The sequence below is a fragment of the Bos indicus genome, chromosome 7 (assembly GCF_029378745.1).
Source record: "Bos indicus isolate NIAB-ARS_2022 breed Sahiwal x Tharparkar chromosome 7, NIAB-ARS_B.indTharparkar_mat_pri_1.0, whole genome shotgun sequence".
NCBI classification, from domain to species: Eukaryota; Metazoa; Chordata; class Mammalia; order Artiodactyla; family Bovidae; genus Bos; species Bos indicus.
In genome coordinates, this window is record NC_091766.1 from 46,187,978 (window position 1) to 46,739,917 (window position 551,940).

The 551,940-nt window shown below is 48.0% G+C and overlaps 4 protein-coding genes and 1 non-coding gene across 17 annotated transcripts; 2 read left to right on the forward strand and 3 right to left on the reverse strand.

Moving 5' to 3' along the window:
• The first annotated feature begins 85,485 nt into the window (after window positions 1-85,485).
• LOC109562038 (uncharacterized) lies at window positions 85,486-317,748 on the forward strand. 9 transcript variants are annotated; one of them, XR_011567690.1, is made up of 6 exons: window positions 146,470-146,722; window positions 170,760-170,962; window positions 309,920-310,029; window positions 310,667-310,764; window positions 311,927-314,127; window positions 315,557-317,748. XR_011567690.1 is itself a non-coding variant. In XM_070793607.1 (5 exons), the coding sequence occupies exons 1-5, from the start codon at window positions 146,507-146,509 to the stop codon at window positions 311,939-311,941; spliced, it is 642 nt and encodes a 213-aa protein (XP_070649708.1). In that variant the 5' UTR covers window positions 146,470-146,506; the 3' UTR covers window positions 311,942-317,748. The 9 variants fall into 9 exon arrangements, 2 of the variants coding, with proteins under 2 accessions (XP_070649707.1, XP_070649708.1); XR_011567689.1 differs by having other exon boundaries at window positions 311,927-312,071; window positions 313,980-317,748; XR_011567691.1 differs by having other exon boundaries at window positions 311,927-312,071.
• Window positions 243,694-243,765, forward strand: TRNAS-AGA (transfer RNA serine (anticodon AGA)). Its single transcript has one exon. It is a non-coding gene; the product is annotated as a tRNA-Ser (tRNA).
• Window positions 308,163-390,063, reverse strand: MACROH2A1 (macroH2A.1 histone). Of its 5 annotated transcripts, none has more exons than XM_019964949.2 (9): window positions 389,908-390,063; window positions 379,241-379,445; window positions 356,020-356,126; window positions 355,379-355,576; window positions 333,789-333,899; window positions 326,390-326,489; window positions 319,707-319,796; window positions 317,188-317,362; window positions 308,163-308,939 (listed from the first exon to the last, which is right to left on the reverse strand). In XM_019964949.2, exons 2-9 carry the CDS (start codon window positions 379,410-379,412, stop codon window positions 308,774-308,776), a joined length of 1,119 nt encoding a protein of 372 aa, XP_019820508.1. In that variant the 5' UTR covers window positions 379,413-379,445; window positions 389,908-390,063; the 3' UTR covers window positions 308,163-308,773. The 5 variants fall into 5 exon arrangements, with proteins under 5 accessions (XP_019820508.1, XP_019820511.1, XP_019820509.1 ...); XM_019964952.2 differs by lacking the exons at window positions 326,390-326,489; window positions 389,908-390,063 and adding exons at window positions 324,569-324,659; window positions 389,568-389,724 and having other exon boundaries at window positions 333,789-333,896; XM_019964950.2 differs by lacking the exon at window positions 389,908-390,063 and adding an exon at window positions 389,568-389,724 and having other exon boundaries at window positions 333,789-333,896.
• A 50,046-nt stretch (window positions 390,064-440,109) lies between these two features.
• On the reverse strand, window positions 440,110-443,455 carry TIFAB (TIFA inhibitor). Its single transcript, XM_019963646.2, has 2 exons — window positions 443,307-443,455; window positions 440,110-441,157 (listed from the first exon to the last, which is right to left on the reverse strand). The coding sequence occupies exons 1-2, from the start codon at window positions 443,369-443,371 to the stop codon at window positions 440,554-440,556; spliced, it is 669 nt and encodes a 222-aa protein (XP_019819205.2). The 5' UTR covers window positions 443,372-443,455; the 3' UTR covers window positions 440,110-440,553.
• A 92,717-nt stretch (window positions 443,456-536,172) lies between these two features.
• On the reverse strand, window positions 536,173-537,089 carry NEUROG1 (neurogenin 1). Its single transcript, XM_019963647.2, has one exon. It carries the CDS (start codon window positions 536,981-536,983, stop codon window positions 536,240-536,242), a length of 744 nt encoding a protein of 247 aa, XP_019819206.2. The 5' UTR covers window positions 536,984-537,089; the 3' UTR covers window positions 536,173-536,239.
• Window positions 537,090-551,940: the final 14,851 nt, after the last annotated feature.

Consider the following 551,940-nt stretch of genomic DNA (forward strand, 5'->3'; position numbering starts at 1 on the left):
GGCTAGTGAAGGGCAGGCTCAGCCTGGATGTTTGTATCCACCTGAGGAAGGGGGTGCAGCCCCCGTACACCTCTTACCCCTGCTGCTATGAAGGGCAACTTAAAGAGCTACCAAGAAGGGCCTCCAAGGTCCTGGGTCCCTGGCCCCTGGGACTCTCTGAACTTTATTTTCTTCATGTGAAAAATAAGAAGTTGGATTACTCCTAGCAGGAAGGCACATTTTTTCAAATGAAACTTTATCAGGACTCCTACATAGATGAATGCAGTCCTGCTCTGATTGAGGGTGGATATAGATGTGGGCTCATCTGCCCTCCCCCCACATCCCTTTCTGGCCCTACGAGCACTCTGAGGAACCCCAGGCTCCATGGGCCACAGTTTGTAGGCTGGAGGACAATGACCCTTCCCACGAGGCTGTTCAGCTCCCAGGCTCCAAGGGTCCTGGACCCTGGGGTGCCAAGTGTCCCCTTCCATCTGGAAGAACCCTCATGGGCCCTCCGTTCCCTGCTCCTTTAAAATTTCCTGTTAGCCGTTTGTGATTCAGGTCAGCAAGCAGCGATTACATGCCTGCTGGATGCGTGTGGAGGACCTGGTGCTCTTTTGGACACCAGCTGGATACTACATGTCTGTGGGGCTCTTTGTGTCAAGGCGTTGCCTCATCACAGCCAGCTGCCAGCCCACTTTATACATGAGGGAGAGAACTTGGAAGTGGCTGAGTGACTTGCCCAGGATGGCAAGTGATAGTAACAATAACCTCCACTCCTGTGAAGGCCCAGGCATGCCAACATCTTTCTGTGCATGAGTTCCTTGTGCTCTCAGAGCAAATCTGAAGCAGGCACTGTTTCCATCCTCAGGAGTCAAATAAGCATCCTAGAGAGGTGAAGGAGATGGGTCTGGCCCCTAGACTCTTGGCCCCCAGCCTTCCCCTCCGTCCTGCCCTGTGTCGTGGAGTCTGGGGCACCTTCCTACGTGGCTCCAGGCCAGTGAGCTCTCTCCCCTCTAGGTCCCCACTGTGCATATCGGGAAACTGAGGCCCAGAGACTCAGAACATCTTCTCAGAACATCTCTACTCTCTGGGGTGTCCATCTGGCACAGGCTTCCATCTGTCTGCTCCATGGCATTGACTATGAAATCTCAGGCTGGCATCTCTGCAGAGTACCTGCCTTTTGGGGGGTGGCCTGCCCACTTGGTGGCTTTGATCAGGGCTCACTAATCTTGGCGGGCAGGGTAGCCCCACCCTGATTTCAGGACACATGGAGGTAGTAAGCCAGTGGCAGCTGCACCTTCCATCTTCACGTGTTGGGTTCTGGCTCACTCTTAGCCCCCTCAACGCAAATCTTGAGTCCGCACAAACTCCCCCTCCTCCCCTCTCCCAAACACCTCAAAGTCACTGCTGCTAGATGTGAGCATCTCACGGACAGGGCCAGCATGGGGTTCTTGCCCTGGGGGGGCATGTATGATACTGAAGATGGGGAGGCATTTTACACAGGGTGGCCCGAAGTTGGACTTTTGGTGGGTGGAGAGACTCTGGCCTGGTGTGCCTGCAGCTGGGGCCCCTGGGGCAGCAGAACATGGGGGCTCCCCCTGAGCCCCAAGGGCGATGCTTGTCTGTGCACAGGGCCCAGATCCATGCCGAGGAGACAAACACAACATGAGGGAAATGCAAAGTGAGGGACGAGTCTTGACAAATGTTTGCCAAGTGCCTGGCTGACTTGGAAGTCAGGAGCGAGCTTGTTTGGCAGAACAAAGGGGAAAGCAGCCTCCAGAGGGCCATAAATAGCGAGGAAGGAGGAGCAGTCCAGCCTGAAGGCTCCCTGGGACCTTGTCCCAGGCCGTGCTCTTTGCTGAAGGAGACCTCCATCCCCTCACGCTTTGGACTGGGTAGCCAGGGCCTGGACCATGCTGGAGGTGGTTGTCCTGCCCCCTGAGCTGTGTCTCCCCGGGAACCCCTAGGTGCTGGGTCAGCTGAGGGGGCCTGGGTGGGCTGGGAGGTCAGTTTGATCTGTACACCCCAAGGTCCCTCTTCCTTCAAGAACCAGGAAGTTGGGCTGCAGTCAGCAGTGGTAAGGCTTCCGAGGAGGCAGGGCTGGTCTGACACTAAACTCTGGGAGCTTGTGACATCTGGAGATACCAGGGTGAAGGGGGTCCAGCCCTCCCCCTGCTCCAGGAGGGTGCAAGCCAACTTCCCTCTCTCTGCCCACAGTCTTTAGTGGAGGAGGGTCAGAAGAGAAGAGGTGGAGGGTGGCTGGGCAAGACACTTTCCCTACTTGGGCCTCAGTTTCCTCAGCTTCATATGGGATCCTCAGGCTTGGCCAGCCCCACACCCCAGGGTTACTGTGGCCATCAGGTGAAGTAGGGAGGCCTGGGGACCAGAGAAGGTTATCGAGAAGAGCTAATTTTTGTACTGAGTCTTGAGACACCGGCAAGGTTTCCTCCAGAGTAGATGGGGAGGCTGTATGGGCAGGTGGACAGGATAGGGGAATACGTGCAGGCAGGGGATGTGGGGGGTGTTTGGGAGTCTATAAGATTGGTTGGTTGAGTGTGGCCCAGCCTGAGTGTTTATGGGGCTGTGACAGGAGCTAGGCTCTGAATGCCAGGACAAGAGGAATGCCACTCCCCCAGGGGAAGTGGGAGCCACGGAGGGAGACTGAGCTGGGAAGTGGCCTGAGCAGGGCCTGCTCTAGGATGGTGGGGAGGGAGTGGGGGTCTGTGTGAGGGCTGGAAGGTGGACTACAGAGCACAGAGCACCTGGCTCTCTCATCTGGGCTGGAGGAGGAAGCGTAGGAATAGGGGTGGGGTGGGGATAAGGAAGGCCAAATCCCAGCCTTCACTCTGCTGACCTGGCTGACTTTGCGGGGCTGAGCTATTTTCCTCCCAAGTGGAGGCGCCCTGCAGCCCTGTGCTCTGAATCCCTAGGCCTCACCCTCTAGGGCTGGCCTGAGGTCCCAGCGCCTCCTTCTGTGTCTCCATGCCCATTGATTCTGCAGCCTCCATACCCAACATGTTCCAAGGAGCCCCACTCTAGGGGTCCTCCAGAAGAGGAGAGGCGGCCAGGAGGCCTGGTGATGAAATCTGGGTGCTGACGTCCTTCCTGGGCACTCTCACAGGCCCACCCAGAGTTATCGCTCAAACTTTCCCTGGCTGTGTACCTACCTCACTTTGGGGCTCGGGGCCCTCAGGGCTTCAGAGGGAAGGGACTCACAAGGGTCACGTGCCTTCATTCAGCACCCTTGTGGGGCCCCCACCCAGCCATGGTGAGGCAATGAGGAAGCCCCCTTCAGCCTCCAAGGAGGGGACAGAGGGGCTTGGGTGGTAGCCAGACTGTAGGTGTTGGGGCGGGGTGGGGAGGGGGAGCTGCCTTGGTTCCCGGAAGGCTGGTGGCTCACCCTGTTGAGGGTCAGGAGAAACTCAGGGCCCTGGCCTTTCTGGTGCTGGGTTCTGGATCCATGTGTCTGGGTTCCCTGCTGCTTGCTCACATTCTGTTTTACCCTCCAGTCCCTGGCAGCCCTGGGGCAGGGGCATGTGGCAGGAGTGGGAAGCTGGAAACAAGGTTCCCTGTGCCCCACCTGCCTCATTACTAAGTGTGGACTGTCTGACCAGTGTGTCTGATGCTAAATCTCTTGAATTTATTCTCCATTCCCCATCCTAATTTGGTGTTTTTAAAAAGTTTTGCTCTTAGGTACTGAAAAAAAAAAAAGCCGTCTTAAAGATTAGGCTGGTGGATCTTGATCTTAGAGGTGATTTCGTGTGATAAAATGAGAACTGTGCACGCTGTCTAGCCGTGTCAGTTTCCTGGGGTTGGTGCTGTGCTCTCCTGATGTCAGATACAGCCGTCGGAGGAATGGGGAGGGGTCCACAGGCCTGTCTGTACTATCTGGGCAACTTCCTGTGAATCTGTGTTATTCTAAAATACACTGCTTTTTTCCCCCTTTTTTAAAAGAAGCTGGTTGAGGATCTGCTTGGATGGTGGAGGGCATGTCCCTGCGGAGCACAGTAGGAGCTGTTGGGGGATCCTTGGAAAGGATGGAGGGCAAGGGGCTGGGGTGTTGGAAGGAGAGATAAGAGTTGCTGGGCCAAGGCACTAGGAGTGGGTTCTGAGCTGTGCTGGAACCATCCAGGGCTGTGGCTGCTGGCCCCACAGGCCTCCGGTAGCTGTGAGCACAGTCCTAGGGGAGTGTGGTACAGCTGGGCTGAAGTGGGAGCAGGGAGGAGAAGTCAGGTAGTTTTGCATCCAGAGCACCTCAAAAGTGAGGGTCTGAGCATTGTCTGAGCAGAGGAGAGGCACATGTGGGTGTCTGTGCTGTGAGGTGCGCTTGCCTAGCGCAGGTGACTGCCTCCAGACCCGGGGTGGCCGAGGCCCCAGGGGGGCTCTGGTGATGCCAGGGCTGCATTTCAGACACCTGGCTCTGATCTCTTGGATGCCTTTGAGAAGCAGGTCTGCAGTGGGTAGTGGTCTGGCCACGTGGATTGGACAGAGAGCAGGCTCTCTGGTCCCACACAGGTAGCCCCGAGTGAGCCAGATTCTGGGGCATGCCCCTGCTCTCGTCACCTGCTTTCTTGTTCAGTCTCCTCCCTGTTCTCCCTGACATCCTCCGCTGTGATCCAAGAGCAGTTCTCCCAAAGCAATCGAAATTGATTTGTTGCCTTGCTCCATGGTGGCTCAGATGGCAAAGAACCCGCCCGCAATGCAAGAGATGTGGGTTCTATCCAGATCCCTTGGAGAAGGAAATGACAATCCACTCCAGGATTCATGCCTGGAGAGTCCCATGGACAGAGGAGCCTGGCGGACTCTAGTCCATGGGGTTGCAAAGAGTCGGACAGGACTGAACAATGGACACTTTCACTATCCATGTTCATACCAGACACTATCCACTGCCCAGGACCCTGTGTTTGGCACCTTCAGCACCGGGCTGGGCCTGCCCAGCCTACATTCCAGGCTCTTCTAAGTGGATCTGGTCCACTGTTTTCTCTCACCCTCCACTGCCTGGGCCCAGCTGTGCCCACCTCCCCTTCCATGAGGCTCACCAGCTATGAATTATCAGCCACTAACTGACTGGGGAATGGTTTCTTCCTCTGTCTCTTTCGTCTGGCAAACTCACTCTTTCAGGCCCAGCCCAGAGACCTGTGTTCAGAGTAGCTCCTCCAGTCCTCCTCTCCTGATCATGCTTGTAGCTACTGTTGTACTCTCTTGGCATGATCTCTGAGTTTTGCATATCCTGTACTTGTAGGCTTATTTTTGGCCACAGACTGTGGGCTCCCTGGGTGTCAGGACTGTATCTTTCTCTACTTCTCTAACATTGTCGCCTCCGGCCCTGCCCCGATACCCCAGCTAGTGGCTCATGTTAGGAGCTCAGTCAGGTTTGCCACACAAGTGGGGCCAGGGATCCGGCCATCAGTGTTCAGGTGAGGCTGATAGGAAGGCTTCAGGCTTCCAGAGCATGGACAGTCTGGGAAAATAAGCTGTGAACACTGGCATCTTGGCTACTCTTGCTGCTGGGGTGCCCGGACACCCAACTTGAAGACTTTTTCTCCCTGCAGAGCTCCTTCTGTATGTCCTGTCCTGCAAATTAGGGACTGACTGGCCATTTAACAGATGAAGAAACTGAGGCCCAGTGGGAGTTACTGTCCCAGGCAGCAAGGCGAGGAGCTGGGGTTTAGAAGTAGGTTGCTTGATGGAAGAGACCTTCCCTACCCCATATTTTTAACCATTACACAATCCTGGTAAGTTCAGGGGGGCGAGAACAATAGAGCCCCAGCCTCAGCCTGGAGGTGAGTCCTGGGAAGCCTTTATAGTCCCAGACCAGCGGGGAACGCTGGGTTATGCTGGCGGAGATGCCCTGAGACACCCCACCTTTCAGTGGGGTTGGGGATAAGGGATCCACAGTGTGTTGGTGGGGGCTGCTGAGTGCTCTCAGGAGAAACCCTACCCCAGCCCCATTGTCATGCGGCTGCAGCACAGTCAGGGCTGCTGAAGAGCCTGGCTCTGCAGATTTACTGCTATGCTCAGGAATTCCTTGTCCCCCTGCAGCTCTGGGCGTATGGGGGACAGCTGCCTGGACTGGGAGGAGAACTGAGGTTATCTTGATCTCAGATGAGGTGGGATCTGCTCGTGGAGTGGCCAGGGAAAGCTTTTTTGCCTTGGATCTTGCTTGCTCTCTCCTTCCGGCCCCTGATAACGGGTCCCAAACACAGGGCCGTAAAGGTAGCCATAAAAACAGAAGAAATGCTGGTGCAATTGGCTTATCAAAGCTCATCTCAGACACCAGCCAGGTCTCCCTACTTCAAGTTTATTTCTCCTCCTCTGCTTTCTCTCAGAAGGTGTCTCGTAAACAGCTAAGAGGGTCATTTATAAATGTCTCCTGCCTTCCGCGCTCAGCACAGGCGCTTCGCTCCTTCTGTTCCTCTAGGCGCGGAGGTGGTCAAGGGAGGGTCCGGCGCTGCCTGCTCCCAGGGGCCCGCAGAGATGAGAAAGGGAAGCCGGAGGGGTCCCCACATCCCTGGAGAGGGGTGAGGCTCCCACAGGTGAGTGATGGTGACGCTTTGACCCTGGTTCTGCCAACACCTCTCTCCAACTCCCATCACACTGATGGGGGGCGGGTTGAGCCGACCTCTGGGAAGGGGCACCTTGCCATGGGCTGGCCTCGGTAGTTGACCCCATCATGGAATCCATCCCGTGGCATCAGAACTGAAAAGACTTCAGAGACTGCCTTGTACAAGTCACGCCGGACTCTAGTGAGGCCCGGGGTGGGGTGGTGGGGAGAGGCACTTCCCCGAGGCAGCATTAGAGGCAGAGCCAGGAGCAGAAAGTGGGTGTCTGCCTCCTTGTTGGTCTGGAGGAGGTACAGCCAGCCTTGTGACTGCAGCAGCCTTCAGCCCTCTGCTCATGGAGTATGTTTCAGGGCGTGGAAGGCTTCAGTGGTCCCCATGTTGTCTGATCTTTGCAGTGACTCTTCGGGCAGAGAGAATTATTCCCATTTTACAGATGGGTGCTGGGTGACTGGCTTCTTTGGGAGCCCTGTTAACCACAACACAGCTGTGTTCTCTCTTTGCCCCTTCCATTACTTCCTTGTTGAGTTTCCTCTCATTCATTTGTAAGAGAGGTTCATGGTCCTTAAACCACAGCCCTTAGCACCCCAGTCCTCCTGTCCTAACCTCCTGTCAAGCCCCTAGCTTCAGAACCCAGAGATGAAGTGGAGTGGGATTTGTCTCCTGAGCCTTTTTGCCTTCCTGGTTGCGGGTGTTTTGGTTCCTGCCGGCTAGGGGGCTTGTGACTGGGCTTGGGTGAAGCTCCCCAGATGGTGAAAGGCTCTGAAGCCCCCTCGTCATGGATGAGGAGACTCCTGCTGTTGAAATTGCGTGGGTGGGTGTGGCCCAAGGGGGTGTGAGAGGAGCCTTGGCAGTGGGAGCACTCCCCTGAGTTCTTGTCTCCCTGGCAGGAACCCAGTACTTGGCATGCAGCAGGCACTCTTGAGACACTAATTGCACAAATTAGCCCAGCCTCCGGTGGCTTGGGTAACTGCCCCTGCTTTGACGAGAGCTGGGCTGCCTCTGTGTTGTATCTGTTTTGTTAAAAGGCAGATTGTATTATGTCATATGTGTCTGGAATCCACCCCCACCCATCAGGTCAGCAGGTGGCTCCCAGCAGCACTTCTCTGCTCATCTGTGTCTTGCACAAGGCTAGGGGCTCACTCTGCATTTCTGCTCTTCTTTGGGTATCACTTTCTGGAGTGGATTCCTTCATGTGGCCTGATTTGATACATGAGCAATCCTTGGAAAATAACTCTCCATGTTTCGGGAGGGGCTTCCCTGGTGGCTCAGACAGTAAAGGGTCTGTCTGTCAAGCCAGGAGATGAAGGAGATGTGGGCTCGATCACTGGGTCAGGAAGATCCCCTGGAGTAGGAAATGGCAACCTATGGCCATGGAATGGCTGTTCCGCAGACAGAAGGGCCTGGGGGCTACAGACCATGGGGTCACAAAGAGTCAGACAGGACTGAGCACCATGCAAGAGCATTTCAGGAGACTAGTTCCTCCCTTTGATCAGGAGAAAAGAGAGGCTTCCCATGCTTGGTGACTTTACTGGTGACACAGAGGGCTGGCGGCCAAACCAGGGTTATAATCCTAGCTTCAGTGTCGCTTCTCTCCCCGTGTTTCTTGTTCTTTCCTGGCAAGACTTGCTGAGCGATTCAGGTAATGCGCAGCATGCAGGGTCCCGCTGTAAAGACCCTGTGAGGCTGTGTGGGGGAGGCCCGGGAGCAGGGGTAGGGAACCCTCCTGTCTGCTTGGTGCCTGTAATATATTTGAATTATCTCCACAGATGAGCCCTGATTTAGCAAACAGTCTAGAGTAAACCTCAGCTCGAAGACAAATCCAATTGACACTGGGCTTGAGTGGTTCAAAGGTTATTGGCACAAAACTGTCGGCTTTGTTTAGCTGAGGGACTGTATTTATGACGGGTGATACGGCAGTGCCATCCATAACTCGCCGGCAGCAAGGCTGACGTGGGGCCAGAGACAGGCTATTTACACTGAGCCTGGAGTTTAGTTTCTCTGCTGGGAAATGCAAAAGCCATTCAACTCTTGGCCAAGTTGCTTTATGGGTTGCCGTCTTAGGCCTGGTGTCATAATTTGGGTCATCAGTTAACCTTGTTGGGGATGGACAGCATCCTCAAGAGAATTGTTTCCTGGGTGTGTGCAGCGAGGGGAGCTGGGGTAGGAGAGGTCGCTGGGGATGTTTGCAAGGACCTGGGTTTCACTTTGACCCCTAATTTAAGGCCCACATACACAGGAGTAGCTACTCTGAGTCCCTGGGTTCTTGATTACTTTCTGTGTCTCCTGGATGCTGTGGTTAATTTAGGAAAAAGGGACTGTGGCTAAGTGTTGCACTGAACAGATGCTTTTGTCTGCAGTGTCAGACAAGCAGGGGTTTACGCACCAATTTCCTTGGAAAGAAATAATCCCAGGAATATGCACACTGTGGATGGAAGGACCTGTGGCCAGAGCTGCATGGGTGGCTTTTTGGAAAAGAGATACTCTGTATTAAGATCCTGAACATGTGCTTCTCTTGTGACCCATTCATTCTGCTGCTGGGAATCCATCCTGAGGAGATCAACCTCGATGTGGACAAAGATTCATGTACCTAGGTGTTCACTGCAGTGTTATTTATAACAGCACAAACGGGTAAATCAACTTCAACAATAGGGGATTTCTTTGGCACTCTTTCTTTGGCTGCACTGGGTCTTTGTTGTGGCACACGGGGGCTTCCCTGCTTGCGGTGGGCGGGACTTCTCTTGTTGCAGTGCAAAGGCTTCTCACTGAGATGCGAAGGCTTCTCTTGTTAGAGAGCCCGGCTCAGTAGTTGCAGCAAATGGGCTCAGTTGCCCTGCAGCATGTAGCACCTAAATTCCCTGACCAGGACTCGAACCCATGCTCCCTGCATTGGAAGGTGGATTCTCAACCACTGGAACACCAGGGAAGTCCGGTTTGGCATATTAATAAAATATAATCCTGTGCATTGATTCAAATTGATGTGTGTAAAGAATTTTTAATGATTTGTCAAAATGATTCTAGGTAGAGGAAGGGAATATTTTATAAATTGTAGTGTGTTTTCCGTTGTGTAAAACAGTCTGCAAAGAAGGAGGGAAATATATGAGAATACGTGGAAGTTAGCTCAGGAGACGACTGTGGTTTTAAAGTCTCATCTCTTCATGGAATATGTTTTAAGTTTCTACTGGGGATGTGTATCACTTTTCATCCTCAGGGACAATTCCTCAAGGAATAAACAAAAATCCAAGTTCTCACTTCTTTAGCGATTCTACTCTTTTCCAGATCTCAGTTTCCCTGGGCGTAAAAGGACCCTGGCCTGCTCTTGTTCTGCCCTACTTCAGGTCTTGGGCTTGGAGGAGTGACCCTCTGGGTAGTTTTGGGAGCCTGCCCATGATCACCATGTCCTGGGTCTGATGGGTCACCTAATTTTAGTGCCTGCTGGGGCAGCTGCCTAACTGTGGCCCCAGCCACCGGGCAGATGGTCAGGGTGGTGTCGGCAATGTTCGCAGCATCTCTGCCAGGCTGGTGAGATCAGAGCACGGCTTGAGCCGTGGGGGGTTCTCAAGTGTCCGTAACACAGAACATCTCAACCTGTGTTTGGGGAGAAATCCACTAGCCAGGATCCCTGGGCCGAGCGGAGCAGAAAGGGGCACCTTGGAGGGGCGAGGGAGAAGGGTGAGGTGCCCAAAGTGCTGAAAAGTCAGTTCTCTGGAATTCCAGAAACCAGCTTGCCATCAGGATTTTCCAGTGCACGGCTAAAACTTGTCTCTCAGCCCAGTTCCATCTGTCAGCTGAGGACTTGCGTGGAGACATGGACATCTCCCTGAAAGGTCCTGGCGGAGGGCCCCTTCTGATAGCAGGCAGCTGTGGGTACCGTGTCCTTAACCAGAATAGCTGGGAGTGTGTGGAGGGTCCCTGGGGATGAGAACTTGAGAATATCTCTGCCAGGAAGAACGCTCAAGGGCACATGGAGAGCAGGGGAGCTGATGAGTGAAGACAGGGCTGCCATTACCTCCTCCCTGTCTGCTGTCTCCAGTCTTGTGTCACCTGCTTTGCAAATCAAGCCATCTTTCTAAACCCAGCTCTGATTTGTCACTCCTCCTCTGACATGGCTCTGTAAAACCCGGGAGTAAAACCAAGTCCCCTGAGTATGGCATTGAAGACCTTTCCCCAACTTGGCTTCAACCTATTTTCCTGCTTTTATGCCTGTAATCTTCCCGCTCTGGCTAAACTATGTCCTGTTCCTTCTCTATCCTTGAACACACTATAAATCCTCAGTTCCCTTGGGCTGGAATGCCCTTCATCTCCTTTGCCTCACTTAATCCCTAACTGTTTGTGGAACACCTGCTTCAGACCGGGTATGAGTCAACTGATAAACTCCTATTCAACCCTCAAAACCCGAATGTCTTGTGGTCTAATATACCTGCACCAGCATGATCTCCCAGGTCACTCTTTCTCCCCTGCTGATGATGTCCTGTGTCTCTTATTCTTAGAGTATTATATCTGCTTTTCTCACTGTGCCTTGGTAACTTTCCTCTATATTCCTGGCACAAGGCTTAATTCTCTGTAAATAGCTGTTCAGTGTTTTCATACAGAGAGGAGCCGTTAGTGAATGCCAACAAAGCAAGTGGGAGGACCTAGTCCCTGGGGTTGTAAGGACCTGGAATGATGAAAGCAAGAAGTGTCAGCTCATGTTTACCAGGCTTGTACCACGTACCAGGCACTGTACTGAATGCTTCCCATGCGTTAGCCCATTGAATCCTCCCACAATCCAAGAGATGGGTGGCGTTACCCCTTCCTCTTACAGATGAGGACACTGAGGCATGAGAAAGTCAATCACTTGTTCACGGTCACACAGCCTGTAAGCAGCTGAGCTAGGATTTGAACCTTACACAGAGGCTCTCAAGCTCCCCACGCCTGCTTCCTGCATGGCCCCCAGCCCTGCGAAGGCCTGGGGAGAGGCAATATGATCAAAGATGACTGAGGGGGTGGAAGTCTTACCTCTTAGAATGGCACATGGGATCTGGGGAGGAATCCTTTTAAGGGATGAAAGCAGTTTTTTAAAAAGACATTTATCTCCTCACTCACTTCCTTCTGATGGCTGGAGATGAGTGACAAGCCTGGTAATTGAAGATGGTGGGGCTGATAATTCAGCGGTAGCCCGGGGAGGGATGTCTCAGGCTGTGAATCACTGCACACTACACAGATCTGAGTGTCTCCCTGATGGTATCTCCCGGGCCCTTGGAGCCTCTTTCTGGCGCATAAAGACACACTCGCGTGTGAAGACTTGAGCTGAGCTGCTTGTCAGGATGCCCAGATGTGGCTTCCTGGCCCAGGGAAGTTTTCTGGGGAGCAGCTGCTGCAGCAGACAGAAGAACTGAGTGCCAACTCTGCATGGGCACCATGCTAGAAGCTGGGCAGAGAGTACCTGGTACATAGTAGGTGTGTGAATAGGAAGCAGGGGTAGGAGCCTTGGGCACATGGACCAGACCTACACAAGCCCTCCTCCGCCAACCGGTGCCTGCCTTATTGCCCCTCACCCTGGCTTAGCAGGTGCAAGCAGCTCTGAGCTCAGGGAATCCTCTGCCCAGGATGGTGCTGGGTGGGTGTGGGTACTTAGGGAGACTTGACCTTTCTGTTGTAAATGCACAGGGCCTCATACTTAGGCTACTGTATTTGGATCTTCTAGCCTGGGCTGAACCTGTGGGCTGAAAGAGAATGCTTTGACAGCAGGCAGGCAGCAGCGAGCAGAGAGGAAGCCAAGGAGGGACTTATACAAACACACTGGGGTGCCCCGACCTGCACCCCACCCCATCCACTGGCTTTGATTGCCGATGCCTGGTAGGTGTTGCTAGCACCTCGGACAGGTCCAGCCCTGGATGTGGGTCCTGTGTGGATCTCAGAGGTATGCTGTGGTCAGAGGCTGGGGAGGTGATCTGGGGCTACTGTGTGTGTAGGTGGGTGGGACATATTCAGTCATTCCTTCAATAATCCGTTCAGAAGTGTCACTTACCATGTTTGATTCTAGGGTTCCAAGGCAGGAATGAAACTGACATGGTTCCCACTGTCATGAAGCTCACAGCCTATAGAGGGAGACAGATGTGATGCCCACGATCAGTTATACCAATAGACACAAAAGTCCTGATGCACTTTTGTCACTGATTTGTGACTTTTTCCTTCATGCCACAATATTCACACTTATTTATCTGAAGACCCCTCTGTTGAAATAAACTCTTGCTGGTACAACTGTAGAACAGCTTGGGGTATTTTTGATCTCCATTCATCTGCCTTTCAGGCTATCCCCTCCCACCCAGATCCTCAGGGCCCTTGGTGTTCTAGGGAACACAGTTAGGACAGCCCTGCTCTAGGCTTTGGGGAGCTAGAGACAGTCTTGTTGCAGGATAGTGAGATGTTGAAATTGCTGTTTCAGGAAGATGCAGGTGGCAGGTGATCCGAGAGAAACTGCACCCACGAGAGAGGCTGGGTGGTCCAGACCCTATGGAAGGATGACCGGATCGGGCCCAACCTTGTGCAGATATGAGGAGACTGAGCTGGCTGATGGGAGAAGGTCCTGCTGTGGAGCATGGGCCTGCCAAGGGCCCCTGGGGAAGGGGAGGGAGGCCGGGGCTACCTGTGGGCTTGGACTACTCTAAGCATGGGCCCTGGTGCTTACTCAGAGGGCAGGCTGCACCAGCCAGAGCTGAGGTATTTAAGCTGCCTCCCATGGGGAGGCCCTTCTGTTGAGTATGAGGAGGTGGAAGGCTCTGGGGCAGTATTAGTTTCTATTGTGCTGTAATATATTACAACAGAGTTAGGGGCTTAAAGCAACACCAGTTTGTCATTGCACAGCTCTGTAAGTCAGGTTGACAAGGTCTCGCAGGCTTAAGATCAGGGTGTCTGCAGGGCTGTGCCCCCTCTGGGCTCTAGGAGAGAGTCTCTTCTCCTGCCCTTTCCAGCTTCCAGAGGCTGCTTGCATTTCCTGGCTCAGGGCCCCTTCCTCCATCTTCAAAGCCAGCAGCATTGCCCTTCTCTGATGTTCCTTTCATCATCACTTGTCTCTCACCACAGCTGGGAGATGCTCCCCACTTTAAAGGACTGGTATGATGAGATTGGGCCCCATCAGGCAATCCAGGATAATTCCCCATTTCAAGACCATTGAACTTAATCACATTTGCAGAAGGCCCTCTCTGCCATGTAATTTACACGATGGAAGGTTCTGGGGATTAGGATATGGACATCTGTGGGGCAGGTGGCAGTCGGGGGGAGGGCATCATTGTGCCCACCACAGAGGCCTGGGGGTCTCCACAGTCAGGAGCAAAGGACTGTGGATTTCCCTTTGGCTTCCATGGTGGAGGTTCCCTCAAGACTTGTAACCAGTGGAAACTCTGCAAACTAGAAATGGTTTGGAGAATGCTTTTCTCAGGCAGATGCCTCACTATGCCTCACCTGCCTCTCCCGCCCCGGTTCCTGCGGTTTCCTAAATGTGCCAGGATCCCTCTTAGCAACTACTGGACTTTATATGTGTTTGCTCTGCCTGGAACCCCCCCGACGCCACCCTCATGGCAAACTGGTGAAAACTTGCTTGTCCCTCTGGAAGGCCCCCCGTCTTGCCTGCCCTCCTCTGCTTCTGGTCAGGTTAGGTGGCGCCCATGCCCCTTTGCCGTGCCCTCAAGGTGTGTGGTTGTCTTTGCCTCCCCCATCTGACTGTGAGCTTCTGAAGGTGGAGCAGGACTGCGCCATCTCTGAGGCCAGCCTGGGCCGTGGCCCCGAGCCTGTGAACGTGACCCTTGCGAAAGAAATGAATAAAAGAATGATTCAGCTGAGGGGAAAGAAGCGCCTGGAATGGGGCCGTGGTGTCCAGAATGATGGTTGGGGAAGGTGGGTGGGTCCCGAAGCTGCCCAGGGCAGGGTCATGGGGGGTTCACGCGTGGTCCTTCCAGATGCGTGAAGGTGCATGGTGGGGGCAGCAGGAGAGATGGGGCTGGAAGTTTTCCCGGGAGACCTGGGTGCCTGGGGCCCTAGGAACACAGTAGAGATGAGGGGCTTGGGCAACTTGGACACAGCCCCTGAAAGGGCACATCCTGACTGTGAGGCTTGTCCCACTGCCCGAGGCTGGGTTTCTCCTCTGGCTCTCTCTGCTGCACCTCTGAGCTCAGGGCTGAGCACTCTGGGGAGAGAGCTGAAAAGATACAGGCACTGAGAGACAGCCAAGCTTGTCCCCAGCCAGGGACAGTGGCTTCTGAGCCCCTAGACTGGAAATCCTCACCTGAGTGGGGAGAAACACAGGTGCTCCAAGGGTGTCTTCTCTCTGTCCCAGCACAGAGGCTGGCAGGCTCCATTGACTCTGGGTAATATCCAGTGCCTTTCTCCAGGAAGGCCCTCAAGGGTTGACAGTGACATTCCCTGTGAGTCCTTACTCTGGGTGACATTGCTACGGGGTGACAGAGACTCCTCCAATGCACAGTATGGGCTGGAGGACCCACCTCCGGTCCAAATAGCCTTCTTAGTGGTACCATGTGGACCCATAGTGGAGCCTAAGGCAAAGGGAAAAATTAGTAATACCGATCTTGTCTTTATTTAAAATCTTGGTATTTTACTTATCATGAATTTTGGTGTTAATTGTTTTCTTTGGCCTTAGTTTTGATTTTAAAAAATATTTGCGTAGAAATATTTAATCTTGATCATTGAGTTTTGGGGGGCCCCTTACATTTTGTGCCTTGTAAAGTCTGGGCCCCACTCACCTTCCCCTGGTCCCTGCCCCGCTTCTAGGACAGGGCCCTCGGATTCTGTGTGTCCCCAGGGACTCACTCTGGCCTGTAGTTCTCTCTTCTGCGGGAGATGGTAAGAGCAAGCTGGGTGCTTAGGAGAGAAGGGGCTGGTGCCGTGGCCGTCTTGAGATTTTAGCATTTGCTACCGTGACCACCAGCAGATGTGAGTGTGGGCTGAGCAGAGCAGGCGCTGCTGGCTGGGGTTTCTCCTGTGTCTGCCCCCAACCCAGCACGGAGCAAATCAAATCCTCCCCCGGCCTCCTGGGGGTGGAGGCCCAGCCCCTGGACTGTCCAGCTGCCCCCATTAAAGATGTCATCCCCCCAGGGTTGTGTGAGAGGCCAGGGGCACGGGCTGCTAGGGCTGAGGACAGGAGAGGAGCGTCTCAGAGGCTGGGGCCCCGGCAGCTGGGCGTGTATCATGGTGGCCGAGGAGCCGTGTCGTGGAGGCTGGCTGACTGTAAGCTGTGTTGGCAGGGCCTGGGCTCCCAGGCCTGATGCTCAGCATGCTGTCAGCACTCAGCAAATAATAAATAATAATAATATCTCCAGCATGTTGGGAGAGCCTGAGGAGAGCGGGAACACAGGAAACATGTGTGCTCCCTCATGGCCAGGGCTGGAGAGCCGGAGTCTGTACAGTGCCTCTCTTTGGGCGGGGTCTGGGGGGAGCCATCCCCACCCCAACACGTCTTGGCCTGGAGGAGGGTGAGCAAGCAGCTGGGGCCTGCACTGGGGCCTGGGGGCTCGGGGAGACTTGTCTAGGGGCGGGGATCTCCTTGAACTGCCCTTTGTAAAGAGCCCAGACTGTCCTCAGATGTCCTCTGGAATTTGGAGATGATCGGACTTGGGTTTAATCCTGAATCTGCCACTTCAGACAAACCACTTAGCCTCTGAGGGTCTCCTCAGTCTTCTCACTTGTGAAATGGGCCGGTTACAGAAACTGTTAGGTGGGGGCAAGGTGAGTGGCTGCAGAGTGCTTGCACGGGCACCAGGAACAGATCAGTGGGGAGCGTTGATGGCGCTCTAGCTCAGTCGGCCGCGTCTCTGGTCCTCAGCGGCTTGTTGCCCGAGTGTGCTGGCTCCCTTTACTGTTTTTATTTTTCTTTCTAATATTTATTTATTTGACTGTGCTGGGTCTTAGCTGTAGCATGTGGAATCTAGTTCTGTGACTAGGGATCGAACCTGGGCCCTCTGCATTGGGAGAACGAAAGAGCGGAGTCAGCCACTGAACCACCAGGGAAGTCCACCCTTTACTGTCTGTTGGCGGACTGTGAGCTTCTGTGGGGCAGGGGATGGAGGAGGAGCGCTGGGGGCTGAAGCCTGCTGGGGACCGGGTGGCCTGGATGAAGTCCACTCAGCAGCCCCTGCCTGGGGGGCTCTGTGCCAATGTCCCGAGTCGCAGCTGCCTGGAGTCTGGGAGAGCTGAGCTGGCCTGAGACAGAGGGGCTGGAGAAGGCCCTGGGCACAGTCCCCCATGACCCCTGTTTTCTCTGCGGCTTTCTCCTGCAGGAGGTGGCGGGGGGCTGGGCTGGAGGCTCGCCGTGGGAGTGAGGAAGCTGGGCGCTGAGTTTCTGCACCTGCTCAGGCCTCTCCCAGAGGGTGCCTCGCTGCCCCCACCTCTGCCTCCAGCGGCAGCACAGGGTGACAGAGGCACAGGGTGACAGAGGCTCAGCGAGCAGACATCCATGGCCTGCCCCACCTCCCCGTCTTCAGGGCCCCTGTGGGTCCCCTTCTCCCACTCCTGGCTTCCCCCAGACTGGACGTTGTCCTGCTCACTGCAGACTCCTGCCTCCCCCCCGAGTGAGGGCTCCTCCCAGGTGGCCCGGCTGCGTCCCCCCTCAGGCCAGCTCAGCCACAGGGAATGGGCCACTTGTCAAACGCTCTTGTTTAATTTTCCTCGCTCACAGTCTGCTTGTTCCAACACCCTGCAATGACACGGGTGTTAACCGAGCACCGGGGACTATAATTATCGGGGTTGAGAGACGAGAAGCTCCTGGTGGTGCAGCAGCTGCAGACAGGAGCGCCGCCCAATCTGTCCCTGGAGAGGAGCCGCTCGGCCCGACTCGTGTCTGAAGAGCCGCCGGGTTCGCGCCCTTCACCCTCTGCTTGTCTGACCGCGAGCCAGTTGGGATTTCTCCCTCGTGGGCCCCCAAGGCACTCTCCTGTGAGGGGGGAGATGCTTGGATATTATTGGGTCGAGTGTGGCTGGAAGTGTCTGATGGGGACGGGTGGCGTGTGTGGTCTTGTGGCAGGCAGACAACGCTACTGGACTGGGAAGGGGCCGCTCTTGACCACATGGGTGGCGGAGGAGGCTGGGTGAGCCCCCTGGGGCCACATCTAGGGAGCAGGGTAGGACGTTACCCGGGATAAGTACAGAGTGCTGTGTTTAGGTTCAGGAGATCAGTTCCTAAGTTCTGTCTGCCGGTGGGAAAGACTAGACTCAGCAGCGGGAATTCTGGCTACAAAGCTGGGGTCAACTCGTGTTATATGCTGTGGTTGCTTAGTCAGCATCCCTGAACCCTCTAAACTCTAAACCCATGAATAGGTGTTTAGCATCCTGAGTGGCTGAGGGGACAGAAGGTGCTCCTGGGGATGGTACCTCGTTGTGAGATGCGTGGACAGCCTGGCGTCCTGAGGAGATGGCCATCTCGTCCTATTGGGGTGGCGGGCGCCTCTGGGATCTGGGGATGGAAGGAGAAGGGACGCTCACCTGTGTTCAGGTGTGTGAAGGGCACGTGTGAGGAGGAGGCAGCAGGGGGCAGGGGTTAGCTCTGGAGAGGAAGGTTTGGGCTCAACATGCATTGTGGTGACCCAGGATGGAGAGTTAGGCTGTCAGGGATGGAGACCCTGGTCTTTGGGGTCCCTAGTAGGCAGAGTTAGGGTGGCTGTTGGAGATGTTGGAGAGAATAACTCCTGCCTGGACAGGGCTTCAGGTTGAGTCTCGTTTGCTGACTGCAGGGCCTCTAACCCTGAAGCTAGTCTTGGCTCTGCCGCTAACTGGTACCCACTCTGTGGGTTAGTTTCTCCCCTTCTCTGTGCCTCTGTGCTCCTGCCTGGGATGGAAGTAAGGTCCTGCTATCCCTTGATTTATCCCGTGGGTGGTATCAGGGGCACGTGGGGAATGGGGTGCTGATAGGGGGCACTGGGTGCTTTTGTGGGCACACGCTCCAGGGTGCTGCAGAGCCCTGGGGGTCAGTGTTTGTGGGCAGAGCACTTTCTCCTAAGACTTGTGCTTCCCCAGTGAGATCTCGATGCTGTGGTCTTGAGAGCGTGATGGTTCAGTGTGAGTCTGTACTGTCAGGGCTGGCACTGGGACCCAGGACTGGGAGAGCTGTCAGAGCCCGTGGGACTGGGGAGGGGGAGGCCCCAGCAGGTCTCCTGGCCGAGCCCTCATGAGCGCTGGCATCAGCATGAGTGTGTCGTAGCCCCTTTCTTGCTCAGCATGTTTGGTGGGCTGTACCAATGGCACAGCCTGGCTTCTGACAGGTGAACCTAGCTTCTGGGAGTCAGCGATGGACTTGCTGAGGGTCTCCGGCCTTCTGGGCTGGCTCCAGGGCCGGAGGATGGGGTCTGGGGAGGAAGGAGAAACTGGAGCTCCTAGGGAGCATCAAAGGGTTGGTGCGAGGTTTATTGGGGCCTTTACTGCCCTAGTTTTCATTATTTACACCCTGTTGATTCTAGGAGTTCCCGTTAAATGTGTAATAAATATAAAAATATTTTACAGGCCAGTGAAAATTCCACAGCAAAAATAACTCTATAAAGAGGGATTTTGCCCTACATTGCCCGCTGCCGAATTCTGTGTGGCATTCCTCTGAGCCTGTTGGCTGGCAGCAGGGCGATGAGGTAGCTGGGTTCCTTGGTTGCGGGGGCTGGGGGTGTGGGCTGGGTGTTTAATTAGCCCCTTTACCAGCCTGTGAATGAAGCAGCTCCTCCCCGGGCTGAGCCTGCCAGCTCTCCCAGGCGGTGGTGGGTAAGTGGGCTGGAGTGGAGCCTGGGTTCCAGATTGCACTGTGGAAGTCTGGAGAGGCACAGGGAGGAGGGCGGTGACAGGTTAAAGCTCTTCCTCCTGCCCTCCCTAGACAGTTTGAGATGCAGCCACAGTGACAGGCAGAGAGGGTGGGGCTGAGAAGGGAGGGTAGCGCAGTGATGAGGACCAAGGGCTCTGGGGTCAGCCTGGGGCATTCTAGTCCCGTTTCTACCATGTAGTAGCTGTGTGATCTTGGGCAGATAACTTGCCCCCTCTGTGCCTCAGGTTTCTCCTTTGTAAAATCCTACACCACGTGGTCATTGTGAAGCACGTGCCTGGTCCTAGGAAGGACTCAATAAATGACCATAATTGTTATCTTTATGCTCAATAATTATAATTATTTTTAATAAAAGCACGGCATTCACAGTTTTAGAAAATTAGGTGTAGGGAGAAGGATGCCTGCTGCTTCTGTCTGACCAACACGATCCAGGTCAGGAGCCACTGGCCACGTGATGGCCACTGAGCCCTTGAGATGTGGCTGGTCCAAGTTGGGATGTACGTGAGGCACACCCAGACTTCCCAATACTTGGTGTAAATAAAGTATCTCAGTAATAATTTAAAACTATTGATTATATGTTGAAATGGTATTCTCTGTGTCTTGGGTTAATCAGATATATTATTAAACTTAATTTCACATGTATCTTTTTTTTTTTTAAATGTGGCTGGTAGGAACTGTACAACTACATATGTGGCTTGTATTGGTGGCCTGCATTGCATTTGGGTTGGACAGCTCTGCCTTTCTCTGAGCAGGGCAGGCTTGAAGCCCTTGGTCTCTCGTATGCTGGCCCAGTCCAGCCACCCATGTTCTAGAATGGGAGCCATGGCTGCAGAGGGCAGTGGCTTCCCTGAAGTCTCAGCTGTTGGGGGGCAAAGCTGCCCCACAACTCAAGACACCTTGGATTATGGAGAGATGCTGACAGTTCGCCTTGCTCCTTCCATTTTCTGGTTATTGGGAGAATTAGATCCAAGGAGTTATGACAAATGTGTGTTTGCAGCTTTGTTGAATGAGGTCTGTGGTGTTTGGTGAATTCCATGGCATGCTTGGGGGCATGCAGCTGCACGGTGGGGACTGAGAGAAAGATGCAGGTGGCTCATTGGCCTGATGGAGCACAGATGGACTGAGTCTGCCTCGTGGAGGTGCCGCGAGAACAGACCCCTGCCTCCCTGAGCGCCCACTGCTGCTTGGGTACAAGGCAGGGTGGTCAGAGAGGAGTTTTCCTTTTAAAACTTTATGTATTTATCTTTGGCTGTGCTGCGTCTTTGTTGCCGTGTGGACTTTTCTCTAGTGGTAGTGTGCAGGCTTCTCACTGCAGTGGCTTCTCTCGTTGCAGAACATGGGTACTAGGGGGTGTGGGCTTCAGTAGCTGTGGCAGGTGGGCTCACGCTCAGTGGTTGTAGCTCCCAGGCTTTAGAGCACAGGCTCAGTAGTTGTGGCACATGGGACCGCGGCATGTGGGATCCTCCTGGATCAGGGATCAAACCCGTGTCTTCTGCATTGGCAGGTGGATTCTTTATCACTGAACCACCAGGGAAGCCCGGAGAGAAGTTTTTGGATAGTGGTAAGACCCCACGTTTACTCTGTGATGATACAGACCAGGCCGGCAAGGTGCTCTTAACCCCACAGCAGCCCCACAAGAGCTTTGGGGTCAGAGCATCTCCACATTAGAGAGGAGGCAATAGAAGGATAGTAGGTGGTGGACATGAGTTAAATCTCTTTAGTTTTAAGGCGTGTGCTTGGAGCTCAGCTCTTGCTAACATGCCGTCTGTCTTGGCCACTCACCTGCTGAGGGCCCCTTGTCCTTCTGGTCCTGGTGGCCACACTGAGGGGAAGCACTGGCCTAGGTGGTCCAGGTGTCTTGGCACAGACTTTGGAGTCAAGGCTTTGCCACTGCTTGGCTATGTGACTCACTTCACCTCTCTGAACCTTGTCTTCTTTTTTTGTAAAATGAGGGTAATACTGATGCCTGCCTTCTAGTGCTAGTTAAATGAAATGCTGTGCTCCTGCCATGTAACAACCTCTTGATAAATAATTGTGGCTCAATAATAATGCTGATGTCAGCAATTTGACGAGAATCATACCACATGGCGGAGAAGGCAATGGCAGCCCACTCCAGTATTCTTGCCTGGAGAATCCCAGGGACAGGGGAGCCTGGTGGGCTGCCGTCTATGGGGTTGCACAGAGTCGGACATGACTAAAGTGACTTAGCAGCAGCAGCAGCAGCATACCACATGGACATCCTCTTAAAAAATGGTCTTCAGAGTGGAAACAGATTGGAATTTTCTTTGAATTCATTTTAGAAATGTGTCTCTTTGCTCCTGTCCCATCAGGTGGAGGGATCACATGGTCCAGAGTCATCCTTAGGAGGTGGGCCAGTGGGGTCTTAGGGCTGTTTCTGAGCATGTCTGTGGCCTCACTATCATTCCCAGTGGCTTCTGGGTCTTGGCTCTGAGTGCTCGGGGCAGCTGGCCACTCTCCTTCCCTCCCATTTCTCTGGGCTCCTGCGTGCATTCTGCACTGCTTGAAGAGCTGTGGGCTTTGAAGGGGAAGGGCATGACTGGATAGCCTTCACTCCTGCAGTCCCTCTTAGGGGGCCTGGACTTAGTTGATGCCCAGGACACCAGTGGCTGCAGAAAAATGGCCCTGTAGTTGAGATGCTGACTGGGTGGATCTGAAGGTCTTGGCCATTTGTCACTTCCTGTGATATGATCTATTGCCCTGGGGGAGAGGATAAAGAGTAGTCGTTGCCACATTTTGTAGATGAGGAAACCGAGGTCTGGGGCATGACTATTTCTGGGGGCTTGCAGGGTGAAGTCTTAAGCTGGGAAATTCAGGACCCTTCCTTTATGATAGCTGTTTCCTAGCTGGGCAGAGTGACTCAGGAACTAGCTTGGATGCTGCTCTAATTCAGGACAACCCCACTCAGGATTCTTCTCCCATTGGCCTTGGCCTATTCTGTTGAAGTCCCCTAGAACCCTGGGCCTGCTACCATTTGGACTTGGACAATTCTAGGGCTCTCACATGTGACTGGGTTTCATCCCTGTTTTCTCTGACTCCCCTGTCTCTGCCTCTCCTAACCTCAGAAGAGCCCTGCACAGGGATTGGATCGAACCCAGGTCTCCCTCATTGCAGGCAGATTCTTTACCAGCTAAGCCACAAGGGAAGTCCAAGAATATTGGAGTGGGTAGCCTATCCCTTCTCCAGCAGATCTTCCTGACCCAGGAATTGAACCAGGGTCTCCTACATTGCACGCTGATTCTTTACCAACTGAGCTATCAGGAAAGCCTAGGACTGGGAATGGTGTAGCAAATACTGAAGGCAGCATCTTCATTGACCCAGGGGTGGAGTGGGGAAAAGACTGCCAAGTGCCAGCCTCCCTGTGGCCAGCCCATGAAGACTGGCCGTCCCTGCACAGGCCCACCTGTGGGTGGACTGGTCATGGTAGGTGGGGAGGCTATGTGATAGCCAGCGTGCATGGGGCTGGGTGTGAGCCAGGCTCTGTGCCATAGCCTTCACACACTCTACCTTTGCACACGTACAACTCAGAGAGGTAGGCGCTATTGTGATTCCCATCGTATTCCTTTTTTTCCCTCCTTTTTTTGGCTGTGCTGGGTCTTCATTGCAGCATGTGGGCTCCTTCCGGCTGTGGGGCTCAGACTCTCTAGTTGCTGCGTGCAGGCTCAGTTGCCCTGCGGCATGTGGCATCCTAACTCCCTGACCAGGGATCGAACTCAGGTCACCCACCTGGAAGGTGGACTGTCAATCACTGGACCACCAGGGGAGTCTCAAGGTTACCATTTTAGAGATGTGAACATTGAGGGAGGGAGTAACAATGTGAACATTGCAGCAGGGAAGCACTGGGACTAAACTTTGAAGCCAGGTGGTCTGAGCCTAGACCAGGCTTCTTATCATGGGGCTGTCTGCCTGTCTGCCAGTGAGGTGGGGGCTGCCTCACCCCCAGAAGTGCAGCTCCAGGACGATTTCCCTGGCGCTCTGCCCTTCCCAGGCGTGGCCAAGCCCCCCAGCATCCTTGCTCTACTGATGCTCTGCCTTTTCCTTGCCACTCAGGAGAACAAGTTGGAAAGCCAGTGATGAAAGGGATGTTGTCACAGGAACTTCCTTAACTCTGTTCTAAATCTGCAGAAACAGTGACTTATTCCCAAGTTTGGGCTCTTCATTGTAGCCACCATCTGGACACACAAACACCCAGAGCCTGCCAGTAAGAAGGAGCCCCAGAGGCAGAGGCTCGTGTGTTCTGAGCAATGTGCTGCCACTCTCCTGCGCTGCCTTTCCCTTTCCGCTTGAGGCAGGGCTACATCTGCGACCATTTCACGGGTGAGGAAACTGAGGCCCCAAGGAAGTTACTTTACTGCTATTGTCACAATAAATGGAGTGATGCCTGTCACACTGCTCTCCAGAGGGCAGAGCTAATTTGGTGTTTCTGGTGCTTCCTTGGCTCTCCTAGTGGCCTGGACCGCAGATGACAGGTTACCAGCCACTTTATTCCCCCTCCATCCCTGGCAGTGGTGTCCACCATCAGGGCCAGCTGTGTAGACCCTGGGACAGTGAGAAATGCTGGCTGCGTGGTCCTGGTGAGTTTCTGCCCTTTGGGCTTGGTGTGCCCATCATAGCCTGACGGGGTCTGGCTGGGGGCACCTAGCAGTCACTGACTGCCATGATGGATGGTGCAGGTATGGGGTTGGGACCTCAGCAGGGCAGGAATGCAGAGGGTCTGAAAGCTGCTGAGTTGGTGGGCACATCAAAGGCAGTATGGTGAGGGCCTCAAGTAAGGCCTAGGGGCTGAGGGTCTGAGCCCCTTAAACATGAGGGTTCTCTCCTGCCACTGGTCCAGAGGCCCCTTGCTCAAGTCTGCAGTCCAGGCTCTGTTGTGTCCATCCCTGAGGCCAGCGGGTGTGCAGGCCCACCAGGCTTGTGGGGGCTGCAGGGCAGGGTGGGTGGCACGTATCTCGGACTCTGTGTCTTCCTGTCCTCCTTTCCATTTCAGAGATGTGACCATGGAGGCAGGCGAGGGCAAAGCTGGAAGACCCTTCTCCTGGGCAGACCTTCCTTGACTGGTCTGTCTTGCATTGCTCCCTCCCCTCTGCCAGCCCACGCCTTTGGAACCACCCCTTTCAGTTGGAGAAATTGTGCTTCCATTACCGTGAATCTTGGCTGTGAATTTTGACTCCTAAACTAAGCCAGACCCTGGGAAAGTGCAATCTCTGTCTTCCCCTCCAAGCACATGAGCTGGGATTCGGAGGCATTCCAGAGCATTGAGGTGAAACTTCTCAAACAGAATATCGGGTCTGTAGTAATGTAGCCTTTGCCGTCTTCCCTTCCCTGGGGCCAGTGCACACCTTAGCAGAAGTAGCCCTGAGGCCTGCCCTGGGTTCCTCTGAGGTTTGCTGCCTGGTATCCTTAGGAGGTGATGATGGGTCTTCCCAGATGTGGTTCAGGAGGACCATGCCCGGGGCTGGGCTTGGGGAGTGGGAGAGACTGGCTTAGGCTGTGAACCGCCCCTATCAGGCCATGGTCTCAGGCAGAGGCTCAGATGAAACCCCTTTGCTCCCCAGGCTTGGTTCTGCCTCCCCCATCTCAGCCAGGTGGCTTACTCTGCCTGGGTGACCAGCCTTGGCTGCAAAGCAGACGGTAACTGCCTTCTGGGACAGTGGCTGCCACATGAGAAGGCCTGAGAACAGGCAGGAGGAGGCCCAGCTTCGACTTGATACTAGAAGGCCTTCCTCATGGCAGGGTGGTGGGCAGGAGGCTCAGAATTTCTTAAAGGTCCTGGCTGCTGAGCACCTGGCTGCCTCTTCTGGTGGGGGCCTCTGGAGGGGCTCTCCTTCCCACCCTGGGTGTCACTTGGGGTGGCCTCTGCTTTCAGGATGCAGACTTGGCCTCACCAGCCTGTGGCAAGCAGTGTTTAATCCCTCTTTTGTGTCGTCACAGGCTGGGGTGAGAGTTCACGAGAGAAGAGAGTACCTAGGCTATGTAATTAAGTCGCACACTTGGCATGGAGACCCAGTGTTAATGCACGTATCCCATTTGCTGGCTTTTCCAGGCCTTTGTCCCCAGCCCGGGGCCCACGGACTAATTACAAGGTGTAGGCTCCGGGGTGGTTCAGTGGCCTGGCTGGCTGTGCTGAGCCATGCCTGCTCCTGGGTGCTGGGCTGGCTGTGCTAGCAGGGGCTGTGGGCCACCTGCTAGGGCTGGCCTCCATGATGGCCTTGTGGATCTGCCCTGGGGAGAGGGGTGTGGGAGCTTGGGTTGGGGGTGGTCATCGCTGGGGAAGATGTCTGAATTTTCCATGCACGAGCTGATCAGGCTGGCCTGTGAGGTAAGCGGCTGCAGTCCATGGGGAAGAAAGAAGGTGGAGCAAAAGGGCAGGGGCCAAGCTTCTGCCGGGGCTCTGGGGTTGTGAGGAGGTGCATTCTGAAGATGGGGACTCTCTGGTGACCACAGTGTGGTTCCCAGAAGCAACTGTGCCCCAGCTGAGCCTCTCTGCCTCAGGCTTTGTGGAGGGGACTCCTTTCCTCCCAGAGGCAGACGCAGAGGGGGTTGAACATTAGACTCAATGACCACATCATATCTTGGAGGAAGAGCCCAGCAAGCCCCTGTCATGGTGAATCCCAGGAGCCGATCATACACAGGGACCCTGGGTAACTTGAGTGTGCGTGGGTCACTGAGAACAGCTCCCGTGACGCCTGGACTCGTTTCTGAACGAATAATAGTCATCACGTGCATTATATTTCCACATTCCCTACTGTTTTGCTTGCCTTAGATCTTATATATTTTTAAACATAATTTTTATGTACTTATTTATTCATTTTTGGCTGTGCTGATCTTCCTTGCTGGACGGGCTTCTCTAGTTGTGGCAAGCGGGAGCTACTCTAGTTGCGGTGCGTGGGCTTCTCCTTGCAGTGGCTTCTCTTGTTGCACAGGCTCTAGGGTACTCAGGCTTCAGCAGTTGCAGCATGGGGGTTCAGTAGTTTTGGCTCCCGGGCTCTAGAGCACAGACTCCGTAGCTGCAGCACATGGGTTTAGTTGCTCGGCAGCAAGTGGAATCTTCCTGGATTAGGGATTGAACCTGTGTCTCTTGCATTGGCAGGTGGATTCTTATCCACTGTACCACTAGGGAAGCCTTGCCTTAGACTTTGGGATAGATTTGAAGGATGGTTTACTGGGCTCAAGTCTCTTAGATAAAGTGTCCATAAAACTTGGAGTGAAAAAACTTTTTTCCTCTCGGAGTTACCCCACCAGTAAATGAGGCATGTTCCATTGGTTCCTGAGTGTGCCCAGAGTGGTGGTGGATAGGCAGGGCTGCTTGGCGAGGCCCACGACCTTCTCCATTGGCATGCCCCCACCTCATCCCTTCTGAGAAGTCCCAGAGTAGTAACAGCTAACGCTACTGAGAGTCAAGCTGTTCTAGGACCTCATAGGATCTCAGTGTTCCTCACTGTAATCCTCAGACAACCTCTAGAGTTAGGGGCTTTTTGGTGAGGAAGCAGAGGCACAGAGAGGTAAATGACATGCCTCCAATTACTCAGGAAGGAAAAAGTGGTCCAGGATTGGGAGGTGGGCTCTCAGCAGCCAGAGGGTCTTCATGAGGCAGGACTGAGCCATATCCTCACTGGTTTATCCTGGTTACCCGAGCTCCACGGAGCTGAGCTTCAGGATGGCTATCGGTGCCCCAAGCAGACCCCTGTGAGTTCTCTGCACCCCTCTGCCTTCTGGTCCACCAGTAAGCAGGCCCAGATCTTCTGTCCCATCCCTGGCTGCCTACCTCATAGAAAACCAGGTACAGGAGGACAGTTCACTATTCTGAGACTAGAAGCTAACTGTGTTTAAAAGTATGAACTCGAACCTCAGTGCAACAGAGAGCAGCTCCTGGGCCCCTATAGCTGCAGCAGGTACTCCTGCTTATGGGGTAGCTGACAGCTGGCCCCTGTGCCAGGCCACACGTGGCGACAGTGGGTCACTGTGTGTATCCTAGGGAAGAGCCGTCCCAGGCAGAGGGCAGGTCTCACCAGGGAGCCCCGTGAGTGCCTTGGCAGAAGCAGACTGGCTCTTCCTCGTCTGGGTGGGGACCCTGGGATCCTAAGCCACCCAGAGGGTCTAATTCAGTTCATGTGCCCCATGGGCCCCAGCCCAGCGAGCTTGGACCTCAGTAAACACTTGTTTCTAGATGTTTATTTTGGGGTTTAATGAAAAACAAACTAGCGAATCCCTGCACTTGTATGGAGCCAAGTTCTCAGTGCCCCTTGGTGGGCAGATCGCCTTCCTCCTCACAGCGGTCCAGTGAGAGGGTCCCGGCTTACAGCTCCTCTGGCCTCTGCATCTTTGCACATGCTATTCCCTCTGCCTGGCTGCATCCCAGCCCTGCTCCTTTGACCTGGCCTGGTTATCACCTACTTGGCCTTCAGATCTCCACTGGGATGTCTCTTCCTCCAAGGCCTTTCTCTGCTCCCCACCAAGTCTGGATCGGGCCCCTCGGCTCTCAAGGAGCCAGTATGCACACTGTGCAAAGCCTAGGTGGGTGACTCCCCCTCCCTCAGTGACAAGGATTGTCTCGTCTTCACTGTTGGATCCCAGGTTTGTTGTGTGATCATAAGAAGGAGCGACAATTACAACAATAATGGTCCATGTGTGTGTGCTAAGTCGCTTCAGTCATGTTCCACTCTTTGCAACCCCATGGACAGTGGCCGCCAGATTCCTCTGTCCATGGGATTCTCCAGGCAAGAATACTGGAGTGGGTTGCTGTGCCCTCCTCCAGGGGATCTTCCCTAGCCAGGGATTGAACCCATATCTCTTATGTCTCCTTCATTGGCAGGCAGGTTCTTTATCACTAGCGCCACCTGGGAAGCCCTCCATAAATGTCAGCTCTGTGCCAGGCACTATTTTTGGCATTTGGCAGGTGTTTACTGATCCGCTTCTCACATCAATCCTAGGAGGCAGGTGAATTATCTCCATCTGGCACATCAGGACACAGGCACAGGAGTCTCTAACTGGTCCACAGTTGCGCAGCGAGTAAGGACTGGAGCTGGGCTCCACACCCATGACTACTCTCCTCTTAACTATGTGCTGGGCTGCCTCCCCTGCTTGGCACCTGGAGACATACGATCAGTATCCCATCATTCAACAGAATAGATCTGTCTACCCCTATAGGTTAGAACTGAGGCTCAGGATGAAGGGGCTTGACTGAGGTCATGTGACTGACAGCAGAAGGGGGACTCCAGCCCACCCAGACCACACGCTCCTTGAGGGTGGGAGCTTGACCACAGTCTCCTTCTGTGTGTCACCAGCTTCTGGCTTGGCACCTGGAGCAGAAGGGGCTCATCTCTAGGGATGATAGCCTGTCAGTTACATCCCCCTCCCAGCACCGGAACCTGGCCTCCCCACCAGGAGCCCCTGCAAAGAGGTGTTTGTGTCAATGAAAGTGTTAGTCGCTCAGTCGTGTCCTACTCTTTGCAACCCCATAGACTGTAGCCCGCCAGGCTCCTCTGTCCATGGGATTCTCTAGGCAAGAATACTGGAGTGGGTTGCCGTTCCCTTCTCCGGGGGATCTTCCCAACACAGGGAGTGAACCTGGGTCTCCTGAAGCTGAAGCTCCAATACTTTGGCCACCTGATGTGAAGAACTGACTCACTGGAAAAAGACCCTGATGCTGGGAAAGATTGAAGGCAGGAGGAGAAGGGGACGACAGAGGATGAAATGGTTGGATGGCATCACCAACTAGATGGACATGAGTTTGAGCAACCTCCAGGAGTTAGTGATGGACAGGGAAGCCTTGTGCGCTGCAGTCCATGGGGTCTCAAAGAGTCATACATGACTGAGTGACTGAACTGAACTGATCTCCTGCATTGTAGGCAGATTCTTTACCATCTGAGCCACCAGGAAAGCCCTTGTGTTGATGGCTGTCGGAGGAATGACTGTGGAAGGCAGTCAGGCAGAGGCCACGGTATGCGGGTGTAAGCTGGAAAGAAGACCCATGCTCCTGCTTCCGGCCTTGAGTGGGGCTTTCCTTCTGGCTGGACTTGGTTCATCTTTGTCTGAGAACGTGGCTCTCTGGAAGTGCCCACAGGGATCCAGGGTGGAAACTTTGTTGGCAGCCCCCAGCAGGAAGGGAGGTTTCTGTCTTAGAAGGTGAGGTTTTGTTTTTCTGGGTAGCCTAGAGTGAAAAGACATTTATGAGCTCCTCATGGTCCAGGAGGGCCCCTCGCGCCAGCGGTGAGCAAACATGGGCGCTGCAGGTTGATAAATGCACGGTCTTTTGTTGGGCACACCTGGCTCAAACATCACACGGGATGGGAGTGACTCCGTCAGTCCCTACTCCCTGCATAGCAGCACGGAGTGATTTCAGACATTCTCCTTTGGGCTCTGACAGCTGTGTCAGCTTCTGGCCACACTCAGAGGCGAAAGGCATGTCAAAAGTGAGTTTTCAACCTGCAGCCTGCCGCCTTCCTGCCCATCCGAGTCTTGCTGCCCCAGCCACACATCTGTCCTCTCTGCTTGCCTTTGCGCTGGCATCCAAGGTCCAGCCCGTTGCCTGTTTCTGATAGGCCCTAGACAAAGAATAACCTTGTATGTCATACACCCTTTTCTCCAGAGAAGTCCAGAGCCCTCCTTACATAGGAATTGAAAAGTTAGTGTCACCCATCAAATCAGGATACCAAATGCCCTGCCAGGGATACTGACCACAGCCAGCATGAATTTCCCAGCATCATGCCAAGGCCAGCAGCAAACCAGAAAAAGGGCAGATCAAAGGTTATTCTTCCTGGCCCTTGAGCCTAGAATTGAGAAATTCTGTAATTAAACTGTTCAATAAAATCAGTTTTGATAATTCTCTTTTGTGCTGCTAAGTCACGTCACCTGCTGAAAACTCAAGCTTTGCTCACCTTGGGCTTATTATTATAATAATAACTGGAGGGAATCACCCTCCTCTTTGTAAACTAGCAGTACAATGGCTGTTAAATCTAAAAGGGAGCTGTAATTTATTTTAAGATTCAGGGATTTTGTATGCGCAAGTAGGCAGCAATTATGAAACAAATACTATAATTATAACTGCTCTAGAAAAGTGAATGAGGCAGTAACTAGCTGAGATGTGTTTTCTGATTAGAAAATATATTATTTCAGTTTTGAGCAAACTCTGATGGGTCTCCTGTCCCTGGATTTTTGGAGTTGAATCCAAGAATGATGAAGAGTCTGAAAAGCTCCATCTCCACCTGATTTGCTGAGGGAACAAGAGGCTGACAATGTCATCGGTGAGCAAGGGTGTCTCCCGGGAGTCAGGCTGGGGAGAGGCTGAAAGATTGTGAGCCAGTGCCAGCAGGGAGGCAGTACCTGCTCTGCCCTCTCCTTCCCTCTCCTCCACCTGCACCCCACAGGGAGGGTCAGCTGTGTAGCCTGCCCTCCACGCCCGCTGAACTGGCTGAGTTTCGTCCTTGAACGTCGTTGGAGCTGCCCTGCATTTGGAGCCTCCACTGGGCTTGGCCAGATCAGATCTCTTGCCAGTGCCATGCCCAGGAGAGCATGGCACTTCTTTCCTGTTTCCCCTTTTGGAACATACTCTGGAACCCACAATTAGATCCCACAAAATGAGTTATCTTTATCCAGTGATGTTGTTTTTCTAAGAGACAGTTTTAACTCTCGGGTGCAGCTTTCTTGAAGGCATCACCAAAACATCTCATGACTTGCTAGAGGTTTTAGGACCTCTCTGGGTTCTTGGTGGGTGGTCTGAGACTCAGAGTTTCCGCACAGCTGGATGGTAAGGAACTCAGAAATGTTGAATATAGACTGACATCTGACCTGCCTTGGGTAACACGGAGACAGAAGATAGGATCTGGTGTTAGAATTCCTGGGTCTCTTTTCTCATTATAGAATTAAAATCAGGATCTATCTATCCATCTATAGATAGATATATCATTTGGAGCCAAGGTTTAAGTATTGGAGAAAAATCAGGCTCTTGAAAAAAATATGAAGTTAAAAGGATTTAGCCACCTTGATTAAGAACTGAATCAGCAAAAGCAAAATTCCTTATTAGAATGTGAGCTCCTTGAGGTTAAGGATGTACCGGTTCTGTCTGTCTGTTCACGGCTGCTTCTCCAGCCCATGGAACAGTACTTAGATCACATAGATGCTTAATAAATAAGAATGAACATTTCTAAGAATAACTTGGCTCACTTTAAGTCTTCCCTGTCAGAATGAGACATGCAGTATGGATGTATATGTATAGTTAGGGGCCAAGATCTTCTGGAAAATACTTCTTTTAAGGGGAAGGAGAAACAACCAAAGGATCTGTGCTCACCAAGTGGACCTACTGAATCTTGTTGCCCAAGAACTTGCAGAAGCAACAACTGTTAATTCTGAAGGGTGTTGATGTAGTGAGACCATGCTGCTGACTTTTCTTTAACACTTTCCAGCCTCTTTGGGCAGTGTTAGTATCAGTTGGCTAATGTTTTTGTCAGCCGGAGTTTGTACCATGGTCAAGTAGGCATGAATATGTCTGTATTTATTTTTGTACATAAACAGATAAAAAGAGCCACTTGATGAAAGTGAAAGAGGAGAGTGAAAAAGTTGGCTTAAAACTCAACATTCAGAAAACTAAGATCATGGCATCCAATCCTATCACTTCATGGCAAATAGATGGGGAAACAATGGAAACAGTGACAGACTTTATTTTCTTGGGCTCCAAAATCACTGCAGATGGTGACTGCAGCCATGAAATTAAAAGATGCTTGCTCCTTGGAAGAAAAGCTATGACCAACATAGACAGCATATTGAAAAGCAGAGACATTATTTTGCTGACAAAGTCTTTCTAGTCAAAGCCATGGTTTTTCCAGTAATCATGTATGGATGTGAGAATTGGACCATAAAGAAAGCTGAGCACCAAAGAATTGATGCTTTTGAACTGTGGTTTTGGAGAAAACTCGTGAGAATCCCTTGGTCTGCACAGAGATCCAACCAGTAAATCCTAAAGGAAATCAGTCCTGAATATTCATTGGAAGGACTGATGCTGAAGCTGAAGCTCCAATACTTTGGCCACCTGATGCGAGGAACTGACTCATTGGAAAAGACTCTGATGCTGGGAAAGATTGAAAACAGGAGGAGAAGGGGACAACAGAGGATGAGATGGTTGGATTGTATCACTGACTCTATGGACATGAGTTTGAGCAAGCTCCGGGAGTTGGTGATGGACAGGGAGGCCTGGCGTGCTGCAGTCCATGGGGTCACAAGGAATTGAACACAATTAAGCTACTGAACTGAACTGATGATTTAACCCAGAAAATCCACTTCTAAGAATTTATCCCAACAACAAAAAAAATGTCCCTTGCACTCAATAAATATTTTTTGAGTAATAAATATGAGCAGAGACTTAGCCATCCTTAGCCATGAAGGATGTTCACTGATGTTAAGAACACAAAGGTAGAAGCAGCCTATATATATCCATCCACAAAATACAGTTCCAACCAATGAGAGGATGCTCTGCAGCCCTAGAGAAGATATTGTTCGGGAATATCCCATGACAGTTACAAATATTCAGAATTAATAAGCGGAAAATCCAGGTTACAGAAATGTCATGTAGTTAACATGATCTCATTTTGTCTTATATACCAAGGTGGTGCGATTACTAAAAATTTATCTCCCTCTGTATTTTCAGACCTTCCACAGTAATCAAATACAGCTTTTTAACAAGGAAAACAATGTTTTTTTCCTTACACATAAATGATAAATTTAGTACAAAGCCTGGATGAAATACTCAGCCCCATATAAAACTAATGGTTGCCACAATCTCAGAAGTGATAGAAAGACTTGGTCATGGGACGCAGCCGGATGCGAATTACAATAAGCATGTTCCACAGCGCTAAGGGACAGGATGATGCCTTAATTTTGACAGTGGGGCACGGCCACACGTGGATGTGGTCTCAAAATACAGGGTCCGCATCTCAGGAGTCCCTCTCTCCCTGCCCCTTGAGTCTCTAGGAGGCCACTAGGGCAGAGGGCCACATGCCAGACCAGGAAGGTGGCAGCAGGGGCATGGCCCTGAAGTGCCCTGGACCCAGGTTCCAGGCCAGCCCTGCTCTGCCTGGCCGGGGCACCTTGCAAGGGGTCACGTCCCCTCTCTGACTCTGTTACTTCTGTGTACAGTGAGAACTCCTGCCCCACCTTCCTTACAGCAGGCTGATGGATGGAGCGAGTGAGAGGCCTACTACGTGCCAGGCACTGCGGGAGTGTTGTGTGAACACGAGGTGATTCCCTGTGGATTCCAGGCCTCACTCACGGAGCCAGGACAGACAGCTGGGGATGATCCCAGGAATGCACTGAGGTGGGTTTCCAGCCCACCCCTGCCCCCACCTCCCCGTCCACCGCCTCTCAGCGCGCTCAGCCACACACACCTGCTGTCCCCTCCCTGACACGTCTTTCAAGGAAGTCAGTGTCCCAGAGAAAAGCAAACCTCTCAGGCAGCTGCTGGAAGCAACAGTAGCCCTACTGTCCCAGTTACAAGAATCTCTTTGCAAAGAAAGTTTTGACAAAGAGAAAGGCAAAGAGAGAACGTGGAGGGGGGGAAGTTGTGACAACAGAAGGGCAGAGCAAACCATTTCAAGTCCTGACACAGGCAAACTGGTTCTTAAAGTCACCTGTTTCTGACAGGAACGCAAGGCCCTGTCCTGTCACGCCACACAGCTGGGGCGCTATGCGATGCCAACTGATTTATATAAGCTCGTGAAACCCCGTTCATTTGAGTTCCCTGTTTGTACAAATAGTGTCAGGGGTGCATCCGCGCACCCTGGCCATCCATCAGCGCCGCTGTGCTTCCCGGGCCGGTGCTGATTCACCTGGGCCCGAACCCCACTCTGTGTACACCCCACCCAAGCTGTGCATCCTGCAGGCAGAGTCTGTCACCACCAGGCCTTTCAGCCTGCTGGTGCCTCTTTCCCATCTATCAGGCCCACAATAGCCGCATTAAGGCCGATGAAACCCTCAGCATTCAGAGGGAGAGGAAGGGGCCCCCCTGACTGACAGGATGGGTTGGCTGTTTACTCTGACCATTTGGCCCAACCAGAGCCTAGGGGGTTAGAAACCACTCCTCTGCCAGCTTGTCTGTCCTGGAGAGAAGAAAGCTGAGGGTCTGGAGGTAGCCTTGCAAGAAGCACCCATGGCATTCTACGGCAAGAACCTTGATGTGGGAGAAGGCTGGGAATCTTAACTCCGCTCCGTGGGTACATGGGGCACTGAGACCCTAGGAACCCAGGGTCAGCAGCTCCCAACCAGCTTCTGGGGAGCTTGGCTCCAAGCCTCTCAGAGACTCCATGTCCACACCTAGGGTCAACCACACCCACAGGAGACCTAGTCTGCCCCGGTCAATCCCAAGTCATTTACTCTCAAACACAAATTCTTCTCTAGAAGTCAATTTTAAAAAGAAAATACACACATGCCAATTTGCAGCCTCACAGCACAAGTCCCATGGGACAAGAAGGGTGTAAGGGCGCACACTCTCCATAGCATGGATCCAGGGCTATGATTTTCGGCTGTGTGATCCCATGCCTTGACTTACAGAGCGACAAACAACAGGCGAGCCCCATTTGCACCCCTGAAAATGAGTTATATTTACTTGGTTACATATTTGACATGAGCTCAGATGAGCAAACAGTGCAACACAACCTACTACGACACTTATAAAATCAGTGCTTTAAATTCTCAGCCTATACTGATCTTTCCCAGGTGGCTCACTGCTAAGGAATCTGCCTGCCAATGCAGGAGACACAGGAGACTCGGGTTCGACCCCTGGGTCAGGAAGATCCCCTAGAGTAGAAAATGGGAATCCACTCTCATATTCTTGCCTGGAAAATTCCAGAGACAGAGGAGACTGGCAGGCTGCAGTCCAGGGTGTCACCAAGAGTCGGACAACTGAGTATGTACACACTGATCTTTTCTCAGTTCAATTCATGTCAGTCATTCAGTCGTGTCCAACTCTTTGAGACCCCATGGACCACATCATGCCAGGCTTCCCTGTCCATCACCAACTCCTGGAGCTTGCTCAAATTCATGTCCATCAAGTCAGTGATGCCACCCAATCATTTTGTCCTCTGTTGTCCCTTTCTCTTCCTGCCTTCAATCTTTCCCAGCATCAGAGTCTTTTCCAATGAGTCAGTTCTTCACATCAGGTGGCCAAAGTATTGGAGTTTCAGCTCCAGCATCTGTCTTTCCATATTTAGGACTTATTTCCTTTAGGATTGACTGGTTTGATCTCCTTGCAGTCCAAGGGACTCTCAAGAGTCTTCTCCAACACCACGGTTCTAAAGCATCAATTCTTCAGTGTTCAGCTTTCTTTATAGTCCAACTCTCACATCCATACATGACTACTGGAAAAACCATAGCTTTGACTAGATGGATCTTTGTTGGTAAAGTAATGTCTCTGCTTTTTAATAGGCTGTCTAGGTTGGTCATAGCTTTTCTTTCAAGAAGCAAGCATCTTTTAATTTCATGGTTGCAGTCACCATCTGCAGTGACTTTGGAGCCCAAGAAAATCAAGTCTGTCACTGTTTCCCCATCTATTTGCCATGAAATGATGGGACTGGGTCCCATAATTTTAATTTTTTGAATGTTGAATTTTAAGCTAGGTTTTTCAGTCTCCTCTTTTACTTTCATCAAGAGGCTCTTTAGTTCCTCTTCACCTTCTGCCATAAGGGTGGTGTCATCTACTTGTCTGAGGTTATTGATATTTCTCCTGGCAATCTTGATTCCATCTTGTGCTTCATCCAGCCTGGCATTTCACATGATGTACTCTGCATAGAAGTTAAATAAGCAGAGTGACAATATACAGCCTTGACGTACTCCTTTTCCTATTTGGAATCAGTCCGTTGTTCCATGTCCAGTTCTAACTGTTGCTTCCTGACCTGCATACATGTTTCTCAGGAGGCAGGTCAGGTGGTCTGCCATTCCCATCTCTTTGAGAATTTTCCAGTTTGTTATGATCCACACAGTCAAAGGCTTTGGTGTAGTCAATAAAGCAGAAGTAGATGTTTTTCTGGAACTCTTTTGCTTTTTCTATGATCCAATGGATGTTGGCAATTTGTTGGGTTAAATGATATGAGTGTTTTAATTTTTTATTTTTTTATAAGTGCTTTTAAAGTTATCACATTCATGGTGAAAAGTTTAAAGAGTGAAGGAACAGAGTGAAAACTTGAAGCCCCTCAATCTGCTCTCTAAAAATAACCACTGTTAACAGTTTTTAAGTATTCTTGTGTGTGCACCTTTTTAATATAAATTGATTAATTGCTTTTACAGTATAGTATAAATAGTGATTGTTCTGTTTAATAAAGTGTCCTGGGCAACCTCACAGCATGACATCAGCATTCTAGCTTTGTGGCATAGTTGTATCAGTCACTTACCAATGGACTTATTTTTCTTTAATTAGGATGCATGCCTCAATGACCATCCTTATGTCTTGGTTTAGTTGTGCAAGTATAACTGTAGGAGAAATCCTAGCAGCAGAATTGCTGTGTTGGAGAGCTATGCCAGTTTATAAATTTTATAGCTGTTGCTAAATCAATGCTCGTGTTTGACATTGTCACTTGTATTGGCTAATCGTTTTCCACAATGTGTCTTTTTACACTCTTACCAGCAGAGTATGAGAATGTCTGTTTCCCAACATCTTTCACTAACTGCAGATTATAAATTTAAGAGATGTCTACTTTTTAGCTAAAAAAGAAGAGATATAATATTTGTACCTTGGTTTACATTCTTCTTAGCATGAAGCACTCCTTATTGCTGAGATAGTGCTTCAGAGAAAACCTGTTTTTTGTTTTTTTTTAAGACTAAATTCCTTGACTACTTGGGCATTTTGGGGGCAATTTCCATTGCACATCAGTTTCCTTACCTACCAAATGGGGATAGTGAAATCTACCTCTCAGGGTTGCAGAGCAAACATCTTGTGAGTGATTTGTCTGGCCTTCCTGACAGGAAAGGTGGCCTTGTGCAGTCCGAGGAAGGGTAACCACTTCTACCTATGAGCCTGTGGTTTTCTCCACCTTTGGAAGGTCCTTCAGGTAAGAGCCCTGCCTTTCTGGAGTGGTGCCTCTGGTGTTGTTTTTACTCAGCGTTGTCATTCTTTCAAGTTGCCAGCTCCTCCAGTCATGACCATGCCCTCCCTAGCCTCTGCCCTCCCGTGGTGCCTGAAGCGCGGGATCACTTTAGCTTTGGCTGGTTTTGAAGGGGGTTGGGGACACAAGCTACCTTGCTGGGAGGTAACTCTTAGGACTGCCTTCTGGAAACCAGATACGGATTTGCTGAGTGCCTACCAGGCACTGGGCACTGTGCTGGCTGCTTTATGTGGCTCAGCCCAGTGATTTCTCCTGAGGGCCTGCTGGGAGGGTGTTCTTACCTTCATTCAGAGGTGTAGCATGGTGGAGGACTCTTTTGGAGGCACACAGCCAGTTGGCAGGAGAGCCCAGAGCTGACCTGCTCCCAGGCCTGTGAGCCTTCAGTCACTGTGTGCTGCTGAGGACAGCTGGCTCACCCGAAGTCTGGGACCCTGCCCCTTGAGGAGTTCTGTCGGTCAGGACTGGAGGGTACCTGGGTGTCACGCAGGCTGCAAGGGACAGAACGTCCCCACTTAGCTGCAACAGTGACCATCACCCCAGCCTCACTAGGTCCAGGCTAGTTAGGTCCCTCTCTGGGTCCCAGCCAAGTGTCTCAAAGTGGGCCTTCGGGGTACAGTTACATGGTACCAGGGAAATAGGGTCCTGTTCCCCACAAGACAGACCCTGCAGGTCTGCTCACAGGCTCCCTAGAGTGGCCCTCCCTAGCCTGAGTTGTCTGGCCCTTGTGCCCTTCTGTATTCTCTGGGTGACACTTTATTTCTGAAAATCAAAGTAAGTTTGAATGAATTATTTTATTTGGTATTTATATTTTCTTATTTTGAAGTCTTTTTTTTCCTGCTAATACTGACTATGAAAAATTTAAACAATGGAGTACAGAACACATTTAGGTATTCAATATTTGAAGAACAGATGAATGTAATATAGAAAGTGTAAATTGCCTTGGTCTCCCAGAAACAACCATTGTCAGTAGCTAGTTAAATAAAGTTTCATAACTTTCTTCTAGGCATGCATATATAGTCTATACTTGTTATTTACATGAATGGACTGATATGACACATACTGTTCCACATTCATTTAATAACATCTTGGGCTTCTTTCTGCATCATCCGCACACAAACCTCTACCTCTTTTTGGATATCTGCTTTGTGTTTTGTTGTATAGATGGCCTTCAATTTATCTAAGTCCTTTACTGATGAACATATGGGATGTTTCCAACTTTCCGTTGTTTCAAACCATGTTGCAAATGTATACTATTTTGAAAGGCCTCTTCGAAATGAATAAAAAATTTCTAGAGCATGTTAACTCTATACTAGAAATGATTGATCACCTGTTTTTTAGAAGTCTTTGCTAATCCAGCCACTCAGAATCAGTCCCTTTCTCCTGGGTCTCACTGCCCGTGACTTGCTTCATCTTCTCCTTTTTCTGAAGGAGAAGTGGGTGTCTGCCCTCTGGACAGTGGCAGCATGCTGCTTTCTCTATCTTCTATCTTTCTTTTCCTTTTTCTATGGTGGTGGTGGGGATTTGTTTTTAAATTTTAAAAAAATTTTTAATTAAAATTTCTTTAAATTGGGGTATAGTTGGTTTACAACGTTGTGTTAGTTTCAGGGGTTCAGCGAAGTGAATCAGTTATGCACATACACATACCCACTCTTTTTTAGATTCTTCTCCCATTTAGGCCATTACAGAGTACTGAGTAAAGTTCCCTGCACTGTTCAGTAGGTTCCTGTTAGTCATCTGCCCTACATATGGTATATGTGCATATGTCATTCTCAGTCTTCCAATTTATCTCCCTTCCCCTTACGTCCTGGCAACCATAAATTAGCCCTCCACATCTGTAACTCTGTTTCTATTCTGCAGATAACTTCATCTTTACCCTTGTTTTAGATCCCATGTATAAGCGATATCATACGATGTTTGTCTTTCTGTTTTTGCTTTTTAAATTTAGTTTTCACTTGTTACTGAAGTTTGACATTAACATAAATAATTTAATATTTATATAATACTTGCTCTGAAAAAGAAGCTTCCCTTCCCCTGAATACTCATCTGTCCTCATTTTGACTTCCTAGGACAACCTATTTCAGCCCTTTATCTGATTTTTAGGGATATTGACTTTCATAACTCTATCGAACATGTTTGTATTTCTACTTTAACATTTTTCAGTTTTAAGCTCTATGTATTGACTTCTCATTGTGAACAGCAAGCATTTATACTTCTTATCTACTTTTCACATATATGTCTTCTCATAGTGCCTCCCCCCACGCCCCCGCCATGCTCCTAAGACAGTTGCATCCTATGTTTGATAAGTCAACATTTAGTGTTTATACTATCTGGTCTATGTCTTTTGAAACTATGAGTATTTTCCTTGGGCTACACAATGTTTTTGTGTTTCCCTACAATTAATAATTATTGTCCTTGTGTAATTTTCTATGCATTCATTATGATTTTGTCTCCTCATTATACCCTAGTTATGCAAATCTTCTTAGTATATTCAGACACATGAGTATTTTATGAGGTTCATCTCCCTGAAAAAGTCTCCCCTGGAGCCTTCTGACTTGCTGTGGTCTGGACTGGTTGCCCTCTGTGCTTGGTGTACATCTTAAGCTTTTCCTTCATCATAACCCTGGGAATTGGTGTCACTTCTCTCTTCTGAGTAGGATTTCCTGTCTCCTGTATCTCATGCCTTCTTCCTCCTTGGTTCCCTCCCTTATCTGGCAGAGCAGAGTCTCTGTGGCTTCCTGATAAAGGATGTGGTGGAGGTAAAGTTTTTTAGACCTTGTGCATGTTACACAGTCTTTATTTTCCCTTCACATTAGCTTGATAGTATGGCTGGGTATACAACTCTAATTTGAAAATAATTTCCCTTAAGCATTTTGAAGGCTTGTCAATTGCCTTTTTGCTTCTGAAGTTACTGTTGAAAATTCTGATGCCAATTTGGTGCTCCATATTTTTTGTGAAACTTGTTGCTATTTCCTCTTCAGAGGCTTCTAGAAACTTCTTTTGGTTCCCAATGATCTGAAATTGATATTTGGTGGGATTTTTGGTATGATTCTCTTTGCTTTCATTTGCTAGACACTCAGTGAGCTATTCAATCTAGAAAATCATGTCTTTTAGGTAATCTATGAGACTTATTTAGTTTATGATATCTTCCTGTCCTTCTATTTTCTGATTCTCAAAAAAATCTTACATGGTCAGTTGCAGAAATAGCCTCTTCCTCACATCCTTGTCCTTTGCTGTGTAACTTTGTGGTTCTTCCTTCTCTGATTCTGGGTTGAGACATATGGGCTTCTTTGGGCCAGTGGGTTGAGGGTGATCACGATACAGGCAAAGGACTGAAAGCCACATGTGCGAGTGAGCTTGCTTGCTTTTGCTTGCTACCATCACCATGAGAAAAACATGCCCAGGTTAACCAGTGGTTCCAGGAGGAAGATGAGAGACACATGAATCAGAGCCAATCCTCAGCCAAGATCAGCAACCACTCCAAATATGTGAGCAATAATTGCTTATTCTTGTGTGCTACTGAGGTATTGTAATTGTTTATTATTTAGCATTATTGTGGTAATAACTGATATATCTGATTATTTAGATGCTGAATCTCTTAGCATAACCCTTTAATTTTCTTTTTACTGTTCTTTATGGGAGATTCTCTCAACAATATCTTTCATCCTTTCTACTGAGTTTTTCATTTCTGCTGTCATAATTTCTAAGAACTCTTTGGTTCTCTGCATGTTATTGCTTTGTTGTATCCTATTCTGTTTTCATGAAAGCATCATTTCTTATTACATTAACTATTATTCTTTCAAATTTTGCTCACCTTGCATATCTCTTTCTACCAGGTTGCTTTTTTATTCTGTTTATTTTATCCTCTATCTTTGATTGCAGAGATTTCCTCTAATGTCTCATAATCTTTGCTTGTCCACTCATACTCACTAAAAAGCTGGTTAGAAGCTTTGTGTATGTGTTGTTCACAAAAAAGCAGTTGTTTTGTAGAACTTCTGACTCTTCTTTAGAGCTAGAGAGATGACCCAGGGACGTCTCCTCCATTCTGCAGCTTTGAGGACATCTGCCAGGCTACCAGCATTCTGGGAATCTTATGCGGGGAGAAGGCAAGGGGTCCCAACATTTAGGGTGTCAACTGTCACTAAATTCCTCTGTTTCTGGTATAGCAGCCCTGTTCTCAGCTGTACTTGGTGTCCCTAAACCAAAGTCCCTTTGCCAAAGTCTTTACAGAATAGTCTCCCCCTGTCTCTGTCAGCAAGGAGAGTGTGGTCACCTGGCTTCAGGGAGTTGGAGAGGGGATCTGTGTGTCTCAAAGTGGGTTATCAGGGCTTTCAGCCAGCCCTTTCCCACTCCTGTCTTATCACTCTTTGAATTGCTGCCAGTAGGTTGGGCAAAAAGGTGACCTCACCGCTGTGTTGCTGTGCATTTCTTCGAATAGTAAGGCTGAGCCTCTCTCGTGTGTCATGGCCGTGGTGTGAACTGTTTGCTTTCTGTGTGGTGCTTTATTCTCTCTTCTGAAGGGCGTCCTCGGACCTCAGTTCAATCCTGTTTTTACTCCCTGGGTGTCATGTGTCCTGGGGTCTGGAGGTCTGCAGGCTGTGTGGCAGTGGGAGAGAGGCACAAAGCTGGCGAGGGGGTGGTCCCGAGAGCAGGGTGTGCCCTCCCCGGGTTCCCCCCTCTCCCCCACAAAAGTACGTAATTGGAAATGGGCCCAGCCTTTTCCCCACCTCAGCACAAGCCTGCCACTGACAGCTCCTAGGGATGGAGTGGTCCTCTGGGCTGCTTGACTTAAGGGACAGCTCTGTGCAGGGCCCCATTAGCAGCCAAGTCCTGGGTGATGATTCTGGCACCAGCCTGAGGTTTGGCATTTACCAGGGTTTACATTCCACAAAGACGGTTACCTTTTCTTTTCTTTTTCAACCTTAAAAAAATTGTGAAATATAACACATATAGAAAATGTTCAGTTTAACAAATTATTATAAAGCAAACACCCGTGTAACCACCTCCCTGGGAGACAGTTGGCTTTTAACAACACCGTGGCAACGGGAGCTGGCAGCTTGCCCCTCAACTGTTGGGCTGTCCGTTCCCCTCCAGCCCACCCCGAGTCTTGGGGCCTGGGCGGGGTGGCCCCTGGTCGCTGGAGGTCCACTCAAGGTGTGGAGGCTCTGGGGCAGGGCCCTGAAGTCTAGATGGGGGGTTGAGTGTGAGACTTGTTTTCTCTCAGCCCCCTTCACTGACCTGTGTCCTGACAGACTCAGGGATCACTCAGAACTCAAGAATTTGCGTGGAACCCAGGGAGCAGGGGGAGTCCAGAGACCCAGGGTGCGAAGCCCAAGGCAGGCCTGAAGGCCAGGTCTGGCTGGCATGGGGTTGGGGGCTAACCATGAAGCACTCACCCTCCACAGAGGGGCTTGGCCCTCCTGCCTAGCCTGATGCAGAGCAAGGCCATGTGTGTGGGAGGGTTCGGAAGGGACTGCCCTCCGTGTGGGAGATATTCCTCATGGATGAAGGTTAGTACGCATGCTCAGTCCTCTGGGGTGGGCCAGCTGAAGAACATTCCTGTCCCTGGGCACTGCCCCTCCCTTTTGCTGCAGCAGCCCTGTGGTTCTCCAGATGGGATGTCTTCCCCTGACAGCCAGGTCCCAGGTGGAATGCCCATGTCCATTAAAGTGCAGCCCCTATACACAGGAGATGGGCCTCGGCCACTTGTTTGCCTCCACTTCCTTCCTTTACTGGTTCAGCCCACATGGAGCTCCCCACCATCTTCTAGGCACTGGGTGGCAGCAAGGGGCAGGACAGACTCAGTCACGCTCTCGTGGTGATAGTCTAGTGTTGCACAGTCCAATAGACTTTTCTGGGATGACAGGGCATCTGAGGGGGCGTGGTGCAGGGAGGAGATGGAGGAGACAAGGAAACGGGCACCTCAGGGCCATGGGAACACACAGGGCTTGCATTGGAGCAGTGCTGGCTTGGCAAGGCTTCCTGCACAAATCAGCCCTGAAGGATGCAGATGGCAAGTCAGGCAGAGGGCCCAGGAAGTGTGATCAAGGTAGGGGAAAGTCACATGCCTAGGGCTGGTGAGGAGGGAAGTGTGCACTTCTGGAATGGCAGGAAGAGATCCTGAGGGAGGGGCCAGGAGAAGGGTGGGCACTGGGAGCGGTGGGGGGAGGAGGGAGAACTGGGGAGTGGCACGGAGTCGCACCTGGAAGCACATTTGGGCAGATCTGCATTTTCAGGTCACCCTGGTCGCTGCAGGGCAGGAGAAGCGTCTGGAAGGCAGGACCAGTTAGGAAGCGGCTGTTGCGGTCTACCTGGTGAGAGGCAGAGGCAGCAGGGGGAGGGACAGGACTGGAGGCGGAATCGGCAGGACTTGTGGACGGAATGGATGCTGAGGGGGAGGGAGAAGAAGCAGAGGTGAGGGACCTGGTGCTTCTTGCTGGGGAAACTGGGCAAGGAGGAGCCATCCGCGGAGCTGGCGATGCTGGCGGAGGAGCAGGTGCGAAGGAGAAATGAGTTCTATTGGGGTGAGCTGTGTCGGAGGCTCCTGAGGGCCACCGGTGGGCCTTTGGATGGGGGAATCTGGGGCTAGTGGAGTGGAGTCCACCCTTGTGGGCCTGCTCGTCTCTGGTTCTGCCCCTAGGCTGTCACTCTCAAGGTGCCCCAGACCAGCCCAGCCTGGGGAAAGGGTGGTCCTGACCGGGGTGTAGCCATAGCTCACTGATGTCTACTTGGGATGTGTCTGTGTACCTCTGTGTAGTGGGGTCTTTTACATACACATTAGGAAGAAGTGGGCTGGGGGTAGAGGAGAGGGGAACACAAAGTTTCAAAGAAGAACTTGTCCCAGGAAGGTGAATTTTGCTGTGTGGGGTTAGGCTCATCTGGGCTGATCCTGGAGCCTCTGGGCGTTGGCTGATGGAAGAAGAGTTGTGTCATTCCCTACGCTCTGCCTCCTAGACTGGTCATGGAATAGACTCACTTTTTGCTCTGACCACCAGCCTGTGGGTTGCCTAATTATTCGTGTTCTTGGGGGACTAGCATCTTCGAGTACAAACTGAAATTCAGTACATGCTAAATCCAGTTTATGCTATTTAGGTACAGTTGAAGCTATTTGGGCCTTCTAGGGTGTCTACCAACTTAGCTGTCCCCACCTGGCCCCCACCAGCTCCTCCTCCTTGCCATTCTGTGGGCTATCTGGTCTTGGCTTCTGCTTTTGGTTGGGAACGCATGCATTTTGTATTCAGAGGTACAGAAACTGGCCATGTGACACCGGGATAACATGTTCTGCTGAGTCTCTTGGATGGGGCTCGGGACTAAGATCTTAGACTCATCTTGTCCTGATCTTCAGTGGTGACAACTGGGAGAGTCCATGTTGATGGTGAGGACCCAGCCCAAAGAGGGCACCATAGAGTGGTTCATAATCTTGGTCTGTGGCCTTCTGCAACCAGCCACGGCTCCTGACTTGGCCAGGTAGCTAGTGGGGCCAGATGCACGGGCATGGCTGTTCCAGGAAATCCAGCCCCAGGGTCAAGTTTGCTTAGGATGTTTGTGGTTTCCTCTGTAGGCGTCCATCACCCGGGTCTATAGACTCTGCAGTGTGTCCACTGCTGTCCCCTGAGTCACTGCCAGCTGCTCTAGTTCAAGCCTTCACCATTTCACAAATCTCCCTACCTTCTCTGATCTGGCCTACCCTCCCTGGCAGCCGGACCTGATCCTGTGAGTCTTATCTTTGACTTTTACCCAGAGTGTTCCCATCCCTCCATCTCACTCCCCTCTGCACGGCCAATTTCTGGTCATTCAATGCCTGGCATATAGTGTGTATTCATATGTTTCTCGAGTGAATAAATATAAATTAATGTGAATTGAGTCCTTTTGATCTTGACTGTTTATCATTTCATAAGGAAGTCTCTTACTCCCCTTCTTATTTTATGCACCCACACTTCGTGTTAATAAGTGCAGATATGTGTTCATTTGGCTGGACTCTGTATCCTGGAGTTGTGGGGGACCACTATCTGTCACATGCTGCATGTTGGCAAATATTGTTGAGTTAAATTGAGTAACATTATCTTTTCAAACTTAGAAAAGCCAGGGAATCTCCATTAGAGATCAGATACTTTTCCTGATATTTGGATTCTTCTGATGGTGAGATTTTGTGTTTTGATTTTCAGCCCCCGGTTTCATGGAGAAGGTGGCTTGTGAACCTAGAGGATGGGAAGATATGATCCTGAGATAGAGAAAGTCGTTTCAGGCAGAGAGAAAGTCTTGAGCTAATGTAAGAGGTGAGATGTTTTCTTCTTCAATTCAACCCATAGGTCATTGTCCCAGTGTCCAATTTGGTGGCTCTGAATTGTCAGTCATCTGACTTTGAACTTCTTTCCTGGGCTTAGGTCCCTCTGAATCTGACCTGGCCTTGCTCCCCATCTTCATTTTCTGCTGCTTCTTGTCTCCAACTTTGCTTGGACTGCTGCTCTTGCCTACGATGATGTTTCTCAGGACATGTGTCTTGAAAGCTTGAGCCTTTCCATCTTCCATTGGAATTGTGATTTTTAGCACCTACACGTTTTGCATCTTTCCCAATGTCCCTCAGCTGCATGTATCTTACAGTTCAACCAACTTCATGCTTCATCCGTCCCCACAGTGTCCTTTAGTTGTTTGTTTATTTGTGAGTCTAGTATATCCTTGTTGCTGCCAGGGTCTGTGGAGGAGTCAAGCGCCTAAGACATAATCTCTGTTCACATAAGGTTCTTGGTCTACCTGCAGAGTGGAGATACAGGAGGAATGGCTACTCAAGGTCTTATGCGGGTCAGAAAGGGATCTGTCAACCATGGCCTCTAGCGGGGAGAATCAGGCAGGGCTTCACAGAGGAGGGAACCTATGGGTTGAGTCATGGCATATGAGGAAGGGATTTAGTCCTGCAAAGTTGAGGTAGAGAAGACTTCCAGGTGGGACCGTCTTGAGGAAATTTAAAGAGAGAGGAGAGGGACTTCCCTGGTGGTGCAGTGGTTAAGACTTTGCTTTCTAATGCAGGGGTGGGGTGTGGGTTTGACTCCTTGTTGGGGAGCTAAGATCCCACATGCCTTGCAGCCAGAAAACAAACAAACAAACAAGAAAAACCCCACAGAAAACAGAAACAGTATTGTAACAAATTCAATAAAGACTTTAAAAATGATCTGCATAAAAAGAATTATAAAAAAGGAAGACAGGAGAATAGGGGCTGGTAGAGGGAGTAGGGTATTAAGCTGATGCATGGAAGTGAGATAGGAGACTGTGTCTGGAAAAATGGGCACAGTCTGTGTTTTATGACGATGGATATGGGGATGGAGAACGCTTGCTGGTGTTGAGCAGTGAGGTGTGTTGCTAATTTTGATAAGTCAACATAAAAAATTAAAGGTGATCAGGCACCATAATGAAGATGATTTGGGGTAGAGAGAAGTGACTGTGGGGGGCGAGGGATGTTGAGGAGAGTGGCACTAGGGGCCCCCAGCACCTGGTGACCCCTGCCTGGGTCTCAGGAATCACAGAGGAATGAGCTTATGGGAGCTTCAGTGACTCCTAGTGACTTCAAAGGAGCCAGCAGAAGGTTGCAGACCATGGGGTCTCCCAAGAAGAGGGGAGGATGTCACCCCATCTTCCCAGGCTGGGGTCAGGCTTTCCTGTTTTACTTCAGACACTTGTATCATTTGAAAATTTTACAGAAATACATGCTACCAATTAAAATGATAAACACTTTGTTCTAACTCAAAACAAGAAAGAAAACAGGGTGCTTGAGGTAATGTGGGTGGTGATGGGACCCAGGAGCTGACCTCTAGGAAAAGGTTTTGAACTGTAGTGGGTCTGGGGTATCTGGTTGCAGGGTGAGATGAGGTGTCTTTAGAAAACCACGGCATCCAGTTAATGCCTGGTTAGAAAAGGGATGTCAGATTTATGATACAAGACAAACTGTCATCACGGATTAAAACACTTCTGCGATCCAAGAGTAACAGTCATTGCTTGGAACATTTGCTAATCTTTTAAAAATTTTACCAATGTGAAACAGATCAACTGCTTGAGACCAGCTTCTTAAAGGTTAGGTTATTCATTCGTGTAGTCACTTAACTGATATTTAATTGATTCATTGAACTGGTCCACTGATAGTAATTCCTGCAGAACCAGAAGGCAAGGTAAAGAAAGTGGGTCCTCAAGAAGGTGGGAGCTACAGAGTTTCACTTTTTATCCCCATGTGGATTAAGATGTTGTAGTTTCTGGGAGTATGAGAAGCATCTTGAAGTGCAGCTTGATTTTCATGTTTATTATTGTCAGATTAATGCAAAAGACACTAAAAAAATGCCACTTACAAAGGAAAAGTTAACAATTGTGTGGCATTTTATGGGAGCCCCCTCATTTTATGAGGGTTGTGTGTTTTGGGCTCGCATATATAGAGGAGGAAGGGGCAGGAGGTGGGGAGATATGAAGGGGAAGGCCAGGGGAGAAACCAGCAGGTCCTGTCCTAGGACAGTGATGCCTTGTAAAGTCCTGGGTGCTGGTGAAGTGTGCAGATTGGAGGCCCACCCCCGAGATTTGCATCAGGAAGCCTGGTCTGGAGCCTGGCAGCCCACAGGTTTAGACAGTTGTCTACCCAGGAGGTCCCCAGGAGGACCTGTGACCCCGAGAGAAGGCAGCCCCAGTCTCGTAGTTTCTAAGGATGCCTACTGGGATGCGGGTCTCCTCTGTTTTAGGGCCACACCAGGCCCATCCACTTGGGTGGAGGGAGATTTCCGACCTGACCATCCAATCCCACAGTCATTCCTTCAGCTTTATGAGTTCTAGGTGTCAAGTCCCTGAGCCCTGGGACTCAAAGGCAGGCTTGGGAGGCCCAGGTAGCAGGCTTTGGACATGGCCTGGGCTCTGCAGGGCGCAGTGGCTCCTGGACGGGGAGGCCTTGAAGGGTTGGGAAGATTCTTGGCGCCAAGAGGACTGAACAGGAGCAGTGAGACTCTCCTGAGTCCAGATGGTGGCAGAGGCCCCAGGCTGCTGCCTCAGGACCCTGTGGCAGGCTGCGCTCCATATACCCACACCCTTCAGCAAGGCCCTTTAGTCTGGACCTTGACCAAAGGGCAAGTTGGAAGGTTATGATGCCCTGTAACAGAACATGTGCTGAAAGTGAGTGTTGGAGGAGGTGAAGAAATTGTTGCATCGGTCACCTCACTTTACAGATGGGTAAACCAAGGCCTCGAGAGGAGATATGACCCATGGGGAACTAAAAGGAAGATGGGCTATGAAATCAGACAGAAATGGGTCCTCTCCACCTCTGCCATCTCAGCTGGATGACCTTGAACAGACTGTGTGACCTCTCTCTGCTCCTCTGTAAGATGGGGATGATAATACACGCACCTTAGGCTTTGCTATCAGGATTCAGCATGAGTGTTTTCAGAGTCTGGCACTGTTGTTGATGCCCAGAGCTTGGGTCAGCGGTGGTTAGGCTGTGACTGGCTGCCCGGCCACCCTGTCCAGTGTTCTGGTCTGGGGCCCCCTGCTGCTGGGGCTCCTCGATGCTCTTAGCCTGGTCAGGCCTGTGCTCCAGCGATGATGGTTGGGATTGGGATGTGGGGCACTGAGCAGGCTCTGTTTGCTAACTTTGTGTATTGCTTAATAAGGAAAACACGGCTTGTCCTGGCAATCAGTAGATCTGGCCATATATGGGGAAAAGGAGTAACTTGGATGTGGTCAAGGACGCAATTCTGAGTAATTCTGATTTAAAACAAAATCAAAGACAATATGGAATTGCCACTTTTCTTTGTCCACTGTGGTTATGGAGTGATTTCTGGTTATAAATAGGTAACATCTTGCAGGGGGAACCTTAGAAATAGCTGTGAACTGTTTGGGGGAACAAATCCTTTCCACACTTGAAAGACCCTGGCATAGGGACAGAATCCCTGTGCATGGAGAGAAAGCGTTTTTCAGGCAGGCAGAGAAGACTGAGGTTTTCTGTGGCCCAGCCATCTCCAGGGTAAATTCTAAATCTGGGGCCCTCTTGGCCTCTCTGCACTGGGGCACCCACTGTCTTTCCTGCAGCCGTCTGCTTCATGGTGTCTTCGTCAGCTCCATTCCTTAGCCTTCACTCATCCATTCGTTCATTTGACTCACTCAGACACATCCTGGGCACTCATCCTGCGAGGCAATGCTCCGACTTCCTCCTGCTGGTGGCCTTGCTCCTCTGGCTGCTCTCGGTTCATGGCTAGTGCCTGGGGCTCTGTCCTTGGTCCTTTCCTTTGCTCCCTCTGTGCACTCTTCCATCTCCTCTTGGCCTGATTTCCATAGCACAGCAGTTCAGAGGGGCCAGTCTGCCTGGGTCCAGTCTTGGCCCTACAACTTCCGAGCTGTGTGACCTTTAGTAGGTTGCTCAACTTCTCTGAGACAGTTTCCTCACGTGTCAACTGGAGATGATTGTAGTGCTTACTTCTTGGGTAGTTAAGAGGACTAGTTGAGTTAATCCCGGAAAACTTCTAAAACAGTGCCCAACAGCAGGTCAGCGCTCAGAAACCTTGATCCTGCTGTTGTTTGCTGATGACGCCCAGTTCTCTCGCTGGATGCCCTCTTTGCCCCGACTGCCATTCTTGACAGGAACAAGGCAGGCGGAGCTCCTACTGTATGCCACCGCATGCTTGGCACTCAGTCAGGGCATGTGGCACTGAGGAGGTCACAGTCCAGGACATGACAAACATTTCAGTGTGTGTCCTGCCCGAGAGCTAGCACTCCCCCACCCCACACTCCAGCTGATGTCTTTGTCCACAACCCCTTGCCAAGGCCAGCACCCTCGTGGGGATTAATTAGGGCAAGGGTGTGAGAAAGAGACAAAAAAAGGTCCAGGTTTCCAGCCTGGGTAGGGGATGCTGCCATCCATTCTGCTTCTAAAGTATTTCTTGATTCTTCATCTCCTCTCCATGGTCATGGTCCCTGCCTGGGTCTGGCCTCACCATCTCTCTTCTACCCCTGTGATCTCTCTGGATAAAGCCTCTTCTGCTTCCTCTCATTCATCCTCTGACCTCCCCTGGCCAAAGTCAGGCCAGGCCTGGGGGAAGCTCTTCAGAGGTGGCCCATCCCCCCCTGCACCTGCAGCCTCCTCCTCCTCTGCCTGGGGGAGTCCTGTGAGCTCCTTCCCTCCTGTTTGCTGAGAGCCCAGCATCCCCTGCTCCTGGAATACCTGGTCCCGCCTCCTGGGGAGGGAGGGAAGGTGCGCAGGCTCTGCGGGAGCGTGGGGCTGAGTGACCCGTCACATCCCAGCCCTGGCTTTCACCCAGCAAAGCAAAATTACTGAACAATTATTTCCTTGAGTTCTCGGAGGCTCCCCAGGTCTGTCCCTGATCCCTCTCACACACACTGTCATCACCACTCCTGTTCTGGTCAGAACAGACTCAGCCACCTCTTGGCCAGGGACCCCTTCTTGGGCTTGTCCCGTGGGTGCTTGGTCCTTGGACTCCAAGGTTGACTTTGCCTGTTTCCTTGATTGGACCTTCAGAGCTTCCTGAACCAACTGCAGGTACCACTGTGGCCTCCAGCTGACCGATGTGAGCACCCGCCCGTCTGGCTTTCTATGGGGGAGTCCCTTCTCCCGCACCTGGCCCCTGTGTGCTTCTGGAGGGCAGGACTCTGCCTCCTCCTGGTCTCCTCTCAGAGAGGAGCAAGCCCAGAGCTGACACACAGTAGGTCTTAGGCCACCGAGCCTTCCTGCCCATGTTGCTGGCTCCCTGGGGGAGGGCACATGTGTTTTCTCCCTGCAGTTCCATTTTAACCTTTGTTTGAGCAGAGATTTCTATGTTAAGACTTTCTTCAGAGAAGACCTGAGACCCTCTGGGCCAGTCTGTCTGTCTGGTCTTTCAAACTTCCTGATCAGGTCCTCCTGCGCCCTGGGTACTTCTTGTGCTGCCTCTTCCCTGACCTGCGTGCGGCCCTCAGTTCTGATTCCTTGTGACCCATGTCCTTGTGTGCATCAAGGGGGGATCCTGAACCAAAGCCTGGACCCGGGCAGCCCGTAGATCTCAGGTTTGGTCAGTCTAACAGGTAGACCTTGTGTGTGTTGGGGCCAGAATTTGGTCCTGGACTGAAAACTCTGCCCAAGTGTTGGCCTGGCTCCTGAGCTACTGTATCTCCACGCAGATGCTGGGTCCTCAGTGCCTACTTGTCAACATGGGGGTGTGGCTTCTTCCCTGAGATGTTGGAGAAAGCCAAGGTATAGCTGCCTTCTGTCCTCCCCACCCTGGGGAGGAGAGGTGGCCAGGGTGTGAGTCACAGGTCCCCTACCCTCCATCCTAGAGCATGGAGGTCATCCCTTCTGGATATATGGAACCTCTTCTCTGAATTGGTCCCCAGGACCCTATCCCAACCACCTTGTCCTTCACACAGTGGGCAAAGTGGAGTCATTCCATTGTTTTCCAAGGGTCGTGCTCAACCATGCCCTCCCCTCCCAGACTGCATCTTTCTGCCACTCTTGTGACATTTGATCAAGCAGCCTGGAGCTTCCCAACTCTCTGGCTGGTTTACATGGGTACAGAGTATTCTATGGTTATCATAACTTACTTAATTTTTCCTTCATGTATGTTTGGGTGGTTGTTTCCAATTTTTTCTTTATTATAAACAATATTCAGGGAACATCTTTAGAGGAATGTTTTTGTAGGGCCAACAAGTATGAACATTTATCATGTTGGTACATAATGTCAAATTGGTCCCCTCAAAGAACACTTACACTGCATGAGAATGTGTTTCCATATTCCCCAGCCAACATGGGTTTTCGTCCTGTTTTTATTTTTTGCCTTTATGGAAGCAAAAAAAAATTATACACTATGCCTATTTGCATTTGATTTTTAGCGGCTGTTTTGTATTTCTTTTTAAAAAAAATTTAGCTAATTGATTTATCAGATCAGATCAGATCAGTCACTCAGTCGTGTCCAACTCTTTGCGACCCCATGAATCGCAGCACGCCAGGCCTCCCCGTCCATCACCAACTCTCGGAGTTGACTCAGACTCACGTCCATCGAGTCAGTGATGCCATCCAGCCATCTCATCCTCTGCCGTCCCCTTCTCCTCCTGCCCCCAATCCCTCCCAACATCAGAGTCTTTTCCAATGAGTCAACTCTTCGCATGAGGTGGCCAAAGTACTGGAGTTTCAGCTTTAGCATCATTCCTTCCAAAGAAATTCCAGGGCTGATCTCCTTCAGAATGGATGGGTTGGATCTCCTTGCAGTCCAAGGGACTCTCAAGAGTCTTCTCCAACACCACAGTTCAAAATCACCAGTTCTTCGGTGCTCAGCCTTCTTCACAGTCCAACTCTCACATCCATACATGACCACAGGAAAAACCATAGCCTTGACTAGACGGACCTTTGTTGGCAAAGTAATGTCTCTGCTTTTGAATATGCTATCTGGGTTGGTCATAACTTTCCTTCCAAGGAATTTATAATATTGTGTTAATTTCAAGTGCACAGCTTCAGATTATTTTCCATTATAGGTTATTAAGAAATACTGAATATAGTTCCCTGTTTATACAGTGGGTCCTTGCCGGTAATCTATTTTATATATAGTAGTGTGTATCTGTTAATCTCTTACTCCGAGTTTATCCATCTTTTTCCACTTTCCCCTTTGGTAACCATAAGTTTGTTTTCTATGTCTGTGACTATGTTTCTGTTTTGTAAGTAAGTTGATTTGTATTTTTAGATTCTACGTATAAGTGGTATCATATAATATTTGCCTTTGTTTACTTCATTTAGTATGACAGTCTCCAGATCCATCCATGTTGCTGCAAGTGGTTATCTTTCTTTCTTTCTTTTTTTAATGGCTTCTTTTACAGATTGCTTGTTCATATGCTTTGCTCATTTTTCTACTGGAGGCTCATTTTGAGGAACTGAATAGTGAGAGCTCTTTGAATGTTTGAAGTGCAGCAACTGGAACTCAGTAGACCAGTTCGTAAAAGTTTGTGGTCAAGAAACTTTGTTGTGTCTTGAAAAGATTTTATTTAACCACATATATTTTTTAAATTAGAAGTTTTAGGTTTCTGTGTGGTTGAACTTTTCTCTTTTATATCTTTTAACTTTTCAAATAATATGCTTAGAAAGCATCCCTCTCCCTTGGCAGATTATTTGCCCATATTTTCTCCTAGAACTTACAAAGTTTTATTATTTATGCCAGAATCTGTGTTCCATCTATAGTAGAATTTATTATAGTTTAGGGATAAATGTATAGATTTAACTATTCCTTCCCTTACACCAACAAAAATTAGCCATCAGTTGTCCTGACACTATTTTTTAAAATTTTATTATTATTATTATTTTTATTTTACAATATTGTATGGGTTTTGCCATACATCAACATGCATCCACCACGGGTGTACATGTGTTCCCCATCCTGAACCCCCCTCCCACCTCCCTCCCCATACCATCCCTCTGGGTCATCCCAGTGCACCAGCCTCAAGCTTCCTGTATCCTGCATCGAACCTGGACTGGCGATTTGTTTCTTATATGATATTATACATGTTTCAATGCCAATCTCCCAAATCATCCCCCCCGTTCCCTCTCCCACAGAGTCCAAAAGACTGTTCTATACATCTGTGTCTCTTTTGCTGTCTCGCTTACAGGGTTGTTGTTACCATCTTTATAAATTCCATATATATGCGTTAGTATACTGTATTGGTGTTTTTCTTTCTGGCTTACTTTACTCTGTATAATAGGCTCCAGTTTCATCCACCTCATTAGAACTGATTCAAATGTATTCTTTTTAATGGCTGAGTAATACTCCATTGTGTATATGTACCACAGCTTTCTTATCCATTCATCTGATGATGGACATCTAGGTTGCTTCCATGTCCTGGCTATTATAAACAGTGCTGCGATGAACAATGGGGTACACGTGTCTCTTTCAGTTCTGGTTTCCTCAGCGTGTATGCCTGGCAGTGGGATTGCTCGATCATAAGGCAGTTCCATTTCCAGTTTTTTAAGGAGTCTCCACACTGTTCTCCATAGTGGCTGTACTAATTTGCATTCCCACCAACAGTATAAGAGGGTTCCCTTTTCTCCACACCCTCTCCAGCATTTATTGCTTGTAGACTTTTGGATCGCAGCCATTCTGACTGGCCTGAAATGGTACCTCATTGTGGTTTTGCTTTGCATTGCTCTGATAATAAGTGATGTTGAGCATCTTTTCATGTGTTTGTTAGCCATCTGTATCTGACACTATTTATTGAATGATCCACTTCGGTTCCTCTAAGTGGAGATGCTACCTGCATCATATTCTGAATTTCCATATATGTGCTTGTGTCTGTTTATGAGTTTTTCTCCTGTTTCATTGGTCTGCTCACATTCATGGTTTTTTTTTTTAATTCATTTTGAAATTTTTAATTTTTAGAGTATTTATGTATTTGGCTCCCTCTGGTTCCGGCTGTGGCACATGGGGCCTGTGTTGCATTCTGCAGCGTCTGCCGTTGTACTGAGCAGGCTCTGCAGTTGTAGTGCATTGGCTCAGTAGTTGTGGTCTGTGAGCTTAGTTGCTCTGCAGCACATGGGGTTTTAGTTCCCCAACCAGGGATCAAACCCATGTCCCCCGCACTGCAGGGCAGATTCTTAACCACTGGGCCACCAGGGAAGCCCTGCATTTCTGGTTTTAAAAGCACTTTTGTTAATAACTACCAGTCATTGAGTTCCTCCTGTGCTTCAGGTACTTGACATACTTGATCTCCAGTCTTTCCCGACATCCTACAGGGTGTAGGGACAATGGTCCTAGTGTAGCCAAGGCTTGCAGGGTAGATGAGTCGCAGAAGGTCAAAAGGGTAGTAGGTGGATTAGCCAGGAATCAGACCCAGGAATGCTTGCCTGTAAGTCTGGCACTTCCCACCACCCTGTCCTGCTCTGGTGACCCCACTCCGCACCGTCTGGGGCATGTGGGAGAGGTGGCTTAGAGAATACCAGCTGGAAGGTGACTGTCTCGCTTCACATCATTGAGAGCGGAGGCCTTGGGGAGTGGAGGCTCTCTTCAGACCCAGCCCTGGTTAGAAAGAGCTGAGTCTGGGACTCTCAGCACACTGACTCTGTATCCCCAAACCAGCGTCATGACAGAGCTGACCTGTTGGCCTGCTCATGGGCTTATCCATGCCTGGTCTCCGAGCTGTTACCAAGATTCCACTGCAGACACAGCTGATGGGCAGTCTCCCTTGTAGAAGAAGGTGGTGTGGTGGTGCGCATTGCTGAACTGATGGGAATTACACGATTCTTCTGCGTCTTAGAGCTGTAGGCTAGAGGGTTCCTAAGAAGTTACATGGTCCAGCCCTGCCAGGTTTAGATCAAGAAGCTGATGCCCAGAGAAGGGACAGAACTTTCCTGGAGTCCCCCTGCTGTGGGGATCTTGGGCATATTCCCAAACCCACACCCTGCAATGAGGTCTGTTGAGTAAGAACCCCAGCTGGAACTTGGCTCTCAGGGACAGTGGTAGGAAGGTGTCAAGTCAAACCCCAGCCTGGTCTCCTGGACTCTGAGATGGCCCTGAGGGCAGGTCTTGCTAAACCCCATGGAAGTGTTGTGGGATGGTGTGTGGCCTTCTCCCAGCCTATGATCTTTATGGCTGACACCAGGGGAATTGTACAAGAGTGTGATAAGCATCGCTGTTGAGATTGGCACCTCTTGGTAGTGCTTTCCATGCCCCAAGTATTGCCTGCTGGCTGCTTCCCATGGGAGAAGTGGTTCAGCTTCAGATTGCGTAACCACCTAGGCCAGAGATGCAGTGTATGCATGGGCACACACGCACATACATACACATACATGCTAGTCTTTGGAGTGCTCGTGTCCCCACAGTGCCGTCAGGGCCAAGCCCCAGAGTCTCTTGTCCAGGATCTGTGGGTTCTGATTTTCCACTGGGATCCTGGGCCATCCTCTCTTCAGTGCTTTTGCAGTTGCCCACCCTGCCCTGCGGTGCTCATGTCTCCTTTCTCTCCATGTATCAAAACTCTGGCTGAGCTGTGAGGCTCAGCTCAAATCTTTCTCTGGCTCTTTTTTTTTTTTCTAAAGATTTTTTTGATGTGGACCACTTAAAAAATCTTTATTGAATTTATTACAATATTGCTTCTGATATGTTTTGGTTTTTTGACCATAAGGCATGTGGGATCTTAGTTCCCCAGCCGGGGATCAAACCTGCAGCCCTGGCATTGGTAGGCGAAGTCTTAACCACTGAACCACTGGGGAGATCCCTCCCTGACTCTTCTGTACAGTCTTCTGTCCCCAGCCTCATGCAAATCCCAGCTCTCTCCCTCTTCTGAATGTTGCTAATGTTCTTCTGTGTCATCCACATGGGACTGGAGCTTGTACTGCCCTGGGACAACTCTTCTATAGAACTCTCCCTAACAGCGTGTGTGGCTGTGTTTTCATGAGATGAAATCTTGTTGATCCGCTGAGGCAGTAATCTTGTATTTCACAGTGCTGTGTACTCTCATCAGAGTCTGGCACACAGTAGGCCCTCAGGAAATGTTGGTTGCCTGGTGGATTGGAATGAGCCAATATGTAAACACAAACGGAGACGCTTTCAGGCCTCCGTGGGTGCTTGCCTGTGCTTGCTGGCGGCCAGTCGAGGGCGTGAAGTGGGCTTGCTCAGCCCTGTAGGAGGTGCACCGGAGAAATGCTGAGATGTGGGGATTAGGGAGATAATGCAGACCTGGGGTTAAAAGGCTGGCAGTGCTTTATTCCCCTGTGAGGGGGAAAAGGGCCTTTGGGCAGCAGGTGACAGGGGAGGTGTGAAGTGGCGCTCCCAGTGAGGCCTCGGCAGGAGACCTTCGCTGCCGTCCACCTGGGAGGTTCCTAGAAGAGATGGGTGAGGAGTTTGGCATGAGGTGGTGGGATGTAGTTCATTCTCAAACACTCTCTTTGGGCCCAAATAGTCCTCCTAGCCTAGGAGCTCTCAGAAGACTGTCCTGGGCATGGGACACATTTTCCCCTTTTTAGACCCTAAAGGGATGCTGAGTGCTATTTGAGGGCACCTTCTTGAGTGAGAAGTACAATGTACTTGCCGCTCATTTGCTTACTTGTTTATTCATTTTGCGTTGGGCCTAATGATGTGATGCTGACCTGCTGAAAGATCTGAGTGGGGGTCCCCTGCTTACAACACTGAAGCAGCTGGTGACTGTCTCCTGCGTGGGTGACAAGTTAAGGTCATGCTCTCTGTCATCCAGGATAGCACCCAGGCTCCTCGGGCTGGCATGTGGTGGCCTCCGCCCCCAGCTCTGTAGACTGCTGCGGCTCTCCTCTGTGTTCTCTAGAACTTCCTCGAGCCCTGCTGACCTTCTCACATTTCCCAAACACACTGGCTGCCTTGCACCACCATTCTTCTGCTCATGTTGATTCCTCTGCTTGGACCCGCCAGGTCTCCTGCGCTGTCAGGATGAACGAGCCCCAGGCATCCTAAATAGAGCCCTGAGTAGACACATGTAGGAGAGAGCATGGAGTCAGGCAGTGTGTATGCATGCTGAGTCATTACGTCGTGTCCGACTCTTTGAGACCCTGTGGACTGTAGCCCGCCAGGCTCCTCTGTCCATGGGATCTCTCAGGCAAAAATACTGGAGTGGGTTGCCATTTCCCTCTCCAGGGGATCTCACCAACCCAGGGATTGAGCCCATGTCTCCTATACTGGCAGGCTAGGGAAGCCCAGAGTCAGCTAGATATGGATTCAAATCCTGCCTTTATCTTCCTGGCTTGGCATGTTACTTCCCTGGGCCTGTTCACCAAACAATAGCACTGACCTCACAGGGCTGTTGGCAGAGCTGAATCGAGGGAGGTGGTGCCTGCCCCTTCTCTCCCTGCTTCCGTACCATTCTCAGTGTGCAGCCTGGAGATGCCTCCTCCTCCTGGTTATTTGTCTTGGTGAAGCCCTTTTGTTCAGATGGTTACTGAACACCACCGTGTGCCAAGTGCCCAGCACTGGGAGTAATTTTTGTTTGGTCATCGGCCACCAAAGAGTTGTAAGAGCCCATACTTGGCTTCTGGGGGAAATGACATTTGCTCTGACAGACTTCCTGCTTGGCTTCCTTGGTGGCTCAGACAGTAAGGAGTCTGCCTGCAATGCAGGAGACCTGGGTTTGATCTCTGGGTCAGGAAGATCGCCTGGAGAAGGGAATGACAACCCACTCTGGTATTCTTGCCTCGAGAATTCCATGAACAGAGGAGCCTGGTGGGCTACAGTCCACTGGGTCACAAAGAGTTGAACACGACTGAGTGACTAACACTTGCTGAATGTAGGAGGCTCAGTGAGAGGTAACTTGGAGAAGATAGGAGGGAAGAGAGTTCTAGGCAGAGGGAGTAATGGGGTGAGTGGGACCCAGTTAGTAATGAACTATGTGAAGGTATTTATCCTAAGAGCAGTAGGAAGGGTTCTATGCCAGGCTGGGGTCTTGGTCACTTGTGCATCCCCAAAAGCAAAAAACGGACAGAGAAGGACCAGAGGAAGCTGGGAGACTAGTGAGGAAGGGCAAGGGAAAGGCATGGCTGGTTGGGGTAGGGGCTGTGGCCATGGAGAGATCCTGGAGGTGAGGCTCGTCAATGTGGTGAAGGCTGGGTCCTGGGCAGTGGGGGGAGAGGGAACAAGGACTCCTGGGTTCCCGCCTCTTCCGCTGGGATGCATGTATGTGTGGGGAGCAGGGTGGTGGCCACGGAAAGATGAGCTTGTTTCCTTGGATGTGTAAGCTCCCTGAAGCAGGGATGGGCCCTCACACTCCATGTCTCTCCCATGGGCCTTTATGCCCAAGAGGATTTCAGAAGACTTGTTCCTGGTTAAGGTGAGAAAATTACCCCTGTTCCCCCATCGGTCAGCAGACTTGACCATGGACACACCCCCTTGGACTCCAAGGCTCTCTGCGTTGGGGGGTCGACCCTGTGCTCATCTCTTGGAGGAGGCCCAGCCCCTCCTGGGGGCTCCCCGCTGGGACTGGTGTGCCGAACCTCCCTGTTCTTAACAGGACTGACTGGGGTGGGTCTCCCACCGCCTCACTGAGGCAGGCCCGGGTTTGGCCGCCCTCCCGGCTGTGTTGTATCCAGTGGGAAACATTTAGAATATGTGAACGTAAGTGGCTGCTGGAGAGAAATCTACAATTTCTCCTATTATTGGGAAAGAGCTAGGCTACCATAGGCTACCAGATGTTCTATGTCATATAATGGTATGTTTTATGGCAAATGAAAATATATATAAAATCTGTACCCAGAGAGCTCCCTACTTGCTAAAAGGGGGCTAGATCCTTCTTTTTATTCTTACCCTTTTCAGATTTTTAGGCAAGAATTCCCTTTCGGGCAATGAACTTATCTGCCAAGTTGGGGCCCAGGGGGAACCCTTATGGGGGACTCGTAAACCCCGTCTTTTGAGGAAATCTTGGGGCTGAGGCCACATTCAGCCCCACGTGTTTACACAATACTCTCTCTCAGCTCTGAGGGGCCATTAGAGTTAATTGGGTGAATAATCTGTGTTTAAAAAGTCCCCAAATACGTATTTACATAATCCACGCTTTGCCCAAGCCTGCTCAAGCCTATTTGTGGGATCTGGAGTGGATCTGGGCTGAGCGTCTTCCTCCCGTGCTTCTAGAGCAGCTTCTCCTGTTGGTGACCATCCTTCGGTGAGGACGGGGACAGGCAGGCTTCCCTCCTGGCTGATGGCGTGGTGGGGCCTATTAGTGTGGGGTCTTCCTGAGCCTTGGCCAAACACGTGTTTTGGATCACTGTCCTGAGAGATGCTGTATGGGGAAAGAGGTTCCATGGTTCAGTAAGTTTGGGAAGCACTGCATCTTATCTCCTCTCTTGGAGATTCCCTGTGCTCATTATTCCACCAGGACTCCAAGAAGTCCTACAGTAGAGAGGTGGATTTAGCTGTGTCTAAATCCAGCTTCCTTCAGATGTTATCTGATCTCAGCATCTCCATCCCTAACTCTGATGAATAGCCCAAAGAACTAGCCTTCTGTAGAAACACATTGGGAAACAGCAATCCACCCCCACTCCGTCCTTTTTTTTTTTTTTTTTTAAAAACCAGGGGGCACTTCGAGTTCTGGCCACCCACCCAGACATTGTGTGTACTGCCTTTGGTCGAGGCCCTTGTGTGCAGTCATGTTGGCTGTGCACACACAACCCCCAAGAATGCTTTTCACATGACCACAGCCTTGCTGGTTCTTGGAACAGGAAAGACTCCAGGCATTAGAGGCAGACCCAGGGTGTTGCATGGAGACACGGCATTCTCAGTTAGGGAGCCCTTACAGCCTGCCCACTCCTGTAGTTCTGTGCCCCGTTAGTTGCTGGCATCCTTTCTATAACATTGTCTGTATGGGTCACTCCAGCCACAGGAATTCTCTGGGCTGGTTTGGGCACCAGGAAGGATGAATTCAGATGCACTCAGGCCAAGCCTGCTTCCAATAAAAGCTGAGCACTCACCCTCGGGAGTAGCCCTGCTTATCTGTCTTCATGAGGTTCTCAGTCTTGGCTGCACATGAGAATCACCTGGAGAGATTAAAAAAAAAAAAAAAATCCTGATGTTGGGTCAGAACTCTGATTTGTTAAATCAGAATCTGGGTGGGTAAGAAACCTGGCTCAAATAAATGGTCAAGCTTCCAGGTGATTCCAATGTGGCTCCATGAGGAGGTGGAGCGCAGCCACACTGGAGCTTTGTCAGGAGAGCTGGCGGGGTAGGAAGGGGAGCAGAAGTTCACGGCGCTACTCCGGGCTCAACCACGACTGCATGAAGGACCAGACCGCCCACCTTCTCCAGTCCTGCCTGGGCAGCCCTCTGCAGTGTGGCAAGTCCCTGGGTGAGGAAGAAGAAGCGTCCTGCCGTGTTTACCCTAGGGACGCCTTTGTTGGGTGGTCCTGAGAAGGATGACGGCCAACATTACCAAGCAGGGTGTCTGCTGTGGGCCAGGTACTGTAAGGTGAGTTGACTCATTTAATCCTCACATTCCCCATGAGTTAGGATTCCTGGTTATAGATGAGGAAATGAAGGCACAGAATGGTTATGGAGGGCACCCAAAGTCACACAGATTCAGAAATGATGGAGCCTTGGTTTGAATCATCCCCGTGAAGAGTTCTTGGTGCAGTGCTGGTGAAAAGCCTTCTTGTAGTTCAGGAGCTGTGTGAGGGGTGGTGTGGCTGGGGCTGGGAGAAGAGACCATGTGTGTGTGTGTGTTCTCTGAATTCAGGGATGGACATATTTCTGCTTGGGCTGAGGGGAATGGGGTGGGCCTGTGGAGGAGCAGAATCAGTGGGGGTGCTCAGCCAGCTCCCCCGAGCCTCACAGCTGGCTGTGACTACTTCTTCCCAACTGAGTTCAGTGGCATCCAGTTGGAAGCTTAAAACCAGCCAGTGTGAGCATTTGCACCATAGAAATCGGCAAACACTACAAATCAGATTTTTATTTACTTAGTTTCTGTGAGAGCTGGCTCTTACACATTAGCTAGCACCTCACTCGACCCAACTTTTTAAGCTCAGCACCATTGGATTGAGGCTAGTGGGTGAAGCTAGAAGCTTGGATTAGGATGGGGGAGAAGCCAGAGGGCAGGGCGAGAGAAGTGGATGAGAAGCTGTGCAACAGAGTAAATAGTTCTATCAAAGGAAATGAAACGAGAGAGGCAAACACGCTTCCCTGACTTAGAGCAATACGGTGAAGAAGCATGGTGAGTGCTGAGTAAGTGTTAATTTCTCTTAAAATTGGGATTATTGGGGAGAAAACTAGCAACACAGACTGGAATGGAAAGGAGGGGAAGGGAAGGGACCATTCCTGAAAGATGTGCAAACTGATCGGGAAGTTCTGCCCCACCATGCAGGCAATGAGCTCAGAGAACCAAGTAGCAGCTTGCAGTCCTGGGCCAGAAAGCCAGAAAAGCATCCTGAGTCTGCCTTTGGGAGCGGGCAGATAGGGGCTCCGGCAGTGAGATGGTTAAATCAGAATAACAAGCGGTGATTTATCTTGCAGCCCCAACATTCCCTTGCTCACTGCTCCGGCTGGCCCTGATAATGCTCCCGGGTTGCAAATCTACCTATTTGTCAAGTCCCTCTCCACAGCCGGGCTCTCTCTGGCTGCTTGCATGGTTTATTAAAGAGGCGTTTGCTACCTGTCATCTCAAACGGCCTCCTTTATCCAAAACAGAATAATAGAGATATCTCCCTCCAGGGACTCGGGATGCAAATGCCCGAGGACAGGTTGCCAATTTGCTGCGTGTATTAGGAGAAGGAAGCTGTCAAGGGAAACGGCCAGGATCCAGGCTCTTCTAACAAGCTCATTTCTGGGTTGAGGGGAGACCTGGGCCGCTCGACTTTAGATTACGTGGGCACGCGCCTCTGCTTTCCTATGGACAGCTGTCAGCAACGATCGTTTCTCCCCGGGAAACAAAATTGGCTTTTCTCCCTGCTTCCCCTCCCCCAGCTCATCGTCGGGTAGTGGGGGGACCCTGCCAATAACTGTCAAGAAGCCGTCCAGCTGTGGAGCTGCGCCTGCATGAGGGGAGCTGCGGGCAGCGGGTGCCTGCTCTGCGGCGGGTCACCACGGTTAGCAGGCTAGGGAAGTCGGTCTTGGCTGGTGTTTGCTGCGGTCCAGGGGACAGGGGTCATTTTCTCCCCTGAGGGAATCTAGTCAGAGCAGCCCGCCTATGTCTGGTGGGCACGGGGCAGAGATGCTTCTCACTCTACCCACCTTGTCCCTCCCAGGATCTCATCTTAGAAGGAAACACAGGCTTCCTTCCTGCCCCAGAATCTCCCCACACTTGGCACCCACCACCTTGGCTCTGGGATCACTCAGTGTGATAGTTGGGGTCTAGTGCTTTCTGCCCCCAGGAAGACTCTAGACTCTGAGAGGACACAAGTGCAGAATTAGGGAGCCCACCAAGAAGCTCCCTGCAACTCTGCATTCCTCCGAGCATCCCTCCCTCCGGGTTCACAGGTGAGGAGGCTGTGGCCCAGGGCCTCCCTGACAGCTGGTGAGTGCTGGGCTTTGAACTTGAACCTGGGGCAGGACTGTTGCATTTCCTGCATGGCTGTGCTCGGGACCGTGCTGTGTGGAGGATTCACAGCCCAGGAGAAGTAGCTTCCATATCCTGTGGGTTGTCTCCAGTGTCGTGGCTCTGTGGGCTCAGGCTGTCCAGCCAGCTTGAGGGGCCTGTCTGTCTCCACTCCTGATGGTGGGAGGGGACGGCAGAGTCTCACTTGAGTGTGTGAGACTCCTGGATCCCTAAGAGTTTCATGATCAGCGGGATCTCTCTTCCCCACCATGTCCTCACCTCCATTCCACCCCTCACACTGCCTTAAGACTGTGTTACCCCAGAGCAGGGCCTGCAGTTCACAGAAGTGTCCTGGGAAGGTGGCAGCAAGGGTTTATCCTTGAACTGGGCAGAGGTGACCCCAGTACATGGAGACACCTGTTGGACCTGTGCCGTGACCCAGAGCCCAGAGCTAGCCAAGGAAGGCAGAAGTCAAGGGCCTTCCTTGACTGGAAGCCAGACCACGCCTTGGGGTCTTGGAAATAACCTCAAGGAAGGGGTCAGGGCCCTGTGGGCAGTTTGGGTGTCTGTATGAGGCAGGGAGGCCCCCGTGAGCTGGGGGCACCATGGAGCTGGCTGGCTGCATGTTTGCCAGCTCCCCGGTCCTCTCATATGTTTTGGGTAGGTGCTCAATTCAAGCGTGTTGGTAGCCTGCCCCACACCTTTCCGTTCCCTGGTGTCATCTTTACCTCTTGGGACCTCTCTTAGACACTTACCAATGCTGATGGGGCTCCAAGTGTGTGCCAGTACCATGCCTTATTGGCAGGTCCACCCTCCACGTCTTAGCCCCTATTCCTTCCCAGGTGTCAAGATTTCCTTCCTTGCCTGTTGTACTCAGGCTTCTCTCTGAGTCTGACTGACTCAGCCCCACCTGACCTGTTAGTATCCTTGTTTTACAGAAAACTGACTCTCAGAGAGGTTAAGGTCAGAGCAGGATCTGAGCCCAGCCATTCTGCCCCCAAAGTCTGTGTTCTTACTCCTGGAAGGGCTGCATGTTGACTGTGGCAGCGCTTTGGGCTTAGAAGTGAGGACTCTGTGTGCTAGGAGGTCTTGCCAACACACTGTCCTGGTGTGACTCTTCTGTGAAGAGGGTCTAAGATGCTGCATCTGGCCACAGCTCAGGGCTGCCTGAGGGTGGGGTGGGAGGATAGAGTGGGGGAGGACCTGTAGATCTTTCCTCTGGGGTGGTGGTGGGGGGGGGCATTGCTGCTCTTGCCTCAGCCTGTAGGGATGCTGGACTAGGGCTGGGGCCCCAGGCTGTGGTTATGAGCTGGTCTATGGAGTTGCCAGTGCCTAGATATCATGCCCTGCAGGGCTGTGCCACCGTTTCTGGCCAGCTGTACAGCAGGGAGACCTGCTGTGGATCCCTCTGCACTGCATGGCAGGATTGCATCCACCTGCCAGCCCAGTAGCAGCTGCCCATGGAGTCCATTGAGGGCGGAGATCTGGGATTCCTTGTACATAGTCTATGCTTCCTAGAACACACCGTCAGAAAGGCAGCCTCTGGGTGAGGAATGTCAAGGCCAGAAGGAAAAAATGGAACATTTGTGGGGTTCTACCCACAAATGACATTGGTATGTTGGGATTGTTCTTCAACGTGAAGTGGGACCTTGGGCACCTCACAAATTCTGAACCTGGGTTGTCTCAGCCAGTGCCTGACACGTGGTGAGCAATCACGGTTGTCTAATGACTCTGTCAGATGGGAATGGTTGCTATCTCAGAGGCTGGTAGGGGGTGGAGTGAGATGGAGTGTGGAAAGCAAGTGGTATGCAAAAGGCTTTAGGTGCTCAAAGCCCTCCTTTTGGTAGGTGGAGTTGGGGGAGCTTGGCACCTGGCCGCTCTCATGGTGCCTCTTGCTTGCCTCTCACTCATCTGCTTTCCCTCTGCTCTGGGACTCTGAGGCCTTGCTCTAGAACACAAGACACTGTAATTTCTCTAGGGGAGATTCCCCAGGAGCAAACTTCGTGAAAATCTTTGAGTAGATGTGTGAATGCCAGAGCAGGAAAGGCCCTTAGAGGCATCGTGGAACCATGGAATGACAGAGATAGCAGAGCCAGGCAAACCTGAGTCTCATCCCAGCTCTACTGCCTAATAGCTGTGTGGCCTTGGTTAGCCCACCGCCCCTCTCTGAGCAGCCTCCTCAACAGTTCCTATCCTTGGAGGCTCTTGTGAAGCCAGAATGAAAGATCTTTGCAAAGTGGAGAGCTATATTTGTATTTATTATTAACATGGTAACATGGTAACTGTGTTAGGAGAAGCTGTGTTGCTCATGATATTTTCCAGTCTTCTTGTTCCACTGAGGGGGCATCTAGGGCTCAGGAAGGAATGAACGGGGTGAGGGCAAGAGAGCTAGGTCTTGGGTTGAGAGACCGGTCCCAGGTGCTCTCCTGCCTCTGTGCTCTGGAACCACAATGGGGTGGGAGACAGCGGTTGTCAATCAGCATCCCCGAGTCCTGGTATTCATTCCCCACCAATGGTGAATAGGTCCTGTTTGTCAGAGGGAGCTGGTCAGCCAGAGCCAGGACCTACTTGGAGGTCCTCTCTGGAGCAGATACCCCAGAGGGGAATGGACCCGTCCGCAGGGCCTGGAGAGCTCAGGCTGGCAGACGTCCTCTGTCGGGGCCTAGGGAAGCCAAGCCTGACTTAGAGAGAAGGCATCATGGCTGAGTTTGTGCATTTTAGGAGAAAATCAGCCCAAATAACTCCCAGATTCAGACTCAAGCTGTGCAGGTGAAGAAGGCAGGTAGGAAATTACAGCCACTTGAGGCTTTCTCTCCCAGGGACTTGATTAAAGCTGAGGAGTGTTGGAGCCAAAATAACTGGGAAAAGTGCTCTTTGATATGTTCATTTGGTTTTAATTTGGGGGGGGGGGACACAGGGCAGCCCCAGCTTGTTTTATTTCTGCTTCCTTTTAGCGTCTTTCACTTGGCTCCTCTCTCCCACTCCCAACCCCCTCCCCTCCTGGAGTTTGTGAATTTCAAGGTCAGCTGAAAGTCAAACTTTACCATGTCGGTGATGAAATGCAAGCAGATGTGGCTGGTTGGGCTGATGGAGGCCACACCCTGAGAACCATGCTCAGTCCTGTGGGTGATGCCTGGCAAAATGAACAAAGTCTGATCGCTTACAATCCTGGGTTTCCATCTCGCAGATTCGGATTTCAAAGTGAGGGCCAATCAGGCATGTGTTTACCTAGGGGGGTTGAGAGAAATGATGCTGGCTAGGACAGGCATGGCTGCCTCATCCCCCTTGCCCATGACTGAGAGCCAGTGGATGGGTGCCAGAATTTGGGATTGGCCTTTGGCAATGGTGCTGGCTTTCCCGGGGACCTTGTCTGCTGGCCCTCCTTGCTAGTAGAAGAGTTTGGTGGATTTTGGTCACAGCCCATGTCCGTCAAGTTGCCCTTGCTCCCCCCAAAGTGCATTAAGCCATTGGCAAATCCTTGCCATGTGACCAACGTGGTATTGGCAGTGACCTCAGGGTGAAGGTCGATCTTTGGCTGGGCCTCCTGGCATCACCCACACCCCTCTGTGACTCAGAAAGTGGCCCAGCCGGCTGCTTCCTGCTGCAGCATTCTGGCAGATACGATCAGATGGTACAGAGAGGAGCGGTTTCTGATGTCCTAGCTGCTTCCACCACTAGCCCAGACACTGCCTCTCAGGCTCCACAGGAGGTCTTACACTGCTACCCAATGTGCGGTCTGTTGATGGACTGTGGCAGCCTAGTCCCTGGCATCCTTGGGAATCCACCTTCCCAGTAACATGCTGGGACTGGCTTACCAGGAAAGTGGGGAGACCCAGCAGACCTGGGTTTCTTGCTCTGTACTCACCAGCTCTTCCCAGCCCAGCTCCCTGCACCCAGTGCCTCTCAGTCCAAGCTACAGGACAGAGCAGATGGATGTACTGCCCATGAGGCAGGAGGGTGGAAGGATGGGCATTTGGGAGTCAGGACTGTGCTGGGAACCAGCTCCATCCGTGGTCAGTCATGAGACCCCTGACTCACTTCCTAAGTCCTCCAAGTCTCAGTTTCTTTATCTGTAAGAGGGGATAAAGGTGCCCTCCTCATAGTTGCTGTGAGGATGAAATGGTGCATGTAAAGTGCCTGGCACAGTGCCTGTGCTCAATAATGCCTGCTATTATAGCTATTGTCCAAATCCGGCTAGAGCCGTTAGAGATAGCGTTGTAGGGAGGGACCTGCCTGGGCTCCCCTGTGGGCTGCTGGGTTTTTGTAGCTGCAGAGCCCAATTACCCAGCCTTTTCCTCCACCCAGGAGCACAGCTTCTTCCCCAGGGTCCTCACCCCAGCTCAGCGAGAAGCAGAGGCAGATGCAGATAGGGAGTTAGCCTGAAATCACCCTTTCTACCCTGCCTCTTTGATTGGCAGCGCACTGCAGAGAAGTGATGTGTAAAGAAATGTCCCTTCAATCCAGGAGCTGTCCAAAATGGGAATGGTTTTCACGGCACAGTCATTTTTGGATAAGAAAGTCTGAAATGAGAGAATTCTGAACGCAGAACAAAGCAGAAGAGCCTGCCACAACAGTGCATGTGAGTCAACCCGCAGCGCCTCGCAAACAGCCTGCCTTGTTAAAATCAGTCCCTTGGTGCAGGCGGGATTAGCGCTCTGCAAACTTCCCATCCCAGGCCTGTCTGCATTTTTACTTTCCCTGCTGCACGTCTCTTGCTGATCTTCCTCCCTTCGTACCCGGGGGGATTTCCCACACATAATGGAGGCCACTCCCATTGCTACAGTGAAGGAGACTTTTTTCCTCTGCTTTGGGCAGAAAAATAGTAACTTGTGCTGGGAACACAGAGAGGCTGAAACACTCTCTGGAACAATTCCCTTGGCCCAGTCCCCGACTCTTTGCATTGTGAGAAGGAGCAGGGAGGCCCAAGGGAAGGTGCCCTGGGGAAGGGCCCTCTGGAGGTAATTTTGTGGGAGTCCCATGGGCATTCTCTTCCTCCCCCTCCTCCTCTAGCAAGTCCTGCCTGGTTAACTTACTCTGCAGAGTTGGGGCCTCCACTCTGGGGTTCCCAGTGGCAGACACAACTATTCACACATGGTACCCCAGGGGCTGTGTCCTGTGTGGAACTGCTGACCACCCACCGTCCCGGTCACTACTTGCCACAAGAGTGGCTTGTGGGCTGAAAAGCATGTCCAGGAAGGAGCAGCAATGCCACACCAGGAGAAGGTTCTGATCATTTCTGCCCCATGGCTTCCTGCCACTCTGGGTGAGCCCGAGCAAGACTGGCCGGCTGGGCTGGGTTCTGGAGCCAAGCCCCTTTCCTCACCCTGTTTGCTGAGCCTCCCCACACTTTGGCCGCTCATTATCTCCCCACTGGCGGGCGAGTGGGAGAGGCTGCGCTGAGGGGAGGGCCAATTACTGGGGCCTCACCGCTACGCACCGCCTTGAATGCATTTTTCTTAAATGGTGAAGCCCTCTTCGGGGAGAGGCAATTTGTGGGGAGCTCAGGGCCGCATAATTTACGGGCCCCTCTAGCCTGGGTAGGAGTGAGGTGGCTGTGGCTTGGTTTAATTAGCTGGGTGTAAGCCGAGCACATCACCAGAATGGGCCCGGAATCCTGGTCACCGAGGCTCATTTCTCTTCTGTGCGAAGCACCGCCAAAGACGAAAAGGTCTAAAGTTACTTCATTCATTGGATCCCTTGGTTAGCAACGTCTTCCAGTTTGAAATATAAACCCACTTATTTTTCTTAACAAGAATCCAGCCCACCAGCTACAGTGTTCTGCTCATGCATTTAATAGGAATAATTGAATGGAGCTCAAATTATCATAACCTAATGCTTTCCGAGGCAGATCCAGCCATGGCATATTTTTTCCTACAAGGAAGCAAGTTATGTGAGGCAGGGCAGTGAGGGGGAAGCCAGCCTCAAGTGCTGCCGGTTCCTAGCTCTGCTCTGCAACGACTTGTTGGTTGAATTTCAGGGGCTGCTGGCCACTGGGCTGGGGGCCTCTAGGGGCTTCGAGAGGCAGGGCACCAGGGTGGTAGGTGCTCCCTAGGTGATATGCAGTCCTCAGCTGGACATTACTCCCTGGGTCATTTTAAACAATGATCAGGGAGAGAAAGCTAGAGCTGGAAGAGACCATGGAGTGCTAGTACTCTTGGTGGTAGCAGCAATCCTAATGATGTTTGTGGACATAATTAAACATAACAGTGATTATCGGTAAATGAGGATGCCCACTTACTGTATGGTTGTGGGAACTGAGGTCCCAAGATATGGTGCTGATGACAGACCCTTGATCCAGTTTTCTATAGTCCCCAGAGCACAGAGGGAGGTTTCCAGTAATGCGATTCATAGACCCAGACCCTTTGAACAGATAGGATACGCAGGCTCTGGAGGGTCCATGAGGAGCTCTCCCTCACCAGCTACCCAGTCTTGGGTAGGCCTCTCTCAGCCTCAGTTTCCACATCTGTAAAATGGGGCTACCGCCTGCCCTGATTCCCTCATAGCACTGGTGTGTGACAACTGTGAGAATTCATGCAGAGGAGGGGGCACAGCAAAGTGCTGCCAGGGTCTTTGAATTGTCACCCCCACAGTGCCCTTACCTGCAGAGACAAAAGCTTCCTGGCCCCACTCAGGCATGATTTTGAGCTCGAAATGACCAGAATGAAAAGAGTGGCCAGAACCAGGGGCGGGCTGCTGACTGTGGGTGGCCTGGATTTGAGCCCTGTAGCTTTCCCCAGATATGGCCCTCATGCAGATCGTGTACGGCAGAGCAGAAGGTACTGCGTTTCTGAGCTTTCCCCTCACTTTCATCAGCCCACAAAGGCAGGCCTTCAGGTCAACCACCTATGGAGGAGTAGGGGTGTGTGAACACAGGACCTGTGCTTTTTCAGCCAACATGGCCCCCTTCGGAATCAAAGAAGGGCCCGTTTCCCAGGGGCATGTGTATAGTCCCTTCCTTATCTCCCTCCCTTTCTTCCTTCTCTTTCTCTCTCTCTCTTTCTGGAACTACATGTAAAGTTATCAGGAAACCCCAGCTGGGTGTGTGATGGTGCTGGGCTTCACCTTGCCTCACTGGGGCTGAGGGTGGCAGGTGCTGGGTCCCCCGTGAACACTGTTATCCTCCCAGGGCTCGGCTCAGAGGCTCAGGAGATTTGCCCAGTGCCAGCAGAGAAGCTGTGCTGGTCTGTTGTCAGCACATAAAAAGGTCACAAAGGCAGTGAGAAAGCTCTAGAAGGCCTTTGTGATCCCTCTCCCCAAGAGCCTTGCTGGTTAGGCTTTTGTTACTTAACAAAGCAAGTGGTGCCTTCGCTCTTCAATCACAAATCGTGATGTTGACTACTTCAAAAAAGCAGAGTGAATATGATTCCAATATTTATCTTAGCACAAAACTAACATTTCAGGGCCTATGCCCATAATTCAAATGTTGATGGGGAACACATTGTGTGAATGTGGTGCAAATATATACAAGGGGGGAAGTTGCTTATATTTAATAGGGAAACATGAAGTAAACATTTTTGAATAAAATGGCAAAGACTTGGGTTCTAGTTGCAGTTTCTCAGTTGAGCATATTTAACTGGCATGTCCGAGGAGCTGTCATGTGGTCTCAGGGCGGAGCAGGGTGAAGGTCGAGTTGTTGTCACCAGCGATGCCTCTCAGAACCCGAGCCCACGACTCCGTGTTCCCAGCTTTGCTGCGTACTTGCTGATCTAGAGGCTGGCCTGTGGCTCTGGGAAGTTGAGCGCGGCTCCTTGTTCTCTCTCTGTCTTTGCTTCCACTCCAGTGCTCGTTAGTGGCAGGAGCCCTTATAAAGGCACGTGGGAAGGGGAGCATGGCTCCTTGTTAAGGGCAGTTGCCTTCTGGCTGCTTTACAAGAGTCTCAGTACGAAGGCTCCCCTCCCCGTGGCATGCTGTGTGTGGAAAAGAGAGGCGCAGGCCCTGTGTTCTCGCTCTGGGCATCCTTATGCAATGGAAAGCCCGGCTCCTGCCGGCATCTGACATCATGCGAGAAGGCCTCGCAAGCCTTATGTAAACACCCAGGTGCCTGTCTGTGCAAATGTGGGGCCTTGACACTGGCAGGCTCCGTTTCTGTTACCACTGCAGGGTGTGGACGTGTGGGCACTCGCAGTTCCTTCTGGAAGTCTCTGGTCTTTGTGTGTGGATGGGGAGGCAGTTCTGGAGCTGCCGCTGCACAGCCCTAGCCCCCTGCCCCCGGGACGATTCATCAGGTTTGTAGAGGTGGAGGGCCTTTGTGATGCTGTGCATGCTGGTTCCTGGGGCTTTAGTTTCCATTCTAAATACGTCTTGCCTGCCAGGATACAGCCACGTGACTTCTGCAAGTGAAGAAAGGACACTTTGGACTTGTTCCCCTGGCTCTGCTCATGGTCATCGTCTTGTTCCGCAAGGTTTCATTTTCTCACTGGCTGCACTTTGTGTTTGTACGGGCTTCCTGAGACAGCAGGACCATATAAGCCTTGGTGCCCCACTTTCCAGGGGACAGAGATAAAGTGACACCCAGAAGAAGTTCACAGGGAGGGGGGGACAAGGGGAGACCTGGAATCTCATTGGTTCAATTCAGCAGACACTGACCAGGCACCGGCTGTGTACCCGGAGCTGCACCATGAGTTGGGCAGGGGTGGTGGGGCAGAGAGGGGGCAGAGCTAGGTCACCCACGGTTTCCTAAGGTGTAACGTGAGTAAAACAGAAGTTAGGACTTTGCTTGGGAAATTCAGAGGCCATTTGTTTCAGAGGATCTGCTCTGGGACCTAGTGGTAGTGATGATTAAATTGAAAATTAAAAATTATAAAGCTGATAACAGTGCTTATACATATGCCAGAAGCTGTTCTAGGTCCTTTATGGATGTTAATGCATTTAACCCTGACAAACAGTCTCTGAGGTGGATATTATTACCCACATTTTTACAGCTGTGTGTAATAACGCCTTGTCCGGGTTAGAACAGAGATAGGGTGCTGGTTTCTCACCCCAGGCTGTCCAACTCCAGGGCATATGCCCTGAGCCACTGTGCAGGTGAAAAGAAGCAGGCACAGGTGCTGAGTGTATTTCTGCTGCAGTCCTTTCCCTGGGGACTTGGTGTCTGGCTGATGACCCTGACCTGGACATTGGCTCTCTGTGCCTCCTAGGGGTGGGCAGGATGGGCCTGGTGCTGAGAGGAGAGAGCAGGCCAGGACTGCGGCTGCCCACTGTCCATACCCAGGACTTTGCGGCCTTCTCTTTCTTGCAGAGAGCTTGGGACTCAGAGCTTTGCTGCTCTTTAGTTCCACTTGCCACCTGAGGAAAGTGTGGGGCCAGCTCTGCCCACTGGAAGCTGGAACCGCATCCCAGGGTGGGAGGTGGAGCTGGAGCAAGGGTGAAGTGACTGGACTGAGGCCCCGCCATGCCTCTCCTCCTGGCTGCTGCCAGTGGCTGCTTACCAGGAAGGGAGCACCATGGTGCGTGCCTCCCCAGCCTGCTGATTCCGCTCTCAGACGTGTCACGGCTTTCTCATGTGTCAGGCTGTCACTTCACACTCCTGCCCCTATCATTGCTATCTACTCCCACCTTGAAAACAGACAACAGTATGGCTGATTCTCGTCTGAGAAGCAACTATCTGAGAAGTCTTTGGACACACTGCCTGCGCGTGTGGTGTGAGATCCAGTGAGCAAGACTCAGGAGGGATGTCCAGGCCCGGACCAGGGCTGGGGAGGGAGACAGATGGTTGCAGAGGTGTGTGATGGAGGAAGAAAGGGTGGTGGTGGTGTGGAGGTGAGATGCCTGTTTTGAGCATCTTCTACTTTGTTTAAGGCATCACCTAGGAAACTTGTAGATCTTTAGAAGCTGGGTGGTTTGGGAACCGTTTAGCCAAAGTGAACTGATTGTTCCACTGGGTGAGTAGTTGGGACGTTCGGCCTAGGGTGCTGGGGCTGCAGGAGGAGGCATTCTTGTGAGAACCAGTGTGTGGAGGGCTGGGGGAGCAAGATTTCCCTGGGCATGTTGAGTGAGATAAGTGGTTGAAGCTGAAGACTTCAGCATCACACTGGGCCCTTGGGGCATCTGGGGATGATGGAAACTGTTGAGCTTAGGCAAAATGTTATCTACCTCTGAAAGCCTGTTTCCTTCCAGCATCAGTACATCCTCCTCCTTCTTGGTGGTCTCTAGAAGCAGCCCCAGTGGGTGTTGTGTATCTGGTAGCTCTCTGCCGCCTAAGGAATGACTGAAGGGGCCGCTTAGTGCCGTTTCTGAGCCAGGAAGCAGTGGAGGGGGTGGAAAAGCAGAGCAGTACTGGCTGCAGTGTCCCCTTCCTTGTTTCCCTGAAATGGACCCACTGGTGTCATGGTGTTGGAGCTGGGGGAGGACGGGTGGTGTGAAGTGACTCCATGTCTCAGCTATGGGTGTGGAGAGGTCTGCTTGGGTGACATGGTGACTGGCCTTCAAGACTCGAACAATACCTGGGTAAAGGCATGTCCCGTTGCAGGTGTCTTTTGAGGCAAAGAAAAATAGTTTTTTGTTTACCAAGAGAATCATCCCCTGTTGCTAAGGAAAGAGCTAGAAGGAAGGGGTGAAGTGCCCGGAGGGGAGGGTGTGTGGTGACAGGACTTCCTCTGGGGGAGGTGCCAGAGGAGGAGCTGAGGGGTGGCCCTGTATCTTCTGTGCCCTCTGTGCTCTTGCTGGGACTTGGCCTCTCCAGGACCCGTCCCCCTCGGGCCCCCACGGAGCAGAACACCATGTGCGGAGTCTGAGTTCCCTGATGACCTGCTTTCCTTCTGAGCCACTGGTCCAAGCTCCATCATCTCTGTCTCCTCCAGGTGGCCCTGGGTCCCCAAGCCTCAGGCTGTTGTCTACCCAGTGTCAAACTGATGGGGGCTCTGGCACAGCTCAGATCCTTTAGATCTTTGTTCTCTTACCTGGGTTCTCTTCTCCCCAAGGCAGGGTTTCCTGGAGTGTTGTCTGTGCATGACCGCTGGTGCCCACAGTGACTCTAGGAGTCCCCTTGGGGTACTTTTTTTGAAGTCAATAGTTATGGTTGTGTTTGATGTATACTAAAAGATGTTCATGAACATACGCAATCTCAGGTTTTGGGTTTCTCAGGCATTAGAACCAAGGATGAGACCTGAAGTCTGTGGGTGACTGCAGAGTGTGCTGGTAACAGCAGGGCTTTGGGGACAGACTGCTTGGTTCACATCCTGGCTCTTCCCTCTACGGACTGTGACACCTTGGACTTGCTGCTCAGTCTTCTAACTGGGGATCGTAAGAGGCCCTTCCTCTAGGGTTGTTGTGAAACTGAGCAAGTTAATGCATGTAAAACATTTAGAAAGTGCTCAACAGATAATGCATACTCTGTTGGTGTTCATATTATTTAAAGAAATAATATTGAACAAAGAGTAGTGAAGATGGTATGCAAATAGCCAGCTCCAAAGTAAATGTTCTTTCTGCATAGATAATCCTGGATTCCTAGTTCAGCTCTGCACCTGCTCTTTCTGTGTCCTGGGGAAGGCATGGTAGCTCTCTGACTCCTCAGTTTATGCATCTGTACAGTGGGGAATGGAATGTTTACCTTGCAAATTTGCAAGGTTAAAAATAGGAGACCACCCTGGCATAGTGACGGGCACACAGGGGTCACTTGGGGGCAGCTCTTGTGATGCTGTTGATGACATTGTTTCTGCTGCCATACCTACCCTGTGAGCGCCTGAGGGACGGGACCAAACACACGCATCTTGGGACCTAGAAGCACCCAGGACGGGGGAGATGCTAGACAGACTCATCAGGGCTGTGTCCTAAGCTCAAGGACGGGCACCTAAGAGTGAGCGCAAGGCAGGTGGGGCTGCTGCCTTAGGAGCTCAGGCTGCTTCAGGGAGAGACACCCAGGGGTGGACCAGGAGGAGGAGGAGCTCAGGCTGCTTCAGGGAGAGACACCCAGGGGTGGACCAGGAGGAGGAGGATGTTGGGATTTCAGGCTGCATTAACTGTGAGGCTGCCTTTTTGAGGGAAAGTGGGAGAAGAGGCCAGGCAAGGGGGGGTGGTGTTTGAGCCTGCCTGAGGCCCCTTCTTAGCTCCACTGCCTTCCTGGGCCCTGGTGACATGTGCTCTTGGAATCTCCACAGGGCCTGCCCTCCCGCCCTGCCCTGGGCCCCCCCCCGGGTGAGCTCTTGGTTCCCAGTGAGCTTCAGTCTGTCCTCTTCCAGCCACTGGCCTCAGCCGGGCTGTGGCAGCCCTCAGGAGGAGCCTCCAGGTGTTCGGCACCGTGGCCAACCAGGCATGCTTTCTAGAAGGCTGACAGGTGAAAAATGACCGAATCTCCTGACCCTTGGCCTGAAGGAACGTGCGGACAGTTACACTATGGTGTCCTAAACTGGTGGCCTTGGGACTCCGGTGACCTGAGAGTGTGGAGAAACCTCTGTTAAGTGGCCTGGAACCCCCTCACAGGCGGAGAAAGTGAGAGTTCTGACCTCTGGCCTTGAGATTGCTGAAAGGAGAGGTCCTCGTATGGCGGTGCAGGAAAACCCGAGCGGGGCCAGGCCGTGGTGTTGCAGCCCCGGCTCTGGCAGGGGGAGCGGAGGTGGACCCTGGTCTGAGCTTGTGAAATGATACATTTTGCCCTCACTGTGTGCTCTGTGGGAAGAGATCAGTCTAGACCCCTTTCTTGTTTTCAATTAGTGTACCCCCACTAGCAGTGAGTATACTCTCTCCAGGGGACAGAGAGTGGCCCTCTCTATGTGGGGGTAGTAATAATAATCAAAAGACAGTATTGCTAGTTGTATTACTACAGCTGCTGTTAATTAAACATTTACTAAGAACTGTGGTGCTGGAGAATACTCATGAGAGTCCCGTGGACTGCAAGGAGAGCAAACCAGTCCTAAAGGAAATCAACCCTGAATATTCATTGGAAGGACTGATGCTGAAGCTGAAGCTCCAGTACTTTGGCCATTTGATGAGAAGAGCCAACTCATTGGAAAAGACCGTGATGCTGGGAAAGACTGAGGGCAGGAGGAGAAGAGGGCAACAGAGAATGAGATGGTTGGATGGCATCACTGACTTAATAGACGTGAGTTTGAACAAACTCCGGGAGATGGTGAAGGACAGGGAAGCCTGCAGTTAATGGGGTTGCAAAGAGTCAGACACGACTTAGTGACTGAACAACAGCAATAAGCCCCACTCTGTCCTTATCTGAGCTACCTATAAGTCCTAGGTGGTAGATGCCAGCTCCATTGTACATAAGGAAACTGAGTTGAAGAAACCCTAAATGACTATTAGTTATTAATATTATTTAAAGAAACATCATATACAGCCTAGTAAATGGGCTCAAATTCCTGAGTGTGGATTCCAAAGTCCATGCTTTTAATCTCTTTAGCTTTTCTTTTGGTCTTTATCATATAATGGCTTAAAAAAAAAAGGCAAGAGAGGATTAAATTGCATTTCTGTTCTAGACCTGATTGTCCTCAGAGCAAGGATTGTGTGTGTGATGATTCTGGCCTTTGCCCTTACCCCTTGGGTCAGTGGCCACAATACCCGTAGCCATCCTCGTAGGCCGTGTCAGATGCAGCTGCTGCTCTGGGCTCTGTGGAAGCTTTCCCTCTGCCCGTGGGCCGCTGTAGTGACAGGGCCTGGCCTGGGTCTGTGATGAGGTGTCTAGGAAGGCTGCTGTACTAGCGGCAGGCGTCTAGGGCCCTCTCCCTGGCCAGCAGTGTGGCCTGCTGGGGCTCCCTGTGGCACCTTCCTGGGGTATTCCAGACATCATCTGGGGGCAGATGGCTGGTCTTTGTCCTTCCGATGCCAACTCCGGAGTGCTGTACAGTCAGCCAGTCAGAGAGGATGTTGTGATGTACGTGATTGTGAGGTTTGGTGCTCCTCTCCGAAGCCCAGACTTCCTGTGTGAAGCTGAACCAGGCATTCCCTCCACTTCCTGGGTGTCTGCCTCTTTCTCTGTAGAGTGGGGTGGCCATCCCTGTCCAGCCTCGGACACAGGGTCACTTTCAGGCCAAATGAGCTTAGTTTGTGAAGGCTTTGTTCTAAATCTAAGAGGGTGCGTGGTTGCCTTTAGATACCCCCTTGGAAGCCTTCCTTGACCCATCTGTTGGGTTAGGGGCTGTGTGTCCCCAGCCCCCATATATCTTCTTAGAGCTGTCATTACACTGTAGCAGAGCTGCCAATCTGTGGTGTTGTGTCCCCCACACCCCTCCTCCAAATCTGAGAGTTTTTGAGGGAAAGGACTGTGCCCTGATCGCTATTGGTGGCACAGAGCTGACACCCAGTACGTATTTGTAGAATTAGGAGATGATTGAATGAATCCATTTCCAACTGGGGGATGTGCTTGTGAGTCTTTCTGATCTCTCACTTGGCAAAGAACTTCTAAGAGAGATTAGGAGGGGGAGGAATCAGATGTCATGTCTCCTTAATATTCTCTGTCTGAGTAACCTGTGGGTAGATCAGGTGTGGCTTGATCCAGCACCCAGACTGTCTCCATGACAGGGTTTCATTCTCCCCATTCCTTGGTTCCTTTAAGTGAAGCTAGGCCTATTCTCAGACCCCGCATGGTGAAAAGATGACTACAGCAACTCTGCCCCCATATCCTCTCTGACTCAGTCTAGTGGGACAGATGGGGAATCTTGGTCCCAGCATTCCTAGGAGGTCCTGGAGCTCATTGTGATCGGACTAGCTTTGGTCATATGCCCTCTCCTGAACCAGTTACTGGCCAGGGGAAGGCCGTGTGCTAATTAGCTTAGATGGGACTTTTGCTCTACCCTACGTGGAAATGAGGAGGAGGGCATGGCAACCCACCCCAGTGTTCTTGCCTGGAGAATCCCATGGATAGAAGAACCTGGCGGGCCACAGCCTATGGGGTCACAAAGAGTCAGATGTGACTGAACAACTACGCATAGCACAGGTGGAATGACAGTGTGGGAGGGTGGATCCTCCAGGGAAATGGAGGCTGTTGCTGAGAGAAGGGGAGAGGCATATGGAGGAAATAGAAGGTACTTTCATCATAGATAGCATTTTATGTAAAAAAAAGAAAAAAGAAAAAATCAGTGCATCCATGCCTCAATTCTGGGCCCCTTCAAGCTAAAAAGATGTTTTTCCCCTTCAGTTGTCTGCATCAGCCCTGCAGTTCTGTGTGCATGTCCAGTAAGGGCCCAGTTGCTCCACAGATGCCTCCCTGGCTTAGCTGGGGACCGGCTGTTGGCACTGGGCTCTTTCACGCTTTCTGGCTTAAACATCTCTCAGTCTGTGCATCTTGCTTATGGCATGTCAACTAGGTGGGGCCCTAGAAGGCATTGGTTGCGAGCTGCCCAATGAGAAAACCAAAGCCCAGAGACGTGAAGGCTCTTCCCTGACAGCGTAGCCAGTGTCAAAGCCAGGATCAGAACCTGGTGTCCTGGTCCCATCTCGGCTTTCTTCCTAACCCTCGCCCTCCTTTCTACTTTGAGATGAGATTTCAGAGCCACAGACACACACAGGAGAGACTCAGGCAGGAGTCTAGAGGACTCGTTACAGGAGGTCGAGCACCAGGATGATGCCTTGTAGAACAGTCCCGTCTCCAGATGCAACCCTGAGCCTGCCTGCCCTTGGGTGCCCAGCCCAGGGTCTGCGGCTGGCCTCCAGGCTCCAGAAAGTCAGCAGTTAAGTTGGCAGCCTTTGCCTTTGTCCTTTCTGAGCTGAGTGATTAGGGTCTCTAAGAGTAACCATTATCTGTGTGTTTGGGGAATGCATGTTTTTCACACATGCAGCCCTTCCAGAAAGATTTAGCCTGGGGATGCAGCAGACGGGCTCTCCATTGAGGGCAGATACCAATCATTTTTACAATTGTTTGCAACAGGAGAGGAAGCTTGAGCTTAACAGTTCTGTTGTGGATGGATTTGGGGGAGAAGCATGAATGAATTATCAACAGGATGGCTTCTGCTTTTATCCTGGGATTTGCTGCCGTCCCTGCACTCCGGCCACCCTGTGCAGAGCCCCAGGATTTACATTCCTCACAGGTGTGGGCCTCATTGTGTGCTGAGGTCTCAGGGGCCCGGCTGGCATCTGTAGGAGAGAACCTGTCAGGTGTGTCCGGGGAGGGAGCACGGTCCTCAGAGGGGAATTTGGGGCAGCCCCCACACTTCTTCAGTTGGGGGAGGGTCCCCAGCCAGGGACACAGACCTGAGCGAGTACCCACCAACCTCTGGAGTTGATCTGAGCCCCCATAATGTTTTAAAGAGCCCTTGACAGCAGTGACCAAGAGGGATAGCTTTTTCAGCCTCTTGCTAGGGGGAAAAAAAAAAGATCCTGCTCAGAAATGCATTTGCGGGAAGTTTGAAGTTTGAAGCCCTCCAGCTGCAGCTTGGCGGCCTGGGTGGTCGGGTGGGTGGGATGGTGTCCTCGAGTGGGCGGGGAGTGGAGCATGGCAGCTGAGGAGCACAGCCAGGAGGGCAGGAGTTGCATCTAAACAGCGGTGGTGGGTGTGCCATCTGACGGACCTGGGTTCAAGTCTTGCCTCTTGTTCAGCAGCTGCAAGAACTTGGGCAAGCTACTTGGCCTCTCTAAACCACAGTTTACTTATCTATAAGATGGAGATAATACCTCTTTGGATATGATGAGATTTAAGTGAGAAATTGCATGTAAAGCTCTTGATGCTATCAATGGAAGTGTTCTTTGCTGTTATTACTAACAACAGTGGTGGTGGTGGTGGTGTCAAAGGTGCCCTGTCCCTGGTCTCCATCAACACTTCCCCAAAGACCCCAAATAAACACCAAAGCTTTGTAAACATACTGTGTTTCTAGCCCTACTCCCCCTTCCAAGCAGACGACCACCTTTAAGCTCCTGTATTGTAGAAATTCTGGCACCGTCCCTAATATTGATACAGGTGATATTTCAAAATGATTTGTCACTTTCCAAATGTCAGGCAGTTCTGGGTGGGACAGAAGCCAGAGTGCGTGATTCCTGATTCAGAGAGGAGGCAGGTGGGAGCTGAGTACACGCATATACCTGGGGTGGTAAAAGGTAGGACAGGTGGAAGGACGGGCAGAGGCAAGTGGAAACGGAGGCCCAGGACAGTTTCCCATACCGCACCCCGATAATGACCAGACAAGGAAGGTGGGGGACTGAAGTCACACTGGTCAGCCTCAGGGGTCTGTGTACCTGTCTTTTTTCCTGTGTGACGTGGTGGTGGACACTCTGCTGACGGTTTGACTCCGTCTTCCAGGAAAGGTGGCTGGTGTCATCCCAGATGTCATGGTCAAGAGGAGCAGAGTTGTGCCTGCTGAACACAGGCCTGTGCCTCACCCTCCCCAAACTCGCTCTTTCAGAAACATGCCCTCATCAGTTTTCGGGAGCCCAGGGTAGGGGCGGGGGTGGCATCTTGACACTCAGGCCCTGAGGATGGTCCTCTGGGTCTTCTGCAGGCATCACCATGATCTGGCTCTCAAGTGAAGTGCCTGGGGAGTTTGGAGGTGTCCCACGTGTGTCCATTCCTGCTCATGCCCCCCACTGTAGCAGGCAGTGCCCTGGAGGCATAGTTTCTCCAGGAAATCCTCTCAGCCCACACCCTACCCTACCTGGTGGGGTAGGTGAGACTCCTGAGTGGGTGGTCTTCTGTGGTGGAAGGTGGTGCCGGTGCCCTGGTTGGGAGAAGTCCCCCTGGCCGTGTCCTCACTCTAGCGTGTGGGTCCCCTGGCCTCCCAGTTGAGGACAAGTTCCACTCTTGTCATTCCCCTGCCTCCAAGGGCCTCCTTCGTTTTGTTTCTAGTTGTTTATTTGGTTGGCCAAGTGGCGATCTTGGCCCCAGAATACATGAGCCGTTGGACCAAGATCTGAGTTCGTGCCGTGCTGTGTCCTAGGAACCTGGCACCATACTTAGTATTCAGTGTTTCATCATGTTCCTGTTTTATGCCAGGCCCTGTGCTAGGACTGGGGTGCAGCAGTGAGCACCACAGATGAGGCTGCATCCCCAGAACTTAGAGTCCAGAGGTGAATCCTGGGAGCTCAACATGTGCTGGTAGGAGGAGCGATCTAGTGAAGGGTCCAGGAACCCTCCTGGCCAGGGCAGGGTCCCTGACTCTGTCAGCTCCTCTGGACACGGGTGGCAGGACTCAGGGCTGCCCCTCCTGAAGGTGGTTAGGACTAGGGCCCTGATCACTTCTGATGAAAGGGGCTGGCGGGCAGCCCAGGCCTCGCTCACCCAACCTGTTGGGGTTTCAGATTTGTTCCATCTGAGCAGTCAATTAATTAGTAATTGGAGCTCCCATCATCCCGGGCTCTGAGCGAGTTGCAGGGTGCCCCTCCTTCCTCCTTTCCATTCGCTCAAATTGAGCAGCCAGGTCCTGTGATATCATTTGAAACCCTGCCAAGAAGCAATTAACATGCTGTTTGCTGACAAGGATTTGCTGCCGCTTCAGGAGCAGGGGCCGGGATGAGAAGGCCAGTGGCGGGGAGCCGAGCCGTGAGAGCAAACAAAGGTGCGGATGGAGGTGCTGCTACCGGTCTTTGAAAGTTGCCAGGCCAGGCGGGAGTGGCCTTCTCTCCTTGGACCTCCTTCTCTCGCCCCTCCCTGCCCAGACCTGTACACTGCAGGGGTGGCCCTGGATTGTAGAACAGGATGGGTTTCTTGGAAATTCTGATGGCAGTGGCCAGTTACTGAGCTCTTACCAAGTGCTAAGTGCGCTGGACTGAAGAGCCCATTCAGTCCTCACAACAACCTGGAGAGAACCCATTTTACAGGCCAGGAAACAGAGGCACCAGAAACGAAAGGGCTGGCCCCACGTGACCCAGGCAGTAAGCGGTGCAGGAGAATCTGAGCATCTGGAAAAGCCTGCATGTTCAGGCGGGTACCCAGTGTGGATAAAAGGGTCAACCCCTGGGCCCACCGCCAGGTCACGGTGACTTGCTACGGGACGCGGGCTTGATAAATGGTGCTGTTGCGTAATCAGTGGCTGCCTCTGCGGGGTGTTAGGTGGAATCTGGCGGAGTGGCTGGCCCAACCCAGCCTTGCTGACAGAGCAGAGGCCCACGGCAGTGAGGGGCCCGCCTGGGTGAGGCTGAGGGGCAGGGCTGTGTCCCCGTCCCGGGTGGCTGACCCTGTGACAGACCCTGGGGACCCTTGAGGAAGCACCTGCGGGTGGCTGTGTCCTGATCGGAGGGGACTGGGAGGCCTCTCTCGGTGGCTGGGGTCCCCATGCTCTGCTTTCCCACCTTCTCAACAGCTTTGGGGCCGGCCTGTGGGGACTCCTGTCTTCCCTGCTGTTGACTCATCCTGGGTGGAATTATGTACAGAAATTAGTCAATGGAGCCGGTCCGTGGACCACAGGCAGCTCCCTGCAGGCGCGGTGCAGGGGCTGTGCCCGCCTCAAGGGTCCTTCCAGGACCTGGAGCGGTAGCTTCATGGGTGTGTTTTGTGGGGGAGGGGACTGCTCCTTGCAGGGCAATACATACAGTTGGAGGCTGGTGGCCCTGCCCCCTGCCTAGTGGCCTTCCCCCCATCCTCCTGAGAGGGGAGAGTAAGCTCTGGCTTCTGCCGGCTTCCAGAAAGACATGGAGGCCCTGAAACTGGAGGTGCTGGCACCTCCCACCCCAAGCCCTTCCCAAGCATCCCGTGTGCCAGGCACAGAGTCGGGCACTGAGGATTTGGGGGAAAACAGCACATGTAGGAGTCAGAAGAATCTATGCTAGATGGGGCAGGTGTGAGAAATGCGGTCCCACAAGAGGGTTCCTTGTTGATTTCCTTAAGGTAGCATGGACCCTGGGTGACACTTGTGTAGGACACGTGGTGCAAAAGGGCAGATAGCCACAAGGGCACCCTCTGCCTGTTTCCACCATCCGAGCCCGCCCGCAGAGACAACCATGGTTTCTGGGGCGTCCTTTGTGTCCTGCCAGAGATGTGCTCAGTCAAGCGTGCGGGGGTCAGGGCTTGTGCATGTATCTCATCCCTCCAAGCTTTTTCTTTTTGTGAATAGCAGTGTACTCTGTATGCCAATCTGCCTGATTGCTTTTTTCCCCTTTAATATTTGGCACATCTCGACACTCATTCTGTATCAGCTCACACAGAGCTGCCTCGTCCTTTTTATTGGCTGCATATTATTCTGTTATGTAACGAGGCCATACATTTTTGGACCAGTGCCCCATGGATGGGCTTTGTGGTTGCTTCTTGTTTTTTTTCTGTTAACAAGTGACCCTGCTGCAGTGAATGTCTTCGTTAACATGTGCGTGAGCAGGAGAAATCCCCACAGTGGACAGTGGATGAGCTGATCGAAGCAGATACGCATTTGTGAAGTTTGCCTGATGCTGCCGTGTTGCCTCATGCAGAGGTTGTCCCACTTTTCCTGTCTTGGCCGCAAGGTGTGAGTGGCTCGCTTCCCCATATCTCCACTAATGAGGAACTGTATCAACTATGCTGATCTTTGCCAATCTGATGGTTGAAAAGTGGTATCTCATTGTGGTTTGGATCTGCGTTGATACAGCTGTGGGTGGCTGAGCTCTTTTGCATGTGTTGCAAGCCACGTGTAGCTTCCAGGCAGGTTTAAGCAGAGGGCCATGTGAGTGGTGGCGTGACCCTTCACTGGCAGGCCTGCTCGCTCTGCCCACTAACCAGTGCTCGCTGAGTGACACACGCTGGTCAGGAAGGGGCAAAAGAGACCTGGGATGGGGTTGCCTGGGCCACTCTGCCAAGGGTCAGGTGAGGAGGGGTTTGCCTGCCTGGAGTGCTGGGGCGACATGGCATGTAATTCACTTCTGTCTAGTGATGGAGAGGAGAACTTGGACTCTTTAGACCAGGGGAAGAGTTGGGGGCAACCTTCTCCCTGACTGGCAGGCAGTTCTGCCTGGAGGCTGGGAGGTAGATGCCTTGCTCTCTAGAGCTTCCCACTCTTGGGACTTAGAGCCAAGGTGGCTGCTATGGGACACTCTGCTCCTCATTGAGCTGCCAGGCTCTGGGCCAGGGCATCCTCGCTGCCTGGAGCTTTCTGTGCTGCAGGGCCCATGGTGGTGGTGGGTGAACTCCACGTGTGTCCATCTGGTGCGTGGACCAGCTCCCACCCCCTGCTCCTGTGAGCTCCCGTGGTTTCAGGCCTGTTCTTCACACTCTGCCTTCTCCTCTCCGTGCCTCCGGCCCCAAAGCAAGGGGGGGCGGCGAGCTCTCAGAGCTTCTCACCCGGCTCCTCCCTGACGCCGATCTCTTCCCCTACTCTCCGACTTGACCGCTGTGGCTCCTTAGTGAACTTCTTCCCCTTGATGACAGTTGTGGGCATGGGACTGCCCACCTAGAAGCCTCCGTGGATAAGAATGAAGTCCCCCCTCTGAGCAGCCCCTGCCTCCAGTTCTCCTCTCCAAACTCCATCTTTGTCCAGATCTGCCAACCCGCCCTCCCCAGACACGCACTGTGCCTCTGGGCCTCTGTCTGATCTGTTCCCCAGGCCTATGATCGTCTTCCTTTACTCAATGCTTACCTCCCCTGAGATCGAAGTCAGAGGCGCTGCCCAGGAGTCATTCTTCCGCCACACTGACCTGCTCTCTCTGCCCAGGGGCCGCTTTGGGGGTCAGTCTCCAGGGGTCCAAGGGATTGGAGTGGCGGTGATGGCTGTGGTCATAGTCACAGCCCACAGGTGTGGTGGGTGGCAGGTGTGACACTTGAGGCTGGGGGTCAGAGCGCGGAGCAGTGCCTGTGGGTACTGGAGGTCGAGTCCCACCTGGGAGAACAAGTGCTCCCTCCTCACCTGGGACACCAGCCTTGTCATCTCGCTGCTGCCGCAGCTGGAGCTCCTGGCCCAGGGCCTGGCAATGTGTAACTGGTGAGGGAGGGGATGAGGGGTGAGAAGGGTTTTGAGCAGAAAAGCAACAGTCAGACCTGCCTGGTTACGAGTCAGTGGACTGAAAGGAGGAGACGCTTCCAAAGGCTGTGTGGGAGTCCACACGGGTGGACCCAGGGGATGAGGGCCTGGGTCAGGGAGGAGAGTGGGGGAGGGAGGGTGGCCCATTCTGACAGAGTCCTCCTGGGGCTCTCTCTGTGAGCTGGGTACAGGCTTGCCCACCAGGTCCGTCCCTCTGCAGAGCAGGGATGGCTGCTTTCTTCTTGCAGGTGTCCAGCACAGCGCTCACACATGGCTAGCACGCAGCAGGTGCCCACTGGAAGGCGCCGGCTAAGCTTGGACCTGGAGCCCTGAATCCTGAGGGAGTCTAGGTGGGGAGGCATTTTCAGTGGGCACTCTGCACCTTTTCTGCTTCACAACCAGAGGTAAGGGCCAGGCAGAGCCAGACGTGGGTGATGGCTTTGGCTTTCGAGGTTTCTGGTGTCATTTGCTGAGGAGGAGGTTGCCATGTAGCTCTCTGTCTGTAAAGAGCCCAGTGCAGGGTCTGGGCACAGCAGGTGCTTAGCCAGTGGGAGCCATTGTGATGGTGGTGCTAGAAGCCAGGAGGAGAGAGGGCTTGGAACCCACAGGAGTCAGAACAGAATGAGGGTGACACCCTGGATCAGCCCCCCTGGGGACTGTTGTGTGGCCTGCGACATCAGCCGTGGTAGCAGAAGGCTGGGCTTGCCACTGTGGTCTGGGGCCTCTCAGGACAGGCTCTGCAGGACTTGGTAAGGATGACTGTTCTTGTGCCCTCCTGACCTGTCCAAATAGATGAGTGTGTGGTCCTGCCCTCAAGACTGTTCTGGGTCCCCGCCGGCTCTGGTTCTGGGTGGACAGGTGGGCTCGAGGCTGGCAGGCAGAGGGGAGAGAAGTCAGGGACAATCTGGGGGCCTGGTGTCTGGCCAGGACCTGCCCTCAGTCCTGTGCCAGGCTGACGTCACCAAGTGTGAGACCCATCACTGGGCACAGGGGTGATGAGGCGGAAGGAAGGTCTCGGGAGGCCAGGCAGCCATTGTTGGCTGGCTTACCTGGATTAGGCTTTTCATGTGGAGGGAAGAAAGAGATCTGCTTTGTCGCAGCCGAGGCATCAGGCTGGAAACACGGTTGGTGTTCCTGGCAATCCCCGGCACTCTCCAGAGCTTATTTGTTGCCTTCCCGAGACACGTCCAGGTGCTCTCTGTTATGATAACAAGTGGTGACACAGAGTTAGCTTGAAATGGGATAAACAAACAGACTAAAAATAACTGGATTTGGGGTGGCTTGGCACCAAATCCAGCTTGCAGGCTGTCGCTGCTCAGCCAAGGGTGAAGGCAGGGATCATCAAAGGCACCACGACCCTCAGAGCCCTGGGGGAGCTGGGGTAGGGTGTGGCTGAGTCCCTCTCCCGTCCCCACTCCCGCCACCATGGAGCTGTGGGCTGCCTGAGGGTGGAGGTGCCAGATGGTGATGAGACCCCGGCGGGAGGGGTATGGTGGGCCCGGATGTGAGCGAGGCGGTTTATGTCTGTTTGGAGGAAGCTGGGCCAATGTTTGGACATCTTTATGGTTTGGGGAGTTTCTTGGCCTCACCCAGAGGAGCCACGGTTGCATCAGAATTGGAGGTCCTGTCCTTGGTGGCTCATGCAGTGGGAGAAAAGAGCCAAGGGAGCCACTCTGGAGTCTGTGGAAAGATGGGGAAGTATGACTGCTTTCTAATCCCAGGCTGCTGCTCCAGACCACCTTGTGCTTCATGAAGGGATTTGCGTGATGCGTTGGAAGACTGCTCTGGGCGAGGCGGAGGAGGAGGATGGGAGTCATACCTGTGCGGGGTTGCATACCCAGGATGGATGTACATCTTGCAGAAGACCTGGCCTGAGGAAAGGCCCATCACAGGGCACAGAGGAAGAGAGTTCTGGTGCAGGACCCACCTCCTCTGCCGTCACTACCTGTCCATCAGTGATGATGCTCTTAGAGATCACAGGCTTGCTTCACCACTGACCCCAGGATTCCCTCCAGCAAACAAACGTCCACCCTGGCAGTCATAGGTCCTGCCTCCCACATCTTTGTTTCTCCTCCTGGCCATGGGGTAGGACTGGGTTTCACTCTCCCCTGATGTTCAGTGTGGCCATGTAATTCGTCTTATTTTCTCTTTCCCTCTGGCACAGAAGTCCAGAGAATATCTAATCTGTCTTCTTGGAACCCAGAGTGAAGACGGCAGGGCAGAAACCCCAGCCGACCTGCAGTGGGTGTGTTGTGTAGGCTTGAGGCTGTTTGTTATTGCAGCATCACCGAGCCCATCCTGATGGTCTAAGTGAGGGAAAATTCCCCATGCCTAGCCTAAGAATCAAAACCTAAGAGCTTAGAAAGGTAGCAAATGGCTTTTCACAGCACCTCTTTGGTCACTAAGTACCACTCCCACTTTAGCACGTAACCCTGTCTGTCTTCATGTGCTGTACGTATTTGCTCAGTCGTGTCCGACTATTTGTGACCCCACGGACTCCTCTGTCCATGGAATTCTCCAGACAAGAATACTGGAGTGGGTTGCCATGCCCTTCTGCAGGGGATCTTCCCAACCCAGGGATCAAACCTGAGTCGCCTGCATTGCAGGTGGATTCTTTACTGTCTGAGCCACCAGGGAGTTTTATATCTGTTTACAGGCTTATTATGTCTCCCCTCTAGAAAGCCAGCTTCGTGAAGGCCAGAACCCCAACCCTCAGGTTTATATCTGAGTAGCCAGGGTGTACTGCGGAGCTGGTCCAGGATGGGAGGCCCACAAGGACTCGATGAGTCCCTGGATTGGGAGGTCCGAGGGGTGTGGTGACCTAAGGTGGAGACTTGTAAATATACTTGTTTGGTGCTGACAGTGAAGCAGGAGCTTGATGAGTTATTCTTTGAGTGAACGAGCTCTGGTGGAGACGGGATGGGGTGGTGTCACTTCATAATGTGGGAGAAATGGCGAGCTCTCCAGGAGGAGAGACTATGGTACCTCATCTTCTCTGTGCTCCCGGCCAGCTTCATGCAAGGAGCAAAGGAGGAGCTACAGTTTCTGGAGAAAGGAAGAGCGATTGGGATGGTGACTCAGGCCACCCCCTGCCACTCGTCACAGTTCGATTGGTACTGGTTCAGGGAGCAGAGGGTGGAGTGTGAGTGGCTGGACAGGTCTCGCAGGCTGCAGAGTCGAGCCCTGTGATGGGTCCAGAGGGTGTGAGAAACTGCGTGTGTGCGGGTGTGAGAGATAGCATGTGAGTGGATGAATGCTGGGCACCACCAGGACCAGCTTTGCGAGCTCTCTACCCCAGAGGACTCTGTGCTGCCCAGGAGGCTGGGAGAAGCCAGGAGCCCTGGAGAGAGGGCCAGGAGCTTGGAGCAGGTGACCCAGTTCGGGGTGCTAGTAGGGAAGTGGCTCCCAGGCCTGTCCTAGACTGGCATCTGGCCTTTGCGCATCTCAGAACCCAGCAGGCCTGGGCCTTGCTGGGCACCTGCTCTTCTCTGGGATGTTCTTTCCTGGGATGTTCTTTCCACGTGGTGACTGGAGGTCTGCTCCCAGCATGGCATCCTCTGTGAGGCTCTCTTTGACCACTAAGAGCTGGTGTCCACCTCCCCACACTGACCCGGACCCCCACACCACCCCTCTGCGCTCACACAGTTCTCAGCTCGCTTCTGTGAGAGTGCCTATCTCCCTGACCATGTCACCTCCTCGCTGGCCTCCTCCCCCCAGCAGATGGCAGGGCAGGGCTCTTATCTCACTTCTGTCTCCTCACTTGCTGCCTGGCATGTGGCTGCCACCCCCATCAGTGACTGTTGATGAGGGTCATGGTGTCTTCAGGTAGCTGATGGCTCTTGGCTAGAAGAGGAGGTGGTCTGATGGTGTGTTGTCAGTAGGAGGATTGAGGCTGGGCCACAGAAGTAATAGACAGGTGTTGGCTCACTAGGAGGAGGAACTTCCCATCAGAGTGTCCTCTAGGGGCCTGGCCACCTTGAGGCCCCTTCCCATCTCTGGAGGTGTGTGAGCAGAGATAACATGACCCCTCTCCATTCCAGAAAAGAAGTGGAAGCATTAGATGTTCCAGCTCTCTGTCAGATTTTACTGGCCCTGCAGTCTGGGGTCTAGAGCAGCTATGGCATCAGGTAGCTGCCAAGGTGCAAAGCTGAAGTGTTGCGGCCCCAGGAGTTCCCAGGTGATACGGGTGTGGTCTGAGGGTTCCGGCCCTGACGGGTGCTCACCTTCTGACCTCACTGAAAAGTGGGGTTGAGTGGCCTCGTCAAACTGCCCAGAGTGCTGAGATGGGAGAGGAAGCGTGCCTGGCCCACGCTGTGTGTGAAAACCCTCTTTCCACAGCAGGTTGGGCAACCTGGGTGAGGCTGAACCATCCCTGACCCCACACCCTGTGGAGACTCCACTCTCCTGTGGGGAGTTTCCTGAGGGGAACACCACCCTGGTCTCCTCGAAAGGCTCAGGGTTCACCCGCCCCCGGCCAACGGACAACCCCCTGGCAGTTGGATGGTCTTATGCCTGGCTCTGGGTTTCCGAGTGGTCCCTAGGGCAGTTGAAGGAGGTGGCATCCCCAGGTGGCAGGTTGTTGGTATATAATGGAGAGCCTGTGGCTCAGTGTCTCCATGATCCACGTGCTTTCGGCTGTGTGGGAAGGCTGCTGTTCTTGGTCCTGGGGGCCTCAGTTCTCCTGCCTGTGGCTTCAGGAAAGGGTGCCCACCTCTCACTGTGGTGCCCCTAACTGTTCATCAGGGCTACTGCTGGATACACATGTCCTGACCCACCTCACCCGGCTCAGCCCTCGTCAGTATCACTGAGCCTCTGTCCCAGGACCTCCAGCTCCTGCCTCAACCTCCCCTGAGCTCTGCCCCTCCTCCCCTGCAGCCTGGCCACCTCGGCCCTAACAATGCCGTGCTTTCTACCTGGGAGCTTTTGTGCACGCAGTGTGCTTGCAGTAGACTCTTGCTGTCAGTGACTGCTCCTCTTGGAGGGGACCGTGTGACGTGATTGAGGGCATGCGGGGCGGATATTTGCAGAAGGTGCGTGTCACCCTTGCTCCTGTGATGGCAGGGCCAGTGCTGCTCTGACCCCATGCCAGCTGAGTGGCTCAGCCTCAGGCCAGGCCTGCAGTGGAAGGCCAGTCACACACCCCTGGGCTTGGCAGACCTGTCTGGCCTTGCAGGAGGTGAGCCACAGATGGGTCAAGTCTTCTCCCTTTGGACAGGCTGTATACCTGTGTGACCTCAGGGTGACCTCACTGCCCCTCTGTGGCCTTGGCTGCTGGCTGGGGTTAGTGGATCTGGCCCATTACCCTGGTTGCTGAGGTGTGCTGAGCTGAAGAGCTGTCTGATCTGCTTACTGAGGCGAGTGACAGTCCCAGCAGAGCAGGAAATGGAGAGGTGTTGAAGGAGTCTCTTTCCCTGTCTGAACATTATAGCTAACGTGGACAAAATGGGGTTCCTGCCTGTGTGTGGTGTGGGTGAGGTGGTCTCTTCTAGGGGCTGCACAATGCTCTGAGCTTTAGTTCTCTTACCCTTTCAGAGCACCTGCTGGGTGCTGGTCCCTATGTAGGACAGACGAGGTCCCGGCCCTCATCAGGGGTCCTGAGGGGATGTGGAGACTCAGTCTGAGGAGTGTGTGGGTGTGTGTGTTAGTTGTTCCATTGTGTCCAATCTTTGTGACCCCAGGGATTGTAGCCCACTAGGCTCCTCTTCCATGGAATTCTCTAGGCAAGAGTACTGGAGTGGGTAGCCATTCCCTTCTCCAGGGGATCTTCCTGACCCAGGGATTGAACCAGGTTCTCCTGCATTTGCAGGCAGATTCTTTACCGTCTAAGCCACCAGGGAAGTACCTAGTGTGAGGAGGGGCGGGAGGATTTGGGTGGCAGGGGTAAGGACGGGAGAGGTATACTTGTCACTGGGTTGAGCCCCATAATGAAGTGGCATCAGCGAAGCCGCAGAGATCCTGGATGCTCCTGTGAGGCTGCCTAACCTTTTGACTTTCGCAGGGACCTGAAAGTTCAGTGAGCCCAGTGAGCTGTGTGGCAGGGTAACATGGCATCATACCCTACAGCCAACGGTAGTATGTAATTCTTAATATATTAACCTAGTATGCTGTTGTAATTGATAGTTTCTAGCTGTATGGCGGTCACATGCATGAACTGGTCTCTCCCTAAACCTCGCAGTCTGAATTAGCCCCTAGCCCTCCCACGGTGCCCTGTCTCACCGTGTGCATGGCCTTCTGCATCACTTGACGTTTAAGTTCATTCATTACTTGCTGCTAGAACGGAAGCACCCTGAGGGTGTGGATGATTCTGGTTACTGCTGTGTCTCCTGAGCCCAGAGCAGGCCCAGCATGGGGTACAGGACTGGCTATTGATCAGTGGTGAATGCATGGATAAAATGCACCCTGGATTTCCTCGGAGTCAGGGGAACTGGGCGTTGTTGCTCTTCCGTGTTCCAAAGGGAGGCAATGAGCCTTGATGAGATGAAGTGACAGGCCAGATCACTTAGCTGGTTGGTGCCAGCACTGGGGTTTGGACTCGTGCGCACGCACAGGTCAGGTGGGTATGGACGTGCCCTGGTTGCAGCGTGTGAGGGTAGAGACTGGCACGCGTAAGGGCTGTGTGTGAGCCGCAGTCACTTTATTGCATGTGGCACGTCTAGATGGAAAGGCTTTGCAGGAATTTTGCTTTATGGGTAATAAAGGCCTTTATGTGCCTATAATGTGGACATGGGTCCAAAGAGGATTCTGCCCTGCTTTCTACCAAGGGGCTTGGCGGAGACTCCTGTGGGGGCTGGAGCTGCTGGCCCTGCTTTGAGTAGACTAGACCCCAGGGAGGAGGAGATGCTGGCTCTGGGCATGGCCTGGGGCCTGCCTGGGGCAGGTTGGTGTCCATGGGGCAGGGTGGAATGGCAGCATCCCTGGGGCGAAATGTAGGTTTAAGCTGCCTCCATGGGAAATGTGATGTTATGTAGCTCATTAAATCCTACAGGAGCAGCGAGGAGAGCTGCTTCCAATTATCAGGATGAAAATTAATGGAATAAAACCTCCAGCCAGGCTGCCTGGTGGTGGATCAGGGAAGGCATGCGCTGCGCGGCCAGGATCGGCCAGGAAATGCTGGGGCAGTCACATAGGTGAGCCAAGCGAGGAAGCACAGACTGTCTGCAAATGATTGGGCAGGGGCGGGGGTCCTTGCTAATCTTCACAGCGTGGTCCCCTGGACCAGGAGGGAAATGGGGCTGAACAGGCAGCTGGACGAGGCTTGATGTGCGGAGCCCTGGGATGGGAGGAGGCCCCTTGGCACCCTGACCAGCCTCTGGGGCTGAACGAGAGGTGGGGTTTGCTTTCTTGCGAGGTGATGTGGAACTGTGTGCTGCCCCTGAGCTTTAGACCTGGGGCAAAGCTGGGATGGAATTTGGGCTCCCTTTTGAGCATGTGCCTGAAAGCCTTGTCCTTGGGGGACTCGGTGAATCTCAGGCGCTGTGACAGCAAAGTGGGGAGCCCAGATGAGCTTGGCTCCTGTTTCCTGTGGATCCTGAGGACAGGCTCAGGCCCAGGTGATGATTGTGCCACTGCTGCTACTCCGAGCGGGTGGTGGTGTCTCGAGCTGAGAGTCCCAACTGAGTCCTGGCCCTCCGGGTGGATCAGAGCCCGTTTGTGCAAGGGAGCAGGTCTGGCTCGTGGCTGCCTTTCCTCCAGCCATTCTCTGCAGGTCTTTCCTGTTGGGACTCACTTTCACAAATGCTGCCTGAGTACTGTCTGCCACCATCCAGCCAGTGTGCACTGAAGGGAGTGGGCTGAAAATTTAGCCAGGTCCACAGTCCACTCTCAGGTGGTCTCCCCTGGCTCCCCCTTGGTTTAGGCCAGTAAACACTCAGTTCATATCGATGATCAGTGACAACCTCAGAGACTGATACTGTATCATCTCCATCCTACTGGAAAAGAAGCTGAGGCTCAGAGAGGTGAAGTGACGTCCCCAAGGACGCACCGCCAGGAGGTTGTGAACTGAAACTGTGACTCACATCAGAGCCGGTACTCTGAGGAGCAGCATTCTGCGGCCCTAGGCCTCCCCCTGCAGCATCGCAGGACTTCTCACGTCACTCTTTGCCGGTGGTGAGGGTGACATTCTTAGCTTCACTTGGCCAGGGAGGAAACTGCTGGTGGCTTGTCGCACTCACACTTAATTGATGCCCATCTATGGAGCATGGCCCCAGGATGATGGGTGTGTTTGGTTGAACTTGTTAAAGTCCTTGGCTGCCAATAGTGTGTCATGGGGCCTCTTGCCTGGAGTTCCCTTCAGTCTTGGGGAGCTGGTTGTTCTGTGTCCAGAACCTAGGTTCCCTAGGCTCCTGGCTTTCTTTATGGGGCTTCTCTTTGCTGGAGGCTGCCCTTGCTGATGGACCACACAGAGTGTTTGGCTGGCAGGGTCTCATGGGTTAGTGCACGCAGCCCTGGATGGAGCGGGCAGTTGGGAGGCTTGGGGCTCGGTCAGCCAAACTGGACTGTTTCCTCGGATTGTTGTGTTATATTTATTTCCACTAATCTACTTCTCTTGCCTGTTTATACACTGAAAAGATCTAATAAAACGTATCTGAGACTAGAGCAAATGAAGACCATTTTGGAAAGAAGCATAAAAGGAGCGCTGTCTTGGAATACTTAGCTAATCTGAGTTGCCCCCTCAGCTCTGAGGTCCTGCCTTTGAAAGCTCCGTTTCTCCTTCCGTTGCCTGTAAAAGCGAGAGTGCGACTTCTCAATGCTAAGCCGAAGCTGGTGGCCTGCCTCTGGGGTGGGGTTTGCACACATGTGCGGATCGAGAGCAGGAAGCTCTTCCTGGCTGGAGGATGCTGGCACTGTAGCTCTTCCATCTAAGGATCCCTGTGGAAAAGTGGGCTGATTCCACCACTTACGTGCCAGGACCCCGGATGCCGAGGCAGGGGAATGCTGCAATCTAAACATTTACATTCTGAAAAATGGGAAATCATCCACTCAGATATAAATTAGCCAGGGCCTGACGGGTTTATTACATCCTGGAATGCTTTCATGAGGCTTTCAGAGGGGTCCATGTTGCAGGCCCAGGTCTCCAGCTGGGCTTGCCTGTGGCATGCTCCTAGGGAGACCCTGCTGGAAGACACAGGCTGGGAAGACTTGTCCTTAAATTCCTGTGGGCCCTGATTCATGTGTGACATGAACAAGGAAACACAGTGCTGCGCCCTGGATGGTGAGGCACCCTGAGCTGTGAGCATCTTAAAGCTGAAGGGGCGAGGTTAGTCCGGGAAAAAACAAGGGAGGAGTCAGACGTGGTGACCCAAAGAGAGGTGCTTGGATGATCATGGGGCAGGAGAAATGTGCTGAAATGTGTACATTTCATAACATATGCAACAGGACTCTTGTTGAGCAGGAAGAGGGCAAGGAAGGAAGCAAGAAACGAGCAGGAAGGAAGGATCACGTGTCCTTCGGGGTTTTCAGACAAGTCTTGGACCGTAAGTCCCGGAGGCTAGGCTGGGTGTGAAGTCAATAGAAGCTGGCTTAACTCCAGCTCACCAACAGTGGCCTGAACGACACTGAGGGAAAAATCCAGGGAAAGCTAACTGAGTCCCACGCTCAGGACATTGAGGGGGTCTTAGGGAGAGGTGGGGAAAACACACAGACCTAACCATAAACACATAATTATAATGAGCCAACTTATTTCTCCCTTCTATAATTATATGTACTTCCAAATCTATGTAGGTATCTTAGCTCTAAGTAGAACAGATGCTGAATAAAAGATTGTGGTGGAGTTTGATGTTAATCCTGAGTGATCTTTGACACCAGCTGTCTTTTTCTGTTTCAGAGTAAGAAGCCCACTTTGTATAGGGGGTTTAACTTGGGAGTCTTTATCCCGAGCAGTGGTTCTCAAACCAGCTTGCATCAGAATCACCTGCAAAGCCCGATACAGCAGAGTCCTAGTCCCACCCATCTTTAGAGTTTGATTCATTAGGTCTGGGGTGGGTCCTGGAAATTTGCATTTTTAACAGGTTCCCATGTGCTGCTGCTGCTGTTAACTGGGGAACCACACTTTGAGGAGCACTGGTCTAGACAGAGAGAAGGGTGAGGGCTTTGGTGGAAGATGATGGATTCTATACAGAACTTCCTTGGGTCTGAGAACTTAACATTTATGTCTTTGATGGAATGAAAGAAGACTCATAGATATCCTTGGAATCATTTTTTGTTTTTAGGAAGAAGCCAGAGCCTCCTATATGGTGGGTGGAGGCAGCTTGCTGCCATGCAGAGCAGCAACTGGCTTTGTGGGTCTACAGATTATTTCAGCAGGTATTTCCCAGGGTCCATTCTGTGCCTGGTCCTGTGTGTGTGACCTGTTGTCAGCATCGGGAAGGACTTGAGCAGAATGTTTTCAGTACAGTTGAATCTAACAAGTGCTTTGCGGGGCGGGTGGGGCACTTCCTTGTGCCCTGTTGGAAGCTGGAGGAGGGATGATGCCGCAGTTGCCATGGGGATGCCAGGGGTCATCCCCTACGCTCTCCCCACTTTGTGCTCGGCTCCACTTTTGGGCCCCAGTAACAGTTCTGGACTCCTCTGGAAGCCAAGGGTCTCCTTTAAAGCCCGTGGGCCACTTTGACACCCAGGTGTGTCTGTGTCCTTTGGGGCCTCCAGCAGACACCTGAGCCTGAATGTCTCTGCCGCCCCTGCACCTCCAGCCAAGCCCTACTGTGTTCTGACCTCTCACTGTGACCAGGTACCATAGGTCTGTTTTGCATCCGCTTGCCACCATTTTCACTGAATGGTAAACCCAAAGCTGGACTTCGGAAACCCATGAATGGTTCTTCCTCCTTACAAATAGGCCAACCCCAAAGCCTGAATGAGCACAAGGAAGGGGCCTGCTGCCGTGTAGCTGAGAGACCACCTGACTCAGAAGGTGAGACAGACCACCTGGGTGCCTGTCATGTGACTCGAGGCACGTCCCTTCTTCCCCTGGTCTGTTTCTCTTCTCTATCAGATGAAGTGTGATAGTGCCTGTCCTGCCTTCTCTCCTCTCGTGGTGATGTCACCACTTTCCCCAAACATGCGCAGATTATTGAGGGTATCAGGGTGACAGGCAGACCTGTAAAACTGTCATGAGGAGGGCAGGTGACCCTCCTGAGGCTGGAGGGTGGGGTGTAGAAGCCCCCTGAGAGAGAGACAAGGGTTAATTTGGAAGTGTGGCATGGCTGTGAGACACAAACTGAGCACCTAGATTCACGTCCCCCTGGGCAATTTACTAGCCCTAGGAATGGGACCATGACTCTTAGGCTGTTTGAGCTTGTCTCACCTGGAAAAAGGAGATAGGGAAGAGAATGTAGCCTACCCGGTGATGTTACGCTCTGTATTAAGATCCAGTGAATGATGCGACATAACAGAGCTTGTTGGAGTGGCTTTAGAGTCAGCCACAGGAGAGTGAGGGAACACCTTTGGATAAAGGAACCCAAACTTCCCGTTCCCCCAAATCATGCCACGCTTGCCATTCACAACTGGCTAGCCTGTGATTACGGGGTAGAGGCAAGTAAAAATGCAAGGAATGTTTATTGAATGAGACTGTGAAGAGGGGAGTTTGGCTCTCCTGGTGCTGGGGTAATTTTTTAATTTAACTTTTATTTTTATCAAAGGAATACATATTCATAGCCAAGCAGTCATAAGCTTATAATGAAAAGCAGCCCACTGCCTCCCACCTCTGGTTTCTGCTTTCTGCTTTCTGGAGGTAACTGTTTTTAATTCTTTTAGTTGTTTCTTTTGATAGTTACCATATTTCTAGATAATGTGCTTATATTATCATTTTCTTGATTTTTTGTTTTAGATGTTATTTTTGACTTTCAGTTATACAAGACGGGGGTTAAGTTTCCCCGCATCATTCTCCTTTGATCAAATAGGTGCACATAACTTCCCCTTTCCCCGTCTTTATGAAGCATGGCTGTACCCAGGTTATGATGGCGTTAATGCCCACCATGGTGTAAACATCCATGTAGTATACTGTGGTCATTTTTCTCTGGATTGTCGTTTTGTTTTCTTTGAAATTAGGTATATAGGAACTGACATACTATTTCATTGCTTGACTTTCTATTATCATTTATCCTTTAATTCTCTGATTAAACTCTAAATATTCTCTGAATATATTCAAATGCCACTGTTAATCTGTTTCATTCTTTCCTTCAGTCTGGATAGTGACTCTGTAGGCACCACTGCTGAGTCCATCCTTCACCTTCACATGGGGACTCTTGCTGGATCACTTGTCTCCTGAGTCCCATGCTTTTTCTTTCTTCCTTTACTCTTTTGCAAGGAGCATACACACCTTCCAGTATCTTCCTGAGAGGGCTTCCCTGGTAGCTCCGCTGGTAAAGAATCTACCTGCAATGCAGGAGATGCCAGTTCAATTCCTGGGTTGGGAAGTTCCCCTGGAGAAGGGATAGGCTATCCGCTCCAGTTTCTTGGGCTTCCTTGGTGGCTCAGACGGTAAAGAATCTACCTGCAATGCAGAAGACCTGGGTTCAATTCCTGGGTTGGGAAGAACCCATGGAGGAGGTCATGGCAACTTACTCCAGTATTTTGCCTGGAAAATTCCATGGACAGAGGAGCCTGGTGGGTACAATCCATGGGGTTGCAAAGAGTCAGATACAACTGAGTGACTAAGCAGACATCTTCCTAAGAAAGGGCACATCGGAGGCAGAAACTTGGAGGCTTTGCATGTCTGAAAATATCTTTGTTTGACTTTTATGCTTGATGAGTAGTTGGGCTGAATATAAAGTTCTAGCTTCTCCTTAGAAACTTGGAGGCACATAATGTTCCATTGTCTTCTACTTCCTATTACTCTGGAGAAGTCAGGTGCCACTCTGTGTCCCCATCCTTAGAAGGTGAGCTTTTCCACACTACTCCTTCCTTCTCCCCTTGCCCCTGCCCAGAAGCTTTAAGATCCGTCTCTTTGTCACGAGGGCACTGAAGTGCACATTTCTGTCACTTAATGTGAATTTTAAAAAATACATTGTTTTGGGCACTAGATGAATGCTTTTAAATTTAGATCCCTAGCTATAGGGATTTGCCTGATATGATTTATTTGATAAAAGTTTCCATCCATTTTCTCCTTCTGGAACTCTTTTTTCTTTTTTTAAAATATTGAACCTCTTTAACTGATCCACTGATTAACATTTTCTCCTTATTTCCACCATTTTATTGTTTTACATTCTAGAGCAGCTGTTCTCAGACCTTTTGGTCTCAGATTCCTTTTTAGTTTCAGGATCTATTTATACTCTTAAAGATCACTGAGAATCACAAAGACCTTTTATTTATGTAGACTATACCTATATTTACCATTAGAAATTAAAACAGAAGTTTAAAATTATTAATTCATTTAAATAAACTCAGTACATGTTAGCATAACTAGCATAATTTATGAAAATATCAATGCATTTTTCAAAGCAAAAAATTAGTGAAAAGAGTGACATTGTTTTATAGGAGCAAGTCTGATTTCATTTAGATGTGTACTTGGAAAAGAGAAGAATATTCCTAATTGCCCTTTCAGATAATTATGGATATCTTCTTTAATATTACAATAGAACTCTACCATGATAAGTTCTCAAAAGTTAGTTTCAATGTGGAATCTGAAAACTTATCAGTAAACATTTTTTTCTGTTATGTTAAAAATCCTTTGCTCTATCTTATACATGGAGTGGATATTACCTATGCCTGATTTTGTAACCTCATTGATTGATCATTTGGCAAATACAAGTGCACTCATCTCCCATGCCAGTAAGGTCATGCTTAAAATCTTGCATGCTAGGCTTCAGCATTACACAAACCAAGAACTTCTGGATGTCCAAGCTGGGTTTAGAAAAGGAAGAGGAACTAGAGATCAAATTGCCAACATTCACTGGATTATAGAGAAAGCCAGGGAATTTCAGAGAAACGTCTGTCTCCGTTTCATCAGCTACGCTAAAGCCTTTGACTGTGTGGATCACGACAAACTGTGGAAAGCTTAGAGAGATAGGAATACCAGGCCATCTTACCTGTCTCCTGAGAAACCTGTATGTGGGTCAATGAGCAACAGTTAGAAGCCTGTATGGAAAACTGATTGGTTCAAGGTTGAGAAAGGAGTACGACAGGGCTGTCTGCTGCCACCCTGTTTGTTTAACCTGTATGGTGAGCACATCATGAGAAATGCTGGGCTGGATGAGTTACAAGCTGGAATCAAGATAGGCGGGAGAAACATCAACAATCTCAGATACACGGATGACACCACTCTAATGGCAGAAAGCAAAGAGGAACTAAAGAGCCTCTTGATGAGGGTGAAGAAGAGCCAGCTTAAGACTAAATATTAAAAAAGCTAAGATCATGGCATCTGGTCTCATTACTGAATGGCAAATCGAAGGCGAAAAGGTGGAAGTAGTGACAGATTTCCTCTTCTTGGGCTCCAAAATCACTGTAGATGGTGACCACAGCCATGAAATCAGAAGATGATTGCTTCTTGGCAAGAAAATGATGACAAACCTAGACAATGTGTTGAAAAGCAGAGACATTTTTCTGCCGACAAAGGTCCATATAGTCAAGGCTATGATCTTCCCAGTGGTCACATATGGTTGTGGGAGCTGGACCATATAGGCAGATGGTCTGAGAAAGAAGGCAGAATGTCAAAGAATTGATGTCTTCAAACTGTGGTGTTGGAGAAGACTCTTGAGAGTCCCTTGGACAGCAAGGAGATCAAACCAGTGAATCTTAAGGGAGTTCAACCCTGAATATTCCCTGGAAGAACTGTTGCTGAAGCTGAAGCTCCAGTATTTTGGTCATCTGATGTGCAAAGACGACTCATTGGAAAAGTCTCTAATGCTGGGAAAGATTGAGGGCAGAAGGAGATGAGGGCATCAGAAGATGAGATGACTGAATGGCATCACCTATGCAATGAATATGAATTTGGGCAAACTCTAGGAGATGGTGAGGACAGGGAGGCCTGGTGTGCTACAGTCCATGGGGTCACAAAGAGTCGGACATGACTGGGTGACTGAACAAAAGCTCACTGAGTTACAGAGATCTTTGAAATGTTGACACATTTCTTTATACAATATCACATAACTCAATTTGTGAATATCACTGATCTCAACAGAAGAGTGTGCTCTCAAGATGATGGTATTAGATGAGTTTCCTAAGATTCTAATTTTGCTTGAAAGCTCAGATTTTATTGTAACTAACAAGTATTACCAGGTATGTTCCTCAAATTGGAAGATTTCCTTTGTTAATTTTTGAGAGAAGATTTGCTGATGTGGAGTTTTTACTTCGAGTGTGTGACAGTGAAGAATAGTGACTATTTGTGCAGTTTGCTGCCACCCCCTTGATTTCTGTTAAGACCCAGAAGTTTTACCCACAATTGCTCTGGCACCATCAGTGTAAATGTCAGCTCAGTGGAAAAGGTGAATAATGACTTAGTAGTATTGCAAAATTGGAGAAGGAAATGGCAACCCACTCCAGTGTTCTTGCTGGGGAATCCCAGGGACGGGGGAGCCTGGTGGGCTGCCGTCCATGGGGTCGCACAGAGTCGGACACAACTGAAGCGACTTAGCAGCAGCAGCAGCAGCAGTATTGCAAAATAATTTTGGTTTCATTGACCCCATGAAAGGGCTTCAGAAATCCTTAAGTGTGAGGACCACACTTTGAGAACTGCTATTTTAAATTATGTCTTCAACTTTATCATACAAATATTTATTGGGTTTTGTTTATTCTTGTTTTCCTTTTTTAAAATTTCTTAGAGCTCTTGCTTTGCACTTCTTTGTATTGATAGTTTTCAATTTTTACTTTTTATGTGGTTTATGTTCTCTTATTTCACTGAAGGTATTAGTTGTATTTTTCTCTGGAGTTTTCTTTTGCTCTTTATATTGTATCTTTTCTCTGGGTTACTTTTGTTTCCTTTTGGTTCTCCTGTCTTTTTTGGTGGAGTCTGGTGATTCTTGACTCATATTTAAAATGAGGTACCAACATGTTGGTTGGAAGTCCTCTGGGCATGGAGACCCTCAAATACTGGTGTTTTGGGGAGTTTTTCCCTGGGCTGATTAGTTTCAAGGTGGGGGGAATATTACAGCCTGACACATGTAACTCTTGGAGCCCAAAGGAGAAAAGGCACTGGGGGATTGGACTGCTTTGTATATTGATTTTCACAGAATCCCGTTTGAGGATGGCACCTTACCACTTTCATCAGTTTTTGCTTTGTGTCATTGAATTCAGAGGGTAGAGCTACCATTTTCTGAACGTTTGGAAGAGAAATAATTGGATGGGTGATGAGGATCAAGGAGGGTACATCTAACTGCCCCCTTTAAAGACCCTTAACTATCTGTCTTCTTTCAGAGACACCATCACCCCTAACTCGCTTGCCTTTCCGAGGTTCAGTCTACAGTAGCTTACTTCTGAAGGCTGGTCCGAACAGCCTTAGCTTAGTATTAGCTTAGCACAGTTTCCAGCAGACTGTGGAATACTGCAGCCTTTGTCTGCATCACACATCCATTTGCTTTCTGGCTTCCAAAATAGTTTTGACATCTTTCTTCTGTTATTTTCTTTTCTCTTGGTCCTTTTGGATTGAGGCAATAAAATACTTTACTTTGTGTTAGGCAATGCGGGGGACACTGTACGGAGGCTCCATTTATTCTCTCCTCCTGGTGCTCATGTCTTCTTCCATCCCCCTGCCTTCAGTGTGATTGGGACATGTGACTTCCTTCTAACTAACGGAATGTGGCAAAGGTGGCAGGATGTCACGTCCATATCTTACACAGGACTGTAGCATCAGCCTTGCTTGAAGGTTCTCTCCCTCTCTGGCTTTGATGAAGCGTTGTGGGAGGCCCACATGGCAGGGCTCTGAGGGCAGTCTGCACCCACAAGCAGCTAGGAAATGAGGCTGGCCCCTGGCTGCAGGTCAGCAAGAAAGCCCCAGGCCAGCAGGCTGCAAGGAGCTGAATTATGTCAAAAGCCACAGAAGACTGGAAGAGATCAGTCCTTCCCCATATGAGCCTTGAGATGAGATTGCAGCCCCAGTGGACACGTTTTTGTAGCTGTGTGGGTTACATACCACAGTAACAGTAACTAATGGAGGCAGTCTTCAAACTGCTATGTTGAACTGGACATTTAGCTCCTGTGCTTTGGCCTCCTGGGCTGGTAGCCAGGAGTAGCTGAGTAGCCCGCCTCTAGGGCTGCAGGTCAGGATGCCGTCACCTAAAGACTCATGTACATTTCCTGGTGGTTATAGGATTCAGAAGACTGGACAGGAGGGTCTCAGAGATTCAGAAGGGAGCTCCTTCCTCCTCTTGTGGGCTCATCCTTCCTGCACTGTGGGGTTGCAGAGGTTTTGTACCCAACTCATGGACTATGCATTCCCTGTTGTCAAGCTTGGAAGGGGTCTGCAGCCCAGCTCTCTGTGATCTTCCGAGCTGGTGGTCATGGAATGCTTTGCAAAATTTAACTTGAAACGCTGGAATTTAAGTTCCACCTGTGGATTAACAAAGCACTGTGAAATCCAGGATGGGCTACTCTGTGAAAGTCGCAGAGTGGGTCTGAGGACTAAAGCGGAGTTGTGGCAGGAACTTAGCCAGGAGCCTGAGCCTGGCTGCTCATCCTTGCTTGGTTCTTACCAGCCGGGTCATCTTGTACACATGACTTAACCTTTCTGCCCTCAGTTTCTTCGCCACTAAGTCACTCGGTCCTTCACCCAATCTTTAATGAGTGCTGATTGTGTGTCAGACCCTGTGCCGGCTGCCAGATCTCCAGAGAATGTGATGTGGTTTTTGCTGTTAGGGAGCTTCATTGGAGGTGGGATAGAGGGGCCCCCAGTAGACAGGAGAGCAGAGCTTGTAAACAGGGGAGGGAGGGCGCTGCAGACACATTTTTTAAAAAAATCATTTTATTTTAAATTGGGGTACAGCTGATTAACAATGTGATAGATTCGGGTGAACAAGCTGCAGACACATTTGTTTGGTTCATCCAGTGTTTTGTTAGTATTAGTTGCTGAAATTTAAAAATTGAGTACTTTGACCTTTAAATTTGGATTTCAGACTTTTCTTGAGAAATAAGAAGATAGGGAAATAGTTACCAAAAATTCCCTTCTTTAAATGGGTAAGGACCCATGCCTCTGTTTAGAGAGAGAGAAAGAGGGCTGGGAGGACTGTCTTTTCAGGAAAACGAGAGAGAATGCAGGTAGGATCTGTCTTCTCCGGTTGAGGTGCCGCCTGGGGGCTCCTGAGTTTGTGACCCCTGCCACTCAGGATGCAAATGCTGAATGGGGACAGAGGATCCAGAGGAGGAAGGGCATGCTGAGGTCCAGGTCGTAGGTGCCCCCTCTACCTCTTACAGTTGTTATAAGGAGCAGGGGGGCTGGCCGACACCAGTGGAAGCCTCTCAGTCCTTTGTAGCAGACAGGTCATTCATGGATCAGTATCGAGGGCCAGGCATTCATTGGCGAGTTGTTTCACACCACAATCTACATCCTTTGCATGGCTCCTTGAGTGCAGGAGGGCTTGCCTGGTGGCTCAGATGGTAAAGAATCTGCCTGCAATACAGGAGAGCTGGGTTCAATCCCTGGGTTGGGAAGATCCCCTAGAGAAGGGAACAACAACCCACTCCAGTATTCTTGCCTGGAGAATTCCATGGACAGAGGAGCCTGGCTGGCTACTGTCCATGGGGTCGCAAAGAATTGGACACGACTGAGTGATTTTCACTTTACTTCACATGAGTGCATGAATTACGTCTGAACACGACCAGAATATGGCTATGAAAATGGCTGTGGGGTCCAGGTGGCAGTTATCTTCCTCCCTCAAACTTCCTGGCCAAACACCAGTTCCCTCTAGGACGTGGTATCCGCCCCCTCTGTCTCAGCCACCGTGACTGTGGCCATCTTGTAGCCCCAGGAACCTCATCGTCCTGTGGGGCCCTTGGGGACTGCCTCTTCGTGGAGGGTCCTGTCAAAGGAGATGCTCAGGAATGGCATCCTGGTGGGCTTGAGCTGACTGAGTGCCCCCACCTTAGGCCCGCCTGAGGCAGCTCTGGGGAGGGCCGGGGAGCCTGGCCACTTATCTCACACCATTAGGCTTTGGGCAGTGCTGCTTGCAGACAAAGGCTCGAGGAGGATTAGGGGTAATTACCAGGCCGGCTCTTTATTCCCAAGGTTTAATGGGCCCAGCCACTGTAATTGTACCTGCGGGTTTCAGGCTGCTCCCTCCCATCCAAAGGCCAGGCCTTGGGCTGCAGCGTGCAGACCAGAGGGCAGACCCTGCTGCTTGCCCACCTGCCCACCTAGTGCTGGTGGTAACCGGAGTGTCCAGTGGCTACAGGTAAATTCAGTGTGGTGTGGCTTGGCAAGGCTGAGGAGCAGAGTTCATCGTGGAGAAAGTGGGGAGCCTATTGTGTGCTAGGGACCTTCTCAGGGGGGCCAGAAGGGCTGCCCTACATTCTCAGGACCTGAGTGACTCTAGAAATCTCTGTCCATGTTGTGGGGGTTCTCTGTGGCCTGTGGGTGCTGCAAGTGTCTCCAGAAAGGCTGGACATTCTGGAAGACAGCGCGGTTGAGGACCTTAGCCTTGTAAGGTGGGGCCAGCCTTAGAGATGGGCTTTGGCTCTGGGTGGCTTTTGTGGAGGAGGGAGACCGGCCTTTGCACCCTGGGTGCTCTAGGGGACAGGGCCACTCAGACAGTCCTGGCTGTGGCTGTGGGCACAGGCTGGAGGCCCTAGGATCCTAGCTGACGGAGCTCACGTCAAAGCCAAGGGGGAACCACTCTCTCGTCTGGGGAATCCCTGTACGGTCCCTCTCCCCCTGGGAGCCTTTGCAAGGAGAGTTCAGCAGAGGGCATTTGAAAATTCAAGCTATGCATCCTTTTAATCCTTTCAGGGAGCCTGTAAGGTGATATTGATGGCGATGTTTTTATTTCTTAGAATTATTTTTCCAGTCATTCAGGTGAACTCAGAGTACCATATCGGTTTTCCACCTTAAGTAAGAGGATTAAAAACATTGCATAATGCAGGACCTGAGTTAAGTGCTCCAGCCCCAGCGCCTTGTCACATCGTGTAATTGGGAGTAATTGCTGGTGTGGGGTTGGAGAAAGATGCTCATATGGGGGTTGGGGGTAGGGCTGGGGGCCTGGTTTGAACCATTGTTACTGGAGGCAGAGCAGGCTGAGTCAGGGGGCTCCTTCACTCGGACAGGTGTGTCCTGGGCATCATCTGAGGGGAACGTGGGGTTGCTTTGAGGGTGCTGCAGGTGTTGAGGGAGATGGGGGCAAAGCTGACTCTCTGGGGACAGCAAGGCTTGATGTCATGGACTTCTTGGGTCCTTCTACTCTCTGGATGTCCCTGCTTCACTCTTGGGACAGGGGATCTGACCATGACCCTCAGTCTCTCTGAGCTGCCTCCTGCAATAGCTTTGGTTAGGTGAGACTGAAGTTCTCTGCTGGGCAGGCTGTAGGGTAGTTGGTTTGGGAAGCTTCCCTTCCAAGGGCTGTAGATTCTCCAACCAGCATTCCTCAAATTCAAACTGGAGTGTGCCCTGGATCTTGTGCAGTCCATCTGCCTTGCCACAGCTGCACAAATGCCCTTCATACCACACGCTTGCTCATCAGTGAGAGCCTGGGGCAGAGGGAGGGAGACCCCAGCCCTGCAGAAGTGATGGGTCACGTAACACTGGAGGCGTCTTGGGAACGCTGGGTGGTGGCCACAGGGCAAGCTGCTCCCACGTCTTCTCCGTGCCAAGTCACCGTCCGGCCACAGATGTCACCTGCTTTCCCGAGTTTGGATGCCTGCTTCCTGGGGTGGGTGGTTTGAGGTGGGGAAGTAAGAAGGAACGTGACTCTTCTTCAGGAGTTTGTGGCTCAGTGGTTTGTGGAGGCTCCCTGGGGGAATAGGAAGAGGGAGAGAGAGGTGAGGCCTGGTTGGGAACAGTGGCACGTCTCCCGGATTCTCTGTGCTTCCAGGAGTGCAGGGCTGGGAAGGGAGAGGTGGTCTCGACTCCCTCCCCTAGACTCCCCTCAATCCTACCTCATGTTCTCAGTCGTCACTGTCCCCAGGGAGGGAGGAGAGATTCGGCCCCAGCACAGCCATGGCCCTCTCAATACCCACACTTGTTTTCAGTCGAGGGTCCTCTTGGGAACAGAAACAGCAGCTCACGAGGATGGACAGGAAGCAGAGACTGAGGATGTTGTCCGTCTGTTGCACTTCAGAGCAGGTCTTAAGTACCTGCCCCCGCTCACCTGGTGCTAAGCCCCGCGTGGCTCTGTGCTCCCAGGTCAGCTATTGCAGGCAGCCATCTATAGGCCCAGCACACACAATGGCCCAGCAGATGTTGCTCTCAAGGTCTCATACTCCTCCCCAGGGACTCAGAGAGGCACCCCTGCTCTTCAGGAGCTTGCTAGTCAGTGGGGAGAGGGTTCAGTTCAGTTCAGTCACTCAGTCACGTCTGTCTCTTTGCGACCCCATGAACCGCAGCACGCCAGGCCTCCCTGTCCATCACCATCTCCCGGAGTTTACCCAAACTCACGTCCGTTGAGTCGGTGATGCCATCCAACCATCTCATCCTCTGTCGTCCCCTTCTCCTCCTGCCCTCAATCTTTCCCGGCATCAGGGTCTTTTCAAATGAGTCATCTCTTTGCATCAGGTGGCCAAAGTATTGGAGTTTCAGCTTCAACTTCAGTCCTTCCAATGAACACCCAGGACTGATCTCCTTTAGGATGGACTGGTTGGATCTCCTTGCAGTCCAAGGGACTCTCAAGAGTCTTCTCCAACACCACAGTTCAAAAGCATCAATTCTTCGGTGCTCAGCTTTCTTCACAGTCCAACTCTCACATCCATACATGACCACAGGAAAAACCATAGCCTTGACTAGACGGACCTTTGTTGGCTAAGTAATGTCTGTGCTTTTGAATATGCTATCTAGGTTGGTCATAACTTGCCTTCCAAGGAGCAAGCACCTTTTAATTTCATGGCTGCAGTCACCATCTGCAGTGATTTTGAAGCCCCCCAAAATAGTCAGCCACTGTTTCCACTATTTCCCCATCTATTTCCCATGAAGTGATTGGACCGGATGCCATGATCTTAGTTTTCTGAATGTTGAGCTTTAAGCCAACTTTTTCACTCTCCTCTTTCACTTTCATCAAGAGGCTCTTTAGTTCTTCTTCACTTTCTGCCATAAGGGTGGTGTCATCTGCATATCTGAAGTTATTGATATTTCTCCCAGCAATCTTGATTCCAGCTTGTGCTTCTTCCAGCCCAGTGTTTCTCATGATGTACTCTGCATATAAGTTAAATAAGCAGGGTGACAATATACAGCCTTGATGTACTCCTTTTCCTATTTGGAACCAGTCTGTTGTTCCATGTCCAGTTCTAACTGTTGCTTCCTGACCTGCATACAGGTTTCTCAAGAGGCAGGTGGTCTGGTATTCCCATCCCTTTCAGAATTTCCCACAGTTTATTGTGATCCACCCAGTCAAAGATTTTGGCATAGTCAATAAAGCAGAAATAGATGTTTTTCTGGAACTCTCTTGCTTTTTCAATGTTGGCAATCTGATCTCTGGTTCCTCTTGCCTTTTCTAAAACCAGCTTCAACATCTGGAAGTTCACGGTTCACGTATTGCCGAAGCCTGGCTTGGAGAATTTTGAGCGTTACTTTACTAGCGTGTGAGATGAGTGCAATTGTGTGGTAGTTTGAGCATTCTTTGGCGTTGCCTTTCTTTGGGATTGGAATGAAAACTGACCTTTTCCAGTCCTGTGACCACTGCTGAGTTTTCCAAATTTGCTGACATATTGAGTACAGCACTTTCACAGCATCATCTTTTAGGATTTGAACTAGCTCAACTGGAATTCCATCACCTCCGCTAGATTTGTTTGTAGTGATGCTTCCTAAGGCCCACTTGACTTCACATTCCAGGATGTCTGGCTCTAGGTGAGTGATCATCGTGATTATCTGGGTCGTGAAGATCTTTTTTGTACAGTTCTTCTGTGTATTCTTGCCACCTCTTCTTAATATCTTCTGCTTCTGTTAGGTCCATACCATTTCTGTCCTTTATTGAGCCCATCTTTGCATGAAATGTTTCATTGGTATCTCTAATTTTCATGAAGAGATATCTAGTCTTTCCCATTCCACTGTTTTCCTCTATTTCTTTGCATTGACCGCTGAGGAAGGCTTTTTTATCTCTCCTTGCTATTATTTGGAACTCTGCATTCAAATGGGTATATCTTTCCTTGAGAGTACACGTACCTGAACCCCCTCCTGAGGTGGAACAGGCTGGGATCTTCAAGACCACTGCTCTAGTCTGCTGCAAACCCTTCCTTTACAGGTGGAGCGCCTGCAGCACAGAGGACAGGTGCAGAGCCACAGGCCACCCAGTGACTGAGTCAGAGCTCGGGCTCATGGCTCCCAAGTAGATGCCCCAGGATGGATGATGTGATGGTGTGGCTGACTGGGCACCAAAGATACTTCAGGAAACATCCATCTGGGTCTGTTGCTGAGGACAGGCTAAAATGGAGAGTGTGTGGAGGGGGAGGGAGATGGGACAGAGAGAGGGAGAAAGAATATGTGTGAATGTATGTGGTTGTGTACCCTGATCCATTTGCTGATGCCATGTACATTTCTGGACCTGTGGTCATGTTTTTTTCTGGGCCCAAGATGGTTAGGGAAGGAAGAAGGGACCCTTGGATTCTAAGGCCCCCAAGTTAGATGGTTCTTGGCTGGATTCTGCAATTTTCTGAGTTCTTCTTGTTGTCTTCCCTGTATCTTGTCCCTTAGATCAGAAACCCCCACGGGAATGAAGCCCCCTGATGTATAACCTGGAATTCCCCAAAGGAGAACATCTCAATTGTCTCTGGTGGTGTGACCCATTTTTATAAGTGAAATTGAACTGTCTGTTTAAAATTGAGATTCTGCTGAAGAAAGTTGCATTGATTAAAATGGAGATAAGGGACCAGCACCTTATCCTTCTTTCCTTTTACTTGGTTTGATGGTTCCCCAGGTAACACCATGCAACTCTAGGGCTCTTTGAAAAATGCTTTCTAAGCCACTTTCCCAGGCAAGGTGAAGGGGTGAAACTGGACTCTGAAATCAAGTTGCCTGATTCGTTCTTTGGCATCTGCCACTTGCCGGCTGTTGCGACCTTGGGCATGTTCCTTAATCTCTCTAAGTCCCCTTTCCTCATCTGTAAAATGGGCACAGTAAGATTATACTCAAATTTGTTATGTGGATTAAATTAGTTAATCCACGTAGAGTATTCAAAACAATGACCAGCACATATACTGAAAAAGTTAGCAGTTATTAAATGTGAATTCTTGAGCTTACATAAGTCCCGAGCATCCAAAGAAATTCACTCTAGCGGTGAGAAGTGAAGCCATGACAGGTGTTGGGAGAGAGGTTTTCAGGTGGAGAGAGGGCCTGCCTTCAAACCCTCAGGGTTGCCTGCAGGTCAGACCAGCCCTGGTCTTGTGGGTATTGACCGTGTTTGCAGGTGAGTCACAGTGGAGACCTGCCTCTTTCCCCTGACTCTGCTTGCATAGAAGTTGAGCAGGATTAATCAGGGTGTTGAATTGTGTCATTCTCCTGCCTCCACCTGGGGCGGGAGGGTTGACGGGCTCTCTGTTTGGGCTGTGCTGCCAGAGGTGGTGAGAGGAGGGAGTGGTGGCCCAGCTGGGAGACCTGCATGCGTAGAGCAACTGTGACTGATGTAAGGTTAGATCTGAGAACCTCCCTAAGGAGGGGACCCTGGCTCCTTGTCCCCCAACCTCCCCCCCCCACTTCCTCTGTAGGAGGAACTGAACAATTATAATACGGTATCACCATTATTAGGGCCTCCCTTTCCTCACTCTTGGAGCTCCAGGGCAGGTCCTTGTATCCCCATCCTAAGATGGGGTGCCTGAGGCCCAGAGAGGTGAAGCTGCTTGCGTGGCTGACTCAGGGTCAGAGCCCATGGTCTCCTGACTGTGCTGAGGCCTCACAGATCTGCCTCAGGGGGCCAGAGGGCTGGAGGCAGGCACACCCTGGGAGTGTCCCAGTTGCTCTGTTTCCAGTGGAAGGGCCTCCTCCGTCTGTCTCCACTGCACCGGGAGCTCCTCTGGTCCCATGCTCAGCGAGCACCAGGAGAAGTTCACTGAACAAGGCGACAGTGTTGGGAGGTATTCCTCAAACGTGATGGAACTGCTTCATGGACATGCAGCCCAGGTCATGACTGAGCTGCACAACCGGTAGAGCCGTGTGTCCTGTCACAGTGTGTGAATGGCTGAATGTCCATCAGGGTAGACGGTAAAGATGAGTGCTGCTGACTGAGACACCTTACCACGGGACCTGCCGCCGCTACACCCGAGGCACCCACGCCAGCCCTGGAAGATCTTGCCCTACCTTGCAGCTGTAGGCCGTCAGCTTTGTTTGTTTTTGGTCCCTCTGTCCCAGGGAAGAAATTCTGACTTAGAAAGCATCTGGCCTTCCCGAATGTTCCTCACTGCATCTGCACAGCAGATTACTATCTCCGTCCACCTCTGGGTAGTGTTCTTGGTGTCAGCCTGGTATTCTGAGTACGGTGGGCTGGGGCGTGTGCCCTCTGAAGAGGGTCAGAGGGTCAGTGGCCACATTCTGTAGCTTTCCACATGCCTTTTCTGCAGTTTGCTGTGGGAGCTACCAGGGCAATGGCTCTTTGCTATGAGAAAGAAAGCCACTTAAGCGTCTCTGGTCCTGGGCCTCTTGTAGACTTATTTCACATGTGTATACTGGGATCATGGGTCAAGGCTGGGCACTCTGGGCAGGTCAGAGGCCTTCTCGAGCAACGCTTTTTGTTTAACTGGTAGAGCATCTTGGAGGGAGGAGGAGAGCGTGGGCTGACTTCACTTGATGGGTGAAGCTGAGGTTCTAGGCACCTGAAGGCTTTTTAGAATTACAGTATCAGGATGGCAAGAGCATGATGTATTCATTCACTGGGTGCCGCTGTGTGCCAGCCACTGTGCTAGACACAGGGACTCTGGGGCCTGAGCAGCCACATCTATGACCAAGTGTGAGCCGCCTCCTGCTGGCAGCGTTCTCCCGGGACAGGTCCCTGCCCTGTGCCAGCCCCTCCTTCTGACAGGCTGTAGAGCAGGGCCCCTGGAGCCAGCCCCCAAGGTCACGAAGACAGTGGGGACTGGTTGGCACATGCCAGAGTTCTAGGTGTCAACGCATCCAAATCAGATTTGGTTTTATCTTGAAAAAGTTTCAAAATTGAATGGGATTTCAAAATACTTCTTTCATAGGTGTTTCAAAATTAGAAGACCCGAAACCCTATACTGTCAACCTGTATGTCCCGGCTTAGGCCAGGATGCTGCTCGGCTCCTCAGCCCTGCCCCGCTCCCCAGCCTCTTGCTACAGCTCCGTGGGATGGAGCTTCAGGGATGGAGTCTTGCCTATCCTGGTGAAGGATCACTGGGTGCATGGAACAGCGTGCCATGAGAAAGAGCCCAAGGCATAGTGCTGCAGTGCCCTTTGGTGGGGGTGGGGACACTGGCCTTGGAGCCAGCCAGGCCTTGGACTTCGGTTCCCACCTGGCTGACTACTCCTGGAGAAAGCCCTTCTCCCGCAGGTCTCAGTCTCTGAGCAGTGTGGTGATGGTGACTTACGCCAAGAGGGCTCCACGGGGCTCTGGGTCCAGGCTGCATGTACTCACGTGGCGCTGTGCGCTGTGTTCCAGTCCATTAAGCCATTGCTCTTTCCAGGCTGCACCTGGCTAAACCGGAACAAGCTTGCTCCCCGGCGAGCCTGCCCACCTTGCCCACTCCAGCACACCGTGCTGTCCCGTCCCCAGGTCCCCGCTGACCCATCCTCTGGGGATATGCCCTACCATGCCACAATCTGTGTGTGTGTGTTTCCCCATCGAGACTAGGAGCTCACTAGTAATGGACCTCAGCTCCCTTTCCGTCTCGTATCTTTCCCATGGCCTTGGCGGTGGTATGTAGGTTGTTCGGAGACTACAAACAGGACACAACTCATCAGGATCACAGTGGCCTATGGAGAGGAATTTCCTATGGATCATATATTTTCCTGGTGTTCTAATAGCTTTCCTCTGGACTCCACATGAAGTGCATTTCAGGAATCAGTGTCATGCTCTGGCAATTGGTTGGTTTTTTTCCACCCATGGATGGTCATGGGGCAGCTGTCCTCTATCCTGAGGTCCACGGGGACCAATGAAGGGCAGGAAGTGGATGGAGGCCTGGGGAGCCCACTGCCTGGTTTCCCATCGTGCCCATTGTTCCCCAGTCTTTCCCAGAGACAGGTTGGGGTGGGTCTGAAAGGGAAGGAGGTAGCTGGGCCAGTGCTATGGTTTCAGCCTGCTGGCTGGGCCCACGAATGCAAGGATTATGGAGACGCGGCCCCTTTCTTCCCTTTTGGAAATGGGCCCCAGAGAGCTACCACTGGCCTCCCTCTGTTGGGAGGGCAGGAGGAAGCATGCACCACAGATTTTGTGAAGTCTGCAGGTTTCACTCAGTTGGGATTTGTCATCTGGCAACCAGTCAAGTATCTGCCATACCTGTCCGTGTCAGCTGCAGCCTCCACAGCCAATCCGCATGATGAAGTATCCAGTCAAGTTTTGGCAATTCCGAAGGTGTGGCAATCTTGGTTCTTGCAAGGGGCCAGTGGGGAGCATTGCGACAGAGGCCCTTGTGCCGGGCCTGCAGGCTGCCCCAGGAGGGCGGCGGAGGGCACCCTTGACAGTTGACATCTGTGTCAACAGCGCACAGTGACACACCGGGGGAGGACGAGCCTGCGCTTGGCAGGCCAACAATGGGCTGATTGATGAAATGAACTTTTCCCTCAAAGGCCCCACCACTGCCAGGGGTGCCTGGGCTGAGTGGTCTGCCTGCTGCCCCTGGGGGGCTCCCCTGGCAGGCTCAGAGCAGGGGGCGGGAGTGGGTATTGGTCCCTGCTGTGGTCATGACATGTCCATGAGCCTCTGGGAGCTGGCTGTGGGGTGAGGGCAGGCTGGCGGCTTCTTGGCGTTCAGGAACAAAGGCCTGGTGGCGACGAATGCTGTATGGGTGGGAGTGGCTGGGCGCTGGGTTTGTGATGTATCCACCATGCCTCCCACCTGGCGTGGGGAGGGAGGAGCTTCTTGGGCTGCTGGGAGTCATATTTGTCCTCCCACAACAAGCGGCTCATTCTGGGGGGAGTGTTCCAAGTGCTCCCCTGAAAGCTTAGCCACACTGCACTTCTAAGCTCAGTTCAGCATTGTGGTTGAAAATCTTGGCTCTTCTTCTTCCCCATGCCCCATCTTCTTTTCCTACACACACACACACACACACACACACACACACACACACACACACACACACTCACTAGTACACACAGTTACACACACTCACAGACACAATCACACAATAAACACATGCAATCACATAGTCACACACACACAGGCACACACGTTCGCACATACTCACAGATACACATTCACATGCATTCACACACACACACTCACACACACACACTCACACACACTCAAACACACACACGCACGCTGCCTTGCCTGCTGAGGCTGCAGGACTCATGTCGGTTGGGAGGTCAGGTGGCCCAAGGCCATGGTGCTGGGAGACTCTCTATATAGATGTGGACGTTGGAGCCTAGGTAGCCTCAGGTGATGAGACCCCAGTTGACTTTGCCAAGTCCACCTACTGTTTTCCCCTTTTTTCTAAATCTTCAGACTTAAGTTACTCAACAGTCCCCACAAGACAGGCCACTGCTCCTCATGGGGTCCCAGGCATGTGCTCTTCCTGAGGGCGTTTGTGCCTGCTGGGTGTGGATCTCAGGATTGTGTGTGCCCAGACAGCGAAGGGAGAAAGGTCATTTCAGAGCTGAGGAGGAGAATAGACGGATCTTCCAAGGCCCAAGTTTGTCCATTTCACTTTCTGTTGAAACCTTCAAAGCCTCCTTCAGTGGTAACTTTCAGTCAGTATTCTCAGGATAGAGACCCAAAAGCCAGTCAGGGTCCCTCCTTCACTCATCCTGGTCCTTTAACATCAACTCTGCTCCGCTGCTTGTTCTCCTCCCATAGTATCTGACATTCAGAGGCCTTATGGTGGGATAAAGCATGGAGCCCACTGGCTCTTTCCTCTTTCCTTTCTCTCCTGCCCTTTCCACCTAGTTAACTCTATGGAATTTTCCAGGTGAGAGTACTGGAGTGTGTTGCCATTTCCTTCTCCAGAGGATCTTCCTGACTCGGGGATCGAACCCAGGTCTCCTGCATTGCAGGCAGATGCTTTACCCTCTGAGCCACCAGAGAAGCCCTTTCACCTAGTTAACTCCTGTCAATCCTTCAGTTTTTTGAGCATTTTTCCTTGTAAATATTTTCCATCTTGCTTTTTTAAAAATATTTTTAATACATTGTAATCATAATTGTTTAATAGATTGTGAGAGAATTCTACCACATGGAGTGTCTTTTCTGACTCTGTTTCAGTTGTCTGGTTCATGGTGTCTTATTTCCTTATGTGGCTGAGTAGTTTTGACCATGTGCTGATCATTTATATTGAAAAAAATATTTTAGGGTCAATTCTTTTAGGGAAGCTTTTCATTTGTTTCTGCTGGGGTTTGAGGGTACTACCGGTTAATTCAAACTTGAGATTCCTTGAACTCTCAGGTTATTTGAAACATAAGCGTCAGGACCCCAAGAGGGCTGGTTTATTTCCATTTCATCCTCTGACTGAAGCTCTTTAGAGATTCAGCTTACTGTACGTGGGGAGTTAAATACCCGCCACCCACGCCACGGGTGAGCACTAGACTTTGACTTTTGTCCCTCTTCCTAGGAGGCCACCACAGTTATAGTTCAACTTTGCTTCTTCTAGAACAGAAAATGATCTCTGGGCAAAAGTAGCTTTGAATATTGGGCTTGTCTCTCTATGTCCTTTCCTTTTTTGTAGATTTTGGCCTGGTAGTTCTTCACTGTTCTTTTGAGAAGATTAAAAATATTTTATTCAGGGTTTTTATTTTGCTTTATTAATTTTACCTTGTCAATTAATGAGGTGTAATTGGTGTACAGTATTATATTAGTTTTAGACACACAACTTAATGATTTGATATTTGTATATATTGCAAAATGAACACTATAGTAAGTCCAGTTAACACCCATCACCATGGCTAGTTACCAAAACTTTTTTCTTGCAATGAGGCCTTTTAAGATCTGCCCTCTTAGCAACTTTCAAATATGCAATGTAGTGGTATTATAGTCCCCATACTGTATTTCACATCCCCATGTCGTGCCATTAGGGTTTTTAAGATGTTCTCTGTGAAAAGTTGGTTAAAATTCGGTAGCTCTGCTTAGGAGAACAGAAGTTTCTTGGTATAATTGTAATTTCCCCCACGCAGCCTTCTCTGACTTCTCCATCCCCCGTGCCGTACCCTCTGCTAGTATCCCTCTCCTTTCTAGTTGTACGTAGGAGTTCATTATTTGACTAACATATCTCTCACCTCCAGACTGTAAATCCGTTCAGACAGGAGCAGGATACGGTTACCACTGTATCCCAGCTACCTAGAACAGTGCCTGAAATGTCACCTGTTCTTAAGGACTATTTATAGTTGTAATTACAACTTACACTTCCTTCACTTGGTCCATCATATTTGTTTTTATGCCAGTTTTTGCTGTTGCTTTCAATATGCAACTCTTATCTCCTACTTTATATTTTGGATCCCTCAAAGACCAGTTTGACCCTGGCATGCATGTAAGGATTAAAAACATAAACTTTAAATTTAGAGAATCCTGGGTTTTATCCATGTTCCTTCCTAGCTGTATGGTCTTATGTGAGTCTGCTAATTTCTCTGCGCTTCAGTTTCTTCATTTGTAAATTGAGAATAACATTTGCATTTATTTTAGGTTGCCTTGATGACTGAGTGAAATGATACTTAGCATAATGGTTGACTGTGTACCAACCTCTTTCTAGTGTACCTTCCTACATGCAAGTGTTAATAAGGCAAAAACTATATGGCTCAGATTCTCTTCCAGCTGAAGTCAGAGTGTAAATAGGTGCATTTGAACAAGATTTGGAAGGCAGAGATGAAGTGGAGGTTAGCGTCTTGCTGCCTTGGCAACAAGCCTGACAACAGCAAGCATAGACATGATGCTGTTGACTCTTCTATGTCAGAATTCTAGTGCCTGGTCACCAGTTTTTTGGGGAGTGAAGAGACATTTGTGAAAGTGACTTCACTTTACATCCTTGGATTACAGCTGTGGAAGTGTGTTTTTGAAGTCAGCAGTTGCAGTGGCATCTTCTTGATACCCTATTAAATCAAGTACCAATGAAGCTCTGGGTATAATCCATCCTGAGGCATAGTGCATTTCACATATGACCCTGTGAAGTTCAGTAAACAAGTTTTCTGCTCCAAAACACAATGGTGAAACAGGCATAACGTAACAGTTATAGAAAGTTCTGTTAAGCAAAGGAGAAAATATAAAGAAAAAGAGGTCATTGGTCCCAAGCAATTTCGAAATCCAGCAGGCAAACTCCATTTAATTTCGAGGCCACTTCTGGGATTCTTGGCTCCAACCTCTGGGCTCAAGTCTCGATCCTCTGAGTCATCCTTCCTTTTTCATTGTAGGTATCATGTATTTGCATTTAAGGAGTTTGATCAACCTGCTTCTTGCATGGACACTTTTGGAGTTCATACAGCCTTCTGTCATTTAGTCACCTCTCTTTCCACTTCATTGCAAACTGGCAGTATTTCTTCTGGTGTAACATTCTCAAGAACTTTGTAGGTCTCCTCCTCCCCAGGTCTTTGCTGGGCAATCTCATCTCTGTTTTGGCTTCCATTGAGATGGCTGAGGGGGACCTATGAGTCACACACTTAATCTTTTCAAAGAGCCTTTTGTGTGACTGAATACTGTGACCTTTTGATCTTTCTGAGGTACTAGCAAAAGATTGTCCAGCCACACCCTCAGTTTTTACCCTAGAACCTGTTTTCCTGACAGTGAATCTCTTAATTTTAGTGTCTTGCAATCCAGATAGGCTGAGAAATTTTCCAAATCACCAAGTTCTGGTTCCTTTTCACCAGTTCTTCAGTTTATCTTTTTCCTTTTGCATTTTACCACAGACAGCAATCAAGAATAAACCTGGCCACGCCTTTGACACTTTTCTTGGAATTCTCCTCAGCTAAATATCCAAATTCATCACTTGCAAGTTCTGCTTTCCACATAACTGCAGGGCACAATTCCACTAAGTTTCCTGTCACTCTATAACAAGGATCTTTTTTCTTCCAGTTTCCACTAACATTTCCTCATTTCCTTCTGGGCCTTCATTGGCAGCACCTTTAACATCCATATTTCTACTAATAGTCTGTTCACAACAATTTAAGTATTCTCTAAGGTGATTGAGGTTTTTCCCTACCATGTTCCTCTTCCCTTCTGAGTCCTTACTAGTAGAGCTGTTAATGTCCATATTTCCACTAATAGTCTGTATAAGGCAAGCTAGGCTTTCTGTCATGCTCCTCAAAATTCTTCCAGTCTCTGCAACTGGAATTGCAAAGTCACTTCCACTCTTTTAAGTATTTGTTAGAGACAACCCCCTCTCCACTTCTGGTACCAAAATATGTTTTAGTTTTCCATGGATGCTGTAACCAATGACCACAACACCAACTAATTATCTTATAGTTCTGGAGGTCAGAAGTCTGGAATGGATCCCACTGCACTCAAAACAAGGTTGTAATCAGGGCTTCATTCCTTGCTGGAGGCTCTAGGGAAGAATCCATTTTCTTGCCTTTTCCAGCTTCCAGAAGCTGCCCCCATTCCTTGGCTCATGGACCCTTCCATCTTCAAAGCCAGCAATAGCTGGTCTTGACTTTTTCACACCACATCTTTCTGACACTGGCTTTTCTGCCTCCATCTGCTACATTTAAGGACTCTTGTGATCGTATTGGGCCCATCCAAATAATGCAGGATAATTTCCTGTATTAAAGGCAGACCACTTGCGACCATAGTTCCATCTACTACTTTAATTCCCCTTTCCCATGAAACGTGAAACATTCACCAGTTCCAAGATTTATGACATGGATATCCTTGGGAAGCCATTACCCTGCCAGCCACACTTCCCTTCACATTGGCAGATAGGCTCAGTGGGGTTGGGAAGACTTTGCTGGAGGCCCATCTACAGCTAACTTTTCTAGTCCTTTTAGTGGTTTTGTTAGCATCCAGTTTCCTAGCTGAGTAAGCTCCCCGTCCTCCGAGGGCTCCCGTGCCCGGTGACAGCATCACAGCTATGAAGTGACAGAGGAGGACAAGGAGGATGGTGACCCGTTTCCCAGCCCTGAGGGAGGCGCGCTATGGGGACTGAGCAGCTGCCGCCCAAGAGGGCTGCAGGGAGTCAGCATGAGCAGTGATGGTTCACAAGAGTGACTGGGCTTTGTGGAAAGGGTGAAAGGCGCCAAACACCTACTACCTGCTAGGCACTGTGCTGGGCTTTATTTCCACAGTAATTATATTTAAGTTCATGAGCTTCCCAGGTGGCCCAAGAATCCTCCTGCCAATGCAGAAGAAGCAAGAGATGTAGATTTGATCCCTGGGTTGGAAAGATCCCCTGGAGTGGGAAATGGCAACCCTCTCTAGTATTCTTGCCTGGACAATTGCGTGGACAGAGGAGCCTGGCTGGCTACTCATCCCTGGGGTCGCAAAAGAGTTGGACACGACTGAGCATGCACGCACGGGCTCTAGGAGCGAGGGCTTCACGAATTGTGGCACATGGGCTCAGTGGTTGTGGTGCACAGGCTTTAGCTGCTGCACAACGTGTGGCATCTTCCCGGACCAGGGATTGAACCCATGTCCTCAACACTGGCAGGCAGATTCTTAACCACTGGACCACCAGGGAAGTCCAAAAAAACTAAATTTTGATTTTATTTTATTTTAATTAATGTTCATTTGCATAGCTACATGTGAATGGCAGCTACTATATCAGACCACACAACTCTGATAGGTTAAGTTGTCCGAGGTTTTACTGTGGCAGAATTAGGACAGTCACGAGGGAAGGGTTTGGAGTTGGGCAGCCCTGTCTCATCACACTTTCTACAACTTGCCTTGGTGTGGCTGCTTCTCCCAGACCCTAGCCCCAGCCTTGAACAATTCAACTCCTTCTGCTGTCTGGCCATTGGCTGACACCAACCCTGTAAGCCTTATCTGTCACTCCTCCACAGTTGTCCCCCTGGAGTTGGGGACTTGTGTAGTCATTTCATGGTTTAAGGGAGCCAGTAAGAGAGAGGGTGTATCTGGGGTGGCAGAAGCCAGAGTCAGCCAGGCTGGTACCTTGTTGGATAGAGCCTCCGGATGCTGGCACCTGAGATGCCATGGCAGCATCATCACCCCACGTGGGCTCAGCTCGGTCCTGGAGGCTGCTTCCCCATGTGCCGCCATATGTCACTTGTCAGTTCAGAGCTGCTGGTGTTTGCCCTCTTGGGGGTCTCCTTTTCTGCTGTGCGTACCTAATCTGCTTTCTTGGCACAAATGAGAGCAGGTGGTATTGCAGGGGTGGAGGGCTGTGCAGTGGGGACTCGTGGCTCTGGGGAATCAGGGTCTCCTGTAGGCTGCTCCTTTCTGAGCCCTCGCTTGTGGCCCCATGGGGGGCTTGGCAGAGCTATGGAGCTGTGTATGGTGGGACTGGCCTGGGGTTGGTGAAGGTGGGATCCTGGCAAGAGGCCGGCTATAAATGTTTGATCAGGCAGAGTTTTAAAGTGTCTGGTTTAGGGGATGTGCCTGAACTAATCCTGTTATTAGCTGGATTATCTCTTCAAACTGGGAACCAGCCTCTGTGGGTCCCCAGTGGGGTGCTCAGTTGGGAGTCAGGGTGACTGGCCCCACCCGGGGTGTGTGCCTGGTGTCACTGAGCCTGCTGCCTGCATGGCAGCCAGGTGGCTTCTACTCCTGGTTCCTCCACTCATTTATGCATCCATCACACGGTTGCTGGGCGCCAGGCCTAAAGCTGGCTGCTAGGGGCCCAAAAGGGAACCCAACCAGATGGGGTCTCACAAAGACAGAGCCCAGTGGAAGACTGCAAAACAGTAAAAACCAAGGTAGGTAGAGATCTGGGGCGTTTAGGATGAAAGGCTGAGATGAGGCTGAAGAGGTGGGTAGGGACCAGCACACAAGGAGGGCCTTGGGGGTCTTAGTAGGAAGTCAGCCTCCGTTCCAGCTGTGGTGGAGGCTCCTGATAAGTCTTAGGAAGCGAGTGATGGGATCAGATGTGAGAAAGGATGGATTAGAGGACACTGGCTAATGCAGAGTGAGACCGCAAGGAGGCTATCTGTTCATTTGTTCAATCATTTGTTCACTTTTTTAATCCAGCAAATATCTGGATTCCTATTAGCTGCCAGGCCCTGTTCTAGGAACTAGGGATGAATCACTGAACAAAATGGACAAAAAACTCCATCTTCAAGGAGCTTATATTCTAGGAGAGGAAAAAAAAAGAGACATAGGGAGGGGGAAGGGAGTGGCAGAGAGAAGGAGAGGAGGGAATAGTGTACATAACTGCTATAATAAATGTGTGAACAATGGAGCATGTTAGAAGATGAAACATGCTACATAGTAAGAAAAAAAGTGCAGAGCAGGACTCGACTCTAGGGGCAGAGTACCTCTCATGAACCGGGAAGATTTGAGTAGAGACTTCAAGGGGACGAAGAAGGTATCCATGTAGATGGGACAAACCCTAAGGCAAGACTGTATCTGATGTGTTTGAGGAACAGCTGGAGGCCAGGGAGCCTGGAGTGGAATGGCCACAGCAGAGAGGAGCCGAGGAGTCGAGAGAAGGTGAGAGGTGCACGGTGCTGTGTACAGCAGTATGTTGCTATCCGTGGATGCCCAGGGAGCTCATGGATAGAGCTCATGGGATCTTTGAGCATGAATGGCCAAAAAAAAAAAAAAAAAATAGGACACCTTTATTTTCCTTAACCTTTAACAAGATTCAGCATGAATGTATGAAATTCAGCATACATTTCAATTATGATTGTAGGCAAAAATCCCATCTGTGACTTTCTCAACAATGCAAATTACAGATATTTTTATTCTACATGAAAACTATTCAGATAGCTTGAAATATTTCTTCTTACCCCGAGTTTGGTTTTACAGCGTGCACCGACCCTGTGATTTAATGCATACATATCACAGTGTCACAAATTTTAAAAATTAACTCTTTCAGCAGAGTCGGTTTCACTTGTAAGGCTCTATAATTTTTATACACGTACAACCTTTCCCCACAACGAGTTCTCCGGCCTCTCCGGCCTGCTGGGGGTTATGGCACAGAACCCGCCAAGGAGCTCTGGTGTGGAGTCTGACTTCACCTGACACACTTTGAGTGGAACGAGAAGCCATCGCAGGATGGTGAACACAGAATCCTCCTTTTAAAATGTAAAGCGAGATTCTAGCTGCTCTGTTGTGCCAAGACTGGTAGAATCGGGGTCAGAGTAAAGGTGGTCACAGAGATCCTGGTTGGAGATGGTGAAGGTTCAGGCCAGCATGGAGGTCCAGGGCTGCAGGGGTTAGCCTGGATGCACAGTGAAGGGAAGGCCAAGAGGAAGTGCAGCCAGATGGGGTGTGGGGAGCGAGAGAGAGGCTTCAGGGATGCCCGGCTGCTGTGACTTAGCTGCTCAGGATAGATTTCAGGGGAGGTAACGTTTGCGCTGGATTAGAAGGTGGTGCTGGCTGTGTTGTTGAGTCCTGCAGGGCCTGTGTGCTGTCATCTGCAGCCCTGGCAGCCTGCCTGGGACCCGTCATAGGTCCCCGTGATGTATCAGTCCAAAGGTGGGGTGCAGGTGGAGGGAGGCTCTGGGGGGTTGCTCAGGCTTCTGGCTGGGGAGCTAGGAGGGATAGCTTTGACGTGATGATGGTCCTGGCACCCCAGGAGAACAATGGGCAGAAGGCATTTGGTGCTATTTAAACTCCTAGGCCAGGGAGGCATTAGCCTGTGCTGAGTGGGAAGGAAGCTCGCTTCAGCTCCCTCAGCTCTCTGTTTAGCTCGGGTGACTGATTGATGGCCACGGATTTAATAACGCGGTCAACCAGGGCTACTCCGTGCAGGATGAATTTGGTTGAGATGTAAATATTTTATATCAGAGTATTAACTGCTTATTAAAAGTGTATTGAGATTTATATGTTATGTGGCTATAATTATAGACATCACAGAGAGGTCATTTGCTTGCTGGAAACATCTCTAACAGAGCTGTTAATCCGGAAATGTGCGTCCTGCAGTCAGCTGGCCTTTAGGTAGGCATTTTACTTGTCTTATTAAAGCAGAAATTAAACACAGGTATAAATGCTGCTGCACAGGCGGCTCCTTTTCTGGACCCACCACATGCAGGTCACGTGGCACCGCCAAGCCCTGAGTCAACTCTTCTGAGATAAAAGGGAGTTGTGTGCTGCAAGGTCGTCTTGGCTTGTGGTGATGAGGGGCACCCAGGGGAGAGTTGGTGTTGCTTCTTTCTTCCACCCACGTCCAGAGGTTGATTGCCCAGGTCTGGGTGACGAAGGGGACCTGCCACAGACAGTCATACCCCTCTGTTCATGGTCAGTGCGTACTTGCTGTGTTCACTCCTCCTTGTGGAGGGAGGTACCATACTCTCTGGAGACAGATTGGGGTCTGTTGTGGGTAAGTGATTAATTTTTTTTTCTTTTAACTGAACATCTAGAACTTGCTCTGTATGAAAAATATGTGATCAGAGTAAAACTTAGAGCAAGTTACCCATGGGAAAACAAGTATTTTTTGAATGATTAAAGTGTGTTGAGTTTAGGGGGCAGCTTGGAGTCCATCCATCCATCCATCCAATGTACTGGGTGTCAGGTGCTGGGAATACAGCAGAGAGAAAAATAGAAACTCCTGCCTGCATGGAGCTTATATTCCCCTGGGAAAGTCAATTCAGTTCAGTCGCTCAGTCATGTCTGACTCTTTGTGATCCCCTGGACTGCAGCACGCCAGGCTTCCCTGTCCATCACCAACTCCCGGAGCTTGCTCAAACTCACAAGTATATAATGGACCCGAATGGATAAACAATAAGGTCCTATCAAATAGCACAGGCTCCCCAGGTGGCTCAGTGGTAAAGAATCCACCTGCCAAGCAGGAGATTTGGGTTCGATTCCTGGGTCAGGAAAATCCCCCAGAGAAGGAAATGGCAACCCAGTAGTCTTGCCTGGGAAATCCTATGGACAGAGGAGCCTGGAGGGCTATAGTCCATGGGGTTGCAAAGAGCTGGACATGACTTAGTGACCAAAACACCCACAACAATAGCACAGAGAACTATATACAATATCCTATGATAAAGCATGATGCAAAAGAATGTATAAAAAAGAATGTACGTATGTATGTATAACTGAATTATCGTGCTGTATACCACAATATACCAATTGTGCTATATTGCAAATCAACTATAGTTCAATTTTTAAAAAATGATTAGAAAAAGGTTATTTAAATAAGATAAAAAAAGCATAATGGATTCAGATCAGGCTGCATACAAGAGTAATTTTATCCACCAAATTTAAATGATTTCTGTAACTTTTTTTGTGTGTGCTTTGTTCTTATTTCTTTTTAAAATTGCTTTAGTTGTAGACACATATCTCAGTGTGTCCTAAACGGTCATATCCTGGCCTTCTGGGAAATGGTCCGCTTCTGGTTTCCTGGGCTTCTCACAGCTCCAGCTTCCTTTTACTGTCCTTCATGAGAGTCCTTCTGTCATGTCTTCATGGGTTTCATACTCCCTGACTCGGAAAGGCAAGAGTGTGAGAGACGAGCTGTGCTGTGGTCGCTCCAGGCTGTTGCCATGCCTGTTCTGGGCTGATACCCTGTGGAGGTGGGGCACACTTCCAGCGCTCTACTCTTTGAGTCTTGGAGTCTTCTTTCTTGTAGTCTCCCCTCTCCTCCCACTGGCAAGCTGTTCCTCCTCTTACTGTGCTCGATCCTTCTCCCTCCATCTCCAGATCCTTCTGGCATGCACACAGAAACAATGAAAAACTGGCTCAGGTCTTCCAAGAGGAGGCTCGTTAGTGGACTGATAAGGCATCTTCATCATTTTTGCCTTGAGGTTCCAATAATTGTTGTTAACAAAGTCTTAGGCTATAAAGAGAGGCACATCCCTGGGAAGAGTTGAAGGACCTCTACTGACTAGGGCAGCTGTAAAATGGGCACATTTTCTGAAAGGAAGCTGAAGGAACAGGAGGTTCAGGGAGAGCAGAGGGTTTGCACAGAGCCCTCGTCATTTAGCTGGCTCAGGTGGTACTACAGTCGCAGCCCTGTAGAAGGCGCTCTGATGGGGTCCCTGAGTGAATGGTCCTCCAACTGGGATCTCATTTTCCTGAGGCACCTAAGCTTGCGCTGGCCAGTGCGGGAGCCATTGGCCATGTGGGGCTTTAGAACACTTCATGTGTGACTAATGGGGCTGAAGAGCAGAATTTTCAATATTTAAACATTTTAATTAATTTAATTTTAAAAACAAGTACAGCCTGCCAGCAGGGAGGAGAGAAAAAAACTATAAAAAGCAGACCCAAGGACTCAGAAAGTTATTAGAAAACTTTTAAGTATGTTTGGAATAACTGGGGTATGTGAATTTACTTTTACAACTGTAAATTTTATGAGACCTAAATACTGATTAAATATTTCTGAGGAAAATCTAGCATCTGAATTGACACCTGCTGTAAGTGTAAAATACACACCAGAGTTCAAAGACATAGGATAAAAAAAGTTAAATATCCTGTTTTATATTTAATTGCACATTAAAACGATAATATTTGGGGTATATTGAGTTAAAGAAAATATATTATGAAAATTAATTTCACCTGCTTCTGTTCACTTTAAGAGCGGCTTCTCAAAAATTGTATTTGAGACTGGTATTATATTTCTGTTGGACAGTATTGCTCTAGACCTTTCTCTGCCCTTGTTTAGGTCTGAGGCTGTCACATAATTTGATGGCATTCAGCCTCCCACTGAATTTGTCCTAAGAACTTTACATGTTTTCAGTCTTCCCAAGCGTCCAGTGAGATAGATACGATGATTTCCCACTTAAAAATATATGGAAACGGAATCTCAGGGTGATGAAGGAACTTGCTTAAGGTCACACAGCTAATATGGAGCAGAGTGGGGTCCCTAGAACCAGACAGGCCTGGGTTAAAGGCACCCTGCTACTCACTATACCACACTGGCCCCACTCTAAGCCCGTGATTTCAATGCCCAGCTTGGGGCAGTGTATCCTGGAGCAAGCTCAGCAAATGACCACCAGGATTATAAGAGTCTTTGGGGGGTCATGCTTTTGGGGGGACTCTCATGGGAGAGGAGGTGAGCCCTGGGCTGTACCTGGGGAGCACTGCCACCCTGCTCTGAGGGGTGAGAGGGATCTGAGGGCATAGTCTGAAACTCCAGCAGCTGAACTGAAGCCCACATCCCAGCCACAGACTTGACCCATTGTGTGGCAGAGTGTTTTCAGCAACATCATGAGGTGGCAGGGCCAACACAATGGTCATCTCCGTCTCGCAGGTGAGCAAATTGAGCCCGATGTGGGCAAAATGACTTCCTTGAGATGACCATCAGAGCTGGGCCTAGAGCCAAGGGTTCTTTCTGGTTCCAAATTTAGAGTATTTTCCACTAAGAAAGTGGGAAAGACCGGATTGCTCAGGGTAGGAGAGGATGCAGGAGGTGAGCGGGCCACCTGCAGACCCAAGCTTGGCTTTCACAGTAACATCCCTGGGGCTAGAGACCTCTTTCCTGGAGGTCCCTGATGTTCTCTGGTTGCATGAGAACAGAGAGCCATTGGGTAGGACTTTGTGCAAGAAAGCAAGTCCTGGCCTTTCCTGGATCTTGTCTCTAGGCTCACTTAGCTTTCGGAATTCTGGGTTCTGTCCTGACATTTCTATTTATTACCTATGTGTTGCTTCATCCCACTGAACTTGAGGTTCCTTACCTGTAAAATGGGACTTTATCTTGCAGGGGGAGGATTAGCAGAGAGGCTGGGAAATGTCTGGCACATGGGTGCAGTGAACACTGGGGCTCAGGCACCTGTGGCTCTCTGGGACCCTCCCTGTCTCTCCATGCGAAAGACGGGAGGCCCAGGAAAAAAGCTGCAGTCTGAGGATCGCAAGCCTAGAAGGTAGGAAACACGACTGCAGAATTCTCTCCAGCTGCAAATTGCATGTCCAATCTAGGTGCTTTAGTTTCTTACCATAAAATCTGGTAGCAATGCCAGTAAGCTTGGAAAGGATTCTTGTTGTTCAGTTACCATGTCGTCCCCGACTCTTTGTGACTCCATGGACTGCAGCACTCCAGGCTCCCCTGTCCTTCACGATCTCCCGGAGTTTGCTCAAACTCATGTCCATTGAATCAGTGATGCTATCTAACCATCTCATCCTCTGCCACCCTCTTCTCCTTTGGCCTTCAATCTTCCCCAGCATCAGGGTCTTTTCCAATAAGTTGATTCTTCACATCAGGTGGCCGAAGTATTGGAGCTTCAGCATCAGTCCTTCCAGTGAGTATTCAGGACTGATTTCCTGTAGGATCGACTGGTTTGATCTCCTTGCTGTCCAAGGGATTCTCAAGAGTCTTCTCCAGCCCCACAGTTCGAAAGCATCAATTCTTTGGTGCTCAGCCTTCTTTATGGTCCAACTCTCATATCCACACATGAGTACTGGAAAAATCACAGCTTTGACTATATGGACCTTTGTTGACAAGTGATTTCTTTTTAATCAGAGGTTAAAGCATCTGCCTCCAATGCGGGAGACCCAGGTTCGATCCCTGGGTCGGGAAGATCCCCTGGAGAAGGAAATGGTAACCCACTCCAGTATTCTTCCCTGGAGAATCCCATGGACAGAGGAGCCTGGTGGGCCACAGTCCACAGAGTCGCAAAGAGTCGGACACGACTGAGCGACTTCACTTCACTTCAGGTTGATCATAGTTTTCCTTCCAAGGAGCAAGCATCTTTTAATTTCATGGGTATAGTCATAACTGGCAGTGATTTTTGGAGCCCCAGAAAATCTGTCACTGCTTCCACATTTTCCCCATCTATTTGCCATGAAGTGATGAGTCTGAATGCCACAATCTTACTTTTTTGAATGCTGAATTTGAAACCAGTAGTGGAAGGGATTGCTGTACTTAGTCTCAGTCATGTCCAACTCTTTGTGACCCTATGGACTGTAGCCCGCCAGGCTCCTCTGTCCATAGGAATTCTCCAGGTAAGAATACTGGAGTGGGTTTCCATGCCCTCCTCTAGGGAATCTTCCCAATCCAGGGATCGAACCCAGGTCTCCCACATTGCAGGCAGATTCTTTACCATCTGAGCCACCAGGGAAGTGATGCTATCTAACGCTAGTGGTAAAGAACCCTCCCGCTAATGCAGGAGACTTAAGAGACGTGGGTTCAATCCCTGGGTTGGGAAGCTCTCCTGGAGAAGGAAATGGCAACCCATGCCAGTATTCTTGCCTCGAGAATTCCATGGACAGAGGATACTGATGGGCTATAGGCCATGGGCTCCCAAAGAGTTGGATTCAACTGAGGCGAGTTAGCTTGCATGCACACAGACCCCCAAGGGAAAAATGTGTGTGGTGTCATGCAAAATTAGTTTTTCAAGGACTTGGCTTGCTGTACCAGATAATTCTCTTGAAAGTATTGGTCAAGCAGGGGCCATAGGGTGGATTGCTTCCCTCCGCTCCCCCACCCCGCCCCCACCAAGGCAACCTAGTTTCCTAGAAGAGATGACAAATTCTGGGTCGTATAACACTCTGTCCAGGAAGCATCTTTGGAGAGCTCCATGACTATAGCCAACTTGCCTTTGAGGTAGAGGACCTGGCCAGCTCTGCCAGAGGAGGCCCCAGGGCCAGCTCCTGGGGCCAGAGGAGCCCAAGCCTGCCTCCTGGAACTCACAGCCAGCCTTGTGGGGAGAGGCAAGGATGCTGGCCCTTGCCTGTTCCCAGCTGGTGCAAAGCACAGCAGTGCAGAGCCCAGGCCTCCCTCTGCCTGCCTTTCTCCATGGTCGCTGGGTATCTGAAGACCCTTCCTGGCAGAAACCGGCAGTCTGCTTGGGCAGAAGGTGTATCTAGCCCCGTTTGTGTTCTCCCTCCTCTACCCCAGACTATGGCTGCTGCTTCTGTGTCAAGTTCAGACCCATCTTGAGAGGGAATCTGCACCCAGCAACCAAGCAGAAAGGCCCCTTCTCCTTCTGTCCCAGGGCCCAGTTGAGGAGGAGGGTGGGCAGACTGAGGGCTGAAGGTGCTGGGACCCTGGCACCTTTAAGAAGCTGTCCTCCCTGGCTGGCCTGGGCCTTGGTGAGCCCAGGCACTCTGCTGATGGTCACTTGGTGATAAGCGGTAAAGCCTGGCTCCTTTCGCCTTTGAACTGAGCGCTGCCTTTCTTTCGCCTGGGAGCCGTTTTGAACTGCCAGTTCCTGGGGATTAGATGCATGTTTAGGCTGGATGAACTCATGAATGAAAATATTTTGCTTCGTGGTTTCGACAACAGAGACCTGCACGGTGGGCCCCCCTTTTCTCTCTCCCTCGCCTAGCACCACCCACACAGGCCCACCCTAATAGAGGGGGCGCAGGCTCTCCCAGCAGCACCCGAGCTGCTCTCTGATAGTTTGGACAGGACCAGTGTGCTGTGATGCAACCAGACCACGGGCAGCCTCTGGGCCAGGTGAGCACTTTCTCGATCATTTTCCCCTTGATCCATGATAGCAAGATCGCCGAGAGGCAGCCCAGGGGGCTTCCATTCACGAGCAGGGGCAAGGTGAGGAGGGAGGAACTGGCCCTGGATTCGTGTGCTTCACCTCGCTTTGATTCCACTGCCATGGGTGCCTTGAGCTTTGGGGGGTGTGGGTCGTGTGGTTGGCCATCTGAGTCCTGCTATCTTGGAGGTGTGGGGGTCATGGAAGAGACAGGGGTATCAGAGTTCAAATCTCTGCTCCGACTCTTAGTTGTGTGACCCTGAGAAAGTCACGCCGTTGCCTCACATCCCCAGTTTATGGGTGAAGACACTGGGATTCCCACATCTCCCTGCTGATCTGCTCTGAGGGTTGTTAGGGCATGAGGTGCCAACCATTGTGCCTGGTATGAAGTTAACATTGCATCACTGTCCATTCCCTCCCTGTTGCTGGGCTTGGCTGGGCCAGCAGCCTGAGCCAACACCCACTCCATGTCTCCTGTGCCCTACTTTCAGAGAATGAGGAAGACCCAAGGGAGGTGCTTACAGGGCCCCAGTGTGACGGATGAAGTCATCAGCTCCTAAGTGAATTAATGCTGCAATTAATAGATTGATGCTGTTGCTGGCTGGGTTACACCCTTGGCTGGTTCCACCAGATATATCATCTTTATTGTCACATAACTCTGGGGGATACTGAGACCAGCACCCACCATCCAGAGGGCAGGTGTCGGTCATCCCCTCTTGCACGAAGTTGCTGGGCACTTCCTGTAAGGGGCGTAGGCCGGTGGCTACTAGATATCTGCACTGGGATGTAGTGCTTTCGTTGTTGTTTAGTCGCTAAGTCATATCGGACTCTCTGCGACCCCGTGGACTATAGCCCGCCAAACTCCTCTGTCCATGGAATTTTCCAGGCAAGAATACTGGAGTAGGTTGTCATTTCCTACTCCAGGATATCTTTGCAACCCAGTGATCGAACCCATGTCTCCCGCATCTCTTGCACTGGCAGGTGGATTCTTCACCACTGAGCCACCAGGGACGCACAACAACAATTGGGGTATAATGTTTTCTGTTACTTAGTGAACAGATTCAGTTGAGGATCAAAACAAGCCTTGGGCTGGTCACTGATGACCTGGCTTGCCTGGGCGGGAGGCAAGCCTGGTGCCATCTCGTGTGTGTATGTGTTGTGGGGCAGAAAATATTATTGGGCTTGTCTCATCTTAACTCCTGATCAGCAGCTCTATCACTGAATAATGGGTAGTGTTATTCTACCCAAGTACTATAGGCTACATGGAGAGAAACTAGAGTTAACATTTTGGAGGCTTCTCCTCTTTTCTTTTTTTCCCTCTGTATACGTTTTTCTCCACTTATAAAACAGTATGGTCCATTTCTGTAACTTGCACTCACTTTCCAATCTACCGTGGTATGTATTGCTGTGTGTATACTTCAGTATATCGTGATAGCCTTTTACATTCTATACCATCGTTTGCGAGGAGGGCCTGTGGTACAAAAGTGTTCCAGTTTTCAAAACCACTGTCTCATATGTGGTTGTATAGGTGTCAGCCATCACTAACCACACGGTGATGAAGCTCCTTATATTAATATGAGCTGCCCGCAGACAGCTGTTTCCCTAAGAATAAATGCTTAGAAATTTAATTTCTCAAAAAGATATGTGAGGTATCTGTTTTTCAGGCTTTTGCTAAGTTGCCTTCCAAAACGTTAGGACTAATTTATCTTCCTCCCAGTAGTGAGAGTGTTTGCTTCCCTGTATTCTCTCCGATACCAGGAATCAAATATTTAAATCTCTCTTCTGCTCTACTAGAGGAAGATAAACGAATATCTTATTCTTTTAACTCGCGCATGCAGCGTGCGGAGGCCCATGCTGAGTCTTTAGTGAGGACCTGCTGTGTGCAGTACTGTGTGTGCGAGGCCCAGGCAGGCCCTGGAGAAGCAGGAGATGGTGGGCCTTGTGCCACGGGGGCTGACGGTCATGTCCAGAGGTCAGGAAATGGTGTCTGTGAGGTTGTTCCTTCAGCTGGTGTTTATCAAGCGCAGACTGGGGGCAGAAGCACCGAGAGCTGTGGGAACACGGAGGAGGGCAGCATTAGAGAAGGAGATTGCATCAGGCTGAGGCCTGAAGGAGAAGCCGAGATTCGGCAGGGGAGGAGGGGAGAGGGGTTGTAAGTGCCTGCAGTGTGGACGGGAGTGTGGGTAGATGTCAGACGGGGGCTGATGGGTGGCCTCTGGCAGTGCTGGCGTGTTTCTCAGGGAGGCCAGGCCTGTGGGAGGTGCACAGGTGTGGGGCTCCCCTGCATAGTGGTGTGGAAGATGGGGTGAGGGGCACCATGTGGCCCCCTCCCTACTCTGAGGCATCCCTTCTGGATCTGCTCTGGGATGAGTCTCTCGAAAGGCTGAAAAGAACCTTTCTCTGGATTCAGAAGCTGTGCTCTGCACTGTCCCTTCCTAGGCCGGGGCCCGAGGGTTCTGGGTGAGAGGGAGTCAGAGGTGCCCTTGATACGCAGAGCTCAGCTCGAGGAGGAGGCAGGCCCCCGCCCAGCTCTGCTCATCTCAGCCTCGCCGGCCTGCTTCCGGAAGGCCGGCTTCCCTCTTGTCCCTCCCTGCTGCCTCTGGAAGGACGGCCTGACTTCTCACCAGCGCCCTTGGGCCCTTTGAGGTAGGCCTGCGCTGAGGTTGCCGGCTGTGCGCTGGGCATCTCAGCCTGCTTGTTTCTTTCATGGCCGGGTCCACGGTACTGCCTTCTCTCCAGTGGAAACCTGTGTGTTCTCACTTCACGTCTTGGCTTCCTTTGACAGATCCCCATCTTAGGACTTGCTCATCATTCCAGGTGGACAGAGATCACCTCCTCCCAGAAGCCCACCTAGCTCTCTAGCCCTCTTGGGCAGGGCACGCTCTCCTTGCTTAGGGAAGGGGGGCTGCTCAGAGTGGGTGGGTCTGTAAGGCAGCATTTCTCTAAGAACCAGAGCAGGAGTTGCTCAGTAGGCACCTCCCTCCTCCTGCTGTCCAGAGTAAAGTGCTAATGAGAGAAGCGCAGAGGCTGTGTGACACGGGTCAGAGGTCAGACTCAGGAAACAGCAGGTCTGGAGGGGACCTGGCTCCGCGCTCAGATGCTGTGTAACCTCAGGCAAGTTACTTAACCTGTCTGAACCGAGGTTTCTTCATCTGCTGGATGGAGAATATGCCTCAGGGATGTTGTGAGCATTAACAAGATAATGAGTGTGTAACCCTCATAACCCCCGGGCCCCACGTGGCCAGGCCTCTCTGCACAATCTGGCACCCAGAAGTAATTAGAAAGCTGTCTCTTTATTGTCTTTTGAAGGAAGTTGAACAGTGGGAGTCCCTGTCCTGTGCCCCAGAGGCACACTTGAGCCCGTGTGCCCAACAGCAGTTCTCTCCCCCAACCAGCTTTCCTTTCCTCTGTGCTCCCCACACCCCAACTCTTGGTGATGTAGATGGGCCCACCCTCCAACAAAGCCTTTCTCCAGTTTCGTCCTTCCTCTGCCCTGCCTACCACCTCCTGACCCTACATCACACAAGAGGCAGGGGCAGCTGGCAGACACAGGAGTCCCTTAGAATGGGTACAGGGAGGAAGAAATACTTACATGTGGATGGATGAGCTGTCTTAGATGCACAAGCTCCTGGTCTACTGTTCATGCTACAGTGGTATGAGGCTGACACAATTCACGAAGTGTTGATGGAGGACCTATTATACACCTGGCACCAAGTTAGAGTTCATCCTCCGAAAAACTGCGAAGCCGGCAGTGCGAGCACCATGTGACAGGTGAGAGAACTGCAGCTCAGAGTGCCTGCATCACTGTGAGTTGTACAATTTGTCACCCCCACCGGTGGTTAAGTGTTAGCAGGGTGCCAGGCTGTGTGGGGAGCTCTGCAGGGTGAGGGAGCCCCTAAGAGTCCTCCCCTTACTCCCAGGTCTGGCAGGGGGACCATTTGGATGAGCAGAGAACAGGCTAGAGGCAGGTGATGGACAGAGCCTAGATGTGCAGGATTAAATATTTACATTAGGTAAAGATGAGAGTTAAGTGCCTCAGAGGCAGGCAAGGGAGAGTGGAGGGAATTGCTGCTGGGGCAGCCCCAAAGAGCTCCTAGAGAGCTGCAGGAGAGGGGACCGTCTCTGCGGGCTCAGCAGAACCGTGAGGGGCTGGGGCCAGAGCAGGAGTCAGGGGCTGCATCTCCTGCGAGATGTGTGAGATTGTGTGGTGGCCCAGGAATGTGGGAGCCACATACTTTTGTGTAATTAGGTCGGCTCCTCTGCAGCGACTGCAATTAGCTGCAGGCAGGAGACAGGACTTCCTGCAGCCAAGGTCACTTCTGCACCTGGGGCGGCTTACCTGGGCTCCTGCTGTCTGGGCTCGGGCCCCGTGGAGTTTCCGGCAGGGGCAGCCGAGAGGCAGGTGGGGCTATTGGGACTCCAGGGTCACAGCTCCCACCTCACAGCAGGAGGAGAGAATTGTCCTGGCCCTCATCCTGCCACTCAGCCCTTTTTATATCTTCTCTGATGCTCAGCTGAAGAGGAGCCTGTTGTTCCCTCTCTTTACCTCTTCGGGGGCTGTTTCTGAGCCTTTCTCACTGTTGCTGCCTGTGAGACGCACTGTCAGCACCCTGGAGGCAATCAGCACCCCTGCCTAGTCAGTGAATGCCTTGTATGCCTCCTTCCATGGGGAGCTCAGTGGCAAGAATATTCTGAGACTCTGGTTTTTCCTTTTGAGGGGCCCAACCTATCCTGCTTTAATGAAAAATGTGAAGAATGGGATGATCCTTGCAGCCACTTAGTTTCTTTTACAGTCCAGGGAGTATTATTTACTTACCTAATTTTATCTGTAGCAGTAATAATTACAGTCTTTGTGCCCCTTACCAGCCCTGCCTGTCTGTCTCCTGGAATTATGAGATACTAGACATGAAAACTTGGAAGCAGGAGGGTCATTATTCCCTTTTCTTTACAGATGGGAAAAACCAGAGGTTGAAGTGAGTTGTTTGCTCAGGGTCACGTGGGGCGGCTGACACTGGCCCTGGGCCACAGGGGTGCCAGGTGGCACCATCCTCGGGCTTTCACATCCCAGCTGGGATGAGTGCTGTGGCTGAGATGGGACATTCAGTCTGGGCATCTGGGCTCTCCCACCATGCCAGGCTGGGCTGGAGAGGGCAAGCTGCCTGGTCCATCACACAGGGTTGAGGAAGTCAGTAGCATGATGTGAGGTGATGCATGTGAGCAGGGAGGAGGCCCTGCCCTGCAGTGGCCTAGGGCGTGGTGGTGGCAGACTTAGGGCACAGCTTGGGAACACACTGGCTGCCCTCTCAGGCCACTCTCTCAAGGCTTTGCTGTGAGTCCCTGGTTCCTTTATTCAACACTGTGTACCCCAGAGTTGGACAATGGTCTTTGAATCCTTGGAGCTTGGCTTTTCCAGCTATCCCCTTGAGGAGGGGACGCTGAGTGCGCTGACCACTTGCTATGGAGTGCAAGTTAACTCAGGCAGGGCGCCTGAGGTCACCTATGTTCACAGGACACAATCTTGTATCCCTCTCTTTATATACCCTTAGATGAGGTACTATGTGGTAAATGTAAAGTCAGTACTGTATGCCTGCCTCCCTGTAAATGTTCAGTTGCTGTTAGTGGCCATTATTACAGTTTTAAACAGTATTATTAAGGACACGGACAAGGTTCTTTGAGGTAACAGGCCTGCCCTGGTGTGGGGAGGCGGTGCTGCAGGAAGAGTAGCTGACATCAGCTGTTGGCTCTGCATCTCCTTAAATCTCACCTCCTCTGATAGGCCCAGGCACCTTCAGTAGGAAGGAAACTCCAGTTGTTCTCATTATTTCTGAGTGGTTGTGTTCTAGAAAGTCACTATGACACAGAAAGAGCAAATACTGAACTGTGCTTCTAAGGGAGGTGCAAAGTTTGGTTCCTGCAAACCTCAGTCACAACACACTCATCAACTGAGAGATACCTAATCTTGTCCTATGTGAGTTTCTGTGTAGAGACACCTTCTGTAATATATGTATATTTAATTGATGAGCACTAAACTCAATAGTAGGGTTTCTCTGGTGGCTCAGTCAGTAAATAATCTGCCTGCAATGCAGGAGACTGGAGTTCGATCCCTGGATGGGGACGATCCCCTGGAGAAGGAAATGGCAACCCACTCGAGTATTCCTTCCTGGAAAATCCCATGGACAGAGGAGCTTGATGGGCTACAGTCCGTGGGATCGCAAGAGTTGCACACGACTTAGCGACTAAACCACCATCACCAAACTCAGTAGCACCCTCACGCCTAAACAAAGCTTACTTAGTACAGGGATGGTCTCTGTAAAGCGTACCACAGTATTCTTGCCCTTAGGTGTACTGGGTGGCACGTCTGCATGGCACCTGGGGGCCATTTTCAATGGTAAAATCACCAACAAAAAGCACAGAAATGTGGCCAACGAGGCACTATGTTGACTGTGGAAAGGAGGCTTGAGTGTAAGAGCTGAAACAACCAGGCAGAGTGTCGCCACGTCCCACCTCACCCGGGACCCTGCACATCAGGGAATGCAAAAATTCACTGTTCTCCACGTGTCTACATGTGCTCATGCCAGTCCTGCACGGCTTGATTCGGGGGGTCACTAATCAGTTTCAGCAAATAGGGAATGGTATACATGGAGTCTGTAAACTGTGAGCATCAGCTGTGTATGGCAGCGAACCCACACTTCTGGCCCAGCCCATCTGACGGGGATTGCTCAAGGATGGGAGGTGGCAGCAGAGCCCTTGAGCCACAGGCAACTCAGATGACCCCAGGGCCAGCTGCCGGCCCGGCCCGAGCACAGGGAGGCCACGGGGCTTTTAGGTCCCCTCCGGGCTCTTAGGTCCCCACCAGGACTGTGGCTGAGCCGGAGCGCTTCATCCCAGGCGCCCTGATGGGTTCTCCATGCACAGCACTTGAGCTGTTTACGGCAGTGGGTGGGAGGGATGTGTTTATTTGTACTCTTTGGCCGTATTTTGAACACGTAAATGAAAAGAAACTAATCTTTGCAGGATTTTCACTTTGTGCCCCCTTCTGCATCCTGCGTCTGTTGGCTCCACAGAGCGCTGGCAGAGAAGAGAAAATTTGTTGGAGGTGGTCATATGTTAGGGACCCAAGCATCTGTGCAGGTGGGAAGGAGGACGGGGAGATTATGGATTCCCCAGTAGAGATCCCCCCAGGCCTGGCTCAAGGTGTGGGGTGGGGGTGGGAGTGGAGAGGAGGGCTGGGAAGGAGGGCGGCAGGCTCCCCAACCCTCCCCAACTCCCTAGACTTACCTGAACCCTGTTAGTCCCCTAGAGGCTGAGATTGAGACCACGGAGGGTCCCTGGGCTCTCATCACCTCAAGTCGCAGGTGGTAAGTGAGGCCTCAGAGGGGCTGGGCAGTGCGTCCCCCATTAGCACGAAGCAGAGCTGGTCCTGGACCAGACCTCCAGCCTCTCAGACCAGCATGCTCTCCACGTCAGCACGAGACAGTGCTGCTCCTTCTCCCTGAGCCTCTTGGTGTGTTGCAGAAGGGCAAGTTTCCTTCTTTTGTTAAGGACCTGCCCTCAGTTCTTTGGAGGGGTTAGGAAGTTGGGCTTTGGAGCCAGCTTGCCCACAGTAGAATCTTGGCTTAGTCACGTATTGGCTGTGCAACCTGGGGCAAGTAACTTAACCTCTCTGTGCCTCAGTTTGTTCTTTTTAAAATGGGGATTGACAGTACATATTCGTCAAGGTTGCACTGCAAATTTAATCAGTTAATATTTATAATACATCTAGAACAGCAGCGGGCACAAAGAAAGAGCTCTGTGTTTGTTAAATAGAGTAAAATTTATAGAATTACTGTGTGATCTTGGGCAAATCGTCCTTCTTGTGCTGCGTATTTTTTTGTCATTTACAAAACAGGGGTAGATAATAATACCTACCACAGAGGGCTGTTGTAATCACTTGATGTGATGAATAGTGAGTTTACAATGCTTAGTGCAGGGTGAGCTTTTAAAAACAGACTAGATTTTATTATTGGCATTTTTATGCTCTGGTAGCCTTCTCCCTGCTCCCTGGCACTCTACTGCCCTGAATTCGGATGAGGAGAGCAGAGGAGAGCAAACACAGATGGGCCAGGGGAAGGGAGATGCCAGGCTGCTGAGATCTGCCTGCACATGAGGCGCCTCTGGGCTTCCCCTCGGCAAAGCCCCTGTGACTAACTGGGTGGAAGGTCCCCGGAAATGAGTGGGGAGCTGTTCTCTGAGCCCCACCCTGCAGGGGCCTGGCTGCCCCACCCTCAGGGAGTCTGAGGACCTGCACTGGTCCCCAGGGGGTCCTTCACCAGGTCTCCTGCCTGGGGCTGATGTCTCGAGGGCGGCCCTTCCACCTGCCCGGGCATCTGGGCACACGTGTAGCCAAGGGCACTGTCGGCAGTGGGAATGCCATTCAGGGGAGGCGGGTGCCTGCAGAAAACTCCCTTCTGCAGTTCCTCTGGAGGGCTCGGGATACACTTCACAGGAAGCGTCAGCACAATTTTCTAATCAAGTTGAAGTCCGTGGCCCGTAGTTAGAAACAATAAATGAAACGCAATTTGAGCCGGCACTTTGCCTGAGTCTCCATTTCTGGAAGTGGGTGTGAGTGAGAAGCTGGTCTTTCTGAGGGAAGAACTTGACCCCCGACCCTGACAATTTATCCCCCAGCCCTACCCTCAGCTTGCAGGGGCGGGACCCTCGGACTTTATTTTAGGTAATCATTCCAAAATCTTGATTTTGATCTATCAGGTCAAAGTCCACACTTCTCTGTAAATCAGTGCACACTATTCAGCAGACTCTTTGTTTCTCCTCCTTCAAGCTCCTTCCACCTACCATGCTAGAGTTTGGTCTCAGAGATCATTGTTTAATCAATATTAAACCATTCACATAGTTTAAGTGTTTACTTATGTGCTTTGAATCATAGTTTGCAGTAAGAACAAGTGATGCCCCCCTAATCTGCCTTCACTACGCTCCCCAATACCCTAATTATGTAATTTAGAAAAGAACATTTCCTGACAGCAGTTTTTCAGTGCGCGGCAACAAATGCCGACTGGGGACAGGACCAAACAACCTGGTAATAGCTAGCACATGGAGAGCGCTGCCTCGGTCCAGGCAGCTTTGGCTTGGGGCAGACGCCCGTCCGTTTGGGTTAAGGCTTTCAAATGATGGCGTATTAGTGCCAGTAGAAGTAATTCCACATGAAAAGAGCTGAGCTAATAGCCCATCTCCAGTCTCTTTTAGTTTGCAGCATAGGCCCTCACTGCAAATTGTTACTGACTCAGACAGTCAGGAACAGATATCTCACCCAGCCTATGGGACTGACACGGCCAAAGACGTGTCCAACAGGCCAAAGTTTAGACCAACCCTGCTCTTCATGAACTCGCCAATCCCTCACATCTATCGTCTAGAGGCTGGGCCTGAATGTTGCTCATTGTTTTTGAGGGGAGTTTGGAGACTGGCCTATTGAATCAAGCTAAGTGGGAGTCTGAGGGGCTGTGGGTGTCATGTTGGGAGGTGGGAAGGCTCCATGGTTTCAAGTACACCTACACTTCAGCATCACCTGGTCAGTGTGGCAATTTTGGGTAGGAGGCGCCCTTAATGCTTTTCTCCTCCTCTGCCAGTGTCCACCACTAGCATCTCCAGTCCACTGACCCTTGCTCACCCTTGTCTGGCTTTGTGAGACCTCAATGCTTACTGATTCAGCTGCTTCCATAACAGGAATGGAAAACTACCCTTTCTGCTTCCCCGTTCCCTCATGGATTCCTCCGTCTGACAAATATTCCGTTGCTATGGAAACTCAGTGGACACCTTTGGGGGCTCACCTGTCTCAGCATTTGGGGCCTTGGTGTGCAGCCACTCCTTGGGCGGAAGCCAGCAGCTGTGGGCCTGTGTGGTTATGTAGTCATCCAGCCACTCGGGGCTGTGCTCTTGACAGTCCCAGAGGAGGGGTAGGGGACGAGTGAGAAGCAAACTGAGCTGCGGAAATCTTAATTTGGCTGTGAGTCCCAAACCAATGCGTTAGCCTTTCTAGAAGCGCTGGTTGCTATGGTTACAGAAGTGGTGCCAATTGCAAGAGTTGTTTTTGTGGTTAGGGTGCCTGTCTTAGACAAAGAGAGTGAGGCCAAGCCAACAGCCTCCATCCTCCCACTCTTCAAGGGTTGGATATTGTCAACCCTGGCCTCGGAAGGTGGGGGTGACAGCCTCCCACAGTGGCCCTTTAATCCTTGCAGTTATTCTGGGGGTCCAATGGCTTCAGCCAGAAAGGAGTCGATCACCTAGCCCTCCGAGAGAGACCCCACAGGTGGGCTCACCAGTGGAGAAGGGGCCACTCAGAAATGGCAGAAATCAAGAGTTCAGCAATCTCTCTCTCGGGACAGACTCACCATAGAGCGTTCTTTATGGAATCTTCTGCCACCCAGAGCCTGGCCACGAGCCTGCGTGTAGGGCCTGCGTCTTTAGGCCACATTTTGTCTTGGGCCTCAGATATTAGCTCCCCTGAAAAATTTCCTAAGTGACGGAATGGAGGCCTTTTCTTTAGTAGGGGTGCTTGTGTAGCTCGTTAATTCTCAAAGTGTTTTACAAATATTTATCCACCTTAGGTCATTTGCAAACCTAACCCCTGTCATCCCACCTCAAGGTTGTCCCCTCCAGCCTGGTTGCCCAAAATGAAGTCAGAAGCCTTGGACTGGGAATTCCACATTGGCGGATTTTGAAAAGCTGGCCTGAACGGTTTGTTTATTTCTCTAGTCTGCCCTTCTTAGAGTCCCAGAATGTGTCAGGACTTCCCAGGCCAGACATGCAAAGCCCTTTGCCCTCCCTGCCAGAGGTGAGAGTATTTTATTTATGAATTCATCTTAAATCACTTTTTAAAATCACTTTTAATCAAATTAATAGTCTTTCTCTGAGATTATGTCAAAGCATCAAAAATAAAGAGGGCTTTGGATGGGAGTGAGGTATTTTAGGACAGGTCACCAATTCCCTCCGACTTGCTTTCCCTGCTGGCACAAGCAAATAGAGAAAGTCTAGTTTGTTTTGCTCTCAGAGATACCTGAAGTCTATTTCCTTGTAAAGAGGAAGGCCCCCCCGTCCCCGGGATTTGGAGGCCTGGGTCATTCCCAGGGGCAGTTGCATGCTGAATGTCAGCGATGTTTCCCCCAAGACCCACCCAGATGATTCCTGGGTTCCTGCCCCTCCCCATCTTCCCAGCAACCCACCGCCCTGAGTTTCATCAGGGTTGCTGGCCTCAAAGTGACCAAACCTGAATTTGCCTCGGCCCCTGGTCTCAGAGGTTGTGACTAATGAAGACTGACCCCTGGTGAATTTTCAGAAGCCATGACTTGCCTGCACTGAGCCTGTTCTGCCGATAAGATAGGCTTTTGTGTCGAGTGGGCAGGGGGGTAGCAGCTTCTATACAGTCCATATCAAGGTGTTACTAATCCTTGGCTGGCTAATGTTTGCCAAATAAATAGCCTCATTAGGAAGGTCTATAAAAGTACGATAAGATTCTTCTAATTATCCCCCAAAGCACAAATACTTGGGGTTTCAGTTTAGCAGAAAAGAGACATCGAGAAAAGAGGGGAAAACGTGCGAGTGTGAATATTTAACAATGGGTTTCCCTCCACCTCAGCCCTAGCACGGGCACATCTACCATTTCATATTTTGTTTTTGCAAAAGCAACAAATTGCTGAACAGGAGGAAAAAAAAAGACAATGACATATTTTAGGTTACTATTTCACCTTTGCAAATCAATATACAAGCCATTAAAACTACATTTTTCCATGAATGATAAGTGTAATTACCTCTCTCTTGCCGTAAAAACTTGTCCTTATTAAATGTAAATATTTAAAAATGATTGAAATATATTTGAAGGGCACTTTATAGCTTGATTTTATATGCTGACATCTGGGTTGCCTTTCCTAAAACACTCTGTTTCTTGGAGAGTTATTAAATTAGTATTTTGAAAGGACTAACACTAGACTTGTTCCTTGTTTCAATTTTAATTTCGTACATATTTAGATTTACTGGGAACTCAGAGAGGGCTTACATTTAGCTAGTACATCGTTATGTTTGTGGGATTTGTACACGTAGAAGTCATGATATTATTTGCAGAGAGTATCTTTACACAGTGGGAAACTCCATCTCTACCCCTGCAAAGTATAAGAGTAGAGGAATCGAGAGTCTAAGATTTCTGGCTATAAATGTTTAATTTTCCAATTCTTCTGAGCAGGAAGATTGCTTTAAATATTTATTTTACTTTTAATTGTGCATTATTTCAGATAGCAAATTACCCGATCTATTTTCTTATAGATCTGTCAGAGATTATGTAGTTGAACTCCTAGAAAGATACGCAGTATGATTATTTTATTTTTTATTTTCCTAGCTCCACTCTTAGGAAGAGATTTTCTTTTTCTTTAAAAATTCTCATTTTTAGTTGTCTCATTTTTGGAAAGGTGAGATGATTCAGTTCTGTGCTTGAGAAAGTTTCAGAGAAGGATAGAAAATCTAATATTTGAAAACACAAGCTTCACTAACATACTTAATTCCAGATGGCAAAAAGACCATGCCCAAAAATGTGAAAGAATTCAACATTTGGTGGCTCAAATATTTTTTCATGATAAACAAATATTTCTGGGGTGGATGTATTCCTGAGCTCTGCATAGGAAAGCAACCATCCATGCAAGCCGCGCTGGGCTGCCCTTCAAACTCTCTTTGCTCTTTTCCTTTCACTATGTTAAATCCTTGAGATGTGTGAAGATGTTATGATAGGCAGTGGGTCAAGTGATCTGCACATGTAGCTTTTTATAAATTTTTCTTTGCAAAGGAAAATTTTTCTTCAAATAAATCCCCCCAAATAAATGGTTTGTAAAAACAAAAGTCTATTTGTTTTGAAACTGCACAGAAGAAACCATGTTATAACAATATCTCTTTTTTGAGTTCTGCCTGAGAAAAGAAATTTACCTATAGTCAGCGATTTCCCTCATGATAAGCCTTTAAAAAATAAAGTTGTCTCTTGGGAGAAAATAAACATTAGCGAAGTGGAGGTATTTGTAACGAGGTGGCCTTTATTCACTTGTCCAATGGAACTGTTGAACCTTTGTTTTTCTATCCACCCCCCCAACACTGTGTCTTTTTATTTCTTTATAGTTCTGTTCATGTAAATTCCTGAACCATAAGCATTTTAGAAATTTGTTGCTTGTAATTACATAGGTGCTTCTTGAATGAGCAAATGTGCTGTTTTCTCCCCACGTGGAATAGAAATTTTAGATAAGTTTTGAAATTCTTTTTTTTTTTTTTGCTGAAGCGTTTGGCAAATATCTGGGGTTTGAGGGTATTTTCACGGTGCCCCCAAAGGTGAGCAATCGAATAGGGAACATGCAGCGTTCACCAGGCAGTGACTTGGGAATTTTTCAGGAGACATTATTTTCTTACGTTAATGCCTTTGTAGATTCCATCGACGTTCAGACATCAAAGAGCATGCAATTAATAATGGGCATCTGGAGGGCTGATCACATGCTTCCGATGTTAAAGTGGTGAACGACAGGACAATCAGCCGTGGTCAGGTATTAGCTGTAATCATTTCTAAACAACAGCAGCGAAGCCTTCTCTTTTGTGCCTCTGCTCTCAGAAACGCAAAAGTTCACGTACAAAAGGTTCCCATAGATGCTTTCCTTCTGGTGGATGAGTGAGTAATAAATGATTTGTAGACCTACATGGTCAGTGTTGAGTCAAATCACCTTAATTTCTTCAGTAAATGCAAACCCAATTTTGTGTGAACTGTTCCCCTTGAAGCCCAACATGGACGCAGGGCGACAGACAGCTGTTCGTATTATTTGAGCCTTTAGTTAATCCTCACCGATTTGTCCCTTTATTTGTTTGCATTTTCCAAAATATACGAATATTTCTCTAGCACTAGGACAATAGTCACTCTCTGCCTGCTGCCACTGAAAGCGTCCTTCCTAGTTATTTCATTTCTTTGATGGTAGCTTGTTTATCTTTTCCAAAGCGACCTATGTTACCCAACCCTAAGTAATATAAGATAGGCAGGTAAGACTATTTAAGCTCAACAAAAATGTTCCAGAGAAATATGGCGCTTTGGGCTCTAAATGCTTCAGCAGGTACAAAAAAACCTGCAACTCTTTAACAATAATTCTCATTTGAGTAGGTCACAGATAATAAAGGAACTCTTGTTTCTGGGAAATTAAAAAAATGACATGGGAGAAAATATTTATTTGCTCTCTACATTGGTCAAATGACTGGTGGATATTAAAAACCTGTAAACAGACAGATGCAACCAATTCTCTTTCATTAACAAATCGCAATTTCACAATAAAGTAAATGCATTAAAAAATGTCAACTTCCGAGATGCTGAAATTGTCAGAGCTTGAGCATACTTTAATTGTTTAAAAAAAAAAAAAAGATATTCTAAACAATTCAGGGAAAAAAATTTTCTTGTAAATCTTTAAAGAACCAACTTAAATGTTAAAGCCTCCTTTGGCCGTTCAGGTAGCCAAAGCGCCGTTCAACCATGTGTACATTTCTGTACGTTTGCCCTTAGACTAAATCTACCCAGTCACCAGCTTTGTTTTCCTTCTAAGTACAAGCCATATCAGCAGCACATTTTAAAGTTAATTTGAAGCAGGGTCTATATATGGCCATCAGCAAATATGTTATAAGCTTATTATTTAATAGTGATTCCTGGGTAAGGCCATCATCCCCTTCCTAAATCCAAATATAAAAGCTGAAATCGTATTTGTTAAAACTGTCATTTTGAATTTGTGGTCCAGATTGTTTTCCTGAGCGTGCTGAGTAAGAGGCTCGAATGCTCCCAGCTGCAGGCACCCGGAGCCCAGCAAAGCCGCGGAGGCCAGAGGCTGAGCAGCTCCCAGCCTCAAACTGCCTGCCTGCTTCCCCCAAACAGAGCTCCAGCCCAGCGCGCTCACGGCTTTTCCACATTGTAAAATCATTTGATTTATTTGTTTGGTTTGGTTTGGTTTTTAGAAGCACTGCAGAAATTATTTCCTACTGGCAGAGAGGGCACTTTATGTTACACTACATTAGTTTCACATCATTAGTTTAGGGTCCTCAAACTTAAAATTGTAAAGTATATGGGAGGCTTCTAGAGACCTCAGTTCTGACCAGAGCAGAACCAATTAAACCTGATGGATTCCTTTCACTGTCTGTAACGTGTGAGGCCGTACAGAACAAAGTGCTGTGGCATTGCTGAAGGGGTTCCCTCTGTTAGCTTTGGAATTTGGTGGTAGGAAATGTTGCAAGTTATTTATAAAAGAGGCAAAATTCCTCTGGTACTGTTCCGGTTCTTAAAAAAAAAACAAAAACACGTAACTTTATCGTCACTGTTTGCAACAAGAAGCCAAGAAGGGGTGCCGATGACAGCCACGGACCCCATCTCTCTGGGCTGTCTCTCTCACTGCGTCAGCCACTTCCCGCTCCGCACTCTCGCTCTTTACAAGTAATTCTAAACCCACCCGCGGATAGAGGACTAGCCCAGACCAGAGCGGCCCTGCTGGCCAGGGGTTCACCCGGCAGGGTGCCAGGCTGGGGGAACCTGCACCGTGGGGCCGGGACTCTCGGGCCCCTCCCCCCCGGTCTCCCCCACAGGGGTCCGCACCCAGCGAAGTTCTCCATCCCCTGGCCGGTGGAGGTGAAGTTCGCGGAGCCGGGAGAAGGTAGGCTGGAGCCTGGAGCGCCTTCTCCGCGGCCGGGCGGAAGGAGAGCCCCCGCTGGCTGGCCGGCTCCCACGCGCCCATTCCGCTCTCTCCTCCCTGACCCTTCCCTCCCCGGGGTCCCTTCCTTCCCGCAGCTTTTGAGGGAGACCTCGGCCCTTGCTAGTTGCGGTGGCGGAAGAGCCGCCGTGTCAGGTGAGCGCTCCCCGAAGCTCTCCTGCCACCTGTTGGCCGCCTGCGGTGGTGACGCCGGGAGAAGCCGCGCTGGTGGGACCGGCCAGGCCTGGCTTCCGAACCCCGGGGAGGATTGTTAATGACTTCTCTGCGGCCGCCGCTGTGTGCTGGCCAGGGCCCACAAACTGGTCCAGGGCCCACAGACTGGCTGACCTGCAGGTCTCTCCTGAAGCCCCCTCGGCTGGTTCTCCGAGGTTTCCCAGGCCCCCATCTGTGGCCCCTGAGCTAACCCACCCAGGAATATAATGCACAGGATGCCTCCTGTCCTGGCATCCTTTCTCTCAGGCAGCCATGGGACCAATGGAAGGTCCAGGGTGTCACTGGGGCCTCATAGGGCAGTGGTGTCTGGAAAGGGTTTGGTGTGTGCCCTGTAAGAGCCACAGTGTGGGGTGTGGGCTGTGACCCCCTGATGTGGTGCTGGTGCTCTGCCCTGAGACAGTGGAACAAAGGGAGGACAAGCCAGCCTGTCCAACCTGGGCATTCTTATACTGAGCAGAGGGGTCTGCCCAGCCCATCTCATTCCTTCCTTCCTGGGAAGTCCCCAGAGTGTGGATGGATAGCGCAGGGAACTTCAGCCAAAGGTCAGAAGGAAAGGTGTAGGAGCTTCAGTATATAGGAGGCTGTGGCGCTTTCTCACTGGAAGCTGGGGACCTTTTACTACACAATGAACCATGCCCAGTATTGTAGACGAGCAGTTCTGGAGAAATCAGGAACCCCCAACAAACAGGCTGGAGTTCACTCATGTGAACAGCTCTCTAAGGCACTTTTAACAAAGTGGGGCTCTAGTTTGGTGGATGTTTGGGGCATTTTGATACAAAGCAGTGCAGCAGTCCATTTCTGAACCATCTGGGGGCAGAACTAAACCTCTTTCCAGGGACCAATGGGCCAAGTCTTAGGAATGGATTTGGCCTGACTTTGAGAAAGTCACGTGTGCTTTAGGAACATGAAAGGGCAGAGGACAAGTGTGGCGAGGATACTCTCATTCCTGTTTTAGGGAGGGGGTCTGGAGCCGTGGCTTCTCCAGGCGCCACTGGAGGGGGCCAGGAGCCACAGCTGCTGTTGGCCCACGCCCGGCGCTCAGCCCAGTTTGAGACACTGTGTATTTTCATTCCATGGTAGTTTTATACACAAAGACTGCATCCCTCTCAGCCCCGCCCGCTTGCGGCTCTCCCAGGCCTTAAACACAGAGTCTGAGGTCCAGTGGGGCATCTGTGCTTAATGCCGCTCAGCAGTGTGACTGGACCGCTGACACCCAAGTTTTACCAACAGAGGTCAAGCTGTTTTCATGGGGGCTGACTTATGTGTAATGTTAATACCTTTCCTCTAGTCTGTTTCGGGGGAGGTGATTGACCCTGAAAGCCAAGGGTGCCTGTTTTTAGGTGACGGTCTCCTGGCTTATCTAAGGCCAAAGTGTTCTTCCCTCCTAGTGTCTGAAATCGTAGGGAAGGGACTCTGGTATCTGGCCAAGTGGCTGCTGAGAAACCAGCCCTAAAAAGTTATTTTCTTAGTCCAGGGGTTCATGTGAGCCCTGGACTAGGGGTGATTTAGTTGTGTTTTTTCAGCTCACCTCATAATTTAATGGAGAAGAAATTCTTTGGCATGTTTCCTCCTGGGTGCCGACTGCCTTTGGAGGAGTTCTGTATGGAGCAGTGCCCCATGGTCAGAAATCTTCTCATTATGCCAGGCCTGGGCTTTCGGTAACCGCCAAGTGGCTGGCTGTAGTCTCTCAGGTTAGCCAACAGAGGAGGGAGAGAAATCCTCCTTAGCCGGGACTTGCATTTTTATGGAGAAGGAGGAATGTTAGAGAAGTCAGTAAACTTCCAGTGCTCACAGCCCTGTGCACATGAAGAGGAGAAGAAAAAACCCCAGGCCACTGGCTGTTTACTCCCAGCACAAAAGCGGCCTCCCTCCCACCCCTTCCCTTTTATTTTCGGCCTCTCTGACAGAAACGTCTTACCGACTGAATACGCCTTCCCACAATACTGTCCGTCACACCGGCATGAGGAACCAAAGGTAAGCAGACTTTAAACACACCTGGCACCGCTAACTCCCGCCTTGGTGCTTAGAATGGCCGCCAGCCAGCGAGCTGCCCTGTCCCCCATTCACATGTCCTCCAGAGGAATTCTGACGGGGGACTTCTTTCTGAGGCCGCGTAGTATTCTCAAATCAGGCCATTCAGACGCCTTGAGAGAGCTGGGGCAACCTCTGGGGTGAGCAGCCTGGTCAGGCTCCTAAAGCTTGAAGCCGCTCAGCCTAGAGAATTCCCTGGGGGCAGGAAGCCTCCGGGAGGGACTCTTGACTCCCAGGTGGGCCTCAGCAGAAAGGGCAGGGTTTCTGAGGCCCCCAGGTGAGCCCTGTGGTTGCTAACTGTGCTGATGCTCTTCCTCACGCCCCTTGTGGGCACCTTGGAAGAGGGGGCAGTTGGCTGAGCTGTGACTGTCTTCCTGGCTTTATGCATCTGGAGTTGTGAGCTTTTCCCCAGAGTTGTGGCAAGTGAAGAGAGAAGGGGTGGTTGCTCTTCCTCATTCCAGGTTGCTTGAAGGTGCACCTCAGCGTTTGGCCTTTCCCATAACTGGGTACAAAATGGCCTTTTCTGAAACAGAGAAGAAGACTCCTGAGTCATTCTCAGTCTTCTCTCCAGCTGCTCCAAGTTCATGTGTTATAACTTTCCTTCTCCTGTGATAACGTATTTCAGAGGCCAGTGAGAAGAAAATGTGGGGAAGTCTTGTAAGTGGGAACATTCTCCTTTAGGAGATGGAGCGGTTTGGGAGGGTGGTGATGCTTTCCAGGGTCACAAAGCTGAGAGGTGAGGAAGCCATTGTGGCACTTGAATTTGGGGCTGATAAGACTGGATTTTGTAAAATGCTGGAATCCTCTGTGATTGTCACTTGGGAAACTCATCGTAGTGTTTATCTGTTGAGGAAGGAGAAGACAAAATGGACTTCTAGAACATCAATTGGTTTGCTCGTTGTCAACCCATCACTTAGTGTTAGTTCTGGCTGTTGAGTGTCATTGCTACCAGCCACTTAAGCCCTGGGTGAAGCCAGGCTCTGCGTCAGCCCATCCTAGAGATAAAATCCAGCCCTGCTTTTCTTCTCCATGGGATCTCCGCCTAGGCAGCTGAGTGTTGCTCTGACTCCAACAAGCAAACCTCTGCAAGCAAAGCCCTAATTATTAGCTTGAATACAAATTGGATCTTGACCTCAAATGAGATTCAAGAGCATAGATACAGATACTTCGGGAAGAGCTAAAGGAGATGACAGAGCTGTCATCACGGCCATCTGGTCCTCTCCCTGAATTTCCATGCCCCTCTCCTCTCCCCCTCACCCCTGCTTGCCCTACTGGAATCATTCAGTATTCACCTGGCTGTGAGGGTGAACATTGTGAAATTCCAAAATTGTTTCAGTGACTTGAAGACATGGAAAATACAGACTCCTTGCTTGGTCCCTCCTGTCTTCAGCCGATACAATCTCATGGAACCATGGGCGTACCAATGCCAGCTATGATCCAACTGAATACATTTCTGAGAACATGAAATCTCCCATTTCCCTTTGTTTTCGGCACCAAAGCCATTCTCACTCTGAGTATGTCAGACACAATCATCTAGAATAAATCTTCAGAAAGAAAAGTACATCTAAACATGAGTGACCACTCCTTTCCCATTTTCCCCCACTCTCCCCATCTTCACAGTGAATGAGTCACTGGGGTGTCTGCTGACAGCTTCTGCTGGCCAGCCAGACTGGGAGGAGGATCAAGGGACTTCTTGCAAAGTCTGAGGTTGTGGCCTCAGACACAAGGTCATTGAATTCCAGCAGGGGCAGAGTTTGGGCTTTTGCCCATTGGGCCACCTCCATTCTGGTTGAAGGTCAGAAGAAGGCCACACCCTTTGTTTCTAGGCCTCCACTATGCCCGAGGCTTGTCTAGAAGGTGCTCTGGGGTTTTGGCATCCACTGTGGAAGTCTAGGAATACTTAAGTCAGCCTAACTCTTTGTGCACATTAAAGGCTGGGAGTCTGGGGCTGCCCTCTCCAGGCCCTGGATGGATGTCCTCCTCAGAACACCTGCTTACTGTTAGTGAAGGGGATGCAGCCGTGGGGAAGAGTACGTGGGAGCCTTTGCCAAATCAAGATTTCAGAAGCTCCCTTCAGAACCGGAAGATGTTTGTGATTGAGTAGTTAATTGTCTCCCTGCATCTACAGTCCCTGTTCCAGATTTTTTCCTTTCAGTACAGGATCCAGTCCATGAGCACAGACTGCATTTAGCTGTCAGGGCTCTGTTGGATGACTTTCAGTCTGGAACTATTCTTCAGCCTTTCTTTATCTTTAGATTCAGGTTTGAGAGCTCTGGCTGGGCTGCCGCATCCTTTCAAGGTTTCAGAGCAGGAGGCACGTGCTGCCTTCCGTGTTCCATGTTGGTGTCCCGCAACGGTCACTTAGATTTCCTGGTCAAGGTGTTGTCTGGTTACTACACTGTATCCAGCTGACCCTTGAACAACATGGGAGTTGGGGCACCGACTCTCTGAACAGCAAAAATCTGCATATAACTTATGGGTGGCCCTCTGTACGTGCGGTTCCTCTTTGTCTGCAGTTTTCCATCCTTGAAGCCAACCCACCACAGATAGCGGAGTACTGTAGTGTTTATTATTGAAAAAAAGTGTGCGGATCGGTAGACCTGTGCAGTTCAGACTTAAGTTGCTCAAGGGTCAGCGGAGGTTACTCTCCCCCCTTGTAACTGATAAGCGGTCTGTGAAGAGCCACTATGACATGGGAATAGCCTGCTCTTCATCACATCCCTTCCACTCTGAATCTAGCATCCTTCAATGATTCTTTTCCCAACCAGTCTTTACTATGTTGGTCATAAAGTGGTGATTTTCCAGTTCCCATACTTTCTCCACGTTTATCAGTTGGCATTCTCCTTTGAGTAAGAGCCTACCATCCCTGCCTTGCACCCTCCCTCTCTTCTTCCTTCCTCCCTTTTTGCTTCCCCCATCTCCTGCTTCTGCTTCTCCTGCTGCTTCCTCATCATAGTCTCATGCTACGCTATGCTAAGTCGCTTCAGTCGTGCCCGATTCTGTGCGACCCCATAGACAGCAGCCCACCAGGCTCCGCCATCCCTGGGATCCTCCAGGCAAGAATACTGGAGTGGGTTGCCATTTCCTTCTACAATGCATGAAAGTGAAAAGTGAAAGTGAAGCCGCTCAGTGTCCGACTCTTAGCGACCCCATGGACTGCAGCCCACCAGGCTCCTCTGTCCATGGGATTTGCCAGGCAAGAGTACTGGAGTGGGTTGCCATTGCCTTCTCCATCATAGTCTCATAGATGCCTATTTTATTCCATGGGTTATAAGCTCTAGTATTGTTATGTATTTGGATCCTGAAATTGTCCCAGATGTAGCCAGTGAAATCGCCTTCCAGCTTGGCTCCTGCATCCTTTGACGCGCTACCATCAATATTTTGAGTTTGCTTTTTGGCATTAACAAGATACTTTCAGGCTTGCCTTGTACCTTCCTTGCCGCTGCCCTTGTCTTGGAATCAGGCATTGTGCTCAGGAACCCTGGTTCCTTTTAATGGAGAATGGTATGTAAATAGGTATGCCCCGTGCTACTGGCATGTCATTGCTTCTAGACCCCTTCAAATACAGGAGGTACGTATTGTATATATATATACACAAATACACACTTAACACATCCTAGCTTCGAAATAAATAAATAACACACATTTGAAGTTATATATGTATATATGTCCTGGAGAGGAAAACAGCAACTCACCCCAGTATTCTTGCCTAGAGAGTTCCATGGACAGAGGAGCCCGATGGGCTACAGTCCATGGGGTCACAAAGAATCGGACGTGACTGAGTGACTAGCACGCATATGTGTATACATATTTCAAACTTTATATACCTACATGCGTGTATATGTATACAACCTGCCACGGTTCCATGATGTTGCCCTCAAGCCATCCCATCCCTGCTTGTTCTTCGTTACCTCCCTTCATACCATCCCACATTTGAATCTCCCTTCCTCTACAGTGAGAACCCTGGCTCCCAACAACACCACACATTTACTGATACCCTCAATCATATAATATACATAAAATAGTTTCAAAATTTCTATACCCATATTAACTGTATATAAAAAAAAAAAAAAGGCCTAACTAAAAGAGTTCACCTGGGAGTTCCCTGGTTGCCTATGATTAGGATCTGGTGTTTTCACTGAGGAGTCCCAGGTTGATCCCTGGTCGGGGACCCATTCTGCATGTCACACAAAGCACAGTCAAAATCCAAACGAGACAGAAATAGAAAGAGTTCACGATTAGTTTGTAGTTCTTTCCCCCCTTTCCCCTTCTAAGGGGGAAAGATGGTATATAGTCAACATTTGCTGCTGTTGTTGGTTAGTCACTAAGTTGGACTGACTTTTGCGACCCCATGGACCATAGTCCACCAGGCTCCTCTGTCCATGGGATTTTCCAGGCAAGAATACTGGAGTGGGTTGCCATCTCCTCCAGGGGATCTTGCATACTTTGTGGGGTTTTTTTTGTTTTTTTTTTTAAACATTACTTGGATTACCTCTTATTTCCTTTCCTTTTCAGTGTTGTTCTCAATTTAGGTTTATCAGATGATATCTCATGATTAGATTTATCAGAAGTATGTTTGGTTCATTTGCTTTCGATTTTAGCTTTTTGTTCCCCTCATCCTTATTGATAGAATTTTATTTCTGATTATGTACAATATTAATATGCTTCCCAAAGTCCAAGCTGTATTAAAAATATGCTCGGAGAAGTGTTACACCATTCCCTCAGATGTAACCAATCTTATTTTTTTCTGTTTTTTTTTCTTCCGGTGTGTCTCTTTTTGCAAAAACCAGCAAACATTTTATGTTTTCCTTTTTTTTGCTTTTTTCTTACACAAAATGTCGTATACTGTGTTTTTCATTTAGCAATATATTCTAGAAACCACTCTATCAGTTAATAAAAGTCTTTCCCATTCTATTTTACAGCAGCATATTTTTACTCCATTGTATGTATATAACAGGGGCTTCCCTGTTGGCTCAGAGGATAAAGCATCTGCCTGCAATGCAGGAGATCTGGGTTCAATCCCTGGGTTGGGAAGATCCCCTGGAGAAGGAAATGGCAACCCACTCCAGTATCCTTGCCTGGAGAATCCCATGGACAGAGGACCCTGGCGGACTACAGTCCACAGGGTCACAAAGAGTCGGAAACAACTGAGCGAACAAGTTTATTTTCAATCAGTTTCCTCTGTTTGAGAATTCAGGTAGTTTGCAATATTATGCTGCAGTGAATAAACTTTATGTGTTTATATGCTCATTGTGGGAGATGTATCTTTAGGGTGATTTCTTAGAAGTAGAACTGTTGAATCAAGATAGAAAGAGACATAGTTTTGTTACTGTTCCAGACTCCTCTTCATAGGAGTTGTACAAAAGGCATTCCCATCAGCAGTGTGTGAAAGTACTTATTTCTTTACAACTTTGCCAACAGAACATACATCAAGATTTTGAATTTTTGCCAATCTTATAGGTAAAAAATAGTATCTCAGTGAAGTCTTGTTCTGTATTTCTCTGATTGTGTGTGAATTTGAACATCTTTCATAGATTTTAGAAGCATTCTTAAGTCTTTTTGGTGAATTGTCTATTTATGTCTTTGCTTAATTATTTTCCTATATGATTTTTAAGAGCCTTTTAAAGATATGTTAGCCCTTTATCCAGAGAAGGCAATGGCAACCCACTCAGTACTCTTACCTGGGAAATACCTTGGGAGGAGCCTGGTAGGCTGCAGTCCACAGGGTCGCTAAGAGTCAGACACAACTGAGCGGCTACACTTTCACTTTTCACTTTCATGCATTGGAGAAAGAAATGGCAACCCACTTCAGTGTTTTTGCCTAGAGAATTCCAGGGACGGGGAAGCCTGGTGGGCTGCCATCTATGGGGTCTCACAGAGTCGGACACGACTGACGTGACTTAGCAGTAGCAGCAGCACTTTATCCGGAGAAGGCAATGGCACCCCACTCCAGTACTCTTGCCTGGAAAATCCCATAGACGGAGGAGCCTGGTGGGCTGCAGTCCAGGGGGTCGAGGTCAGACACAACTGAGCGACTTCACTTTCACTTTTCACTTTCATGCATTGGAGAAGGAAATGGCAACCCACTCCAGTGTTCTTGCCTGGAGAATCTCAGGGATGGAGGAACCTGGTGGGCTGCCGTCTATGGGGTCACACAGAGTCGGACACGACTGAAGCGAGTTAGCTTAGCTTAGCCCTTTATCAGTGATGTACGTTGCAAATATTTCCTCCCAGTTTGATGTTTATCTTAATTTTACTTGTGGTGTTTTATTGCCATGCTAAACTTAAAAAATATTTTGTAGTCGTCAAAATTATCATTTTTTAAAGTTGATTTCATCTGGATTTTGATTCATAATTCTTATAGAAGGATTCACTCATGTTTTCTTTTAGTAGTAATATAATTTAGTTTTTCACACTAAGATCGCTGGTTGGTTTGGAATTTATTTTTGCATGTAATGTGAAGAATGGATCAAATTTAATTTTTTTCCAAATGTCTATTGTATCAGTACTCTTTATTACAAACTATATCTCTGCCTGAGTGACTTGACATATCACCTTTATCACGGACTAGATTTCCACAGGAAGTTTGGTTTATTTCTGAACTTAGTCTGTTCCATTCGTCTGTCTTTTTATGTGCCAATACCACATAGTTTTAATTCTGTCTATGCCTGCATGCTCAGTCATGTCCCAAACACAAAAGTAGTCATGTCTGCTTTTGTGTTTTATCGGAGTGTGTTATAGTTTTCTTCATAAGAGTTTTGAATATTTCTTGTTAGATTTATTCTTAAGTACTTTATCTTTTCTACTGCTGTTTTAAATGGGAGGTTTCTCTTACATTATATCTTCTGATTATTTATTATTTGTGCTTATGAAGGCTATTGACTCTTGTTTATTTTATATCCTGCTGCCTTGATGAATTATTTTATTGTTTGAGTTAGTTCAGTGGTTCTCACTACCTGGTCTCAGTACATTTGAGGTTCCTGAGACACATTTAGTGGATTCACAAGGTCCGAATACTTTTTGTAATAATAAGACATAATTTGCCCCTTTATTAATAACTTCATTCTCTCTTGAGTGTACAGTGGAGTTTTCCAGAGGCTACATAATGTGTGAAATAATAACAGACTAAATGCAAAAGCAGATATGAAAATCCAGCTGTTTTCTGTTAAACTCTATAACAAAGAGATGTGCAAAAATGTAAAACAATGTCATTCTCACTGGAAGTTTTTGTATTTTCAAATAATGCTATTTATATTAACATGTTTATTAGCATTACTTTTAAATTAATATTTAGAATTTTCTCAGTTTTAATGTCTAATTCAGTAAATATCAGTAGACATAACCCACGCAAATTAAAGCTCTTTGAGGTCTTTAATAATTTTTAAGGATGTAAAGGAGTTATAAGATCAACACTTTTGAGAAACTCTTGAGTTTTATCAGTTCTTCTCTAGGTTTTCCGGGTATGCTATCACGTCCTGTGCAGTACAGCTCACTTTCTTTATTCTGTTACAACTCTCTCGAGACTCTTACCGTTTTCTCTTGCCCAGTTTCACTAGCTAATCCTTCCAGTACAATGCTAGTAGCGGGAAACTGGGCATCTGTGTCTTCTGTCTTCAGCGGAAATGTCTCTGGTGTTTCCCCATTGAGTAATAGGCTGAGATGCTGCCTTAGGACTGTGTGTATTATGTTTTCTAAGTTCCTTTCTCTGTGTTTGGTGTTTTTCCATTATTGTCTAAAAGTTTCTTTGGTATTTAGAAGGGTTTTTATTTTTGATCAAGCCATTGCCTTTGCATTTGTACCTTCTACACTGCCCTTAATCTATCCTATTCTTAAACTTTTACCTTGTGGACTATCGGTTTCAAATGATATAATTTACTCCCATCTATTACCTAAACAACAGTCAGTGGTCATATTTTACTTTCCCCTTTGTTCCCATTTTTAAGGTTATGTTTTTTCTGCTTGGTCAGAACATATAATGTTTATATATTCTTCTGTTACCATGACCCCAGCTTCTCCTTCTTTTATTCTTAGCTCTGTAATTAAATATATCAAGTGATCACCATTGATCCCTTTGCTGAAGGCCCTCCCCCCATTATCTTTTGGTTGGGTAAAGCTTGGTTTGATAAGGCTAAATATAAAATCCGTGGCTTGTCCTCTCTTCCCTGTGTGTTGAAAATGCTGTTTCAATCTGGCCTTGTTGTTTATGCGGCTCAAAGGAAGTTTTATGCCAGACTAAATTTCTCACCTGCATTAAGAATTTGATGCTTTTGCATAGAGGTTGAGGATGTTTTTGTCATTAAAATCAAGTCCTTTTACTAGGAAACATCTCAAAATTGATCATTCTAGATTAGTTTTCCAAGCACACAGGGGCCTCTTCAATGTGTTGATGTATTTCTGTCGCATTACTTTTCTTCTTCATGGACTCCAATCATACGGATATTGGAGCTTCTTTGCCCACGTTCCATTTTAACTACTTTCTCTCTGATATTTTTTATTTCTTTTTAAACTAATTTCCATTCTGTTTTTTTGTTTTACCTTTCTTCATTGGCCCTTATTAACTGTTTTATTTAGACTTATTCTTTCTTTGGTACCTTGTCATTTATTCTTTATTTTTGAGATAGTTTTGAATTTTTCTTTAATTTTTTTTCCCGAATTTTATCAACTTTCGCTGCATTTCTTCCTAATTTGAGGAATCCTCTTTTATTCTTAGGTTTTATATGTGAATCTAGCTTTTTATAGCTTCAAATTTAAAATCGTATTTAATTAGCTTGAAATGTTACTTTATAGCTTTCTTCTTCTGTTTCATGGTTGTTTTTTATTTTGGTGGGAGGGTGAGAAAATTTTTAGCTAAACTGTTTGATTTGCATTTGATCTTTTCTTCTTATAGTAGCTGCTGCTGCTAAGTCGCTTCAGTCGTGTCGGACTGTGCGACCCCATAGACGGCATACGGCCTTATTCTGATTTTGTTTCCCCCTCCACTCCTGAGTATTTTTGAGGAGAGAGTTCCTATTTCAAGAGCGCCCTCTTATGTCAACATAGTGAAGTACAGTTTATTGAATGGTTAGTGCTGGGAGTGGAGAGAGTTGAGTTCAGTCACTGTGGAATGTTTGCGGCCCCATGAACTGTAAAGGCTTCCCTGTCCATCGCAACTCCGGAGCTTGCTCAAACTCACGTCCATCGCGTCGGTGATGCCATCCAACCATCTCATCCTCTGTCGTCCCCTTCTCCTCCCGCCTTCAATCTTTCCCAGCATCAGGTTCTTTTCCAGTGAGTCAGTTTTTCACATCAGGTGGCCAAAGTATTAGTTGCAGCTTCAGCATCAGTCCCTCCAATGAATATTCGGGACTGATTTCCTTTAGGATGGACTGGTTGGATCTCCTTGCGGTCCAAGGGTCTCTCAAGAGTCCTTGGGAGTGAAGAGACGGGTTTGGTATATTTTGTTTCTGACTCTCTCTCTTTTTTCCTGCAAGATTCTTAGGTTCCTTCTCTTTCTTTCTTTCAAAATTACTGTCAATGCTCTAAGGGGCAACACTTTAATTTCCTTTTTCTTTTAAAAGTCATAATTCTCTGTCATTGCTGCCTCTAACCCAACTCACTTTTAAGTAGTTTCCCTGTAGCCAGTGTTGTGAACTGCTAAGTTTAGTGTGTTTTTTTATTTTCCAGCTTTGTTGAGGTATAATAGACTTTGGTGATGGACTTTTCTTTTCTGGGATCATTCTTTATCTGTGTCCTCCACTCCCCTCCTCTTTTTCCTCATGGATTTCCCAAGACTCCCCTTTTTAGTGCTCTATAGTCAAAAACTTGCACCAGTTGTAGGTGCTGTGTTGAAATTTGGTGTTCTTTACTTAACTGTAATTTGAAGTTCATAGTATTATCTAGTGCCTTGTAATGTTGAAGACATGGATCATGTATAGATTTTTTTCCTGCCTACCCCCACCCCCCATCAGTCTTAGCTTCTTTGTATGTTTCTTGCTTTTGGTTTTAGATGTGAGGAAAGGTTTGGATTTAGGAAGCCACCATCATCTTCCATCTTATTACTGAAAAAAAGGTGAAAATGTTGATTTTTAAAGGAACGTCTATCATTGCAACAAATGGTTTTAAATTACTTGGATTAACAAATTTGGTGACAATAAGACCACTACCTGTGTTAATCACATTTTTATTTATTATTTTCAGTGAGAGAAATGTTCCATAGTGGAAGTTTTTAGAAATCTTTTCATACAGCATAGGAGTTGTACCCTATTGTGAGAGAGGGTGGCCCCTATAGAAACATAATTATTCTTCTTAAAAACACTTATCCTCTGAAAGCCATTTCGGTTTTAATGCTGGCATTTCCCTACTATTCCTTATGGTTCAAGAATCCCTGCACTCATCTTCTTTGCTGGTTGTTGGCATATTGCTAAGTATCCAGTAATTTTTTTTAAGCATCAAAAGAAATACCCTAAGCTCTACATTTTTCTCTTGATGGGGGTGAGTTCAGTCTAAGCTAAGTCTTTGCAAATGAGAAGAGCCTTGGTTCTGACAAGTGGCTGCTAACAAGGGAATTGCAAAAACCAGGAGACTATCTTTGTAATAAGGCAACTGTATGTTGTTTCTTGGAGCTACTGTTTTGGTGCCTTCTCCAGTGATCTCTCAGTGCTTGTCTTATTCCATTTCTAGTAGGTGTTTTTTCCCCTCCTCAGAGAATCTTTGTAAAAACTGAGGACAGTGCAAGGCAAGTATTTCTTAAACAAGACATAAAATCACTAGCCATACAAAAAGACAGATTGATAAATTAGACCACATGAAACGTACAAACTTCTCTTCATCAAAACACACCATCAGGAAAGTGAAAGTCAGTCTATAGGATGGAAGAAAACATGTATCCTACCCTATAAGTAACATTCTATAAATGTTATAGAATTCTACTTAAAGAATACATAAGTAACATTCGCAAATTCATAAGAAAAAGACAGCTCACTAGAAAAATGTCCAAGGAAGGCCTGAAAAGATATTTCATAAAAGAGGATATCCACATGGCCAAAAAAGACATGAAATAGTGTTTAGCTTCATTAGTCATCAAAGAAACACAAATTAAAACCACAGTGAGATAACACTATATTTACCAGAATGACTGAGGTAGAATAAGCAAACAAACCCAGAAAATACCCAAGTGTTGACAAGGATATTGAATACTGGAAATCACATACACTTTGTGTAACTGTGTCTGCTGCTAAGTCACTTCAGTCGTTTCCGACTCTGTGTGACCCCATAGACAGCAGCCCACCAGGCTCCCCCGTCCCTGGGGTTCTCCAGGCAAGAACACTGGAGTGGATTGCCATTTCCTTCTCCAATGCATGAAAGTGAAAAGTGAAAGTGAAGTCGCTCAGTCATGCCTGACTCTTAGCGACCCCGTGGACTGCAGCCTACCAGGTTCCTCCGCCCATGGGATTTTCTAGGCAAGAGTACTGGAGTGGGGTGCCATTGCCTTCTCTGGTAACTGTGTCTACCAAGGTTAAAATATGCCTTCCATTCTAGGTGTATGCCCAAGAAAAGCATGCATGTAAACCTCAAAAGACATGTATTAGAATGTCATAACAACACCATTTGTAACAGCTCTGAACTGGAAACCACGGACATACCCATCAAGAGTACGAAGGATAAATGAATTATGGTATAAATTCACAGAGTGGAATACTATATATTGCGATTAAAATGAACAGCCTACTTCTATTTCCAACAATATGGAATGAGGCTCATAAACATAAAGTTGTACTTCAATAAAAAGTTAAAGCAGGAATAAAAACAAAAAACTAGACCAAACAACCTAAAAACTGATGCTCCAATGGGAGGTATTCCTGGGGTTTTGTATTAATAGTGAGAGCCTCCACGTTTAGAACAGGTTGGATGGCAAGGCCACTGAGCTAGTTGGGCCCCCAGTCAACTGAAGGGGCCAGCGTGGCCACCTGGCCAGCCTCTGAGCCACAGTTCTGGGACGTGACAGGGGAAAAACCTTGATAATGTCACAAACTAAAAACAAGGACAGAGTCTTCTCACCCACAAAAGTTACAGCTTTGAGAATTCCTTTGTTTTTAATCAATTTTTACTCAGGCAACGTAGAAATACAATTGCCTTCGTTTACAACATTACAGGTGATAGAATATCACAGATTTCCTTTAAAATAGCGTGAGGTGGGAGTGGCTGGGGGACCATGGTTAAAACATGATTGCTCATTATCCGATGGTTGTTGAGCCTGAGCCGCAGATACTTGGAACCTTGCTGTGGTGTTCTCTGCATTTTTGTTTCTGCTTAAAGTTTTTTTACTATAAAAAGCAAACACAACACATCATTATTGAAAAGGCTTAAGTCACTATAGATCTCTAAGCTTCTGGTATTTATTCCTCTTTTCCCTGCCGCAGCTAACTGTCACCAGTTTAGGTCTGTCTTAGGAGGAAACAGATGGCATGTTCTAACTAGGATGATTTGAGGAGGTTTTAGTAGAGAGACCCTATGTAAAGTCATGTCAAGGGAAGGCCCAAAGCATCACACAGTACCCCAGGGAAAGCTTTCTCACCTTTAGGCCCAAGGAACCGAACCTGGGAGAAGAGAGCCAAGCAACTTGAAAGGGGCCGGGAGCTTTGGTTGTGGTCAGTTTTTGGAGACACTGTAGGTAGAAACTGGGAGAATAAATACTCTGGTCTCCTTCTCCTCCATTCCTTTGATCTTGTATTGGTGCTCAGCACTGGCTGGAAGGCAAGGTCACCCGCTGGTGCCTCCCAGGGCATGGGGTAGGCTGGAGCGTGGTGGAGAGTGGATCTGCAGGGGCACGTGGAAGATATCCAGTGTAGGTCTAACCATATGTTTTCCAGTGTGTTTGTGTATGTATATTTATGAATCCAGTGGGTTTTCATTGTTGTCTTTTTTTTTTTAATATCCTTGGGATCATATCACATGCCTCATTCAGCAACTTGTGGTTTTCACTCATCAGTGTGCTGGTGTTCTTTCCATGGCAGTACTTCAAGATCTACCTCATTCTGCCTTGTGCCTGATAGTATTCCACAATGTGGACGTAGAATAGTTTATCTTACCGTTAACCCTTGACAAAAACTTAAGTTGCTTCCTTCTTGAGACTTTGTTGTCTTAACCCTGGAGACTCTCTGGCCATCTTGGGAACATCTGGAAAGTGGCCACATGTAAAATGTCGTTTGTTTCCATGGAGTCTCATGATTGGTTGAAGGATTTTTGTGTTGTAGGATATACTTGAACTATTCAAACAGCTCTGACTTTTGGTCGCTGAGACTGCTGGGGAGAAAGATAAGGAAAGTCATGAGGACTGGATCAAGAGTTGGAAGATGGAGTGTGAGTTCCAGGTTTGCCCCTGCCTTGCTGTGTGACCTTGGGCAAGTTGCTTAACCTCTCTGATCTTTGGTTTTACCTCTGTAAACTGCAGATGATATTCCAACCTGCTTCACCTGCCCCCTGTAGTAGTTGTGAAGGTGTTGGGAAACAAAGGGTGAGAAAGAGCTTGAGGTGGAATCCGGTGACAGTTCCCTATCAGAAGACAGGGCTTGTGCTTCTGTTCGCCAGGCCTCTCCCTGCAGGCAAGATCATGGCAGAATTTCCAAGAAGGGTGCTGTTTCCCTGCTCCCGTCACCCCAACCACAGCCGTGGCTCAGATTTGGCTTCCCTGAGTATTATCCAACCTTGTGCTTTTTGGTTGTTTTTTTTCCATGGGGCTAATTTGCTATGGGACTTGGACTCCTTTTTTCCTAGAAGCCTGTATGTCTCTTGGGATTGGAAGACATGGTCCAAAGACCAGTAGCCAGTCCTTCTCTCTTCTCTGACTTTAGATCAGAGAGGCTGCAGGTGTCACAGTCACCACTCCACAAGGGCAGGATGACAAGCTAGAGGATAGATCTGTGTCCATTACTTATACCAGAGCATCAGAACTCGCTTTCCCCAGAAAGCATCTCTTCCAGTAAACCACAGCCATTGCTCCTTGAGTGCTTATCGCGGCAAGCACCATGCCAAGTGCTTTCCATAACCATCTCACTTGGTTCTCACAAGAACCCTATTATCTGTAGTCTTACTTCCATTTTACAGAAGAGGAAGCATAGGCTCAGAGAGTTTAAGGTGCTTGCCCCAGGTCATGCAGTTAGAAAGAGGCCGAGTTGAAATTCACACCCCAGTCCAGTCTCTCTGTGACAGCAGGGCCATGTCCTTGGCCACTGGGCTGTGTGCCTTCCTGGCTCACTCTGCTATACCTGAGGCCACTCTGCCCTGCGTTTCTTAAGGTTTCAGTGTGGTTTGACCTGGACTATTTCCTGTCCATGTGTGCCTGACTCCCTAAAAAACAGCGAATATGTTTTCTGCTTTTTTGTGCCCTCTGGAGTGACTGGGTTAGAGTTGTGTATGTAGTAGGAGCTCAGCGAATGCCAATTTCTTGTGAAAATCCTACTGGGGTGCTGTTGGCAGGACCGGCAGAGCAAAAAGGCAGCATTGGCCCTTTATGGAAGTTATCAAGAAGATGAATAAGGCTTGAAACGCGAGACCCTGGCAGGGCTGACTCAGACCTCACAGAATGACTTGCCCTGGCCTTTGAAGAGCTGAGAGCTATTTACATCCAACTAATGGACCTCGCTGGCTGCGAGCAGTCAAAGCCGCTGTATAAATACTCCCGCCTAAGGCCACAGAGTGAGTGAGGACAGGAACAGGAAGAGACCCCTCCCCACTCTCCTCCCCTCCCTGAGAAGCCCATGGGGGAAGCGATGGCTCTGATTTGGTGGGGAGCCACTGGCAGCGAGCCCGTGCGTGGTAGCAGCGTGGAATCTAGTTGGCAACGTGGTGTGTAGAAATCTCTCACGGCACGAGGTGCTTTGAATAAATAAGTGGTGGCCAGCTGTTAGTCTTCCTATTGGCGTGAACATCCATCATGGCATGTTTCAAATATAAGTCTGGGAAGGAGAAGCTCAGACGCCCATGAAAGGCAAACGCTAGGCTGATCACCCAGCCCAGTCTGGCACTCATGCGCCTCAAGAAACTCACAAACTGGAAACACTGGCAGGGGTCTGTCCCGGGGGTTGGACACAGGGTCTCATGCTCTCTATAGGTGTCCCCCACCCCACCCAGGAGCTGAGTATTTTCCAGCAGGGGACTCATGAGGACGCCAGGCTCCCGCTAGGACCTGTTTGGTGGAGTCAGTGCAGTGCTGATGGCAGCTTCCCTTTGCTGGGTGTCCTTCCCCATCTCCTGCCACTGGCCCTGAATCACAACAGACCTTGAGAACAGGTGGGCTGGGAAGGGCAAAGGCTCCTCCCACTGGGCCCAGCCCCTTGTCTGCACATGGTGGTCATGGCCCAGGGGCTGTTTGAGGTGCCCTGCTTTGGGGCTAGCTGGTGAAAGGGCAGAAGGTCACCACCAATCTATGGTGAGCTCTCCAGTGCCACTCTCTGTCCACTGGGAGAAGGTCCAAACCCACCGTGGCAGTCTCGTCTACCCTCAGCCAGGCTGGGCGAAGGAGCCTCGGGCCTGCCTAGCCTGTGCTCCTCACATCCTGCAACCAAGTATGGTCTCTCTTGTCTTCCTTTAGGATCATTTGTATTGCTTTTTTGTCTTCCTCCCTGGGTATTCATTCATTCACCTACTCATTCTAAAAATATTATTTTGCATCTACAGTGTACCAGGCACTGGGAAGACAGGGGTGAGCGAGAGGTGGTCTCTTGTTACTGGAGCTGACCTTTCATTGGAGTGGGGTGCGCAGTCAGATAAAACACAAGAGACTAAAAGATAACATCACGTTGTGAAGAGTGCTATTAAAGAAATAAAGGGGAGAGAACCTACTCTAGATACTGTGGCTTTTTTGCTGCTACTGCTGCTAAGTTGCTTCAGTCGTGTCCGACTCTGTGTGACCCCATAGACGCCAGCCCACCAGGCTCCCCCGTCCCTGGGATTCGACAGGCAAGAACACTGGAGTGAGTTGCCATTTCCTTCTCCAATGCATGAAAGTGAAAAGTGAAGTCGCTCAGTCGTGTCCGACTCTTAGCAACCCCATGGACTGCAGGCCACCAGGCTCCTCCGTCCATGGGATTTTCCAGGCAAGAGTACCGGAGTGGGTTGCCATTGCCTCCTCTGGTGGCTTTTCTGAGGAGGTCACTTTTAAGCTGAAGCCTAAAGACTGAGAAGGAATCCACCAAGTGAAGACGAGGGGGACGAGCATTCCAGAAGAGAGACAAGCATATACAAAGGGCCTGAGGTCAGGGAGAGCTTGGTTTCCTCGTGGAATTAAAAGACTCGGAGGTGTCTAGAGTGCCGAGAGTTGAAGGTGATCTAAGAACAACTCAGAGTGGCATCTCAGGCCCTGTGACAGTCTGGAGAGCAGAGGAGCTCAGTGGGCTCTGCTAAGGTTGGGGAAGCTTAATGGGGAGAGGGGGCGTGGTGCACTGAGAATGTTGCTTTAGGAACATTCCGTACACTTGTTACAGGTATCAGGAGGCTAGTGCTTGCCACGTGTTGTACTGAGTGCTGGGACGGATGACATTGAGTTTGGATGGTCTCCTGGAAGCAGAGAGGACCCCACAGGGTCTTTACCTTGGGGTGACATGGTAAGATGGGAAACGGAGCAGCCCCAGGGGCAGTGGCTTCAGTGAGTTCTCTGCAGAATGGTTTCCCAGAGACCATTCCCCACTTTCTTCCTGCAGCCTGAGACCCAGGCTTGTCTGGCCTTTCGCAGCTGGTGTGGCCAGTGCCCTCTTCATAGTAGGTGCATGGTGGCCCCGGACTCTGGAGCGTGAGCTGAGAGGAGGAGGAAGAGGTCTGTTCCAAGGCACAGAAAGCACAGAGGCTGCAGACGTGGAAAGGGGAAACAGCCCTTATTGCCCACCCTCTAGGCATGCAGGGAAACTGAGTCCTAGGGGGAAAGTCGCAAAGTTTCTTGACTGGCTGCTAATTGTACTTTGCATTTCATGTTTGAAAAGTACTTAAAGAGATGGACGGTGTGACCTGCCCAGCTCACATATCTATCTGTAGTGCCGTGAAGGTGGCTGGCCTGAGAGTATCTGCCATCTGTGTCCTAGAGAGCCCTCAGCTTGTGTATCCCAGCTCCTTTATTCCTGAGCATAAATGGACTTATCTCTGGCCACAGAGGCTCTATACCCTCATGTGTTTGGAGGGGTCATTTCTATTCTTAGGCTCTTTGCTCTCCTTGAAGGTTTACATAAAGTGTTTTTAGCTGTTACCCACACTAACCTCTGCTTACCACGTGGAAAACACTGGCAGGACTTATTTTGCTTTAGGGTTTGTGGGAGGAGAAGGGGACGATGAAGGATGAGATGTTGGATGGCATCACTGACTCAATGGACTTGAGTTTGAGCAAGCTCCAGAAGATAGTGAAGGACAGTGAAGCCTGGCGTGCTGCAGTCCATGGGGTTGCAAAGAGTTGGACTCAACTTATTGAATGAATTGAACTGATCTGAACTTGGGCTTTAAATGGAAGACACTAGGGCTTGTTGGATAGGCTTTGGTCTCCAGAGTCATGCCGCCTGGGTTCTGGCTGTTTGGAGCAGTGACCTGACCTCACTGAGACTCAGGTCCGTCAGAAGAGAGAGTCAGACAGTGGTCCCTGCAGTGCAGACTGCGGCTTGCTTGCCCGGCGCTTGTCCTCAAGCACATTCTATACACAGCTCAGTGATGCTGCACCCTGAGTGCATCACAGTCACCAGAGGGTCTGTGCAAGTAGGTGGTTGGACCCCCCTCCCCCAGAGGAGCCCAGCCAGGAGAACTAAGGTGGGCCCAGGAATCTGCCTTTCCATCCGGTTCCCAGGCTGTTGGTCCCAGGACCACACTTTGAGAATGGCTGCGTGAGTGCATTTAATCAGCCATCATGACAACCCCCTCAACTTGTTATTACTGTTATTATGACTTTGCTGATGAGGAAATTAAGGATTAGCGGGTGAAGTAACTTGCCCAGGGTCACACAGCCGCTGGGCGGTGAAGCTGGGATTCACATCCCAGTCTGGGTGACGCACAGCCATCATTCCTGGACTCCGAGGGGAGTTGTGTGTGAGTCCCAGCAAGTGCCTGTCTGGCAGGGATGAGGCACTCCATACATGCTGGCTGCGGGCCCTTTACCCCTTCAGACCCAAGCGGGCCTTTATCGGAGATGATAGTTGACACCGAGTGGTTTTCATTATTGTTTGGTGATACAGCAGAACCAAATTATACTCAGAAAACTTAGATGAGAAGATCTAGACTAGAAAGGATAACTGGCTGGAGAGGGGCTGATTCACCAGACAGTCACAGGCCTCCAGGGTGGGCAGGGACCATGCAATCACTCGTCCCGGCCCTTCCCCAGCAGAGGGTTCCCAGCCCCGTGGGAGGGCTTCCAGGGCTGGGACCTTCACTCACTCCGCTGACACTGGGACAGAGAGAAAGGGCTTCATTTTCAGAGGCGGGGTGTTGGCCTAATGGAGCCGGCCCAGGCCCGCAGAGGGACATCACGGCCTCTGTCTTCCTGAGCCTCTTTCCCCAACTGGAGTAGGGGGTCTGGTCCCCACAGGACAAGCTGTACACTGGGAGCCCCTCAAGCCTGTGCAGACAACATGGGTGCAAACACGGAAGACTGAGTCCAGGGCAGCACTGGGAACCTTAAAGCTGGACTTTACAGGAGGGGAGGGACTGCTGGTGAGGGAACTGGCCTGAGCAAAGGTTCAGGCAGTGTAAATGCAAACGGCTCCCTCAAGTCACATCATGCAGTTCTTCCAGCACATCCAGTCCTATCTCCCATTGATGTTTCCTCGATGGAAACGTTTCTACTCTAGTCAGATAGTGGGCCACCTTGCCTACCAGGCAGAAGCGTTTGGGTTGTCTGCCGTTGAGGTAAAGGAGCAGGGGGCTGCAGAGTCCTAGAAGCAGGCAGATCCACTGCCTGTCTTGGCCTGAGCTTCAGCTGCTGAGGGGGCATGTTGCTTTTTTTTGTTTTTTTTTTTTGAATTCTCAGTCCAAACATTGTTGCAAACTTTCTAAGTAAATCCTCTGGAAGCTGAATTATCATGGAGACATCAGCCAGGCAGTCCCTTCTTTGTACCCCATCCTCTTTTTTTTTTTTTTTGCTGGCAAGGAATGGATTTGGGGAGTGCCATTGTCTGTGTTCCAGCTCTCCCAGCCCGGAGCAGACCCTTCTGAAGCTGGTACCTTTATCTTGGTGAGCTCAACCCTCAACTCTCTGGGTCTTAGCTGGATTAAGGGCCTAGATGTTGCCGAGGAGGAAGGAGGGACCTCTGTAATTGCTGTTTAAATCTACCTAACAATAGCCACATGTGGAGCCAGATTTGAGGGTTATTAAATATGAGCACCATTCTTCCCCCAAACATGCCTGTGTTTGCATAGCTGGGCAACATGGGGCAGCGGGGGCTGAGAGAAGGCTGCCGAGTCAAAAGGGGGCTTCAGAGGCCCCTTTTCTGAGAGAGAGGGCAACCCTGGGTTTGGCTGAGAAGCCCGGTGACCAGAGTCTCCCAGCCCTGGTCTGGGCTCACTCTAGGCCCCTACTCCTTTCTTTCTTTTTTTTTTTATTTTTTAATTTTTTGGCCAGGCATGTGGCACATAGGATCTTAGTTCCCTGACCAGGGATCGAACCTGCGCCCCCTGCATTGGAAGCAAGGAGTCCTAACCACTGGACTGCCAGGGAAGTCCCCCCTGCTCTTTTCTTAGGGGTTCTCATCCTCTGCAGCAACTGCCTGCTGTCTTGGTGTGACACAAGGGAAGGACGGGGTGCTGTGGAGAGAAGCCTGTAAGCTGGCTTATCTGCTGCCATTTGGGGACAGATGGTCATGTGCATCTCAGCTTTGCCCTGGTGCCCCTTGCCCACAGTGAAGGGTGATGGGCAAGGACATTGTGTTGTGACTGTGTGGCATGCCCAGCTCCTTCCATGGCGGGGTGGAGGGAAAGCCCAAAGGCTCAGTTTCCCAGCTCTATACCGTCAGGCCTGAGAGCTGACGGTGAGTCACATGGCCTTATTCTGACCAGCTGATGTTTTGGAGACAACGTGCTCTGCAGGTGTGTGTCTTTGTGACAGGAACCAGCTCAGGGAAAGACCTGGAGTGAGTGTGGAGCTGCCTCTGGAGGGGGCGAGGTCCCAGGAAGGGTGCAGCCAGCTTCCGGTGCCACCCTCTGGCTTGGGTGTGGTGCTACCACCTGAGGCTGGGGGTGTGGGCTCCCCTGCAAAGGTCTAGGTGCTCTGGGACCCTGGAGGCAGGACGACAGGTGTGGCAGAGACAGAGACCAGTGGATGCCGATAATCCGGGATGGCTGCCTCTCTGAGTGAGCCCCAGGGCGGCCTCTCCTGTCACTCATCAGACATGGTGGCTTGTCAACCATGGAGAACAGAATTAAAATCCTGCAAAGACATGTCTTTCCTTTGATTTTTGCTTTAAATGACAGATTTAAGCAACTTTGTAAACTGTGTTATTCAAGTTAAATTTCCAGAAAGGAAACTAACACATCATAAAGACAAAGGACAGACAGGGAAATACATTTGTATCACATGATAGATGAAGAACGTACACATTTCTTACAAATCAGTAGAAACTTCTTGCAAGGTTGTGGAAATAGCAACCCTTGTAAATGCTGGTGCATGTAGCCAGGGTATTTCTGAAAGGCCCATTTGGCATTAACTACCTTTAAAATATGCACAAAGCTTTATGTTTTGCCTCTTTCTACAAGGTTCTGTTTCTTACAGATTTTTCTCCCAATTTTGGACATCTTTTAAAAAAAATTTCTATATGGCTGCACTGGATGTTCGTTGCTGCATGCCAGCTTTCTCTAGTCATAGTAGGCGGGGGCTACTGTTCGTTGCAGGGCACGGGCTGCTCATTTCAGTGGCTTTTCTTGCTGTGGAGCACAGGCTGTAGGGCGCGTGGCCCTCAGTGGTTGTGGCACACGGGCTGACTTGTTCCCCGGCACGTGGGATCTCCCAGACCAGGACTGAACCCGTCTCCTCGGCATTGGCAGGCGGATTCTTAACCCCTGGACCACCAGGGAAGTACAGTTCCCCCCCTTTTTTTTTCTGGTCATGAATAGCAAATTTTTCTTCTTTGGGTACCATTGTATAACACATTTATTGTGACTTTTGTTATGTTTATATACGTATAATGCATTTGTTTTGAAATGCTGTTGTAGATCATTTCTACCCTGTCCGTAGTCTGTGTTAGCCATGTTTCTAAGAGCACTGTAACACCAGGCTCTTCTCCAATAAGAGTGGGGTTGGGGTTGGGGAGAAGGGAGAAGTATGGGCTTTGGTGATGGTCAAGGATGCCAGCCCCAGCAGTGTACTTCACTCTCTGGGTGGTTTCAGGTGGGTTACCTAACCTCTCTGAGCCTCAGTGTCTGCATCTTTCACAGAGAGTACTGCACCCAGGGGCACTGTTGTGAGGATGAGATGAAGAAGTAAGAGTAAAGCCCCTGGGCACTGGTTCTGCCTGTGGGGACTGCTTGGTGAATGAAGTCATGGGTACCAGGTGGACAGGGTTCCCGTGACTAGCACTTAATCATTTGGGCCCAGGGAGCTTCGGTGGTTACTAGGTCCAATCCCCTGTGTCTTGACAGGACTGTATTCCAAGCATCCCCAAGAGACTGCTATCCACTCCTATCTCAGGGACCTCGGAGGCGGCGCGGGGGAGCCCAGACTCCTGCTTACTAATGCATTCCAGTGTCACACCCTTGGAGCCAGGAAGTCCTCCTGAGTATCTACACTTAATCCCCCTGGCTAGATTTGAAGGTTATTATTTTTTTTTCCCTTACTGTTTCTGTAGGGGAAAAAAGACTGAAATTTTGCTCGTGCAAAAAGGTGTCTGACTTCCATGGCAAGCAGCTCTATTTTGCAATCTCCATATGAAATCCCTTGGTAGGAAGGCTCAGGAGGAGGAAGTGAGAGGGGCTGTGGAGAGAGAGCTGTAATATCCTGGAACTTGTCCCTGATCAGCCCTTGGAAAGGAACCACATTACTGGACATGTCCTCCCTTGACACCCGTGTATTCTCCTGCTTGCACTTATCTCTACGTGGCTGTCTTGAAGGAATGGAAGACTCACTCTGACCTTCCTCCCCCAGCACACCCATCTTGCTACCTCCTCCAGGGTCCTTCCTCTCAGGGGAGTCTCTGTCCATCCACTCACACAGCTGGACACTCAGGGGGCGTCCTTGACCTGGCCGCTCTAGCCCCCGGGGGTGTCCGGCCCCGTGTCTTGTTGGTTTTACGTCCTGTAGCTCTTGAACCCCTCCGCGTCTGTCCGTCCTCACTGCTGCCACCGTATCCCCCTGCCTTGTCTCTTGCCTGGACAGCTGCAGTAGCATCCTCGCAGCCCCCTCCTTTTACCTGGCCCTCCTGGCCTTTTCTCCATTCAGCACCCAGAGCCATCTCTGCAGAACACCCTTGCACTCACCTCTTTAATGGTGTCCCACTGACCTCTGTAGAAAGACCAAACCTCTTTGGGTGCCCTCCAAGCCCTTGTCTGTTGTCTTGCCGCTCCTTGCTCTTTACTCCTCAGCCACTTTGGCCACCTCTCCCAGCTCCTCAAACATACCATGTTCCCTCCTACCCCGGGGCCCTGACACATGCTCTCATCTCTTCCCAGACCACTTTCTGCCCTACCCATATCTGCCTGGTTAACTGTTACTTATCCCTTAGATGTTAATATATTAGTTATTTCTAGCAAAGCCTTCCCTGACTCTCAAGCCAGCTCAGGTGCCTTTATCAAAGGCTCTCCTGGAGCAGAGTTCCTTTCCTTTAGAGTCCCTCACTGAGTTTACAATTAGGCATTCATTCATGTGTGTGTGTGTGTGTGCGCCCTCAGTCATGTCCGACTCTCTGCGACCCCATGGACTGTAGCCCACCAGGCTCTTCTGTCCATGGGAATTTTCAGGTGAGAATACTGGAGTGGGTTGCCATTCCCTTCTCCAGGGGGCTACAGTCTTCTGTGGCGGGCTGTGGTCCATGGGGTCACAGAGAGTCAGACACGACTGAGTGACGAACATTTTCACACTTTCTTTGGTGTTTAGACCAGGCAGGAGTGGTTCATCAGGTGTTTCATGCAGGATAGTTGTCAAGTTCTAACCTAAGAGGGGCTTTGTGCTCCTGAACAGGCTGATGTACTCAGAGCCTTTGTGGATGGGGTTATACCTACATGCTAGAAGAAGGGCTCTTGCTATTTATAAGAACCCCATTTTTATGGGGTGAAAAAATCAATCCTTCCCTAAAGTGAATAATTACCAGCCGATTGGTCCCTTTTGTGCCTTCAGTTTGCCATGTGCACTAAGAGCTTAATTAGCTACTTCCTAGAGAAATAAGTGACTTTAGCTGGTCACACAGTCTTTGTAGGAGTAAGCTCCAAGGGCCCTAGTGGTAATGGGGTCTTCTCAGGCAGCTGGTCAACCTCTGGGTCTCAGAAGTGACGTCGAGGGCGTTTGGTGGTTACCACAAATAAATTGTCACTGTGTATGAACCCCGCAGTGAGCTGAAGAGCTAACCCTCTTTCTGCATTCCTCCCATTCTCCCCTCCCAGATGTATAATGCCCTCTTGCAGTTCCAGTGTCTCGGTATTGATGGGTAAAAGTGCCAACTTGACAGGCTGGTGGTCTAGTGAGCAGGTCGGCCTGGGTTTGTCCTGGTTTGTCACTGGCTGTCTGTGTAAGCTGAAGCATCCCTTCACCTGTTTGACCTCAGTCTACCCGCCTGATGCATCGCTTACAGGTGTGTGGGGCTCCCTCTAAGAAAACAAGTCAGAGAGGCTTTGAAAAGTCTAACATTCAAATCCAGAGAACTCTGAGGATGGAAATAGACCCATTGGCAAACGTGAAGAATTTTTAATGCTTGATCTTCTGTTCTAATGTCTGACCTCCTGGTATAGGTTCATCTATTTCTCTGGGCCTCAGTCTCCCCAAGGAACAAGCGGGTTTGATTCTGGGTTGGCAGATAGAAGAACTAATTGCTGTCCCACCTCTGCTCTCCCGCAGTTAAGGCAGACATCACTAATGAACACTGAGTATGCAGTCCTCCTCGGTAGAGAGCCACAGCCAGCCAGCCAGGACTCCTCTCTCCAGGCTTGCCTCGGCAGTGAAGCTGTTTGTCAGTTGTGGAGAGCACACCCTCATGAATCAACTGATGTGCCTATAGGAGGATCAAGGCCCGGGGAGGCTGACTCGCCCAAGACTTGGGGGTAAGTGCACTTGTGAACTTACAGCTGGCTTTGGGGAGGTGGCTTGATGGCGTCTAATGTTTGGAATGTACTGAACAGGTCCAACTCGGGTCAAAAATGGACCCATCATCTGTTTCAAAGGCATCACTCTTTTCTTCTGCCCACCTCACGGGAGGCCCTTGACTTTGTTCACTGTCAGAGGTCTCTGTGGTCCTTTGGCTGCCTGCCTCCCCTCCTGTCACGGGGTGACTGTGGCAGGCTCCAACAAGGATTCTGCCAGTCCCCATGGAAGCAGATCCATGGCCATGCCCCTCCCTGGGACCTGGGGCTGAGCACCCTCCTTGGAACAGGTATCTGGGGCCACGAGCCCCAGGAGGTGCCATCCTGTCTTTAGAAGCGAACTGGTTTTCCATCATGTAGGGAGCTTTTCTGCCCAGAGGAGTGAGGACAGAGAGTTATTTTGTAAAGGAAGAGGCTGGGGAGGCTGTGGCGAGAAGAAGCATCGGGAAGCTTAGGTGAGCGGCTCAGCTCTTCTCTCCCCACCCCATCCAGTGTGGGGTCCCCATGCGAGTGTGTGGCTGGGGAAGGAAGGGCGTGCCAGATGGGGCCTGAGCTGAATTTAGGTGTGGGCCTCTGAATGAGCAGTGTGATGTTTGGCCTAGGCTCCTGAGGGTGGCAGGCCCAGCTGAGGCACCAGCTCTGTTTAGTCAGAGGACTGGGCCTAGGGGCAGAGGCCTGCGTGCTGGTGGCCTGCCTACTCATTGGCAATAGAGTAGTTGGAGGTACCGTGGGAGAGGCAAAGGTCCTCTCTGCTCTGTACCCCTCTCATCCCCTTCTCTAATTTTATTCTTTCTCTCTTGCTTAAGAAACTGATGTCATGAAGACATGATGTGGCCCAGTAGGCCAGACCCCAATGTGACCCTGTCCAGACCCCAGGTCCAGACATCCCTCCCCCACTGCTCAGGTGTATCTCAAGGGCCGGGTACCATTGCTTGTGAATTCTGGGCATCTCAGACAGGCAGTTTTCCTGCCGACCTGGTTATGCCATCTAACAAATTCATTTGGGGGCGAGCTCGGAGATGAGGTTCAGAGGAGTGTGAGAATTGTCTTTTTAACTGTCCCCAGGATGCCTGGAGCAGGCTTGGAGGATTCTTACTAATCTAATCCCTGTCAGAAAAAGAACGATAAAACAATTCAGGCTTTAGAAGCCAAATCCCCTTCCTGCGCTCACACTCCTCCTAGCTTTCTCCCGGACTATTTTCCCTCCTTTGTGATGAAGTCGTGGTTCAGCTCCTCCATAAGGGTTTCAGTGGATTTCATGTTTCACTCTTCCATTTTTCATATTTAAATTTGCTTTACTCTCTGGTTTGACTTTCCACTGACCCTTGAAGAATTGGCGTATTTTAAGGAGGGGGAAGAGATCTCATTATAGGAAATGAGAAAAATGGGGCAGAGTTTTAAAACTTTTAATGACTAAAACACTGTTCCAAGTCGGTATTGCGCTGGGGTTGAAGTCACTGTTTGGTTACAAGTCTTTAGGTCTAAACGGGGTTGATGACATCTGTTTAATTTTAGATGTCTGGAATACATTCTGAAAATAATGAAATCCAAATGTATGACCAAATTAGAGAACAATTTTATCTGCGACAAAGAAGTTTTTAAAATAAGAGCAAACATTTCGACCAAACAAAACTTTAAAAGACCCATCAAACCTTTGGTCATCTTGCCTCAACTTTTTCCCAGTGGGTCTCCATGGTTGAGAGAACTCTCTGTGTGAACCAGACGTTATTATGTAATTTTATACCCATTTTCCTGTCCTTTCTCTGAGCGTGCGCTCTGCTATGTGCTGTCAGCCCCAGAGAGACTGTGTTTAGGGAAGTGAGGACCCTTTACGGCAAAGCTTCACTAATGAAGCAAAGGGCTCTTGTCACCAGCACTTGGGGCTACTTGTCAGCTGTTGTGTAATAAGCTGGATAGCTTGGGCGGGGACCTGGGGAGAAATTCAAAAGTGCAAAGACCATGCTGGTGCCACAGGGGGATAACCCTGGGCATGGGGACGGACAAAGACTATTTCTGACTCACATGCCCACTGTGACTGAGGCAAGTCCCTGACCCTCTCTGGGCCTGGCTTTTTCCATCTCTATGAGGAGCTCAGGGATTCTGGGAGGCTTGTCAGGGTTGACCTCCCTCCAGGAAGGTTGTGTTGTGCTGAGGATCCCCTGTGATTAAGACGTGCACTGAGCAATTCCTCCCACCTCCCTGGAAGTCTGGCATCTAGGATTATGTGTAGACTCTGCCCATGGGAGTCTCTTCATTGTCCAGTTCCCGGGAGTCCTAGGAGGATAACCAAGATTCTGTGTCTACTCCATGCTGCCAAAGAGTCCAGTGTCTGGGCCACCTCTTCCATCCTTGGTGAGACTTTCCTATTAAGACAAGAAGTAAATTACGGTTCAAGTTTTGCCTGATGTCTTAAAACATTTGGTTACTGGGCAAGGTAATTCTTGCCCAGTGTTTGTGCCTTCCAAATATTTGTAGATTCTTACCTGTGTGCCCTGACCCACCCCTCAGATATCAGCTCAAGTCTGTCCTAGAGAACCAGCCCCTTCTCTCTGGAGTCCCCCCAGTCCCCTTGCCCAGGACTGCTTTCCCAGATCAGCTTTCTGAAGTGTGGCCCATGCACCATTGTCTACACGCTTCTCACATGGTTTAGGTTTGTCAGTGGGATGTTCCAGAGACGGGAGAAGGTTTCCCAAGTGCTGGCCCTTGACCAGTGACCACAGGCACACTGGGAAATGGGGGTTCTATGCCTGTGCTGCCCGGCTCAAGGGCCTGGGGTAAAGCTTGGGCTTGGTGAGGCCTCCACGCTAGACTGGCCTCTGCAGAAATGAGCAAGTGGAGGTGCTGCCTGCTGCGGACGGATGATGGACGGATAGGTAATGCCAAGGTGAGCCCCGGCCTGCCCAGAACTCGGGGGTCTGTACATTTTGCCTGTTAGCTGCTTCTTGCACCATCTGGTCCATTCTCAGGACTTTGTTTTTCAGTTGGTGCCCCCACTGGTTGGGAGGCATCATTAGCTGTGCTCTGGGCTGAGGTGGAGGATGATCTGATGGTGGTGATATTTGGCAAGTGTATTTGGGTACATTCGTGGGGGGTTCCAGAGGGTTCATTGTTAAGGGGCATGGACTCGTCAAGGACAGTGGGCTGAGGTCAGCAAGATGAGAGGCCGAGGAGGAGGGGACGCAGTGGCACCACCGGCAGCAGGTAGTCGGTGAGGCGCTGTGGGTCTCTGGGGATCTGGAGTGGGAGTTTCATTTAGGTCTGGGAGGTGGGAGGTGGAGAGCATAGAGCACTGGCGTGGGAAGCACCACGGCCCCCGATGCTCCGTGTGACCTTGGGCCGCCAGAAGCCTTGCTGGGCCTCAGTTCAAACTCGATGAGATGTGAAGGCTGACACCCACCTGACAGGCTTATGGTGAAGCCCAGATCATAAAATGGCATTGAAAACCATTGTAAAGATGGCACTTTGAAGTCTAGACAAGAATAAGAAGTTGGAATTTTTGTTCATTCTAATGAGACATAAAAGGAGTATTGATGATAGTAAGTCATCCAGCCCTGTTTTTTGAAGTCCTTCAGGACAGAGGAGTTGAAAGAACATGGAAATAGAAGTCAGACTTAGATTTCCAGGTTTCTCGTCCCTCACTCTGTGTGTGGCTCCGGGTCTCAGTGTCCCCAGGTGCACAGAGGGTCAGTAGGCCTTACTCTGTTTTCCTTCCTGGGCTGCTTTGCGGTCGGAGGGTGGGTGGGGTGGTGGTGAAGTGACCAAGTGCTTAGCAGGCGGGAAGCACCATGAGGATGGGTTGAATGGGTTGGGCTGGTGTTGATGGCCTGTGTTGGGCTGGTGTTGATGGAAGGGCATTCAGGCCAGGACATCTTGGTGCAACTCTGAGGACCAAGGCGTCCTGAGCTGAGGACCAAGGCGTCCTGAGCTGGATGTTTTCCTGTGGTCCAGGTATAACTTGTTGCGTAATGAGGCTGCTGAGCTTGGTCTCTAACTTTTTGTATGGCAGTAAGGGTCTGAATGCAAATTTGTCAGGGTGGCTGTAATTAGAACTCAGACTTTGCAGGTATTAAGTGTGGCTTAATGTTTTAACTATGGTACAATAAATTTACAACATCACGGCCGTGTCTAGCTACTTGGTAGACTGAAGGCATGAAGAGGCATAGTCACATTTTGCCAGATATATATCAGAAACTTCCCTGGTGGCTTAGATGGTAAAAGCATCTGCCTACAATGCAGGAGACCCAGGTTTGATCCCTGGGTCAGGAAGCTCCCCTGGACAAGGAAATAGCAACCCACTCCACTAGTCTTGCCTGGGAAATCCCATGGACGGAGGAGCCTGGTAGGCTACAGTCCATGGGGTCGCAACGAGTCAGACATGACTAAGCAACTTCACTTTCACTTTTCAGGGAATTCTGGGGGCCAGGCTTGGTGCTGGATTTTTACAATTGAAAAAATTTTTAATAGCTTTAGTTTTACTGGAATGGTTTTACGTTCATAGCAAAATGTAGGGAATGGTACAGAGAGTTTCCATGTACTCCTCCCCCCACCACCTTGCATAGCCTCCTCTATTGTCAGCATCCCCCACCAGAGTGGTCCATTTGTTGTAACTGATTAACCTGTGTTGACACATCACGATCACCCAAATCCGTAGTTTACACTGGGGTTCTTCCTTGTACACTGCATGAGTTTGGATAAATGCTTAATGATATGTGTCTACCATTATAGTATCAGAGTCATTTTGCTGCCTTAAGGACCCTCTGTGCTCCATCTGTTCATCCCTCCCTTCCCCCATCCCCTGGCAACCACCAATCTGTTTGCTGTCTTCAGAGGAGTGAAGAGATCTTCTCAGGCCCCTTGGCCATCAGTGGGGAGCCAGGATTTGACCCCTGGCTGTCTTCCTGCAGAGCTGATACTCCAGAACACAAGACTGCCTGTTCACCATTTCATCCTCAGGCCATGGCAGGTGTGACCCAGGGCAGCCCGGGAAATGGGGAGGTGGGAGTGGTGGCTGAGACTCGGGGAGGAAGAAGACAGCCACTGTGATTCCCACTTCTCTTCACCCTTACCCTAAGTTCTGACATAATCAGGACACTGGTCTTCACCATGTGGGCACTGGGCCTTGGGGGAGATTGGGTGGGTGATGGGAGGGGGACTGAAGAGCTGGGAGGACACAGTCACTCATGTCCTAGTGACCAAGCATCGGGGCTGAGCCAGGCGCTGTGCTGGATGCTGGGGGCATAGCAGAAAGCATGACAGATAGGTCCCTACCTCCTGGGGCTCCCAGTATGGTGAGAGACAAAGATAGTACACATAGATAAATAAAGCAGAAAATTGTCAGGGGTGACAAGTACACTGTAAAGCATTAAAAATGGGTGATGTGATGGACAACTCTTTTGAACTGGGTGGTCAGGGACAGCTTCCCCATGGAGGAGACAGTTAGGCTGAGATCTGGATGACAAGGAATTAGCTGTGAGAAAATGAGGGGAATGCATGACAGGCAGATGAAACTGCAAGTGCAAAGGCCCTGGGGTTGAACAAGACTGGTGTTTTGAAGATGCAGAGTGGACAAGACAGCTGGATTTAGGAATCCAGAAAGGAGTGGTAAAGGATGACATGGGTGAGATAGACTTCAGATCATCTGGGGCTGTATGGGGCAGTGTCTAGGAGTCTGGTAATAATTCCAAGTACAATATGAAGCCAGGGTGGTGGTGGTGGTGGTGGTGGTGGTTTAAAAGATGCCTTTGACAGTGGGTTGTAGGGAGGACAGGTACAGATGGGAGGTGAGTTAGGCTCCAGGTAAGTGTTTGGTGTAGACTTAAGAGGATTTTATGATGGATTGGCACTCTGTCCAGAACTGCTTAAGCTGAGAATTATGCCTAACCTTTGGCAGCATTATTTTTTTTTAAAACCTCTTTGAGCCTTGGTTTCCTCATCTGTAAAGTACTGTTAATAAGAAGACTTAACTTACTGGCATTTGGTGAGGGTTACGGTAGCTCAGATGGTAAAGAATTTGCCTACAATGAAGAGTTGACTCATTGAAAAAGACTCTGATGCTGGGAGGGATTCTGGGCAGGAGGAGAAGGGGACGATGGAGGATGAGATGGCTGGATGGCATCACCGACTCGATGGACATGAGTTTGAGTGAACTCCGGGAGTTGGTGATGGACAGGGAGGCCTGGCGTACTGCGATTCATGGAGTCGCAAAGAGTCGAACACAACTGAGCGACTGAACCGAACTGAATTGAACAATGCAGGAGACCTGGGTTCAATCCCTACATCAGGAAGACCCCCGCAGAAGGGAATGGCTACCCACTCCAGTATTCTGGATGGAGAATTCTGTGGACAGAGGAGCCTGGTGGGCTACAGTCCATGGAGTCTTGCAGTCAAACATGACCAAGTGACTAACACTTTCATACTCAAATGAGATAATGCACATAAAACTGTGCCTGGCATGTTACCAGTTCTCAATATCTTCATGAGCACCGTCACTAGTATGTTATGTTTTCCCCTACCATTTCTTCAGTGGGACCTTAGGTAAATCACCTGGCCTTGCTGTGCCTCAGTTTCCTTATCTGAAACCTAGGGATCATAACAGAACCCCCTGACCCCTGAGAGCTGCTGGGTCTAATGAGGTGAGATGAGCAAAGAGGTGCATACTACAGCTGGCACACAGTAGGTGTTTAAGAAGAAGGGCTTGCTTGCCTTAGCCCCACAGCCATTTGCTGAGGTGGGGAGGAGCCAAGGAAGAGTAGGTTTGGCGGAGTGGGAATCAGGAGTGCAGTCTGGGACTTGTTCAGTTTGAGAAGCTGGTAGACATACAAGTGAGGGAATCAAGTTTGCTGTCAGGAGCTTCGGAGGGCTGGGGCTTGATATTGACATTTTGCATGATAGGTTTGGAATGTAGAGCCACACTGGGTGAGCTGGTGGGCAGAGAACAAGAAGAGAAGAGGGCTCAGAGACTAGGGCCAGGGCAGTCTTAGACGTGGGAGGAACCAGACAGGGCGACAGGGAAGATCCAGCCAGGTGGATGGGAGGAAAACTGGGGGTGTTGGGGAAAGGCTGCCCAGGGGGCCCGTGACCACCTGAGCTGTTGACCTGGTGAGAGCCAGTTCAGTGAGGAGGTGGGGAGCCATGGGAGAAGATGGAGCTCTCTGACCCCGTCACAGCTCTTGAGGTGTTTTGCCAAAACGGAGACGGTTAAATGGGGTAGCACCTTGAGAGGGATGCAGGGGTTTTTTTTGACACAGAAGAAAATACAGCAAATCAATATGCTGGAGGAAGCAGAAGGGAGATGATCCTGAGAGAGGCAACATTGGCAGGAGTGGGGTCTTTGGGAGGGTTCGAAAAGTAGGGCTTGGTGTCAAGGAGCTGGTCTTGCATAGGAGCAGAGATGCTTTCTTCACGCCCAGTCACCAGAGGGAAGGCAGAGAGGGTGGGTTTGGGGGAAGGATCCCTATGTTCTCTGACCCCCCCTCCCCCATGTCTGTCCCTAGACCAGACCTGCCTCCTGATCCTTCTGCCCATATGCCTCCTGAGGTTCCTGCTGCGTTCTTCTGGGCAACCTTGTCCTTTCCCACACTTGCACACCATTTTACCCACTTCCACTGTCTTCTGTGCTTCAGCCCATCCTTTCTCAGCCTCGCTTAGCCTCTTCCTCCAGGGTGCCTTCCTTGATTATTTCAGCTGTTGGGGCCCTGATGATCCAGAACCTAGACAGACCCCTAGTTACTCTGCCTCCAGGGTCAATGGGAGGGAGGCTGCCTTGTTACATCTCCTATGCCATTGTCCTGAGGTCCTCTGTGGCTGGGGAGCACACCGTTAGTTCATGGAGTGAGAGGAAAGAGATTGAGGGCTTGGGTTCTGAGGTCTCACTGACCTGGGTTCAAGTCAGTGGTCCTTACTGGTTCTGTGATCTTTGGCAGCTTTTTAAAAGCCTCTCTGAGCCTTGGTTTCCTCATCTGTAAAGTAATACTAATAACGCGACTGAACTCATTTGCCTTTGGTGAGAGTGAAATGAGATCATGCACAGAAAACGTGCCTGGCGTGTGACTGGCACTCAGTGAACATCACCATGCGCGCCAGCATTAATACGTTATGTCTTCCCTACCCTTTCTTCCGTGGGAGCTTGGGTAGATCACCTGGCCTTGCCCTGCTTCAGTTTCCTTATCTGAAAATAGGGATTGTAACAGCACCCTCCTGCGAGGGCTGCTGGACTTAATGAGCTGAGGGGCGCAGAGTGGTGACTACCACAGCTGGCACGTAGTAGGTGTTTAAGCAGAGGGGCTTGCTGCTGTGATGATGCTGGCGACGATGACAATGATCACTGTGCATTTCTGTCTCCTGAGACTGTGCAGCTGGTTGCCTGGGGCTCCCTGCAGCTCTGCCAGGCATTGGCAAAGGTACCCCCACCCCTCTCCTCCCAGACTCAGCTCCTTCACGTGTTGCTTCTTACACTTTCCCACGAACCCATTCATCTCTGGCTCTAAGGTTACAGGGCTTTGAAAATGAATTTTAAAAATTATACTCTGCTGACCCTTTAAACTTCATTTTAAATCCCCCTAGTGCCTTAATGAAGCTCAGGCTATTTTGAGCATCTTGGAGAAGTGAGGCTGACAATGCCTTTTGAATTTACATAAAAACATAGGAACACGCATGGACCCAAATGTGTATCTGTATAATTAAGAATAAAAATCATAACCTCCTCAGCGGGCTGTGCTAGTGAGCATCAGGTTTAATAGGGGATTAGGAGGAGGAATTAAAGTTGCCCAAGGGGTACATGCAGAGACTTCAAACACCTTTTGGAAAACAAATTAACGTGGTTTTCAGAAAGCCTTTTCCAAGGGCGGCAGAGGGTTTCCTCGGGCTTCCCCGCTTTCTTTTGAAATGTATTTTTAACACTTGTGTAAACAGTTTGGGCCTGTGACACGGGGCTTCCTGGGCTCCCTTCATTAGCTGGTGTCTCTGGAAGAAGAATTCAGCTCATTATCTGGGCGTTTTGATCTTCCTGGCGGTGGCCGTTGCTTCTGGGCCCGGCCTGGGCCCACCCTTCTCTCTTTCCTGTCGCCTGGTGGTGTGGAACCCATAGGCATGTGTCCTGGCTTGTTTCCACATCTGCCCACTGAAGCGTGGCTTCCCAGATGCGCCTTCAGTTCCTGGAGAACGTCCCGTCTCCTTGGCAGAGGGCAGTGGTGGGGAGGGTGGAGGCTGGCCTTCCCTCGGGTTCATCTGTGACATTGGCAGAATCGGCCTTTGCCACCCCGGCTCCCCTGGCCCCTCTGTTTATTTCCTGTTGCCCTCTCCTCGGGCACATCTGCAGTGGAATGCATGACCTCTGAAGGTACAGAGTTCCCCATCACTGGAGGTATTCAAGCAGTGTCCTGGCCTAAGTCTTGAGGAAATCTGTGCCCTCCTATGGAGTGGACCTAAGTGGGCGTTAAAGTTCCCCACAAATCTGGGATTCTGTGATTTACATTTTACAAGCGGAGTCTGAGCCAGACCACGTGAACCTTGGCAGCCACCAGGATCCCTGTGATAGAAGATACAACGCCTTACTCCAGAGAGTCAGCACCAGTGACCCTTATCCTGCTGCCCTTGCCTGGGGCAAAGGAGAGGGTGCTCTGTCCTCCAGAGGTTCCAGGCTTCTGTACAGTCATGAGGACACCTGTACAGGGACTCGGGATAAAAGCTCCAAATGGTGACTGTCTGGTGTTCCTTTTAAGCCTCCCTTACTTCTGATGTAAAATAGGGGCAATAAATTACAATAGCTACCACATATTAAGCACTTAGAGCTTGCCTTGTAGCTCAGCTGGTAAAGAATCTACCTGCAATGCAGGAGACTATGGTGCAATTCCTGGTTTGGGAAGATCCCCTGGAGAAAGGATAGACTACCCACTCTAATACTCTTGGGTTTCTCTGGTGGCTCAGACAGTAAAGAATCTGCCTGCAGTGCAGGAAACTTGGGTTCGATCTCTGGGTTGGGAAGATCCCCTGGAGGAGGGCATGGCAACCCACTCCAGCATTCTTGCCTAGAGAATCCCCCATGGACAGAGGAGCCTCGCGGGCTATAGCCCATTGGGTCATAAAGCGTCAGACATGACTGAATGACTAAGCACAGCACAGTAAGCACTTACTGTGTACCTGAAGCACTTGATGGCTTATAACCACTCAGGAGGGGGTACTATTATTGCACCCACTTTGCAGAGGAGGAAACTGAGGTCCAAGAAGTTGAACTCACTCGCCCAAGGCTATGGATAGTAAGTGATGAGAAGTAACACCGAATAACCATCTGCTGGGGATCTGCTGGGTTCTTCACAGGAAAGTGGAGGTGACCCCAGGATCTATGCTGAATTCTGCCAGAAAATGAGGAGGGTGTGGCCCAATCTGCTCTTGACCTCCTGGGAAGGCCCAGTGAGGGAACGCCTCACACCTCAGTTGGTACACTGTCCAGGGCTGGCAGGGTGCAGGCCGTGAATGTGGCATTGCTTTTCCCACAAAGAGCTGGTCAGCCAGTGGCATCCAGGCTGGGCTGGCGGGTGCACCATCTTCTAGAAATTTTCTCACCTTGGCCAATGGGCTGGCAGCTGGAGGTGAACCCTGAGGCTGATTCACCCTGCATTCACAGGAGGCCACTTACCTACTTCCTGCTGCTGCTTCCTGCCACTGTTGGGCAAGTGCCCAGGAGGAAGAAGCAGGGAACTTCCTTGTCCCTGAGGAAGGATGTCATAGAAAGGGATGGGTGCTGGCTTCGCTGATCAGTGGTGAGGACATGGAGGGGACCTGGCATCTCCTGCACTCTTGTAATCCTGCTTCTCACTAGGCCTGTGCAGAAACCTCATGCATCCCCCAGGCTGCCCGCCCTGCTCTCACAGGGTCTGCCGTCTCATGTCACAGAGCCACGGTCACCAAAGGTGGGCTGCTGGAAGGGAATGGCTTCACCGCGGAGGTTGAACCTTGAAGCATGGGAGAATTTCCATGGGCAGAGCAGGGGCTGAGGGTGATTTTGAGCAGACCCCCGGGTCAGATGTGGCGCTGAGCTTACAACACACTTGCTGTTGCTTCTTGCTCATCATCTCCTGGGCACCTACCTTTTCTCGATTAGGGGACAGAGACAGGGAAATGACTTGGCCAAAGTCACATGGCTGGATCTGAAGTCAGGAGAGCACACGTGCCCATGTGCTCTCCCCTGGGGCAGCTGGGGGGCACAGGGCATGCCCTAGGGAAGGACCTGGTGGGTTTGGTGAAGAGAGGAGGGAGAGACCAGGAGAGAGAGGAGATGGCAGGACATGAGGCTGGGGTTGATCGTGACGATGGAGTGTGTGCCCAGAATGTCAAAGGCCTCATTCAGTAGTGTGCTCTTAAGCATCTAACAACCAGCTCTCCGGGAAGGAAGGACAAAAAAAAAAGAAGAAGCCTTGATTTGAAGTGTTTGCCCATTTCCATGGTGTAAGTGTTTCCACCATGGCCCACTTCAGCCCATCCATGTGATAGCACTGAGGGCTAAGCTCTTGAGAGCCAGCGTGAGCTGTCTTCAGCATTCTTGTGGCTCATCTCTCTGTCTCTGGTGTTCAGGAGACAGTAGAGAGGTCATAGGAGAGGTGACCTCTCAGGGTTGGCTCATGTTGGGAAAAGAGACTGGAGAACATGGCCAGTTAGGAAGCCACTGCTGACCCTTGCAGGCTGAAGGGGGCAGGCAGGGGTGGGGGATGGGGGTTCTTGGAAGAGAAGGGCCAGATCTCATCATAGACACTGAAGTAGATGTCCTTCCCTGTGTTGGAAATCTCATGGGTCTTGTGCTCTAAAAATGCCTGTCTCCGTGGGAGGCTTCCAGAGGCAGTGAGACCTCGGTGCTCGCATCCCCCTCCAAGGTCAGGGGGGCCTCAAGCAGTTTCACATGGATGTGCTCAGCTTCCCATGTACATTCAGTTTGTCCAGCAACAGCATCTATTCCCCCAAGAAATGACCTGGGAGTTTTCATCTGGGGAAAAATAAAAATGGATTTCCTTGGAAATAAACCCAGTTGGGGAGTTCAGGTCAGGGCAGAAGGGCACACAAGAGTCTTACTCCGCTGTGATGAGGGCTGCTGAACTGCCGGGACATCTCTGGGACCGGGGAGAGTTCAGAAAGGGCCGCCCATCCTGATCCCATGTGGGCAAGGGGACTGAGGCCAGAGGAGTGCAGGCTGGTACAGAACCATCTCCCAGGGCTTCCTGAAGGCAGTCGGTTTGGGCCGAACTTCAAGTGTGGGCAGGTTCTGGAAGAGTCAGTGTCTCAAGGTGGGAGGCCTAGGGTGTCTGTGTGTTAGTCGCTCTGTCGTGTCTGACTCTTTGTGACCCCATGGACTGCAGCCCACCAGGCTTTTCTGTGCATGGGATTCTCCAGGCAAGAATAGTGGAGTGGGTTGCCATTTCCTTCTCTCATTGGCTCAGATCCATTCCCAGCCCTTCCTCTGATGGCTCTGCAACACAGGGGCTGGCCCTGAAAACTTCAATTCCCGGGCTGCCTTGACAACTGGTTCTGATCAGGTTTAGCCCATAGGAAGCAGCGGCAGGAGACTGGAGGCCCGGAGGGAGGGAGAGAAAAACGCACTTCTGCCTGTCTCTCTGCCACTGCAGCTGTTGCCTCTAGGGCTCCAGCTCCCAAGATGTCCCTCCGGGGCTCCCGTCTCCCTGTGGTGTAGGTGGCCTTGGCCTAAGGAGGCCTTTGTGTGATTGCTGCTGCAACTGCAGGGCCCAGCCTCTGGCTCTGGGAGCATCTCCTTTAGCTTCTCCCCCAGCCCCAGGTCTAGCCATGCCCTCCTCCTGCTAAGGCCGATGCTGATGACCTCGGCCTCACCTCATTCTCCAGCCCCTGTGCGCCCCTCCCACCCCCCCGCTGTCTTTGCAGCTTCTCCAACTTTGTCATCTCATCACCGCGATGCCTTCTGGGCATGGGCTGTGGGCTCTGTTTACCTCACCGGATGCTGACTAAACCAGTTTGCCTCTTGTCATGGGAAGGGGTGAAGGGCAGGAGAGGCCTCCTGGGGGTGGGGGGTGGGGGTCTTCCCCCTCACCTTGCTTTTGAGTCAAACCTGATGCCTCCTTCTGCTCGGGCAGACCCCTGAGGCTTTGTCGACTTCTGAAGCCGACTCCTCTCTCTGACATCCCAGCAGGGCTGTCTCTAGAGGCCGGGCACTTGGCTGAAGCTGTGACCCATTATCTTGCGGTTCCTTCATTTGTGTGGTTGTAGCTGGCCCCTCGTGCCAGCACCTACATGCTGACTGGCTGCCTTTCCCTCTTGCCAAGCCCTCTCCCTCACCCTGCCCTAACCTGCCTAGGGTGGAGGGCCCACTGACCTCCGGCCCAAGCCTGGCATTCTGTAGCTTCCTGGAAGACCGTATCCGAGTGGGCAGAAAGGGTGAGGCTGGGGCCCAACCTTGTGAAGAGGAAGCACTTGTCCAGGGTTACGCAGTCAGGGCCAGGAGGTCTTGGCTCTGAGACACTTCCAGGCCACAAGTGTGGCCACAGGGCTTCCTGGAACCAAGCTGGGAAATCACCAGTCTAGTCCTGGCTTCTGTTTTACATGTGAAGAAAAACATCAGCCAAAGGGGAACAAGGCTTTGCCCAGAGTCACAGTACACCAGTGGTGGAGCAGGCGCTTAGGCTGTGGTCCCTGTCTGGCACCCGCTGGGCACTGCCCCCAGGTCCTCAGTGGTTTGGGGAAGCACAGCAGGTGAAAGCAGAGCCCATCTGCTGACAGAAGAGGCCTCAGGCAGGCCAGGGTGGCCCCAGTGCTCATTCCCCAGGAACCCCTGCATCCGGCAGCCCACAAGGTCAGCAGAGGCCTCTCCAGGGCCCAGGTGTGCCCGGCCACCGCTGTGCGCGTGTGTGGCTTCCTGCCCTGGGAGTGGGGCAGCAGTGCAGAAATCCCCGAGGACCTGCCACCAGGAGTGCCAGGTTGTGCAAGAGCTGTGTGCAGTGGTTGTGCTTGTGTAACTCTGTTTAAAACAAAACAAAACTGGAGGGTTGTGCTTTGCATGGATGAGGGGTGACTCAGCAGTGCCCAGCCCCTTGAGGGAGGTGCCAAGGGAGGCCAGTGTGGCGGGGCCACCCCGAGGGTGCAGGCTGTGTGTGCACAGTCCTGTGGGAAGCCCCAGCAGTGGGAATGGGGTGCCCTCTGCCCAGGCTGCTGACTGGCTTGTTGTGCACCTGTCAACTGAAAAAACAGACAATCTACAACATTGGGTTGTATCTTATTCAGCAGACTTTCTGAGGACTTAAGCTCAGGACACAGCATCTCAGATAAATGCTGAGAAAACTGTTCCAAAGAGGCAAGGGAGGAAACCAGATTATATAGAAGTTTTTGCAACAAATGACCAGGTAGTTGGAACATCAAAGGATTACTGTTAATGAAGGAAAACCGGGTATCTCAAGCTAAGGAATCTAACCATGTTCCTTTCCCTGGTGGCTCAGATAGTAAAGAATCTGCCTGTAGTACAGGAAACCTGGGTTCAGTCCCTGGGTCGGGAAGATCCTCTGGAGAAGGGAATGGCAACCCACTCCAATACTCTTGCCCGGAGAATTCCATGGACAGAGGAGCTTGGCGGGCTACAGTCCCTGGGGTCACAGAGAGTCAGACACAACCGAGCGACTAACACTTTCACTTAGCTATGCACCTCAGCTATCCAGGGCCAGTTTCCTGTGCCTTCTCACCCTAAGTCGTCTCAGGGTACACTGTAGTGGGTGGCTGCGGAGGCTGACCATGCCATGGGCATGGCAGTTTGGGTAGCCTGTTTTTTTTCCATCTGAGTTTTTTCAGGGCTCAGCATCTGGGTGACTGTAATGTGATGGCTTGATGGCTGCAGCATCCTTTGTTTACTGATACGGCAGGAAATCCTTTAGTTCTCATACCCACTGGGTCACCTCCCACACCCAGCCCTCACTCTCCGCTGCCTGATGAGTAATCCCCCTTCCTGCCGCCCCCCGCCCCACAGTAGCTCCCCCACGCTTGGGCACACCCGCCAGCTCTGGGCAGCAGTCTCAGGTGAGGGACCCAGAGGCAGGCCAAGCCAGGTTCAGCGGGTGGTCCCAGTCGGGTGGGAGGTAGTGAATGTGTAGGAGAGAGTCCTGAAAAGACCTCTAGAGAGAAAGTCGCTGCCTTGTCACACAAGGCCTTCAGTGACTGGCCTGCCTGGACTTTGATGTGTGAAAACAGAGAACCATGCAAGGCTTTGGGGCAGGTTGGTTTGGATGAGGTAGAAATACTTCAGGAAGGTGGGTGGGGGAAGTGGGCGGAGCTAGAGCAGGGTGGACAGCCAGGGTGGACTCCACGCAGTTTGTAACTCAAGCACCGAAGAGGGCTGGCTCAGGGCAGTGGCCACAGAGGGGAGAACCAGGCTCGGTCAGCCTCGCTCAGCTGGCCCCCCGGGCCTGAGGAGGTGGTGCTGTCCCCCATTATAGGGGGTTGGGGGTCAGGAATGCAGGGTGGCAGTGGAGAGCACCCTGTTGCATCCTAACCAGCATCATGGGCAAGTTACTTAAAGAGCCACTGCGTTGCTAAGTTATTCACTTATTAAGCAAACGGAGATCCATTCCCAACCTGCCAGTTGGAAATGACCCTACTAGTGTTGTCATGGGGACAGGATGTATACAGAAGACCTGGCATGCCAGCTGGTGTGTATCTAGAACATGCTGGGCCCTGGAGGCAGGGCACGTGACTGATCCACATGCTAATTGTTGCTTTCTCCCAAGGGTCAGATCCAACACCCCAACATACGCCCTCCCAAGGCTCCTTCCTTCACCACCTCTGTGAGGTACCCTTGGGTCAGGGTGGGGTTGCTGCCAAGGCCCCTCCCCACTCCCCCTCTCACTGTGCCCATAACTTGATTGAGGTAGGAACTAGCCTGCCCTTTTTACCCACTGAGGTCACTGGGGGGTCATGGCCCAAGACGCCCCAACTCCCACCACGGGCCCAGCATGTTTCCCCTAAGCCTCCTGGCTTGGGGAGCCGGGGAGGAAATTTGCCATAAGGATGGGTGGCTGACCAAGCAGCTTCCACCCGTCATTTTAAATCCCCCTTCCTTTAAAGGCGCTAATGGTCAAGAAGCTTCTCAGGGAAAGGCCTTGGTTTCTCTCCCACCAAAAGTGGGGCTAGGTTGGTGGGTGGCTGGACAAGTCCCTCTTCCTCTTGGGACCCCAGTCTCCTTGCTTGGGCCCTTGAACAGAAAGTTGGGGCCTGTTTGTGGGCGTACTGGTGGCCACTGGCAACATGGAAGAGTTCAGAAGCCTCCCTGAGGTCAGGTGAGGGGAAGAAGGTCATAGAGCCAAGTCCTGGGGGCCCTGGCAGGGGGGCTTCCTCCCTGAGAGGTGGGCAGAGTTGACACCAGCTAAGGAGCTAGTCCTGGGCCTGTTCTTCCCCATGGATGCCTCTCCCAGGGCTGACTGGCCGCTGGCGTGGTGGGGCTACTAGGCCTTTGTCTCTGTAGGTTCCTGGCTTCACCCTCACACCTGAGCAGTGAGTGGAGATGACTGATACAGAACATGCTTTCTCAGCAAACAGGGCACTCCCTCCTGTTGGAGACTGGGTAGGAGGCTGCGTTAGCTCGGGTGGAGACGTTCTGTCTGTGTGTGTGTGTGTGTGTGTGTGTGTGTGTGAGAGAGAGAGAGAGAGAGAGAGAGATCGATCAACAGGAGGGGAAGGGGCTGGTCTTCCTGTCACAGGGACAAACAGCCTGAGGTCTTGGAGAGAGCCTATGAGAACTGCTTCCTCCACCATGTGAAGGAATGGGCTGAGGAGAGGTTTTCCTCCCTGGACTGAATACCACTGATGCACTGAATACCGTCCTCAGCGTCTGAAGAGACTGGGGGGCCATGTGTGCCCATGCTAAATTGTGTCAGTCGCGTCCGACTGTTTGCAACCCTATGGAGCCCGCCAGGCTCCTCTGTCCATGGGATTCTCCAGGCAAGAAGGCATGAATAAGAAGAGTTGTTTTTGCTCTAGGCTGATGCCCTGGGGAGCTGAGCCAAGTCCCATCCCACGGTTGTGCTGGGGGCCTGTGTGTAGGCAGGAGATTGGACCAGGTGACCCCTTGGCCTGCTGAACTCGATGTCAGACCTCCGGGGTGGCTGGTCTTGGCTGGCACCCACCCTGAGGATGCATGCCAGGCCACGGTGAGCATTTGGGTAGGGTGCCAGGAGCCCCATCACATTGCATGCAGAAGGACTCCCCTTGCAGGCCACCCTTTACCAGGCAGCCCAGCACTTAGAGGTACCCTCATAAAACAGAATCATGGTGCTCTTGTCCATATTGGCAAGGGAAACAAGACCCAGGCTGGAGAGAGAGTGGGTATAATGTTCTCAAGTGTAAGTTTTTCTCCCATAAATTTTTAATTAAACCTCTGGCACCCATTATGTCTTCATCCCTGGAAAGCCCTTGCTGATGCCAAAATTACAGAATCATTTCAGAACACGTGTGAATCCAGTGAACTGACTTGCAGTTCCATGTGGGCACTGCTGGGACTGGAACTTTAATAGTTTCCTGGTGGCCTGATGGCTGCATTTCCGACTGGTAAGATGGTACTTAGTCCCTGGGCTGGAATTCAGCACCTCAGTGCTCCGCTGTGTCCCCTGGAGGGGCTTGGTGACAAGTGCCAAGGTCCTTGAATAGGTAAAGAGATCAGTGCCTCAGGGCTCTGGTTTGTCATTCTCAAAGGTCTGCATTTCCATTTTGATCGCCACCTTTGGAATTCATATGATCTTATCTATACTATCTTGATACCCACATTATAGCCTGGTATTGCTGGATGATTTAAGAAATATTTACATGTCTTCGTGATGGTGTCAGCATATTTGATGGTTTCAGGTTTGCTGCAAGGGAAGGTGAAATACAGCCTCAGTCCACCGTATGGAGGAAATTCTGTTTGGTTGCATCAATTTAGATGGAGAAAAGCCAGGGCAGAACAAGACCCATGCCAATGGGCAGTGCCAGAGGCCAAGATGTTGGTGTGCTGGTGGCCAGGGTCACGTGCATATGGCAAGGGGATCTTCAGCAACAGGCTGAAGTTCATTGGCAGTAATTGTGCTGGGAAATACGTGAGGAAGAGATTGCTAGAATTAGGATGAGGAGATTAAGAGTTTATTTAAGGCAGGTTTTCAATGTGATCATAAGGTTGATGTGGCTTCAAGTGAATAAGATACCTCTGCAGAATTATCAAGTAATCCCTTGTTAAAATGGGTGCTGCAGGCCTGTGTGGTGGATTTGGGTTTTGTATGAAAGCTGGTTATCCTTGCAAACAAAGCCTCAAAGTTATTAATGCCACTTTGTTTGCACACATCTGTTTGCAGGCATTCGCTCTCCGTGGTGGTATTAATTACATCAAAATACAGCAACAGAACTGGCTTAAGGCCCTATCTCTCTCCTATTAAACCCATTCTTGGCAATTGAACTGGAGTAAAACACATCATCTAATTTTGTCGGTAGTTTTGTTTGGATTTAATTTCCAAGTTCGCCGGGGCGTTTTATGTATTTAAGAGTTGTTAAATACGAGGAGTGGACAGCCCTGATTTTGGTTTCTCTGTATGCATGCACTCATTTACCGGTACACCGATTGAGTTCCGACTGTGTGGGAGGCGTGTGCTGGGCACTGAGCCTGCAGCAGTGAATGGATGAGATCCCTGTCCTCATGAAGTTGATAGCCTAGAGAGGGAAAAAGACCCCAAACAACACAAAAGCTGCACAAACAAATGAGTAAATATATAATAACATTATGAGGTGGAGATACACAAAAAGTTATCTGGGTAAGGAGACAGAGCAAACGAAGAGTGACCTTAGATAGGATGGAAAGGACAGGCCTCTCTGAAGAGGTGACATTGCTCAGAGACCTGAGTGAAGTGTGCCGGTCAGGAGAAAAGAAATCTGGCTTTGTTGCTGTTGTTCAGTTGCTAAGTCATGTCCAACTCTTTATGACCCTGTGAACTGCAGATTCCCTGAGTATCTCCCGGAGTGTGCTCAAACTCGTGTCCGTCGAGTCAGTGATGCCATCCAACCATCTCATCCTCTGTCATCCCCTTCTCCTCCTGCCGTCAGGCTTTCCCAGCATCAGGGTCTTTTCCAGTGAGTCAGCTCTTCATGTCAGGTGGCCAAAGTATTGGAGCTTCAGCTTCAGTTCTAGCTTAGGGAGTAGCAAAGACTCCTGAGATGGGGATGTGGTCAGTGTGTGTTGTATAATATTATTTTAATTTGTGATGTGAATAAACAATTGATAGTCATCAACTCATGATGAGTCTGGGTTCTTGGGGTTTGGGGGTCTGCAGTGAGAAGTGGGGTAACCTTTCAGCCTCCTGAGGGTGAGAGGGCCCAGAAAGAGCCCAGGGCCACAAAGAGGAGCAGCCCAGGAGAGCAGAGGGGTTCCTTCAGGCTTGCTAGCTTGGTAAGCAGCTACAGTGGTTTGAAGGAGAGCAGAGGAGCTCCTGGCCCCCTGTCCTGTCCCCCTGCCACACCCACCCCAACAACACAGCCATCCAGAGTTGCATCAGAATCATCTAGAAGGCTTGTTAAAACACACACGGCTGTGCCCCACCCCCGGATTTCTGAATGAGGAGGCCTGGGGTGGGGCCTGAGAATGCATTTCATCCAAGTTCCCAGGTGATGCTGCTGCTGTTGGTCCAGGGACCACACCTTGAGAATCATGGAGAGCAAACTGAAAACTATGCTGGGATCTGTCCGGAGTGACTAGAGAAAGAGCGAGGACCAAGCCTTCGAGAACGGGCCTGCCCAGGCTGCACACAGATGGTCCTCTGGCTCAGTGGGCCCTGCTGCAGAGTGACAGCCGTGATTCTGGGGCCCCCAGGGGCAGGACCAGGTCGGCCCTTGCTGAATGCTGGTGCATGTGTGTGACACATGTTGCCCAGGCATCAGCACACCCAGGCCGGCTGCTGTGGCCAGGACAAGTCAGGAGCTTCCCGGGTCAGGTCCTGCAGCTGAGGAAGGTGGGGTGGGGTGGGGTTGGGCACAGTCTTGGCCCAGGGCCTGGCACAACCAGCAGACTGATGCTGAGAAAGCTCCAGCACTGATGTCAGTGCCCAGAGTTTCTCATCTCTGCCCTGTGGTTCCAGGGTCCGGCAGCTCATCTACCATCCCATTCCTGACTTTAGTCTGGTCTCCCAGCGCAGCTGTGTATGAGGGTCCTCTGCCAATGGTTTGGTGTTCTGGAAATGGGAGCACTTCCTTCCTTCCTGGAGGAAGCCGGCTCCTGGCCTGATTTTCCCAGATGAGGCCTCTGTTCTTCGCCCTGGTGCAGCCGTGGGTGTGGGTTTGAGAGTCTAGGGGAAAGGGAGGCGGCAGGCCGTGCTGGGCGCCCCGGAAGCATGGCGGGAGCTGATGGGGAACAGTTGAGCCAAGGGTTCCGCACACTCGGAGAATAAGCCCCAGCTTCCGAAGAAGCGGCAGAAAATTGATTTTTCGCGGCTTCCGTAGTCATCCTGAAGGATTTGGTAGGGTGAAAACTGGGCCCATTTCTCAGCTCTCTGTGCCCTGTGCTGCCAGGTCTGGTGCTGAACAGGCTTGTCCCAGAGGCAGAGAGGCCCTTCCGGCTCCTCCCACCACCCCGTGTCCCAGGAAGGGATGTGGGGCCTGTCCCACTCAGCTGCCCTCCATGGCCAGCTGCTGCTTGTCTCGTGCTTGCCTTTCGGGGCTGCTGCCGCAGATGTGAAAGGTGTGTGTGAACCTGAGCCCAGATGGGATTAGGGCATCTGTCTAGGGATGTGGCTGCGGCCCTTTGCTCTCTGGGGTGGGGTGGGGCGGGGCTGGGGAGCTCAGCATCTCCGTGTCTGTTCAGTCCCCTTGGTGAGTATTGTTGTCGGCACTGCGAAGGCAGCAGCCGGCTAGAGCGGGTCTGGGGTGGCCATCCCCCTGGGTGCTGGGCAGCCTTGCTAGGGGTGGGCCTTGTCTGGGAATAGCGGCCGGTTTTCAGCATGTGTCCTCTGTGTGTATGGAGAGTGGGGCTTAGTCCAGGCCCCAGGGAGCTGAAGATGCCTCCAGCCAGGGAGGAAGCCACAGCTACGGCCCGACTATTCCTGGAGCTCCTGTTGGCTTTGGATGATTTCATGGAACGCTTGGCCAGGGTGCTGTGAGTCAGATCTGCCACCTCTTGGCCCAGCAGCCAGCACAAGGAGTGTTTAGCCTTCCAGAGATGTGTGGTGTGGGGTGCCACACCCTCCCCCAGCCAAGCATCCAGGAAGCAGAAGACCTGGCTCTGTCCCAACTCTGTCCCACAAACTGAGCTGCCTCGGGGAACATCTCCACACCTCTCTGGTTCTTAACCTGCTCCCTGGCAGGAGAGACTAATCTCTGCCTTGCTGGGCTGCAGTCCATGGGGTCACAAAGAGTCAGCCATGACTTAGCGACTGAACAGCGAAGTGCCGCGCCCCTATCCACATTCAGAGGGGGAGAATCGGGTACAGAAGGGGTGTGCACTTGGGCGGTTGCTTTTGTTGAGGTTTGAAATCTGGAAATGGGTCAGCTTTGCTGGTGCTCCCTGACGTGGCGTTATCAGGGCCTCCCCCTGTGAACAGCATGGCCTTGCATCGTTTTAATGTTCCCGTCCTGGTGGACTTGTTGGAAGGACGTGTGAACATGCTGCCAAAAGATCTCAATTCATCAGGGGGTTTCATGCTCAAACCCCTGAAAAGTGGCAAGTGTTTCTTGTTCCTTGTCTTGTTTCTGGTGGCGGTGTCTGTTGTCCATGACCAGTGGCACCAGTGTTTGAGCTCGAGGTTGTGGTGGGGTTTTAGGGGAGGGGAAGAAAAGGGGAGTGTCACACAGCTTATCTAGGGTAGGGAGTAAAGATACTTTCTTTAGGTAAAGTGTGGAATGGGAGCCCCATTGGGAATAATAATAATGGTATAGATATAGTGTTATAAATATGGATATTTTCCCCCAGCTTTGGCCTGATCAGGGCTTATGTGCCCTGGCATTGTATATATCACATATTAATACCTATAATTACTAAAGAGTAGCTAACTTTTACCAGACTTTTAAATTAGTTAATTTATTTATTGAGACTGTGTTGGGTCTTAGTTTTGGCATGTGGGATCTTAGTTCCCTGACCAGGGATCGAACCCAGGCCCCTTGCACTGGGAGTGTGGATTCTCAGCCACTGGACCACCAAGGAAGCCCCAAGGACTTTGCATTTATCTGCAAATGCCATAAAGCGCTAAGCCCTTTAATCTTCACTGTTTCGTGTAATTATCTCGAGAACTCGAGATATGGGTAATTATCATTCCCATTTTAAAGTGAGGGAAGCAGAAACTGAGAGGTTGCAGATCTTGTCTGAGGTCCACTGAGCCAGGGCAGGGGTCCAGCAGGCCGAGCCCTTGCCTCAGACCCTGGGTTTACTTAGACCCTGAGGGTACCACTTCCTGGGGGCTAGGCTGTGCCTGTGAAGGATCAGCAGGCAGGACAGCGCTTTCGTTATAATAATGATGACGACAGTGATCCAGTGGTGGTCAGGGCAAAGGTTCTGGGGCTAGATTGCCTGACTCCAGATGCCCAGCTGGGTGACCTTGGGCAAATGACTGAAACCTGTGGCTCGGTTTACCCATCTGTGCCTCTCTCAAAGGTTGTTGTGAGGATGAACACCTGGGAAGGGCCTTGAAGAAGGCTGTTAATATGTGATCATCGTTGTTCCATCACTGTCCCCTGTGTATTCTCCCGGTCCACACTGGCAGGTAGGTGTCTATGGGTTAGGATGGAGACTGGCATGAAACAGGTGCCCAATATATCTTCTCTGTATGAGGGAATGGAGTTTACCAGGCAGTCTGGAGGGCTTCTCTAGTAATCAGTCTTCTCTTCAAAGGGTCTTCCCTACAGTTTACTGTCTGAGACCAACCCACAAGTAAGGCTGACCCTATCTCTCATCCATACTGGCCAGCACGAGCTCCCTGGGTCCGCCAGGTGGGAGAGTCCTGGTGGACCCCAGTGCCCGCTGGAGGCACAGGCTTCTTAGAGAGGCAAGCGATGGCAGATGCCAGCTCTCCAGCCTGCAGGGCGGGGGTTGGGGGAGGGTTGGGAAGCTGTCTGTTTTCTGAACAGTGGGGGCCACTCTGTGTGGCTATGTGAGCAGCGGAGCTGGAGTCCTTGCCTGAGCCTCGTGGGAGGGGGCTCAGAGGGCCAGGCCAGCCAGTGCAGCAGGCCTCAGAGCCTGTCAAGGTTAACAGATAGGCCTTGCCTCTCCCCTAGGAAGTCATTCAATTTCTCCCTTGACTCAGGCCACATTGTTTCAAAGCATGTGGTATAAACTACTAACCACCGGGGAATCGCTTGAATTAACAAACTCATTTTTCCTGAGACCTGAGTTTGAACTTGAGTGAGGAGTTCAGGGCTCTTTTGCAGAAATCCAATAGATCAGGAGAACTCATGTTACACCATGTTTTCAACCTTGATCAAATGCACATTTTGCATGGTGGGGCCTTCTCCACGCCTGTACACTTCCAGCTGCACGGATAGCTCAGGACTGTGGCAGGCCAGGGCAGGAGCTGGCACGAGGGCCGGGCTTTTGGGGAATCCAGCCCTCTGCTTGGGTTGGAAGGCGCTTCAGAAAGGTTCCTCTCTCCCTCTCCCCCTCCTCTCTTCCCAAATCCTGCCTCCCCCATACCTGACCTTCTGAGTGCCGTTACTTAACAAGAGGTATGAAGGTTTTGCTGGAATGAGCCTGGATTCTGGACTGAGTCATGGGGCCCCAGCTCAGGTCTCTGGTGTATCTTGTCTCTGCCTGTGAAGACCTGCTGGGCCAGTTTCCTCTTCACCCAGGCACCTGGCTACAGGGGCCACCATTGATCTGTGAGGTCAATAAGGAGTCAGTCAGCCTCCAACAGCCAGCCCCACCCACGTAGCCCACAGCCAGGCCTGAACCTAGAGCTCAGAGGAGGCCTGCAGATAGCTCCACATCCTAGAGGCCAGAGGCCAGCCCCAGAAGGCCAGGAGCTCCCTGAGGACAAGGATTCCATGTGTGGTATGGACTGGAAATCATAGAGCAGATGGATGGCCGAGTGTGGGGAAGGTGGGGCTCAGGGAGGAGCCCACATAAGAAGGGTAGGCTTCCTGGAGGAGGCTGGGTGGCATCTGGAGCTCCAAGAGAGAGGAGAGCAGGCTTGGCCAGTCTCATGAGGAACTTCCCAGAAAACACCATTACTCCCCAAACCTTGTCCTTTGCCATCCAGATATGGGGGATTCTGTTTTTGTGAGGCAAGGGGTGTATGGCCCAAACTAGTGGTTCTTAAGCCAGGCCCAGAATCCTGATCACCTGGGGGGCTTTGTGACACTGTCAACGCACACCCCCACCCCAGATCTATGTAGTCAGTTGCCCTTGGGTCTGTGTTCTGAAGCTCCCCAGAGGATTACAGTGCTCGGCTAGATTCCAGAGACCCTCCCCCTGTGTGGGGTGATCAGCCCTCCTCCTTCCCTGTTTGGGCTTAAAGAACATGAGTCTATGGAGACATGCTTGGTGGAACCCCTGTGGGTTTCAGTGTCCCTAGGGCCCAGTAGCCAACTCCCAGCTCAGCTCAGGCTGTAGGTGGCAACCTGTGGGTCACAGGGTTGGACTACTGGGCCCCACAGGTAGGAATGATGGTTCAGGTACTCCCCTCTGCCTGCCTCTCTCCACCTGACAGTGGAGGGCCCTCACCCTCTCCTCTGCCCTCTGGCTTTGTTTCTCAGCCTAGGGAGAGCTGGCTTTGGGAAATATCATGATTTGCAGCTATAACCTCTGCTGTTCTGCAGTTCTCTTGGGGTTTTCTCATTCCAAGTTCCAGCACAGGGGATCAGTTTGGTGTAGACTTCTGGGGGCAATACAGAGGGCAGACAATAGAAAACATGGCAGTCAGTGCTCCTGGGGTGGGGCCAGTGTTGTTGTTCCATCACTCAGCCATGTCCACTCTTTGTGACCACATGGACTGCAGCACACCAGACTTCCCTGCCCTTCACTATCTCCTGGCATTTGCTCAAATTCCTGTTCATTGAATCCATGATGCCATCCTACCGTCTCGTCCTCTGTCACCCCTTCTCCTCCTGCCTTCAATCCTTCCCAGCATCAGGGTCTTTTCCAATGAGTCAGCTCTATGCAACAGGTGGCCAAAGTATTGGAGCTTCAGCCTCAGTCCTTCCAATGAATATTCAGCATTGATATCCTTAGGATTGACTGGTTTAATCTCCCTGCTGTCCAGGGGATTCTCGAGTCTTGAGAGGGGGCCAGTAGGTCAGGGCCATGTCTGGTACAGTTTCTGGGTGTTGAGGCAGAATCTTCTGGGAAACTGAAGCCTGCCAGAAGTATCTTCAGCAGGGAGAGCTGGGTGGACAGTCCTGGCATCTAATGTGCAGGCGGAAAAACTGAAGTTTGAGAGGGTGCCCCACTAGGATGCTGACAAGCCGAAGTCTTCATTTTCATTTTGGCTGAGAAGAGGTCAGGGACCCAAATGAGGCCCAGAGTGGGTCCTGGACCATCTTCTGACCACAGGTATGGCTCTTTTCTTGTGTATTTTAGAGCACTAGAGGCTGGGAGGGTAAAAGTTGCCTGTGGGTCTCTTGGCTGCCTTGGTTTTCTTGTGTTGAGGAACTTTTATGGTAGAACGTCTTCATCTGAGCTTCCTATGACACGGGATGAAAAGTGTTGTGTGAACTTTTCTGGGCAGTCACTCAGTTGTGTTTGACTCTTTACAACCTCATGAACTGCAGCATGCCATGTTCCTCTCTCCTCCACTATCTCCTGGAGTTTGCTCAAACTCATGTCCATCGAATTGATAATGCCATCCAACCATCTCATCCTCTGTCACCCCCTTCTCCTCCTGCCTTTCCAGCATCAGGGTCTCTTCCAATGAATCAGCTCTTTGCATCAGGTGGCCAAAATTTTGGAGCTTCAGCATCAGTCCTTCCAATGAATATTCAGGGTTGATTTCCTTTAGAATTGCCTGGTTTGAGAGTCCCTTGCTGTCCAAGGGACTCTCAAGAGTCTTCCCTAGCACCACAGTTCAAAAGCATCATTTTTTGGTGCTCAGCCTACATTATGGTCCAACTGTCACATCTGCACATGACTACTGGAAAAACCGTAACTTTGACTATATGGACCTTTGTTGGTAAAGTGATGTCTCTGCCTTTTAATGCAGAGGGTCCAAAGCTCTGTAAGATTCTCCCAGGGTCCCTAGACTCAGCCATGGAAGATCACTGCTTATTGGAACTTATCAGTTAAACCAATTTCTTGTGGTTTCTTCTTCTTCTACTGTGGAGCACGTGGCCTGGCTCTTTCTCATCAAAGGCTTGAGGAGGTGCCTTCAGAGTCTTTGCTGATGCTGTTGGCACCAGTCAGGGATATTCTCACCTGGGAGAGGTGCTGTGTGTGAGAGAGCCTAGGGCCTGTGCTGTGTGTGCATGCTCCCCACTGCTAGGTCAGTACCTGGCTAGGGAGAGAATTTTGACTTGGGTCCAGAAGTATTTTTTTTTTGTACCTCCCCCTGTTCCTCCAAAAGATGTTCCCTCCCCAGGGCTGGGGAGACATGTGAACTTCTTAGAATGTGTGCCCGCCGGGAGAAAGAACTGCCTTCCTTTGGTGCCTCTTTAGGGATCATCATGGCTCAAGGTGGTTTAGCTCATGACCAGAGTGTTTTCTCCGTGGCTTCCTGTCCAGGTCACAGCCAACTTTCCTGTACGCTAAGGGGCTCTCTGAAAAGATCAGATCCAGCAGTGAATGTTGCTGCACCTTCCTGAAAGCAGCCGTCATACAAGGTATAAGTTATGTGCCCAGAGCTCCTGACAGAGACATGCCAGTCCCCCGGCTGGAAGGCCTGAAAACAATCTCAGTGGTGGGGCAGGTGCTGACAGTGGGTGCTGCCACCCGCCCACAGCCTGTGCTCTGCGTGGACATGTGTGCACTGCTTATGTGGCTAACAGGCATCTTTACTGAGGGTGACGTTTACATGCTATAAAAAGTCCATTAACTGCATTTAAGCTTCTCCAGAGATGGCAGGGCCTAATCTGTATTTGGCATGTGACATGGCGGGAACTGAGAGATGCAGAGACCCCTTCTGCTGGGCCTTTGCTGGGATTTGAGACATGGGCTTTGCCAAGTGAGTAGGTGAGTGAATGAATGCACGAGTGTGTGAGACAGTGAGAGAACGACATCTTCAGGGCCAAGCATGACTCGTGCACAAAATGAGGCTGTTTTCCGAAGTTTTCAGTAAACAGGTTCTCGTTTCAATGCCAAGTGGCACAGTCGAAATTCTGTATGGGAACAAGACAGCTTTGTTATTTTTGCAGATCAAAGTGTTATAAAATACTGCTCTCTGTTTTTAAATCAACTGTTCAGAAAGCGTTTTTGTTTTTAAGCTGAAGACTTCACAGGTTGAGCATCTACAGGAGTTTACCTTTTCCCGGTGCTGTGTTTTAAGCCTGAGTTGAGGATTGTCTGTGCACTCAAGCAGGGCCCTTTGGTCCATCGGCCAATGGGCCAATCAATGGACCAGATCTGCTGGGTCCCTCTCCTGCCCTTTGAGAGTCACCTGAGCCCCTGAGCCACAGGTGGGTGCAGATTTGTTTGAAGCAAGGTCTCTGCTGCTCCTCCTGGGCCACTGCAGAGTTTGAGTGACTCAAAGACCCCTGGCCTGGAAGTGTTCCCCAGTGACCCCCTCCCCTGGACCTCCTAGACAATGTCCACCTCATGCTTCTTGGGGCTCACACCTGAGAACAAGTGAACTGAGAGCTCCTGGGGGCAAGCATGGGCCCCTCTTTTCTGAAGCCCTTTACTAGTCTATTGCTGGACTTTTCTTACCCATTGAGTGCCTGATGGCACTGTCCCAAACAACTCAGTGTGGGTGGTGAGTTGGCACTCTGGGTCCTCGGAGTCACGTGCCGTGAGAGAAATAGACACTTCAGAACCAGAGCATCCTAAGCTTGAGTCCTGGCTCTGCCACCCACTAAAAATATATTTGGAAAAGGGACATGACTCCTCTGAGCCTCAGTTTGCTTATGTGTAAAATGGGGATGCTGCTACATACTTCACAGATTGTTTTTAGGGTTCTGTGAAAATGATGATGGTTAAGTGCCTTGCTCAAAGTAGATGCATGAGAACAAAATCACAACAGCTTAGGTTTGAATCCTGACTCTACCTCCTACGTGAGCCTGAAGCTCAGCAAGAACAAGTGACTTGCCGGATTTCTCTGTAAATGGTGTACCATCTCCTCTCACCTCCTGGTGACCCACACATTGAGCACCAGGCGAGCCTGTGGGTGCTGATGATCATGAGACTGACCCTCTTTGCTCGCTGATCAGGCCAGCCAGCAGAGGGTGAACACCGCCCCCCACCTCCTTTCCATGAACTGTGGGTACTGCCAGGCTCTTGCCTGCATGTCGGGGTTGCAGTGATTTCACAACCATCCTCCCAGCCTGGGTTTGGGGAGTTTGGAGCAGAAAGGTCTTAGCAAGTACCCCCTTTCCCAGGCAGGCCCCCGAGCCCACCCCACCCCACCTCTTGATTGCTAGCAGGCCTCAGAACTGGCCAGGCTGTGGAACGCAGCCCAGCCCTGACCTCGGGCCCCGAGCCCCCATGGTGCCCTGCCTGTCATGCATGTGCAGCCCCGTCAGGGTTGGCTCCCTGGGCCCGGGGGCTGCCCCGTGCTCCTCTGCGTCCCTGGCCGAGCATACCGAGTTATGTAATGCTGCTGAGCCAACATTTATAAGTCGCGGCCAATTTGCTGGCCTCGAGTTACACTGTGCAGATGCTCTGCGGTATGGTTGGCTTTTGTCTCGGAGGCCGTAAGCAGATAGCATAACTCCGCTTACCATTAGACATTTCGCAAATCATCTGGGCTCGAGCGTGCCGCAGCCAGACAGTTCATTTATGTTGCGAACGGTATGATTTGTAAAGTAATAAATTTCCCGTCTCTCTGCCAGCAATAAAGTACAGCAAGCAGGCGAGGCCAGAGCCCTCCAAAAATACCCTGGCTCCCAGCGAGACCTGGAAGAGGGCTCTGTCAGGTTCTGTCTCTGCTCCTGCCTACACTGGGTTCTGGGAAATCAGGTTTGGGCCATAAATCCCCTCTACCATCTGGGTGACTCGGGGCCCTGGCACGAACTTGTTATTAGCATGTATAATTGGTCCCCTACCATGACACATTTGTCACTTCCCGGGCCCCTCTGCATCCTGGCATGAAAGGGCGGCGTGATGCAGTGACAGGCAGTTGTTGCCCACCCCTCCCTCTCTCTGTCAGCACATCTGTGCTCAGGGCCAGGTCAGGGCTGTTTGTCCTGGGAAATCAGTGGCAGACAGAGAGTTGTGGGGAGATGTGCTGGTGACAGCATCTTTCGGCCTCCGGGGAAGGTATGCGCAGGCCTTGCTCTGCCCAGGGTGCAGGGCTCTCTGTTGTGAAGATAGTTGCTCTGGGCAGAAAGTCAAGGACTGGTTTGCAATGAGCCTTGGGATGTCCGAGTCCCAGTTCCTTTCCTGGGGGAGGGCACCTGTGATCGGTAGATGCTTCCACATCTGTTGGAGTTGTCAGGGGGACCCCAGAACTGCATCCCAGAGCGCCAGATGTGGTCTGGGACCCCAGAGTACAAGTACATGGCTTGGAGTCCCACATTTTTAAAAAAAAGTATTTATTTATTTGGCTGTGCTGAGTCCCAGCTGCAGCATGAGGGATTTTCAGTTGTGGCATGCAAACTCCTAGCTGCGGCATGTGAGATCTAGCTCCCCAACCAGGGATCGAACCCAGGTCCCCTGCTCTGGGAGCTCGGTGACCCAGCCCTTGGGCTACCAGGGAAGTCCTTGGAGTCCCCATTTTTGAGCAGCCCTATCTTCTTGTCCTCAGTGGTGGCTTCTGTGTAGAGACCTGGCTCTGTCTCTGACCTCTGCCCTAGGTGATCACAGCACCTGCTCTGTTAGATACTGTGCTGGTCAGCGATGTCTCTGGGGACATCGGGGGCATGTCACGTCTGGGGAAGTGGAGCCTGGGGAATGGTCCACAGGCTGCGAACGTCCTCGTGCTTAGCTGCAGGATACTTCCCACCCACCTCACCTTCTTCCTCCTCCTCTACCTCTGCCTCCTCTTCTTCCACTATTGATATTTGCTTTTTAAAAATCCCATTGAAAAATAAAATAACATTTAAGAACTACATATAGAAAATAACATTTAAGAACTACATATAGAAAATAACATTTAAGAACTACATATAGAAAAGGGAGTTCTCTGTAGTGCAGTCACAAAAACGTAGTCACAGTGATGGTTTTGCTGTGTTTCCTCCATGCTGGCCTTTGGTAGTCCCTCGAGGGACACTCTCCCTCAGTCAGGGCAGCTTTGCCACCTTTGAGGATGTCCTGGGCTTGCACAGGGCTCTTTGTCTGGAGGGGAGTGGGGGTGGGTGGGTAGATTCACTCCTCCAAGCGGGTCATGAGGAGGGTGCACTTCCCAATGTCAGAGTCCTGCCTTGGAGGTGGGCCAGTAGGAGCACAGGAAGGAGCCGAGGCCTCCAGGGTCCCCCACGACCTCCTCGGTCCTCCTGTCTTGCACCACGGCCTCCACGGATAGTCCTGCCCCGCTGTTTCCTTCTAGCCGAGGTAGGTCCGTCCCTTGGCGACTTCACTCCTGACGTGTTGACCTTGGGCCACTTGCCTTGCCTGTCTGGGCCTCAAGGTACCCTGAAGTGTGGGGCGTGATCCCTACTGGGCGGGGTTGTGTAAGGATGAAAGGAGACGGCCTGGCATCCGGAGGGCTTCAGCAGTGCCTACCAGCTGTGCGGATGTAATGCCCCTTGCCTACAGCGGGCCCAGGGCTGTCTCATGGCTCAGTCCTAGGAGAGGCCCACACACTCTCATGCCTGTGAATGCCTCCCTGCCCTGCCCTGACTGAGCAGTGCATAGCCTTGGCCTGGAGGTGATGTTTCAGGGCCTGGGACTGAATACTGAGACTCCAGGAGGAAAGCCTGCCGGGGAAGTAGGAGAGCGAGGAGTGACTATTAAAGGGAAGAGTCTAGTCTTTGGACCTTGTTCTAGAGGAGAGTGGGCAAGGGTGGTGGGGTGACCTGGGCCGTGGGGAGGAAGTTGCTCGTTGCCATCTTGGTCTCTTTGGAGAGAGGTGAGGGCTGAAGGCCGAATGTGGGGTCAGGACCTACTGGCCAAAGCCCAGAGGAGAAAGGCTGAAAAGAAAGAAAGGTGGCTACAGATTGCCAGGGAAGATGACCTGAAGCTAGTGCTGAGGCTCCAGGGGCCAGGAGTCCTGAGCAGGAGACCTAGGACGGAGTTTTGCCGTGTGGCTAGAGCTGCTGGGGTACCAATACACTGTCCCCAGGGAACCGAGCCTGGTGCCCAGACTCTGGGTTGTTTGGGCACAACCAGGAGGGTCGGTAGGGATTGGTGGAGGGCCCTTAGTTTTGGTAGGATGCCACAGGCCACTCCTTCTTTACAGAAAAATGGCAGATGCCGGTTGAGCAGGTGTGATGTGCCAGGCACCATGGAGGAACTCAATGTACACGAGCTCTTTTGTTTACTCCTCACTGCAGCTCTGTGAGCAGGCGTCAGAATGGGGAAACTGAGGTTCAGTGAGGTTTAGTGATTTGCCCCACTTTTCCCAGCTAGGAAAGAACTAGAAACAGGGTTCCAATCACTTCAAAAATGTCTACTAGACCATAAGCTCTGTGAAGGCAGAGCCCAGGCCAGTCCTGTTCTCTCTGCCCCGATACACAACCAGCTGCCTGGCACAAGCAGGACGGAGTGGATGTGGCCACGAGGGTGGAGACAGGCCCAGACCTGCATGGTTCCTCGCACGCACCTGTCATCTCAGGCGCTCCACTGGCCGTTTCTCTCTGCCCTGCCCGGGGTGGTTCTGTTCGCCAGTAGGGCAGACCTTGGGTAGACAGCACCCTTCTCCCAGCTGTCTCCCAGACACTCTAGACCCTGAAATTGTCGAGTCACATGTTTTCCTTGGATTTTGATAATTGGTGATTCATGTTTGCAAGGAAGGCAGGAAAGTGACTCATGCTGATTTAATAAACCTAAGCATAGTCTCAAGAATCAGCTGATAAATCGCAGACTGGCAGCCCACTCCCCCATGCCTGCCAGCACCAAGCACTCAGAAATCACCAAGTTCAACAAGCCTGCAGAAAATTCAATCTCCCCAGCAGTGTTTTCCTTATTTGAGCTAATAGCACGAGGCGCCTCTCTTCTGGCACCACGAGGTGGGCCAGGGGGCCCCGCTGCCTTCCCTGGGGTCCCGTGGGAGGAGGCGCAAATGCTTCACATGGGGCAAGTTCCTGAGGCTTCAACAGTGATATGAGCTGCTGGGATATCCCAGGGTTTACCTTGTGCTCTTGGATCCAGCGGCTGAGCCCCTGGGGAGCCAGCCTCATGCCCCAGCTTCTGAACGCTGGGGTAACGTGAGCAAGGACCCCTTCCCCGCAGAGTAATGAGAACAAGGCCAACAGCCACCGCCCTGGCCTCTCTGGGCCGTGTCAGGACTAACACACCTCGGTCAGTTGTGCGGAGCTCAGGTTACTCGATATAAACAAGCGGAGGTGAAACGTGGCAGCCCAGAGGGGCAGCCCAAGGTGGCAGGGAATGCGTCATTTCAGACAGCTCTCCAGCGACGGAGATGATTCCTGACATCTAGCAGGTATTAACTCGGGAGTTAATCCTCCTGGGTTATGGTTCTGCGTGGTCTCCACATATCTCTGTTCCAAAGCACTTAGGCCAGTGGGCTGGAGAAAAATTTCAGAGATCCACTAGGTCAGCATCAATGCAGAGATCCTGTTACCGTCCACATGCTCTCATTCAGGGCTGAGTCCTCACAGAAGTTCCAAAGGAGGGGGTGGGGGTGCCAGGCCATGAGGAATGGGGGTGCCCTCTTTGGATGTTAGGGGTTTCCTAAATCTGGTGGCTTTTCTGGAAGTTCTTTGGTATTCCCTCCCCATGTTTACTGAGCCCCTAGTGGGGAGTCAAGCTCCATGAAGAGTCCAGCCAGAGGAACCAGGATTCTTCCTTGGTGAGTCTGGTACTTGGTTAGGGTCCAGTCTTCCCCTCCCTGCTCATTCCTCCCTCTTTCTATTCATCTATCAAAAAAAAAAAAAAAAATGGATTGACTGTGATAATGTAAAGCATTATGTATGTATGTATGTAAAGCATTTAGTGTCATGTCATGACTGGCTTGGTGTTAGTTTTTATTATCAACATTCATGTCATTGCTATTATTTAATATCTATTGCATGCCAGGCAAAAAAAAGGTGAATAATGCTACAAATTGGTGAAAGGACTGCACGAGAGCTGGAAATCATCAAGACAGTCTAACCTCACCCCTCACACTGCAGGGGGGCCTAGCGAGGCCCTGAGGGATGCAGAGACACAGGCTAAAAGGGGTTTCCCCAGGAGAGTGTGGCTGTGCCTAGAACACAGGCCTCCTGCCACGGCCTGCAGCTGCCACACTGGGATGGCGTGGTCTGAAGACGCTTCCTGAAGTGAGTGGGTCTTAGGATGAGCTTTAGAATAAGAGTAGGAATGAGACCAGCAGGAGAGAAGAGAAGAGAAGGGGCTGAGTGCCGCCTGGCCCCCATAGAGGGAGGGGGCTACAGGTGTAACCACAGCCATCTGTGTAGCATCATTTGAGGAGACCCAAGGAGGCTTCGTTGTCCCCACGTTACTATGTTATTACCAGCAGGTGCTTCTTTCTGGCCTTTGCAAATCAGAACTGTTGGGGTTGGGGCTCAGCCTGCTCGCCTATGTCTGCTCATGCTCGGAGAGGGTGCCCATGGGTCCCGGCTGCAAGCCACAGGCCAGGAGTGGATTCCTTAGGGAGAGGAAGCCCATTCAGTCCTAATGTGCCATTAACCCCTTGCATTTGTTTCCTCGGGCTGTTGTAACAAATTACCAGGAACCTGGTAGCTTAAAACAACAGAAGTTTATTCTGTCAGTGTTGGAGGCCAGGAGCTCAGAATGCAGGTGTTGGCAGGGTTGGTTGCTCCCCCAGTCTCTGAAGGAATATCTGTTCCATGCCTCACATGTAGCTTCTGGGGGCTGCTGGCAGCCATGGGCTTTCTGTGGCTTGGAGTTGTATAACTTGTCTCTGCCGCATCCATCTTCATGTGGCCTTCCCTTCTGTCTGTATCTTCTCCTCTTCCTTTAAAGGCACTAGTCATTGATGGATCCAGGGTGACCTCCTCTTAACTGGATCTGCAAAGACCCTTTCTCCAAATAAATTTGTTCACAGTCACAGATTCTAATTGGATCCAGGCTTACTGATGGATCCAGGGTGACCTCCTCTTAATTGGATCTGCAAAGACCCTTTCTCCAAATAAATTTGTTTACAGTCACAGGTTCTAGGAGGCCACCACTCCATCCACTACCCCTCTAAAGAAGTATGAAAGTGTGGCTCCGGAGATGGGTTACATGGTAAATTTTGATGGCATGAGGGGTTAAGTCTGGTTGAGACACAGATCTGGGGGTACCAGGAAAACTCCCAGAAGTGTTTGGCCTTGGGTGTAGGGATTTTTATTTTTGAGACTGAGAGTGCAGCTTAGAAGTGCTGATCAGGGGCATATGGGCATCCAGCAGGGCCTGTTGACAGAGTCCACCATGTTGGGGATGGAGTGTTGTGACCACAGCCTGCTCTTGGAATGGTCCAGAGCAGTGCAGTCCAGTAGCAGTTTCTACAATGATGGAAATGTTCTTTATAATCCTAGGCATCTGATACAGTGGCCACTAGCAGCATGTGTCTGCTGAGCTTTTGAAATATGGCTAGTGCAATAATGGTCTTCCCTGGTGGCTCTGATGGTAAAGAATCTGCCTGCAATGCTGGAGACCCAGGTTCGATCCCTGGATCAGGGCGATGCCCTGGAGGAGGGAATGGCCACCCAGTCCAGTATTCTTGCCTGGAGAATCCCATGGTCAGAGGAGTCTGGAAGGCTATAGTCCATAGGGTTGCAAGGAGTTGGACACAACTGAGCCACTAACACGACACTAGTGCAACAAAAGGACTAGATTTTACTTCTATCTACTTTTAATACACTGTATTTAAACTTAAGTAGACCTACGTGACTAGTGGCTACCTATTGGCCAGCACAGCTCCAAAATATCTTGATTCGACCCTTTCCCCTCGTCTGTTCTTCATTTCACTATCAAAAATACATTTCATCATAAAGAGCTTAAATTGCTCTTTTGCTTTTTTATGTGTGTAATGCTTATGTTTTAACTTTTGGCTGAGGTATAGAGGCCAGATGGAGGTAACTGGTTTTAGACCCAGTACAAGAAAACGTGGCTGGCTCCTTGAGTAAAGGGAAAAGAGCGGTGTTTTCTATGGACACTCTTGCAGTTGACGGTTGCCTGGTCGTTAAGCTGGAGATGCAGCTAGAGAGGCCGTGGTGAAATGTATCCTTGCTGGCAGCGAGGAGGTTGCCTGGCAAGGTTGCTTGGAGCCTGAAGAAAGGGGTGATTGCCCACGTCAACTCCTCTGGCCCACTTTTGGGAGTCTATGAGTTTGGACTGCTTTGCTCCTTTTCTTGGCTTCTGGAAAGCCACAGATGAAATTTGTGTCTTACAAAGCTGTGTGCGCTCAGTCACTTCTTTGCAACCCTATGGACAGTAGTCCACCAGGCCCCTCTGTCCATGGGATTTCCCAGGCAAGAATATGGAACAGGTTGCCATTTCCTACTCAAGAGCATCTTCCGACCCAGGGATCAAACCTGCGTCTCCTGCAGCTCCCTCACTGGCAGGTGGATTCTTTCATCATGAGCCACCAGGGAAGGCCCTTATGGAGCGGTTTCTCCCAACCCCCTCCTTGTTTTCCCAGTTCCCCAGATGGACACTGCATACTGTCTTACTTTAGAGTGAGGATATTTATTTTTGTACACTGTTTAGACATGATCTTAAGCAACACTTCATTTATTTACCCATTCACATGTTTTTGACCTTCTGGGTGAAAAATAAAGCATTTTCCTGAGAGGAGAAAAATCTCAGAGGAGGCAGTTCTTGGGGTGATGGGGTCTTGATAGGACATGTGTGGGCTCACAGCTCATCTCTCCTCTTTCTCCTTGCTTTTTTTCTGGCTTGTGCTCATCTGAGATGGTGGCTCTGGTTCTCGAAGCGTGATCTGCTTGCCCTCCTCCATGCTCATGCTTGACGGGAGCTCACAGGTCCAGGCTGGAAGTCACAGGCCAGGCATAGAAGACGTTTCCAATGACACAGGAAGAGCAGCCTGTTTTAGGTGGGGAGCTGTGGAGGAGGATGGTGCGCTGGGTCAGGCTTACACCGCTCTGTGTACACGTAAGACACAAACGAGGGATTTAGAGGTGAAGAGTCCTGTGAGTGTTGCTAGGCAACCCTTCAGCTGGGTCTGGAGGTAACATAATCTCTGGGAGCAGCCTGGTAGGAGGGCCTCCTAAGGACAAAGCTGAACTTCAGAACCACCGCCTTCTGCGCCTGTTCCCTCCGGGGCTGCCTCTGGGAGGGAGTGAGAAAGGTCAGCAGAGCCACATTACATAAGCCGCACGGGTGACTGATGTACCCATGGATTCGTTATTGTTCTGTCTTCTTTTTCTCATGTATCTATTTGTACCCCACCTTGTACAAGAGAGGGTCTGAGGTGGTTTCAGAAACACAGCTGCTATAGCAGGATAAACATTAAATAAGGGAAGAAACTGGGGTAAGGGAGAAGAAGGATGAGGAAATGGGTGGGACCAGTCACTCAGCAAGTATCTGCTGAGTTCTGAGTATGTGCCTGCCTGTGCAGATAGAGCAATGAACGCAGCAACCACAGTCCTCCACTCCCAGAGCTGATGGTCCCATAGAAGAGGGGTGAGAAAGAAAGACCACAGGTCCAGTGCTCTTTTGGGGGGTAGACTCTGCATTAGACCCTGAGCCTCCTAGTGGGCGAAGCTAGAGGGGAACACAGTTACGAGGGGCTGGGTGTGTTCTCTGTGTTGTTTGTGTGGGTAACAACAGAGCCGCAGTGATGAGCTTCACTCTCCTATCCTAGAAGTGCAGTCCATGGCAGGGTCCTTCTACCCTCTTGCTTCTCCTCCACTGCCAGCCTCATTTCAGGTGCCAACCTCCTGCCTGGGTTCTGAGAGTCAGCCCAGTGACGGATTTTGCTAAGCAGTTTGCCTGAGGCCCCACAGCTTCATGACTCCACTTTGACCCCTATCTTTGACTTCTTCCAGTTTGGTATTTATTATTATGCTTTCTATAGTGGGAGCCCCACTTGCTCATAGATTCTGAAGAAGCTTGATCATTCAGCCCCTGGCATCTCTTTGGGAGGGAGGTGGAATGTCCTTACCCCCTTACATCAGCAGACCAGGGTCTTCCCATCATCTCATGGATGGGTGAGGTGGCTTGTTCTTTGAGTAAAAATACTGGCATGTAGGAATCCATCTTTCCAAGGCAGCCCTTTTTGTTTGTCTATTTATTTGTTCATTCCTCCAACAAATATTCTTGGGCATGTCAGGTGTTGTGTGTTAACCACCCATCATCTCTCCTGTCAAGGAGTCCAAGCTTTAGTTGAGGAAGAAGGATCAGTACATGTGAGCCTGCTGTGCAGAGTGGGGAGGGTTTAAGTATGAGATGGAGTGCTAATCAATAAAGCAGAAGTAAAAAATATAAGCAGGCTAAATTCATCCATACTGTATAACCACTTTATATGTCCTGGCCACAGATCAACCCTCATCCTGAGCACCCCTCCACAGAACTCACCCTATTTGGGCAAAGTGAAAGTGAAGTTGCTCAGTCGTGTCTGACTCTTTGCAACCCCATGGACAGTAGCCTGCACCAGGCTCCTCCATGCATGGGATTTTCTAGGCAAGAGTACTGGAGTGGGTTGCTGTTTCCTTCTCCAGGGAATCTTCCTGACCCAGGGATCAAACCTGGGTCTCCTGCATTGTAGGCAGACGCTTCTACCATCTGAGCACAGTCCACCTGAAAGTGCAAGCGTTCAGAATGCAGTAGACCCTGTACAAGTTAGCCATACAGAAGCAGAAAGGGCCTCACCTCCTTTGTTCTTGGAAGTGTACTTCTGTTAATGCAACCTTAACTTGTCAGCAGCCTAGTGATATGAGACAGAGCCTAGAACAGGGAAGCCTGCAATACCAGCCTCTTGTACAAGCTGTGCCTTCCCAAGTGAGCCATGCTGAGGAATGCTGAGGGAATCTTTCTCAAGGACATGAGGGCAAGTGCCTTGTGTGTACTCCATTAACGAATGCCGCCCGTTCTCAGGTTACAGGAGCAGGGCTCTTGGATGGATTTCAATGTTTTGATCCCTCTTTAAAGAAAGCAACCACAGCTATTCCAATTATGAATTCTGAAATACCATTTTGCAACCATTGGGGTGGGAGACGATTGGGCCGCTGTGTTATCATACCATGCATCTCCCAGAGATAGAGACCTGCATAAGTAAAACCATATTTCTGTTTTCCAAGATCCAAGGTACCAATCCCAGGGACTGTCAGGCAGGCTCAGGAAGCAGCGCGTGGGGAACATTCTCAGACTTGGTAAGTGGCTGGCCTGCTGATAGAGGAGATTAAGGTGCTTTTGATCTCTTTGGCCCTAATGGCAACGTCTTTAGTTTTTAAAGTGACTTGGGAAAGTCTTCCTTTGAACAGCCAAGAGACTGCTTCAAGAAAGGCAAGCCCTATTCTAGACAGATTGTCGGGGAGGTTATGCTGCTGAACTGTAAATGTAGTTGCATGAATTTTTCCTTCCAATTCCTTAAGAGCATAGATTTAGCCTTCAGATCAGTTAGCTGATGACCCACAGTGCACCAAGGCTCTGCAATCCCTCCCCAAGTCGGGTGGTCAGTGGAGGCCTCAGGGCTCTCCCTGGCTAGTCCAGCTTCCCTCTGCATTTGGACTCATCTGCAGGCTCATCTTACTTGGGGCCACTGCTCTGCTGCCACACTCTGCAAACCTCTGTCCAGTCTTGGCCCTCTGCTCACTGGAGGGAGGCTATTCCTGAAGGCAGTAGGGTGATGGAAGGACATTCTGGTGACACGAGTGGGAGAGTGGCATTTCCTGGTGGAGGGTTTGTGTGAAAAAAGGGTGTGTGTGTGTGTTGCTCTGACCCTGGATGTATGGAGAGCTACATGAATTAGAACTCAGATGTCAGATCATGAACATAAAAATTTTAGTTTAAGTAAACATTTAATCCCTTACTACTCCTTTGTATAATGGAAGTTAAAAGTAGACTCTAAAATCCAGACTGCTTCGGTTAAAGTCTTCATTTCTCTAGTTATTAGCTATGTGGCCTTAGTCAAGTCATTTTATTTCCCTGAACGTGAATTTCCTCATCTGGAAAACAGTATCTAATTCATTGAGTTGTGAGAAATAAAATCATGCATATGTAACATACCACCTGCTTTACCTGCTCTGTGATACTGTGTTACTGGTTACTTTACCTGCTTCATGGTACTACAACAGATGTTATAGTTATTCTAATGTTATCCATTCTGTCTTTGATTGCACACAAATGCCTTACCCCATTACTATTCATAAGCTCTATGTGCAGGGAGTTACGGGACTAAAGGAAAAGGGTAAGGTTTGATTATAATTTCACTAGAAAAGAATAAATGTACAAAAAGTGAATTTGTATCTAAGATCTTATAAATACATACTAAAAGAGAGAGGTCATTAGTTACTCATATTTATATTTAATGAGGGCTTCTGCCCAGTATATAAACAGTTGGAAGAGAATATTACTGCCACCCTAACAATAAGAACAAGCTAGCCCATTTATAAAATCATGCATGATTACAGTCCAAAGGGTAGCAGCCCTTTCAAGAAGAGGTGGGACCCATGAGTGTTTCACTGTGGGCTGAGCTGCAGGAGGAGGTAACCATCACAGAACCAAGTGAGACGGAAAGAGTTTAAGTTTAAAGGAATTTTTAAGAGCCACGTGCGGGTTAGCATAACAGTTTAGAATTCTTGGAAGCTCCAGACTTGGGTGTGTCTTCGTACTCACTTTTGTCCATGGACTTCTACTGAGAACTCACTAGGAAGATTGGGGTCAGGACAGGAGAATGGACAGAAAATTCCCTGTGGTATAGGTACATGAGACCTACCCAAGCCTGTAGTTTAAGCAGGAGAACCAAAAAAATACTCTCCCATTTCCTGACCTTTCAAGAATAGGAGGCAGAAGTTATCTGCCACTGGGGGAGGGTAGGAGTGTTGAGAGACCCCCACCCTTGAGGAAGTATCAGACAGTAACTGTAAAATAACCATCATATGTTTGTCAGAGAATCTAGTAGGAAAGGTGGCAACATGGATGAACAGATACAGGATTTCAGCAGAGGGATGGGAGTGTGTGTGTGCACATGTGTGCACTTAGTCATGTCCAACTCTTTGCAACCCCATGGACCGAAGCCCTCCAGGTTCTTCTGTCCATGGAATTTTCCAGGCAAGAATACTGGAGTGGGTTGCCATTTCCTACTCCCAGGGATCTTTCCAACCCAGGGATTGAAACCATGTCTCTTGTGTCTCCTGCATTGGCAGGCAGATTCTTTACCACTGTGCCATCTAGAAAGTATATTAAAAACAGGTCTAAATGGAAATACTGGAGATGAAAAATGGGATGTCAGACATGAATTCTGTTGGTGTGCTTAGCAGATGGGACACAGCAGAGGAAAGACTCAATGGAGACATGTCAATAGAAATCATCCAAACTGAAACAAAAAGAGAAAAAAGAGTGAAAAAACAAAACAGAGCATTTGATCTAAGGGAGAACACCAAAAGGCTAACACACTTTAACTGGAATCCTAGGAAAAGAGGATGAGAGCAAAAAGGTCAGAAAAAAATATTTGAAGAGATAGGGACCAAACACTTTCCAAAACTAATGGAAAACAAACAAACAAACCCCAAACCATCACTGTCTGAGAAGCTTAGAAAATCCCAGGTGGGATCATAGTCAAATTGCTGAAAAAGGATAAAAAATTTTCTTATGGATTTATCGCAGACTTAGAGGAACAATGACAAGAATGAGAATTGACTTTTCATCAGAAATTGAGGTCAGAGGCAATGGAAATGCCATCTTTAGAGTGCTGCATGGAAAAAACAAACACAACAAAACCTGTCAACCTGGAAACCTATATCCAGTGAAAATAAACTCCAAAAATGAGGATGAAATAAAGATATATCGACACAAGTAAAAGCCGAAAGAACCAATCTCCAGAAGAGCAGGACATGCTAAAAAGGACTTCTATAGACTAAAAGAATAATTTCAGAGGAAAACCTGGTCCCATGGAAAGGAGTGGGCCCAAGAAGGAGTGAATTGGTCTATAAATTAAAAGGACTTTTAAAACTTAAAATCAGTCATTTGAAGTTATAATGACAAAGGAAGATGGAGGTTTATGGTCTTTTAGAACTAAAACCAATGGCAACAGGAGTACAAAGGGTGGGGGCATTGTACTTGGAATGTACTGTCCTTAGTTCTTAAACTATTCAGGAAGTAGTAAAATATGTTTTGAAAGTAAAGTGATAAAGATAAATGTGTAATCTCTGGAGAAATCACTATGATGCAAAAAAGCAAGCCTAACATGTCAATTGTTGTTGTTTAGTCACTAAGTCATGTCAATAGCAGATGTGAGATGAAATACTAAAAATACTAATATTAAAATACTAAAAATATTTGTTTCATTCCAAAATTCAGGATAGGAGTAACAGAAAAACAAAAGGTGTAAAGGCCTAATGGTACTCAAAACCCGAATTTGGTATATTTAAAACAAAAATATATAAATAGTTAATTACATGCAAATGGATTACACTTCCCAATTAAAAGGCAGAGATGGGCAAACTGGATAAAAATGCAGGACCCAACTATATGTAGTTTACGGGAAATACACTTTAAATAAGTCACAGACGGAAAGTACAAGGTTGGGAAAAGATACCATGCGAACACTATGCTTAAGAAAACAGTTGAAGCTCTCCTAATATCAGAATGAAGAGACTTCAAGATGATAAAAAGATAAAAGGGGCATTTTGTAATGGCATTAAGTGTTAATTAATCAAGACATAAAAATCTAAAAGTTGTTGTATAATAACAGAGCTCCAAAATATGTGAAGCAAAAACTGACCGAGCTGAAGCTGAACCACAGCTGAGGAGTGTGAGACTCTTCTCTTTGTGACTGATGCGTTGAAAGACTGGTGAGTGTATAGGAGATCTGAACAGCACTGCCAATAGCCTGACCTAATGTACATTTATCTAACATTCCATCCAACAAGAGCAAAATGCACACACTTCTCAAGTGCCTATGGAGCATTCCTCAACCTAGATCATAAACTAGACCATAAAACAAGTCTAAATAAATTTCCAAGGATTGAATTTCTAAATGTTCTCTGAACAAAATGCAGTCAAAGTAGAAATCAGTGACAACAAGATACCTACAGAATTCTTCAAATATTTGGAAATGAAACAGTACTAAATAATGGACTAAATAGTCCATGAATTCAAAGAAGTCACAATAGAATTAGAAAATATTTTAAATTTAATGATAATAAAAAGGTGACATCAAAATTTGTGAGATGCATAATTTTTAAAGGGAAATGTATAGCTTTAAATGATTATCTTAGAAAATAAGAAAGATGCAAAATCAATTACCTTTGTTTGCACCTTAAAATGTTAACAAGAGATAAGCTAATTAAACCCAAGTAAGAGTGGAAATCAATGCAATAGAAAACAAATAATAGGAAAATCAGCAAAGACTAATGTTGGTTTGTTAAAAAGAGTAATAAAAATGATAACTACCTAGGAACATTTATTTACTGGATACAGAATTTCAGTTTTGCAAGATGAAAAGTTCCAGAGATTGGTGAATATACTTAATACTGTTGAACTGTAGCCTTAGAAATGATTGTGGAGGTAAATTTTATATTACATATATGTTTAACCATAACAAAAATTTTTATAAAAAGGAAAAAAGAAGACACAAATTATTCATAAACCAGGAATAAAAGATGAGCTATCACTAAGGACATTAAAAGGCTAATGAGGTGATATTGTGAACAACTTTACAGCAAAAGTTGTACAAAACATCCTGTTTCTATTAATACAAAGTAGCCAACATTCAAAAAACATCCATGTCGTCAGTGACATATTACTTGAAAAACATAACCTGCAAAAGTGACACAAGAAGAAATAGCAAATCTAAACCCTATACTCACTAAAGAAATTGATTTGGTAATTAAAGTTTCCAACAAACAAATGTCCAGACCCATATAGTTTTTCTGGTGAATTCTTTCCAATATTTAAGGAAGCGCTAATAATCAATTTGTGGCACCCCACTCAAGTACTCTTGCCTGGCAAACCCCATGGACGGAGGGGCCTGATGGGCTGCAGTCCATGGGGTCGCTAGGAGTCGGACACGACTGAGCGACTTCACTTTTCACTTTCATGCATTGCAGAAGGAAATGGCAACCCACTCCAGTGTTCTTGCCTGGAGAATCCCAGGGACAGGGGAGCCTGGTGGGCTGCCGTCTATGGGGTCGCACAGAGTCGGACACGACTAAAGCGACTTAGCAGCAGCAGCAATAATCAATTTTACATAAGCTATTTCAGAAAATATGGTATGAGAGTATACTTCCCAACTTATTTTATGAATCCAGCGTTACTTTGATGCCAACACCAGACAAGGATATCAATAAGAAAGGAAAATTACAGATCAAAGTCCCTTATTAACATAGGTATGAAAATCCTTAAAGTGTTAGCAAATGTAATCAACAATATATAGAAAAAGGGTAGAGTTCATCTCAGGATGTAAAGTTGATATACTATTATCAGATCAGATCAGATCAGTCGCTCAGTCGTGTCTGACTGCGACCCCATGAATCGCAGTATGCCAAGCCTCCCTGTCCATCACCAACTCCCGGAGTTCACTCAGACTCACCTCCATCGAGTCAGTGATGCCATCCAGCCATCTCATCCTCTGTCGTCCCCTTCTCCTCCTGCCCCCAATCCCTCCCAGCATCAGAGTCTTTTCCAATGAGTCAACTCTTCGCATGAGGTGGCCAAAGTACTGGAGTTTCAGCTTTAGCATCAGTCCTTCCAAAGAAATCCCAGGGCTGATCTCCTTCAGAATGGACTGGTTGGATCTCCTTGCAGTCCAAGGGACTCTCAAGAGTCTTCTCCAACACCACAGTTCAAAAGCATCAATTCTTCGGTGCTCAGCCTTCTTCACAGTCCAACTCTCACATCCATACATGACCACTGTAAAAACCATAGCCTTGACTAGACGAACCTTTGTTGGTAAAGTAATGTCTCTGCTTTTGGATATGCTATCTAGGTTGGTCATAACTTTCCTTCCAAGGAGTAAGTGTCTTTTAATTTCATGGCTGCAGTCACCATCTGTAGTGATTTTGGAGCCCAGAAAAATAAAGTCTGACACTGTTTCCACTGTTTCCCCATCTATTTCCCATGAAGTGATGGGACCGGATGCCATGATCTTCATTTTCTGAATGTTGAGCTTTAAGCCAACTTTTTCACTCTCCACTTTCACTTTCATCAAGAGGCTTTTGAGTTCCTCTTCACTTTCTGCCATAAGGGTGGTGTCATCTGCATATCTGAGGTTATTGATATTTCTCCCGGCAATCTTGATTCCAGCTTATGTTTCTTCCAGTCCAGTGTTTCTCATGATGTACTCAGCATATAAGTTAAATAAACAGGGTGACAATATACAGCCTTGATGAACTCCTTTTCCTATTTGGAACCAGTCTGTTGTTCCATGTCCAGTTCTAACTGTTGCTTCCTGACCTGCATACAAATTTCTCAAGAGGCAGATCAGGTGGTCTGGTATTCCCATCTCTTTCAGAATTTTCCACAGTTTATTGTGATCCACACAGTCAAAGGCTTTGCATAGTCAATAAAGCAGAAATAGATGTTTTTCTGGAACTCTCTTGGTTTTTCCATGATCCAGCGGATGTTGGCAATTTGATCTCTGGTTCCTCTGCCTTTCCTAAAACCAGCTTGAACATCAGGAAGTTCACGGTTCACATATTGCTAAAGCCTGGCTTGGAGATTTTGAGCGTTACTTTACTAGCATGTGAGATGAGTGCAATTGTGCGGTAGTTTCAGCATTCTTTGGCATTGCCTTTCTTTGGGATTGGAATGAAAACTGACCTTTTCCAGTCCTGTGGCCACTGCTGAGTTTTCCAAATTTGCTGGCATATTGAATGCAGCACTTTCACAGCATCATCTTTCAGGATTTGGAAGAGCTCAACTGGAATTCCATCACCTCCACTAGCTTTGTTTATAGTGATGCTTTCTAAGGCCCACTTGACTTCACATTCCAGGATGTCTGGCTCTAGGTCAGTGATCACACCATTGTGATTATCCGGGTTGTGAAGATCTTTTTTGTACAGTTCTTCTGCATATTCTTGCCATCTCTTCTTAATATCTTCTGCTTCTGTTAGGTCCATACCATTTCTGTCTTTTATCAAGCCCATCTTTGCATGAAATATTCCTTTGGTATCTCTGATTTTCTTGAAGAGATCCCTAGTTGTTCCCATTCTGTTGTTTTCCTCTATTTCTTTGCATTGATCGCTGAAGAAGGCTTTCTTATCTCTCCTTGCTATTCTTTGGAACTCTGCATTCAGTTGCTTATATCTTTCCTTTTCTCCTTTGCTTTTCACTTCTCTTCTTTTCACAGCTATTTGTAAGGCCTATTTGATATACTATTAAAAACCAATCAAGTTGATATACTATTAAAAACCAATCTGTATAATTTATCATGTTAGTTACAGAAGAAAATCATCTTTGCATAGATGCAGAAAAACCTATGGACAAATTTTGGTATTTATTCATGATAACAGCTTTCCCTGGTGGCTCAGATGGTAAAGTGTCTGTCTACAATGAGGGAGACCTGGGTTTGATCCCTGGATTGGGAAGATCCCCTGGAGAAGGAAATGGCAGTCCACTCCAGGACTGTTGCCTGGAAAATCCCATGGACAGAGGAGCCTGGTAGGCTACAGCCCATGGGTTCGCAAAGAGTCGGACATGACTGAGTGACTTCACTTTCACTTCTTTCTTTTCATGATAAAAACTCAGCAAACTGGGCATAAAAGAGAGCTTTCTTAACCTAACAAATGGTATCAACAAAAAAACCTACAACTGATATACTAATTGGTAAGTGAATGCTTCCTTTCAGAGGCTAAAGACAAAGTGAGGATGCCTCTTTCACAACTTTTACTCAACCTTGTACTGGAGGTCTTTGACAAGGCAATACTATAAGCAAAAGAAACAAAGGACATACAGATTGAATAGGAAGAAGTAAAACTGTCTTTGCTTATAGGTGACATGACTTTATACAAAGAGACTCCTAAGGATTTTTGGAAGATGAGTAGAGCTTAATTAATTAAGTAGTAATTAATTTTGCAGTAGTGAAAGATAAACAGAGTTATGATTCCATATACTAGAAATGAATAGTCGACAGTAAAAAATTTTAAATAACATTTACTGTAGCATAAAAAATCAAATATTTAAGTGGGCAATTTTTCCTTTGACAAAGTGATCTTAAAATTTATATGGAAAGAAAAAAAGGCCTAGAATAACCAAAACAGTATTGAAAAAGTAAAACAAATTTGGAAGACTTATCCTACCTGATTACAAGACTGACTACATAGCTACAGTAATCAAGACAGTGCAGGACTGATGAAAGGGATAAATGGAACAGAATAGAGTCTGTACATGCACCTACAGATATATGGTCCAAAGATTTTTGACAGGAATGTCAAGGAAATTCAATGGGCAATGACAATCTCTTTAACAACTGGTACGGGAACAATTGGTTATACTTTTAAAAAATAAAAGAACTTTGGCGTCTATCTCTAATCATGTATAAAAGTCAATTCAATGTAGGTCATTGACCTAAATGTAAAAGGTAAAGCAGTAAGATGACTAGAAGAAAAAAAAACAGAATTTTTTGCAACCTTAAAGTAAGCAAAGATTTCTTAGAGAAGTCACAGAAAACATGAACCATAAAAACAGAATCTGGTAAATTGAATTTCATCCAAATAAAAAATTTAGGCTCATCAAAGACATTGTTAAGGGAATAAATAGGTTAACACATATGTCTGACAAAAGACTTGCATCCAGAGTATAAAAACTCTTTAACAATTCAAGAATAAAAAGACAATTCAATTAAAAATGGGCAAACAGTTTTAATAGAGACTTCACTAAAGGAGATAGGCAAATGTATATCACCCAAAAAATAAGCACCTGAAGAAGTGTTCAGCATCATTAGGTTTGAGGGAAATGCAAATTAAAATTACAGTGAGTTACTACTAGTTATCCACTAGAAGTTATCCACTGACAGGGTTAAAGTGAAAAAAAATTGATAACGCGAGAGAGGAAGTAGAGGGACTGGAACTGTCCTGCATTGCTGGTGGGGGTATAAAATGATATAACCACTTAGGAAAACTGGTTATTTTCTTTAAAAGTTCAAAATACATTTACCTTATGACCTAGCAATTCCACTTTCAGATATTTACCTGAGAAGAATGAAAACACATTTTCACAAAAATTTTTGCATCAGAATGTTCATAGCGAATTTATTCATAAAATTCTGAAACTGGAAGAGAGCCCAGGTATCTATCAGATGGAATGAATGACTGAATGGATAAACTGTGGCACAGTCGTATAACAAGTTATGAGCAATATAGAGGAATGAGCTTCTAATATACACAGTATCATGGGTGACTCTCAAAACTGGAATGAGTGAATGAAGCTAGATACCAAAATAAATATACTATGTAGTCCATTTATAAGAAATTCTAGAGTAGGAAAAACTAACCTATGGTAACAGAGATCAGATAAGTGGTTGATTCTGAGGGTGAAAAATTGAGAAGAGGTGTGGTATACTTTCTGGTTGAGAGAAATGTTCCATGTCTTTGTGTATATTCTTCAAAATAGATTGAACAAAACACTTAAAACCTGAACATTTCACTTTATGGAAATTATATGCTAATAAAAAATATGGGATTAAAAAATCTTTTTCTTTCGCTAGACTTCAAATCCCAGTTACCAGATTTGAAAGTACTGTATTTAAAATAAATCAGTGACACTCTCTAACATAAATCACAGCAAGTTCTATGACCCACCTCCTAGAGTAATGGCAATAAAAACAAAAATAAACAAATGGGACGTAATTAAACTTAGGAGCGTTTGCACAATGAAGGAAACTGTAAGCAAGGTGAAAAGGCAGCCTGCAGAATGGGAGAATATATTAGCAAATGAAACAAATGACAAAGAATTAATCTCTAAAATGTCATTCAGCTCACTACCAGAAAAATGAACAACCCAATCAAAAAGTGGACCAAAGAACTAAACAGACATTTCTCCAAAGAAGACGTACAGATGGCTAATAAACACATGAATAGATGCTCAACTTCACTCATTATCAGAGAAATGCGAATCAAAACCACAATGAGGTACCATCTCAGACGGGTCAGAATGGCTGCTATCACAAAGTCTACAAACAATAAATGCTGGAGAGGGTGCGGAGAAAAGGAAACCCTCTTACACTGTTGGTGGGAATGCAAACTACTACAGCCACTATGGAGAACAGTGTGGCGATTTCTTAAAAAACTGGAAATAAAACTGCCATATGACCCAGCAATCCCACTTCTGGGCATACACACCAAGGAAACTAGAACTGAAAGAGACATATGTACTCCAGTGTTCACTGCAGCACTGTTTACAACAGCTAGGACATGGAAGCAACCTAGATGTCCATTAGCAGGCAAATGGATAAGGAAGTTATATGTGGTACATATACACAATGGAATATTACTCAGTTGTAAAAAAGAATGCATTTGAGTCAGTTCTAATGAGGTGGATGAAATTGGAGCCTATTATACAGAGTGAAGTAAGTCAGAATGAGAAACACCAATACAGTATATTAACGCATATATATGGAATTTAGAAAGATGATAACAATGACCCTATATGCAAGACAGCAAAAGAGACACAGATGTAAAGAACAGACTTTTGGACTATGTGGGAGAAGGTGAGGGTGGGATGATTTGAAAGAATAGCATTGAAACATGTATATTACCATGTGTAAAATAGATGACCAGTGCAAATTTGATGCATAAAGCAGGGCACTCAAAGCCAGTGCTCTGGGAACAGCCCAGAGGGATGGGGTAAGGAGAGGGGTGGGTGGGGGATTCAGAATGGTGGGGACATATGTACACCTGTGGCTGATTCATGTCAATGTATGGCAAAAAACCACCACAATATTGTAAAGTAATTAGCCTCCAATTAAAATAAATTAATTAAAAAATAAGTTAATGGTATAATTATATTTTGATGGGCAAATGCTATGATAAAACTATTGTAAACCTAATTTGAAATATTTTATGAGAGCTACATCCTGTAAGCCTGTTCTTTAGCAGCAGCTCTGCTCAAACCCTGGAGAAGGTGATGGCACCTCACTCCAGTACTCTTGCCTGGAAAATCCCATGGACAGAGGAGCCTGGTAGGCTGCAGTCCATGGGGTCAAAAAGAGTCAGATAAGACTGAGCAACTTCACTTTCACTTTTCACTTTCATGCGCTGGAGAAGGAAATGGCAACACACTCCTGTGTTCTTGCCTGGAGAATCCCAGGAACGGGGGAGCCTGGTGGGCTGCCGTGTCTGGGGTCGCACAGAGTTGGACACGACTGAAGCAACTTAGCAGTGGCCACAGCAGCATGCTCAAACCCAGATCTGCCCACTCAGCCTTCCCCTGGGGAGAGGAGAACTGGGTGGCAGGTGAGAGGCAGCCCCTGCCGGCCTCGTGGTGAATAGGCAGAGTGTCCACAGAAATGAGCTTTAGTTGTATCTGTTAATTATCTGCTGCTGAATCTGGAGCTTATGAAACCCTGTTCACTAGACTTCAAAAGCTGGTGAGTCGGCTCGGTTATCTCTTTGAGGAACCCACTTTATCCCTCTCGCCAATCTGTGACAGCAAAGATTTGGTTTCATTGCAAAATTGTCTGGCACGATGGCGTCAGGCTGACTTGGGAAGGGTTGGAAAACAGTGATGACTCAGAGCTCTGCTGAGGAGCATCTAACCCACCTATCTCCTCTGCATGCCTTAGCCTGGTGAAGGAGGGGGCAGGGTGGACCTGGCCCCCATGGGAAGGAGGCTCCAGAGGCCTTGCAGAGGAGTGGGGCTAAGTCCTCCATCCTTCTGTGGGAACAAACCTCTCAACCGAGGCTGGGAAGGGTAGGGTTTGTTTGCTTGCTTGCCTTTCTTTTTTGGTCTTTGGTAATAGTTTTCACTGACTTTCATTGACTGTGGAGTCAGTGAAAACTGGATTCCTTTCCTCAGCTGGTCAGGGTCAGCTTTGATTCTGGGTTTTCCTTTTCCTATCCTTTTATTAGAGTGCAATGAGGTTCTGTATCAGGTTCTTAGGTGAGAACATATTTCTGTTTGTTCTGCTTTCCTTGTTTTCCTTACTGGAGTAAGTGTTGTTTTCCTAAAATGACATATATATTAATTCGTTTACATGTTTCTAAAACTAAGGACGTTAGTCGAATTTATTTGTAGACAAAAACGGAATGAAAGATTGCTTTCCTACTTGTTTTTCTGCTCCCTGGCATTAATTTCAGAAGTTAAAAATCTGGGTTGTTGCTTCTTGTGCTAACAATTCCCATCTCACTAAATCATGGCACAGATGCAAAGTTTCAGTTTAATTTGGATTCTGGTATTATGCTTACGGAGGTAAAGGAAGACCCAGGCTTCGTAAATCTTTTTCTGTTTTTCCACTTTTATTTTTACATGTAGCTAGACTCAAAGTTTATGTCCATTTAGCTGACCTTTTCAATAGTGAGAGCTATTTTATAAGGCAGCAGAAGTGAAAGTTATCAGCAAGACTGGGTAATGTACAGTATTTATGAATGAACGTGCAAAAACCAACCTGGGGGTGTAAAATGTGAGGCTGTACTCAGGCAGAACTGCTTGTGACTTGAGCCTTCTTTGCAGTAAAGCATAATTCATGCTGCTGTTAGCCCTTAAAACAGGAAATAATATACCCATTTAACTTAATCACAATTTATATTACATGTGCATATTTCTAAACAAATGTTGTAGATGGAGAGTTTGGTAGCAATAATATTTATGAATTACACTTTTAGTTAGCAAAGGAAATGTGTGACCTCTTACATTTGGTTTGACATTTGAATTTGGTGTTCAGTGCATTTGACAGGGGTGATGGATTCTCATTAGCTCAATGTATAAACAGGAAATGCTTCCTTGGTGAACAGTTATTAATGTGGGACATCCCTGAATTTGAATTTTTAGTTGCTTATTCTGGTCCAGACTATGAAACTTATTTAATGTCTCCCTTTCAAAAAAATAAAAATAAAAGGAAAAAACAAGCTTTTAATATTGTGGCTTGACAACCTGAACACGTGAATGCCAGGTTCTGAAAAACAAAATGGTTGGTGAGCGGGTGGCAAGTAAGGCTGCAGGGATCTCACACACAGGGAGTAGCCCCAGCAGCGGGCGGCCCCCACGTGGCTTCGGCTTGCCTTAATTTCTAAATAAGATAACCTATAGGAATTAGAACATGACGTGGGGGCAGAATGGAGTAAGCTCCTACTTAACCTTTATCCAAACCAGGATTAAAGCTGTTCGTGCAAACCGGGAATCAGAGCCCATTTGCAATGTGACTTCAGACAGAAATTTCATCTTGAGTTTTCAGTGCTAACTTGCGATTCAGCGACAATCCTATGAAACAGGAGCTGAAGGGAAAGATGCAGGAAAGTTGGGAGAGGCATCCAACTTCTGATGGGTAGGAGGAAAAGCCAGGCCAGTGTGCCAGTGCCCGTGGTGGGCCTGACTCTTCTGAGTCATGCTTCGAATCTAATTAGAAGTCAGTTAGAAACCCGGAAAGTGAAGCTGGCAGGCCCTTAATCTGTATTTCAGGTCTGCAGAGGGGGAAAGTAGCATTTTTATTGTTGGAGGTCAAAGTTTAAATTTAGTTTATATCAGATTACCAAAATATGCTTTCGGTAAGGTTAGATTCTCATGCTCGGAGAGAGTGGGACTGTAATGAAAGCAAACAGGGCCGGAGATAATCCCATTACAGATGAACTCTTCACTCGAGCCTCAAACATTTGGGAACCATAATAACACCATCTCAGCAAGAAGATAAAGCCGAGCGGGCGGGAGCTGAGAGGGAAGCTCACTGAGCCCCCCTATTCAACATACCCCCCTTTCCCTTATTCCCAGAGCACACCCTGCTCCAGCTTTTTAGCTCACAGCACTTGGAGAAATGACTTACTTATTAGTTTTTCTGCTACTTCCACCCCTAAAATTTAAGCCCCGTCTATGGGGTCGCACAGAGTCGGACACGACTGAAGCGACTTAGCAGCAGCAGCAGGGTAGAGATTGTTTTTTTCTATTTTGTTAGATCACAGCCTGGCTCATAAGAATCTCTCACTAAACACTGGTGGAATGAATGAAGGAAGCTCATTTCCTCTGAGCAGAAAGCGAAGATTTTGAAACCAAGATAGGGAGCCAGCCCCTTTGGGTTCTGAAAGAAGTGACAATTGCCCTAGGAGGAGGAAGGCATCATCATTCCTGTGGGTTCTAGAAGGAAAACCATGAGGCTCAGATTGGAGGTTGCCGGCTCTAAGTCTGTGAGAACAGGAGCCATGCCCGCCCTGGTACCCAAGGCCTTGCACCCTGGTACGGAGGCTCAGTAGCTGGGAACAGAGCTGGACAGAATGAACGAGGAGTTGGGGTTGGAAGAGCCCTCAGTTGCACATCTGGGAGATAGTGTGTGTCTCTGCCCCAACCTTTCAGGACAGTGAATCAGTACAGGCTGAGCGGGACCCCGTGAATACTGCCGGTCACAGACTGGACGCAGATGGGGATGAACCATCCAAGGGCTGAGGAAAGAAGCTGACAGGGCGGGATGTGTCTCTTTGGAGCCAGCTTTGCTCTCCCTGCTTAAAGTCCCGCCAGGACATTCCTGAGCTTGAGACAAAATAAAGCATCACCTTTCTCCACTAAGGACGTGCCCGTGGGAAGACCACATCCCTTCCTCACGCCTTCTTTCAGAAATCATGTGAAATAGACCGACGACTGCTTCTGCCTCCAGTGAACATGATTTGCAAACTACCCTTTCTCCTCCTTCCCCCATGGAAATAATGGACAGCCTGTCCTCTTCCTTCTTCAAATACTCTCAAGAATATTGGTATGAATCCCTGTTTTCTTTTGGCCTCTTAGAACAGAACCTTATTTATCAGTTTGTGAACTCCAGACCCCAGCTCTTTCCTCCCAACTCCTGGCAATGTTATCATTCTACCAGCCAGCAAGGGGGAAAGCCAGAGGCTTCTGCAGCAAAGACCAAGTATACAAAGCAATATGAAGGGGTCACTTACTCATTGAAGCCTCTGACAGAGGATTGTGAGCCACACAGGGCTGGTTGCTACCCTCAAGCAGCTTAGATACCAGCTGGGAAGATCGCAGCCTCCACCTGTGTGCTTCTGAGGGAGGCAGGTTGACCTGAGGTTGGCGTGGTGATAGGAGCCAACCTGGTCCTGGCGTGAATACCGCTCTGTGACCCCAGAGGTGAGCCCTGCTCCCTGGTAGGCCTCCCAGACTTTCAAGAGCCTGCCTTTGGCTCAGCTTTTGGGACAGAGAGCAGTCTTGCCTTGAATCATTCCTCACAGACCCGGTCCTCTGCAGGGAAACTGAAACCTGTCCTTTGAAGAGGCAGCGTTCAAACTGATGTGCAAACTCTCGATGGCCACTGCATCCTTCTGAAGAGAAGGGGGTGCAGCAGGCCAAGCTCAGGAGGCATGTAGAAGCATCCACAGCGTGCCAGGCCTTTTCCTAGACCCCAGCCTCTAAGGGCAGGCTCACTCACAGCCCGGGACCTTTCGTTTGCGTCGGCACTGCTCTTGCACTCCCTAGTCCTCCATTTATCCAAGGCCTTCCATCCTGAAACCCTGGGAAACCTCCACCACGAAGCCCTCCCTGAACACCCCAGATCCTGTCTGCCCCCGAATCTCTGTGGATTTTAAAATTGTTCTCTAAGGACTGTGTGCATTTTGTCCCCCTGAGCTCTGTGAGCTCCCTGAGTTCAGGGGCAGTGCTACTTCTCTGACCATGCCTTAGTTAATTAGTACAAGCCTTAGTATTTATCGGGCTTCCCAGGTGGCTCAGTGGTAAAGCATCTGCCTGCCAGTGTAGGAGACTGTGGTTCGATTCTTGGATTGGGAAGATCCCCTGGAGGAGGAAATGGCAACCCACTTCAGCATTCTTGCCTGGGTAATACCATGGACAAAGGAGTGTGGCAGGCTACAGCCCATGGGGTCCCTAAGAGTCAGACACGACTAGGCATGCACACACATTAGTATTTATTAAGCATGTCTTGAGGTTCAGCTATCATTTTGCCTTTTTTGACTTTGTTTTTGGAATGATTAAAAACTTTTCTACTTAAAAGTTATAAGTTATAACTTCTACTTAAAAGTTATACATGTTTGCACTAAAAAAAACCAAACTATTCAGAGTTGAGTACAGAAAAAGTTAGTAGCTCTTGGGTCCCACTGCCAATCCCGTTCCTGAGGTTATCAGACCTAACGGTATAGGACATCTTTACATCTCTCTCCATGCCCCCACAAACTTAAAATGTATGTATACACACATATTGGAATTTTAACTTTTCATATTTTAAATTATTTCTTTTTAAAAATAAAATCTGGCTCGCACTAACCAAACACTACCTTGACAGTGCTTTTTTAGTTAATGCCACCTCATGGTATTGTGCTGGCTAGTAAATTTGCCGAGAAAAGCTTGCTTTATCAGTAAGGGACATAAACATGTTCAAACCTTCTGACATTCATGGATAACTCTTAAAAATTTTATTAATATAAAGGAAAAATAAAAAGAAATAGACTGAGTAGTAGGACAATAGATGTTCATGGATGCTGCAATATAATATATGAGTAATTAAAAAGGAAAAAAATCCAGCATGGCTTTTTCTGTTAGTACATGTAAGATGTTATTTATTCTTTTTATTCTCCTAATAGCTGCATAATTTACATTTGATGGTATAAACATAACACAATTTATTCAACACTTTAACTGATGGACATTCATTTTGATTTTACTTTTTGCCCTGATAAACAGTGCTTCTGTAAACATTCTTGTAGATATGCCCTGCAGGACATAATCCTATAAGTGAGATTGCTGGTATTTTAAATTTTAATAGACGGTGCTATACATCTTTTCTAAAGATTATAGCAGTTTATCAGACTCTAGGAATGAGTGAGTACTCCTGTTTCCCTTACTAGCCCTAGGTATTACTATTCTATCACTCTGATGGGTCAGATTTGTTGTTTTAATTTGTATTTCCCTAACTAATGAAGTTGCATATCTTTTCCACTGCTTACTGGCAATTTACATTTCTTTGTCTTTAAATTGCCTTTTCATATCCTTTGCCTCTTTTTCTGATATTCTTTCTTTTTCTTATCTGTAGAAGTCCTTTATTAAGATAGCATATAAACCCTTAGCAATAAGTGTTGCAGTTTTTTCTCCCTTCTTTTAATTTTGTCTATGATAAATCTGGCTACCTAAAAATTTAAAACTTTGCGTTGTCAGGTATTAAAACCTCTCTTTCTTTATGGCTTCTAGTTTTTATGTCTTCTTTAAGAAGACCTTCTCCCTCAGAGTTTATATATACATTCCCATAAGTTTTCTTCTACTATTTTTTTTATAGTTGTATCTTTTTCATTTAGATCTTTAATTCACCAGGAAGCCAGGTATGAGATGATGTGTAGAGGGGTCTAGCTTTATTTAACAGGTGATGTTGGACTAACTGCCTATCCATAAAGGAAAAAACCAAACCGAAGCAAAGTTTCCTTTCCCCATTGACTACATCTGTGTCTTGTATGGAGTTATTCTACTTTTAGGATATGTTAGGTTCCCAGGCCTTGCTTTAGGGTGGAAGACAGCTCCCATTGTCCAGACACTGTACGAAGAATCAACATGAGCACTGGTTCCCTGCTTGGGTAAATCTCTCTTTTCTTGATTATTAGCTATCAACAGGGAAAGGGGAGGGTTTCGATTACACATTCCCAAACCCAGGCCTATGTGAAGCTCTCAGAGCAGCAAATATCCTTCTTTTGGCTTGCGGGGTGGTGGGGGGTGGTGGCGGGAAGGACCAAATTTTGAATTATGACAACCCCAAGTGGTGCCCTAAATCACCAGGTTTCTTACATGCTGGTGACAACAGAGCCCCTGATATAAGAGGTCCTGGTCAGAGACACCCTTGTCCCTGGCAGGCTTGGGGGCGGTGTCTGTCTGGCTTTCTTTGCAGTATCTACTCGCAGGCTGAGATTTTCTTTAGGCCAAGTTTCAGCCTGGAGCAAATTTTTTATGGCTGTGAGCTAATCCCCTAGCAAACCCTGGTTTATATAGAAACGCTGACACAGTGCTAGCTCTGGTGATTCAACTGGGGCGGCTGGGCTATTTATGGCTCCCTGATGCCAATAGGGGATAATTCTCATTTAATAGATTCCGTTTCTATGGGGACAGGGATCCCACTTTTTCTCCCCAGTGGAACTTCTTGCACCAGGACCTGAGCAAGTAGACGGCTGCCTGGGGGCAGGGGCAACCATGGGAGTAGCTCAGGCTGCAGTAAGTTTCAACCAAGGTGGGCTTTTCATCCTGGGATTGCAAGAGCCTTAGAAACAAATAAATATTTTCATCTCCTGTTTTGTCTCTGGGCAGTGGGCCCGAAAAGCATCTTGATTCTTCTCAGTGAGACTTGGGAGAAAAGCTGAGGATGACTTAATTCCGTCTTCCCCTTTCCCTTTCTGCACTTCTTTCTTTGTCCTAAGGACCTGCAGCAAGGGTTCTACGCAGCCACTGTTTGTGGGCGTGAGCCAGGCAGGGCTGTACTCAGGGTCCCCCGGGGAGGTGAGGCCGTGTGCACGGCTGACCCCTCCTGAGACAGCTCCTTTGCCCCAGGTGGGGGCTGACGGGACCAGGGGATGGGTTTGGGGCTGGCAGGAGGGGGCAGTTCTTGGTTTAGCTTCATTTCTATTATCAGCCAGTATGAATCTTGGGTTCCAGCTTGAGCTCTTAAAAGACCTAGGGAGTGCCTTGTTTCCATTCCTCTCAACTGCCTCCTTACATAGGGTCAGACTTTTTAAAAAATTGTGGTAAACTATTCATAGCATAATATTCACCACTTGGAAGCATACAGTTCAGTGACATTAGGTCAGTTTGTATTGTGCAACCGTTTCTATCATCCATCTCCAGAATTCTTTTCATCTTACCCAGCTGAAACTCTGTGCTCATATTAAACAATAACTCCTGCTCCCTGGGGGGAAAAACTCTTGCCACTATGGGATGAAGGGTTTTGGAGCTGTGATCTCTGATGACCTGGGCCCTGTTAGGGTGGCTCTAGGGAGTGCCAAGAAGCAGCCAAGCCCCTACAGAAGGGAGTCCTCTTCACCATGCCGGGCCTGTCCCAGTGACATTTGGAGGGTTAGACAGGTGAACTTCATCATCCCCGTTTGTCAGAGAAGCTTCACAGCAACAGGGTTAAGCAGTCCAGTAACCCAGTGGCCGAACTGGGGCTGCCTGGCTCCAGAGCCTGTGCCCTTAACCATTTCTGGATATTTATTGCTAAGCTCTGGGGCTCCTAGTGTCATCCCCAGACCAACAGAGTCATTGCAAGAGCACCGGGCATTGGTCTCAACTCAGCAAAGCAACCAGATCGCGCCCACCTCATCTGTGGCCTTTGAAGTCAGCGATGTCAAAAAGCGGGACAGCCTTGTCTTTAACCAGCTTTTATGGGGCCTGTCAGGGGGATGGAAGCACTTAGAGATGGCAGGCAGATAAAGGATGGGCCAGGCCTGCCCTGATAAGGTGGCCCAGGACTGGGGGAGACACCGAAGCCGCCAGGACTGTGGTTTCTGCATGGGAGTAAGCACGATTTCTGGCAGAGCCAGAGAAGCTGTGAAGACAGGCTGGCGGCCACAGGATTTAGTGGTTTAGCTTTGTTGAAATCCTCAACTTCAAGGACTTCCCCTGGTGACTGAGTTTTGTCAGGCTAATTAAGAGCAAGCCCGGCCCTGCAACAAGCCAAGCTCTGGGAATAGAAGAGGGAGGGGAAGAGTGGGCGAGGGATGCCCAGACATGGCTGGGGGGCAAGGATCTGGTGTCAATCCTGATGGATGGATGAGGCCCCCCCTGCCATGCCTGGCAAGACAGATGGTGAGGAAGATCCTAGGGTGAAGCCTGTTCCGCTTTTCACAGCTCCTCTTCCAGCTCTCCCACCCCCACTTTCCCAAAGGCCCTGACAGGCCTGGAGCTGGGAGGACTTGTGGACTCGAGCCTGGAGGATGGTGGGGGGTTGGGCATCCTTAGATTCAGGGTTCATCCATCATCTTACTCTCACATGTGAGCTTGGCTGGAGACTAGAACTTGAGATGTATCTCATGAGGGATTGTAGGCCTGGAAGGAGGGGAGGAGACACGGAAGGGGCTGGTGAGTGTGCTCCTGGATAAAGGACTCCTCAGGGCTCTCCCAGGACTGTCTCCGTGACACAGTGAGAATACCTGCCCAGGGCCTGTGCACAGTGCAGTTTCAGGGAATAGGTGGGGTATTACTAACTAGCTAATCCTCCCCAAGCTCCTGAGATGGGAGAGGGATACTATTATCCCTATTTGACAGCCAAAGAAACTTTGGCTCAGAGAGGTTGAGTAACTCAACCAGTGTCACACAGAGTATATTTGAACCCATGTCTGATACCAGAGCTTCCCAGGTAGAGCTAGTAGTAAGGAATCTGCCTGCCAATGCAGGAGATGCAGGAGACACAGGTTCAATTCCTGGGTGGGAATATGCCCTGGAGGAGGAAATGGCAACCCACTCCAGTATTCTTGCCTGGAGAATTTCATGAACAGAGGAGCCGAGCGGGCTACAGTCCACGAGGTCACAAAGAGTCAGACAGGACTGAGTACGCACTCACCTCACTGACACCAGAGCCTAAGCTCTTTAGCACGGGTTACCATGGACTGTACAGTCCATGGGGTTGCAGAGTCGGACACCCCTGAGCAACTTTCACTTTCACTTCATTGTTACAGAACCGGCAGCAAAGCCTGCCTGGCTATCTGCCCTCAGACCGATGCAGACAGACTGAGATGGGACCCAGATCACCTGCGGCCTCATTCAGTTCCTTCAGCATGAGAGGCTGTTGGATGCGAGCTGGGTCCCTCAGCCAGATGTATGACAGGAAGTGCGGAGGGGCCTCAAGAGCCCTGTTGGCCACTGCACGGTGCGGGGAGCAGACCAGGGGGAGCACTTGAGGGCAGGGGCCGTGTGGGGAATCTGTGCTCATACCCTGAGAAGCTGAACAATGAGCCAGGCAGTTCCTGCCTTTGCTCACAGAGCGGGAGCACAGGCTGAGGGGCACGGGGTGGGAGTAGGGCTCAGGAGTCAGGGGCCCCAGCTGAGATGGAGGGGGCGCTGGGTCTGGGAGGATGAGTGGGAGTTGGGGGGTGAGCTCTTCCTTCCTCAGGGAGTGGGGTGAAGAGCACTGCTGCTGGGCAGAGGAGTCCAGAGGTCTGTTTGGTGAAAACCCCAGCTCTGCTGAGTTCATGACCTTGAGCAATTTAACCTCTCTGTGCCTTTCTGCGTCCTGCAAATAAAAATAGTCCATGTGGCATGTGGTTGTTTTGAAGACCAGATAAATTAATGCAGACAGAAAGCTAGGTCTGTCCTCAGTAAACTGTGAAATGACCATGCAGGCTCTGGGCTGCTGCTGTTCTCCCAGCTGAGAAATACTAGCAGGCACAACCTTTGTGCAGAGGTGGAGGAAGGGGCCCAGCTGCGTGACCTGCGAGTGGGCAGGTTGCCCGTGTCTTACTGCCCTGGCTCCCCTGACTCCCTCACTTCCTACTTGTTTATATGGGTCTTCCCAGTGTGACATGTCAAGTGTTGTCCAATAGAACATTTTCCAGGGTTGGTGGTGCTCCTCTAGCTTGACTAAGAGTTAGTTAAAGCTTGTGGGGAGCACCATCCCAAACAGTGGAGAGGTGCTTGCTTCTTTCAACACACTGTCTTTGATCGGTCTTGGTCTTCCTGGTGCAAGGCACCAAGCTAGGCTCTGGGAGAACAAGCCAGTCACAGTCCTTGCCCTTGAGAGCTCACAGTCCACGGAGAAGGCATTATTCATTCATTCATGCATTCACTCAGCCACCATTTACCAAGCACCTGCTTTGTGCCAGCGACCTTTCTAGACATTGAGAACTCAGTGGAGAACAGGACAGTCGGCAACTGCCCCCAGGCTACTCTTGTGGTTTGGTTTTCTGGGATGGCAGCAAGATGCAATCAGTCTAGAGTGATCGCCATGACCCTCAGTCCCTACTATGCGCTGGGCACTGGGAATCCACTGTGGGCAGTAGGGCAGAGTGGTTAACAGCTGGGTCTCTGGGTCCCGTAGCCTGGGTTTGTATCTTAGCTCTGTTTACTGGCTGTGAGACCCTAGGCAGGCTGGATCTGAGTCTGCTTTGTCTGTAAAATAGGGATGCTAATGGTACCTTCCTCATGGGGTCACGGTAAGGATGAAATGCAATGAGGTGTGAAAGGCACTCAGCACTTGGCACGCTAACTGCACTTACACAACACCCACCTGTTGGGACTGTTGTCATCACCCTCCTCCAGCTTTCAGGGGCTCACCTGAGACCCTGGGAGGACTATCCTCTCTTCCCCGTCAATTGTAGGATTTAACATGCAAGTACTGTTAGAAAAGTCATGCATGTAATTCTGGTTCAAGGTTAACCAATCTCCTTTTCTAAGTAACCTTTAAAAATCAATTAGACTCTGTAAATGAACTATATGGGAATACAATCTTGACAAGTGTGGATACATGTATATGTATAGCTGATTTACTTTGCAGCACAGCAGAAACTAACACAACATTATAAATCAACTATACTCCCCCAAAACTTAATTTAAAAATAAAAAGAAATAAAAACCAATTAGAAAAAGGCAGACAGCCCAGTGGAAAGATGGGTAAAGATTTGAGCAAATAGTTCACAGGAAAAGAAAGAAGAACAGCTTATTAGCAAATGAAAAGTTCAATCCTGTCTATATTTTTTAAAAATATCTATTAACATAGCAAGATACAATTTTCACCTTGCAAGCACATGAAGGTTTAAAATTTTGCTGATACCTTTTGTTGGAAAGGATATGGGGAAATAGACATATTCACATAAGTGAGTGGGGAGTGTGAATTGGTGCAAGATCTGTGGAGAAAGTTTGGAAGGTTCTATTAAAAATGCACCATCCTTTTGACTTAGCATTTCTATATACAGGAACTTATCTTATGGATATGTTAATAAATTAATGCAGTGATATGCATCTAAGGACATTTACTACCTCCCTGTTTATTGTAGAGAAAAAAAAAGAAAGAACTATAAACATCCACCAATGGAGGACTGGTTAAACTAAGGTACTTGAATACAGTGGCATACCCAACAGCCGTTATAAGGTACCGGGGCCCTAAAATGTATCTTGCAGATCTTAACATATTGCTAAGATATGTTTTTTTTCAAGGTATAGAAAAAGGAAAGTGTAGAGCAATATGCCCATTTGGTTTACTCTCATTTGGGTTAAAAAGTATAAGCTGTGTAAAACACATGTTTATATGTACAGAATATACCCCAAGGAAATGCGTAAGAAACCACTCACAGTGGTTTCCTTCAGACAGAGGTCCCCGGAGCCTGAGCAGGAAGGGAGATCTTCATTCTACCTTCTTGTATTCTCAGATTTTTTTTTGTATCTGTGAATTACTAAAATAATTACAAGGAAAAAATCAAGCCAACTGAAGCTACTCATTGCTAGTTACAACATTCATAGTTAAAAGATGAAATCTTGTTCCAAGTTTTTCTGGTTTGTGTTTTTGTGTGCGGACTGATATAGTATTCTTCCTCTGAAATCCTCCTGATTAGCTAAGAGATGGCTCTCAGGCAGGGCTGCCCATTTAGATGGTTTCAACGTAAACCAGCGTCCTGCCATTGCTTTGATCGAGGTGGAGGAGAAAGCCCAGGGGTTGAGCCTGACCTAGCTGGTGACGAGGGACCCCTCTCCTTCCTGAGTGTTTGATCCTGCATTCTTATCTCCCCCCGTAGGATCAGAATCCAAAAGCCTCTAGGGTGAGGCTTGAGGTTCTCAGAGCATCCTCAGTACCAACCTTACCCCTGTACTGGTGAGTAGGTAGGTGTTTTCTAGGAGCGAGACCACACACCCAGGTGGTCCTGGAGTTGTTGTTGAGTCGCTAAGTCATGCCTGAATCTTTGCAACCCCATGGACTGCAGCACATCCACTTTCCTGTCCTTCACTACCTCCAGAAGTTTGCTCAGACTCAAGCCCATTAAGTCAGTGATGTCATCCAACAGTCTCAACCTCTGTCGCCCCCTTCTCCTGCTCTCAATCTTTTGCAGCATCAGGGTCTTTTCCAATGACTCTGCTCTTTTCATCAGGTGGCCAAAGTATTGGAGTTTTAGTATCAGTCCTTCCAATGAGTTTTACAGGTTGATTTCCTTTAGGATTGGCTGGTTTGATCTCCTTGGAGTCCAAGGGACTCTCAAGAGTCTTTTCCAGCACCGCAATTCAAAAGCATCAACTCTTGGGTGCTCAGCCTTCTTTATGGTCCAGCCCTCACATCCATACATGACTAATGGGAAAACCATAGGTTTGACTATATGGACCTTTGTCAGAAAACTGATGGCTCTGCTTTTTAATATGCTGTCTAGGTTTGTCATAGTTTTCCTTCCAAGGAGCAAGCATCTTTTCATTTTGTGGCTGCAATCACTGTCCACAGTGATTTTCAAACCCAAGAAAATAAAATCTGTCACTGTTTCCACTTTTGGAGGTATGGCTAAAATGAATCCTTCCAATCGGTGAGAAAATCTATTTTTTGTGAGGGCTATTAGGACAGCTTTCATGTGTATGGAACTTGGGGCACAATCTACTGTTTGTCCCTGAATCCTTGGTAGCTAGAGGTGACTTCTGTCAGAAAGTAGAGAGGTAGGAGCTTTTGGAGCAAGCAGCCTGCAAGCTGACTTGTAACTTCTAATAATAATTCAGAAGCCAGAATGCCCATACTTTTTTCTCCCTCATTCCCTCTCACCCCTTCTTCTTCCTTTCCTTTTCCTCTTTCTCACTGTTTTCCTGTTTAAAATTTTTATTAGTTTTTGTTTTAAATTTCATGTAAAAAAATAAAAATTACATTTGCAAATGGTTTAGAGTCAGATGTTACTAGACTTGTGTAAACACACACAGGCACACACCCCCCATATCCTGGTTCTGGACTTCTGCCCACCTCCCTCATTTTCTACTTCTCAGAGGCCACTATTGATACTACTAGTAATCTAGTGGATTCTTTTGATATTTCCCTCTGTGTCTCTAAATAATGTACTTATGCTGCTGCTTGAATTCTTCCATCTTTGGCATTGTTGATTGACTTTCTGCTGTGGAAATGAGGATTTAACTCTCTTTTCATCATCACCTGCACTTCTCCTCTCCCATTGTTCTAAAATAGTTAATAGCATAATTTCATTATATCGGTGTTTGGTGGTTGAATTATTGTGACCCTTGAAGTTCTGTTCATAGCTGAACTATGATGACTCGTACTTTCCTGACCATTTCCTCTCGTCAGTTACCTTTTTTCCACCTCTGCTCAGTGTTTTGTTATAGGTCACTAGTTCAACACCAAACTCCTCTCTGGCTGAATAAAGTCTGTCTTAAAATTGTTTCCACAAACTTTATTCTATCGTGTCCACCTTCTGAGAAAATCTCTCCCACAGCCTCTGAACTTGGTCGGGTGCTTTCTAGATCTGCTATCCAGTTTTTGTTCCAGGTTTCTTCATTAGCATATTGGCGATTCCCTCAGTTTTATTTTTCTGCTGATCTTCTATTTCCTGGATCCCATATCCTCCTCTTTCTTTGGTTTCTTCTTTGCTTTAGTGGAGCGCATTTTTTTCACCATTAACTTATAAAGAACTAAGTATTTTTTGTACCCTTGGATATTTTAAAATGTATTTATTCTAGCCTCATGCTTACTTGATGGTTTGGCTGGGTATAGAATTCTGGGTTGGAAATAATCTTTCAGAACTTTGATGGCCTTGTGCCATTGTCTTCATGGTTATAGTGTTGCCAAGAAGGCCATTAGTGAAATCTGTTTCTCTCTCTCCCTCTCTACTATAGGAAATTTTCTTTGCTCTGGTTGTTTTGAAATTTTGTATGCAGTTCTTTAGAGTAGATATATTTTTACTCATCCTGCAGGGCACTTTGTGAGCATTTTTGAAACTTATATCCTTCAATTCTGGTTGTTGCTGCTGCTGCTGCTGCTAAGTCGCTTCAGTCGTGTCCGACTTTGTGCGACCCCATAGACAGCAGCCCACCAGGCTCCCCCGTCCCTGGGATTCTCCAGGCAAGAAAGAACACTGGAGTGGGTCGCCATTTTCTTCTCCAATGCATGAAAGTGAAAAGGGAAAGTGAAGTCACTCAGTCATGCCCCAACTCTTCGCTATTACCTATGAAAATTGTTTCCTTGATTATTTCCACTTTCATTTCCCCTCTTTTTATTTTCTACCTCCCCACCTACTCCCTGAAACACCTATTATTTAGAGGTGCATGTATTGAACTATTTCCTCAATATTCTCATTTATTTCTCTTCCATTTTTTTGTTGTTTTCTCTATTTTCTGGGCTGTTTATCTTTGAAATTTTTATGCATTGTATTTCTTCCATCATTTAAAAAAATTTCCAAGATCTCTCTCTTGTTTTCTAAACATTCCTTTTTAAAATAACATCTTGTTGTTGATTCATAGATATAATATTTTCTCTAAGGTACTGTGGTTTCACTCAAGTTTTCTTCTCCTTCCCTACTTATTTTGGTCTCTCTGTTTCATATTATATAGTCTCCACAAGTGCCTTGTTATTCTTGATTGCCTGATCACCTTTAAGAGTAGAGGTCATTTAAAAGCTGACTTGAAAGCTCTATGTCCTTTAGGTGGGGCTGTTTAAACTATGAACTTCATGTAGCATAATCTAGGTAGGCTGTTTTCAAGAGAATCCTCACTGTTGATGCCTTTTGAATTTGTCTCTTGCACTAGTCAGATTGTTCAGAGAAATTGTCTCCAGTCTTCTGCCTAGAAGATATACATTTGGCTCTCAGCATTCATGGACTTTAGGAAGGAAAGAAGGCTAACTATCTCCTTAGTATGTGTATTACTAGTCTGCTCAGGCTGTCATAACAAAATACCACAGTCTGGGTGGCTTAAACAACAGAAATTTATTTTCTCACTGTTTTGGAGACTAGAAGAGCAAAGACAGAGGCTTGGTTCTGGTGAGGCCTCTCTTCAGAAGGCCACCTTCTCCCTGTACCTCACATGATCTTTCTACTGTGGGCAGGAGGAAGGAGAATGCTTTGGTGTCACCCCTTCCTCTCCTTATCAGGACAATAGTTCTACTGAACAGAACCCTAACTTATGACCTCATTTAACCTTAATGACCTTCTTAAAGGCCCAAACTCCAAATATGATAATGTGGGGAGTTCGACTGCAACATGCCAACCTCCCTGTCCATCACCAACTCCCGGAGTTTACCCAAACTCATGTCCATTGAGTTGGTGATGCCATCCAACCATCTCATCCTCTGTCGTCCCCTTCTCCTCCTGCCTTCAATCTTTCCCAGCATCAGGGTCTTTTCAAATAAGTCAGCTCTTCACATCAGGTGGCCAAAGTGTTGGAGTTTCAGCTTCAGCATCAGTCCTTCCAATGAACATTCAGGACTGATTTCCTTTAGGATGGACTGGTTGGATCTCCTTGCAGTCCAAGGGACTCTCAAGAGTCTTCTCCAACACCACAGTTGAAAAGCATCAATTCTTCAGCACTTAGCTTTCTTTACAGTCCAACTCTCACATCCATATATGACTACTGGAAAAACCATAGCCTTGACTAGATGGACCTTTATTGGCCAAGTAATGTCTCTGCTTTTTAATATGCTGTCTAGGTTGGTCATAACTTTTCTTCCAAGGAGTAAGCATCTTTATTTCATGGCTGCAATCACCATCTGCAGTGATTTTGGAGCCCAAGAAAATAAAGTCAGCCACTGTTACTCCATCTATTTGCCATGAAGTGATGGGACCAGATGCCATGATCTTTGTTTTCTAAATGTTGAGCTTTAAGCCAACTTTTTCACTCTCCTCTTTCACTTTCATCGAGAGTTCTTTATTTTATCTGCCATAAGGGTGGTGTCATCTGCATATCTGAGGTTACTGCTATTTCTCCCAGCAATCTTGATTCCAGCTTGTGCTTCATCCAGCCCAGCATTTCTCATGATGTACTCTGCATATAAGTTAAATAAGCAGGGTGACAATATACAGCCTTGACATTCTCCTTTCCTGATTTGGAACCAGTCTGTTGTTCCATGTCCAGTTTTAACTGTTGCTTCCTGACCGGCATACAGGTTTCTCAAGAGGCAGGTCAGGTGGTCTGGTATTACCATCTCTTTCAAAATTTTCCACAGTTTATTGTGATCCACACAAAGGCGTTGGTATAGTCAATAAAGTAGAAATAGATGCTTTTCTGGAACTCTCTTGATCTTTTGATGATCCAGCACATGTTGGCAATTTGATCTCTGGTTCCTCTGCCTTTTCTAGAACCAGCTTGAATATCTGGAAGTTCACGGTTCACGTATTGTTGAACCCTGACTTGGAGAATCTTGAGCATTACTTTACTAGCATGTGAGATGAGTGCAATTGTGCGGTAGTTTGAGCATTCTTTGGCATTGCCTTTCTTTGGGATTGGAATGAAAACTGACATTTTCCAGTCCTGTGGCCACTGCTGAGTTTTCCAAATTTGCTGGCATACTGAGTGCAGCACTTTCATAGCATCATCTTTTAGGATTTGAAATAGCTCAACTGGAATTCCATCACCTCCACTAGCTTTGTGTGTAGTAATGCTTTCTAAGGCCCACTTGACTTCACATTCCAGGATGTCTGGCTCTGGGTGAGTGATCACACCATCGTGATTATCTGGGTTGTGAAGATCTTTATTGTATAGTTCTTCTGTGTTTTCTTGCCAACTCTTTTTATGGGGAGTTAGGCCTTCAATATGTGAATTTGTGAGGGGTATAATTCAGTTCATAATGGTATGTAAAATTTCACTTAACTGTTCTGTTTTCATTCTGATACTTTCATCTTCTGCTGTGTTTGATGATCTCAATTCTGTTTCATCCTCTCTAGAAAATAATCTTCGAGTCTACTGCTGGAGTGGTGATTAGGCTGCCACCCAGGTACATTGAATGAGAATGGGTCTCTGAAGGTCTGACGGTTCTTAAATAGATTATAAACCAATTCTTCTTTTAATAGGTGCACATTCACCACCACTTCTAATGTTGCTTCTAATTCCTGACTAGTTGACTTTTGGCCTGCATTACTGTTGACTTAGGACTCAGTTTTTCAGGTCTGCTAAATTGGTTACCACTTATCCAGCTTCCAAAATGTTCTTGCTTTTGTAATCTCTCCTGTTTTCTCTCTCCATGGGAATTATATCCTAAAAATATCTTTCTGTTGTCAGCTTGTGTTTCTGGAGGAAGTAGAGGTAAATGTATGTTTGTCTCATTCTCCATCTTTAACTGGACACCATATGTCTCCTTCCCTTGAAAGCAGTGGAAGCCCATCTGAGGAGTTAGCTTTGGTTCCCAGTCCATTTCTCCACCAACTCTGGTGTTTCCACAAAACATGTCTGTAGCATCCAAATGCATTTGATTTTGATGTGTTGAGTGATTTCTGGGGACCAATAGTCTGACATCACTTGACCAAAAGATAGAAATATACTCTGAGCTCATCACAAGTATGCCAACAATTTTAATACACTCAGAAAATGATTTGTGCTTCAAGTTCAACAAAGCTTCCACATTTTCCTGAACAGCATTTCCTTACATTTAAAAACTTGATATATTTCCAGGGGAATCTAATCCATATGTTTCCTATTTTTGTTTTTTTTTTGTTTGTTTGTTTTGCTTTTAATGCATCTTAATATTGTTTCATAAAGCACTATTTAAGCTAACATTCTTTATTAGCTTTTTTTCCCTTAAGTAAGCCTTTTCCATTAGCTTTTATTTAGAACTGTATTTTTTTCAAAACTTGCCGACCACCAAGTTGAATTGAACCCCTAAATGTCTTGAGTTTCACTTGAAAGTTTGACTTGTCTTGGCGTCTAGTTAGGGCAAACCCATATTTTCTAAAATCTTGTGTTTTCTGTCTGTGTTTCCCAGCTAAGCAGATCTGTACCCAGAACCCATTCCACAGAATCCTATACTCCATGGTAATTTGGACCAGAAAGAAAGTACCTACATGCAGCATACCTCTTGTTGTGGTCAACCATGCACTGGATAGATAAGAGTAGAAGGAAATATTCCCCTGCCTTGGGGAGTTCAGTCTACTTAGGGAGATGAATAAGAAAAGAAAGCCTTTCATTTCCTTCCTGTATGTCAGATAATGGACACTTGGCCATGATTGTCCTATTTAAACCCAATGATACACATGTATTTTATCTAAATTAATCCTCTTAATAAGTCTTTAGGATGAATATAATTATTACCCCAATTTACAGAATAAGGGCACTTGAGACTCCAAATGTTGCTGAGCTTGCCCGAGATTGTACAACTATGAAGTGGTAGAGAGGCTGGTTTAGAAGGTAGGCAGAATTCCAACATATGAAAAGCAGGAACATGATTTAGGTACCTGGTTTGGAATGAGTATTCAATAGTGGTTGTGAAATAAATATAACAGGGCCAATGATACATCCTGTAAAGCTGAGAGAAGACTTATGAGGGCTGCCACCACTAAGAAAGATGTCCTAGAGGAGACTGTTATCCCAAACCTGTCTTCACTTGCTCTGCTGCCATGTCCAGGTGACTGTCGTCTGTTACCTGGATACCTACTTTGCTGCTGTTGTTCAGCCACTCAACCATGTCTTGACTCTTTGCGACCCCATGGCCTGCAACACACCAGGCTTCCCTGTCCTTCACTAGGATACCTATTGGAGCCTGTCAACTGCTCTCCCCACTTTCCTTCTTGCCCCATTACTAACTGTTCTCCACACAGCAGCCAGCGTGATCTTTTTTTTTTCTATTCAAGGTAAAATTTATCTACAGTGACATGCATACAACTTAAGTATTTAATCTGACGAATTTTAACAAAATGTATATACCCATGTAACCAACACCACATTCAAAACATAGAACATTTCTATTACCCTGTATTCCCTTTTTGTCAATACCTACCTCTGATAGGCAACTAAAATTCTTGTTACTATAACCATAGATTAGTTTTGTATGTTTTGAGTTTCATGTAAATGAAATTACACATTATAACTCATTTGTGTCTGTTTTTTTTTTTCCAATCAGGATGTTTTAAGATTCATCCCTGCTGTTCTGTGTAGTTGTACCTCATTTCTGAAATTGTGAAATAGTATTTCAGCTATAAAAATATCAACTTTATTGATTGATTTTTGTGTTGAAGGAGATTGTTACAGTTTGGAATTATTGTGAGTGAAAGTGCTACATTCTTGTACAAGAGAGTTAGTGAACATACATTTTTATTCTCTTGAGTGACTAAGAATGCAATTGCTGGTCATACATAGATACATATTTAATATTTTAAGAAAATGTAAAAATGTTTCCAAAGTTCTTTCACTGCTTTATACTTCTATCAGCAATGTATGGGGGCTGTGTTTGTTCTTTTTCCCCCTGAGACACTAGGACAGTGAAAAATAAAAAAGATAACACCCAGTGGTGGAGAGACAGAGGGAGCTGGAATAATTGGATATGGACATGGGGAAAATACAGCTTGGCCTATTCTCTGTGTGAGGTAGAAGTCAAGGCTTGCTTTTTTCTCATTAGCAATATATAGGTGTTCCAGCATTATTATTATTATATTACTATGTAGCATTAATTTTTAAAAAAGATTTTACTTTTGCAATGGAATTGTCTTGGCTCATTTGTCAAAAGGCATGTATGTTAGAGTCTCTTTCTGGGTTATCCATTCTATTCCACTGATATATTTGGTGATCTTTATGCCAACACTGAAAGGACAACATTGGAAGGACTGATATCTGAACATGAAGCTCCAATACTTTGGCCACCTGAGGCGAAGATCTCACTCACTGGAAAAGACCCTGATGCTGGGAAAGATTGAGGGCAGGAGGTGAAGGGGGCAACAGAGGATGAGATGGTTGGATGGCATCACCAAGTCAACAGACATGAATTTGAGCAAACTCCAGGAGATAGTGAAGGACAGGGAACCTGGCGTGCTGCAGTCCATGGGGTCACAAAGAGTCAGACATGACTTAGCGACTGAACAACAACATGCCAACACTACACAATATTAATTTTTTTAAATTATTTTAACCGAGTTATAATTGATATATTAGTTTTGGGTATACAGCATAATGATTTATTATTTGTATGTATTGCAAAATGATCACCATAATAAGTCCACTTAGCATCCATCACCATACATAGTTACTGTTTTTTTCTTGTGATAAGAACTTTCAAGATCCATTCCCCTGGCTACTTTCAAATATGCAATATAGTATTATTAAGTACAGTCATCATGCTGTGCTTAACATTCCCATGACTTACTCATCTATAACTGAAAATTTATACTTTGTGACCCCTTTCACTCAGTTAACAACCCCTAACCCTCACTTCAGGCAACCACTAATCAGTTCTCTACATCCCAAACTTGGGATTCGTTTTTCATATTTCATGTATAAGTGAGATCATATGATGTTGTCTGTCTCCTCTGACTTATTTCACGTATCATAATGCCCTCAATGGCTTCCCTGGTGGCTCAGACAGTAAGGAGTCCGCCTGTGATGTGGGAGACTTGGGTTCGATCCCTGGGTCGGGAAGATCCCCTGGAGAAGAAAATGGCAACCCACTATTCTTGTCTGGAGAATCTCAAGGACAGAGGAGCCTGGAGGGCTACAGTCCATACAGTCACAGAGAGTCGGACACAACTGAGCGACTAACACACAATGCCCTCAGTGTCCACCCATGGACCTTGTTCCAAATGAACCTTTTTTTGGCTCAGTAATATTCGTGTGTGTGTGTGTGTCCCCTTTATCATTATGAAATGACCCTCTTTTTCTGGCATTATTCATCACCTGCTTTCTCCTGATTAGACTTTGCCTGATATACCTTTTTATGTATTTTTACTTTTAATGTATCTGTGTCTCATTTTGAAGTCCATTTTTCCTTGAGAATACATGGTTGTGTTTTATCTATATTGAGAATTTCTGCTTTTAGTTGGACTATTTAGAATAAAATTTAATATTAGTATATATATATAGTTGAGTTTAAGTATATCATCTAACTATTTATATTCTATTTGTTTCTACTGTTTTAATACCTTTTTAATAATATATTTTCCCTGCTTTGTCAGAGTTTTTAAATGATTCTGTTTTCCCCTACTCATGGCTCATTATGTTAACCTTCATTTTACTGTGGTTTTTCACTTGTAGTAATGCTGGGAGGGACTGGGGGCAGGCAGAGAAGGTGATGACAGAGGATGAGATGGCTGGATGGCATCACCAACTCAATGCACATAAGTTTGGGTGAACCCCAGGAGTTGGTGATGGACAGGGAGACCTGGTGTGCTGCGGTTCATGGGGTCACAAAGAGTCGGACACGACTGAGTGACTGAACTGAATTAATTTTAGTTTTTAAATGTTTGTATTTAACTTGCCACAGTATATTTTAAAATAATTTTATATCATGTTATTTATAACCTAAGAACTTTACGACAGTATAGTTCAATTTACCCACTCCTATTTCTTTTGCAATTTAAAAAAAAAAAATTAAACTTCACTTCCAGATATGTAATAATGCCAAAATCTCTCTTCTCTCTGTTGCATTAAACAGTCAAGTCTCTCTTAAAGGAAATCGGAAACCTTTTTATTTTGTAATAACCTGAGACTTACAGGAAAGTTATAAAATGAGGATGGAGATTTCCTATGTACCCTCCTACCCGGCTTCCCTTAATGTTCACTAACATCTTACAAACCACAGTACATATGTTAAAAACTAAGAAATCAACACTGACACAATACTGTTAAGTAAACTAGATTTTATTCACATTTCATTAGTGTTTCTGATGTCCTTTTTCTGTTCCAGGAGCCAATCCAGAGTCCCACCACGCACTTAATTATCATCTCTCCTGGGACAGTAGTGTTAGTCTCTTAGTCACATCCTAGTCCTTGCCAATCACCTCCCCCAGTCCTTACCAATCTGTGACAGTTGCTTATCTTTACTAGTCTTTCATGGTCTTGACACTCTTAGAGAGTTGTTTTGTAAAATGTCCCTCGCTCTGGGCTGAGTGTTTGCTCATGATTAGGTTGAGGTTGTACAAAGATACCCCAGTAGTGATGCACCCTTCTCCATTACCCCATCATGGGGCACGTGATGTTAATACTACTGGTGGAGCTAACAGTGATCACTAAGCTGAGGCAGTGTCTGCCAGGAGTTTCCACTGAAAGTTATTTTTCCTTAATATCTGGAAGAAATACTTTGAGACTATGCAAATATCCCATTTCTCCTCAAACTTTCTCCCACTAATTTTAGCATCCATCAATGGATCTTAGCTGTAACAAATTTCAGGATGTTCTAATGGTGGTTTTCAGTTTCCCTTACCCCTTCTAGACTTCCCTGGTGGCTCAGATGGTAAAGCGTCTGTCTAGAATGCAGGAGACCCGGGTTCGAGCCCTGGCTTGGGAAGATCCCCTGGATAAGGAGATGGCAATCCACTCCAGTACTATTGCCTGGAAAATCCCATGGCCAGGAGGGCCTGGTAGGCTGCAGTCTATGGGGTCACAGAGAGTCAGACACAACTGAGAGACTTCATTTCACTTACCCCTTCTGCTTGTGTTAATTGGAATTCTTGAAAGAACCATTCCTTCTCATCCGTGTCTCCCTCTTAGTTCTGGTCCTTGTATATATTTTTTATCCTACAGGTTATTCTGTTGTTATACATTTTATTGCTTAAATTATTTCAACTTTGGCCAAGGAGAACTCTTTGATATTGATTCCTGAGCCCTTTATAGGTATCCTCATTTTTTTTTTTTTTTTTTTTTGAGCACCTTGTCACTTTCTGGCACACAAGAAGCTCCAGACTCCTCTTGTATTTTCTGTGACCCAGGTTTGGATTTAACCACTTATCTAAGAATGCTTCCCTGGTAGCTTAGTTGGTAAAGAATCCGCCTGAAATGTAGGAGACCCTGGTTCAATTCCTGGGTTGGGAAGATCTGCTGGAGAAGGGATAGGCTACCCACTCCAGTATTCTTGGGCTTTCCTGCTGGCTCAGTCAGTAAAGAATCCGCCTGCAATGCAGGAAACCTGGGTTTGATCTTTGAGTTGGGAAGATTCCTAGGAGAAGGGAACAGCTACCGACTCCAGTATTCTGGCCTGAAGAATTCCATGGACTGTACAGTCCATGGGGTTGCAAAATGTTGGACACGACTGAGCAATTTTCCCTTTCACTTTCCAAGGATCCCTGGTTGTGGTGGTGGTTGTCTTGGGGTTTTTTGCTTTTTAATTGAAGAGTGATATTTAGAAGCTAAAATCTGTGCAGTGAAGTCCTCAGTAGTATTGAAATGTCATTGTTTCTAGTGTCTGTCAGCACCAAACTTGGATATATATATACACTAACTTATTCATAGACTCATTTATGTTTATTTTTGTATCTGTCAGAGTGAATATATTTTAAAAACAATTGATTTCTTATTGAGTTCTTATTGATTCTCAAACAATTGAGTTCTTATTGATACTTTTAATTGCAACCCAATACCAGTGTCCCTTCTGACCTTCCCCATTTGCTTCTTTGTAACTGCTTTTATAGAAAGTTAGAAACAGAATTTTCATTATTTACCCTATATCTGTTTATTTGTTCAACTCTAGTATACATTGGAAGTTGCTTCAAAATTGTTAACCCATATCTCTGTGAGAAACAAATTTACCAAATACAAACTGTATTTGAGTACAGTTCTTTTTCTTTTTAGCTCTATAGTACCTAATTCAAATATGGTTTTTGAAAGTTACTAAGGTTAGTTCTTCACTTTTCAATTCTCTCCAGTGTGCTTATGCTGTTCATTAGTAATGCTTAGATTATATATTAAGATTACAATTTATATTCCATCATGTGTTCCCACCACATCCTGGTTGATTGTATTTTATATAAATTTACATGCAGTGAAACTTCCTCGCCGCCACAACTGGTGAAAGTCCGTGTACAGCAACGAAGACTGAGCACATCCCAAACCAAACAAACATATACAGAAAACTTGCTCTTTGTAATGTACAGTCCTAAGGGTGCATACAGTCATGTCTTCACCACCAGACTTGTGATACAGAACAGAAAAGTTCTAGCAACCCGTACATTCTCTCTTAATTTGTATTATATCAGCCCCTTCACTGTCCTCTATCCCTGACAGCTACTTGTCGTGAGTTTGTTTGCCTTTTTCAAAATTCGTAAAAATGGAAGTGTAGGATATATAGATTTTAGGTCTGACTTCTTCCATTTAGCCAAATGCATTTAAGATTTATCTATGTTGCATGAATCAGTAGTTAGTTTCTTTTCATTGTTAGCTTTTATTTATTGTTTTTTATTGTATGGATGAACCATCGGCATGGTGATTATCCATTCACTAATTTAAAAGTGTCTGGGTTGTTTTCAGCTTTCGGTGATTATGAGTAAAGATGGTATATAAATGTATAGGTTTCTGTGTGAAATTAAGTTTTTACCCAAGAGAAATAAAGAGTCCTGGACTGTTTGGTCTTATGGTAGTTCTACATTTAACTTTATATATTAAAAAAAGCTGACAAATTGTTTGCAGCAGTAGCTTTCTTATTTTGTATTTCTACCTTCAAGGTATATAAGTTCCAGTTGTTTTGCACCCTTGCCAGCATCTGGTTTTGCCATAAAAACAGAGCAAACAAAAACCCCATAGGCATTCTTAGTATGTAGTGATTTCACTGTGGTTTTAATTTGCGTTTGCCTGATGACTAATGATATGGAGCATCTTTTTATGTGTTTATTTTCCCTTTGTATATCTTTGATAAAGTGTTTAAATTTTTGGCAATTTTTAATTAGATTGTTTTCTTTCTAAGTTAATTTTTATTGGAGTATAGCTGATTTACAATGTTGTGTTAGTTTCTGCTGTACAGCAAAGTGAATCGGTTTTACATGCACATATATCCACTCTTTTTAGATGATTTTCCCATATAGGTCATTACAGAGTACTGAGTAGAGTTTCCTGTGCTGTACAGTAGGTCCTTATTAGTTATCTATCAGTTCAGTTCAGTCACTCAGTCGTGTCCGACTCTTTGTGACCCCATGAATCACAGCACGCCAGGCCTCCCTGTCCATCACCAACTCCCGGAGTTCACTCAAATTCATGTCCATCAAGTCGGTGATGCCATCCAGCCATCTCATCCTCTGTCGTCCTCTTTTCCTCCTGCCCCCAATCCCTCCCAGCATCAGAGTCTTTTCCAATGAGTCAACTCTTCGCATGAGGTGGCCAAAGTACTGGAGTTTCAGCTTTAGCATCATTCCATCCAAAGGACACCCAAGGCTGATCTCCTTTAGAATGGACTGGTTGGATCTCCTTGCAGTCCAAGGGACTCTCAAGAGTCTTCTCTAACACCACAGTTTAAAAACATCAATTCTTTGGCGCTTAGCCTTCTTCACAGTCCAACTCTCACATCCATACATGACCACTGGAAAAACCATAGCCTTGACTAGACGGACCTTTCTTGGCAAAAATGTCTCTGCTTTTCAATATGCCATCTAGGTTGGTCATAACTTTCCTTCCAAGGAGTAAGCGTCTTTTAATTTCATGGCTGCAGTCACCATCTGCAGTGACTTTGGAGCCCCCCAAAATAAAGTCTGCCACTGTTTCCACTGTTTCCCCATCTACTTCCCATGAAGTGATGGGACCGGATGCCATGATCTTTGTTTTCTGAATGTTGAGCTTTAAGCCAACTTTTTCACTCTCCTCTTTTACTTTCATCAAGAGGCTTTTTAGTTCCTCTTCAGTTTCTGCCATAAGAGTGGTATCATCTGCATATCTGAGGTTATTGGTATTTCTCCTGGTAATCTTGATTCCAGCTTGTGCTTCTTCCAGCCCAGCATTTCTCATGATTTACTCTGCATATAAGTTAAATAAGCAGGGTGACAATATACAGCCTTGACGTACTCCTTTCCCAATTTGGAACCAGTCTGTTGTTCCATGTCCAGTTCTAACTGTTGCTTCCTGACCTGCATACAGGTTTCTCAAGAGGCAGGTCAGGTGGTCTGGTATTCCCATCTCTTTCAGAATTTTCCACAGCTTATTGTGATCCACACAGTCAAAGGCTTTGGCATAGTCAATAAAGCAGAAATAGATGTTTTTCTGGAACTCTCTTGCTTTTTCGATGATCCAGCAGATATTGGCGGTTTGATCTCTGGTTCCTCTGCCTTTCTAAATCCAGCTTGAAATCTGGAAGTTCACGGTTCACATATTGCTGAAGCCTGGCTTGGAGAATTTTGAGCATTACTTTACTAGCATGTGAGATGAGTGCAATTGTGCGGTAGTTTGAGCATTCTTGGCATTGCCTTTCTTTGGGATTGGAATGAAGACTGACTTTTTCCAGTCCTGTGGCCACTGCTGAGTTTTCCAAATTTGCTGGCATGTTGACTGGAGCACTTTCACAGCATCATCTTTCAGGATTTGAAATAGCTCCACTGGAATTCCATCACCTCCACTAGCTTTGTTCATAGTAATGCTTTCTAAGGCCCACTTGACTTCACATTCCAGATGTCTGGCTCTAGGTGAGTGGTCACACCATCGTGATTATCTTGGTCGTGAAGATCTTTTTTGTACAGTTATTCTGTGTATTCTTGCCACCTCTTCTTAATATCTTCTCTTAGGTCCATACCATTTCTGTTCTTTATCGAGCCCATCTTTGCATGAAATGTTCCCTTGGTATCTCTAATTTTCTTGAAGAGATCTCTAGTCTTTCCCATTCTGTTGTTTTCCTCTATTTCTTTGCATTGATTGCTGAAGAAGGCTTTCTTATCTCTTCTTGCTATTCTTTGGAACTCTGCATTCAGATGGATATATCTTTCCTTTTCTCCTTTGCTTTTCACTTCTCTTCTTTTCACAGCTATTTGTAAGGCTTCTCCAGACAGCCGTTTTGCTTTTTTGCATTTCTTTTCCATGGGTATGGTCTTGATCCCTGTCTCTTGTACAATGTCACGAACATCCATCCTTAGTTCATCAGGCACTCTATCTATCAGATCTAGTCCCTTAAATCTATTTCTCACTTCCACTGTATATCATAAGGGATGTGATTTAGGTCATACCTAAATGACCACTAGAATGGTCTAGTGGTTTTCCCTACTTTCTTCAATTTTAGTCTGAATTTGGCAATAAGGAGTTCATGATCTGAGCCACAGTCAGCTCCTGGTCTTGTTTTTGCTGATTGTGTAGAGCTTCTCCATCTTTGGCTGCAAAGAATATAATCAATCTGATTTTGGTGTTGACCATCTGGTGATGTCCATATGTAGAGTCTTCTCTTGTGTTGTTGGAAGAGGGTGTTTGCTATGACCAGTGTGTTCTCTTAACAAAACTCTTATTAGTCTTTGCCCTGCTTCATTCCGTATTCCAAGGCCAAGTTTGCCTGTTACTCCAGGTGTTTCTTGACTTCCTACTTTTGCATTCTAGTCCCCTATAATGAAAAGGACATCTTTTTTGGGTGTTAGTTCTAAAAGGTCTTGTAGGTTGAACGGTCTTCATAGAACCGTTCAACTTCAGCTTCTTCAGTGTTACTGGTTGGGGCATAGACTTGGATTACTGTGATATTGAATGGTTTGCCTTGCAAATGAATAGAGATCATTCTGTCGTTTTTGAGATTGCAACCAAGTACTGCATTTTGGACTCTTTTGTTGACCATGATGGCTACTCCATTTCTTCTAAGGGATTCCTGCCCAGAGTGGTAGATATAATGGTCATCTGAGTTAAATTCACCCAGTCCATTTTAGTTCACTGATTCCTAGAATATCAACATTCACTCTTGCCATCTCCTGTTTGACCACTTCCAATTTGCCTTGATTCATGGACCTAACATTCCAAGTTCCTATGCAATATTGCTCTTTACAGCATCGGACGTTGCTTCTATCACCAGTCACATCCACAACTGGGTATTGTTTTTGCTTTGGCTCCATCCCTTCATTCTTTCTGGGGTTATTTCTCCATTGATCTTCAGTAGCATATTGGGCACCTACTGACCTAGGGAATTCCTCTTTCAGTATCCTATCATTTTGCCTTTTCATACTGTTCATGGGGTTCTCAAGGCAAGAATACTGAAGTGGTTTGCCATTCCCTTCTCCAGTGGACCACATTCTGTCAGACCTCTCCACCGTGACCCGCCCGTCTTGGGTGGCCCCACATGGCATGGCTTAGTTTCATTGAGATAGACAAGGCTGTGGTCCTAGTGTGATTAGATTGACTAGTTTTCTGTGATTATGGTTTCAATGTGTCTGCGCTCTGGTGCCCTCTTGCAACACCTACCGTCTTACTTGGGTTTCTCTTACCTTGGGCGTGGGGTATCTCTTCACGGCTGCTCCAGCAAAGTGCAGCCACTGCTCCTTACCTTGGCCGAGGGGTATCTCCTCATTGCAGCCCCTCCTGACCTTGAACGTGGAGTAGCTCCTCTAGGCCCTTCTGCACCTGGGCAGCCACTGCTCCTTGGACTTGGGGTTGCTTCTCCCGGCTGCCGCTCCTGGCCTCGGACGCAGGGTAGCTCCTCCCAGCTTCTGCCCCTGACCTCGGACGTGGGGTAGCTCCTCCCGGCTTCTGCCCCTGACCTCGGACGTGGGGTAGCTCCTCCCAGCTTCTGCCCCTGACCTTGGACGTGGGGTAGCTCCTCTCGGCCGCGCTTGTGTGCCATTGCAGCTGCCCGCACCGCCGGCTCCTATAGATACTGTTAGTTATCTATAGTAGTGTGTATATGTCAATCCCAATCTCCTGATTTATCCCTCCTCCTCCTTTTCCCCTTGGTAGCCATAAGTTTGTCTTCTATATTTGTGACTCTATTTCTGTTTTGTAAATAAGTTCATGTGTATCATTTTTATATTCTTTTTTTGAAGTGTTGATTTTAGTGCTTTCACCTGAGCATCACAGTGACTTGGCGTGTTTACAGATTGTACTCCATTAGAAGTTATTACAAGACAGTGGCTGTAATTCCCTGTGCTATACAGTGTATCCTTGTTGCTTATCTGTTTATACATAGTAGTTTGTAGCTTTTAATTCTGTACTCCCTCATTTCCCCTTTGGTAGCTATTAGTTTGTTCTCTATGTCTGTGAGTCTGTTTCTGTTTGGCATATACATTCATTTGTATTATTTTTTAGATTCTACATATAAGTGATATCATAGAGTAGTTGTCTTTCTCTGACTCATTTCAGTAAGCAAGCTTCATCCATGTTGCTGCAAATGGCAGAATTTCATTCTTTTCTATGACTGAGTAATACTCCATCATGTGTATACATACCACATCTTTATCCATTTGTCTGTTGATGGGCGTTTGGGTTGCTTCCATATCTTGAATATTGTAATTAGTGCTACAATGAAGCAACTCAATATAGAAAACACAACTCCCAAAAATGGGCATAAGACCCATTTTTGATTGCAAAAACAATTAAAAAATGGGCATAAGACCTGAATAGACTTTTTTCAAAGAATATGCATAGATGGCTAACAGACATATGAAATTATATTGTGTTGCTATTAGAGAAATGCAAATAGTAACAATGAGATATAATCTCACACCTGTCAGAATGACTATCATCAAAGGTCTACAAAGCAAGAATGCTGGAGAAGATGTGGAGGAAAGGGAAATCTTTATACTGTTGGTGGGAATGTAAATCAGTGTAGCCAGTATGGAAAACAATCTGGCGGTTCCTCAGAAGCTAAAAATTGGAACTACCATATGATCGAGCTATTTGCACTCCTGGGTGTATGTATGTATGTGTGTGTGTGTGTGTATATATATATATATATGTTTGGAAGAAAATGAAAACACTAATTTGAAAAGGTCATTTGTTTTCTTATTGTTGAGTGTTGACGGTACTTTACATATTCTGGGAACAAGTCTTTTATTAGATATGTAGGTTCCAAATATTTTCTCCCGTTCCATGGCTTGTCTTTTCATGATGTTAACAGTGTGGTTCCTATAAAAAGCCTTTTTAACCTTGAAAGAAGACAGAAAGAAACCCTGACAGCCTTTTAACCTTGAAAAAATCTAATTGGTCAATTTTTCTGTTATGAATCATGCTTTTGGTATAGCTAGAACATCTTGGGGAAAATTAACATTTGAATAATATTGAGTCTTCCAACTCATAAACATGGCGTATTTCTCCATTTATTTAGGTCTTTGATTTCTTTCATAAGTGATTTATAGTTTTCATCTACAGATCCTGTGTGAATTTTGTTATATTTACACCAAAGTGTTTCATTTTTTGGTGCTATTATAAGTAGTACTGCTGTGTGTGTGTGTGTGTGTGTGTGTGTGTGTGCGCTCAGTTGTTTGACTCTGTGTGACCCCATGGACTGTATCCAGAATGAAGCAGGGCAAAGGCTAATAGAGTTTTGTCAAGAGAACGCACTGGTCATAGCAAACATCCTCTTCCAACAGCACAAGAGAAGACTCTGCACACGGACATCACCAGATGGTCAACACCGAAATCAGATTGATTATATTCTTTGCAGCCAAAGATGGAGAAGCTCTATACAGTGAACAAAAACAAGACCGGGAGCTGACTGTGGCTCAGATCATGAACTCCTTATTGCCAAATTCATACTTAAATTGAAGAAAGTAGGGAAAACCACTAGACCATTCAGGTATGACCTAAATCAAATCCCTAATGATTATACAGTGGAAGTGAGAAATAGATTCAAGGGATTAGATCTGATAGAGTGCCTGAAGAACTATGGACAAGGGTCTATGACATTGTACAGGAGGCAGGGATCAAGACCATCACCAAGAAAAAGAAATACAAGGCCTCCTGTCTGAGGATGCCTTACAAATAGCTGAGAAAAGAAGAGAAGTGAAAGGCAAAGGAGAAAAGGAAAGATATGCCCATTTGAATGCAGAGTTCCAAAGAATAGCAAGGAGAGATAAGAAAGCCTTCCTCAGTGATCAGTGCAAAGAAACAGAGGAAAACAATAGAATGGGAAAGACTAGAGATTTCTTCAAGAAAATTAGAGATACCAAGGGAACATTTCATGCAAAGATGGCACAATAAAGGACAGAAATGGTATGGACTTAACAGAAGCAGAAGAGATTAAGAATAGCTGGCAAGAATACACAGAAGAACTATACACAAAAGATCTTCATGACCCAGATAATCACGATGGTGTGATCACTCACCTAGAGCCAGACATCCTGGAATGTGAAGTGGGCCTCAGGAAGCATCACTATGAACAAAACTAGTACAGGTGACAGAACTCCAGTTGAGCTCTTTCAAATCCTGAAAGATGATGCTGTGAAAGTGCTGCACTCAATATGCCAGCAAATTTGGAAAACTCAGTAGTGGCCATAGGACTGGAAAAGGTCAGTTTTCATTCCAATCCCTAAGAAAGGCAATGCCCAAGAATGTTCAAACTACCATACAGTTGTACTCACCTCACACTAGCAAAGTAATGCTCAAAATGCTCCAAGCCAGGCTTCAACAGTACGTGAACCATGAACTTCCAGATGTTCAAGCTGGGTTTAGAAAGGCAGAGGAACCAGAGATCAAATTTCCAACATCCACTGGATCATCAAAAAAGCAAGAGAGTTCCAGAAAAACATCTATTTCTGCTTAATTGACTGCACCAAAGCCTTTCACTATATGGATCACAACAAACTGTGGAAAATTCTTCAAGAGAAGGGAATACCAGACCACCTTACCTGCCTCCTGAGAAATCTGTATGCAGGTCAAGAACCAACAGTTAGAACTGGACATGGAACAACAGACTGGTTCCAAATTGGGAAAGGAGTACATCAAGGCTGTATATTGTCTCCCTGCTTATTTAACTTACATGCAGAGTACATCATGAGAAACACTGGACTGGATGTGCTGGAATCAAGATTGCTGGGAGAAATATCAGTAACCTCAGATACGCGGATGACACCACCCTTATGGCAGAAAGTGAAGAACTAAAGAGCATCTTGATGAAAGTGAAAGAGGAGAGTGAACAAGTTGGCTTAAAGCTCAATATTCAGAAAACTAAGATCATAGCATCTGATCCCGTCACTTCATGGCAAATGGATGGGGAAAACAATGGAAACAGTGACAGTCTTTATTTTTCTGGGCTCCAAAATCACTGCAGATGGTGACTGCAGCCATGAAATTAAAAGACGCTTACTCCTTGGAAGGAAAGTTGTGACCAATCTAGACAGCATATTAAAAAGCAGAGACATTACTTTGACGACAAAGGTCTGTCTAGTCAAAGCTATGGTTTTTCCAGTAGTCATGTATGTATGTGAAAGTTGGACTATAAAGAAAGCTGAGCATGAAAGAATTGATGCTTTTGAACTGTAGTGCTGGAGAAGACTCTTGAGAGCCCCTTGTACTACAAGATCAAACTAGTCCATCCTAAAGGAAATCAGTCAAAGCTGAAATTCCAATACTTTGGCCACCTGATGAGAAGAACTGACTTGTTGGAAAAGACCCTGCTGTTGGGAAAGATTGAAGGCAGGAGAAGGGGATGACAGAGGATAAGATGATTGGATGACATCACTGACTCAATGGACATGAGTTTGAGTAAGCTCCAGGAGTTGGTGATGGACAGGGAAGCCTGATGTGCTGCAGTTCATGGGGTTGAAGAGTCGGACACGACTGAGCGACTGAACTGAACTGGATAATTAAAGATGTTAAGCATCTTCTCGTGTGCCTCTTGGCCATCTGTATGTATTCTTTAGAAAATGTCTATTTAAGTCTTCAGCCCCCTTTTTTTATAGGTTGTTTGGTTTTTTGATATTGAACTGCATGGGTTGCTTGTATATTTTGGAGATTAATCCCTTGTCAGTTGCATAGTTTGAAAATATTTTCTCCCATTCTGTGGGTTGTCTTTTTGTTTTGTTTATGGTTTCCTTTGCTGTGCAAAAGCTTTTAAGTTTAATTAGGTCCCATTTGTTTGTTTTTATGTCCATTACTGTAGGAGATGGATAGAAAAACATATTGCTGTGATTTATGTCAGAGAGTGTTCTCCCTGTATTTTCCTCTAAGAGTTTTATAGTATTAGGTCTTATATTTAGTTCTTTAATCTATTTTGAGTTTCATTTTGTGTATGATGTTAAACAATGCTTTAATTTTACTTTTTTACATGTCCGGTTTTCCCAGCATCATTTATTGAAGAGCCTGTCTTTTCTCCATTGTGTATTCTTGCCTCCTTTCTTGTGGATTAATCAATCATAGGTGCATGGGTTTATTTCTGGATTTTATATCCTGTACCATTGATCTCTATTTCCTTTTTTGTGGCAATACCACACTGTTCTGATTGCTGTAGCTTTGTGCACGCATGCGTGCTCAGTCATGTTTGACTCTGTGACCCCTACAGACCTCTGCTCTATAGCTCTCCAGTCTCCTCTGTCCATGGAATTTTCCGGACAGGAATATTGGAGTGGGTTGCCATTTCCTACTCCAGAGGATCTTCCCGACCCAGAGATTGAACTCATATCTCTTGTGTCTCCTGCGTTGGCAGGTGGATTCTTTACTACTGCACTACCTGTAGCTTTGTAGTATAGTCTGAACTCAAGGAGCCTGGTTCCTCCAGCTCCATTTTTCTTAAAAATTGCTTTGGCTATTTAGGGTCTTTTAGGTCTCCGTATAGATTAATTTTTTTTTGTTGTTCTAGTGAGAATGCCATTGGCAATTTGATAGGGATTGCACTGAATCTAATATTGCTTTGGATAATATAGTCATTTTGACAGTACTGATTTTTCCAATCCAAGAACATGGTATATCTTTCCATCTGTTTGTGTCATCTTCAGTTTTTTCATTGATGTCTTATAGTTTTTGGATTTCAGGTCTTTGTCTTCTTAGGTTTATTCCCAGGTGTTTTATTCTTTTTGATGAGATCGTAAATGAGATTTCTTCTTTAATTTCTCTTTCTGATCTTTGATTGTTAGTGTACAGAAATGCAAGAGATTTCTGTGTATTTAATTCATATCCTGCAACTTTACCCACTTCATTGATGAGCTCTAGTCGCTTCCCGATAGCACCCTTAGAATCTTTTATGTATAGTATCATGTTGCCTGCAAATAGTGACAGTTTTACTTCTTTTCCAATTTGGGTTTCTTCTATTTCTTTTCTTCTCTCTGATTGCCATGGCTAGGACTTCCAAAACTGTGTTGCATAAAGGTGGAGAGAGTTACCTCCTTGTCTTGTTCCTAATCTTAGAGGGGATGCTTTCAAGTTTTTCACCATTCAGTATGATGTTAGCGATAGGTTTTCACAACTGGCCTTTATTATGTTGAGGTATGTTCCCTCCACGCCCACTTTCTGGTGTTCTCTCTCTGTTTGGCTCCTCTGTATATAATTTCATGCCTTCTTTTGGATTAATTGAATATTTAAAAATTTTTACTTTTGTGTTGGCTTATTATATCTTCATATATATCTAACATTATAATTATATATATATATAAGTGATTACAAATGATACAACATAAACCTAACTTTGCAGTCTATTTAGAGTTAACATTTTACATTTTTAAGTAAAATACAGAAAACTTACAACCTAAAAGGTACTTATTAGCCTCCCCACTCTGTTATAGTTGTCATAGATATTATATAAACATACATTGACTCCTTTTTTCAGGGCTCTGTAGATGATCATTTTTTCTTTCAATAGTCATGTATTTTTGAAAACCTAAACAGAAAACAAAATAGTCTATTACATTCATCTTTCCTGTTTCTGTTTCTTCATTTCTGAGGACTGAAATTGTTTCCTTTAACCTGGAAAGCTTCCTTCAGCATACATCTTGTAGCAATTCTGCTGGTGACAAATTCTTTTTGGTTCCTTCTTTGCATTTCTGAAGGTGATTTTCCCTTGACACACAATTCTGTGTTAACGTTTCTTTCAGCACTTTGATGATGTTATTTCACTATCTTTTGGCCTCCACAGCTTCTGATATGAAGTAAGCAGTCAAATAACTAATCTCCTACATGTAATGTGCTTTCTCTAGCTGCTTTCAAGACTTTTTTCCTTATCTTAGTGTTTAGTAGTTTGATTTTAATGTGTCTGTATGACCTGTGTTTTTTTTTTTTTTTCATTTATTCTGTTTTAGATGTATTTGATTTCTTTGTTCTGTAAGTTTATTTTTTTTGCCAAATTTGCTAAATTGGACAATTTTTCTTAAATATTTTTTTCTCTTCTACCTTGGGGACCCCAATGGCATGAACATTGGACCTTTCAAAATTGACACACAGATCCCTAACAGTCTGTTCATTTTTCCTCTCAGTAATTTTTGTCTTTTCTTTAGTTTGGGTAATTTTTATAGATCTATATTTATTGATCTTATTCTTTTTTTTTTCTTTCATCTCCATCCTACTATTGAACCTATCCAGTAGTTTTTAATTTCAATATCCTTTGTATTTATCCTGTTTTTGTATTATCCTTGTACAAAATCCTGTTGTATTTATCAGTTTCAAATTTTCCATTTGATTCTTTTTCATAACTTCTATTTCTTTGCTGAACACATCTATTTTTTCATTCATTTCAAGAGAGTTTGTCTTTACTTCATAGAGAATGATTATCTAGCTGCTTGAAAGACTTGAATATTCTAACATCTTATTCACCTTGAGGATGGCACCTGTTGAGTGTCTTTGCCTTTGAGAATTGGTCAAATTTTTCTGGTTCTTGGTAGGTTGAGTAATTTTGTATTATACCCAGGGAGTTCTGTATATTAGCTTGTGAGGCTCGGGTCCTGTTAAAATATGCTGCAGAATGTTAATTGTTTTGTTTTAGCATGCCACAAGTCTGGTTGGCTTCAGAGGACAAGTTCTGCCTCACCTTCTGTGGGGAGCCTTTCTCACCTTTCCCTAATCCCCTCTCCATAGGATTCCCCCCACACTCTCCAGCTCTCAGAGACGCCCTGGTCTGGTCCTCTGTCTAGAAAGCTGGGGTTCCCTTGTTGCTTTAGCTACTGACACTGTTGCAGCTTTGCATGATTGAACCTATAGAAAATACTGATATGGTCATAGAATAGAGAAGAAAATAGCGCACTTTGCTCAACAAGATTCCCCTTGGTCAAAAGGACGGGCTTCTTGCAGGGGGTTAGGTGCCTGCATTATGTCCTTTGCGTGGTCCTGCACTTCTCAGACTGAAGCTGGCCTTGTGGTGGGGCCATGAGAGGAAAAGGATATTAAAAACAATGCAGACTCCTCCACACTCTTTGGCTTAATTTAGGAGCCATGTTGGCCAAAAGGGTCATTTCTTAGAGTTTTTGTTGCCTGCAATCACTTTGCAGTCTCCCAGTTTGAATCACTTCAGTTAAAGCCAAGAGATAGGACTTCCCTGGTGGTCCAGTGGCTAAGACCCCATGCTAGGAAGACGGGGCTGTGGGTTTGTTCCCTCCTCAGGGAACTAGATCCCACGTGCCACAACTAAGAGTTTGCATGCTGCAGCTAAAGATTCCATGTGCAGCAATGAAAAAAGAAGATCCCGCATGCCACAACTAAGGCTTGAAGAAGCCAAATACATAAATAAGACAAGAGAGAAAGGGAGAAAAGATAAAAACACATAACTCATTACTATCATACTGATTATACTTCAGGTTTTAACTTTCCTTCCCATACCATCTGCTCTTATTTGCTTTTCAAGATCCTCAGGTAGCTGCTTTCTGAATTATATCCAGCATCTTTAGTTGTCATCATTTGGATAGACTGTGGTAGACGCATTCCATCATAGTTGGAACGGGAGTTAAGCCAGTTTTCACTTAGGGGCTTTAACCTCTGGCTTCTGCATTTGACAGCTCATTTTTGGAAACTTACACCTGCATGGTTCATGCAGGCTCAGAGAACTCAGGTTGACAGACAGAAAGATTTTGTTTCTGTGCAACAAGGAGTACATTCTTGCCTCCTAGGTTCATGCAGGGTTGATTCTCTGTCTCTGTTGCTTTGATCTGTGTCAGGGCATTAGCGATTAACTGGCATTGGTCTCATTATATTTGGGGTAGATAGAGCCAGAAAGACTAAGTACAAGGCTAGTCTCTGTTATACATTCAGTTCAGGTGCTCAGTCGTGTCCAACTCTGCAACCCCATGGACTGCAGCATGCTGGGCTTCCCTGTCCATCACCAACTCCCAGAGCTTACTCAAACTCATGTCCATAGAGTCTGTGATACCATCCAACCATCTCATCCTCTGTCATCCCCTTCTGCTCCCACCTTCAATCTTTCCCATCATCAAAGTCTTTTCTAGTGAGTCAGGTCTTCGCATCAGGTGGCCAAAATATTGGCGTTTCAGCTTTATCATCAGTCCTTCCAATGAATATTCAAGGCTGATTTCCTTTAGGATAGGCTGGTTTGATCTCCTTGTAGTCCAAGGGACCCTCAAGAGTCTTCTCCAACACCACAGTTCAAAAGCATCTATTCTTCGATACTCACCTTTCTTTATAGTCCAACTCTCACATCCATACATGACTACTAGAAAAAACGTAACTTTGACTAGATGGACCTTTGTTGGCAAAGTAATGTCTCTGCTTTTTAACATCCTACTAGGTTGATTATAGCTTTTCTTCCAAGGAGCAAGCATCTTTTAATTTCATGGCTGGAGTCACCATCTGCAGTGCTTTTGGAGTCCCCAAAAATAAAATTTGTCACTGTTTCCATTGTTTCCCCATCTATTTCCCATGAAGTGATTGGATTGGATGTCATGATCTTAATCTTCTGAATGTTGAGTTTTAAGCCAACTTTTTTACTCTCCTCTTTCACTTTCATCAAGAGGCTCTTTAGTTCTTCTTCCCTTTCTGCTATAAGGGTGGTGTCATCTGCATATCTGAGATTATTAATATTTCTCCCAGCAGTCTTGATTCCAGCTTGTGCTTCATCCAGCCCAGCATTTCTCATGATGTACTCTGCATATAAGTTAAATAAGCATGGTGACAATATAGAGCCTTGATGTACTCTTTTCCTAATTCGTACCAGTTTGTTGTTCCATATATGGTTCTAACTGTTGCTTCTTGACCTGCATGCAGATTTCTCAGGAGGTAGGTAAGATGGTCTGGTATTCCCATCTCTTTCAGAATTTTCCACAGTTTATTGTGATCCACACAGTCAAAGGCTTTGGCATAGTCAGTAAAGCAAAAGTAGATGTTTTTCTGGAACTCTCTTGCTCTTTTGATGATCCAGTGGATGTTGGAAATTTGATCTCTGGTTCCTCTGCCTTTTCTAAAACCAGCTTGAACATCTGGAAGTTCACGGTTCACGTACTGTTGAAGCCTGGCTTGGAGCATTTTGAGGATTATCTTGCTAGTGTGTGAGATGAGTGCAATTGTGCACTAGTTTGAGCATTCTTTGGCATTGCCTTTCTTAGGGATTGGAATGAAAACTGACCTTTTCCAGGTTACACACTAGCTGTTTGATATTGCAAGGGCCATTTTACTTCTCTGAGCTGGAATTTCCACATCTATAAAGTATTAGAGGAAAATGCCTGACTTGAAGGCTAATTCATTGAACAATTATTTAGTATATGTCATGAGTGAGACTTTATTCTAGGCACGGGGCATATAGTAATTTAAAAAAATCACACAAAAAATTCCATCTTCATGCACCTTATATTCCAGTAATGGGTGGATAGTAAAAGATATAAATGTGGAAATTACATGTAATTTATTAAAAGCAAGACTAATAACTGCTCACTATACACTCCTCACGTAAACATGGAAAACTTAAATAGCACATTTCTCATGAAGCAGCTGCCAGTCAACTTTCCCTGGCATAGTGAGCTCCAATTAGTTTGACTTGAAATGACCCTTGGCTTACCTCTCTGACCATCCAGTTGTGCATATGCTTCCTGTTCATGTTCAGTGTTGGAAGTGCTCCAATCCTGGACAGACCCCATTGGAAGCATTGCCCAGTTGTTAACCACTCTAGGCAGAGCAGTTATATGTAAGAGATGAGGCTTTGTTTAGAAAATGGGCCTGGAGTAAAGTCAGACCCTTGATGACTATGAGCTTTTTAAAACCTTAAGACCAAAAGGTCATTGTGGTTTCATTCTTGTGGCTATTGTAGCTGAAGAATAGATAACCTACATTCCCTGATTTATACAGATGGCAGAGTTACAGTAAGTTAAAATTTTCTATGTGTACACTTTCCTATCCATGATCTCCTTTAAGGCTCACAATATCCCTGGAAGAAGAAGGAGAAGAGAGAGAAGAGGGAAGGGTAGGTGGAGGAGGGAGATGATGAAAATGATAATGGTGTGATGAGACTAATAGTTAACATTTATGAAGCAGCTATGAACTTAGCACTTTATATGGATTGTCTCATTTAATAAATGAGCAGGACCAAGATCACTTAGTTTCATTGCAGGGAAGACTGAGACTTGGGGAGTCACTGGATGGAATAGTCTGGGCCTCTGGCCCAGTCTGGTGCTCTCTGTGCTGTTCCCTGTCTGCCTGGAGGATGGGCAGTGCCAGGGTCCTGTTAGTCATGTGACTCCAGCCACCTCCCAGGGTCCCCCTGCAAGGTTCTGCCAAGCACTCCTCCCCTCTCCCCACCCACCCCCCACCACCTCAGGCACAGGCAGGTTCACAGCAAGGCCCCTGGGATGCACACATTTCCTGGGTGGTGACCTCTCCCCCGATCTGGGAGCCTGGGCTGTGGATTAATGTGTCCGTCACACTAACTAGTTATCACCCAGGAAAGTGTGACGTTGAGCATCATGTCATGGCTGACTCAATGTGCCGAACAGATCTGTGACTTGTTGGTTTGGCTGTTTTGACACTGGCACATTTTGACATGGTATGAAGAAAAGCGTTGAAAGTGTATGAAAACGTCAGCTTATCGTGTTTGTTTTATTACCTAATGATGTGAAGGATGTCCCTGACTCCTACCCTCTTGCCTAAGTATGAGGTTCTAGAATAGATGGGGCCCTGGGCTGGCATGAGGGTAAGGAAGATGTGATTAAATCTTTACAAACTGTATTTCTTGGTGGTAGGCTGGGATGAAGACTTAGCTGATTTTTTTTTTGAATGCCACCTCAACAAACCCCACATTCTTGTGAGAGGCCACTCTTCACTGGCCACCCAAAGGGCAAGTTGGAGCATCCAGACACTAGAGGGAACCAAAGCCAGGGTGGTCCCTGACCTAAAGAAAGGAGTCCTCCAGAACATCACAGCTCTTGCCCCAATTCACCTTTATTTCCATCTACTCAAGCCCCAGGCTCTGCTGCCTCTTCCTCTCCTGGCATTTCCATGAGAGCACTTGGATGGGGTGTGTGGACCCAAACACTAGGCTCTTTCTTAAAACTGCTTTGGGTTTTGTTTGCTCAAACAGTTTTCTTAAAACTTGTCTCAAGGTTTTGATTGCTCATCTTTTGGCTTTCCTCAGTGCTTATGCTGCAGCAGTAAAGGCAGGAGCTAAAATTGAGAGGCTGTCTCAGATCCTGGGAGATACTGTCTACTGAGAATGTGAGCTTTCAAGTCAGGTGGACAAGGGGTTAGCCTGGCCTCTACTACTTAATTAATCAGGCAGGATAACTTCTCTGAACTTTGGTGCTATGGACCGAATTATGTCCCCACTCCCCTCCCCACCCAGGAAATGTCAATCCACTCCAGTACTCTTGCCTGGAAAATCCGATGGACAGAGGAGCCTGGTAGGCTACAGTCCATGGGGTCGCAAAGAGTCAGACACGACTGAGCGACTTCACTTTCTATCTCCCCCCCAATTTACATATTGAAGTCATAACCTCTGATGTGATTATATTTGAAGATGGGATCCTTGGGGAGATATTTAGGTTTAGATAAGATCAGGCTCTAAAATCACTGCAGATGGTGACTGCAGCCATGAAATTAAAAGACGCTTACTCCTTAGAAGAAAAGTTATGACCAACATAGATAGCATATTGAAAAGCAGAGACATTACTTTGCCAACAAAGGTCCGTCTAGTCAAGGCTATGGTTTTTCCAGTGGTCATGTATGGATGTGAGAGTTGGACTGTGAAGAAAGCTGAGCGCCAAAGAATTGATGCTTTTGAACTGTGGTGTTGGAGAAGACTCTTGAGAGTCCCTTGGACTGCAAGGAGATCCAACCAGTCCATTCTGAAGGAGATCAGCCCTGGGTATTCTTTGGAAGGAATGATGCTAAAGCTGAAACTCCAGTACTTTGGCCACCTCATGCAAAGAGTTGACTCATTGGAAAAGACTCTGTTGCTGGGAGAGATTGGGGGCAGGAGGAGAAGGGGACGACAGAGGATGAGATGGCTGGATGGCATCACTGACTCGATGGATGTGAATCTGGGTGAACTTGGGGAGTTGGTGATGGACAGGGAGGCCTGGTGTACTGCGATTCATGGGGTCACAAAGAGTCGGACATGACTGAGCGACTGAACTGAACTGATTGTCAGTCTCTATGTCTTTAAAAAAACATCTATTCAGGTCCTCTGCCCATTTTTAATTGGATTGTTTGCGGGTTGTTATTACGTTGAGCTGCATGAGTTCTTTGTATATTTTGAATATTAACCCCTGTCAGATATATCATTTGCAAATATATTCTCCCATTCAGTAGGCACCTTTTATTATTTAGTTGATGATTTCCTTTGCTGGGCAAAAGCTTTTTAGGTTGATGTAACTCACCTAGAGCCAGACGTCCTGGAATATGAAGTCAAGTGGGCCTTAGGAAGCATCACTACTAACAAAGGTAGTGGAGGTGATGGAATTCCAGTTGAGCTATTTCAAATCCTAAAAGATGATGCTGTGAAATGCTGCACTCAATATGCCAGGAAATTTGGAAAACTCAGCAGTGGCCACAGGACTGGAAAAGGTCAGTTTTCATTCCAATCCCAAAGAAAGGCAATGCCAAAGAATGTTCAAATTACCACACAACTGCACTCATCTCACACACTAGTAAAGTAATGCCCCAAATTCTCCAAGCCAGGCTTCAACAATACGTGAACCATGAACTTCCCAGATGTTCAAGCTGGTTTTAGAAAAGGCAGAGGACCAGAGAGATTGCCAACATCTGCTGGATCATGGAAAAAGCAAGAGAGTTCCGGAAAAGCATATATTTCAGCTTTATTGACTACATCAGAGCCTTTGACTGTGTGGGTCACAACAAACTGTGGAAAATTCTTCAAAAAAAGGTAATACCAGACCACCTGACCTGCCTCCTGAGAAATCTGTATGCAGGTCAGGAAGCAACAGTTAGAAATGGACATGGAACAACAGACTGGTTCCAAATTGGGAAAGGAGTACATCAAGGCTGTATATTGTCACCCTGCTTATTTAACTTATATGCAGAGTACATCATGAGAAACGCTGGGCTGGAAGAAGCACAAGCTGGAATCAACATTGCCAGGAGAAATATCAACAACCTCAGATATGTAGATGACACCACCTTTATGGCAGAAAGTGAAGAGGAGCTAAAGAGCCTCTTGATGAAAGTGAAAGAGGAGAGTGAAAAAGTTGGCTTAAAGCTCAACATTCAGAAAACTAAGATCATGGCATCCGGTCCCAGCACTTCATGGCATATAGATGGGAAAACAGTGGAAACAGTGGCAGACTTTATTTTCTGGGGACTCCAAAATCACTGCGGATGGTGACTGCAGCCATGAAATTAAAAGATTCTTGCTCCTTGAAAGGAAAGTTATAACCAACCTAGACAGCATATTAAAAATCAGACACTACTTTGCCAACAAAGGTCCATCTAGTCAAGGCTATTGTTTTCCAGTAGTCATTTATGGATGTGAGAGTTGGACTATAAAGAAATCTGAGCACTGAAGAATTGATGCTTTTGAACTGTGGTGTTGGAGAGGACTCTTGCGAGTCCTTTGGACTGCAAGGAGATCCAACCAGTCCATCCTAAAGGAAATCAGTCCTGAATATTCATTGGAAAGACTGATGCTGAAACTGAAACTCCAACACTTTGGCCACCTGATGTGAAAGAGCTGACTCATTTGAAAAGACCCTGTTGCTGGGAAAGATTGAGGGCAGGAGGAGAAGGGGACGACAGAGGATGAGATGGTTGGATGGCATCACTGACTCAATGGACATGAGTTTGAGTAAACTCCAGGAGTAGGTGATGGACAGGAAGTCCTGGCGTGCTGTGGTTCATGAGGTCACAAAGAGTCGGACATGACTGAGCAACTGAACTGAACTGAATTCTCTTTTTTTATTTTTGCTTTTGTTTCTCTTGCCTGAGAAGGCAGGTACGAAAAATATTGCTAAGATTCATGCCACAGGGTAAAACTGTCTATATTTTCTTCTAGGAGTTTTATGGTTTCAGTCTTACATTTAAGTGTTTAATCCATTTTGAGTTTATTTTTGTGTATGGTATGAGAGAGTAGTGCAGTTGCTTGTTTTGTATGCAGTTGCCCAGTTTCCCCATCACCATTTATTGAAGAGGCTGTTGTTTCCCCATTGTATGTTCTTGCCTCCTTTGTGATAGATTAATTGACCACGTAAGTATGGGTTCATTTATGGGCTGTCTCTTCTCTTCCATTGATTTGTGTGTCTGTTTTGTACCTATAGCATACTCTCGATTACTCTAGCTTTGTAGTATAATATGGAACCGGGGAACATATCTCCAGCTTTGTTCTTTTTTCTCAGCCTTGTTTTAGCTACTCAAGGTTTTTTGTGTTTCTGTAGAAATTTAGAATTATTTATTCTAGTTCTATGAAAAATGCCATTGGTATTTTGATAGGTTTTGCACTCAATCTGTAGACTGCCTTGAGTAGTGTGATTATGTCAACAATAGTAGTTCTCCCAGTTCATGAGCATGGTATATCATCCCATTTGTGTCATCTTCAATTTCTCTCATCAGTTTCTTATCGTTTTCCAAGTACATGTATTTTACCTTGTTAGATTTACTCCTAGATACTTTGTTATTTTTGAAGCAGTTTTAAATGGGATTGTTTTCCTAATTTCTCTTTCTGATAGTTCATTGTTAGTATATAGATTTTGTGTCCTGCAACTTTATTGAATTACTAGTTCTAATAGTTCTGGGGTGGTATCTTTAGGATTTTCTTTCTTTCTTTTTTTTTTTAGGATTTTCTATATTATAGTATCATGTCATCTGAATATAGTGACAGCATTACTTCTTCCTTTACAATTTGGACTCTTTTTCTTATCTGATTATACTATGTTGAATAAAAATATCAAGAGTGGGCATCTTTGTCTTGTTCCTGATCTTTGAGGGAATACTTTAAGCTTTTCACCACCAAGTAGGATGTTGGCTGTAAGTTTGTCATATATCACCTTTATTATGTTGAATTATATGCCCTCTATATATACTTTGTTGAGAGTTATCATAAAGAGATGTTGAATTTTGTAAAAAACTTTTCTGCACCTATTGAGATGGTCATATGATTTTCATCCTTCAATTTGTTAATATAGTGTGTCACGAATCATTGTTTTGTGAGTAAAGTAAGTCCTCTACATACTGAACCTTCAAAGATGTGAATGTGTATTCACATATCCAATCATGTAAGTTAGTTCACGTGTCTGACGTATGTTGCCATACGTGCATCTTCTACAGGTGGTTGTGCCTTTGTGTAATTTACTGTAAATTACCTTATAGAGAATGGCAGGACAGTATCTTTATTTCAAGCCTAGGAAACAAGGGTACAGTCAGTGTCAGTGTAGTTGGTACTGCTAAGAAACACTCAGATAATGATGGAAACCAAAGTGAAAGCAATTGAGTTAGTGGAGCAAGGCGATAATATGGATTTGGAGGCCCAGAGCAAAGATGAAGAGAGACAAGGGGAAGAAGGAACTGAAGAACTGAAGAGATTCATGCTGCAGGAAATGGCAAGGGGACTTTCTTTATTTGAGGTGGCACTGTTTGTGAGGCACTGCTGCTGCTGCTGAGTCGCTTCAGTCGTGTCCGACTCTTAGCGACCCCATGGACTGCAGCCCACCAGGCTCCTTCATCCATGGGATTTTCCAGGCAAGAGTACTGGAGTGGGGTGCCATTGCCTTCTCCGTTGTGAGGCACAGGACCTGAATATAGAATGGTACATGAAGGTTGCAGCAGCTGTTGAGAATGCAATCCAGTGCTGCCGTGTCATCTGTGACAAGGAAAAAAGAGCTACTACCCAGACAACACTACATCACTTTTTCCAAGAGGCTAGCTGTTATTTTGTTGGGTAAGTTCTTTGTCCCTTTCTTTCTCTCCTCTTCTTCTGGGACCCATATAGTATGTACATTAGGGTTAAGCCTCTTGATGAGAGTGAAAGAGGAGAGTGAAAAAGTTGGCTTAAAGCTCAACATTCAGAAAACGAAGATCATGGCATCTGGTCCCATCACTTCATGGCAAATAGATGGGGAAACAGTGGAAATAGTGGCTGACTTTATTTTTGGGGGCTCCAAAATCACTGCAGATGGTGACTGCAGCCATGAAATTAAAAGATGCTTACTCCTTGGAAGGAAAGTTATGACCAACCTAGATAGCATGTTCAAAAGCAGAGACATTACTTTGCCAACAAAGGTCCGTCTAGTCAAGGCTATGGTTTTTCCTGTGGTCATGTATGGATGTGAGAGTTGGACTGTGAAAAAGGCTGAGCCCTGAAGAATTGATGCTTTTGAACTGTGGTGTTGGAGAAGACTCTTGAGAGTCCCTTGGACTGCAGGACATCCAACCAGTCCATTCTAAAGGACATCAGCCCTGGGTGTTCTTTGGCAGGAATGATGCTAAAGCTGAAATTCCAGTACTTTGGCCACCTCATACGAAGAGTTAACTCATTGGAAAAGACTCTGATGCTGGGAGGGATTGGGGGCAGGAGGAGAAGGGGATGACAGAGGATGAGATGGCTGGATGGCATCACCGACTTGATGGACATGAGTTTGAGTGAACTCCGGGAGATGGTGATGGACAGGGAGACCTGGCATGCTGTGATTCATGGGGTCACAAAGAGTCAGACATGACTGAGCGACTGAACTGAACTGAACTGAAGCTTGATGTTGTCCCAGTGGTCTCTTAAGCTGTTCTCATTTGTGAAAATGTGTTTCTCTTTAAGGTTCAGCTTGAGCAATTTCCACTACTCTGTCTTCCAGTTTGCTGATGTGTTCCTCTGTATCATCTGTTGTCGATTCTTTCTAGTGTATTTTTATTTCTGTTATTGTATTCTTCAGTTCTGTTTGATTCTTTTTATATTTTATAGCACTTTGTTATACTCACTGTGTTCACCTATTCTGAATTTGTTGAACATCTTTATGATCATTACCTTGAACTCTATCAGGTAGATCGATTATCTCCACTTTACTTGGTTCTTGTAAGATTTTATCTTATTCTTTCATTTGGAACATATTCCTCTGTCACCTCATTTTGCATAATTCTTTGTTTTTATTTCTATGTATTAGATAGGTTGGTTATGTTTCTTGGAGAAATGGCCTTATGTGGAAACTCCCAGTGGGGCCCAGCAGCACATTCCCCTCTGGCCACCAGAGCTGTATGCTCCAGGGATGCCCCTTATGTGGGATGCATGGGTCCTTCTATTGTGACAAGGCCAATTACTCTGGATACACTGGTAGGTGGGGCTGACCCTTGAGGTAGCTGGATGATGGGCTTGGAGGTGCTTAGGGATGGTGCTGATCTGGTGTTCATGGGATTGAGTTTCCACATGTCTATGCAGCAGGATCCTGGGACAAGTGCTGACTAGCTAATGGGAGGGTAACCCCCAGCACTATAGGATAGAGGAAGGGCTCCAGGACAGCACTTGCCAGCACCCGCGTCCTTGTGGTAGGACAAGTTCTCTAAAATGGTTGCTGCCAGCATCTGTATCTCAGGGTGATCACAGCTGTCTTCTCACTCTTCAGGAGACTCTTCAAGATTGAACAAGTAGGTCTGACCAAGACTCCTCTCAGATTACTGCTTCTACATAAGGCCTTGGAGTGTATGGGATTTTGTGTGCACTGTTTAAGAGTGGGCTTCTCTGGTGGCTCAGACAGTAAAGAATCTGCGTGCAATGCAGGAGATGCAGGCTCAATACCTGGGTCGGGAAGATCCCCTGGAAGAGGGCATGGCAACCCACTCCAGTATTCTTGCCTGGAGAATTCCATGGACACAGGACCCTGGTGGGCTACAGTCTATGGGGTGGCAAAGAGTCGGGCACAACTAGTGACTAACACTTTCACTTTAAGAGTGGAGTCTCTGTTTTTTAAAGTCATCTGGTTGTCTTGTAAGTGTGCTCTGCTGGCCTTCAAAGCCAGATATGCTGGGCCCTCATCTTCCTGGTGTAGGGCCCATGGGCTGGGGAGCGTGATGTGGGGCTGAGACCCCTTACTCCTTAGAGAGAACCTCCATAATTGTGGTTGTCCTCCTGTTGTGGACCGCCTACCCAGGGGTGTGGATCTCGACTATACCATGTCTTCATCCCTCCTACCCGTCTCATGGAATTCCTTCTTTACATCTTTAGTTGTGGAAAATCTTTTCTGCTAGCCTTCAGGTTGTTCTGATTGATAATTGCTCTGAAAATAGTTGTCATTTTGGTGTGTCTGTGGGAAGAGTTGAGCTCAGAGTCTTCCTATTCCATCATCATGGTCATTTCCCTTAAAATTTTGATGAGTGACAATGCCAAATGTTGGTGAAGATGTGGAGCAGTTAGCATTGCTCTGCATGGTGATGCAAAATCATGCAGCCGCTTTGGAAAAGAGTTTGGCTGTGTAAGTTTAACATATGTTTACCATGTGGCCCAGCAATTAAACTCCTTGTTACTTACCCAAGAATAATGAAAATATGCACCCCCTTTAAAAAAAAGAGTTGTACAAGAACATTCTTAAAGGAATTATTCATAATAGCCCCAAACTGTAAATAATCAACTGGTCATCAAGTGGTGAATGAATAAACAAATTGTAGTGTATCCATGGGCTTCCCTGGTGGTTCAGCAGTCAAGAATCTGCCTGCCAGTGCAGGAGATGCAGGTCCGATTCCTGGGTCTGGAAGACCCCTGGAGAAGGAAATGGCAACCCACTCCGGTATTCTTGCCTAGGAAATCCCATGGACAGAGGAGCCTGATGGGCTATAGTCCATGGGGTCACAAAAGAGTCAGACGTGTCTTAGTGACTAAACAACAGCAATGGAATACTACTTGATAATAAAAAGGAGTGAAATATTCATATACACAACAAAGTGGATGACTCTCAAACAGCATGAAGCTGAGTGAAAATACTACATACTGTATGATTTTATTTGCATGCAATTCTGGGAAAGGCAAAACTGTAGTTACAAAATGCAGATCAGGGGTGACTGAAAATCAAGGTACAAGGGAGGGGATCGACTGCACAAGGGCTCAAGGGAACCTTTTTTGGTGATAAAAATGTTCTGTATCTTGATTGTGGTGTGGTTACATGACTATATATAATTACCAAAGTTAATCAAACTGTATCCTTAACATAGGTGAGTGTTATTGACTGTAATTTATGCCTCAATAAATCTGAAGAAAAAGAAAATATTTCAAATACCAAAAAAGCTGACATTTTCAAATGCTAGGGAGGATGTAGGGTAAGTGTAACTCTCATATATGGTTGGTTGAGGTGTAAAATTGTACAGCCTCTCTGGGAAACGGGTTGGCAGCTCTTTTAAAGTTAAATATGCACTTAACAGTATCCCGTTCCTAGGTGTTTATTCAAGAGAAATGGAAACATATGTCCACCATGAGACATTTATATGAATATTAATAGCAGTTTCACTCCTAGGAGCCCCAAACTAGACACAGTCCAAATGCTCATCAGTAAGTGAATAGATAAACAAGTTGTGGCCATTCATACAATGAAATAAATACCACCTAGCAATAAAGATCAGGAAGCTACTGAAATACACAGCCTTGTGGATGACTCTCCAAAACATTATGCTGAGTGAAGGAAGAACACATCTTCCAGGATTCCATTTACATGACGTTTTAGCGCAAGTAAAACTATCGTGATTGAAATCACATTCAATGCTGGCTGGAGGTGAGGGAAACTGACTGTAAAAAGGGTACCAGGGAACTTTTGAGGGTGATGGAATTACTCAAGATCTTGACTGCAGGTTTACGTATGTGTGTGTATACATACATATATAAATATTTTATATGTATATATAAAATACATGTATAAAAATGCCATCTCTCTCTTTATATGTATGGCCTAATATAAGTTCTGACTAAAGATCCCTCAGTTTGAGTTTTTAGGCTTTCTGAGTTATAAATAGTAGAAAAAAAATTTTTTTAACCTTTTTTCTCCAAAGACATAACTGTGTGCACCCTTTAAAAGTGGGCTTCCCTGGTAGCTGAGGGTAAATTCACACTCATTACAACCTTGAATTGTTACCATTTTAATGTGATTATTTTACTTTTTCAGGGATTCTCTTTAGCTTGCTTCCCTGTACTGAGAGAGTATTGTGAGAATTACATTTTTAGTTCTAAGTACTCATCTTACTCTCTGCCAAGGCTAAGTTGTCCTTCCGGCTTCTGGAAATATGATTAGGGGCTGGCCTTTCGTCCAGGGCCACTAAGTCCCTTGTTTACCAGTCTGTGTCTGCTGTACATGTCAGAAACTTCAGGCCATTTAGATAATTTCCATGGGGGAAAAAAACAAAAAACCTTGTTATTTCAATTATCTAGTGGCATTCATTTAAAAAAAAATGATTTTTGCTCTATCTAAGCAGTTGATCCACTGGCCCACTTTGAGAAGAAAGGTGCAGATTCAAAAGTGCACACTGTTATTGGGAGCAGGGGATGCATATTATGAAGTACCAGGAATGTGCCAGGCACAGGGCTCAGTCCTTCATGAGCATTGTTTTCCTTCATGAGCATTAGTTTTTGCCCTCATATCAGGTACTCAGGCAGCTCCCATCAGCTCCATCTTTCACCAGTGCCTGAGGGGGTCAGCTTAGGGAATTAATGCTGCTTTCAAATTGTGGAACAGAATTGAAACCTAGAATCGTATCCCCAAATCCATGTTCTCTCTGCGGCATCTCTCCATCAAAAATAAATTATGGTGCCCAGATGGCCAAGGAAACTGTCCCACTTTCATTGTATCTGAAATGGCATCTTGCCTTTGTTTGTCCAGAGTACATGTTCCTGCCACATGTGAATGACTGAGGACCGTGGCAGGGGACAGGTCCCCGCTGTGTCACCATCCAACAAGCAGCCAGCAGGACTGGTTTCTGAAGTCCCTGAGATTCTGGCCTGATCTGGCTCCCCTCTAAGTCCGCAGAATGTGTGCCTCCTGACCTCTCAGCCCACCTGGAAGATCCCACAGTTTTCTTGTGAAAAGATCAACCCAAAGTTCTCAGGGTTTCAAGGGCTTGTGTTACCCACTGCTCTACCAAGCACATTTTACACTGGATTGAATTTCCCCTGCTTTATGCAGGAACTCTGCCCTGTGTATGAGCACACCACCGGAGTCATAAATATTAAGAACAAATTTTTCTTTCTTTTTTTTCCCACTGCCCAGTGGTGATAAGAGTCAGCGAAAACAGGCAGGTGGATAATTCTGCATGGATCACCTCAGTTCTGCAGGCTCCCCATGGGCAGGGTGACTGGGCTGGGTGGCGCTTGCTTTGCTGAGGCAGAAGAAATGCTTTTGTGCGTGTTGGAGGCTGGGGGAAGGTTCATGGCCAGGTCACGGCGCCAGCATTCTTGCCTTGGCCGCAGAGGCAAGGCAGCGGTGGGCCCCAACCCGAGAAGCCCAGGCCGGGGTGGGGAGGGGGCACGGGTCCTGGGAGGCAGAGCTGCAGCTGCTGTGTTTGGTTTCCCTTTGGTCCCAGGGATTTAGATAAAAGGGCTGCTTTTATTGATTGGGGAGATTGAGAAAGGGAGGGAGGGGGCTCTAGAATCAGTCTTTGTCTTTTTGTTTTTCTAAGCAAACATTTATTGAGCATTTACTGTGGACCAGGCATCATGGTGAATGCTTTTCATGCATTATCAGGTCGAATCCACGTGACAGTCCTGCTGTTAGAGTCTCATTCCAGCGAGGAGGCGACTAAAGCTCAGAAAGGTTAAGTAATCTGCCCAAGGTCACACAGCTTGTAAACGGGTGAAGAGTGTGGACCCTGGAGCCCTCTCTCACCTGAACTATTGCAGTAGTCTCTTTACTGCATTCTTCTTTCTATGCTGCATCCCCAATCCACTTGCCACTCTGCCCCCAGAGTGATCTACTTTTTAAGAATTTTTTTAATACATGTAAAATATCATGTATGAAACGAGATGCCAGCCCAGGCTCGATGCACGATACTGGATGCTTGGGGCTAGTGCACTGGGACGACCCAGAGGGATGGTATGAGGAGGGAGGAGGGAGGAGGGTTCAGGATGGGGAACACATGTATACCTGTGGCGGATTCATTTTGATATTTGGCAAACTAATACAATTATGTAAAGTTTAAAAATAAAATAAAATTTAAAAAAATTAAAAAAATAAACTTTTCATTTGGTATTGAGGCATAGCCAATTAATAATGTTGTGATAGATTCAGGTGAACAGCAAGGGAACTCATCCATATATATATATACACACACACACACACACACACACACACATACACACATATGTATCCATTCTTCCCCAAAGCCCCTCCCATCCAGGCTGCCACATAACATTGAGCAGACTTCCATGTGCTGTACAGTAGGTCCTTGCTGGCTGTCCATTTTAAATATAGCAGTGTGTACACGTCCATCCCAGAGTCCCTAGCACGACCTCTTCCTCCTGGCCACATAAGCTTATTTTCCAAGTCTACGAGGGTCTCTGTCTTTTAGGTTCATTTGTGCCATCTCGTTTTTGATTCCACACATAAGGGCTGTCATGATATTTCTCCCTCTCAGTTGGACTGACTTCACAGAGTGGTCTTTCCAGAACTCAGGCCTGCTCTCCAGCTGCCAGTGGCCCTGCTTTCCCATGGTGCAGAATTCGCAGTGACCAGAGCACTACTTACCCTGCCCCCGGGACGCCCACTGAGCTGGGCCCTTCCCCGCCCCGGCTTCCCTCCCTCACACCGGGCCGTCCCCTACAATATCCCCACCTCCTGCCCAACGCTCAGAGCACCTCCTGAGGGCCCTGCTGTAGGGAGCCCCTTTCCCTGCCAGTCACCACTCCTCTGCCGGCTCCTCCTGGCCCTGACAAGCTTGGCCGTGGTCAGACAGGGTTCCGGAGGGGACAGCCACGTGTTGTTTGTCTTCCCCCGTGGCCCGTGTGGGAACGGGCCATGCAGTGGGTATTCTGCTACTCCTTGTTAAGATGACTCTTGTGGGAAAACCTGCCTTTTCGCCCCTTTGTTCTCAGCACCCAAGGTGCTTCACAGTCTCGGGGATCTCCAAGACCCTTGTCCCACTTGGCAGCGGACCCATCCCTAAAGCGGGGCTGGCCTTAGTGGCCATTTCCTGCCTACTAATAAAGTCACAGGAAAAAACTGGCTGTTGATTTGAGAGGAAGGTGCTGCCTCTGGGTGGGATAAGGCAGGCAGAAAAATGACAACCTAATGGGCCACCTGGGGAGGGTCTGGGTGGTCCTGAGAGATGCTGGGGTAGTGTATGGGGACATTTAGGGACAACATCGGGCCCCCACAGGGACGCAGCATGAGAGCAGGTGAGGGGCCTCTGAGAGCCCAGGTGTTCCCTGGCCAACAGAAAACCAGAGGGGCAGGGATTATCCCATCTGAGATCACAGAGACAGAGGTGCTTTGGATGCCATTTGCTAAAATGAATTAGGGCCCCAGTTGGGTATTCAAGTTGTATAAAAAACCTCCAAGAGGTATTTCTGGGGGATCAGTGTTACCCACTCTAGTTAATGAGCAGATAATGCTTCCATGGGAACTCCTCCACTGAGTGCTATTGAAGAGATCTCCCTGGCCTCGGTTTCCTTGCCTGTGACAAGAGGCCCCGGCACGGCGGCTTCCATCAGGCAGGTGATGGTGTCCAGGAGATGAGACTTTCCCTGTGCAGTGGGCAGTGAGGGCGGGCTGCCTGAAAAGTGTCAGGGATCTGTAGTGTCAGCGGTCACGCTGTGGGATAGCACAGAACACAACTTGCTGTCGGTTGCTTGCATTTCCTTATAGGTTCCATCAACTCAGAGTTTTCACAGCAGTTTCTAGGTGGGGGCACATCTCCTGCCCCACCCATCCTGCATGTGGGGCACAGAGGGGCTCATGGTGGATGGTGGAGTTGGTATTCCCATTTTTCAAGTGGGTGTGACGTGGCTCAGGACAGGTGACGGTCTCAGGTCACACAGAGTTGTGGGGTTGGGGGTGGAAGTCAGGTCAGGCTCACTTGAGCGCTTGTGCCCCCGGCTGCTCCATTGGTGGCCTTGCTCTGACCTCAGTGACAGAAAGGCCTCCCAACTGCACCGCGTGGGACAGCAGCCTGGGGCTCATCCTTTGTCCGCTCTTCCTGGTCCTCCCAGGACACAGGGATCATAGAATGTACCAACCATGTTTCTCTGCAGCCACCCCTTGGTGAGGGCCAGCAGATCATGGGTGGGGTGGCCCTTCCCTTCTTGACCTGATGGCCCCCGTGTGTTGCAGGCGGCTCTACCCTGTGCAAGGCTCACTCAGTCTGGAAGGCTCTTGCTGGAGGCAGCTGGGGGCAGCATTTCGTGGTTTATAGTTCCTTCCCAAGCTTACTGGTTCAGGTAGAAACAAAAGAGAATGACGCTTTGGGCGATGGCACGGGCTCACAGGTGTACATAACTCCTTACAGAGCACTGCTCCCCCAAGGTCATGTTGAAGAGGCTCACAGGCCTGATGTCTCTGCTGAAGGACGCAGGAAGGGCATCTGGGACAATGGCTAGGGCTTGCGGCTGGCCAACCACGGCTGCCAAGGGCCAAGGGAGGACTAGAGTGCACACAAGAGCTCAGGCCTCTGTGTCAAATGGCCTGGAGCTAGCTCCCATTACCTTCTGCAGTCTGAGCCTGAGCCAAGGTTCTTCGGGTCCCTGCCCCCTCGTCTGTGCAGCAGGGGGGTGATGGTGGTGGTGATGGTGGTGGTGATATTGATGATGGTGGTGATAGTAACAGGCTCTCTCCACTGGGGCAGGCGAGGCCCTGCAGGGACCCTGGGCTGTGGAAAGCAGCCCCAAAGTGCTGGAAGCGGTTGACGGCCACTGTTACGGCTCTGGTGGAGTCAGGTCCCCCCAGTCCCTTCCCTTGGCAGGCCAGGAGGAGGCCGACTGGCTGCTGACCCCGCAGGACAGGTTCCTCCACAAGGTGGGTTCTGCGCCTGTCCAGAGCCCTCTCTGCTCGGGAGACACATGGAGATCGTGTTAAGGCCCCAGCGTCCATTGTTCAGTCAATCAGGCTAATCTGCCTGGCCCTCGATAAGGGCAGGAATCAGGTTTCAGGGAGATTTTCCTGGGATTACTTCTAGTAGCCGCTCAGTCTAGACAGGCCTCTCAGTTACAGAGGTGCAGACAAAGGCGAGGACCGGGAGTGCCCGGCCACGAGGCGGGCCCAGAGCCCTGCCCCAAGAGCCTTCCCCCACAGTTCCTGCTTTCTTCCTGGGGGGTCAGCGCAGGGAAGGCGTCACCTCACTGGCAGACAGCCCTGGTCTGTCTGAGAGAGGGTCCTGAGCCCCTTTCGTGAGTCCAGGCGGGGCCCTAACATAGTGTGAGTGCCTGGTGTCCATGGAGCCCTCGCGCTATATGAAAGCACAGCTCACACTTTGCCCCATTCAGTCCTGCAGGGGCTCATGAGGTGGCTGCTGATGACAATGGGCTGTCCCCACACTGAAGAGGTGGGCAGGGAAGTCTACCCACCTGCTCCTTCTGGTTCCTAGCCTGTTTTTTCCCCTATTTCCTTGCTCTGAGACTTGGGTGGTTGCTTTTGGACATCAGTGTGCCCATCTGTAGAATGGGCATGATACCTACCCCGCCAAACAGAGTCATTGTGTGAGTCACCAAGAGAACGTGTGTGAAATGGTTTTGGAAATTGTGAAGTGCTGTGCTCATGACGGTCACGGGTTCCTAGTGTGCTGCCTGCCACGGAGTTGACCATAAATAAGTGGATGGATGAATGAGTGAGTGTGAATGACCCACCCTCTAACATAGAATTGCTGAATGTCAATTGCTCCCGTTCTCCGCCTCCCTCACTCCCCCAACCCTGGGAAGTGTGTGGAGCAGCCTGAGGCTAAAAGGGACAGGGAGCTGCAGGTCCAGCCTGCTCCTCAGTTTTTCTGGAAGACGAAGGGGACCCATGTCCTGCCCTCACTGGCATCCTGGGGACATTGTCGGTGTGACCACTCCAATGTCACTGTGTCCAAATGGGATGTGTCTGCTCTTCTTGAGCCTGGGGAACAGAGCCTGGAGGGGCTTTGAGGAAATGTCCTTTGGGGCTGGATGTCAACTTTGGTCACATACATGTGCACAGGGCATGGGGGGTGGGAGGAAAGGAGGAGACAGATAAACAGTTCTTTGTTTCCTGGCTCATCTACCTGGGGTTTGAAACAGGCTCTCCATTACTTCCTGGTTCTCTTCAGCTATACCTATGCCCTCTAAGAGAGCTAGATTAGGTTTAAAAGTACAAAGTATCACTCATTTAATGAATTGGGTTTTCTCAGAGTAGCATTGGAGAAGGAAATGGCAACCCACTCCAGTGTTCTTGCCTGGAGAATCCCAGGGATGGGGGAGCCTGGTGGGCTACCATCTATGGGGTCGCACAGAGTCGGACACGACTGAAGCAACTTAGCAGCAGCAGCAAAACTAAAAGTCAAAACAGAATGGAAATACAATAACAACAGGAAAACTTACAAGTTCAGTGAGACTTTCAGGCATTGCTCTCTGGACACATGGAACCTACCTCTTAGGGTTATTTGATTTAAAGCCTCTGATCCAAAATTGACCTCGTACGTGAAGCTTGGAGGGCAGAGGCTACACAGTGATGACCCTGGTTGGCTGACTTGCACACCTCTTACTCAGTGTTGGGCAGTTATCCAGTCTGTCTGCTCTGTTCTTCAGATCAGAGTGTAGAATGAACAAGGAAGGTCTCTATAGCCAGGACCCTCAGGAGAGGCGTGAGGAAGGCATGAGGACCTTAGGGAGCTTTGAGTCTCAATGACCTGAGTTTAAGGCCTGGATCCACCATCTACCAGCTGTGTGACTTAGGCAAGTCAGTTAACTCACTATGAACCTCTGCTTTCTCATCTATGAAATGGGGCGAATGATAGCACTGACATCATGAGGCCATTGTGAAGGTATGTCGGAGACGGTGGGCAGGAAAGGGCGTGTGGGGAGAGCAGGCCCTCAGAAGGATCTGCCTTTGGGAGGATGAGTGTGGGGAGCTGCCAGCAGGGCTGTGAACCCAGCAGCAATGCCTTCTCTGTGCGCTGCGACAGGTGTTCGACTTGTCCGGCCTTGGGTGCCTCGACTCATTTCCACGTTCACAGATGTATTGAAAAACGCCAGTGGGCTCAGGACGAATGCCAGCTGAACCCTTGGAGTCTGTATCTCCACCAAGCCATGCATGGCTGCTTCCAGAAAGACGAGCAGAGCTATAATAAAATCAGCACGTGTTCACAGCCATCAACTGGGTTAATAGCCTCTTTGGATCTGGTAAACCCAACTCTTTTCCACAGTCCCTGAGCAAACCACGTTGGTGGAAGGGAAGTGGGGAGCGCGCAGAGCAGGAAATGGTAGCGGCTCTGCCACGGCCTCTCTGTAGGACTTTGAATGGACCACTTGACAGCTCTGGGCCTCAGTTTCCATAAGCTGTCACACGTGATCATTCCTGTCTGTCTACCCACTGGGCCATTTTGAAGACCAAGTAGAAATATGTACAGAAAAGATGTCAGAATCTTATGCAAACATCTTGAGTTGTTATTAATGGAAGAACACGGTGATGTATGGATAGTCATTGGCAACAGTTGATTTATAAAATTCTGTAGTTAAATATTAGGTTTCTGAGCTCCATGGGTAACTTGGAAAATATACCAACCACAACAAACATTTGCCTTTTGAGGAGTCTACACGTTGTGTGTTTGACATTTAATTGCACATCCTTCTATCTTCCTAAATAGAGCAGAGAAGACAAAATTTAACCTTTTCTTGTTGACCTGGCCATTATAAACATTATCAGCAGTGGTAGCTCAGATCAGATCGGATCAGTTGCTCAGTGTGTCCGACTCTTTGCGACCCCATGAATCACAGCACGCCAGGCCTCCCTGTCCATCACCAACTCCCCGAGTTCACCCAGATTCATGTCCATGGAGTCGGTGATGCCATCCAGCCATCTCATCCTCTGTCGTCCCCTTCTCCTCTTGCCCCCAATCCCTCCCAGCATCAGAGTCTTTTCCAATGAGTCAACTCTTCACATGAGGTGGCCAAAGTACTGGAGTTTCAGCTTCAGCATCATTCCTTCCAAAGAACACCCAGGGCTGATCTCCTTCAGAATGGACTGGTTGGATCTCCTTGCAGCCCAAGGGACTCTCAAGAGTCTTCTCCAACACCACAGTTCAAAAGCATCAATTCTTCGGCGCTCAGCCTTCTTCACAGTCCAACTCTCACATCCATACATGACCACAGGAAAAACCATAGCCTTGACTAGACGAACCTTTGTTGGCAAAGTAATGTCTCTGCTTTTGAATATGCTATCTAGGTTGGTCATAACTTTCCTTCCAAGGAATAAGCGTCTTCTAATTTCATGGCTGCAGTTACCATCTGCAGTGATTTTGGAGCCCAGAAAAGTAGCTACTGGAGACCAATTAATGAATATACATTTCCCATGTATTATCTTAATTCTTGCCACAAACGTGGGAGACAGAGCACATTATTTATTCTGTTTTATACTGAGAAAACTGAACTCATAGGAGTGAGATAACCCACATCACACTGCCAATAAGAAGAGGGACAGGTGTTCGAGACCCTGAAATCTATTGCCCTCTAGTATTGCCAATAAGTCATTTAAAAATACTTTGCCTCTCTTCCCTTCTTCTCTCTTTTCTTCCTTCCTTCCTTCATCAATACCTCAGTCAAAAAGCCATCAGGCATTGGTATGGTGGGAATGAGAGACTTGGCAAATCCTTTCCCCAAATAACACGGAACCAAATTGTCAAAAACAACCATTTCAGGGCTCTAGAAACTGACCAAGATTACATGTTTCCGGTAAGAAGGTAAAATGTTACAGCAGCTTTGAAAAACATCGTGGCAGTTCCTTAAAAAGTTAAATATAAACACACTATGCAACCCAGTTAGGTATCTGCCTGCATTGGTTTCCTGTCATTGGTGTAACAAATTACCACAAGCTTAGTGACCAAAAATCACACAAATGGATTATCTTACTGTTTAGTAGGTTAGAGGTCCGCCAGAGCCTGACTGGGATACAGTCAAGGGGTCCACAGGGCTGCATTCCTTAGGAAGCACTGGAGGACAAACTGTCCGGCTTCTGGACGCTGCCCACAGTTCCTTGGTACATGGCCGCCTTCCTCCACCTTCAAGCCAGTCAGTAACAGTGGGTTGAGTCCTTCTCACATCACTCTGACCTTCTCTTCTGCCTCTCTTACTTTTAAAGACCCTTGTGAGTAAACAGGACCTACCCAGACAATCCAGGATAATCTTGCTTTCTCAAGACCAGTTTATTAGCAACCATAATTCCATCTCCAACCTAAATTCCCCCTTGCCATGTAACATATATTTACAGGTTCTAGAGATTAGGACATGGGGGCTTCCCAGGTGGCTCAGTGGTAAGAGTCCGCCTGCCAATGCAGGAGACACAGGAGACGGGTTTGATCACTGGGTCGGGAAGATCCCCTGGAGGAGGGTATGGGAACCCTTTCCAGTACTCTTGCCTGGAGAATCCCATGGACAGAGGAGCCTGGCAGGCCACAGTCCATGTGGTCACAAAAAGTCAGACATGACTGTGTAACTGAGTGTGAGCATGGAGGTTTAGGACATAATATAAAATAATCTAGGATAATCTTGCTTTATTCAAGTTGGCTGATTACTAAATTAGACTTCTTTGGGAGCCATTATTCTGCCTACCATACCACCCAAGATAATGAGAATATGTATCCACACAAAGACTTGTGCATGAATGTTCATAACATTATACATAATGGCCCCAAACTGGTAACAACCTAAATGTCTGTCTACTGGTTAACAACAGATAAACAAAGTATGACGCATTCTTAAAATGGAACATGGTATGGAAGTAAAAAGGAGCTATGGATGTCTGTTACCTCATTATGTAAAAACATTGTGCTAAGTGAAATGAGATGCAAAAGATATATAATTCTCCTTATATGACATTTCCAGAAGAGGTAAATCTACAGACAGGAAGCAGATGTGTGGTTGGTCTGGGGACGGGGAATGGGGTCTGGCTGCAAATGAACACTGGGAAGCTCCCCAGAGTGATGGAAATGCTCGGAAACTGAATTTAGACGATAGGTGATGGTTACACAGTTCTATGAACTCCCTGTACAAACCTTTGAATGATATAAGGTGGGTTAATTTTATGGTAATTTATAATTCACTGAAACTCTTCAGGGAGAAAAGTGTTTATGCAGGTCCAACAGGGTTGTGGCCTGGTAGGAGTTCAAGGCCAGGTGAGGAAGGCGGCTGAGTCTGGTAGCAGCCTAGTAGACCTGAGGGTTTGATTATGCACGGGATGACTGAGCAGATAAGTAAATATATTAGGATAATCGAGGCTGGTTTTCTCACTATTAGAGGAAGGAGTTACAGATAAGGAAAGGGGAAAGTGAGATTGAACCCAGTGTTGTCAGCCTAGAATTGGAGGTATTGGTATAAACACTTGGTTTTAAACATAGATAAGTTTAGAAATTAGCATATATGTAAATATGATGTATATATATGTATTCACATATGTATATATTACTGAGCTCTTTCTACTAGGAGGGCATAGAAACACCTACATAGCAAATAGCATACCTGGTTGCTAAGGTAATGGTTTCTAATGCTGGTTTTCACTGAAGAAGACCAGGACTGCTTGGAGAAATGGCTGATTCCAGGGGTGGGGCAGGAAAAGAACACAATGAGTTGGAAATACCTCCTACCAGAAAGTATGGAGGTGATCAGAGAATGATGTGGACATGTCCGAAGAACATGGAAGTCAACTTGAAAGGACTCCCACTGGTGCAATCTGGGACATTTGAGCATCATATTATATAATAGTAATGGGTTAAAACCTAATAGCATTCCATGAGTCCACACTGGTTTAAATTAATGCAGAAAAGAAAGCTCTTTATCATGGTAGAATGCCAGCTGATCAATGTAGAAGGAGTGATGGGGTTAGAAAAAAATCTCCACTCGGCATTCATTATAGTGGTAATGAATTCAAGTAAAACTCATTCATTAAAGTAGTTTCCTATTAAAACATTCAGGGACTTCCTTAGCAGTCCTGTGGTTAAGACTTCACCTTCCAATGCAGGGGGTGCCAGTTCTATCCCTGGTTGAGAGCTAAGATCCCACATGGCTTGTGGCCAAATACCAAAATATAAAACAGAAACAATATTGTAACAAATCCAATAAAGACTAGGAAAAAAAACCCAAAACATTACAAAATATATTTGCATGCAATGATGAGCCAGGCCTTGCTGCTGCTGCTACTAAGTCGCTTCAGTCGTGTCCAACTCTGTGCGACCCCATAGACAGCAGCCCACCAGGCTCCCCCGTCCCTGGGATTCTCCAGGCAAGAACACTGGAGTGGGTTGCTGCCTTGTTCTGTGCTAATCGGATATGTAGCACCGTCCGTTCCTGCCTTGAATGGTCACAGGCTACTTTTTAAAAGTTTATCTGTTTCATGGCTCTGCATTCTTTTCCTGGGTGTCTGCTGTCAGTTAGTAGCTGTCTATTTTTTTTTTTTTTGCTGTGGCCTGTATTCCATCTGCAGGTAGTCCTGCTTGATCTTATTGGGAGCTCCCACCTATAATTTCCAATCTGTTGTGGCTTAGGACAGCATAGGAACAAGCTTGTTAGGGGCAGCACCACTGGCTCTGAGGGACTTGTGCATGAGGAGAGGGCATGGGCTTTTGTACATGGAAGATGGGACAATATTTTGGCTGCTCAGAGACCTTGTGGCCTATTTCCTGGCTCCTACGATACTTCGAAGAGGTAAGATTGCCTGAGCATTGGATATAACTAATGACCGCCTTTGGTTTGGGGGGACATCGGGTTTCTTTTCCTAAAGCAGAGTCACTTGACAGGTCAACATGAGAATACACACTCTCTGGTCACCACTGGAGCCCGTAGGTTGCCCAGTGTTAATAAATTGGCTGAGGCCACCTGCAGAGGGAGTCAACCATAGACAGACGCTTGGGAGATGGCTCCGGGGGGAACACCAGTCAGATGATCCTTTTAGTGAAAATGAGCAAACTCTTGGCTGTTAATGAGCCGAATAATTGCCCCAGTCACCTATCCAGACTCAGACCCTTTTGCTCAGAGACGAATGCTGTTTCTTCACTTGCCAGTCCACACATTCCACAGGCCTCTTCACTTCCATGTAGGCTGGGTCATCATGAACCCTGCAGCTGTGTCTGTCTTTAGCTGTCAGGGCCTGGGAGGAAGATACTTGCAGGGGCATATCCTCCAGACAGCTGTCATGGGGCCAGAGCCCTCATTGACAGTGACACCTCTGGGACTGGGAGTATGGGCAGGACAGATGGCCCTGGGCTATGGGAACCTGTCCCAAGATGTTTGGTCTACCACCCACAAATGGACATCCATCATCCTGAAGCTGGAAATTTGGTTTCTGTACTCATTTTTATGTGTGTTTATGTTGGCTGCTCTCCTCAAAATAACCTTGGCCAGCTGAGGAATAAGGGAAGTCATGCTGTGTCCACTCTGAGAGGGTAATTCCAAAGGGATGGGTGGGATGGTCAGGGACTTTTCTGATAGGGTACGACATGCCTCTGCTTGGCTGAGCTTGGTTTTAATGTGGGCCGAGTGCTGTCTTGGGAGTGGTAGCGAGGGTATGTCATTCCAGAAGAGGCCCCAGAAGCCAGCTGGCACCACGTGGAAGGCAGTTTCTTCCAAGGAGCAGCCATCATGGGCCGAAGAGGGTCTGGGTCTGGGGCCCATGCAGCAGAGCCCTCAGTGGCCCTCCTTTCTTCTTCTGAAAGTGAAAGTTGCTCAGTCGTGTCCAACTCTTTGCGACCCCACAGACTAGAGTTTATGGAATTCTCTAGGCAAGAATACTAGGGTGGGTAGCCTTTCCCTTCTCCAGGAGATTTTCCCAACCTAGGGATCAAACCCAGGTCTCCTGCATTGCAGGCGGATTCTTTACCAGCTGAGCCACCAGGGAAGCTCAAGAATACTGGAGTGGGTAGCCTTTCCCTCTCCAGCAGATCTTCCTAACCCAGGAATTGAACTGGGGTCCCCAGCATTGCAGGGAGATTCTTTACCAACTGAGCTATCAGGGAAAGCCCTTTATTCTTCTAGGCCCTGTCGTATGGATTTGGGAAGTACCTGTTCTTTGTGTACCCCTCTGTACTGGGCTGGGCACCTGCAGCCTTCTCTGGTAGGAAACACAGGCTGGGAAGTGACGCTCTGGACTCTCACATCTGCCAAGAGAAGGGGACAAGCTACACAGTCACTTCCTCCCTTTGCTTTGGAGCCCCATGTCCCCATCTGTCATTGAGGGGGCCAGATTAGAGACCCTCTAAGGTTCCTTCCAGATAACATGATACTTGCAAAGCCACCTGCCTGGAAACTCTCCTCAGTGAAGGGTGTGTCTGTCCCCAGAGGTAGACCCCTAGGCATGGAGTTCATGCAAGGCAGGGGATCAGTGGCATCCTTGCTGGCAACTTTTAAGATTTTTTTTTTTTTCTTTGAGTTTATACTTGGTCACTGTGGTAGGTCTAAGTGTGAGTTTCTTTTTTTCTGTTCTACTTGGGATTCATTTGGCTTCCTAAATCTGAGGGTTAATATCTTTTACCAATCCTAAAAAAGGATCGGATGAGATATACACAAATAAACTTTCTCAATCGATATTCCATTAAATTTTGCAAGGAAGTACTTATGACAGAACCATTTACTTTTTGCTCACAGATTCGTAAGTTGGGCTCTGGTGGCTCCACTCCACATGGAGGGTTAGATTTGGATCTAATCCACATATTGTCATCCCAGGATCCAGGCAGAGGGGACAGCAGTTACCGGAGACATGTGAGAAGCCAAGGCAAACCACAGAAGCACATTTAAACTCTGTACTTCATGTCCACTCACAGTCCATTGGCCAAAGAAAGTCACATGGCTACGCCCAGAACAGTGGGTGGGAAGTCTCGTTCACTCAGGGAAGGGGCTGAGGAAAGATGTTTTTTTTGCTGAGCAACAATGCACTGTATCACAGTCTGTCCACCTAGTCACAAATATCCACTTTAAGCCTCAAGCAGAACACACTTCCTTTCTCCCCAAGACTGTCTGAAGTTTTACCCAATGATAGAATCCGGCTCAGAGTCTTGTAATCTCCATGAGGTCTCTTGGTCCAGAGTCTTGTGAACTAAAGAGATAAGTATTTGCTCTCTACCCCAGCCCCTTCCCCTGCAAAAGGAAAAACTACACAATGTGTAATTGAAAAATGGGGACAGTGACCACAATTATTATTCCTGTTGACTAGGGGAAGAATGGGAGGCCCAGAGCAGTGGCCCATGGTAGATTCCTCTTTCTGGGAAAATACAGAGAGATCCTCTTCTTGGGAGGGTAGGCAATAGTCCTTGATTCTTTCTTGAATATTCCTGGATTCCTTGATTCTTGGAGCAGTACCCACATCCATTGTTCTCCGTGGCTCCTGGTTTCACCTCCTGGGATTTTCTCCCTCTTCCATTAACCTCCTTGCATCCCTCCAAAGAGAGTGTTAGAATGTATGCCTTCCTTCCATGGCCGAGAAACTTGCTATGGAAAGTGGGGGTGGGTAGAGGCAAAGGCTTTTTTTAAAAATCTATCTACGTTTGGCTGCGCTAGCCTTCGTCGTGGTGCGCGAGGCTTTCTCTAGTGGTGAGCAGGGGCTGCTGTCCAGTCGTGGTGTGGAAGCGTCTCACTGCAGTGGTTTCCCTTGTTGCAGGGCATGGGCTCTAGGGCTCCCCGGCTTCAGTAGTTGCAACACATGGGCTCTAGAGCGCAGGCTTAGCAGTTTTGGGACACAGGCTTAGTTGCTCCGTGGCATGTGGAATCTTCCCAGACCAGGGATCGAACCCATGTCCGCTACATTGGCAGGAGGATTCTTAACCACTGGACCACCAGGGAAGTCCCAGGTGCATTTTTAATGGTAATATAACACTCTCAGAATCATGTTTTAAAATGTGTTTGATTTTATTGTATTTTTATTACTTACCTCTAAAAATGTTTTTGAGTTCCAACTGCATACGCCACAAGCCTTTGGAGGACTGCCCCTCCCTCTCTCCTTCCCTTTCCCTCTGCCTCTCTCTTTTTCTCTCTCACTTTAATTATAGGTATGCTGAGTTAATCAGGCTTCCACAAGAGGAAAGCCTGATTTTGTTCTTTATCTACCAGGTATGATCTTAATCCCCTCAGATTTTAGCAAATGCTATGTGATGGTCACATCTGTGATTCGATCTGTGCTCTGAGACAGTGTCTTAAAGCCTGTGCCCTTGATTTGGTCTTTGACCTAAGACTGCATCTTTATGGCCATACCCTCAACTTGGTGAGAAAGCAGTTCCATGTTGCAACTTTGCAAGTCCAGGGATTTCGGGACCCTCTCCATTCTGCTTGCAAACTGGTCCCATGGTCAGTTCTTCCCTGCGCTCACTTCTCTCCTGTGCCACACTATGAAATGCAGTGAGTAACATCCAACTCACTCACAGAATCATCTTTTATGACACTTCTTCACGGGAAGCCATAAATACACGAGGTGAATCTCTTTCCGGGTTTCCAGGGCAGCAGTTTTCCCACCACATAACGCAAGTGCCGTTTCTCCAGCCCTGCTTAGTGTTCCTTACCACCTGCTGCCCAGTCCCAAAGCCAGGGCCACAGACTTTAGGTTGTCATAGCAGCCCTCACCTAGGCACCAAGTTCTGTATTAGTTCTAGCAGCAACAATACTTTCTGATAACTTCAGGGCTTACAGCAAAAACAAATGCTTCCTTTTAACTCTGGGATGTGCAGGGCTTTGTTCTGCTCCACGCTGTGGGTCAGGTCTGGGTCCATGCCACTCTTTGAATATTCTGGGCTCCAGGCTGAAGTGCCGACCGCTATGGAGGGTGTGCTCATCTCATGGTGTATCACAGAGTGTGAGCACTGGCTTATTTTTACACAGCGGTTCTTTCATTTCCCGCCCCACCCCACCATCCCATTCTATCTTTGTGCCGGTCTCTAAGTTATTTGTTTAGATCTTTTCCAGTGAGTTAATTCTCACATCATCTGTGTTTTAACTGTTCATTGGGCATTTAATTTTATGTTTCATTTCTGGAAATTCTAAGTTGATTCTTTTTCAGGTATGCCTGGACAGTTTTGAAATGTTCTTTTTGCATTATGTTTAAGCTCACTCGTCTTAATTTCAGTTTCATGTCTACAAATTTAGTATCTGGTCCTTGGGGCCCAATTTTGCTGCCGTTGTTCTTGCTGACTCTCACTCCTGGTGCCTTCTTTGGGTCCTTGGTAATTTTTCATGGCGAGTTCATAGCTGACTGATTGTAATCTGCAAGCTTCTTGGGAGGCCTGGGCTGAACGTGCATCCCCTAAGGAGCTTTTGTGGGTGCTTCCTCTTGCTGCCTGAGGATACCACTCTCTGAAGTCACTTTTCTTTTGTTTTTCTTTTTCTTTTATTTTTTTAATGTGGGCCATTTTTAAAAAGCCTTTATTGAATTTGCGACAATATTGCTTCTGTTCTGTTTTGGTTTTTTGACTCAGTCCAAGGCATGTGGGATCTTAGCTCCCCAAACAGGGATTGAACCCACAGCCCCTCCATCAAAAGGTGAAGTCTTAACCACTGGACCATCATGGAAATCCCTGAAGTCACTTTAAATCAGCATACCTTCCAAAAGTTTCCCAGACTGAGAAGGTGTTGTAAATTCATGTTCAGAGCCAAGCCTGGAGACGGCCACGTTTCCCAGTTCTCTTGTCCCAGGGACCGAATTGGAGGAAGTAGATCTCTTGCAGAGTCCTGGGTCTGGGCAGAGGTCTCAGTTCAGACCTCCCCCTTGTGTCTGCTTCTGGGTTTGGCAGAGGCCCAGGGACAGCTCATGGCTTTAGTGTTCACATGGCCTTGGCCTCCATATAGCACTGTCGCCACATCTGTTAGCATTCCCCACATCTGTTCCTTGCCTCTCTCCCTGCCTTCTTGGCTTCCTCTGCTTCGCCTTTGCATTTAAATTTATCTTTATTGTGTCCAATCCAGCATTTCTGGATGTTTATAGCGGGAGGGTGGTCGGGCACAAGGGTAGAAGGTCTCCCCTCCGTGGGATACTTACTGCTTCCTGGGTGCACAGCAGGCCCTGTTTCTCTAGAGGCCTGGGGGGCACAGTCCTGGACGCAGCCCAAGGACCACCCAGAGGAAGGAAAAGGCCCACGTGCCCTGCATTCTCATCAGAGGACAGGGTGGATGGGCAAGGAGGGATGATAGAGGAGTACTGACTGTGAATTTATTGAGTGCCTCCTGTGTGCAAAAGTCCCATGTTAGTGCCTCTCTACTCATATTTCATCCTATTTAAATATGGATTTAAATCCTATTTAATCCTCACATCAACCTTTTGATAGGCTTATTATTTAAGCCTTATATAATCCTCACAACAATCTTTTGTTTAATCCTTCTTATTTAATCCTCACAACAACCTTTTGAAAGGCTCAGAAATGGCAAGGGATGTACCCAAGGTCACACTTGTAGTGGGCAGCCAGGTTGAGAAGCCAGGCCTACACCATTTTCGCTTCTTTAGAAACCAAGGCGCAGGTGGGCCTGGCCATCTGTGACGGGCCGTAGGAGAAGCAGCCTGACCCGTCATGTACCGCCCTGTGCAGCTGGGTCTGAGTGTGCATGTGCAAGCTGACAGGGGGCACCCATGAGGGGGGCCTTGAGGGGACATTCCCCCTCGTCCCTTTTCGTGATGGTTGTAGAAACTCAAAAGTGTGCTTTTTAAATGAGGTAGAGAGATGCTGTATTCTCTGGGGGCAGGGGGCTGTGGTGCGGTGGGGGCTGGCAGGACGGCCCAAACCCTGTCTTCTTTAAAGTCAGCGTGTGGAGTCACTGGTGACTCCAGCATGGACTCTTCAGGTTGAGAGGCAGGGGTTGGGGGTGGTGTGGATGGGGCTTGGCCGTGTGGTGCTCACTCTGCAGAAGTCCTGACTGCTCCTGAAACATTCGCCAGCCAGGACTCAGGGGGCCCTGGATCCTCAGGTGTTTTATTATTTTTGAAATCTAGATTATTTCCCAAGGATGACAGCAGCTTTGACACACAAGTCTGGCTCAGACTTTCTCCCCCAGCCCAGCAGTGTCTGCGTACACCTTTGCCTCTGAGCAAGCCACGTTTCCTGTCTCCTCCTCGGCACTGCCCCAGCCCCCAGGCAGTCTGCTCCTTTGCAGCAGGGTGTCCCCCTCACTGAGAGGGAAGGCTTCAGCAGATGTTGGAGGCAGAGCAGAAGGAAGCTGCCCTCAGCGGATACTGAGACCTGTGCGGTGCTCACCTTGGCTTTCCCAGGCCAGCAGGGGCAGGGTGCTCTGTCTAAGGAGGGGGTGGCCTGGGGGCTGAGGGGCAGGCTCAGCTGCTGCATAGTAGTGCCCTGAGCTGACTGTAGGTCCACAAAAGCTTTCTGGGCACAGCAGCCTGGATGCTGGGCCTCTGGGCAGAGTTCTGTGGTGCGAGGGCAAATGCCAGGGCAGGGAGCAGAGAGTTTCAGAAAGTAGATCCAGGATACAGATGAGCCTATTTGCAGGGCAGAAATAGAGATGCAGATGGAGAGAATGAACATGTGGATATGGGAAGTGGGAGAGGGGCGGAAAGATTAGGAGACTGGGAATGACGGACGTGCGCTGCCATGAATAAAATAGACAAATAGTGGGAAGCTGCAGTACAGCACAGAGAGCTCAGCTTTGTGCTCTGTGGTGACCTAGAGGGGTGGGATGGGGGTGGTGGGAGGGAGGGTCATGAGGGAGGGATGTATGTATCAGTTCAGTTCAGTCGCTCAGTCGTGTCCAACTCTTTGCAACCCCATGAATCACAGCACGCCAGGCCTCCCTGTCCATCACCAACTCCCGGAGTTTACTCAAACTCATGTCCATCGAGTCAGTGATGCCATTCAGCCATCTCATCCTCTGTCGTCCCCTTCCCCTCCTGCCCCAATCCCTCCCAGCATCAGAGTCTTTTCCAATGAGTCAACTCTTTGCATGAGGTGGCCAAAGTACTGGAGTTTCAGCTTCAGCATCAGTCCTTCCAATGAACACCCAGGACTCATCTCCTTTAGGATGGACTGGTTGGATCTCCTTGCAGTCCAAGGGACTCGCAAGAGTCTTCTCCAACACCACAGTTCAAAAGCATGAATTATTTGGCACTCAGCTTTCTTCACAGTCCAACTCTCACATCAATACATGACCACTGGAAAAAACATAGCCTTGACCAGATGGACCTTTGTTGGCAAAGTAATGTCTCTGCTTTTGAATATGCTATTTAGGTTGGTCATAACTTTCCTTCCAAGGAGTAAGCGTCTTTTAATTTCATGGCTGCAATCACCATCTGCAGTGATTTTGGAGCCCAAAATCCACTGTTTCCCCATCTATTTCCCATGAAGTGATGGGACCAGATGCCATGATCTTCGTTTTCTGAATGTTGAGCTTTAAGCCAACTTTTTCACTCTCCTCTTTCACTTTCATCAAGAGGCTCTTTAGCTCCTCTTCACTTTCTGCCATAAGGGTGGTATCATCTGCATATCTGAGGTTATTGATATTTCTCCCAGCAGTCTTGATTCCAGCTTGTGCTTCTTCCAGCTCAGCGTTTCTCATGATGTACTCTGCATAAAAGTTAAATAAGCAGGGTGACAATATACAGCCTTGACATACTCCTTTCCCAATTTGGAACCAGTCTTTTGTTCCATGTCCAGTTCTAACTGTTGCTTCCTGACCCGCATATAGGTTTCTCAAGAGGCAGGTCAGGCAGTCTGGTATTCCCATCTCTTTCAGAATTTTCCACAGTTTATTGTGATCCACACAGTCAAAGGCTTTGGCATAGTCAATAAAGCAGAAATAGATGTTTTTCTGGAACTCTCTTGCTTTTTCCATCATCCAGCAGATATTGGCAATCTGGTTCCTCTGCCTTTTCTAAAACCAGCTTGAACATCTGGAAGTTCATGGTTCACGTATTGCTGAAGCCTGGCTTGGAGAATTTTGAGCAGTACTTTACTAGTGTGTGAGATGAGTGCAATTGTGCGGTAGTTTGAGCATTCTTTGGCATTGCCTTTGTTAGGGATCAGAATGAAAACTGACTTTTTCCAGTCCTGTGGACGCTGCTGAGTTTTCCAAATTTGCTGGCATGTTGAGTGGAGCATTTTCACAGCATCATCTTTCAGGATTTGAAATAGCTCAACTGGAATTCCATCACCTCCACTAGCTTTGTTCGTAGTGATGCTTTCTAAGGCCCACTTGACTTCACATTCCAGGATGTCTGGCTCTAGGTGAGTGATCACACCATTGTGATTATCTTGGTCGTGAAGATCTTTTTTGTACAGTCCTTCTGTGTATTCTTGCCACCTCTTCTTAATATCTTCTGCTTCTGTTAGGTCCATACCATTTCTGTCCTTTATCGAGCCCATCTTTGCATGAAATGTTCCCTTGGTATCTCTAATTTTCTTGAAGATCAGTGGAGAAATAACTCCAAAAAGAATGAAGGGATGGAGCCAAAGCAAAAACAATACCCAGTTGTGGGTGTGACTGGTGATAGAAGCAAGGTCTGATGCTGTAAAGAGCAATATTGCATAGGAACCTGGAATGTTAGGTGCATGAATCAAGGCAAATTGGAAGTGGTCAAACAGGAGATGGCAAGAGTGAATGTCAACATTCTAGGAATCAGTGAATGAAAATGGACTGGTTTGTGTGAATTTAACTCAGATGACCATTATATCTACTACTGTGGGCAGGAATCCCTTAGAAGAAATGGAGTGGCCATCATGGTCAAAAAGAGTCCGAAATGCAGTACTTGGATGCAATCTCAAAAATGACAGAATGATCTCTGTTCATTTCCAAGGCAAACCATTAAATATCACAGGAATCCAAGTCTGTGCCCCAACCAGTAACTCTGAAGAAGCTGAAGTTAAACGGTTCTATGAAGACCTACAAGACCTTTTAGAATTAACACCCAAAAAAGATGTCCTTTTCATTATAGGGGACTGGAATGCAAAAGTAGGAAGTCAAGAAACACCTGGAGTAACAGGCAAATTTGGCCTTGGAATACGGAATGAAGCAGGGCAAAGGCTAATAGAGTTTTGCCAAGAGAACGCACTGGTCATAGCAAACACCCTCTTCCAACAACACAAGAGAAGACTCTACACATGGACATCACCAGATAGTCAACACCGAAATCAGATTGATTATATTCTTTGCAACCAAAGATGGAGAAGCTCTATACAGTCAGCAAAAACAAGACCGGGAGCTGACTGTGGCTCAGATCATGAACTCCTATTGTCAAATTCAGACTGAAATTGAAGAAAGTAGGGAAAACCACTAGACCATTCAGGTATGACCTAAATCAAATCCCTTATGATTATAAAGTGGAAGTGAGAAATAGATTTGAGGGACTAGATCTGAAAGATAGAGTGCCTGATGAACTATGTATGGAGGTTCATGAGATTGTAGAGGAGACAGGGATCAAGACCATTCCCATAGAAAAGAAATGCAAAAGAGCAAAATGGCTGTCTGGGGAGACCTTACAAATAGCTGTGAAAAGAAGAGAAGCAAGAAGCAAAGGAGGAAAGGAAAGATATAAGCATCTGAATGCAGAGTTCCAAAGAATGGCAAGGAGTGATAAGAAAGCCTTCCTCAGCAATCAATGCAAAGAAATCGAGGAAGACAACAGAACGGATGTATGTATGCATATAGCTAATTCACTTGGTTGTACAACTTTATAAAGCAACTACACCCCAATTTTTCAAAAAGAAGAGAAAATGGACCCTGGGTTCAGGTTGTGGTCCATCGCTTGCCTGTGTGACCTTGGGCAAGTTGCTTGACTTCTCAAAGGCTCACTCTCCTCCCACCTTGTGAGTGAGAGTAACAGCAGTGCCCTCCTCTGTGTTGTTGCTGCTGCCTTTTGCACAAGGCCTGACACGTGCTAAGCAGTCAGTTAGTGCTCCCTGTGGTTGGTGTCATTGTGGTCGGTGTTAAGGAATCCTGGAGTCCATGGTGCTGACTTCCATTGGCTCTGGTCTGAGCGTCAGGATGACAGCTCAGACCATAAAGCCCAATAATTCAGAGCACCAATGTAGAAAGTGAGTTGCCAGCCGCTAGTACTGGCGCAGTGACACCCCTCACTCTGGGAGGAGGGCATTTGAAAGGCCAAGTGGGATGAGCAGGTGGTTGAAGGGGGAGAGCCCTCCTGGTAGGTTCTCCAGCGAGCCCGGCAGGTGAGCCAGTCTTCTCCTGCTTCTCACTCAGAGGCAGCTGGTCTACCCTGCCTGCCTCCTGGAGGTCAGGAGACAAGGGCCTTTCCTGGAAGAAAGCTGCAGAGGAGCCTGTGCTGCCAGGGATGAGAATCTGGAGAAAGAGCAGGCATACTAGGACCTCAGAGAGAGTTAAGAGAAAGCCACCATGTCTGACATTTGGAGGAGGGTAGATACTTACCCACTAGGCTGCACTGTGCCTGGGACTGGGGTCTGGTCAGGATCTGCAGGCTCAGCCAGCTGCAGAGGTGGGCATTGATCCTGGACTCATGGACTCCAGAGCCCGTTCTCAGCCTGCTTGCTGTGTGTATCCCACTGGAGCTTCAGTGTGTGTCTGCTCAGAGCCTGCTCCTCCAGCCCTCTGTGGCTCTGCATCCCCTACATCACCGCCTGGCATGGGCTTCACAGGGTCAAAAACTGGTCCAAAACCAAGTGGCTGGAGCCCACGCTTGGAGCTTTGTTAGGTGGCACCATGAAATATTTGAGTGGGGGCACAGCAGCCTGATGGGGGAAGGTTTGGGTTAAGTAGTGGAGGGCCTGGGTTCTATTTCCCAGTAGGGCTAAGGGCATGCCTGACCTTGGAGCCAGCCCTGGCCCAGAAGAGGGGCCTTGTGCCCCTGGGCCCTCAGAGTCATGTTCATCGGGTGATGCTGGGAGAAAGCACTTTGCAGGGAAAGCTATGTTTCATCTACTGGATTTCCTTCCTTGCATGACACACGTGATTCCGCTAACCCTTTCTTGATGGCAAGTCCATCTTTCCCTGTTCCTGGGGGTGTGTGGGCCACTTATGCCCCCGAGATCTATGAGGACAGACTCTTGTAGATGGAATACAATACCCCACTCCCACCCAAAGGTGCTCAATCCTAATCACCTTTACATGGCACAAGAGACTTTGCAGATGTAATAAAGTTCAGGATTTGGAGATGAGGTTACATGGCTGGGTCCAGTGTAATCATAAGGCCCCTTGTAAGTAAGGGAGGAAGGCAGGAGTGTCAGAGACAGAAGGGGTGGGATGACAGAAACAGAGGTCAGAGAGAGGCAGAGAGGAGTTGGAAAGTGCTACACGGCCAGCTTTGCAGATGGCAGAAGAAGCACGAGCCAAAGACTGCAGGCGGGCTCTTGACACTGGAAAAGGCAAGGAAGTAGGTTCTCCCTCCGTCCTCCCCACCGCCCCCAGAAGAAACACAGCCGGTGACACTTTGATTTTTCGTATAATGAGACCCATTGTGGACTTCTGACCTCCAGAACCGTAGGATAGCATGTGTTGTTTTAAGCCACTAAGTTGGAGATAATTTGTTACAGTAGCAATGGGAAAACAACTCCAGACACTAAGACCTGAGGGCCTGAAGGAGACGATGAGCACGGGGCCTTCCTGGATCTGCCCCAGAGCCTCTGCCTGGGGCCCTGGACACTGCTGTCTGCATTGGTTTCCACTTCTTCCCTTGCCACGACCGGACACTCTGCTGGCGTGTCTTTGTGAGCATCTTCTATCTTCTCGGTGTTCATTTCCTTCAGAGTTGAGTCCAACAGCCGATCAGGAGCAAACAGAAAAGATAGCAGGCCCCTGAGGGAAGATCAGGCCTCACTGACGGGGAATGGAGCCCCCTTTTCCTACCAAGTCATAACTGTGAGCTTTGTGACAACAGTTTCTCTCCATTTGGCTGCACTTCATCAACAATTTCTGGCCTTATATCAGTGTTCCAGAGGGCAGAGCTCCCAGAAGGCTGAGTGCCAGCCAAAAATGGGTTCCATGTGCTCTCAGGGAACACAGGACAGCTCACTCCACTCTCTGGCCTTTAGAGAAAGCCAGCACAGGAGTGGAATCTGTGAGTTTTTATCAGAAACGCCTTTGGCTTTGGTGTGCTCAGAGAGCAAGCCCTAAAGACGGCATCCGATTGGCAGCTGGCTTTGTTAGAGGAACTGGCAGGCTGTGGTGATAGACAGCGGGTGGGAGGGGGGTGCATCAGCTTTGGTGTTTTGCTTTTTTCTAAGGCCTTAGGAATCTTCCATGACTAGGCCAGCCTTTGCTCCTAGCGGGGGCCTCCTCCCAGAACCTGATTGATCCACACATTCCTTGACATTTTAGAAACTTGAAAAAACAAATCAGCTCTTTATCTAAAGAAAAATTTAGCACAGACAATTAACCTTGGGATATGGGCATTTCACGGAGAAGGCAATGGCACCCCACTCCAATACTCTTGCCTGGAAAATCCCATGGATGGAGGAGCCTGGTGGGCTGCAGTCCATGGGGTTGCGAAGAGTCGGACACGACTGAGCGACTTCCCTTTCACTTTTTCACTTTCATGCATTGGAGAAGGAAATGGCAACCCACTCCAGTGTTCCTGCCTGGAGAATCCCAGGGACAGGGGAGCCTGGTGGGCTGCCATCTATGGCGTCACACAGAGTCGGACACGACTGAAGCGACTTAGCAGCAGCAGCAGCAGCATGGGCATTTCAAGGCTGTTATAAAGGAGAGTGAGGCAAAGACAGAAAGGCAGATGGACCAAGACAGTGGCGCTTACCTCCCCAGAACTGACATGAAGCTGGTAGCTGGGTCTTGAGTGGTTTCTCTGCACTGGGGCCTCAGTTTCCCCACCTGCTACCCAGGTGGTTCCCCATGCACCCAGCCACTGACTTCTACCTCATACTGCCAGTTGATTCTAAGCCTGAGTATTGCCACAGGCCTGTGTTTTACATGACTTTACAGTGAGGAGGTCTTGCTTCATTCAGAAACAAGGAGAAAATATTTCATGAATGATTTCAAGAAATTCTCCTAGAAACTAAGAATTCCCTGAAGGTGGTTAGCAGACAGTTCTCAGAATTTGCAAAGAGATAGTCACTTTTCCAGGTGCTTCCAGACTAGGGTGTGGCAGAGAGATGTCAGACCTTTAAGAGGAATGCCAGGCGGCGGGACTCCTACCTCAGTCCCTCCCCACCCCACCCCTTCCTGAGGGCACTGCCAGAGGACTTCTGTTGGCCTGGCCTCCACTGCTGGCTGCAGGGCTTAGGCTCTTGGAGCCACGGTTAGTTAACTCTGGAGTTTGAGCCCACAGAGAAAGTTTGATTTTCTGCAGCAGGTAGTAAACTGTCCCCACACACTAGACCAACTCCCTGAGCCCTGAAAGTGTTGTAATAAAACCACTACCTTCCCTCCCCAACAACCATCGCCAACTCAAATGAAAATGATTCCTTTGTAGAGTTGCTGATTACAAAATTCCAGCTAAGTTTCTTGACACCAAGTGTTTCTTACTGATTAAAGGACCTGCTTGGCTTTCCAGCCTGGAGTGTTCTGTTCTAAAGAGTTCATGGTCATGGCCTTTGGAGTGTGAACAAACTGAGATTTAAACCCAGTTCTGTCTCTTTCTCCCATGTGAGCTTCTCACTTCTCTTGTTCTTCAGAAGGGGAGACTGGTGTCCTCCTCATGGACCTATTAGGCTTGAAGCTGCCATGTATGGAGTGCCTGCATGTGTGTGCACGCTCGGTGGTGTCCGGCTCTTTGTGACCCCATAGACTGTAGCCCGCCAGGCTTCTCTGTCCATGGGATTTTCCAGGCAAGAATACTGGAGCCGGTTGCCATTTCCTACTCCAGGGAATCTTCTCGACCCAGGGATTCAACCCATGTCTCTTATATCTCCTACATTGGCAGATGGGTTCTTTACCATTAGCGCCACCTGGGAAGCCCAGGTGGGAAGCCTGCACTAGGGCATAATAGTCACAGCAATCATGGTGGGTGTGTGTGTGTGTTGGGGACATCACTGTTCCTATCTTAGAGACAGATTATAGACTCAAAGAAGCTAAGTGACTTATCCAGGGTTATAGCTTATAAGTGGCAAAGCTGGAACTTGATCCCAGAAATCGACTCAGATGTCTGCGTTCTTGACCACTGAGTTCATGCTCACCAAGTGCCCAGGAGGCCTTGTACTTAGTAGGTGCTCATGCAGATGAGTGAATAGAGAAAGAGGTGTGTGCATGTCTGCAAACCTGACCTGAGAAGTCCTATCACAGGCGTGAAACCGTGGCTTCTGTGACCTTGGCATGATGGCAGGCACACGGTGCCCTTGGGGATTGTTCCAGGGAGAGGCTGGGCAGGAGAAGGCCCTCTGGGATGCCTGAGCTGTCTCGTCCTCTTCCTCCTGGGTGAGCATCACTGGAGCTCGAGTCCAGATCCCGGATCCTGGAGGCGGGCACAGAGGTGCTTAGATTTAAGGGGTAAGTTCAAAGCAGAAAGGAAGCTCTCTTAAAAATGAAGGGCAGTGTGAGTGTCGGGGCCAAGGGAGGATGGTTGAGAATTCCTAGTAAAACTTTACAGCTTCCGCATTTCCCCTCCTCTAAATCTTCCCATGAAAACCGTGCGTCTGGGGGGGCCGTCTCGGCTGAGTGAGGGCAGGAGCCACCCATTAGCCCAGCTAGGGAGGGCTTTCCGGCTTCATTAGTGCTGCCCGTGGTCTGGTGGACAATGGCATGCTAAGTGGGTGCCCCGCTACAGGCCCAGAGGTGAGGAGAAACAGCTACAGATGCCCGCGGCAGCCGGGTGGTACCCACGCTGCCCTCCAGCCCTGCTGGACCGCATCTGTGCAGAGGAAGCTCAGCTGTTGTCCCTTTTATGCGTATTGACTTAGTGGAGTGCAAACATGTTAAAAGTTCACTTTCTCCTTTATAGAAGTCTATAAAAAGGCTCTTAAACTGGAGTCCTAGGGCTTCAGCGAGACACACGTAGGCTTGGGCCCTGGGGAGGGCAAGGTCCATCCCTCTGCCTCCAGCATGGGGTGTGATCCCCTCAGCACGAAGCCTGAAAGCCCTGGTTTAGCCAGCATGGCTGCGGTGGACGCGTGACAGTGGGCAGAGAGGTCCCGACTCAGGGGCTGCCTGAGGCCTGTGGGCTGTCTGAGCCCAATGCCTGGCAATTGTTCAGTGACTTATAGACAAGTGAACGAAGGCTCTGGGGCTCATGCCAAGCGCCCAGCCACCGTTGCCCTGTCCTGCTCCCTGTGCCTCGGCATGGGCCACAGCTAGGGCTTGGGGCAGGAGCGCCTCCTGCTCGCAGGTGCATACAGTGGCATGTCCGCCTGACACCCGCTGCCCCTTTGCACCCTGCTGACCTGACCCTGCAGAGGGCCGCGCTCCCTGCAGGGGCTGGCAGCACAGCTTGGGGCTTCCTCCATTGTCTGCCCCCATGGTCCACTGAGCTGGTCCCTCAGGAACTCGGGGGCCGGGTGGGCTGTGGCAGCCCCCCTGGCCAGGAGGGGTCTTCGCAGATAAGGCTGGGCTTTCCTGAGAGGAAGAAACATTCAGAGCTACGTGAAAGGCCAGAGGGAACTGGCACTTTTGGGAAAGAGCAAGCATTCCTCTGGGTGCAAATCGAGTCAAAGCACAGAGGGTCAGACGGAAATCCGCACCTGAGGGGAGGCTGGCTGTGCAGTTGGAGCTGGTTGTGCCCCTCTGCCTTGCTTGATTGAGCTCTTAAGTCCATTTTGTCTTGAGTAAAATGGAGATATGTCACTAACTGGAGCATGTTTGGAAGGTGGGGGTTAAATGTAATACAAGTATGAGGCATGCAGCAGTGCATGGATTTTACTGTTTCCACCATCACGATTATCAGTCCCTGTCCCTGTCATTATTGGCAGTATAGAAACATTTGCTGGTGGAAGTGCCTCGGCCACGGTTGTCGCTCCACACACTAAATGGTATGAAAAGCTTGGGGTGTTGCTCGGAAGCGCTCCGTGGACTGATGTTCTAGAACAGAGCTGCCCGATACAGTGGCTACTGAGTACTTACAAGGTGACCAGTGAAAACAAGGAGCTGAATTCTTAATTTTATTGTGTTTTAATGAATTTAAATTTAAATAACCACATGTAGCTAATGGCATAGCTACATTGGATGGCACAGTTTTAGAAGGTTCCCCCCAAACTGGGCATGGCCCAGCTCCTCTCTGTGCTGTGGTAATACAAGATGGGGAAGGGCTTGCCAATGACACCAGCCCCTCAGCCATACACAATGCTGGGTTACAATTGACCATGGTATTGATAACCACGTGGCCACGTTCCTTTGAAGCTGGCCGCATGGAGATGAGCTGGCTACTGTCAAACATTGACCCTAGCCAGAGTTTGGATTCTAGCCATGACAGCCACGAGGCTTCTGACCTTTATGGGAACCAGAGCAATAGAAAGAAGCAGCTCATTTTGATGGAGCATCTGTCCCTGACACTGGGCTGCCAACTCCATTTTAACAGATGAGACCACCCCTGGAAGAGGCAGGGTGACCTGTCGGGGCTTCATCCCCTAGCAGTTCCTCAGACCACAGAGATAAAGACGAGCCAGGTTTTGCACTGACTGAGGAGACACCAAAGTACAGAGGCTCAAGGTCTCAGGCTGCAGAGTGGAGCTTTCCTGGCCAGGCAAGGCATGGTTTCCCATCAACAGCTGTGGGGATGCAGGCTCAGAGGGTCAGGGGGACCAGCCCAAGACCCCACAGGGAGGTGGACAGCCACTGGCAGCAGGATGGAGATCAGGGGCTAGGTCTCTGAGCGCACTTCTCCCATGCCCCCCTCCCCGGTCCCCCCGCAACCCTGCTTCCACTTCCTGCGGCCACCCTCAGCCCCTGAATGGACAGGCCCCACCCTGGGGCGCATCCTCATGCACTGGAGGGTGGGCGGGGCCCAGAGTGGGGTGGTCCTGCCTGCAGGGGGCGCGGTGTTTGGTGGGGTGGGGGCCTGACAGCTGACAGCCTTAATAGGCACATTGTCCCCTCACTGCCGAGAGCGCCGCCCGGCCACTTCCTCACACGCCGCGCGCTGGATGAGCTCATGTCTGAGGCCGCGGGCGGCGCGGGGCGGCCGAGCTGGGCTGCAGGGAGGCCCGGCGGCCGCGAAGCCCGAGCGGCTGGGGCGGCAGAGTCGTGAAGCGGAACGTTGTAATGAGCGACGCCGGCTGGATTTATGGGGCTGCGCACGTGCGCCTGGCCTTCCTGCGAGGGCCTCGCCTGGGAACAAAAACAAGCCCTGGCCCAGGCACGGCGCGACTGGGTCTTAACAAGAGCCCACTAATTACTGGAAGGCCTCGGCCAGGTCCCCGGCCTGCAGAGGAGCAGAGTTGGTGCTGCTTCCTGTGTCAGCGTAGGCTTCGCTGGAGCCGGTCTCTTCCCAGGAGGACGTCCAAGGCCAGCCTCTCCCTGGCTCTATGGCCTCGTGGAAGGGGCTGATTCCACCCGCCCCCATCCTCAGTTTTCCTCATCTGTGAAATGGGATAACGCACCTTATGAGGCCATTGTGGGGCGTTCTAGAAGGAGCAAGAGTTGACTTGAGAGGGACTTACTCCTGGTTTTGAATCCTGTTCAGCCAGGTTCCTACTGTGTGGCCTGGCCAAGTCACTGCACCTCTCTGGTGCAAGTCGCCTCACCTAGAGTGTGGGGAAGGCTTGTTCACTGTCAGGGTCATTGGGAAGGTCTGCCAAGAGGACGCATGCAGGCTCCTTGGTGTTCCTAGCATTCATACTGCTGCCGCTTCTCCGTGCATGATCACATCCCTGGTTGTGGTGTTAGTGCGGTTTCCCCCGAGCGTGGAGGTGGCAGACGGGGTCTTGAGCGGCTGGCATCAGGTGATCCTGCCCTGCGCCCTGGTGGTCTGAGCAGCTCAGGGTCGGACCCACGTCCTGTCCAGGGCATTTGGAGACTCACCAGGGCCAACAAGCGCCATGAGCTTGTGATCACAGCCTCTCTCTGCTGGTGGGGAGCCTGATGGGACCAGGAGCCAGGCCTTGGACTGAGCTGCAGCCTGTTGTCCTGTCCCGGGGCCAGGGCTGTGAGAGGCTTCCTGACTCAGGCCTGTATGTTGGGGTCATCAGGAAATGCTGCCCATGGCCCACCCAGGACACCTGCCCAGGTTAATACCCTTGCCTGTGAAAGGTGTGACCTCAGCCTCACTGGCACACAGGCCAGGGCTCTCAGCCGCCGTCACACAGAGGTTTCTCCTGCACACATTTCCCGCTGCTGTCCCTGTCTATTGATACTGTGGATTTAGCATCTAGCCAGAAAGTTTCCATGTCCACACCCTTTTCAAATCAAGATCCAGGGAAGCGGAAACAGCAGATACCACGAGATCCAGGCTGCCGTTAGCTGTGCGGCCGGCTGGCTGGTGTCAGCCGAAGTCTGGTGCCAACATCAGACTTGACTCTGAAGCCTCTCTGTGCACACACGGAGCCAGAGACCCAGTAGGGTGTTGCTCCAGAACCGGAGCTCCAGGAGTGGGTGTATGCACCTGGGTCTTCCTCCTTCTTCCCCTCTGAGTCAGGCACTCTGACAGCTGGCTTGCTTCTGAGGGTCCCAGCAGGCTCGGCTTGACCGTGATTTGTGCAACCCTGAGAGAGAGTCCCTCTTCCCTTCTTCTTCCCTGGGGTGAGGCACTGAGGATGCCACAGGGCACTCAGGGAGGGTGGGGTCTTCTTTGCTTGCTCACTGCTGTACATCAGAGCTGAGGGCGGTGCTCGGCCCAGAGGGCTCCGGGGCTGTGTGTGAATGAACAGTACTTGCTGTCTGATGGGGAGATGGCCGTCAGCGCCGAACAGCTGTCCAGCAGGTACAGTGCTGTCACTGGTGGGTGTGCAGGCTACACCAAGGAAGGACACCCAGCCGGACGATGGGGTCAGGAGGGCTTCCTGGAGGAGGTGGAAGGGCAAGAGAAGAGACCCAAAAGGTCAAGCAGGGTTACACAAAGGCAGCAGTCATGTGTTCGGGGCTGAGGAACTGACACATGCCAAGTCTTGCAAGCAAGATATGACTGGCCTGACACAGAGTCAGGACAGGTATAAAGAGGGGCGGAGGTGGAAGGTGAAGCTGGAGAGAACAACCAGCCTTCCTCCATTCTCAGGCCTTTATCGACTTCGAAGACAGCTTTTAAAACTTCCATGGATGGTCTCATATCCTTAACCATTTTATAAATGGAGACATCGACCATCACCTCAGGTGTGTTAGGATTGAACCCTCTGTGTGTATGCAAGTCTTGCATGCTGGAAAGGGCCAAGTGATGGGGTATGGTGATGGTTTCGGGGTGCTGCCCTCTGAGTAGCCCTGGGGTTACTGGGGACACTTGAGGCAGAGGAGGGTTCAGCTGAGGGGCCCCTGGAAAGTGAGGCTCCCTGGGGGTCACCTCAATGGATGCTGTCTGCATCCTCCAGGTGTTAGGGTCTGCTCATAATGAAATCCTGGAGGGGCCATCAGTGGCTGTTGGCAAGCATGTCCTAAGTACTTGGCTGAGCCTAAGTTCTCTGAAGTTGGTCCAGCCTTTGCCCAAGGTGGCATCTCGTTACAGAAGCTGTGTGGCAAGACCAAGTAAGTAAGTGGAAGTGGCTTCTCTTCTGGGGCTCGGAGGCTGTCTCAAGGTGGGAATCCGTAGCTCAGACCTGAGGGGCCCTAATGAGGAGCTGCCAGGGTTCAATTAGGCGCGCGGCCCCAGCTCTGCAGTGTTTGACTGACAGCTCATTACCCTGCTGCCATTTTGGGGCAGTGGAATTTAATCTCCCAGATGGGAAGCAAATCAATTTGCCCATCGGCCGCAGCTGAGCCTCCTTGAACTCAACTCTAATTTATTCTCCTAAGCTTAGGAAGCTTTGTCGTTTCAAGGTACAGAAATATCAGGTTTCCCAGCCAGCCTGGGCATGGTGTGCATAGGTGAACATGTCGAGAAGGTCAGGCCTGGAGCCCAACCTCCTGTTGGTTGGTGGGGACTGTGCCATCAGCCTGGCTAGGAGGAGACCAGGGTTCTTGCCCGGGAGGCCAGGCTCATCTGTGGGAAGGTTGTATATGGAAATTGAGGGCCATGTGACATCCCAGGTCATTGGGATCAAGGTCGCCTGCCCAAGAACTCAGCCTGGAAGGGACTCCTGCCAGCAAGGCACATGTGACCGGCTCACCTGGGCCGCCTGCATCCTGGGGCCACGTTCTTCTGTGTTGGGGTCATGGCTCTGGTTTCCTAGATTTAGACACAAGAAGATTCAGAGGGTGTCGTCCTGGGACTCTGAGCTTTCTGCCCTCCCTAGTGAAAAGTGAAAATGTTAGTCACTCAGTCGTGTCCGACTCTTTGCGACCCCACCAGGCTCCTCGATCCATGGGATTCTCCAGGCAAGAATACTGGACTGGGTAGTCATTCCCTTCTCCAGGGACTCTTCCTGACCCAGGGATCAAACCCAGGTCCCAGCAGATTCTTTACCATTTGCGCCACCAGGAAAGCCTCCAAAGTGTCATCATAAACCCACAGTGCAAACAGGGACCTTTACTTTGTAATACCAGGTCTGTGCTCAGGACTCAGGTGGCCTCTCGCCAGTGATGACATTACCTGTGGCATGTGCGCCAGGACATGTGACGGTGCCCCCTCTGCTGTGGGTGCTGGGCCCCAGTGGGCTCTGGCAAGCAGTGGGTGCCCCTTCTAAGCATGCTCAAGGGAGAGTTAGCAGAAGAAGCACATTCAAAGGGTGAAACAGGCCAGGGAGGGCTTTGCTGAGCAGGAAGGTAAGCTGTCTTATAGAGCAGAGAGTCCTGGCTGATTCTGTTCAAGGTGGATGTTTCTCTGCTTGTCCCTTGATTTTGCCCCCTCTGACACACAGGGCCTGGAGTCTCCTGCCTTAGGTGAGTGAGAGTGAGCACATGCACGTGTGTGGGAGGGTGTGTGCATACACGTGTGAGCATGTGTGTGAGTGAACATGTGCGTGATGGTGGGTCACTTGAGTGGGAGCAGGGGAGTGAGGGGAAAGTGCCGTCTATGGAGAGAGAGTTTCTGAGATTCTTTCTCTGAGTTTGACAAAGGCGCCCGGCTGGGTTGGTTTTCAGGGGTCAGGGAAAGGCCAGTCTATTTACACACCTTTGCTGAGGAGCATGGAGGGGCGGTGATGGGGGCCGGGATTAATGAGCAGTTTTATTGCCTTGCCTGTCAGGAGGGTCATGCGATATTATTTTGATATCGGGGCCCCCAGAAGCAAACACAACGGGCCAGGTTATAAATGGGAGAAAAGCCAAAGAAAAGGCGGCCTCACCCTTTGCCATTGAGTGTTTCCCTTTCTTCTCGGCCAGGGTTGGCCTGGGACCCTCCTCCCACCCCCAGTGCCTTCAGGTGGATCGCTTCGAGGCGGCACTGAGGCCAGCTCCCAAGATAACACCGGTCAGTGGCGCCTGGCCATGAAAATTAAACACCATGGTTGCTAAAGAATAAATGGGCCATGCCATCCCCCAGCCACCGTGGCCTCTGATGAGAGCTGGGCCACTCAGGGTGACTGAGGATACAGCCTGCATGACACAGAAGGAAACAAGGGGGCTACCAGCACCCTGAATCGACTGGTCCAGGCTGCTACCGTCTCCAGGAAGGCCAGACTCGACAACAGACCAGCCATGGGGCCTCAGGGTTTTGAGGGATGTGATGGAGTGAGAGAGGGCAATTACTGCGCATCTCTTATTCCCATCCCTTCCCTTTCCTTTTTCTCTTCTTTCCTTCTTGCCTTTTTTTCTCTGTCAGGGCTAACTGTATCTAGGACCAAACACAGTCACCTGACCCAGGTAAACACACCCATGGATGGACAGCTCCACATGCTGGGGGCAGGGATGGGGCAGAGCTAGGGCTGGCGTGGCTGCCTGGCTGTGAGCAGGCCGCAGACCCGGACCTCCCAGCACAGGGACACGGCGAGCTTCCCTGGCTGGGACAGAGATGCCTGTGTGCCGTCCGGCCGCTCGTCCCTGTCTCCTGGCTGTCTTGGCTTAGAAGATTCCAACCTTCCCCACACAGCCTGGCTGTAGGTTGTCTGCTCCCAGAAAGTCTCCCTGAGCACTGTGAGCCCGTGGGTGCAGCTCCCCCTGCCAAGCCCCTGCCCATACAGTGGCTAAGTCTGTGGGTCACCCACACTGCTGGGCAGAGGCAGCGTCTCACCTGTCCTTGCAGGAGGCCCTGGCCTGAGCCTCGTTCAGAGTAAGCGCCCCATGAGTCCTTGAAGCCCACTGCGCATGTATGCTATGTGCTCAGTCGTGTCTGACTCTCTGCGACCCCGTGGACTGTAGCCTGCCAGGCTCCTCTGTCCATGGGATTCTCCAGGCAAGAATCCTGGAATGGGTTGCCATTTCCTACTCAAGGGGATCTTCCTGACCCAAGGAATGAACCTGAGTCTATCGCATCTTCCTGCACTGGCTGGCAGATTCCTTACCACTGTGCCACCTGGGAAGCCACTGGATTGTTTTAAATACGTGTTTCTGTTTGCCTATCATCCGGGTTCTGCGTATACCCCCAGGCCAGCTGCATAGGACCTAGAAGTTGAATAGGCAAGAAGCCATGTCTCACTGGAGTAAAATTTGGGAGTGCATACCATAGGAGGGGCCAGTCCCCAGGGCAGAGGGGATGGGAAGAACTCCATCTATAGACATAGACAGTTGAGGTCAAACCCCATTCCACACTGATAGCTTGGGGGATACACTTCACCTCTCTGTTGTAATTTTTTCATCTATAAAATAGGGAGGGTATGATCAACCTCCTAGGCTTGCCATGAGAAGTAGATGAAATGATGTATATAGAGGACCAGTACACACACATGTCCACATGCACACGCACACACACACACTCACACAGTAGTTGTCAGTGTGGTCCCAGTTGGAGCCATGGCACTGTGTTAGATCTCAGATGTCATTTAAGGAAGCTCATAGGCTTTCTGACGAAATCGTCTGGATTATTCGGGGCAGAGCCCAGCTGCTGAGGGCAAAGGTTGCTCCTCAGAAGTAAGCAGGAGGGGGTGTTGTCTGCCCAGCTGCCGGCACAGGCTGCGTTGCCGGCTGCATCCTGAGGTCGGGCTGGGGCTCAGGCGTGGTGGCCGTGGGGTGAGTGGCTCCCTCCCTGCTCACTGCAAGCCTGCCTCCAACACAGCTCACAGCACCAGGGAGACGAGGACAGCCCTTACCTCTGCAGAGGCTGCAGGTTTCTCCCTTCCCAGAATAATCTCACTTCTGGTAAATTTTACTAACTGCAGACTTTTCATTTGAGGTCTGTGTACGTTTCAAGTGGTTCCTTGCACTCATACCATTTTTTTTTTAAAGTAATGAGCTGTTTTCTTTTTTCCCTGTAAACATGAGGCCGACATCAGAGAACAGTTTTTGATCTCAGTTTTGAAAACAGACAGGGTGGTTTAGAGATAATGGGGATCCCAGGCGAGGGGTTGGCGTGCTTTCCCTCAGTGTCACTGAAAAGAATTTCTTCAGTGAGCCCACATTTCAGGGGCACAACACACTCTGGATTATCGAAAGTTTAGAAACACTTAGGTGATTATGGTAAATAATTCACACAAATCCTGATGAATGCAGTCTATTCTTTTGTGCACAATCGAAGAGCAGAAACCTGCAGCGCTCTCCTCTCTTGGCTTCCCATCCTTTGAGTGACATCTAGTGGACGATCTCTGATAAACACAGGACTGGGTTTTAAGGTGTTCCTTTTCCAGGGCGAAGGAAATGCCATTTACCTAGAAACTACTTAAACCTCTGTTCCATCTGTGTTTCAGTCTCTGAGTTGATAATGGCACCAAGGCCAAGTGGCCTCTCTTTGTTGCTGATTAGTGTGCCATCTTGGGCCTTGTCTTGGTGGTCAGCATTTCTGTGTTTAAATCTGGTTATCACGAATTAGCAGTGTGATCACAAGGTACTCAATCTCTCCCAGTCTGTGTTCTCAGCTGTAAACTGGCTCTAACAAAAGGACCTGCCCTTCAGGGCTGTCACAAGGGCAGAATGGATACCTGTAAGAGACTCAACACAGTGCCTGGCACACAGCAAATAACCAGCTCCTAGAAGCCAGCGTCATCACAGGTGTCATCTGCACAGACAACACTCTTGGGTGAATGGATACTCAGTATGGTTTGTCCAGGAAGACGTGTGCAGATATTACTGATGGAGTGATATCATTTTTAAGATGCATCTTCTTTTTTTCGTATTGTTTTAAAATTTTTTATATTGGACTATAGTTGACTAACAATGTTATGTTTCAGGTGTACAGCAAAATGATTGTTATACATGTATTTATTCTTTTTCATTGTTTTCCCATTTAGGTTATTAGAGCATACTGAATAGTTCCCTGTGCTATATAATAGGTCTTTCTTGATTATCTGTTTTATATATGGTAGTATGTATATGTTAATCCGAAGATGTATCTTTAAAAAAAAAAAAAAAAACCTTTCTTTTTGCCAAAATATAATTAATAAGTAGGAATATGTGATCTAGACACAGTAAAGATCTTGGGGGGAAATGTAAGTCTTAATAACACCTTATGTTTAGGAAAATTTCAAAAAATCTTTCAGGTTTGAGTGAGAAGTGTTGTAGTTGCTTTTTCATTGAAAAGGCTGGTTGTGTGATGGCTTAGGAATTCTATTTTTATTTCATTAGGCACAGTTTGGAAAGGAAAAATGATCCTTTACATTCATCCAAGATATGCAGCGTGCTATGTATTTCCTCCTGGGTAAAGTCTGCTTTAGAATCAGGCACGTTTCTTTTCTAAAGTGACAAAAGCAGTCTTCTGTGCCTTTTAGGCAAATTTAGATTAAGGTGAATGTACCTTCTGAAGCACAGAGTGTCTGCATTTTGCTAACAAGTTGAGATAGCCAGAGCTTCGCTACTCTAGTGTGGCAGGGATCATCCCTAAACACCCACCGCTATGAAAGCGGACAGCATGATGGGGGCCTTGGTGTGGCAGGGATCATCCCTAAACACCCACCGCTGTGAAAGCGGACAGCATGATGGGGGCCTTGGTGTGGCAGGGATCATCCCTAAACACCCACCGCTGTGAAAGCGGACAGCATGATGGGGGCCTTGGTGTGGCAGGGATCATCCCTAAACACCACCGCTGTGAAAGCGGACAGCACGATGGGGGCCTTGGTGTGGCAGGGATCATCCCTAAACACCCACCGCTGTGAAAGCGGACAGCATGATGGGGGCCTTGGTGACAGCACCTTCCTTGCCTTTGGAGAGCTCCCAGTAACAGGGACCCCATCCTGTAGGAAACAGCATGGCCCGGGTTGAGGGCTGAAGGCTTCTGTCACTCCATCTGGCAAGTAAGTGGCCCAGGGGCTCTGGGTCCAGCCATGAGTCAGAGAGATGGTCAGGAGGGAGGAGGTGGCAGGAGAAAGCGGAGCTCAGAGTCTAGAGATCCAGGCTGGAGGACCAGCCTGCCACCTGCCACCCACATGGCTGTTGGAACATCTGCTTTCTCATCCATGAAATGGGATCGCACCCTTGCCCGGTGTCATGGGATGAAAGGAGACTTTATACGAACTCCCCCCTAGAGACCATCAGGGTCTGAGGCTGCTCTCCCTACCCCAGGGTGCAGTGACCACTGTAATATTTCTCAGGGGTGGGCTGCCCCACCCAGGGTCCCCCATTCCTGTGATGAGAGAAACCGACTTAGGACTCAAGGGCACAGTAAGTTGGAACACACCAGTCAGAACAGTTTAACATTTTACTAAATCAATTCACACAAATTCCAAATTGCAAATATAATTAAGGACAACAGATTCTGTTCTGCCTTTTAAATCTTTCATTTTTCAAATCCAACATTAAGACAGAAAGTAAACAAAAATTAAGTCTGCTGCAAATTCATGATTTTTCTTCTTGAGGGGAGGAAAAAAGGAACATTATAGTAAAAAGAACGCCACTGGGTGTACAATAAAGCACCACGACACACGGTTACAAAACGGGCTTCCTGCGCTCTGCCCCACGTAGAAGACTGCTCTCCCCACTGCTCTGCATCAGGCAGGATTCCATTAAAATAAAACTATAAAATCTCCTAGGTTACACTAAAGTCAGACACGGTCTGGAACAGTGCTTAACAACAGTAATGTCAACTATCAGTGCTAACGTAAAAACATTTTAGAAGGTCAAACACAATTAAACTGGAAACCAAAACCTTATTTTCCCTAGATGAGCAAAACTGGGGGGAAAAAAAAATGAAAGGGTTCCCGCCTCCCACTAGGAGTGGAGGGGATTTCTTTTTTTCTTTTCTTTCTTTCAAATTGGAGGCGGGGGCACGGTGCGGGCTGGCCTGCAGTTCCTCAGCCTAGTTGGCGTCCAGCTTGGCCATTTCCTGCACGTATATGCCTATACTCTCACTGTCGAAAAGCACAAAATACACCGTTTTGATGGAGGAGGACATTGTGGACACGAAATAACTGGAGATGGCCTTCAGGATCAGCTGAGCTGCCGTCTGCTTCGGAAAACCGTTCCTGTGAGAGAGAGAACGAGGGCTCAGTAACTACGGGCCCACGGCGGCCACCGGTCCACCCTCCCCAGCCACCTCCTCCCTCCAGGAGCCCCTCGAGTTCCCTGTGCCATGGTGGCCTGGTGCTGTGTTGGGGTTCACGAGCGGCCCTCAACCTCTGGCTGCTCGGACACAGGTGTGAGAGCCCAGGGCCACCAGGCAGGGGGAGGATGAAGCGGCGGCAAACTGTGTCCTGCAGGAAAATACGCTGTGTGCTCCAACAGGGGGCGTGCCATGATGCTTTCTGAGAGGCAGTTAGCAAGGCGACAGGTCTGTGTTTCGTGGCGTGTGGGGTGTGTGCTATCTCTTGTGGGCGGTGTGAACACTCACAGTTCTCTTCCCAGCATCACTGGGACTAGCATGGGGCTTGAGATACAGCCCAGGCTCCCAAAGGCTCTCCGGGGGGCTCAGTCTCAGGGGTAATGGAGGCTGGAGCTTCTCCAGGAAGCACCAGCCTCTGTCTTGTCCACGGTAAAGGGTTGCACCCTCCCCATGGGCCTTCCGATTTCATGGGTGCCGAATATCCTCCTCCCAGTACACACCAGCTTGGACACCCCATAGGCCCGAGTGTCAGGGAGCTGTGTAAGGGAACAGCCCTGGGACAAGTAGGCTCTTCATCCCAAGGGACAGCATCCAAGTCTCCACGCCAAACTGACGTGAATTCACATACAATTCCATTTAAAGTAAATGTCACGTGGCTCAGAACTCAGGCAAGAATCTGAAAGGCAGGACTAACAGGATAAGCACTCTGCTCCGTGTGTGCCCGGGGCTGTTCCTGGGCAACATTGCAGGTGCGGACCCACAGGATCCAGGACTGTGACTAGGCTTAGTATAGGGCAGATAATGGCCCTGGATTCAGGCTCTTACTGACCCGTCTACAGTTCAGGATACTGAGGGCAAGAGTGAGGGGCTGGAATCCACGGGGATTTCTTTGTTCATCTGCAGGTCTACCGTCTTCCATCCGACCGGACCTTGGAGTGTGAAGTGTGGGGCCAACTTGACTTTGCTTCGAATGGTGTGCCTGCTGCCTGGCGAGAGGCTTTCAAATGTGTCAGGTACAGGATTTCTCCCTGGCTCACTCGCTAAGCGCTGTGAGATGTGCACCACCTTAGCTTCTTTTGGAGGATCGCACTTAATCTCGTCAGCACTCAGAGCCTTTCAGGGCCGAGGAGAAAGCCATTCTTGCAACTTGCTTTCGATCAAACAGGGCTTCACTCAGCTTGATAATGGACCCCTACTAACTCCTGAATGCTTCAGAAGTGAAGTTCACTCTTAGATGACACGGGCATCACCCCAGACCTGTTCCCAGTCTGTGCAGAGGAGCCTGCAGGCTGTATGTAGTAGGTGCACCCCAGAGTTGGGGCTCCCTCGCAGGTTCCCCCGCCCCAAGCACAGGGCACTCCTGGCGGCAGCCAGCATACACGAGCCTGTAACCAGACCAGGGTCAGAAGCTGAGAGAGCGCTGCAGAGGTGTTCTGGCCAGGATGGTGCTCCAGACAGGCAGCCTCCACCTGAGGACCCCCTGGGGGCTCTCTGCACCAGCAGAGTTGGGGTGACCAACAGGCGGCCTGGGGTGGAGGGTGGTGGGAACAGTGCAGGAAGTTTCTCATCCCCACTCCGGGACCTGCAGGCTCAGCCTGGCAAGAAGCTGTTCTCATAAGCCTGGCTCAGCTGCCTTGACTCTCCTCACAGGAGTCAAGAAGCACAGAGGCCATGCTGTCCAGGATAAGACGCAGGCTGGAATGACTGCACGAAGTAAAGCTGACCTTCTATTTCGGCGCTTCTCTCTGGTGAGTGTGCTGTGGGGCACCCAGCTCATACCCTGGAGGGGCTACCCTTCCTTCCCCACCCCCCACTCTTGAAAGGGGGACCAGGCCCACTTTGGGTGCAAGCGTGCAGGCACAGGGTCCCAGGGTCACCCGAATAAGGGCCCCCTTGAAGCATCTCACCAAGAGCAAATGTTTATTTTCCTGCTGTAAATACAGATGCTGTCCGGAGAACTCATCAATTAAAACGATCCCACTTGTTCTGATCCTGATGAGAAAAGCATGAGGAGGCAGCTGCCGCTGGGCAGACAGGCAGGAGTGGGGTCGCGGGGTGGTGGTGGGGGGCAGCAGCAGGACCGCAGAGCTCCACCCACCGCTGGGGGCAGCCTGCACTCAGGCCAGGAACTCCAGGGGCTTCTGACCAGGCAGAGCTCGGCCTGTACACACCACCTGGCTAGGTAGGGGCCGGGCAGCACTGGGAGGTGTTACCTCTGCACTGGAAGCCCAAGACCAGGCTCCACAAGCCCCAGACACCCTACTAACGATGCCCTCCTGGGTGTCCTTGCCTGCACAGGTGAGCTGGGCCGAGGTGAGGGACTCTGTCGTGTGGCCTGATGGTCACAGCTCACCTCCTCTGGCATGTGCCCCACTGGAGCTGGCTCTGGGCAGGGCTTCGTGAGCTGCCCTCGTGCCACTCTGAGGCTGCTCTGCCCGAGCCAGGGGAGATGGTGTGGTACAGAGACGTGGCGGGGCCTCTCTGGGGCGCCCTCACCAGGCCAGCCACTGCACCTGTTGTGCCCAGCACTTTCTGACACAGACCTTCTCCCCCAGCTTCCCATTCCTCTGCCCTGGAGGATGTGTGACTCTGACTGAAGGGATATTAGTCCCTGTTCCTCTCAGTCAACAGTTCTCCACTTTAGCTTCTATCAGGATTACGGAAGGGTGGCCAACATGCAGTTTTCTGGGCTCCAGCCAGGAAGTCTGATGCTCTGAGAGCCACTGTTCTACACACAGTCAGGGTAGACTTGATAATCTGAACTTGTACTGTGGGCCCAGAGGTTAAGAACCTACAAGTGGGGAGCTACAGTGCCCAGGCCTGTATGCCCCACTGTTAAGGGAGCACAGGCTGATCTGGCTTGTCCTGCAAGGTTGCTGTTGGGTGACTATGAACATGATCTGTTTCCAGGAGACCTCTTGCTGACAAACGCAGACCTGTGTCCGAGGCAGTCACAGCCTGAAGAAGAAACCCAGCCATGGGACTGTGGCCACTCTGGACCACACAGGCCACCAGGAAGGAATGGAGGTGGCAGCAGCTTTCCTCTTGTCTTCAGGTACGGCCTCAAAACAATTTCTAGTAGGCACACTTAGAAGTATTTGTAATGGAATGGAATGTGTAAGACGCAGCAGCCTGGAGCCCCACAGGACTTGAGTCTGGGCCCTGGCTCTGTGCCTTGTTTCCCCACCTGGTGAAATAAGGCGGGTAATCAAGTATTTATTACCTGGAGAGGCTGTGCACATTGAACAAGACACTACACAGAGCCCTCAATCAATAGTGTCACCTATAAAGTGGGAACAGGGTCTTTCTAAAGGTACACATGGTGGGAAATGGCCTCCCAGGCCCTGTGACAGCTGGGATTGGGTGACTGCTGCTGTCTCTGCTGACAAAGTTGTAGTCAAGGCACCCAGAGGGCCGCCATCCAGGCCTGCAGCATCCAGTTCTCGTGGAGGGCCGTCAACCGTTGACTGCTGTGGTGTGGGCAGGGGCTCCATCGCCCTCCTGGTGCAGCTCCGACCAGTTTAGAGAGAGGTGCTCACCTCTGTGTGTCTCACTCATCTCTTGGCTTAGTTGCTGGCTGGCTGGCTGGGCTCCCTTGTGGGTGGAATAACCGCTGCCTCTCTGCTTGGCTGGGTCTTCCTCTCCAGTCACTCTGTTCTACCACTGCCACGCTGTGTCTGCCTCCTGGCTGAGACCAGTTGCCACCGCTTCTAGAGTGAGGGTGGACACGGGCTCCCACTCCAGTCAGATCCCAGTCTGAATCGTGCCAACCTCTCTCAGCACAAGCTTCCTCCACTAGGAAGCAGGTTCTGCGTGGTGCTGACGATGGGGATGCAGGTGGGCTTCCCCGAGAGCTGGGAGCCCCCCATGTTCCATGTGGCCCCTCAGTGTCTTAAGGTGCTTTGTGAGAAAGGGCTTCCCACCCCTCAGAGAGTTTATCTTCCACTTTGACCTTTTTTATTGCCTTGACCAGACTAAGAAGGTGTCTAAGCTTCCCTGAAGTCACTCCAGTTGTGTCTGAGGCCTCAGTCTCCATGACTGTTGCAAGTGGACTCCATGGGCTACCTCCGTGTGGTGCCCTCCCAGGTCACCTGCTCGGTGATGGCTGGGGGCTGTCTGTACACACTGGTTTCCTGTCCACTGTCCCATCTGGATGGCAGAGATTCGGGTTCACAGAAGAGGGTTTCCTGCCTCCAGCTGGGCTGAGCCCCTCTTCATTTAGGGCTTTGCCAGGCGTCCCTGCTTCCAGTGAGCTTGGCCTCCAGGCCTGGTAAGGCAGGCCTGCAGGCCAGGGGCAGTGCTGAAGAGGCTGACCAGGGACCCAGAGATTCCTGTGGGGAGAGGCTGTGTCTTGGGAGCTGGAGAGCCCAGGTGGATTTTCTGGAGGGCAAAGACTAGAGGCCCAAGCCTGAAGGCTAAGAACAAAAGTGGCTTCTAGATGGACTCTGGTTTTCACGGACCAGGCTACCTGTTTAATTGTCTCGGCTGTTTGGAAGATGGCAGGGTAGCTTGGGTGATGCGGGCAGAGTGTCTGTCGCCCCATGTGGATCCCGTCTGCTGGGAGTAGGTCTACTTCACACTGTGCTCCTGGGCCTTCCTGTGCTCTATCTGGCTTTGAATAACTCTCCAACCAGAGAGAACTCTATCCAGAGGTAAAGACCAGGCTCTCAGGGTCTGAGCTGAGAGCAGTAGGTTACAAGAGGGTGAAGCTAAAATTCAGAAGGCATTGGCATCCAACGCAGTGCCTCCAAAGCCAGAGAGAGGCCAGGGCAACACAACCCCCCCAGAGGCCTCTTACCTTCTCTTCAGGGCTCATGTAAGTAATTCTCCCCAATAGAGTTTGTCTCTTCTTTGTATTTGTCTTCTAAGGCCCATGCCCAGGGAGCAGGGAGGCTGATGCTGTGGCTGGGCAGGTCAGGGAATTCCAAGCAGTGTTTCCAAGGTTGTCTAAAATCTCCCACAGAGAGTGCGCAAGGAGTGGTGTGATCCTCTGGCAAGGCTGACCAGAGGGGACACTAGGTGGGGGTTCCATGTGCCTAATATCAAGAGCACTGAAGCCAAGGGCCTTGGATGAAATGCTGGCTCTGCAAGTACATGCTGTGTGACCTCTGGTGAGTGACTTAACCGCTCTAAGCTTCCCCTTTGCCTTTGAGTTGAATTAACAGTGCTGCTCACCTTGTGGGATTGCTGTGAGGATACTGCAGATAGGAGGTTTAGCACCACTCCTGAAACTCAATGAACAGCCATAAATGGTAGTTTGAAGAAAACAAACTGGCTTTCCTTTTTAGGCTCATAAATCTAAGGAGAGTTTAATCAAAGCCCCACACTAGCTGTTCCCCAAGTGCTGCCCCTCCGGAGAGGGGTCGTCCTCTAATGTCAAACAGAGCAGAGGGAGTCGGGGGGAATCCATAAATACTGTGAGCAGGATGCCCAAGGACAGGAGGGCCAGAGGCGGTTTCCCAAGCCCAGGGCTACACTGTGGGTCTCATTTGCCTTCAGTGGGCTCTAGGATTGGCTCCTACTCTTAGGGGCTGGAGGAAGGCAGTGCAGGGGTGTGGTCAGCCTCCACATGCCCGTGACACCAGGCCTTGGCTGAGAGAAAGTGATCCCACAGCCCTTCACCAACATGTTTGCATTTATATTGTTTTCATTCCAGCATGACTTTTATGCTGGAGACACTGGATGCCACAAACAAGCTGTTTTATTTCCCCTCCTAAACCCCACTGTGATTTACTGGCCGGCTCTGGTGTAATCCCATTCTCTGCTCATGAAAGGGAGGGCAGCTGTTTACACGGCTCTGTGGGGCAAGGTCTGCCCCACAGATGTGGGGCCAGGCGGCAATGCACATGTGCTTGTCTTTGGCATTCTGCCCTCTTAAAAGCTTTCAACTGATTATTTTTTAAAACATTTTACTCCGTGAAAAATGTAAATAAGTTTGTAATAACAGATGCTCTTTTTATGGGCATGACTTTTATGCTTCAATTAAAAATTTCCCAATAGTCATATGAAGGAGCGTGAAATTATTACCTCCAATAAAGACTCCTCTATTGCTTCTCTCCTCGGAAGCACCTTTCATCAGAGTAGATCAAAGTGCATCTGAAACGCTAATTAACTGTGCCTTAGAACCGTCTGTGAGGAAGGGCAGTCCCTTAGCCTCACTAGCTGATAAGGCAGGCCAGGGACAGAGAGGGTGATTCACTTCCCAAAGGTCACACAGCCATGCCAAATAACAGAATTTCTGTGGGAGGATGGGTAAGTGGGAGAAGCAGGAAGCTGGCTAATTATGCTCAGATCCAAGAGCACGTTGTAAAAAAAAAAAAAACTTGCAAGGGCTCTGGGACTGAGTAGGGTCAGTCCCTGGGGAAATTCACTGCTGGGTGCTTGCTGACTGCTTTATGGAGGGTGCGTGTCTGCCGGGTGCTCTTAGAACCAGCCGAAAGGGCTGTTAGATGCTCGAGCTCTGTCAGCTTTGCTTTCTTTTCAATGTGTATTTACATGGTATTGGCTTTTAAAATGATGGTCAAGTTTTGCTTCTGGCAGAAGAGAACAGAATGAAGACGTATGGCAACTAGAAAGACAGACGACAATCCAAAACACCAACAGCGTCCGTTCTGGACGTACCTGCACTTGGAGGTGATGGGGCCAGAGCACGGGGCAGGGTGAGCACGGGGACTCGAGGCTGGGGCGGCGTGCACGTTCCCTTGTCCTCTGTGCAGGGTCCCTCCTCCCACACACCAGCTTCGCTAGTAAGCCCCAGAAGAGAGCCCGCTTCTGCCCTTGTGCCCCCTCCCACTGCCCAGAACTGCAGGGCCCGAGGGGAGGTGTGGCACCCGTAGCTCAGCTCCAGGAGGGGGATGCTTCTTCTGTCCTTGCTGGAGAGGGACGGGGAGAGGCAGAGGCTCCGGGGAACAGTTTTCCCGTATCAGGCCCTCTGGTGTGACTACTGTGACCCTGGCACACGGTGCCTGTCTGCCTACAGGCAAGGCCTTCTGCGTATAGTGGCTAAGCTCCGCTCAAGCAGACATCCCAGGACCGCTCTGGCACGTGGGCTGTGGGCCCCTCAGTGATGGCACTGTTCAGGGAAGCAGCATTACAAGGTCTGCACAAGGGTACAACCAGCCAAGTCCACTCTCTGTCCTCCTCGTGGGTTTGGAAGGGGAATGTTTGAGAAGAGCAGCTTTCTATGTGCACAAAGAACGGTTCTGGCCCAGGAGGACAGTGTAGCTGGCCGCGTCACGGGGCGTCAGTGTGCTGGACCCATGCTATACTGCACAGCCCGCCTTCCTCAGGTGTTGGGAGGCACTGATGGCAGAGACCCTGCAAGGCTCTCCGTGTGCGCAGGATGCCCCAGGGACTGATACCTGCCGACACAGTGCCCTGGGCTGTAGCAGCTCTGAAGGCCACTTTCCACTTGCTACTGTGCCCTGTCCAGAGGGTGAGGCTTCTAGAGGCCTGAAGCTCAGACCCTGGGGAGGGAGGAGCCTGGAGATGTGACGGGCAGTGAGACACAGCCTCAGAGGCAGCCATCCCACCTTCTTCATGGCAGAGTTCTCAAAGCATGCTCTTTTCAGAGAGCACCTTAATGTCTGAGCGGTCCTGAGATGCTGCATGATGAAGGGGACGATCACGTTTCTTTTACAGGGTAGGGGGTTAGAGCCAAAGGCGGGGTTCGTCTGCCTGCTATCACTCGGCTGGTTAGCCAGGCCCAAGCCCGAGTGCAGTGCTGCTGACAGGCAGGGACCTTACGGGCTATGTGCTGACATCTGGGGTGTACCACCTGGGGTCGGGGGGTTGTGGTTGGGGGCTTGTGGCTGAGTCCTACCTGCCTCATTAGAGGTTCAACAACTCCACCCTTCCAGGGCTGCCGCTCTGGGTTGTGTGTCTGTCTCAGGGGCAGTTGTACTGTTCCCCACAACCTCTGTAAGTCTCCCTGGGAAGATTTCAGGGCTGGGAAGAGGGGTCAGCCCTGTTTCACGTACCTGCCCAGTCAGATCCACCTCATGCGTAGGGCAGTGAGACACAGGTAGAGAGGAGGGTGGAGAACACTCGGGAATCCCACAGGGAAGGGGCTTTGCCTAGAGAGTGCTGGACGCAGCCTCAGCTGACCGTGTGCACGGAGCTCTCTGCCAGTGTGGCCCACACACCCCGGGGAGAGCGCCATATGCCCTTACCTGCCGCTACCGATGGATGGAAAGGCAATGGACTTCAGCTTCTTGTCATCCGCCAGCGCCAAGCAGTTCTTCACCGTCTTCTCCAGAAGTTCCTCACACTTGTCTGCACCCCAGATGGGACTGTTACAGTGGATCACAAACTTGGCGGGCAGGCCATGGCCTGCGCTGACAGCAGCTGCAGGGGACGAGCGAGGAGCAGTGAGTGGGGTTCCCACACAAAGCGCAAGGACCACTGTCCAGCACATCCCCCCAGACGCGTGGCCCCAGAGCCTCCTCCCTCTAAGGGGGACGTCCACCCCCACACCTGGGAAGCCGGCGTTAGGATGCATCACCATCAGGAACTTTAGCCAAAGTCACAGTAAACACTCTCCCTACCCTCCCAGAAGGCAGAGCGTTAACCATCTAACTTGACCAAATGTGTCAGAATGTTTGTAGCCTCCAATTAATTGCCTTCTGGGGTCTCCAACCGCCTTTCCCTCAAGTGGATTCATGTGCATTTAATTATGATGTATCTATAAATCTCTCAGACATGGTTCAGAATAAACCTATTGGGAAAGTAAATAGCATGTCTGCTGTTCTAGTCTTCTCCCTGACCAACCCATCCTGCTGGTTTTGACAGAATTAATTGGACTGTGTTTTTAGGATGGAACCGTTTCCCATCTTACTCTCTTCCTCTCCTAGGAGAAGCCTCTCTCCAGCTAAAGACAGTGGTCTGGGTCTGCTCCCACCAGGAAATGTGACAGGTCAGCCCCTGGCTCCCAGAGCATGTACCAGGGTTCCCATCCCAAAAGCTGCAGCGCAAAGAAGGTGGTTCTAGAACCAAGGCGTCTGATGAATGCTGCCTGCCAGATTTCTGTACAGGAGCACACTCACGTCTCCATCCACCGTTCCACTAAGACACCCAAACCTTTTTGATCAAATGTTCCCTAAACCCAATTTGTGAAGAACACCCAAGTGCTATCCAGGGGTCTTGGTTGTTACTGGGTCTGCTATTTGACTAGCAGAATCCAGAGAAGAGGGATTTGTGAGAAGTGTCTCATGCAGGAGCAACAGTCTGAACCCAAAGTCACAGGTCTGACTTTGAGTCCTGGCTCTGCTGACTGGTTCAAGAACTGCGGGCTTGACTGACACCATGGGACTTAATTCACAGGTCTGCCCACATGAGAAGTAACTGCTAAACCATGCTTGGAAAAGATAAAACCTCTGTTAGCAGTGATTATCTATTTCCTTCATACTTAAAAATATTTTAAAACATTTTCTAAAATAGATCTTAGAATAAAGATCAAAATGTGTTCGCATTTTTGGAAACAAGCAAACGTACCTTTAGTTGTGCTAAGTCTAATGGGTTGGCACCAGCTGTGGCTCCTCTGTCACCAGCTACGATGGTATGTAGCAGCATCAGGGCCCCCCTCTCATCACACCTCCTGCTGAGGGCCACCAAACGGGCTTGAACTGAAGTACCAATGGGAAGGACGCCGGGCTAGCACAGAGAGGCGCCAGGAGGGGACTGAGGAAAGGCCAGGAGCCCCTGGCTGGGTGCTTTATGCTGTGCGTGTCCTCCCTGTTCAGTGTGGGCAGTTCCAAGGGCAACTTCCTGCAAGAGCTTGGTAACTTGCCCCAACAAACTCTCTTCAGTGCCTTGCCCTTTGCAGGCAAAACTGAAATGAACTGGCAGAGCAGAGGTCAAATGCAATGCCACCCTCTTATTACCGCTCATGTGCAGGCACTGAGGAAGGAGGCGTAAGGCCTGGGGGACCCTCAGAGAAGGCTGTGTGGGTGTGACCTAGGAACCATTGATGCCCATACTTAATTAAGATTCATTTTAAAAATCATAAATAGGATGTGGAATGGGCACTGGGGAACCATCTAGTAAGAAGAGGAAACGAGCCCAGAGAGAAAGGAAGGGAATGGTCTGTTCTCACACAGTTGGTGGGTGAGTCAGCCTTGCCCCCTGTCCTGACTCTCAGGTGCTCAGGAAACCCTGTGTCCACCTAAAATCCCCCGGTCCAGGCTGGCAGCAGGGAGCAGTGCCCTGCCTTGAGTTCTCAGCAGTAATTCTCCTCATCTCACACTTCATTTTCTTACCCCTCTTATCAGGAAAGGTATAATTGGCAAATGAGAGATGTGTATTTATATTACTCCCATTAAAAACACAGATGGCTGAATGGAAATGATTCATTTGCATCTCTCATCAGCAATTTTGCAGATGGCTCAGTATCACTATAATTCTCAGCTCTCAGATTTGCCAAGTTTGGCTTCTGTAACTGCTTAAAATTTGAGGACTAGACATCAAACATTTAGAAGCTATTTTAAGTAATAAGGAAAAAACTTTAGAAAGGCAATTTTCACAACCCTTAACTCTCCTGACAATTAGTGTGTGATAAAAAGTCTACCAGGCTTTCTTCTGCCTCCATCTCGGAGACACCCATACACCTCTGAATTCTAATCTGTCCTGTAAAATGGTTTCCATGATACAGCATGTACCACTCCCAGATAAGCAGGGTGCTGCCCCTCCTTACCTCCAGCTACTTCCAAGGGCCCGTTCTTTTTCCGGAGTTCCAGGACAGCTTCCACAAACTCCTTGCCACCCTTCTTCTCTAGCGTGTTTCCTAGACAAGAACAGGGCGAGGTCAGATCACCATCCCCGGGTCCCAGGGCACACACAGACACTTAGCATGTCAGATGATTACATACTAAAAATGATCTGACCAGCTAAATTCCCAGGCAGCTGCAAGATAGGAACAAAGCTGTGGCTGAGTCAGAAAAGTGAAACTGAGAAGAGATGCACTATCAGCCAGTCACCACTCTGCACGGCTGGTCACTGGGCCACCTCTGCTGCCCCTTTATGTGGGGGTGACGGGGTGACCCTGGATGTGCCAGAGATGTGAAGGCGACGCCTGTTCTCTGCAAGCATGCCTGTCTCGCATGCTTTCCACCAGCGTGAGAAACCAGATGGTGCTGGCTTCCAAGGCTGATGCCTCCCCCTGGATTTTCTTCCCTGTCTCTGGGGAGAACCCCCAAATAAGGAGGTTTTAGAGGAAGCATAGCAGGCCCCCATCAGGCAGCTAGCTCTCCTCTTGGCAGCAGGCCCAGAAGAAAGCATTCAGATTTGGCCACCTTTGGGCTAGCCCTACTACCACGCTTAGTTTCTATTTTGCAGCTTTGGTGTCATGTGTGAATTACAAAAAAAAAAAAAAAAAAAATGGCCTCAGACAGTATTTCCTTAATCACACTAATGACTCAGAATCGTTTTAGGTAAAGGAGGGCAACATCAGAAACAGAGCTTAAAGATGAACTTAAAGCTTGGAAAGAAGGATGTCTGTTCAGGACCAGATTTTAAAAATCAAATGGGATTTGGGGAGCACTTCTTCTTAAATTAGGGTACTTACTAAGTAATCAATTCCTCCTATGAAAGCCAAGTTCCCAAATATGATTATCGACACCTGTAATAAGGTCTGTGGGTTAAATGTCTCACTAGGGAGAAGCACTCAGAATCATCCTTTTAAGTTTGGCCAGCATGGGGCCTCGGTCTTCCCTAAGCTCTGCTTCCTCAGCTGTGCACATTTTAAAGTACATTCCTCACAAGAGGATAAAATACTCCCCTTAAGATTCACCGTTTGTCATGGAAAATTCCAGGTGCCCCCGGCATATTCTGTTATGGGTCAGTCAGGGTGCACTGGGATGCACCAGCCCAGATTCTCTTTGGATTCACCCTGGAATGACTAGGTCTGATTATCTTAGAGAAACCTGCCTCATTAGCATGTTATTGTGGAGGGGTGAAGTAACCCCAGGAAGTGTCTAGAAGGAAAAGCAGATGGCCTGGGCACTGTCACAAATAAGTCAGCACAAGGGCTACTGGCAAGCACCGCCTATAAGCCGCCCACTCTACGAAGTCTGGGGGCCTGAATGGTTGTGAGCAGCAGGCCATCATCCATGAGGAGCTCTCAGCTAGGGGAAGGCCTGGCTTTCAGACAGAGATTAATGTGGGATCCCTGAGGTGGGATCCAGTGCCCCTCCTCGTTAGCCCGCACTGCCCACAAGCCTTCACCTGTGCTGGAAAGCAGTGAAGTGGGCTTTAAATGGCAGAGGCGTGCAGAGGTGAAACACGTCCGCCCGCTTCAGAGACTTTCACTGACAGCGGCAACGGCCTCTGGTGTTTGTGACAAAGTTCAGCATCCAGGACAGTGCCCAGTGGGCTTAGGGGAGCAGGCTTGGGCCTCATGGCTCAGCTTCAACCACCGGGAAGTGCAGAGTTTGAGGCTACAACCCAGGTGAGTGAGGCCTAGTTACAGGATCACCCGAAACATCCATGCAACTGAGAGAAATGAATCTGAAGTCTAAAGTCGCTGGATCCCAAACACTGCTGACCAACTACACCTGGTCTGGCCTTCCCTCCTCATCCATCCTCCAGCTTGAGGGATGGATACGAACATGCTCTAGGCAGGACTATTTCAGGACGCATTCTCTAGTCTTCCTACTCTTTACGAGGAATGGGAAATTTGGAAGGTAATATCAGTGCTGTATTGATACTACTGACACCTTTCTGAAATAGAAAATTTAAGAAAATGGGCTGATTTATAATTAAAGGTGTTTTATCTTAGGAAGAGTGTTTACTTTAAAATTTTTACTTATAATTAAATCTTGCTTTAATTAGAAGTGAAATTTGCACGTTAAATTACACTTAATGCATTTCCCAAACTTAAAAATTGAATCCTAGATTGCAGGCAATCAACCCGGTCAGGACTTGACTCCTACACACACATATGTATGCACATGTTCATGTAGACACACGTGTACTTTTTAACAAGAAACAGGCCCATTTCAACTGTATTGTCAACACTCTTAATGTAAGACTCTTGCTTTTTAGGCTTAACTTCAGGGTTAATCATAAAGCAATTGGCTTATTTGCCCCCAAGCATAAACATGTGTTACTCCCATGAGAACAAGAACATTATTTCATGCTTAGAAAGCAGGCATAAGTATCAGTGTTCAAAACAGCCTAAGCAAAAATTTAGGCTTGGACAAATGTCAGGCTCAGCCTGTGGTCTATTTCACTGTTAGAAAGAACTTTTTGATGGGTAAAAGTTAATCACTGGGGCTAAGCATTCCTGCACTCGCATTCCTTCTTCCAGCAGTCTCGGGACTCGGGAATTCACACCAAATATGAGAAGTGGAGTGATTACATCCTCGCTTCCTCTTTTCCCCTCTCACACATCAAAGTGGGAGCTGGAACCAATTGAGACCATGTGTGAATCTGGTTGACCATTATTTTGGTATTGTAAGAGATCTGGGTTCAGTTCTAGTTTGGACTGGTTCAGAGAAAAAGCACAGAGGTGGGCTTTGGAAGCCCTGAGTTTTAGTCCTGGTACAGTCTTGCTCCTTGGCCAGTCAGGTTGTCTGGACCTGTTTTGATAGTGTCTGGGAGTGACGTGCCAGGTAGCCTTGGCAGAGCTCTCAGACCCAGGTTAATTACATGTCACTGAGGCTACTTTTCCCTGCCCTGTGCACATGAGTGAGTTAAGGGCATGTGTGTCAGAGAGAAAAGCACTAGCCCTGTCATTATTCCAAGGAGACCAGTTCCATGCATGGTTTATGAAGGACTGAGCTCTTGTGGGGTGGGGACAGTTGGCTCTGCCTGTTACCCCTGCTGGCCCCTGCTGGCCTCAAAACCTCCAGCTCCACCTCCTGGTGTGGCTAATCCTGAGGAAAGACTTCCCAAGCAGCAGCAGGCTGGCCCTTCCTTTCTCTCCCCTGGGCAAGATTTTTTTGCCCAGCAAGTTTCATAATTTCCATTTCACCCAAAGTCTGGGACGGCAGGATGAACCCAGGCTTTAGCCAATCCTGGCTGAAAAGATAAGCCCTTAGCTGTTTGTTTATTTATTTTCCTCCAAATCAGTACTTCCCTCCCATCAAGTTTTCACTTGGTTAAGAAAGGAAGTATCTTTCGCTTAAGCTGCCTGACTTAGGAGCTCTTAAACTCCTCCAAAATCTTGAGAAAGGGGAGTTTATTTTAATTGCCTACAGCCTGATTTCATTTCGGCCTAGCAGGTTTGGCAAATCCCGACTTTCCATCCAGTTTGTCTTTCCATCCTTATCCAAAATCCAAAATGCCCAGGAGAGCAATCAGCCCAAATCCCAGTGGCTGGGGCTGACTGTGAACAGCGGGCTTTGTGACTGACACTGAGCAGAGTTGGACAGCTACAGATTGCTAAACTGCTGTGCTGCTAGTATCTGGGACACTCTAGTGTCTGGGACACTCATGCAGATCCCTACAGCCTCATCCTTCAAGATGACTTCACTTCTGTCCTTAATAGAAACGTAGCCAATTCTCTTTGGAAGCTGGTGTTGGAGTCTACACTCAGAAATGCTGCTCTCAGGATCAGCACGCTTACGTAAGAGTCATACGTGCACCTGAGAGCAAGACGACAACAGCGAGCCCCTCTCACGAGCCAGACATGAGGCGTGGTGCTTCGCTTACGTGACTTAACGTGATTCAACACAGTTCTCATTGTTCACACTATTATGGACAGGGAAACCGAGGCACTGAGGAGGAGTCAGGTGACTTGCCGAGGCCCCAAATCTGGGAGATGGTAAGGTTAGGATTCAGGATCCTACCTCCTACCTAGCTCCAAACCTGCGCTGTTTTGCCATCACTCCCCGATGCCTTCACACCCACATTACAGAAGCCCCTCAACACATTGGTACAGCAGGGCACTGTCTATGCCAGTCTGCTCACTCTGCCTTGCCCCACCCACAGCTACTTAGGGCCAGATGCCAGCTACTTAGTGCCAGATGCCACCATGTGGGTCAGCTGCTGGGGAGAGGAAGGGGCTCTCTGGGTCCAGGAGAGTGTTTCTCAAGAGTGTCTAGAAACACAAAATCAGAATGAGGGGACCTTCGTGCACTTAAGGTCTGAGAACACGAGAGTGGGAGAGGGTTGTCAAGTTCCCCCAGCGTGCACTTAAAGTTGAAGGCCACTGTCAGGAACGAGTGTGCTTCTGACACAGACCTGTGAACAGGCGTTGCTGTGTGTCTGGTCCACAGAAGGGCACAGAAGCGGTCATGGATGCCACGCAGCGCATTGGGCTGCATCCCCCTGGCAGCTTAAAGCTGTGCCTTAGGAAGCAAGTGAGGACATGATGTTGCTGAACCAGTTTCCAAACCAGAAGTGGGCCCAGCTGGGAGCGGCATGATGTAACCTGGCTGACAGTTAGCTATACTTCTCGCATTCACGACCCGGGGACGGGAGACCCGGGGAAGGTCAGGACAGCTGGAAGTGTGAAATGAATGCAGCCCTGCATAGCTGTCAAAGGATCAAGCTGTCTGCGGCGGCCGACTGACCATGCACACACACACTCGGCAGCACCCAGCTAGGCATTACCTACTTCACCACCGGTGTAGAAGTCAGTGTTTGTCGGGTGAACGACAGCATCACTGTCGATCGAGGCAATGTCAGCCTGTACAACTTGCAACTATAACAGGTAAACAAATGTATATCAACTGTGTTGGACCGAGACCCACGCACAGGCACATTTACTAAGGCCCCAGTGGCAGGGCTGGCCTACCTGGTCGATTCCAACATACGAGCCAAAGGGCAGTCAGTCCACGAGGTGTGCGCACGTGTGGGTGGGGGTGAGCGGAGGAGGGGAGGGATATCAAATGTGACATGTTTAAATTAAACATTTGAATGACAGGTCCAAAAAAAGAGAAACACACACGAGATCATTTCCAAAGGTTAAAAGAAAGAACAACGAATGCCCCGTTTCACTTCGCAAAAGCCTGTAAGACTGGCACCCCACTGAGAAGGCTACTAAAACATGGCATCTGGTTTTTTTTAAATGTGGACTATCAGGCCGACCAAAACAACAAGTTTCTCCATTTTCTCGGCAGCAGTCACCGTTTAGGGTTTGATTTTTATTCCTGTGAAGTTCATCATTTTGTCTACCTTCAAGGGACATTTCTTGAAAACGGAGAAAACAGTATAGGTGTGCACAGAGGAATTTTTATTCTTTATTCTTCCCCTTAGATGTGTAAAAATATTTTTCTAGGCCTACCTCTTATTCTAATCTTGTTTTTATGTATATTGTGAATAGATGAATCCTCACCTTTTCTAGCTTGTGGGCACTTTTTTTTCCCCCTAAAAAAAGAAAGTATCTGTTTAAGGCAGTTGGAAAACAAGTTCAAGCAGGGCATTTTTGAGTCCCAGTTTTCACGTCTTCAGCCCATTACTGCACCCAGTTTGTGTGGGTCGGGCCTGGGCTCTGGCATGGGCGTCTCTCCCGGTAAAGAAATCTGCCATCTTACAAAGGTGGCCAAAAATGAGAGCTAAAGGCACACAAAACATACCTAAGTCAGTATCAGATATACAGCTGCCTTGGTGGGCGCCTGCTGCCCCCGCAAGGCCCACAGCTAAGGAGATAGAAGCCTTCATTGTGCCCTGAGCCGACGGCTCCTCTCTGCAAAGGTGAGACCACAGAGTGGGACTCCTGAGGGCTACCTCTCAGCTTGTCCTGAACCGTCCACCCTCCTGGACAGGGACTCCACAGCTCTGGCATAGTTTTCCTCTGGAGGAACTCACTCAGAAAGAGAATGAGTGCCTTCTCTCTAATATCATCTCAAGCCAAATAATTCATGAAGGTGGCACCCAGTCATATACTGTTTTCAGTTGTAGGAAAAGTTGAAGTGGCAGTACGTGGTAAATTTGGGGGAATCCAATTTGCTGGTGGATGAAAGATACCTAATAATATCCTGATGTGCAGCTTAACCATCTCCCTTCTCAAGTGTTTTCATGCTTTAACTGTCATTTCTAATTAAGGCTTAAATGGAGAAACTCATTTTGTAGTGACCTGAGATGTTTCAATTCTTAAAAAAAAAAAAAACAAACAAAAAAAAAACACAGTTTTAAAAAATCCCCCCCAAAGTAACCAGCAGTCAGTGTGATCATTATGGAAGAGAATTTAGATGGCAATATATTTATAATCAAGGGGAAAGCAGCCAATAGGGCTTAACAAAACATAATCACATCATTCCCAGTTGGAAGGGCTTAGAGTAAGTAGACATTCAGTGTCTACTCTCAAATATTAATCTCGGTTTTGGGAATTTAGTTTGACCATTTGTAATTTGAGAAGATGAAGAGCCTAAATTCTGGATTCCATAACTTTTCAACTGACAGCTGATGGTGCCAAACCCCATCCCCAATTACCTAGGTCATCTTTAAGGTCAATGTCAGCATTGGTAGGATTGATTATGGCCTCCACCTCAAAGCCGGCTAAATTACTGATTTCACTGTGAATAAGGTTCAGCTGAAAAGAAAAGCATGAGGTGGGAAATAACAGGACAGCTGGGAAGTCACAGAGATGGGAGCCTTGGGATATAGATGAAGGGCAGGGGATACTCCAGGTGCACTGGGCACAAAGGGGAAGAGGGACTCTGGCTAAAATGAATCCGTTTCAAACAAAAGACTCAAATGCCACTCAGGATGCTAAAAAGAAGCAAGCTAGGCTGAGGGTCTAGAACCTGTTTGGTGATGCCTGGGGCCAAAGGGAAGCCTAAGCCAAGTCAGACTGAGGGGGTCTACCTTCGTTTAAAAGGTGGGTGCCAAGATCTGGGTGCCAAGGTACAGCAGCTGTCAGGACCCAGAGTCAACTCCTCAGGGCTGGGTAGGGTCAGGGGGTATATGGAGCCATCCTCATTTTTGAGCAATGGGATGCTGCAGAAGTCCTAGCTGGTCTGGGCAAACCCCTAGCAGCTCTGCCATTCTCTTCCAAGCGGCCATGGGTCTCTCAGGCTCTTCATGTCACTGTGAACACTGGCTAAGTGGCTCCCGTGCCCTGCTCGGGGGTGGTGAGGAGCAAGAATGGTCTGTTATTTAGTAATATCTAATTTTATATGCCTGTTAGCTATGTGATGCTGAAGATCTGGCCAAACCCAGGAAGAAACACAGCAGTTCTCCATCAAGACAGTATATCTTTTAAACTGGGTTCACTTGTTGGTGAGGCTACTCTGAGGCGCAATGGGTAGAGTGTTTTCCTTGAGTGACTTTTATGAATATCCCACCAGCCGAGTCCTTGTAAAGCGCCACTGCATGTCCTGCCTCCCCGCTGCTATTCTGGTGCCACAGCAACCCTCACTCTGAGAGGAATCTACGTTCTAGACTGGCTGTCAGAGGTGCAGGGGGATTGAGCTGACCCAGGACTCCCCTTCCTGCTCTCAGGCCCAAGGGCCTGCAGCGGAGTGCTCACTCTCTCCCAGGGAAGATGGCTGTTCTTCAGTGACAGAAATTCCGACCAGCTGCACAGAGAGCCATGCCCAAGCGGCCCCCAGAGGAGCTGCTGACCAAGACAAACTGCAAGCCTGGCTCGGGGAGCTGACCACACCCCCTGGGCCCAGGCGGGGCAGGCGTTCACCCCCCAGGAAAGGGCCGTGTGCGGACACTCGGCCGGGATGCTCCTGGCCACAAGCTCCAAGTGACTGAATTTCTGGGGCCAGACCATTTTGTGCAAACAAAACTAAACAAACAAACCAAACCCTGGCATTCTATAAGCAATAGAAATATTGCCCCCCATTTCTAATTCCCAGAAGCAATAAGCAGATTCTCAAAACAGGGACCTGCTTAGACTAAAAGTTGTGGAAATGAACTGGTCTTATGGCCAGGGAAGGACCCTGGCTAGACCTCACCACAGTGAAGGGAGGCCCATCTTTAGTTAGGGCTCAAAGGGAGAAGAAGCCCAAGTTCTCTCCACTTACACTTTCTGCAGTGTGATTCTCAGCACTGCAGGGTGATCGGGGGCCCTGATGTTCCTGCAGCTGGAGGATGCCCACTGAGGCAACCTCACATACTGACCCACTCAGAAGCATATGTAGGCCCTGGTGCCAGGACAGAGGCACAGCAGGGGATGGCATCGGGGCGAGGATACTCATGGTTGTGCTCAAGGGGAAGGGGTGTGGGTGGGGTGTGATCTCAGAGTAAGGCAAGTGAAGCTTCAGGACAAGGCAAAGGGTTTGATTATGTATCATGTACGTATTGCATATGACATCAAGCAAAAGCTGTTTATAAAAGCTCAAATTAAGCCAATATTCTCTGCTCCCTCCACCGAAAATAAAAACTCACACTGTGTGAAGCAGCAGGAGGTTCTAGCAGGAGGAATGGAAAGGAGAAAGGGGGGGTGAGCAGGGGAAACAGTCCACTTGGTTTTATGGGTGAATACGCTTTAAAGACATCTGGGAGATTTTTTTTTTTTTTTTTTTTTGGTTTGTTTTAAAGTCATACATGTTTAAATCTTTAAAACTCATGCTGTTTTTCCCCCCAATTGTATAGATGCTTCTGGATTTGTATTCAGAAATGCCTCAATGGAAAATCAGCTATTTCCATGGGCTCTGATTCAACTAGCCGGGGAGACCCTGGTAGATTCTCCCTGTCTCTGCCTCTGCCTGGGGAGAACTGCCCCCTGCTCTTTAGGGGGAGGGGTGTTCTGGGGAAACCATAGGGCTTCAGGGCCTTGCTGAAGTGAGGGAGAGGTTGCAAACAGAATTCCGAGTTCTCTCTGGGCTCACCTTCCCTCTGAGTGGAAGCAGCCCCTTCTTGGAATCACAGAATCCTGCCTGTCAGGCAGCCACTGCCCCTAGCATGGAAAAGCCCTAGCGAACCAAGTGCACCTTCAGTCTCACCCACATCCGAGCCTTGATTTCCCAACTCTGTTCTGCCAGGTGCCAGGCTCAGCAGAAGTCCTCAGGGTGAGGGGCTGAGCCACAAAACAGTATTGCTCTTAAAAATGTTTGTGCCTGGGGGAGGCCCAGTCCGTGTTTGTGTCAGGGAGAGGAATGGGGAGGGGAGAGGACAGATTGCTTCAGGCACTCTGGAAAGGTACATGGGCACTCAGCTTGGCTTGGGCAGGCTGGACCAGGTGCAGAAGCCGACAGTGATCTGATCATCTGATCACGAACAGGGACAGAAGCTCCCCTGGACAGGAGGACAAGTAGAGGCTGCGCATGCACATGCCTGGAAAGGATCTGGATGTGCAGAGGACATATGCCAACAGGCCTGGCAGGCCCAGAATAGATGTCCAGTAGTAGGAGGTCCCAGGACCGCCCCCCCAAGACCCACCCTGGGTCAAATCCTCTTGGGCCTCTCACCCAAAGGGATGCCCAGCTGTCTGAAGCACATGGCAGAGCAGGGGTGTTTGTGGGCTGGGAAATCAGATGTCTGGGGCACTGTGAACATTCCCAAGTTGAGTCTGATTTTCTGGGAGTGGGGAGGCTTGTTAATGATTTTGGAATGGGAGTAAGATGACCACTTCCTTATCTTAATATTGGGAAAGATGGAAAACTAAGTTTTAAATCCCAGAATGGTGAATTTAAAATATCTGTGAAGACTACTGGCCACTGGAGAAAGTAACCAAAGAGCATCACCAGGTATACAGCAGAAAGGGGGTCCCACCTGGCTATGGGGCTGGGGAAAGGGGACTGAGCCAAGGGTCCTTCAGGATCTCCTCCACCCTGGGGACCTGATGATGCCCAGGTCACTGGGCTCTGCTGGAGCCAGCCTCTGATGTCTAGGGTCCCCAGTCTTCCCTCGAGGAGTTATGCCTAGTGAATCCTTGTTGTCTACTTCTGATGTGAACTCGTTAAGGTGTAAGCTCCTTGAAGGCAGAGAGAGGGCCATCCAATGTCTAAGACAGTGCTCGGGTCTCTGTAGGCCCACAAACAGAGCTGGGATTGAACATCAAACATCCAGACACAACTCTGTGATGAGATGAACAAACTGCTTCCCTGAAAGCAGGGATATGGAGAGGTCAGAGCTCAGAAATTTCCCTTGTCCTGGCTGGGACCTGGGGTGGCTCAGAGCTGACCTGGCCATCCAGGAGCTGGCTGGAAGGCAGCCTGCCTGTGGTAAGGAAGGAGCTGGTGGCTTGGGGCTACTGCAAGGACATCTGGGATATCTTGACATGACCTCCTTGGCTAAAGGAAGCAGTACAATCCTTTTTTTTTATTTTTAACATATGTGATCAGAAATTCAATTTTAGGGAATAACAGTATTAAAGATTATCTGAGTGACTCACTGAGTATAGACTGTCATAGTCCAAGCTTTGTCTCTCTCATTCCCTTACAATGGACAAGGAAGAAGACTTCTTTCCCTGTATCCGCCACATAAAATGGAACTCTTCTCCTGTCCCCAGGGTCTACTTCAACTAAGGTGGATGGAGAGGCAGAGGTCCTCCACAGAATTGTCTCCACCTCCTCACAGAGCACAATGTGTCCCCGGGGCCTGCTTCAGGACCCACTCCCGCCCCGGCCTCTCAGGTGAAGGGGCTTCCTCCTCTGTGCTATGCTGCCCAGCCTGCAGGTATGCCTGGTCCGAATCCCCCAGAGGCTCAGGCCTGGTGGTGGCATCTGGTGCGTTTCAGGCTAGCATGGGCCACCCGAGGATAAGGACTCAGGACACTGCCGGAGGAAAAGCATGGGATCGCCCGTGCCCTAAACTGTCTCAGAAGCCAACTGTCTGCCATAGGATGGAAGCGGGTGGTGGTGGGCCTTTCCTCCATGTTGCTGCTTCAAGAGCCCTCTCTCTCTTCACTATTCCCTAGCCCCCAGGACTAGGGTGTCTGGATCCGAGGAAGAAAACCCCTGGTGCCTACCCCTGCCTCAAGCAGCCTACAGGGGTTTGGCTGCAATCCTGATAGTGTGCGGCGTGGGCGGGGAGGGCACGCACACAAGCCCTCCTGACACCGCCTTCCCAGCCGCTTCTAGTAACACTGACTCTTCCAGGGAAGTCCACATCACTTACCACCACTGACGAAGATTTATAATACACCTTGGAGGTACTGCTTTTGAACACAAAGCTTTTTAAATCTCTGAAAAGACGCTGAGAATCTCCACTGAATCACAAAGCAAACACATCTAGTCAACTCGGATTCGCAGCACTGTTTCCCTTTTGAAAACAATTCAACAATGTGTGTGAACACTGGGTAAAATCAAAGAATAATGAGAGTGATTACTCCTGAGACAGCTGTATGTGAAATACTTCATCATCATCAACAATTAGAGCCCCGGCTCCTAAGCCCTGGGCCGGCTTCTCCTGTGAGTAGCTTAGCAACCATGCCTGTCAGGACTGTAGTGAGCACAGTACCACCTTTCTGACCTCAGCTTGCCTGCACTACTCTAGCATTGGTGTCATCGTCACAGGTGGAAAATAAGACTCGTAGAACATAGGGTACCATACAGCCATCACTGTGAAGTACCCTTTCTGAAACATTTCCAAAAATCCAAGTCAGAATTAATGCCTGTACTAACGACATTTTAAAATGTGCTTTGTGTGAAAATTCCTGTGTGTCAGTCTGACAACTCAGGCCCCTTTTGCACTAAATGCCATGATTTGCACCCAACAGTAAAAACTAACAGAGGGCCAGAAAGTACTGCTTCAAAGTAATGCTGCTAACTAGGAACATTTACTCCCTTTCTCACGCTGCAGGGGCTCAGGGTTCCAAGGACACTATTTTCTAAGAGGGTGCCCCGGCCGACTTGAGATGCTGATTTACTCTGTGACAGCACTTTTGGGGAGACACAGTTTATTCTGCTAAAGGGTGCCTACAGGACTGGGTCTCGGGTAGCTCATCCTGGATGTGTGTATCTTGGGTCATGAAGCTGGACGGGAAAGAAGGTGGGTGTTTCTTCCGGCTCTGCACTCAGCCCCTTCTCTCACAGCTGACCATGTTACACTGGGCTCCAGCTCAGCCCATCCTTTCAGGCTTTCCCTCCAAAAGTCAAGATATCAAACAGCCACGTTAGCTTTACTATCAAGCCCACTGCTTCCTTCTTCCTGTATTTCCTATATAGTATTAGATAACACACCTGTAAATTACTCTAGAGTATCAGTGCCTCTCTACAGCATTTTGGACTTCCCCTTCCAACCTAAGTCGGGTGTAGTAAGTGTTCACTGGATTTGTACTTTCTGGTACTTTCCTGCCTGTGGTGCTGCCCTGAGGTCAGAGGCCAGACTATACCCATCATGGAGCAGGTGGCGCTGCTCGGTCACAGCAGTGCTAGCCATGAATCTACAGCCTTTGCTGGCTCCCTCCCAGGCCTCATATGTAGCACATGAGGCCCTGATCCCATGGCCAAGAAGAGCATTTTTATGTGTACACAGGTGCCGTATGGCCAAGTACTGCCACTGTAGGGATCCTGCAAGGGGGTGCGAGGAGTTCCGATCTGAGGCTGGTTTTGGAGTAAACAGCAGGAGAGAGCAAGAAGAACACAGGGAAGGGAGAGGCACCCAAGGGTGGGGCAGGGGAAGGAGTGAGGGAGAGGGTGGCCCCTGGGCTGAACTGTTGTACCTGTTTAACAGGCTTCCAAGTCCCGGCTAATAGCATTGGGGATCTAAAGCACACTGGAGCTAGTCCTTAAATTGCAGAGCGTTTTCACACTTTAGTTCAAACGAAAGCAATCTGGGTGACAGGTCACATTAACTTTCAATATATTACCCAAAGGACAGGTTAAAGGGTGAAAGTAAACCCAGGTGGTTGCCTTCACTGCTGTGCTGAAATTTTATCAATAAAAAATATTTTACACAAACTTTCAAAGCCCCAGACCTTAAGATGACAACTAGTGCTGCGTATATTTTCCCTTTGAAAAATGCATACAAAATACAGACAATGGTTATAAAATGTACACTGTAATGGTTATTTGCTGGAACACAGAGTCCACCACAGGAATTGCATCATGAGAGCCTGAGTGCAATTAGTGACAGGAAGTGGGAGGAGGAGGAGGAGGCTTGCAATGAAGTGAGCAGGAGGACTGTGTCACTGAGATGCAAAAGAAAACTGACGGTGAGCTTTTAAAAATGATGCAGCTTCAGGACCAAGTTGTTTACCACATTCAAACTAAATGCAATTTACGTGGAAGTTCAAATCCATGCCTTTAATACTTTTTAATGTAGGATTAAAAAAAAAAAAATCAGCCAAGTAATTCCCACTGTCTCTCCACCCCCTTTTTTGGTGTTAACAGAGAAATTTAACCCTCCTTCTGAGGTCTTAAAAGCCTTTGCATCATTTTTATTTTCAACAAAAGTGAATCATCTGTTACAAAACCATGTAGTGTCCTGGCAAATTTGCACCACTGGGGCAGCCGAAAACACACTGCCCACGGTGAAAACAAACAAACAACTGGCTTGAGGACTCCTCAGGTGGCACGGTGTGTCTAGCAACAATCTCGGCCCCTGGATCAAGGCTCCACCTCCAGTATCCACCAGAATGCCTGGGCTGCCAGCTAGATCTTTCTCTTTCCAGGCCCTGGTTTTACTTTCTGGCCAAGATTATAGGATGGCCAGGTCCTCCCATGTACGCAGCTCCTTCCACAGACCGAGCCCAGGGTGTCTCCAGCCCCACAGGAGCTCCTGTCCCTCTTCTTCACCACATCTCCTCTCCCCACCTGCCAATCTCCCCTCAGCACCTGGCCCAGCCCTCCCCGAGTTGGTTCCTAAAGCTGCCCGCCCCTACTCTCTCTGCCAGCCCACAAGGCCAGAAGTGGTCCGCAGGCAGGTTTTCTGCTGGGAGAGGCACCCTTCAGTCCCAGGGCACGTGAGCAGACTGGGGAGAGCGCTGGCCTACCTTCTGGCCGAGGAAGAGGCTCTTGGTGGAGAGCACGGTGAAGCCGTCGGCTGGTGTGCCCTCGGTCGTGCTGTCGGCGCTGGCGGCCTTGCTGACTTCTCCCTGCTTCTTCTTACACAAACAGAAGAGTCAGTATGAGGCCCGCACAGGTGGAGGCCATGTGAATCTGGGCTTTTCCAACAGACAGGTGAAAAGAAAGCCTCGCCCATAATACTTAAGAGAAAACAGAAAACTAAACCACTACCAGCTCTCAGCATTTGGGGGCTGCAGGCCTGCATTCAAGCCCAAGCATTCCATACAGAGTGCTAAATTGTATTTTCATCACTTCAGAATCTTAAAAAAAAAAAAAAGCTACTTAAAGGCAAAACTTCACAGTGATAATTTACAACAGAAACACTTGTATAACTGTAGACCAAGTAAATGTCTCTTAATTCAGGGTCTTCACTTTCTAGATGCCTGTACAGTATTCACATCTGAGAGGAAAAAACAAACTACTCTGGGTACTTAGTTGTCAAAGAGCCAAAAAAGCAGATCAAGGACCATCACCCTCCAAGCCTCCCCAGCTCATGAGGTAAGATTCTCCCACTTTCTTTCACTAAGACCCGCCTTGGAGAAGCCTCCATATGGGGGCTGTTGGTGAGCTGATCTGCCCCCTTGAAATGCTCCAATCCCCAGCAGTGGGCATGAATCTTGGCAGGCTCCTGGGCCTCTTTCTGGCGTCATTCACATTGAAGGATGTACACCCTGGGGTTTCCAAGAGCCTTGGCAAGGGTATGTTGTGTAGAGAGGTTTAATTACTCTCCAGATCCTCAGCTTCATCAAGTGTTTACCTCTTCCTGAAATGGATCAGTCCTAAGAGTGATCTAAGCAGCAATCAAGGCTTCATGCTGGGCCTCCCCTCACAGCCACTTCTCAGTTCCCAAGAGTGGATATTGTGTGGCGCACCACCCTTCCAGTAGGGGTACGTGCCTTTCTCAGTCTTTCATTTCTCTTAAGGATGAGGCGTGTATTAGAAACGGATATTTTGGCTCATTTGGGGATTTATTTTATATTCAGATATATTGTCGAGTGAGCAAGGTGAGCACAATGGCAATTTTTGTTTAAGGTACTTCACTTTTTTTTCTTCCCCCAATTATTATCAAAAAGGACATCACTCCTGAAGGATGGTCTAATGGAAGCAAATCAAGAAAGTAGGGGGTGAGAAATATAAATGGCTATGCCTTCCTGAAGGAAGGATCTGGACAGTAAATTCAGGGCAAGGCCCGTGCCCTATCCATTTGCCCTTTTAATATTCAAATCCATTAACATATTAACATTTTTTACTGACATTGAAAAGTAAGGTCTAGTTTTACTAAGTGCTTTAAAAATAAGGACTGGTTTCACATTTAGGTTACATGGCTAACCTGGAATATTTTCTATAAATTAAATGAGCTAAATTTGATGCTCCAAGGTGTTTATATAAATGATAAGACAGAAAGCATTTTATTAAGAAACATGGTATTAGCAAAGATCTATTAAAATTATCGCTATTCTGGTTCTCCTAACAATTTGAGTGTATCAAATTTGACAAGTAAAAGAGAAACACGTATAATCAACAATTACATAGTAAGTCTTAGTAAAGCCTTTTTTGATATACTTTCCAGGAAACAAGAAAGGCAAAGGCTGGATGACAAATCCTTTCACAAGTCAGATGTTTCTAATTCTGTGCTTTCAACAAAACTGAAGAAATACCAAACTGAGTTAGCAGCTGATTCATCATTAAAGAAAGGACTGATGGAGCTTAATTAATAGTAGAGTACCAGTGCAGGTTTCTCAGTTGTGATGAATGTACAGGGTTATGGAAGATGTTAACAACAGTGAGACTAGGTGAGGGATATTCAGAAATTCTCTATACGCGCTTTGTAACTTCTATAAATCTAAAACAATTCTAAAATAAAACATTAAAACAAAGTGATGACAGATTACTATGTGATTGTTGGCATGTAACTCAGAAAGAGTTCAGAGGATTGAGTGATGTTGCTATAACAAAATCCTTTCCATTCCCATTTAATTATTTTTGTGAGCAAGACTTTCCAGGCACTGTACCTATAAGTATAAAAATATAGGATGATGATTCATTTTTACAATAAGCAATGTTCATCTTAGGGTACTTAAGTTAACTGAAAAAAACTATCTCCTTGAATCAATCCTATGACATGATACTTCTACTTTCTCAATAGTTAAAATGTGTCGAGTATTTATCAGCTTGATCAACTGTGTATTATTAATAAAGATGATAACTATCCAATCCTGTGCAAACCATAACATTTAATGCTTTTAAGATCACAGGAAATTTTTTCAAAACGAATTTAAATTTATGTTAATTATTTTTGTTGTGCAAATCACTAACACAGTACAAGCAAAGAAAAATGTATTATGTTAGGATAACATTTTCTGGAGAAAGGGAAGGGAAACAAGGGCTCAAAGGAGAAAAATGATGCAGATTTTCCAACTGTTAAAAAAGAGCCTGCTTGTGTATTTTATGGTATATCAAACCATCACAGTAATTAGATTTACTTGGATACATTTAAATGAGTGATGAAAGAGCTTTCTTTTTAAATTTCAGTATTTATATCAAAATTATGCCCTTTATAGATATTTAAATTTATTAGTATGAGAAGTTTAGTTGTCAAATTTTAGATGTATGAGATATGAAGATTTTCAAAACTGCTTTAGGAAGTATGCGAGCAAAAAACTGTTAAAGCCAATGGTCTACCCAGTGACCACCACTCATACAGGAGATATTCAGTAAATGCTTGGGAATGGAGTGCAGTTGATAAGTAGACAAAGATTTACTGCTTCTGTCCAAGGATACATGAATTTTAAGAGATCAGAAAGCCCTAAATGATAGAATTTCAGGCATCTGGGAATTGGAACTGGTTTTACTGGGAGGAGGGGCCTGAAAGGCTCCCTGTGATCCTCATACAAGCCAGCAGCTGCCTATGCAGTCAGGTTACAAAGCTTAGCCTGTGGTAATTAAAACTGGTAATTTTCAGCAAGCATTCATTTGCATATGGTCATCTGCACTAAAGCTGTTGCCCCATACTGTAAATTGGTCCAGTCACTACGGAAAAAAAAAATATAAAGATTCTTCAAGAAATAAAAAATAGAACTACCATGTGCTATAGCAATTCTACTTCTGGGAATGTATTCAAAGGAAATGAAAACATTTTATGAGGAGATATCTGCACCCCATGTTCACTGGAGCATTATTTACAATAGTCAAGACATGGGAACAACATAAGTGCCCATCAACAAATAAATGGATAAGGTAAATGTGCAAACACATACATACAATGGAATATTATTTAGCCATAAAAAAGAAAATCCTGCTGGGAACCTGAAAGAGTTCCAAATAAGATGAATGCAAAGAAATCCATGCCAAGACACATTATAGTTAAAGTGGCAAAAGTTAAAGATAAGGAGAGAATCTTTAAAACAGCAAGAAAAAACAACTTGTTACCCAAAAAAACCCATAAGATTACCAGCAGATTTTTCAGCTAAAACTTTGCAGGCCAGAAGGAAATGCCTTGATTTTCCTAAGTGCTAAAAGTTTTAAAAAAAAAACTTCCCACTAAGAATACTCTACCCAGCAAAGCTCTACTTGAGAAGTGAAGAATACAGATAACAGTTCTCCAGAGAAGCAAAAGCTAAAGGAGTTCATCACCACTAAACTCACATTACAAGAAATAATAAAGACTTCTTTAAGCTCAATGGAAAGGGCACTAATTTACCAACAGGAAAATCTACAAAAGTATGTGTCACTGGTAAAGATTTACAAATACATAGCAAAGGTGGTAGATTATTAACTTATAAAGCTAGCATAAAAGTTAAAAGTACTAAAAATAACTAACTACAGTAATTAGTTAATGACATACGCAAGAAGAGGCTTCCCAGATGGTGCTAGTGGAAAAGAATCTGCCTGCCAATGCAGGAGACACAAGAGACGTGGGTTCTATCCCTGGGTTGGGAAGATCCCCGGAAGAAGGTATGGCAACCCACTCCAGTATTCTTGCCTGAAGAATCCCATGGACAGAGGAACCTGGCATGGACAGAGGAGTCCACAGGGTCGCAAAGAGTTGGACACGACTGAGGCAACTTAGCACGCATGCAAGCACACACAAGCAAAGAAATGTAACATGGAGGGAAGAGTAAAAGTGTAGAGCTTCTGAATGGGATCAAACTTGTTATCAATTTTAAATAGACTGTTATGTTGTTATACATAAGACTCAAGGTAAAGAATAAGCCCATAAGAGAAGGCAATGGCACCCCACTCCAGTACTCTTGCCTGGAAAATCCCATGGATGGAGGAGCCTGGTGGGCTGCAATCCATGGGGTCGCTAAAAGTCGGACACGACTGGGTGACTTCCCTTTCACTTTTCACTTTCACGCATTGGAGAAGGAAATGGCAACCCACTCTGGTGTTCTTGCCTGGAGAATCCCAGGGACAGGGGAGCCTGGTGGGCTGCTGTCTATGGGGTCACACAGAGTCGGACATGACTGAAGTGACTTAGCAGCAGCAGCAGATACGCAAAAAGAAAGAAATGTAAGCATACTACTAAAGAAAATCATCAAACCACAAAGGAAGAAAGCATGAAAATAAAGGAACAGAGGGACTACAAAACAGACAAAAACAATTAAAATGGAAATAAGTACATACCTATCAATAGTTACTTAAAATGTAAATGTACTCAATTCTACAGTCAAAAGACAATGAGTGGCTGAGTGGATGAATACATAACACCCATTGACGTGCTGCCTACAAGAGACCCATTTCAGATGTAGGAATATACACAGACTGAAAGTAAAGGGATGGAAACACATTTTCCATGCAAACAAAAATCAATAGAAAGCCGAGGTAGCTATACTTCTATGGGACAAAATAGACTTTAAAACAACAGACAATGAATGACATTGCATAATGATAAACAAGTCAACCCAACAAGAGGATATAATATGTGTAAATATTTATACACCTAACATAGGAGCAAATAAATTTATAAAACAAATATTAACAGACCTAAAGGAAGAAACAGACAGCAACACAATTATAATAGACTTTATATCCTATTTTCATCAATGGACAGATCTTCCTTCCAGAAAATCAAAAGAAATAATCTCATTCACCACTGCAATGAAAAGAATAAAACACTTAGGAATAAATTTACCCAAAGAAACAAAAGACCTATATATTGAAAACTATAAAACACTGATGAAAGAAATCAAAGATGACACAAATAGATGGAGAAATATACCATGTTCGTGGATTGGAAAAATCAATATAGTGAAAATTAGTATACTACCCAAAGCAATCTATAGATTCAACACAATCCCTATCAAGCTACTGAAAGGTTGTTGCTGAACCATGCAAAGATGCCGGGATTCTTGGCCTCCAGAGGAGAAGAATTCAATCCAGGGCCAGAGATGAGACTTGATCGCTCAGAGCTTTTGTATAATAAAGTTTTATTAAAGTATAAAGGAGACAGAGCATTATCCTACCAAAACAAGGACACCAAAAGAAAATTAAGGGGCAATACCCCTAATGTACACAGATAAGAAATGCTCACCAAAATATTAGCAAATTGAATTCAACAATACATTAAAAAGATAATACACCATGATCAAGTGGAGCTTACTTCAGGGATAGAAAAATGGTCCAACATCTGCAAATCCATCAGTGTGATACACCATATCAACAAATGAAGGATAAAACTCATGATCACATCAATAGATACAGAAAAAGCAACTGAAAAACTTCAACATCTATTTGTGATGAAAAACCCTCAGCAAAGTAAGTACAGAAGAAGCATACCCCAACATAATACAGATCATATATGCCAAGCCCATAGCTAATATCAGATTCAATGGTGAAAAGCTGACAGCTTTTCCTCTAAGATTAGGAACACAACAAGGATGCACACTCTTGACACTTTTACTCAATGTAGTATTGGAAGTTCTAGCCACAAGCAATCAGGCAAGAAAATAAAAGGTATCCAACTCCAGAAAGAAAGAAGTAAAATTGTCACTATTTGAACATGACATGATATTATACACAAAAAGCTCTAAAGTCTCCACCAAAAAAAAAAAAAAAAAAGAATAAATGAATTCAGTAAAGTTGCAGGACAAAAAAAATCAATACATGGTGTTCTGCAGTGTTTCAAAACATACACTGATAATGAGCTATCATAAACAGAAATTAAGAAAACAATTTACGACCACATTAAAAGGAAAAAAAATACCAAGGATTATTCTTAAACAAGAAGGTGAAAGTCCTGCACAGTGAAAACCATAAGACATTGATGAAAGAAATTAAACACACAAATAAATGGAAAGATATTCTATGCTCAAGGATTGGAAAAATTAATACCATTAAAATGTTCATACTACCCAAAGTAATTGACAGATCCATTACAATTCCTATCAAAATTCCAATGGAGAGAGATCTCTGCGAGATGGTGGAATAGAAAGGCCTGAGCTCACCTCCTCTCATGAAAACATCAGAATCAAAACTGTTGAGCAACCAGTGACAAAAAATACTAGAATCCAACAAAAAAGGTATTTTCAAAGAAAAGAAGAAGCCACAACAAGATGGTAGGAGAGGTGCTTTTGTGATATTATCAAATCCCAACCTTTAGCCAGACTCAGCAAGAAAAAAAGGGAGAAGACTCAAATCAATAAAAGTAGAAATGAAAAAGAAGTTACAACAAACACTACAGAAATATAAAAAATTGTAAGAGACTATTGCAAGCAACTATATGCCAGTGAAAATAAACAATCTAGAAGAAATGGGACTATTCTTAGAAAGGTACAATCTCCCAAGACTGAACCAGGAGGAAATAGAAAATATGAACAGACCAATCACAATCACTGAAATTGAAACCATAATTAAAAACCTCCCAGCAAATGAAAGTCCATGACCTGACTGCTTCACAGGCGAATTTTATCAAATATTTAGAGAAGAGTTAACACCTATCCTTCGGAAACTGTCCCAAAAAGTCACAGAGGAAGAAAACTTCCCAACTCATTTTATGAGGCCACCATCACCCTTATCCTAAAACCAAACAAAGATACCAGAAAAAAAGAAAATTACAGGCCAATATCACTGATGAACATAGATGTAAAAATTCTCAACAAAATACCAGCAATCTGTATCCAACAATACATTAAAAAGATCATACACTATGATCAAGTGGGATTCAACCCTAGGATGCAAAGATTTTTCAACACCTACAAATCAATCAATGGGATACACCGTATCAACAAATTGGATATGATCATTTCAAAGACACAGAAAAAATTTTTGACAAAATTCAGCACCCGTTTATGATAAAAAGAAACTCTCCAGAAAGTGGGCATAGAGTGCACATACCTCCACATAACAAAGGCCAGTTACCTGGAGAATCCCCATGGACAGAGGAGCCTGGCGGGCGATAGTTCATGAGGTTGTAAAGAGTCGGGACACACTGAGCAACTAAGCACAGCACACACGACAAACCGCCAGACCTACAGCTAGCATCATATCCAGTGCTGGAAAGCTGAAAGCATTTCCTCTAATATCAGGAACAAGACAAGGATATGCACTGTCACCACTTTTTTCAACACAGTTTTGGACGTCCAAGCTGTAGCAATCAGAGAAGAAAAAGAAGTAAAGGGAGTCCAAACTGGGAAAGAAGTTAAACTGTCACTGTTTGCAGATGACATCATACTGTACAAAGAAGACCCTAGAGATGCTACCAGAACACAACTAGAACTCATCAACGAATATGGTAAAGTTGGAGGTTACAAAATTAATACACAGAAATATGTTGCATTCCTATACACTAACAATGAAAGATCATAAAGAGAAATTCAAGAAGCAATTCCATTTACCACTGCATCAAAAAGAATAAAATACCTAGGAATAAACATACCTAAGGAGACAAAAGACCTTTATTTCAAAAACTAAGATGCTGATGAAAGAACCTGAAGAAAACATAAACAGATGGAAAGATATACCAAGTTTGTGGATTGGAAGAATCCATACTGTCAAAATGACTGTACTATCCAAGGCAATCTACAGATTCAATGCAATCCCTATCAAATTACCAATGGCATTTTCCATAGAACTAAAACAAAAAAATCCTCAAAATTTGTACGGAGACCTGACCCTGAGTAGCCAGAGCAATCTTGAAAAAGAAAAATGGAGCCATAGGAATCAGGCTCCCTAACTTCAGACTAAACTACAAACTCACAGCCATCAAAACAGTATGGTACTGGCACAAAAATAGAAACATAGATCAATGGAACAGGACAGAAAACTCAGAAATAAGCCCATGCACCTATGGCCAACGAACCTATGACAATGGAGGCAAGACTACACAGTGTTGGAAAGACAGTCTCTTCAACAAACAGTGCTAGGGAAAACTGGATGGCCACATGTAAAGAAGTTAGATCATTCCTTAACTCCATACACAAAAATAAGCTCAAAATGAATTAAAGACCTAAATGTCCGACCAGACAGTATAAAATACCTAGAGGAACACATAGGCAAAACACCCTCTGACATAAATCACAGCAACATCTTTTTTGATCCATCTCCCAGAATAATGGAAATAAAAGCAAAAATAAATAAATGAGACCTACTTAAACTCAAAAGCTTTTGCATAGCAAAGAAAATAAACAAAAAGACAACCCACAGATTAGGAGAAAATATTTGCAAAGGATGTGACTGATAAGGGATTAATCTCCAAAATTTACAAACAGCTTATGAAATAGCAGCAAAAAATGGGCAGAAGACCTGAATAGACATTTCTCCAAAGAATACATACAAATGGCCAATAAACACATGAAAAGATGTTCAACATCGTGTTATTAGAGAAATGCAAATCAAAGCTACAAGGAGATATCACCTCACACCTGTCAGAATGGCTATCATCATAAAATCCACAAACAACAAATGTTGCAGAGGATGTGGACAGGAGGGAACCCTTCTCTGCATTGTTGGTGGCAATGTAAATTGGTATAGCCACTATGGAGAACAGTATGGACGTTCCTTAAAAAACGAAAAATAGAGCCACCATATGACCATAATCCCACTCCAGGGCATATATCCAGAGAAAAACATGGTGTGAAAAGATAAATGCATCCCAATGTTCACTGCAGCATGGTTTACAACAGCCAAGACATGGAAGCAACCTAAATGTCCATCGACAGAGAAATGGATAAAGAAGATGTGGTACATATATACAATGGAATATTACTCAGCTATTAAAAGCAATGAAATAATGCCATTTGCAGCAATATGGATGGACCTAGAGAGTGTCATATGGAGTGAAGTAAGTCAGACAGAGGAGAAATATCATATGACATCTCTTATATGTGGAATCTAAAAAGAAATTATACAAATGAACTAACTTACAAAACAGAAGAGAGACTCACAGACTTCGAAAATGAACTTATGGTTGCCAGGTGGACGGGATAGAGACTTTGGGAAGGTCGTGTACATGCTGCTATATTTAAAATGGAGAACCAACAAAAACCTACTGTAGAGCACATGGAACTTGCTCAATGTTATGTGGCAGCCTGGACGGGAGGGGAGTCTGGGGGAGAATGGATACATGTGTGTGTATGGCCCAGTCCCTTCACTGTTCACCTGAAACTACCAAAACACTGTTAATCAGCTAGACCCCAATACAAAATGTTATTGCTGTTAAAATTTTTTAATTAAAAAAAATCACAACTGCTGAGCAAACATTGACAAAAAATAGAACCTACCAAAAAAAGATATTTTCAAAGAAAAGAAGAAGCCACAACAAGGTGGTAGAGAGGTGCTTTTGTGATATTATCAAATCCCAACCTTTGCCAAACTCATCAAGAAAAAAAGGGAGAAGACTCAAATCAATAAAAGTAGAAATGAAAAAGAAGTTACAACAAACACTACAGAAACATAAAAAATCATGAGAGACTATTGCAAGCAACTATATGCCAGTGAAAATAAACAGTCTAGAAGAAATGGACTATTCTTAGAAAGGTACAATCTCCCAAGACTGGACCAAGAAGAAACAGAAAATATGAACAGACCAATCACAAGTACTGAAATTGAAACTCTGACTTAAAAACTCCTTACAAACACAAGTCCAGGACCACATGGCTTCACAGGTGAATTTCATTAAAAATTTAGAGGAAAATTAACACCCATCCTCCTCAAATTCTTCCAAAAAACTGTAGAGGAAGCAACACTCCCAAACTCACTTTACAAGGCTACCATCACCCTGATACCAAAAACCAGACAAAGATATCACAGAAAAAGAAAATTACAGGCCAATACCACTGATGAATATAGATGTAAAAACCCTCAACAAAATACTAGAAAACCAACCCAACAATACATCAAAAGGATCATATGCCATGATTAGGTGGGATTTATCCCAGAGATGCAAGGATTTGTCAATATCTGCAAATCAATCACTGTGACATACTACATTAACAAACTGAAGAATAAAAACCATATGCTCTCAATAGGTGCTTAAAAAGCTTTTGACAAAACTCAACACCCATTTATGACTAAAAAAAAAAAAAAAAAAAAAAACTCCAGAAAGTGGGCATAGAGGAAACCTACTTCAACATAATACAGTCCATACACAACAAGTTCACAGCAAACATCATTCTCAATCGTGAAAAACTGAAACCATTTCCTCTAAGACCAGGAACAAGGCAAAGGTGTCCACTCTCACCACTATTATTCAACATAGTTTTGGAAGCCCTAGCCACAGCAATCAGAGAAGAAAAAGAAAGAAAAGGAATTCAAATTGAAGAAGTAAAACTGTCATTGTTTGCCAATGACATGATAGTATACATAGAAAATCCTAAAGATGCCACCAGGAAACTACTACAGCTAATCAATGAACTTGGTAAAGTTGCAGAATACAAAATCAATGCACAGAAATGTTTTGTTCTTATACACTAACAATAAAAGATCATAAAGAAAAATTAAGGAAACAATCCCATTTATCATTGCAACAAGAAGAATAAAATACCTAGGAATAAACCTACCAAAGGAGGTAAAAACTTGTACTCAGAAAACTATAAAACACTGATGAAAGAAATTAAAGATGACCCAAACAGATAGTGAGATAGTCCACGTTCTTGTATTGGAAGAATTGATATTGCAAAAATGACTATACTACCCAAAATAATCTACAGGTTCAATGCAATCCCTATCAAATTACCAATGGCATTTTTTCACAGAATTAGAGCAAAAAATTTTATAATTTGTATGGAAACAGAAAAGATCCCAAATAGCCAAAGCAAGCTTGAGAAAGAAAAATGGAGCTGGAGGAATCAGGCTCCTTGTATAGCATAAAGCTAAGTCATCAAGACAGTGTGGTGCTGGCACAAAAACAGAAATATAGACCAATGGAACAGACTAGAAAGCTCAGAGATAAAGCTACACACTTAATCTATGACAAAGGAGGCAAGAATATACAATGGAGAAAAGACAGTCTCTTCAACAAGCAGTGCTGGGAAAACTGGACAGCTATATGTAAAAGAGTGAAATGAGAACATTCTCTAACACCACACTGAATGTCTAAGAATTGATGCTTTCAAATTGTGATGCTGCAGAAGACTCTTGAGAGTCCCTTGGACAGCAATTAAAACAAACCAGCCAATCCTAATGGAAATCAGCTCCGAATATTCACTGGAAAGACTGATGGTGAAGCTGAAGCTCCAGTACTTTGGCCACCGGATGTGAAGAGCCAACTCACTGGAAAAGACCCTCATGCTAGGAAAGACTGAGGGCATAAGAAGGGGACGATGGAAGATGAGATGGTTGGATTGCATCATCAACTCAACAGACATGAATTTCAACAAACTCTGGGAGATGGTGAAGAAGGAAGCCTGGCGGGCAGCAGGAAGTCCATGGGGTCACGAAGAGTCAGACATGACTGAGAGACTGAACAACAACAACAAAAACAGCATACACAAAAATAAACTCCAAATGCATTCAAGACCTAAACATAAGACCTGGCACTATAAAACTATCAGAGGAAAACATATGCAGAACACTCTTTGACATAAATCACAGCAGATTTTTTTTTTTACCTACCTCCTAACGAAAATAAAAACAAAACTAAACAAATGGGACCTAATTAAATGTAAAAGCTTTTTGCACAAAGATAACCATAAATGAGACAAAAAGACAACCTTCAGAATGGAATGAAATATTTGGAAATGAAGCAACTGACAAAAGATTAATCTCCAAAATATATAAACAGCTCATGAAGCTCAATAACAAAAAAACAACCCCATCAAAAAATGGGCAGAAGACCTAAACAGACATTTCTCCAAAGAAGACAACTACTGTCGTTTAGTCACTGAGTCATAGCCAACTCTTTTGTGACCCCATGGACTGTAGTCTGCCAGGCTCCTCTGTCCATAGGATTTCCCAGGCAAGAATACTGAAGTAGGTTGCCATTTCCTTTTCCAGGTGATCCTCCTGACCTAGAGATTGAACCCATGTTTCCTGCTTGGCAGGCAAACTCCTGCATTGCAGGCAAAGTTTTTGTTTGTTTTTTTTTAACCACTGAGCCACTAGGAAGCCCATACAGATGGCCAAAAGGCACATGAAAAGATGCTCAACATAACCAATTATTACAGAAAGTGCAGATCAAAACCACAATGAGTTATCACTTCTTGTCAGTCAGAATGACCAAGCAGGGAACTTAGCTCAGTGCTCTGTGGTGACCTAGATGGATGGGGTGTGGGGAGAGGTGGAGGTCTAAGAGGGAAGGGATATATGTATACATAGTTTGTTCACTTTGTTGTATAGCAAAACGAACACAAAATTGTAAAGCAACTGTACCCCAATTAAAAAAATAAAAGAACAGGTATGTGTATAACAAAAATAACTTGGCTGTACACCTAAAACTAATACAACAATGTAAATCAAATATACTTCAATATAAAATTTAAAAGATAAAAATGTGCTCTTAAAAGAAGAATGCATATATAAACGTGTGTGTGTAACTGAATCACTGTGCTTTACAGCAGAAATTAACAACATTATAAATCAGTAATACTTCAGTTAAAAAAAAAGAAAACAGTAAAATGTGAAAAAGATTCCAATGGCATTTTAAAAAGAAATAGAACAATCTTAAAATCTGTGTGGAACCATGAAGGACCCTCAACTATCCAAAGCAGTCTTGAAAAAGAACAACAAATCTGGAGGCATCATGTTCTCTCATTTTCAAACTACATAGGAAAGCTGTAGTAATGAAAACAGTATGGCACTGGCAAAAAGCAGACAATGGAACAGAATAACAAGCCCAGAAAAAAACACCGGCACATATGGTCAACTAATTCACAGCAAAGGAGCCAAGAATATACAATGGAGAAAGGACAGTGTCTTCAATAAATACTGTTGGGGAAATTCAACAAGCAATGGAAAAGAATAAAACTGCACCACTATCTTACACTATACACAAAAATCAACTCACGACAGACTAAAAACTTGAACATAAGAGTTGAAACCATAAAACTCCATGAGGAAAACAGACAGTAAGCACTTTGATATTTGTATTGGCAATGATTTTGGAGTTGATGCCAGAAGAAAAGGCAACAAAAGCAAAAATAAATAAGTAGGTCTATATTAAACTAAAAGGTTTCTACACAGCAAAAGAAACAATTGACAAAATGAAAAGGCAACCTATGGACCTATATAAAAACTCTGACAATGCAAGAGCTAAAAACTCAAGAGCACTTTTCCAAAGACGACACACAAATGGCCAACCAGTACATGAAAAGGTGCTCAACATCACTAATCATGAGGGAAAATGCAAATCAAAACCATAGTGATATAGCACCTCACACCTGTTAGAGTGGCTATTATCAAAATGAAAGGAAATAACAAGTGTTGGTGAGAATGTAGAGAAATGGGAACCCTAGTACACTGTTGATGGGAACATAAATTGGAGCAGCCACCTTGGAAAACATTGTGGAGGTTCCTCAAAAAATTAAAAATAGAACTACCACATGATTCAGCAATTCCACTTCTGAGTATTCATCCAAAGGAAACAAAAACACTAACTCAAACGGATATAAGGGCTTCCCTGGTGGCTCAGCTGGTAAAGAATCCACCTGCGATGTAGGAGAAATGGGTTCGATTGCTGGGTCAGAAGATCTGCTGGAGAAGGACAGGCTACCCACTCCAGTATTCTTGGGCTTCCCTGGTGGCTCAGCTGGTAAACAATCAGTCTGCAATAGGACATATGCACTCCATGTTCACTGCAGCATCACGTGTAATAGCCAAGATACAGAAACATGGAAACAACCAGAATGGCCATCAATGGAAGATGGATAAAGTATGACACACTTTATAGTATAGTTAATATATAGGGGGCATAGTTAATACCCCCCATATAAACAGAAAGAAGTATTAATCAGTCATAAAAATGAAGGAAATTCTGCCATTCGAGACAAAATGGATGGACCTTGACAGCACTGCTAAGTAAATATGTCAGAGAAATTAAAATGCCATATATACCGTATAATCTCTCTTATATGTGGAATCTTAAAAAATAGTAACAAGAAAACCAAACTCACAGGAAAAAAAGATCAGATCTGTTACTAGGGGCAGAGGGTTGGGGGAGGAGGGATTGCAGGAAAGTGGTCAAAAGGTACAAACTTCCAGTTATCAGATAAGTACTAGGAATGTAATATCCAACATGAGGACTACGGTTAACATTGCTGTATGAAACACAGGAAATTTGCTGATAGTAGGTCCTAACAGTTGTTATCACAGGAGAAAAAACTTTTTAATATATGAGACAATGAATACTAACTATACGAATAGCTGAGAAAAGAAGAAAAGTGAAGGGCAAAGGAGAAAAGGAAAGAGATACCCATCTGAATACAGAGTCCCAAAGCACAGCAAGGGGAGATAAGTGAACAATGCAAAGAAATAGAGGAAAACAATAGAATGGGAAACACTAGAGATCTCTTCAAGAAAATTAGAGACACCAAGGAAACATTTCATGCAAAGATGGGCACAATAAAGGACAGAAATGGTATGGACCTAACAGAAGCAGAAGATATTCAGAAGAGGTAGCAGGAATACACAGAAGTGTACAAAAAAAGATCTTAATGATCTCGGCCAAGTCTCATCTGCTCTGATGTATGAATTTCTGGAAATTTCATTAAAAAGTCAGCAAAATTTTGCAAGGATGGCATCTTCACAAAAGAACCATCCCTTTCTTTGGCATCCCTTACCAGAACATTCATCCCTCATTTGCAGTTTAAAATATTTCTCAAAAAAGAAAGAGGCACTCTCCCAAAATCATCTTCGGCTTTTCGCCAGGCAAAAAGGAGCAAATGTATTTTCTTGATCAAGGAGAGTGATTCACACATGAGGGTGAAGTTCAGTTGAGGCGGTAGCATGGATATATATTTGAAAAATCTGAGGTGAGATAACTTTTTATCAGAATTTTTGGCAAAAATTATCTTCCTGGCGATGCCCTAAATATTATCCTGTGAATCTTGGCGAACCTTCTGACAAGGGGTCTCAACCTAGAAGATTTAGGCACAGTTTCCTTTGAATCTTCAGTGTTCTGTTTTGAGAACGGTCCCCAGGTTTCTATGATGTGTTGGGGACCCCGCACGAAGGCCTGCCCCCTTCTCTCTGGGAGGAGTCAGGCGTGCTCCCGCCCTGTGCCACGAGCTCTCTTCTCTGTCACTGGAATGCCTAGATACCTCCTCCTCCAAGTGTGGCCTTCCCAGAGAAGCCTCCCCTGACCAGCTATGAAAGGCAACACTGCCCTGCTGTCACTGCACTTGGCCATGGGCAGAGAGCCACGCACCCCCACCCCGCTTCTGTAATGACTCTGCCTCCCTCACCAGACCAGAGCTCACTGAGCACCGAGGTGCTATACCCTCGCTACCAAGAAGGGGAACAAGCACACGCTGACGAGAAAACACGCGTGCATCTCCCTTCAACAACTCAAGTGTCAAACGGGAAAACAGTAAGGCAACTTTCAAAATTTCTTAATGGGATAATATGCTGTATATGTGAGTAATAGCCATCAAGGTTAAAAATACACTGTCTCCTTCAGCAAGTCCACTTGGAGGACTTTCTCCTACAGATGACTTGCACACAGAGACCCAGGCACAGTGATGGTCACTATGGCACGGTTTCTCCGAGTGGACACAAGGAACAATCCACGGAGAACTGGGTACACTGGTTCTGTTTACAGTATCAGTAACCGGGGTCACACCATGAGATACTGAAGCAGCTCACATGCCAAGATGAACAACAACTGCCAAGAGAGCAAGAGAAACAGTCGATGTGCGCCAGACACTGCCGCAGGCATTCCACACGCCAGACACTGCTGCAGGCATTCCACACGCCAGACACTGCTGCAGGCATTCCACACGGGTTCTCTGTTAAGCTTCCCAACCACCCTGTGACATACCTCCAGTTTACAGACACTGCTGCAGGCATTCCACACGGGTTCTCTGTTAAGCTTCCCAACCACCCTGTGACAGACCTCCAGTTTACAGATGAGGAAACTGAGATGCTACAGAAATAACCTTTCCAAAGTCACACAGCCAGGAACTATCAGAACTGGAATACAAAGCTGGCACCAGTAACCACTGAAACCACACTGCCAAATCACTGGGGAATAAGATTCATAAAAGAGAAGCGAAAAGCAAAGGACAAAAGGAAAGATATAAGCATCTGAATGCAGAGTTCCAAAGAATAGCAAGGAGAGATAAGAAAGGCTTCCTCAGCGATCAATGCAAAGAAATAGAGGAAAACAACAGAATGAGAAAGACTAGAGATCTCTTCAAGAAAATCAGAGATAACAAGGGAACATTTCATGCAAAGATGGGCTTGATAAAGAACAGATGGTATGGACCTAACAGAAGCAGAAGATATTAAGAAGAGGTGGCAAGAATACACAGAAGAACTATACAAAAAAGATCTTCATGACCCAGATAATCACGATGGTGTGATCACTCACCTAGAGCCAGACATCCTAGAATGTGAAGTCAAGTGGGCCTTAGAAAGCATCACTATGAACAAAGCTAGTGGAGGTGATGGAATTCCAGTTGAGCTATTTCAAATCCTGAAAGATGATGCTGTGAAAATGCTGCACTCAATATGCCAGCAAATTTGGAAAATTCAACAGTTTGGAAAACTCAGCAGTGGCCGCAGGACTGGAAAAGGTCAGTTTTCATTCCAATCCCAAAGAAAGGCAGTGCCAAAGAATGCTCAAACTACCGCACAATTGCACTCATCTCACACGCTAGTAAAGTAATGCTCAAAATTCTTCAAGCCAGGCTTTAGCAATACGTGAACCATGAACTTCCAAATGTTCAAGCTGGTTTTACAAAAGGCCGACAAACCATAGATCAAATTGCCAACATCCGCTGGATCATCGAAAAAGCAAGAGAGTTCTAGAAAAACATCTATTTCTGCTTTATTGACTATGCCAAAGCCTTTGACTGTGTGGATCACAATAAACTGTGGAAAATTCTGAAAGAGATGGGAATACCAGACCCCCTGACCTGCCTCTTGAGAAACCTATATGCAGGTCAGGAAGCAACAGTTAGAACTGGACATGGAACAACAGACTGGTTCCAAATAGGAAAAGGAGTACATCAAGGTTGTATATTGTCACCCTGCTTATTTAACTTCTATGCAGAGTACATCATGAGAAATGCTAGGCTGGGCATGGAAGAAGCACAAGCTGGAATCCAAATTGCCGGGAGAAATATCAATAACCTCAGATATGCAGATGACACTACCCTTATGGCAGAAAGCGAATAGGAACTAAAGAGCCTCTTGATGAAAGTGAAAGAGGAGAGTGAAAAAGCTGGCTTAAAGCTCAACATTAAAAAAACTAAGATCTTGGCATCTGGTCCCATCACTTCATGGGAAATAGATGGAGAAACAGTGGAAACAGTGTCAGACTTTATTTTTTGGGCTCCAGAATTACTGCAAATGGTGACTGCAGCCATGAAATTAAAAGATGCTTACTCCTTGGAAGGGAAGTTATGACCAACCTAGATAGCATATTCAAAAGCAGAGATATTACTTTGCCAACAAAGATCCGTCTAGTCAAGGCTACGGTTTTTCCAGTGGTCATGTATGGATGTGAGAGTTGGACTGTGAAGAAAGCTGAGCGCAGAAGAATTGACGCTTTTGAACTGTGGTGTTGGAGAAGACTCTTGAGAGTCCCTTGGACTGCAAGGAGATCCAACCAGTCCATTCTAAAGGAGATCAGCCCTGGATGTTCATTGGAAGGACTGATGCTAAAGCTGAAACTCCAGTACTTTGGCCGCCTCATGCGAAGAGTTGACTCATTGGAAAAGACCCTGATGCTGGGAGGGATTGGGGGCAGGAGGAGAAGGGGACGACAGAGGATGAGATGGTTGGACGGCATCACTGACTCAATGGACATGGGTTTGGGTGGACTCTGGGAGTTGGTGATGGTCAGGGAGGCCTGTCATGCTGCAGTTCATGGGGTCGCAAAGAGTTGGACACGAGTGAGCGACTGAACTGAACTGAAAGATGTATGTGTGTGTGTACATATATATTTAAAGCTAGTAGTATCGGGAAGGCTTTATATATCCACATGCTTTCATGTGCTTAGACTTTCTCAAAGGGCGCATGAAAACTCTGCTCTGGGGAGAAGTGGGAGGACTGTGGTGTGAGTGAGATTTTATTACCACATACTCTTTCATACCGTCCAAACTCACACACACTACCCACACAAATATTCATTAAAGCACTAAACTGTAGGGCTGGAATGGAACCCACTGTTTCACTAGGGGGGGTAAACTGAGGCACAGACTCACCTGAGGCCACCCAATTAGAAGGAGAAACCCCAAGACACTTGCAAGGGCCCTGGACGCCCAGCACCTGGTGCGTTGTGTCGCCTTCTCTAACAGTTTCCACTATAGCTGACTCAGCTGTCACAACTGCAGACTTTCAAAACCTTCCAATTACATAGAATTGGGGGAAAAATTATGATTTGGAATTCAAGTGTTGACACTTGAAAAATACCAACTCCCTTTCACTACAAGTGCTTTAGCATGTAACTAAAGCTTTTTCTGCATGTCTCTGGAAAGGTTATTTTCAGAACATTCCACTTAAACCTGGAGATGCAGGGTTCTCTGCTGTTTCTGGGAGCTGACACCACAATTTACATTAAACAAATGTTTTGAAAATTAGCTGTTCACGGTTCCAATTTCAGCTTCCCCCAGGGTTTAATGTTAGCCAAATACTGGTACAGTAAGCAGACAATGTGTTTTATTGTGTAGAAGAAAAACAGACCACCATAACAGACTTCCTGCTTTTGTAATCAAGGGAGAAGTTGAGTGTTCAAGTGATTATTGGCATATGGTTATTAGAAACACCGAGTTCCAAATATAGCTACTAGAAGCTAAAGACATACACACACACACACACATGCCCTCTGTATTTCGAGTCCAAAAAGAAAGAAAAAGCATTCCCAATGTTTGGTAGGTTGTGGAGTTCATAAAGTCATGGGGCAAAAACTATGGCAGTAGACTGGGGATGATAGGGAATCAGGTTCAACCCAGGACTGCCAGACACACTGGAGTTGAAGAGGCGCTCAAACATCAAGAAGCAGTGGCCCATGTGAGCAAGGCCACACTCTGGCCACGGCACAGGAAGGCTACGTGCAGGGACGCAGCTCTGCCCCTACTGGCCCCTGGGCTGCGGGCAGCCAGCTCCCTGAGGCCCACAATCGAGAGATGATGGACTTGGCATCTCTGTTTTCTTTTTCAACATTTAAAAAAGCCAGGATGCCCTGGCTTTGCCCTGTCCTGCCCCTCCTCACAAATGCAAATGTTGTAAGGGGAAAAAAACAAACCAGTTCAATCTGTTAATTTTATAGTTAGCAGGAATGAGTAACAGCATTCTGTGAAATCCCCTGCCTGCCCCTAGCCTGCCCCAAGCCTCCTCCAGGACTTGTGAGCTGGGTGGAATGCAGTGTCTGGAAATAACTTATAGGACACTCTCCAGTATTAGGTTTCTCTCTCAAAGAAGTGGGAGTGATTCTGAGCCTGGTGTGCGGGGTGGGGTGGGGTGGGGTTGAGTGGCTCTGTGGGCAAGAAGAATTTTGATTTTGTAGTTTTCAGGAAAGTGAAGACTGAAGGCAGAAGGGGATGGCAGAGGATGAGATAGCATCACCAACTCAATGGACATGAGTTTGAGCAAGCTCCAGGAGTTGGTGATGGACAGGGAAGCCTGGCATTCTGCAGTCCATGGGGTCGCAAAGAGTCGGACACAACTCAGTAACTGAACTGAGGGAATGAGGGAAGTGACTGTCTACATACAGACGGGTGAACAAAAAATATAGCCTCTTAATACCTTAGCTAAAGAGTCCACAAACAGTGTGGGTGGGAGGTTAGAGGTCTCAGAAGGTACCCCTCCATTTGGTGAAGGCCTGCCTGATCTCTGGACGAGCTTGGAGGAGGGGACATGCTGGGAGCGTGGGCTGGTGTGTGGCTCTGGGTCAAGGCTCCTAGACCTGTCCTGGGAAGGTGTCTCACCATCTCACTCCGGTGAGGCCTCTGGTAGAAACGTCCTGACACTGACACTGCATTAGACCCCTCACAGCATTTCCAAGGGGATATGACTTACAAAATAGGAAAGCCACCTTCTGCCACAAAGAATTTCCTTAGTCTGGCTGGGGGGCCGGAAGGATGACTCCTGAGACAACACCATAGGACAGGGCAGCCTTCAGATTCCATTTTACTAAACGCAGAGCAGCACTGGCCCTAGCTTCCTGGAGTCTGTGACAACAGCAGAGAGGCAGGGCCCAGCAAGGAGGAACAGAGAGCATGCGTCCCAGTTACCCGGGAGTCTCAGACGGCTGAGTACAACCAGTTAAAGGCGTGGGCCTCCAAAGGGCAGATGAGCCAGATCCTGGCTTGGGATCAGCTGGCCCGCCCTACTCCAGAAGACATTAGGTCACACTCACGAGAAGGTTTCGCTCCCCACAAGATCAGCACCTATGGCCTAGTCTCAGTTCAAACTGGGTCTGGCAGGAGGAGCCCAGACAACACATCCATTTTCCTCCTAACAAGGCAATCATTTCAAAGAGCTAACTGTCTGAACCATTCCTGCTACAACAGGCTCGGAAGACGACATGAAGCCATGGCAACACAACAGCAGTTCTGACGTGTCAAAGGCAAGCGTTGCAGCCGGCACCTCTGGGCAGGACTTGATAGTTGCTTGCACAGGGAAGCTCCTGCACACACAGGTCCCTCCCCACAGGCGTGGGCATCTCCTCGAAGGGCAGGCACCGGCCCCTTCCAGCCTGGGGCTATCTGCCCCGGCACCTCCCCACATGACCTCTGCCTAGGGAAATCTAGTTTCCCACTTGCATCCAGACTCTGGCCACTTGACTCCGTTTGTTTCCATAGGCCCCCACCCCGAGAGGGGAATGAGCCCTCAGCAGGAAGGGGCACCCTTGTGACCCCACCTACCTGCACCTGCCTGGCCCCACACCTCACACATCCCTGCCAAATCACATACTCACCTTGGATTTCCGGGCCCCTTTCTTGCCCCCCGTTTTCTTAGACACGGGCTTCTTCTGGGACGGAGACTTGGCCTTTTTGGCTGGGGGTGGTGTGATGATGGCTTCCAACTTCCCTTTGGATCCTCGTTTCTTCGCTAGCAACTCTGGATGGATGTTTGGTAACACACCCCCACTGGCTATGGTGACTCCTTTTAGCAGCTTGCAGGAAAACCAAATGAGCAGAAAGTGAGCCGGACCACCCCGTCCATGACCTTCAAGAAGTCAATCCTCCCCACCCATGCTCCTGCTCTTGGTTGGCAGAGCTCTCTCCTCTATGGCATCTACAAGGATGCTAACAGGACCCTGGCTCACTACACAGGGAGCAGGCCTTCAGACTCCTTCACTCGGGTGGAGTTTCCAAACCATCTTTCTTCCAGGAGAGTCAAATATCTTTATTTATTCCCCCCACCCCCAACCAATAAAGTCTTGGGGAAAAATTGCCATGGGGGGTGGGGGGAGGGCAGGGAAGTGGCTAACAGTCACAAGCAGTCCACACCCTTGACAGCCAGCCAAACACCATCCTCCCTCTGGACAGACAGCTCTTGGGCCGCAAGACCACCTGCTGGGGTGTTTGGGTCAGGGAGGCAGAGGAGAGCCCATACCTGATTCAGCTCTTCATCGTTGGCCACAGCCAGCAGGATGTGCCGGGGCGTGACCCTGCCCTTCTTGTTGTCTCTTGCTGCGTTGCCAGCCAGCTCCAGAATCTCCGCTTTGGGGAAAGGAGAGGAAGGGCGTATGGTCACATTATAGCATCAGAGAGCTGTGTGCACCCTTCCAAATCCTCTGTTCTTGGTGTCGGGAAGGGGAGCAGGCAGCAGTGTCCTGACCCTACCCTGAGCCATGAAGCTGCAGGCGGTCTGCCTGGAAACACTTGGTGGCAAGTCACAAAGGTGTCGAGAGGCAAAGCTGAGGGGATAAGGGAGACCCCTAGCCCAGCCCATTTGTTGTGGACATGCAAAACTGAGGTTTAGAGAGGAGAAAGAACCACCAGCTAAAGGCCCTCAGTGAGGGGTGGTAGAGCTCAGATTTGAACTCTCTTCCCAGAACAGGGCTGCCCACAGCCAGCATGCCAGATATCATCAGCATCAACCCCATGGGGCCAGCAGTGTGGCCCCTGAGCTAGGAGTCATGAAGGGGTTTCTGGGATGTCAGGGGGAGGTGGCATGTTACTCAGTACATTTCTGTTAACAGAATCAATGTAACAGAATCAATGTTGAATGCCTGCACGCTCAGATTCAGAACTAGAAGGATATGACTGCACCCTTTACAAAGTCAACATCATAAAAACATAAAAGAAAAGAGGTGGGGTGTAGTAGATTAAAAGAGGCTACACAGACACAACAGCCAGATACAAAGTGTCAATACTCAATGGGATCCTGATTGCAAAAGAAGTTATAGAAGTCATTCTGGTGACAACTGAGATTTGAATGTAGGCTGGATAGTAGACACAAAGGAATTACTGATTTTCTTGGGTGTGATAACAGTATTACCACTTTGAAGGGAGCATCTTGTCCTTAGGAGATACATGCTGAAGTATTTAGGGGTGAAAGGCTCTGGTATCTGCAATTTACTCAAATAATTCTGAAAAAGTCTACAGAGGAAAACAAATGTGGTGATGTAACAAAGGTGTTAAAGTTAACACCTGTTAAGTCCAACTGTGACGTGAGAGAGTAAGACATCAGAGTTCCTCTCTTAACATACTGTATATTTGACATTTTCCACAAAATAATTAAGAACCCAGAAGGAGATGAGCCTGACCTATAGTTGGTGCTAAGTTAGAGGTTACTAACCAATCTTTTGGGACAAGGTCTCAGCAGACAAGACGACAGGTCTCCAAAAGCACCAAAGATGGGAGAAATGAGGAAATGCCCTTCAGGAAGAGATTTTTTTCCCTCCTTGGTGGCCTAGTTCTCTTTGTGAACTGTCAACCTCGTTACTTTCGTCTCATTTTCTTAATGAGAAATGCAGACTGTCCCCAAATGTGTCTTACATCCCCACTTCTGCAATTCTGTCCACACCACAGCCCTGCCTGCAATATCCATCTAGCCCACCCTTCTGGGCTCAACTCAAGTCTGGCCTCTTCCTAGTACTAAAGGAATTATAATATTCAAAGTTATGTTGTAAACACTAGACTTGTCCAGCAAAGTTAAAACTTGGCGGCATTGAAACATGTAAAATATCATGAAAGAAAAGAGTTGCCAGTCCAGGTTCGATGCACGATACTAGATGCTTGGGGCTAGTGCACTGGGACGACCCAGAGGGATGGTATGGGGAGGGAGGAGGGAGGAGGGTTCAGGATGGGGAACACATGTATACCTGTGGTGGATTCATTTTGGTATTTGGCAAAACCAATACAATTTTGTAAAGCTTAAAAAAAAAAAGTTAAAACTTGGCATCATTATAAAATAACTGCGGAAAAAAATTCTAGCTACATTAAAATCACATATTTAAATTTTACAATATTACATGGTTTACTCTGGAGAAGGAAATGGCAACCCACTCTGGTATTCTTGCCTGGAGAATCCCATGGACAGAGGAGCCTAATGGGCTATAGTCCATGGGGTCGCAAGAGTCGGACACAACTTAGTGACTAAACCTACGTGGTTTACAATGTTAAACCACTATTACAGATGAACCCAATACAAAAAGGAGTCCGTGTGTCAAACTGCAGCTGCTTGGCTACCCATAGCTGGATCAGGAGGGTTCCCCTCAAGCCAAGGCAGGAACTCCATAATCGCTGCACTGATGACAAGTGGACACCAGGGGCACCTGAGGCTCTGCCTGCTTGATGCTCCCAGGTCACAGGGATCCTTATGTGCATGTGCTTGGCACCAGAGTGAGGCCCAGGGAGGAAGGGGATGTAATCAATACACCTCCCACCCTCATCCATTAGCTTCAGCAGGACTGTTCCCCAAACAGTCTGAGTACCAGGATCCCGTCAATTTTACTGAAGCTTCCCTGTAACTGATGGTTGGCTGCGTGTGCCGAAGCCCAGAGGAGATGACCCTATCATGACCAAGCAAGAAAGAGTGCTTGGGATGCTTAAGTGACCTGATGTCCAGCTGCAGAAATGAGCCCAGCTTGAACTCCACTCTGCCCCGTTCATGGAGGAGGCAGTATACCTACAACACTATTGTCCAACTCACCGCCTGGAGGAAGCCAAGCAGAATCCCAGACCCTAGGAGTCAGGGCACAGGAAGGAGAGCCACCACAGCCAGCCCATGTGGCAGGAAGGCTGGAGAGGGGCTGCTGGCACCACTGGGCTGCAGCCCGCTTGGCTGGCTTCCTGACCTCTCCCACCCCTCACCTCCCCAGCCTTTCTCCACTGTGAGGCCACAGGAAACATGGGGCCATCACTATCTACAGCAGGAATATACAGAAGGGGGCTGGGGTATTACAACTTTGTCCCCATAATGTGCTAAGAATCCGTTACCAGGCCCTCATTAAAAAAGAGACAGAGAGAAAGAGACAGAGAAACCCACAGTAGTGCCCTAAGCCCATCCCTGTGGTAAGAAGATCGTTTGAAATTACGGTTTCTCGGGAAAGTGGAGGTGGCCTGTTTCCTCTTCCTGCCCAGAGTACTGGTGCAGGCTCTCCCCTAGAGAAGGCACAGTGGCCGTTGGTGGGGGTAGGGGGAAGAGGGATGTGGTCATTTTATTTTTGGCATCACTACTTTAGCTTTTTTCCTGTGGGGAAGGTGGTAACGATGAATTGCAAAGACCTGGAGGGTGGGGAAGGGTCACCAGAACTCCAAGTGTGTTCCAGCATCTGGGTGAGGGACAGGCAGTATGGAACACAAGCATGAGAAGCAGCGTGCTTCCCACTAAGCAGCACCCACAGCTGAGAAATAAGATCAATTCTCCAGGAAATCCCCTGAACTGCCACTAGTTTCACAGCCCCCATACACCCCTACACTCTCACATTATGGGGAAAATCTCTAATGGCCCAAGTCTCTCCACTTGCAAAATCTCAAGGATTGTGCTGACTGGTAATTCAAGGCTTCCCCGGTGGCTCTGTGGTCAAGAATCCACCTGCAATGCCGGAGACGTGGGTTCGATCCCTAGGTTGGGACGATCTCCTGGAGAAGGAAACGGCAACCCACTCCAGTATTCTTGCCTGGGAAATCCATGAACAGAGGAGTGTGGTGGGTTACAGTCCACAGTGTTGCAAAGAGTTGGACACAACTGAGCAACTAAATAGTGACAACTGCTAATTCAGCCTGGACTCAGGGATGCCAGACAGGATCCATCTGGGAGTGACGATGAGATGGACATGGAGGCCTTGGGGAGGTGTGTGGAGTGCGGCGAGGAGTATCTAGCACCTTGGAAATAGCTAGGCTGAAGTGTCCTTTCTGTGTCATTCCTCTGCCTTTTCACCAAGGAGCCAGAAAACCCCTTTCTTTTTGCAAAACTCCAGCTCACTTTTGATCTGTGAAGACCAAGATAGCTGGCCCTCCCACTCCCTGTCTTCAAAGAGTGGACCCTCAGCCCTGTTGGGAGGGAGGGAGCAGCATCAAATGGGGTAACAAAGAAGGGCAGAGGTTCACAGTTTGGTTGATTGAGCCAGAGCTTTATCTTCTGTTTACTCCTGCATGTTTTCCAGATGGATAGTTACCATAGCAACTCCTTCGTCAAGGGACACACAAGATGGAGCACCTCAGAGACACACCTTTTATGAGAAGTGTGTTCCCGGCTCCACCCTACCCCTGCACTGCGGCAGGCAGAGGGCTGGGGCAGTTGACAAGAGACCAGAAAGAAGCAGGAACCCAGAGCACAAACTCGCCCCTTGCCAAGGATTCAGTAATATGTTCCCCTCTTTCATCCTCAGTCCAGTTTTAGAAACGGCAATCGTAAAGGGCTTTCCTGGCTAAAAGAGGGCTGCCTGCTGCAGGGGGGGAGGAGAGGTGCAAAATGCCAGCAACTCAACAAGATGGATCAGTTCCCATCTGCTCTCCAGGGCCTGTTTGCAGGAGGGCGGGAGAGAGGGCGCTGAGTGCTCAGGATTTGGGGCAGGGCACATGCCACTAAAGGAGATTTCCTGATTAAGTTTCCTTCCTAGTTAAGTGATCCTTGGCTTTGCAAATGATAGCAAGGACACATCTGTGGAAGCCCTGCGCTCAAGGCTATGCCTGGGTTCCTGCCACTGTACCCATTGCCCAGGGGGACGGGCCCCTCCTGGGCCAGGCCAGAGCCAGCTTCAGCTCTACCTAGACTTGAATGGAATCCATGCCTTCCTACCAGGGAGGGTTTGCTGCACTTGATTCATCTTGTATTTCAGAAGGTTTTGTGTGTCTCTAAATTTTTTTGCCTCTGTCTATTTTGAGAAAAGGGATTCTGAGAAAGAGAACTAGACAAGCACCACATTTACAGACGAAAATTCTTTTCTCCATGGTTTGCAGTGCTCTGTGCTTGGATCCTGCCTCAGAGGGAGTTTCAGGAGCCACAGTGCAGAGACTGTAAACGAAACAAATGGAATCTGTAAGAAATCAGCAAAGAGTGGTTAGCAGGAAAAGAAACAGACCCCTGACCAGGGTCTGCACCCCCTCTAACTTTGTCACCAATGACCAACGCTGGGACAGGTTTAGGGCTCAGAGCCTGGGGGGTCACCTCTGAGACAACTCAGCTTGGTGAAGTTCTGCAGTGACAGACCCTGCAAAGGGGTCAGGTCGAATGATGAGTTACACTAGCCAACTCGTGTGCCAGTCTCCTGTTCTAAGATCTTTTTAAGATCTAATTGGTAAAACACCTGAGTATCTCTGGCTCCAACTCCTGGCCAGTCCCTGGCCAGTGGTACTGGCTCCATCACATGCCTAGTGATGCAACCTTACTCTCCCCTCAGAGCAGCAGGCAGGGCAGAGGCACCCCTGGGCCCACCATACCCTGGCCACGAGGAATGCGACCATTTTAGGGCCACTTGACGAGATCCCCACAGCCTTGAGCAACAGCATTATTTGGCAGCCTTCTCGGCTACAGCCCAGCTGTCTGAACGTTAATGCCTCTGACAGGTCTACTTTCCAAGTTCACTCAGAGACCAAAGGCTTAGTGTCTTTTTTTTCCTTCTCCAAGCGTCTTGCATATAGTCCTATCTGTTGTACTGAAGCATTGTGTCTATCTTCCTTCAGGGAGATGAAGTCATGGTTTGCAGAATTAGACCCCTAACAACTAACAGGTGATGCGTGGAGGCTGCGCCAAACTTTAAACACAACTCTTGCAAAGGAAAGAGTCAGGGGCTCCTACAGAACTGTTTGAAGCGTCTTCTCTCACAAAAGAAATATTAAAAAGAACAACCAGAAATCAAAGAAAAGCAAATGTTCACGTAATCCCAGGGAGAACACAGATATTTGCTATGAAGCCAACAACGTGACAAGGAATCTGTTTATTGTATTTCCTTCCATTCATCAGGCTGCCATCAGCAGTTCATTGAGTTCAGAGCTGTTTTACACTATTCTGGAAGGCCTTAACCCAATCAACCCCAATCGGAGACTGACTGCTAAGTGTTTCCTGCATCTTGACTGCACCAGTTTCCTCCAATTCCCTCGGCAGCCCAGAATCCACCTTTTCGAGTGATGAGTGGCAGGAACTGAAGCCCACTGAGCCATTGGCCTGCAGCACCAGGGCCTCGCCTGTGGGCCACAGCAAAGCTCTCCACTCTGCTTGTCCCAGGGGCCTCCAAGGAACCAGTGATTCCACAGGGAAAATAAAATACCTTGTCTTCTGCCCAGAACAGCAGTAACTGGGGGTGTTATGTTCTGGGCAGAGGACAGGGTATTTTGCAGCAATGAGCCATTCTGTCACTTTTCTGCAGATATTCTGAGTCTCACACAAACTCAGCCATTGCTGTTACGCCCACAAGACAGACCCCCCCCCCTCAGGGTCCAGGTGGCAGCATGTAGTCCAGTATCCCACCTTCCCCACAAAGTCTCCCAGTAAGAAAGAAATGCAGCTTAGTATCAAGTTTCTAAAGTAAGCTAATTCTTTTACACATTTTAAAATAAATAATTAGTACTTTTGCATTATACACATTAACAAGAAAAAGATTATGATTCTTGGCAAATATTACCATCATCTAACCCGCCAACCCAGTCTGGTGCTTGAGTATCTTGCCTCTCAGGAAAGTCTTCCTCTTCCTTCCCCAGATCACTGGAGGGTCTGTGTGAGCTCACCTCCTGGGTCCATCTTCAATGGTGGCTGCAGCCCCACATAGCACCATGGTTAAGCGGGGGCATGCCGTCAGACAAGCTGGGTGCGAATCCCAGCTCCTGCCCTGAGCTGTGAGATTTGCCAAGAAACACCCGTGCCTCAGTTTCCCATTCTATAAACGGGGCGTGAGGTCACCTCTAGGCTTGTGAGGATTAATGAGTTACCAAATTACATGCCTAGAACACTTGGTAAAAGTCAACTTCAAATACTGACGCCACAACCACACACTTTTATCTCTTAATAGAGTATAGCAGGCTTGATTTCTAGGAGAAGAAAACTCTTTCTTTTCCTCGATGTCCTCTATCAAAATAACTGGCTGTCTGGCTAGGTGGATAGATGGGATGTACGTGAGAGCTGAGAGGAGGAGGAGAGATGCAATATGGAAAACCTGGTGTTTCCTCCCCTGATAGTTTACCCTTTGCTGTTACACTTAACAGTTTACATATGTTTGAAAAATGCACTTGAACCTGCTTAACCTCAGTGCTGCCAGACTTGCCTTGATATTACGCAGCACCCAGGGCGGCCCCACAGGCAGCCTCTGCCTAGGGATGGGGTCTGGGGCTTTTGTCTGACCCGGCAGGGGGTGGCGTGGTGCGCAGGAGCAGAGCCAGCTGCTGAGGCAGCACAAGTTGAGGCCCCAGGAGGAAGGCAGGAGGCCAAGGTGGCTGGGGAAGGCCAGAGGAACCTGCTCTAACCGGAGGCCTGGCCAACAGCCGGGCAGGGCCCTCTCCGCACGGCTCACTGATTTCAAGGACTTGAAATTCATTTACAAGGAGATGGTTAATATGTATGTTTGTTTTTGATATGGAAAATCATAGCCATTTGTTCTTAATTTATCTCAGAAAGGGGTGAACAATCAGAGATGTCTGCTGAAATGAAAAGATTTGAGGAGTGTGATGTAAAGAGGAAACTCATTTAAAGAACCCTGACGTGGTGCCATTTCTGAGACAGACTTCTGAAGTGGAAACAAGGAGCGGAGCGGGGCTTTGGTGGGCTGCCATCCTACGGGGAGGTGCATGCCTGTCACTGGCGATGCCTGTCGCCCATGCTTACACATGGCATTTAGGAGCTATGGCACAGCTCGGCTGCCTGGGAGTGGAGTTGGCGACCAGGTCTGAGGGAGACATTTGGCTCTACCCACTTGGGCGCTGACTGAGCTTATCTTGTGTGCAATTTATCTTTTCAAAATGTAAGAAATAAACTGAATACATAGCATAAATGAGAAGAAGCGACTACGCTAGATGCCACCCCACTGGCCTTGGCAACTGCGTGTCATAAGCACCCCCCGCCTTGACATCTGTCCTGGCATGCTTAATCATGCTTCTGGGATTAAAAAAAAAAAATCTGAGCACGTGAAGACTTTTTAGGTTCTTTCATAAATGACTTTTTAGAGCCATACAAGGGTGTCATAGTAGGGGAGGTCCCCTAGAAGGGGCCTGGGGTCACCTTTAATAGCCCTGCCCCAGCTCTATCTGTCCACACGGATTCCCAACGCGAGGCCCACTGGTCTAAGGACTTGTCTAAGCTCCGTCACCCAGGATTCCACCTCTCGTTCACTAAGAGGACAGTGAAGGGACATCAGGAATAAACCTTCTGGCTCTCAGTTGGCTCTCAGTCCACTCTCGGTGCTGCTGAGCACTACAGCCACCCACACTGACTGGGCACTGCCCTCCGCTCGCCTCACTGCGGCCATCTGCAAGCTTCTCCCAGAGGACCTGTGTGTCCTGTTGCTGCTACAGGCAGCTCCTCCCACACTGATCAGACTGCCCCTTCCTAGAGCCCAGCACCCGTCACTCCGATATCATCACCCCGCTTGTGCTCATGCACTTCCTTCCCACAAGCCCTCAACTTTCCTCCTTCCCGTCAGGGACTGCGTGTCCTTCCAGGTTCATCCTTTAGGACCCCTGTCCTCTTTGCCCATGCCAGGCCACGGGGTTGTCTCCCGCCTGGCACATCCACACCACGTGCCCTCTAGCGCTCATGTGAAATTACAAAGGGCCTGCCTCCCCAGCTGGGCTACGAGGACAGGAGCCAGTGTGGAGGCCTGGGCATATCCCACCTTCTGGAGACGTCCGCTGAAGCCAGAGGAGAGGCAAAGTGGACTAAGTGCTCCCGAGTCCAGTGCTCTCCTTTTAACAGCTAAGGTTTCGGCCCCATTGAGAGCCTACAGAAATGCTCTGCTAGAGGTGAGTTAGGAGAAGGCACTGGCACCCCACTCCAGTGCTCTTGCCTGGAAAATCCTATGGACAGAGGAGCCTGGTAGGCTGTGGTCCATGGGGTCGCAAAGAGTCAGACACAACTGAGCAACTTCACTTTCACTTTTCACTTTCATGCACTAGAGAAGGAAATGGCAACCCACTCCAGTGTTCTTGCCTGGAGGTTCCCAGGGACGGGGGAGCCTGGTGGGCTGCCGTCTCTGGGGTCGCACAGAGTCGGACACGACTGACACGACTTAGTAGTAGTAGTAGAGATGAGTTACTGTGCTCAGTGACCTTTGAGAAGTACTTCAAACTCCTGGAGCCTCAGTTTCCTCCTAAGCAAAATAGGTGGTTTGTGGATTCAGTGAATTACTCAATGTCAAGCACTTAGCCAATGCCCGACACACAGTAAACGCTCCATGTATGGCAGGTATTTTATTACCTAAACCGCCCTGCCTTTGCCTGCACTCAAACACTGCCCTCTGTGCCCCCAAACTCACATTTTGACAAGCCACAGTTTTAACCTGGGAGGGAGACTGCCAGGGCCTGGGGCAGAGGTGGAAGGGCAAAGAAAACAATGCTACTGGAGTTAAGGACTGGCATTTTCTGAATGAACAGCAGACACTGACTTTTGGCAGTCAACATCCAGATTTACAGAGCCAACAGAGAGCTGTTAACCAAAGACTACCTCAGGTACCAATTACCACAGGGAGCATCAATCAGGACACTGGCAGCAAGGGAAACTGAAAGCTAACCTTTTCCAGAGACCCTGGATTTCCACGAGGTTCTCACAGTTCTGCAGGCAAGAAATGTGGGCTCTGGCAGAGATGGAGCCGCCTTCTCTAAGGAAGACATATATAAAAGTCTTCTATCAAGGCAATTCGATACAGGTCCCCCGGGAGACCCCACAGGCCTCTCGAAGTACCAGGGAACATAACGCTTTCTGGCCACTAGATGGAGGGCACTTGTCTGAAAAGGAAGAAGGTAGGGTGGAAGATGAAGGGAGAGAGAGGGAAGGAGGGAAGGTGGAGGCAGGTCAGAGCTGTAGGCTGGCTGAGCCTGGCAAACCAGAGGAGAATGTGTGTCATCATCGGGCACCAGAGCTGGAGGGGGTGGTGGGGAGAGACAGGCCGGGAGACAGAGGGAGGCCGCCTGTGGTCAGTGCCCCTTGGCGTTTGTGTACTTGCTAGAACTTACTTATAGCTCTGAGGAGTGGCTTTTTGCTCTATAGTATTTTCTGCTGGATTGACTAGACACAGAAGCCTTGAGACAGGGAAAGAAAGTAAGAGGGCTATAAATATGCTTTATTAGTTGCTGATAATTTTAATAGGAAGATATTGAGAGAAGAGATATTTGTGGAATTCTTACTCACTTCCTCCTCTCAGTAAGTTAGCAGGTCCTTTAAAGCCATTCTTGATGTTCATTCACAGGGGGACCCGGGGGTATGTATACTTTGAGCACCCCTCCTGGGACACTGCCACTTTAACCAGACCTCCTGGCTCCCTCTGCGATGCGAGGTACAGCTGAGACATCCTTTTCTGGTGGGAGTGAGAGATCAACTCTTGAAATACCCCCAGTGCCTTCCTGTTTGCCACCAACTGTTGCTCTGCCACTAGCCTATCCTCAGGCTGGGCTGGGCCATGATGCCCTGAGGTTAATCCTAATTACTCATCATTAAAAACTCCAGGAGTCTAGTTCAGCTCTCATTCTTACCAATTTCCTGGTAGCATCTGCCATTAGCACCATCCCCTCCCCTCCAGAAACTCATCCTTCCCCTAACTGGTCTTCTTCCCCTTCAACAAAAATCCAAGTGCTGAGCAACAGAGTCTACAATGATGAGAGAGGGGTGAGAACAGCACAGTCCCAGACCTGGGGTCACTAATATGTCCTCTGCAATGTCTGGCCCGTCAGACAGTCAATACACATCTGTTGAAATCAACAGTGATTCTTCAGACGCACCCCCTGCCCCACCCCCCCACGCAGCACCCAGCTCAGAATCTTGTACCTGGTCAAAGCTTGGTAACTCTGTCACAAATAGGTCATTACAGATGAATTACTAAACCACTGAACAAGCACTGCAGCATTCAGAGGGTGATGCAGGATGAAGTGCAGGGACACTCTCTGAGGCACTGGCCTGGTTTCATGGATTAGAACAAACACTCAAGATCCATGGCTTGCAGTGTGAACTACAAAGCTGTCACCCCAGGGGAATTAGCCCCTGGATGGCCCAGGATCCAGGCAGGCCACCCTTCACAGTCTCAAGTCAGGATGTGAGGTTGGCTCAGCGGGGTGGGGGTTGGGGGGTGGGATGGAACAGGGATGCTGGGGCAGGTTAGAGGCAGATGAAACACCCTCAGATTTGGGCTCAGATACAGGTACACACATCAGTCTCTGCATCTCACATGCACCTATTATTTTTTGGCATTACATTTTCTAGATGTATTTCAAAATGAAAAGGGGGAGGAATATATTTAGAAACATATATTGCATATATAAGAAACTGGCAATACTGATTGTCCCCTGGGAGGAGACCTGGGTGTGCAAAAGAGTAGGGAAAGAAATGCATGTCTCACTGTATGCCTTTGGGGAACATGATTTTTACCATTGGTATATATTACTTATTAAAGAAAATAATGTGCTGCGTGCTTAGTCACTCAGTCATGTCTGACTCTCTGTGACCCCATGGACCATAGCCCGCCAGCCTCCTCTGTCTGTGGAATTCTCCAAGCCAGAATTCTGGAATGGGGAGCCGTTCCCTTCCCTAGGGGATCTTCCCAACCCAGCAATCAAACCCAGGTCTCCGCACTGCAGGCAGATTCTTTACCATCTGAGTCACCAGGGAAGCCCAAGAATACTGGAGTGGGTAGCCTATTCCTTCTCCAGGGATCTTCTCCACCCAGGAATCGAACCGGGTCTCCTGCATTGCAGGTGGATTCTTTACCAAATGAGTGAGCAGGGAAGCCCAAAGAAAATAATTACTTTCTATATTTAAAAATTAAAACAGTGAAAAACCTGCCAGATATGAGAAACATCTTATAAAATGCATAACAAGATAAACACACCATTGAAACAAAAGAAAGTCCAGAAATAGCCCTATGTATATACAGAAATTTCACGTATGATAAAAGCAGCCTCTTCGATCATCGGGGAAAAGCTGGAATACTTAATTAATTGTGTTGAGATAAATGGGTAACCATATGAAATAAAATTAAGCTGATTCCTCTCTCACACTATATCAGGAAAAATTCCAAATGGGTCAAAGTAAAAATGTAAAAAATTAAACCATAAAAAGTACTAAGCAAGAGCATGAGGGAATTCCTTTGCAGCCTTGAAGAGAGGTAGACACTCTGAACAATAACTCAAAATCCAGCAAAAACAGTCTCATAAAAATTTCTGATACTAAAATTATTCAGATAAAATAGCTAATCATTTCACTCATATTAAGTCATCACTTTTGTACGTTTTAAATATATACAATTATATTTGTCAATTATTCCTTAACAAAGCTTGGGAAAAAAGAATTATTCAGATAAATACATAAGAATGTGTGTAAAATACAAAGAAAAATATGTGTAAAATACAAAGAAAAATTTGACAATGAAGAGAAAACAAGATATCATGAGGAATGACCAAGTACATTCACAAAAGAACCAAACAGAACTTCTAGACTAAAAAATAACAAAACAAATTAAAAATTCAGTGACTGAATTAAATAGCAGATAAGACACAGCTGAAGAGAGAGTTAGTAAAGTGGGAGATAGTTTTACAAGACAGACCTGAAGTAATTATCCAGAAAGTAATTTGAAAAGACAGAAATGAAAAATATGAATGAGATAAACAGATATGGAGCTTAGAAAAACCACTAACAAATCGTTAATTTGCGTTCGATAGGGAGAGACTAGAGACACTGAAGAAATAACAGCTAAAAACTTTATGGATAAGATATAAAAACATGTTCAAAATCAGAGAAAATTTACCACCAGAAGACCTTAGTCAATGACATTTTAAAGGATGTATGTATGTAAAGTGAACCCAGGCAGAAGGCCTGAAGTGAAAGAGGCATGCACATTTTGGCTCACACACTTTTCCTTGCCCACATCCAGAATCAGTTTTGTAGCGCTCTGAGCCTTCCCACTAGCCTAGGCAAAAACAGAACCCCTCATGAGAACTCATCTAAGTACATGCAGACCCCAATGACAGAAATGAAAAGCTGCATACCACCCTTCAAAGAGAAATCATGGAGTAACAGCGAGACTCCTTGACCACTGAGGTTTACTAGGCCACGCAGCTTATCTTCAAGAAAGCAGCTGTTTTCAACCAATGGTGGTAGAACAATCGCACATTCGTATGCAAAAAACTGAATCCAGACACAGACCTAACACTCTCTGCAAAAATTAACACAAAAGGGGTCATAGACCTAAATGTAAAATGCAAAACTATAAAACTCCTAGAAGATAACATAGGAGAAAAATCTAGATAATCTTGGGTTCGGTGATGCCTTTTTAGATACAACACCAAAGGCACAATGCATGAAAGAATTGAAAGTTTTTTTTTTAATTAAAAAAAAAAGAAAAAAAACCACCCTTCTGCTCTGTGAAAGACAGTGTTGAGAGAATAAGATAAGTCACAGAGCAGGAGAAAATATTTGCAAAAGAAAGCAATGAGATCTTTCCTTTCTCTGGTCTAACCCATAGGGCTGGGAGAGCAGGGGACATGGGGCCATTGTTTTATGAAGGTGCCCAGATCACACTTACACTCTCCTGGACAACCGCATGGCCTCCTTAGGAGGACTGGGTGAAGGACCAGATAAAAATTCAGGTTTTGGCCTCTGCAGCAGATTCAGGAGGCCCTGGGAGAAGCGCGTCCTCAAGCAGTGCTGCAGGATGCCACCTCTGTGGATGGAGAAGCGGGGCACTAGGGTGCCCCACTCCTCAGTGCTTTCCACGCCTGGCCTCGGCCCTGAGGTCCGACTTACCTGGGTAGCTAACAAGCTGGCCATCTGACAACAAGTCACCAGGGAAATGGCAAATGCTAAACTGCTGCTTCTCCAAGCACCTCCTGAAGGTTCATCCACCACGGAATCATCTAGGACTGCCAACGTAGCTCCCCGCTTAATGACTTCATGATTTGCTTCATATGATCATGTACAGTGATCAAGAGCAGATGTTAATAAAAACAGACTAAAATCTAACTCTCTTTTGTGCATGTACACATATACACAAAAGGCATTTGGTGCCAGCTGCTATCTCTAGGCACTGAGATTATGAGTTTTCGCTTCTTAAATTTTCAGACATAAATTACTCACATAACTGGAAAAGGGAACATACATTTAAATATAGTCTGCACACACTGGGTACCCAGCACACTGGGGTTTCAACTTCTGTGTTTCCGATTTTTTTCTGGTTGTAACCCTCTGGCTTATTAAAATCCAGTCCCCCTGAGACCCCACTTTCATCTGCTGACAGGCTTTGCAGAACAGTGAGCCCTGTGGGGTTCTGGGAGCCTCAGGAAAACATGAAGTCTCTAGCAAGAAGAGTTAGCTGGGTCCTGGCCAGAAGTTTAAGTCTAAGGTTGGGTGGCCACGGAAACAAGCGAGAGACACAGCCATTCAGAGGGCTTCGAGCATCACAGAGCCAGCCTGTCCTGTTCTCCCTACCCTATTTTTAGCTGTGTGAGTACAGGACACACTTGGCTGTTCCGGATAGGAAAGCAGTAACAAAGGCCAGGTAAGTGACAGAGCCAACTGCAGGCTCTTCCTACCCTAATCTTCCAGGCTTGTCGGATCCTTTCTTTCCCAGGCCAGAAATGCCAAGTGTGATGGATGTTTGTTGAAATGAATATCTGTGTAACAGGGCACACTGCTGACAGAGGAGGCCTCTCCCTGTCATACCTACAAGAGAGGGGGGCAGGGATGGAATGCAGACAATGAATACCACCAAAGGGATATGCAACAGCTGACCTGAGTTATAGATCAGAAAGCAAGCAAACTGAAAACCTGGATGAGGATGATCACTTTACTAGCTAACATGAGGCAGAGGTGTATCTTTAACACCATCCCTTTTCCCTGGGGTTTTACTACAGGATGTAGTCAGGCACAAGGGCTAGGACACATCCAGTCTGCAGAGTGGCCATAAGGGTCCCCTGGGTGAACCCTGCTTGTTCCCCAGGTCAGGACCTGACCCTGAAAACTTCACCGTGGTTAGCCTAGTACCTACGGACAGCTTCAGAATGGAGCACCTGCTGTGAGAGACGCCAGGTGCCTGCTAGAAGTGTGTGGAGGTCCTTCCTGGTCACCAGCAGGAGATAGGAGAGAGAAGACTGAGGTCTGAAACACAGGGTGTGGGGAGGGGCAGGGAATGGGGAAATGGAAAGGGACTGGTAGGTGAAGAATATGCAAACCTGGATGTCTTCATTATTTTGTAGATTAGAGCCAAAGACGACAGAAAAAGAAAATTGTAGGCATGGCCTTATCCTATAAAAGGTGGAAATATACTATGACCGTAGGTTTTAAACAGACCAGAGCAGGGTATCCAAATCAACAGATCTCTCACAGTGATCAACTTGAGAGGGTCTACACTTATTACAAAGTGTCGACATTCAGTCTTGAGATGCAAATTCCCATCCTCCTTACTGTCGAGAAATCAACTGAGAATAGATTTGATTTTTGCAAACAGGCTTACATCCTAGGAGGCAGGTTGGCAGCTGTGTGATCAGGCTATGTAGCAGTCTCTAGACTCCCCCACCCAAAAAAAGATGTCATTGCACATCCCTTTGGATTTGATGACCAGGAACCAGGTCTGTCCTCTCAGGAGTTGGGTAAGCAACTCCAAAGGCACTTCCCTCCAGGGTAAGCCCAGTGGGCAAGGACTCTCATCTGGCACCTCAGTGACGAGCACAGCCCTCAAGAGTGGTGGGCCCTCCCCAGGTCAGCAAGTGAGTGGTTCAGCTTAGCAGAATAAGCACACAGCGTCCCCAGGCCACAGCCTCACGGCACAAATGCTGAACACTTTCTAACGTGTTGAGCCCTGTATGGAGGCGGCAAACCTAGCCCTCCTGATCTATTAGACAAGCTCTGCACCTCAGTGCCACAAGCCAGACCTCAGAGCATCCTCCATGGTGCCTTAAGCTTTGCTTCTTTAGCTGGCATTCCTCATGGTCCCATTTTCACATCCTAAACCACCAGTGTCCCCACACTACATCATGCAAGGTGTTTATAGGATAGCTGTTTCTTGCAAGGCTTTCTGATAAAAGTTTGGGAACCACTATATATCTAAGTTTCTCCCCTTGGGGATTCAGAAGGACACCCACATGTTAAAGGCTCCCAAACATGCTGCAGTAAAGAAAGCTGTTTCCCAGTGGTTCCCAAACTAAAACCAGTTGCTTTACTGAGGAACTCAACAAAAGGTATTCACATATCCATCTCAAAACAGGGAATGTGAATACAGCCATCTCCCAGTTTCACCCACAGAGCCCTACGTTTTGGTGGACTACCTCTTACATTTCACCAAATACCTGGGCTCTGCTGAACACAGTTTGAGCAATGTTGACCCAGGGTGCTTTGCATCCATCTAGTCATGGCATGCTTGCTTTCTACTCTTCCACATATACTTTTCATCCCCCCTACCACCCCCACTGTAGGACTCCAGTGCTTTTAACTTGCCCCTTCAGTTCAGTCGCTCAGTCGTGTCCGACTCTTTGTGACCCCATGAATCACAGCACTCCAGGCCTCCCTGTCCATCACCAACTCCCGGAGTTCACTCAGACTCACGTCCATCGAGTCAGTGATGCCAGCCAGCCATCTCATCCTCTGTCGTCCCCTTCTTCTCCTGCCCCCAATCCCTCCCAGCATCAGAGTCTTTTCCAATGAGTCAACTCTTCGCATGAGGTGGCCAAAGTACTGGAGTTTCAGCTTTAGCATCATTCCCTCCAAAGAAATCCCAGGGCTGATCTCCTTCAGAATGGACTGGTTGGATCTCCTTGCAGTCCAAGGGACTCTCAAGAGTCTTCTCCAACACCACAGTTCAAAAGCATCAATTCTTTGGCGCTCAGCCTTCTTCACAATCCAACTCTCACATCCATACATGACCACAGGAAAAACCATAGCCTTGACTAGATGGACCTTTGTTGGCAAAGTAATGTCTCTGCTTTTGAATATGCTATCTAGGTTGGTCATAACTTACCTTCCAAGGAGTAAGCGTCTTTTAATTTCATGGCTGCAGTCACCATCTGCAGTGATTTTGGAGCCCAAAAAATAAAGTCTGACACTGTTTCCACTGTTTCCCCATCTATTTCCCATGAAGTGATGGGACCGGATGCCATGATCTTCGTTTTCTGAATGTTGAGCTTTAAGCCAACTTTTCACTCTCCACTTTCACTTTCATCAAGAGGCTTTTGAGTTCCTCTTCACTTTCTGCCATAAGGATGGTGTCATCTGCATATCTGAGGTTACTGATATTTCTAGCGGCACTCTTGATTCCAGCTTGTGTTTCTTCCAGTCCAGCGTTTTTCATGATGTACTCTGCATAGAAGTTAAATAAGCAGGGTGACAATATACAGCCTTGACGAACTCCTTTTCCTATTTGGAACCAGTCTGTTGTTCCATGTCCAGTTCTAACTGTTGCTTCCTGACCTGCATACAGATTTCTCAAGAGGCAGATCAGGTGGTCTGGTATTCCCATCTCTTTCAGAATTTTCCACAGTTTACTGTGATCCACACAGTCAAAGGCTTTGGCATAGTCAATAAAGCAGAAATAGATGTTTTTCTGGAACTCTCTTGCTTTTTCGATGATCCAGCGGATGTTGGCAATTTGATCTCTGGTTCCTCTGCCTTTTCTAAAACCAGCTTGAACGTCAGGAAGTTCACGGTTCATGTATTGCTGAAGCCTGGCTTGGAGAATTTTGAGCATTACTTTACTAGCGTGTGAGATGAGTGCAATTGTGCAGTAGTTTGAGCATTCTTTGGCATTGCCACTGGTCTATGGACTTGTGTGTTCCCAACATCAACTTTCCCTAGGGCAAAAACCACGTCACATGTTCCTATTTCATATCTCCTAAACCTCCCAGCACTGAGCAGGGCTGTGCTGGGCACAGGGAAGAGATTCCAAAGAGGCTTTCTGAGCTGAACTGAATTCAAGTTCCTCTAAATATCACTTAAGAAAAAAAGTACCACAGTAATACCAGAGCAAAGACAATGCCTCAAAGAAACTACCTCAGTTTCCCCATGATAATACTTCTTTTTATCTATAATTTATTCAGTGTTTACTAAGAATGCTGGCGAAATTCACAAGATGCAATACCAATCTTCACAGCAACCTGAGAGTTGGGGCTACTATCACCACTTGGCTGGAAGGTCAAGGGCCCTGGGGTGGAGAATGGACTGTGCTGGGGCACCGGGAAGCCCAGCAGACAGCATAACATTCCTTGGGAGGCGCTCTGGGAAGAGTCAGCAGGGCTGCAGAGCCAGGCACACAGAGAGCTGGGGAAGGAGCTGTCTGGTCGCCAGACTCAAGCCTGTTCCAGATGTTGCCTCTTCCTTTTAAGTTTGGCAGATGATTGGGCTCTGCACCCAAGAGGAGAAACAGATGCCAGCTTCAAGTTTCAGAGAAGCGCAGGCCCCATCCTCCTCCCACAAGCACCCCAGCCTGGAGCAGACCATAAGGAGGAGTACTCCATGGTCCCTCACCCCTGAAGACATGCTCTTCACAGGGGATCGTCTATCTGGACTCTGATGGCCCCTGGTCTGCAGGACTGCTGTCTGTCCTGATGCTCTTGTGCTGGTCTGGCCTCAGCTCTGGCCTAACCCAGGCCTAGGGCTGGGCATGCTCAGCTCCCAGTTAACTAGAAAACCCCTCAAGGTTTTCATGAGCATGCCAAGAGCTCAAGACAGAAGTAGCTTTCAACACCAGACAGAATAAGAGTTTGGTAATAGGGCACCTTGGTGTTGAGGGTGAGTCTGGCTTTAGGGGTGTGTGTGTGTTAGCTGCTCAGTCATGTCCAACTCTTTGCCACCCCATAGACCATAGCCCACCAGGCCCCTCTGTCCATGGGATTCTCCAGGAAAGAATACTGGAGTAGGTTGCCATTCCCTTCTCTGGGGGATCTTCCTGACCCAGGGATTGAACTTGAGTCTCCTGTATTGGCAGGCAGATCGTTTACTGTCTAAGCCAGCTTGAGGAAGTGGAGTCAGATGGCAGCTTGAAATAAACCAGAGGGAGTAGGCCTGTAACAGCCAGGGCGTTCTGCAGGTGCCTGGTCAAAGGATCCCACAGCCGAGTGGGCAGGGACAGCCCCACCAGCATCCCCAAGGCAAGTGGGCGCCCTCGGTCACCTCAGCAGCCAGAGCAGGACTACTCCCTCTCTGCCGTCACCCTAATGTCACCAGGTTAACAGCTGGGCACTTACACTGTGCAGACACAACAAAGCACTTTGCACGCACCCTCTCATCCCCACCTCACAGTAAGTCCATAGCACTCACTGTAACCCCCATTTCACAGATAACAGAACTACAGCTTGGGGATGTGAGTGAGCTACCTAGGCCATAATGAGGAAATGGCAGCTCTGACACCAGGGTCCCTAGGCTTAACCACCTGGTTCTGCTGCCCCTACCAGATTCTACTGGACAGCATGGCACCCCAAGTGGTGCCGCAGGCTGGCCGGAGATGTCAGCTCCCTGCTCCAGAGCTACCTGGCCCTAGGTGGGCCCTGCAGCTCAGGCACCCGAGCATCCAGACCCCTCCTCAACTCTCCACCAGAGTGTTCTTATAGGAGGCCAGGTCAAGCCATGTCAGAAGAGCACTGGGTGGCACCCCATCACCGTGCCTGCAACTGTGTGCCACCTGTCAGAGAAGGAGACAAATCCTCCAGGGGACCTTTCAGGTGACAACTAGACCAGCAGGGCAGCTCTGGTCAGCAGGTTAACACACATCCTCCAGGAAAAGTTTTCTGAAGCCTGATCTCAGCACGTGTGTTCCTGCATCATCACCGCCTTTTCCTGGTTTGTGCCTGCCTCTGGACAAAGCTTCTGGGGGTCAGGGGAGGTCTTGCTCTGGCTTGACTCTCAGCACTGGACACAATGCAGCTCTCCTGAGGACCTGTGGAATGGGTGGCACTTTGCTCAGATGCCGTGTATTGGAGCACAGTGTCTGAGCCCGAAGCTACATTAGCGTTTCCCAGCTCTGGGAAGAGGCTGGCACCCAGTAGGTGCATTGCGAAGGTGGCAGAGCTCTTTCCTATCCCTCACAGGGCTGGTTGGCACCACCTCACTTTCCAGGTCTCAGCTGATTATGTCTCCTCCTCAAATAAAACCCTCCTGGGTCAGTTCACCTCCAGGCCCCCAGGCACTGGGGCTCCTTGGCCTGTTTACAGCCTCCACAGCCCTTGGCACAGTCAGGAACCATCTGGGTTGGCTGGTTCTTCCTTCCAGACTAGAGCATGAGCTCCATGGAGCAGAGACTATTTCTGCCCCAGCTACTCCTGTGCTCTGGAGCTAGCACAGGGCCGGGAACAGAGCAGGTACTCAGTAAGCATGTGAAATGACTGGAAAGGGTCTTCTGTGAAACAGGAGCAGACAGCAGAGCAGAAAGAGAGCTGGGCCACCTCTGCTTCTCTCTCAGGGACCAAAGCCCAAGTTCTGAGCAGGCAGATGGGCTCCCACAGCCCAGCCCGAGGGGCTCAGGACGGATCACCTCCTGAGAGCAGTCATGGCGGGGCAGGGCGGGTGGAGTGCAGCAACGCTCCTGAAACTCAGCTCCTGCCCATCAGACAACCGGAAACAAGTGGCTAGCAGTGATCGAGTATAGCACTGAGGGCCCAGGACGTCTCCCAAGGCCCCATCCCACTGACCAGATGACAAGTCAGGGCCCCGGGCAGTGGTCACTCCAATGACTCAACACTGTGTGTAGGCAGAGAAGACGGCTCAGATTCACCTAACTATAGCTCTTCTGGAAGGACTTGGTAAAATTTCAAAATATGTATTACTTTTTAATACACAGGGGTTAACATGGCTAGTGCCAGAGTAAGGATTTGCCTTCAGTGACTTGGCCAGCTCTAGCACTGGACTGCCCTGATCATTCCCACCCCACTTTGGGACCACTACTGAACCCAGGACAGTCAGAGACGGACACAGTTGCGGGGGTTCAGGGTCAAGGTGCCCGGCCCCCATGAGAACAAACCTGCTGACCTGGCCCTCACGTGCGCTGCGCTCAGTTTCAGAGCCAAGCAGACACAGACAAGGAAAACATATGGATTTTCTGTGCGGCACAGACAGCTGTTGCCTCAAACGTGATGGAGCAGCAGTATGCCCCCGCCAATGCCCTGCTAACTAACAAGAGGGAGCTTGATGGAAGAAATGAAACTGCTGTGGTACTTGACCTAATGAATGCGTCTGTGAACATCCCAGTGTCATGCCTGTGCCAGGGGCATCATAGGATTCGGGAGCCAGGAAACACAGGTTGGCAGGATTTACACATCATGTCAACTTTCCCCACTGTGCTCAAAGTCCCTTTGGATCTCACAGCAGCCTGGAGTTGGTAAAGCAGGGACTGTTGTCTCCAAATGAGTTGAAAGGAAATTGGGATCCGGAGAGGTTAAATGACTCTCTCTGGGTCACACAGCAGTAAACTGCCGAGCCAGACCTTAAAAGTCTCCTGTGGGTCCCACCCAGTGGCTTCTCCCCTGGTCTCCCTGGCCAACTGCCAGCATTACATGTGGTTTTCCTGGGTGTGACACCTATGTTCTGGGCTTCTGTTTCCTCATCTGCATTGTGAGAAGAACCATGCCTATGTCATGCTACCAGGCATGCCACCTATAAGTCTCTGACAAGCACAGGGTCCAAGTTCCAAATACATGCAAAGGCCTCACAACTAGAACCCCAAATACTTTTTATGCCTAGACACTTTTAACAGAACACAAAAACTCTAGAACCCTCATGGTTGTGAGGGGAAGCCTTGGGTCTTGTCTTAACGAGAAGGCTGGGAGAGCAGGGAGCAACCCAGCCTTGTCTTGCTGAGTCAGTCTCTCCTTTCTCTCTAGAGAGATAGCTGTCCCCACCTGCCACTTGCCCTGATGATGTATGGAGAAAAAACTGGTAAAAGCATTACAAAGGGACAGCAGGATGTGCCCCTTTGCAAGTACTTCCTGGTTATACGTGGCAAATTTTTTTATGCCCTGAGGTTGGTTTCCTCAATACTAAAAATGGCGGCTGGGGTTGCAGGGGGGTGGACGTGAATCCTGCCCAGCTGACCTCCCACAGTTGCTATGGAGTCACCAATAAGACCAACAACATTTTATCTGGGAAAAGGACCAAGGACCCCCCACCCCCCGCCACCTCGCCCCAGAGGGATGGCTGATTACTAGACTGGGACAGGGGAAGGTCAGGAGGAGATGAGAATATCTCATTTTGTTGGAAAGAAAAGAAATGTACAGAGTGATGGAGAGGGGGAAGAAGGGCATAAAATCCAGCCTGAAGGTCAAATTTGAGACAATATGACCAAAATACTGAGTAAAGACATGGCAGTACATAACATGTTAAATTCTAAAAATCCACGAACCAGCATTAATAGAAAAAAAAAGAAGGGAAGGGCAGAAAGAAAGCTCTTCTTAGCAGAAGAATGCCAACTAATAAATGTAGGAGAAAGACAGAAATAGAAAAACCACTATTTTATAACCACCCTAGTGATAACAGATCCTGGTAATAAGATCATCAAGGAATGCTAACGCCATGGGTGAAAGGCTGAGATCCAGGATGTGCAAAAATGCACAGACACCACCTTAATCCAATGACCAAAGTGAAGATCACCAGTGACAGGACAAACCCACAGCAGGGGCTCCTGACACGATGCCAGAGAAGGATTCAACATCGCTTACGGAATTCTCCTGCCAAAACATTTAACCTGAATCCAAGCCTGAGGCCCACACAGATTAAAGGGCATTCTGCAAAATATCTAGCCTGTGCCCTCCAAAAACATCCATGTCATCAGAGAGTTTTTTTGAAAAGCTAGGGAATTTTTTAAAATGAACCTAAAGAAACCTGACAGACAAATGCAATGTATGATCCTAAAATGGATCCTGGATCAGGAAAGAAAATAGAACAAAATCATAAAGCACATTATTGGGACAATTGAGGAAATTTCAAAACAGACATTATTATAATAGGTAACAACCAAACAGGTAACAGCCAAAAATAAACAGGTAACAGCCAAAAAATAAATGCATGCACACACACACACACACACTCACTCACTCACACACACACAGTGGAGAGAGATAAAGCAAGTGGGGCAACATGTTAACAGATGGTGCATCTAGGTAAAAATGTGCACTCACTGTTCTTGTAACTTTTCCGTAGGTTTGAACATTTTCAAAATAAATGAACAAGGTCCTCCCAATCCTTGGAAGCTGTGTGTCCACAGTGACTCAGGCACACTCACCTGTCAGGTACTCCAGGACGGCGGCCATGTACACGGGCGCCCCCACCCCGATCCTGTACTTGGGGTGGCCTTTCTTGATGTACCGCAGCATCCGGCCCACGGGGAAGATGACTCCCGCCTTGGCGGACCGGGAGGTTTTGGTGGACTTCTTCTTCCCGCCCCGGCTGGACATGGCGGTGGCCCTGGAGATGGATCAGCAAGTACACTGTGGAGGCAAGCGAATTCTCGGGTCAGGATTACTGGGGACATCGCCCCTTTCCCCACACCCTCTGGCCCTGGAAGAAACGGGCTGTGCTGGCAGATGCCACCGCCTACAGTCGCGGAGCCCTGCGAGCCCAGTTTCTGCATTCCACCCATGTGCTTCAGCCCTGGAAAAAAGAATGGCTTAGCTTTTCACATTTTATACCATGACATCAATTTTATCAGCCACTTCCATTTAAACGTTACTCTGACAACGACTGCTCTTAAGTGCCTCGCCTTTATGCCACATGATGTAAAAGAAAATGGGGTTTCTTGGCTGAGATCTATATGCTTGTTTAATAATTGTATTTTCATACACTGGAGACCAGGGCTGATACATTTGCTGAACACTTGATAAAAGAAAACTATGTCACCTGCCTCTACAATGAAGACGTTAAGTCAGACACTTAGGTTCTTTGATGAGAGCAGCCTCTTTCCCTTGCAGTCCTTTATCTGTGAGAGGCAAGAATTGCCCACAGGAGTTAATTGGGCAGCCAGGTTGGAATATGAGGCCCTCTGAGCACTTCCTGACTGCTAGTCAGGCCTGTCCTCAGAGAAGCGAGTCCTTCCTTTCTTCTCCGACCCACTCACCATCCAAAATGCCCCATACCTCTTGTAGGGTCCTCTCTTCTCCACCCCGACTGTAACTGGACCCAGGTCACCACTATTTTAACCAAATGATCACACATTTGGTCCTGAAAAGGTCTTCCCACCACAGGCCACACTCTAATCCACCTGCTCTCCACTGGCTGAGCTGTCTCCATGCACACAAATCTGAGTATGCTGTGGTACTGTTCTTAAGTTTTCCCTGCTGCCACAATTCCCAAGACGCAATCAGAACCTTTGGCCTGTCATGCAATGCCCTAGAAATCTAGGCCTGCCACACCCATTGAGCTTCACCTGTGCTTCCTGAGGTCTAAACGCAAACACAGGGAGTACCCCCAAATGTCCTCCTCCACAGTAGTCGTGCCCTTTAGCCAGGACCTCCTCTATCCTTCACGCTTTTCTGCCTTCTGCCCACCCTCCCGCGTGCTCCGTCCTCTGGGTTCCCATGTGCTTCACACCACGGCACTGACGTGCGCACATACACACTCCCCCGCCCTCTCTCCCTCGTCACACCACGAGGTCTCAAAAGGCTGCCCCTGACTGTATTCCTGGCGCAGTACCACACAGCAAGGTCGCAGACGTTTACTAGGAGCATCGAGTCATTCACGTATGCACTTAAGGAATCACGCTTGGGACGGAGACGACAATGCACAAGGCAGTTGGGGCCTTGTTCTCCCAGAGCTGGTGGGCACAAGAAATACTACATAACCCTCAGTCACTCAAATGGGAACTGTGAAAAACCAGTGCAGGGCACTGCGGAAGGGGCTGTGAGAGGCCCTAGCCTGTTCCAGGGCACCAGACAAGACTTCCCTGGAAGACACAGATGCTCAGACCACTGAACCAAACAGTCAGGTCTCCCATTTACTGGTAAACTGAGGTCAAGCTCCAGTGTGGGCTCCTCCGGCTCTAACAGTCCCTATCTCTGTGACCGTGGAAGTCACAACGTTAGGAGTCCTTGTTCCTGACACCCGACCCTACATTCAAGATATACATGGTCCACATCTAACATCAGTATGACCCTCAAGACCATCTTGGATGGTCGGCCTGACAGAGACGGCCAAAACAGGAGAAGGCAGAATTTCTGGGTACTCTGACAGGCTCATCAGAATTAAGGGGGCTCAAGGCCTGTGTGATGAGAACCCTGTATTTCACCCTGTCAAGGGAGATACCTAGTCTTAATTGATCATTGATTGCTAAAGAGAGTCCCAGAAGGGTCTGGTTTTTCTGAAACAAATAGTTGGCTCCACTTCTTCTGTAATGAGCTCTGTTTTAAAACATTCCTGGCAAACAGGTGCCCACGCTCACTCTGAGCAGGAAATGGTATTTGTACTTGTGTGTGCATGTGTTTGTAGGGAAAAGTTGGATCTGGGCTCCCAGCAGTCTTTGGCTTTAATACAAATATGTTGCACAGATTAACCCCAGACCTTTAGACTGAGAGTTTTAATGGTTCCCCTCTTCCAGCAGGAGAGGCCAGTGACCAGGGATGGTTTATGCAGCTCAGCCCTGTTCTTCCTGGTGCACAGACTCCGGCTCTGTCTCTGGGTGGACCTGCCTGGGTATGTTTGGGGCTGACTTTGTGGGAATCGGACAATGTCCTGTCCCAGACAGGAGCCACTAGTACCCAGGGACATGACACGCCTATTCTTCAAAAGTAACATTCCTGGGGATCCCCTCTGATTCGAGCTAAGAGTCTTTAGTCAACAAGCTGGTGACTCCCGAGTCCCTATCCCAGCGTACACCTGGCTGCCGAGCCCCAGGGCTCTGTTCTGATTGCCCTCAGCAGGGCCTGCTTTTAAATCCCATGTGAACTCCTGTGGGTTTCTCAGCCCCAGCGGTGGCAACATCATGCATCAAGCTACCAATCAGGGGCCAGTCTGTCCCTACTTCTCTGCCCACCTCCACAGCTCCCAGTCATTAGCCAGGCTCCGTTGAACCCACTTCCATAACTTCACAAGCCTCTTCCCGTCTCTTTGTCCTCCCTGCCTTGGTTCAGCTCCTGCTCCTCGCCTGTTCTCCACAGCACTAGTCTCTCTCCATGGATGCCAGAGGATCTCTGCCACTTTGCTGGCTCTCCAGCTCCCAAGCCAGCCACAAACAGCATCCTTTACTTCTTCAGCACTGCTTCCCATCACCCCTGCCTGGGCTTAGATGCCCAAGTTGCCCTTGACTTCCTGACCTGTGAAGCCATGTCCAGAATGTTTTTACACATGCTGCTTCTCCTGCCTGAAACACCCTTCGTCCTCTTGCCAAACCTGAACTGATGCTCACACCACCTCTCCTCTTGGTCCCGACCATGGACTGGATTGTTCACTGCTCCGTATTCCCACAGTACATACCCTGGCACCTCGACGTGTGCCTGCCTCCCTAGCTCGACTCAACTAGGACCTACTCCATGCCAGGTGCTGCAGTCATGTGCAGATCCCCAGGTTCCAAGAAAGACCTTATACATCAGTGCTTAAATGTCAGAGCCATCTTCAGGTCTCATTTGGAACCAGACTCCTCTGATAAAACAGCCCTGAGTCTTCATTCCCTCCCCAAGACTGCCCTGAGGAAGTTCTGTTCCTTGCCCCTCCTCATGTTCTTGCTGCACTTCTAGCAGTAAATCCCTAAACTGTAGCCACAGCTATGAAAGAATTCTAACTGAGCCACGCAGCTTCATGATATCCAATAATGTGTGGTGATTTTAAAAACATCATTTGGAAAATCGCCTTGTAGCGGTGCAAACTCCAGATAAATCCACGAGTGTGGCAGGTCCATCCTGCTCTTCAGAAGTCTAGGAGACAAGGTCGGTTACGGCCAAGCACCAGCATGGGGAGGCAGGGTGGGAAGAGTAACTGTGACATAAGTGGCTGCTGAGCACTGCGATTAATAACTTGAGTTCCAAAGTCAGACTAACCCAATTCAAGTCACAGATCCACCACTGAGAGCCTATATATCCTAGGCCAGCTGCTGTAACAAATAAGCCCCTACTTCTTATTTCTTACCTGGGGAAAGTCCATGACTGGTGTTTCTCTGCAGGATGATTCATGGGTCCAGACTCCTCCCACCCTTCAATGCACAATTTGGGGTTACCACTGGAGGTAAAGGGCCATGGAGGAAAATACCCGGCGGCTTTCAGAGGCAGGTCTGGAAGTGGAGCACACCACTCCTGATCATGACCTACCAAGTACAACATGGTCACCTGGCCACACCTACTGCAAGAGAGGTTGGAAAATGTCCTCCAGCTATTTCCTACAGAGAAAAGAGGAAACAGCCAGTCTCTGTAACCTGACAAACCAACTTGAGAGCTGACCCTGAAGCCAGGGTCTGAGTGACCAGTCAAAGCCTACTTTGAACCATGTCCTGTGTCAAGCCTTTTCTGAGAGGTAGACAGTCCTTTGTCATGCAGAAAGTGGCTTCCCATGCATTCAGCTTCTCATTGGGGCACTGACCTTGTTCACAGGAGAAACAGCAACAGTACCCTGCCAAACTGACAAAACTGTGTCCTTCCTTCCTGGATTCATCAGCCAGGAGGGCAAGCCATTCAGCAAACCAGAAGCCCTCAGCCCTGCAGAGGGTTCCACATGCTTTGAAGACAGTGATAGGTCTTCAGGCAACCCTGGCATCTGTTCATTACTGAACACTAGCTTGACTGTTATCAGATCAGGAAATGAAGATTTTGTGGTTGATCCTGAAGGGATCTCTGTGGTCTTTATCTCAGCTATAAATCAATCACAATAGACATGAACCCTGTTTGCAGAAACCCAAAGTTCACGCAGACACCGAGGCGGAGGGGGCTCTACAGAGAAGAGCCAGGCTCAGTGAGAAGCAGGTCTTTGACAACAAGCCCCTCAATGATCAAGATGTGACTGTGACATCGTGATCTGTCCTCAAAGCACAGGACAAATGAGATGCCTGGCTGTGAGGATCCCGTGAATAAGACAGACAAGAAAACAAAGGGAAGGGGAACAGAGGCAAGGAGGGCAAAGGGTCACCCTACTACACTGTTGTTCTCCTCGCCAACAGGGCACCACAACTGGCTCCTCCGTGTGCCGCAAACCACCTTCATCCCCACTTCCACCCTTTGGGACATGCCGCTCACTCGGTGTGGAACTCTCTCTCCTGCCCTCAGGCAGGGGCGATTCTGCCTAGTGGATCCAACATTTCTCTGATGATGGAGATTGATCAAGGAGCTCCCTCCTCTGCCTCCCTGCTGTGGCTGAGCCAGGTGGCCCCCAGTTCTAGTCTAGTGTGCAGCAGTCCCATGCCCAGACTCTGGCTTTGTACAAGACCCAACCAACTCTGGCCCATCTTTCCTATTACCAGCCATGAGGGCTCCACCAGGCTGAATCACTCTATTTACTCAGTAGACATTCCTGCAGTGGCCCCTGAGTCCAGTGAGAAATCCCTTTTAATGAACCTCAGCCACCATTGAAATATGCACAATTGTTTTTCTCAGTCTTATATAAACGGCTCTCTATAAGCAGTTTCCAGCCCTTCCCTGACTGTCACGCTGGATCCAACTTATACAAATATTCTAAAGCCACCCACCCCACTCCTAACACTTGTTACACTGTATCACCACTGCCTCTGTTCTTGCCTGTCTTGATGGGATGGACCAGGCCACTCTGCTCACTGACTGTATCTCTTAGAACCTACCACCCTGTCTGGTTCCTGCTGCTGCTGCTGCTAAGTCGCCTCAGTTGTGTCCGACTCTGTGCGACCCCATAGACGGCAGCCCACCAGGCTCCCCCATCCCTGGGGTTCTCCAGGCAAGAACACTGGAGTGGGTTGCCATTTCCTTCTCCAATGCATGAAAAGTGAAAGTAAAGCTGCTTAGTCGAGTCCGACTCCTAGCAACCCCATGGACTGCAGCCTACCAGGCTCCTCCATCCATGGGATTTGCCAGGCAAGAGTACTGGAGTGGGGTGCCATTGCCTTCTCCATTCTGGTTCCTGAGAGGTCCTCAAGTGCTAGCTGGGTGGTAAATGATAAGTTACAGTGGCTGGGGGCTCTCTTGACAAAAATGAGGGCTGCATTTGCAAGGATCACAGGACTCAAATGTGACAAGTGAGACACCAATCCGGGAGCTTCTCTGGGACCATTCATGTGGGAGACCAGACCCACAAAATTCAGGAAGCTTGTGGGGCTACCCTGGGGATTCCCAAGAAGGGACCACCACCATTTCTCTGATGGCTGAGGTATGAGCATGCAGAGGCCTTCGGTGACCATCCTATGACTCCAGCAATCTCCCTTTTTGCCGTTAAGACAGGCACAGTAACACAGACCAGTGGAAAAGACTTACCTTCCTCATATCTGTAAGATGCTGACCTCTGTTAAAGCTGCCGCCTAGAAAACTCTCAAAAAATCAGGGCACTCACGAAACCATTGGAATGGTCAATGGTAAAGTCTTTTATATCTAAGCAATGAATGTGTGCATATTGATCTTGAGCAAAATATTGATTAGAACTGCTGGGGGGCTGCTGGTCAGACAGCCCTATCTCTGGCCCCCAAAGATGAAAGAATCTGAGTTATCAGCGCTCAGGTCACTGTTACAGAGTGAGGACTGCCCCATCCATTCCCTGCCAGTGGATAAGTGCCCGCATGTCCACATGCATCTGTCACCTTCCCATCAACTCGAATCACCAAGGCAAACCTGAGACACTCAATTCTGACGTGCAGGACACTAATCCTGTTTACAGCATTCTCTTCCATTTACTCCCATCATACCAAATGATTAACAGTGACACTGCCATCATGTCCCCAGAGGCATGTGGATATACTACACAACTATCACTTGCAGAGCTGGGGTTCACAAGATGCACTCTGATTGGCTCAGAACAGAGACTTGTTCTGGTACTTTGGCCAATCACGAAAAACATCTCTCTCCATTCATAAAACACTATACCACAAAATGAAAGGGATTACTAAAGAACTTACGGTCCATCCTCAGTGAACCAAGGGATTGCAAACAAGAAGAAAAGGACAAATTGAGCTAATAAATAAACCTTAAACTGAACACTTTGTTCCAGCAGATTTTACTCATGTGTCAGGATTTTAGTGGTGGGAAAAAACAAAAGCCAAAATGAAGAGTGTTATTTACTACAAGCAGGAACAGTTAGCAGGAAGGCAGTCTGGGATTAAAACGTTCACCTCTGCAAATCCACTCTGTGGTATGCATCCTGAGCGACACTAAAGGAACCAGCACTACATTCCAATAGTTGGTATGGCACTGCCTGCCTCCTTCGCAAGGAAATTTTCCTTCAAACCTCCTCTCCCTGTTAAAGGACGTGCCAACTAGGAGACAGTCACCCCAGTGGAAGGCCATCAGAGGAACATGTGAGCTTCAGAAGGGCAAGACCCTGGTCAGGCTTAGCATCTAGAAGCTATTCAATGTTTGTTGAACAGATGAAGCATCCCCAAGAAAAGACATCTTCCTCCTATCCAGAGCCTTTGCAGGCTTATTATTGCTCTTGGGAAGAAGTTTAAATCCCTCAGTGTGTTTCTGATCAGGTTCCCCCTCTGTGATTTGGTCTGTTTGGCCCTCTGGCTTCACTAGTTTCCCTCTAGAACCACGACTTCCTGAGCCTCTGGCAGTTCCCCCATGTGATCTCTACTCTCATTGTTCTCAGACTTCGCACAAGTGGGCCAGGTCTCAAACACTTGTCCCTACCTGCCCTCCTTTGCCCAGTCAACTCTTACTTGGTCTTTCCGTGCCTAGTAAGGGCTTGCTCCTGGCTAGGTTACTGTCCTGGGAGCTGCTATGAGAGCTACTGTGGCTTCCTGCACTGACCTTGCAATGGACACTTGCCTGCCTTCTGCTCCTCATGTCAGCTTCCCAAGGGTAAGAACTCGACATTTCTTCTTTTCTTTTCAACTACATACCAGTTTATTAACAAAAGGATATAACTTGGGAATAGTCAGATGGAAGAGATACATACATAGGGTGGTGCAGGCAAGGGCATGCATGGAGCTTCCACGCCCTCTCCAAGTGTGCCATTCTCTCTAAATCTCCACTTGTCCATCAACCTGGATGCTCTCTGCACTTTGTCCTTTGGGGGTTTTACAGAGATTCCATTACATAGGCGACATGACTCACCAAATTACTGGCCACTGGTGATTGATTCAAGCTCCAGCCCCCTCCCCTCCTAGGAGCCAGGGGGACATGGCAAAACTGGACTCTTTCTTGATCCAGTTCTGTCCCTAGTGCTTGACCCCCAAAAAACCTGATTCCCAAGAAATATTCCCTGAAGACTGCAAGGCACTGATCTAGAAGGCTTGATCCAAGCTAACAAGCTATACAATTCTCTGGAATGAAGAATTAACCACTTGGGCTCACTCATAAGAGCTGAGGTAGGGCCCAATGTATTTCTAAACCTACAGAACTCGGGAAGGACCCATAAGACAGACGTGGGCCCCACTGACCTCTGCCCTTTCCCAGCCCAAGAACAGGGATCTGAAAAAGCTGACACAAACCCAAGGGCACAATCCAAAGAGAACTAGAAGCTGCTGCCATTCTGATGAATACCACATATAGATTCTTGTTGGGTTTTGTCAAGTTGGGCTTTTGTGAGTTTGGGCTTTTATTTAAGTAAACCTCCTTTGAATGGCTTGGGGTAGCATTAACTTTGAAGATATTAGAGGTAGGTCCCAAAATTCATGTATATAGTCCAAGCCTCTCTTGGAAATAAGAGATGAAAGGGTCTTCCAGAGATCTGCTATCTGGAGGACCAGAAAAAACGGCAGCCTGAGAGGTACCATTCTCTGACCCTGGCCCACTGGGTATAGACCAAGCCAGTGACTTATAGTTGTATGTAGTACAGAATGTCATGTGTGATGGGCTAGACAACTCAAAGTTTAGTAAAACGTAAGCCATCCCATCCTCATTCTAAAGGCCCTGCCTCAAACAATTTTCACTTATTTAACCCCCTCCCTCCTCCTAAATACCTTTATCGAAGGATCAGTATTAACAATGGTAAGAGATCAAAACAGTAACAAAGTGGAGAGATTTCCTACTCTCCTCCTAAAAATAGAGTAAATAAGATTTTTAAAGTCTTGAGGATTTAGGAAGAGGAAGAAAGAAAAATAGGTTGAAAAATACATCTCTCCTCACTGGGGAGCCTCTTGTGCAAGACTGAGATGCTGCCGCCCAGCTTTGGTTAGTAGTGTACATGGGTATTAATTCCAGGTGCAGCAGAGAAGTGTCCATTTCAGAGCTAATAACGCCTCTGAAAGCAGACCAGTAATCTAAAGGTGGCCTGGAGTAGGTGGATTCCATCTAATTCACAAATAGAGTCTCCCACTCATTGAAATTTAAAACTTCAAAATTTCCTGAGTCCTTGGAGCAGGAAATCTTGGAACAAAGCGCTTTCCCCCTCTTTAATGATGAAACCTCAAACCACATAGGTAGAAGAGAGAGAGAAGCTAGCAGGAGCGCCCCTCTTAATTGTCTATTCTTATACGCTGTTTATTGGATCATTAAAGTCTTACAAGGACTTCGTGGTAACTGTAATTGTTGAATTTAAGGCTTGTCTCAGCTGTGTGTCTCTTATTTCCACACTCGGGAAAGTACGTTTCAAGCAATCTGCTGACAAGATTCTTCGTGAGTGATCTGTGGTCCCGGCACTAGTGCAGGTGGCACGCGCCGTCCCGCACACCTGTTGTCAGGTGACTTGACCAGCAGCACCCTGCGCACTCACCTCCTCTTTCCACCCCACCCCCCAGCGAGAGACTTCCCTCCTGGCCTTCTCCACTCGAAGAGCCTACAGCCTTCTGGAGTTACCTTGGGAAAAAAACAAAAACAAACAACACCTCCCAACCACAAAGCAAACAAAAGGCTGATCACAAAACGAGAGGGCAGCGGGGGTTCCTGTGGCCCCTCTCCAGCCAGTCCCTGGACAAATCCCTCCCCGCCCCGCCTTGGTTCCACTCTTGCAACTATCCCCCAAACCCCCATCCCACTCTCCCAGCACACCACCCAGACGCCTACACCACCGCCACCTGGGGCTCGAGCCCCACTTATTGTGCCCCGGGCAGGCAACTCGCGAGCGGGCGGGCGCCTCACCAAGTACAACTCCGCGCACAACAGCTCCCGGGCGCCCAGGCCCAGGCCGACCGGCTCCCGCCGCGACGCCTCCCCCGGCCTCGGGTCCAGCCCGCCCGCTGTAGGAAGGGTCGCCGGGGCACGAGCCGGGGCTGTCTCCTGCCCACAAAAGCGCCCAGGCGCGGGCAGGAGGACGCGGTTCTAAGACAAGTTGGCTTCCGGGTTTGCTTTTTGAACAAAACCAGAGGATCCCGCGCGGCCCGGGCAGGGCCTGGGAGGGCCCCGTGCGCGCGCGAGGCCCCGGCGTGGGCCGCGTTGAACCCAGCAGCCCGAGTCGGCAGTGCGCCGCCAGGTGCCCGCCAGGCCCGGCCGCTCCCATGCACTCTCGGCAGGAAGAGCGGGGCAGCCGGACCCGGGCTGCGGGGACGCGGCGCGGCGAGAGGGCCGGGGGGCACTTACGGGGCGGCTCGGCGGCGGCGGCGGCGGCAGCTGCAGCAAGGTGTCCGGCCTGTGCCCTCTCGGCCGCTCGCGCCTTTTCTCTCCGCGCTCCTCGCTGGCCCGCCCGCCCACCTCCTCGCTTCCCGCCCGCGCGCCCCGCGCTCGCCCCCTCCGCCCGGCTCCGCTGCCGAGTGAACTGGAACCAGTCGCCGCGGCCCCGGGATTCCCACAATGCACAGCGCGCCGCTCGTCACATCCCATCCCGTCCCCGCGCGTCCGGCCACCCCTCCCGCGCCACCTGGGCGCCCCAGCCTTGACCCCAAGCCCGCAGCCGCGCGCGCGGGGGCCCTCCGTGCTGTACCTCCTGGACGTCGGTGGGTTAGTTCCCCGGCTGCACGGCGGCCCCAGCTCTGGTCCTCTGTCACCTGGCCTGGACGCCGCACGCAGGGTCCCGCCCGAGCCGGGGACTCGCCCTGAGCTAAGTCCTGGCAAAGGGTCGGGACCCTGGGCAGAGGCACTTCTCCAGCGTGCGTCCCAGCCTGTGCGTCTAGAGGAACGCTTATTGAGCGCCTACTGGGAGTGGGTGGGGTGGGGTGGGGTGGGGAGGGCGGTGGGGGAGGGCGGCTTTCCCTGCCGATCTCTAGAAGCCTTCTCATTGACGCAGGGCGGGAGGCAAAACTGCTGTTATCAGCAAGCATTTTCCCCTCCCCAACCAATGCAAACCTCCCTCGCACCTCAGAACCTCCCGCTGTCTTTCGACCCAAGCCCTTATCAAACCTGGTCTTCCCCACGACCAACTGTTGTGCATCTGGCTCCCCTGGAGTTCTTCGCAGTGACCCCTAGAAGTCTGGATTTGCTTTGTTGCATGGAAGCCTTTTACTTAGATTCAGCAAATGTTCGCTCTTGGACCCAAGTTGAGATTTACTGAACAGTGATTCTCTATCATCACACACATTTTTGTTTGTTTGTTTTTTAATTATTTTCCCTTTCCCTGTATTTTTAAAAATTAATTTAGTTTTGATTGAGACAAGCAACAAGAGGGGGCCGCTGCAAAACCCAACTTGTATTTCTAAATTGGTTTTGGGCCTTAAGACCTTAGTGACCCATCCCAAGAGCCCTCCGGCTCCTCCTCCTCTCCCCTCCATCCACCAAAGGCGGAGGGGGAGGGGGGAGGCATTAGCACCCAGTTGAACCAAATTTAGATAATAATACAGACCCTGCAGAGTTGTTCTGAGGCTGCTGAGTTGGTGGTGGAAGATTATGAGTCATTAATGACCACTCCCTTCCCTCAGGTTGCCCCTGTAGCAACGCTGGTAACCTCCCTTCACCACGATGCTTTACACTGTACTGCAAAAGTCTGCAAAGCAGTGTCCAATACATGCCACTCATACATTCATTAATTCATTTAACTACTGTGGTCATACTTCGTGCCATGCATCAATTTGGGTGATGAAGATGAAGCAGTGAATAGAACAGGCAAAAATCCCTGAACTCCAGATGTTTGCAGTCTAGCTGGGAAAGAAAGATTATAGGCAAAAGAGATGATGTATCAGATGGTGTAAATGCAATACAGAAAAATAAAGCTGTAACTGGGAAATAACTTTTGTGTTCTATTACAAGTTAATCACTAAAGGAGTGTTGTCTATAAGCTTAAATTATACAAAATGGCCCATTTCTGGTAACTCTGTCTTAAGATTTAACTCAAGGGAAATATCCTGACCAGGCCCACCTGTGAATGGCTTCTTGGAAGAAGAAATTAACACATCCCCTTTCCAGGCTGACCAGAACCAGGAAATGTTTGACTTTACTCCCTCCCCTTTTAGTATAAAAGAAGCCTGAATTCTAACTCAGGTAAGATGGTTCTTTGGAGGCAAGAATCCCCCATCTTCTTGGTTTTCTGGCTTTCCAAATAAGTCGCCATTCCTTCTCCCAACAACTCATCTCTCGATTTACTGGCCTGTCATGTAGCAAGCAATATGAGCTTGGGCTTGATGACAAAGCAAGGAAGAGGGATAGGGGTATAAGTTGGGATGGGGCTTCAAATTTTAGAAAAGGCCTCATTGAGAAGGAGACATTTAAGGAACTGAGTGAAAGTGAAATTCGCTCAGTCGTGTCTGACTCTTTGCGACCCCATAGACTATACAGTCCATGGAATTCTCCAGGCTGGAAGAAGGGAGCGGGTAGCCTTTCCCTTCAGGGGATCTTCCCAACCCAGGGATAGAATCCAAGTGTCCTGCATTGAAGGCAGATTCTTTTATCAGCTGAGCCACAAGAGAAGCCCGAGAATACTGGAGTGGGTAGCCTATCCCTTCTCCAGGGTATCTTCCCAACCCAGGAATCAAACTGGGGTCTCCTGCATTGCAAGTGGATTCTTTATCAACTGAGCTATGAAGGAAGCCCAAGGAATTGAGGGAGCAAGCCAAGTGGATATCTGGGGGATTGGGCGGGGGAGGTATTCTAAGCACAGGAACAGCAAATGAGGCAGACAGAAGCATCTCTGAAATCAAAGTACAGTGAGTGTGTTCACAAGAAAAGATAATGTGTAACATGTTAGAGGTGTTAACTATGTAATCATATGGCAGTATATAAGTGTAACAAATCAACAGGTTGTACACCTTAAACTCACACAATGTTATAATGTCAATAATATCTCAACTTTTAAAGTGTGAGGCTGTTGTGGAATGAGTGAAAGGAGAATTACAGGAGATGAAACTGCAGAAATGATGATTCTTCGGGTCTAAAAACAAAGCATTAAGGATGTGTGAGGATTCCCCCACGGAAGCTGCAGAGAGGTCTCAGAAGAGGGACAGAGACCACCACCACCCACCTTTGCTCTGTGCTTCCCTTCTCCTTGGGGACGTCCCTCAGTTCTGCAGGGGCCAGCTACCAGGTGAGGCTTATGTAGGCCACAGCGAGTCAGGAGGATGCCAGACTCAGAATGCCTGCTGTGGACCAGTCTCCTTCCAGGAGAAAAACCCTCTAGGTGCACTGCCACATTGCCTAGGTTCTGGTCTGAAATGTAAGCAGTACAGTACCCCTGGAAACCTTAACCGGAGAGACCAACCAGGCTGGAGGAAAGCCCAGGCGTGTGCGGAGACGGGGAGACACCTACAGCCTGCTGCTGCCCTAGTCGTTACAGACCTGAGGCTTCCTCCTCCCCAGGTCCGTAAGTGATGTTGAAGGCCAAACACAGGGCAAGATTGTCTTAGAGATCTGCAACCCTAGCGGACCAAGAAGTAATTCGCTCACCTCGACCCCAGCTTTGGTCTCTAAGTTGGTTTCCCTGGTGACCTGGAAGTGGGTCAAGCCTACAAGACTGGTTTTTCTTCCATCCTATTGCACATTCACCATGTGTCAAATCAGATATATCCCATCATTTCTGTTTCACAACAGCCCCCAGCAGGCACACTATTTCGGGGACATTTCTACCCCCATTTTACAGATGAAGGCACTATAGATTCGGAGAGCTAAGAAAAATCCTGGGGTTAAGACAGTGGGTAGGCTGGCTGCTGCTGCTGCTGCTGCTAAGTCACTTCAGTCATGTCCGACTCTGTGCAACCCCATAGATGGCAGCCCACTAGGCTCCTCTGTCTCTGGGATTCTCCAGGCAAGAACACTGGAGTGGGTTGCCATTTCCTTCTCCAATGCATGAAAGTGAAAAGTGAAAGTGAAGTCGCTCAGTCGTGTCTGACTCTTAGCGACCCCATGGACTGCAGCCTACCAGGCTCCTCCGTTCATGGGATTTTCCAGGCAAGAGTACTGGAGTGGGGTCCCATTGCCTTCTCCGGGGTAGGCTGGCACTGGGGTTCAAATCCAGGTTCATCCAGGACCTGAGTTTTCATGACTCAGTCCTGAATAAAGCCCTTCTAGGCATGCCCTTCCTCCACACCCAGTATCCATCCTCCCCATGCTGCCACTCCCCCAGTTCAGAGTGGGTCTTCTTGTCCCCAAAGTCATGCAGCACTGTCCTTGGGTTAGAGTCCTCACCCCTCCAGAGCTGACCTCGGTGCTGTCCTCGTGCCCCTCATCCCTCCACAGTGTGCCATTCACAGAATCACTGGGAATATTGTCCCTGGGAGAAGTTCAAGATTCCCTCTCTCTTCCTCTCTCCCAAAGGCTCCACACCCCCTTTCTCTTCCCTCTAATTTGTCTATCCTGTTCTTCCATGTTGGGGGCATGCCCTCTCCCCCAGTCAGGCTCAGAGTGTTCCATCAGATTTTTTTCTTTACAATTGCAAAATAAATGCATGCTCAGTATGTAAAACTTGGAAAATAAAAGTGCACAAAAGCATAAAAATCACCCTAAGTATACCTAGGAGAAAACCACTGCTTCCTTTTCAGTCTTTGTATCCATATCTACTTAATATTAAATGTATTTGTGTTTCTATTGCATTTAGGACTCATCACCTGCTTTTTAAACTTAATTGCCCTTTATAAACATTTAACCTGTTGTAGGTATTCTACAATAGCAGTTCTCAAACTATTTGAATTGAAAACACCTTTACTCTCTTAAATTATTGAGAACTGCAAAGAGCTGTTGTTTTACATGGGTTGTATCTGTCAATATTTGCTCTATTAGAAATTAAAACAAAAATCTTAAATATTAACTTATTCATTTTTTAAATGTTAATCTGTAAACAAGTTTCATGCTAAAACAATGTATTTGTATGAAAAAAACTATATTTTCCAAACAACCAAATTTTAGTGAGAAGAGTATTACTGTCTTCCAACTTTGCACATTTCTTTAATGTCTGTTTTAGCAGAAGATAGCTAGATTCTCATGTCTTCTGTATTCAGTTATTGCTATCTATTGTTCTAAGTATATGAAAAAATACAGTCTATATAAAAAATACAGATATGTATTTCGGAAAAATAGAGGATTTTAATAACCTTTTCAGATAATTTTGGATATTTTTCTTTGATACTACTCCAAAACCCCAAAAGTAGTAGTTTCTTAAAGGTTAATAACAATATAGAATCTGAGACCAACTGATTTGGTAACATCCATTAATCTACATTTTTATTATTTTTAATGGATTTATTAATCTATCTTAATTTTTATCCATTATTTTGATGGACCATTTAGCAATGCATGATTTGATATAATCACTCATTGGTTGTTTGGAAAATAGTGGTTCACTGAGTTATACAGATCTCCTAATCTTCCAAATGTGAACTCCTTTCATGGTATAATGAGGAAATCACATTTCTGATATCCTTGATATCAGCAGAGGTTTTTAAGTACTGAGAAGTTTCCAAGCTCATGGTGGCAGATACAAATTTCCCAATACTGTAATTTTTGGTTGAAAGTTCAAATTTATCATTGGCAACATAACATCACAGTTACTTTTCTTGAAGTGACAAGTTCATTTCATTTCTTTTCAAGAAAACGTCCACCATATTCTCAGGGCTGCATTGTGACTTTCCTGGGCCTCAGGCATTCTTACCTTCTTGGGCTCATTTAAAAACAAAAATCCTCCAGCACTGGTGTAAAGACAAGTATATTAGCATGAAATATACAACTATGCCTAGTGGGGATTTCAGCCTGGTACACACCAGAGTCTGAACAGTTCAATCACAGTTCATCTGTCAGGCAGGCTCACCTTCGCCATAAGGAATAGAGCCAAGGCCCACATGACTTTATGGACCATGAAAGTGTTCCCATTTCTTTAAAATCAGAAGAAGAAAATGAAATTCACTTCTTATAGATCAAATATTTTAATATATAACATTCATACATTTGTCCCTATGCCAACACAGTTGTAAAATATAATCTTTATATCTTTTTATAAAGGGAAGGGCCCGCAAAGACAAAAGTGCCTAGAGCTGATGAAAATATTAACATAGCCCTGCTGTCTATTGTCGTTTCAAGTAAAATGGTGTTTCGTGAAAAAAGCAGCTAGTTTAGCCCACAATTCAATCACACAAATGCTTTTCCTTAAGGCAACCATCCTAGTGTGTTAAATAGCTGAACATGAAAAGTGAAAGTGGTTCAGTTGTGTCCTACTCTTTGCGACCCCACGGACTATACAGTCCATGGAATTCTCTAGGCCAGAATATTGTAGTGGGTAGCCTTTCCCTTCTCCAGGGGATCTTCCCAACCCAGGGATCGAACCCCAGGTCTCCCGCATTGCAGGTGGATTCTTTACCAGCTAAGCCACAAGGGAAGCCCAAGAATACTGGAGTGGGTAGCCTATCCCTTTTCCAGCAGATCTTCCTGACCCAGGAAGTAATTCACATATACTTCTCATGTGGTCACAGAGAACATTTTAAAATGTAAAGTATGTTCTGAAGGGTTGAGATCAATAAAATTAGTAATTTTTACTGCTTTATTGTGGAGAAGGAAACGGCAACCCACTCCAGTATTCTTGCCTGGAGAATCCCCATGGACAGAGGAGTCTGAAGGGCTGCAGTCCATGGGGTCTCAAAGAGTCAGACATGACTGAGTGACTAAACAACAACAATTGCTTTATCAAGGACATTCTTAAATGAACTACTGGGATTTTTTTTTTCTGGCAGTGCTTGGCAATAAAGGATAAAATGATTATTAGTACAGTTTGGTGTCATTGCTGATATGTGCTAAGTCATCAGCAGTTTTACCCACAATTGTTTCTGCACCACTGGTGCAAAGATCAAGACAATGAAAAAGCTTAATACTGTCTTAACATTATCACAAAAAGTTTGAATTTTGTGAACCCCTGCAAAGGGTCACAGTGACCTTCAGCAATCAGCAGACCCCATTTTGGGAACCACTATTCCAAACATCCTGGGTTGTACCATCACTTTAAGTGAAGTCGCTCAGTCGTGTCCGATTCCTTGCAACCCCATGGACTGTAGCCTAACAGGCTCCTCCATTCATGGGATTTTCCAGGCAAGAATACTGGAGTGGGTTGCCATTTCCTTCGCCAGGAGATCTTCCCAACCCGGGGATTGAACCCAGGTCTCCCGCATTGTAGGCAGCCACTTTACCATCTGAGCCACCAGGGAAGTCCAATCACTTAGTTAACCGATTATTATTGGTTATTGCTGTTGTTACTGTTTTTCTTTCAGGCAGTTTTGCATTCTATTAGAAAAACCTGATGCATGTCCTTAGCAATACATCTTAGTGCACATCTGACAGCTGAAGGTTAATTCTTAGAAGTGGAACTGCTGGATCAAAGATCCACAGTTTAAAAGCTTTAACGCAGGTAGCCAAGTGGCCCTCCAGAGATCCTGGGACTGGGCTGGCAATGGGCAGGGCTGAGCATTCCTGCATTTTCCCAGCACCTCTTAGCCCCGCCCTGACTATTCTCCAAGACCTTTGATGATCTGAGAGTCAAATGGTGGGGTGTCACCATTCCCCTGGTTTAGGTTGACCTTATTTGTGACCTTATTTGTGGGCAGAGAGAGGTCTCTAGTTAGTTCCCAAGCTTCTGATCAAGCCAAGGGGTGGCTGTGGGTGTGTGGGTGTAGATGTGCACGTGTGCGCGTAGGAATCCCAGGAAAGAAAGAAACTGCTCTCCACCACCCTCTGCCTCCACAAGCAAACAGATGCACCCTTTTCTACGGAACAGATGCACCACTGTCTCTTCCATTGGAGCCTTTCTAACTTACTTGATTACTTCAGAGATAAGTTGTCTCACTTTGATCTGTAATTAGCGGCAACATCTGACTCTTACCCCGGTTCTCAACAATCCCCACCCCCTCCTGTCTTTGTTAAGCATTTAATGCCTTTCTTTAAGAGAAGTACAGGTGAATATTTACCCTTGATTGAAAGTAACAAAGGGACCAAGGAAAACCATCCTCTGGTGTAGGAGGGGCTGTATTACTTTTTTCCAGACCTACAGGCATCTCAAGATTTAAATATTTTCCCACCCACCCCCAAGTTAGAGCTGGATTGAAAATATGGTTTGAAAAATTCAGGCTACCAGAAGAGCAGTGGTGCTCAAAGAGACCTTTGGGGGTCCCTGAGATCCTTTAATGGGGTCTGTGTGTCAAGACTACGTTTATAATAATACTAAGGCTTTATTTGCCTTTTTCACTGTGTTTACATTTGCACTGATAGTACAAAAAGCACTGGTGGATAAGACCATGTCTTAGCATAAATCAAGACAGTGTCCCAAACTGTTAGCAGTCATAGAATTCTTTAACACACACACAGTTTCACTTAAGAATTAAAAGTGTCTTTAAATGAGCAGATTTAAAATTTTTGAAAGCTTGTGTCTGCTACCATGAGCTTGACAGCTGACAGCTTCCTGAAACTTCAGAACCTTTCTGATAATATTGGTGATGGTATTTTAAGTAAAATAATTTTCTTATATTGTATAATAAAAATCTGTTAACATTGGGAAAAATCTTAAATATCTTAGAGATATATAATATAGTACAACTTAGTGAACTAATATTTTCCAAATGACTAATGTATGATGTTACAACATTATGCATTGGCTAAAAAAAATCCATCCAAAGTGAAAGAAAAACCAATGGGTTTAATGGCACAGAGTATGAAAAGTCCAGTGATATGCTTTAATATCACTACCTTTAAGAAACTACCATTTGTTGAGTTTGGATGTAGAATCAGAGAACAATATCCATAATTATCTGAAAAGGTTATTACTGGGTTGGCCAAAGAGGTCTTTCAGTTTTTTCTGTAACACCTGATGGAAAAACCCAAATGAACTTTTTGGCCAACCCAATATAATACTCATCTCTCGACTACATTCAAAACAAAACAAAACTTTGCATGGGAAAAGAAAACCACCATAATAAAGTCAGAAGACAAATGACAAACTAGAAGAAAATACTGGCAAGATATAACACAGGTAAAAGTTATTATCCTTATCTTAATCTGCTTAGGCTGCCATAGCAAAATACCATAAACTGGGTGACTTAAATAATATAAATTTTCTCACAGTTCTGGAAACTGGGAAGTCCAAGATCAAGGTTTTGGTACAGGTCAGTTTCTGATAAAAGCTCTCTTCCAGGTCACATGGCCACTTGTCTTCACATGAATTTTCCTCTGTGCATATATACAGGGAGGGAGGGAGAGAGAGAGAGAAGAGGTTACTCTGGTGCCTCCTGTTATAAGGACACTAATCCTGTTGGATTAAAGCCCCATCCTTATGATCTCATTTAAACTTAATTACCTTCTAAAGGCCTTACCTCAAAATATAGTCACATGGATGGGGGGTTAGAGCCTCAATATGAATTTGGAGTGGGGGAGACACAATTCAGTCCATAGCAGTCATATAAATGTATCTTCAGAAAACTGGGGGAGGAGATTTAAAATTCTATTGAAAAATGCTCAAATGATACAATCAATTAACAAAAGAAATAAAAATGGTGCTTAGACTTCTCTGGTAGTCCAGTGGTTAAGAATCCACCTGCCAAGGCAGGGGACTTGGGTTCAGTCCCTGGTCTGGGAAGATTCCACACGCCATGGGGCAACTAAGCCCATGTGTCGCAACTACTGAAGCCCACAGGCCCTAGAGCGCGTGCTCTGCAAGACGAAGACACTGCAATGAGAAGCTCGTGCACCACTAGAGCAGTCTCTGCTCACTGCAACTAGAGAAAGCTCGTGCGCAGCAATGAAGATCTAGCCCGCCCGAAAAGAAATAATTTTTAAAATGGTGCTTAAAATATGAAAAGATGTTCAACTTCACTCATAAGAAAACTATAAATAAATATACACCTAGATATTTCTCACTTATCAGACTAACAAAGGTTCAAAAGCGTGAAACTGCATTCTGTTGGCACAGCTGTAGGAAATAGGCTCTCATACATTCCTGGTAGAGATACAAACTATTACAGACCTATGGAGGGGAATTTTACAATATTTAATAAAAGTATCTCTGCATTTACCCTTAACCAAGCAATTCTGCTTTTAGAATTTACCCTGAAAATGCACCCCAGTGATACAAAAATGCCTGCTCATGAGATTTTTCACTGCTTCATTATTTGTAATTGCAAAATATTGACCAATACCTAAGTATCCAAGCATATAAGATTGGTTGAATCAACTCTGATATATGTACATAGTATACAGTACACACTGTAAAAATTAAGGATGAAGATCTCTATGAACTGATTATGGGGTGATTTCCAGGAGATATTGTTAAATGAAAAAAACAAAGAGCAAAGAAGCATATATAGTGTGCTATATTTTGTATAAGAAAGAAGGAAAACGAAGAAAACATACATAGGGGCTTCCCTCGTGGCTCAGTGGTAAAGAATCCACCTGCAAATGCAGGAAACATGGGTTCAGTCCCTGGTCCAGGAAGACAGTCCACATGCTGCAGAGCAACTAAGCCCGCACCACAACTGCTGAGCCCCTGCTCTGCAACAAGAGAAGCCACTGCAGCGAGAAGCACATACCACAACTGGAGCTTAGACTCTGCTCACTACAACTAGAGAAGAGTCCACACAGCAATGAAGACCCAGCACAGCCAAGATAAATAAAGGAAAATAGTTAAAGGAAATAAAAACATACATATATCTCTACAAATAGAAATGAGCATGCATGCCTACTTAGTTGTGTCCAACTCTTTTGCAATCCCATCGACTGTAGCCCATCAGGCTCCTCTTTCCATGAGATTTCCCAGGCGAGAATATTGGAGTGGGTTGCCCTTTCCTTCTCCAGGGGATCTTTCCCATCCAGGGATCAAACCCATGTCTCTTGCATTGGCATGCAGATTCTTTACCATTGAGCCACCTGGGAAGCCCACAATAGAAAACACAGAAGGGATAAACCAGAAAACAAAGAACATATTTACCTATAAGGGATAATGGGTAGAAAGCAAGGGAGATGGATAAAATTTGAGTATATTTTGCACACTTTTGGCTTTTGGAAGTATGTTAGAGTTCTATATATTCAAAAACTAAAATTATTATTTATTAGAATGAACAAGGAGAACATTCCTAAAACTGAAATCAAACTAATACCAATGAACTCAATTGTGTTCCAAATGAATACCATAATCGTACTGAATGCAGACGGCAAAGAAACAATCAACTTTCCATGGTGGCTCAGTGGTAAAGAATCCGCTGACCAATGCAGGAGATGCAGGTTCGATCCTTGGGTCAGGAAGATACCCTGGAGAAGGAAATGGCAACCCACTCCGGTATTCGCACAATTGCACTCATCTCACACGCTAGTAAAGTAATGCTCAAAATTCTCCAAGCCAGGCTTCAGCAATACATGAACCGTGAACTTCCAGATGTTCAAGCTGATTTTAGAAAAGGCAGAGGAACCAGAGATCAAATTGCCAACATCCGCTGGATCATTGAAAAAGCAAGAGATTTCCAGAAAAACATCTATTTCTGCTTTAGTGACTATGCCAAAGCCTTTGACTGTGTGGACCACATTAAACTGTGGAAAATTCTTCAAGAGATGGGAATACCAGACCACTTGACCTGCCTCTTGAGAAATCTGTATGCAGGTCAGGAAGCAACAGTTAGAACTGGACATGGAACAACAGACTGGTTCCAAATAGGAAAAGGAGTACATCGAGGCTGTATATTGTCACCCTGCTTATTTAACTTATATACAGAGTACATTATGAGAAACACTGGGCTGGAGGAAACACAAGCTGGAATCAAGATTGCTGGGAGAAATCAATAACCTCAGATATGCAGATGATACCACCCTTATGGCAGAAAGTGAAGAAGAACTAAAGAGCCTCTTGATGAAAGTGAAAGGAGAGTGAAAAAGTTGGCTTAAAGCTCAACATTCAGAAAACTAAGATCATGGCATCTGGTCCCATCACTTCATGGCAAATTGATGGGGAAACAGTGGAAACAGTGGCTGACTTTATTTTTCTGGGCTCCAAAAATCACTGGAGATGGTGACTGCAGCCATGAAATTAAAAGATGCTTACTCCTTGGAAGGAAAGTTATGACCAACCTAGACAGCATATTCAAAAGCAGAGACATTACTTTGCCAACAAAGGTCCGTCTAGTCAAGGCTATGGTTTTTCCAGTGGTCATATATGGATTTAAGAGTTAGGCTATAAAGAAAGCTGAGCGCCGATGAATTGATGCTTTTGAACTGTGGTGTTGGAGAAGACTCTTGAGAGTCCCTTGGACTGCAAGGAGATCCATCCAGTCCATCCTAAAGGAGATCAGTCCTGGGTGTTCATTGGAAGGACTGATGTCGAAGCTGAAACTCCAATACTTTGGCCACCTGGTGCGAAGAGCTGACTCATTTGAAAAGACCTTGACGCTGGGAAAGATTGAGGGCAGGAGGAGAAGGGGATGACAGAGGATGAGATGGTTGGATGGCATCACTGACTCGATGGACATGGGTTTGGGTGGACTCCGGGAGTTGGTGATGGACAGGGAGGCCTGTCATGCTGCAGTTCATGGGGTCGCAAAGAGTCGGACATGACTGAGTGACTGAACTGAACTGAACTGGTATTCTTGCCTGGGGAATCCCATGGACAGAGGAGCCTAGTGGGCTACAATCCATGGGGTCGCAAAAGAGTCAGACACAATTTAGCGACTGAACAACAACAAATCTGATACTTTGTCTGTGGTGAGAAAGGGAGTTATGGAAGATTTACAAACAAAACCTGAACCATTTTTATTGAGTTTGGTATTTTGCAGTGCTGTAGGAAAATCGATTCTAAAACAATTTTGTATCTATTATAGGTTTTAGGAAAAACCTATAGGTTCTCAGCAGTAGGGAAATGAGGGATGTAAAAATATAGAATGCAGGAAGGCAAGAAACAGCCCTACAGGGATGAATGGGAACTGGAAATACCAGGTGAACTCATTTCTAAAATAGGTGTATGTAAATGTGCATGTGTCTATACCTATATATGTGCACACACATATATCTACATCTGTATATAGATATATACATGTGTCTTACACATGCATATATTACCTAGCTCTGTATGCTGAAAAGAAACCCCTGGGGCAATTACCATATCTATCATACAGATCTTGATTCTAATACCATTTCCTACTAAAAGCAGCTAGGGCTCCTTGGAGAAATGGTTCATTCTAGAGTTGGGGCCGGAAGTACATAAAATGAGACTGGAATATCTTGTTATCCTTAATATAGGGAAATATACATGCACAGGTACACACACTCAAAAAACGATGGGAGCCAGTTTAAGAAAGAGGCTCCCATGGGCCAAATTTGGGACAATTGAGGGATTCGTGAATCCACACTGATTATAAAAAGATAATACATGTACAAATATGTAATATTTATTTATAATATAATATATACATATATTGTTGTTCAGTCACTAAGTAGTGTCCAACTCTTTGCGACGCCATGGAATGCAGCATGCCAGGCTTCCCTGTCCCTCACTGTCTCCCTGAGTTTGCTCAAACTCATGTCCATTGAGTCGGTGATGCCATCCAACCATCTCATCCTCTGTCACCCTCTTCTGCCCTCAGTCTTTCCCAGCATCAGGGTCTTTTCTAATGAGTTGGCTTTTTGCATCAGGTGGCCAAAGTATGGAGATTCAGTTTCAGCATCAGTCTTTCCAATGAATATTCAGGGATGATTTCCTTTAGGATTGACTGGTTTGATCTCATTGCTGTGCAAGGGATGGTCAAGAGTCTTTTCCAACAAATCCCAAAGCATCAATTTTCAGTACTCAGCCTGCTTTATGCTCCAATTCTCACATGTGTACATGACCACTGGAAAAACCATAGCTTTGACTAGATGGACCTTTGTTGGCAAAGTAATGTCTTTAATTTTTAATATGCTTGTCTTCCAAGGAGCAAGAGTCTTTTAATTTCATGGCTGCAGTCACCATCTGCAGTGATTTTGGAGCCCAAAAAAATACAGTCTGTCACTGTTTCCCCATCTATTTGCCATGAAGTGATGGGGATCAGATGCCATGATCTTAGTTTTCTGAATGTCGAGTTTTAAGTTTACTTTTTCACTCTCCTCTTTCATCAAGAGGCTCTTTATTTCTTCTTTGCTTTCTGCCATAAGGGTGGTGTCATCTGCATATCTGAGTTTATTGATATTTCTCCTGGCAATCTTGATTCCAGCTTCTGCTTCATCTGCCCCAGTGTTTTGCATGATGTACTCTGCATATACGTTAAATAAGTAGGGTGACAATATACAGCCTTGACATACTCCTTTCCTCATTTGGAACCAGTCTGTTGTTCCATGTTCAGTTCTAACTGTTGCTTCCTGACCTGCATACAGATTTCTCAAGAGGCAGATCAGGTGGTCTGGTATTCCCATCTCTTTCAGAATTTTCCACAGTTTATTGTGATCCACACAGTCAAAAGCTTTGACATAGTCAATAAAGCAGCAGTAGATGCTTTTCTGCAACTCTCTTGCATTTTCAATGATCCAGCGGATGTTGGCAATTTGATCTCTGGTTCCTCTGCCTTTTCTAATCCATCTTGAATATCTGGAAGTTCAAGGTTCACGTATTGCTGAAGCCTGGCTTGGTGAATTTTGAGCATTGCTTTGCTAGCGTGTGAGATGAATGCAATTGTGTGGTAGTTTGGACATTCTTGGCATTGCCTTTCTTTGGGATTGGAATGAAAACTAACCTTTTCCAGTCCTGTGGCCACTGCTGAGTTTTCCAAATTCCCTAGCATATTGAGTGCAGCACTTTCACAGCATCTTCTTTTAGGATTTGAAACAGCTCAACAGAATTCCATCACCTCCACTAGCTTTGTTCATAGTGATGCTTTCTAATGCCCATTTGACTTCACATTCCGGGATGTCTGGCTCTAGGTGAGTGATCACACCATCATGATTATCTGGGTCATGAAGATCTTTTTTGTATAGTTCTTCTGTGTATTCTTGCCACCTTCTGTTAGGTCCATACCATTTCTGTCCTTTATTGTGCCTATCTTTGCATGAAATGTTCCCTTGGTATCTCTAATTTTCTTGAAGAGATCTCTAGTCTTTCCCATTCTATTATTTTCCTGTATTTTTTTGCATTGATCACTGAGGAAGGCTTTCTTATCTCTCCTTGGTATTCTTTGTAACTCTTCATTCATATGGGTATATCTTTCCTTTTCTCCTTTGCCTTTAGCTTCTCTTCTTTTCTCAGCTATTTGTAAGTTCTCCTCAGACAATCATTCTGCCTTTTTGCATTTCTTTTTCTTGGGGATGGTCTTGATCCCTGCCTCTTATACAATATCACAAACCTCTGTCCATAGTTCTTCAGGCACTCTGTCTATAAGATCTAATCCTTTGAATCTATTTGTCATTTCCACTGTATAATCATAAAGGATTTGATTTAGGTCACACCTGAATGGTCTAGTGGTTTTCCCGACTTTCTTCAATTTAAGTCAGAATTTGGCAACAAGGAATTCATGATCTGAGCCACAGTCAGCTCCTGGTCTTGTTTTTGCTGACTGTATAGAGCATCTCCATCTTTGGCTGCAAAGAATATAATCAATCTGATTCAGGTTTGACCATCTTGTAAAGTCCATGTGTAGTGTCTTCTATTGTGTTGTTGGAAGAGGGTATTTGCTATAACCAGTGCATTCTCTTGGCAAAACTGTGTTAGCCTTTGACCTGCTTCATTTTGTATTCCAAGTCCAAATTTGCCTGTTACTCCAGGTATCTCTTGACTTCCTACTTTCCTACAGTTATACATATATTTATTCTTTTATAGATTCCTTTTCATTTTATTTCTTTAAAAAACTAACATTAGTTTTTTTTCTTTTAATAAAGACTGCTGACAACTAATTCTCTCATATTTTCTTCCTTAAAATCTTAAAATGTCTTTATTTCATTTTCATTAATAAATTCTATTATGCAAAAATTCATACATTTACAAAGTAAGCAGGAAAATACAATTAACTCCAGTATATTCATCACTTATCTACAACAATTAAATTCTGTCATTGTCTATACTTCCAAACTCCCCAACCTGACGGTGATTTTTAACAGTTCTTTTAAGGTAAAATACACATGCATAAAAGTGCACACATTTTACTGTGCAATTCTGACAAGTGCATACATCACTTAATTGCTTCCTTTACCATGATACAGAATATTTTCATCACCTTAGAAAATTCCCTTGAGTCCCTTTGCAGTTAATCTCTACCTCTGGAGGCAACCATTGTTTTGATGTTTTTCTTCGTATTGATTTTGACTGTTTTAGAACTTCATAAAAGTGAAATTAGAGAGTATGTCTCTTTTGCCTTCAGTTGTTTTTGCTTAGGATATCAATCCATGTTGCTGTGTGCATTGATTGTTTTTACTGTTGAATATCCCCACATTGTATAAATATATCATGATTTGTTTATCCACTCTCCTGTTGATGAATATTTGGTTTTGAAGGGTTTTTTTTTTCCAATTTTTTGTTATTGTGAATAAAGACATGTGGCACATTCTTATACAAGTTGGTTTATGGATGTATGTTTTTTTAATCTCTTGGATAAATAAGTAGGATTGGAACGGCTAGGTCAAAGTGTTTAAGTGCATATTTAACTTGCTAAGAAATTGCCAGAGTTTTTCACAAAATGGCCATATTCCTTCATGTTCCTACTAGTGACATGAGAGATTGGGTAGCTCTACATTCTTGCCACTTTACTGCTGCTGCTGCTAAGTTGCCTCAGTCGTGTCCGACTCTGTGCGACCCCATAGACAGCAGCCCACCAGGCCCCGCCGTCCCTGGGATTCTCCAGGCAAGAACACTGGAGTGGGTTGCCATTTCCTTCTCCAATGCATGAAAGTGAAAAGTAAAAGTGAAGTCGCACAGTCGTGTCCGACTCTTAGTGACCCCATGGACTGCAGCCTACCAGGCTCCTCCGCCCATGGGATTTTCCAGGCAAGAGACTGGAGTGGGGTGCCATCGCCTTCTCTGGCCACTTTCCTAATGTCTTGTAATGTTGAGCACTTTTTCACAAACTTAATGGCCATTCAAATATCTTCCTTTGTGAAATGCCTGTTGAGTCTCTCGCTTATTTTTATGGGGTTGTTTTTCCTTTAAATTATTAACTTATAGGAGTTTTTATGTTTTCTGAATATAAGTTCTTTCCAAGTTATCTTGAAGATATTTTCTTCCAGTCTGCGACTTGCCTGTTTATTTTCTTCCTGGTGTCTTTTGATGAACAGACAGTTTTGCTTTTGATAAACTACACTCAATCAATGATTTCTTTTATAGTTATATCTTTCTAGTTCTGAGAAGTCTTTGTCTAGCCTCAGATCATGAAGATATTTTCCTTACTATTTTATAGTTATAGCTGTTACATTTAGGTTTATGATCCATGGCAAATTAAATCTTATATATAGTGTGAGGTAGGGAGGTAAAGTTTCATTTGATCTCATATGGATATTTAGTTGTTCTAACACCGTTTGATGAAAAGACTTCTCTTTCCCCACTGGTTTGATTTGGCATCTTTACCGAAAATGAATTGACCACATACATGTCTCTTGAAAATAATGTGGATTCTGAACTCATTTGGTAAAAATTTCTCCCCTCAATAAATCTTATATCCTTTTACCTCTATTGCCTCTTTCTCTAATGCTTTTGAAAATGATTTTTTTATAAGTTGTCTGTGTTTCCAGGTTTTTGTTTTTTTTTTTACTGCGAGCACTGCCTTGCCACAAACTACTTCACGCATCTGGAAGTGGACCTCTTAGTGTTGAATATGCTGTTGATATTCTAACTTCGTGGTGACAGATGCTCTTTTCTCTTCTATGAATTCTGGGTTAACAATTTCCTTCTAGGTCCAGGTTTACTATATCCCATAATATCTTAGCTGTTCCATAACAAAATTCTATAGCCCGGATGGATTAAACAACAAACTGTATTTTCTCAAGTTTTGGAGACTGAGATTCCAAGGTCAAGGTGTGAAGAGATTTAAAGCCTGGTGAGGGCCCTTTTCTTGGTCTATACACCTTCCTTCTGTATCCCCATGTGGTGAAAACAGAGAGGGGTCTTGTCTCTTCCTCTTCTTCTAAGGGTACCACTCTCACCATGAGAACTCCATGTCAGCTCATCTAAATCTTAATTACCTCCCAAAGGCCCTGCCTCCAATACCATCACACTGGGGATTAGGGCTTCAACCCATGAACTCTGAGGAGACACAAACATTCAGTCCACAGCTCATGAGTTTTAGTATGTTGTATTTTCATTATGATTCAGTTAGTTTCTCCTCTCCCTTGTGACATTCTTCTGACCCAAGATTTATTTAGAAGTATATTGTTTAATTTCCAAACATTTGGGTATTTTCTAGTAAGTTTATTGTTATTGATTTTTAGCTTAATTCTACTATGGTTAGAGAATATCTTCTGTATGATTTCAGTTCTTTGAAATTTGCTTTATGGCTCAACATATGTTCAATTTTGGCAAATGTTCATATACACTTGAAAAGAATGTACAGTCAACCCCTGAACAACCAGCGGGTTAGGAGCACTGACTCTGCACAGAAGCACAAATCCTAGTATAATTTTACAGTCAGTCCTCCATATCCAGTCTTACATCCTTGGATTCAACCAACAACAAACTGTATAGTACTGTAGTGTGAAGTGAAGTGAAAGTCGCTCAGTCGTGTCAGACTCTTTGAGACCCCATGGACTATACAGATCAGATCAGTTGCTCAGTCATGTCCGACTCTTTGCGACCCCATGAATCGCAGCACGCCAGGCCTCCCTGTCCATCACCAACTCCTGGAGTTCACTCAGACTCACGTCCATCGAGTCAGTGATGCCATCCAGCCATCTCATCCTCTGTCGTCCCCTTCTCCTCTTGCCCCCAATCCCTCCCAGCATCAGAGTCTCTTCCAATGAGTCAACTCTTTGCATGAGGTGGCCAAAGTACTGGAGTTTCAGCTTTAGCATCATTCCTTCCAAAGAAATCCCAGGGCTGATCTCCTTCAGAATGGACTGGTTGGTTCTCCCTGCAGTCCAGGGGACTCTCAAGAGTCTTCTCCAACACCACAGTTCAAAAGCGTCAATTCTTCGGCGCTCAGCCTTCTTCACAGTCCAACTCTCACATCCATACATGACCACTGGAAAAACCATAGCCTTGACTAGATGAATCTTTGTTGGCAAAGTAATGTCTCTGCTTTTGAATATGCTATCTAGGTTGGTCATAACTTTCCTTCCAAGGAGTAAGCATCTTTTAATTTCATGGCTGCAGTCACCATCTGTAGTGATTTTGGAGCCCAGAAAAATAAAGTCTGACACTATTTCCACTGTTTCCCCATCTATTTCCCATGAAGTGGTGGGACCAGATGCCATGATCTTCATTTTCTGAATGTTGAGCTTTAAGCCAACTTCTTCACTCTCCACTTTCACTTTCATCAAGAGGCTTTTGAGTTCCTCTTCACTTTCTGCCATAAGGGTGGTGTCAACTTTGTATCTGAGGTTATTGATATTTCTCCCAGCAATCTTGATTCCAACTTGTGCTTCTTCCAGCCCAGGGTTTCTCATGATGTACTCTGCATATAAGTTAAATAAGCAGAGTGACAATATACAGCCTTGACGTACTCCTTCCTATTTGGAACCAGTCTGTTGTTCCATGTCCAGTTCTAACTGTTGCTTCCTGACCTGCATACAGGTGTCTCAAGAGAAAGTGATAGTGAGAATGAGAAGTGGTAGTAGATCCATTATTTAGGTCAACTTTTTTTTTATTATATGGCTCAATTTTTTTTAATCCTGATTTTTATCTACTTTTTCTAACAGTTGCTGAGAGGAGTCTATTAGTATTTAAGTCTCCCATTGTAGTTGTAGGCTTGTCTTTTTAGTTCTGTCCAGTTTTGCTTTTTATGTTTAGAGCCTCTGTTGTAAAGTGCAGACAAATTTGGAATCGTTATATATTTCTGGTGGATTGACCCTTTTTAAAAAATTCATAATCCCTCTTTATTTCCTATAATGCTTTGTTTTGAAGTCTACTTAGCTACACCAGTTTTATTTTAGTTATTGTTTGAATTGAGTGTCTTTTTCCATCTGCATTTTAAAAATACTTCTGTATCCTTATAATTATACTATTTAAAGAAACATTTGGTTAATGTTGTTTCTAAATCTACTCTTAGACTTTTACTTGTAGCATTTTCTTCATTCATACTTAATTTTATAACTGATATTTAGGTTTCAGCATTACAACTTACTATTTATTTTCTATTTGTCCTACCTCTTTTACATTCCATTTCTTTCCATATTCTTTCATATTAACTATTATTTTTTTTTCCTCTCTATTGACTGTGACACATTCAGTTTCTATTCTGTTGGTGATCAACCTAGAGACTCAACATGTCTTCAGTTCAGTCGCTCAGTCGTGTCCAATTCTTCGCGACCCCATGAATCGCAGCACGCCAGGTCTCCCTGTCCATCACCAACTCCTGGAGTTCACTCAAACTCATGTCCATTGAGTCGGTGATGCCATCCAGCCATCTCATCCTCTGTCGTCCCCTTCTCCTCCTGCCCCCAATCCCTCCCAGCATCAGAGTCTTTTCCAATGAGTCAACTCTTCGCATGAGGTGGCCGAAGTATTGGAGTTTCAGCTTTAGCATCATTCCTTCCAAAGAATATCCAGGACTGATCTCCTTTAGAATGGACTGGTTGGATCTCCTTGAAACATGTCTTACGATTTATTAAAATCTAACATAAATAAATATTTTAGCAATTTTCCAGGCAATACAAGAATTTTAAGATATCTTAACTCTGTGTATCCCCATCCTTTTGCCTTTGAGCTACTGCTGTGCTTTAATTATGTAATATATGTGTTTATTAGTATTTAATATGCATAGAGTTTAATTACAAGTGATGTTAAATGTATGTTTATAATCCCACAAGTCATTATTATTATTCATGTTTTCAACAGAGAAAATTCATTTGGTTTAACCTACCTGTTTACTTTTTTAAAAACAAAATTGTATTTTAGGATAGTTTTAAATTTACAGAAAAGTGGCAATGATAGTACAGACAGTTCTGTATACCTTGCTCCCACTATGCCCTATTGATAACAATTTATATTACTGAGGTATATCTGTAACACTTAAAGAACCAACACTGGTACGTCACTATTAACTACACTTCACACTTTATTTGGTTCCCATTAGTTTTTTCCTAATGTTCCTTTTCTGTTCCAGAATACTACATTTAGTCATCACATCTTATCTGGTCTGTGACAGTATCAAATTTTCCTTCTTGTGGACGACTTTGGGAGTTTTGAGAACTGGTGTTTTGTAGAGTTCAGTATACCCTCCTTTACACACATTCTCCTTTCTCTGACTCACTCCCTTTCTTCCTCACTCCAGCTTCCCCTGCAAGTGTGTTTCCTAGCAAAGTGAGAGCATGCAAGTTTTTGCCTCTGGCTCTGTCTTCTAGAAAATCTGGGCTGAGACCTTCTTGTTCTAGGTAGCAGATCTTTGAAATCCCCACTGAAAACCTGGGCTGTTCATCGCATCTTCTCCTGACTGGCAGGTCTGAGTCCAACTTTTGTTCCTGCAACCTGGTGAGAGGCTATCAACAGTTCTATGCTTTCTCATCAGCGCTTCAGTCAAAAAGTCCCAACTGGCAAACATCTCAAGGAGATAGGGATGCCAAATACTGGGCTCAGATTCCTGGCTTCCCCTTCTCTTTGAGATCTTGCTTCTGGAAATCTTTTGTTGATCTTTAATGCCATCAAACAGTTTAAAATATTATATATATATATATAATTTCCGTCTCCTTTTCTAGTTATTTTCAGCTAGAAGCTTGGTCTGGAAGAAAGCTGGTCCCCCACCCAACCACCCATTCCAGGAAGCAGAACTCACAGCCTTGGGTTTTAATAGGAAACCACAGGGCATTGCTAGAGAAACTGCTGTTTCCTTATAAACTCTTGCAGGCCCCCAGCCCAAGTGAAAACAAAATGGGACTCTGTCCTCTCATGTGCTTCTCCTTTTATTTCTGTTTTTCCCCCCAGTGCCTGTTTTCTAACAGCTCTGTATGTTTATTTGGTGGAAGGTAGCTTCAGCACAATTTTTCCTTATGTCACGCAGCTGGATCTTTCGGTGGGAGAATTTTTAGATATGAGGGGAAAATACAAGCAGAGCTAGTCCTTGGAACAACTGCAAGGGAGATGGAGGTGGAGGCATGTATCTCAAAGAAGCTTTCCTGACTGTTCCCCATCCCATCACCCAGAGACCTCCCACAATCCTCGTGTCAGCTTGACTTTTTTCATAAATATTGACTTCACTTCTCCATTTCACAAGGACTCAGTTACTATACGTACATCAGCTATTATATAGTATTGCCCTCTGGTGGTACAGAGCTGTTAGCCCTGTAGTGAACGTATCCAGAATGCAGCTGTTCTGAGAACTTTGTCAACAAAGGAGATGGCAGAACAATTTTAAAAAAAAGAGACAGAGGACTTGCCAAGTCTCATATCTTACAATGAATCTTATCTCTTTGCTCTCTTGCCCTAACTCATCTGGGAATCTAGTAAACAGTACCTATTACAACTGTTTCTGAATTAAAAGTCAATTGGTAACAGGCAAGAGGCCACTTTGGCTTCTCAGATTTTTAAAAATTCTTCAGGGATGGCTCTATGTTGCGAAAATAGGGGCGATCTGGAGACCAGGATTTGTCTAGTTTCAGAATGATTCTTGTCTTATTTAGACTAACTGCTGTAACAAGTAAGCAATGCATTTCAACACTTTACACAATAAAGTTTATTTCTTGCTTGTGCAATGTCCATCATTGGTTTACCTGATCAGGTGACTTTTCTACATGGCTTTCCTCCACATTATGTCACAGGGACCTGGACTCCTGTCTTACAGAAAAGAAAGTCCTCTTCAGAGAACTCTTCAATTAGCCAGTGGACATGAAAAGTAATCAAGGGTTGTACATGGGAGGGTTTATGGGTCAAACAAGGAATCTGTATCCATCACTTCAACCCACTCAGGGTATTCCACTGGCCAGAATCCAGTCACATGACTGCACCCACCTGCAAGGGTGGCTAGGAAGTATAGCTCAGTGCTTGCCACAGGCCTCATTTGTATGTGTATGTGTATGGGTATGTGTTTGTTTTTCTGCCTTCTGAAGCAAAAGTAAAAGCAATGTCTTTGCTTTTGCCAAAGAGCCCCTAGACCTTCTTGGCTTTTTCACTCCTCAGTTTTAAAAAACCGTGAAAAAACAGCAGCACTGGAAATGGTTTGTTCAGGCTTTTAAGACTGAAAGGAAAATACTTCTAAATTAAAACATGGAATAGTTTCCTGGTCCTGCGTGAAGTCTAATCAGTCAACACTATTTTATTTTTTATTAAGGTAACATTGGTTTATAACATTATGTAAGTTTCATGTGTACAACACTGTATTTTTACTTCTGTATACCCTACAGTGTACTTACCTCCAAAGATTTAGTTTCCATCCATCACTATAAAGTTGGTTCCCTTTACCCATCTCTCCCCTCCCCTTGCCCCTGTTCCTCTGGTAAGCACTACTCTGTTCTCTGTATCTGTGTGTTGTTTTCACTTGGTTTGGTTAGTTCACTTATTTTGGGGTTTTTGTTTTGTTTTTTAAATTCCACATGTAAGTGACCATACAGTATTCATCTTCTTCCATCTGACTTATTTTACTAAGCATAATACTCTCTAGGTTCATCCATGTTGTTGCAAATCAGCCCACATTATTTTTTAACTAAACTTTTTCATTGAAATCTATATAATATTAAAAAAAGAAAAGAATCCATAAGTAACCAGCTCGGTGAATTTTCACAGGGTCAATACAGACATGTGACAATCACCCAGATCAAGAAATAAAAAATGAACATGACCATGATCTCAGAAGCTAACAAGTAAGGGTTGGGGAGGATTTCTTAGTGATGAAGTAATTCTAGCAGCACTGAGTTTGGGCTATGATACCGCCTCCATTAAATATTAGCTCCAAAGTTGAGAAGAAGATAAAGAAGCCTGGGTTCTGCCCTCCCCTTGATTCTAACCAAGAGAATTACCTTTGGCAGGTCACTTCCCCTCTCTGTCTCTTTCTCCATGTGTACAATGGAAGGCTTAACTAGCAAGCCACGAAGGTCTCTCAAGCTGAAACAATGAGGTTTTAAGACTTACCACAAACCCCACAAGATGGGGTGTGGTGGGGGCAATACATGACAGATCACAAAGGAATCCCTGGGGTAGAGAGATGCTCAAGTCCCAAGCTGTCCCCAGACCTGATGGAAGCCACCTCCACTGAGTCCTCCAGATTGACATCCTGGGAGCAGGTCACCACTGCTCTGTTACAAATGGTGTCCACCCACTTGGTGTTCAGGTTTTTTTGCCTTAATTCAGTTCTGTGTGTACTGTGAGGGGTGACCTTGGAGGGTCAGGGAGGTGTACACATAGCCTGTGTGTGCTCAGTTGTGTCCGACTCTTTGCGACCCCAAGGATTGGGGCCCACCAGGCTCCTCTGTCCATGAAATTTTCCAGGCAAGAATATTGGAATGGGTTGCCATTTCCTTCTCCAGGGAATAGCCTGGGGCTAAGGATTTCAGAATACGGACTTAGATAGACTTGGGTGCAACTCTGACTTTACCACAGACTGACTATGTGACCTCGGATGAGGCATTTATTCTCCCTGAGACTCAATGTCCTTATCTATGAAATTCAAAGGATACAGTCACCTACCTTAAAAGTTCTTGTGCAGGTGACATGAGCCTAATCTCTGTAAATACGCTTGGCATTATGCCTGGAATCTACATGCTAGTGTTAGTTGGGAGAACTGCCCTTCCATGCTAATCCTCCAACAAGGCTGCTGTAACTCTTCCCCCATGACAAAGGGTCAGAAACCTATAGCCTGGAAGACAGACATAGGAAAATATAGGTTTGTTCCACAGTGAAGTCCAGAATAGTCCCCTTTATTTTCTCTTACCACTCCCTCCGAACCCTCTCTCCCCTGGTACTGGAACAACTCATTTCTCATGATTGCCAGAGTCATTTTATCCATAATAATCTCCTTGCAATTTAATCTGAGATCTGATAATAACCACTGATGTAATTATAATTAACAAGAATGCTTAGAACATGTAGAGTGTTTTTTCTCCTATGTTTCCCAGAAAGCAGTGAGAAAAAACAGGCTTCCAGGTCTTGCAATCTTGAGCTTAAGTAATGGCTCCACTACCCACTAGCTGTGTGACCTTGTACAAGCGACTTAACCTCCTTAAAAATGAGAAGATGAGGCGGACTTATTGTCAATTCAACCCTCCTTCCTTGGAGAGCCTGGGAAGTTCCCCAGGCTCCCTTGCAGCTAAAGTTATGGATGGGAAGTAAGTCCCACTAGTTGGTGGTTCTCATGGGAGGTTTGGAGCTGAAGGAAGGAACCGATTCCTCTGCCAAGGCATGCTTGGCTGTTGTGAGTCTAGAGGCAGTCAAGAAAGAGGGTCATCAGCTTCAGGCTGGGAGAAGTCATGTGACAGTAGCCATGTTGGCAGCTATAGCAGCTTCCTGATGTCCCACCAATGTAGTGGGTCCTGATAGATACAGCTTTTATCACCCCTTTGCATATGCAGCTCTTACCATAATCTTATTGGCACTTGATTTCTGATACAAAAATCCCCCTTTGCTCAAAATACCTAGAACTTATTTCTTGCACTGAACCTGACATAGGATGATGATACTGCTAATTTTTTAGGATCACAAGGATTACGCAAGCTATTAAATATAAAATACCTGTCACAGAAGGAGTACTCAGTCAACAGTAGTCACTGATACTTATTATAATAAGACTGTGTAGGTGTTAAAATTTGGGGGAAACCAGTTCTGTAAATTGCATCTTGCCGCCCACTGATGTTAGCAGGATTTAACACACACACACCCCACCCCCCGCACCCCCCTCTTTTTTTCCAAGCAGTCAGCAGGCATCTATAACAAGAGGAAAATGATCCTTGGCTAATGTTGCTTTCCCCTTATGTTCTCGCCAACAATTCATGTTGCCTTAAGAGATTAGGCCTTTTTATTGCTTGCCTCATTGCCCTGCTGTCTGCACCAAAGTTACGTCTTGGCTGGCTGGGCGTGTCCTTCTGATGGAGTCCAGGCCTGCTGCACAGAGAGCAAGGGGGTTATTTGATCTCCTGACTGTGGCTCTTACAAGTCCCATTGAGAGTGTGCTTACCCACAAAGCCCTGCTATGCTAATTGGCCCAGTGTAGCCCAAGAAGCAAAATTTCACCTAAAATGAGTGTTTTTTCTGGCAGGATTTGGCATTTGGGAGAAGGCAACCTCTATGGGGACTCAGGGGTTAGCTCTGCAGCCCATCCACCGCTTCCCAGACACTCAGAACCCCCATAGCTAATAGGCAGCAGCTTCTCAATGAGGGTGATGAGGGGTCATGGGGGAGGATCCCCTACCTCCAGATAGACTTTCATGCCCCCTGGACTAAAGTCCTGGAATACAAGAAAACTTCTCTGATTGGACATCTCTCAAAATGGATCCAGAGCCTGATACCTTGCCCACTAAGCAGTGTTCCACAGACACTGTGGTTGGAAGGCAGAGGAGCTATTCTCTCCATCTCTGTCTCACATGTTTGTTTGCTTTTTATTAAAAAGCTGGATGACATTCTTCCCACTGTTAATTCTCATTAGGGTGGTGGTGGTTTAGTTGCTAAGTCACATCCAACTCTTGTGACCCCATGGACTGTTACCTACCAGGTTCCTCTGTCCATGGGATCCTCCAGGCAAGAGTACTGGAATGGGTTGCCATTTCCTTCTCCAGGGGATCTTCCCGACCCAGGAATCGAACCTGGGTCTCCTGCACTGCAGGTAGATTCTTTACTGACTGAGCTATTAGCAAAGACTATTCTCATTGTCAATCAGTCAGTCAGTTCAGTCACTCAGTCGTGTCCGACTCTTTGCAACCCATGAATTACAGCACGCCAGGCCTCCCTGTCCATCACCAACTCCCAGAGTTCACTCAAACTCATGTCCATTGAGTCAGTGATGCCATCCAGCCATCTCTTCCTCTGTCGTCCCCTTCTCCTCCTGCCTCTAATCCCTCCCAGCATCAGGGTCTTTTCCAATGAGTTAACTATTCCCATCAGGTGGCCAAAGTATTAGAGTTTCAGCTTCAGCATCAATCCTTCCAAGGAACACTCAGGACTGATCTCCTTTAGGACGGACTGGATGGATCTCCTTGCAGTCCAAGGGACTCTCAAGAGTCTTTTCCAACACCACAGTTCAAAAGCATCAATTCTTTGGCGCTCAGCTTTCTTCACAGTCCAAATCTCACATCCATACCTGACCACTGGAAAAACCATAGCCTTGACTAGACGGACCTTTGTTGGCAAAGTAATATCTCTGCTTTTGAATATGCTGTCTAGGTTGGTCATAACTTTCCTTCCAAGGAGTAAGCGTCTTTTAATTTCATGGCTGCAATCACCATCTGCAGTGATTTTGGAGCCCCCCAAAATAAAGTCTGACTCTGTTTCCACTGTTTCCCCATCTATTTCCCATGAAGTGATGGGACCAGATGCCACGATCTTCGTTTTCTGAATGTTGAGCTTTAAGCCAACTTTTTCACTCTCCTCTTACACTTTTATCAAGGGGCTTTTTAGTTCCTCTTCACTTTCTGCCATATGGGTGGTGTCATCTGCATATCTGAGGTTATTGATATTTTTCCCGGCAATCTTGATTCCAGCTTGTGCTTCTTCCAGCCCAACTTTTCTCATGATGTGCTCTGCATATAAGTTAAATAAGCAGGGTGACAATACACAGCCTTGACATACTCCTTTTCCTATTTGGAACCAGTCTGTTGTTCCATGTCCAGTTCTAACTGTTGCTTCCTGATCTGCATATAGGTTTCTCACTGTAGCTCTTCCTAAAAAGGCAAAGTCATCCTTCAAAGACAATACACAAAATCATTAGATTCTGGAGAGAGAAACAGATTCTGTCCCTTCCACTGGTAAGAGCTTCACAAGAGTGGGTCCCCGACTGCAGGGCTTCACTGTCACTAATCCTGCACCTCTGCTCCCAGGTCAGTCACTGTCTGCCCAGTCTTCTTAGAAGATCTCACGCCCTCCCTCCCAACTCCCAAACTCTTCAAAGCTGCTTCAGGACTATGAGGTGCTGTTGATGGGACACTGAACTCAGCACTAGGAACCAGTGTTTGTTTAAAACAACAAAGAAGAAAACTCACTCTTTGAAAAACTGACAAAGATCCCCTTCCCTTTACTTGAGTCCTTATCTCTCTCTGTTGAAAGTTCTGTCTCCTTTTTAAACAGTAGAGTTCTCCAACTTTAGTATGCATGAGAATTATCAGAATAAAACCACAATGAGGTACTACTTCACATCTACCAGGATGCTTACAAAAAAAAAAAAAGCCACATGGAAAATAACAAGTGTTGGTGAGGTGGGGGATGGAACCATTGTGCATGGGGATGTAAAATGGAACATATGGTAGAAAATACCCTGGCATTCCTCAAAAAGTTAAACATAAAATCATCTATCACCCAGCAATTCCACTACTAGGTATATACACCAAAAAAAAAAAAAAAATGAAAACTGGGACTTAAACAGATACTCAAAGACCAAAGTTCATAGAAGCATTATTCACAACAGCCAAAAGGTGGAGTGTTTGTCAATCAATAGAAAAATGAATGGGAAAATAGCATGTGATACATCCATGAGATAGAATATTACTCAGTCATTGAAAGGAATGAAGTTATGATACATGCTACACTGTGGATGAAACTGAAAATACTTACATTAAGTGAAACAAGTCAGACATAAAAAGACACATATTGTATGATCTCACTTACACGGAGAAGGTAATGGCACCCCACTCCAGCACTCTTGCCTGGAAAATCCCATGGACAGAGGAGCCTGGTGGGCTGCAGTCCATGGGGTCACACAGAGTCGGACACGACTGAAGCGACTTAGCAGCAGCACTTACATGAACTATCTAGAAAAGTCTGACTCATAGAGACAGAGAGTAGATTAGAGAAGATTACCAGAAGTTTGGGGAGTTATTGCTTAATGACTACAGAACTTTCGTTTGGGGTGATAGAGAAGTTTTGGAAACAGATGGTGATGACTACACAACAGTGTTGATGTGATTAATGCCTGTACAGGATTCAGTTCAGTTCAGTCGCTCAGTCGTGTCCGACTCTTTGCGACCCCATGAAACGCAGCATGCCAGGCCTCCCTGTCCATCACCAACTCCCGGAGTTCGCCCAGACTCAAGTCCATTGAGTCAGTGATGCCATTCATCCATCTCATCCTCTGTCGTCCCCTTCTCCTCCTGCCCCCAATCCCTCCCATCATCAGAGTCTTTTCCAATGAGTCAACTCTTCGCATGAGGTGGCCAGTGTACTGGAGTTTATTATTCATTTAAAAATGGTATAAATGTTGGGCTTCCCTAGTGGCTCAGTTGTAAAAAAAATCCACCTACCGATGTGGGAGACACGGGTTCCATTCCTGGCCCGGGAAGATCCCACATGCCTAGGAGCAACTAAGCACGTGCACCACGACTATCGAGCCTGTGCCCTACAGCCCGGGGAGCTGCAACTACTGAGTCCACGCGCCACAACTGCTGGACGCTGTGTGCGCCCTAGAGCCCACACTCTGCAACAAGAAAAGCCACCGCCACGAGTAGCTCCCATCTCGCCACAACTGGAGAAACGCCCCTGCAGTAACAAGACCGAGCATGGCCAAAAGTGAATAAATAAAATTATTTTTTAAATGGTTTAAATGCATATTTTATGTTACATATATTCACCACAGTTTTGTTTTTTTAAAAAAGAATTACCTGAAGAGCTTGCTGAAATGCATATTCCTGAAATCCACTCCTAGACTTGACTCAGTAAGTCCAGGTTGCATCCCGAGATGTGTCTTTTTAACCGTGTTCTCAGTTCCTAGAATCTGACCCGCGTCTGGTTATCTTCGTGATAAACTCTTTACCGTGAGCAATTTTACCGCACCGGTTGGCCGTTAGGCACTTCTGCCGTAAAGTACGGTCAAGTAAGTGATTGGTTTCAATGTCGTAAAAGATAGTATATAAGAGGCCGCTAGTCACTTCACTCTCACTTTTCACTTTTCTGCATTGGAGAAGGGACAGGCAATTCTCCAGTGTTCTTGCCTGGAGAATCCCAGGGACGGGGGAGTCTCATGGGCTGCTGTCTATGGGGTCACACAGAGTCGGACACGACTGAAGTGACTTAGCAGCAGCAGCAGCAGTCATTCATAACGGTCTTCCAGAGCACTGATTATTGATTCTTTTGGCTAATTTAGATTAACTGTTTCCTAATACCATCTTTATCAAATTTACACAAATTTTTTTGTTTGTGGGACTCAGCATGTGGGATCTTAGTACCCCCATGAGGGACTGACCCCAGGCCCCGTGCTGTGGAAGGACCGAGTCATAACCATTGGACTGTCAAGGCATTCCTTCTCTTGCAATATTAGAAGTTGGGGGCAAAAAAAGAATGGAGCACTTCCTACCTCCCTGCCCCCTCATAAATGGTTACAGGTATTAAGTTTCTTAAAAATGGTGGGGAAAAAAGTTGCTATTTCATAGTAGGTAACTTGGGAGAAGGCAATGGCACCCCACTCCAGTACTCTTGCCTGGAAAATCCCATGGACAGAGGAGCCTGGTGGGCTGCGGTTCATGGGGTCTCTAGGAGTCAGACGCGACTGAGCGACTTCACTTTCACTTTTCACTTTCATGCATTGGAGAAGGAAATGGCAACCCACTCCAGTGCTCTTGCCTGGAGAGTCCCGGGGATGGTGGAGCCGGGTGGGCTGCTATCTCTGGGGTCGCACAGAGTCGGACACGACTGAAGTGACTTAGCAGCAACTTGATGGAAGGAATGATGCTAAAGCTGAAACTCCAGTACTTTGGCCACCTCATGCGAAGAGTTGGCTCATTGGAAAAGACTCTGATGCTGGGAGGGATTGGGGGCAGGAGGAGAAGGGGACAACAGAGGATGAGATGGCTGGATGGCATCACTGACTTGATGGACGTGAGTCTGAGTGAACTCCGGGAGTTGGTGATGGACAGGGAGGCCTGGTGTGCTGTGATTCATGGGGTTGCAAAGAGTCGGACACGACTGAGCGACTGAACTGAACTGAACTTGACGGAGGGACGTCCCTGGTGGCTCAGATAGTAAAGAATCTGCCTGCAATGCGGGAGACCTAGGTTGGGAAGATCCCCTGGAGAAGGGAAGGGCTACCCACTCCAGTATTCTTGCTTGGAGAGTTCCATGGACAGAGGAGCCTGTCAGGCTACAGTCCTTGGGGTCACAAAGAGTTGGGCACAACTAAGGGACTTTCACTTCAACGTGATGTAGACAGAGTTGTGGTACTAGCACAGAATTTGCCTTAGATGATTTGGTGAAACATAAAGACTGTACATGTGATGAAACATTTAAATATAGTCCAATAGTACTACCAGTTATATGGGCTATACATATTGGTTGAGAAATTGCAGAAACTCTTAACCTATTTGTTTCCAGGGAAATTTGAAGAGGTTTACGGCAGATTATTTAATATTGTAAAGAATTGCATACATCTGACATTAGATCCTGAGCACTTAGTGATCAACTTTGAGAAAGGAAGATCTCTAAGATATACCCAGGTACAACTGTAATCATAAACCTACACACATTTTGGGCTACCTAGGTGGCGCTAGCGGTAAAGAACCCAGCGACAATGCAGGAGAAGAGACGCTGTGTTCCATCCCTGAGTTGGGAAGATCCCCTGGAGGAGGGCATGGCAACCCACTCCAGTATTCTTGCTTGGAGAATCTGATAGACAGAGGAGCCTGGAGGGCTACAGTCCATGGAGTCTCGAAGAGTCAGACACGACTGAAGCGACTTAGCACACACGCACACACATTTTAAATGTATTCAAATAGTTATTGTATTTTCATTTTCCACAATAAAATCTTTTAAAATCTTGGTTATTAATTTTCATGTTTCATTATGTATTATCTAATGTCCTCTTTTATTTTCATTATTTTATCTTTTATGTTATTTCATGGCCAATTCACTGTGCAGCGAAACTTCCAGCAGCAAAGATTCTTAGGAATATTGGTGTGAAAGAAGACAGCATGACCAACTCCAGGAGGTGGCTGGAACCCAAATCATCCCCTGCTCCTGGCTTTTGCCAGACTGAGCAGAAGAGCCTTTCTGGAGTAGTGCAGGGTGGAGAAGAATACAGGACAAGGTTCTGAGTGCTGGTATGACATCTTAATCTGGACTGTATCTTCTAAGCAGTGGAGAATAACAGAATACTCTGAGCAAGAGGGCCATGTGATCAGATTTGCAGTGGTTTTTTTTTAATGTATGAAAAATTTTGTAAGAAGTGAAAAGAAGAGTATAATGTACCCCCCTGAACCCATACTGAAATTGAACTTTAGTTTTTTTTACACAACTGCACTGCCTTATCTCACACAATTAACAGTAGTTTCTTAATATCAAATATGAAGTTCATATTTCAAATTTCTAAGATGGTCCCCAAAATGTTTTTGTTTTAAGGTTGATTTGTGTGATTCGGGATTCCAATCAGGCCTACATATTACATTTGTGACTTTGTTTCAGAAAGGTCACTAAAGAAAGTGAAGTTTGAAAGCTCAAGTGTCCTGGCTTGGGAGAGAGGCCAAGCTGCATTGTTTTGGTTAAAAATACGGATGTGAAATTCAGGAGAGCAGTCTGGGCTGGGATCATCTCTTGTATTTCTAGGTAAGAACGGATGGGGTCTGAGCCCAGGGAAGGACCAGCCCTGAAAGGTGGCAGGCACAGAACTCTTAGTCAATCTTCTAAGAGAGATGGGGGAGAGGTGCCTGTGGCCGAGGTGGCTGACGTGTCTGAGGGTTAGGTGACCAAGCATCAAAAAACAACCTTGACATTTGGTTCAAAGGGCCTGCAGTAACTCTGAGGAAACTCTCAGTGGAATAATGGGAGTGGGGAATCCTTTTGTGGTGCCCTGAGCACTGGGTGGAGAGAAGGATGAGGGATATGGACAGCTCTTTCAGGAAACTGCTGAGAAGGGACCAGAAAATGGGCCATGGTGAGAGAGGGAGTCCTGGCAAAGAAGGATATCATTAGGGATGGGAGGTCCATGAGCCTCTTAAAGGCTGAGGCCTGGGAAGGATCAGGATGGTGTGGATAAATAAAAACTGCCTTCTGGAGGACAGACTAGCAGTACGTATCCAGCTCTTCAAAGTGGCTACAATATGGAGTTTCTCTCACAGAAACTGATGCACAGGACATAATCAGAGGTGCACAACATGATTTATCTAGGAGGTTTGTTGTTGCCTTATCAATAACTTATTATTACTTATTAATTACTATCACTAACATGGATTCGCAACCTCAGCACTATTGACATTTGAGGTTAGATAATTCTCTGTTGTGGGAGCTGTCTTGGGCATCATGGGATGTTTAACAGCATCCCTAGCCTCTTCCCACTAGATGCCAGTAGCCACCACTCGCCACAAGTGGTGACAGCCAAAAATGTCCACAGACATTGCAAAATAGTCCCCGAGGGAGGGGCAGAATCACTCGGCTTTTTGAGAATCACTCGGTTAAAGGATGGTATGTCCATTTGGTGGCATTTACAGAGTCATAAGGATAGCTTTCAAGAGTCATTAAGGACATGTTCACAAGTCCTTACAGTATCATATTGAGAAAACAAAAGTCACATCTGTACTTTTAAGTTCAAAAATAATACTAAATATATAAAATACACACGCATCATACATGGCAAGAGGTGGGAAGGAAACAGACTAAAAAATAAGTGAAAGCAACTTAGCATGGTAGGATGAGGGATCTGTTTCCAAGTTTCCACTTTAAAAAAAAAAACATTTTCTACACTGAACATGAATGCCTTATATTAGTTTTTAATACAGTTTTGCCATGGACCTGGCAATTTATTTTAATGAAATTTATTATGGAATATAACAAAAGACACACAGAAAAGTGCCCAAATCACAAGTGTATGGCTTGGTGGATTGTCACTAAGTGGACACACCTGTGTAACCAGCACCCAGCTCCAGAAACAGAACGTCAGCAGCCCTTCAGAAGTCCCCCTGTCTTCCCGTCCGGTCACCACTGCTCTCAAAGACGACCTGCTTCCTGATTTAAACACCATAGATTCCATTTCCTATTTTAAAACCTTATATAGGTGGTTTTGCATGCAGTGTGAACTGTTTTCCTGTCTAGCTGCTTTTGCTCAACATTGTTGGTGAGATTCACCCATATTATGGAGTATAGTTATAGTATATTATAATGAGCATATAGAGATTTTAAATCATAAAGCTATTTGTTAAAAGATGGCAGGTGGACGTTGTTAAAAATCTGAATGCTTTCACTTCCCAGTGAGGGCTCTACAGTGCTTCTTCTAGGAAGTTGGTCGTGTCTTCCAGCCCCCAGCCCACTCCCCTGAAAGTTCTCTCTCCCAGTTGCTACTCCAGGTCTTGGATGGATCTGTGACAGTCCCACCAGGCCCTGGCTCACTTGCCATCACCGATGACACATATTGGTGTCTGAATTCCTTGAAGAAGAAACCAGTCAGACAGGGTGGGTGGGAAGGGGGCGTGTGTCTCTTGCACAAGACTGAAGATGGCAGGAAGTGGGGCCACGGGTGTCCAAGATGGGGTCAGGGCCTCCTGAAGGGAGAGTCTTCACCTCTGTTCCTGAAGTGACCATGGCTGATATGCCACTGGCAGAAAACCAAAAGTTTCCCGGCAAAAGCAGCCTCATCTGGTTGCCTGGCTTGTCACATTCCTCAGCACCAAGCACCCTCTGGGCCCTTTATTTCTCACACCAGCCCTATAAAGGTGGGGCTATCATGAGTTCCCATTTTATCACCATGAGCCTGAAATGGAGAGAAGTTAGCTTGTTAAGAGCCCAGTCTGGGCTTTGAGCTCAGGTCTGTGTGGACCCAAGGATCGCCCCATCAAGGCCACTTCCCTACCTTTTTCATCGCTGGCTGACATGGGAAGAGGGGAGTCGTGACTCCGTCTCCAGTGATAGATTCAGTCTGGCAGCCTGGTCCCAGCCAGCTATAATGTCAGGCAAGCCATTATCTCTGATGATGCTTCTGTGGGTTTAATCATACAACAGGTAGCTCAATATCTTTTGCTTCAAGCCCTACCTCCTCCAACCAGCGGGAATCTCTGGAAAAATGTTCTGGGGAAAAACGGAGGCATTTTTACGACTCTCTCCTCACCTAAACCCGCTGGGCCAGGACAGAGCACAGACCCTTGGGCTCTGACCATTACCCTACACTTTGGACCCAGCCGCCCCTGGCTTTGATGTTGTCTTGGTAAATGTCCCCCAGTCACCAGTGGGCTCTGATCTCTCCAGCACCTAATAATTCAAACAGCCTGGGGCAGTGAGCAGCTAATCAGCTGGACAGGCCTTGCAGCTGCACGATGAGGTTGAGGGAAAAGGGGGTGCTTCTCTTCTTAGGGTCTCATTCCACAACCTGATGGCCGTGGCAGACGCCCCTGTCCGCCGGCCCAGGGTTGAGGTTAATTCTCTCAAGGACCCGTGTGGGGATGTGCCTGGCTGTGGTGGCCGTTACGCAGTTTGAATCATGGCTGTCCCGGCCAGGCCATCGGGTGGAAATTAAAATTTAATTTAGACAGTCCTGTCTCTGCGGCCCTGGTGGCCGTCGTCTGGGTGATTGACTGGCTGGTTTCTTTCACCTTTGCACGCCTTGGGTTTTTACTGGCGGAGGAAATGAAGGCTGAACTGGGGCAGGAAATTCCATGTACACAGGTGTTTCTGGTTAGCCCCATGCACCTCACCCAGGGGCACAACTGGGGGCCAGGGATGCCTGTGTGAGCCCGGGGGCCTCTGTGGTGCGGCAGCTGTGGCAGCTTCGCATCTAGAGAAGGCTGGGCAGGATGATCAGGGCCACAGGGCAGACAGAGGTATTCACAAATGGGCCCCCAACTGGTCCTAGGAGCCCAAAGACTGCCTGCCACTGCCATGAGATCGCATCAGCACCTTGGTGAGAGTCACCCCGGCCCCTGTGCCTGCAGTGGGTGGCTGGTGGCACCAGGCCCTGACCTGGGAGATTAGCAGCGCCCTGAGGTGGTGTTTACACGTTGTAGCCAGCACTTCATGTGGCTGACCTGCCCCCATTTTCACATCTTCTGAAGGGCTTAGAGATCCAAAAAGCATGCCTTCCCTTGCTTAAAAGGTCCCCGGAGGGATTGAGGAGGGAGGCCTTGGGCTTGGTCAGACACAGCCATCTGCAGGCTTCTTTCAGAGGCTGAAGAAGTGGTGTTCTTCGTCCCATAATTATCTCCATTCTGCCATCTGGACACTTCCACCATTACTCACTCATCACCCTGGGTAAAGGCACTCAGGGCTCCTGTTAAACTCAGAGTGCCCCAAGGGGGAAGAAAGCACATGCTGGGAAATGACACGGGGAGATACCCACCCTGCACCTCAGTTTTCACAACTGTAAAACGAGAATTAGACCTGGGGTCTTCTTCTGGGTTGGCACATAGATAAATAAGAGGCCATTCATAGAACATCGGGCCCACAGTGGGTAACTAGCGCACAGAGAATATTCACACCACTTTCAACTGGGCTCTAGCCCCTGGGAACATGTCCAAGGGAACCATTCAAAAGGAAAATTATTTTATAAATAGTTTAGAGTATTATCTTCTTAAGTCATGAAATTAAAAGACACTTGCTCCTTGAAAGAAAAGCTATGACAAACCTAGACAGCATATTAAAAAGCAGAGATATCATTTTCCCAACAAAGGTCCATATAGTCAAATCTGTGGTCTTTCCAGTAGTCATATATGGATGTGAGAGTTGGACCATAAAGAAGACTGAGCACTGAAGAATTTATGCTTTTGAACTGTGGAATTGGAGAAGACTCTTGAGTATCCCTTGGACAGAAAGGAGGTCAAACCAGTCAATCCTAAAGGAAATCAACCCTGAATATTTACTGGAAGAACTGATGCTGAAGGTCCAATACTTTGGCCACCTGATGCAAAGATGCAACTCATTGGAAAAATCCTGACGCTGGGAAAGATTGAGGGCAGGAGGAGAAGGGGACACCAGAGGATGAGATGGTTGGATGGCATCACCGACTCAGTAGACATGAATTTGAGCAAACTCAAGGAGACAGTGAAGGACTGGGAAGTCTGGCCTGCTGTAATTAATGGGGTTGCAAAGAGTTGGACATGATTTAGCAACTGAACAACAATACTTACTTTAAGCACACACACACACAAATGTAACCAATGAAAATACCCATCACTGGTTATACACTGAGGTATGTCATTAATGAACAGCCAATAAGATCAGTATGACAAGTATAAAGCCAAGTCAAATGCTCAGGAAATAGCTGAAGAAAGCAAATCTACACCGCTAATTATGACTGTGGGAAAATGCATGGCAAGTATGAAGAAGACTGGAGGGAGATGTGAGTAATTGCTTATTTAAATATATTTAAGTCATTCAATATTTAAATGCATAATAAAAATGAAAATGAAATGAGAACAGAGATAGATATGAATGTGTCTACGTTATCGAGTTTCTTCTAGTATGAGAGCCCTCCTCAGGAGTCCAGGACACAAAGTATGTGATCACAAAGGCTGGAGAAAAGCTTACAGCTGGGGTCTTGCCCACGCAGAGGACACAAAAGCAGGTTCATTAAAATGTGTGTGGCCACCCGCGTGAGCTTCCAGGGTTAGGCAGGGAGTCCTGAGGGAAATGGGGCTGAGCCCTCATCAGTCAGCCTCCTTTCACAGCCCAGGATCCCCACATACACCCGCTGCCCCTGTCGCTTAGAGAGGGTCCTGGGCCCGGTCCTCAAGATTCCGACCGACGCGCGGCTGCCCCTGGAGGTAGGGTGGGGGAACTGCATTTTCATTGCTTTTCGGCGTTCCCGGTCTGGGCACTATTATGGAAAGGACCTTGCTGTTTTGAGTGAAGCATAAATGAATGGCTGCTGTGTGGGACCAAGAGGATTGGAAGCTGGAGGGAGCCTAAACTGAGAGCTCCCTGCCTTATCTTCCGGCCCCTGCCTGGTGAGCTGCAAGGCACAGAGGGTGGGCGTCTCTCTATCTCAACAGACTTCCCGTAGTTCAAGTCACAGTTTCATCCTCCTAGCAGAAACCTGACCAGTCCAGTCCTTGTTGTCTGAGCTCAGAGCCCTTCTAGAATCTGGCTGTGGTCCTGGGTCCCTCACCCTTTCTCTGTTACACCTCCCTATCCCTCCAGGCTTTCATAATGGACTTCAGTTCATTCTTATTGAATTGCCTTGGATGCAAAATAATGGTTGGAATACCAGCAACCAGCAATGGTTGTGAATTTCAATTCCTCTTCTAAAACCACTTGTAAATATTTCTGCAGCTTTCCTCCCCTCTCCCTCCCACCCCTTCTTCCCCACCCCACCCCACCCCACCCAACAGACAGGAATTACAAGACAGTAATTCACAACCCCTCCCTTTGTATCTCCTGCTTCTTGTGGTTATCAGGATGGTTACTGCAGGGAGTAAGCCTGGCTCTGACCTACCTTCCAGACCTCAGACCCCACAAGCACCATCAGATAGGAGGCTTGTCATCTTGAAAAGAAAGGCAAAAAAAGATAACTTCCAAATGTTGAGCACTTGCTGTAAGTCAAGTATCTAAGTATGCTAAGTGCCACATCCACCCATTTCCTCCTCCCAAACACCTTAGGAGACAGGTATTTCTGCTTCACAGATGGAAGAAACTGAGGTTGGGAGAGGTAGTAAGTGGTAGAGCTGAGATCCAGATGTTGGCTATCTGACTCCAGAGTCTAGGCTTTTCTTTGCTCTAAATCCTTTCACTGAACCTTCTCTTTTGTCTGTGGAATTCTAGGAAGTGTCGGTTCTGTTTCTCATCAGCAGGGCCTCCCGCTCCCCATGAAGCAGGGTCTCTGGGCATTTGCGCATCATCCCTAGAGGGGAACCTTGGGTGTGCAGAGCCTCGTCTCAGGATCCAAAATGTCCAGAACTAGCTGGAGTCAGAGGCCTTCTGGCCTCTCTCCCCACCACATGGAAATGTCATTTGTAGTCAGCGGCTGTAGTTGGAGAACTGCCTTTTAGGTGCAGTGAGTCAAAGGACCACATGGAATCACTTTAGCCTGAGCCGGCGCTGGAGAAGCCCTGGCTCATGGCCACGAGTGGCGGCATGTCCAATAATCCTGAACTCCAGGCGTGAGTGTTGCCAAGAAACCAGGGGGGGTTGGAGACTGACCAGCTCTCCCATTGCATGCCAAGGTCCTGCATGGTGCTGGGAGTGTAGGTACTCAGGAACATAGCTTCCTGTTCTCTGTTAGGGAAGGGCCTTGGTCCTGTGGGCTGAGGGTCTTCGTGATATTAATAAAATGCCCTGTACTATAACCATCTTGGGGGATGGAGGGTCTTAATCATGGACCATAGGCCTCTGTGACTGTATGGAGCTTTATGTAGGTTTCTGTGTCCGAAGAGGAGCCACAGCTTTCTCTGCATTTTCAGAGGTATCCAAGACCCACAAGAGGCCAAAGACCACACTGTCCAAAAAGACTGTAGTAGGAACAAGGGGATTACACCATTCAGCATGCTGAAATGTATAAGCCCATCCCCGGCACTGCTAGTGGGGTGAGATGTGCCAAGCTGGTGCAAGTATGTGAGGATGGGGAGTGGGTACCCAGGTCAGGTTGGCTCCCTGAGCAGAATGGAGCTCCTCCTGACTCCCTTCCCACGCTGACCACACAGGCTGCAGAGAGCATACCCACCCCCCAGGCCTTTGGGGAAGATGGCCTCCCCCACCATCATCTGTGAACCTCATCTCCAAGCTTAGGGCTTCCTCCCCCGGTGGGGTTGCCCCCTCTCTGAGCTCCAATTTCCCCACCAGCCTGGGGCCGTATATCTTCTCCTCCTTTCTCCTGGCTGCTTTATAGCTTGCTGGAAACACCTTCCCTTAGCACTTCGAAATGTATCACTTGAAAGCATCTTAACGTTAACCAATGTGATTCTTTTTTAATTTGAAGGGGCTTATTTCTCCGAATGGCTTTCCTGATCATATAGGAGGGCATGCTCCCTAATATTAAACTTTTTCTTTATAAAGAGCAAAAAAATGACTCACATCTGTTTGATATTTAATTCAAATTGAATGGCAGGACAGGAACAAAATTACACTGCAAAAGGCCATAAAGCGTGATGTTTAAAAAGGCCAAACATACCAAACCTACATGTCAGAAAATTTGAAATGACACAGGATTGAGGGGATATGGCCTGGGCAATGGGGTGTCTCCTACCCAAAAGCCAGAGAGGTGGTAGCCAAGCTGGGAGAAGGTGAGAGGTGGGAGAAGCTCATGATGCACTGGAGGATTTTGTAGGGACAGGTTTCTAGCCACATATGAGTTTGGAGGTCTTGATGCCATCTCGAAACCACTGCTAGTTGTTCTGGGTTGACGGGTGGCCTGTCTGGAGCCTCCCAAGGGGCTGCTGGGTAATGCTCACACACTGCCTAGGGGACCAACCAGGCACTGCCCCACTGTCAGCATCCAGAAGGCCTTGGGGTTTGCCTACAGCTCAGAGACTGAGTGGGAAACCCCTATGCTGATCAGTAAACCAGAGGCTCCAGTATCCTTTATCTAAAGGGGATGAGAAATGGGGTGGGGCCCAGAGAGCTGTGCTTTCCTTCCTCTAAATACCAGGCAATCTGTCACCACCCCAGACTCTTAAAGAGTTCCCAGGAAAGAAGTGAGCGTGGTCTCCTACTTATCACCCCCGTTGCAGAGCCCCAGCACAAGCAGTCCAGTTGTGAACCATCTGGTGACATCTGTGAGATGGGCATTGACAATGGGGCTCTGCTACCCGAGCTTGACCGGAGCAGATTTGGTGCCCCTTAATGAGTGTACACAGAGAAGGCAATGGCACCCCACTCCAGTACTCTTGCCTGGAAAATCCCATGGACGGAGGAGCCTGGTAGGCTGCAGTCCATGGGGTCACTAAGAGACGGACACAACTGAGCGACTTCACTTTCACTTTTCACTTTCATGCATCGGAGAAGGAAATGGCAACCCACTCCAGTATTCTTGCTTGGAGAATCCCAGGGACGGTGGAGCCTGTTGGGCTGCCAGTCTATGGGGTTGCACAGAGTCGGACATGACTGAAGCGACTTAGCAGCAGCAGCAGCAGCAGCAATGAGTGTACATGGAGGAAGGGGGTGGGGAGAAGAGTAAGGATCTAGAAGAAATCAGATGCTGGCTCCCTCACTGACCAGCTGAAGTCACTTGGGCATGCATCTCCTCTCTTAGCCTTGGTTTCTTAATCTGTTGCATGGAATGGTTTAACATCTTCATAAGGTTATTTTGAATATCTAATGTTTTAAATCTAAACACACATTCACTTTTTTTGGGGGGGGGGGCAGCTGTATCTAAATCCTTCATTCTTTCTGTTTAGATTATTTCTTTGACTCTCACACAGAATCCAACAGTGCTGTACAGAAACTACACATTTTAAATCAATGAACAGATATTAAAGTTTTGCTCTTGTATTTTTTAACCTGTCTTTACAACCTGCATTTTACTGATTTTTTATTGATATGTCTGTGGGTGTAGCTATAGTAGAAGCATCTATCTCTATGTTACCTTTTTTTCTTTGTTGTGTTTTCAAACATTCATGCTTTTAAGTACCAAAGCATTGTACGACTTTCTTAGAATAGTTACTCTAACCCCTCTACGGCTTTTGTACAGTAGCACCTTTATTTCCAAGGCGTTTTCACGTCAGTTATTTTGTGTCTCTGGCCCACAGTTGAGCACAAGAGGCTGGCACTTTTTTCACACAATGGTGTGCTGGAGCTGTCTCATGCTGTCTTCCAAGAGATAATTGTTACACAAGTCACTATTAAAAATTCAATTGTATGAACTCACAGTTAAATAAACCATATTATATACAAAGTTAATAAATAATGAAAACTCAGCTTCCTAATTATTTTACTGTATTTTAGTATACCTATGCTCTTGTAAATTGTATCTGTATGATGGAAATTCTATGAAAGGGTGTGCTCACTGTGCATCTCTTTCCAAATTCAAGTTCAGTGATGTCATCTTGATACCTTGAAACTGACCACAGTTGGAGAATGTACGCCATGGAAATCAGAGAGTGGTCAACACTATACCCAGACTTCACGAACCACTCAGAGAGCCGATTGTTGAACATTAACCAGCACATCCCCGATTGTTGAGATTGGCAAAGTGAGGCATGTGGAGCTTTTGGTGACTCTAACAGCCACAGTGAAAGTCCTCCTCTCAACCCACTGCTTTCTCCATCAGACTTAGCTCTTCAGCATTCCCAGGACCACGTATCCAGGGTATACTGCTGCTGCTGCTAAGTCGCTTCAGTCGTATCTGACTCTGTGCGACCCCATAGACCAGCAGCCCACCAGGCTCCCCTGTCCCTGGGATTCTCCAGGCAAGAACATTGGAGTGGGTTGCCATTTCCTTCTCCAATGCATGAAAGTGAAAAGTGAAAGTGAAGTCACTCAGTCGTGCCCGACTCTTAGCGACCCCATGGACTGCAGCCTACCAGGCTCCTCTGTTCATGGGATTTTCCAGGCAAGAGTACTGGAGTGGGGTCCCATTGCCTTCTCCGATCCAGGGCGTACAGCATTTCGTTATCCAGAACACTATGATCTTTTCCGAATGTCCCCTACCATTCCTCTTACGAGATCTCCTTGGCTTCTCAATTTCTCCTGAACTGAGCCAAAACATCCACTCTAGTTTGTAAAGCATGCTGAGACTCTCAAGTGAAGGCATTTTCTCTTTCTTTAACTGAAAGGAGCAAAACTCACAACTCATCATCACCCCCTCAGTTTTCTAACCAACACATTACCTGAAGCGCTTGACAAAGCCCAGAGGCAGGCGTATGCGTGTGAGTATATGTGCGTGCGTGCGTATGTGTGTGTGTGTTGGGGAAGGAGAAGTCAGACCACAGGAGGCTTTCCTGATGATGCAGCTTGAAGTCTGCACAGCAACCGCAGACCCAGGGGAAGAGGAATGTAAAACCGAAAGATGAAGCCCCCTGATGACTAGCTTCCCTCTCTAGCCTCCAGCGAGTGCCACGGGGGACCATGTGTTCCTCAGTAATGAGGCCCAGCACTGGTTCTGGAAGCCTCCAACGTCAAGCGTCCAGCTTGCCTGCTTCCAGGGTTCCTGGGTCAGAGCTCCAGCGTGGGAGCCCTGCACTGTATGTGTATGTTTCTGAGAAGCAAAAGGCTTAGTGGTCTCTTTGCACCACAGACGCTTCTAGAAACAGAAAAACCTGTTGGACTCTTCTCATTCTGATCAATTAGTTGTTAAAATGCATGTTAACCTTTTAACCAGCATCTTTGTTGTGGTTTGACCTGTTTCTCAAAGCCTCATTCCCTAAAAGTCTGCTTTTACCCCATGCAAATTCTTGAAGTTTAAAGGCACTTACCAAGGACCTACTGTGTGCCAGATGGCTGTTTGATCTGCAGACAGTTGCTGTCAGGGCTCTGCTGGGGGTGGTGCCAGCATGTACACAGCAAGTACACATGCCCTGCTGAGGAAATACCTTTTGTTCAGTGGATCTCACCTGGAAATCCCCTCTGAGTGTCCCAACACTGTCTTGGAACTGGGAGGGAGCTGGCTTTTTGTGGAGAAAAGTCAAGGAGGCTTTTGGGAGGGAAGAATGTTTAGGGATCAGTGGTGGTTCATGTTGAATAAGAAATGGCTGGCATTTACTGAGCATTTCCAAGGAAGGTGTGAGATCTTGTACAGACTGTGTTTCAGTCTTCACAGAGGTGGAGTAGGTACCAATAGTGTCCCCACGTTATACATGAAGGAAAATGGCCTGGGGGAGGAAGGCAGTTTCAGGGTCAGTAAGTGGAGGGCGTGGGGGTCTGGACCCTGCTCTACTGCCCTCAGGTGGGAGAGGAGGGGCATGTCAAACCAGACACCCCGGCAGGACTGTGTGCTCCAAGCCAGGCCACATCTGTTGCCCTGGACATGTCCTTTGTGCTTTCCACCTTCCTTTCTTGCAGACTCTGAAGGTCACACACGTTGGGGTGACAGTGGTGGAGGGGGATTTGTATTTGCCAGTTGCCTTCAAGATGTCCCTGGGAGCCCTCTGTGCTGTGCCCCCACCCCCATCTCCTCTCCATTTTTGGTGGCCACCCTAGGGCTCTAGGGCTTCCCTGGTGGCTCACATAGTAAAGAATCTGCCTGCAAAGGGGGAGACCCACGTTCGATCCCTGGGTTGGGAAGATCCCCCTGGAGAAAGTAATGGTTACCCACTCCAGTATTCTTGCCTGGAGAATTCTACGAACAGAGGAGCCTGGTGGGCGTCCATGGGATTGCAGAGTTGGACACGACTGAGTGACTAACACTCTCACTTTCACTAGGGCTTCGGGGTGGGGGGCTGAGGGAACTGTGATGGGTACACTCCTTGATCGAGCTTTCTTGCTCCCCCTTCCCTCCTCTGCTCTGTCCTGCAGGGGAGCGGACCCTGCAGGTTGCAAATCCTAGGCTACTCATTAGCCTCTGGTCTCCCATAGGAGAGGGAGAAGCCCGCATGCTTTGCACTTTCTCTGGGCACCTTGGGGAAGAGTATCTGGCGGGGGCTTCAGCTTCCTCTGGACAACTTCTGTCTCCAAGTTCCCAGCTTCTCGTGCAGTTCTAGCTCCGTGCTGCACGGCACCCTCTCTGGTAACACGGTCTCTTGCAGGTGACCATGCAGCCCCAGGATGGGGGCTAGCAGCAGTAGCACTTCCTGTTCCTGTTGATCTCTGAACTGCAGTGCCTATGTGGCATTTTGGCCATTCCACTCCCCGTGTGCCCAATGTCCTGATTCAATTCTTTTAAATACTCAAGAGTGTTTTTTGTTTTTTGTTAATATTTTCTTGACTGGATCCTGACTGATACCATCCCTAACACTCTCTCCCCACCTCCCCCACACGCAAGGTGAACATAAGGGTCCATCTTCCCAGCCCATGTGAGCAAGAGGCCAGCGAATGAAAGAATATCACAGCATCCTCATCCCTCAGAGAAGCAATTACGGAAACCCTGTGGCTGGCTGCCTAGCTGAGCTTTCTCTCCAAAGGCCCCTGTCTCTGCTTTTATTCTGAAGATTCCCCACCCGCTACCCCCTGCCCCCACATCTTTAAAGGAAAGTGAGGCAGACAGCCCAGCTGGGGTTCCTTGCAGCAGTTGGAGCGCTTGGCTCAGAGCCGGGGCGTCCTGACGGCGTTGCCCAGTACCTGCTCTATGTAAGCTCTGTGTCAGGTAACACCGAGGGGATCAGAGGACCATCAGAGGGGGAAGGAAAGCCCCTCCACAACTCCAGATCCCACGGTTTCTCCCTCCCTTCCGGACTGTGGTTTGATTTTGACTCATAAGTGCCCTTTCTCGGATCTCTTCTTTCTTGTTCCCCAGTGACTGGCACTGAGCCCCTTAAACAAGCTGGCATCGTGGGGAAATGGAGGCAGAGATAGGAACAGCTCGATTGTGCTGACATTCCTGCAGGAACACACATTTTTGTGGCTCAAGCCCCCCTTGCCAAATGGCAATATAAAGCCCTTTCAACTCACGTGCGTAAAGAAGAAAATAATTAAACTCTTCTGTCGAGGATCACCTGGCTCCCCCCATCCATTCACTTAGGATGTTTTGTTCCCACTGGAGCGTATGATTGGAAAACAAAGGTAAATGAGAGCAATTTATTCCCGGATCACTTTTTCCCCCCCGCTGCAGGATTAAAGCTGCCTCAGCCATAAAGAGTTTACAAACTCTAAAGAAAGATAATAACTTCCCTTCTCACGGCCCGGTCACGGGGAGGTAACGCATGTTTCCAATCAGCTGAGAATGGAACTCAAATGGTAGATTTTATTTCACTTTAATCCGCCTGTGAGTTCACTTTCAAGGTAAGAGGGACCACAACCTGCAATGTGAACAGAGTTTATTAACTTCGAAGTCTCCTCCTAAAGGTGGAGGAGCCAGCTTAGTTTACTCCTCGCCCCAAAGCCTTGCCTGGCTTGGGGGCCTGGTGCGGTTGGTGCCTGCCTGGGGCACGGGGTGAGTGCTGAGCAGGTAGAGGGGCCTCAGCGATTCAGAGCCCAGCTAACCTGATGGCAGCATCAGCACCGCCAAAGGTCATGGAGGTGACAACAAGCCGTTCCAGCGGCATGGAGCTTACTTGCTTCAGCACGTCTGTTTGCTGCCTACAGGACAGCCTGGCCGCTTGGTGGGCTGCTGTGGGAAGAAGCCATTCTCAGGTCCTGTCTCAACTCTCTCTGGTCACATGGCAAGCTTGACCTAGCCCGCTGTCCCTGTCCTACTTCACACATTTACGAAGTCATCGTCCATTGGAAGGGAAAAGGAGCTGTTTCCTTGATTGGCCTACTGTGGAACCTTTAATGGGTAAGGTTACCACTGGAAAGCCCTGCCCTCCCCAATTCTTCCCTTGACAACGTAGATGCCTCCAGCAGGGAAAGATCTTAGGAGGCTTCCCTGACTCAGATGGTAAAGAATCTGCCTGCAATATGGGAGACCCGGGTTCCATCCCTGGATCAGGAAGATCCCCTGAAGAAGGAACTGGCAACCCACTCCAGTATTCTTGCCTGGAGACTCTCCATGGACAGAGGAGCCTGGAAGACTAGAGTCCATGGGGTCACAAAGAGTTGGGCACGACTGAGCAACTAACACACACTCAGACACACACACACACACACACACACACACTACAGGGAATCTCTTTATGACACAATCTGGCCCGTGAGGAGTCTTGCTTCAGGGAGGCCGTGTTTCCTAGTGTATGTTTGGGGGAGGAGGTCTGTGTGGACCCCAGGCCCAGACTCAATCCAGCCTGCCCAATCCCTGACTGCTATGGTGCGGTGGTTGGGTGCCCACCCAGGGTGTCTCCTGGGGGCACCCACATGCCCTGTTTGGGGCAGGAAGTGCTAACTGAGAGCTGTCTGCTGGTGATCTGGGGCCCTGTCAAATCAGTCAACCTTCTCTGTAGTCATCACACAGAGTTCAACAACCCAGAGTCTGGGTTAAGTTTGGGCACAGAGGCTCAAGAACTAGGCAGAAGATCCAGCCTTGTCCTGTCCCAGCCAGAGGGTCTGGGCTGCCCAAGGCAGACCCTCTCACCAGCCTCGCAGGTGAGACTTACTGTCTGCTCTCAGCTTTGTGGCCTTCCTGCCCCAGCCCTACCTACTGCAGGCCTTGGGCCTGCCCTCCCTGGCCCTAAGAGGCTCAAGCCCTAGCACCGTCAAGGTGACTGCTTTCCTGACCACGTCTGCCTGTCTGCCCACACCTCCCTGCCTGGCTCTATGATGGCCATCAGGAAATCAGCAGCAACAACCCAGGGTTCTTGTCTGAACGGAGCTTGGGCTCTCACAGGAGAGAGAGCTGTGGACTCCGTGGGCACAGCACTCTGCTGGTGGGAGGGAATGGCGGTGCTGGGCCATGGCCAGGACCACACTGTCTGCTGCATTTGCTGCCACGACAACGTCCCAGGCTTCTTCGTGGCGCGGAGCCCCACCCTGGGGCTGTTTATGGAGACTTCTGCTCCCTCTTGTGTCATCCCTCCTCGAGGCGGCGCAGTGACTCACAGATGGGTTGAGGAGACTCTCATTTTTGGAAAAGCAGAGGAATGTAGGGGTTACAGTGCCTGAAAGGGCACAAGGAATTATTTCTAAATTTCCAGATGTCTTAGAGAATTGTAGCACTCTGGGATACACCTGAATGTAATTGATGTAGCACTTTGTGTGTGTGTGTGTGTGTGTGTGTGTGTGTGTAAGCTGAGTCCATGGTTCTACATGCATTCCATTCATTTCACTAGATCGAACGTTGAAAGCCATCTTATCGAGCACTTCCTGTGTGCCAGACACTGCCCTAGGTGCTTTGTATGCTGTGCCTCACTTTACCTTCTCAGAGCTGTCATTTTCCCCATCTTACAGAAAAAGAAACTGAGGTACCAGGCGATTCAGTCACTTGTTCACGATCACAGCGGTGGTAAGTGTGGAGCAAGAATTCTCACCCAGACAACAGCCTGACTGCAGAGCCCCAGCTTGGACCCAGCACAGTGTGAGTGTGTGTGTGTGTGTGCGCGCACACTCATGCATGCCTCTGAGCCATGTGGGCTGCCCTGTGTATGGAAGATGAGAGAATGCAGAGGACACTGTTGAGAGGGACTCACCACCCTGCTCAGTCTGAGCAGCAAAGAGAAGGGGTATCACGTTCATGGACCAGGGCCTGAAGCCAACCTGATAGCTCTAACTAGTTGGATGAGATAGCTAGCTTAGATAGCTAGATGAGAAAGGGGGTGGGTGTCGGGCTCTAGTGATTGAAATGGTTTCTACCCAAGAAAAGTGGAGGCTTGCATGGAGTGGAGCTTTGCTGTCTTGGAAACATGCTAGGAGGCAGGCAGTTTCTGGAAGGGACTTCACGAACAGGTGGGGTCTGAAAACAACAAGCTGCGTGTTTCTTGGCTCCCTTCCACCCTGTCTCTGGTCTTGCCCTCCTCCGGCCTGCTGTGTCATCTGTACTGGGGCCCAGAGGGCCTCACGGACTTCACTACAATTCAGAAACTCCTGAAGGGAGGAGGCAGGGGGACTCTGCTAGGCCCCCAGCTGCGATGGGTTCACTTCTTCCTGGAGGGCAGAGGACTCTCCATGTTCAGCAAAGGTTCCTTGGTGGAGCAGGGGAGCTGCACCCTGGGGCCTCTGGGGAGCCACCAGCCAGCTTCTGCTCTTCTTCCGCCTTTGATGTTCAGTCTCCAGGCAGTGGCTTCTCAGTTCTGCACAAGAGGGGCTGCTGCTCCCTAATGCATAGTTTGAGGGACACTTTGGTCTCCGGAGGGATTGTTGTGTAAAAAATAAAGGCAGCTCCAAAACAGTGGGCTTCGTCAGACCACACCACACATGGCTTCTGCTGCTCACCAGCCTTGACCCTTGTGTTTCCCATTCTACAAACTCCAAAGAGTGGGCCTTCTGGTGCCAACATTTATGATAGTCAACCCAGTCCTGACTGCCCACTAGTCCATGGCTAAGACAAAATTTTTCACTAGGGAATCACAGAATATGGATAAGTCCTCAGGCTCTGGCGCCAGTCTGCCCAGCTCCCAAATTTCTCCCACTCCATGTACCTATTTAAGTGAGCCCCAGGTCAGCACCTATGTTGCCTTCTCTCGGGTCTCGCAATAGAAGCTAATGCTTACTGAGCGCCCACTGTGTGCCCGGTGCTGCCCTAAAGGCTTTATGCATGCCACCTCCTAACACCTTCGCAACAGCTCCAGCAGGGAGGTGCTATCATCTTACCCATTTTCCAGGATAAATGGAGAGACAAAAGTAGGCTAAGTCATTTGCCTGAGATCACATAGCTTGTGAGTGGCGTGATGTTGAGCAAGATATTTCACCTTCCTGAGCCTCAGCTTCCTCATTTGTACAGTGTGTCTGTCTGGGTGTTGTGAAGATTGAATGGGGGAATGCACATAGCACCTAGCAGAGTGCTGAGCACATAGCAAGTACTCACCAGACACGGTCACTTAAGCGTAGAGCTGAGGTTAATAACCCCAGTGTGAAGAGAGAGAAAACACGATGTCTCTAGCATTGCCTACAGTGAGTTAACTCCAGAATGCATGTCTTTACTGAGTCCCCTGTAAACTCCTTGAGGGCAGGGGCTTGGTCAGCCTGTTCATCGCTGGTTCCTGGGGCTTTGCACAGCATCTGACACAAGGTAGGTGCTTGGTGAAAGTCTGATGAATGACTGAGTGAAGGACTGCTTTGCGAGCCCCCTGGGCCATTCACAGCTTTGGACAGCCCCTTTCTCTTACACCACTCATCCTCTCCTGCTTTGTGGGTGTGACTTGAGTGTATCTGCCTCACTCCCTGTAAAATAGAATCTTCCCAAGTCAGAGCAGCCTGGGTTCTGCCTACTGCTATCTTTCCCAAGGAGACGATGTCAGACCTGGCAGTGCAGTGGAAATTCCTTGCAGCCTGGGTGCAAAAGCATCTCTCTTCTTGGGCAGGAAGTGGAGAATGTTGAAAACCTTGTTGAAGGTGGTTACAGACTTGGAATGTGAGCCAGCCAATGGGCAGCTTCAGGGCCTTGGATATCACAGAGCAGGGTCTAGGCTGATGGCAACCATCTGGGTCTGAGGCCCCTCCTTTCATTACACAGGTGAACATGGTTTCTAAACCACACTCCCCATCCCCATGGCATGGAGTGTGGCTGCTTATGCTCTGCTCCCCAGCACTTGCTTCCCAACATTTGCTGAGAAAATGAGCCCATGCTTGATCCCCTGCTAGTCCACCCGCATGGGCACATGAGCCACCCTTGAGTGAAGTAACCGCTGCACTGCATTCTACCAAAACCTCCCACCTTGCCTTCTCATAGAGTTAGTCCTGGAAGAGCCCACTGCTGTGTGAAGCCACCTTCCCCTGAAGACCTCTGCTCTCTGGTCCTCCAAGACTTCGATCCACAGGTGAGAGTGAGGGACCATGAGGATGAGGCGGTTACACTGACAGTGAATTCCCAAGCAGGCCCAGCCCCCAGCTCCCCATCCCCAGGAAACCCTGGACTCTACCTTCGTTCTTTCCAGAGATGTGAGCCCCCACCTCTCCAATTTCCTCTTACACCTCTTCTCTATTTCCCACCCCCACCTCTGCGTGACGACGTGGCGTGCATGCGGCCCATCTGGGGGATCAGGGAATCCTGTCGGGCATGCCAGCTTAATGAAATACTTGCAGTTTATTAAACACAGGCTTCCCTAAGCCCTGAGAGCCTGTGGGTATTTGAAAGCCCAAGGTAACCCCGAGCTACCACAAACGTAATTGTTACATGTGTCCCTGCATTCCTGGTGCAACCTCAAACTCCAACTCTTAAACAGCACACAAAATTAGCGACATAAAGTAACTCCTAGTCAGAGGAGAGGGGGAAATGTGGGGAAACACTGAGGGAGGCTCCCAGAATCCCTCAGGGCCTTTAAAAGTATATGAAGTTCCTGTTACCTCGCATAGCTGTGGCCATGGCAGGCGCTCCCCTCACCCCCGGCCATTCATGTTTGCAGAATCAGTTCATTATTATGTGGGCCTGGCCTGTCAACCTGGCATGATGTAGCTTGAATATTTCAAGTCCTGTTTCAGCCAAGGCGTGCTCCAGGGTGGCCGGCGGGGCTAGCTGAGCGAACCGTCTAGGGGCTCCCTCTGGAGCGGTATTTCTGGCACTCCTCCAGGGCTGGGCTGGAGAGGGCTGTGGAGAAACCCCAGGTGATCTGGAGCCCCATGCCCAGCACCTGGGGGAGGCTGCTCCTGGGGCACGCTTTCCCGTTCGTCCGTCTCCTCAGCGCGGAGCCTGTAAATCAGAGGCGAGGGGCTGAGATGGAAGCAGCAGACAAAGGCCTCCAGGGAGGTGCCTCCCTCGATGCGGACCACCATCTGGACGCCAGAGAAGGCCACTCTGTTGACGGCACCCAGGGTCACCTGCTCCAGGAACCTCAGCGTCAGTCCATTGACCCACACGCTGCCCTTGCGGCTCAGGGCCTTCAAGCTGAAGGCCAGCCGGGTGCCGCCCTTCTCCAGGTAGGGCTCCAGTGACAGGTGCTGGCGGGAGAGGCGAGGGAGCTGCAGCCGGAGGTGGGCGTCCGGGCCCCTGCCCACCAGCAGTGGGCTGGCGTCGTGTTCCAGCTGAGGAGGGACATAAGCAAAGGTGGCAGAGCCCGGCGTGGGGTGGTGCAGGCTCACCCGAAGGACTGTGAGGGGCCTCTCCATGGACAGGAGCCTGGGAAAGATGGAACACAGATGCACAGGCCTGAGTGGTGGCAGTCACTCCCTCTGTGACTCCTTGAGCCTAGACATGCTTGCTGCCCTCAGGGATCCCTGGTCACCTCCAGCCAAGCAGAGCCGGGCACTGAACGTGAATGTGGTCACTCTGCTCCAGCCAGGCTGCAGCCATGGGCAGAGCTGGTGAAGCTCAGGCCCACTGTTTCTAGCCTCAACTTCATCCCTAACACACTCTGTGAGTTAGTGGGAAATGCCACTAACTCTCTAAATTTTAGTTCTCTTTAACATAACATAGGTACATCCATCCTTGTCTTTGCAAAGTCCAAGGCACACCAGCCTGTGTGGTGGGGTTTTGGTGGCATATTGGCATTTGGGGACAATTTGCCTGGCTTCCTGGGAAAGGAAGAATGGAAGACAGGATCCACCTTCCTTGTATCCGACAGTCACATGACAAACGCTTGCTGAGCCCTCCTCTGAGCCAGGCACTGACCAGCTGCTGGGACGAGCAAATCAACAGGAGCACCCAGCTGCATAAGGAGAAGGGGCTTCCAGTTCCCAGCATTAAGGAGGGACCCAGAAGAGGGAAGCCCTGCCTGCTCCTGGGAGATGGGAAAGGCTGCCTGGACACACCAAGGAAGAACAAAGACACCTAGCACATTCCAGAGGACGAGATGGTTGGGTGGCATCACTGAGTCAATGGATGTGAGTTTAAGCAGGCTCCGGGAATTGGTGAAGGACAGGGAAGCCTGATGTGCTGCAGTCCACGAGATCTCAAAGAGTTGGACAGGACTGAGCGCCTGAACAGCAGCAACAAGCACATTCCAAGTGCTCCTATGGATGCTAATGCTGCGAACATCTGCTCCTCACTGCCTAGGGCAGAAGACGGGTCCTGAGGATGCACTTGGCAAGAGCTGAGATCTCTCTCAGAACTGATAGGGGCTCCCTGGAGGTCGACTGGCCATACCCATGTGCAATGCACACGTCCCTTGCCCCAGCAACTTCATTGCCAGAAATTTGTCCTTCAGAATCTAACTGGAACATGCAGGGAGTCTCTGTTCCCCCATGGAGCTGAGGAACATAAACTCCCTGGCATGTGTACCAACCCCAGATGGCCCAGGACCTGCCACCACCTTCTGCAGGAACTGAGGGCTGAGTGGATCTGAATAGCTAACTGTATGCTTTTTCCAGCTCCAGGCTTTTGCTTACAGTACTTTCTTTCCTGAAAACGCATCTTCCATCCCAAACTGCTTATCTTTAAAGGCCTGGTTCATATGTGACCTCTCCCATGCAGCTCTTTTCCTCTGTTTACACTCTGACCCTCAAACAAGAAGACTCCCCCGGGGCTGCCCCCTTTCCATTGTGTATCAGTGATGTGGGTCCTTGTCCCATCTTCTCTGTCGTTCCTGAGACCTCCTGAGGGTAGAATTGCCTCCACGCCCTGAGTCCCACTGCCCAGTACAGACAGGACCAGGCGACAGCAAGTGTCTGGAGGCACATTTGCCAAATAGCTAACTGAGAAGAGGCTCACACACATGAAAATCATGTGAAATCAAGTCCAGAGCAACCCCATGTGAGTCTGGTCCTTAAAAGCTGTGGGACAGGCTTCAGTCCTCTACACACTCTGGACCCCCTGTCTTTTGGTGAAGTAATGGTGAGAGCCTCTCAGTCTGACAGTGAGTGGTGAGCCCTTAAGAAACCCCATTTTCCCTCATGCATACACACACACCGCCCCCACACACCCCATTCACATTCCCTGTCTGGCCCCAGTATTCCTGCAGAAAGCCTCTCCCTCAGGTGTGTGTACACCGGCCCTATTTACTTTCATTTATATAAGTACAAGAACAGCTGAGCTGGATGTCCAAGTCCTCAGGCCTGGCCAGAAACTCGGGGTTCACTTCTAGGAACCAATCCCATGGCCTAGGGACCCTAAGAGAATCCCTTGGAAAGAAGGGTTCACCACTGTTCCTGTGACCTTACTCTGCTTCGCTGGGAACCCCAGAGCCCGTAGCAATCCCCCTGGCCTTGCAGAGCTCTTCTCCTGTTTCCAGTTATTCTGGGGTATGTGCCTGGCGAGCAGCCTGCAGGGGCCCTGCTCCCTGCCCCGCCGCCCTCAAGTTTAAGTTCAAGCCCCTCTGATCTCCACCTACCTTACTTCCTGGGGTGCATCTAGCTCTGGGACAGCAGCTGTGAGCTCCCCGAGGTTGGGGGGCATGTGAGTCTGGGCTGGGCAGGCCTGGGGATGGCAATGACAACTGTGGTTTGGGGAGGTGATGCGTCACCATGCCCATCGACTTTGTTGCTCTCTTCCTTTTTCCCTTTAGGAAAGAAACTGGAAGTGTAATTTCCTATTGCAGAAGTGCAACCCTGCTGCCAAGAGGTTGAAAACCCCGTGGGACTGTGGCTAGGAGAGGCCGCTGAGTTCCTTCCTGGGTTTCATCTCGGCAGGCCCGAGGGAATGTTTACAGGGTGTCAGCTGAGTTCCTCTTCTCCCCTGGCAGGTGTGGGGTGTTGAGGGGGGGAAGGCATCCCAGACCTGTTAGAAAGGGGAGCCCTTTTGGACAGATGGCCAGTGAGGGGCATCCCCACTGCATGTGGGAGGCTGTGAGGAGGCCACTGTGGCTGGGCTGGTGGTGGCCGAGGGAGCTGCGAGGGACATGGTAGTCCACTGAGCGTCTCAGGAAAGGACAGGGCCTCCAGGGAAGGGGAAAACAGCTGCTCACAGCAGGTGGCCTCTCCCACAGTAGGACAGCAGGAGGGCCCCCCCTATGTCCACCCATCTGGAGTCATTCCCGCTGGCCTTTGGGAGCAGCCTGGACCAGACCAAGATGGACGTGTGCCCAGTGCTGTGGGGGCTGGCCATCCTGGAAGTGACCCAGCGTTACTACAGTGTAACCCTTCAGTTGGTGCAGTTCTACCTAGTCTGCCAGTGTGGCCTTCCTTCCATTGTACCCACCGACCAGCTAAGCTGGCAAGAGACATGGGCCCATCTTATACAGGGGGCGAACAAGGGGCCCAAGGTCCCAGAACAAGTAAACAACATCATCCTTTCACTTTTTCCCCATCAAACCCTGGCTATCCTGAGGATTCTTGGAGATTATACAGGTGAGTGTTGTAGGCTGGGCCACTCCTATCAGCCAGCGGGTGCCTCTCCAATCGGCCTCCTTGACCCCCAGGCCCACTGCTCACTTCCTCCTCATGTTACCCTTGTGGCCCCAGAGATTTCAGCAGGCCGCACACTGGGGCTAAGTCTCTGTGGGTACTATTCAGGATTCCTAGCCTGCCCCTCTATTCTCAGCAAGTTGTTTGCTTCATTTGTAGGAAGGAGAAACAGAGAGCTCTGAAAACAATCATCCATCCCTGCCCGCCCCAGCCTGTGACACAACCACTGGGGCTCGCCCAGAGATGGGAACTGTACCTGCCCCAGGAATGAACAAGCTCTCCCCCTGTACTCCACCTCCTCCACGTGCTCTCCCGGAACTGTACCTGCCCCAGGAATGAACAAGCTCTCTCCCTGTACTCCACCTCCTCCACGTGCTCTCCCGGAACTGTACCTGCCCCAGGAATGAACAAGCTCTCCCTCTATACTCCATCTCCTCCATGCGCTCTCCCTCTCTGAGCCCCAGTCTGCATCGGCTGTGCCAGGCGTGTGTGAGGCCCGCCCTCAGGGACTGTACCTTCAGGATACCCAGGGTGCCAACATTCTCAGTGGGAGCACATGGGGATCTTGGCATACACAGTCGTTGCAATAGAAGAGCAGAGGTGAGAGAGACACTTGGAGTATTCTAGGAGGGCTTCATGGAGAAAGGAGTCCCTAGAGCCAGCTCTTAACCTCAAAGCTAGACTGGAGAGGCTGGTTGTCTTATCAGTTAAAGGTTGGCTTTGGTGTCAGTTATATCTGGATTCAAGTTCTGTATCTTTTTTATGATTGCCTGATCCTGGGCAAATCTTTTCACCTTTTCTGACTCAGGTTCTCCACCTGTGAAATGGGGACAGCCATAGCACCTACCTCAATGGTCTGTTCTGAGGATTCCTTTTTTGAAAAGCATGAAAAAGCTTAGGTATGGTACCTGGAACACAGAGCCAAACTCAACGAATGGGAGCTGAGACAAATAATCAATGATGAGACTTCAACTCCCACCATGAAATAGGTGGTGACAGACTAACCTTCCACTAAGAGCAATTATAAGTGGTAGGTTTTTTAAGATTTGTTTGAAGATATTGGAGAGCAACAAGGCAGCTAGACTCGAGGGTCCAGGACCCCACTGAGAAGAAAAGCCCATTTACTTTAATTTTTTTAAGATTTATTTTTGATGCAGACCATTTTTAAAGACTTTATTGAATTTGTTACAATGTTGCTTCTGTTTTATGTTCTGCCTGTTTTCTTCTTTTTGGCCATGATGCATGTGGAATCTTGGCTCTCGGACCAGTGATTGAACTCACACCTTATGCATTGGAAGGAGGTCCCAACTCCTGGATAGCCAGGGAAGTCCCAGGAAAGCCCATTTATTTAAGCCTGACTTGCTACCCCTCTTCCTTGTGAGACATTTGCTGGTTTGAAAGTGATCCAGGCCTTCAGGCTGAGGCAAAGAGTGGCCACTGAGATTCTCAAGGATCTCCCCAGACAGGGGAGGCACAAACGGGGACTCAGCCCTTGAGAAGCCAAGTGAAAGTGAAAGTCTCTCAGTCGTGTCCGACTCTTTGCGACCCCATGGACTGTGCAGTCCATGGAATTCTCAAGCTGAGCACCTGGATAAAAGCGCACGCAGAGAAGTGAGCTCATATTCTGTTCAACCTTCAAGATGCCTTGCTGGTCTCAAAGCAGGAGGAATGAGAAACCAAGGAGCCAAATAAATGTAAGAGCTCAAAGGCTAAGAGGCTCAGCAGAGGGTGTGGCTGTCTCTTGGAGGTCAGGTCGAACCAGGGAAGAGGAGCACCCTGCTGAAAAATCCCCCAGACTTTCAAATGAGACCCTGTACAGTACATGGGGATTAAGGACAAACTAAATTAGACCAGGTCTTAAGAAGGTGGAAACCTGGCCCCGGATGATCCCAATCTCTCTTCTCTAACTGCCTTCTAGAAGAAAAAGAAATACTTGCTAGACCAAGTTAACATCATACAGAGCCTCTACAACTTCTCATTAACAGTGTTCTATGATGAACAACAACAAAAAGTACTAGGCATGCTAAGCTACAGGTTGTTCAGTCACTCAGTTGTGCCTGACTCTTTGTGACCCCATGGACTGCAGCACATCAGGACTCCCTGTCCATCACCATCTCCTGGAGCTTGCTCAAACTCATGTCCATTGAGTCTGTGATGCCATCCAACCATCTCATCCTCTGTCATCCCTTTCTCCTTCTACCTTCAATCTTTCCCAGCATCAGGGCCTTTTCCAATAAATCAGCTCTTCACATCAGGTGGCCAAAGTATTCAGCTTCAGCTTCAGCATCGGTCCCTCCAATGAATATTCAGGATTGAGTTCCTTTATGACTAACTGGTTTGATCTCCTTGCAGTCCAAAGGACTCTCAAGAGTCTTCTCTAACACCACAGTTTAACTGTCAAAAAAAAAAACAACACAAAAAAAACAAGAGAAAAACACAGAAACAATCTCACTACATATGCCACAAAAGACCTGAACAAGAATGTTCATAGCAGTTTTATCCTATTAACCCCAAACTGGAAACAGCCCAAAGGCCCATTAAAAAGGAAATGGATAATCAAATTGTATAATATGTATACAATGAAACACTACACAGCAGTAAAAAAAGAGACTGAGCCAGTGATACATACAACAATGGAGATGGATCTTAGGACCATTTTGGAGAGCAAAAGAAACCAGGCACAAATGATACAGACAGTATGATTACATGAAATGCAAGAACAGATAAAATAGCCTATGGTGATAGAGGCCAGACTGTTGAATGATCTCTATGGAGAGGTACTCACTGGTATATTTGTTTACTGGGACAGCCATAACAAAGAACCACAAATGGGGTGGCTCAAATAGAGAAATGTATTGTCTCAAAATCCTGGGAGCTAAAAGTCCAAGTCTGTTTCAACACAACTAGTTTCTTTTAAGGGAGACTCTGTCCTTGGCCTCTCACCCAAGTGCTGAGCTTTGCTGGCAACCTTTGGCTTTGCGTGGCTAGTAGAAGCATCACCCTGATCTCTGTCTTCATCATCACGCGGCAGCCTCCTTGAATGCAGTGGTTCCAATGGCAGCGTTTCAGGCATGCTGATTGGCTTGTGAGGGAGAGGGACCAGGGGCAGGCAGTCAGGCTAGACTCAGGGCTCTTGCCAGCACCATAACCCTCAGTACAGCTTCACCTCCCGGGTGGATGGTTGGATAACCAGAAGTCCAGATGGCCACTCTGGGGTGCTTTAAGGTCTGCAGACACACCTGGGACTGAGCCTGCTGAGTGGAAGGTGGCTGGCCACGTTCCAGAGCCTTTCCTCTCAGCCTGTAGGTCTGCCTCGTCCAGACCACCAGCCAGCTGCATGTCTCTGAACCATGGCCTCCTCCCCATGGTTCCTCACACACACTGCCTTCCCGTCTTGGTGATGCTCAGGTATTTCTTCCCGCCAGCAGAGATGGGCTCCAGGAAGAAACCTGGAAGGGGCTGTGCTGTCCCTAGGTGTATGACCTCCGTTGAGTCCTACCCCCTCTCCACGCTTTAGTTTTTTCCTGGGGCATGGGACACCTCTCCTCGTTGCCCCCTGAAAACAGACTTCAGTGAGAAAAAGGCTGTGTCCACAATCCCAGCCCTGGCACGGGAGAGTGGGTGGAAGAGCTTGCTCATGGCCCCTGAGTTCCCTCAGAAACTCCGTTCAAAGCAGTTCCTGGCAAGACAGAGAACTGAAACAGCCAGGGAATTTATCGGACAAGAGGAAGAACTGGGGACTTCCCTGGTGGTCGAGTGGATAAGACTGTGCTCCCAGGGCAGGGGTCCTGGGTTCAGTCCTTGGTCAGGGAACAAGATCTCACATGCTGCAACTAAACCCCTGTGCAGCCAAATAAATAAAAAAAAATTTTTTAAAGGAAGAACTGCTCAGGCTACATCTCCTGAGGGCCAGCAGGAAGTCGTGCTGGTAACCGTCTGTCTGGCCTTTCCCCGGGGGGCAGGGTGAGAGCCAGGGAGGGTGAGAGTGGGGGAAGTGGAAGTGCTGGCTGCTCTCTGCTCGGCCCCCTTGGCTAGGATGGCCTCCCTCAGTTGGTGCTGTGGCCCTGGGGAGAGTACATTAGTGAGCAAATGTCCCTAGTTGTGCTCCTTGGAGAGCTCAGGGCCGGAAGGGCACCTTCCAGGGCTCCTACTGTGGTGGGCAGGAGAGGACTCTGGTGTCAGACTCGGGTCTGAGGCTTGGCTCCTTCTTGTGGCAACTGTGTGCGCTCAAACAAGTTACTCGACCCCTCTGAACCTGAATTCTGGCCTGTAAAATGAGGATAATCTGTTGCTGCATGAGGGCTAAGTGAGATGTGTCCAAAATGCCAAGCACGTGGAGAGGGCTGGTAGAGGAGCAGAGTCCAGTGAAGGTGCATCCTGGGGAGAGGGGCTGGCAGACCCAACTCACAGCCTGTATGAACCCCAGGTTCTCAGAAGCCTTCAGGTTTTGCTTAAAACAACCATGATTTTTGAGTTGAATATATAATAGAAATTCCATTTTTAAATGATAATGAAGTAAAATGGATGCTCTAGAAAGAATCTCCAGGTTATGGCAGGGGCACACGGCTCTAACCCAGGAGGAGAAGGCTACTCATTATACAGACAAAGCTGAGGTTCACAGCAATTAGTTGATTAATTAAGATCACAGGTCTGGGAATGTCAGAAGCGGGATTTGGGCCCAGTCTGTTACACTCCAGCTTAAACATGAAGCCATTGTGCCTCATGGGTGATGTTCTCTGGGGTCCAGCTGCCCTACCTTCTCTAAGTGTGTGCTCCAGCTGTCTGGCTGGCAGTGCACTCAGCCCGTCAAGTCAATGGGGCTGCTCACCGCCCCCACCTCCCCAACCCCGACCTCCACCCCACCTCATGTCCTTATAGCTTCTGGCCACCAGGGGGCAGCATCCCAAAACCCAAGTGACTGGCTCTTTTAGGCGGACCAGGTGGACAGTGCAAGTCCAGGGGAGCCATTTACGGGCCTGCTAGTCTTCAAGAAAATCAGAGATACCAAAGGAACATTTCATGCAAAGATGAGCTCGATAAAGGACAGAAATGGTATAGACCTAACAGAAGCAGAAGATATTAAGAAGAGATGGCAAGAATACACAGAAGAACTGTACAAAAAAGATCTTCACGACCCAGATAATCACGATGGTGTGATCACTCACCTAGAGCCAGACATCCTGGAATGTGAAGTCAAGTGGGCCTTAGAAAGCATCACTATGAACAAAGCTAGTGGAGGCGATGGAATTCCAGTTGAGCTCTTTCAAATCCTGAAAGATGATGCTGTGAAAGTGCTGCACTCAATATGCCAGCAAATTTGGAAAACTCAGCAGTGGCCACAGGACTGGAAAAGGTCAGTTTTCATTCCAATCCCAAAGAAAGGCAATGCCAAAGAATGCTCAAACTACCGCACAATTGCACTCATCTCACACACTAGTAAAGTAATGCTCAAAATTCTCCAAGCCAGGCCTCAGCAATATGTGAACGGTGAACTTCCTGATGTTCAAGCTGGTTTTAGAAAAGGCAGAGGAACCAGAGATCAAATTGTCAACATCCGCTGGATCATGGAAAAACCAAGAGAGTTCCAGAAAAAACATCTATTTCTGCTTTATTGACTATGCCAAAGCCTTTGACTGTGTGGATCACAATAAACTGTGGAAAATTCTGAAAGAGATGGGAATACCAGACCACCTGATCTGCCTCTTGAGAAATCTGTATGCAGGTCAGGAAGCAACAGTTAGAACTGGACATGGAACAACAGACTGGTTCCAAATAGGAAAAGGAGTTCGTCGAGGCTGTATATTGTCACCCTGTTTATTTAACTTCTATGCAGAGTACATCATGAGAAACGCTGGACTGGAAGAAACACAAGCTGGAATCAAGATTGCCGGGAGAAATATCAATAACCTCAGATATGCAGATGACACCACCCTTATGGCAGAAAGTGAAGAGGAACTCAAAAGTCTCTTGATGAAAGTAAAAGTGGAGAGTGAAAAAGTTGGCTTAAAGCTCAACATTCAGAAAACGAAGATCATGGCATCCGGCCCCACCACTTCATGGGAAATAGATGGGGAAACAGTGGAAACAGTGTCAGACTTTATTTTTTTGGGCTCCAAAATCACTGCAGATGGTGACTGCAGCCATGAAATTAAAAGACGCTTACTCCTTGGAAGGAAAGTTATGACCAACCTAGATAGCATATTGAAAAGCAGAGACATTACTTTGCCAACAAAGGTTCGTCTAGTCAAGGCTATGGTTTTTCCTGTGGTCATGTATGGATGTGAGAGTTGGACTGTGAAGAAGGCTGAGCGCCGACGAATTGATGCTTTTGAACTGTGGTGTTGGAGAAGACTCTTGAGAGTCCCCTGGACTGCAGGGAGAACCAACCAGTCCATTCTGAAGGAGATCAGCCCTGGGATTTCTTTGGAAGGAATGATGCTAAAACTGAAACTCCAGTACTTTGGCCACCTCATGCGAAGAGTTGACTCATTGGAAAAGACTCTGACGCTGGGAGGGATTGGGGGCAGGAGAAGGGGACGACAGAGGATGAGATAGCTGGATGGTATCACTGACTCGATGGACGTGAGTTTGCGTGAACTCCGGGAGTTGGTGATGGACAGGGAGGCCTGGTGTGCTGCGATGCATGGGGTTGCAAAGAGTCGGACACGACTGAGCGACTGATCTGATCTGAGGGAAAGGGGAAGATGGTCCACGCTTCTCTGGCTCAGAATGCCCTGAAATGGCCCAAAGGTGGATTTCTAGCAAATCTCACGAGAGGACACCAACTCTGAGCGTGAGATAAAGCAGGAAGCCAGGGGCCACACAGAGCATAGCAGCGGTCTGTTACATGGCAGGTGCAGGGACAGACAGGCCCAGAAAGGCGAACCACCTGCCCAGGGTCAAACAGTGCACAGCAAGGCGAGGGTGAGAGGCCAGGCCTGCTCCCTTATCTGTAAGATGGAGCAGTCATGATTCTCTTCAAGGAGGGCCACCACATGGGGAAATGAAGACGCCACACTTAGCCCAGGCCAGCACTTGGCACTTAATAAGTGCTCAAGGACAGGCTTCCCCAGTGGCTCAGCAGTAAAGAATCCACCTGCAATGCAGGAGACGGGTCCAATCCCTGAGTCAGGAAGATCCCCTGGAGGAGGGCAGGGCAACCCACTCTAGTATTCTTGCCTGGAGAATCCCACGGACTGAGGAGCCTGGCGGGCTACAGGCCTCTAGGGTCATAAAGAGTCAGACACGACTGAAGCGACTTAGCACCCATGCAGGCAAGGGCTCAGGGCATTGGATAGGGATGGAGCGGTAGTTCCATGACCATCAGGACAAAGTGTGCTCTGCCCCCTCTGAGTTGTCAGGTAAGAAAACAATTATGTGTCACTTCTAGAGATGATGCTGTGAGGGACGCACAGAACGTGAAGCCCAGGAGGGACATCTATACAGCCAGTGTGGGGAGACCGGGGCAGCCCTCCTCCAGGGGACGCTGTGTTGACTCGTGCAGAATGACTCCGAGCTGGCCAGGTGGAACCTGGTGGGAGGTGCCTGATGGAGGGAGGTGAAGTCAGATACCCAGCCACTGGAGGGGTTCTGTCACGCCTTGCTCTACGCACTTGGCTAACACGAATGGTAACAACAGCAGTAATGGTGCATTTGAACTTTAAAACAATAACGAAGTCAGCACTGAGTCCTGACTAGATGCTGTGTCCTGTGCTAAGCCCTCACATGAACTGTCTTATTTAATCCTCACTGCCTTTGTGAGAGAGGTCCCAGTATTAATCCTAATTCACAAATGAGAATGTAGAAGCACAATTAAGTAACTCAAGATCACCCATATAGCAGGACGTGGAGCTGCCTCTCAAGCTCACATCTGATCTTCAGATCATTGTGCTCAACTCCTGTGCTTCCAGGGGCAAACCCTTCCCCTCCCTGGGCCTTGGGTCCCAACCTTCTGATGGCTGGTCTGGGCTGGGTGAAGTGAATGGCTATGGGGATGGGGGAGGGGAGGGGCAGCCCCGGTTGCTTATTCCTGCTGCATTCCCTCCCGGATGGAGGAGGCCTCCTTGCACAGGTGGGGCTGGCCAGTGTGGCCGTCGGGGCCTCTACCTGCTCAGGAGTCAGAGACGGTGAGCATTCTGCCTGTGCTCACTCCCCTATTCCAGGGGTCATTGCTAAGCCCACAGTGATTGCAGCCAAAGATGGAGAAGCTCTATACAGTCAACAAAAACAAGACCAGGAGCTGACTGTGGCTCAGATCATGAACTCCTTATTGCCAAATTCAGACTTAAAAAGTAGGGAAAACCACTAGACCATTCAGGTATGACCTAAATCAAATCCTTTATGATTATACAGTGGAAGTGAGAAATAGATTTAAGGGCCTAGATCTGATAGATAGAGTGCCTGATGAACTATGGAATGAGGTTCGTGACATCGTACAAGAGACAGGGATCAAGACCATCCCCATGGAAAAGATATGCAAAAAAGCAAAATGGCTGTCTGGGGAGGCCTTACAAATAGCTGTGAAAAGAAGAGAAGCGAAAAGCAAAGGAGAAAAGGAGAGATATAAGCATCTGAATGCAGAGTTCCAAAGAATAGCAAGAAGAGATAAGAAAGCCTTCCTCAGCAATCAATGCAAAGAAATAGAGGAAAACAACAGAATGGGAAAGACTAGAGATCTCTTCAAGAAAATTAGAGATACAAGGGAACATTTCATACAAAGATGGGCTCGATAAAGGACAGAAATGGTATGGACCTGACAGAAGCAGAAGATATCAAGAAGAGGTGGCAAGAATACACAGAAGAACTGTACAAAAAAGATCTTCACGACCCAGATAATCACGATGGTGTGATCACTCACCTAGAGCCAGACATCCTGGAATGTGAAGTCAAGTGGGCCTTAGAAAGCATCACTATGAACAAAGCTAGTGGAGGCGATGGAATTCCAGTTGAGCTCTTTCAAATCCTGAAAGATGATGCTGTGAAAGTGCTGCACTCAATATGCCAGCAAATTTGGAAAACTCAGCAGTGGCCACAGGACTGGAAAAGGTCAGTTTTCATTCCAATCCCAAAGAAAGGCAATGCCAAAGAATGCTCAAACTACCGCACAATTGCACTCATCTCACACACTAGTAAAGTAATGCTCAAAATTCTCCAAGCCAGGCCTCAGCAATATGTGAACGGTGAACTTCCTGATGTTCAAGCTGGTTTTAGAAAAGGCAGAGGAACCAGAGATCAAATTGTCAACATCCGCTGGATCATGGAAAAACCAAGAGAGTTCCAGAAAAAACATCTATTTCTGCTTTATTGACTATGCCAAAGCCTTTGACTGTGTGGATCACAATAAACTGTGGAAAATTCTGAAAGAGATGGGAATACCAGACCACCTGATCTGCCTCTTGAGAAATCTGTATGCAGGTCAGGAAGCAACAGTTAGAACTGGACATGGAACAACAGACTGGTTCCAAATAGGAAAAGGAGTTCGTCGAGGCTGTATATTGTCACCCTGTTTATTTAACTTCTATGCAGAGTACATCATGAGAAACGCTGGACTGGAAGAAACACAAGCTGGAATCAAGATTGCCGGGAGAAATATCAATAACCTCAGATATGCAGATGACACCACCCTTATGGCAGAAAGTGAAGAGGAACTCAAAAGCCTCTTGATGAAAGTAAAAGTGGAGAGTGAAAAAGTTGGCTTAAAGCTCAACATTCAGAAAACGAAGATCATGGCATCCGGTCCCATCACTTCATGGGAAATAGATGGGGAAACAGTGGAAACAGTGTCAGACTTTATTTTTCTGGGCTCCAAAATCACTGCAGATGGTGACTGCAGCCATGAAATTAAAAGATGCTTACTCCTTGGAAGGAAAGTTATGACCAACCTAGATAGCATATTGAAAAGCAGAGACATTACTTTGCCAACAAAGGTCAGTCTAGTCAAGGCTGTGGTTTTTCCTGTGGTCATGTATGGATGTGAGAGTTGGACTGTGAAGAAGGCTGAGCGCCGACGAATTGATGCTTTTGAACTGTGGTGTTGGAGAAGACTCTTGAGAGTCCCCTGGACTGCAGGGAGAACCAACCAGTCCATTCTGAAGGAGATCAGCCCTGGGATTTCTTTGGAAGGAATGATGCTAAAGCTGAAACTCCAGTACTTTAGCCACCTCATGCAAAGAGTTGACTCATTGGAAAAGACTCTGACGCTGGGAGGGATTGGGGGCAAGAGGAGAAGGGGACGACAGAGGATGAGATGGCTGGATGGCATCACTGACTCAATGGACGTGAGTTTGCGTGAACTCCGGGAGTTGGTGATGGACAGGGAGGCCTGGCGTGCTGCGATGCATGGGGTCGCAAAGAGTCGGACATGACTGAGCGACTGAACTGAACTGAACTGAATGTACTGTTCAAGATTCTTAATACATGTCAGTTTTCCTTAACACTAAATCCAACAATGGAGCCCTGACCAATGCCTGAGGCAGGCCCTCGGGACAGGATGTCTGGGAGTTCTGAGGCTTTCTGGGCTCTCACCTTGGGGTGGGACAGTCAGGCCACTTAGAGCCAGTACCAGCGAGCCTAGCAATTACCTCTGCTTTTACTTCCTTTTTTCCCACTGGGCTACAGGACTGTCCCTTAGGCTGCTTGCAGAAGGAGGCCGTGTCTTGCATCCTGCCTAGTGCTGTCCCCTCCTGCTTCACCCAGAGCCTCCGAGGAGCAGCTGTGGGCCAGAGGGCAGGGAAGGAGCCCTATCTGGGAGCCCAGCCTTGACTCTGCCGCGGACAGTCTGCTTTGCAGCACATTGCTTTTCCTCTCTGGGCCTCGGAGTCCTCATCTGTAGAAAGAGGATAATCATCCCTGTGCAACCCCCGGGCCCTATAGCCAGTGTCTTTAACTTTTGGAGAGGGCTCCGCTTTCACCTGGTCAAAAGGTTTTGCCAAGGGCTTCTTTCTTTCTCAGTCAAGAACCCATATTGAAGAAACGCAGCTTGGTCTCATTTAGACAGTGCGTCTGGCCAGGAAAGATGGCCTTAAACGCAGCACACCACACATCAAACAGGGGCTTTTTGTTTTTAATTAAGTGAGGTAAAAGCCTAGCATAAATACTTTGCCTAAATTTTAGAAATAAAACGTATTCTGAAATTAGCATGTCTTCAAAGGCAGATTTTTAACACACCATGAAAAAAACTCTGTGTGGCAATTTAGACGGTTCCTGGTGCCTAGAAGTACTCCATGTAGATCTGATAACAGGAGGACAAAGAAAACAAACAACGACAACAACGATAAAAACGTTCCTCTGCAAACAGTTCTCTCTCTTTAAATTGTGGTCAAACACACAGAACGCAGTTTCCCATTTTAGCCATCGTAAGTACACAGTGCACTGGTGTTAAGCACATTCACATTTTTGTACAATCTCCAGAACCTTTTCATCTTGCAAAGCTGAAACTTTAAACCCATTAAACAGCAACACTCCATTTCTCTTTCCCTCAAGCCCCTGGCAACCACCATTGTACTTGTTTCTGTGGGTTGGACTATTCTAGATACCTCATATAAGGGAAATCACACAGTATTTGTCCTTTTGTGTGATCCGCATATGTCACTTGACGTAATATCTTTAAGGTTCACTCATGTTGTAGCATGTGTCTGAATTCACTCATTTTAAGACTGAATAATAGTTCACTGTATGCATATACCACATTTTGCTTATTAATCTGTCAATGGACATTTGGGTTGCTTCCACTTTAGGCTGTTGTTAACCATGTTGCTGGGAACAATATGCATAAATACCTGTTTGATACCCTGTTTTCAGTTCTTTAGGATATATAAAGCAGTGGAATTTCTGCATCATATGTTAATTCTGTGTTTAATATGTTGAGGATCTGCCCTAGTGTTTTTCCATAGCGGCCACACCATTTTACATTCCTACCAACAGTGCAGAAGGGTTGCAATTTTTCCACCTCCTTGACAACACTTGTTATTTTCTGTTGTTGTGTGGTTTTTATTATTTTTATTTTATAGTAGCTATTCTAATGGGGGTGAGGGAATATATCATTGTGGTTTTGATTTGCATTTCCCCGATTAGTGATGTTGAATATCTTTGATATGCTGTTGGCCATTTATTTATTGTCTTTGCAGAAATGTCTACTTTAAGTCCTTGGCCCACTTTTGAGTCAGGTTATTTGTTATTAAGTTATAGGAGTTCTTTACAGATTCTGGATATTAACCCCTTGTTAGATATGGAATACACAAATATTTTCTTCCATCCTATGGGTTGCCTTTTCTCTCTGTTGTGTCCTTTGAGGCACAGAAATTTAAGATTTTGATGTAGTCCAATGTACCTGTTTTTTCTTTTGTTGCCTGGGCTTCCCTGGTGGCTTAGACGGTAAAAGCGTCTGCCTACAATGCAGGAGACCTGGGTTCAATCCCTGGGTGGGGCAGATCTTCTGGAGAAGGAAATGGCAACCCACTCCGGTACTCTTGCCTGGAAAATCCCATGGATGGAAGAGCCTGATTGGCTACAGTCCATGGGGTTGTGAAGAGTCGGACACGACTGAGCGACTTCATTTCACTTCCAAGAAGTTATTGCCCAATCCAATGTAATGAAGCTCATCCTCTAAGAGTTGTATAGTTTGGGTTATTCCATTTAGGTCTTTATTTTGAGGTAATTTTATTTTTTAAATTAACCATCACAGATGTTTATTTTATTTATTTTTGGCTGCACTGGATCTTCGTTGCAGCTCACAGGCTTTCTCTAGTTGCGTCAAGCTGAGGTTACTCTTCACTGCGATGCGTGGGCTTCTCACTGAGGTGGCTTCTCTTGTCGCGGAGCATGGTCTCTAGGACGCATGGGCTTTGGTCGTGTGTCACACAGGCTTCATTGCTCTGAAGCATGTGGAATCTTCCCGGACCAGGGATCAAACCCGTGTCCCCCTCATTGGCAGGTGATTCTTAAAAGACTGGACCACCAGGGAAGTCCTTGAGGTAACTTTTATATACTGGATACTGTAGGAGCCCAGAGTCCAGCTTCATGTGGTTATCCAGTTTTCTTTGAAATAGTTATCTGAAAACAAGATGTATGGTTGATGGTGACAATTCATCGTATTTGACCATATTTGGTTGAATAAAATAAGTTACTTTACCTTGGCTACAATGCAAAACAAAAAGCATTCAAATTCACCTTGTAGGTTTCATTAATTTCACGTTCCCATCTTTATATTGTTTAACAGAAATACTCTTCATTTAAAATAACACGCTGCACTCTCAGCAGTGTGGATTGTTTTCTAACAAGATAACTCTCAGGGAGGTGTTAGTGGGCGGATCCGTGAACCACTGGCTGTTTTCTGCCTGTGAGTGGGTCCTGTGCTCCTGCTCTCTGCACTGTCCCAGTGTTCCCGATGTCGCAGATTTTAGGAGTAAGGGTTGTTGTCACTGTTACGTTTTTGCTACCTTGGGTTTCTAAATAAACCTGCGGCCAGACTGCCACCACCGAGCACTGTGTTTTGCGGATTTGGACCCCAGACTCAGCCCATGAGCAGAGTTCTGAACCCCTGATGCAGGAGACACACAAAACCCAGAGGTTCAAAGCACTTCCAAACTTTTGATTTGCTCCTAATTTAGAGCTCTTCCTAGAAGACTGATTCTTCACACTGGTGGATAATACCCCCAGGGAAAACTACTCTCTAGGATGCAGAGTGCCACTGGTAGAGGGCGTCTGGGGGAGGCCTGTGCTCAATGTCAACTTGCTCCCTCTGCCGCTTACACCTCAAGCTACCTCCCGCATCTGGAATAGTCATCAGGAGCTGAAGAAGGACCCGAATTTCCTGGGAAGAATGCTAAATCACGGGAGGTGTCTGGTGCCAAGAAAAATAGCCTGGCCCAGCTTTGGGGCTGGGAGCCTCAATTGCCACCTCGGGAAGCTGCCATCACCACTCATACAGAGTGCAATGTGGCCTGATTTTGCCAAAACAAAGGGAAGGCCCTCTGGCAATTTCTGTGGCTTTGTGTTGCAAATTTAAATTGTCTGCTTTTAATTCTCCTTTACCAGCTTAATACAAATTGGAATTTCAAAACCAGTGAAAGACAGAAACCTCACTTTGGAGTGGAAGACAGACCCCACGTGACCTGCATTTCAGTCTGGGACAAATAGATGGATCCTGGAAACTTCTGGGGAGTGAAGGCTTTGGTGGTAGTAGGATCCCTAGGCTGTGGGGCTCCTGGGCCACCCCCGTGTATGCATGTACTCTGAGCCCATGGGGGCCAACAGTTGTTTCCACACACAGAACAGAAGCTTGCCAGACTTCCCCGCTCAGGACACTACTCCGGCATGTGTCTAGAGCCAAGTGCCAGCTCATTGATGTGTATTTCCACATGGGGCTCCTGGACCTCTTCCCAAGGAGCAGGCAGGACTCAAAGGAAACTGGCCTCCTCTGCACCCAGCCCTGGATAGGCTCTGCAGTGATCAAGCACATGAAGACAAGCTCTGCCCTCAAGGAGGTCCAGGTGCATGCAGAAGACAGACTCTCAGACAGGTACCACCCAGTAGGACCCAGGAGGGAAGCATGAAGACAGGGGAGTCCCAGCAATGTGCCAAGACCAGCCTAGGGGGATTAGGAGGGTTTCCTTGAGATGATGGCAGGGCCAATCTTGAAGAACCAGTAGGAGTTGACTAAGTTAATGAGGAGGAAGGGGCATCTCAAGATGGGGACATACATGAACAAAGCCTCACTCAAGCTCAAGGGAGCCAGACATCAGAAAACCAGAGAAGGAGGAGGCTGCTGCTTCCTCAGCCTCAGCATGTGTGCCAAGGTTCTGCCGTAATCATTACCTCCAGGTCCCCCTGGCCCTTCCCCTCCAGTCTCTCCCTTGACCCTGTCAAAGCCCCAAAGTTTATTGGGGTTGATGGGGCATCATTTAGCTTGTTTTCCTGTCTCTGCTGTCCTATTGAGTACCCCAAGCCACAGCCCCTCATAAAGAAAGTAGTCTCTGCCCCCAGAATGCGGGAGATCACCAGAGAAGGAAGGTTCCGCATACAGTCTGCATGGTGCCATGCCCAGAGAACCTGCATTCTGGGTCTCTGGAAGGCAGTGTGGCTTGGGGGTCAGGTGACTGAATCCTAATCCCATATCCACCACTAATGAATCAAGGGACTTGGGCAAGTTCTGTAAGCTCTCCAATCCTCGGTTTCCCACTGATGAAATAGCGAGGAAGGAAATGAGGAGGAGGAAATGAGATTGAGGTCAGGTATGTAAGGCATCGGGGTTTCCCTGGTAGCTCTGTTGGTAAAGAATCTGCCTGCAATGTAGGAGACCCCAGTTCAATTCCTGGGTCAGGAAGATCCCCTGAAGAAGGGATAGGATACCCACTTTATTCTTGGGCTTCCCTGATGGTTCAGTTAGTAGAGAATCTGCCTGCAATATGGGAGACCTGGGTTTGGTCCCTGGATTGGGAAGATCCCCTGGAGGAGGGCATGGCAACCCACTCCAGTATTCTTGCCTGGAGAATCCCCATGGCCAGAGGAGCCTGGGGGGCTGCAGTGCATGGAGTTGCAGAGTTGGTCATGACTGAGTGACTTTCACATGTAAGGCATCAGAGTGTGACTGTATTGATTGCCAAAACCTAGATGAAGACAGGCAAAGTGGTGATGTCCTATCTCGTCTTCTCCAGACTTCCCACACTAAGTTTTTCTCTACATTTTCCCTCTCTCTCTTCTCTTTCCGGCATAATGAAAGTTTGGTTGGTTTAACACAGATCTAAAGCAATGGTTCCAGGACTTGCCTGGTGGCCCAGTGGCTAAAACTGTGTGTTTCCAGTGTAGGGGAGGCCTGGGTTTGATTCCTGGTTAGGGAGCTTGATCCCACATGCCACAATAAAAGCTTCCAAGTGCTGCAACTAAGACCTGTTGCAACCAAATAAATAAGTAAATCAATTTTTAAAATAAAAATAAATAAAGCAGAGGCTTCAACAAGAAGCATATTTGTCTCTTACCTAACAGGCCAGGTATAAGCAGCTGAGGTCTCATAATGATTGTTCCATGATGTCAACAACCTGAGTTCTTTCCAACCTGTCACTCGATCAGTTGCAAGAATTGTCCTCATCCGTGTCGCTCCAGATGGCTCTTGCCGCCCAGGTCTGCATCCCAGCCAGCTCGGGTGGGGCAGAGGGAAAAGCACATGGCAAGTCCTCTCCCTTTAAGTCATATCCTGAAAATTGCCCGCATCACTTCTACTCACATCCTTGTGGCCTGGCCTTAGCCAGGGGCTAGACCTGGCTACAAAGGAGGCTGGGTAGCAGTGTGCTCAGGAGCCAAATGACAGCTCTCTTATCATAGGAAAAAGGGAGACCAGATATTGGGAGACCATTGAGTCGTCTTTCTTCAGCCCCGTTAGCCTACTCCTCAAGGGTATGAAAGCTCAGAGCTGGGCTCCACTGCTACAGATTTATTCCCGGGGGGGGGAGACTGACTGCTAACCTGCTACAGTGAAAAGCCCCATGATCAGCCCTCTGCCTCCTTAGAAAGCAGAACAAGGGGGCAGTCTAAAACAGCAGCAGGAGAACTGCAGTTTATTTGGGGAAAGGCTTCCCTGAGAGAGGGGGGTGGTCACTGTGGCAGCTGCTGGCCTGCTGCATACAGCGTGGTACTGTGCACTGGAGGGTGGCGGACAGCCAGTCGCTGGGCACAGAGAAAGGAGCGAGGAAGTTCCCTGGTGAAGAATCTGCCTGCAATGCAGGAGACCCCGGTTCAATTCCTGGGTCGGGAAGATCCACTGGAGAAGGGATAGGCTACCCACTCCAGTATTCTTGGACTTTCCTCATGGTTCAGCTGGTGAAGAATCTGCCTGAAATGTGGAAGACCTGGGTTCACTCCCTGGGTTGGGAAGATCCCCTGGAGAAGGGAATGGCTACCCACTCCAGTATTCTGGAGAATTCTATAGAATCTATGGAGTCTATAGAGCCTGGAGTCTATAGATTCCAGAACTATACAGTCCATGGGGTCACAAACTGAGCGACTTTCATTTCCCTGGTGGTCCAGGGGCTGAGACTCCAAATTTGCAATATAAGTGGCCTGGCTTTGACCCCTGGTCAGGGAACTAGATCCCACATGCCAAAACTAAAGGTCCCGAGTGCTCTAACTAAGACCTGGTGCAATCAAATAAATAACAAATATTTTTAAAAATAAAGATGCCGTTTTTCTCTGAAGGTTCTGGTCTGTTCTGAGATGGAGGCACAAAGTGAAAAAGCCTTTTGTTTTATTTTTATGTAATGTTTTGAAAAGGTTATACACTCACATTATTCACAAGCTTTGAAAAGATAAAAAGGAGTAGCTTTCAGGGTCCCTCACCCCTACCTGCCTTCCAATCCTCCTTCTGCAAGGACAGCAAACATGAAAACACGCTGCAGCCACGCCCACCTACCTCTTTCCCCAGCACTGTCCGCTGCCCGGCTCCGTGGACACAGCCTCAAGGCCAGCAGCTCATTCTCCCCAGTGGCCTTGCTCTCCTTGTCCTATGGTGTTTCACAAAACTAGCCTGAGCCACGACGACATATATTTCATACCTCCCATGCATGACATTTTTCACATATGCTTTACAAATGTGCGTCTTCACCCCGAATCCAATGTCCCGGGAAATATGTCTTTTCCACATGGCTGCTGCTATAATATAAAAAGCATTTTCCCCTTCCCTTGGCCCCAGGAGGGAGCTATATCATGAAAATGGAAAAGTGATGAGAAAATGAGAAATCCTGCCTCCAGAGCTCTCTCTCCAAGTGGTTTTCCAGAGGCTCCCTGGGACTGCATCACCTTGAGAAGCATAAATCACCAGTGAGGCTGGGTGACGCTGTCACCCACTGGTCCTGTGCATAACTGTTTCTGCTTGGTGGCCACTGACCCAGCGCATGCCTGCTGTGTAGGTGTGGTCCTCTGCCTGTCCACCCACCTGCCTGATGTGAGCAGGCCTGGCATTGGGATGGGCACACAGTCCCTGGGGGGCCCATATCTTGCAGAGCTGCAGATTGTCTAGGTGAGGCCCACAGCCATCGCGGTTCAACCATTTGGAGGGAAACCTTACTGTGGGTGGTCTTTCCACAGACCATGGGGATGCCTCCAACACCTTCCAATAAAACCCCAGCGAGCTCTGAGCTCAAGTGTGGCAGACTTCGTGAGACTTCAGTACAAGCCATGGCTTGGAAACATGGCGAAAACACCAGATCCAGGGCTTGGTAAATCCAGGGCTCAGCCTGCCTATATCCTTCCTTCACCCTGCCCTTCCCTCTAACCCCCAACATGCCCAAGTTATCAATAAGTGAAGCTCAGAGAAGCAAGGGAGAAGGCAATGGCGACCCACTCCAGTACTCTTGCCTGGAAAATTCCATGGATGGAGGAGCCGGGTAGGCTGCAGTCCATGGGGTCGCGAAGAGTCAACATGACTGAACAACTTCACTTTCACTTTTCAGTTTCATGCATTGGAGAAGGAAATGGCAACCCACTCTGTGTTCTTGCCTGGAGAATCCTAGGGACGGAGGAGCCTGGTAGGCTGCCGTCTATGGGGTCGCACAGAGTCGGACACGACTGAAGCGACTTAGCAGCAGCAGCAGCAGCAGCAGCAGCCGAGGAACAAAATCTCTAGTCTCCAAGCCCTACTCTCTGTAAGAAAGATCACAGCTTGTGCTGCTAGGGGGCGCTGTTGGGCAACTTTTCTGTGCGCAAAGGTCTTGCCTGCATTAAAAAAAAAAAAAACAAAAAAAAACAGGTATTATTTTTTAGAACAACTTGAGGTTCAGAGCATAAATGAGCGGGAAGTACAGAAATTTTCATATACCCGCCCTGGCCCCTCAACACACAGCTGCCTCCACTTCCAAGATTCTTCACCAGAGGGGTACCTGTGTTCTAGTCTATGAGTCTACTTTGACACATTATTGTCGCTCCAATTCCATAGTTTACTTAGGGTTCACTTTTGCTGTTGTATGCCCCCGGGATTTTTGGAAAATGTATAATGACAGGTGTCACCATTGTGGTATCATCAGAATAGTTTCACTCCCCTAAAACTCCTCTGTGCTCTGTCTATTCATCCCCGTCTCCCCTGTCTCTGGAGACTACCAATCTTTTTAAAGTTTCCACAGTTGGTGCCTTTTCCAGAATGTCATATAGTTGGAATCCCACAGTATGTAGCCTTTTCAAATTGGCTTCTTTCACTTACTTACATGCATTTAAGTTTCCTGCATGTCTTTTCATTTGCTTTTAGTGCTGAATAAAATTCTATTGCCTGGATGTATCACAAGTTTATTTATCCATTCACCTTTGGAAGGACATCTTGGTTGCTTTCAATCTGAGGCAACTATGAGTAAAGCTGGGCTTCCCTGGTGGTTCAGAAGGTAAAGAATCTGCCTGCAATGCTGGAGACGTAAGAGACTCGGGTTTGATCCCTGGGTCGGGAAGATGCCCAGAAGGAGGGCATGGCAACCCACTTACAGTATTCTTGCCTGGAGAATACCATGGACAGAGGAGCATAGGAAGCTACAGTCCATAGAATTCCACAGAGTCAGACACAACTGAAGTGACTTAGAACACACCCACACCTGAGTAAAGCTGCTGTAAATATCTATGAGCAGTTTTTTGTGTGGACATATGTTTTTAATGGAGAAGGCAATGGTACCCCACTGCAGTACTCTTGCCTGGAAAACCCCATGGACGGAGGAGCTTGGAAGGCTACAGTCCATGGGGTTGCTGAGGGTCGAACACGACTGAGCGGCTTCACTTTCACTTTCATGCATTGGAGAAGGAAATGGTAACCCACTCCAGTGTTCTTTCCTGGAGAATCCCAGGGATGGGGGAACCTGGTGGGCTGCCGTCTATGGGGTCGCACAGAGTCGGACACGACTGAAGTGACTTAGTGTGTGTGTGTATGTTTTTAACTCATTTGAGTGAATTCCAAGGAGCACAACTGCTGGATTCCTACCTGTGTATTTAGAGGCAGAATGCTCAGTGGGATAGGCTGTCTCATGTCAGTTCCCTGGGACCCCTGCAGTCTCGTGTCCTTCTATGCCATAGCACCCACCTCAGTCTTCCAGAGATTCTGCTCCCTCCTGCTGACAGAGACACCCTGACAGGTGTGAGTGGTAGGCCTGCCTCTTCCCTCCTCTCTCTGTTTCATTCTTTATTCCACAAAGATGAGGGCCAGAAGATTTTTCATTACAAACTGAATAATTTTTTTCAACACCAGTATTTAACAAAATTTTGCAGTCACTGTTGGAGTGATTCATGTCACAGCTCTTATTTGTTCTAAGTGTTTGTTGCAAACATACAGCTGCACTGGCATTCAAACTTTTTATGAGACAAACTGATGAAGATGTGATATATATATATATATATATTTAAAAAGTAAATATACATACATATATGGGGCTTCCCTGGTGGCTCAGATGGTAAAGAATTTGTCTTCAATGTGGGAGACCTGGGTTCGATCCCTGGGTCAGGAAGGTCCCCTGGAGAAGGAAATGGCAACCCACTCCAGTATTCTCATCTGAACAATTCCGTGGACTGAGGACCCTGGTGGGCTACATACACACATATATATATGCATGTGTGTGTGTGCGATAGAATACTACTCAGCCATAAAAAGCAATGAAATTTTTGCCATTTGCAGCAACATGAATGGACCTGAAGGTTATTACGCTTAGTGAAATAAGTCAGACAAAGAAAGACAAATACTGTCTGTTATCACTTATATATGGAATCCAAAAGCATAAAATAAATGAATATGATTAAAAAAAGAAACAGATTCGTCGATATTGAGAACAAACTAGCGGTTACCAGTGGGGAGAGGGGTAGAGGATTAGGCAAGATAGGGGTAGGGGATTAAGTACAAACTGCTACAAGCATATAACTTACAAGGATATATTATACAGCACAGGGAATATAGCCAATTTTTCATAATAACGATAAATGAATACAATCTATAAAACATTTTGAATCACTATGTTGTACACCTGAAACTAATATAATATTGTAAGTCAGCTATATCTTAGTAGAAAAAAATGGTTATGGTGTTTTGCCCCAGGGACTCTAATTCCTCCATGAATCTTCAAGGAAAACGGTCCTAACTTTCAGGCATCCCAGTCTAACCTGGGAACCACCAGGACTTGGGATCTCCTCTTCATGGATTCTTTGTTGTCAAACAAGAAACTGGTGGTTGGTTTGGGCTAGTATTTTTAACACTTAATCTAGGTTGTCAATGTTTTGAAATCACGACCTTGGAAATATAAACCTTGTTTGCAGCTTCTCTTAAAAAGTCGGAAAATGAGGCCAGCCTGTGCTTCTGTCCCTACAGGGGACCAGTCTGCACCCTCAAGGTGTGTGGGACACTCAGTCCCTTCCAGCCTGTCTCACCTGTTTTGCTCCTGTAAGCCTCTGAGTTTGCAGCCCTTGTGTGAGATATTTCTTATTGCTACTATAAGAAACTGCTACAAACTTCAGCCTGTGTTGTTCTGGAAACCAGGAGTCTGAAATCAGTATCACAGGGCTTAAACCAAGGTGTCAGCAGAGCCATGCTCCTCTCAGAAGCTGTAGGGGAAGCAGCCTTGCCTTGCCTTTTCCGGCTCCTGGTGGCTGCCAGCATTTCATGGCTTGTGGCTTCACCACTCAGTTTTCAAGGCCAGAATCTTCAAGCCTTGCTCACTCTACATGGGGCCCCTCCTCTATGTGTGTGAAACCTCTCTATGCCTGCCTTTTGTGAGGATATCTGTGATTGCATTTAGTCCCACATAGATAATCTAGGGTATTTTGTCTCAATAGCCTTAATTTAATCACACCCTTTACCATATAAGTTATTGTTCTTTCTTTTGCCATATCAAGGTACCATTCACAGGTTTCAAGATTAAGAAGCAGATATGTTTGGGGACCATTATTCAGCCTTCCACAGTCAAGAATCCTTCCTTTGGGGAGCTAGCATTCTAGAGAGTCAGGAAAGGAAGGAGTGATGGGATGGGAGCAGCGCCACGCCATTAGAAAACCAGAGAGACTCTAGTTCACAAGGGACTGAATTGGGACTTCCCTGGTGGCCCAGTGGTTAAGAATCCACTCTGCAATGCAGGGAATTTGATCCCTGGGCAGGGGACTAAGATCCCATGTGCCATGGAGCAACTTAGCTCATGCACCCCAACTAAAGAATCAGTGTACCACCATGAAAGATCCTGTGTGATACAATAAACATCCTGCATCCCGCAACTAAAGCTTGATGCAGTTAAACAAATAAATATATATATATGTGTGTGTGTGTGTGTTAGTCACTCAGTTGTGTCCGACTCTTTGCGACCCCACGGACTATAGCCCACCAGGCTTCTCTGCCCATGGAATTCTCCAGGCAAGAATACTGGAGTGTATATTTTAAATGAGAGCGAGACTGAAGTGAGGCATGAGGCCTTCAGGGCAAATGCCCTGAGGCAGCAACTTGCGGGTCAAGCACTGTCTGTGAGCTCAGGAGGGGACACAGGGGAGGAGGCTGGAAGACCAGGAGCGGAGCAGACAGTCCCTGAAGGGCTTTGTAAGCCATAGTGGAGGGTTTGGCTTGTGTCCCTAGGCAACAGAGAGCTGTGGGAGAACTTCCATCCATGAAGGGAAGTGAGCTATTGAGTTGCACAGGGCTAACAGGTGAGCCTTCTGCAGGCACCCTCCCCTGGGCCAGTAGGGGGTGACACCGGGGGCCCCTTTCAGGCCACAGCACTGCCCAGCTACAAGCCTTTCAGGCCCCATCGACTGTCCCTTATGCTGGGCACCTCCATGCTCCAGACGTTCCGCTGAGCACTCGCCACCCACGTTTGTGACAGGGCGCTCCAGGTGACACTGGACTCCAGCACTTTCGAAATCTCAGATGACTAGAAGTGGATAGGGAAGGGGGAGACTTCAGATCTCATGCTCTGACCTTGAGGCAGTGCTGCCCACTTGAAGCTTTAAGAAGCCAGACTGTCTGGATTTGAATCTGAATTCAGACACTTACTAACTGTGGGACCCTGGGGGAGTCCCATAACCTCCTTAAGCTCTGTAAAATGGAGATCAAATGCCTTCCAGTGTTGGGGTGAAGAGTCAAAGAGATAAAACAGGAAAAAGGACTTAAAGCTGGAGCTTAGATTAGGAAACACAGAATAAATGTTAACTGTTGTTATTTGATTTTTAGTTCCTGTAGGAGACAATTTTGAGAGCAAGCTCTTCCTTTGTTTTCTGAGAAGTGCAGTGTGGGGGGAGCAGGGAATAACTAACAGAGCATTTGATTTTATATAGAAAAAAGCCAAGATGTTCTTCTGGGATGGAGCGCTTCCAGGCAACAAAATAAAAACACTTGAGAGTTTTGTATAACTGCATGAAAGCTTGTCTTCATTCAAGGCAGAACTGTGCCTCTTGCCAGTTGCTTGTAGAAATAAAAATGATGAGATTTTGCTCTCAGGGCTTCAGAAAGCTGGGGGTTCCTGGAGGTGGGGGTGCAACATGGCTAGGGCTTTCCTGTGTGGAGGAGGGTGCCAACCAGGGACCTCACAGACCCCAGTGCATCAGGAGGGGCCTGAGGCTACTATGGCTTTAGGACTTTGAACCTGGTCACACCTAGGAGCTAGTCTGAGGTTTTCCATCTTGCTCTATGGTTCTTTCCTGTTCTTCTTCCAGGCAAATCTGGTCCTTGTTGGGCTTGGGGGCCTTGTTGAAGTATCCCTGGCCACAGTTGGGGTGCGGGAGTCTGGAGCTCAGCAGGGCCTGGAAAGGCTTGTAATGTGGTGGCAAGAGGTCTTTGGAGAACAGGAGTGCGGGGCACTGGAGTCGGGAGGTGAAACAAGGGAATAGCAGCAGCCAGGGTTTGAGGCAAGAGCAAACTCAACCTGCAGGATCCCAGCAACCCTGGGGAGAGGATCCTGATAAATGCAGTCTTGCTACGGCCAAGAAGGTGGATGGTTGGTTCTCTCATGCTGGGTGGGCATGAAAGGGCAGCCTGACCCTTGGGAACAGTGAGGCTCTGGGCGTCTGGGTTACAGATAATTTTTCATCTTTGTAGTCACCATGTGGGGCAGGTGCTGTCATGTGGCTTGTTTCTCAGGTGGGGGACTGAGCACAGAAAGGGTGAGGTACCCAGTCCTCAGTCACACAGCTAGTAAGGAGCAGAGTTAGAATTCATATTGGTCTGTCTTACCCCCCCAGACCTGCTGGTTCCCCCAGGCAGCAGGCCCTTACCTGAACTCTACAGTAACTGTAGTCAGTGAATTCCGCTCAAAATGAGAGAGTGTCTGGGAAAATACTGCCCCAGAGGAGCTGGTGGAAGAGAAGCCCTTTCCGGGGTATTCTCAACACAGTTCATGACCTCCAACTCAATCCCGGGCCCCACCCTTATTTTTCCGAGGAGGCCACTCTTGCTGGTGATTGCGAGGCAGTGTGTAGAGTGTCTAGAGCGTGGACCCGGGAACAGCGTTGCAAACAGCGGTTGACATTACGGGTGCCTGGTCAACCTGACGGTAGCCGGGATTCCCCGGAGTCAGCCCTTTCCTGCCGGTCTGCGAAGCTTCCGGTAGATGGCGCTCCGACCCCGCTCCTTGCTCTGAGATCTGCACTTCGTGCTTCAGATTCCCAACGTCCTCCCTCCAGTCCCGGGCTTGCCTGGCTGCGCAGGCACTTCCAGATCAATAACTGCTTCTTTACTGTTTTCCTCTTTAACAGACTCTGAGGCGACGCTTGGTGAGTCCCGGGGCCTGTTCTCTGTGTTGTGTTCGGCGTTCACGGTCCAATGTGGGGGACAGATGCTGCTAAGTCCCTTCAGTCGTCTCCGACTCTGTGCGATCCCATAGACGGCAGCCCACCAGGCTCCCCCGTCCCTGGGATTCTCCAGGCAAGAACACTGAAGTGGGTTGCCATTTCCTTCTCCAGGGGGACAGATGAGGCCACTGCAATTCAGTGCGACCACCTCTAGGACAGGAGAGGTCTGGGCAGGAGCTTGAGGGCTGAGAGAGCGCTGGACTCCTGGACTGGGGGGCCTCACGCTGTCTCCGTGGCAGGCTGGAGCTAGCGTTCTCAGAGAGCTGTGCCCGAGGGGAATGCCTGGGTGACCTGGGACCCACCTCCACCCCTACCCAGGCACACAGCTGGTGCCCAAGAAATGAAGGGGAGTACAGGAGAACGTTGTGGAGGCTGTGCATATCGGCCGTCAGGGGTCCCGCCGGCCCCGCCATGCAGGAGCACCCATGGTGGCAGTAGCAGCAGTGTGTTCATTCCCTGGGGACTTCTCAGCTCCTCATAGCTTCACAGGGGACTCTGGGCACCCTCGCGGAAGCTGCTGTCTCCGAGGGTTCCAGGGTATCCACCCACCACAGCTAGGCCTCAGAGCTGCACCCAGCCTTGAAGAGAGATCCAGCCGCAGGGCACCAAGGGGAGCAGGGAATGAGTGAAAGGGGTCGCGCTGACAGAAAAAGGAGATACTACCCTGCATTCAGTTCCTTTTTATACTGTTCCTGAAGATCAACCCTGAATGCTCATTGGAAGGACTGATGCTGAAGCTGAAGCTCCAATACTTTGGCCACTTGATCCAAAGAGCTGACACATTGGAAAAGACCCTGATGCTGGCAAAGATAGAAGGCAAAAGGAGAAGGGGACGACAGAGGATGGGATGGTTGAATGGCATCGCCGACTCAGTGGACATGAATTTGAGAGAACTCCAAGAGATAGTGAGGGACAGGGAAGCCGGCCTGCTGCAGTCCATGGGGTTGAAAAGAGTCAGACACGGCTGAAGAGCAACAACAATTCAATTCCTGTCGTGTAAAGGCACTGTTCTGGGCACTGCATCTTCCATTATCCTCACAGCAACCTTTTCAGGAGACATAATCTTCCCTGCTAGGTAGATGGATCATGGAAGTTCAGGGAACGAAAAGCTCAGGTCCAGGTGTACACAAGGCGAGGGCTGGATGAAAAGCTATGCTGTTGACACATGGCGTCAGGGGCTTTGGGGAGACGAGTGCCAGCCCCCCCACCATGGTGTTGGGAAGGGGCCTGTTAGTGAGTATCTGAGTATAGAGCTGGTGAGTGCCTCTTTCCGAGTCAGGCTGACTCCAGACTAATGCCCCCAGTTTAGCTCTGGTTTCTCACCTGGGGGCACAGCCACCACAGCACACAGCCCTTGCTGTCCTCATACAAGACCTAGGTCACCTGGGCCATCTTCAGGGACTCTTATGTGTTCACTTGCCTGGCCCTGATTCCTGGTTGAAGTTTCACGTACAGCCTGAATTCTGAGCCCAAGTCAACCAATAATGATGACAACCCATGACATCTCTCACCCCTCCTCCCAAAGCGACTTCTCAAAACCAGCCCCTTGAATACTCTCTCAGCCGTGCTGAGTCCTCAGTCTTTCTTTTCTCTTCCTTCAAACAGTTCATTATTTGCACGGAGATTTCGCTTTTCTTTGACTTTTTTTTTCTTCATATATAACCTGATAAAAGGGCTCCCGTTATTTCAGAATATATTCTGGGTCCTATTCTGTGCTCAATTACACACCATCTATAGTTGATTTTCATGAAATTTAAATAACAAAGAGGGACGCTTATGTCATTTCTCCCTTATAAAAATACACCCTTGAAATCCTCTCTTATTGGAAAGCTGCAGCGTGTCCGCAGTTTAACAGCTTGTGAGAGTGTGCGTGTATGTGCTGCCTCATTAGAAGTGCACACAGAGTGAGGTGCGTCCTGGTAACAAGAGCTAAATTTCCACTCACTGTCCCCAAATCGAAATAGACTGTCCGGACCGCCGGGACGTGGCAACATCTGCCAGGCTCGGCCACAGCATCAGGCCAGGGCAACCTGCCACAGGGAGGTCAGAAATCCTGTCCTGTCAGCTGGGGATCCAAGGGGGGCGTGTCGGCAGAGACATAGTGGGACCACAAGTGGACAGGCAGGATGTCTCAGTGGCAAGATGTTAAATACCCAAATCGGGCTGACCCCTCTGGAGCCCCAGATGGGGGGTCTGCGTGTCGCTCTGGGTCTAAAGGGCCTCATTGCCCAGACAGAAGAAGGGTCATATCCTTGAAGGCTTGACCCAGGTCCTGGAGCCCAAGGTGGTGGCTGAGACCAGAGGGCTTGACAGGACCCTTGTGATGGGGCCACCCTGTTGAACTAAGGGGTGATGATAGTTGACCTCCAGTTTTAAGTTTCCCTCTTCTGGATTGAATTCGTCATGTGGGGCATGGCAGAGAGGAGCAAAGGGACTTAACCCCTGGATGGGGGGCTGTCAAAGGCTGGTAATTGCAGGGGAGTCTGGACTTGTGGAAGAGGGGGTTCCACCCATTCCTTACATCCCAAAGCCTGCTGCCACAGCCTAGGTCTCCCTTCAAGGAAGCTGAACTGGAGCAGCAGGGCGCCCATAATCACAGGAGCCATTCCAGATGGCACTCAGTGATTTGGAGATGACCATCATGGGCCCGGCCTGTCAGCCTAACCAGTTTGGAGTGGCACTAGGGCTCGGCCTTAAATACTTTGATGCCTGAGAGAACGGGCAGAGGATATCTGAGAGGAGGAAAGGCATAGACAAACGCCAGGAGCAGGCAAGTGCAACTCAGGTTTGGAAGGAGAGAAGAGCTGTTATGTTTGGAAAAGATAGTTAGGAAGTCTCCCATAAAAGTAAATAAAAATAGGTGTTGTTGTAGGATAGAAAAACAAAACACAGAACTGCACCCCAAACCCCCTGTTATCGAGACCCACACCTGGAATAGAAATGTAGCAATGGTTAGTACTTAAGGGTCCAGTCACTCTTCTGTGCTGTGCTCAGTCATGTCTGACTCTTTGCATCCTCGTGGGCTGTAGCCCACCAGGTTCCTCTGTCCATGGGATTTCCCAGGCAAGAGTACTGGAGTGGGTTGCCATTTCTTTTTCCAGGGCATCTTCCCAATCCAGAGACTCAAACTTGCGTCTCCTGCATTGGCAGGTGGGTTCAGGTATCAATACATAAAATATTATGTATATATAAAATATCTGTACAACGAACAGTCTAGAAGCAAAAACACCCAGTTGCAATGAGCACATTTAATATCCAGATCTTGGTTTCTAAAAACAACAATAACAACAAAACCAGGGCTCCTTGGAGGATAGCTATTTCCAAGGCTGGGGAAGGAAAAATACAAGATGAGCCTGGAACATCTCTTTATGTCAAAAAGTAAGGAAGTCTTCAACGAATGATGGGGATGTATCAAAATGACTCAAAAGCCAGCCTGAAGAGTCTTCACAAATCATACATGGATTAATCTGAACATCAAGCAAATAAGGACAGTGAAAGATTATAAACCACTAAATGACTCCATGAGTCTAAACTGGTATGAATAAATGAGTGAGCAAATGAATGAATAATAAATGAGGTAGAAGGAAAAATGTTTTCTTTAAAGAAATGCCAACTAATGAATGTAGAAAAAGTTATGGAGTTAGAAAATTTTGTTTTGAGAACATTATGTAATCATTAATGGATGCTAAAACTAATGGGTGAAGTTTGATGAGGATCTGGTTATTTATAGTCTCAAGGAATCTCCCCATAAACGAAAAAGGGCTTCCCAAGTGGTGCAATGGTAAACAATCCGCCTACCGATGCAAGAGACGAGGGTTTGATCCCTGGGTCAGGAAGATCCCCGGGGGGAGGAAATAGCAACCCATTCCAGTATTCTTGCCTGGAGAATCCCTTGGACAGAGGGGCCTGGTGAGCTAGAGTCCTTGGGATCGCAAAGAATCAGACACCACTGAGCACACACAAACATAAAGGAAAACACATTAACAGTTACTTTATAGTGGAAAGTCCTGGCAGATGTCACCTTAACCAAAAGCCTCAAGTTAACATCACCAGTATTAACATGACCAAGGTGGCCCCTGGTGGGAGAGGTCAGCGTCAAGTACTTCCATCATATAATATGTGGAAAGAGGATGTCACCTACATGGCGCTTCTTCCAAAATGTTGATCCTCAATCTGATTATGAGGAAACATCAGAAAAGTCTACATTGAAGGACATTATACGAAATAGTTGGCCTTTAACCCCCCCAAATGTCAAGGTCAAATAAAATAATGGGGGAAGAACCATTCCAGATCTAAAACAGGTGAAAGAGACATGACAACCAAAAGCAATGTATGATTCTAGATTGGACGCTGGCTTTGAGAGATGATAGGTAAAGAGGACTCAACTGGAACAACTGGAGGAATTGAATATGGACTGGGCAGTAGATATTAGCATATATCAATATTAACTTTCTTAATTTTGATGGTTGTATTGAGACTATGTTTTTAAATGTTCTTTTTTTCAATAAATACACACTGAAGTGTGTTCATAGGGTTCTCAAGGCGAGAATGCTGAAGTGGTTTGTCATTCCCTTCAGTGGACCACGTTTTGTCAGAACTCTCCACCATGACCCCCCGTCTTGGGTCATGTCAGAACCGGTCAGGTCTTGGGTTTGTCAGAACTGGACATGGAACAACTGACTGGTTCCAAACTGGGAAAGGAGCATGTCAAAGCTGTATATTTCCATCCTGCTTATTTAACTTATATACAGAGTACATCATGCGAAATGCCAAGCTGGATGAAACACAAACTGGAATCAAGATTGCTGGGAGAAATGTCAATAACCTCAGATGGTATGCAGGTGGTATGCAGATGACACCACCCTTATGGCAGAAAGTGGAGAGGAACTAAAGAGCCTCTTGATGAATGTGAAAGAGAAGAGTGAAAAAGCTGGCTTAAAACTCAACATTCAAAAAACGAAGATCATGGCATCCAGTCTCATCACTTCATGGCAAATAGATGGGGAAACAATGGAAACAGTGACAGAACTTTCTTTAGTTGGGCTCCAAAATCACTGCAGATGGTGACTGCAGCCATGAAATTAAAAGACGCTTACTCCTTGGAAGAAAAGCTATGACCAACCTAGACAGCATATTAAAAAGCAGAGACATTACTTTGCCGACAAAGATCTGTCTAGTCAAAGCTATGGTTTTTCCAATAGTCATGGAAGGATGTGAGAATTGGACCATAAAGAAAGCTGAGCAACGAAGAATTGATGCTTTTGAACTGTAATGTTGGAGAAGACTCTTGAGAGTCCCTTGGACTGCAAGGATATCAAACCAGTCAATCCTAAAGGAAATCAGTCCTGAATATTCATTGGAAGGACTGATGCTGAAGCTGAAGCTCCAATATTTTGGCCACCTGATGCGAAGAACTGACTCCTTTGAAAAGACCCTGATGCTGGGAAAGATTGAAGGCAGGAGGAGAAGGGGATGACAGAGGATGAGATGGTTGGATGGTATCACTGACTCAATGGACGTGAGTTTGAACAAGTTCCAGGACTTGGTGATGGACAGGGAAGCCTGGCATGCTGCAGTCCATGAGGTCACAAGGAGTCGGACACGACTGAATGACTGAACTGGGCTGAGCTGAACAGAACTGAAGTATGTAGAGCTAAAAGATTATGCTGTCTGCAACTTGCCCTCAAATGATTCAGCTAAGAAAGAGTATTTCTGTCTATCTATCTATCTGGAGCCTGGTAAAATCCCATGGACGGAGGAGCCTGGTAGGCTGCGGTCCATGGGGTCGCTAAGAGTCGGACACGACTGAGCGACTTCACTTTCACTTTTCACTTTAATGCATTGGAGAAGGAAATGGCAACCCGATCCAGTGTTCTTGCCTGGAGAATCCTAGGGACGGGGGAACCTGGTAGGCTGCCGTCTATGGGGTCACACAGAGTCGGACACGACTGAAGTGACTTAGCAGCAGCAGCAGAATGATAAAGCAAACAAGAGAAAATATTAACCATTGGTGAATCTATGTATTCAAGAGTTTTTGCAACTGTTTTGTGTATAAAATTATATTAAACTGAAAAAGTTACCCTCAAAGGGAAAAAATGTAGTTCTTACACCCAAGAGCATAAGCTCTTTAACTGTTAAATGGAAATAATATCTGACTCTGAAGTAGGCTGGGAGGAATGCATGCCTTTTTGTGAGAACTTAACAAATGAAAGAGATTCTTATTAATAATACCTACTTTTACTTACAGTTATTTACAAGGAGGGCTCATCCTTGTTCCCTCACATGGCATGCAGGGATTTGTGTGCTATTCCTGGTCTTATATCTGGACAGCCATAGAAATGTCCTAGTTCTTCACTATCGTTTGTCCTAAAGTTCTTAGAATCTTTGGTATTTTAGAACCTCCAGGGCATATGCCAGGAACAAGGCCAAATTTCTCCCTGATTGGTCCTTTGCAGATGCCATGGGGTGAGTCCAGGGGCATTTACCTTTGGCTAAGACCTTAGCACCTGATGACTAACTTACAAATAAATGGTGTGAAGGTGCTCAAGGAGAAGATTGTCTTAAACACCAGTTCCTGCTCTGTCTACTCATTCCTCAGAGTGGGAGGCTGGTGTCAGAAGCCCAGATGACCCTGCCTCTGCTCCACTGGTTGCTAGCTGTAGAAACTCAGGCCCATCACTGGCCTCTTACCTTCTTGTCTGGCAGACTCTCCAAAGAACCAGGCCAGTAGCTTCAACCTGCAAGTCCATCCTCTCTTGCCCCACCCATTTTCAGTCCACCCTAACCTCTGGACTGGACAATCCCACTCCAGCTGCCAGTACTCTCAGCATGCTCTGGCCCCAGTGGTTCTCAAAATGTGTTCCAAGGACCTGTGGGATCCCTGAGACCTTTCCATGGAGTCTTCAAAGTCTTTGCTTTTCTAGTTACATATTTGTTTGAGAGTACATTTTCATACTTCAACAATGTACCAGACCAGCTTCAATGCAGAAGTAGAGATGTGAATCTGTGTGTGCCAAGTTGCTTTAGTCTTGTCCAACTCTTTGTGACCCCATGGACTGTAGCCAGCCAGGCTCCTCTGTCTAAGGGATCTCCAGGCAAGAATACTAGAGTGGATTGCCATGCCCTCCTCCAGGAGATCTTCCTGACCCAGGGACAGAACCCACGTCTCTTACGTCTCCTGCGTTGGCAGGCGGGTTCTTTACCACTAACACCAACTGGGAAGCCTAGAGACGTGAGTCTGGTTGTCTTCTACTAAGCCAGATATTAGAGAGACTTGCAAAAATGTAAAGTACCATTACCCTTCTTTATAATTTTTTGTCTTGAAAAATACAGTTATTTTTCATAAAAATGTTCTGTGTTAACATGAAATGGGTTTATTATTGTTATTTCTTTTTTGTATTTATTTCAGCCTTATTGAGGTATAATTGACAAAATTGTAATATATTTTTTTATTATACAAAGTTAATTTCTTTAATTTGATGAATGTTCTTTTTTTTGAGTTCTACTTTTTTAATATAAATTTATTTATTTTAATTGGAGGCTAAGTACTCTACAATATGCAACTTTAAAGTATTGATTTGATACATGTATACATTGTGAAAGAATTCTCACTATGGAGTTTATACATCCATCACTATACATTTGTAAGAAAACTTAAGTTCTACTCTCTTAGCAAATTTCAATTATTTAACTGAAAGTTTATTTTCTTTTTACTACCCTCTCCCTACACATCCTCCAGCCCATGGCAACCACCATTCCACAATCCCACGAGTTCAGTTTATTTTTTTAGATTGCACATATAGTGATATTGCAATATTTATCTTTTTCTGTCTGGTTTATTTCACTTAGCATATTGCCCTCCAGGTACATCCATATTGTCACACAGGATTCCCTTCTTTTTTATGGCTGAATGATATTCTGTTATATATACACTTACACACATATGTATCATATTTTCTTTATTCATTCATCTGTTGATGGGAACTTAAGTTCTTTCTGTATCTTGGCTATTGTGAATAATATTGCAGTGAATGTGGGAATACAGATATCTCTTGGAGAAAGCAATTTCATTTCTTTTGAATATATACCCAGAAGTAGGATTCCTGGATCATATGGTAGTTCTATTTTTAGTTTCTTGAGGAAACTCCTATGTCTCCATTTTCCTACCAACAGTACATAAGTGTTCTCTTTTCTTCATATTCTCCTCATGATTTGTTATCTTTCTCTCTTTTTTTTGCAATAGATATTCTAACAAGTATGAAGTGATATTTCATTGTGGTTCTGATTTATATTTTTCTGATGACTAGTGACATTGAGCATATTTTTGTGTATGTGCTGGCCATCAGTATGTCTTCTTTGGGAAAAAGTCTATTTGGGTCCTTTGCTCATTTTATTAATAAAATTAGGTTAATAGGTTATTGGAGAAGGAAATGGCAACCCACTCCAGTGTTCTTGCATGGAGAATCCCCGGGATGGGGGAGCCTGGTGGGCTGCCGTCTTTGGGGTTGCACAGAGTCAGCCACGACTGAAGCGCCTTAGCAGCAACAGGTTCATTGGCTTTTTTTGCTGTTGAATTATATGAGTTCCTTGCATGTTTTAAATATGAACCCCTTATCAGACACATGGTTTGCAAATGTTCTCTCCCATTCCACAGGCTATCTTTTCAGTGTGCTTTTGATTTCCTCGCTGTGCAGAAGCCTTTTAGTTTGCTGTAGTCCAACTTGTTTATTTTTGATTTTGTTGCCTTTGCTTTTGGTGTCAAATCCAAAAGCATATATCATCAAGACCAACGCCAAGGTGACTCCTCCTCATGTTTTCCTCTAGGAGTCTTATGTCTTCAGCCAATGCCAAGGTGACTCCTCCTCATGTTTTCCTCTAGGAGTCTTATGTCTTCAGCCAATGCCAAGGTAACTACTCCTCATGTTTTCCTCTCGGAGTCTTATGTCTTCAGATCTTATGTTTAAGTCTTTAGTCATTTTGAGTTGATTTTTGTGTATGGTGTAAGATACTGGTCCAGTTTTATTCTTTTGCATGTGGATATCCAGTTTTTCCAATATCATTTTTTAAAGGGACTGTCCTTTCCCCATTGTTTATCCTTGGCTTCTTGGTTGACAATTAATTGACTGTATGTGCATAGATTTATTCTGGGGGGTTTATTCTGCTCCACTGATCTGTATGTTTATCTCATGGCAATACTATACAGTTCTGATTTCTATAGCTTTGTAACATGGTTTGACACTGATGCCTCCAGTGTCCTTCTTCTTTTTCAAGATTGCTTTGGCTATTTGAGGTTTATGGGGTTGTCCACACAGCCTACTTTTTTCTTGGTGGCTCCTAGTAGTTGACATCATGCCAGGATACAGCGGTGTCCCAGTGGGGAGGAAGATCACAGTCAGCCCTTAGATGGAGGCAGGTTTGAAGTTGCACCCTCAGGAAACAGCTTGTAAAATACGTAGTCAAACCATCCATCAGGCAGAACTCTTAAAAGTTGGGACACTAGATGTGGAGTCCCAACCTTTCGTTCCTGAGGGAGAAGTTGTAATTGGGGAGTTCCCTCTTGGTTATATGGCACTGTGCTGGGAGTGGGATTCATCTTGAGGTGTGTCTCAGTTTTTCCTACCCATTTCTATGTGGGTATTTTCTCATTCGGCCTATGTGTAGGAGTCACTGAGCTAGTCTCTGGTTTTCCCTCAGAGGAAATCGCTCCACATGTAGCTCTACATTTGATGTGTCTAGTTAAGGAGGGAAGTCCAGGAGCCTCTGGTATCTTAATCTCTCCTCTATTATTGTTCCTTTAGAATGAATTAAGTATTTCCTTTTTGGTTTCTATAAAGATAAGCATCAATAGATGTAATTCACATAAGCAAAAGCTGTCTAGAATTCTGAATTATTTTTCAGAAATTAAAACATGTGAGAACCACTGTTCTAGCCCCTGACTGTGTTTTAGCAAGGATCGTTGGTCTAGGCTCTATGGTGATCATAACTTGTCATCCCTCAGGGAATAGGCTGACCTCAGCATCCTGGATCTCTGTGATGGAAGAAAAGAGGGCTAGAGAGCCTTGAACTAGCAACTAAATGCTGTGGCCCAGAACGGCATGTATCGATTCCACTCATAGCTCATTGGCCAGTACTAGTTTCATGGCTCCACCCACTTGCAAGGGGAGGGGAAATGTGAGCCTCTCCTGTGTCCAGTGCCCTGAAACAGAACTGGCAGTGGCTGAGCACCAGGAGTCTCCACCATGCCCTGCTTCATTCTTCTGCACAGCAGGTATCACTACTTGATAGTCCTATTGGATATTTATTTGCTTATTGATGCTTGGGTTTCCCTGGTGACTCAGTGGTGAGGAATACACCTGCAATGCAAGAGACTTGGGTTCAATCCATGGATCAGGAAGATCCCTTGGAGAAGGAAATGGCAACCCACCCCAGTGTTCTTGCCTGGGAAATCCCATGGACAGAGGAGTCTGGTGGGCTACAGTCCATGGGGTCTCAAAGGAGTCAGACATGACTGTGACTAAACCATAACAACACTGACTCTTTGCCCTCTAAGAGGAGGGTAAGCTCTTTACCCGAGATCCCTTGTCTTGCTTTGTTCACTGCTCCATCTTCAGTCTGAATCTGGCATATTGTATGACCTTGATAAAGGGAAGAAATGGATGAATGGGGTAAGAGTGTTGGGACTTTCCTGGTGGTCCAGTGGTTAAGACTCCACGTTGCCAATGCAGGGGGTGTATGTTTGATCCCTGGTTGGGGAACTAGGTCCCATGTGCCACAACTAAGAGTTCATATGCTGCAACTAAAGGATCCCGCATGCCACAACTAAAGGTCCTGAGGGCCGCAACTAAGACCTGGAACAGCCAAACAAACAGACAAATATTAAAGAGAGCGGTGGGGGAGAGACTGCTGACTGTCCTCCCAGGCTGTCTGACTGGCTGGAGTTTGAAATGGGGACTGCATCTCAAAGTGCTTCCTGAGCCTGAAAATGCTGGAGAGGCTTGAGCTGAACTTGCACTTGGGGTTCCTTGTCTCTAAACATAACGTACACAATTCTAGGTGCTGGTGCTGAACAAAGCCTGTGCAGCGTGTGCCTGGAGGTGGGGCCTTGTTCTAGGTGAATGGGTGAAAGATTCCCACAATGAAGACCTGGGGTGCAGCTCACTCACAGAGAAAGGATGGCTGTATCTGGTCAGGGCTCCCTTTTCTCCTGGCCAGTCCCAGCTGTGGGCAAGGCCTGGGCAGCCCCTTCTATGAGGGATACTCCAGAACCAGCCCTGGGGATTCTTGCAGATTTGGCCCCACATGCATGCCCTTAGGTAAAGTCTGTTAGGTATACAGGTTTGCGTTTTCCCTCCAGATCGCTGGTCTCATCAGCCAATCCCACTGGATCCTTACATCTGACTTGGGTCGAGTCAGGCTGTCATTCCAAATAGAGCTTATTAGCCTTCCTGGGGAGTAGGGGGAGGGACCAGGCTGTGTGGTAGGGACAGTTGGCACTTGGAAGGGAGCTCAGTGCCAGGCCCTGAGCATAGGCATAGTGTTGTTGCTTGACTGACATGTTCTAGGAGGCCCTGAGTCACAGCTTGTTTGGGGATTGTCATGCCCTCACTGGAGGACCTGGCTCAGATTTGGGAGAAGATTCCTACAAGGGGGCCATCCCCTCACATCCATCAGGTATTTGTGACTCCCACACTTTCAGGTTCGGCAACTTCTTTTTTCAAACTCTGGAGCTTGTCGTAAGATTTCTGTCCTACTTCCAGCGTGGGAGAGGGAGTTTGGATGATGAAACACTAGGATTTCTGGACTGGGCAGTAGGTCCATGGGGATGACATATGGAGTAGAGTACTTAAAATCAAGGTCATCCAAGGAAATCAGGGATTCCTTGCCACTTCAGGGATTTAGGAGTGGGAAAGACATGAATGTCCATGGGAGAAATACTGGGAGTTCTCAGGAAGATAGTCAGGAAAACACAGACAATGCATTTCTGCCTGGCTTCCTTGATTGACCAAATAGCACTCAGTTCAGTTGCTCAGTTGTGTCCGACTCTTTGCGACACCATGAATTGCAGCACGCCAGGCCTCCCTGTCCATCACCAACTCCCTCAAACTCATGTCCATTGAGTCGGTGATGCCATCCAGCCATATCATCCTCTGTCGTCCCCTTCTCCTCCTGCCCCCAATCCCTCCTAGCATCAGAGTTGAAGAAAACTGAGCACCGAAGAATTGATGCTTTTGAACTGTGGTGTGGGAGAAGACTCTTGAGAGTCCCTTGGACTGCAAGGAAATCCAACCAGTCCATTCTGAAGGAGATCAGCCCTGGGTGTTCTTTGGAAGGAATGATGCTAAAGCTGAAACTCCAGTACTTTGGCCACCTCATGCAAAGACTTTATTCAAATAGCACTAGATGCTGACTAATTAGGAAACCCCGAATCTCAGAGCATTTAGCTAGTGAAACTTTAGAAAATTAAGTCCAAACATCTAGGACTTTGTCTAAACACCATGAGAATGATGACAAAAACAATGACAAAAACCTCCAAACACCTGAATGTCTACTACACCTCTTGCCTGACCTGGGAAGAGAAAGGGCCTGGAGTGAGCAGGCCTTGATGGAGCCCTGAATCAAGAAATGTGACCCCAAACCAGTTTCAATGACTAGTTGAGTCTTCAGGGAACCCTGGAGCTTGGATCACATGCAATTCTAAACCAGAACAAACTGTTAATAAAACACCCAGGGCTTATGAATCATCAGTTCCAAAGGCTGTTAGATGTCATCATCAACATGGTCTTTAAACCACATCTTCCTGGGACTGAAATGAGATTTCCTTTCTCTGGAGCTTTCTTTTTGGAATAAAAAGGGAAAACAAAAGGAAAATAAAGCAAAATTCAATATAGAATTACCATGTGATCCAGCAATGCCACTTCTAGGTGTGCTGCTGCTGCTGCTGCTAAGTCACTTCAGTCGTGTCCGACTCTGTGTGACCCCATAGATGGCAGCCCACCAGGCTCCCCCATCCCTGGGATTCTGCAGGCAAGAACACTGGAGTGGGTTGCCTTTATACCCTCAAAAGAACTGAAAGCAGCAATTCAAACAGATACTTACCTGCACATGTTCACAGCAGCGTTTTCCACAATAGCCAAAATATGGAAACAATGCAAATGTTTATCCACGGATGGAAGGTGAAATGTGATATGGACATACACAATAGAATAGTATTGAGCCTTAAAAAGGAAGTAAGTTCTGGCTGAGGTTACAACAGGAACGTGAACCATGAGGACCTTGTGTTAAACGAAAGAAGTCAGCCCAAAAGGACAAATACTGGATGCTTTCATTTGTGTGCGGTACCAAGAGTAGTCAAATTCACAGAGACAGAAAGTAGAAGGGAGGTGGCTAGAGGGTGGGGAGAGGGAGAGAGGGAGCGGTATAGAGCACGTATTTAGTGGTACAGAGTTTCTATTTGGAATAATGATAGTTGTAAACAGTGTGAATGTACTTAATGCCATTGAACTGTATACTTAAAAGTAGTAAATCTTATGTATATTTACCACAGTGAAGTGAGTGAAGCTCGCTTAGTCATGTCCAACTTTTTGCGACCCCGTGGACTGTAGCCTACCATGCTCCTCCGTCCGTGGGATTCTCCAGGCAAGAATACTGGAGTGGGTTGTCATTTCCTTCTCCAGGAGATCTTCCCAACCCAGGGATCGAACCCCGGTCTCCCGCATTGCAGGCAGACAAGACAGGAGCATGCCCACTCGGCTCATGGTCCACAGAGGTTCTTGTCCATAAAGGCAGCGCTGAGCTGCTGGGTGCATGTATGGAGAGGTGCCTGTGACCTGGGCTTGCCACTGATGGCTCAAAGTGAGCATGGACAGCTGACACCCATGAGGCAGGAGTCCAGAATGTGGACTTTCTTTCACCTGTTGGGCAGAGCTGCCACCTCCTGGATGGGCCATCAGAGAGCTGGGGGAACAAAGCCGGGAGGGTAATTTAAAGGTACTCTGAGCCCCTGGGCCACCATTGTACTGGGCTTCCCCACTTTTCTGCCAGGCCCCACCAATCATGTAAGTGCTTGAACAAAGGATCCTGTCCACTTGGGCTCCCGAGAGTGGGGAAGAGGCAGGTCCTCAGAGGAGCCAGGCAGAGTGCACGTGTCCAACTGCACAGCATAGATCCCTGGGACTCACAGTGACTATTACAATGATCAAGTGCAGAAGGGTCTTATCACAGAACAACTTTCTCACCCCTCAGGGGGTGGGGGCAGTGAGGGGGTGCTTCTCAGCCACAGGGACTCACATCTTCATTCATTATTTTTCAAACAAGTCAGTCGAAAATTAAGGTGTCTGAGCAATGTGCAGATTAAGAACCACTCAAGATGTGAGTCCACATAGCCCCTCAAGCCAAAAATTAAGACCCTCCCCTCCCACATTCTCTTTCATAAGAACCTACAGTAGATATATTGAGAAGCAAAAGAAAAAAAAATGAGAAAAGCAGAAACGTCAGTAACCTTTCCTTTCCAGCATAGCAACTCTCCTTGCAGCCACACCGCCCGGCAACTCCTGGATTAATCTTTCTTTCTTTCTTTCTTTTCTTTTTTTCCTTTTTCTGTTCAATGGATTGTGGTCAAGGCCATTGTAACGTGAGCAGTGCCTCGGAGGGGATTGGCCGAGGGGGCTGCGAGGGGCCCCTTTCACAGAGGGCTAATTGCGTTTCAGACCACCAGTATTCGGGAGCTACAGATGTCTTCCTTCATTTGCTTGGGTAGTACAATTGGACCCATCTGTTGCATTTATTCCGCTGGCTCCCCTGCCCGCCCCCGCCCGCCCCCACCCCCTCACCCCCATCCCCTCCCTTCCCTTGTCTGCGGGCCTAAATTGAAAACTCATCAAAATGTAATCCAAGAGCAGTTTGGCTGCCGAGCTGCTGAGAAGGGGCTCGGTGGGAATAAAGGCCCCCCCGCCACTTTACACGCGGGCCGGAGCCTGGGGAGCCGGGTCACAGGCAGCCTTAGGGGGGAAAGTGAGAAGTTAGTCGGCAGATGGGCTGCTCCACGCGGCCCTATAACCTGATGCCTGCAAAGAGGGGCCCTAGCAACGGGCCGGCCCAGGCTGGAGGATGCCTCTGGCCCGGAGGTGGTGACCCCACCTCGCAGGCCTCGCCCCTGGCCCAGGATGCTTCGATTTCAAACAAGGCTGGGGCCAGGGCTCAGCACTCTCTGACCCCCATCTGCCCTCTCCAGCTCAAAGGGATTTCCAAGGCAGAGAGGGCAGGGATGGGTGGCCTTGCGAGGCCTGGGGAATGTGGCACTAAGGGAGACAGCCTGCCTGCCCACCCCAGCCTCCTGCAGATCCAGGCCTCCTCCATCCATTGCTCCCTCTGCTCTGCACCTTGCCATGTGCTCAAGCCCTTCCCTGTGCTGACTTCTCTTTCTCCCAAGCAGGCAGTGAGTTCTGGAAGGTATGGAGGTGGCCACTGACTCCTGGTGTTGCCCCAGGCTTGGACACTGGCTGAGGAGCTGACCGGGGGGATCTAGGCTTATATTCAATACAAACCCCCATGTGTATTGAATCCGTTTCCAACACCTGCCCCATCCTGGTCCAGAATAGGGCCATTACCCCCAGGAGCAGCTCAGAGCAGCTCCCTCCCACTGTGTGCCGGTGACTTCCCAGGGAGGGGGTACCTGCCCTGCAGAATGTTTCAGATCAATAGGCTTGGTGAACAGCTGTGATAAGATCTCACTGCTGGGCACATCTGTGAATCTAGAGCTGGCACCTGTTTGCTGCTGAAGAGTTGTGGGTGCAAGGTTTTTAAACTCATTTTTTTAAAAAAACTGAAACCCATAGTAACACATATATACAGCTGACCCTTGAACAACATGGGGTTTAGGGGTGCTGACCCTGAGCAGTCAAAAATCCATGTTTAACTTTACAGTTGGCTCTCTGTATGTGAGGTTCTGAGGACTCAACCAACCTTGATCCACTTCTATGTGGATTTTTTTCAATAAATACCTATCACGATACTATACAACCCGAGGTTGGTTGAATCCTTAGACCCTCGGATATAGAGGTAAGGCATGGCATGTGAATGCCATGCAAATCCACATGGTTGTGGACCCACAAGGTTCCAACCTGTGTTGTACAGGGGTAAACTATATGTATGTATGTATATATATGGGCTTCCCTGGTAGCTCAGCTGGTAAAGAATCTGCCTTCAATGCAAGAGACCCCAGTTCAATTCCTGGGTCAGGAAGATCCCCTGGAGAAGGGATAGCCTACCCTACCCACTCCAGTATTCTTGGGCTTCCCTGGTGGCTCAGATAGTAAAGAATCCTCCTGCAATGTGGGGGGAGACCTGGATTCAATCCCTGGGTTGGGAAGAGCCCCTGGAGGTGGGCATGACAACCCACTTCAGTATTCTTTGCCTGGAGAATCCCCATGGACAGAGGAGCCTGGAGGGGCTATAGTTCATGGGGTCGGTTGGACACGACTGATCGACTTCTCACAGCACAACATATATGTATGTGTGTGTGTGTATATATATATATATATATATATATATATATATATATATATAGCAACCCAGCACACACACATGTATAACTAAAACAAAAGTTTCTCAAAATAATACTTCCTCCCGCTCTATGCAATGCCCTCTGATATTTTCTGTTCTGATGTTATATTTCACTCCACTGTTAAAAATGTCAATCATCTTGTCCACTCCATTGCTTTCACAACCTACCTAGCAGTAGTTCTCAGACCCTTGGCATCAGCACCTACCCTTAAAACGTGTGCAAAGGCAGGTCCCTGAGTCCATCTGCAAGTGTCAGGTTCCGTGGCACTGGAGTAGGGCCCAGGAGTGGGCATTTCTGACAAGCCACCTCCCCGTTGAAGGGGATTCTGTTGCATCTTGAGAAACCCTGCTGCTCCCAGTGTGCTCGGTGGTCTCAAGCCCGTGGTCTGAGCTGGCAACAATAGGTTGACCTCGAGGTTGATCAGCTCAAGGTGGGGCCTCCCAAGGTCACCTCCTGCCTGGCCACCTCCCCACCATGTCTTAATTAAATCCTCACCCAGTGAGAGTGTAGATGTCAGGTCTCTCTTGAATGGCTTTTAATTGAAGTGTTAATTTGTGGCTGCAGAGAGAGGGCCCTGCAATTCTGGAGCCTTCATTAGCTGCCATCCTAAGCTGATTAGCCTTAGGGGGGAGCCAGGACACAAGTCATCAGCAGGGAGCTGGCTGGGCCAGAATCAGGCCTTGGAGCTGCCTTTGCTGAAAGAGGGGCGGGCCGGGGCCAAAGCTTTCGGCACCTGCCTCATCCGTCCCTCCAGATGCCAGGCAGGCACCTGCCTCCATGGGCCTCCAAGGCATTGACCTGGTTTCTGCTCTCCCTCCCTCAGTTCTCCTTAATGATAAGGAGGCACCTTTATCCTGTGAGTCTTGTGCTCACACACCATTGTCTATGGGATGAACAATAGCTCCTTAGCCTGATACTCAAGGCCCCCCAGGAATGTGCACCAAGACCATCTCCCACAACCTTCTCCTGCCTGCCCTTCATCCTTGCTGAGCCAGGCTGCTCCCCATTCCTGATCCTGCTCTGCAGTTCCCATACCTGCCTCCAGCCCTTTGATCTGATGAGCCTTCACCTGGAATGCCCTTGGCAACTCTTGCCCATCCTTCAAGGCTCAGCACCACTGACACTTCCTCCCAGAAGCCTTCTGTTTTGTCAGGTGTCAGGGGCAGGACTCCCTGTGGAACAGCTTGGGCTGGGAAGAGAAGGAACTGGAAGGATACTCTCCTGGGAACCCTGGGCAGCCGATTAGTCAGATCTTGGGAAGGGTGGTGTAGTCGGCTCTGGGATAAGCCTGGTCCTTCTCTCCCCGACCCCTTTCCTTCTCAGACTCTCTGGTCCTCCTTGGGCATCTGCCCCTCCTTGCTGGTGTGAGTCTGCCTCAGTGGCTGTAGGGTCTGGAAGTGAGCAATCTGGGCTCACGGCCTGCCCTGGCCACTCACCAGCTAAGTATGTGTGCATGCTCAGTGGTATCCTACTCTTTGCGACCCCGTGGACTGTAGCCCACCAGATTGCTCTATCCGTGGAATTTTCCAGGCAAGGATACTCGAGTGGGTTGCCATTTCCTTCTCCAGGAGATCTTCCCCACACAGGGATTAAACCTGCATGTCCTGTGGCTCCTGCATTGGCAGGCAGATTCTTTGCCACTGTGCCACCTGGGAAACCCCTAGTATGACACACTTATCTCCTAACAACAGGGCATTTGCACATACCATTCCTGCTGAGCAGAACACCTTTTTATCCCCTCTTCCCAAATGAGCTCCCACATATCCTTCCTCCAAGTCACCTTTCCCTTTGACCAGGTGAGAATTCCTCCACCCACAGCAGTCTCAGCACTTTCGTGGCCCTTGTACTAGTAAGACATTCACCAAAAAATCCACACAGTCTGTTGAAAATCTCTCTCCCTACCAGACTCTAAGTTCCATGAGGGCAAGGCTTATGTTGTGTTTTTCTCACTGCTCTATTTCCGGGACTTAGCACCCTGCCTGGCACAGAGGAGGTGCTCAATTAATGCTTAATGAAGGAATACCCACAGGAAATGGTGGACCTGGCTTTTGATGCCAGATCTCAGAAGCCAAACCTGGGCTTTCAGCCTGGCCATGCTGGGCTTCCTGGGAAGGCGTGCCTTGGGAGCAGAAGTTGGAGTTGCCAAGCATTCAGAGGTCATCCCCAAGTTGGGGCTAAAGGCCTGTTGGGGGCAGGGGCAGCCCACATTGTCCCTGAGTGAGTGAAATGAAAACCTCTGTGGGGGAGGGGCCAGTTCAAGCAAATCCTGCCCAAAAAGAGATAAAGGAAGTCTGTGGAGGGCTCCCCACCAATCCCCCACCACCATCTCCCACGCCCTCACAGGGCTGACTGCCTACCTGCACACAAGAGGGCCCTGGGCTCAGAGATAACCCCAAGACAGTCCCAGCTCACAACGCCCAGCAGGCAGTTTATGAGAGCATGATGAGAGCAGGCTGCACCCTGCACAACCAGGTCTCAATCCTTCAGTGGCTAGGTCACTGGGGCAACATCCGGGCCTCCAGGGACCTCTCATCATTTGAGAGGCCCCCCAGGGCATAGTCCTGGGAAATGAGATTTAAAATCAAGGGCCTAGTCCTGGGAACAAGGCCTAGGCTTATGCCCCTTTCGAGGAGGGCCAGCGTGGCGGACACCCTGCTGGACGTCTGAGGCTGTGTCACTCATAGCAAGGACTCCAAGCTGGGCCAACCCTGCCCTGGGGGCTTCAAATGCCCTCTGACTCCTTGGACCTAGCGACTGGAGGCTGACTTCCTTGAGACTGAGTGGCGATCAGCTGGCCCTGCCTGCTTGGACAAGAGAGAGGGTGGGCAGCCCATGAGCTCAGGCCCAGCACAGGCGGATGCAAGGTCGATGGGTACTCGGGGCCTCTGCTGTGACCTTCAGGTTCCTGTCCGAGGCACAGTGCTGTTCCCTCAGCCATGCCAGCTTGTTCTGGCTGCTGCATCCCACAGAGGGACTGCCAAATGTCATCTCCAGGCTTTTCTCTCATTATTTTGTCCTGTGCATGTGTGACTTCTATGATTAAATGAGTCAGATGGAAGGAAACAATGGGAAAAGAGTGAGCCACCCTTCCTGACGTGTGTGCCCACTGCCTATAGGGGACCAGCAAGCTGAGCCGGTGAAGGGCCGGGTATTTGGGTATCTTACTACCTGGGTAACTTTGGTCTATGTGCGAAGCTCTCTGTGCCTCAATTTCCCCGTTATAAAATGGGACTAATAATAGTATCCGTCTCTTTGGAATGGTGTGAGAACAAAATGAGATAGTATACAAGGAGTTCTCAGAATAGTGTATTTACTGAGCATATTCCAAATGTACGTACACAAAAGCTATTTGAGTAACAAACTTTTATGTGTAGTGTGACCTTCAGAAAATTGCATTCAAATCCAAGCATGTGTGTACAAGGGTGCCTCTGTGTATGTGTGTCCACCCTTTAAAAATCATAAACTTATTGGGGAATAGTATTCTACAACTAGCTATTTTTGGACTTCCCTGGTGGCTCCGTGGTAAAGAATCTGCCTGTAATGCAGGAGCTACAGGGGACACGGGTTTGATCCCTGGGTTGGGAAGATTCCCTGGAGCAGGAAATGACAACCCAGTTCCGTATTCTTGCCTAGAGAATCCCATGGACGGAGGAGCCTGGCAGGCTACAGTCCATAGGGTCACAAAGAGTCAGACATGACTGAGGTGACTGAGAATGCATGCACTATCTATTCTACTCATTGTCTTCTTCACTTAATAATCTATCGTGGGTGTCTTTCCATGTGGGCAAAGACACGATCCTTAGTAATGGCTACATAGTCCCATTATGTGCATAATTTTTCCTGTCGTTCAATCGCTCAGTTGTATCTGACTCTTTGCAACCCTATGGACTGCAGCACACCTGGCTTCCCTGTCCTTCACCATCTCTCGGAGCTTGCTCAAACTCATGTCCATTGAGTCGGTGATGCCATACAACCATCTTGTCCTTTGTCATCCCCTTCTCCTCCTGCCTTCAGTCTTTCCCAGCAGCAGGGCCTTTTCCAATGAGTTGACTCTTTGAATCAGGTGGCTAAAGTATTGGAGCTTCAGCTTCAGCATCAGTCCCTCCAATGAATATTCAGGGTTGACTTCCATTAGGATGGACTGATTTGCTCTCCTTGCAGTCCAAGGGACTCTCAAGAGTCTTCTCCAACACCACAATTTGAAAACATCAGTTCTTCGGCACTCAGTCTTCCTTATGGTCCAATGCTCACATCCATACATGACAACTGGAAAAACCATAGCTTTGACTAGACAGACCTTGGTTGGCAAAGTAATGTCTCTGCTTTTTAATATGCTGTCTAGGTTGGTCACGGTTTTCCTTCCAAAGAGCAAGCGTCTTTTACTTTCACGGCTGCAGCCACCATCTGCAGGGATTCTGGAGCCCAAGAAAATAGTCCCTCACTGTTGCCACTGTTTCCCCATCTATTTGCCACGAAGGGATGGGACTGGATGCCATGATCTTCGTTGTTTGAATGTTGAGTTTTAAGCCAGCTTTTTTTACTTTTCTCTTTCACTTTCATCAAGAGGCTTTTTCATTCCTCTTTGCTTTCTGTCGTAAGGGTAGTGTCATCTGTATATCTCTGAGATTATTGACATTTCTCTCGGAAATCTTGATTCAAGATTATTATTTAAGTAAGGTACTATAAGGGGCATTTATGTAGTGCCACAGTTTGCTATTACAACAACACTGTCATAAATATCCTTGAACATTGAACTAATGAGTGCATTTTCCTTTGCAAGTAAAAGACCTCATGCAAACTGGCTTCATTAAAAAGGGGAATGCATTAGTTCACGTAGCTGAAAAGTATATATGTGGCTTTGACTTCAACAGTAGAATCATGGTGTTCCCACGATGGCTTCAGCCATCTCTCTCTCTCTCTCTGTTTCTTGGCTTTGCTCTTCTCTGTATGGTTTTGTTCTCAGACAGCCTCTTCCCAGGTAAAGACAAGACAGCCACCGTCTCTTTTGGGCTTACATCCTGTGAGTTCAACCATCCCATCAAAAAGAGGTTGTCAATTTCTCGTTAACTCCAGCAAAGGTCCTAGAGTGGAATCTATTAATAATTGGCCTGGCTTGAGTCTCTTATACATTCAACTTTGCACATGTGAGGGTAGACCTGTAGTATATTTTCTTGAAAGTGAAATGGTAGGCCAAAGGGAACGCTCATTTGTGGCATATCCAATCTTCTCTGCCCACACTTGTGCATCATGAGAGTCCTTGGCGTCATGGCAGGAGAGGAGATAAGGGAAGCTTCTGGCCAGGTTGTGGTAGGGACAAGGCAGGCATCTACCTGGTGATGGCTGTCATGGTCCGCATGGCACCCAAGGGGCTGCAAAAAGAAGCAGACGCCTCACCTGGTAACCAATCACTGCTGGGCACCTCCCCCAGCACAAACTGACTTTACCAGTCATATCATGTCACTCCTCTGCTTTCTGACAACAACGGATCCCTCACTGTCCCCAGGTGTGATACCTGTGGGTATCCTTAGGAAATAGAACACAAAACTCAAGTGCTGGGGACTTCCTTGGCGGTCCAGTGGCTAATATTCCATGCTTCCACTGCAGGGGACATGAGTCCAATCCCTGTTCAGAAAACTAAGATCCCACATGCCTCATGGCATAGCCAAAAAAAAAACCCCTCAAGTGCTGACATTTCCTGGGAGAGCAGGAGTAAGGGGGAAGGGAGTGAGTGTGGGAAGGAGGAGAACAAACATAAAGAAAAGTGTTAGGAGTTGGCTATGACCTGTTCCCAGCACAGCTGGCTGCTTGCTCTTGTGAGACATCTTCAGGAAGGTTGTATGAGGCTACTGGATGTCCAAAAAGTCCTGAGGAGGTAGGGAGAAGAAGAATTTATCCACTGGCTTCTGTCTCTCATTGATAGCGTTCACTCCCACAGAGCACTCGTGTCCTTTGGGGCTCTGCTCCCTGACCCTTGGCAGTCACCAAGGAAGCCACATCCCAGGACAGCAGCAGTGACATCTGCATTTGACACATGCCTGTAGGGTGAGCTGGTGAGCAGGCCCAGAGCAGCAGCACTCCCTGTGTGCCTACCTGTAGCCTGCAACCTCACAGGCCTGGAGGAATGCCCTGGTTAGTGTACGTACCTGTGTGTGAAGTTCCTAGATGAGTGATGAGGTCCAATCATGCTGTGAGTGACAGGAGGGACCAGAAACAGCCATCGGAACAAGGCAAGCCAGAAAGTAAGGCAAGTGGGCAGAGCTACGCTGGTGCATAAACTGAAGCTAGAAGCAGTTCCTCTGTACTACTGCACTGAGCAGTTACCTTCCCTAGACAAGGCTTTCATTCCGAATCTCCCTATCTAATTATCAAGCATCCATTTGCTCATCCACACATTATTTCAGGCCCACCATCCTCTGGAGTGTGCAGATAGGGTGTTGCTGTAGATACAACCGCTGGACTCAGGCAGCTCAGTGCCTAGTGGTAGGGGGAGATCCATGAAAATAACTGTATCACAGTGTGAGGGCTACAGTGATAGAAATAGGCCTGTGATATCAAGTGAGCGCCATAGAAAGACACTGTGTGGAATGACACAAAACCCCAAACAGGAGTTGCTTAAACAAGGTAAAAAATTACTTTTCTCTCTATCTCTAGGTTTTCCATCCATGACTAGTGTGGCAGCTCTGTTCCATAAAACCCTCAGGGACCAGGTTCCTTCCATTCTTAGCCTGTGGCTTTCACCCCTTTATTTAAGTGGGTACCACTCTTCCAGGTGGCAGGATGCAAGAAGAGATGAAGAGACAAAGGCCACACTCCAGTGCTCTCTTAAAAAAGGTTCCTGGAGGCTGCCATATGCCCCTTTTGCCTACATTCCATGGGCTAGAATTTAGTCACATGACACATGGAGCTGCAATGGAGGCTGGGAATTGTAGTTTTTCTCTTGACTATTTACTGAGCTAAAAATTCTATTACTGTGGGAGAAGAAAAGACAACCAGCAAAGACACATGATACAAGGAGGTGGTGGTGGGTATTGGAGAAGTTTCTTGAGGAAGGTGGCACCTGATGTGTCTTAAAAGATGGATTAGGGTTGGCGATTCACAGAGTCAGGGGAAGGACCTTCCACACAGAGGAGACTGTGTGGGCAGAGGACAGGGTGGAAGTTCAGCAGCTTGCCTATGTGCGTGTGCACAGGTATGTGTGGTGCACCTGCAGGGGTCAAAGTCAAGAGCTGGCACTGGAAAGATAGGCAGTCTCATGTTGTGTGCCTGGGCACCTCAAAAAAAGGCATTTTGTCTTTATCTCCAAGTGCATTGTGGAGTCTGAACTAGTTCAGTTTCTAGACTGAAATGCTGAGCAAGTCAAATCTGCCAGGGGAGAGGAGAGGGAGAGGAGAGGAGGAGGCCTCCGAGTTCCAGGGCTGGTGACTGGTGGGTGGAAGAGGACCAGGCTGGAGCGGGAGAGTGCGTTCACTTGGCTGAGTTTGAGGAAGTTGGCCAGGGGTGTGGAAAGCAGCAGGGATGGAAGAGCGTCCAGGGGAGGGAGGGTATAGGAGCTGGCCAGAGAGAAGGCTGGAGACGATCTTTGGGTTGTGTGTGTACTTGTGGTAGTGTGTGTGTTGGTATGCATATGTGTAAATGTACACATGAGGTTCAGAGGTAGAGCAGTCACAGTCAATGACTGCTTCTAGAGTGTGGCTATGAGGTGGACAGCTCACCTGGCAAGAGGTGAAGGTAGCTGGAATCACTTAGGCAGACATGGAGCTGTGATCAGTAGCTTGGGGTAATTCTGACTAGGCATTGAGATCTTCCAAGGTAAGGCCAAGTGGAAAGGAAGACAGTGCTTGGAGTGTCACACTGATCAAGAAGTAGCTGCTCTGTTATTACCATGGCTGTTATTATCCTTGTCACCATCTTCAGGCAGCTGGGGTGAGGGATGTGTGTGTGGGTGAGGGGCATCTGGTAGCTTAGAGAGCTGTAGCTCCATGTTATCTGCTCCTGGATGTGGAAACAAGTCCCTGGGCAGATCAAGGATGGGCCGGGCCTGCTCCAGGCCACAGTCAAGAGCTGTGGGTCAAGATGCCACTGCCTGCAATCCAGTGGGGTGCAGGTCGCTAGGAGACCAAGCAGGCCTCTCCCCTGGCGGAAAGCTCCCGGCATGGTGGACTGGGCGCTGGGGCCCACTCGGCCGGTGCCCCAGGGATAATAAGGACTTCAGAAAGGACAGCCCTGACTCAGGGCTGAAAGAGGCTTTAGTTTCTTGTTTGGCGGCTTAAAAAAGGCAAATAGAAGCTTTTCTCCTTTGGGGATCAATGTGAATCCCAGAAAATCCCATTATTTTCCTTTTGAGATCAGTGGCCTGCTCTTGAGGGCTTTCTCTTCCCCAAGGCAACAGCCCTCTCCGTGCACTGTGTGAGCATCCTGCCCCTGTGTGGCCCCAGAATGGGCCGAAGTAAGGTGGGGGCAGGGGAGGGGGCACAGGTGAGCCCCAGCTTACAGCTGTTTCCTCCTGCTGGCTACCCACCCCTTGTTCCAATCTGATCCCTCTCCCCACTGTAAGAGTAAGGGAGGTGGTGGGCCAACAGAGCCACCAGAAAAAAAAAAAAAAAAAGTTTTTCCATGCTCTTCTCTTCCATGAAGCCATGTATGAGCCCAGAGGCCTGAGAGGTCGTGATGCTCTAGACTGCTGCTTCATGTGGGGCTTGCACCGGGGTTGTCACCTCCCACTGAAACGATAGTGCACCTGGGGTAGATCATCAGGGACAGACGATCGTGATGGTGATAGAGAACAGGTACGAACCTCTACCGTGGTGCCTGGTACCAGGCCTAGCTCCTTCCATGTGTCTAACAGCTCCATGAAGAAGGTGTTATTACTACCCCTCTTCACAGACGAAGAGACTGAGGCCAGGGGAGGCCAAGCATGTTAGCCAACGCTGGCTGCCATAACAAAATATTACTGACTGGGTGAGTGACACAGCAGAAGTTCATCTTCTCACAGTCTGGAGGCTGGAGGTCTGAGATTAGGGTGTTGGCATGGTTGGGTCCTGGTGAAAGCTGCCTTCTGGCTGGGTCACCACATGGCAGACAGAGAGAGATTATTCTCTCTTCTTAGAAGGCCGCCAATCCTATCTGATTAGAGCCCCACCCCTGAAAGTGAAAGTGAAGCCACTCAGTTGTATCCTCTCTTTGTGACCCCATGGACTATGGCCTACCAGTCTCCTCCGTCCATGGGATTTTCCAGGCAAGAGTACTGGAGTGAGTTGCCATTTCCTTCTCCAGGGGATCTTCCCGACCTAGGGATCCAACCCCGGTCTTCCGCATTGCAGACGCTTTACTGTCTGAGCCACCAGGGAAGCCCATAACCTCAATTACCTCCTAAAAGCCCTATCTCCAATGGAGGTTAGAGCTTTAACATTTGAATCTGGAGGGTGTGGCTGACACAATTTAGTTCTTAGGACCAAATCACTCATCCGTGGGCATGCATGCTAAGTGATAGAGCCCTGCCTGGTTCAGAATGAAGTGAGGAATCTACTCTGCACTCTTTTTTCAAACTTTTCCTTTTATATCAGAGCACAGTCAATTAACAATGTTGTAATAGTTTCAGGTGGACAGAAAAGAGACTCAGCCATACATATACTGCCCTGTACTCTTAAGCTTTCTGAGAAGTTGCCCCTACTGGGCCTTCTGGTCAGATGAAAAATCTCCAGTCTAACTTTTCCAAGAAGGAAATCTATGGAGCATGCCTGAGCGCTTGTCCAAACTGATCACCAAGAGCCAGCCACACATCCAGTTTAACCCAGGGGCCTCCTTTCCAAACCTGCCCATCCACTGGCTGTGTGTTGGGCCAGACCCACCATAGGGGAGACCCGTCCCGAGGGCACACTTGCTGGGTGAAGACCCCCTGCCAAGTGCTTTTGCAAGTATCTAGCCTCTACAAGAATCCTCACCAGTTGACAGATGAGGAAACAGAGGCTCAGGACAGGGTTAGGTGTCCTGCCTTGTGAGTGCAGCCAAGACTGGAACCAGGGCTCTATTTGACAGCCCCCTCCCCCGGGGCTCACTCTGTGATCCACCAGGTCCCAGGCATAGTTTGGTAATATACCCTATGCAACCTGGAACTTTTTTCCCTGCTGGCTGCTTCTCAGAGGTGCTCCCATAAAGAACACATTTCTTTGAAGTGACTTTTAAATAGGTAAGTTGTCGGTGACGGTCCTTTTCCAGTCCTAATTTGGGTGGGTATGGGAAGCAAAAGCTCTCTTTCTGGAGTCCCCATTTGATTCTTAAGATACACACAAAAGCACGTGGACACTCAGTAGCTACAAGGAGGTCTTTTGGAGATGTGCTCTAATGAATAGAGAAGAAAGATCTTTCATTAGCATAAGAAGAGTTTGCAATAAAATAGGTGCTCCAGAGAGTACTTGAGAGTTGTTTGTTCAAGTAGGCTGAAAGTCTCTAGCTCTTTCATGGCCTCTTGGGCTTTGAGCTCTCCTGGAGGTGTCTGCTCTAGCCTGTGGGGTTTTTAAGCACAGCTTCTTTCCTCCATGTCCTGGGAGCAGTCTGCACATCCCAGCAGTGGCCTTTGGTCTGGGAATGTGCACAGAGAGGCCCTTATAGGAGACTGGGTCTGACCCAGCTCTTCCTTCGTGTGGCAATTATCCTATAGGGGAGGCTGCCTTGCTCCCTCGGGGTTCCCTTCACTGGGGCAAGGCTGATCAGCTTAAAGGGGCTCTGTCCCTGCTGGGCCTCTTGGCCTCTCTGTCCCCCCAGGTGGCCTCTGAGCAGACCGATGCCAGATTTGTACTCACTTAGCCTGGGAGAAGGAGTTGAGGCCAAAAGGGGACTGATGGCCAGAGATCAAAGGTTAAGAGGGGTTAAGCCTTCACCCTAGAAGGTCACCCATCACCCTTGAGACAAGTACCTCACCGGTATTTTCCTGAAACCTAGAGCAGAGGTAGGCCTGGAGGGAATATCCATTCATTTATTAGGGAAGCACTATTTTCCTAGTGTGGATGGTCCATACTCCAGTTTCTCATTAACTGTCTGGCTCAGATTTTGGACAAGTCACTGCCTCTCTGGGCCTCCCTTTCCCCATCTTTCCAATAAAGAGCTTAATTGACAGTCAAAGGCAGAACAGTGGTTCATTGTCGTGAAACACTGGAGTCCTTAAATTGTATTTCTGCTCTTGTACAATGAGAGAAACTTAGGTTAGACAAGGTGGATAACAGGGAAGATGGTAGGCCCTGACCAACATTCTTGCAGGGGCTGTAACATGTTTCCGAGGTATCTCGATGATCAAGGCAGACCCTGCTGGACTGTGACAGAAAAATGAGGGCGATGAACCCCAGGCTGAATCACAGCCTCTCCCACCTGTCTGCTAGGAGGGCTCTGAGTCAGCGGGGCTGGAGTCCATCAGGTCCCACTAATGAGGTGAGATCACAGCTTGATGGGGATGGTTTGTCCTGAGAACACGGAAGGCCCTCCAGTGGAGATGAAGGGGAATTCTTCCTGCTGCCTCTGATCAGTTAGGCGCAGTGCCAAGCCAGATCTATCAGGACGGTGGTATCTTTGCCAGGCCTAGAGGTGGTCTGGGGGGCTGTAGGAAGCATCACCTGGGCCACACTTGTGATGAGCATCCTAGGAGTGCCTGGTAGAGAAGGAAATAGAGGGAAGACAAAGGACTCCTCTGGTCCTTCCCCTCAGGGGACTTTCTGTTCCCCTTCGGAGGAACACTCATACCTCTCCAGGGGGCTTGGGCCCCGGCCTCAGCCTCCTCCCGGCCCGCCCATTCCCATCTTGGTGGGTAGGAGGGAGGCAGCTGGCCGAGGAAGGACACCAGATGTGAACGTGGGGATGACCAGGGACCTGATGGGCTTCACAGCACAGCTCTGGAAGCAGCAGGAATGGGGGGACCAATCCCAGGCTTCATCCCTGGGTGTGAAATGTGGGCAGGTCACTCGGCCTTTCTGTGCTGCTCTGTGGGCTCTCCGGGCCTACACTGGGGTAATAATGAAGCATCAATAAGGTAAGCATGTGAAAGTACTTAAGCAGTGTCTGCAACGTGCTAAGTCCTTGATGAAAATGAAAGTATTAGTCACTCAGTTGTGTCCAACTCTTTGTGACTGGATGGACTTAAGCTCACCAGGCTCCTCTGTCCATGGAATTCTCCAAGCCAGAATACTGGAGTGAGTAGACATTCCCTTCTCCAGGGGATTGTCCCAACCCAGGGATCAAACCTGGGTCTCCAGTATCGCAGGCAGATTCTTTACCATCTGAGCCTCCAGGGAAGCCCTGAAGCCCTAGGGTGGCCACCAAAAATGGAGAAGAGATGGGGGTGAGAGCATAGCACAGAAGGTTCCACTGCCCAGGGATGTCTTGAAGGCATCGGAAAATACAAATCCTCCTCCTCCACTGTCACCCCAACCTGTGTGCCCTTCGGAGTCTGCAAGAAAGGAAGGTGGAGGGCACAAAGGACATGGGTATTGAACCTGGGTCTCCTGCATTGCAGGCAGACTCTTTACCATTTGAGCCACCATGGAAGCAGTAAGTCCTCCATAAAGCACTATAAAAACACCAAGGAGAAGAGAAGATGGCACATGGAGGGTGATGTTCAAAGTTCTTGGCAAAGTCCCTTTCCAACTCAATGCTAAATAATTATTAGACATTTGTGGACTGGCTACACCTATGCAGGTGACCACAGGTAATACTTTTTATGGCATTTACTCCTATGCACAGCCCTACAGGAAAGGGCTGCTACTATCTCCATTTTACAGTGGAATACACTGAGGTCGGAGATTGGGCTAAGTTTGAGCCAGATATTGAATTCAAACACTGAGCTTTTAAACAATAGCTCCTGTAACTGTGGGAGGCTTCCCTGGTGGCTCAGAGAGTAAAGCGTCTGCCTGCAATGAGGTAGACCTGGTTTCGATCTCTGGGTCAGGAAGATCCCCTGGAGAAGGAAATGGTACCCCACTCCAGTATTCTTGCCTGGAGAATTCCATGGACGGAGAAGCCTGGTAGTTAGGCTATAGTCCATGGGGTCGCAAAGAGGCTGACATGACTGAGCGACTTCACTTTCTTTCCTGTAACTGTAAGATAGCTATCCTCTGCAATCTCAAGCCATTTCAGAAAGTGATTTGGGGGACTTCTCTGGGGAGTCTAGTGGTGACACTCTGCGCTCCCAACGTAGGGGATCTGAGTTCGATCCTGGTCAGGGAACTAGACCCCACATGCCGAAAGCTGAGAGTTCGCTTGCCACAACTAAAGATCTCACACGCCTTAATGAAGATCGAAGATCCTGCATGTTGTAACTAAGATCTGGTGCAGCCAAATAAATAAATATTTAATTTAAAAACAGAAAAAAAAAAAAAAAGAAAGTGATTTGAGACCAGGCAGAGAAGAGGGATTCTAGCATCTCCTTGGTTCTGTGGAGAGCGTTATAGAAAGGAGAGCCTAGTTGGCTTTCCCCAAGAGGAGGGGGTCTGAAGCTTCCCAAATCCCAGGTGCTGGGGCAGAAGGCTCTGAAGGAGTGTGGCTGCTTCATGCTCTACGCTCCCCTGGCCTTGGGCCCTGAGCTTGATGCTCCACAAGAGTTCCAAAACTGTACCTCCATCCCCCTTATATTCTTCTGTGAAGAAGAGTGGGAGGGGGCGAGGAAAGCCTGCATCCCCAGGAGAAGATATAGGAGGTGTGAAAATAGATTTTTAAAGGCAGAAGGAGAGGTTACTCTGATGGCTTGGTTCCTGGCTATATTTTGTCCCAGACACAAAGAGAGTCCCAGAATTTGGCAAGGCCCAGCACACAAACCAGAGAAAGAGAATCCAGTGGCTGGATTGAACAGCATCCCTGATAGAGGTTTTTGAGACTGAGTGCGTGGGGATGGGCCCCATGCTGTGCGTGCCCACTCCCAGGTGGGGCTCATCACCCCCTCCTCCTCCCTAGCAGTGATGGATGTGGCAATCAGGGACAGATGGCAGTCCCAGAGAGGGAAATGGGAAGAGAGGAGAAACCTCTGCCTCATTGAAGGGACTGGGGTCAGACTAGGAGCAAAGCTCACCAAGAACAAAACTTCCCTCCCTGGCATTTTTATTATTGGAGGCCTTGCCAGAAAGGACAAATGGTTGTGTGCAAGGGCTGGGCATGGCAGATCTTTCTCACCCTGGGTGACCTCACAATGTCCCAGCTGTAAAATGAAGGTAGTACCATTGCCCACCCCCAGGCATTCTCAGGGACACCTCCAGGGACATCAAACAGGCCTCGCCCAGGCCAGGGATGAGCCTTTCTTGTCCACTTCTCCCCTCATTCACTCTCCACAGAACTTTTCAGGAATCTATTACTATTATTACAAGGATGCTGAGACCCAGAAAGGGGAAGAAATTTTTCTTACTATTATTTTTGATCCTAAATCAGGAGCTTTAAGGAAGTGAATCAGTTTGAATGATTAAGTGTAGGGGGTAGCGGGGGATGGTCTTTCTACTTTGGAAGGTTTGATACGGTAGCAAGGAGATTGGGTGACACTGGCTTAGGTGATGCTGGCTGCTGGGCTAGTCCTGGGTCTACAGGCTTAAAAAAAATCTCCCATTAGCTCTAGTGAGTTACTGCAAGCTGTCCCTTAAGGCGGTGCTACAAGGCCAGCACTAATCTCCCCCACTTCGCTAAGAGCCCAGGAGATTTCTCCTCATATTTCAGAGACAGCCTTTGGGAAGTCCTCTTCCTGGACCCTGAGGCCTTTGCAGACTAGTCTCTCTATGCCCCTCCACCTCCAAACTGCCCATCCTCTCCAAGGACAGAAACTCAGAACTGGATGGAAGGAAGGACCATCAGCCAGATGACCACAGGCTCATCCTTGCCAGACCTTTGACTAGACAGGTCCTTGTCCTGCTGCCCGTCTCAGGGTCTCCGGCTGCACTAAAGGGGTGCAGGTCAGTCTGCCTGAGAGAATAGGGGTGGAAGTGACTTGAGGTGCAAGGCCGGGGAGCCCAGTCACAGAATAAATAGGGACCTATCAGCTTTGGACTCCGTGCCCCTGGCTCCCAGGTGAGAGTTTAGAAGGAAATTTTAAGCCTTTAAAAACTCTTCCTGAGCCCCGCCCCACATCATATAAACGGTTAAAAATGCCCCCAGATCCCATATTAAATTTAACTTTTATAAAACGACACGAGTTGTAGTTGATTTACACTTGATAACAATGCTGTCATATTACTGACAACTAAATGTTTATTACTATCAATATGCTGGGGGTTTGTTGTTGTTTCTTAGAGTTAGGGATTTCCCTTCCACCCAAGTTTCAAACATTTCCTTAGAGACCGTGAAAAAGCCCAGGGCTTTGTGCTTCTGTGCTGTGGGGTTGTGGCTGCAGGTCGGGGAGAGATGGCCTGTCCCCCTCTGCCAGCCTCCGCGGGCCCTTCGGGAGGCGCCAGATTGTGTGGGCGGCGTCGCCTGGGGATGGTGGGGTGTGGCTCCCACCCGGCTGAGGGCAGGAGCGTCAAGGCTTGCCGAGGGAAGCTCGGCCGCAGCGCCCCCCCTCCTCCAGGCCGGGGAGGAGACCGCCGAGAGCTCTCCAATTGGAGAGCCTTTCATCTCTTTGTTTTTTACAGTGATTAACCCGTCCGAGCACGCTGCGAGCGTGGCTCCAGGCGGTGAGGGGCGGGGGGAGGGGAGCGGAGGACCGGGCCGGGAAGGGAGGGGCTCCGGGCTTTGTCGCTTTCAGGGAACTCTGCTGCCATAGCAATGGAGCTTTCTAAGGTCTGACTTTGATTTGATTCCATTAAAGTCTGTCTGCTCAGTCTCGCGAGTGGAGGGGGCGTTCTGGTTTCTCCAGCCTGGCCCCGCGCCCCTCGCCCTTAGGGAGGGGAGGGCGCCGCCGGGCCTAGATGGACGGACCTGCGGCGGGAGCTGGGGGGCGCGGGCGGATGGCGAAAGGGATATGCTGAGGAGCCGAGGGCCTCGTTTCGGGAGCACACCATCTCTGCCCGGGTCGTTAAAGATGGGAGACTAGCCCCGCGCGCCTGCGCTCCCAGGAGCCCTTCCTCTCCAGGGGTGTCGGGGTTGGAGCTAGGCGAGCTGTCCAGCCCGGGTCGTCAGAGCAAGGCCGGGGCACCTGCCGGTCGCTCCACCTCTGCATGCATTTCACACTTTCTATCCTGTTAGGCGTCCGCACTCCTATGCCGCAGACTTTTTCCCCTCTTTTTTTTTATGTCCTGTGGGTTTAATCTAGTTAGACGATTTTCTGCTTAAAATTGCATTGTTAACAGCAATTGTTTAAAAGTGGGCCGGGAGCGAGGGCGCCCAATCTTTGAACCGGGCGGGTTTTGCGTGCCTCTGCTCGGCGCAGGATAGCAGCCAGCGCGGAGCCGAGCAGGGAGGGGGAGGCGCGCACAAAACAATCCTCGGGCTCTCTCGCTCCCGAGCCTTCAGGGCCTTTTCCCCGAGCGCAAACAGATGCAAATGTCTCCGCAAACACCGCACAAAGCTATTCAAAGAGAGGCTGCCTCTCCAGGCCTCAATAGCCCTTTAAACCCAGTCCAATTGCTTCCAAGTAAAGGTAAAGGGTCCGCGCGCATTTTTTCACTTCAGCTGGAAGGGGGGCGGAGGAGGCGAGAGCCTTCGGGAGCCGGAGGTTGAGGAGGGCTGCTCTGGTTCAGTGATTTGTGCCATCGACCCCAGCTGCCGCGGACGGAAGACGATCTGGAGGGTGCAGTGGCTCTGGGGACGCCGCGCCTGGGGTGCGGTTGGGACAGCGAGGCTGCAGAAGCCGGTGCAGCGGAGATGCGGTTCCCGAGAGGCCGCCGGTCCTTTCAAGCCCACAAAGGCCGGGCTAAATCGCGGCGCGCACAATAGCATGAAAGGGCGAGCTTGGGCCGTTTGGACACAAAGTGGAATCACTGCTCCGAGGGGTACTCATAAACTTTTAACTAGTACGCGTGGTGGCGTCGCCGCGCCCTTTGTGCGCTCCGTGCTGAGGTGAGAATGGAGTGCGCGCTGCCGGCCCCTGGGGAAAGGGAGACTCTGGCCTTCAGCTTCCCTCGGAGATCCAGGGTCATCCACCGCTTACGACCAGTCATTTCCTTCTCACCCGAGCAACGGAAACGCGCCGGGATGAGGGTACAATCCTTAGCTCGCCTGGAATCCCTGCATACTGCGCGCCCGCCTGGGCCTCGAGAAGCCCAGAAGCTCAGGGACCGTGTTCTGGGCGTGCTGTGCTGCTGAGGTGGAAGCTGGCACATGTGCTGTCTGAGCCGGGAAAGTCTCCTTCCTTTTACATCCACTTCCACGTGCTGTGTGAACTACTTCCGTATTTCGCATTTGCTGAGGCCCAGCGGATGTTTGGAGGGAAGGAAGTATGGGGGTTGTCGGGGGGCGGTTCCTACCCTCACCTAACTTCCAGCCTGGTAGTCTGGACAGAAATCAAACTGTACATTAGATACAGCCCCAGAGATACATCAACCCTTCACATCCAGAGGAGAGTCCGTTTAGACCAGTTGTTGAGGTAATGATTGCCTCACTGAAGGACAGGGAACCTTTGAGAATCAGGGCAAGCCCAGAGATATATAGTTTGCTGTCAACTCTGATCCCCATGGAGTCTCTAAACTTTATGAGGGCAGGAGCCATACTTCACTCCTCACAGGATATGGCCCTTGGGACAGGTACCCCCGGTGTCTTAGACTAAATGAATGAGTTGCCTGGGGCCTCTAGGCAGAGGAAATCTCCCCTACACCCAGGGATGAGAGACTCTGGACCCTTGGGAAGGAGAAGGCCTCTCTTGATGGCACTCCTACCCCAGCCCTCTGCTTCCGGACTCCCTTTTCCCACCACGATGTCACTTTCACTTGTCATCATTTGCTGTATCACCCCTGACCTGTCATTTTTCGGGGCTGTGTCTCACACAGGTCATGGCATGAAAAAAAGTAGTAGATCCCAGCTCCAGATATGATCCTACACTCCTCTTTTAGAACAGGAGTTTTGTGGCCACAGTCCTTGCCACCTTCTCAAACACCTTGGGCCACTTTTAATGCCCCAAAAGTGGTTGTGGCAGGTGCTTACCCAGATCATAGGGTGGCTAATGTTGGCCACCACTAATTACTGAAGTTTACTTTGTGTGACTTCCTTTAATGTCAAATGTACCAATCAGGTGGCACCAGTGATTATCCCATGTTACAGAAAAAGCAGAAACAGTGGCAGATTTTATTTTTTTGGACTCCAAAATCACTGTGGATGGTGACTGCAGCCATGAAATTAAAAGATGCTTGCTTGTTGGAAGAAAAGTTATGACAAACCTAGACAGCATATTAAAAAGCAGAGATATCACTTTGCCGACAAAGGGTCTGTATAGTCAAAGCTGTGGTTTTCTCAGTGGTTATGGATGGCCTGAGAGTTGGACCATGAAGAAGGCTGGGCACCGAAGAAGTGATGCTTTCAAATTGTGGTGCTGAAAAAGACTCTTAAGAACCTCTTGGACAGCAAGGAGATCAAACCAGGCAATTTGAAAGGAAATCAGCCCTGGATATTCATTGGAAAGACTGATACTAAAGCTGAAGCTCCAATACTTTGGCCACCTGATGTGAAGAGCTGACTCACTGGAAAAGACCCTGCTGCTGGGAAAGATTGAGGGCAGAAGAAGGGGACGACAGAGGATGAGCTGGTTGGATGGCATCACCGACTCGGACATGAGTTTGAGCAAACTCCGGGAGATGGTGAAGGACAGGGAAGCCTGGCATACTGCTATTCATGAGGTCATAAACAGTCTACACGACTGAGTGATTGAACAAAACAACAGATGAGAACTTCCAGACTCAAAGTTGCTATCGCTTGTCAAACAGTGGCAGAGACAGAATTCGAACCTGACAGCCTCTGTTGTGAGTTACAAACCCAACTTCTTTCTTCTCTAACTCCACCCCCAGCCGTGGTACTAGAGACCCTTTCTCCGGGCTGGGGAGGGACGCAGTCGTGCCTCCCTAGAGGCGCGTCCGGGTCGCCTCGGGCAGGTGCAGGGCCGGGCGGGCGCGAGGGGCGGGGCGGGGGCGTTATCTCCTGACCGATGGGCCGCCCGCACATCTGTTTATCTCTGAAGCAGCGCTGGATTGGATTTCTCGATGTTTATCTCCCTCGGAGGAGCAGAGAGCTGGGGCCACGGAGAGCGCAGCTGCGGATCCGGCGTGATTGACAGATCCAGAGCTGGGCCTCCCGCCCCAGTTCGGTTTGGGTGGGGGCGGCTCAATGCCCACCGCTCACCCTGATCCGAGAGGGTTGCAGGTGAGCCTGCCGGAGGCCAGGTGCTTCAAGGTTCCTTGGTCTGCCCGCACGCAGGCTAGAACTCCCCCTCCTTTAGGGACCACTAACTGGGCCAGAGAGAGGACAATGTTGATTTATGACGCAGATGGGAGCAGGGGCTGGGGAGAGAGGGCGGTAAAAAAGATGGATGAAATTCTAATGAGTCTATTTCCTAACTTGCCAGGGAGTCAGCCTCAGGGAACGAGGGAAGGCCCTCAGATGTGACTTCTTGCTCCCAAGAATGTCTGGAGCTAAGGGATAGGGGAGCTTTGGCTGAAGAGGATGTGAGGTCACAAGTACTTCCAAGTGGAGCCACTTCAGGAGGCTGCAAAAACCAGGGGAAACTTTAGATTTTGACGTTTTCCTATCTTCTCTGGCTCAGCTGGTAAAGAACCTGCCTGCAATGAAGGAGATCTGGGTTCGATTCCTGAGTTGGGAAGATCTGCTGGAGAAGGGATCGGCTACCCACCCCAGTATTCTTGGGCTTCCCTGGTGGCTCAGACTGTAAAGAATCCTCCTGCAATTCGAGAGACCTGGGTTCAATCCCTGGGTTGGGAAGATCCCTTGGAGGAGGGCATGGCAACCCACTCCAGTGTTACTTGGAGAATCCCCCTGGACAGAGGAGCCTGGTGGGCTACAGTCCATGGGGTCTCAAAGAGTCTGATACCACTGAGCCACTAAGCACAGCACAGCACAGCTGGCCATGCCTCCTGCCCGAACCAGGTCACTGCCGCTTGCATTTATGTGTACACTCGTGGTGTGGTTATGGGATTGATGAACTGTGGGTTCCTGAGGGGCAGGGTGGGGCTGGTGGTGAGGCACCTAAACCAGTGAGCAGCCGGGAGTAGGTGTTTGGGAAACTTGTTGATGGGCCTGACAACTGGCCCTGGGGAGGCTGGGTGACCTACGGTGCTGTGACTGTTGTTTAAAAGGCTGGGAGAAGCCATGTGGATTTTGGTCTTTTTCATATCAGGCTCCCACCTGGTGGCCACATGGCCTGATTTATTTACATAAATGTTGGCACATGTTGGTGACTTCTATTCCCCTGTCCTGGTGGCTGCCCAGCACATGTGAATGATCCCTCTAAAGCTTTCATCACAATTTCCTCACTTCATCCACCACTCAGCTCCCCATTTTCACTGTCCAGCCCTCTTTAATATTTTTTAAAATTAATTTATTTTCTTTATTTGGCTGCACCGGGTCTTAGTTGCAGTATATGGGATCCAGTTCCCTCACCAGGGATCGAACCAAATCTCCCTGCATTGGGAGCAGACAGTGTTACCACTGGACCACCAGGGAAGTCCTGTCCAGCCCTCTTTAGAGGGGATTACTGGGTGCCCTTTGTGCTCCTGATGTTGGGAACAGAAAGCACATTTGTCACAGGCAGTACCCACCCCTTGCAGCAGTGGTCTGGGGTCTGGAGTAAACAGGAGATGGGACACTCAGGGACTGTCTGGACAGTGCATGCTCTATCTATGCCACTTGCTAAGGACTCCAGAGATCATTGGCTGGTCTTATGTATGTATCTACCTGGCTCTTTGGATGGTCCTGTATCTTCAGGATACATCTGGATTTGTCATTTCACTGGGACTCTATCAAGCTGGTTAGTAGCTATAACCCTAAAATAAACTGAAGTGTTGTTTTGATGGGCTAATGGATACAGGGTGGCCCAACATGGAACATAGGTCCTTTGGGGAAATGGGCACTCTCTGAGCTGGAGAGGGCCAAATGGGTTGTTCCTGAGCACCAAGAGATAGAAGTGTTCTTCTAGCCCTGCACTGGAATGACTGTCAGATGGCAGGTGGGGTGGGAGTGGGCCACACATGCTATCACGTTGGTGTCCTCACTTTCTGTGCTGCCCTGTAGAAGCACAGTGTGGATCTTCTAAGATCTTGATCAGATCAGGAACCATAAATCAGCTTTCTTGGAGAACCACCAGAAACAGAAAACCTGGGATGATACACTGAGACATGAGATAGCCCAAGATTGCTGAATGTGTTTCTTCTCAGTGCTTACTTCTGTCTTGCATGAGCCACCCGAGATTCACTCACACCTAGTTCTGGGGAATTCTGCTGGGAGATCTGAGGGACAAGGGAGGCCTTGTGCATACTCAGTCGTTCAGTCACGCCCAACTCTTTGTGACCCCATGGGCTGCAGCCCGCCAGGCTCCTCTATCCATGGAATTTTCCAGGCAAGAATAGTGGAGTGAGTTGCCATTTCCTCCTCCAGGGGATCTTCCTGACCCAGGGATTGAACCCACGTCTCCTGCATCTCCTGCATTAGCAGGCAGATTCTTTACCACTGAGCCACATGGGAAGCCCCAGGGAAGGCCTCACCAGCATCCTATTTCTTGCTATGAAGTCAGAGTCAGGCTATTATAAAACAATGTCTGTTTCAAGACGTGACTAAGTTTGGCTGATTCAGGCTTCAAGATGTGGCTTCTGTTTCCCTTTTGTGAGCTGGAGCAGTGACTGCTAGCAGTTGCCATTAAGTTGCCATCCACCAAGACAGAGGCCAAGGCAGGCCCAGGGAAGGCCTGGTCTTCTCAATTACCTCAGACAGGTGGAACTTAATCCATGACTTCTGAAACAAATCTTTACATCTCTGAAGAGACCCTAAGGGCCTCTCATCATGAGGGGGCTTAAAAGGTTTTCCCTCTGAGGGCCAGGTCATGAACATCTTGAGGTGAAGAGTTAGGAATGGAAGGAATTTACCCAGCCCGTGTTGTTGGTCAACTGCCAGGGGAGGACCCTGGAGCCTTTTTTGGGAAATGGACTTTATGTGTACTGGAAGAGGTGATTGGGGAAAGGCTGAGGCGTGAGTGCAGACCCTCTCTGCCCTCTGGAGCCTTGAGAACATTTGCTTTTAGAGGAAGATGCATGGGGATTGTCCTGGACACCATTTCCAGCCCTTTGGGACAGCTGAAGGCAGGGCACGAGCACGGGTCCCTGGGGTGTCCTGGAGAACCCCAGCAGAGGCTCCTCACTCGGGGTGTTGGGCCAGCAGCTCTCCCCACGCCACTGTGTCACCTCCATCATTTAGGCCTCACTGTCAGCCCGGCTGCTGCTGCTCCCTGTTCTCCTTCCCATTGTAACAGACCCCCGTCCGACCAAGTCCTTTCTGTCAGAATAGGAAGACAAAGGCTGGCCCTCTAAGGAAAGGGTTTCTCTTTCTAAATATTTACCCTGCCGCTGTGACTTATGAAGACTCCCTTTGTGTGTAGTCACACAGGCTCAAGTCATTCACCCCTAGCCCGCTATGCTTGATCTGGCCAGTGGGTCAGGCCATTCCGTCCTCACCCTTCAGGGAGATAAGGCTGGAGTAGCCCTTCTGTCCTGCATAGAGAGCCTGGAGTCCTGCTGCAGACTTGAGGATGAAGTTCTGGAGAGGCAGCGGCCATTTTCCTTGGCTGACTTTAGATGCCAAGGAGATCTCCCTGCCAAGGTCCTGGGCTGGCCAGTCCCTGGAGGCAGCTCGGGAGGGGTCCTGGCAGTGGGGAATTGTTCTCTTTCTTTGTCAAATGGTCAAGGGATAGCTGAAGATTGAGGGGAAAGTTCTCTAATCCTCTTCAGAAGCCATTCCAAGTCAGCTCACGTTCCTTCAACAAATATTCATTGAATCCACGACAGGTGCTGGACCTGGTCTTTCTTTCAATGTCCTCAGAACTCAGCCTAAGTCTGACACAAAGTAGGTGCCCAGCAACAAAAAGCACGGTCACAGAGCAGCCCAGGAGCAAATGATCAGACAGAGAAGAGACCCCTTCGCAGAGTTTTACTGCCTGGGACTCTGACCTCATGTCTTATGAAGGTTGTAGCTTTTTGGGTCTGGGTAAGATGTTTTCTGGAAAACTTTGTGCAAATCAAGTTGATGTAAATTGGAATTTTGGAGTTGTCCTAGGTCTCTGGAAACTGTGTAAGGGCTGAGAGTCCTTTTGTGAGTGGCTACTGGGAGGTGATTAGATCACAAGGGTGGGGTCCTTGTGAATGGGACTAGTGCCCTATTAAAGAGACCCCAGAGAGCTCCCTTGACTCTTCACCATGCAATGGAAAGGGGAGAAGTTGCAGTTGTGGAAGAGGGTCATCTGTAGAACCAGACCATGCTGGTACCCCAATCTAGGACTCTCAGCCTCCAGATGGAGATCAGTGTCTGTTACCTATAAGCCACTCAGGTCTGTGATGTTGGAGGAATCATTGAGAGGACATGACCACCAGTTGAGCTGCATTGCAAGCTGCATCTGGGCAATCAGAGGCTGCTTGTCCCTTTCCCCTATCCTTGGAATGGACAGAAGACCCACTGTTCTTGTATTTGGAACCTCGTCAGGGACACAGCCATGAGAGGGCATGTGTTGTTGAGACCATCTAGACAATATGAGTGACTCAGCCAGTTAAAATTGCTGTACAAACTTGAAGATTCTAGGGGGTAGATGGGGCAATCTAATCATCTTGCCAACACCCAAGTCTAGCCTTATGTGTAAGTTTCCGTACTGAAATTGCCACCAGACTTCCCTGGTGTTGTAGTGGATAAGAATCCACCTGCTAGTACAGGGGACATGGTCTGTCCCTGGTCTGGGAAGACTCCATATGCCGTGGACCAACTAAGCCTGTGAGCCACAACTATTGAGCCTGTGCCCTGGAGCCCACAAGCCACAATTACTGAGCCCATGTGCTGCAACCACTGAAGCCTTAGTGCCTAGAGGCTGTGCTCTGCAACAAGAGAACCCACCACAATGAGAAGCCTGTGTAATGCAAGGAAGAGTAGCCCCCATTTGCCATAGCTGGAGAAAGCCCACACAAATCAACAAAGACACAGCACAGCAGCCCCCCACCCCGCCCCGCCTCAAAAAAAAGGAAAAGCCTGCTACATACCAATCTGGAATGGTCTGCTTCTTTCTTACATTTCTCCTTGCCCCACATATATGGGAGCCAGTTTGGAATTTCACCTAGGAAACTTTTGAGGTTGGGAACCAGCAGTAGTATGTTGTGAAAGCATCTGAGCTAAGACACGTTTACAGTCAAGGTGTCAACAGGCTGCAGTCACTCGAAGGGATCACTGGAGTTGGAGGATCTGCTTTCAAGATGGCTTGTTAGGTGGTTGGCAGATCAGTGCTGGCTGTTGGCAAGAGCCTCAGTTTCCCACCTTGTGGATCTCTTCATTGGGCTGATGTCCTCAAGACATTGTGACTGGCTTCCCCCAAAATTAGAGTTCTGAAAGAGCAAGGAAAAACTGCCCTGTTTTTTCTGACTTAGTTCAGAAGTCAGACTGTCCTTCCTGCACTGGCCTGTTGGGCAGCCCTGTGCAGTGTCGGGGGTCGCACACAAGGGCATGAGTAACAGAGGGAGGATGAGTAGGAGCCATCTTGGAGGCTGGCTACTGACTTCTAATACAGTATATACTTTCTTATTTAGTATGGTTGTTCACTGTCTTTCTTGGTCCACTAATTCTTTGAGAGCAGGTCTGCTTGTCTTCTTTGTTTACCAAGTGCCCAGAACAGTACCTCCCACATGGAAAGCACTCAATAGATACTAAGTTGTGTTCATTTTAATTGAGTGGTTTGCCTGGGACCTGTGGGAGGTGAAAGAGATAGTAGCCAGTGCCTCTGACATGTTTATGAAACAAAAAATCCATTGTTTCTCTTTGTCACTTACTAGATATGCTGAGTGTTGGCTGTGTTGGCTTTTTTTTTTTTTTTTAATTAAGGACTGCCTGTGTTTAAAGGTAGCTAGTGAACAAGAGTTATAGGAATGTGATTCTGTGCTTCCACTCCACAGGAAACAAAATAAAAGGAAGCTTCTTAATCTCTCTATTGCTCAGTTTCCTCATCTGAAAAATAGAATGTTGCTGGGTGTTTTTAAGGATTGAGTGAGTTAATGAATGTGAAGTACATCTCATCCAGTACACGCTCAAAAAATATGTCAGCATCATTTGAACTTAGAAGGTGCTTGAATCCTGAAACAGTATGTGAGCAAGGTGGAGGAACCCTCCACAATAGGGCCACAAAGATTCGGACACGACTGGAGCAACTTAGTGTGCGTTTACACACATAAGGCATCAGCTGTGTGTTCATCTGGAAGTATGCTGTGAAACCCCAAACTACGGTCACTGACCTAGTGGACACCTGCAAACAATGTAGACCCCATGAAGGAATCTTCTCAGCAAGGTGAGGAAGTGGTTAGGGCCATCCACTACTAACTCAAGGATATTTTCACCTAGCTCCTACTAGGTGATGGCTGCGCTCTGCAGAAATGGTGGAGAGACAGACAGGAAGGCTGATAGTCCTGGGACAGTGTAGTCAGTGCAGTATAGAGACAAGTCCTAGAGCCCACGGGGGATCAAGGGGCTCAGAGACAGCCTTTGAGAAGAGGTGATACAACCTGAACTTTGGGGTTGAGTAGGAGTTGGGAATGTGAATGGTGAGAGGCAGGGGAAGAAAACGTCCCAGCAGAGGAAACTGTCTGGGTGAAAGCCTGAAGTTACAGAAAGGATGTTACGGGGTGGGGCAGACAGCACACACGTGGAGGTGACAAGGAGAGATGAGGCTGGGGAGGCAGAACAGATGAACAATCTGGAATTTTATTCTGTAGGATTTTTATTTCATAGCCCTAGAAAAACCTAAGAAATGAGGTTGTCAGCCCTGTGTTTAGAAACCCATCAGTGGCCTTCCGGAGGACAGACTAGAATGGGTGAGATCTGAGTCAGAGAGATGAGAGAGGACGCCGGCGTGGGGACCCTGAAGCTGAGGGTTGGGGTCACCGGTTGCGGGGCCCTGCTGGTCTGTCTGGAAGGACAGCCTTCCCCGCGGTCTGCTCCAGCCGCTGCCAAAGGAGAAGGCCTGAGGCGACCACACTACCCGGTAGCAGAAACCAAGCAGCCGCTTCACTTTTGCATCTACTTTCTTCTCCTGGAGGGGACAGGACTCGTTCCAAAAGAGCTCCACCCTCCCTCTCTCCCCCTTTCTCCCATTTGAAATGAGATGACCCCCGTGTGCTCCCAGCACTTCCTTTATGCCAGACTCAGTGTGTGCTTGGGATAGGACAGTAGTTGCACGCTTCTCCTACGCCCCCCCCCCCCCCATTGGCTTCTTCAGTAACCTGTAGTACAGTGGAGCCCTTTTAATAGGAGCCCGGTCGGTGGATGATCTTGGCACATGGATTCAAGCCCTGTTTAAAACTCTTTCTGCAGAGTCCTTACTCATGTGTGTTCACACACGTACACATGCGCACACACATGTGCTCACGTGCATCCGTGCTCTCTGCCATCCAAGCCAAATCCAGAAGGGGATTTATCAGATCAGTCTCCACTGGATTCCCTCCCCACCCCAGCTTCGAAGCCAGGGAAGCGAAAGATGAGCTGAATGGTTTTTCTCCTGAGCCAGATCTCAGCGGGAAGCACATCTGTCGTGCCCAGCCTGGGGACTCTGGGGCAGGTCTCAGGGGGCCGCCTTCACGTGTCTTGAACCAGCTCTCTCGCTTTGAGGGGGGCAGGAACGTCTCTCACTGACAGTGAGGTCCTTGTGGTCCCCTGTACCTACCCACCAGCCCCCAACTCCCCACCCGCTTCATGGCCCTTGGCTGGCTCTGGGTGCTCTCGTCTGTATCCTAGTCCCCCACTCTGTGCGTGAGGTGCTGGGGGAGGAGAAGTGTCAGCGTTTATTTATTTTTTTTTAGTGTCAGGTTTTTGTGGTGGAGAAAATCTGGCAGTCCTGAATTTCTTCCCGAATCAACCATCTGCTGAGTGTTTTCCAGGATTATGAAACAATTTTTTTTGAGGGAGTGGGAGAAGTGGGAGGGTGAGAAATGGAAGTTCCTCCTTAACTTCTTCCCTGCTATTCTTGAAGCCCATTGGAGGGGAAACTGGGAGGCTTGGTGTCAGACCCAGTGTCAGGTCTGGCTCTGCCGCTTTCTTGACCCATGCTCTTTAGTCTGTTTCTGCCTGTTACATGGAGATGAACAGATGCAAGCTATTTACCTGAGGACTCAACGAGCCGGCAGTCCCCAGTCTTTTCGGCACCAGGGACCAGTTTTGTGGAAGACAATTGTTCCGTCGACTGGGGTTGGGGGGCTGGTTTCAGGATGATTCAAGCACCTTACATTTATTGTGCACTTTATTTCTATTATTATTACATCAGCTCCACCACAGATCATCAGGCGTTAGATCTGGGAGGTGGGGCCCCTGCCAAGTCATCGAATGAAAGAAGGTTTATAAACTGGAGAGTGATGTGAACCTGCATTTGTTCATGATGTTGAAGTGAGCACCTGAAGAGCCAGACTTTGACGGGGGCACCCTGCTGCTTTGGGACTTTGGTCTAAGGTGTCATCGCAGTGTTTCCTCCTAAGCACTGATGGCAGGGAAACTGGGGTGCAACTTTCGAAGCTGACCTTTGGTTATCAGTTCATGAAAACCCACTGTTTATTGAGAGAGTCAGGGAAGGGAAGGAATGAAGGCAGCACCTGCTCAAGGGGACTGAGCATGCCCTGCATTGCAGACCCCAGCATCCTGACTTGGCCTCAGGGCCTAACAAATGCCTTTGCTCATAGGAGAATGTGGGGAGATGCCACAGCCTCAAACTAGGTCCCAGAGGAATTATACATGATTGAAACAGAGAACCCAGGTTTCTCTTTCCCATCCTTTGTAAATATTGGGTTGGCCAAAATGTTCAGTTTGTTTTTTCATAAGATGTTACAGAAAAACTTAAACTTCTTGGCCAAGCCAATACTTCCCATCTCAGGAGAAAGGGAGATTTCCACTAGGGACAACCAAACTGTCCTGGCTTATCCAAGACTGAGGGGCTTCCCAGGGTATGGAAACTTCCATGCTAACACAAGAATAGCCTCAGGTAAGCCAGGGCAAATGTCTCCTGAGAGTTTTTTCCTCTTGACCTGATTGTGTGGCTGGTCCTTCATATGGTGAAAACTTGATTTCGTCTTTATTTGTGTATTGCCAGCAGCACTGTGGTTGGTATAGCTCGATCAAGAGATGAGTGATGGATAAATTGCAATTTTTGGTTAATTTAAGGTGATCTAAATAGGTCACAGAACAGCAAGGAGATCAAACCAGTCAGTCTTAAGGGAAATCAACCCTGAATACGCACTGGAAGGACTGATCCTGAAGCTAAAGCTCTAGTGTTTTGGCCACTTGATGCAAACAGCCGACTCCTTGGAAAGGTCCCTGATGCTGGGAAGGACTGAGGGAAGAAGGATAACAGGGTGTCATAGGATGAGATGGCTGGATGGCATCACTCATGCAATGGACATGAACTTGGGCAAACTTCAGGAGATGGTGAGAGACGGGGAGTGCTATAGTCCAAGGCGTGCTGCAGCCCATGGGGTCACAAAGAGTCAGGCACAACTGGGCAACTGAACAATAAAAGCAACAACAAAGGTCATGCTGAGAGGCATTGGAAGATAAGAGCCATTGAATACATAACTCACATAAAAATGGTGCGATAACACAATGTTTATCCAGCTCTGTGTGGAGAAATTTAGAATAGGTGATAAACCAGGTATATAGTTACCTTTTCTTTTTTTTGGCCTGAAGTTATAACTGGTAACATCTGGTATTTGGGCAAACTCACAGCTTGAGGAAAATATGGATGACCTGAGGTGTTATGGTGGAAAAGGCATGGTTGCTGTTGTTCAGTTGCTAAGTTGCATCCAACTCTTTTCGTCCCTATAGACTGCAGCATGCCAGACTTCCCTGTCCTTCACTATATCCTGGAGTTTGCTGAAACTCATGCCCACTGAGTCAGTGATGCTATCTAACCATTTCATCCTCTGCTGCCCCCTTCTCCTCTTGCCCTCAATCTTTCCCAGCATCAGGGTCTTTTCCAATGGCTTTTTGCATCAGGTGGCCAAAGTATTGGAGCTTCAGCTTTGCATCAGTCCTTTCAATGAATATTCAAAGTTGATTTCCTTTAGGATTGACTATTGTAATCTCCTTGCTGTCCAAAGGACCCTCAAGAGTCTTCTCCAGCACCACCATTGGAAAGCATCAACTCTTTGATGCTCAGCCTTCCTTATGGTCCAACTTTCACATCCATACATGGCTACTGGAAAAACCATAGCATGGACTTTACAAACTGACCCTCATTTGAGTCCTTGTTCCTTATTTGCTACGTTACATGAGGCAAGCATTTCATTGTCCCCCAGCCTCAGTTTTCTCATCTGCAGAATAGGTGATTTATTTACCACAGGACTACTTTGGTGACAGAATGTCACATCATCTGTAATGTTCTTAGCATGACCATTGACACATAGTAGGATCTTGATAGCTATGAGATTCCTCAGATCTCTCAGGCTTAAGAACATATGCTTTGCTTATGCATGTTTTTCTACTCTTTTATCCCCCAATCATATTTTGTAATGTTTGCTTCATGCAAGGGAACACATATAGAGTACATGCTATGACACAGAATTTTAAAATAATCGCCCAAGAATGTATTATGCAACTTGAGGTCTAGAGCATCACTGGATTAGTTTCCAGGGGCTGCCGTAACAAATTACCACAAGCTGAGTGGCTTAACACAACAGATATGTATTCATTCACAGTTCTGGAGGCTTGAAGTCCAGAATCTAGGTGTCTGCAGTGCTAGGCTCTCTGTGCAGACTCTAGAGGAGAACCCTTCCTTTCCTCTTTTAGCTTCTGGTCATTCCTGGCATTCCTAGCTTAGAGTAGCATCACTCCAATCTCTGCCTTCCTTCATATGGCCTTCTTCCCTGTGTCTGTACCTCAAATCTCTCTCTCTCTCTCTCTTTCCTTATAAAGACACCAGTCATTGGATCTAGGACCCATCTTAAATCCAGAATGATCTCAGTCCTAGATCCTTAACTTAATTACATCTGCAAAGAACTTATTTCTATATAAAGTTATATTCACAGGTACTGGGGTGAGGACTTGAACATCTTTTTCTTTGAGTGGGGGGACACTGTTCAACTCACTATAGTTGCCATTACTGATCCCTCTTGTATCTTATCCCTCTGCCCTGCCCCTGCCCACCATCCCGAAGTGAATGGTTATCACCCTCTTGTCTTTTGCTTTATAAAAAGGGTATTATGGTATGGTTTATGTAATCTTTGTGATCAGCTTTTTGCTCAGTGTTATAATTGTACATTGTCATAGTTCACTCATGCTGGATACCCTGTTGTCTGCGGTACCCCAGGGTGTTTATGCATTCTCCTGAAATTGGATATTCAAGTTGTTTCCACTTTGGGGCTCTTGTAAACAAGGCTTCTTTTACTTAGCTCTTGGTGCTCAAGTGCAAGATTTCTCTAGAATGTATGACTAGGAATTGAATTGCTGAACCCAAGGTAAATAGTACTTAACCAGATAATGTCAAATTGTTTTCCAAAGTGATTATATCAATTTGCATTCCCATAAGCTGAGTATAAAATGTTCTCTGTTCTCAAAGTGATTTTTTATTCCAGGAAATGGAAAAATCTCAGAAGGGTCTTCCTGTGGTGATGAGTATTAGATGACAAAATCTCATCTTCTTCCATGATTTTGCTCTGTAGCAGATTTTTCCTGGTGGGTCTCTCCCCTCAGAGAGAAAGCACTAGACCCTCCAGTCTCACCTGCTGCTGGCCGCCTAGGCTCTGCCTACTCTGCAAATCCATCTTAATGGCTCATTAGAGGTGCCTAGAAACTGTAATTATGGTATAGCATTTCACAGGCCTACAATTGAAGGCTGTGTTTTCTAGACGCCCAAATCAAGTCTGTTGTGGAAGGCTGCATCTCAGAAAGTTTGCATATGATATTCTGGATTATGAATAAAAAAAAAAAGAGGCTTGCCTTTGCTCTGAGGTAGTGATGTAAGCATCCTGAGTAATTGGTTGAAAAATTGGTTGAAATAAACTGGCAGAGTGGAAGGCATGCTGATGACTCATGGGAGCCAGTGTGTAAATGGTGTATTCTGGGGAACATTTTCTGCAGAGGAAGGGAGACAAAGCAGCATTTGTCCCAGTTAGATCACAGAATATGAGCACAGCTAAGGATCTTAATAAATCCCTTGACTGATGGGGATACCGAGGCTCAGAAAGGACCTCCTACTTTCAATGCAAGCCTTAGGGTTAGCTGCATCTTTTTTTGTGCAAGTCTAGCTAACTTTTTTAGGTTGCATTCCCTAAAAGCAGAAAGTGAATCAGAGATTCTTGAGCAAGTTATTTGGTGTACGAGTGTTCTTAGATAAAACCTGTCTAGGAGTGAGGAGAACAGGGTAGGACAGGGAAAGAAGAAAAGCAAAGATGTGGGTCCAGATGAAGTCCAGCCTCAAGCTGATCCCACAGGATGCTCCTGAATATGAACAGTACTTTAAAACTGTCCAACTTGTACCTTCATTGATTGGTCCTTGGCTGCAGACTAGCTGACGGGAGGACATAGCCACCTAGGCTCTCCCGTGCTCCCATCAGCTGAGCGCAGTTCTCTGAAGGAGGCAGCCAACACTCACAGCAGCTGATGAGATTGCTATTCAGACTTGTTCAGTCGCTCAGCTGTGTCTGACTCCTTGTGACCTCATGGACTGCAGCACACCAGGATTCCCTGTCCTTCACTGTCTCCCAGAGTTTGCTCAAACTCATGTCCATTGAGTTGGTGATGCTGTCTAACCATCTCATCCTCTGACCGTCCCCCCTTCTCCTTTTGCCTTCAGTCTTTTTCAGCATCTGGGTGTTTTCCAGTGAGTTGGCTCTTCACATCAGGTAGCCAACCTTTATGCAACCTTGGAGTAGGCAAATATACCCTAGAGGGAAAACAAAAATCATGAATGTTAAAAGAAAAAGATAAACTGGACTTCATAAAAATTAAAACCTTTTGCTCTTGAAAAGACATTGTTAAGAAAATGAAAATTCAAGTCACAGAATGGAAAAAAAGAGTTGGAATGCATACATCTGACAAAGGAGCTGCATTCAGAATGCAAAATGAACATTCATAAGTCGATAATAAGATAGACAACCCAATTTGAAAATGGACAAAAATGTAAGTAGTGGTAATCAACTCTGATTTTATTTTTTTTAGTTATTTATTTATGGCTATGCGGATCTCCTTTGCTGCACACGGGCTTTCTCTGGTTGCAGCCAGCAGGGGCCACTCGTCATGCAGGGCATGCCCAGCCTTCCTCACCTGGGTGGCTTCTTGGGTTGTGGAGCGCAGGCTCTAGGATGGCGTGGGTGCCCACTTCCATAGCTGCAGCACACGGGCTCAGTAGTTGTGGCACACAGGCTTAGCTGCTCTGCGGCATGTGGGGTCTTCCCGGACCAGGGATTGAACCCATGTACCTGGCGTTGGCGGGCAGATTCTTATCCACTGTGCCACCAGGGATGTCTTCAACTCTGCTTTTAAAACTTTGTTTTAGAGATACATTTCACTATTACTTTGGCTTTATTCTGTTCTGCTACTTCCCTCACAGTAGTGTTTGGGAATAACTAATATCCATTTATGATATATATTAACCTGATTGTACATTGAATGTGTGTTGAAATAAAAATAGCAGTATAACAATGAGCAAAGGACTTGAATAGACAGAAGATATACAGTCTATGGAGGGCCAATAAAATCATGAAAAGATGCTCAACAAAATACAAATTAAAACCATCATATGACGTCACTACACATCCATTAGAATCGCTAAAATCAAAAAGAATAAGAATACCAAGTCTGGGCAAGTATTTGAAACAGTTGTAACTCTCATATGCTGCTGCCAAGAGCTGGAAATTGGTACAACTACTTTGGAAAACAGTGTGGCAGTTCTTATAAAGTTAAATACACCCTTATTATGTTACTCAGAATCCTGCCCTTGGGTGTTTCCCCAAGAGAACTGAAAACATGTCCACTCAAAAACTTGTGTAGGAATGTTTATAGCAGCTTTATTCACTGTAGCTCCAAACCAGGAACAGCCCAAATATCCATCAGCAGGTGAATGTATACAAATTGTGATACACATGTACAATGAAATATCATTTAGCAAATAAGCATTTGGATCACTGATATGCAAAACAATATTACTAGAATCTTTGAAACATTATCCTGACTGAAAGAAGCCCCCAAGAGTCCATAATGTATGATTCCATTCATATGGAATTCTAGAACCGATAGAATTAATGTAAAATGGCAGAGAGTGAATCAGTGATTGTCTGGAGCCAGAGAAGGAAAAGAATTGAATGGAAGGGGACACAAGGGAATTTTATGGGGTAATTGTTGTTTAGTTCCTAAGTTGCATCTGACTCTTTTGCAACCCAATGAACTGTATAGCTGCCATAAGATTTCCCAGGCAAGAATACTGGAGTGGGTTGCCATTTCCTTCTCCAGGGGATCTTCCCGACCCAGAAATGCTCTATATTTTGATTGAGATGGAGGGTAAACAAGTGTATTCATTTGTTAGTACTCAGCAGATTGTACACATGTACATTTTATTGCCTGTAAATTATACCTCATTAAAGTTATTTTGATGAAGAGAGAAATACCATCATCCTTCGAGTGATGGAATTAAAGATAATTTTTCTTTTATCCTTATCCTCTGTTTCTAAATTCTCTACCATCATCTCCTCACTTTACTTTTCAAAAGTACATTGAAAAAGCTTCTCTCCATCTCTGAAGCCCCATTCAGCTCAGATGCTCTCTCCTTCAGAAGCCTTACCTGATGCCTCAGTTAGAATTAACTGCTCCCTCTTCTAGATCCCCTTTGCCCTCCTTGGGGCCACTGCTAAGCCATTTGCACTCTGCCTTGGGCAAGTGTTACTACTTGTGTAGTTGGCTGCTTGTCCTGTGGGCACCCAGTGGTAGGAGGGTTGAATTAGGACAGAGCCCCAAACATGGTGGACAGGTGTTCAATGTTCACCAAGTTAAACTGGGGTTTTCCGGGCCAGAAGGAAGTTTCTTATCAAGTTCAAGGGCTGCTGTCATCTATAGGTGCATCCACAGTGAAGTGGGGAGACTGACACAGAACCTGGGGCTTCAAATCAGTGTTCTGCCGGTTACTAGCCCAGTGACTTCCTTGGGCAAATCCCTTAACTCTCTGAACCTCTGTGTCCTTTCTACATAGTAGGAGTAATGCTCTCTCTGTTTGTTGTGAGGCCAAGTCAGTTCAGTTCAGTTCAGTTGCTCAGTCGTGTCCAACTCTTTACGACCCCATGAATTGCAGCACGCCAGGCCTCCCTGTCCATCACCAACTCCCAGAGTTCACTCAAACTCATGTCCATCGAGTCGGTGATGCCATCTAGCCATCTCATCTTCCGTTGTCCCCTTCTCCTCCTGCCCCCAATTCCTCCCAGCATCAGGGTCTTTTCCAATGAGTCAGTTCTTCACATGAGGTGGCCAAAGTATTGGAGTTTCAGCCTCAGCATCAGTCCTTCCAAAGAACACCCAGGACTGGTCTCCTTTAGGATGGATTGATTGGATCTCCTTGCAGTCCAAGGGACTCACAAGAGTCTTCTCCAACACCACAGTTCAAAAGCATCAATTCTTCAGTGCTCAGCTTTCTTTACAGTCCAACTCTCACATCCATACAGGACCACTGGAAAAACCATAGCCTTGACTAGACGGACCTTTGTTGGCAAAGTAATGTCTCTGCTTTTCAATATGCTATCTAGGTTGGTCATAACTTTCCTTCCAAGGAGTAAGCATCTTTTAATTTCATGGCTGCAGTCACCATCTGCAGTGATTTTGGAGCCCCCCCCAAAATAAAGTCTGACACTGTTTCCACTGTTTCCCCATCTATTTCCCATGAAGTGATGGGACCAGATGCCATGATCTCAGTTTTCTGAATGTTGAGCTTTAAGCCAACTTTTTCACTCTCCTCTTTCACTTTCATCAAGAGGCTTTTTAGTTCCTCTTCACTTTCTGCCATAAGCATGGTGTCATCTGCATATCTGAGGTTATTGATATTTCTCCCAGCAGTCTTGATTCCAGCTTGTGTTTCCTCCAGCCCAGTGTTTCTCATGATGTACTCTGCATATAAATTAAATAAGCAGGGTGATAGTATACAGCCTTGACGTACTCCTTTTCCTATTTGGAACCAGTCTGTTTTTCCATGTCCAGTTCTAACTGTTGCTTCCTGACCTGTATACAGGTTTCTCAAGAGGCAGGTCAGGTGGTCTGGTATTCCCATCTCTTTCAGAATTTTCCAGTTTATTGTGATCCACACAGTCAAAGGCTTTGGCATAGTCAATAAAGCAGAAATAGATGTTTTTCTGGAACTCTCTTGCTTTTTTGATGATCCAGTGGATGTTGGCAATTTGGTCTCTGGTTCCTCTGCCTTTTCTAAAACCAGCTTGAACATCAGGAAGTTCACGGTTCACGTATTGCTGAAGCCTGGCTTGGAGAATTTTGAGCATTACCTTACTAGCGTATGAGATGAGTACAAATGTGCGGTAGTTTGAGAATTCTTTGGCATTGCCTTTCTTTGGGATTGGAATGAAAACTGACCTTTTCCAGTCCTGTGGCCACTGCTGAGTTTTCCAAATTTGCTGGCATGTTGAGCACTTTCACAGCACTTTCACAGCATCATCTTTCAGGATTTGAAAGAGCTCAACTGGAATTCCATCACCTCCACTAGCTTTGTTCGTAGTGATGCTTTCTAAGGCCCACTTGACTTCACATTCCAGGATGTCTGGCTCTAGGTGAGTGATCACACCATCGTGATTATCTGGGTCGTGAAGATCTTTTTTGTACAGTTCTTCTGTGTATTCTTGCCGTCTCTCCTTAATATCTTCTGCTTCTGTTAGGTCCATACGATTTCTGTCCTTTATTGAGCCCATCTTTGCATGAAATGTTCCCTTGGTATCTCTAATTTTCTTGAAGAGATCTCTACTGCTACTGCTAAGTCGCTTCAGTCGTGTCTGACTCTGGGCGACCCCATAGACAGTAGCCCACCAGGCTCCCCCGTCCCTGGGATTCTCCAGGCAAGAATACTGGAGTGGGTTACCATTTCTTTCTCCAATGCATGAAAGTGAAAAGTGAAAGTGAAGTCGCTCAGTAGTGTCCGACTCTTAGGGATCCCATGGACTGCAGCCTACCAGGCTCCTCCATCCATGGGATTTTCCAGGCAAGAGTACTTGAGTGGGGTGCCATTGCCTTCTCGGAAGAGATCTCTAGTCTTTCCCATTCTGTTGTTTTCCTCTATTTCTTTGCATTGATTGCTGAGGAAGGCTTTCTTATCTCTCCTTGCTATTCTTTGGAACTCTTCATTCAAATGGGAATATCTTTCCTTTTCTCCTTTGCTTTTCGCTTCTCTTCTTTTTACAGCTATTTGTAAGGCCTCCTCAGACAGCCATTTTGCTTTTTTGCATTTCTTTTCAAGTAGCACACAGTAAATGAGCAGTTAGCTCTGACTGCTGTTGTAATTGGGACTTCCCTGATAGCTCAGTGGTAAAGAATCTACCTGCAATGCAGGAGACTCAGGAGATGTGAGTTTGATCCCTGGGTCAGGAAGATCCACCAGAGGAGGCAATGGCAATCCACTTCAGTATTCTTGCCTGAAAAATTCCATGGACAGAGGAATCTGTCAGGCTACAGTCCATGGGGTTGCAAAAGCGCTGGGTGTGATTGAGCACACACACTACTGTAAATTATCATCATTCTAACAAATAATAATAATACCAAGAAAGGAGTCTGCCCAGATGGGAAGATACTTACTAAGAAATAGACCGGTAAATGGAGCAAAAATTTTCTTCCTAGGGAAAGACTATGGACTCTGATTAGTGGTTGCGCAACAACTTTTAAAAGCCCATCTAAAATTAATTTTTTCCCACATTAATGGTTTCTAAGAAAGTCAAAACCATTTCCCACAGAAGCAGACATCCCAAAAGGAGTTAGGATTTTGCTGGCTCTGTTCCTCATTCAGATATCAGGTGGCAGCCGGGGCTCAGCCTGGAGGAGGCTGGCTTTCTCGGGAGTGTTTGCTGGAGCTGGGCTGACACAGATCTGATAGAGGTTGTCAGACCTCCGAAGAACAATTGACTTTCTAAGCTGAGCCCCTTCTCTGAGCCATGCGGTGCTGCGTTACATTTGTAAATGCCAGCGCGCTGCTAAGCACGTCCCAGTGAATAGAAGTGTTTTGATGTTTTGTTTTTGGTCGGAGATTGAAGTCCAGTGTCTTGGGACCCAGTGACTTCGGCTGACCTTCCCGCTACATGGACAGGGCTAAATTTCAACCCCTGGAGGCTTCTGCACACAAAACCTCATGCGTCGCAAGGGCAGGTGCAAGGAAACCCGGCGGAAATCTGAAATCTTCGCTGCTTCAGAGACCTGAGCTTGCTTCTGTCAGAGGAATTAAGTTTCACAAGCCCTTTTTTTTTTTTTTATGTAGAAAGCGTATCATTAGGCGAATCTGGACAGGGCAACTTATTAAAACTGCTGCCTGTAGCAGAGAGAAAGCTGTAAATGCCTAAGGACATTTAAGGACTGACGGGCTCAGTTTTATTTCCAATGACTTCTTTTTTTTTATTGTATTGGAGCATAGGTGATCTACAATGTTGTGTTAGTAGGTATACAGCAAAGTGAATCAGTTATATGTATATATGTGTCCACTCTTTTTTTAGAATCATTTCCCATATAGCCCGTTACAAAGTATTGAGTAGAGTTCCCTGTGCTATACAGGGGGGTTTATTAGTTATCTATTTTACATGTAGTAGTGTGTATATGTCAAGCCCAATCTCCCCCTTTATCCCTCCCTCACTGTATCTCCTAATAACCATAAGTTTGTTTTCTACATCTGTGACTCTATTTTTGTTTTGTAAATAAATTCATGTGTACCTTTTTTTTTTTTTAAGATTCCACATATAAGCAATATCATATGATATTTGTCTTTCTGCGTCGGAACTTACTTCACTCAGTATGACAATCTCTAGATCCAGCTTGGCCAGAGTAACGGGCTTCTAAATGAAGCTCTGATATGTCAGGTCTTGCTGACTTTGGAAAATGTGTTTTCCTTAAAACCTGTATTCTGGTTTTGAGACCAGGAAAGGTCTTTGGTTTATAATTTTTAATTGAGTGAGCACCTTTATAAAATATGAAACCTCTCCCACTTCTGAACTACCGTTGATATCTCTCTAACTCCTCCAGTCTTAGTTTTTGCATTATTTTGATCAATTATAGAGAAAATTTGCAGTCTCTTTCTACCTAACATTTTATTCAAGTTTTATGCGCTCACATTCATAATAGATAATTCTTTTTCATGATGCCATTCAGTTCTACTTTACTGAGTTGTTCCCCTGGGTTTGAGTATTTGGAGGTTTGTTGTGGTGGTGACTGTTTTAAATGGATTATTATCATCTTTAGTCATTGAATTTTTCTTTTCTTTTTATAAATACTTTCTTTAACTACATTAGAAAAGGTGGTCGGGGAGGTACTATGATATTTGCAAGGGCCCTCAGTCTTCCGCCCCCACCCTTTCCCCTTTCTTTAAAAATCTTAGACTCAACACACAGCTGCACGGTCTTCCTCAGCCCCTGCTCCAGTGTCTGGCAGCTCCCCACCTGTGCTGCTGGCCTCGTGTAGCCCATAATCAGGGGGTGACTCATACTTTGGTTCTTCGAGCTTCTTAGGGCAAGGGTTTCCTGTAGGAGCCTGTGTCAACTGAACTCAGCTGGTGCCACAGAAGCTCTGGTCTTTTCTAAGAAGAAAAAAAGAATCCCATATGTTTACTTTGTTAAATAGCCAGTCTCTGGAAATTCATGCTACCTAAATTTTTTGTGTGTTTGTTTTTCTAGCAGGTGGTCACCTTATAGACGATGAGTTGTGGAGTAAAAGTCCTTCATGATACCGGATCTGGCACCTACAGTGTGGTGGTTCTTGTTACTTGGGGCTGCCAGGTCCTGATTAAAAGCACTCTATTCCCCCCACTGTCATTTTGAAGGGAAATATCCTTGGAGCACCATAAAGTCCCACACACTGTTGCTCTGTCTCTTTCTGCCATCACCTCCTGCTTTGCTGGGCTCCATTCATACTGGCTTCTTCCTTCTCCTTTGAACACACCAATCATATTCCCTCTGATTGAGCTGCTCATCCTCCTGATCCATGCAAAGCTGACTCTCATCAGTCAGGGGTCAGCTTAGAGTCCCACTCTTCCAAGGGGTCTCCCCTGACCACCACTTTTAAAGGGGTTTTACTGACTCTTTAGTGTATGGTGGTGGTTTAGTCACTAAATCTTGTCTGACTCTTATGACCCCATGGACTGTAGCCAGCCAGGTTCCTCTGTCTGTGGGATTCTCCAGGCAAGAATCCTGGAGTGGGTTGCCATTTCCTTCTCCAGGGGATCTTCCAAATCCAGGAATTGAACCCAGGTCTCCTGCATTACAGGCAGATTTTTTACCAACTGAGCTATGAGGGAAGCTCCTTAAATTAGAGCAGAGATTTCTTCTTCTTTTTTAAATCACTATCTGATATTTTGTGTGTTGACTGTTTCTCCTACCAGTGGCTAAACCCCATGAAAGCAGGGGTTCTATCTGTCTGATTCTCCCAAATCCTAGAGCAGAGTCAGGCACACAGTAGGCACTCAATTAATATTTGTTGAATAGTGGAGTGGATCATTTGCTCAACAAACACAAAATGCTCCCAGGGAGACACTGTGGAATTCAAAACATTGGAGCCAGACACAGTCAGTTCCCAATAAAAGTTGGTGCTGATGTGGCTATTCTGCAGATCAGTGGTCACTCAGGGAAACCAGACCCACTATCTTGGCATTATCTCTCTGGGAGTGGTAGGCACGGCTCTCTGACACTATTAAAATGTTTAAGACACAGTGCAGTGTACACCAGGAGTGCTTGTTACGCGCATTCATTTGTTTGGCCAGCATAGTCAACAACTCTGATCTGAGATTGTATCTTGCTTGCAAGGTAACTGGTTAGCCTGCCACAGTTTCATGCTGGTAGAAGATAGGGAACTCATAGTCAGAGGCAAAGGATAGTCTATTACTCACAGCAATAGCAGTAACCAATGTATTAGCATCATTAGGATGGTTCCCAAGTCCTGATTTTTCTAGGGTGACAGGAAGAGGGCCACATGACACTCAGTGCATTACAGGAGAGGAGCTCTGAGCTTAGGGAACATGATTCTTTTATACTGGACAGTCTGCATCTGCCCTTTGTTCTGGATAGAGACATGATCTCTCTCTTCCAAGTCTGTTCAGTATACAAATGGCTTTGAAAAGATAGTCTGGAACAGACTAAAGAGCAGTTAGTGCCTCTGTTCACCATGTGTAGAAATGCTTAAGACTCAATGGAGAATTGTCTCACAACAAGAAGCCTACTATGCCCTCAAATTTGTTGAATGAATGAATATTAGGTGTTGCTTGTGGCACTATGCAGTTGATTAAGACATGTTTTCTGTCATTAGGGGCTCATGCTTTCCTGCTGGAGAAATAAATGGTAGGGCAGTGCTCTGGTGAAGGGTGTACACTCTGGGCTTAGGTGCATGAATTTAAGTCCTGCCCCTTCACTTACTGGTTTGGAAGCCCTGGCTTCAGACTCCTCAAATTGGAGACAGTAAGGTTATTATGATTAGATAAGATGATGTGATGATAAAGAGCTTGGCTCAGTGTCTAACCAATGGTAAGCATCTAAGTAAGTGCTGGTTACTAGGTTGAACCACATGAAATCACCATTTCTGTAGTAAAAAATAACTGGCAATTTTATATGGTTCAACCTAATCACATATTCATCACTATTCATCTTTGGCTTGATTACAAATCATCACACAGAAATGCCTCTGACTGTGGGGGTCTGTGCTCTGGGTCAGGTGAGGCAAGCCTGGAACACAAAAGTATCTGGGAGAAAGAAATGGGCCTGGACCCAGATGTGGCTCCAAGCCCCACGTTCTCCCCTCATTAACCTCGTGACCTTGGGTGAACCACTTAACCTCTGAGCCCCTTACCTCATCTGTGCTACAGATACAATAATCCCTTCTACTTCACTGGACATTGTGAGGCTAATATCAGATGATGGATGCGAAATTGCTTGGTAAACTAGAAAGCACTGTAGTCAGGTCCTCATGCTTCAGATGAAGCCATTTTTAAAGGCAGTGAGATTTGTCTGGGCTTCAATCAGACAGCCACCAGGTAGAATTTAATATCCTTCCTAAGTCCTCTAATCACAGTTTTACATTTGAAGTATAGCATTGGCCTCCAAAATTATATTGCTTCATTAGAATCAAGTTACGCTAGTTAGGTTTGTATCTAAGACCTACAGTCTTGAAGAAAGGTAGGGACCATCTGGTGACCAAAGAAAGACCATCTCATCACAAAGGGTGATTGGTTTGCAGCTAAATCAGTCAATAGCTAACATTTATCAAGTCCTTTTAATGGGTGAGACATGTGTTTTCCCTCTTTCCGTGAAGAGTGAAGCCTTCATTGAAGACTTGGAAAATCCTATGACATAGATATGTACTATCATTATATCCACTTTACAGATAAAGAGACAGGCAAAAAGAAGTTACCAATTAGGAACTAACAGACCTGGACTGGTGGGTTACATTGCCTGAGCACCCTCAGTAATAGTCAGAAACACTCATTGTAAGTTGGCCCTGTAAGAGGGAGATCCTAGAGCCATCTTTCTGGGGTAGCCATAGCAGTTCCCAGCACTGCTGCTGTGCTTGCTGATAGAAATCCCGCCCCTCTCACAAGCAGCTAGGGAAAGCCAGGTTCTGCTGGGCACTTACAGGCCATTGGAATGGCTTCACACCCCATCTCTGCTATCAACCTGCCTGTACTCTGCTGAAGAAGTAAGGACTTTAGCTTTTACCTCCTCTCTTTTGCGGGGACTCTCTGCGATGAGAAGAGTGATGTTCACTTGGCTGGCTTTCTCAAGAACCTGTACTCTCTCTGGAAAGAGCTTGCTTCTAGCTCTACCTGGGACTAAAACAGTGGCTCAGAGACAATAGGCAGCATGCCTTAGTGGCAACGCCAGTTAGGGTAAGGATTGACTCCTAGAACAGGGACACAGTGATACCATGGCTTCAAGAACGAGTTCATTTCTCATTCATGCAATAGTCCAAGAAAAGCATCCCAGGTAGCCGGGTGGCTCTGCTTCACACAGTCGTTCAGAAAGTCAGGGTCCTCCAAGTTGCCCACTGTTCTCCAGGGCAGTGCTTCTCAAACTTCATGTAGTGAATAATTCTACATTTTCAATATATTTCAGATAAACATTTTTATATCAAATAATAAAAATGAATTACTAGAAAATGAAGGGGAAAAAACCTCCCAAAGACATACAAGATACAAACCTAAACTATTTTATTATTAGATAACAGACTCAAATTGCTATGCAAGTTACTAAATACACTTCCCCTCTGAACAATGGGTGATGTAGGAGACTGTTGTTCCATTTCCAATTATTTGGGAATTTGCTGTTTCAGAGAACATATTTAGTTCTTGAATTGGCTTACATTAACTTGAATTGGCTTAAATTATTGAAATTATTTTATGACCCAGAATATCTTGGTGAATAGTCTGTGCGTATTTGACAAGAATATCTGTTCTGCTATTGTTTGAGTGTGGATGGTGTTATTTTGTAAGTATAAATTAGGCCAAGTTGGTTAATAGTGTTGTTCAGATATACTATATCCTTACTGATTTTCTACTTTTTATATATTATACCGAGTGATGAGTGTTGAGTCTTTGTAGATTTGTGGATTTGTGTTTTTTCTTTTTTTCGAAGGTTCATTGTTGAGTGCTTACACATGTAGGATTGTTATATTTTCTTGGTGAATTGACCCCTTTATCATTAGATAGTGTCCCTCCTTATCCCTGGAAACATGTCTCGTCTGGAGCCTGTTTGTTGTTGTTTAGTCACTCTAAGTTTTGTCCAGCTCTCTCGCAATGCCACGGGCTGTATGTAGCCCACTAGGCTTCTCTGTCCATGGGATATTCTAGGCAAGAATACTGTAGTGGGTTGCCATTTCCTTCTCCATGGGATCTCCCTAAACTAGGGATCGAATTTTCGTCTCCTGCATTGGCAGGCATATTGTTCACCCCTGAGCCACCTGGGAAGCCGAAGTCTATTTAGTCTGATATTAATACAGCCACTGTAGTTTTCTTAAAAGTATTTACACGGCCTGTCTTTTTCCTTTCCATTCTTTTAAGCTATTTATATCTTTATCTTTGAAGTGGGTTTCTTGTAGATAACCTACAGTTGGGTGACAGCCTTTGGATTTTAATGTAAGTTGTACTTAATATAATTATTTATGAGATTGGATTTAAATTCATCATCTTCCTAGTTGTTTTCTATTCATCTTATCTGTTCTTTGTTCCTTTTCCCCCACTTCTTTTGAATTAACTGAATGTTTTTTTTTTTAATTAGTCTATTATGCTTCTACTTTTGGCTTGTTACATGATTTTGTAAATTTTTGCAGTTTTCTCCTAGGGTTTACAAAGTATACTGTTAATGTAGCTGAATGTATCCTCAAAGAATATTTTACCACTTTATGTAAAGTGAAAGAGTCTTACAAGAGTGCAGTTGTCCCTTGAATAATTCAGGGGCTGGGATGCCCAGCCTCCATGCAGTGGAAAACCAGTGAATAACCTGAGAGTCAGCTCTACACATCTGCTGTCCCAAACCATAGATTCAACCGGCCACAGCTTGTGTAGTATTGCAGTACATATTTAGTGGGGAAAAAATCCACATATAAATGGATCTGCTCAGTTCAAACTTGATATGTTCAAAAGTCAACTGTATTCCCATTGACCTCACCCATTCTTTGGGTTATTTTTCTTGTTTCTTTCTTTCTTTCTTTTTTTTGCCACGTGGCTTGCAGAATCTTAGTTCTCCTAACTAGGGATTGAACCTGTGTTCCCTGCAGTGGAAATGCAGAGTCCTAACCACTAGACCACCAGGGAATTCCCTGGGTTATTTTTCTTGGACATTTTACTTATGTTGTCAGTGCCACAGTACAGTATTACTCATTTTGTTTTATACAATTATCTTTTAAACTGATTTAAGATAAGTAAAAAAAAGAGTCTTTTACTTTCATTTTAACCATTTCCTTTTTTTTTTTTTTTTCATTTCTTTATGTAGATTCAGGTTTTCATTTGATATCATTTCTTGAATGCTCCATTCTGTGGTGGTTTTTCCTACTCCTTTTTTTCTCTTCATGTTTCAGTTTGGATATAGTCAGTTCATCTATCTTCAAGATCATGGAATCTTTAGAAATATCCAAGCTATTGATGAGTGTGCAATATCATGGGTAATTTTCTACCACTTCACTTTGATTTCTTAGAGTTATCATAGCTGAATTTCCCAAATTTTTTTTAAAGCATTGTGATAATTAAGTTTATATGTCAACTTGACTGGGCTAAGGGATGCCCAGAAAGCTGGTAAAACATTATTTCTGGAAGACATCTATGAAGTTGTCTCTGGAAAAGATTAGCATTTGAATCAGTAGACTGAGTAAAGATCTCCCTGAGGACCCGAATAAAACAGAAGGATGAGGAAGGTGGATTTCCTCTCTGCTTAAGTTGAGACAGCCATCTTCTAGGACATCAGTGCTCCTGGTTGGGGGCTTTCGACTCACACTGGGACTTAGATCATTGGCTGCCTGGTATTCTCAGGCTTTCAGATTTGGTCTGAATTACACCACTAGCTTTCCTGGTTCTTCAACTTGCAGCATGTCATAGGACTTCTCAGCCTCCATAACACTGTGAGCCAATTTCTGTAATAAATCTCCTCTTATACGTATACTTATATATCCCACTGGTTTTGTTTCTCTGGAAAACCCTGACTAACATAAGCATATTGTCCACAATTTCCACTAAATTCTTTACAGTATTCATCATAGTTATTTAAAACTTCCTATCTGAAAAGTCAACAGTTTGGGTACCTCTGGGCTGGTTTGTGTTAGAAACCAAAACAATATAATTGAAATCCCAACAGCCAGTTTTGGCATCCTGCCTTTAGAGTTGTCCCCATCCTGGCCACCAGTCCAGAGGCAAGCAGGTGAGCTCAGTACTGGAGCTGAGTGTCTGTCCTAAGCCATCCCAGGAAGTGACAGCTCCTACAGTTCTTGGCCAATGGCTGATGCAGGATATTGGTGGAAGTTGATCAGAGCACCTTCCAGAAGGCTCCAGCCTCCACCATTAGGCTCTTTGAAGGAGAACGTGGGAACCTTGATTCCCTGCTTGGCCTAGATTGGAGCAACCCCAGAAGTATTTTCTAAGGAAGTCTAGGCTTTGATGAGATGGATGGGGCCTTTCTGGCCAACTGTGAATGGTGATTTTTCAGAAAAAGATGCCACCAGGCTCTTGGCCCTATTGATCTTACAAATTGAAATAGTGACACCCCAGGTCCTTGCCAGAAAACTCACCCCAAACCCTGAGATAGGCTTCCTCTATCTCAGTCAGGAAAAGGACTATTCCCCCGACTTCCTCTTGCCTCTAGGCAGGGCTGCTAGATCAGGTCATAAGGACTGTGCCCCATGCACAGCCCCGTTGGGAGGTGGGGGGTGGACAGGGGAAACTCCACTTACCTTGCTTTCTGCGTTTTGCACCAGGAGGATCGGAGGAATGAGCCCTTTTCCTCATGCAACCAACAGCCCCATATGGCAGCTGAGCCTTGCCTGTAACAATGATTAAGCTTACACTTGGATCAGGTTGGGCCCCAGAAAGCAAAGCTTGTGGTCCATGATGCTTTTTCTTAGTTGTATTCCATTTTTGTTCCAAGAGGAACAATATAAGAAGCAGTAGAAATGCTGGAACCAGATTGTCTGAGTTCAAATTCCACCTTCATGACTTACTTCCAGCGTGCTCTTAGAACAGTTATTTGACTTCTCTGTGCCTCAGAGATAATGCTCTGCAAAACAGAGATAATGATATTATTAACCTCATGGGTTATGAGAATTAAATCATTAATACGTGTAGTGTGCTTGCAGGGGCTTCCCTGGTGGCTCTGAAGGTAAAGAATCTGCCAGCAATGCAGGAGACTCAGGTTTGATCCCTGGGTCAGCAAGATCCCTTGGAGAAAGGAATGGTTAACCACTCAAGTATTCTTGCCTAGAGAATGTGCGTAGAATACACAATAAGTGCTGTGTAAGTGTTAGCTGGTATGATGGGGTTAATGATGATGATGTCATTGAGAATATTGCCCTGGACATCATGGGCCCCGTCCCCCTACTCACGCCTCCCACCCATTATAAGCCTTCTCCGAGGCATTTCTCTTAGGCTTCTGAGACTGGAGAAGGTTACGGTTATCTTGGACAAAAACTTGTCCTTACCTTATGGACACTGAAATTCCTCTTTCCATCTTTGCTTTGGTGCTAAAATGAGCATTTTCAGGCAAACTTAATCATTTGTAGAGGACTTTTTGGGGATGGTGTTCATCGTTTCTGACCCAAATCCTTGAAGTCATCCTTAATTTCTCTGTTTCATACCCGAAAACAAATCCTGTTGTTTTCTTCTTAAAAGTTGTCCTGGTTCTGGACCACCCTTAACCCCTTCCACCACCATAAATCTTTCTTCAGGACTCTTATGCAGGTGCTTAGTTGGGTCTCTGCTTCCATCTTGGCCCCTAAACTCTGCTATCTCTATAACAAGAAGTGTGGCCTTAACAGTTATAAGCAAATTCACAACACTCCTCTTCTTTCAACCCTGCAATTAACTTGAGAAAAAAAAAATCATGGTTTGTACTACCCCTGCCTGTCTCCGTGTTTCCCAGGTGGCTCAGTGGTAAAGAGCCTGCCTGACAATTCAGGAGATGCCAGTGATGCAGGTTTGATCCCTGGGCTGGGAAGATCCCCTGGAGGAGGAAATGGCAACCCACTCCAGTGTTCTTGCCTGAAAATTCCCATGGACAGACGAGCCTGGTGAGCCACAAATCCATGGGGTCGTCGCAAAGACTTGGACATGACTGAGCATGCATGCATGCACCTGTTTTGCCCCCCTCATGTCTTCTGCTGCATGTCAGCCTCCTCATTCCTCTACTACATGGTAGATAGCCAGAGTTTTCCCCTCTTGGCACCTTCTCCTTGGGATGCTTTCCTCCAGATACTATCAAGGCTTGTTCCTTCGCTCTGCATCTGAGCCTCTGCTCAAATGTCATCTCATCAAAAGCCTTTACATGGCTGTCTTTTCTAAGAGAACACCCTCCCTTCCACTGTAGCATTCCATATTCCTCTAATTTTATGTTATTTTTCTTCTCAACATTTACCGCCATCTGTCATAAGCTGATTTTTGTCTCTCCCCCATTAGTGTGTAAGTTTCTTTCTGGTGAGGGCTCTATCCTGGTTAGCCCAGTGCCTAGAATGGTGCTCAACACACAGGGCTTGATAGAATCATTAAAGAAATGACAGGCTAAGTGAATGCTTCATTTCACCATGTCATCCCCATTGTCCCTGACCTGGTTTCTCCAGAACTTGGAGGAAGAGTGTAAAAATACACATTACACCAGGACAGAAGCAAAGAGACAAACCCAAGTAGAATAAATAAGCTTTTCTAAGTGCTAGGTGATTCCTCAGTGGAAGATTCTGTTGAGGAAGTGAATCGTGGCTGTCAGTGAGATGTTCTTTGCTCTATAATGATTACAATACTCTAGTAACCTCAGCTGCCTTCACAGTGCCAGTGGATGACGACAGAATTTGCTGAAGGACAAAAAGAGGCCCCTGGGCTGGGGATAAGCATTTTAAAATCACCTCCCTTCTTTTCTCCTATTCGGGAGCTACAAGCCATACTTACAGGCTTGCTTCCATGGGAGAAAGAACAGTATAAACTGGCAGGGGTGGAGGCTCCCTCCATCAATCGATGCTGTTAAAGATGTTTTCTTTAGATGGAAGTTGCTCTGGGCCCTGTGCCTGGAGTTGTGTGCCTATTTTGGCAACAACATTGGGAATACAGTTTGCTCTTCTTGGGGGTAGTGGTGTTTCGCATTTTCAGTGCTGGCTGTAGGCAGTTGTAGGAGACAAAGCTCCTACTGCAGCTGTTGGCTCCAGGATGCCTGGGATGTGTGGGATGTTTGTCTGCTGGTGGTTTTCTCAAGACTTTGGGACAATGATAATATACATCAGACAGAATGCAGAATCTTCCTCTAGCCCAGACACTTGCACCAACACCATGCTGAGCAGTCTCTGTAGGGGACCTGCCTTCTTGCAGACCCGGCCTGAGCCCCTCAGAAAGCTGGAGAGAAGCACTTCCACACATCCTATGCACGGGAGAGCAGAAAATCTGACGCAGACCATTTGTGTTTTTTGCTATAGGAAAATGCAAAGCTGGTAGAGTGAATTAATTCTGAGACAGACAATAGAGCGGGGACCTGGGCAGGGTTATTCAGGAGATGCAACTTTTTCCTGGGAGCTTTTAGCAGAAGCCACTCTCTTCCAAGCTCTCACAACTTCCAAAGCTTTTCTTGGAAGACTCTTTGTCTCTGTTCTGAGGGCAGTCAGAGAGAGGAAGCATCCAACTTTCCAGAACCTTCCAAAAAGAAGCCTTTTTATCTGAAGTACATAGATGGACTTAGCAATGACTGCCGGGGACCCAGCATCTGACTCTGTAGGTCTAACTCATCAGGACCTGCGTGAGTAGGGTGACATTCCCACAAGGGGAAAATGCTATTAGTAGTCTTACTTCTAGACTCTGCTTCTATTCACGCCCTAAACAGATAAGATTTCTCTCATGCTATAGAATACTATTTTCCCAAACCCATTTCTACCACCTCTTTGTACATAATTATATTCATGAAAAGGGGCAATTCAATGAAAAAAAAAATGGTCTTAATATTAAGTGGGGTAACTTATGAGCTGGGGGAATAGGCAGCAACTACATTTTAGGGACCATCTTTGTAATCATCCACATTCTGAGATTTAAAACAAAAGCCGCTATTGGCCAGGGCTGTCAGCTAATTGTTAGACAACGGACGAACACACCGCAGCCAGAAAAATCCCCACTGAGTTTGGATGGCTGATTTCTCTGGCAGCAAATGAAAGCTTTGGCTGTTGCCCCTGGCTAGCCAAGCAAGCCAGGCCTGAGTCCGCTGCATGCTCCCCTCTGTGGACACTGTGGGCACAGTGTGCGTGTGTGCGTGTGTGGTGCAGACACTCTCACAATTTTAGGCAGCTGCACACCCATCCAGGGACACCACACCAGCATAATTCATCCCACACCTCCCAGCCAGAGTGATCCCAGCCTCAATGAACAACAATTTGGAGGCATTGTTTACAAATCAATTTCCCCCTCTAAATAGGCTGTTATAAGAGTGGACCCTTCTGCTTGCCCAGCCTGGGCCCACCTGTCACTGGGACTTCCTAGCCAGTGGTCACACCGTATTGATCTTTTTAATCCCCTTTCTTTGAAACACAGAGCCAGCTGATGTGGAGCTCCTCAAAAGAAAGACTCTCCCACCGCCCCTACCTCTACAGGTAGCTGCATATCCGGGGCTAATTCTCCACTAAAAAGTCTTAATTGGCTTATGGGGAGCCTGAAAGATCTCCCTTGTGTTTACAAAGTGAAAGGAAATGATGGATCTCAGATGCCCTACTCTCACTTTATCCTTTTTTTTTTTTTTTTTTGGTGGCAATCAGGTGCATTTTATTTTTAATTGTTTCGAAAAAGGACTGGACTTTGGAAGTTGGGTGGGGATAGTGTTTCACTTTAGTGGTGGAGCAGCCAGGGGAAGGGAAGAAAAGCCCCAGAGACACCAACCACAGGCAAGAAACTTGGTGACTTATTACCTTTTTTATTTAGCTTTTATTTACACGAAACATCTGCAGTACAAAAATGTAAACTTTGATATCTCATAATAATAGAATAAACTCTTTATGCACAAAAATACATTTTCATATGAATGAAGCATCTTGAATAAATTAAAGTACTCTCCAGCCCAGTGCCTGAATAGCTACGCAAGAGTCTCGGGTTCTTCCTAGAGCGAGCCTGCAGTGGTGGGGGTCGGGATCCATAATGCATGAAGCCTACTCCTTGTCTCTCCTTTTTAAGCCTTTTCATTGTATTGTCAGCCGGCTCAAACCGAATTTTCATGCTCGTTTTTCTTCATTAGAGTTCTACAAATTGTAAAATTGACTTTTCACCTCGTCTTCAGGGACTGATGTGTCCCTTTTCTAAATCACACTGAAGTGGTGGCTGGGGTCAGCTCTGAGCCAGCCACAAAGGAGGTTTTGTGGAGTACAGAAAGTGCAAAAGGAAAGGCCGTCTAGGGGCGGGCGGGAGGGGCCCTGGGGCTGAGGGCTGGAGAAACAGACCAAGGGGCAGCGCTGCGAGGGTGCAGCGACCTAACAAGCGGCTCAGGTATCCCCTACCCATTTAAAGCTCCCGTTTCCTCGGTCTGCCTGGACTGGGCGGCCGGAGACCGCAGCTGGGTCCCCATCTACTGTCCGTCTCCTGGGGGAGGGGGAAGGTAACGGTATTCAAAAGGGGCCCTAGTGGTAAGGGATGAAACGGGGCGTCGTGTGGAGCAAGTCTTTGGGCAGGCCGGGGAAGGAGAAAAGAGGGTCGCCGGGGCCATAGGTGAAGTCTTCGGATGCGACGGGGCTACTGGGGTCAGAGAGTGGCGAGGCGGCAGCGGCGCAGGGGGAGGCGGCGGCACCGGAGGCCCAGGACTCCGCGTCGCTGGCGGGACTCGGGGGCCCGGGGAGGCAGGGTGCGCACTGTGGCGGCAGGAGGCGCTCGCGGGTACCGCCCCCGGGCAGCCCCTGGTCCGCCAGGCGCAGAGTCTCCGCCAGAGCCCAGATGTAGTTGTAGGCGAAGCGCAGCGTCTCAATCTTGGTGAGCTTGGTGTCGTCGGGGAAGGAGGGCAGCACGCTGCGCAGCGCATCCAGCGCCGCGTTCAAGTTGTGCATACGGTTTCGCTCGCGGTCGTTGGCCTTGACGCGTCGGCTCCTGCGCAGCGAGTGCAGCAGCGCCTCGGAGCGCACCCGTGCGCGGCCCCTGCGCCGCCGCCGCTCCTGCTCATCGTCCGGCGCGCGAGGAGTGTCGGGCGCCCCGGGAATCCCGGGTGCGCCCCTGCGGACCGTCACGGGCGGCCCCGTGGCGGACGCGGGCTGTTGGAGCCTGGCACAGTCCTCCTCGTCGGTGAGGAAGCCGGACAGGTCGCTAGTGCTGCTGCTGCTGCTGCTGCTAGCGCAGTCGAGGTCCGAAAGGCAGGTCTCTAGAGTGGCTGGCATCGTGGCGTTGTGCAGGACCGATGGACAGTTAAGAGGGCGCTTAGAGGGCAGGAGTCTGGGCTAAGGGCAAGGCCGCCGGGACGCACTTACGTTCGGAACGGCCCGGGTCTACTCTGTGCTGGCTGCGGGCGCCAAGGGCTGGAAGGGCTCAGGGCGCACCGGAAACTTGGCCTCAACTCCTCGCCTCGCCTGCAGGGGCCACGCTCCTGCCTGTCTCCCGAGTGATCTCGCCGGCGATCAGATCAGCTCGTGTGAGTACCGAGTGTGGCACACGACTGGCCTCAGGACCCCTTAAGTACTCGGTGCAACAATGGGCGCCCCCCCCTCCCTAGCCACCTCCGCCCCCGAGGCAGCCCCCTTGAATGGAGCTTGGCGGCAGGTCAGCCCCGTGCGGCGCCCGGGTATTTGCATAATTTATGCTCGCAGGGGGCCACCCCGCCCCTCCCCCCTCCCGGAGCGTGCCCGTAATTACCGCGGGCCAATCGGCTGCGCCGTGCGGCCCCGAAGCTGTCTCCGGGCTAAGCTGGACTGGGCGGCTCCGGGCAGTGAAACGGAGGCGGGGGCAGCGGGCGATTAGCAGCCGAGGCACGCTCCTCCAGGGGCTGGCCAGGCGCCCCTCGCTGGGGTGGGCTGGGGAAGTGGGGCGCTGGCCGGAAAGTGTGGGCGGCGCACGAGTTGCAGAAATCTGGAGCCAGCTGGGACCCTGCGTTCGCTCCCTTTCAGGCTGCAGAGTGACTTCTTCGGGCTAGTGATTTAGCTTCACTTTCCCCATCTGTAAAATGGGGCACGAGCGTACTCTGTGAAGGATGATGTGAGATGATGTTCTTGGAACACTTGGTAGAGCGGTTTTGTAACCGAGCGGCGCCCAAAGAATGGTTTCGAAATACAGGCGCCCTAGGAACCCAGGCAAAACCCTGTTTAAGAAAACCAGAGAGTGCCTGAGTGTGGCTCAAAGGGCAGAGGGCAGAGATAGGCACCTCTGATCTGTCCAGGTTGGTGAACCGGAGAATGACTCTATTGACCTTCACCCAGGGCAGTATGGGGCGCGCTCGTGGGGGAGCAATGAGAAAAGTAAAGGAATGGATGGTTTTCCCAAGTTGGGTGGCGTCTTGGCCCCCGCCCCCGTCCTCCCAATCCCCCAACTACCCTCCACACCACCTCCCCAACACTGTCTGAAGACTCAGAGTAACAGACGCATGCGGATCCCCTTGCCTCCAAGGAGCCCTCGCTGCCTCCCGGACCTCCCACCTTCACCCTTCTTTGTGCTATAACTTCTGGAAGGGTGTTTCCAGCCTCTGAGGCCCCCTCAGATTCCCAGTCAGGGAGGCTTCCACATGGCTTCAGCACCATCCTGATGACACCTCTAGGCCCCTGTATTTCCTTGAGACTGCTGTAATTATTTCCTTGAGACTAGGGGCTTTTAGAGTGGAGAAGGAAATGGCAACCCACTCCAGTGTTCTTGCCTGGAGAATCCCAGGGACGGGGGAGCCTGGTGGGCTGTCATCTCTGGGGTCGCACAGAGTCGGACACGACTGAAGTGACTTAGCAGCAGGGGCTTTTAGAACAACAGAGGTTTATTCTCTCACAGCTTAGGCGCCCCGAAGTCTGAAATTAAGGCATCAGCTGGGTTGGCTTGTTTTGCGGCCCCGAGGGAGAATCACTCAGAGCTTTGGGTGACTCCTGGCAACCCTTGGCATTTCTTGGCTTCTGTTTGCACCACTTCAGGTTATGCGTTTTGTCCTATCCTTCTGTGTTTTCTATCTAAGGTCATATCTCTATCCAGGATGATTTCTCCTTGAAATCTTTACCTTAATTCCAGCTGCAAAGACCTTTATTCCAAATAGGTTCACATTCTTAGGTTCTAGGCTGACATATCTTTTGTTGTTGTTCAGTTGCTAAGTTGTATCCGATCCTTTGTGACCCCATGGACTGCAGCACACCAGGCTTCCCTGTCCTTCACTAGCTCCCAGAATTTGTTCAAACTGACGTCCACTGAGTCGGTGAGGCCATCCAATCATCTCATCCGCTGTTGCCCCCTTCTCCTCCTGCCCTCAATCTTTTGGAGAGCCATTATTCAACATACTACAGTTTCTTTTTCAAATTCCTAGAAGAGAGAATCTGGTAAATGGGACAGAATAATTAGAGTGGCCGTTGGCATTTCTTGACTGCCTTGCACCTGAAGATCCTTCCTATTGAGGAATTTGAATGCATGAGCACCTCTCTTCCTGGCAATTAGGGTGGGACCATGTGACTTAATGTGCATTGGTGGCTTCTCAGGTGGCTCAGTGATAAAGAATCCACCTGCCAATGCAGGAGACACAGGTTCAATCCCTGGGTTACGACATGACAACCCGCCTCAGTATTCTTGCCTGGGAAATCCCATGGACAGAGGATCCTGGCGGGCTACAGTCTGTGGGGTCGCAAAGAGTTGGACACGACTGAGCACACATGCACGCACCAAACCAGTGTTCAAGGCTCACTCACCTGCTTATCCTGGAGGCTTATTTTATGTGACTTAACTGGGCTAATTGCATGCCCCACTTGGAACTTAGGCTCTGAGCTGGTGACAGTTCAGAGTACACCTGTATTGTAGCAGCAGCTTGGAAGAGCAGTGGCCAGTGGTGGCAGAGATGGCCAGGAACCAGTGGGTGTTCTGACCTAGCTTGTCCCTGAACCTTTTTAGCTATGGTTCTGCACCTGTCACCCCACCCCCATTTTCCAAGCCTGGTTCTCCAGTCTTCCCATTGATTGTATGAGAAACCTCATTGCAGACCTTTTCACAGTAGGGCTCTTTTGCTTGAATTGGTCAAGTGTGATGTCTGTGGTTTGCTAAATAAAGCACCAAGTTAAATGCTAAAGTTGCCAAAGCGTAGAGACTGAGGCAACCCATATACCATATTGCTTGCCTGTTCTGGGCCAAGCACTGTGCTAGACACTGGGGTGAGAGGGAGGGAAACCTGGCTGATGGGGGGCCAGGGGCTCTGAGTCTCATAAGCCTAGAGTTCAGTGTTGGCAGAAACCTTGGAGTTTATTCATCGATCTGCTGTACTGTGCACGTGGGAAACTGGGGCAGCAGATGGGGAGGTCTTATCGCCATGGATCCCAGGGAATCTGGTCGAGTTTGGACCAAATTCATAGGTCTTTTCAGCCCCCATTCCATGTTTTTCCACTGCAATTAATCAGTAAATACTCAATAAGCACCTACTGCATGCTGCCCGCATGGTGCCAGGTGCTCTATGGAGAGTCTGGCAGAGTTGTGGTCTTGGGGCAGAGGAGACATGGCCACAGAAAGGTGGCCTGCCACTGAGTGAGAGAAGTATGGAAGCCCACCAGTGGAACAGATCTGAAGAAGGGAAGGGGGTGGTCAGGGAAGGCTTCCTGGCAGAGAGGGACTTGAGAAGGCCTTGAAGGGTAGATGGGATGTGAGCAATTTAGGTAGAAAGGAGGGGTAAGGATGGCTGTGGCAGCTGCTCTGAGTGGGGCTTCTTTGGGGGCCTAGTGGATTAGGATAGGGGGCAGTTGCCATGGGCCTTGAATGGCCTTGGTGACCTTTCTTCTTCCTTTCTGTCTCCTTTCCTGCTGCTTCTCTCCAAGCAGGGTTGTCACAGTTGTTCCAGTGGTTTACTGCACAAGGGCATCCAGGGCAAGTCAGGGCTACCATCTAGCTTCTCCAGCACCTGCTAAGCCATGCACCCTGGTGTGGGGCTGCATCTGCCCAGGAAGTATGCTTTTCACAAGTGCACAAAGCCACGAGCCAGCAGTGGTGCTGTGCTCTCTCCCACCTTTGTCCCCCGACCTCTGCTGGAGCCTTACAGAGCTGACCAGAAAGGCATCTGAGCCTTGCCGGACACTCCTTCCTGGACATTAGTGCCTGTCCCTTGTGTTTTGAATAAGTGCATCTGAGGCTTGGGGGCCCCTACAAGTGACTCACTGAGGATGGAGCTGAATCCAGGGAAGGGGAGAATGAGATGGTTGCTTCGGCTCAGACCTGTTCTCTGTGAGGCTCAGGGCTTTGTGCTTGAGGACAAAACAGCTGGCCCCCAATAGGAGGATATATATATATCCTTGCTGGAGGTGATAAACATTTCTCCCACCCCCATAATTCCTTGGAGCCTAGTACAGAGCACATCTGTAGAAGCCCTCATTCCCAGAGCACAATAGAATGTGATGTGGGCATGTAATAAATCCAACCAAAGCAGGCACTGAGGTGGTGAGGGCCGAGCCAGGACTTTCTGGCTGCCTGATGTGTGAGCCATTCAGCTGCCATTGTGTGTAGAAGGTACAGATGTTCCAAGGGACTGGACTAAGCCAGAGTTTCTCACGTTGTGGTCACATGAGGTGGTAGTAATGACAGGGGGCCCCACCCCAGAGGCCCAGAATCATAATCTCTGGAAATCTGGACCACATGCTGAAGTCATTGTTGACTTCTACCTTAAGGCTCTGTTTGCCCCTCATATTGGAACAGATATTTTGCATACCTGTTCAAGGCAGTTCTGAAGTCTGACTCGAGACCACTGTGGAACTAGAAGGGAGAGGATTTCAATTTCTTCTTGAGAGGACCTTTCTGATGTCAACACACTGAAAGGAACCAGCTTTCTGGAGAGGACATAGAGGTTCTCAGGGTTGAGCAAGTCATTTGATGCTTCCAGAATTTTTGAGATTCGAGTATACACACTTATATGGGACTTCCCTGGTGGCTCTGCCAGTAAAGAATCTGCCTGCAACGCGGGAGACCTGGGTTCAATCTCTGGGTCGGGAAGATCCCCTGGAAAAGGGAATGGTTACCTACTCCAGTACTCTTGCCTGGAGAATCCCATAGACAGAGGAGCCTAGATGGCTATAGTCCATGGGGTCGCAAAAGAGTCTGACATGACCAAGCAACTAACAAACACTTTCACTTTCACACACTAATACGTGTGTGTGTGTGTGTGTGTGTGTGTGAAGAAAGGGAAAAATAGGAGAAAATAGTGGCAAATTATAAATGTTTGTATCTAATAGATTAGTGTGATCAGTACATAAAAATACAAAGGAGTCTGTACTGTTTCCAAGACCAGTTCCTGGATTTTAAATGAACATAAAATTATAGTGCCTGGTGGCTCAGGTGGTAAAGAATCCGCCTGCAATGCAGGAAACCTGGGTTCGATCCCTGGGTTGGGAAGATCCCCTAGAGGAGGGCATGGCAAGCCACTCTCTAGGCAAGCCATTCATGTCTAGAGAATCCCCATGGACAGAGGAGCCTGGCAGGGTACAGTCCATGGGGTCACAAAGAGTCGGACATGACTGAGCGACTAAGCACAGCACAGAACATAGGGATGAAGATTCAGGAATGGATTGGATTTAAATTTGTGGTTGGCACCTTCTTCCTCCAGTCGCTGTCAGCGTCTCAGTGACCATGTGTCGACTTTGACTGCAGTGAGTACCCACAGCCTTCAAGCACTTTTGAGATTAGGAGGCTGAGCCAGATGTTCCGCTTGCCATCCTCCCTTTCAGGTGTCCTAAACACGTGAGCTGAGGTTGAGCAAACTGTCTTTTAGAGATGCTGTGATAGGAATGAGACTGAGGGGTTAGTGTCCTGTAACTACAAGTGCTGGGATGGTGCTCTCCATGTGCTGGAGCAGGGAAGGGCACCATCCCATTTTGCATTTTTCCTCTAAGTTATTTTCACTGAGATTTATCATTCCCCATCCTGACACTTACTTGGAACTGAATGTTGTGAGGATACAGGCAGAGTTCTTTTCTCACAGTTCACCTGAGCTCTCAGGGGCAGTTATGTTAGGAGAGGCCAGTGGTGCTGGCACCTAAGTAAGCCACTTTTCCCTCCAGGTTTGGGCGAGGGGCTGTGCACAGCACTGACTTTCTAAGGCCCCTGGGCAATGCTGATGTCTGCAGGCATGGCCTGGATGGCAAGATTTGCACAAAGAAAAGTTGTGGAAGAGGGCCACCTTTTCTGAACAAAATTGCTTAATTTCCACCATCCTCTTCTTGTGGAGCTACCTGAGCGGGGGTGGTGGTGGGGGATAGCATTGGTTTCGTGGGTGGCATTTTGGAAAGAGAACGTGGTAATCTTTTTAGAAAAAAGGATGAGAAAGTGCAGCTACTCAAGAGGATGGATGAAGGATGATGTGGGCCCCAGAGGTGCGCAGTGTTCCTTTCAGTCGGTTAAATACACCCGCAGATATGCGTTTCTATCTGAGAGAAGCAGGGTGGGGCTGGGGGAATGGAAAGGAGAAACAATTCCCTATTTTCTTTACTGATGACCCATGACAGTTGTGGAAGAGGGGGGCAAAAGGGAGGGGGAAACGAGGCAGGAGGGGGAAACAGAGGGGTCTTTCAGTGACAGAGCAAGGAAAATGGCAAATTATCCATGGTTTCCAGAAATCTGTGGAGGCCTCCTCGGCCCCTGCCCTGCTAAATACAGTGCCGGCTGTATGCATTTCCCACCTCAAAGATGTCTGCTTGAATATTCTGTGGCATTGTGTGCCAATGTGTTTGGTTGTGTACAGTCTGCCTACATGTGGGATGAATCTTGGCCTCCAAGCAAAGTCCTGGTACAAATCTACTCTCTTCTCGTCTTGTGGAAGAAATGCTCTCCAAAGACACTCTGGGAAACTCTGGAGCCACGTAACTTCTTTCCATAAGAATTTTTCAAATTTTAAGAAGTTAGTTCTCAAGCCTGTATGTGTGGGGCAAGGGGACAATACATGCTTGGGGTGGCCCCAGGTTTGAAATGCGTTTTTTTTTTTTTTTCTAGTTTGGGCCAGTCTTGGGTGAACAATGTCCTTTTTGTGCCCAGAGTAGAGTGGGGGAGGCGAAGGGGGTGTGCACACTTATGCAGGGAGGGCCCACAAGGGTGGAGGCCCTTAAATGAAGAGGGAGCAGGCAGGCAGAAGGTGCTTACTCCCAACCCCTCCTCAGCTGTGAGGCCTGCAATCATTTTCACATCAGCTGCTTGAGGCTACCAGTCAACCCAGAACCTCCTTCAAAGCCTCTAAGTTTTGCTTTTGTAGATTTTTTGAAGTCACATCTTCTGGGCTCAGATACACACACACACACACACACACACACACTCACACTCACACACACTCACACACACCATAGCCCCTGCTGTTGTGTCACTAGATTTAGCTCCCCAAATCCAGGCTGCACCTGCCACAGGATACTGCTGAAGCCAGAGTTAATTTCACTAAGCAGTTTCATTTTCTTCTGCTTCATGTTTTTGAATTCTTAAGAAAGTCTTCAGTTGAGATTACAAATATCTCACAAGATGCTTGTGAGTCAAGTGTGGGAAAACTGTGATGTGTGAGTGTATTTTCTTTGGTGTGTACAAAAGAGGTCGCAGTGAAATTCACCCTAATGGAATTTAACTATTGAGTTAAGGAGAGAATTCAGAAATAAACAGAGAATGGAGAAATAGCTGAAGTGTTTCCTTTTTGCTTCTCTCTATTTAAGTACTTGGCTAACATAAACTCACGTTGGGTTCGAACACAAATGCATTTTGTTTGTAGTAATTAAAATGTTTTAATGAGACAACCATAAAATCCACCATTAATTATTTTATTTCAAACACTTCTGCCTTCTTTTGAACCAGGTCTATTTAGAAATAGTTTAGAGAGTAGCCTGCAGTTTTATTCTTTCCTCTGCATTATACACAGGAGTGGAGAAGTCATTTATAAATAATTACACAATGTTTTGGGTCTTTGGGCTTGTATAATATATCAAAGCGATTAGTACACTTATTGTTCCATTGTAAATGCTTTTTCTCTCCTTTCAGTTTCACTTGCCTTGTCTTCTAGCTAAACCTTTTTCTGGAAATCTTTTGTCTTCTTCATTCTTTTTGCTTGTTACAGTCCAGGAGCATTCTTCTTATTCAAACACTCGCAGCAGGGGCAAAGAAAGCGACTTCGGCCGCATCTTAAGTTTTACCATAACTTTCTGGCATTATCTTTTCTTCCAGTTTTCCCAGACTACCTAGGGGCAATGAAGAATTATAACATACATGAATTATTGGTACTCCCCTCGAGTTAAAGGGGGGAAGAAAGTGTCTCATTTTCTATGCCCCCAAGGGCCTGAGCGAGCGGGCGGCGGCTGAACAATGTATCGATCGCTTTGCATCTCTTTGGGACGCCGGCCCTGCCCGGCGCCCCCATCCTTGCCGCCGCCGCCGCCGCGGGTCTGCTCCCGCCCCGGACGGCTGGCCTTCCTCGATTTCTTTCACAGAGCCACAAATAAAGATTGCGTGGCTGGAAGAAGCGGATTTTCTCCGCGCCAGGGACTCTGTCGCCGCGTCCTCCCACGGCGTGGGGCTGAGGTGCAGGGCAGTGCGGGGGCGCGCGGGGACTGGGCGCGTGCGCGCGGCTACTCGCGCGGGAGGCTCCGGGGCGGCCGGCTTCCGGCTTCCCGCCAGGCCCGCTTGCCTCCAGAGCCGCGTGAGGGGATTAGGGCCGCACGAGAGGCGACTGCGCCGCGGCTGCCGGCCACGTGAGGAGAGACGCGTCTTCAAAGGTCCCCACCCAACTAATCCTTGTCATCCAGCAGGCCCGCTGCGCCGCGCCAAGCCCCGCGCCTCGCCCCGGGGCTGGCTCGCGGCCCCAAGACGACCACCTGTCCCCTCCTCAGGCCACTCCGGAGACCCCGGCCAGGTCGGGGCCGTTCCCCCGCCACCACCGCGCCTGCGCAGCCGCGGGGCCCCGCGGTCCACTTAGGACCCTTCAGATGCTGTTCTGGAAAATAAGGACGAAGTCGGGGAATATAGGTGTTGGCAGTAAAATAGAGGGGACAAGAAGACAAATGATAAAAGACGGGTCCAAGAAAAAAATACGGGCGAAAAAAGCCGCGGGAGAGCTCCAGCTCTCCCCGCCGGGGCGTCTTCCAGGCGGGAGGGCCTTCTGTCACTCGCCCCCCACCCCCGCCCCGCCGGCCCCCGCCCCCGGCCCGAGAACGCGTCGCAATCTGTCAGGCCCGCGGCCCCGTTTCCATATGAAGGGCGCGCCGGCGCCTTGGGAGCGCTGAATGGCCGCTCGCGGTCGGGCGGGCGCGCACGCCCCCGGCCCGGGCTGGATTTGGCCGCATTTGCATAGCAGGTGCTGATGCTTGTCCATTCTTACTTAAAGAAGTTTTAATATGGGATAAATTACCAGGAATTAGGAGCAGGCGTGGGCGGGAATAAAGGAACCGTGTCGCCCGTCTTCTTCCCGCTGCCTGGTGCGGGGAAGAAAAGAAATAGTCAGTGAGATTCCACTTTAAAAAGTGTCTCCTCAACGAGCCACAACCCCCACTCCCCGGAAAGGGGCCGGGAGAAAACAGGAGGGAACTTTCAGCAATTTGATTTTAGAATCTGTTCGGCAGCGGGTAAAGCAATAATCCCAGGGATAGTAATACGATTATCGCGCAGAGATCTTTGAGTCAGAAAGTCTAGTCGAGTTTAAAATGTTAATCCTGACCCTAATCCGCCCGGTTGGTTGGCGGTGTGGAAGTGCTATGCCACGAGAGTTTGTTTTCTTCCCCTACGCTTAGAGAAGGGCTTCCCAGGTGGCGCTAGCGGTAAAGAACCCGCCTGCCAGTGCAGAAGATGTAAGAGGCACAGGTTCGATCCCTGGGTTGGGAAGATCCCCTGGCGGAGGGCATGGCAGCCCACTCCAGTATTCTTGCCAGGAGAATCCCATGGACAGAGGAGCCTGGTGGGCTACAGTCCATAGGATCGCAATGAGTTGGGCACGACTGAAACGACTTAGGATGCTTAAAGAAACATTAAAGAAACATCAGGCAAGACCCACCTCAGCCCATTGGCTCTGAGCACCAGGCACCAGCCAGGAAGCTTCCTCTGAGCAGGGTTGCTGAGCCCCCTCTCCTCTTGGGGAACCAGGTCCATGTGGCTGTACCAGCCTCTGGGGTTCATTCCATCTGTTTGGAATCTTGAAAAGACTTGGAGCAAAGTGGAGTTTGGAAGAAACTGGATTTTGAAGAAGAGACATGATTGGAGTGGGCTCACGCACTTGGTCCTGACTCTCAGCCTACTCGAAGCCAGACCCAAAGGTATCCTCTACAGAGGGACAGCCTGGTTTTCATGTGTTCAGGGTGTCAGGGACTGGAGAGGGAAGGGCTGCCTCAGACACCAGCCTGCCAGGTTGCAGGGCTGCTTGTCATATTCAAAGGAGAAGTGTCTGAAGTCTGGGGCCCTTGAGGTGTCCAGATACCTGGAGGGGGGGTGGTTGGGGACTGAAAAGGGGCCACGGTGAAGATACTGCTGCCCCCATGCGCTCCCCACCAAAATGCTGTCAGACTTAGCATCAGAGGTGCTGCCAGACAACATTTGGACAACTGGCTGCCTTCTCCCTGAGGAGCCAGGTGCTCATCTTCTTTGCCCTCCGACTGAGGAGCTTCATTCCTTCCCTCCCAGTCCCACACATGGTTTTTCAGAACTCAGCCTCCTCTGATCTCCGGTGGTTTCTTTATTTTTTTGCCCAGGTCGACCGTGCTTTGGGACAGGATCACACCTGAGATGGTGTAGGCAGGCCTCTGGCTTGCCCCAAGCACTTCCCAACATGCCTGCTTTTCCCGGAAGAAAGTGTGAGGTGCCCAAATGGACCATATGGTTTGGAGGGAGCGCCTTGGAGCCCACAGACAATGGGGAAGTGAGAGGCCCAGGTCAGTGGCGGAGCTCGCGCGGCTGCAAACCTCTCTTTCAGTCTAATGAAGCTGTTGTCTGGGGGTAATGATGCAAATGCCCTGGCCCTTTCTCGCTGCGATAGTCTAGAACGTGATTTGTCATACAATCTGAATCTTTGGGAGGACTTTAGACAGAACCTCCCCCAAAGATGGAGATGAGCCATATGTGCACTTTGCATCTGAAGTGGGGGTGGGGGCGGCGGGAGGGAGGCCACTGCCCACGCCAACTTTCCGGAAGGACAGTGCTCTGACAGCCTGGAGGATCCGGTCCCTGTCCCAGTGAGCCCAGGGCTGCCTGACCCCAGGAGGCTCCTGATTGGGTGAAGCACTGTAGTATCTAAAGCAGGTTAGCAGTGTGTGTTGGAAAAAAAGGTGGAGGATCTGGATAGTTTGAATGAGGGGGTCATTGTTTGCCTCATTCCTTCTCCCCATGCTTCCCGGTGAGGATGGAGGAGGGGCCATTCTGGATGGAATCCTCACTTAATAACAATGCTTAGATTTCACTAGGCTGAGTGCTCTAACTGATGCTAATTGGGAGGATGAAACTTCAAAGAGTATCTCTGAGACAGAAATAGTAGAGAAACAGGGACCAGGTGTGGGTAGATACAAACCAAAGTGAGAAAGACAAGCTGGAAAAGTGTGAAAACCAGCTCCTACTGTGAGTGTTCTTGAAGGAGAAAGCAGGGGTTACTCCTCATTGCACCTCTGGCTCGGACATGGTGGGGCCGCCCAGAGTCTGGGCACAGAAATACATTACTCACAATCAGTCTCAGTGAAGTGGATGGCTGTGGGATGCATCGATCTAATAGCCTTGTTTTGTTACATGCATTAGAGAAGCACCAGTGGCCCAACATGGCTCTGATAATAGCAGTGACAATGAGGGGGGTCGGGGGTGGACGGTGGATCTATGGAATGAAGTCTGCCCGAGAGAAAAAGAGAGCAGGGGAAGCAAAGATGAGCTGTGTGCACACAACAGCCCTTCCTCACCTTTTGGGGAGTGGGGAGTTGGGTTGCAAACTTCTTTGGGATTATTCCACCTTTGGTAACCCGAGAACTGGTTCACAAAACAAGTTGGCACCACAGCCCCAGACTCTGCTTGTGGCTCAGCTCCTGAGCTGGTGGAGGGCTTGCTGGGTGGGTAGCTGTTCATGCATTCTGCAGCAGTGTAACCTTAGGAGATAAAGTGGGGTGGGGTGGGAAATGGAGGTGTCATAATCCGAGGCGGAGAGGTCCCTAATTACCCTGCTGGCTGTGGGGGTCAGGACAGATCAAAATCCTGGTTACACCTTTGCCACCCATCCCTCCATGGCCACAGGTAAGGTCATAGGCAAGCTGTGCCAAAGCCCTGGCTACATGATCCTCTTTCTGCTCCCTCAGACGCCCCTAGCCTCCTCTCCCGGCTTGGAGGGCCCGGGGGCGGGGGGTTAATGCGCTGAAAACACCAGCTCTCAAAGCCCAAGCCACAAGCTGCTCACCGCAACACCTGTTACCACCTAGAGGTGTGTCCTGGAGTGGGATCTGGGAAGTAGGGTGGGGGTGGGGACCCTGGGAACCCAGCAGGACTGGATTTTTTGCTTATTTGAGTGCTGTGCAGAAAACATTTAGAATAAAATGGGAGTCTTTCTGAAACATCCCAATCTCCTTTCTTGCTTTAACGAATATGCGCCTGATGCCATTTGCATAGTGCAGGAAATGACCAGGGCCAAGGTGCTCAGTACCAGTCCCTCTACTTCTGAATCCATCATCATCCATATGAATATAAATAATATTTGTGAACAGTTTCTGTGGGAGGACACTGAGCTGCACTCTCAATATGATTTTATTACAAGTCTGTGAGCTGTATATTTTTTATCTGCCCTTTAAACATGAAGAGACTGAAGCTTAAGGAGTTTAAGACGCATGCTCAGGGTTGTGGCGTTGGCAGGCAGCAGACTAGAATGGGATCCAGGGCTATCTGGCTTCAGTGCCTGTGATGTTGACCACTCATCGTCCTCCTTCTGTCCTTTTCTGTGAACACCCACTCTGTGGTCAGCTCCAACTGGGGCCTGGGGACATGGAATGGAAACCACAGCCCTGCTCTGTGGGCGAGGGTGGCTGTTGCAGGTGTGGAGGAGGGGGAGGGGCCCCGTGGGAGAACTTCTGTTCCTGTCTGCTGGTGGATGGCTCTCTGGGGACGGGCTGTGAACATGGCACACAAGGGACACTTGGGCTTTGACACTGGCCTCTGTTTTTGTTTTCCTGGTGAAAGTTGAGAAGTCTGGGTTCTCTGTGCTACCTTGAGAAAATCCTTCTCCTCTCTAGCCTCACCTTCTGCATCTCAAAAAGGGATGACAGAGCGGGAGGTGAAGGGTTTCAGGTGTCCCCAGGGGCTTGCAGGCCAGTGGGAGAGCTCCAGTATTGCCCTTTCCTGAGGCTGTGGGGAGTTACCTGGTTGTGTGACATCAAACGATCTCCTCTCCTTTCTGGTCTCCCTGTCCGTAGGTACACAGAGATTATGAGGGACCAGAGAGCTGAGCTTTGCTGTAGAGCTGAAATCAGTGGCCTCTCTCAGTGGTGGAGTCTTGTTCTGCTTGGTGCAGAATTTGCGGTCCTAGAGTTTGTGATCTGTTTTGGGCTTCTTGTCACCATGTCCCCAAGGATCTCAGCGTATCCTGGGCACCAAGAGAGCCTCAGTTATTTATTTTCCTTAGCTCAGTAGTTGTCCATTCATCCATTGCTGCGATTCATGGGGTCGCAAAGAGTCGGACACGACTGAGCGATTGATCTGATCTGATCTTATGAGGTTGGTTAAAAAGATCACATAACTTCCCTGCCTAAAAACCCTTCAAAGGGTTCCCACTGCACTTAAATAAAATGCTCCTGTCTTTTAATTGTATCTCTGGTCAACAAGGCTCTGAGTTGTCTGCCCTCTGCTGACCCAGGGGTATCTTAGCCTCACCGCTAGTTCCCTCTCTCCTTCTCCCTCTGTGTTCCAGCACCACTGTCTTCATTTAGCACTTTTAATGCCCATCAGGGCTTTACAGTACTGTGCCTTCTGCCTGGAGGCACTCCCCCTGTGCTTTCTCCTTCTCAGAGGAGGACCTGCTGATGATCCTAGCCAAAGCTACCCTCCCTGGCCCAGATGTCACTCTTCATCACATCGCTTTGTCTCCAACATGAATCTGCGGGTAGCTTGCATATTTGTGTGTTTGTTCTTCCTTGTCCATCCCTCTGATTAACTGAAAATTCCATGTAGTGGCAGTGCCCTGTCTTAGCTTATTAGTTCCATCTCTCAATGTCTAGAGCAGGGTTTGCCACATGAGAGGTGCTCAGTGTGTTTTGTGGTTGAATGTGGACGCTGATTTGAATGTATTTTAAAGTGTGAAGTGTGTGCCCTGCTCTTGTGTATGTATCCAGCTTCCCAGCTCCAGGAAAGTCTGGGCTGAAGACACAATGAATCAGGTGTGAGTGGTTTAGCTCTGCATAGTGCCAGGTGGTGTGCTTCTAAGGGGAGGGTGTCTAAGGTGGATCTCTACGCATGGGGACATTGTCTGACTTGATTGGACAGAGCACATTTCTGACTTGGGTCTAACTCCCATAGGATGGTTTCGTGTCATGCGGAACTCCACAGGACTCTCTGAATCACACCTTTTGTGCCAGAGGAGACCTCCGCACCTGCTGGAGTTGGAGATGTCTCTTCCTTTTATGAAAGAGCTGTGCGACGTGCTTCTCTAAGCAGTGGACATGGGCAGGCTTTCCAGTCCCAGGCAGAGAATGGACATCCCCGTAGTGCTCATGAGGGGTGGGGAAAAGAAGGAGCTTCTTAAAGCAGAGTGACGGCTGAGTTGTTGCTGAGGACAAGGCACACTTATGTGGATGACCACCAGCAGGAAGAGACCGGGGACTGGTTCTAGGGAAAGCCGTTTGCAGTATAGCAGAGGCCAGAAGCGTACCTCCATGGTTCACAGGAAATGACCTGTGGTGATAAGTTTAGGGTGGGAATATGAGGGACCTGCCCTCCTCTCAAGCTCTCAGCGTGCCCCTCTCAGTTGCTCCCTCCCTTCCCTTAAGTCCTGACTCTGCCCACTGAGTATTGTCAGGGGTCCAGCTGGGCTGGATGTGGGAGGAGACCCTATTCCTGCCCTTAAAGAGCTGCTAGTCTGCCTGGGAATCAGAAACATGCAAAGCAGCTGGAGTCAGAATCTGAATGCGACTCTGCCCGAATGCTCTCACCCGCTTAGCCAGTCACCCACTAGTCATTTATGGAGTGCCTCACAGGTGCGGGGGTCACTGTGTGGAGTGCGGGGAAACCC

Bases quoted from the DNA above. Each gene is read 5' to 3' on its own strand.
- LOC109562038 (XM_070793606.1), top strand. From the start codon at position 146,507: ATGTTAGAGAAGTCAGTAAACTTCCAGTGCTCACAGCCCTGTGCACAT. The intron at 146,723-170,759 runs GTAAGCAGACTT...GCTCTCCCGCAG, and splicing joins ACCGGCATGAGGAACCAAAG to TTAAGGCAGACATCACTAAT. The intron at 310,030-310,666 runs GTACAGGATTTC...CTCTCCTCACAG, and splicing joins GAGGCTTTCAAATGTGTCAG to GAGTCAAGAAGCACAGAGGC.
- MACROH2A1 (XM_019964949.2), bottom strand. From the start codon at position 379,412: ATGTCCAGCCGGGGCGGGAAGAAGAAGTCCACCAAAACCTCCCGGTCC. The intron at 317,363-319,706 runs GTAAGGAGGGGC...CGTCCCCTGCAG, and splicing joins GCCCTTGGAAGTAGCTGGAG to CTGCTGTCAGCGCAGGCCAT. The intron at 308,940-317,187 runs GTAAGGGCATAT...TCTCTCTCACAG, and splicing joins CCATCCATCGGTAGCGGCAG to GAACGGTTTTCCGAAGCAGA.
- TIFAB (XM_019963646.2), bottom strand. From the start codon at position 443,371: ATGCCCCCCAACCTCGGGGAGCTCACAGCTGCTGTCCCAGAGCTAGAT. The intron at 441,158-443,306 runs GTAGGTGGAGAT...CATCTTTCCCAG, and splicing joins GATGCACCCCAGGAAGTAAG to GCTCCTGTCCATGGAGAGGC.
- NEUROG1 (XM_019963647.2), bottom strand. From the start codon at position 536,983: ATGCCAGCCACTCTAGAGACCTGCCTTTCGGACCTCGACTGCGCTAGC.